At 39.1% G+C, this 565,677-nt stretch overlaps 1 protein-coding gene and 7 long non-coding RNA genes across 14 annotated transcripts; 2 read left to right on the forward strand and 6 right to left on the reverse strand.

The window, feature by feature from the left end:
- The first annotated feature begins 5,505 nt into the window (after positions 1 to 5,505).
- Positions 5,506 to 130,986, forward strand: LOC311440276. The gene is made up of 6 exons (XR_014695304.1): positions 5,506 to 5,706; positions 23,417 to 23,589; positions 25,871 to 26,056; positions 32,073 to 32,808; positions 96,354 to 96,450; positions 129,033 to 130,986. It is a non-coding gene; the product is annotated as an uncharacterized lncRNA (long non-coding RNA).
- Positions 55,416 to 410,455, reverse strand: DPYD (dihydropyrimidine dehydrogenase). 4 transcript variants are annotated; one of them, XM_084526956.1, is made up of 24 exons: positions 410,261 to 410,455; positions 409,189 to 409,277; positions 377,837 to 377,947; positions 353,702 to 353,784; positions 310,185 to 310,272; positions 298,561 to 298,722; positions 288,418 to 288,614; positions 283,225 to 283,306; positions 279,903 to 279,990; positions 240,257 to 240,364; positions 238,192 to 238,361; positions 236,305 to 236,515; positions 226,921 to 227,105; positions 218,864 to 219,079; positions 187,719 to 187,883; positions 164,324 to 164,392; positions 161,851 to 161,934; positions 144,336 to 144,456; positions 143,293 to 143,412; positions 119,151 to 119,293; positions 99,703 to 99,882; positions 69,330 to 69,473; positions 59,471 to 59,611; positions 55,416 to 56,900 (listed from the first exon to the last, which is right to left on the reverse strand). In XM_084526956.1, the coding sequence occupies exons 4-24, from the start codon at positions 353,704 to 353,706 to the stop codon at positions 56,733 to 56,735; spliced, it is 2,847 nt and encodes a 948-aa protein (XP_084383082.1). In that variant the 5' UTR covers positions 353,707 to 353,784; positions 377,837 to 377,947; positions 409,189 to 409,277; positions 410,261 to 410,455; the 3' UTR covers positions 55,416 to 56,732. The 4 variants fall into 4 exon arrangements, with proteins under 4 accessions (XP_084383082.1, XP_084383081.1, XP_084383083.1 ...); XM_084526955.1 differs by lacking the exons at positions 409,189 to 409,277; positions 410,261 to 410,455 and adding an exon at positions 396,913 to 397,057; XM_084526957.1 differs by lacking the exons at positions 353,702 to 353,784; positions 377,837 to 377,947; positions 409,189 to 409,277; positions 410,261 to 410,455 and adding an exon at positions 320,189 to 320,240.
- On the forward strand, positions 320,213 to 327,428 carry LOC311440275. Of its 2 annotated transcripts, none has more exons than XR_014695302.1 (3): positions 320,213 to 320,575; positions 326,424 to 326,509; positions 327,059 to 327,428. It is a non-coding gene; the product is annotated as an uncharacterized lncRNA (long non-coding RNA). The 2 variants fall into 2 exon arrangements; XR_014695303.1 differs by lacking the exon at positions 320,213 to 320,575 and adding an exon at positions 322,167 to 322,902.
- A 2,107-nt stretch (positions 410,456 to 412,562) lies between the features above and the next one.
- LOC311440277 lies at positions 412,563 to 455,056 on the reverse strand. Of its 3 annotated transcripts, none has more exons than XR_014695305.1 (6): positions 454,057 to 455,056; positions 451,601 to 451,715; positions 451,169 to 451,470; positions 421,359 to 421,569; positions 415,520 to 415,635; positions 412,563 to 414,927 (listed from the first exon to the last, which is right to left on the reverse strand). It is a non-coding gene; the product is annotated as an uncharacterized lncRNA (long non-coding RNA). The 3 variants fall into 3 exon arrangements; XR_014695306.1 differs by lacking the exon at positions 454,057 to 455,056 and adding an exon at positions 453,509 to 453,586; XR_014695307.1 differs by lacking the exon at positions 454,057 to 455,056 and adding an exon at positions 452,989 to 453,131.
- On the reverse strand, positions 433,004 to 440,541 carry LOC311440278. Its single transcript, XR_014695308.1, has 3 exons — positions 439,955 to 440,541; positions 436,921 to 436,989; positions 433,004 to 434,233 (listed from the first exon to the last, which is right to left on the reverse strand). It is a non-coding gene; the product is annotated as an uncharacterized lncRNA (long non-coding RNA).
- Positions 455,057 to 457,049: 1,993 nt separating the features above from the next.
- LOC311441030 lies at positions 457,050 to 464,278 on the reverse strand. Its single transcript, XR_014695749.1, has 3 exons — positions 464,142 to 464,278; positions 459,732 to 459,809; positions 457,050 to 457,238 (listed from the first exon to the last, which is right to left on the reverse strand). It is a non-coding gene; the product is annotated as an uncharacterized lncRNA (long non-coding RNA).
- A 65,637-nt stretch (positions 464,279 to 529,915) lies between these two features.
- On the reverse strand, positions 529,916 to 532,386 carry LOC311440788. The gene is made up of 3 exons (XR_014695583.1): positions 532,252 to 532,386; positions 531,215 to 532,163; positions 529,916 to 530,420 (listed from the first exon to the last, which is right to left on the reverse strand). It is a non-coding gene; the product is annotated as an uncharacterized lncRNA (long non-coding RNA).
- Positions 532,387 to 547,627: 15,241 nt separating this feature from the next.
- LOC311440787 lies at positions 547,628 to 559,210 on the reverse strand. The gene is made up of 2 exons (XR_014695582.1): positions 559,109 to 559,210; positions 547,628 to 549,909 (listed from the first exon to the last, which is right to left on the reverse strand). It is a non-coding gene; the product is annotated as an uncharacterized lncRNA (long non-coding RNA).
- Positions 559,211 to 565,677: the final 6,467 nt, after the last annotated feature.

The following is a 565,677-nucleotide window of genomic DNA, read 5'->3' on the forward strand; positions in this document are numbered from 1 at the left end:
TTGTTTTTAAGAGAAATGATAATAGAAACACTAGTGGGGAAAGACAGAGCACAAGCAATTCCCACTCCTTCTTTTGAAGTGAACAGTTTAAAAATGGGCTTATTTGTTAGAATTCAGGGTAAGTGCTTTTCAATAGATGAACTATACATTTGCTGAGTTCCAATGGACTCCACCAAATCAACCTCCCACTCAATTCAATTAATTCCCTTCCCTCTGTGTATGAGGAGCAAAGTTTGGATATAAAAACACCAAATGTAAGATTAAAATGTCTACAAAGATGATCAGAAGGGAGTCTATTTTAATAACCCTCTCAGATTGCTGTGCATGAGATGTGGAAGTAGGAGGTTTAATCTCAGTGCAGTGCCTTTACAATTATAATCAGAATTGAGCAGAGTATTGGTCAATAGGAAATGTGCTCCTCAGGGTAGGGAGAGTACTGTAACAAGAATTAAGTCTCAGGATGTTAGGGAAGGAAACAGTCTGAAAAGAATAATCAGCTGCAGTGGTATGGACCTCATGTTCACGGAAAGAATTCTTAAAAACAAAATAAAAATCTCTAGCAAGAACCAGTAGAAAATTCACAGAGACTGAGATCATGGTAGCGTGAGCAGGAAAGACACGCTGTTTCCAAAATGCTTCCCTTTTGGTTATTTTTGACTTTGAGGTGTTTACAGCTGATGCCAAGGTAAAAGGAAGAAGCTATTCATTCTCTCTTTCTTTATGGCCAAGATTGGTTCCTATAAATCAGTGTAGGGTGAATAAAAATTGTCATTAATTTTTGGGAGGTCATGGGTCATGGAAACATAAAGGTGATAATTGAAAATATCATTCTGAAGACCTCTTTCCTCCTTAATCTCCTAGGCTAAAAGCTAGTCAAGTTTTTCCTTTTTTTTTTTTTTTGTGTCACATAGTGTGTGTCTAGTGTCTTCTAAATTAACTTTGGGCTGCTGGGGGTTGAGGTATTACATAGAAACCAGGGTTAAGTCACATTATTAGACAGTTCTTGATTATTGTCCCTTTTGCTTTTATTCACCTCTATTATGTGTATTATTTGGAATGTGAGATTATATATGATTAACATGAGTTCACTACTTCTACCTACCATAACTGTACTTTGCAATGAGAATCTTACAATATCTCTTAAGACTCTTAAAGATGACTGAGATAAGGTGTAACTTTATAAGGTGCTATAATTCTCTGCTCTACGGATACAACTAACTTAAGGCTTTCTTGCTAATTCAAACTGTATGATTTTAAGTAATCTGATAGAACTGGAAAATTCTACAGTGGAAGAGGACAATTTACAGTTTTGTCTCCTGATTTTAAATTTGTAAGATTAATAAAACACTGGCTGAGATTTGAAATAAGTGATATAACCTATATGCACTATTAACCTGGTAGTGGGGAGTGCAGGGGAATGCATAAGAGGACAGCATGAGACACCTTACCTTCTGTTCATTTGTCTGGGTGCAATAGGATGTTTCTCTCAGAATAACCTTAATAATTACTTTTTTTTTTTCTTTTCTTTCTTCATCCATAGAAGCAGGGAACTATTGCATTCTTGCCTACCTGTAGTGGAGGATGATGTTTCCCCTGTTATATACATCCGTTAGGGCTGCAGGCAAATGACCAGGCCCTGTCCTGAGGCAATCTAACTGAAGATGTGAAAAACTGACTGGAACATGATTTGAGAAATTGCTCTGTGACAGATAATAGTGTAAGAAACTAACAGAAGTTGCAGATTTGCTGTAACTGTTAAGATTATTTGGATTAAGGTATAGTTGTGTGAGAAACAGCTGGATTTCAGAAATAATGGCAGGGTACTTTGAGGGGTGGGGTGAGTGCAGTCTTGCAAGGCAAACAGCAAATAGGTAAACATGTCAGAAATGCCATGCAAAGCTGAGACTACCTGGTAACAATGTCAGACACATCAAACTGGGGCACAGAGGCCAGCAATACTGGGACCACTGGGAGTGGTGGTGTGGTGTGTCATTAGAGGCAGGTTGTTTATTTTGTAGATAAGTAGGACGGAGAAAAGGAGGTAAAAATAATGGGGGAAAAGGCTTTTTAAAATATATATTTGCTGTTTGGGAACCAAATTGTACTCTCTCCCTGAAGGAATTTTCCCTGTACCACCAAAGATCCCATGGTTTCCAGAACAGCTCTAGGTGCCTGTGAGGCTTTTCATGTGTTGTGTTTTTAGGACTGCCCTGGCATTATGGTGTGTAAGCCCCTGTGCAAGTGTGAAGCTGACAAGTAAGCCGTCCGTCTTATGGCAGGCTACAGGAGCCACCTCCAAACGCAAGAGCTGCAAGATGTGTCCAAAAGCGTGTGAAGCTGAACATAGTATGAATATTCCAGAGTGCAAGTCATCTTGTTATCAGAGAGTTCAGTTTTAGATTAGATTATTTTTGTTTCAAAATAGCACCAATCTGGAATTCTTGAACAAGCTATTTTAAGTATTACCACAGATAGGGAGTTATTTTTTTAAACTTGCTTTCAGTGCAAAGATGTGCACTGCCATTGTGTCTTGAATAAAGAGATGCCAGCAATATGGCCTGAGTCTAACCAGTGTTTCTTCAGCTGCCTCAGCTTCTCTAGAGCCTTGAAACTGCAGCAGGCCACAAGGTGCCTTCCAGTGTCAAAGCACCAGCTTGAAATACCAGCAAGAGACTGTGTAGAGTGGCAAGGGGAAGGATGTGCTGTAAGTCTTGTCCACTTGTCCACTAGCACTGATCTGTCCTGCTAGTGGTAAAAGTTTCTGTTCTGCAGAAAACAGAGCAGGCCTTGCCAGCACTTCTGAGAGAAAGGAAGGCCTGAGCTACACTTTCAGTCACTCTGACTATCCCTGGTGGGGATTATTTGGATGATTGCAGGATCATTTGGTGGCTCTCTCTCATAACGCACCTTTGAACTCAGACTGCCTTAATCTAGTCCTGAATAGAAGTTAATTTAGAGCTATTCAGAAGCTAATTTAGAGAGATTTACTGAGCTCTCTTCAAAGGAGCAGTCTTTTAGGATTCCATTTCTAACACGTGATTTTTTTTTTTTCTTCTATGATTTCCAGGCTGTGTGTCAGGAAAAAAAGCCTTGGTTACTATCGTAACAGGTCAGATGGTGGTTACTTGATATCTTTTTAGCAGTACTCAGGTCTTTTGGAAACACCAATACTTCCTTAGGGCAGTGCAGGGACAAGCTACGTGTGACACACCTGTGTGGCTTTGGCCCCACTGGTATAGGCAAAGATCCCTTCCTGGGACCACAGGGAATGCCCTAATACCAATGAGGCTGGATAATAATGAAGGCCTAATACCTTGCTTGGGCTTCAGGCTCTAGGCCATAGTGGTCTTCATAGCTCCTGAAGTGGTCTGGCCTTGCCACTAGAGCACACCACTCACTATGCTATGTCACTACTGTGACCACTGCACTCTTTCATTTATTAAGTTGTGAGTAACCAAGAAGTTTCTCCTTGTTGAAGCTTGGGTCAGTTGAGGAGATTCTACTAAAAATCCCTAGGCCATCTGGGACGAAAATCTTTTCCAGTGTCTGCCCACCGGATTCTGGCGGGACCAGAATCTGATGGGATATGGGGACTACCATAGAGCTGGCCTTGACTGAATCCATACACACTTTATGACCAGCATCTGCTCTGCAAGAATGATGTCTTGGAATCATACTGGAGCTGAGGAATGGTGTGCTGCTGGCAGCATGGGACAGCCCCGGTGGGACACCAGGAGCAGCCAGTGGGGGAAACAAGAGCTCGGGTCCCTCAGCAGCACTGCGCTGAGCACAGCTCTGCGGGCACGGCAAGTCTGGAGCGGGCTGTACGGTCTTCCATAAGGCCATCTTGCTGAAAAATCCAAAACTCTTCTCTCCAAACAAACATAGCTTTGGAGATATGGCTACCACAAGTAGCAAGCAGAAACTAGAGAATGAGGATTCTCTAAATAGCAAAAACTCATAATCAGTGATCAATAATGGGCAAGATATCTGTAAACAAAACTTATTCCTTTTCTGTTGTAAGCCAGGGCTTTTTGTCCTGGCTTCCCCAACAGCCACAACAGTTACCCGCCTACTTTTTTGCCTTGAATGGCTTGTGGTCTCCTGGATTGCAGCCCTAATCTTTTCATTTACTATGTTATTTTATTTTCAGGAATCTCACACCTTGTTAGGCCCAAGTAACTCAGCCTGAGGGCTAACCCTAGCTGAACAGGGTGTTTGCTGACAAGGGCAGCAAAAGAGCAGTTGTGGACTTGGCTTGCCTCAGCCAAGGCCAAAGGAGAGGAGGTGGCAGCAAGGCATGGCCTACAGACGTGCCAGGCTGGCTGAGGGCAACGTGAGGCCTGTGGGGATGCCTGGGCCTGGGTAGAGGCTCAAGTGCTGATGTCCTGACTGAAAAAAGGATTTCTCTGCACTGGGAGAGGTGGACGTGCAGAAAGCTAGGCTTTAGGCCTAAAAGCTGGTTCTAACCTGTAGTGCAGGCAGGGGATATACATGGCTCTGGATTAGGAATGGCATTGGAAGGAAGAAAACTATATGACCAGTTCCCCCGGCACTTCAAATCCTTCCTCACTTGCAGCAGTGTAAGCCTGGTGTCAAATTCCATGGAAGGGTCTGAATTTGTAGGCATTGTAGTGTGGCTATAAATGTTGCACTGAACAGGAGGCTGTGGCTGTCCTGACCCTGTGTGCTTGGGCATGCTTTCTTGCTTGCATTCGTCATTTCTCTGTGGTGCCAGGAGGGAGCTTCTGTATTTTTCTGAACAACTTCCTAACAGAAGGGATTGGTAAAGAAGTTAACTGGGGCTGAGTTACTTTTTTCTCTGTTACTCTTCCTAGTCAGATAACTAAACAGATTTTTTAAAATAAATAAATAAATGTTTTGAAAACACTGGATTACTCAGTCTTTTGTAGTTCCTTCTACAAGAGAACATACCAAATAAAAGGGAGCCTAAGGATTCCAATAGGGAGATGGGCACATCTTTGTGTCTATGTGTGGGAAGCACTTGAAAATTGCCTCCTACGGGCAGATTAGTGACTTGTTAGGAGAAGGAAGCTTTTTTTTAAATATGCTTTGTATAAACTTTAAATTGCGGAAAGAATCTACTTCCCTGTAAAATTCATTATTCAGGTACTATCTGAAACAAATATCAGGCTGACACTTCACAAATTGTTTGCTACTGATTCTCCTATTATTTTACAGATGTTCTGAAAGTTTTCGCACCAGATTCTCTTGAAAATATGTAAAGCCAAGGGCGGGTTTCATTCTGCAGCATCGTTGTTTTGGCAGGTACACAGAAAGTTGAGTGGGCTGGTCACGTGCTTCCTATCTGTCAGCTCATCACTGTTAATAGGAGCTTGAAGGAAAATTGCCGTTATTTCACGCAGCACTGGATGTTGAAAGTTCATGTGTCAAGAAAAGGTGGACATGGAAAGAACTGAATGTTTCATAAGTCTTTTTTTTTTTTTTTTTTTTTTTTTTTATCTACAGAAGATGTCCCTGTGCTAACCTGTTGGTGGCAGTTACCTTTTGTGTAGATGGGATCTTGGGTTAATTTGGACTTGCTGATGCTTTTTGAAAAGGATGTTGCACTCAGGCTGGAGTCTGCCTACCCTACAACATTGAGTGGGATTTTTTTCTGCATTGTTCAAGTCCATCTAAAGGCTGACAGAGTACTGCGGTGCACATTTTCCTGACTTCATGGAGGTATAGTTTATACTCGAGTGCCAGCTATTGATACCTCTCTTAACTGCTGTGTGTATTGATGTTTCTTAGCTGTAGAGTTGTGCTGCAAGTTCCAGCAGTTCTGTAGTAGCAGCTCCGTATATCCATGGTGGATATGGGTGCCCATGAATACAGGTTGAAGCTACAGCTCTATATCTTTAAAGATGAAACACAAACTTTCTTAGCTTTCCTTGTCCAAAAGCCATTCTAACAAGCCAAATTACCCACGTTCCTGGGCTGTAATTTGTCCCAGACGATAAATACAGAGTTGCGCTTAGGCTGGATTAGAGGCCTCCTGGAGTGTTTCAAACAGTTCGGTACTTAGAGGTTTTGGGATGGCATGTTACAGCATGACTGTAGTATGACTGATTTGCTAAAATGGCTGGTTTGCCATTCATAGTGCACCACTCAAATAGAACTTGTCTTCCTATTGATTGCAATAGCAGCTAGGTGAGATGAATCATACCAAAGAGCCATCTAAATTTAGCTGCCTGAATATTGGACACCTCATCTGAACTGGTCATCTAGATTAGTCTCAAAATTAGTCATCAGAGATAAGCAGCTCAACAGGTCAGTCTGACCTGCATTAAGGTAGGTTTCTAGCAGAGACTGGGGGATAAATCATCTCCGGAGATAGCTGTTTTTCTCTGATGATTCTCGCTTAATTTAGTGACTTTTGACAATAAGGTGAGAGAAGGTTCTATCCTTTGGTAAAGCATCTTTTAAACTTCAGTTATCAACATCCTTCCTTTTAATTGTGAAAAACTGTGTTTGTCTGAAGCATGAAACTGAGTTTGCCTCTTTTATTAATTCCTCTTTTTTCTTAATATTTTTATTTTGATTGTGAATTAGAATAATTTCTCCCCTTTTTCTCCTACCCTTGGAAATGTTCTATATTCTTTATTTAAACATATTTTTTTTCCAGTGATCAATACTTGAGCTAAAGCTATGTGTTTCAGTGTTCTCTCCTTTACAACATAGATCAAACAGTGTTGTGAACCCATACATCTTCCCTGTCAAACATTTAATTTATTGTGCTGTTCATTTATAGCTTGAGACTAGAGAACTATTGGTTGACAAAAGAGGATGGATGGCTTTTTTATTGAGTCCTTACATAGCTGGCAGAAGATAGCAAATGGGGGAAGGAAATGTGCAATACTCCTTTCCAAACTTCTAATAAATTGTGGGTGGATCACAAGGGGTTTATGCTAACTTAAATAACTGTTGCATTGCATTTTCAAAGGTTGGGGCAGGGGGGAGGGGGGGGGAAAGGGAGGTTGACTATCATTTGTGTGATTCACTGTGGTTAAACTGAGCATCAGAAAGCTTAAAAATGAACTTTCCTATAGTGATATGTGACAACTAATATTATGGGTACACAGCATGATCCATTTCTAATGCATTTTTGGTTGTTGCTTCATCCTTCTGAACTTAAAATAATGTTAACATTAATACTAAACAACAGCTGTTTTATTTATACCAGTGTACTGCTGAGCTTTTTTTCAAGTTAGTAGTTTATGGTAGTGGGAAAGTGACTTTGGCTTGCTTCTCTAGCAGCTCCTAGCTGTGAGCTTGTTCATGCACAGGGCGGTCATGCTGTGGGCAGGGCTTCGAAGCCCAGATGTTGCTGCTGCCTTGCAAGTTCCTGGTTATGGGGCAGTGTGCATGCCCTGGTTAATTGCTCTTGCTCTGATCATCTTGAAGTACATACAAATCTTACCACTGTATAAAAATACAGATGCTTATTGGTTTGATCTAATCATTCCCTGGTTTGAATCTTATTTTTGTCTTTTTTGTTTGTTTACTAGTATCAAATTGTAAGTTTCATCTCTAGCTTTGGAGACTTCTGACTCTTCCTCTGCTGCTTTTGTGTCACAATATCCACCCCATCTTTCTCAATATATGTAATGATCTTGCTTCTGTTGAGTGATTTTACACATGTACATATATAATATTTGTCCTGAGCATCCCAGAAGCACAAATAACTCTCTTCCCCCCAGATTTGTTTGTAAGGTCTCTTGCCCTGTCAGCATTCAAAGCATGTTCTTACTATGATTCCTAGTGGAAAAAGTGGACAATTATTACTGGATTAGTAATCCAGGAGAATAATTTCTGAACTGCGAATGCATTGTCACTGATGCTGTCCCCTTAAGGGAAATTCACCCTTAACATATGTAAATTTAAAATACATAATTTTGTAATGATCTCTTGACTACAGGCTATCGGTGGTATAATCCATGCACTCTGAATTTCAAAGTGTTGTTTTGTAGTAATAGTAGAAAACTTGTATCCTCCTTCTCTATCACTAGAGGGGGACAAAACCTATTTATCATAATTAGAGATTGTGATTGGTTTCAAGTTATCCGTCTTGATGGATTGGTTAGAATATAGATCTGTATTTTACATTTCTCTATCATTCCTGAATTTCTCATGTTTCCATTTTTCTTTGGTTAATCTTTCATTTAAGTGTGATAACTAAAGCTAATATTGCGGTTTACACACGCATGCAAACAATATGTAAACAATTGAATGACTATTAGCAAAGAGCGTTGCAGCCATTAGACTAACAGAAGTGTTTCTACTAAGCAAAAGGAGAATGAGTGCATTATCTAATGATTCTCTTAAGAATTTTGAACAGTGTATAAGTGAAGCAAATGCAAGGAGAGGGATATCTGAGCTTTTTACAATGAAGTGAAGTTTCTGCTTGGCCACATCTTAATAAACAGAAGCAAGCTAAGCCATGTTGCTTTTATCTGCGCGGAATGAATGGCACTTCAATCAATAAACCCAATAGCGAAGAGTAAGTGGTTGTAAGTATATGGCTGCAAATGTCAAATATAGTGTTTAGAAATGCATTGATAAAACTGAGATTTTTGTATTTGTTTATTTTTAGGCAAAATATACTTGTATAGTAATTGGTACTGACCGTGAAAATAACATGCAGAATTAATACCACGATTGATTTTTGCAGTGAAAAACAGTTTCATACCACAACCTCATTATCTAGAAATCAACGTGGTAAAATCTTACAATAGGGTCATAAACAGGACAGCAGAAGTCAAACTAATTCCATTCACTGCTATTTCATTCAGGAAAAAATCCTGTGTAGAATAGGTAGAACAAATGAAGAATAGCCATGGATCTGATACGCTGTAACAGATTTACCTTCCACCTGCACATTTCCAGCCTCTCAGGAAAAGCATCAGCCAGACGTTGCTGTTTGAAAGATTTAAAAAAGAACATATCTTAAAGCTTCGTAGGCAAAGGGTGGGGGCTATGCATCTCTTAGGAATTAACACTTAAAAATGTGTGTGCACCCTCACATGGAACACTTTTTACCTTGTCTTAAGCAGCTAGTTTGTGGAAGCTGTTGTTAGCGTTTTCTAGCACTGACTTTCTGTCTTCCAGGCTTCTTGAAACCTTACTTATAAATATATTTGTATATACAATTCTCCAGTCTTTCATCAAGAGATAATGTTTGAATTTCTGGAGATTGTCTCAGAACTGATTGCTTAACCTTCTCCAGCATCAGCAAAATGTACCGAACTACTCCCTTCATATTTTCCTCAACAAAGCAGCTTATGGAGCTTCTCTTACCCTGTGGTAACTCTGACCCAGGCTAGCAGCTTTTCAGTTTCCAGTGAAGCAGAGTTCATGGTGTGGAGCCTAAGTAGCTTGTTCTGGGGCTGAATGTTTCTACAAGGAGTTTGTTAGCTTAGCCAAAGGAAAAGCCAAGCAGCACTGGGGCAGACCAGAGCCATGTGTAGCACAATTAAGTTCTCATTCCTGCATGTCAACAGCTCTCGTACTGCTCTGTGATGGGCCAAACAGTTGGGTTTGAAAATATGACCTATCTTGAGCAGGTGCAAACATCATTATACGCTTTGGTCTTCGCCAGGCCTACATGGCTCATCCACAGGGCTGTCGTCAGCACTCATTGACAGAGTATTGACGAGCATTCTCAGTAACTGATATACACCTCCAAAATATTTCTGTGGTTGTCTCTAAAGGGGCACATTAATTCATACTAAGCTAGATGGTTTGCACTAGCTCCCTTTAAAGACCACATGCACACTAAGTCATAGATAGGTATCAGGCAAACTTAAACTGTTAAAGAGTGAAGGGTTGCACCTTCACCCATAGGTACCTGTACCTACAAACACCTCCTGAGAGGCCTACACCATTCTGCGTTTTAAGAGACTTGGTGGGTTCAACATCTTCACAAGGAGATTTTAAACAAAAGTATACTCCAGTTGCTTCATACAAGCATGTTAGCTAGTTGTTTTTCCATTCTTTTTAAAGAACTGCATTGAACGTAAATATATGGTTGAGAAAAGATCCATTAGAATTAAACTATGTACACTGTAAGCTACTGTCAAACTTCAAATATTTCTGGTTTCCTCCCTCTTATTCCTTTTATTTTCTCAATAAATAATGCACTTGTTCAGTAAGTGAAATAGACTGCTTCAGTAGCCATCATGTACTTTATTTTTGCTAAGCTTTTGTCTGTTTTTATATCATCTCATTTTAGCGAGATGGAGGAAAAAAGTCTTCTCACTTTTTTTTTTTTCCATTTAAACTTATTGCAAATTAGTTGAAAGGTTTTGTTTGTCCCTAGTGCATCTTAGGTTTGGTGTAATGGATACCATTGAGTCCTTGACACAGCATAGGTAGATAAAACATGGGGTGCCTATAGTGTGTCTAGATATTCAACATTAGTTTCATTAGTTTCTGAAATTCCTGATATATTCTTCCCCATACTGCCTCCCTCTTCCCCCTCTATAACCTTTTACTGTTTTGTATGCGTTCTCATACATATATATATATATATATATTTTTATTTATTTATTTTTTCACAAGATAATAGAAAACTACTTCCCTACTCTTATAAATGTCAAAGATGTACACTGGGGATAACGCGGGAAAAGGTTCTGTTTAAAATAGCCCCAGCAACATTGAGGCAAGTAATGTTTTGTTATGTTGCCTGGTGAGCTAACCCTAGAGCAAATCATGCAGGAAGATGAATATGTTTTGAAGGCCTTTGAGAACAGTGATTATTCTTCAAATGTATCCTAACTGCAGAAACATGCCTAAAAAATAAATGCTTTATTTACACAGAGAGAATTCATAAAGTGTTCATTATCTTTTAGAAAAGTTTCATTGCCTGTTTTATGTGTAAGCAAAAAAATCTACTTTTGTGTTTACACCTGTCTAAATATTTCATAGACCCTCCTGCTATTTTCTTGATAGTTTGATTTCCAATCTCAGGTTGGCACCTAGAGATAGATTTTCAGTGATGTTCAAGAATGTGCATGTTGCTTGTAGCACAGCTGCCTCCATGTGTAGGTGATGGACCAAGTCTGTGTCCATTCATTGGGTACTGCACCCACCATTTAAATGTCAGTGTGTCATTGCAATGGAGTCTCCAGCACAGAGATCAAAATAATATCCCTTCAAGACGTTTCATAGCTGAGCTCCACTCACACAAAGCAATAGACCTGTTTTGTTACTGCTATCTTACTTTCCTGCCCAATATCCATTGTGGATCAATATCCATTATGAACTTTTTCCATAACTCAACATATTTATCCTCCATACTCAAATTAAAAAAAAAAAAAAAAAAAAAAAAAAAGAAAAGAAAAAGAAAATAATAGTTTTTGAAGGTAAAAAGAATACTAGACTTAACTAAATATGTTTTAACTTGGTCTACATTTTAAAGCTCGGTTGAATACGAGTAGAATATGTGCTTTTTTGTTTGTATTCCTAGTCTGAAAGAGTGATATGGATTGTACTTTTCTCCATTACCGTCTTTTTGGTGCATCTTCACATAGGGATGTGTTTGCCTCTTGGGAAGTTGGCAGTGTAAGTGGCTGACAAACTAGCTAATAAATCTGAGGTTAATAGGGCTGTAGACAGCAAAGTACATAGGCGTAGGAAGGATCACCAGCCACTGAATGCTGCACATCTAGAAACTGTCAATACAGAGTATGAAAAATGCAAAGGACAAAGCAAAACTAGGAGAAGTTCCAGCTCATTTTTCTGCTTGCTGAAGCAATCTCTCACATCAGCATATCCTGGTCCTTTAGGGAAGAGATGTGTTTAGGGCCTGATCTTTCTTCTATTCATACCACTAGAAAGTCTCCTTTTAACCTAAAGTGGACAGGATCAGATCATTAATGACTACGTCCCCAAAAATCACACCAGAAAAATAACAATGCTTCAGGTTATACCAAAATCTGTATACCAAGTAGCTCTCTCTTGCCTATTTTTTTTTTTTTCAAATTCACTTTGAGGTATTTAAGGATGCATGTTGGATCTTTAAAGCTGATTATTCTAGTTCTCTTAATTAGTGGACCAAATGACTGATACAGCTGCTGTGCACTTGTGGTAGCAAGGACAATTTCTATCTGGGGAAAAAAATCTTTTGAAGAAATTTTCTGTGCACTAAATTAAATCCCTTGAAGTAGCTTGTGGCCAGAAATTTGAGCAAGTCAGCATGGTGCTCTTGAACTCAGTGGAGCCACACTGGTGTCTGTTGCCTGTGATTGCCGTTGAATAATGAAATGAAATACTCTTGGTGCATTAACACAAGTATAAAGCAGGAAAGGGAGAAAAGGTGTTGCGATTCTCCTAAAACTGGTCAGAGAAATGAGAATTGCCAAAGACTTGCATCTTTGATGTGCTTTTCATTTATCTAAAACCGCCATAAAATTAGCTGACCAGAGAGTTAAAGGTGTGCCATGCACATCCCCGTACTGCCGAGGAGACCCCTCCCGCACCTGGAAGGCTGCCAGGCTGTTCTGCTGCTTCCTTTGAAGGCACCATGCCCTTAAGGCCCCACTCTCTCCTCTTCCTTCCCTATGAGGGTACTTCTCAGATGCTTTTGATCGTGGAAGGATGTTGCCACGAGGTTGTTGTTTCAAAAGGATCCAGGATGCCCCACGCCAGCTGGCTGGGGGTGACCGCCTGCCTCAGGGCTCTTTCCTCTTGCTGTGGGCACTGCACCCTCTGATGGCATTGCGCCTCTTGCAGGCAGCTGCTCACAGCCTGGGAGTGTTTTCCAGAGCACGGAGAAGCAGCAGGTAGTGGGAGCCAAGGTTACTGAAGGTGAGCTGAAGGAGGAGCAGGCTGCGAGCAGCGTCCTGGCACTCCCATAAGGCAGATCCTTGCTGCTGTGTCACCACAAAGCGTATCTTCCATGCCATGGTGTTTTAATATTGAATTAGTGCCATCGGTCAGGAGCATTATTATTTATTTCCTAGATAGGTTTGAAGCTAAAGTGCTGGTTTTGGCAGCGATGGGGCATAGCCTGCCTAAAGAGGGAAGGGAGCAGACAAGCCTATTAACCACATAGGACCATGGGTTCATACACAGAAGTCTTGTCCTTTGGAAGGGTAATCTGAAAGGAGGTCCCCATGCTACCAGGTAAGCACAGCACCTCCTTTAGTATTGCATAAATAATCCTGCTGGCTATAGACTGAGTTAATTGCATGGTTAAGTGCTGGAGTGGGGGCACTGGAGTCTGACAGCGAATCACGACTTGTAATGTTATCTGGAATAAAGCTGTTATGGTTTGCCCTTACCCAAAGCTGAGGTTCACTGATGTACATCATATTACTGTCTGAAAGAGGTTTCCACTATAAACATACATTACTCAAAATTAGATAGTGTTAAATTATTGCTCTGGCAGTGGGCAAAGTGAGCTGGCACTTGAGATTTCCTTTCTCATAGCCACACTTTTCACTAAGTCCTTGCATGACAGGAAATAATTGTGCCCAAACTCAGAGAAGTACGTATTCACACACAAAATGCATGTTCTGACACAAAAGGCCCTGTCTTTGATTTAGTGGGCTATGAAACTGAATACTCTGGCCTCATTGGTATTCTCTAATGGTTTTGTGTTTTGTTTTTACCTGACCATTAAGTGTTTTAACAACATGGATATTGGGTGTGGAAATGGTGCAATTTCTAATGTTTTTTCAATACTACTACAAGAAGTATATATGCTATGGAGAAAGTACCAGTTGTTCTGGCTTGTGAAAGAGAAGCTGCTATAGTTGTCTTTCTATCTTTAAACTCTTTCAATAACTATCAAATATGGACTACTGTCAGAGGAGGGTTACTGTATTAATAAACCTTTGGTCTGTTGCAATATGCTCCTTAGTTTTCCAGAACAACAAAAAAAAGTTGCACTTATACTACACCCCTAAATTTACAAAGGCTTTTAATTTTCAATACTGCATTAATGTTGAAAGATATTTCTGATTTATTCAAAAACATGCTTTTATTTCACACTCATCTATTGCAATGAAGTCATGATGCTTGTGCCTACGACCCCAGAGTCAGTTGTCAGAGAAATAAATGTGGCAACACAGATTCAATCCAGGGCTTCAGTGCAGCATCGAGTGCAAAGAACATAGGAGAAGATAAGTGCCTTTCTGAAACAGAAACATTTATTAGAAAAATCTATTTGTTTTTGTCAGCTCTATTTGAACAGAGTGTTTCAGTGTCAAAATCTCCACTTAATTGAAATACATATATATTTAAGTTTTGCAGTGATCCCATGCTCCTGGGGCTTATCCAGATTCCATTGGTAGCAGCTGAGAGGTTCCTATCAATTTCAGTAGACTTTGTTTATGCTCTCTGTTAAAAAATCCTTATTTTTGTCAACATTAAACTGAATAGTACATATTGAAAGTAAAAGAGTTTGTCATATAACTCACGCTCAAAGAACCCAGATCCAATATGTGCAGGATTCTGTATATGTGCAACTTTTGTTTTCTGTCAACCTCCATTAAATATAAAGGGAGTAAGGCTCATCCTAGAAGCACTTAGAACAAGAATTTAAACCAAGAATGCTGAAGTATCAGAATTCTTCATTGCCCAAATATTTGAAAATCTGACCTTCCTCAGAATTTTCTACCAAAGAAATAGTATAAATTTAACAGCTATATTTGCAAATGGGAGAAAAACATTCTGCAAGAGGATTTGCCTGAACTGTAGATTAAAATGTTTAAGGAGTATCATTCTTTAATTTTCAGCCTTACCTTTCGTGGGTTGTGATTTCATAAATTAGTTGTTTACCCCCTTAGTCTTTGCTGTCTGAGCATTCAGGTTGCCTACGCTCCCCCTCACCTATGGGGAGAAGCCGGCAGCTCCGACCAGGAGCGGTGGTGAAGTCAGGTACGTGGAGTCGTGTGCTGGAGGTTGCTGTTGCCTATGGTAGGGCTTTAAGTGACCATCTGAGAACAACTTGTAGATGGGTAAAGACCGGTGAAATGTGTGCTATCTTTAGCAAACAAGGAGTGTGACTGGAAGCCTTTTTCTCTGACCTACAGGAAAAGATGTGCTAATAAGCAGCAGTCAATGCATCAAACAGAATGGCTGCATTTTCACTGAAAGTTGGTTTCATGCTTAAAGGGGAGATGGATAATTAAGACTTCATCTTCCAAATTATTAAATATTGATTTGTAGACATTTAGCAGCAGGCATAAAGCTCTCCTGAGAACTGGCAGCAACTGTCTAAAAGATTATAAAAGATTTTAGTTCTCCATGTAGAATTTAGCTTTTTGTTTTCTTTTGTTTAAAATTTATGAAATGAGAGTAAAATAAATCAGGAGGTAAATTCTAACCCTCTGAGAGTGTGTGAGTTCTGCTCCATGTGGCCGTTCAGAGTCGAAATGGATATATGATTTTTTTTTTTTTTAAGGTTTGTATTGGCTTTTGGTTTATTGAAGTGTCAGGGGGTTTATAAGCTCTTCAACTCCAATTTTGATTGTTTTATCCAACTACTGTCACTTCTTATCAGTATTAAAGGCAGAAATCAAAGCACGGGACCCATGGGAAGTGGCGTTTCAAATGTACACCACTGCTCTTCTGTGTCACTGTTCTGAACTACGCACCCTCCACTCCTGACAGCACACCCACAACAAGATAAAAAAGTGAATTCATGCTTTGTTAATTCATTTGTGAATTAAACAAAGGATATATTTTTTTTTTAACTAGAATTTTTTTCTTTCCACCTGCCTTGTTATTTCCTTTATTTCTTAGGAAAACTGCTAAAATACAAGAGACCGCATAGGACAGCTTTGTTTAGGCAGCCGGTTTCTCTTCACCCTTCTGCTAATTTTAAGTTGGTAATCTACATGGTTACATCTGTTCAAGGAAGTGAAAATAAAGTATTCCAGCTTAACTGCATCTTGCAGGTGTTTCTCCCTGAGAGAAAGCGACCCAGATACATTAACTGGAATTGAAAACTTAGCCCTAAGCGTGGTACTTGTTGGTCTGAGCCAAGTCAACCAGACACTGAGCTGCTCAGCATGGGCCCACCCGCAGGACACAGCCATGCAGAGGATTCCATGTGTGAGGTTACTTGAAAAGCTGTGCCTCTGTGGGAAGAAAATAACTCAAGTTAAAGGGAAAGGAAGAGTTAAGAAAAACTTTTTCTTTTTTTCCTTTTTCCTTTTTTTTTTTTTTTCAGTTGTCTATGCATTAGAAACCAACATGAATTTTCACAGTCCATTTTATTTGGGTTAGCAAGTGTATTGAATTTAAGAGATGACATTTTCTGTGCTTTATTCACAATAGGTTCACGTTGATCAAATCCATTTCAGAATGTTCCCCATTTTATGCAGACTCACTTTAAATAAGTGTAAGCAAAGTATGTTCATTTTACCACTGGCTCAGTTTATTAGGTTTTAAAAGTGCATTTCCACTATACCATCAACAGCAGTAAGGGAAAAAAAGGAGTGGTGACGGAAAGTCTGTTTGACAGAGTAAATTGTCTCTTTGCACATGTGTATAGATAGGTGTGTGGATTTATATGGGTGAAGTAATGGCAATGTTACTGATGGAGAAGGCACATTTTAGCATTATAATGACAAATCGTGAAAGATGACACACTTAAAAAAAAAAAAAAAAAAAAAAAAAAAAAAGATGTATATTGGAGATGTGATTACTTCCTACCTTCAGCAAATGGAAAATTGACTGAGACAAGAGAAACCAGCAAGTTAGGGTCCAAACTGAAACACTAAGCTATGTCCACATGGTAAGTAAAAAGTAATAATTACAAAAAAAAAGTCAGATTTTAAAGGGGTAGAAAGAGAGGCAATACAACTAGAAGTCAATACTTTCATATTACTTTAAACACTGCAGTTGCAAAAGCAGATATTTCATGACAAGATCTTACAGTGGCATAAACAGGAGAAAAAAACATGGTGAAGCAGGCAAATCTGTACATTTGCACATTTGTAAATAAGCATATATATTTATTTTTAAATAAGCATACAATATATTTTTATGTTCTTAGGATTATATTAAATTCTTTACCTACTTTGACCATTTCAGCTGGGCTGTAGACCCAGGAGGGAAATATATTTCATGTTGTTTTTGTTTTGACAATTTTTATTGTTAAGTGTTGTGCACTGATATTTTATTTTTTTTTTTTGCGCGTGGGTGCTCAAGTTTGGATATTTGAATTCTGAGGCCCTTTTATTCATCTTGTCATCTGTCATTGACGTAACTGACTTCCATGACAGTGTTGACAGGATTTATCTAAGAGTTTGCTGGATGACACACTTTTAAAAATAAAATAAATAAAAGGGTCCATCATCTGGGGGATATGGGATTGGAAGTCAATGGGTGTTGATGGTGCTTAGTTTCACAAAGAGCTATTCAGGAACTCACCCAAACACCTCTTACAGATTTCTCTTTTTATATATGACCATGTTCGTATTCCCTTCAGGTCGGAGAACAAAATGTGGTGTTGGTATTATTTTTTTTTTGCTTTTTTTCCTTTCCGTGGCCTGCCAGATAATCAAATATGCACATGCATTTATTTATTTTTTTGACATTTCAGAAATACTAAATGTTGTATTCTGGTGATAATGCTTTCTGAAGAAGGAAGGAGATGGCCCATTTAATAATGTATACTTCATTTACAGTTTGGAGTGTTAGCCAACTACTTGCGATGATACTTCTTCCAGTCATAATACTGATATATGCAGAGTTCTAACTACATTTTTAAATAGAACAACAACTGAATGATACATTCAAAATAATTCATGGAGAGGAAATAGAAGTATTTCAGCATGGGAGAATATTTATGCATTATTTAACAGCAATAATGTTTGAATTCATACATTATGCAAATGCTGTTATAATCGGGAAAATGAAAGAACTTGGACTGCTGCAACATCTTTAAATCTACCATTAGGTACTTATTTGTGCATATCATTTAATACTGCACAATGTTACAGTATGTCACTTCAAAAGAGAAGTTCACAGAGACTAACAGGTTATAAAATAGTAAAGCTGATGAATTCCTGATTGCTACCTTGATGCTAATGTCTATAAATTTATCAGCAAACAAGAGTAAAGGCTTTAATAGTAATTTACATGAACTCCTCTTCTGGAGACAAGTTACTGGGGTTTTACACACACTTCACATTTTGGTTTGTGATCCTTACCTATACACACCCCCACACAACAGACCAGAACACATTGTGGGCTGACACAGCCAAATTATATTTTCTTAATCTATCAGCAGCTACATTCCCAAACTATCAAAACCAGCAAGCCTGGCCATCTAAAACCAAAGCTAGTTTAGTCTCCTATTATCTTCAAGACTAAATATAAAAATGTCAAGCCTCTAATTTGGTGAAAGGCATTAAGAGACCTTCCCTCTGACTTGTTTGATCCATTCGTATTTCTGCTTAATTAAATATAGAAAACTCCATATATGTGTGTGTTCACTTGATTGCAGTTTTCTAGTGCCACGTTTCCTTTAGAGCATCTCTGCTATCCCAATGAGGAGGCAGGAGTGGTGCAAGAAGGGCAGTGACCCATGAAGGCTGTACTCTCTGTTCTGTCTTTTGACCCTCGGAGGCAAAACCCACTGAGTTTGCTTGCTGCCCACCTCCACAGCCACTCTACGGCTGTGCTTTTTATAGGCTTGCTCTGGCCAGTGTTCAAGATCTTTGGGTCTCTTAAGTCTGCACCCACGAAAAGTAAAAATGCACGGGATACAGGAAGAACAGAGTAAGCAAGTCTTTCTTATGGAGAATGCTGGAGCTGGTCGTGAAAATTATAATAATAAAACAACTACAACAAAATAGCCTGTAACTGTTTGGTCTGTTCTCTTTGGTCCCTATGGGAGTGAGAACTTGAGAAGTATCAGAGCTGGCTATCTTATGTGTTCCAATTTCCCACCTTTGACAAATATATCCAGGAGAGAATGGGCTATGAAGGATTTTGCCAAATTAGATGTAAACGTTGCACCTGATTGTTATTTATTTATTTATTAAACCAAACTTTATGTATGCTTAATGTACTAGCAGGAAAGATAAATGACAAAGGAGCTTCCTAGTCTGCCACAGACTCTGCCAGGTGCCTTCTTACCTTGCCGAGGTTTAGGTCAGGATTTGGGAAAACAATACTGTCAGCCCCAAGGCTGCAACATGATGAAAGAAAAAGTAGGCTTTTCTCTTATAGTCTTTGAATGAACAAAATTTATTCCAAGTGACTTATATTACAAAACTCTTAATTTTTATTAATTAATATTTCTGTTAATGATAAAAATGAGAGCAAATAGAAATGAAGAACATCTGTACTGAGGGAGTAAACCATTTTTCTAACCCGTTAAATGAAGGTGGCCTATCACTAGTCAATGAGTTATTTACAGAAATTGACAGCAGAGGACAATTTACGCTCTGATTTCCATGTTGGAAAAAAAAAGCCATCAATCTGGCAAGTCTCATAAGCAATATATTCATGTAATAAATAGCTCAGGAATTCAGAACAGATATCCTTGCAACTGGGTGGCATTTTGACACGTTTTGGGTGCTTACCAATTTGAAACCAGGCCACAGCCTGGAATTTTTACTGTGCTAGAGTCTTCCAGAAATGATTACTTTTTATGGCAGAGTGGATGCAATACTGTTTGCTCCTCTATCATAAAGATTGTGCCAGGGCTTCTGCTATAAAATCTCTGTTGTTAACAAGAAAACACAATTCAACCAATATATTGTGCTCCTGGCTAAGAACTGGCATGCAAAAATTCATCCTGGAAATTTTTATTTGAAGCACATGACACTAATTTCTCAGAGTGCAAAATAATGCATGAACTCCCTTTTGCTGAGCATTAACTAATTTTTATGGCATTGTAGTAATCAGTTATCATAAAGCTGGTTTGGAAAATAGCGGGACAGTAAGATGCAGCAGGCACTGAGGGTGCAACAACAACGTGATCCGCTCCAGTGCCAACTGGAGATCGCCAGATGATGACAAGCAGGAGACAGGGCTGTAGAAACTGGACTCAATATGCAGTGTAACGGGAAATCAATTAACGTGGTATTAACTTTGGAGTTGTTACACGTTTAATACAGACCTCCCTATTTTGCATAGCTTTGATAGTGATGAGTGGGTGCTGGCTATGCAAGAAGAAATTGGAAGCTGGTTATCACCACAATCGTGCAAGTAGACTGTTGGACTGGCTGCTTGTGCGAGGCTGAGCCAAGGGTTAAGTTGGTCTCAGGTGAATTTCTGTGCCAACAGTACCTGAATGCATTGGGAAAGCCCAGCCTTATGTAAGACAATAAGTTCATATCAGTTCAACCCCTTCTCCCTCTGTCTGGAGTGCACATTTTTGGACAAACAAATGGTACTTTGTTTTGTCGAAGCTGCCCAGCGTGTCTGTGTTTTCCCTCTGATTACAGCTCCTGAGATGAAATTTCACAAAGTGCCAAATCCAGACAGGCTCTGTATGATTAACAAGGACGCCTGCCTCACCACAGAGATGTGCAGAAACTGCAGCAAGCACTCAGCAGAGCTGCTTGGAACAACCAAGATTCAGTGGTATGGTTAACCCTGAGCTGTCACCCTGTACAGATCTCTTCTGCCTAATGCAACCCTGGCGTTGTGGTGATGCAGGCAAACTCCAGCTGGAGGAAGGGTGTGCTTTGCTATGAGAATGCAGTCCCTTTCTGTAGTAGTTGAGCTATTAAAATGGGAACATGACATTTTTATAGATTTAGAAGAGGGTATACTAAATGATGTCTGTAAATCCTACGCAGCCAAAAAAGACAACGTAACTTGGTTGGGATTTTGTTTAATAGTTCAGTAGACTGGCTGCATGTGGAAAAGGATCTCCAGGTTCTCTGCTTCCCTCAGGTCATCTTGTTTTGGAAGAAGACTATTCTTCTTGCTCCGAATATTTTCTAATTACACTCAGGACATGCTTCAAAATCCACTGAAGTCAACAGAAAAATCCTCTGAGAGCACCAAAACCAAATTTCTATAATTTTCCCCATTTGAGATCATCCAATGTCTGTCCCTGGTGTGCTAGGATAGGTCCATAATACTTGCATGAAATTAACTCCAATATTAAAATTGGCACTGACTTTAAAATGATTACCCCAGTCCACTACGTTCTGGTAATCCTTGCTTAAAGCACAGTTTTAACGTGTGTTAAATTTTGTGCTCATCGCTTGCATATTCTGATACTGAATAAATACGCACTTTTATGTACACGGGCGATATACGTCTCATATGATCATCTGATTTTGCTTCTCCTAGGCATATGTAATGGCTGCATCTTCTCTGCATCACAAGAAAAAGGCTACTTCAACCTAATAGAATATTTTAATTTCAGATGGTCAAAATGGTGCATCTTCAACATAAGGTTGTCTGCAATTGTCAGTATGGCTTTCCTGAGTTTGCTGATTCCTTTGGGTTTTAATTAGAAACACTTCAGCTACATTCACCTAAAGCGTGCAAATGTTGAGGCTCCCACCAACAGTATTATTAAGATGGCTTCTTAATTGATTTTTATTTGGGAGCAATTTGTTTCTCTTCCAGTTTCTTGTGGCAAACACTGGCATTTGTCACTTCTTCCAGTAACTGAAGCTTTCTGCTTTAATAAATGCACATATTAGATGGTATTCTCTTTCAGCTTGATAGGAGTATAGTGTCAGGCAGAAGAAGGTCACAATGATGTTAAATTTGCTGCTGAGCAAAGGATCAGAGTGTAAATGAAATCTTGAAAGCTGGGAAATGAGAATGTGCAAGTGTAAATAATGTATTAATTATTGACAGCTAAGGGACCGAAGAGTCCTATTTAGTAATGACATCTTCATTGTCACACTGCCTTGATACTATCTCAGGTATTTTTATTTTAATAAAAGGTTTTTCTCCCAAGACAGTAAGTATTTCAATTTACCAGTGTACCTTTATTGATATTTTTCATTTTCTTTGGCTTTTCTGTATCTTACTGCATTCTAGGTCCTTGGTTCAGGAAGGTATGGGGGAGAATGAATTCTCACTGGCAAGCGATATTACTACAGTACAAACTCTTTTTCTTATAATAAAAGATCACAATGCTGAGGTTCAAAAGGAGATTCCACCTTGTTGGTTGTTTATGGAAGTTAAGATATAGTTTAGGAAGAGACATATGATAGCTAAGGGCTTGGTACTACCAACAGGCCTTTATAGCAATGACTAGTGCTTAACATACACAGGGAACTGAATTGCTTTCCTGCTGGCTTCCCCACGTGAAAAAAGGGGAGGTGTTTATCAGGTAGCAGGGTTTTAATACTTTGTACTTTCCAAGCATTGCACAAAGTCTAGCAGCAGTAATCAATCCTTTATTATTTTAATGTTTTTTTTTTTGTTACAAATGAGTGCATTAAAAATTCCATGATCCAAAAATGTCTCAGTTTAATAGCTGTTTGCATAAAGCTAAATAGCTAGGAGCTTGCAAACATCAGGATTTAAATTTAATTAATTTAAAAGATACCTCCTGAGCCTTGTTTACCAAACAAGCTAAGAACTTCTCTCCTTCTAGTAGCTTAACCTGTGGAGGAGGTCTTGTCTCTTCTGCTTCCCAAGCGCTCCAGCTTGCTGCACGTGTGATGCCCAGCATGTTGCAATGGCCTACACCAGCTCTACTCTCCGGCTGTGTTACCTTCAGACCACCCAGCAATCCCTGGCCCCTGCTTTAAAACTGTTGTTTTGTTTTTCTTTCCTTCCCATAGATACCAGGCTTGTTCCCTTCTGTACTTAGAACACAGCAGTTTGGGGAGGTTTGCAAGGCCCACTCCGGATCTAAGCAATGACTGTTTGATGCTATGCTCAGTGCAATGTGAGGAGCTCCTTCCACTCCTGCTTACTTAGACAGAAGGCAGAGTCATGTAGGTTATCTTTGCATTTGGCAGATAGCTGGAGCCCTTTTGCAGGCAGCCCTGGGCTGGGGAGCCCACTGTTCAATTCCCTGGAGGACAGAAGATGCTACTGAAAGCTGGGGGTTAAAAGAAAAGACCTACTTCAGGTGCTCTCCAGCCTGGTGATGGTTGTATTTTCTTTATCCTTTTGGATTAGAGCAGGGTGACATCTTGCAGTCAAATCCTGTTTTCCCTGAAAAATGCCAATTCTGGTCTGTGGACTTGTTTAGCAAATTTCTGTCAGCTTTTGTGAATTGTTAGAGATGATAAATCCCGGTAGGCAGGGAGCTGGAAAAAGTGAAACCGTTCCATTTCATTGTTTTCAAAAAAAAAAAAAAAAAAAAAAAGACGCTTTGGTTGCATCAGAAAGACCTCCCATCTGACGTTTTACTACTTTGATCAACAAATATTGAAGTTTTTACATAAGCTAAAATTAGTGAGACGTTTCACCTGAAGATAATTTTTACATTTTTCAGCTCCATAAAGCCCAATGTGGTTTCAGCCAGCAGTGTGCTACCTAAGTGGTGAGCAGATAGTGCACAGAAGTGCCCAGCGTTGTCAGCGCTTCCCTCGGCATTGTGCTCGTGGTTCTGCTGCTTCTTCTGCCTGCCGTGGTCTCTGTGGGGAAAAAGGCAAAGTCTTGTTACAGGTATGTTTCCAAATATATAAGCCACTTCCAAGGTGTTATTTACAGGTGCTGATACCACTCGGGAAAATGGTGACTCCCTCTTTAGGTCTGTTGTTACTTACAGGTTACATCTCAAACCTTAAAAAAAAAAAAACACCGTATTTGATGCTTCTTCCTCTGCCTAAGAATATAACTTTATCAAAATGAAATTTCCTGCTCATGTGAGCCAGTCACCATAGAAACAGTACTATATACCTGTGATGTGTGGGCATACGCCGTTACAACCTATGAACTAGCCTGAACGAGCCATGCCTCATCCCCCTGCCAAAGCGAGAAGTGCATCTCCCGTGTATCCATGGCATCTATTTCTCGATGGTACATATGTGTGGTCTGTATGTAAGATCACTTTATTCAGAATTACTACACTTACATTTAGTAAATAAATACAAATATGCTGCTAACATGAAGTTATACACTTGCAAATATTCAATATATTCTTGTCCTGAGGGAAGACTTTATAATGCAAACGTTATACAAAAATAACAGCTCATGTTTACATTTGCTTCTGTAAGAGTTTCCTAATGCAAAAAAATTCATAAAAGGCCTTACTCTTGCAAATCTGTCAACCTGTTAATAGTACATCATTAAAAAGAGAATAAAGCAACTGCATGCTGAATTATTTAAATATTGTTTTAATAGTAAACTGGAAGTAATTATGCACCTTTGGCTATTCAATATTGCAAATAGCCTATTGGTGTTCACTCCATAACTTCTAATGAAATTGAACTCACCAGTAAGAAACAAATGGCTGCGTTTTAAAGAAACCAAAAATTATTTCCTCAGGTCATTCATAAGGTAGATCATTACAGAAAAACATTTTCTTATGCAAAGGAGGAAAAAAAAAAAAAAAAAGAAAATAGCTTATGAATGCAATGGAAATTGTGTTTTAAGCTTCCTGCATTTATTAGCTTATTTAAGAAGAGGCAAACTTCAAAGAAAAATTTCATTTGAAATATGTGTAGTATAAACACCTACATAATTATGGGTATTGCTCTCAGATGTACTATATATGACTAAACACACCAGTTACTGCCTGTTCCTGTGCTCCGACGTGTGTGTTCTAGTCTTTGCTCGCTGATCCGCCCTCTTTTCCCTTAACTCAGCCTTGTCCATTACAGAATGCAGGGAATGCAAAAAGCCAAAGGTGAGAATTACGACAGAAGATACCTGCATACTTTCCAAATTTGATTGCAGCAGGTTGCCTGAATTTTTAGTAGCACACTTTGATAGTGTGCTTGCACCTTTTTTTATTATTATTATAATCCTCATTTTTATGCCAGTGAATCTGGGGCTTCTGCTCTCACAGCAAAATTTCTTGTCCTTGTTCAGTAAACAGGGTAGACAATATTGTTCTTTTCTTAGTGGGGAAGAGAAGTCAGGGCCTAGTGACTCATCCTCATGCAGGCTGCAGTCATTGAGGCAGTTTGAGGCTGGGAACTGGATGAAAAGAGAATGCAACTGATTTTTTTTCCTTTTTTTTTTTTTTTTTTCTTCCTTACCAACAATTTAAGGACAGGAGACAACTATCTCCTTTTGTTGTTTTTTGTGTTTTTTTTTTTTTTAATAACTTTTTTTTTTTTTTTTTCAAGTGTAACTGTTTTCAGTTTTTCTACTAGGAAATATCTGTTTCTTATAAGCTGCTAATACTCTGCTTTAGGCAGAACACGGTGCTTGGAGCTTATGGAGGCTGGTTTCAGGGAAACTAGCAGCATTATTGATTTTCATTGGGCTTATTAGGATCAGCGTAACATGCACTTTTGCTATACTAGATTGTATTTGGCTTTCATCATGAAATCTCATTACACTAAAAAGAAATGGAAACAAGTTATGCAAGTAAAAGATTTTGCAGTGTACTATAATGAAATTACTTTGCATCTGTGAAAATACACTTTGGATGTAGGTTGTACAAACCCTGTATGCTGCTGGTCAGACTCTGCTCCCATTTACTTTTGAAAATTAAGAATAAATTCTCAAATGTTAGAGGAATTATTTCAGATGCATCCAAATGTAAATGAACGTATAGCTTGGCTCTTGAAATAGTCATGCTATCTGAATCCTGATGGTGAATCAGTGATTGCCTAGGAAAGAGAAGTCCCACTTGTTTGCATGCAGCTGGCCTGGAATATACAATAACCTTAGAAGGGTGTGTGAATTGCATGTGCTGACGGACACTCTCATTCCCCAGGCCAGGATGTGATCAATGAACAATAAACTTGTTTTCATCTTCTTTTTTATTGTGGAGCACTAGTTACTTGTGATTTGCCTGTTGCCATCGGCAGAGGAAGATGAGCTTCGAAGCACAGCATCAAAGGCGCAGATCCTCCTCCTAAAGCCCAGAGGAGATCCAGTTGCCAGCCCAGCCCTGTTCTCTACCAATAATACTCACGCGTTCCAACTCTGACTCTTCTCCAGTGTTTCTGTACTACAGGTGGGTCTGGGCCTTTCTCATATTCTGCTAGCAGGGTGGAGGTAAAGTCATGTGAATGATTTCCAGCCATGGAGTGCCTGACACAGAGGGCTGAGGCTGTGGATGCAGCGATGCTGTCCTCCTGCATTGGGTGGCAGCAATCCAGCAAGACACCTCCGTGGGCCAGACCTTCTCTCATGGTGTGCTGAGCAAAATCATGGGGCTGAGGAAGCAGATTTTGCTTGTTGCTTTTTTTTTTTTTATTATTTTTCTTTCTAAGAACTTTAAATTGGCCATGTGGAAAACATTTCACTGAAATCTATACTTATTCTGTAAGAATGAATCAAGATTCTTGAGCTGTCAGGGAAAAAAATACATCCTCCTTTGGTATGTTTTGATGGAATATCTTAGAATCACATTTCCTAATGGCCAGGATAATTTTATTTCTGTAGCTGTTCTACATCTGGTGAAAGCCATATTCTTTAGAGAAGGCAAACAGAAAATTAAATGAAGAAATCTAAGAAATCTATTTATTATTTTTTTTTTTAGTGGAGAAACTTTAATACCCTGAATTGGACTGATCATGTCCTATGCTGGAAAGCTCTTTTCCAGAAATTTTTCAAACCCAAACAGCAAAATCCTGAAGAGGGAGATCCCTTGCATATACATGTGATTGTCTTATTTGTGGAAAGGGCTCTCGACCTGCTGACCACACAACTTTATGGAAAAGAGCTCTCCTATGTTGTTGACAATTAGTACACTTTTCACTTGTAAAATAACACTTTCAGCTAGTTCTACAGTATAGTAATCAAAAGCATGTAATTCAGCTGATTGAAATTCCCTGTTGGGCTCTGCTGACCAAATGAATACACTTAGTAAGAAATTTCAAGTAGAGACTTTACTGCAAATACTCATATTCATAGATTTCAATTAAAAATTATGAGAACTGCACATCAAATGAGAAGAGGTCTTGTTCCCTGGTGCAGCTCAGTGAGACCTATTGCTGATGTGTGGCAGGAGAGATTTTATGGAGTAAATGCAGGTAAGCACTTAATTCAGCTCTCGGCTTCAAAGTCAAATTAATTGAGTGATAAAAGCACTTTCTTTTTGACCTCCTACCAAAAAAGCCCCCTAAAATAAGTTAGCTTACTACGGCAATGGTAACAGGTGCTATTCGTTGTTATTGGGATTCTGTTTGTTAAATATTAATCTAAAATAATTTAAACACAATCTTAATAGCCTTATTTTATGTCTCTTATCTTGATTTTAAAAATTGGAGCATTCCCCTCAGTGCAGTTAATAGGGTCAGCCTGTGAGCCTGTGCTGGTTACCATGCCTTCAGTCATGTGGAATCCAAACAGCCATTATAATTTGTTTCTAAACAGATCAAGAGCTATTTACCATCTCAATGTTTTGTGCACAGCTGGGTGTCTGGCAAACATCCAATATCCATTAACATTTAAAAATTAGTCCCATAATGCATCTTTTCCGTGGCTTGAGGAGTATACACACTGACACATGTTGGGAACCAATTATATTTGCACCACCATTAGTCTGGCTGCATTCAACTTCCCAGTAAATGAGGGCTAATTTAGTTTCCAGAATGGTGTATCTTAAATTCATGCAATGACCTTAGAGAAAGCAGAGTATCTGAAGATTTAAAGAGGAAGGAAATGTTCAGAAAGAATAATGCTTTCTTTTTTTTCTGCTGAAAACATGAGAGTACATTATTATATGTTCCCAGCATCCATGCCTGTCCCTGACAACCAGATTTCTCTAATTCAATACTTCTAAAATTCATGAGCAGAATTTATTTGGGAAGAAATCAGACTAATAGAGTAAACTAGTGATCCCTTCTTGCTCAGATCAAATGTGCTAATAGACCTTTTCATAAAAGCGATTTAAGACCTGCCTGTAGCAGGTCTAACTCTTTGGGTTGCCAACTGGTTTAAGTATTCTATTTTCCTACCAGCAGGAAAATAAGAAATACAGACTTCACAGTAAGCAATGTCTACACTGCTTGTGAAATGTATTATAACAGTGCCGTGCAAGTGAAATGACCTTCACAATTGGCAGTTTGGCAAAAGAGGTTTAATGAAAACAGAGATATACAAAAATACTGCCTGAGAAATGTAGTTTGCCAAACCTCTGCTGCCATGAGAAATTCCTTCAATAATATCAGAGGTGAAGCAGAATGTCTATCTTGGCTGATGAGTAAGCGGGAAGAAAGGTTTTTAACACCTTTCCTTGCAGTGTGCCAGTGCATCTCCAGGTAATCAGGTTCTAGACTGATTGGTGGCAGCTGCTGATGATGATGATGACTCTGCTGCAATGTACTGTACACAGCTTATCTCAGCTCGCTTCGTCTGTGTCATGCTGCTTAATAAAACCAAATTGCTCCTACAAACAGAACACTGTTCTGCAGCCTTTTAGAATTCAGAAATGCTTTAAAAACCCCATTTTTCTTTGATATTCCTCAGAAGCAGTTAGAAACTCAGGAAGACAGGAATTCTCTAAATGGACATAAAGCAATCTGGTGAAGCAAGCCTGAGTGACGAGTCTGCTTCCTGCCACAGCAGTGAGCACCTGCAGGAACTCTGTCCTGTCAGCACAGTGGTTTGAATGCAGTAGCTAAAGGAGTCTGTCTGGTGTGAGGTTGCAGGATGATAAGCAAGTTTATTACCGTTTCATATATAAAAATATTTATTTGCATATCTTTGACATGCAGTATTTGATATGTATAAACAAGTTCTCCTGTTATGTCCGTACAGTTCAGAGCTGGCCTTTGTCATGTATTATTGCATCAGCATTCTTTCTTTTTTTTTTTTTTTTGGTTTGTGTAGCTTTTTGGTGTAATGGTTTATTCCTTGAGGCTGTTCTTTTGCAGAAGTTCAGTGTACAGTCAGTGTTTACAGATGCTCTTTATACTGCATTTGACTCAAAATACGTGGCTTTTTATTTTATTGGTTTCAGTGGAACCCACGCTTGTAGTCCCTAACAATAATACATTTTCATGCATCATTGGCAATACAAGGCTTCATTTAGACTATTGATTAACATTCTTATTTTATTAGGGCTTGTTATTATTTCATACCTTTTTATTGTTTGGTGATTTCAAGAATTGACCTTTGCAGATTTACAGTATATAAGCAATTAGCCAGTAATGGATTAAATTAATAAAGAACATTCCTATCAAATTTTGGGGCTTCACAGATCTATCATGTTATGGCACTGTCCATTTTTTTATTTATAACATGCGTAACTGCTTTACTAGCTGAAGCCCACATATGATAAATCCTACTGAAGACTCTTGAGTTGCACTCAGGAAGATGATGCCACACTGCATGTTTACAGTTTGCTGTGCATGTGGGTAGGGATGAGAACTGTCAGGAAGGTTGCAATGTTTTATTTTTCTGTCTTGACAGTCTCTTTTGTTCTTCATTTATAGATTTAACAAAACAAAACTTGAGCTAATTTTAATTTTTAATTAAAGTCATTTATGTTCATACTGTTGTATTTGGCATGAAGAAGAATAAAAGAAAATACAGAGAATCTTGAAAGAAAAATGCATTTCTTCAGCTTAATTATTTAGTTTCCAACTAAGAAACAGCTCTGCAGAGGTTGATTATCCTTCAGGGATATCTTAGAAGAAGTGAACAATTAGCTTGATTTTCTGTTGAATATGTAGCTTGTGACTCAGTATGTGATCTATTAAAAAGATGATAATTCCTCTTAAACTATGTGCTAATATACATGGAGTCTGTTACCAAAGGTAAGAGCCAGTGGAGTAATCCCATCTATCACCACGAGACACAGCTTTTCTGTCTTGCTACACAATCAATGAGGATTTTAGGTCTTCTAAAGAATGTATCACTTATACATAGATTTAAGAGGAAGGTGAAGCTTTCCTGTTAAAATGTAAGCTGGAATACTGCACACACTTCAGGGGCTTGAGAGATGACGCAGGCAACTGAACATGTGAGAAGCTGTGGAAAGAGGCAGGAAAGGGTTGCTTGCTGTTAGCATCATCCTTCCAGAGGCAGGTCTGGCTGTCACAGGAACATTGCTGGGGCTACTGCATGGAGACACAGCACCAGAGTCCTGGCATAGTCTCCACTGGGCACACTGATTACAAGAGAAACAGGGACTGGAAGGGGGATTCAAAAGAGTTGTCTGGTATTTTCTAAATACCACCACTGGTCTAAACATGGCCTGCAGTGCACTACCCCTACTTCCAGCTTGCTGCCATCACTGGCTTGGAAATACCCAGGCCACAGACTTTTTTTTGTACATCTACTGACCTGCTGTTTCATGCCTGGATGGAACACAGACATTCAAAAGATGTCGAAGTTTCATACAGCAAAAATAAAACACAGGTTTTCATTTGTTTAGAGGTTGTGTGTATGTGTTTTTTTAAAACTACAGGAAGAAACTGGGGTGTTTGAACTTAAAAATTGAGCTTTATATAAGTGATTTGCAGGAAGACAAAATTTGAAAAAGTACTGCCAAAATTCCTGCATATATCAATGCCATTTTGAGCACCTCAGCCTGTCAAACTATGCTCCTCCAAATACATATGGAGATAATGATTGCCTGTGATGGGCCTAAATTAGGAGGCACCTGTATTTTTGACATTAAAGCTCCCATGGAATCTGAAATCTTGCTTCTGGTCATGTGTAGAAGTACCTCAGTCCTGTCAGGTACCGAACTTGTGCCTTTATCTGCAACATAAACCCAGTGTTTTAATATTCCATGACAGTAAAATCTGGGACTCATCACTTCAAGGCCACTCTGCTCTAAATCCTTTCTAAATCTTCCCAGCACACCAGCGTAAGTGAGGAGAAAACCTGAGCTGTGCTCTCTTTCCGAGAATTGTGGCACAATGTTGGATAATCAATCCCCCTTTGACTTTTTGGAATTGAATTCTAGGCCTCATTAAAGAGCACAGGTTGCCCCCATCCCTTTTCATTGTTGTGGCTGCTACTGGTGAAGGCACGGGCTTAGCTCCTGGCTGCTGCCAGCTGCACACAGCAGTATGTCTGCCTTTGCCCTGGTCCTACAGTGCTGGAGATGGCCTTGCAGGAGCTCTGCCTGGGTGTATGGGCCTGGCCAGGCCCAGGTTGGCTCCTGAGGAACCACCAACCTCCTCCTCCATGGTTTTTCCTGGCACAGAGGGGCCTTTGTTAACAGCAGCGTGCAGGGGTAAGGCATGCCAGCGAGCTGGTGGCTTCTGAGTGATCAGGGAGCATTCTCACCCAACTTTCCTTACTTACTCTTTTATTTATAATTCTGTTGCTCAGTTGGTTTTTAAAACACCTTAGCCACCCTGTGGCTCTGCTGACATAAGGAAGCTGCCATACTCTGTTCATGCTGCGTGCTGCCACTGTGGGCTCCACGCACGCAGCGCGAGTAATGGTGGCATGAGGGCCCTGCTGCTGCACTGAGCCAGGCCGGCGGGGCACGTGCCCACAGCCTCCCTTTGGTGTGTCTGCCCCAGCAGGGGACAAAGCTGAAGACGCTGCCTGTTCCATTGCTTCTCTGGGCGCTGCTCTTGTGTATCTGATGGTGAGACTCCAAGGCTTCTATTGCACAGTGCTGTAATCACCAGAGGAGATGACCCCTGCGTAAAATGTAAGCATAGGCCCCTTCGCCAGCAGCATCACGCTTCCTGCAGCCAAAGTCACACTTCATGGTTTGCTTCTGGATTTTGCCTTGCAGAAGTCATTAGGAGATAAAAGGCACGTAGACTGCTTTTCATGTGACGGTAGGCCTGTAAAAGGTGATTTTTTTTTTCTTTCTGGTTCCTCTCAAGTGATCCCCTCAGTTTACTCAGGATATACAACGTAAAACACCGGCACTGTTGTGGAAGCTATTTTGGTGTTGTTTCTTTTGCTTTGATTTTCTAAAGGAAGCCAGCGATGAGGATGGAGTTTGGAGGGATTCTCTGAACTAGGATGAAGCACACCTCACAAAATGGTACACGTCTCCTGAAGGGTGGTGTGATTACTGATTGTAACCTGACTTCTTTTCTTTTCAGACCGGCTGTGCCCACTGCTAGAGAAGTGCTTCGGCCCGACTCCACCCAGCTGAGATATCCAGAAACTGGCACACCAGAAAATGGACAGATTTGCCCTGAGCATGATTTTTCTCATTTTGGCTCAGCTCCATTAATGGATTAAGCCATGGTTTGTTAAGCAGTGGCTCCTGTGGAAGTTACGGTACATTTTTGAGAACTGCTGCTTTAGACAGCAGCACAGCGTGATGCACACGGAGCTGTCGGCTGCGTTCACTGTGAGGTCTGGCCTGAGCTGGCATCACAGGGCGCCTGTGCTGGCCAGTGCTTATTTGTTTTACAGACACTTGCTGTAAAACTGAAATTATTGATTGGGAGAGGCTCAGCTGCTTTTTTGTTATTATTTTTTCATTTGTTGTGCTTGTTCCAGAGTAGCATTACAAAGCAGTGTTTGGCTTAGCTTCTGTAACTTGTTGTAGAGGGAAAAGTTTTCACAAGCACTAAAGATCTTCTGAGTCACCCTGAGATGAACCCTACATTCCTGTGACTTGGAAAGCCCCCTCTGAAACACTGCATGGTTAGATCACTGTCTCATGTGATGCTGAAGACTGTGCTTTTATGTTTCAGCTTTGTCCAAGTGGGAATTTAAGGATGGGCTCTTGAAGTGTGTGTGAGCTGGAGCTGCAGGACCAACAAGGAGCATCTCTGCCCCATCTCTGCAATGACTGCACAACACCCACCTGGGGGACTGGCTTCAATGGCACGTACAGCTCCTTTTTTGCTTTTCTCTTTCCCAATCTGGGCTACATGGGCTGTAGGCATAAGGGGAAATGTAGGAATAGTATTCTCAGGATCAGAAAAGATGTGATTTTTCCATATCTTAATCTCAGCTACAACTAGTCAGTAGTTTTCTAGTGAAAACTGAAACTTTTTGATGGAAGAAAAGAGCGGCAGAGCAGAGGTGGGATCTGCTTTAGCAGGGGGTCTGGTGGGGAGCTGAGGGCTGGGCATGGGGCTGGGGACCACGGGGGCTCAGAGCACTGCAGTAATGGCAGTGAGTGAGGGGGGCTGTGCTAAACGTCCAAAGCTCACAAAGTGCATTCCTTTTTTAAGTCTTGCTTCTACATCTTGAGGAATTAAATTAGCATGTAAGCCACTGCTATGTGTTTGTGCCAAAACTCTACAGTGGAAATGTTCTGACCTGGGAAAGCTCAAGTACGCGTTTTTCTTAAAAGCTTTTGTGAGAGATATAAAACTGTAGCTTATTTCTTGTTGTGTATCTGAGAGGTTTTACAAGAGAGTTAAAAACGAAGAACAAGAGAATTTAAAGAAATAGAACCTCCATTCTGACTGCTTAAAGATAGGATACAGCTGCATTTTCACTTCTTCGATTTTTCTGACATTTAGAATAGCAGAGTGAAAAAAAAAAGCAAGGATCTTTTCAATCCATTGAAAAATATCTTTTTCATGTCTTACCAGGGTAGTGAAAAATGTTCCAAGACAGTATAGACATATATAAACACATATATATATGTACGTTTTAGTAGAGGCAATTCTGAAGAAAACAATATGAATACAGAACTACTGTAAATGGCACAAATCCATTAAAGAATGCAAGTGCCAAGAGGCTGCTGTTGTGTTGAATTAAAGTTCATAAAACCTAAGGTTGCTTCCAAATTGAGAACTAACCTGGGAGTTTGGATTTAACACTGACTGGACCTGTCACATTTCCCATTAATGAGGCTTAGCTCTGAAGAAAAGGAGGGAAGGAAAATGGTCTGTGTGATAAGCTGTACAAAGCAGTAATTGGATCAAGCTGAGACATTGGTGGCCTTTAAGAGCAGCAGAAGAGACTAGTTAGGGGGTTGGCAGAAGAATTTTTTTTCTCAATATTCAATTTTCAATATTTAATTTTCTCAATACATTTTTATCTTCAAATTAGGATAGGCAGAATAATCAGTTTGTGGGCTCTGGGAACATTACACATTTTACATGGTAGGACATAAGTGGTTACACCTTTGCCAAAAGGAGGATTGCCTTCCATGCTGAGAAAATTTATCACAAAACTTTGGGAACCATCTTCTGTGTGGCTCAGTGGCTGTAAGAACTCTTGGAGGATTTGAATTTTGGAGCAAAATGCCTACAGGAGGAGTTAGGTGAGAGCCATAAAGGTTTAATCTTGGTAAGTCCAGTCCCATCGGGTGGATCTAGACCTCAGTGCAATATATGAAGCAGAAAGATTCTCTGTGGATATATTCCAGCTCTTATGAAGAGTTTACAGAGAATATCTCTAGGTATAGTAGAAGCTCATATCAGTGTGAATCCAAATTTAAATAATGATTAATCTTTTTGATGTGACCCCACATAATGCTTCATTTCAATGTAATTGGATTTCTGGAATAAATTTGTGTGTTAAAACAGGATAAACTTCCTTTATAAACATGAGTATGTGGGGTAGGCATTCCAGGTTGGCCACGACAGTGCAGTTCTGTCCTTGCTTAACTGCAGGCATCGGTGTGCTCTCCTTGCAGTGCAGATCAGGTACAAGTCAGTTAACATATGGAGGATCAACATCCTGTCCTGTCCCGTTCATTTAATCTTGTAGAGAAAATGACCTTCATTAAAGGTTTGAACTTGACATTTACTTTTCCACTCACAAGGTACTTCTGAAGCTGTATCCTGACTCTTGGCCCTACCTTTTGTAGCTCAGCATCCAAAGGGCTACAGGCTGGCCACGCGGGGTAGCCTACCTCATTAACACTATTTCCTACAGGTTTTACATTCTCAGAGATTGAATTTTCATTTGGGAGAGAACAGAAGTATCATATTTTGCACCAGAAAATTAACAGTTTACTAGTCATTTACTAGTTCACTAAAAAAAATTGGTTTTATATTTGTTTAGTGTGTCCATGATGTTGTAGAAGGAAAAGTGTGATTGGTCACACTGTACCTATTCAGAGAATAAATCACAAGCAGATTGTCACACACTACTTGGAGTTCACATTAAGAAACAGTAAGAAAGACCTCACCAACTTTTCCCTAAGTCTGTGGGAAAATGAGTGAAGTCAGCTCTGTTGGAAGTCCTCCTGAATATCTGTCAGGGCTCACTGTATCATGTGCTATTTCTTACTGCTAGTTTTATAGATTGCACAGGTTGTGCCTGGATGTTTTGGTCCTCCCTGCTGTAAGCACTTTAAACAAACACAACAGAAAAAATTCTCAAAGTACTGACATTCTTTTTTTTTTTTTTAATTCACAACCTAAATAGTGTTTTCCAATGGATAAAAATGATTGACATCTCCAAAGTTGCCATCAACAACATTCTTGAATACCCAAATACTTTATAATAATTAAACAGTTTCTTCAGGGATCAAAGTGGTGCTATTTCTGCAGCTCAGTTTCCTAAGGAAAGTAGAGCTACATCCTCGTGCTACAGATTTAATTCACCTCTTTCCCTCTTTTTGAACCTTTCAACTGTACCACACACCTTCAAATCAACTTGACAGCATAGATACCTCAAAGACAGCAAGCTGCCCCCCATTCTGTGGCAATCTGTAGTGTCATCACAGGGGGTTTGGCACTGTCCCTGAGGCAGCAGAGGCTGCAGGAGGGATCCCATTCCTAATGAAGGTAGTTAAATAAATAACATAGCCCTCTGTTTATGTCTCAGTTTATTATTCAGAATTATTATTTAGGACATATTGGTGCAAAACAAGATAGACTGAGAGAACAGTTGTGATGTTAGATATGCTCATGTGTGCCTTCCTTGCCTAGATGTGGTCTAAATAGAACAAGCAAACTCTTCTGTGTGAAATTTGTTATACGTACATACATATATGAATGTTTGTGGGGAAGGAAAAGGTGGGTGCAAATCTCCACGTTACATGTATTTTATCAAATGTTATTTTCAAAGGATTTTTTTTTTGCCAATTAGGGCAACACCAACAACCCATAAATCTTTTTTTGTTTGTTTTCCCAGTGTGGAACCGTGCAGCCCCTACCTTCCCTGGCAGCACCAGACCCAAGCAGCAGTCCCCAGCCCTAACACTCAGAGTATTGCACGGCCACGTGGCATGCTGCCCCTCGCACACCGTGTGCTGCTCCTGCCTCTCTGCTTCTTCAGAAATGTCTCTTCTATGTAGGCAGCAACAACATGCCATCTGTTGGGGACATTAGCATACCCAAGCTGTATCCCTGCAATGCTACTAGACAGTATAAGGAATGTATTACCGGGATGTGGTGACTTCTATTTGCATTTCACACATTTAGCTTTGCTTCACACATTTCTCCCTCTCAGACATGATAAAGGGAGGAAGCGCTCTATTTCTTGTCAGGGTGGATGGATGGCACCCCTAGAAGAATATGCATTTGAAGCAATATGTTCTGCATCACTGACGTAAGCTAAGATGCTGTTAGGGCCCAGGCAGGTTTGTTTTCCCATTCAGAGCTAGTGAGCAGGGCACTCAGGGACTCAGTGTCCTTGAATTTAAAGAAGATTGAAACGCCGCTTTGTTTAGACTGAAGGCAACAAAGATGGGAGCAGAATAATGCTGGGGCAGACAGTAAACACTTGATTGCAAGCGTGGCGTGAGCTTGCCCTACGTTTTGAATCTCACCATGGTGTTTATTATTCACCCCATTCGTATTCTTTGACTCTGCTGTCTGCCCCAGGTTTGTTCTGGCACCTTACACCACATTTTTCTTCAGGCCTGAAATGCTGATTGTGCAGCTTGGTGGAAGAATATTCCATGCCCAAGCATTTATGAATGAAGGATTCCAGGATAGTGATGTATACAAGATGATTTCTTTCTGTGTGTATTTTGTCTTTTTAAGATTGAGAATTGTCCTCATGGGATTCACTTGGTAGTCTCTAAACCCATCAGTTTATACCGCTTGGCAGAGCTCCAGCATTCAGGGTGCAGAAATGTTTCAGAATTTCTCAAAGCAAAATTTTACACCTAGCAAGTAACGTCCCCTTCCCTCCCCCACCCTTGGGCAAGTCCATCACTCCTGCTGATTGCCCGCTCCTCTTGGGGGTGCTTTCAGGTGGTCAACACTTGTCCCAACCTCATCTGCAGCCTGCCAGGGCCATGTCTTCTATTTCTGTTCTCTGCTTTTGTTGGAATGGCAGATAAGCAGGAATTAAATGAAGGGGCAACACCTACACAGAAAGTTGTAGTAGATCTCATTATAATTCCTTTAAATATTGAGATTTTTCAAACCTGGCAGTGGAGACCAAGAAACTTGTAAAATCATAGTTAAAGCTAGGTTGGGAAGAGAAAAATGCTTCTTTTTTCTAAATGATATTTGACAGGAATAACCAATTTTTAATACACTGGAGTTCTCTTAGTTCCTTGCTGAAGCTGAAGGAAAGAAATAGAGAGAAATTCAATACAGTGTTTTGTTTGTTTGTTTGTTGTTGTTGTTTTTTTGTTTGTTTTTTTAAAGAGAACACAATTTCTTGACATATTCACCGTGCTTGTTGAATGCTTTGCTCCTGCAAAAAGTCTCTAGAACTACAAAGTATAACTGTTTACAGATGACTGAAGAGACTTCTGAAGCTGGTCTTCTCTACGTTGGATGGATAATTAGAATGGCAAACGAGGATATATCTATAAGATACTTTGGAGTTCAACTATAAGGTATTTAATAGAGACAAAAATATTTTGGTTTGTATGTAAAGGGCAAAAGGCTGAAGACTGATCATCCTTTAGAATGGCATCTTGTAAATGTATAAATTAATATATATTACTGTTTGATGAATACAAATTCATGAAATGCAGAGTGTAAAGAGTATAAAATATGTGTGGTACAAACCATGCTTTGATGTCTCCAGTCTTTGAAAACAACATCTGTCAAAGCATCTTTACATTTCAATCGTCAAGTTCTGTAGGATGGGTTTGCATGGTAAGCCATCAGCCCGATGTAATTCCTGCAAATATTTCCCTGCTAATAACTGCCACAATCACCCTTGCCATTTGGCTGCAGGATTCTGAAAAAAAGTTTAAAAATAGCTCAGTATATAATCTAAACCATCAACTGCTCTCAATCATCTTCATTTAATATTTATTTCAGGGACTTCAAACACCACACTGGAGAAACTTCAAGATGTTGTCATGCCCCTGCTAGTGAATTAAAGGTGGAATGGCTTCAGGCAATGGACAGGTGCGATTTGGCCCGCAGATCTGCCCTCTGGCCATGCCAGCACTCCAGACATACCTTCCTTATGGCTGCTTAGAGGTGTTCAGGTCATCATCAAACACTGAGAGGATAAACAGGCTGGAGGTATGGGGTGGTGTACGAATGCCAGTATCACGTTCTTCTCTGTAGTGTCCACCAAAATGCCAGTGTGTCTTATCCCGTCTGATGTTAAATTCAGTACCCATTCACTGGTACAGAGCATGTGCAAGTCCTTTGCAGCATTCAGCAACCACCAGCAGAACAGACATATGTTCTGCTACAAGCAGGCATGAGGGCTACAATGATGTTGCGGGGTTTAGAGGGGAAGAGGTCTGAGGAGCAGCTGAGGTCCCTTGGTGTGTTCAGCCCCGAGCAGAGCAGGCTGAGAGGAGGCCTCATGGTGGCCTGCAGCTCCCTCATGATGGGAGGGGAAGGGCAGGCGCTGAGCTCTGCTCTCTGGGGACAGTTCCCTTGGGTCCATGGAGCTGGGACAGGGGAGGGTCAGGCTGGAGGTTAGGGAAAGGTTCTGCACCCAGAGGCTGGTTGGGCACTGGGACAGGCTGCAAACCTGCTGGAGCATTTGGACAACGCTCTCAGGCATATGGTCTGATTCTTGGGTGGTTCTTATGTGGAGCCAGGAGTCAATGAGCCTTGTGTGTCCCTTCCAACTCAGGATATTCTGTAATTCGATGATTCTAGGAATTAGGCAACTGAAGGCTGATACACTTTCCCACAGGCAGTGTTAAAAATACTGGATCTATGGCTTAGGCTCAGACATAGTCCCAGAGGGACAGGAACTTTCCATCCTCTACAAGACAGGCTTCCAAAGGTCTCAGCTTTGTTTTGCTGCACATGTTTATTACTACTTTTTACAACTGAATTCTCAATTAACCATGAAATAATTTAGTGAAAACTGCATTAGTAAGCAGGCTTGCTAAATTCATAATTAGGGTATTTTCAAATATTATGGATGGAAATTAACTTCCTAGGCTGACTATGGAAACAGTGCAGAAGACAGCAGGGTGTCTGGCAGAATATTTATGAAACGCACTCTGGTTTCGGCGGAGGACATGGTCTCGTTGGTGCGGAGCAGCGTGGCTGGGTGCAGCACTGTGAGGGTAGGAAGCAGCTGGCACAGGAGCTGTCGCCTGGCATTGCTGCTCGGGGGGGTGTCTGCAAAGCATAGACCCCTGGGCCCAGCAAGCAGGGGTGCTGCAGGCTGACAGCCCCGTGTGTAGGCCCACATGGTGGCACACCCTGCCAACCTTCTCCTGTCCAAGGGTAGCTGTTTGCCCTGACTCGTACCAAAGGGTATCATTCTAAGAGCATACCTGCAGTAGGTGTGCACCCTGTAGGGTACTAGGGGGCAACATCATATGTCCTCTTGTCCCTCTGCAGCCAGGCACTGGGGGCAGCTCCCCTCTTGTATTGCAGGGAACCTCTGACAGGGAAACTGAGTGGGGCTGGTCAGGGCGTGGGCAAGTGAAATGTTTTTGTAAGAGAGGAAGTCATTTTGATGGAACTAAAATTTTTCACAGAAATGACAGACTTTTGGTAAATTTATGTTGCGTAAAGACCTGAAAAAATAATTTAAAATGTTTTGTTTGGAATATTTTTGCTTCAGAAAAGAAAATGATGGTTTCTCTTCTGAAAGTGTATTTAAAACTGCTCAATTTAAAATAGACTACTGTCATCTTTGGAATAGGAAATATTATAAACATCCATTTTTATGTTGTAATTTTAAATTAATTGTAAGCTCAACCTGCTGAAAAGAAATGGAGACACTGGTCTAGACAAAACAATGCCTTTCAGTGAGTTCTACGAGGCAGCCATCTTCACGGCTTTAACAAGGGACAAAAATAATAAGGAAACTTGCAGCATTTATATTACTTGATGATACCAGTGAACTGAATATCACCTAGTAACCCACCATAATGTAAAATAATTGATATATATATACGTATATTTTAATTGGAATGAGCACAAACATCCACCTGTAAAGATGTCCTGCAATTTTTTATTGCAGCAGACTGGCCGTATGGCAGTGTGATCTAGCTGTGTTGAACCCAACGTGAGTGTGGGCATTTGATTGCACATTGGAAAGCACAGCATGGAAGAGAAAACAAAAGAAAAATGCAGTAGCCTTGCATCTGAGATGGAAGGAAGGAAGAGGCTTCCCATCCAGTGGCAACGCTCTTGGGAACAGCACAGCCATTGCACACTGGGGCACAGCCAGCCGGCTGCTTTCTGCTTGGCGCTGCATGGGTGCCTGTATCCCACAGGACTAGCAGCTCCCAAGCCCTGCAGCGCATGCACTTGGCTGTGTGTGTGGTGTGGCCATGGGGATCCAGGAGTCAGAAACATTGCTGGAGATGACAGGTGCCAGCAGCATGAGCATGCTTCTTGCACATGCCCTCCTGCATCCATCTGAAAAGGGAGCTGCATTTTAGATGTGTTCTTAAGATGGCAGAGGGGAAATCATTCATTCAGGTGAGGCTCTGCGGAACCCAGCAGGGTTAAACTTAATTTCCAAAGCCATGCAGAACAGTAGTGAGGCTGTTGCTGACCTGTCACTGACAACCAAGGTGATATGCTGTGGGCCTGGCAGCGCTATAGGCCCCAGCCTGCTGATGCACTGCTGTGCTTTCACATCGAGAGTTGCTGCCAGCCTTGTCCTCAGAGGATGAGATGGTAGGTTGTGGTTGGGAACAGGCTGTCAACTACCCTGTACATCCCTTGCAGATGTCTTTAAGGGGCTGCATTGTGGGGGAGAGCAAGAGTTAACAGCCAGCATTGTTTTACGAGCAGTACATGTGGTAAACAAGATTATCTATAATGAGATTAGCCTGGGCCAGGCTAAACTATGTCTGAGTTCATCCTGGTCTGAGGCAATCCTGAAGCAATCGTAGCACCTGTGGGTCAGGCGTGGTGCTGGGCGGCCCAGCTGCCAGGAAAACGGCAGGGAAGTGGTGCAGCTGCTGGCCTGGCTGAGCAGCCCCTGCCGACAGGCAGCAGTCACAGCCATGCACCTCGCTGGAGGCACACAGGACAAGCAGACACAATATCCTCCAGAGATTCATCTCTGGTGAAAGGCAACTACACTTAAGGCTGGAAAGCTAGAACTGGACTTCTGTGCTGTGGCAGGAGCACTGGGCTTGGCAGGGCATCGAGGAGCAGCACGGGGCTGGCAGTTCTTAGTCCAAGTGCATGGGTGTGGGCACAGCTACCTGCCCTGTACTCTGCCAGGGAATTGATGTAGCCTTAAATAAACATAATAGGACCAAGACACCTGGTGGTAAGTGTCTGTGTGCTCCTCAAACAAGCAGACTTCTGTCCAGGATGGATGAAGTTTAATCATGAGTGTAAATGAACAAGCAAAGGAAAACAAATATAAAAGAACAGCCTGGTGGCAGAGGGAAACCCCTGGCTTCAGAGAAACACTCCCACGTGCCCACTTTGCCTTCCCAGCGTGTTCCCAGCTCCTCCAGAGGGTGGTTCACAGGAGCAGTGCAGAAAGGCCCACCCCCAGGCAGGAGCCTCCCTGCCAGGCTCAAAGTGTCCTGCTCCAGGCCCTCCAGCATCACTGACGTGATTTACATTGCTAAGCCTGACTTCACATATACTTAAACCAGCCATTAGATTTTCCTGGTTGTATGGCAGTATAAATTAAAGTCAAATCTGTCTGTGTAGTGCAGCTGTAATGAAGAACTGATCTGGTGGTGTTTTCATGCCACATGGTGTTAGCCCTCCACTCTGTCCCAGTAGTCCCCACTGGGAACGTGTCTCCCTTGGCCTAAAGTTCCTGCTACAGTGATGTTGAACATGCAGTGAATGGAGAATTATTGACATTTCAGCAAGCATCATTTATATTCTTGCCACTGCTGCTTGTAGGTTTTGGACCCTTTATTTTCTTGGTCAAATCTCATTATCATCCATCACCTTGCTGATACTCAAAATCCAAAGCAATTTGGTGATTTTTTTTTTTTCCCAATCAGATATTAAATGGTTATTCTATTTTCAGTAATTAGTCTTTTAACGCATATAAATTGTTTTTAACAGAAGAAAAGTATGACCTAAAAGTTTTAAAGCCAACCCACTCTTTTTTTCTGTTGCTTTTCACTAATCGGTAGGTCTGTAGTACCAGACTAAAATTACACTGCTTAAACTTGATAGTGTACTGCCTCGGCAATGAAAAAGGAAAATAGGACAGAGGAAAGGAACAGAAAGCAAAAAACTCACAGTATGCCAGGAATGCTTTTCTATTCCATTTCATATTATGCAGTGTGCAGAAGTATCCAGTTTGAGAAGCTAACTCAGAACAAACTGCTAGCGAGTGAGCAAGCATAAAAGCAGACACTGACCTGCTAATAGACTTGAATTAAGTGAACTTCTTGCCAGACCCCCCACCTCACTGGTATACTGCAGATCTGAGAATTAGGCAAACTGTCAGGCAGCATGTGCGTGAGCCAGAAAAGTATTGAGAGAAACATGCTCACCTTGAAGATTTGTAGGGCTTGGTAGGCCTTGCCAGGGCTACCCACTTGGCTTGTCCATAGTGCAGGTCACGGTGCCCCGCATGGCCACACTAGTACCGTGCCTGGGGGCTGGCAGGTCTGCTTGCCCGACTGGTGCCAAAAATACAGATGAACTAGGTAGGATAGTTGTGTGCATTAAATTGTCTCGGTGCAAATTGAGAGTGAGCGTGTGAAGGGGAAGAATAGTGTTTGCGATATTTCTCATTCTCAGAAATGCTATTAGTGATCTCCCACTTCAGCACTTCACTTGTTGGTTAGTCCCCATTCTCCAAATGCCACTATGTCACAGAGGGAACATCAGCCCAGAAATAATTAGTATGGCAATTTGGCGCTCACACTGCAAATTGCATCTAGCAGTTGCATGCAAAATTGTCTGTAGAAATCATCTGGCTCTTACCAAGAGTTAGTTTAATAATGAAACTTGTTTTGTTACTGCAGCTATTATGCTGAAGTCTGTGGTTAAGATTTGTTTTCCCTTGTTGCTGATGGAAACATCTTCCAGCAAAAGGGAGAGAAATTAAACCTTTTCTATTTCACTGTTCTTTGGAGTGTGGTGTCCTGACTTAATGTCTTTTCAGAACACAAGTGTTCACTGATAGTTACTCTCCAAGGAGGTCTGTCCAAATGCTGTATTTCATGCACATAATGGACTATTGGATCTCTTCCTCCTGTGAGTAATTAACTATTAATTCATGCAGAGACAATAGTGAGCTCTCCCATGTCTTAGGTGACCGCTGAACCCAAGCTGAGCTATGATGCTTCCTGGTGCAGAGGAGCAGAGGCACAAGGCAGGACTGAAAGCCACTCCCAGAAGAGAGGACAGCTCTCTTTGTTGCAGAAAGATATGATGCCCTCAGCTTGAATTTGAATCCTCTTCACCACTAATGAACATTCTCAGGACATTAGTGAGAGAAAAGCAGACCATATTTCCAGCAACCCCATCTTGGACCTGAGAAAGTGCCTTCAGCAAATGTGTGTTTTGCCCCAGCAGGTCTTAGGACTTTCTCCTGGACAACTGCAGCTGAGCAAGCTGGCACTGGCCCAGAAGCAGGGCTTTGCCCAGCTTCCAACCACTTCGCTAAGTGACTTAGCAATCGGCCTTTCCCACAGCAGCATACGGCTCTGCATCAGACCTTGCAGATGGGATTTAAAGAGAGGGAATAATAGATAACCACCAGACTACTGACAAAGGAAAAAGCAAGGTCCTTGTAACATGGAAACCATAGGATTCCTGGAGCTTCTTTAAAAATGGATCCAAAGACAATATATAATGCAGTGCAGGATGTCTGGAAAAAGAGAACAAGCTAGCTGGAGGAAAGAAAACAATAAGGAATGGGGTAGTTTGTGTGTACACACGTGTTTGCTCTTCTTGGGCTTCAGGCACAAGCTATGTGCCTGGGACAGCACACAGCAACTGTGCACATTATGTCCCTGGCAAATACCAGGCAGTGCAGGTGAGCTTGGGCATCCTTCCTTGACTTAGCTTACAACTGAGCTGATGGGAAGTAGGCTTAGTGCACGTGGCTAAGCCCTCAGTGAAACAGATGATGCATTCATTTGAAAATGTGGAAGAGCTTTAAAGACATACTGTGCATGCCTCTTCAGCTGCAGGTTCTTTAGCTGTGTGCTCTTTGACCACTGCTCAGATTTCAGGTGTTGCTTTCTTCCCACATGTTGAATGAAAGCATGTCTGCTGTGCTGCCCCTTGTGTGGCCCAGGAGCTGGGGGAGGGCCAGAGGAGGGTGTGATTTCTTGGTGTTCATACATTTCTTTGTGACAGTGCTTGCTTGAATTACAGCATGATTAACCAAACACCCAATGTGTATGCATCAGGGCACCTTATGGTGTTTGCAATGGTACTAAGTTATGAGCACTCATGGACTGGGGTGTTGTTCTAATTGTAATACTTCACTTCTGGCAGCCTTTAACTCCCATTAGATTAGTGGCTCCTATAATGATTACGACTGCCAAATTAAGCCATCTGTAAACACTAAAACTTGCAAGCTCTTACCAAGTTCATAGCAGTCATGTTTGGGAAATAAGTTCTGCATCTTTTCAGCAGACTGCCAGGAGAAATGCTCAAATGGTCAGCACGTGGCCTTGTCCTTTCCTCGGGGAGCACCTTCCCTGTGCTCTGACAGCCAGCACCTCCTCCATCCGGTTCCTGCACTGCTTGGCATGAGCGTACTCAGTGGCCTTGGCACACCAGGGTACACTTGTGCTTGAGCCTTTCTGTAAACATGTTTTGGCAAATACTGTAAAGGAGTCGTTTGACAACACAGTCATTTGAACCTGAAAGGCTAAAGCAGAAGTGACAGCGTAGCGTCACCACTCTGCTACTGCCGGCTTATTATGTTTATTCAACATATGTTATTGAATTAAAGTGATATTTTTCAATTAACAAGTGAGGCGAATAAGGAAGGCCTCCTTGCTGGTTCTTTCCTCTGTAGCCACGTGTGGCTGGCGTGGAGTTACAGCCACCCGCCCCATGGAGCAGTGGAGCAGAAGGTGCTGAAGGCCAGGGCCGGACAACCCCACGCGAGTGAAGCATGAAGCTGCATGCAACATGTGTATTTAACTCAAGAGCAGAGGAGGGACCTGGCCTTCTAGAGCAGGCGTTATCTTGCAATAGCAACCAGCGACTGAGCCTGTGAGGTGTGATGCGGGTTGCTCAGGGCACTGCCACCAAGCAAACCTCACATCTGGAGCTGTGGGCAACCTTGGGTCATGTCCTGGGTGTGCCACAGGAGCGATCCCACCCCTGCTGGTTCCCACTGTCAGTCAGCCCATATGTAGATGGAGCTCTGTCACTCTGCGGGGCTGCTGTGTGAGCGGTACCTCCGGCTTCACCGTGCCAACAGAGCGTGCAGGGTGACTGGCGAGGTGCTCACCACAGTCCCAGGGGCCTCCAGGCCTCTTCTGGAGAAGAGGGCTGGGGCAGAAAAAATAGAGGCAAACAATGTCCTAAACTCCCTGTTGGCACTGCCTCCCTGTTCCTGGTGAAGTTTCTAAAGGCTCACATCCTGTGGGAGCAGGGTCAAAGAAGGCTGCCACACACCCTTAGGGCTTCAAGCCGCGAGGTGCTGCCACACGGCAGCAGGGAATCAGGCATGGAAGAAGCAGTGCTTGGGCGGGTGGCTTCTCCTCCTGCGGGGGCTGTCAGGACCCAGGGGTCGTCCTGAGACAGCTGAGAGCTTTGACAATACACAAGGTGACCTTAATTTTGATTTGGGGTGCACAGTAATGAGCAAGTGGTGTGATTAATGCATAAAGCTGACAGAAGGCACGGGCATCTTTAAAGAAATAGGGTGTGCGAGGTCAAGAAAGGTGTGCGGGGTGAAATGATATTTCAGAAGCAGCAAGCATGCCTGGCTGACTCATGAGCTGAACTGTGCAATAATCACGGGTAATTATTGCACACCAGGCAGCAAGTATCTGCATACTCACCGAACTGGACTGCAGTTTCCATTTTGGCTCTGGCATGCTCAGTTCAGAGATGAGGAGCCATTTCCACACAGATCCAATATTGTGGTAGTTTCCCTATCAAGCCTCTAGACTTGATATTGAACTATGTCCTGCAACAGGGAGGAGAGGGGAGCCACCGTCTTTAGGGTGATGAATAACAGAGAAGTGCCTGTACTTATCCTCTCTAAAAATGTCTGTGTGACAGAAATGTGCTTCTGAATCAATAGCAGGGCACTCACTTATAGGTCAATCTGTTTTTCACCAAAATGAAAGCAATGGGAGGCCCGAAAGGTAATGAGCCCAGGTAGGACAGGAGCTATTGAGCACGCGGGCAAAGCCCCTACACCAGGCCTCCCACAGCAGCAGAAGCCTGGTGGCACCCTGTCACCCCAGGAGGGCAGCCCCTGGTGCCGTGAGGGACTTGTGTTATTTGGGTTTAATGTCACTCACGTTTCCTTGGTCCTGTCTGGATGTAGGACAGGATAGCACAAATTTTCTGTGTGCCTGTGTATGGATACAGACCCTTGAATGAGAGGCAGATCTACAAGTCTGGTAGTTGAAGGGCAGGTAAAAAGGCGTGTATTGGGTAGGGGTTCCTTGGACCCCCTGCCAGCCACTCGTTTTACCCCCAGCAGGGCTGCAAACAATTCTGATGTACAGCTGGCTCTCGCTAGGCATCTTAGGAGTGCATCCTTCTGTACCTCCAACACCCCTTGTCTTCCACAGCAAGGCTTTAACTTGTGTGTGTTACAGACTTGGAGACAGATAGATAAATAGATTTTTATCAGCATTTCATGATGTGTTTAGAAGCTGAACAATGAGCAATAATGAACAACTGTCTAGACATACATGAAATGTGCAATATATAGAGCATACATACATGTATATTAATGTATGTTATTGCAGACAAGTACATATAAGGCACTGTTTATATGCCTAACATTTCATGCAGCAAAATACCATTTCAGCTTAAGTAATGTGAAGTCATACTCTTTCTCCTATAATACAGACATTTCCCAACTATTTTTAGCTCTGTCTGGCTAATTCAGCAGCGCTTGGATAACAGCAATACTTTCCCTTCTTTTCTTGTGATGCTAATTTTACTCTGCTATCCAGAGCCTTTCTGGTGATAGCTCTGCCTCTTGTTTCATTAGCACTGATGTCCGCTGGAAAGTTAAAATACACCATGACTAATGGCACAGTACCTGAGAATGTGTGCTGCTGTTTGAGCATGGAAAAAGGAAATGCCACCAAGTGCCAGGCATTGTGGTGAGCTACCCGACGGTAAACAATTTACTTTGAAGACCTGAAATCCATATTATAGATAGCTGGGATAAAGCCAGGCATCCAAGTAAAGAAAAATACCTCTCTGACTGTAGTGACTCATCAGCATGTACGCCATCATAACCTGAAGGTTGCACCTTCCGTTCATTACCGAAGGGCAGCTGCCGATTGAGCGGAATACGGTATTCAAACATTTATGTAATGCTGGAGATAAAATGTCAGCAGTAATATAAACATTTGGGCTGCTGCGTACCACCACAAATCCTCGGGCTGTCAGGAAAACAGTTAACAAGCTTGGAAACTCCTGCAGCACCGTGCGAACAGGCTTGCTCTCGGTACCTAGTTAATAGCCGTAAGCCGGGCAATAGTTTGCATCATGCATTAAATTACTTCTGACTCAAACAATTAGCCGGTTCCAACAATTAGTAAGATAAGGCGCGTAGTAAGTAGCCTCTCTGCAGCTGACAAAAGCTCTCCCCAAGTTCTTCCTCGGTAGGACTTGGTGAAACGCTGCCCTCTTGTGCAGGAAAGGAACGCGGCGGCCTGAGCATCCCTTCCGTGTGAGCAATGCGGAGCGCGGCTCGCCCGGCACTGCAGCCCATCCCGCGAGCCCTTCCTCGCCACACGACTCCCACAGTCTTCGAGACCGCTTTCCTTTAACGCGGCCGCTACTGCTCTTTAACAGGCAGCGAGATTTCCTGGGGTCTGTTGCCTTGCCTAGTTCCCAGCCGGCTCCAGGCCGAGGCGCTGGCTGGGGACCACTGTGCAGCCCGCAGCCCCCGGCCTGCGCTGCGTGACCGCCGGCAGCAGCCGCACGTGCGGGTGGAAGCCACAAATGTGAGGCACCGGCTCCTTCTCTGTGCCTGCTGCTCAGTTGTACAGAAGGTCTTTAACAGCCCTCATTCTCACTTGGGTATTTGGCTGGGGAGTCACCACTGTTACCTGAATTATACAAGCTCTGCGCTAGATGGTGAAGTAATATCCAGTTTGGAACAGGCGCAGCTGATTGTTCAAGTGTTAATCAACCTTAGAATAGCCCTCAGGAGAGAGGCAAGCAAGTTTTTAACCTTCATTTTACAGAATGTAAAAGGAGGTTAACAGAGGATAAGGACTTGCTTTCCTGAGGTTCACAGCGGCAGCAGATGCCGATGGCAGAGGCGGCTGTGCTGCAGCTCGGGAAGCCAAGTGACTTTTCCTCAGCCACAGGGGTAAGGGTGCACCCCAGGGGCCTGGGGGCCGGGTCTTCTCTGCACCAGGGGAGTAGGGAAAGGATGGGGCAGCACGGCCCCTGCTTTGCATGAAAGCCCCAGTTTTATTATTTCTCCTCATCTTTGGACAAGAGGAAATCCAGTGAACTGCAGCTGAGGGTCCCCCCCACCAGAATCTCTCCATCTTATTTATAGGAAGTCCAAATGAGCTGCCTGCTGCTTTTAGAGTGCTCAGTTCTAGTAAAGCATAGGAGAGAGTTGTAGAGGTTGAAAAATTTGTAGTCATGTATACTAATCCTTGTACCACTGCTAGCCTCTGTGTGCAGAAGTATCTTTAATGTTTAGGTGAGATGCTTTTGGAAGCCACAAGCTGCTTGTTAATTACTAAAGGAGACATTCTTCTGGATAAGCTTACACCAGATGATGAGTTGCCCAAAACTAAACTATTGATTCAAAGGCTTAGCATTAACATGACATTTACGAGTTCAAAATCCTCACCTACAGCATCACAATATGCACTGGTAAAATTAAATGAGTCCTGTATTACTGGGCAGCTGGGAGGATGCTTTCAATATACAGAGAGAAACAAAGGCGGGAGGAGAATATGGCACCAGCACTATCTGCAGTGCACACAGAGCCTTTATGCTTATGCTTTTGTGTCCAGGGTCAGTTGCGGTCTTTTACCTTGCCAGCTACATAACTTTCTCCTTCTGGGTCTTCAGGCACTCCTTACACAATGAATTGCCTAGGAGGAAGCACTTAAAATTTAATTCAGGTAGGGAAGGCAGCACACGTGAATGATATAGAATCTACTAGCCCTTGTAGATTATATGATTTATACATTCACTCAAACAGCAATGAATGAACAGTCCTTTGCAGGCAATATGCTATTGTGCTGTTACTTCTATGCCTTGTCTTTTTAATGAAAGGGCTTATATCTTCAAAGTTAATTAACTCATTTCTCAAAATCATTTATACATCTGCCCTATTTCCAGTAAAACTCCAGTTTCACGTTACTAACTTTAGAATTGTATTAGAAAAAAGAAAGAAACAAACAAACAAAAAAGTCGTATCAGCTATGCTATTATTTTATTTGCAATGACTTCAGCTGTGGAATCGCTAATAGCGATGAATTTCATAGACTGAAATTTGGCCTGTGAATTTGCACCAGTGGTCGCTTTGGAAGGACAGTCAAAAAAGTATTAGCCAAGAGCCTGCGTTGCGCTCACTGTCACACTACTGGAGCAAAGCAGCGCTAAGACCAGCAGGCCCAGCCCTGGGCTGTATCGCTGCCACCCAGCTGGGCACCTGGCTGCTAGCACATGGGCAGTGAGTGTCACCTGGCCCCTCAGCCACTAGCAGGTGGCCCGGGAGCGCTGGAGAGGTCTCGGTCCTGCCTGTGCCCTGCTGAGCGTGGGCCCCGCTCTGGTTGCTGCTGGCGGGCGAGCCGCGGGGCTGCCCCTGCCCATGCCACGTGCATGGAGCTCTCCTGCTTCCTTCTGCCGAGGGGTGGACTTTTCATTTTAATTAAGCTATTATTTCGATAACCATTACAACGTGTGGGCACGGCTTGGGAAACATTAAAACCAGGGTAAACAAAGACTGTAGCACTCCATCTGCTTTTAGCACTACAGTTCAGCAACAGGAATGTTTGGGCAGCGTACACGGCTGAGTACTGTCAGTATTTACAGTAGAGCACACCATGCCAAGCTTAGCCTACAAGCTGGTCGCAGGCACGAGCTTTTCATAATTTAAAATGATTTGTTCTTTTCTGATGTGAAGAACACCACTTCCTTGCACTGAATGCTGCCTGTGAAGTCTGCTTTTCCACTTTAGGAATGCTAAACAGAAGCTAGCCAATGAAACGGAGGTAAATTTATTGACAAAAAATATAACATTCTTCAAAACCAACAGCTCTCTCTCTCCCCAACAAGGAAGAAATAAAATAAAAACCCTTTGGAAATGCTGAGAAAATATCAGGGGCTGAGGTGAAAGGGACACAGCTTGACAAGTATGCTGAAAGCTGAATGTGGATTACCCGTGAGTGCAAAAATGAATAAATGTGTTTTATTCCATTATATTAATGAAATGGTTAATTCAGTTGCCATAGCAACAAAGAACAGCCATGCTAAAAAGCTAAAGGGCTATACATAATGCCTGATACAAGGTCTCTCTAATTCTAAAGCTGATTTTCTTAGCTACAATAGAAGTGATATGTGTTTTCAATATCATCTTAAGCTTTTGCATCAAATCCTCAAGCTAATCCAATAAATAGACTAGTAGCATAAAATAGCATATATGTTTGCACCTCATAAAACTTACAAAAGGGGTTTACCTATGTGCAATCAAAAGAAAAGATCTGCAGAGTGCAGAGTGAGGCTTTTCAGAAAGACTATTCTTCGTGCCATGGTGAAACAGCAAATATGTACAATAGGAAGTTCCTGCAATTACAAAGCACGTGACTGTGCAGGAAATCACTGCAGAGGTAGATGAGACACCAAGGCAGAATTACGCTTACCACCCTGATAGATATTTCTCCGTACACAAAATAGACTTGATTTTCTTTTCACTTGCATTTTGCCTTATTTTGTCAAAAATTAATAATTCTTCAAGACTTCAAAAAAGGAATCCTGCAGCACTTGTTTTTATTGTAACATCAGTGTCATGGAGGGGGGTGACCTGTGGCCTTGCCAGCAGTGCAGAGGACAGACCAATTCTTATTACACTCTTTGCCAAAGCAGAAGCAAAAGGGGTGCCCAGCCTCCCTTCAGAGGGGGCCTGGTGCAGGCCCGCAGCCCCCACCCCAGGGAAGGGAGCTGCCAGCACCACACAGCCCCGCTGCGTTCACCGGGGGCAGCCCTCGCTTTGGTTCTCTTGTTACCATCAGATTTGTCGACCTCCGTATCGCTTGCTCTTCCTAAAATAAATAGAAGAGGCTACAGTACACCCACATGAGCACAAGAAGGCTCTGACTCCTGTCACTGAACACAGACTTACAAAACTCTGTCGTGCACCTGCGTGATGGAAGTGGATGCCTTTTATCTGCAGGCTGTCTCATTTTCATGGTAATGGCCGTGCGGGTCCCCACAAATGTCATTTCTCAACAACAGCGTATGAAGACTTCAGTGACGAGGCCTAAGCCCATCTCCAGTAAGCTGAAGCAAAAGCTATGACTCGAAGCACTCTCACACAGGTGAGAAGCACCCCTTGGGGCAATGCCTGGCTCAAGCCATTGGCAGTGTGCAGGCAAGCTGCCCACGGGGGGCACTCGGTGCTGACTGCATCGTTTTTTGGCTGAAATGCAACAGAAGAGCTCTTGTGGCAGCTGGCAGTCATACCAAGGTGCAACTTCAACTGTACCATGAGTTAATGGTTCTGGAGAGGAAAAATGTTTGGTGGAAGAAAAGGACAAAGCAGACCAATGGTTTGAAGCTGTTTTATTTAACAAAATCATTCATGGAGTCTCTCCTCTTTCCACTGAGTGCTGCATAGTACCTCAAAAATGGTTGAGCAACAGCTTTATACTATTTGCTGCCTGAGTCTGGCTGCCCAATACATGGCAAGGCCCATGCCAGGCAGACAGACAGGTTCAGACCTCCAGCAAAGGTGAGGGGATGAAAGCTGGCGGTCAGTCCCTGCACAAGGCCAGCATGGAAATCTGCATGAGATCCAGCAGCTCACCCTGAGGAAGAGCTATTAAAAGCTGTTCTCTGAACAGTTGACTGTGGAGCATGCAGTTCCTCAGAAAAGAAAGAAAATGGCAACAGCAAAGACAAAGCGACCCAGATGGTCCATAAGCAGACTAATTATTTGAACGACCCAGAAGCAACTCCGAAGTTACCAATCCAGCTGCCTGGAGAGTCTGCCAGGTTGCCAGATGTTGCCAATGAAAACTTATCTTCCACAGTTCATCAAAGAAGTGGAGCAGCCTGGTGAAGGGAAACTGTTGCCAATAAAATAAATATTTTATCTAAAAAAATATTTTCTACTAGGAAACATGTTGAAAAATATAAAACTTTAACAACATGCCCAATCCCATGTTACAGTAGATGAATAATGAAACACACATCCAGAATATGCTGGCTGGATCTTCTTATTGATAGGAGATATCTATGCTCAAGATTGTATTTCTAAGCCTACAGTCTTGGATTGTGTTAAACAAAGTGGTTTTATGAGGCACAGGGCTCATAGCATTCATTTGGGGTTTGGACAGTTTGCCTTGAATCTAGCAATGGCTTTTGCCACCTTGAGATAAAAGGCTACAAGGCACCAAACCTGGAGGAGCCAGAGGTGACAGCAATACCTGCTGGAAAACGGGGAGACTACAGAAATGACAGCGAGCCACTCTGTGGCCCCTGGCTGCCCAGTCACCTCTCAAACTGGCCACACTTCGGAAAGCCCCACATCCTCAAAGAGGCAATACAGAAGGGGCAGTGGTTCCAGACAGGTACCTTGTGTTTTGTTCCTGCCAAGTCTTACTGACTAAGCAAATGGGTGTCTGCAAACAAGTCTTCCTCTTACAATCGGTGAGGCATCAGAGCAACAAACACTATGCAAATACATTGGCAACAACACTGGAAATACAGACTACCCTCGGGTTCATGCACAAAGGCTAGTTTTAATTTTCCTAAGAGATCAAATTATTGTTTTATTTAAAATCATGAAATATATATATATTTTAAAAATCCTGTGTCAGTTTTCAAATGCAGCTATTATCATTGCCAATCGAGTTCCTTGCAGATATTATGTATGTTCATCCTAGAGGCCAAAAACCAAACTGCCTGTATAGCCTGTTAGCAAGGCAAAACATCTCTTTTTCCAATGAACGTGTATGAGTGCACTGGGATTCTCACAAGCAGATTTGGCAGCTTTTTCAAGTATTTCTTGGACTGCAGAGCATGCATTGAACATGGGGAGCTTTTTCTGTTCAGGAATATGATGAGAATAAGAATGTGCTAGTGCGGCAGAGCAGGAGAAGCTATGGCAGTTCTATCATAATTTAATTTGTCAAATACAGTTTACAATATTTTATAATAGTGATCAATAGATCAACATGTCTAAACACTGTGTGGGTTAGGGTTGCAGGATCCAACCCAGCATGTCTTTAATAATACAGAATTCCTTAAATATGCAGCTAAATCACTGAAATATATGAACTTAATTTGGAACCTTTTACACTTTTAAAATTCATATCCCCTTTTTTGATAACTGGCTACAGCATTTGCAAAATAGACCAGATTTTTCTGGTTTGTTTCCTTGGCTCTTGAATGTGCTCAATTGGTTTGCCAAGATGGATGCACAAACCTACGGAACCCAGGTCTTTCGTGTGTGTCTCTCCCCTGCCTGTTTACACCTTGCCTTACTCTGATGACTTAAGGCCTGCAGGAGCCCTTAATGTGGCCATTTCTCTGAGTTCCAGCAACACACAGATTTATTGCTGACTGTCGGTTAGAAATTACTCGCATTCATTTGGGAATGCATTTCCTGAAACTGTTAATGGGCTTGATGGAAGAGGAGTGGGGGAGAGGGTGGGTGGCAAGAGAGAAACCTGAACAATGTAACTTGTTATTTCTTCTTTGGTTAAAAATAAATTATAGTCTTGATCATAAACTTGATTCATAGAATGTCCCTAATCTTCTATAGGTTACTTTATAGCTACTTAGGAACACTGGATATCCTGAGAATATTGAATATCGTAGGAAAAGCTCGAATTTTGCTGCTACGTTGATGATATACATGTACGTGTGCTTAGCCACTGAAATCAGGTCTCTCGGCTTTGTCCTGTAGCTAAAAGAAGCCACACCACCAGATGTGAAGTGTTCAGTATAGCAAGGTAACCAGGGCTGACAATATAGCAGCGAGGGACCTGGAGAAGCCGGAAGGTTCAGCCACAGGTGACACACCACCTCTCACCTTTAGGGTTTGTGTTAGGATACAAACTAAGAGGTGGATGGTAACAGCCTGGGATAAAATAGCTGCTTTTCCTTGCATCTGTTAACTGAGATCGTAAAGTGCTACCTGCAGAAGATCTGAATTATTTTTTATTTTTTTTTTCTGCCATACTCAAAGGGCAAGCTGCTTGCCAACCAGCTTCTCAGAGAGAAAAGACAGGGACCCTCCAAACTTTGCCCCTCATAGTCACAAAGCAGTTTGTTCTTACTGTGAGTCTCCTATAACTCACATGAGATAAGAAACCACCAGAAGACCAAGAGACTTAAACAAGTTTCAGGCAAATATTTTCTAAGCAGTAGAACTCTCTCTTACTACTTGAGTGTGAAAAATGTACAACTATGAGGAGAAAGATTAAAGTATGAAGCGAAAGCTATTAGCTTTCGGCTTGGGTCTGCCAGTGGATCTCATTGGGTGAGCCCAAAATGTCAGCAAAACCAGGCTGGTGGAGTGAGGATACTAAATGAGCTGACACTTCAAAATGTTGGAGGGGGAAACTGTGCACATCTGTGTGTGCGCATGGGGAAAGGATGCAAAGGGAAGACAAGTCAAAGGAAGACAAAGAGATGCCATCCAGGGCAAAGAACATGTTATATTCTGCACTGTAGGCAATTAATAGAATAACGTACACATGAATTAACTCATTAATGATTCCTGGAGTGCAGAGTAGAGAACATGAAACACCACCTGACAAGTCTCTTAAAAAAAATCTGTTTAGTAAATTAAGAAAAAAGAAATACAACAAGTTGCTTTCAACATTTATTTTTAATTTGGTGCACAATTCATAAACCAGCAAATGAAAGTTAGGGCATATTTTTAATCAAAGCTTTTGCTGATCACAATATAGGGTATAAGAAATTGAATGAGTAGATCATTTATTATTATTATGAAATCAAAGGCTTTATATTCTTAAGTGGAGTAAAGCAGACAGCAATACGTCCAAATTAGAAAGTTCCTACTGTGAATGAAAAATGGATTAATACTGAGATATTGTTCAGTAAGACAGACAAATCTGTATTTCTTTTTGGTTGTGAAATTACTAGAACTATACATAACTGCTAAGTATGAAGAATTGGCACTGGGGGAAATCATCTTGCCAGTTTGCCCTATACGTGTGTGTTTGGCAAACACAGCCTGCGGGGTGTGTGTTCCATTTGCACGTAGTCAGATCTCTGACCTGTAACGTGTACATTCTGGAACATTAATTGGCACAATTAAAAAGTTATTTAGAGGATGAGCTTGGAGAAAAAACATTGTCCCTTCTCAGAATCCTGAAATGAAACCTGGGCTTTGCAATAAGGCAGTTTAACCATTTTTAGATGGATGTTATGAGTGATCACTGGGGGAAAAAAAGTAACGATCAGGCTACCCAGGCAACATACAAATCTGAAGAGTCCAGCATGTGTCAGTGCACAGCAAATTTATTCTATTAAGTGACTAGTGTGAGAAAGAATTAGAAAGGATTATAAAAATACACTACCATATGCTGTAGTAGTTGAAAGTGATTAATCCAGTTCTTAAATCCTGTTTTAAATTCCCTTTCATTTCTTCCCATAGAAAAATAGAAGCAACATTGCTTTGTTTGAATGCTATGTAGTTAATTACATCTTCTAAGAAACTCTTTTAAAACTAAATGTAATGTTTAATTACAAAATGCCTTCTTGAAAACAGTTAGCTTGTACATTGATTTGTAGTTCATTAAAAATGGTTTCTTAATTATATTTACAGCCAGAAATTACATAGAGATTAAACAGTCTACAGAGGAGTTTTGAAATTACAGCACAAATTGTAAGGAAAAAGTTACATTTCAAATCGTGGACAACTGACAGCTACAACCGACTAATTGCTGCCTTTCTGTAATTTCGGAACTTAATTGTCGTAAAAATAATAATTGGAAAACAGTGTTCATTGTAACGGCTCCCAATGTTGCATTTTTTTGGTCAGAGTAGATTTCAAGGATTAATTAGAAAGCGAATCAGCCGCATCAAAGAAGTGTACAGCTCGCATCAGCTGTCGGTCGGACCACCTCAGCGCGCAGGCCCAGGGCCAGGGATCGCCCATGGCTAGGGGCAGCCCAGGGCCAGGGGCAGCCCGCGCCTCGGTTCGTACGGTGTCGTCCTGGAAACCATGCGGATGCAGTCGATAACAGGGCAGACGCTGAGACACAGGGTGCAGCCTGTACAGCTGTCAGTAACCGTGGGCAGGTGGGTTTCGGGATCAAACTGGATAGCCTGTGAACAGGAATAAACATTATTGATGTCACTCATGGAAAAGGTCAGAACTGCGCCCGTTTTAGTGCCTGCGTTTCCTGTGCTGCAGCGGCTGGAGACATCTTGGTGTGGTTCTGCACTGCAGCTATAGCAACTGGTGAAGTGGCAGGGAACAAAACCACCCCTCCCTCCCCCTGGCCCTTCAAAAGCAGAAATTCCACCTCGGCAAAAGCTCACGGCCACGAGGAGCGGCTACAAAAGGCTGACTTCGGCCCGTGATGTTTAGGCTCCCAGAGGAATGTTCCTCCACCACACGAAGACAATATTTCATCACTCAGCGCTTCGCCGGGTCCACGGGCCGGGGGGACACCGGGACATGCCTGCGTGGCCTCAGCACAGCGCTGGCTGCATACACCACTGGGCACTCTTTTGATTTTTATTTTCAGCACGGCATAAACAATCTAATTTAATAATTAAAAAAAAAAAAAAAAAAGTAGAGAAAAACACAGCATGCTGTGCCTCCTGTGATTTTTTTCCTTTGCAAATCTTTGAAAGGGATATCTGAGTGCCAGGCAGGCAGAGCTTGCTTTATTTCTCACATTTCCATGCAGTGAATCCTCATTACCAATTAGTGTGATAAGTGTATTTGAATGTGAAATAACAATTGAAGTCTCAATGAAATAAGCTGCTGGTATAATGGGAAATGGCAATTAAAAGCAAAACCAAAAGCTTCACACAGCCGCAAAAGGTTCAACATCTAAGAAGCAAGCCTGGAAAAGTACAAAATAGTAATAAAAAAATGAATATAGACTTTTAAAAGAGTTCTGGGGAGGAAAGATCAGCCCTGAAAGCTGAACTCTTGCCTTAGCAAACCTCCCCAGCCACTGCCAGCAGTTGGGCAGCCAGAGGGCAGGGGGGAGTGCATGGGTCCAGAGGCACATCTGCAGCGTTTGGGGGTTCACCACCAGGAGGGCACTGAAACGCTGCTGTAGCAGCTGGCAAGAGCACGGAGCAGGTACCACCTCTTCTTTTAGCTTAGCTCAAACACAAAGAAAACTTAGGCTTGTGAGTATTTAGGACTCCTTCCTCTCTCCCCATCAACAATGCACATCCTGAAAGAGGGTTCAAAGAGATAGAGGAATTCAGGACTGCAGTGCTACCTTCGAGTGAAGGAAAGCTCTTCTGTTGGAGTCCTACAAGGTGGTAGGTCTGCATAACAGCATGGATTTTTTGAAACAAAGATAAGCACAAAGCAGATGATATTTTGAAGTGTGGGGGGCTTTTGATTTCTTTGCAATTAAGAAGTTCTTTGCAGTTCTTTGCAATTATTTTCTTCGCAGTTTCTTTAATTAATTAAGGAAAAACATTTTTTGTGCTAAAGAACCTCCTGGGGTTTTAAGCTTTGGTTCTTTTGGTGCTGATTTTTTTTCCAGTTACAGAAAAGTAGGTTTCACTAAATACAAACAAAGTCCTTTGCTCTCCAGGGCTATATCTTCCCTATAGCTGGGAAATCTAATGGAAGGAGAATCAGTGAAGATCACAGTGTCAAGAAGAAATGTAGATGAAGACTACAGTAATCATCTGATCTTGTAAAAATGCAGTGCTAGTTTTTTCGTATCGATGGGAAAAAAAAAAAAAGTCTACCTTTGATCTGATGGTTGTTTTAATCGTGGAAGCTGATTTTAAATAGGAAGACTTTTTTCTTTGGCAGTATATAGTTAAGTAAGACTTCAGACTTAATATTGATTAGACTGAATTAAGGATAAACAAAAGGTCTTGGTGTTCTGATGAAACTTGTTGCTGAGTTAAAGTATTTATCACTGACAAACTGTTCTTGTACTGGAATGAATGGAAAAATTTGTGTATACATTATTGTTTAATGCATACTAGGTTCCATGGAGATTATGCCAGATTTTGCTTTGGTTTTCTAAAAGAACGTGGGTCTTCCTATGATGCCCTTCTTCCCACAGACCAGTTCATCAACTCCAGTGGACATGGAAACCGGTGGTATATAGAAATATAAACCAGTGATATATAGAAATGCCAATAACATACTGCATAAATCAGATACATGGATGTGATTACTTTTGAGGTGGGACTCCTGTTCACATACTCAAAATTGCTCAGGCTGATGGAACAAAGACTACGTTTCTTTAACAGTTTTTGCACAAGAACGTCTCTTGCCTCCCTGCATCTTCTTGATGGGAAGGGATGCATTCTTCCCTTTCTCCCTCACGTATTTGAAAATCATCAAAATTCAGAGGCACCTGACACGGGTCTCCTTCCTTTTCTTCCTCGTAAGAAGCAGCCCACTCCCACTCACAGTTAGGGACACACCGGGAGAGTGACCTAGAGCGGCGCCCTTCCACATGGCCGTCCAGAGGAAGCCGTGCTGGGTGCTGTGCTCACCACTGTGCAAACGGCTCAGACAGGGCTTGCACAGCATAGCCTGGGAGCATGCTGGGGCTCAAATCCAGTATTTTAGACATCTGTTTTTACCACCTGCTCATTAACAGAAGGTGGATTCTTTCTTCCCAGCAGCAGAAAGATAACTCATTGTGCCTTCCTGCTAATTACAGCTGTGCTCTTACCTGGTAGCCAGAATCATTACAGGTCATGTAACATTTGCCACAGTTGATACACATTTCCTCGTCAATCAGAGCCACAACTTGCTCTGTGTTGCAGAGCTCACCATATGCTCCAATATACTGCAGTGCTTTTCCAATTATATCCTAGGGAAAAAAAAAATTATTGACTCATTTAGAGGATACCTAAGCTGTTTCTATAGCTGCAGAGAAACACTCTCCAGTACTTTAACATGGAAAATTTGGACAAGTATTGTGAAGATGTTTATGATTTTTCTTATAAATTTCCAAGCCATCAACCTTCATATGTACTCTAAAATACAAAGAATGCTCCACATAGGTACATTTTGAATGTAAGCAACTCTAAAAGTATATGTCCGTATACAAATATGTTATACAAAAAGGTTACATGTGTAACACCTTTGAATGTACTATTTTAATTTGTCCATTATTGTGTGATACTTAAAGGAATAAAATGGAGTACAAAACAGGAGTGACATGCTACAGACAATCTGATCATCCTTAGTCATTTCTCATTAGTACAGATTTAAGAACTCACAGTGAGAAAAGAAAGAAACACGATCAAATAAACTGAGAACAATAATTGTTTTTCTCTCTGTAGTAAGAAAAATGCACAAATGACATGAAGATCATCAGATTATTGCAAATATTACACAGAAATAAGATGTGGGTCTAATCCTGCATGTTTTGGTTCAGTTCTTTTAACTTCACAGGGAAGAGTTTGTGGCATCAACCTCACACATCTGTGCTGCAAAACCAAATTTGCATGGCAGACAGAATATAGCTACATACCACAAGAGGAAGACGCCTTCTAAAATAAGTTGTTGAGGAACTACCTGATGCAAATCATTTGCACTTCACATAAAGCGAAACTGCACAGTTCAGCGGTAGTTCAGCCACACTAATTCAATGGCAGAGACGGGCCAAGTCCCAGGTCCTTCGGACTATGGCTATTCTTCAGTTAAATCAGTTTAACTCATAGAATTGTAGCACAGGTAGTGAACATCACTGCATTTTAAAGGTTTCACTCTGTGGTATGGTATTGCTGGCCTGGATATTTTGTGAGTTTTCTGAGGAGGCTTCAATATCAGTTCTTATGCTGCAAAAAGATTTTAGGTGCGGCATTCTACATTGTTAAAATAAAGTCAAGCTCAGTAAATGCATGTTATTTGATGCAACAATACATTCTACTCATGTTTTAGAAAGGGGTATAACTGTAAGGTATTTCAAAAATCTTATTGAATTTTAGGAGCACAGAACTGGCTTCAAAGCCATGCTACTGTAATAAACCAAGAAGTCATTAAGATTTTCATTACAGAATTTGATCCAAGTCAATTGAAAAATGCTCAAGATCAAGCCAAATATGAGACACAGACAAGTCTGCCTAGAATTATAAGCTTCAAAGTGTTTACCTTTGGTCTTTCATAGCCAAGAAACACGATAAGAATTTATTTTCATATTCTGTTTCTCAATATTTTTGAAGAAGCAATATTTACCTTACTCCTATCAGTCAAAAAAGAAAAAAAAAAAAGTGTACTGAAGTGGATATCAAGTATTTTAAATGTCTACTAATATACTATGTTTAACCTGTATAATTTATAGTCATATACAATCTTTAATATTGTTTTAAATTCTCATATAGAAAATTGAAGAAGATCTGGACACCAGTACCTTAAGTTTTCATTGCATATGTTGTTTTGGGCAGCCTTATTTTCAAACACACTAAAAATCACTAATTCTTCCTATGCCACAAAGAGGAATAAGGGAGCAGTATCTATGAAGTTGCTGTTAATGACTGCTGATGTAGGAAATTAAGCCATATCCTAAATCCAGGAAGAAGGATAGGGAAAGTATACTCTTCTTCTTCCAAAAATATTCAAATGTTTTCTCTGTGCCAAACCCTAACTTGCTTACATGTCAAATACCTTGGTTGCATTCATCCAGTTCTAAAAGCCTTCCAGCTCTTCTCAGCAACACGTAGAGAACATTAATGCTCTTCCAGCATAAAACATCTATGGCACATTGCTAAAGGCAGCATGACGAGTGTGGACAGATGACTGCAAGTGAGCAAGTTATGACAGCTTAATGAGTTAGCACTCATCAACAAAGCTGTGCAAGCTGATTATGTGCATGGTCCAAATTCACTGCAAATTTGAAGTAAAATCTGTTTGCTTAAACCACTGTAAAAGGTCAATTAACTACTATGAAAGTGTTTAAGCTAATACTTTTTGCTTTGCTGTTGCAAAGGGTTAGGCTTGAACACACAGCCCTTTAGCATGCCTCCACTGATGAACTACAGTAACTCAATTAAATGTAATCCCTTAGGACCTGCTCACACTCTTGTATTTTCATTTTCTTTTTCTTACTCAGAAAAGTTCATGGATTTACTGGGAATTGTTCTGCAGTTTTCAGGGTGCTGCAGTGCTGCATTTCTCAAGTTTCTGCGGCCTTCTGTATCTGTTGAAAAACTGTGGTGGTTGAAAGCTGCTCCAGCTTGTTTCAGGTCTCATGTAGGCTTGTCTGTATCATACCTGTTAAGGTTTCTTTGTGACCTACTGTCGCCAGCAATAGTAAGTATCCTGTAAACCTCTCTTGTGTATACAGCTCCCAAACATTGCACTGTGTGCCACAAATGCAGTTGTTGTCTGCAAGTATGGTACCGTGCTTCTCTCTTTTAGTATTTAAAGAAATGATATAAAACCTGTGCAACAAACAGTGATGTAGCTTTCCACTGCCTGTTCGTGTTTTGAAAGGATCTACATGGGGAGATTCCTGATATTGAAAAGCTTTTTAATCTAACAGAGGCAGACTTTTATACAGCATAGGTAATTAACAATTTTCTCAGGGAGGTGCTGGATTCACATTTGTATTCTTTAAATACAGTTTGGATGTGATGTTACAAGAAAACAAAGCTCTAGCAGGTTGCAGAGAAGGGCTGCTCATATAATCAGGGGATGTACGGCCTTTCTTACAAGAGAAGACAAAAAGAGCCTAACAAGATGTTTAGCCTAGGAAGATGAAGGCAGAACAGGAATATGATGTCTCTTTGTATATACATCAGGGAGGGAAAAGAGCTATTTAAGATAAACGACAATGTTGGCACAGGAACATATGATTATAAGCCAGACATGAATAAATTTAAAGCTGAAAATTAGAAAAGACTTTTTAAATAGGGAAGGAGTGAGGTGGTTAATGCCCTTCCAGAGACGCAGCTGGGGGACAGGAGGGGGACAGTCCAAGATTTAGGATACCATTAGATAAGCTTAGGAAGTGGTTACTTAGAAGAACACGATCAAAACAGATTTTTCCATCTATAAACTTACAAAGGGTATAACAAAAACAATGCATGTGACATGCTGATTTCTGAATTTGTAAAAAGTCTCACTCCTTGCAGCTCACAAAACACACTTTTGGGGGACCTACAATCCCAAACAGGTATGTTAATGACATTTTGGAGGCATGAAAGTCCTTTCAAAAGACTGTGTCAATGATTTATAGCTCATTTACACTCCTGGATATTTTGTCTTTTAATCATTTATTACTCTCAAGGAAAATCTGTATCTTTAGCCATTTGCAAAGTTTTAAGTCTTCATTGACTAAAAAAGTACTGGTACTTAAAAGATGTTCTGCAGGTGCACTCTTTTACAGCACCTCATGATATCTCTGAGTTTCTTGTTCCCATCAAATCATAAATGTTTATAACAAACTAAACAGTGCAGCAAGACAATCAGCTTTTGCAGTTTAAAGTGCAGTTTCACTCCAAAAAGCAACTGGCTAAAATGGCACTATGGGATTCCACACTTAGTATATCTCAATGGCCTCCAGATCAAATTCGCACTGTTTACAGTATTTATTTTTTTTCCCCCTAACTGCCAAACCTGCAAACAGAAGCCAGGTTTTGAAAGTCAAGCTGTGTGCTTTCTGGCTTATACATTACCAGCAGCAATCAAGAGAAAAAATCTAGAAGTTAAATTTTGCCCTAAGTTACACCTTTGCAATCACAGGGACCTAGAGCACTTGTTTTGATTACTGCTGTGCTGTCCCACTCTTCTCAACAAAACTGTACTGAATGATCTGGGAGAGGAATTTAGCCCTGTAAATGGAACTGGCAGGGAATTCAGTTGCTATGGAGAGAATCAGAGCAGAATCCATTAGTTTTATGTTACTAATGAGTACAGAAAAAATTCATTTTGTCACTAAGTTAAGCAGATGTGGTTTTGAGTATACACAAGGAACAGATCTGTTCAGTAGGATATTATTTTTAAAATGCTACTTTTATTACTATAGCTGTATTTTTAATGTTCATATATCAAGTATTTAATGGTGATTAGCATGTCATTAGCCATCATATTAGTAAACCTATATTTGTAAATACAATTCACAGTTCAGGCATGGCTCCTTGTAGACCTGCTGTCTCCAGATTCATGCAGACCACACTAAAAGATTATGTTCTCCAGAGATGCCAACCACCACAATCCTATTCTATTCCCTCCTAAGAAAGCCATAAGATGGTGCAGGTACTGTCTCATATAGCAAGTTCAAAGGGTACACACATGCTTGTCCTCTTATTGCACATTTTGATTCACTACAAAACACTGTGTTCAGGAGAAAGGTTCACTCAAAGCTGACAGCAACAGCAGGTAAGGAAAACAGGGTAATCTTTAGGTTACCAGAAGTAGAGACCTGCTTGCTGTGATAGCAGTCTGTCCCAAGGACAGGCCTTGACCTCAGTCCTCATGGCTCTGAGGGAGCATTCACAAGGATACAAACGCTGAAGTTGATTCAACTCCAAGTAATCAAAAACACCCCTCTGAACAAAGCACCTGACATTTATACAGCAAGGTTATGAACTTGATCCCAAGTACTACAACTGTTCATCATCTTTGGTGTTTGGGTACTTCTCAGGATTCAGCAGTTGTTGAGGAATAAAAGGGGGTTCTCCTTGGAAGAGTCCTTACTATGATATGAGAGCACAGAAAGGGGGCGAAATGGTGCAAAGAAATTAAATGTCTGTCTGTATCAGTGTGTATCTCTACTGGGGAGATACCTGCCTTCCACCTGGTCTTTTTTGGTAATAAAGGTGAGGTGCTGCCAAAGACTGAGATATAAGAAGGAAAAATGTTAGAAAAAAAACAACAGATATATTAAAGAAGAATAAGTCAGCAGGATCAGAGAGTACGTGGCCAAGGTTAATTTAAAGTAAAGAGCCTCACATAAATATGTAATCTCATTAAAACTAGTTTTTACATCTAAAGATTACAAATGCTTTGGCAATAGTTAAAAATGTTATTAAATGTGTCTTGGGATTTAGTGACCTGGGACCTCTAAGCTTCGTTTCAGCAAAGCAAGTAAAAAAGTTGCATTAATAGCTATTAGGAGACTTGTACAATAACTCAAACGAACTTTTACTACATAATTCAATATCGCTTCTGTAAAGAAAAATTGTGCTTCATGAATCTATCACATTTCTGGATAGAGACTGTGAGGCAGTAAATACTAGATAATTAACTGGTAAATTTTATGTTTCAGTAGGCCTCTGACACAGGCTTTAAAACAGAGTTTTAAACAGAGAAATCAGGTAGCCATGAAGTGGGTTTGGAAACCAGCTAAACAAATTAAAAATAGAGAGCTGAAATATAACAATCAACATACAGAAAAGGCAAAATATTAACACAGGAATATATCACAATTTTCCAGTTTAGATATGGTTCTGTTTAATACGCTAGCATGTGTTTCAGGAAATGATTTGAACTGGAATACTACAGAGTTGATACTGATAATAGCTGAAACTAAATTCATGAAAACCTAAGGAACTTCACAGGTATTTTATATGATTAGGTTAACGGGTACTATAATGGTGAAAAAAGGTAGTTTGATAAAGAACTATTCAGCATATCAAAATAAGTAACTCTTGCTATTCTTGGAAAGGGATATATTCCAGATAAAACAAAGCTACAAGAGCAAATAAGGTAGGTGACACCATGGGCAGCTCACACAAACTTCTGCTTAATGTGCTGTCATGATAAAAGACAAGCAAACCAGCAAGATGTTAATATATAAAACAGCACCATAATTACTGTAACTCTGTTGTGATATTAATCAACCCTGATCTGGAATACACCATCATTCTAGTTTTATATGCAGTAACAGTGCCCTTCCTCTCTTACGGGCTGCTAGTGCAATAGCAGTCATTATAAAACCACTTGAGGCAGTCCTTTGTCAGTCAGAGAGGGGAAGAAAAGAGAAGGGTCGACCCTAGGATTTCTCCCCATACCTGAAGACTAACTTAAATTTTTTTAAACTGTCAGATGTGATGAGGATATTCTCTGAGGTACAGTGACAGAGAGGGGATCGCTATGGGCTACACAGCATGAGAGGCTACTGCTGTGATTCATGTTGGAGCAAATACTTGGAGAAGCAGACTCGGAGTCATAAATTATGGGGCACACATGCATAGTTCCACCTGAAATATGCAACAGCATCAAGTTTATGAGGAAGGTTATGACAACCTGGTCTTTTGCAGGCAGGTAAGCCCAAGCTACTTTTGTTGAACCACCTAAATACAGGCCGGGAAGACATAGTACACTGTTATAGCACAATAGTGCTGTGCCTAGACCAATATACCCTTACAATATACTTTACAGGTTATAATATACTTTTACAATATACTTTTACAGCTTAAGCACAACACTGGACTAAATGTGGCTAGAGGTCTCCCAAGACGGCTGGCTTTCAGCTGGATACTGATAGCACCCACATTAAAAAACTCGTGTATATGTATGTGCAAAAGACCACGTACACATACCAGTAACACACATGGGTGAAAAATTTCAAACATAAGGAATTTAAGCTTGAGGAACTCTTTGGCTATTTGTCCAACAGGTGGGACAATATTCCATGCCCTACCTAATCTGACAAACAAAGCTATATCAGAATATGTAAACTACTGAACAGGGCAACCACAGAAAGACCTGTGGAATAAAAAAGGAATAAATAAAATAAGCAGATAAATGCTGACCAAATATTATGCCATAGGCCCTCAAAGACAATGAATGAAATTATTAAGAAACAAACCACAGGAATGATATGAGGAAGGAAAATTAAAGTAATAAGGAGGTAACCTGAGAAATATGTGGGAGCAGTGCAGAAGTGTAACCGAAAATAAAAGATCCAGAGGATATATCCATATCCAGCAGGAGTTCTGATAGTGCAGAAAAGTAAGAAAAGAAGAAACACTGCTGAATATCAAAGTATGCATTTTCAATTAACATTGAAAAATAGAGAAAATAAAGAGAAAAACCATGGGAAAAGCCTCCAAAAATTAAATTAGATTTTGGATAACCACAGAGGGTTTTTAAGTCTATAAAAAAGGCGTTTTGGCAGCATGCAGAATTTAAACAAATGTTGGAATTTACATATCACCAACCCAACAGCAGATCAGACAGATGAGGGAGTTCTGGGCAGGCATCAGGAAATTTGCAGCAACCCTCCAAAAATACAGCCAGCCAAATCAAGGGTCATAGCTGTTCCAAAGACAGCTATCTCTCAGGTGCCATCAGCTTTTGAGCATACCTCTCCACTGGTCCTGAGAACTGGAGTTGGGCTGGTCCTAGCTATTAGTGCTGACCATTCCCACTCCCCTGATATCCCAGTCTGAACTAACAGAATGTATTCTCCTCTCTGTCCAGAGGGTCAGCCAAGACAGAACTGCCTGGAGACTGTTCGGGATTTGTAATTCTAAATGTGAATACTTCTTGGACAGCTACAGATAAATCACTCAAGTCTGAGCTCATCTCTGCAGAGAATCCCCGATCAGGGAAGGGTATAAGATAAGTCACCTTTTTTCAGTAAGCTTCACTCAGCTTCTGTAATAAATATTCGCAATCTTTCTGGCAGATTTTCTCCACAAAATGTTATGGATGGGTCATTTAATAATAAACTTTACAACACATCCCTTTGTAGAGTGGCAAGTTCCCTAACTTCAAGCAAAACCCTGGTATTCTGTTATTTCTTTGTGGACATCTCTTACTGCTGTTTTTCTCATTATTGTTAAAACATTCCTTTCTAAAGAGATGTTCAGACTGTAAGACTGTCACAAATCAGCTATTTTATTCTAATTGCTTCAGTCTTTTTCAGTCTTGTTTAATTCAAGTGAAGGTGTGAGAAAGAGGCTAACCTGATTTCTCTGCCTGAGAAGCTCCTTACAGTGTCTTTATAAACAGAAGTTTTTGTTTGGGGGAATTCATCTTCCTCTTCCTTGCAGTAGGACCTCCTTTCTTCTTTTTAACCCATCTCTGACTATTTGGTTCTTTTTTTTTTTTTTTTTTTACTTGAGTTTGGCTTGGGCTTGATAAATTATTGACCTCAACTTTTTATTTATTTATTTATTTATTTTTTTAACCCAAGTCTTTATGTCTGCTTTTCCCTCTTGCTAAATTTCTTCCATCATTCAGTTTATTTGTTTTTTGATGGTATCATTTTTTTTTTTCTCTGCTGTTTTCAGAAGCAAGCTATCTCATTGAAAATGCAGTTATTGGCTGTTGTTTCTTCTTTCTCTTTTCCCTTACATCAATACTCTCCCTGCAAAGAGAATAGAATCATAAAACCTCTGAGGTCAAGTAGACTTTGAAAATGTTCATCATAGTGTGGGGGGGGGGAAGTAGATTGCTGTTCTTTGGGACTTTTCATATACATAAAGAATGGAACCTGAGCACAAGAGGTGGGGCGTGATTTTCAGTAGCGGAGCTCAAACTCAAATAACCAGTCAAAAAAGGTGAGGGAGATCTACAGAAGTTGCTAACAATTTAACTTAAACAAGAAGATGACTCAGAATTTCTCCTTGGCTTGTTTTGCAGTCCTATCTGCTATGTTGGAATGCTGCATGTATTCGTAAATGCTGCAAATTTTCCTTGGGAATTATATGTGATATTTTGAGCTATTGCTCATGTTGTATTTTATTCTTGGTCTTATTTTTGCAAGAATTCATACCGTTTTGATCATACAGTGAAAGCTACCTATCTGTGAATATCTGATATTCTTACATATATGATGAAGACAGTTAATGAGTTCAGCAGATATTTTCACATGGCTTCATACAAGGGCCTACAGGAGATTTCTGATAAAAGTTTTCCTTGTATTTATTTATTACCTGTGTGTGTTTTTTTTGTTTGTTTGTTTGTTTGTTTTTTGAAGTTTAAGTAGGGTCTAAAGTGAACACTTAGAATAATTAGCTGCTATTTAATTTTATTGGCTACTTAAGGGATGGGAAAATCTCCAATGTATGGATTATGCAGTGGATGGGGGAACTGGTTTTATTTTCACCTTGACATTTACTCATTGCACATAGTGGATCAGTTACCTAGACAAACATCTTCCAGCTTTAAAATTTAGTTTGAAAACCTAGGTCTCGGTTTTTGTATATATTGAACACCAACCTTTTCCACACCACCCTTTTCTTGCATGAGAGATGGATATTTAGTAAGCCACAAATAATCAAGAAGTATCATGCAAAGCTGAGCTCATACTGTTTCATTCAAATTAAAAGAAATTGTTAATGGTTAAACTTAATTCTTCAAGATATTCACCATGTTCTACAATTACCATTCCACTGCCTGAATATCTTGATTTTGAAAAATGACATTAGGGAAATACCTATACATGTACATCACAAATCATTTCCCATCGATTTTGGTTAAAAGCTAGAAAGTCTGCATAAATAGTTGTCTTTGATGCCCTCTAACAAGCTTAAAAGCAGTAATAACCAACTCAAACTGCTAGAAATGACTGTGCATGTCAACTGCCTGATGGCTGATCATTTCTTACACATAAGCATATCTTTTTTTACCTTGATTGCTGGAATGGGCTTCTTTGGAATGAAGTGCTTTTTCTCAGGAAGTACAGCTGCTGTGCTTTGTTCCTTCAATTTAATCTTGTTCTCAGCTATTATTTTTTTGCGTTGTTCCAGGTAAGGCCCAAAATTAGGTAGTTTCTAAAATAAAAATCAGGAAACATGATTAATATGCTTAATAAGCAGGCATAGTAAAGGGAGTAAGTCTGAACCTAAGGGCAAGATTCTAAGTCCTTGTTTAGCGTGACTTATTTAGGAGGCTGAAATTGAAATCAGTGGGACTCTACCAGAGCGAGAAGTGAATAAAAATCAGCCATGAACTTCAGGATCTGACTTGAAAATCTATATTGAATATTAAAATATTAATATACCATAGCAGAAAAATAGCTGATTTGCAGGTCAGCATCCAACAGTCTTCTATTTCCCCATTGCATACCTGCTTATATATAAAAATGTATCATGTTAAATAATTCAAATATATAACTTTATTTCTATACTATGTGGAAAGGCATCATAAAACTATCAATTTACTTACAAGGGCTCTAGTAGTGTTTGAGATTACTTGTATGGATATCTGGTTATATCTATGTATTTTTAAAGCACACAAACATGCATTTTATGTTCTGATAACAGAAGGTTGTCTTGACCTGTCAAAAGCAAGGCTAACAAACACCAAATGAACAGAAACACATTCTAATCTCATAATTTACCTCTATGAACCACTTGTAGTCTTTTCTGTGACATTTAATCCTTGAGCCCAATTAAGCAAGCTCTACAGGAAAATTTCACTGAATTGTAAAACTCATGTCTCACCCAAGAACATGGAAGCGCAGATTCAGATTTCATAAACCTGCCAAACACCCAGCTTCCTGAAAGAAAAAGTTCCTTTGTTTGCACAGCAGAGAGATGGAAAACTGTAGTGCGCCATAATCATAGATTTAGGTGAATAAAAAGATGGTGGAAAACATGTTTTTTTTTGCTTGATGAAAGAGATTGTGCCCTTCCTCCCCTGAAACTAGTTCCTTATTCCATACAAAATATTTTATCCATCTAACTAAACCAAGCTCAGAAGCTACTGCAGTACTGCAGAAGCTAGCAGGTAGTAACAGGGGATATGTAGCCTCAGTAGTTGCTAGCATTAATTCACGCTAATAATACAACCTCAAAGAGCATATTGAACAAGATACAGTACTGCTGTGGTTATCAAATTTTTAAGAGGGAATTTCAATATGAATTTTAAAAACAGAATTATTTAAAAATTTAGAAATTATTATTTTTTAAAATGAAGTAAATCCAGAAGAGGTTACTCTGCTCTATAGGAGAAAAATCCCTCAATGAGCTCTGTCAATCAGGATACCCCACAATGGGACCGTAGGACTCCTGTCACAGCAAATAATAGCTTTCTTGGCTGCTAGGGTTTTGGCACTTGTGAGCACACAGATAGAGGGTGAGGTCCTTGAAATGTTTCCCTGCTTCCAAGACTTGTTCTGTGGTTTCAACATATTTCAACTTGAAATCAGAACTTGCAGTCTCGTGGTGATCTCCAAAAGAGGTGACCTGCTGCAGGCTGGGAATGTGCCGTTCTCTCAATCTAGGTAAATGCAAGACCAGCACTGGTGTGTGTATGTGTGTGTGTGTGAAGGGGGGGGTAACTGCAGACCCCCTCTGTCCCAAATCTAGCTATAGTCTCAGTTTGCCCACTGTCACAAGACTCTTGCTTTGTCTGTTGCATGGGAACTTTGTTCCTCAGTGTCACATTCAAGTGCTTCCTCAAAGATGTCAAATACACTTTCCTTTCCGTGCAGTTGCCATACATTCATGATTCATGTTCTTAGAATGAAAAAGTTCTAGGATGGCTTAAAATAAGCTTTTAAATATTACTGCAAACAGCAGTAAGGTAGTGGACTAATATACCAAATTAAAACAAGACAGTTAAAAAAAATAAAAGTTAATTTTAAAAGGAAAATAAGTGGAAGGAAAATTTGACTAATTTCATTGTAAATAACAGGCTCTAAAAAACAGAGTCTTCATACAAAGTCTTCATACAAATTTTAGAAAACCCAAGATTTTAACCAAAAATCTAAAAAAAATGCAAATTTTGATAGAAAATATTCCTGTCTATCTGCTAGGCTGTGTCAATTAGAAATATATTTTGGCTACATATAAGCAGTAGCTGTGTCACTTAGAAACTATTTTCTCTCCATCATGTATATGCTGATGCCAACAACTTTGAGCTTGAGATGGACGGAGACCTGATGACAAAAGCATTTTTGGACTCTTCCCTGTCTGGCCAGGAATTGAATTGCTGACTTTCAGAGTAGGTAGTAGTAAAGCTAATTTCACTGAGGTTTTTAACTGAAATTGTAGAGAAAAGAGACAGTTGTTCATGGCCTGAGTTACTGAAGACCATCTTTGGGAAGAACAGCCAAATTTCTGCAGAATAAAGCCTTTACTTTTCTATTCTCTTAATGTATGTGCAATCATCCACTTTCTAGAGACAGAAATATTGAGTGTATTGAAATAAAATAGGTGATCTGAGGAAAAGCATGGAAAAATCATCCATTTTGGTTTATAGAAAAAGTGTGATTGTTAATGGTAATTATTTAATTTTCTATGTTGTGATACTGAAGTAAGCAGATTATTACATCTAACATAGCCACTAGCTGGAATGTATAGCAGACATTTTGAATAGCATCCCATGCCATTGGTACCATAACTGTATTATTTCAGATGTTTTTTAATGACATACATGTTAAATTAAGCTATAAAAATTGTATATTTTCAAACTAAGCGAAGTAAAGATTTATCTACAAAACTAACATCCAACCTGAGTTTTTGCTATGCATTACTGTATTTCCACCAATAAATTGACTAAATGGATTGTAGGATAATTAACAAAACACCTAGGTCCTACTCCAGGCTTGGGCACGAACAATGAGTTTCCAGTGACTTAACAGAAGATGACTGCAAGTCTATACAAATGATCTGGTTATTTTGTGCTTGGAGTCTAGCAGTTCACAAGCAGACAAGCCAAATTTCATCAAACAACACTGAAAATCAGCCATCTTTTCTATCACAATAAATAATACATGAAAATGTAGTCTCAGGAGTTTAGGAAGGACTTATTGAAGGTTGTCCTGAGTAATGCACAGAAGGCTGATGATATAAGAAGAAAATATACAGAAGACTGATGAGATAACTTCTTGCTCAGAGCTCTAGTTTCAGACATGTTGGGAGACAAAGGCCTTATGAAATGGGAAGCAGAGTTACTGGATATAGCAGAAGTGGAAACATGTTGAAATAACTTCTCAAGAGATCAATATTTAAGAGAGTTTAAAGTTAAATCACCTCTAATCATGCTAGGGGATGTCTTCCAAAGCACATAGGGATTTAATGGCACAATTCCCAATGAAAGCACAAGCACAGTAACTTGGTTGGTTTAAATCCGTTTGCTTTTGAAATCTTTCCGCAGTATGTCTTGAGATGCATATTTTTTTTGAAATTTCGACATATCTCATATGTGACTAAGCTCTCCATACACTTGTATCTCTGTCCTATCAACATCTTCCTAGAAAAAAACAGCTAATATGAATATGTGGATCAGATCATAGCAAGTATTTAGAAGACTGCAACAAGCAGAGCAATTAGATAATTCTTGTCTGCTTATATATCTGAATCAATGATGTCTATAGCTGCATTATTCATATCCATCTGTCTCTATATTGCCATAATTTAATGTATTTCTATTAAAGAGGATAACATCAATAATGGAGCCAAAATAAATATATTAAGTGGTTTTCTTTCATTGTTTATAAGTGTATTATCACAAAGCTGGAAGCTTGAAATATTATGCTGAAATATTTTACAAAAAGGAAGAAAAAATCCAACCCTCCCTGCTAAAGACTTTCAAAAGCTGCCTTTTAACTGATGAACTGTATAAATCTCCAGCAACATTGTGATTTTTGTTTCAGTAGTTTCTCCAGGGATTCATCATTGATGAATTTGTTCTCACCAGAAAGGCTAAATCCTACTCATTTAAAGATAACAGTATCTTCCACTAAAACTGTCTCTATCCAGATATAAAAAAGCATTACCCTGCCAATAGAGAACTGACAACATAATGAATCAACAATGAAACCTTAAGCCAGGAGAGCTTTAAGGTGAATAAGTCTGTTTTGATTATAATTTATTCATGGATCAATCTAAAGGTAATTGAGCATATTATGAACTAAAAAAGGTGCTTGTTTCCTAATGGTAAAAAGTAGAGAGTATCTTTCACTTCAGATTGCTGTAATTTTTATGGGTGCACCAGCAAGTAGCATAATTGAATTGGAGCTGGAACAGGCTAGTGAACAGGGCAGTGCAATACGTATCAGATGACTGAGACTTTATTTCTAACTTTAAAATTGATATTCTCCTTATTCTGGGAAAGTCCAGCTACACCCCCGTGCTGTGGTTACCAGTTGTTTATTTAGGAGCTGTTTCCTGCAAAAGGGCTGGATGCTATCTACTGTTAGAAACCCCAGATTTCAGCTGGCACAGCTAGGTATCGTCATAAACCAAAAATAAGCTATAGTCTCCTACAGTACTCCGGTGGATCTGAAGTGTATCCTGTTGGTATATGCTAATGAGATGGGGCATGGAAAAGAACAATGAAAATTAGTAATTTTCCTAAAAATAATTTTCAGGGAGCAGTGGTCACAAGGTAAATGAAGAACTTACATAAGCAAGTCTAATGATCACTGGCACATGGAAATCTGGGGTAGCAGTATCATGTAGCCATGAGGCAACAGCTTTTAAAAATACCATTCCCCTCATGTCTGACAAATTTCCCATGTTGAATGTAATGTCATTATCCAGTTTCTTCTGTATTTGTGTGTTGCCTCAAGTCTGCGGTATGACGAGGTTTATGCATTCATTCTCTAAATTCCTCTTGTATGCTTTTAACTTGTAAACAATTTTAAGTGACACAGTGATGTCTCATGAATCTGGAGGTAGAACTGAAGCCAAATTGTCTTATTTCACATTACATTTTTCAAGTATAGACGTTTCTGCTTGCACATAGGAAAACTAAATGAGAACAAGAATGAAGACTGAAAAATATCTGACAAGTTGAATTGCTAAAAGAGTTCAAATTGGTGTACTGAAATATTATTTACTGGTTGCAGTAGTGATACACCAAACAAAGGCCCACAAAGTTATGCAAATGGATGGATAACTTTAACAACAAAACTTTGCTGTGTAATCACCAGCGAGTTTAAGAATTCAAACAAGGTATTGCTCTTATTCTTCCTGGGCAACCTGCTCCCATGTCTGATCATTCTCATAAAAAAAAAAAAAAAAAAAAAAAAAAAAAAAAAAAAAAGTTCTTTCTAATGTTTAAATGGAATTCCTAATCATTCAGCTTGTGCCTGTTGCCTCCCAGCCCTTCACTGAGCACCACTGAGGAGCTGGGCTCTGCTGTCTTTGCTCCCTCCGATCAGATATTTTTGCATATTGGTAAGATCCTCCTGAGCCTCCCCTGCTTGAGGCTGAACACCTCCAGTGCTCTCAGCCTTCCCTCATGGGGCAGACGCCCCAGTTCCTCAGTCACCTCAGTGCCCTTTGCAGGACTCACTCTGGTAAGGCCATGTACCTGTCATGGGGAGCCCGGCTCTGGGCGCAGCGCTCTGGGTGTCCCACCAGTGCTGGGCCGTGGGGAGGGATCACCTCCCTCGGCCTGCTGGTGATGCTTGGCCTGATGCAGCCCGGGGCACCGCTGGCCTTTGCTGCGAGGACACGTGGCTGGCTGGTGGTCAGCTTGTCCTCCCCAGGGCCTTTCCTGCAAAGCTGCTTGCCAGATGGTTGGCCCCTGCCTGTGCTGGTGCCTGGGGTTGTTCCTCCCCAGATGCAGGACTTCACATTTTCCCTTACTGAACTTATCGAGGTTTCTGTCAGCCCATTTTTCCAGCATAACATCCTTCTGAGTGGCGGCACAACCCCCCGGTATGTCTAAAAATCCTTCTAGCTCTGCATCATCTGTAAACAAGATGAAGATGCACTCTGTCCTGTCATCCAGATCATTAGTGAGGATGTTAAAATGGCCACAGAATTAACATCTTGAGTACACCACTAGGGACTGGCCTGTAGTTGGATTTTCTGCCACTAGTAGGTTCAGTCAGTATTCAGTTGATCTCACTGTCTACTCAATGTTTTACCACTCTGTCCAAAAGGATGCTTTGAGAGACAGTGTTGAAAGTTGCTGAAGATAACACCCATTGTTCTGCCCACAGTTGGTCAAACATGGTTTCCCCTTCATAAATCCATGTCAAGTGCTACTTTCTTAAAAAGAAGAGTTGATCTGTACTTGGTTGAGCTATCCTCCCTAAATACCACTCACTTCTATAAAAATGTAGAAAAGCTGGGCTTTATCTCTGTTTTGCCTTGACAGGACTATGTCATAGAAGGCTTCTACTTGGCCTTGGAAAACTGCAGAGAGAAGTAGCTGTGCTAAGGATGAAAAAGCTTGGGAGGCTACTCAGCCAAGTGACTGCCTCAGACACAATTAGAGATATGAAGATTGCAGACAAGAATGAGTAGCTTTGAAGGGGGTAATAGGTGAGGCAGGACCCCTGAAATAGGGAGCATGGTACAGAAAGGCAATCAGATAAAGGAAACATTAACATTTAAGCAAGGTAGACAGCTGCCCTCACCCAGAAGCTACAAGAATTTAAATCAGGTTTGTATGGGTCATTTTATGTGCCCTCAGCACAAAGGTTTTAGTAACGTTTGACCCCCATTTGTTCATGTGGAAAATTTTCTGTATTTGATGTACATAAGAGAAGGTACTTTCACTTTTAATGATTTTTCCAGTAGCTTCTGAATCCTTCGAGTTTGCTTTTTCCAAAGTCAAATATGCTCAAAATGGCTGCATAAATCTAGAATCCTTATTATATGCTGCACAAACATGTGGCCTTGACTATACCTTATCCTGCATAATAAACCCCATTCCAGTGCTCTGCCTCCAGCCTCCTGCAACTTTACTAAAACATTTACTGAAGTTTCCTCTGAAGTGGTATCTGTTTTCTTCCTTGTTCTCTGAGAATACAGAAGAACATAACTCCAACATTTCCAGAGGTAGGAAACACAAACTCCCGGTACAACAGCAGCAACAGTAACAACAGCAAAATCTTGTCACTATGTCAAGGTAGCTTGTGCTTCTTCTGGAAAGATAAACAGTAAAGCTAAAAGCTGAATTTGGTTCCTGTGAAGGTGGAAAATAACATACACATTCATATTCATAGATAATCTGGAGGGAATATTTCGCACCAGCTTTCCCCACTGATCTTGTAAACTGTTCAACTAATGAAAACTAACAATATACAGCAAAGGAGAAAATGAAGCTGCTACTTCTTAATCTTTTAGATGTTCTTACTCTTTTAAATATTCAAAGCTAAATTCTCTTAAATAGCTTCTGTGTTGGGCTGACAACGCTAATGGAGGGGCCTTTCCCATATGCTGCACAGGAAGAGCCTATGTCATGAAGGACTCGCCCAGATGGCAGTAGAGTTCGTGTCAAGCCCACATAAACAACTGCAAGCTCCTCTGGGGAATCCTTTAAGGGTCCTCCCCGTGGCATATAGGCAGGTCATGCTTCATGGGGATGATGGGACACTTCACTCTTTCGGTCTCCAGCTGATAGAGAATTTCTTGGGCCAACACCAGTTGCTAAAGGCCCCAGAGCTGCCCTAGTTAGCAAGAAGGTGCAGAAAACTTGTATGAAAGGGTTCACACATCCTCACCACTCTGTGTTTAGAGCTGAGTCATTACTGGCATCACTGCCTTTAATGATGTGCAAAAGACTGCAAAATAAAGGACAGCACAATAGATCTTTTGGAAAAAAAAAAAAAAAAAAAAAGAACTGTGTCTTTCAGTTATTTTGAATTTTTGTCTTGGAACTTTTATTTGCTTGTAAACAACACTGTCTCAATAATCCAGAATTCCTGCACATGTACTTCTTACCACAACCTCTACTCCCTGCGCTGCCTGTGTATATACCACTGCACTTAGTTACTCAACTGTTCTGTCCACTCTTTAAACCATGATTATTTAAAGTGGGTGAGCTAACCCCTAGCCCTGCAGTAATTCTGTGACTAACTGCAACATTAATGTGTATTCTAGGAAAACATACTGCTGTGACCTCACCATGAGATGCATAGTATCATGCTCGAGAGTGAAGATAAAACCATTATTTAAAATAATAATTATTCCTGCTTTCATCATATCACTATCACTGCTAAAATTTTCTCTACTTCCTCAAAATCACCAACAAATTATTCTTCAGGTTCTCCCTCAAATGTGTGTTTTTTAGCAGCTTATACCGAGTGAAGGAAAAGATTTTAGGATTATAGGCTTACTATAGTGCAGCAAAAACTTATATTCTACAAATGTATTGAAGTCTTTCTGTCATGAAATATTCATCAATAAAACAAAAAGGAGTTAATATTTGAAGTAAGCTTAGACATTTACAATCAAAAGCCAAGATGACATAGATGATAAAGAAAATGTTACCTTCTGGGTTGAAGAAAAGAAGATACTGATACACATTACTGTGCTACTTCATGAACATCTGGCAGTCTGTCACTTAATAGACAACAACATCTTCTCTAAACAGAAGAGACTTGAATTCATCAGGGATTCCTGTAGTACAGTATGTGCTTAACTTAAGTACCTGCTTTCTGTGATTTCCATAGATTACCATATTCATGACACTGTGGAGTGAAAGCATTCTTCTCACTCTCTAACCAGAACATGCACAAGAAATTAAAACATTGGCAGGCACTTTGTCTCCAGTTTGTTAGACATGTGAGGAAAGGACTTTCCACCCATTTATGCAGATGAAATTCTGTCAGCTAAGCAGCAGTGTAACAAAGATGTCAGCAGAATGGCTATTTACAAATATGTGACAGGTGAGCAAATATAACTATTCAGAGGCATTTAGGAAATGTGGATTAGTATCAGCTGCCTTAGCTTTGGAACAACTTGGTGCAAATAAGATTTTGTACTTCTACTGGTATAGAAATAAAAATGCATCAGTCCAGTATTCACATTTTCTTGTGTGTCTATATACCACATTGTGTTTATTTCTATATATTCAACCTTATCATATCAGTGTTGTAAATCACCTGATCATATGAAAAAAATGCCACTGCTAGGCACTTTTAGCTGCTTTCTCTTCCAAGCTGGCTGGTAATTGAACTTTTCAGAACAACCACAAAATCACCTGTTTCTTTGGGTTTAACCATCCTGTTCTGGGAATGCATTTACTGAGGAGATTGAACTCCAGCAGTACCTAATGACTGTCTGTTTTCTACACCGTTTTGAAAAAGCTTTAGAAGCCTAGCCAGACTATGAGAAGGAAAAATAAGTCATTCCTTACAACTATGAGAAAGCATGAATATCCTTGCTGCTATGACTACATTACCAACTGACCTGTCAGTCAGAGATGCTGCTGACCCAGCAAGGTGAGTGGAGCTGTATCAAGCTGAATTTGCTAATTCTGCTTGTGCTAAATGAGCTGGGTCGGGTACCAGAAGCACCCTAGCCCTATATCTGGAACTGTGAAGCCCCATGAAGCCCCATTTAAACTGCCTATATGACCCACGTGAACCTCCTTGAGCAACCTGACACTACCATGCAGCCTAAGTGCAAATATGCCCTGGGCTCATGACTAGGTGAACTGCGCGCTATCTGCGTTCTCCTTAGCTCTCCCAGACTCTCTTCCAGCATCTCCCTGATACAGACCCATACACCTTACAGCACTTACACAGTGAAAATCTATGTATGCACCAGGGACATTTATACAAAATATGCAGTTTAATAAGTCAGGCCAAAACACAATTTGTGCTCTCAGGGTATTGGGAGACAGTGCAGAGAGCGGAAGCAAACGACAACCTCTTCCAGCCTCTGGAAGAACCTAAGATTTTGAAAGCCACTCTGTGAAGCTTTGAGTAAATTCAGTAAAAGAACTAGTGCTGCCACTGGGTGCAAAGGAAAGTACGTTTTCACCCATTGCTGAGTGTATTTTTGCTGCAAATTTACCTATCAAATACTTCTTGTTAGCACAGTTAAACCTTGCACAAGTGGTAAGAGCATACACTTTTTCCATCTGCTAGAACCTCTTCAGAATTTTGGTTATCCTGTATTTTTATTTATTTATTTTATTTCTTCATAGAAGCTCCAGATTTTTTATCAACTTGTCTATACTTTAAACAGCACGTAATTTCAATATATTTGGAAATAAACTCCACTTTTCCCTGGTAGATTACATATCACATAACTATACGTGCATTATTGCAGTGGTAGATTACTTAAATGCAAACCGTTGCTAATAATTCCTAAGCAAACCTTCTACCACTTCAGATTCATTGTAATCCATCTCTTATGTCAGATGAACCACAGCACTTATCCTCCTTCTGCACAGAATACAACGCTCTCCCTCATTCATCTCTCACACACAGTAATCCTTCCATCTCTACTTCACAAAATCCTAATTTAAATGTAAAGTATTCAGTTCAGACAAATGAGTGCTAGTCAACCCTTGCAGTTAAGACCAAGAAGCCCACCACTGCATTTTGAAGCCTTCATACTCAACAATACAACGCTTTTTATCATCACCTTGATAATCTAAATTCACTAAATTTTGTACTAAGAGTCATAATATAAATGGTTTTGGCATTAGTGCTTCCACCCCTTAACAGAAAAAACTCCCACTTGAGTTAGGTTGAGAAAACATTAAATGCCTTCCTAGAAGGAGCTTTGGTATTCTGGTTTGATTCAGGCCTTTCAACAGCTTTGAAAATCAACAGAATACATATCACATAAAATAAATAAATAAATAAATAAATATGTAAATAAACAGCACCATCAAAAAAAAAACAACAACCAGAAGTATACCCAAATGATAAAATTGATATGGCCCACTGAAAGAAACTGAGGATGAAGAAGTTTGATCGTTTGAAGTTCTAAAAACTTTTAAAAAGATCTGTAAAGAAATAAGCAATTGCTACACTATTTAAAATTAATATTATATAAAACTTATTGCCTGAATAAAATGCCAATAATGCATTACCAAAGGGATCCCTTCACTAAACTGTTATAAATGTTTTCTATCTCACCATCAAGGAGTGAGGAGATGTCGATGTGCAGGTACCAAAGTAATAGAAGCTGTATAAAAACCTAACTTAGAACACTGTTCATTAGAATTAAACCTCCAAGTCTCCCACAGTGCTTCTCTTGCGTATTTTTCTGTCTTTATAACAGTGAAAGTATCGTATCAAAAGTATTATCATGTTCTGAAAATGACATTAGAGTAGTCGCATATTCTAAAATTCTAATTTGATTAGATTTTCACTCAGGTCAGTCAGAGGATGAATTTAAGTTTTAAAAATCTAACGTGCAAATTATTAGACATATAGATTACAGCCATATATGACAATATTTTTGAAAACTGTCTTGGTTTAAATTACTATAAGAGCTTTAAAATAAATTCTGTTCTGAGCATCTGTTTACTACAAGACTTCATTGATTTGTATGCGCAGTTAGGCTTGCAAGTATATGCATTCAGTTTTCCCTCGGCCATTAAATGTAACCACAATCACATATTGCTTCAACAGGCCATCCACTTTTTCAATGGCCATGTGCTCTTGACATATGAACTATGGAGATGCGTAAATCTTTCCTTCACGTGTGTACTCATCGAGCTATTTTGCAGCTCAAAAGGATCAGGATGGCACAGCAACTATGTTACTTACATTTACAAAGAAACTCCTATTCTGATCCTACAAGCTTTTGCACATGGCTGAACTTTAAACATCCAAGTAGTTACCCAAGGGTAAGCCTCTGTGCTGTGACCAAGGGACCATGCACCACTGGCTGACCACAGCTCACACTTCTCGGATGTGCAAACATGGTTTCACCTGGCTCCATCACAGGAGTTACAAGTGCCCAATGAAGAGTAAAATGGAGCCCACAGTGTTCACCTTTTTCATGTTGTTTGAAAAAAGTCACATCTTCAGCTGTTCTGCACACAAATAATTCCCAATAACATATCTCTTTGTGGATGACAGATCATGCAAGACCTACAGAGCTTCTGTATTCAGAAACTGCAGTATTTTAAAATCAAATCCTCATTTAAATTATAAAAACAATATTCTTTCTATTATTGACATAACTTATCTTGTTAAAGCTATGCCAGATATTTATGGTGATACAACCTACAGCTCAAAAAATAACATCTATAGCTATTTCTACCATAAGACAGAAAAGGAAACAAAATTTTCTACTTAGTGCAGCTTCTCTATGTTAATGCTGTCTGCAACAAGGCTGCTGCTATAAAGGTCACAGACGACATAATTTCTGTTATTACAGATAATCCATGTCTTCTGTGTGCCCAGCTTTTTTTTTTTTTTTTTTTTTCCATCTGTATTTTATAGAGGTGTTGTGTATTCTGATGGATAAAGCTTCTAGGAGAGCTTCAGTCTCAATGGCTTACAAAGGCAGGAGCAGTCACCATGCAGTCACCATGCACACATTTCCTCCCTCCAGAGAAGATGCATTGAATGACCTTGCATGAGCAAAAAGTCCACTCTCAAATACCTTTTTCTGTGAAGACTGCTTTTATGAGGCATGACACCAGAGCAGGACAAGCTGTTTCCTACCATCAGGTGTGCACCTGGAGCGTGGTGGGCACGAGATGTGGCAGGGTACCACACCACAGTTTATCTACATGGGCACTCCCCCTGCTAAAATGGCCAACGTGAAAGATCAATGGGCATGAGCTGACACTAAATCGTTGCCTTGTTCAAGGCCTTTGATGTCCTTTTGATGTTCTTTTGTAACCCCTGCCTCAAACTAAGACCTGGCTTAAATAATACTTATGCTGTGTTTCCTTGTTTGCTCTGTTTCCATTATTTTGAGGATCTGACATTCTTGTTCCATAGTACTGCTTTTGTGTATGCCTCTCTCAAACAGCAGTGCCTCCAGCACCCTGCGTCATGTGATGTAATGGCCTCTGCATTTACATGCTGCAAAGCTGCGCTATGGGATATTTTGTACAGCTCCTTTATATGTAAGAAGACCTAAGGGAATTACAGTGGTTATATTCTTAGCATGGTTTTGTTTAGTAATCACCTCAGGAGACTGTACGGATCTCAAAAGCTTGGAATAGTGATGTGAGATGGTTTATGAATACTACTAATCTTCAAACTGACTTATCCATTTTCAGGTGTGGGTCTTTTCTGCATGGTTTTTACTTTTTAGGAGCTGGGTAATAGCCTCTGGGAGGTCAGCAATTATCCCAGTGCTCCAGGAGTCAAATGCAATTTCATCTCATTTTATTTCATTTTAGATTTATTGCCTTGGTCATTTCAAGCAGATAGATGAGATTGTAATCACGATCAGCTACAGCTTTTGCTTTTCTGTTTCTGCATCTATACAGCTATGGCAGCAATCCCAGCAAGCTGCATTTGTTTTTCTTGCTTATAGTTCTACAACAGGCATTCTTCTACAACAGGTTTGATCCCAAATTGCATTTTCTTCCACCTGTACCACCCCCAAAAGGTGTTCAGAAGGCATTGAGGTAGTTACTTTCTTTAATTCTTCTATCTAATACATTTGCAAATATCTGAGAATTGCATCACAAACTGACACTACTGTTACTTTTGTAAGTGGTAAACTGCAGGTCTGTATAATACCTTACTTAAATTGCTTAAGACTATGCATATGCATGGCTTCCTCCCTTCTCTACAGCTCATGACTTGCCCATCTGACCTGTGACTCTGCAAAACCTCAGCAATAAGACTTATGTCTTCTTTACTTCCACTTGCTTCTACTTTACTTCCACTGCTTCTTCTGAGTGCAGAGGATATTCTATTAAGCAAATGTTCAGCTGGCTGCACTGCTGTATCCATTTCCGGCTCTTCTATGCCCAGAAGACAAGCTAGACCTTTAAAACACCATTAGACACTGCTGCAAGGATCTTACATTGCTACCTATTTGATTTTTTTTTTGTGTGTGCGTGCAACTTTTATGAATTGTTTGACCCAGTGTAGCTGCACACTTCATTCAATCACTTGATTTAGTAAAAAGCAGTGTATTTGTGTGGTATTTATATTTCCCAGTATTTTAATGTGCCCACTTTTCCTTGGTATTGTTCTTGTAATTTACATTGTCCTACTGGCATTTTGATTGTTCTATTGTATAATGCTAATCTGTATGTGTTTGTCTGCAGTTTTCGATTCTTACAAAACACCAACAAAATCTCTGTTATCTAACATTTACAGATGTTCGACTGCCCAGCTGGCATTCAACTTCTTCTCTGTTTTTGTGCTGCTGCTCTTAGTTTAAAGTTCATGCTTGTGCAAATGGCAGCAAAAGTTTATTTTTGCTCTTGTGTAGTGAATCAAAGCTGGATATGTGCAAAAGTACATTTTCCGAGTCAGTTTTTTTTTTTTTTTCTATGGTGCATTTTTTCTTTTTGCTATTGTAAGCAAGCTTTGGCAAAACAATTTTCTTGCCAGTGCAAAGAATTCCATATGTGAGACAAATACCAGTAGGTTTTTCTTTTCTGCTTTGTGCTAATGCATTTATGTTTGCACAAAATTTTTCCTTGTCTATGCAAACATTTTCTTTTCTACGTGGTTAACAGCTTCTGTCTCTGCTCCACTGATGGCTGGCCTCGGTTTGCTCACTAATTGTGCACATTAGCTCTGCATCGCTGTAGTGCTGCTGCATGAGCTCTCCAGGTGCCGCTACATTAGTGGTTTAGTTTAGATCAGGAGTACGCTTCTGAGGCGAATCTCCTGATTATCCCCACATACTGTGCTTTGGTTCTTGCTGCAGAGCAGTCTCAGAAAGCACAAACAGGATTTTATTTTGGATGAAATGGAACCTGAATGTGTGCTCCAGAAGTACACCTAAAATGAGCTCCAACTGCTAATGGGCATTTAGCTTAAGAGACCAGACTAGAGTTAGAACACAGTAAAGCCCCTCTGAAATGCCTATTGTATGGACACCATTCTGCAGTATCAACCATTTCATTCTGCATCTCCATTCCTATTTGTCTCCACCACTTCTGAATGTAAAAATAGCTTCTGAGGATTCTCTTTTGAATCACTGCAACATTGTCTTACTCTTACCTACAAACTGAATTCATCCGTTAGGATGCAATGAATTCATGGGTTAGCTGTCTTATTACATTTGGAGAGATAGTGAGCTGTAGTTTTTCTACACTGTCCAAACTTAGATTAGTCACACTGTACAGAAATATGTATATTACTCACACACACGTTACATTAAATCCTATTTTATTTTACACAGAAGACATTTCCAGAATGCTTCTAAAAATTCTCACTAGTTTTCTTGATTTTGGAGCCTCAGGCTTTTAGAGCTATTTTTCCCAGTGCAATGTTCACAAACATCCAGTATAGCTCATTTTTATGTCCATCTGTCCATTGTTCATGCCCACACGTATACTGCCATAATCACTGCGTTTTCTCTTTTATTTTTTATTTTTAAATCCTTTTGCAGGAGTCTCAGTCTATATCCACAGTAGTAAACATGTCTGGGAATATTCCTGGGCATAAGGATGTTGTCATCTGTCCTAAAAAAGCGTTACATTTTCTTGCCCACTTATGGCCTCTGCTCACTATCAGTGTCCAAGGCAATTCCTAGAGAGGCTTTGGAAGTCGGCATGCTCCAGGAGCTGTTCCCAGCAGGCAGCCTGCCGTAAGCCAACCTGCTTTGGAGACTAACAGCTTCTGATCACTGGCACAGGCTGCTCAGTGCCAGCTGGCCTAAGTACCCAGGAATATTCCTGGGCACATTTAATTTGAAAGTGCAGACATCCCTCTACTTTCTGAAGTTAGGTGCCTGTAGGAATCTAGTCATTTCTGATGTCAGTGCCCAGGCAGATTGAAGTAAAACAGTGTAACATCCAACTAGTTTCAGTAAATGCTATTCTCTGTCATGAGGGACATTCTGGGACCAGACTTACAAGACTTAATGCGTAACCATAAAAAGTCCTAGTGTGGAGTTACTTAACGCAGATATCACTGCAGTTTTTAACATTTAAGGAAACATTTTTCATCTTAAGAAATAGGCAAAGTAAAAATGCAACTTTAAAAACAAACAAACAAACAAAGTCCCAGCATAAAGCCAAAGTCTGAGATTTATCTTCAGTCTAGTCTCAAAGGAAGATCCTGCACCAGGCATGTCCTTAAGATAGGTGATTTCTCCATTATACAGCCATTTTACACAAAAGGATTCCTTTCATAATGCCAATGTAGTCTTAAATAAGAAGCAAAACATTGTCAGGATGCTATTAAATTTTCTTTTAGGCACATTCACTGGCATCAGTGACACTGATACTGACACTGGCACAGATTGATAATCATATTTTGATTTTACCCTACTTTCTAAGTGAAATCACAGATTTAAAAATTGAGTGTTGGTGATTTCAATGGGAACTCAGCTCATTTCATGATTAGTTTTGTTGTTGTTGTTGTTGTTGTTTTTTAGAAAAAAAAAAGCTTCAAAGTCTTTAAACACTTTCTCCTAATGAAATGAGTAAATCTGGGGGTTCACAGATTCATTTTTATAACAAGGAAACTTATTGTGAAACTTTCTATGGCAAATATTTGGCAGGTCCAAATGACAACACTGAGAGTATGGATCATATATGAAGAGTAGCCCAGAAATCTTGTCCCTGTCTTCAAGAATGAGAAATACCTTGAGAATTCTAGTCTTAATGTCTTACTTTTTCTCTGAAAATAATATAAACTGAGTATGCACAAAATCAGTCTCGGCAGCAGAACTGGGAACTAATTTTCATTTCCTTTCAGTATTTAATTAGGTTTCTTGAGCCTGCCTCTCATGACTCTGTTTCTGTTTCAGAAGACAAAAGAAATGAGATAAAATGGACACTTGCTTCATACTGTTGTCTTCTCTTGCAAAGGTTTTATGCTTCCTTCATCATTAAAATATCCCAGCAATGTCTGCTAACTAATGAACTCTACCTATCTTGTGTGGCTCACCTGCTCTCTCATTCTCATTCTTCGGGTACAGGGCAGGCTGTTTTGTTTTGGTAAGATTTTACTAATTTCCTTCCTGTAAAAAGAAAAGCAAGCAGCAGTGCAGATATACTTCTGCAGAGATAAGACAAAGTTGGAAAAGTGCCTTTTACACTCAGGGTGAAAGGCAAAGGCACTAATTGATTCTTAAATCCTGTGGGAGCTTGTTCCACAGTTTAGGACATGCCCCTAAACCACCTCAGTCACCTTAGACATCTGTATTAGAGAAAGCGCATTGCTGAAAATCCAACAAGCACAAGGAATGAATGGAGTCGTGGAGTATAGCCTTCACTGTGGGGGTTTAAGCTAGCATGTAAGAAGCAAAGGATCTTTGGTACTGACTGCTGAAGAAAAGAGCCAAGACCCGGTTTGTTATTCTGTCCTGGGACAATCGATCTAGGGCTTCCACACCACAACCACTCCAGGTTTCCAGCACATGCTGGGATGCAGAGAAAACAAAAACCAAACCAACCTGAACCAAACCAAAGCCAACCAATGAACCAACCAGACAAACAAACAAACAGAAAAGGTGGAGGTCAGTACTTGATCTGATGTGGCAGATGGGTCTTCCCTTCAATATGTGCTGAAACTTGCAGCTGAACTGCCATGTTGGAAAATGCTGGGAATTCAGCCTAGAAAATGGAGGGAGAATGAGCCTTGTGTGCTTTCAGTAACATGCTTCTGAGCAGACCTGCTGCAGCATTTTTTGCAAGCTGAAGTTTTTTAGGAGATAATTACAACCACTGCTACTTTATGCTTTCTTTTCTTTTACCTCTTAGTGGAAGGTAAATCACAGTAATAAATCTTTCTATATAAATGCAAAGCAGAGCTAAAAATGAAATCGATGTCGCAATTTTAATTTACCACTTTCATTGTTGTTAATTTATACACAAGCAGTGTGCCATAAGTTTTCCCTGGAAAATAGTCTAATTCATTTCAAGCATCCCCCCTGAAAAACCGATACAGATACTCTGAGTTTCATGCTGTATTCTTTATATGTCTTGTAGGACATATACATGTCTTCTCCTTTTTTTTTTTCTTGGTAAGTTGTGGAAAAGAACATACCCCTGTAGTGAGACAAAGCTAAGTAGGTTCCAGCATTTATCTGAAGTTTCTGAGTGCTGTGATAAGGGGCAAAGAATAATTTTAGATACAATCATTAATCACAGTAAAATTTACAGTAGCCTACTTAAAGCCTTATTGTTCTTGTGTACATACAAGCTATCGGGGGCACAAATAAAATTGAACTCTTTGGCCAAGCTCTCTTAACAACTGGTTCCAGCTACAAGTTATTTTTCAAAAATTCCTCCAAAACTTAAGCCCAGACAAACACTACGAGATTTTCACCCCCAGACAGTCTCTTTTACAGCACACTTTGCATACAGTAGTCAGGACGTGGACATGAGAGTTACCAGGATTCATGACAGAGGATTTCAAGGCAGAACGGGCCTATAATGCAAGAGAAACCCTGAAATATTTAGTCTTTGCAACCGTTTCTGGGAGACTCTTTACATGAAAAGAGTTCAAATGTCTAGTATCAGCTTGTTTCGGAGGGAAAAAAAAACACATTTTGGAATGGAAATTTTGAGTTGCAGAAGTTCTGTCTGGGAAAAAGTAGGTAAACTATGCTTCTCAAGTCTGCACACTGACCTACTGTCCATCTTCACATTCAAGATGATCATTTTATATAATATTCACTTCTAAACAGGAAAATGGATATCATTATAGAACCATTTCCCCAAAACCATTTAAAATGTTTCAAAATAAATAAATAAATAAAACAGAAATCAGTTTATACTGATTTAGCTAAAACTAAATAGTCTTCAGCAATGTGCTAAAATTGTTTAAACAAATTTTTACAATTACTTTTAGAATCAAATTTCTTATTTTTCTTAACTCTAAAAAAGAATTCTACCTCTTTATGACTGTAACAACCAAGTAGAAACTAAATGCAATGAAACTATCCCAGCCTAATATTTTAATTCACTTGTTCAATATTTTCTATTTCTTTGCGTTATTTTTACTTTATTACCCTTTTATAATATCCTCAAATATATCTATAAAACTTTACAGCCCTTTTCCAATGGCATATGGTGTGTGTTGTGAAGAGAAGCATGTTTATGAGCTGCAAGACAGGAAGAAAAATTAAATTACCCTTGTGGGACTGAGACAGGGAGAGCTGACTATGGTTATGAGCTGATGTTCTGATGTATCCACTGCTACCTATCTAATCCTTGATTCTCCAAGTTTTCATTGCAAGAGAATTATCTTGGACATTGGACTATAGAAATATCTTGGACTGATAACTCTGCATAATCTCTCAACGCTTGAAACTGAAAGCAAGTTATGTTGTGACACAGTCCCTTTCACAGCTGAAGCTGGCTAATTGTGCAAAGCTAGCTTTGAATGAATTCAAAATTAATTTTAACTGAACTAACATTAATTCCACCAGAAATGTGGAAGTAAATATTCAACGTACCTAGGTGCATCTCAAGAACCATTTACTATACTTTGATCCAATTCCACTTTCTAAATGAACATCAGTCAGTTGGGGTAGGACCTAACAGCAGAGAATTACTTGTCTTTGAGCTAGATGGGCTTAAATGTGGCTGGTGACAACACTCAGTCCTGGGTTTCTAAAACAAAGGTTCAAAGTGGATGAGAAGGAAATGTTATTGTTTTTGTTGTTGCTTTGTTTTGTTTTCTAAATGGAGGCAGACTTTCAAGCCTTTCAGACTGTAAGTTCATCACTCAATGTTGTTATAAATAACTTTACAAACAATTCACACCCCGTAGACTACAATACTTCAGTGATAAACAACAGAGAAATAAATTAAGTCCTATAGAAAAATGTAAACACTTTCTCCTCCATCTGGTAATTACGGCCAAAATCCAGCAGCAGGCATAGACATCCACCCACAGAGCAGGCACTGTAGGTCAAAAACTGAGCTTTGACAAACTTGCTATTAAAATGGCTGGAGTCTATCAAATAAATGATTATGATTTTGTTGTGAAGAGAAAGAGGGTAATTCTGGACCATGAGACATTAATTAAATTTGCTCTGTACCACCCTGAGCAGCAGCCCCTAAAGACCATGCTCACTCTTGCTGGATGCTCTTTTATAAATGTTGATTATGAAACCCATATTCGTGCTACAGTTGCCAAAGGATTCCTGGTGCTCCTGCTATAACAGGTACGTTTAGAGGCTTCAGAATGTCATTTATGCTAATGTCAATGACATGTGAGTTGTTTGTAGTTTAGTGATACATTTTGAGCAAAAGAGAACATGTAGATATATTTGTGCTTATAGAGCTTTGTGGTTTTTGATGAGCTTTCTGGTTTTCAATTTACAAATGGAAATTTTTTAAATGGACACTCCAAAATGTCAGGAGTGCTCAGCATTTGAAAGAAGGCTCAGTAAAGGGAGTGAAAAAATGCTGCTGAGTCTGGATTAAATTTTTAGTCTGTAATTGGAAAGAATGCCTTTTGGCATATATGTAATATTTTAAATGAGAACACAACTATTCAGGAAATATTAAGTAATGATTAGCATCTAGTATGCAATGCTCTATGATGTAATGGTAAGTAATATAAGTAAATAAAATTATAATAGATAGGTTACAGAATTCAACTACTTTAAACTCAACTGCAAGGTCTGGTCTTGAAAGATGTAAAAAAAATACCACATGCAGTATTTCAGTGATAAGCTTCTGGGTTTCTCATGAATCCAGGCATACTGTACAAAATAACACAGTATTTTATAGTTTGTATGTATAAATAAATCAGCAACTTGGAAGAAAAACTACATAGTAATAGCAACAAATGCATTAATTATTCCAAGCAATCAAACAGGAAATGGACAAAATGATTAATGGAGGAATGAAGGAACATGACATGATAATATCCTGAACAATATATGGGTTCTGCATTGACTTACGCTGGATAGTTCCAAATGTAGCAATCAAAAACAGAGATGTGGCATAAAAAATAAAAAGGAGCTATTTCATTAAAACTTATCTGCTCAGTTGAATGAAGGGCAAACAAGGTCTTACCAACAGGATTAGACCCACCTTCTTAATAATAGCTAGGCTAGGTGTTCTTAAACATCAACCATCAGAGTACCCAAGCACAATCAGCCTGAATGAGATCCCAGAAAATCAATAAAATTCTTGCCAGGCCCCTTCGAACTATTACAGAGCCCCAACGTGCTCCGGAGCTGCAGATTACAGGCTGGCTGTAATTTCTCCCTGGAACAACCCAAACACGGTTCCAGGCCCTTAATGAATTCTGTACAGCATGGATAGGTCAGCAAGTACAGAAATCTCTTTTCTCAACTCTATGTGTAGAAATGGGGTGACCAACATCTCCTGTCAGTTACAGTTGCCCTGTGCCAATGTATGGCTAATAGGCAATGAAACAGAAGGACATTTCTAATCCATTTGTCCATAAAAACTCAGAAAGTACTGCTTTCAGAGCTGAGGTATCCATGTGGTTGGATCAGAAGCACAGATGATTACAGGAAAAATTTCACTGCTTTTTATTTGCAATGAAAATAAAATGAGTGGGAAAGGACATAATCATGATCCTTAAGGATGGTCTTAATCATTAAGCAGAAAGACATCTCAGTTGTGTATGGTTAGATACTGTTGGCTCCAGCAGCTTACACTGATCCACTGTCTAAAGACATGTTAGGATGCAGTGGCTTCCAAGAGTAGCCCTTAGTGCACACCTGAAATGCTGGAAAGGGCTATACACTAACATGTGAAAATCAGACAGGAAAGGTCTACGCGCCCAGCACGTACTCCTGGAAACCTGAAATTTCTCCTGGCGGGACTTTTGCTAGACTTCACACATTCAAGTCTTAAAAGTCTTCCCTTCCTTTAATCTCAGCAACACAGCATGAAACCACCATCATTTCTACAAAAAGGCTTGCCTTCCAATCAGGATAATTTTTCTGCTCCTCTTCCTGAACATTTTTTTTTTTTTTCAAATTCAACTCATCAGTCTTGGTTGAATTTTCACTCCACATCATAAAATTCCTCTCTCTCAATTGATTGCAAACCTCAAATATTTGTAGACCACTGAGTTCTTCACCTGTAATGTTTACACATGTCATTTAGAAAGGACATATGGACACTTTAAAGTTTAGCTTCTTTAGCCTCTCCCCATAAATCACTTTCCACATTTCTGGAACATCTGTGTATTTCACTACACCTAGGGCTGCACTTAAGGGCCAAATCCGCTCCTAAGTCATTTAAGATGTGTCAAGAAAATTAACTGAGAAGTCACAAAATCCCTCTCAAAACTAGAACAAGAATAAAACAGTTCTTGGGAAACAGTCTGAAAAATAATATTTAGTCTGCTATGGCCAATTGTACAGAATTTGTTTTGTGCTTTCCTTACACGAGCATTGTGGCTCACAGAGCAGCGTGCTATCTAAGTAGACAGCTTCCTCAGCTGAGAAGTTTAAGGGACAATGTTTATTTCAAAGGCTAAGAGCCCCAGTCTTCACATGCACATCAGTAAGTCCATCTGTGACTAGGACCATAAACAAAATGAGGACACAAATAAAAGCAGCTTTTACTAGTAATAGCTACCTGTAGTTACAGCATAGACATTTCTCATTGCATATATGTTTCTAAGCTACCTGGGTATCTGTAGGATATAAACTGCATCTCCATAAGACTACACCTCAGATAATATTGAGCATTTTACCAGTTCTTAATGAATAATAAGATGGTTAGAAGTACTGCTTAGAAATACATAATATTGTTAATAAATGACTTGTCTCACCGGGGTAGATTCTAGAGGAAGAATTTCATATCATCAGGTTCTTAGACTAGTAATTATATCTTACATTTTGAAAGGCACAACCTTGCTTTCACAGATGCCATTTGCATCAAAATCTGCGAAAATCAGGGAGAACAGTTTTGCACACACAAATTAATTGCTGATATTTGAGTGCTTGAACTCTAGACAATTAGATATCAGTCACTACTGACCAGGGCTTTACCCAGTGAGGACACAAAGAAAAAGGCTTTGCAACTAATACCAATCCCATGAATACTGCAGTGTCCTAAACATCCCCAAACTCTGTAGTTACACCTGACAAAGAAAAATCTCTCCGGCAGTAAACGCTGGTACTGAACCCAAGGCTGGAGGAAGAGATTGGGGGAAGGGGAGAGAGAGACTGATTTGCTTTCAATGAATATGAAAAAGCTGATCTCTGCCATTGAGGAAAATTCTTGCACCAGCAAGTGCTGACTGATTGCAATGAGGAATGCTTTATCACCAAGATCCAGACACCCTTTCATATGGTGATTATTATTCCTGTCATGACCCTCTGGTCATCAAGCCACAGTGTCTTTTGTCACAAAACAACTATCCAATAAGGAATAATCTAGGAATAAGCCTGTAGCATAATATCTTCTACTTGCTTATACACACAGCAGGAGTAGGAAAATCTTCTTCCTATGAGTTATTACCTGCTCTAATCCACTTTGGAAAATAGTGGTATTTCCTTAATTTTGTGAAGCATGCAAAAAAATTTACACAAGCTACAGCAACCTGAATAGCTCAGCCCTGAGTTGAAATCAAATCTCTCAGGTAGTGACAAACGGTCCAACATCACCACCAAATCCATGGTAGCACAGAAATTGTCAAAGATTCCCATTAAAACTTGATAAGGACACGTAAAGCCTGAACTGTGCACCATCTTGCCTCTACTTTCAATTTCATATCATCTTCTACAAGGCTGAAGTCTGGCCTAAATCCTGATGCCATTCTTGGAGTGACAGCTATGACAAACAGAGACTATGCATGTTCGAATTCCCAACAAATGCACATGCCACCTAGCAACCTTAGCTCTCTTTTAGTTCCTATACACTAAAACAATGCTAAATTCTTCACTATTGTCCATATTAATACTATCCAACTATGTAATTCCGCGGAACTAATTAAAACTTACATGCATTATTTCTCTGGCTTTTCTAATTTAGCTGGTTGAGAAAGGGGCACCCTGCAGCCACAGACAGGGTGCACTGCACTGAAAGCATCCAGCCAAAGGGCTGGGAAGCCCTGCTCTGACAGCAGACGTGAGAAGCCATGTCTGGCCACATCAGCCAATTCCTTCTGTGCCTTTTCTGTCCCTATTGCTTATGTAGATCACCTAACATGAGGGCTGTTTTGAAGTTTTTAACCAGCTAGCAAGCTAACCCTAAGTAACAAATACAACAATACATATACAACTATACAGAATAAAAAATTAATGGTGTTAGGGAAGGATGATGCACAGAGACATTATGTGTGACACTGGGGAGGAAGTGGGGGTAAGTGCGCATGGTTAATATGAAAAGATGTCAAAAAAAAATGAAGCATAATAATAGTGCAATTTATCCTTGCTAAACGTACTGCGCTGTGCTATAATTAAATATGAAAACCTAAATTTATCTCTATGTTCGGCTGTCATTAACTTAACAGGGAGTGCACATGTTCTAATCTAATGGCTGATTTTTTTTCTCCATGTGCAGCATATTAAAATGTATATTAGCCTCAAGGTGCATAAACACAAAATAATAGACCAAAGGTTTTGGCCTGTGGAGAAAAAAATCCATGCTCAAAGGCCGTCAAGTAGCTGGTGATGCAGGGGAGACACTCACTTAGCCTCATTAAGCCAAAGCTCTCTTTTGCTTGTCTTTTGTTCTGCATGACAGCAGCCTCTTTGTTGTATAATAATTCATTCCAAGTTCGTTCCAAGCTACCGAAACTGGTGAACTGTGGCCATTTTAATGAGCAGTATTGGTGGTATGCATAATCTGGAAGCCACGTGGACCAGGCAATCACAGAGCACTGCAGCCAGCAAAATGAGATACTGTCGAAATCACAAATTTGTCAAGTTGTTTTTGGACAGGGTATTATAATAAGCACTAAAATATGCATCTTATTACTCTGCATCTGCCAGTCAAAGATCACTGTAATGAATGCATGCTGCAGGGTATGACCAGGCCGTTTTCCTAAGTAAAACAAACTGCAGAGTACAAAAAAAGAATTATGTATTTTTGGCAGTGTCTCTTTTTTTTTTTTTTTTAAATCCTTTTGCATCAAGAGTTGGATTTTCCTGGCTTGATGTCGGTTGCCAGCAGTGAACACACTAAAACCACCACAGCCAAGGAGTTAATGTGAATATCGTTTCTTAATAGCCACATTTACTAGCTGTGAATATCAAACTTTAAACTCAGTGCTTAAAGCAAATTTAGCATACAGTACATATAAAACCCACAAAGATTAAACTACTTACATCCACCTTAATAATCCTAGTTCCCTTTCTTCTATCCATTTCTACAGCAAATGGCTTCACTGTTAGGGAAGATACATTTTATATAACAAACTATAGTCTTCCTAAGAAACAATGCTGTAGATAATCACAACATAAACTTCCATAATAGACCCGTTAAGAAAAAAAAATAACATTAGAGAGGTTCTTTCTTCACATATTGTTTGGGCCAGAGACTGCTTTTGGCTTGCAAACGCTGGGAGATTCACCTAAAATCCATCTTTTTTTTTCCCTCTCTTACTCTTTTTCAGAATTGGCAATGGGAGTAAGGGAAAAAAGGTTTCTTCACTAATGATCATTTTAAATGTGATCTCTAAACCACCATTTGATGATGTTTCTGCATTTCTAGCAAATACACAGTGCTGGAAATGAGGACAGTTCTTTACCATACTGGAAAGCCTTGCCTTCCCAAACAGCACACCACAAGGAGCACTGCCAAATGTGAGGGGTAAAAACCTCTGCTCAGTGAAGGTAGTCACAGGCCCTGAAGAATCTGAAAGCAGACAAAATTTGGTGCATGCATGGCAACGGTGTACTTACACAGCTGGTGGTTCACATTTTATTCATTTGATAGCAGACCTAATTTAATATTTCATATGAAATATTCAAGGTTTTGCAAGCTATTTTTTTTTTCTCTGCCATATAAAAAGCCATTTAGATTTGACTACAACCAAGTTAGAATGTAGCAGGTTGGTACTACTCAGAAGAATCAGCTTCTAGTACCCATAAATACTCAAAGGGAGTGCATGTTTTAGTCTTAACAGGAAGTCCGTGCATTTGAGAACAAAATCAGCAATTTGCTAAATTTCAGTAATTAGAATTTTCAATGAAGTTCATACACAGGATAGCGCATGTTCAGGATCATTCTCTTTGCTGGAGAAACTGCCTATTGATGTGTTTTTATCAGATAAGGCTGTAACATTTTCATTACAACACCATCCTAACAACAGTTGATGTGGATTCACTATGAAAAAGAGTTTGCTTCAGCTTTAGGATATTTCTGAGATCAAGACACCTAAATTATTACTTTATTATTATTAGCCTCTAGACATGATGAAACAAATGTCTTTTTTTTTTTTTTCCCCAAACCTTCTGGTGCTGGAAGTGATCTATTAAGTATCTATGCATATTTACCTCTTCTTATAAACCCATAAATTGCCATATTTCTAATGTTTAGCTACCTGGCATATATAGAGGCCACTGTGTTAAGTACGATTTTTATAGCTGACATTAGGTGGAAGTTTATACAGAAACACACTATACCACTTCTGTTACCATCAGCTGACACCAGTGTGTTTCTTGGACATAATCACTTCAGCTCCCTGGAGTAAGATCAGTGAGCAACTAATAAAAGATTCCTGTAATAAACAGACAAGGTGAGAGAGTGACTACGCAGGGGAGATCAAATTGGACCTCTGGGGAATACTGTACCTTGTCTGGATGCCTGGTGAGAACACAGTTATCTTTATCACTCCTGTTGATATATCTTCCCAAGAAACTCAGAAACATGATTCTAAAACACAATTCAGTTAATTTGGGATTATAAGGATACTAACTGCACTCTCCCTCTCTCTTATGCAGCCACCCTGATAATTTTGGGTTGTAAAAGCATGCCGTACATCTTAACTGTCTGCCTCGTTGCATCATGTACTTGATCTCAGTCTACATTCATGCTGAGGTAAGTGTCCTTTTACAAAAGTTCTTCCTTGAGGGAGTTCAGTGAGAAAGCAGTATGGTGTCATCATTACCTTGCCACTCTCTCATCTCAGTGCCTAGATTTGCAAACTGAGATTATAGCTGAGACGAGCTGACAAGGTTTATTTCATGCATTTAATAGAAAGGTGATTCAGAGGTGGTATTAACGACAGTCATCTGTGTCAAAGTTTCAAAATTCAGTTCCTACCACAGAAAAAAAAAAATAAATCTAAATAAGCTATCAGAAAAGCAATGAGGAAGAAAGCCCTGAAGACTGGCTCTGTCCACCTTTGTGAGTCTGATGCAGCATCTATGTAAGGACTGTCTTCGAAGTGGTTATGGAGAAAGTCTACAACCCTAGTAAAGAATGAATAAAATTGGTGGAGCTACGGAAAACAGAATCACCCAGTGACTAGAAGCCATGACTGAGGTTAGCATTTTTAAGTGGGAATCTCACTGATATTACAGGTAGTATAGCATTACAAGTCACATCTTGGGACAATGGCAAGTAATGACTGCAACAGCAACCACTATATTAGCAAACAGGGAAAAAATAGCATTATAGAAAAGACTATTAGAAAATATGTACCAGCTGCCTCAAAGATGATAAATTTAGGGTCTATAGACCAACAAACACATTATGAAACAGTGAAAAACCTAAAAACAGCATTTGAGTTTCCAAGATATTTTCTAATAGTATGATTCTTCTCATTTGTTAAGGACTAGAAGTTACTGGATGAAAATATTAGTTGTATTAATGTAGATATATGAACAGGAACTGATCAAAACAATTCTCCTTTTTAAATCCAAACTTCATCAGTATTTGCTGTTTAGTTTCTCATGGGGTCTTACTGAAGAAACTGCATTTCACCTTACAGTAATGAGCAAGTTTTTTTTTAAAACCTTTGAAGGTTTTAAAAATTGCAATGAAGGATTTTGATTGTCACATTTTAGTCTATGTATAAGATACGGACATGAATTACTTTTATCAATGAGAATATACACATCAGTAGGCTACCTCCTCTTTTCCAAATAAAGAGTGACGACATCCTTTTCAGTGAATTTATTTTAGAAAGAGAATCAAGAGTGTGTGTTATTACTTGCTGCCAAGCACGCTAGATACTTGTGTTTGAATCCAGATGAAACTGCAGTACTTAACTGAATTTGCTAGGCACAAGTACATGAAATCCAATACTGATAATAATTTATGAAGGTAAGAATACTGATTCCTATAGTATTGCTAACATAGTTTATGATAACATAATTAGTTACACTAATAACACTGCTTAGGCACAGTCTTGCTAATTATGATATTATAAATATTAATGATATCAAGCCTTTGTATTTGATCGCCCCTAGTAGGATCATTTATCATTGTATTTCCCTTTACCCATGTTGTATTATTTTTCTTCCTTTTCCCTTGAATGTACATTCCTGAACAGACATCCTGAGCTTTGGTCTAAAATATATCACTACCTTATCAATGGTGCAGCCTGGTTAACTTTAGATTTTATTATTTAGTAGCAATGATCCAATGATATAATTCTCTGCTAAGGGCAATCAAATACACAATTACTTATATTCTGTACGTCTTGCTACTTTTAAATGTCTAACAGACCCAGCCAGACACGATTACATAGGGCTTTGTTTTCCATTCTTTTTCATGTGACCTGTTTCAAGTTAAGATTCCTTTGAATTATTAAATGCTCCCTTAAAGCATCTTTTCACACTACCTTTTTAAATTTAATTATTGATGTATGACAAGCGGAAAAGACTAAGACTTGTAATATTTTTCTCAATCAAAAGGACATGAGAAACATCTTTGACAATGGTTGTCTGTTTAGTAAAATAAAAAGATAATACAAAGAACGCTGAATGCAGATTTAAAGAAGAATTGCAAAAAATCTCTGTCACATGAATTGAAAATGCTGTGTATGTTTCCACAGGTGTTAAAGAAAGGAAGTTTGAATACAACCCTTTGAGACTGGTTTAACTGCTTAACATAAGTAGATGAAAATGAAACTGCTTATATCTTGTTTTATTTTTAAGCAGTGTATTATTTAGAGCTTTAGGAATGGGATTGTCTTTTCTCCTGAAAGGTAATGTTATAATTTTCAGAGCTCCACAGAGAACAATAATACAGGAGTCTCTAATCTCCTTCTAAATCCAACTCCAGTCATCAGCAATGATAAGCAGAGATTTGGAGGTGTTTGACACTCCAAATCCTATTCTTTTGTAATTCTTTACTTTTTACAACATTTTCAACAGTGTTGTATCAGATTTTTAGAAGGATAATCAATAGGCATGATGTATAACTGAAATCAGTCTTCAAAGTGATCCCCTCTAGTAACCAGAAACAAAAGCTCTGCCTCCCTGCTGTGCAGGTATTTTGCTTAGAGCAGTAGGCAGCAGGGCATCAGTAGGAAGCCAGTTACACCTCCCTGCTTCTCAGCATGGATCAGCAGGTGTCCTAGTGTAGGGGTGTGCAGTATTGGGGCAGCTGCAATCTACTGCATCTGGAAAAATCTCCAAAGACATTTTTGTAGTAGGGAACTACTAGAGCAGAGAGGAGAGACAGTCCAGAGGATTCCAGAGAGACCATAGTTTACATTCCTATTCCACCACACTTTCTAGGTTTAAATGACCTTGTGGAATTTATTATTCAGTGTTGCTGTTCCTCACCTGGAACTTTCCCTGCCTTGCAAAGGGTATGAGAATTCGTACATGTGAAAGACCATGAGATACTCAGTTACGATGTCAGTAGAATCACTGCTGTCTGATCTAGCATTCCAACCAGCAGCGTGGTTGTGACAGAAGCTTCTCAGCTGGTCAAGTCCAGAGCTAGGTGGCTTTCATATCTCCTGAACATTGCACTATGGGCGGAACACCCTGGCACTTCTGGCACAGTAGTAGTATCAATCTGAATTGAGTTGTTGCATTAAAACAAGTAGTTCCAATGCAATTGCAATTTTACATCCTACACTTTAAAAAAAGACATGCTGTTATAATCAAGGTGGAGACATCATATTTACAATAGAAAGGTTATTGCATATCAAGTCATTTCAAGTTTGTCTGATCAAGTCGCCCTCAGATATTTGCTAATACCGTGGAGGAATAAAAAAAGACTTGGTGACTAGTTGTGACAGCAGCAGTGGTTAACCAAGGTAGTTACATACAACAAAGATGGAATTGCATAGACATAACTTTACAGAGGAATGGCAATGAAACAACATACCTTTCCTATCAGATCAGCAACTCTAGGTATTGGTTTTCCTTTCTGATGGCGCATGGTTGCAGGACTCTGTCCATTCCAGTCTTTGAGTTCCTCGATGCTTTTCAGGTAAAGAAGAGCTCGCAGTCCAGTGCAGTAGTCATCAATAACAGTGAAATCTTGATTCTGGATTGCACTGCACACCTGTGAAATGTAAATACAGTTATCAGCAACATCCTGGCAGAGGAGCACAAGAAGTTAGCAAGCTTTTTGGACTTACTGATTATCAGATGACCCTTATTGAAACTTCACTGACAAACACTATAGGAATTCAGAAGGATATTAGTTGGCTGCTCCATCTTGTGTCATGATAGCCATCAGTGCAGTTCAGGAAAAAAAGGACTCAGTAACATTGGTTATGACCAGGTTTCCTAATGGCAGCCCTTAGACCATATCTGAAGGTTGTTCAGAAGCAAGCCTGCACACCCAGCCCCACTGCGCATCTTTCAGGACTCTGCTGCTGAGCATGTAGACACTTTGCCTGCAGACACTGGGTACCAGCCAGCCCTGTTTGGGAAGCACAGACATAGCCATTTATGCCCCAGTCAAACAAATCAGAGAACTATAGATTTGCTGAGGGTACAAGGCTTCTTTAGAGATTGTGAAGTCCAACCTCCCGGCTCATAGAAGGGTCAACTAGAGAAGGCTACCCAGGACTGTATCCAGTTGGGTTTTGAATATCTCCAAAGATAGGGACTCAACAACCTCTCAGGGGAATTTGTTCTAGTGTTCAATCACCCTTACAGCTTTTTCTTATATTTAAATGGAATTTCCTGTTTTCCAATTTATGTCTATTGCTGCTTGTTCTTTCCCTGGATATTCCTGAGAAGAATCTGTCTCCAATGGAGGTGTCTCAGCATACAATATCCACTAAGCAGACCTAGTATGGGCAACCATAAGCAGATACACTAAGCAGATACTAGTATGGGCAACCATTGCCAGGCACGGAGCAGAACAATGTTCCCCTTCTGCTAATTAATATTTGCCACTCAATGGTACTGGGATGCCAAGCCACTTTGTTTTAGGTGCTTTAAAAACACAGAGAGCAATATATCTTTATAAACATGCAAATAAATGATCCCTGATCTGTAGGCACAGAACTATCAATAGCAGAGAGCAGCCTGATTATTTACATGGATTTTTCTAGACTGCCTTGTGGATATCAGCTCAGATTTAAACCCACAGAGATACCCAACTAAACTGTCAACAAGTGAGTAAAATATCCCAGACTCTTCTCTGAACACATTTTTATGAGCTAAACCCTAATCCACCACTGAAGAGCGGCAGGGTCAGTGGACTACCATTAACTGCCATTCCCTGGAAATGCTCATAAATTCCAAATGTGTCAGTGTTTTCAGCTTCTGATTCAGCTTTTATTCTAAAAACTAAAATCAATTCTGCTGGTAATACCTACATTTACATACACATGTAATAAGCACAACAATGAAATAGCTACCTCCCTTAGAACATGAAGGTGTGAACATGCACAAACACATAAACACTCTTTCAATAAGAAAATATACCTCAGATCACAAGCATCAACATTTAAAAATACAGGAAATATATAACTGTTTTTCGCATTTCAGAAATGATAATACAACTTGCAATTTTGAAGAAAGGCATCCTTCACAATGTAAAATACCATACACTATAGCTACACAAGGAAAAAATAAGGGCAAACTTTAACAAACACAAGAACATATTATATATACTGCATTTACATTACACAAAATCTCTTTCTCTGCAGAAATAACATGGGCATTAATTAGGCCTGTTATTCTTTCTATAAACCTCATTATTTATTTATTTATTTATTTGTTTTTAAGCCCAGGAGTATTTATGGAGAATATTAATAATTTCTAGTATAAGCTATTTAACTGCAAAACTCAACTGGTGCTTATTTAAGGGTTTTTGTTCAACAAGGAATTCCCTATTATTTTACTGCACAGGTAACACATTTATTAGCTATTATTGAAAACAGTAAAATTGTAAAAAAACACACACACACACACAAAACAAAACAAACAAACAAAAAAACACCACCACAGTTAAAAGTCATGTCATGTCATTTGAAAAAAGTTCAGGCACTGTTGTCAAAATCCTGAAATATTTTGACAGGATGTATACATGAGATACACTGGAGGATACCTATAATAAACTTATAAATAAAGCGGTTTTTACTGTTTTCCATCTTATGGTACGGTGCTATGAACTGCAATAATATAAAAATGTGCAGAAGATGATAGCACACTACAACTCAGGGATCAATCCTAGCTCTATGTGCATTGCACTGTTTGCCTTCCATGGGAAACCACGTATGTTCCAGAACTGAAGGCAAAATGCAGTTTTTTAAAAAAGAATGTAAATCACTGCACTAAAGAAAAAACATTATCTGAAATGAGAAGACTTAGAAACTGAATTTGCTAGTGGTTTCTGATGACCCTTCTCCTCTGTAGGAGCCTTGTGACTCTGGTGCCCAAAGGTGCAAATAATTACCCAAAGACATGCCTTTCACTGATTTCACTGTGATAAAAGCAGGTGCTTATTTTTACGGGCCTTTCCTGGAACAAGAGACTTTCAAACATTAATGCATACAAAAACAACAGAAATAGTTCTGTCATGCTGTTGGCAAATTCCAAAGCATTCTGAACTTCAACATTTCTTAAGCTTTACATATCAGATGGGGATATTTGGGTTTTAGTATCTTCTGTGAATGCTTATAGTATCTTCTGTGAATCAATGCAGAAAGCTTTGTTGCCTTTTAAAAGGGGTTGAACAAAGTTGAGATAAAAGGTCCCAGTGCCCCATCAGCCAGGACAATTTCTACACCACAGAGAGAGGTTTTTAGCACCATACCTGGCTGCCTCTGAATCACTGGTTTAAATGACACTGTGCCCTCTTCTCAGCACCAGAGAAGTGGCAGGGCAGTAGACCAGGTGAGACTCAAACTCTCAGTCCCAGAAAAAACACAGAAGTGAGCCAGCCTGTCTCCACACATTGATTCAGTCCCGCTGCTTGAGCTGAGAGTAGGCATGCTTCCCTCCCTTCCAAAGCTCAACGCTGAACTCTCCCTTCTGCTGCTATCTTATTTTACAGGTGTGAAAAGCAGGAAATGCAGTCCAGCTAAATCCACATTTAAAATGGAACTGCCTTTCGACTGCACCAGCTCTCATTTAATGTCTTATTAAAAACCACCTCAACAGGAGGTCATGGAGCATGGTATCACTGAAACAGCTGCTGTCGGAGCCTTGTGCACTGACTGGCCCAGCACCACAAACCTGTCTGGAGACCAGCTCTGTCCACCCACCTCCTCTCCTCAGCACCACTCCTTTCAGGACCAAACACAATGAAATTTGTTTCCCTTTAGACTCTAAAGGAAAAGCCTAAGCAAATATATAACTACAACTGAGCACATTCAGATGTTCATGTTGTTCCAGACCAGCAGCCTGTGGCCAGCAGAAACTGGTTATGGACAAGTACAAGAAACAAGCGTGGATCTGTTGCTCATTTGGTTTATCAGCCCAGGTTCTAGCAAGCAGTGGTGCTGTGACTTTGCATGGCAGATTCCATCTGTTTAATATCCCTTGGTCCTACGTAATCCAAGTGACTCAGTCTTATGAGTAAATTAATGTTCAATGGTGCGCTGACCCAGGCTTTCACCTGAAACGTTTAGGTAGAAAGTAGCTTTTTCTTTATTGGATTGTGGGAGGCAGGCCGTGTGAGCAATCTATGGGACACACACAGAAGTCAAGATCACAATGAAGTTGTCAGCTGTCCTCCTTGCCTACGTTTGTCTCTAGCTTTGGAATAGAATTTGGGCCAGAGAAAAAAGGCACTACTTTTTCCTGTTTGCAAAGGCAGCATATACCATTCTTATTGCACTCATACACAGAAAGATAATTTTGCAGAAGCTTGGTTTTAGTGCATTGTCTGACTGTGCTACTGCCTCGGCAGTAAAACCACCACAATTTCACAAGTTAACTTTTAACATCTGACCTCCCTTTCTATCCATGTTCCTCTTTCTATACCAGTGAGTGCCCCTTGCATCCCAAAAGAGACAAGCAAGCCAACATGCCATACATGATCAGTAATATTATACTCTTAATATTCTGAAGTATAAAACTGTTCAGTATAAATTGCAACTGTAGGTTACGATTCTAATCTATACAGACACATATGAGATACTAAAAGACACAAGGCCTGCTATGCTGCTGGTAAATCAAATGTACACCAAATGATCTCATTGGGGAATGTGGATGTGAAATGAATTACACGCTTAAGGCTCTAAGTAAAACTGCCCTGCAAAATGCAATGATGGGGTTAGCATCCAAAGGTCCCTGCTGATGTCTTGCATAACAAATGACCTGTCTGCTCTGTAATAAACATAAATACTCAGTGCAGCTTTGTAAAAGGATCTAGAGCCATTACAAATCTTACTTTAGAGACTAAATTGTCAAGAGATTATTGTTTTGTAAAAAGAATTTTACAAGATACGATTGTTTTTAATCATTCACTTCACTCTGAAACTTTTAATTTACATGCTATGAAGAAAAAGTTCATTATCAGAGACAGGTATTACTACATCTGGTAAAAAAAACATTGCAAATGCCTTTGCTGTTAGCAGAATCATTACACAAAAAAGAGAAGTCAATTTCTGAAGTCTTTCCTGGGACAAATCCCCTTCACTGTTCACTGAGAGATCTCTGTAATAACTTTAGGGTATTGCCCATAACCTATGGTTTTAGGATCAACAGGGAAAATATCCCCACACTGCATTATCACTCTGCCCAGACTCCGGAGTATCCTGGGGGACTGTGTGCAAGGCCTATGCCATTCATGCAGAGCCCTGGACAAAGTCGCTGAGGCATTTCCAGCCAGATCACCCACTGAAGCAATTCCTATTCAATGCTGTCCTTGCCTTTTCCAATGAGGGATGTCTGTTTCAAAACACTATTAAACAACTTTGCCAGCAATGAATTTGAGGTAGGTGGTGTTAGAGACAATAGGTTGGATAAAAAATTCATTTTTACACCCTCCGAAATATATGTTGTTCTCTTCAGAATATGAGTGAAAAATAATTGTCATTTTTATGAAAATGGAAGTAACAGTAAGGCGGCAGATGGGTGGCAGTGATACACAGTCTAGAAGTAAGAAGATTGATGGGTATATATTTGTATATACAAACGCAAATCACATAGCTTGACTGTTCTACCATATTAGTTTCCATTTGTTGCAGCTGTACAACATCAAAGCAGTGATGTCCCCATATATTGCATTTAGTGGTAATGTAACGGGCTACCAAAAAAAAAAAAAAAAAAAAAAAAAAAAAATCAAAGTGAGAGTTTCTAAGTAGTTTCCTGGCAATTGAGACAGCAGGCTCTTTCATCTGTGCTGTAACTGTGGCAGTGCATTGATTTAAACTCCTTCTGAGATCTCAAATGCTTTTATATTCTTAGGTCTTGCTGGCTGCCTTCTTTTTGCTTTTTTTTTCACTTTCAAATGATAAAATTCTAGCATTTAGCAGAATGCCATCTTGCTTCCCCAGAAGACAGAAACTTATTTCAGCTTTGGTTCTAAACTGCATAGGATCTCTAAATAAAATAGCTCTCAAAATGCCATCCTATTAGGCAATCAGCCTTTGACTTCACAGTTTCTAATATTCTTATCATAGCAAGGGGATAAACAACTATTATTCCTCTGAGATACCTGTGAGAGTTTTTATGATGAATTAATTTTTTTCCATTAATTTGTCAGACTTCCTTTGAAATATTTTTTACTGATATGCCCAAATGGTAAGCAAAAGAATTATGTGCTGTTTTGATTTTATATTATATATTCTACTTTAACATTATTTATCATCATCTTGTAGAAGATTTCTACTAAAATTCTTCCTGATAACTGAAGACATAAATCCACCTTTCTGTTAGAGAAACATTTATGAATGACTCTAAGCTGTTTTTCAATGTATAGTTGAAGCTACTGCTTTTTGATTAGTGTCTATTGACTAAGATTCTTGTAGAAAAAAGCGGAAATCATAAATGAATGCAAGGTGCTTCAGGAAGGATCCTATTTGTGCCTATCTGGATATGCTGGATACACCATCAATGGCCTTAAGAAAATTAATTTTATTTTTGTGGGAAAAAGCATGACTTTAATCTGGGGAAAGGCATACATGCAATTTAAAAATTATTCTCAATAGCAACTAGCAAAAATTGACTCAACTAAAGGGAGATCTTTCAGGGCCCTGCAATCTATCTGCTGCATAGCCCTTGCCCATGGAAATTAAAATGCTTGTTTTGTAGCCCCACTACACTGATTTAGGTGTGCCCAGCTTTACAAGATGAAAAGCAGTATACGCTGCGTTGGTTGCCCAACATAATACTAGTACTAAAGTGAAAAGAACTGCAACTTGAGAGTAAGGACACACACAAAATCTCCTCTGAGAGGTGTTTCTGTACTTACAGTCATCAGGATACCAATGCCCATGGAAAGACTGCCTATATACTGATGGTTTCTCATCCTCATGTCTCGTTGAGCACTGACTTACCAGTACATTAAACGCATAGCCTAAATTACCCTTTCTATCAGCAATTGTAACTTTTGCTGGAGGGTTGTAGGATTAAGAATATTAGGGGAAGTAGATTATCAGACAATGTGGTGCACTCTCTGGAAAAAAAGCAAGATTCTTTGTTTCAAAGAACAAATTTGTAACTAAGGAAAAGCTTTCCAAATATTGATACAGTACAGATGGAATGATTTGATTCATTCACATTAGCTGCTTAAATGACTCTAGAGATATAGGTTAGCAGATGGGATGTTACTTAACAAGGCTTCAGATACTGGATCAAGATGCAAAACTGATTTGGATGATGGCTGATAGCCTTTTTAAAACATCAGAATCGAGCTAATATACATGAACTAATGAACTACTATTTGTTCCCAAGTCCAGTACGGCTTTCAGAAAGCAGCTTGATGGACTCATATATTACACCTATGAATGGTCTGAGTTATGGGGGAAAAAAAAACACTTTTTTTTTTTTTTTTTTTTTTTTTTTTTTTACTGTGTTCTAGGCTTAAAGTCCTAATGAGCTGGAGGCTTACTGCTGACATTCGAGGGGTAACACACAGCAGAAAGATTCAAAGATGCTAACTGTTCCAGGGTTTACAGAATAGGCAACCATCCCCATGTGGGCTTAAGAAAGTTTAAGAAAATATAAAGCTTAAGAAAATATAAAAAATAAACAAACACTGTATGGTCAGATGTCATATGAGTGTCAGTAAGGAAATATTTTAGTTACTTTGTTATACCTAAGATCTTTTCATAGAATTTCACTGAAGGGCTTGGGTTCGATGGGACCTTAAAGACCACCTAGTTCCAACCCCCCATCATAGACAGGGATGCCATCCTCTAGATCAGCTTGCCCAGGGCCCCATTCAGCCTGGCCTTGAACACTTTCAGGGATGGAGCATCCACAGCTTCTCTGGGCAACCTTTTCTGGTGCCTCATCACCCTCTGAGTGAAGAATATCCTCCTAACATCTTTTAGTTTAAAATGGTGCCCCCTTGTCTTTCTGCTGGCTCATGTCAAACTTTTTGTCCACCTGAACCCCCAAGTTTCTGTCTGCAGAGCTGCTCTCAATGAGTTCTCCCAGTCTGTGCTCACGTCTGGGATTGCCCCAACCCAGGTGCAGCATCTTGCACTTGGAAAGAGAGTTCAAGAGTACTCTAGAGAGTACCTCAGGAGAGTTCATCAGTCAAGCTTAAGGTAAAGTGCTATTCTAATCAAAAGTATAGGTTAATGTCAGTAAGTAATGAAGCTCAAAATGAACTATAAGGAGATGAAGGTATGCAGTCTAAGCAAGACAAGCTTGTGGGATAAGTGCTCTATGAACAGCTTGGATCCTCTCTACAACAGGACAATATAATGCTGAAGCAGTGTTGAGCACAGCTGAGCTGACATTTACAGAGGAAATTGGAAATGGGAGTGGGAAACTGGTACTTATCAAGGGACCTGAATGATGCAATTTTCAATCCCAAGTCTTTGAGAAGGGAAATGCGGAAGAAATCAAGAATTTTCAGAAGGCTCCCTGTAGTAATATTTTTTTCCCTCCTGTCAGCCACCCGTAGAGGAATGGTTATGTTTCCTTATCTTGCTAGAGCATTCTGTCAGTTCTTGGAACTACAAAGTGGACCTTTATGCAGTAGGTGGGCACACACGCTGATAAAAGTGCTGATCGTGATCATCTTTCCTAAGAAAACAAATACGATTCCACATGCCTTGAGCATTGTGGAGTGTGGAAACAGCCTCATAATCAGCCATCTACAGCAAATTGTATCACTGTACTCTAGATCTATAAAATGAAAGATATCTTTGAAAGCAGATGAACTAACTCCCTTGTGTAAACAGCGCAATCACATACACAGGCTCTCCAAGTATCTTTAAATATATGTTGAATACCACTTCATATTTCATTTATTAACACCTAAAGGTCTCACCTCTCTCTTACAAGTTCCGTTATGGAAAATGAAATCTTTCAGTTCTCCCAGTGGTTCTTCAGCTGCTGGTACAGCATCAGCAGCTGTGCCAGGTAGATGTAGATTTACTTGACATTTCCATATCCTATATCCTCCCATTCCTCCACAGATATTTCTAAACCAGATACCGGTTAACTTGCTCAGACCTCATGGTTTGATGATATAAGTCATGTACATACATAACACATTTAGTTAGAAGTTAGTAGCATGTTTAAGATTGCATATTTTGAGGGCTAAACAACAGGAACTCCATCCTCTCTTGACTGGAGTTTGTTAGTTTTTCCATTTTGGAAATGCATATTTGTCAGAAGTGAGAGTGGCTCTAGGAAAACACACTTTTCAGAAAAGAACCATGTTCGGAAAAATGTGCATAAAAAAGTTTCAGAATTGCCAATATGTGCTGTTTGACAACATGGAATGCAACAGTTCTATTTAACTTGAAAATGCCTGTTTTGCAATCCAAGTTAATTGGAATGAAAAGGTCAAAACTAAAATATGTTGCAAAGTGATTGAAACAGAATTTTGATTCACTCAAATAATATTTTTTCCTTAAATGTGTTAATTCCACACATTTTTAGAAGTCTCACTAGCAGTTTAAATTGAAAACCTTTTTCATCCTTAAACTTCCCTGTGACAGAAGAACTATTTCCTGGCCATTGACTTCTCCCCATGCAGCTTTCCTGTGGCCTCTTATACTGCAGGAGGGTAAACACATCAGTAATGCAAAGGTTCATTAATGCATAACAGATTCAAGTTAAACCTTCAGAGTTCTTCAACGCAGGACATTCTGAATCAGGCACAGCAGGGACTTGAACCCAAATCTATTTTGATTAAATGAAATTTGTCAATGAAAAACAGTTTCGTCAAAGAAGTTTTCAACAAACCCTAATGAGAACCATCTACTGAGGGACATCATCCTGTGACCAGAATTTTGAAAGCCTCAGACCTCTCAAAATCAAACAGAAAAGCAATTTTTCCATTTTGGAACCTCAGTTCAGTCCTGCAATGATTAACCCCTCATCCTTGTGAGTCTTTCCCTCTAGTACTGTCACATTTTATTTCAGTTAAAATTACTTTCATCCTTTATCAGCTTGCCTGTACGAATTTGTGCAGCAGCTGCTGTGTCCATTGAAGAGTGAGATTCATGTGAATAAAATAGTTCTGACCCTCTGAGTCCTTCGTGTCTGAGATAAAAACCCACTTCCACATTTCCTTGGGGATTGTTTTACCTATCTCTGTCCAAACAATAAATATCAGCAAGAAAAGCAGCAACATAACTCAGATACTGAAGGAAATTAAACCCTTTGTTAAATGTACTGCCAGCTTCAGAAAAAATGGTTTCTCTGTTTGTTTCTTTCATTCAAATTGCATGGATAAAAGGACCTCTCTGTAGACAGATCAAGCTGTGTCAAGGGGCTTATGTTGTAGCAGGGAAAATACTTCAAAAGGCATCCGGGCTCCCATTCCCAGATTGCTTCCTCCTGCCTGGGCAGAAAAAAGATTTCTCCACTCCTAGGGAAACCAGCGGAATGGTCACCTGGTCTTGTCAAACTGCGATTGCACTGAGCCCAAGCTGAGCTGCACAGCAGTTCACATACACCAGGGTGGTTCTGGGACTGTGCCTTGCCAGAGCTGGCTGCTCCACCGCCTCCTCGCCCTTTTTTCCTTTTGCTGCTAGCTACAGCCTCAGACTGACAGATCAACAGAGCTGCTTTGATACAAAATGGAAAACTTCTTGCATGCGTACTTTCTTTGTATGGCTGATAATGTTTCCGAGAAAAATGTCTCTGACGGCAGAGCTTTGCAATCCTTAAGATTTTGCATTTTCCCCTTTTAAGAAAACCAGGTCCTCTGCAGTTAAAATAAGTATAATTTAAAACAGAATTCAGGAAATTCTCTAAGTAATTATTGGAGATGGCAATACCAAGAAAATAAAATCATCATTTTTCACTGTGCTTGTCTTTCCTTCTATTTACATTTTCAATGTCCAACAGGGAATTGGGTACATTTTCAGTTTCTACTTCCAGTCACTTCAACACCAGCACACAAGGGTAACTCCTCTACAACAAAGCTAGCTTTGTGGCTGAAAGCAACCTGAGCTGAATAAAACAACCTGCCCACAATTTCTTACATCTTAACTGAGCCTCTTTTGAAGAGTCATCTCCATGTTTCTTTTACATTGTAAACTTCTAAACAAAACTCACTTGTTGTCAATTCATATCATGTGGTTTTATCTACAGGGAGGACAGCTCTGTGCTTGTTCAGACAAGATAGCAGTAGCATGAATCCACACTAGTAGTGTGTATCCACATTAAAAATAGGAACAACAGTGCTGGATTGGAAAGAGAGGCAGTACTCTGGATCCTTGGGGTGAGGAAGGAGAGACAGTGTTGCCAAAGCAATTACTCTTTGTATGCCCTCAATCGCTAAAGACACCAAGCCCCCAGACCCAGCGCTGCAGGGCAGACACCTGGTAGAAGGGGGGACAGGAGGCTCGGGGACACCCAGGTATAAGACTAGGGAGCAAATCCTCTGCAGAGGTTAGGAGTGACTGCCATAGACCAGCATTTGAGCTGATGCTCAACTGAGACAATTTAATAATTGTTATTAAATAATTATTACCATTGAGTGATAATTAAACCTACTTTGCATGAGAATCCATTTTAAGAATGACAAATAGCAATTTTTATGGAATGAGCTTGAATTCATTCTTACAAATTTATGAAATAACAATCCTATCTATGCAAACCTCATTTATTAGCTGGTGAAATGAGCAGAAAGAAAGGAAAGCTAATAGATAAATCCCTTATCAGCTCCAAAAAAAAGTAAAACTACTGCAAAACTGCACAAAATAAAAGGTAGTATTAGCTTAGAGTTCAGTTCATAACTTTACAATGTGATGATTTGAATATTGCAACTCTTCATTAAAAGTGGCAAATAATAAAGGTAAAAATAAATACTGAAAACCTACTATAAACCTGATATTTTTATCTAGCCATGACCAAAAAACTTTCTAGATTTTTTTGTCCAACCAATTCAGATTTTCAGTGAAAGGAATTCTCACAGAAAATTCTCACCAGCAATTAGCAATTTCCATCCCAAGTATGTGTAGCACAGCAAGTGTGGCAGTCCTCTAATGACTTTATTTTTTTTTATTAGCAAAGGAAGACAGACAGTTGAGAACAGGTTGAGTTTCTCTAATTAGCAGTGAGCTAAGAAAAAAGCAGAAAATAATGAAATGTTTATTAGAAGGGATCACATATGTATCTGTCCAAATCCTCTCTTTTACGTTCTTTTTTCTTTTGATTTTATTTCGACATGTTCAAACAGCACTTTGTTCCCTCTTTTGTTTCTCCATGTACTGTAAATTTCAGCTCTGCAGAGAAGGGCCACTCCATTCAGTGCTGCATCCACTGAAGACTTTTTTAAGCATGAGGCTCTGTGAGCAGCAGAGCTAATGATACCTGGCTTCCAGCAGGTCTGTGTCTCCTGGTTGGGTTCTCTGACGTCTAATAAGGTGTGACTGCCAATTAAAGCCTTTCCTGTGGCTGACACAGTCCTAGCAGCACTGTCCCATGTGGATTCTCAGAGGTCTAATAGAGGTGAGCTCATAGTGCTATCTCTCTTACAGTGAAGGAATGCAGGTACACACTCTTCTCTGCCTGTCTTCATTTTCTCAAAACCTGTTACAGGAATATACTTTCTAACTTCTGCCAAATTTCAAAGAAAATGACCACAAATCTCAAATGTGACTGATGATACTCAAAAGGACGTGCAAATGCATATTGAGTGTCTTTGGGAATGTAGGCTGTGGCGTTCTTTAAAACTATTTATATCTGAGACTATTTCTATCTGCATCAAAGGATTTACATCTGAAAAGTGGTTTTGCCTTAACTGTTGTTTCCTTAAAATTATTGGCAGATGTAAAGAGCCATTCTGTGAATCTGGTCTTGCTCGTACAATGTTGGTGGCCTACCACTACACCCAGCAATCTATTCTTCATTCGCCCATTTCATTGGTGAGAGAAGAATTAGCTCCAACATCTTGACTTCTCTGTAACGTGGTCAGCTTTATACAGAGAGGTTTTGATCTTCTACCCTGAGCCACAGACTGTGTCAGAAACTTCAAGCTGTTAGCTGGTACCAAACCCTACCTGTTCTCAGTCACAGAATCACGGAATCACAGAATTTCTAGGTTGGAAGAGACCTCAAGATCATCGAGTCCAGCCTCTGACCTAACGCTAACAAGTCCTCCACTAAACCATATCCCTAAGCTCTACATCTAAACGTCTTTTAAAGACCTCCAGGGATGGTGACTCAACCACTTCCCTGGGCAGCTCGTTCCAATGCCTAACAACCCTTTCAGTAAAGCAGTTCTTCCTAACATCTAACCTAAAACTCCCCTGGCGCAACTTTAGCCCATTCCCCCTCGTCCTGTCACCAGGCACGTGGGAGAACAGACCAACCCCCAACTCACTACAGCCTCCTTTAAGGTACCTGTAGAGAGCGATAAGGTCACCCCTGAGCCTCCTCTTCTCCAGGCTGAACAAGCCCAGCTCCCTCAGCCGCTCCTCGTAGGACTTGTTCTCCAGGCCCCTCACCAGCTTCGTCGCCCTTCTCTGCACCCGCTCAAGCACCTCCATGTCCTTCTTGTAGCGAGGGGCCCAAAACTGAACACAGTACTCGAGGTGCGGCCTCACCAGAGCCGAGTACAGGGGGACGATCACCTCCTTAGCCCTGCTGGTCACGCTGTTTCTGATACAAGCCAGGATGCCGTTGGCCTTCTCGGCCACCTGAGCACACTGCTGGCTCATATTCAGCCAACTATCCACCATCACTCCCAGGTCCTTCTCTGCCAGGCAGCTTTCCAACCACTCATCCAGTCTGTAGCTCTGCTTGGGGTTGTTGCGCCCCAGATGCAGGACCCGGCACTTGGCCTTGTTGAACTTCATGCAGTTGGCCTCAGCCCATCGGTCCAGCCTATCCAGATCCTCCTGCAGAGCTTTCCTACCCTCGAGCAGATCAACATGCGCACCTAACTTGGTGTCATCTGCAAACTTACTGAGGGTGCCTGTTCTCAGTCACGATGGCTGGCAGAACATGCTCTGACAGGAACCTCTCCACTGATACAAAGCAAAGTCACCAGCCTCTGTTCCCCCATCATGTGGGTGTTCGGGCTGGCAGGGGGGCTCCTTGTGGGTCAAGGCAGGAGAGGCCCAGCCTTGCTCAGCCACAGGGACTGCGCCCTTCGGTTACGGCTTGCAGCCAGCTACCTGACTTGATTCTGCTTGCACAGAGCTGAGATTAGATGCATGGGATTACTGAGCCTTTCCTCTGCACTCAAAGGCACTGTTATTCCCCGCAAGATGAAATAAGTTGTTTCCAATTGTCATCAGCGTAAACTTAACCTGGAATTCTAATGCACTGGGCCTGCTCCAGCACTGCCCTGCTCCAGCACTCCTGTGATGTCAGTCTCTTAGTTTCTCACTCTCCATACTGTTAAATGCCATAAACAGTAATTCCTCAATGAGAATTTTTTGGCCTCATCTCATCCTCACTTATCTCAATATCAGTGTCTTCACTGACTTGAACAGACACTGAGATGGGCTTGAAAGAACACCAATTAAGTGCACAGAGAACCAGATCTCCACTTCACAGTTCTGTAGCCGTTAAAAAACAGAGAAAAATTGCATCAGTGACCTTGATGAAAACTAAAAATAATTTTTTTTTTTTGATTTTTTTTTTTTTTTTTGAGATTGGGTTTGGGGAAATGGTAGCATCTAACATTAGGATATGACAATGTTTATGAAATGGTATTTTTTCCTATCATTTCAGTGATTATATTTTCAGAGCTTTGCTTTTATTTTCTGACACACAGGGCATTTTATACTGCGTAGAAGGGTTCCTCACAGGGTTTCACATTTGCACAAATACAATAACAATGCTCTCTCATAGTTCAAGTCCCACTATTTTGTGATGAAAAACCTTGTTTATTCACACACAAAGGGCCATCCTGCTGTTATAAAAATCCCCTGGCTAAATGCTTCAGTAAAATGCCTGCCGAAGAAAAAATAATAATCTAACTGTCCTGAATCCCCTGAGACTCTGGCTCCAAAGAGGTACCAACAAGAATTCTCCTTGAAAATGTTACAAAAAACGCAAGTACTCTCATAAAACAACTGTGTTCTGTGTTGGGGGGGAGATTTTATCTTGCAGAAGCCAAAAATGTCCTTATTGCTTTCCCATCATGAGTTGTCATGCTTCCAGAATGGATTTTGTTCTTTGTCAGATCCCTGGGGTCCTATGCAGAGCTGGCAGGGGGTAGGAGAGGAGGGCACAGGCAGATTCAGTGTTATGGCAGCTTGCCTCAGGGTCCAGGGTATTCCTGCTCTATTTCCTCATTTTTCTCTCATAGCTGCTTGCTGGGTTAAACCCTATCTAAGGAGGGTCATGGTGTAAGTGCAGTGGGTGTGTATGAGTTGGAGATGACAGCGCGAGGACAAAAGCAGTGCCCATAAGAAAAGGTGCTAAATCCCAGCCGGTGCTAGTGAGAGATGTAGGTGGGTGAATGGAAAAGGCAGAGCTGTGGTGTGAGTGTGCCTTGAGCCTGCAAAGTGGCAGGGGTAGGGTCAATAAATTTGATTTCCCACTTCCCAGGCTAAGGGGAGACCTGGGACCAGTGAGGACCTGACCACTGCGCACAGCTGCTGTGGCATCACCTCACAGCCTGCAGGCCTGATGGGAGCAGCAGCATTACACTGCCCATTCATCGACCCTCACTGCACTGCAGCAGTGCCTTCACCTGGTCCTGATCCTGAGCACAACAGGGAGCCAGAAACAGGGCTTGGGGTAGAGCTACAGGCTGCCCCCAGGCAGGTGGGCCCACAAAAGCAGAATTATGCGGGTGGATTTTAAATTTTTGCTATGTAGAGGGCCTTACAGACAGCCATGCCTGGAGCATGTGGGGGCACGAGTGTCCTCCATACTTTGTAAGAAAAGAAATTTGTTTGAAAAGAAGCCTATATTCTTTTCAAGTTAATGACTAAAATTCAAGATTAACAAAAGTGTTCCATACCAGAATATAACGTTAAAAGACTTTACCATGAAAAATGTATACTTCAGAAGGTACCCCTTTGTTCTACTTTTTTTTTTTTTTTTTGGTTATATCTGCTAGAAATAATGACTACAGAATCTCTTTCAACAAAAGGTCATTTATGTCAATGGACAGAACACAGAGGATCAGATCACCTGTGGTAATTGCAAATTAATGCTCTACTGCTAATGCATTAACTACACAATATTGATCTACAATTGAATCATACAGGCTACTGTGAAGTGATTTTTACTTTAATATTTTTTACGCTTTTATTGCTTTTTCCATAATGCACTTTCTCTTTCCACTGGAATTTTCTATAATCGTCTCCATTTTTAATTTCCTACAGTGAGATGACTTTGAAAAATGTATGTCTGCCTCAAAGCCTTGCAGAAATCTAACAAACCATCAATGTGACATGCTAAAGCACACACATGATGCAGAAGATGCAAAAAATCCAATATACATCTTACTTTGATAAATTGTGGCTTTAAAAAAAAAGCTCACTTTAAAGAAAACATACTTCAGCCTCACTGCAAGCCTACAGTAATGAACTGTACATCAACAAGTTGTGGCTAGACATCTCTAGAGCATTGGCTATTTGAGAAAAGTGCAGGACTGGATAAAGAAATGCTGGATAGATACAGCTTTTTTTTTTTTTTTCTTTTTTTTTTTTTTTCCTGAATTTCATGCTTGCACTGAAAAGGGATTGGTGGATTTGTGTGTGTTACAAAAAACTACAGTCTCGGGGAATCAGCCAAAGAAAAACTGAAAAGTTTCAGCATTTTCAATGAAAAATTAAAAACAAGTTTTGTCGTTGTTGTTTTCCCAACTGTTTCTGAAGTCCATAACATGGAAGAATGAGGCCATTTGCTGTATAAAAGTTTAATGCCAGATACAACTAACTACAATGATCCAGTGTGTTTTCAACATCTGATGCAAAACTTTCTTACATATGAACATTTTGTCAGTAACAACACTAAAATGTGTTCTAGCGGAGGGAATAGTACACACAGTGAATAATGAAATTCTTTCCCAGAACCATTCACTAACATACCTGCTTAATACCACTTGCAGTGGTTGTAGGAAAAATAAAAATATGGTTTACCAAGTGACTCCTGACTTGCATTCCTGTGTATGATGATTTTGTAAATGGAAAATAAATCCCCACATTTTAAAAATAAAAGCGATTGGAAAAAATAATGGAGAACTGATTGCAGGTAAAATAGCTGCAGAGGAAAACCTGATCTTGCTTTTAATGGAGGTACATTTATTATTCATAAACCTCTTCTCGAAGAGATATGCCACATGGCAATTAAATCAACTCACACAAAGCCTTCGTATTTTCCTTGTTCATAATCATCATCTTCTCCTGGCAGAGAAGACCACTCTCATTCGGCATAGCCAAGTGCAGAATGCAATCCTGCACTGCCAAAGCCCTGGCTGTTTGCTTTCTGCCTCTGGATTAGTTTCTCATAAGGTGTTTACATGGTTTTGGAAACATAAAGTTAGACCATAAAATGCACAGCACTGGGTTAGTTTATTCACAACCACTTCCAACAGTATCCAAAGCATATACTTCAGATAAAACTATGGGATGCACATGCAATTCTCCCAGTACAATCCCAGAGCTCCTACTTAACTCAGAGACCAGCAAAATAGTGAATCTTAATACACTGAATCATTCAGTACATCACTTAATTTGATATTATGTCCAGATTCTGTACTTGCTCTGTGGTTTTGTACTGAGAAAGCAACAGGGACCTGTCAAAGCAACAGAAGTTTTCACTACTGAAGAAAGAACAACTGAGGCATTTGGTACCAAGGACAGGTGAGAGAGAAACTAGGATTCAGGGAAAAGTATATTAGCCAGCTATTCCTATGACCTTGTTGTCACGCAGACTGACAACAAGGCTTGTACTGATTCTCATAATCATAATTATGTTCCATAGATAACCTGTGAAGATAAGGTTGCCTTTTTCTGTCCATCACAACGTATCTTGCTTGAACAGCAAACAGATGTTTCAGTCTAGTCCTGGTCAAGTGTATCCCTTGTAAGAATATCTATATGGATTACCTGTCTTCCTCTCCCTTCCACTTGCCTTTCCTTAGATGAGGGAAGTATTTACGGCCTGTACTCACAATCTTGCATGAGGTTTTCTAAAGGCTTATTTTTAAATAAATGTAATTGAACTAGTTCAGACCCTCAGATAACACAGCACTTTTAGAATCCATTTATCTCAGATTAGCTTAAATGTCTTCCCTGTTTCAGTGAAACAAAAATAGGCCACTCAAACTGAGGATGGGTTTGATCCAGAGGAGTTTAAAAGCAGTTCTAGAACTGATTAAAGTTAAACTGGTGAAGCTTGAGGACAAGAAAAGAGGTTTTTTACCATCTCTGGGAAAAATCTGTTGGAAAGGGCAGAAGACCAGTATAGATCCAAGTCATTTCTGGAAGCCAGGTCCAGGGAAGTTAATCATTACTTAACAGAAAATAATGATTTAAAAACATGTAAAGCCAAAAATTCTCTCTCTTGAGCACTGACTGGGATGTCTGCATTAGATATTTCAAAATTTCCCATTGCCATTGGGGCAAACCAGCAGAAAAGAAAAGAAATAATAGAAAGTAAACAGCTAGAAAGTCTATATAAAGGAAACATGCATAAATGTCATTTTAAAACTTCATTTTTAGCCATCTAGAAACATATGTAGTAGAGGTAGAACAGAAAATCATTCCACTTTGTGTAGTTGCGATCATGTAACATTGTAACTGACAAAGCTATCAAAACTGCAGCTCTATTAGCAATAACAAATGAAATGCATGCATAGCACTAAAAACATTCCCTTGCCATTCCTACTTTTTGTAGAAAAATACTGCTTTGTAATTTGTTCCATTACTTAGTACTTATATTGAAGAAGCTCTCAGAACACTGTGTAAGAAAGGTAGATCTTTTGTCTGTTCATGAGAAAAGAAGTTTGAAGCATTCCCATACAAACTAGAAAAATAGGAGTTGTTATTAATAAAGTCAAACAACATAACAAGTCTATAAAAAAGCAGTAGGTTTCCAATTCAGCTCCTCAAATGATAACTTTTATGTACTGTGCATAAAAAAAAGTTATCGTATGATTGTTTTTTGTAACAGTAGACAAGTGACTAATATCAATAGTCACTGTGCAGAAAAGATGGTCACACTGAAACTAATTTTTAATGTCAAAGTGAACTGTGGGAATGAAACCACTCCAGCCATCCCATAGAGTGACACAAAGCCAATATCCACAGGATCCTCAGCTGCTGTTGTCTTTGATGGGAACTCCGCATTGAGGGGACAAGTATCTACCAGAATATAACAACCTATAATGGAACTATATAAGTTAATTACCACGCACTCCTTATCAACTTGTCTAACGTGTATGCCACAATGATGCCCTGGCATGCCTATTAGAACATGGTAAGGTGCTGATTTCCAGCAAATATTCTGGTGTACATACTAACAGGCTACTGACATGTTTAAAGTTTAAATCCCATAGATTATAGAAAAAAGCGGTAATATACTTATGGATAGCCTTTCCCCAGATTGGTATTGTGACACTCAAAGTCTTCTTTTGGCAATTCCTCCTCCTACTCCATCTAAAATGAATGTATTTTAGTGAGAAACATGTCTAAAAACATGAAAATTGCTTTCAGTGGTATAAAAAACCCACTATGCTAATGTTTGAAAGGAACATACATTATGCCTTTAATTACAGTTATTTAAATTCTCATGTTTTAAAGAAAAAAAAGGTACCTGTAAAACAGAAGCTCCACTGTACAGAAACTGGAGCCCACTTTCAGCAGAGTCGATGCCTCCAGTTGCTAAAATGGGAAATCCTGGAAGAGCACGGGCTATAGCAGACACTGCACGGAGGGCGATAGGCCTAATAGCATTTCCTACAGAAAACAAGAACATTTTGTTAGTAATGTGAGAGCATTCCCTGATATAATCCTTCATGACAGAAAAATCAAGAACTAACATTTAATTCTGAAATGCAGAGGTTATATTAATTATAAAAGGACATGAACTGGGTTTTAAGTGGTATTAATGCTTGTAAAAAATTATAAATTTGGATGAAAAAAAAGCAAAAATATTTGGATAACATTGCAAAGGTGGCTTGAAAATTTTAGCTGATGCTCAAATAAAACCTAGCAATGTCTGAGACAGAAAGCAATATTTCATTAAACACTGTAGACAAAGAGATCTATGATTTTACACAAAGAATTGGGTTGATTTTTTTGAACACATATGTTGCACAAGTAAGAAGGCGCATCCCATTTATTTGTGTCTGACTAAAAATTGTTTAAAAGCACCATTTCACTGCACTTGACACTTCATATATTATTTAATATGTTTCCCTTTTGGATGTTTGTAGATTCAGATAATCCTTTAAGAAAGCCCCTGATAACTATTAATATGACAGTCAGAAGCTCAAAAGAGTAAAGTAATTCATTTAGGGTTAAATCTCCACAACTGCAGCTTACATTTTCAAATGGCATACAGAGGTTGAGTCAGACAACTCCTTGTTACATGTACATGTATAGGAGTTATGGTTAAAGTCTCAATATGTTGTCTGCAACGCATCTGCTTTGGCTGCAGCCTACTGATGGTAAGCAACTATTTAAAACACTCATATAAATGTCTCTCATTAATTGATGGATGATGTAGACAGCTGACACATTCAACTATTTATTTTTAGTCTAGTTGGGATTTCTCTGGACAATTTCCTTATTCTTATAATTTCTATTTAATGTAGAGAACTTTTAGGATAATTTTATGTTATCATTGGAAAACAATACTGTAGTGTAAGGGAGGGACACATTACTCCCAGAGGAACTGGCTGGCTGCCAACCTACACAAGGAAATGGAAAAGTAAGGTGTTAGGGAACTTGGGGAAATACTATGATATGAAACACTTCTGAACATCTTCCATGGCTACTGTTATAACCTCTAAAAAGTTAACCTCCTACAAGGGCAAACAAGCAGAGGGTAAGAAAGAAAGAAAACCAATGCAATAAACTAAGAAAGTGGAAAAAGTAACAATTCAGGAGCATGGGAAGAGAGCAAACAGTAGTTACTGCACCAGCACAACTCTGCTTGGATGCCTGACCAACACTCTTGTTTCCTTCAGATAAAACCTCCTTCTTCAACCCAACTGATCTGTGTTGACATCCTTCCTCTACCCTTTGCGAGCACAGAAGCCTGCTAGCTGAATTTTTAATCTAAGAAAGTCTTTAGCAAAGATAAGTTGTTGTTTTTTTTTTTTTTTTTTTTCAAGCAGCTCTGTCTCACTGAGCCCAGCATCAATCCTCCCTCCACCGTTCCCATCAGCTCTTCCTCTGAGGCAGAGTTTTACTGGTGCCCACAAAGGACTTAGTGTCAGCTCAGGACTCTGCCCTCTAGAAACAGCCTCTGCCTTACTTCTGCATCAACTAAGACCTCTGCAGTCTAGATGGCTGGGTCAAATAAATAGGACAGTTGCACTGTCACTTTGTAAAGGAGACAGTTTATCAAGGTACTTTTCCATTGCAGAAAACTGAAATTTTGTTTGTCTTAACCATTAAAAATACTCTGCTTTCAGCTCACATTGCCTTTTACAACATATCACTGCCCTTCACTGCAACCCTGATAGACAACACTGAATTCACAGGTCATCCGGGCTCATCAGTATTACACACATTGACATTCAAAAGTGCAGCTAAGCAGTCTCTACTGGCACCTGCTATGCATTCAGCACAAAATTATCTTCTTGAGCAATGGTATCTTCTGCTCATTTAGGATAGACACCTTCTCAATATATACTTAATACAATACGTCTTCCTTCTTCAAGAGCTGGCCTGCTATCAGGACACATCAGACATTCTCCAATGTCCACGTCAGTGACCAGGACTGCTCACAAGTTTTACACAGATACTTCTTGCTCATTTAACAAAGGCTACATAGGGGTATGGTGTTTTCTGCATATAAACTGCTATCTTCATGCATGGGCAGCCCAACCCTGTATATTTTGGGGGTAACTAGACATTGGTTCATAAAAATTACCAATCTCACAAAAAAATGCCTTAAATAATCTAATAACATAACAAAAGAGATCACACAAAAAGAAGCTGGAGCTGAACAGAAACTTTCCACTGGACAGTAATGACTATTTGCCATCATTTGAGCTGGATCGATTGTAATGAGTTTGAAAGGAATAGAATGATTCTCTGAAAGAGGTTGGCTGCTAGTATCCAAAGAGCAAATATTACAACAGAATTGATGGCCCAGCCTTAGAGAAAGACCTGAAACAACAACAAAAAATGGAACCCAGGTGTTTACTCAGATTTATTTATGAAGTCCTTCAGAGACCATACATACTAAGACATACACTAAACAACCAAAACCACTGAAAATAACAAAAATCACTAGTTTGGAAAATTCTTCAAATATTCAGTGTTTGAAATTGAGGCTACAGGTAAGCATCAGACTTTTTATATTGCTTTCAGGCACTGACACAGCTACTCCAGAATCTCACTGTGATGAGGTAGTTATTTTTCAGAAAGGTGAAAGAACACAGAAGCTGGTAACTCTGAAATTGTGTGTCTACAGGGAAATTTCTTCCCAATCTGCATGAGTTAAAAACTGTCATCTGCCTTAAGGCATGAAGGTTTATATTCTTTTAACCCCAATGTAACTCTGAGAGTTTGCATTCAATCAGTAAGTCTTATAGACCCTTGACCTTAATGATACCCTGTAGAAAAGTTCCACATAAAAAATATTTCTAGATTATAATTGTTCCTTTTTTCAGTCTGATTAAATTAGCCACCTTCTCACTTTAATGAAGGTCTCTGTACAATGGTCAGTGAAGAAAAAGGAACAAATGACAGTTTATTTAAGGTTTCAGCACAATAGGTAATCAGAAAGGCCTTCAGTCAGCCTAAAGAAATCAAGCATATGATTTGATGAAGCCTAGCAGAGATGGCAGTAAGGCTTAGAATTTATTATGGAACACATGCTTTTTAGTACTAGCTGCACTTGATATCTATAGCATGAGTTATTACTTACATTTGGTGATTAGGAAATTAGTTATAAATCGGTACAATCGTGAAAGTGTTCCATTCATCTATAATTCAACCAAATGAATTTAAAAACATTTCAGGAGTGCTTCTGATGAGAGTAAATAAATGGCTCTAATGACAATCAAAGAGTTGACCGAGGTGTCACCATTCATCCCAGCATTTTTTTCTTTAGCATTTGAGACAACAGAACACAGAAAGCATATCAGAACGTGCAGCCATTCTCCTGGACATTTCTCGGTCAACTGTTCAGAACCCTTCCCTTCTGTAATAAAAAGTGCTGGCCTGGAGTACATTGTCATTTACTTGTGATAGCGGATCCCATTGCCTAGCGAAATGTTGAGAAAAGAAAGAATAAATAAATAAATAAATAAATAAAACCACACACTGTAGTGAAGCCAAACTATCATGAAACAAACAAACAAAATGGGCAATGAGTTTGACCTAGTGTCTCTATTTCCCTGCATTTTCATGTGAGTACCACAGGAAGGTAATAAATTTCATTACAGCGATTTGTGGAGAAGGAGTTTTTAAAAGGCTGAAATAAAGGAGATTTAATGCCAAATTGTAAAGGAGCTGTAAGTAGTAGTGGGACTTTGCAGAATGTTGTCTGATAAAACCAGTGGTATTTAAGAAGCTGAGATCCAAATCCAGCATGTATTTGAAAGAGTTCTCATATGCTAAAAAACAAGCATCTACCACATACTTTGACATGTTGGTACCTGTAATTTCACTAGTTAAGCACCCGTAGCTGGGGAAACTGTTGATAGGGTACTCTCTTGATAGTAGTGGTACAGCTGCTACCAGATACTAGATATGGCTGTCATTTACCCTGCTGTAAAATAACGAGATTTAATAAACAAAGTGCATTTATCCAGACCTCAAGCAGGGGAATGAGATCTGAAAATGAAAGAGAGAAAAATATGTGGTGGAGATGATATGCTACCGTATGTTGAAAACTACTCTTTCAAATCTCTCATTACGGAACAAAGACAATTACATTAAGATTAAAGCAATGAAATAGCTATGTGACACAAAAATCCCTGATATTTTTTCTTGCTGTAAACCAAAGTGCATTAGTTTTCTGTTTTTGTTCCTTTGTTTGTATTTGTTTGCTTTTAATAAAAGTCAGATTTTTTTTTTTTTTGTGACTATGAAGGACAGAAGTAGAGTAAATCCAACAGGCAGAATACATCATGAAAGAGAAGCAGAACACAGGTCCTTCAAACACTTCACCCTGTTTAGTACAGGTAGGCTGAGTTGTCTTTGCCCTGAGGACAACAGACAGATGACAAACCGATAAGAGATGTTTTTCCTGCTTATTTGTTTCATCATTTAATTTTCCTTTGGAAGTAAAAGCCCTTTACCAATGCCAGAAGGCATATTTTTTATTACAACTTTGTAAGTACTTGGAGTCCCTGTAGGACCCAGTTCTGCCAAGCACCAAAAACGTTCACCAGACTGAGGCTTGAGAGCCAAATGTAAGGCCCTCTTCAACGACAACTCTGGAGTTAACTTCAGGCAACTCTGTAGCTTTGGAAGTTCTGAGCAAAATCAGTTCAGAATTTCTTGATCCCAATGATCCACATATGGGGGCGGGGGAGAGGAAAAATAAAATAATTCTTAGTAATCTTCAGTACTGGGCTACATTCTCACTTGCAGTGTTGTGTACAAGTAGTTTAAAATCTTTAATATACCTGAAGCAGCTCTAAATGGTCTAGGTAAAGATGATCCACAACCAGCAGAACTGAATCAATTCAGACTGCAGACTGATAACTCTGAGCCTGAATCCTGAAAGGGGCTGAATGGCCTTTATCAAACTCTATATATACAAGACAGGCAGATTTACACAAAAAGCACACCTTTGGTTAGTAGATGACATCAAAGCAAATTTTTGTAACTATGGTTACTAAATGGAATAAAAATGAATTTGGGTCATAATTCTCTCCATTTTGTGCATTGCAAAGCAAAATTTATTTTTATTTGCATTATGTTATATTACACTTCAGTTGTTCTTTATAAATTCAATATCAGATTTAAACCACAAAGCCTAAATATTACAAAGAAAAATAAGATGATACTAAAAAATGTTATGATTAATAAATTACTTTTAAACTCTATGCTGCCAAAAAAAATATCTATATAAAAAAGAAGCAACTCATCATCCTCCTTCTCTCTTTGACTACATTATCTGAAGAAAGCTGACATTGTTATCTCCCTTACTGTTAAAATTAATAAAGCTAATGACAACAGAAGCCAAGTGAACATCAAACACCAGACTTGGGCGAAAAAGCTTTACATGAGAGAATTGATCTGGGAAAGTTCAGGCATTGCAGATGATCAATCCAATCCTGCGGAAAGTAACTAGATAAGAAAGTTTGAGTATTAGGAAACAAACACAGAAAACATAGTTCTTTTTAAAGACATTTCCTGCATAATGTGTTGGCTGCCTCATACTAGTCATCAAAGTACATATATACATATATATATAACGTGCATTTGTAAACAGTCCAGGGAAACATACAAGTTATAAACAATTCATTTGCATTGCATTTCTTCTGATTGCAATTATTCTATATGTTCTTTCTCTCTCCCACCTGTAGGTGGCCACCATAAGCTACACTTATCAAATAACTCATTAGCAGGGTTTTCAATACTGTCATATCCAGATAATTAGCAATTTATTTAAATAACCAATTTCTGTGGAAATAATTGTCATGGAATGCCCTGAACCTACTTTTTATAAACTATAATAAAAGTGTTAAGATAATCCCTGACATTTGCAAATGCCATTAGTTCACCTTTCCTTTTGATAGTGCTGTGGCATTATGTTTAAACAATTACCCGATAACGCGGCAGTTTAATGAAACAGTGTAGCAACACATCCTTCAAAATGGCCAGTGAATGCATTTGTATGCAGAAGAAAATCCAACCAACAGACATGTTTAGAGAGAAAAACGATCCACATTGAGGTCCCCAAATGGGACATACAACATTCAGTGCACTAAAAAATACAGGGTGTGCCCCAACAGCAAGTTCACGATGGACCTCGCCACAGCTTTACTGGTGCACAGCACAGTATTTCTGACTCAGCTCAGGACCTGGAGAAGACTCCTTTCACTGCTCCTGATCCATTTCACAGCCTGTTCAGTCCATCACTACTTAAACATTAATAGCCACTTGCCAAAATCAGCAATAATGATGCACTATTTACTTAGGCTCTGGCTGTTTCCAACCAAAACTTTAAAATATGCACTCATTTACCAAACAGAGCATTTGAGAGACTATTCATTTTATGGCACATCTCTACAACAGTTAGCCACATCTTCAATAAAATGAAACGTTAGGTAGCCATTGCCTTGATAATTTCTGAAGGGTGACTTTAGAATAAAGTTAATGACTGCAGATTTAAAACAATTTCTATCTTATTCTCAACTCAGACTCAAGAAACTGCATCGACTGACTGCATTCTACTCATTTTTGTTAGCATATCACAACTATGTATGACATTTATTCCCTGATAAAGTGATGGTGTGTTAATATTTTCTCTGACAATCATTCCTCATCTCCCCCCCCCCCCCCCCCCCCGCCTTTTTTTTTTTATTTTCAAAGTTTACTTCTTATTCAATTATTCTATTTGGAATACTCGTGGGTTTGAGTCCAATGTGTACCTGGAAAAAAGGCAGTAATAGTTTTGCATCATGTTTCCTTTAACAAAAATTGCCCCTAAATGCAAAAAAATGACGGAACTTTTATAAGCATAGAGGAAAAACAGTATCCTTTTAAGAATTTATTTTTACCATTTTTGAATTTCTCCCAATTATTTATGCTCTTTCAGCTGAAAGTTCATAAAATCACCAGAGTTCTCACACAATAAATGTTTAGCAGTCATTGGAGACTTCTCTCAATTAAAAAGGTTAGAATCAGAGAAAGCGAGAGGAAAAAAGTAAATTTTTCTTATCTGTAGATATTATTTATTCAGGAAGACCCGAGGGAATTTTCAACCGTATCGAACTTCAGTAGGAAAAATCAAGAGGACAGATAGAAATTGTTCTGTGATTGCTGCAAGAGCCGGTTAAACATTTTCTAACAAAGCCATTCTTTCACTGCAAGCTGCAGATCCACTAAAATCAATACTTTTGGTGATCTGCATGAAGCCCAGCAAAATGTTTTCTGTTGCAACTTATCAGCTGCTCTTTATTCATGTTTTCCAGGTTGGTATAGTAATGACAACGATAAAAGCAGTGCTAATGGGGTATGCTCCCAGCATAGCACGAGGAAAAGGACACATGCATTAGACCAGCATAAAAGTGTGATAGGCCATCTAAGAAATACTGTCCACAGTTACCAGACTAAAATGTTGCAACCATTGCAGGGGCACAGAAAAGTTCCTGACAAATTCTGCTGGGTAATGCTCTCCCCTGAAAGATGTGAGTGTTTCACTTCAGCACCCGAAGTCTCGCTGCCCTCTTATTCCAGTGCAGAGGCAGATGTGCTTAACTCCAAGTCCAGTAGAAGGGTTTGTGGCTATTTACCCAGAAGCTTACAGATCTGTTCAAAGGCAGCATTGCCCCTGTCAGCCTCAGAGGCAGTGCTACCTTTGTTTGAGCTGGCTTTAACCTCCTTAACAACAACAACTACCACGGTCAACATGACCCTGGCGCCAGAAAGCAGGACGTGCGTGTGTCCAAGTGTCTGTGTGGGTACTGTAGTGCATACATAATTCTGACCATACGAAGGCAATTTAGTACATCTGAGTAAGGACACACTGGCAGAGTGGCTACTGACTGCTGAGCAGGGCGCTGAGGCTTCCACAATGTTTTTAAAAATAAAAGCTTTACTGAAAATGCAGCACAGCAACTTTGCAGGTTATTTACAAAACCTGAAGTATATCTTATCCTGTTTAATTCTCATTGGTCTGGGAAGTCCATTGCAGCAAGGGAAGCAGAGCTTAAGAAAGAACAGCAAATTAAAGAACGCAGGTAACCAGAAAGCTTACATGAAGTATTTCCTTTTGCCTTTACATAACTCATTACCAGACTTATCCCATTTTGAGGTTTATCTATTTTATCCAGTTGGTACCCTCTAGTAATACACAATCTTATGTATGTATCTATTTGTATCTATTTATATATTAAAAATACGAAAAAACTCGTAAGATAGCATGAACATAAAATTTTTGTGAAACAAATGACTTCAGTTCAGCTGAAAGCACTGTATTTCCCTGTGTAATAGTGTGTCTACACACACATCTGCCATTTTATTATTACATATCTATATAATCTGTGTGAGTATATATATACACGCATACTCAGTAGATATATTTCCATATTCACATATACATAAAACAGTGGATGACACGTCCCCTGATAAAACCTGTTATTTCAACACTTCAAGTGAAAAGTGTTAAAATAAATGGCTCATCACATACAATGTGTTAAAATAAATGTTTATTTCAACACTGTGTGTATCATAGCCATTTATTTCAACACTTCCCGTTTCTCAAGACTCACACAACCAAGAGTAGGAGATCTGATAGCTATAGCTAAGGTAGTTGAAGCACACAGCCTTACTCATCTGCTTGCCATAGGATGAGTAGGAAGTTAGCTGACACTTTTTTTCTCCCAGCAATAAATGGAAACTACCTACCTTGACTGTTCATGGGGATCTGCATGTGTCTGTTAGCTGGTGGGCTACATCATGATTTGGAAAGAAAAAGCCATATCAGAGTTTGTTGAGAGGGTTGGAAAGCAAGCTGCTGCTATCAGGGCAGCGTTTGGAAAGGAAGAAGTGTATGGGGACTTTTGACAATTTAACTTTGCAATTTTGGAGTTTGACTCAAAGTTATCCGGGCAGACAAGGATTCAGGTGAACAAGAACAAAATGTGGAGCTGTTCATGGTGAAGGATGAAAGGGACATGATTTTTGCAGGAGCAACTGTAATTTGGTGATCAAATTATGAGTTAGGACAGAACAGCTGTGTTCCCTCCTTATCCTGCTGAAAATAGTTTCTTGGGAGGATTCTTCAGGTCCCAAGACTTGCCTTATTTATTTTAATACAGTACCTGCAGGATCTTAGGAACAGGAGCTTTCCAAATTTTAGTTGTCTCTACAGCACAAATATAGTCATTGGTTAATGTGTTTAGATTAGATCAACATGTGAAACTGCTCCTACAAGCTGAGCTTGGACATTACATTGTATGGCAGTGTTAAACTAGCATGACTTTCTTTCTCTACCTTATTTAGTGAGGAAAGCACTAGAAAATAATATTCCCTGGTAGCTCCTGCTGGAGCCGGAGGGCATTCTTCCTTTATAGATCAGTTTCAGTAAGGGACAGAGGCAGGATGAGGGTGAAGAAATTTAAATAATTAAGCAACATGCACAAAGACTCCATGAACTACCAGTCCCCTCCAAGCAGTATTTACAGCTAACTTGCCTGCAATGTCTCTTTACAGCTTTCCTCCCTTTGAAAAACACACAAAGCATGATTAGGCTCTAGCAAGACAGTGTGGCCTTAAGAAGATAAACACTTCACGGGGGGTTCTCATTTTTTTTCTATTTTCTTCCCTGAAATTGCAGATCTGTGTGCTGGTCTGGACAGAGCACAAACCTACAAACTGAACTAACAAAACGTTAGTGAAGACTTCAACCAGGACACCCTGTCAGAAGACTGTTTTGCACCCAGTCAATGAAAGACCGAGACCACAGTTTCATCAACACACAAATAAAGTTACTGCCTCAAGCCAAGCCACTCCACAGCGCTAGTTGCAGATATTCAAACATCTCTCTTCCTACAAAGTTTTCTTTGTCCAATGTCACCTTTGGCAGATAAAACACTATAATCATTCTGCAGCAGAATACAATGCAATGAAAGTTCTCGAGGAAAAAAATGTTTTCATTCTTTCACTTTCTTCAGATGTGATTAGTTCCAGAAAAAGGAGGTATCATCACTCCTTTGAAGGCACCGTATGTTATAAGATTGGTCCTCAGAAGTTGGCAACATGTAATAACAGTGCTTTATTCCTAAACATCAATCAGTTTCAAGAATGGCAGTTGCTCACAGAACAGTAATAATGGAAATATTCAGCTAATAACTACTGTAGACATTAAAACACTGTATGACAGATGTGAAGTGCTCGTTACACAAGAACACTTTCTCATAATTACAGTTTTATAACTAGGTACATAAGTTTCTAAATATTTAGTTCCTTATCCACCTGTATTTCTGTAATGAAATTTGCATGACAATACTTAGTTATCTGTAAAAGAAAAGGACCCTCCACCCCCACAGCGAGTCAATACCTTGGCTTTAGCTGAGACCTTGGCTGTGCAGGGATGACAGTTGTAAAGACAGGGCTTTTCTTCTGTTTCTTCCTTTTAATAACCTTCACAGTTACAGGAGGTTTCATGCCACTTCTCTAGCTGAGTGTACAGTGAGCTGAAGAGGTAACATCTTAATGGAAAGTGAAATAATAGCATGCCTGTGCTGTGTAAACTACCCGTGACATAAAGGAAGTGCAAACCTTATTTGTGGAGGCCTTTACTAGCTTTGGATATATTATCCAGGGTTAGTAATTAAAACATGTTTATATCAGTCCTACCTTTATATCAGCCACATAGCTCAGTGCTGGTTTCAAGATGAAATTACACACCTGTATCTTAACTCTGCCTTCTGTGTTAATAAAAAAATAACAGCATTAATAGGCTTAAACACTCATTTATTTTATGTATTCAGAGCAACATAAGGGGATGCAAGGGAATTCAGTGCGTTGCTCTGTCAGATCATTTTAATTGTTATCCAATGAGGGCAGCTCAGAGGGTGAGTAAGGGACTTAATTTATGTACTTACTCATCCCCTTGGCTTCCACTGAAGAAAAACGATAGCAACAAAACTCTAAACTGCATTCACTGGTCTTCAGTGATCAAAGTAAAGGCCAATTAACACAAAGCCAGGGGCCCACGTGTGTTTGTTGATTTTAAATACTCCTAGAACACACATTGGTACTACTAAAAATATACCAGCAATATTTTGCACGTATGCAGTGCCTTTTTGGAGAGAATATCCAAATGCTATACAAAGGTATAACATTTTTATCTCAAAAGACAAAAATGCAAGAGAAGTCCTGGAGAGGAAATGTGTGTGTGAGGAGTGAAAAATTTCACCTGCAAATATTAGGCAGCTGGCAGTCCTCCTGGTTACAAATCCCTTGTCCCGGGTCATCATATTGCCCTTTTCGCTAAAACTGTTGGTAATTTGGGGGATCTTATTTTACAGATAACCTCTCTAAATCAACTAAAGCAGGCTGCTTTTAGAAGCAAATTATACACTGATGTCCTGGTCCTCAGCACCTTATTCTGTGCATTTTCATGCGTGAATTTTTATGCACACTCAAAACACAACCTCAAGCACAGGAATAAGTCTGCTCACAGAAGCATACAGGGCTGTTGTTGACTAGTGCTGTCATCCATAAAAGAATTATGTTCTCCTTCCTTCCTCTTTTTCTTTAATCTAAAATAAAATGTACCTGAAAATTCATTCACTCTGGGAGCAATATCTTTGGGCAAAACTGGCTTGCTTCCTTGTTCTTCTGGGTGACAGAATTACTAGGAATTCTGAAGGTTATTTTAAACAATCAATGTACGTATGAAAACTAAGTGATCCCACTTGCGTGAGCTATCACTGCAATAATACTGTGTGTGGAGTGCTCAAAGAATACAACTCACAAAAGCATAAATGTTCCACATGAAATTCTAACACATCTGCTCAGCACTGAAAAGCCAGCATTTAAGTCCAAAGCACTAAAAAGCATAGACAAGTGCATTTTTGGAATCAAAACAAATGCTGGTAATTTAAGAAAATACTATGAAGCACACAAAGACTGTACAATGCCATATGTTGCACAATGCATCTGGTAATCAATTTAGTCCATGTGCCAAATTTACTAGAAGCCCAAATAGGCTTAAGTTCTTTATTCAGAAATTCAAAAAGTAAACTAGAAGCATTATAAACACACTGCACTTACAATTAGAAAAGAAGTGGATTTTTCTTTCTAGTTACATAATACAAATAAAAATTAATCTCCTAAATTATATCCCATAATGAATACATGTCCAAGCTTCACTTTTGATCAACAGCTTTCACAGACTCACAGTTTTAGGACATGGTCTGTTGCACAGCGTAAGAGATAAATGTGATTTTTAAATTATTTTTCATTCAGCGTTTATTTCTGTTTCGGAGGTTTGAAGTCATGAAGGTTTTATGCTGTCTTTTGTGATTCTATTCACAATATGTTACTGAAGATGTCATCAAACACAGACGTACAAGAAATCTTGCGTGTACTGTAGTCCTAAATCAAATATGAATTCACTGTTACAGTATTAAAAATACAGTGGAGATCCCTAATTTAAGTGGACAGCACCTATAAAGGCACCTATAAAGCCAAAATAAATGGAGTAGGATAATAGTTTTCAGACTTGGGTTACAGTGTCAATGCAGAGACTCGAGCTGTGTTAACTCACCAAGCTTGATCTTGCTTGCCAGAGCATGCTTGTCAATATTTAGCTCACAGGGAGCATGTCACGAGTCTTTACAAAAACTAGCATAAATACAAAATACTATAGCTGCTGCTGTGATCCTTTTCCTAACACTGAGATTAAATTTTTGAAACTTGTTTTCAGCTTTTTAAACCAGAAAATGTGTGCCATATACCTACTGTAACAAGAACATGAGAAATGGCTTTAAGGGATTGCAATGTTGTTATAAGGGTTTATTAAAATACAGAAAAACACCAGATGCTTTACATTAACTGATTGGAAGATATTTCCATGTCAAACATACAAACATCACTTTCTCCTGTGACACTCTTTGTGCCACCATGCCTCCTTTTGCCCGACAAGCCTTTGTCTCAGCCAAGTGAATCTTATTCATGAGAAACAGAGAGAAATAGAAATGGATGTTGGAGACGTGCAAGTTTGGAAAACAGATTGTAAGAGTGACTAATTTCTTTTGTTTCTGAAGACTTTTATCACCCCGTGCTATCCGCCTTTACCTAGAAACTGGGGGTGTTCTCAGAGCTGCAAGATAGCAAGCCTGAGATGGAATGAAATCTCCATGCCAGCCCATTTAGCAAGGGAGCTCCTTGATAAAATTCCTCTTGACAGGACAGAACAAGATTCGCCATGACTTCCCTGCCTCCAGCAGGGTCTTCCTCCTCTCTGGATAACTGCCAGGGACGGATTCTTTAATACGTATTTATGAACAACAAAGATGTAAACAATCTCTTAATTTGTCCAATAACCTAGATGGTACCATGTAGCAGGTATTTTCTAAATATTTCTTCCAGCTCCTATTTGGAGGTCTGAATTCTTCAAACCCCATCTTCTGTAAGTTCTGAAGAAGCTCCTTAATTTGTAAGAAAAAGCAACTGATTCTTAAATACCTTGTCTGGCAACACCTTCTCTGCAAGTGCTCCTGATAAACAGAGTTTATCAGGGCCTAGAATGAGAAGATTTCTCTGAGTACTGCCTTTTAAAATCTAAACAGCTCTCAAGTGGGCATATATCCAGAAATCAGTGAAAATGCTGCCAAAGCTGGTGTAATCAATACACAGGCAGCTGACATGGCATTAACAGTGTAAGCACAACAATAAATGACAGGGAGTAAGATAAGCTCAGCCCAGCCAAAATGGACTGGAGTAATCATACATACTTCTGAAAATCAGTACGTCACTCAGGAGGGCCATGGAACACATACAAATGGCCAGACACAACCATAACACGGTTAACCACGTACTCCTCGGCAGGCCTGCTGGTGAAACAAATCGCAGCTTTCTCCCTCGTTTGAGCTGCCAGTAACAAAGTTCTCCACAGCATCAGCCTTACCTCTGTGCTGAGTCGGGTACAGTACCGCACATTTCACTGCCAGACCTCACGCCATTAAAAACGCCCTCTCTGCAGAGCTGCCACAGCTGCACTGTGGATTTGTGCGTCTCGCTCTGAAAGAGTGGGGCACTGCACTCAGCAGTTCTCACTCAGCTCTCATTTAAACCAAATAATGGTGGCTAAATCCCTTACTACGAGTGTCCTTTGGGATCTGAACAGGACTTAGCGCTAAGATGGTTATACATTACATGTTAATAGGGAAGACATTTGCAATTACCTGGCAACATAGATGTTGCAAATTGTTTATAAATTGGAAAAACAGATGACTACAGCAGGTTTCCTAAAAGATTTTGTACGGTATGTTTGTGAGCAGCATATTTGTGTAGCTCCTTCCATACAATGATATGCCTGCATGAAAAGGCACATTAAAATGCAGATCCTTTAGCTGACTACTATACATTAGTTGCACTCTTTTGAAAGGTTAAAAAAAAAAAATGAGTTCTGATAGTTGTGAAACACTTTTATAAATGCTTCTGGCAATAACTCATAAGGGATGAAGCAATGCCCAGTGAAATACAAACTTAGGATCTACTCAGTTAAACAAATATGCTATATTTTGTGTTCTGTATTTTATAAGTGAAGTTAGTGTTAGGATTTATTCATCACTGAAGATACTAAAAATACAGAATGTTAGAAGGATTTAGGTGAATAAAGATGTGTTCACTATGGCAAGTTCATTACAAATCATAGCTAATCAGTGAAGGTTCCTCCTATATGGAAGCAGGACAGCAGGAGTAACTGCTTAAGGATGTCCTTTTGACACTGCTGGATGTAAAGTAAAGCCCTGGGTTTAGTTGTTTATTTATTTAGTTATTTACCCCCTGCCCCTCTCCATCCCTTGTATCTGATTGTCAAAGTATCCTGCAACTGGGTTAACCTAAGCAACCTATGCTGCTTAGTGCAGTTTCATGTAACTGAAGCCTTCTCTTCAAGCCACTTCCATTTCTGTAAAACACCAGTTGTGTTTTATAGATAGCAAGAAGAGTGGGAGTCCCAATATCCTGACAGAGATGCCTCAGACACTGAGGTTACCAGAGGTACTGAGCTACAGAAGTTGGGGTATCCTGAGAGCGGTGGTGGTATCCTGAGGCTGAGGGTGGAAGACAGCAGCCAGTTGGCCTGTCCTGCAAGCACAGCTGTCCCACAGAAGAGAAGAAAGAACAGCATGAAGCTTCATGTTAACAGATGTTAAATAAGAAGTCATTTTCTATTTATTTGTTGGCTCATATTTTGATGTTAAGCGTATTGCAAAATCTTTATTTTTCAACCATATCAACCCTGCTGCTGACTTGGATAGGGAGTATAAAGTAGCAGAAAAGACAATTATGGGCCCCATTCAATCAACAGCAGGGAACCTGTAACACCGACGTATGTTCACATAAATTTGGAACCCATTTCATTTCTCAGCTCTTTCCTTCTGTCACCTATACTGAAGCTCACTAAAGTCTCATAATCTGTATGCAAGTTTGAATCCATGTAACACTGCAACAAAGCTTTGCAGACCTGTGGGTCAACTTGAATACTGCCACCTAAAATTATCTTCTTGTGCTCTAGCCCATGGTCACGTGTTACTTAAATGACCTCCAAAATGAATTGTAATAAGTTTTTAATGATAGAAATATATATATACATGTATTTGTTGTTGTTGTTCCAACACAGTAATCTCCTAAATATATGACACAAAAATATCCTGAGATTTTTTCGTGTGCATTTGCTTAAAATTGAAAGAGGTGATCATAAAAGAAAGAGACACATACACCCACAGACCTGACAGACACGGAAAGACCATCAACCAGTGCTGACAAAGGACAATGTCAACGGGTTCAATCTTGTTGATATTAACAGTCCTCGCCAGGTTGTAGTGTACATATGGTACATTCATCACTGCACATTACTGCAAACAAGTTTAAATACAGGCCCCTGTACTATCAGCCTGCTTTAAAATGCTGTCGCTTTTCTCTTTCTTCATCAATTCATTCCCATTCTTTGTTAATCAGACTATGTCTCTAAGTCGCTAACTACACAAGCACCCTTTACTTAACCATGTCAATCTGCATGATTATATGAACTGATTTCCCATTTATCTAGCTGCAGGCAGATTAAAACCATACATTCTTTCACCCGCGCTAGGACAAGCTAGGCCACAGTCTTTTTTTTTTAATACCATATTACATCTGAATAGAATTTCTGGTTTTATCTGAATCATTGTCTGACATTAGTAAGACTTGATAGCCTAATGGTTATCGATTCATGTATATACATATATATATATATTAAAAAAAAAAAAAAAAGACTTTTTGGAAATGAGTAATTCCAAATGGACATATTATATATGAAACAGGATTCAAAAAAGCAAATCCAGAGTACTCAACAACAGTGGTTTAAAGATTAATCAAATTACAGGCTATTGAAACTGCAGAATACACCTGGTTGCATTTCAGAGCCCTAAACAGACTAGAAACAGTTAATGATGATTTGATGGTTTTCTAGGAGTTTGAAACAAATGCTTGGCTTTTAGTCTGAGAGCAATGCTGGACATTTCTGTCTGATGCTTGGGGGATTCAGCCAACTAACAGATACATTTGGTGAAGAATCTCATTCTAGTCATGCCCTCCCTTCCTAATTTCCCTTTTCACTGTTTTGTCGTCTTTGCCTGTTCCTCAGGGAACTGAGTGATTGATAGCCTAATCCAATGACTGTATTACAGCTGCCTCAACTTGGACTCTTTTCCTTATCATTAGCAGTTAGCCTATGGTTAAATTCACAGCTCACTGCTTGGTACAACCCCTGAGATTTAAGGGTCTGGCCTTTAGAAAATATTTAACATAAAATTGAAATCTTGACATACTGAGAATTCAGTTCTCTGCAAGGTTTCTTTAATTAATCCAATGTACTGTACCATTGTTCTATATGAGACTGTGACATGGTGAACTGTTACTGACGCTCACAGAGATGTGTAATTCTAAATTAAACACTCACTTACATGTACCGACACTGCATTTGTTTCCCAAGTACATGTGCACAAAAGTGAAAATTTAAATGCAATCTATAACAATAATAAAATACAAACCAATTACATTTCAAGAGTAAAGACTTTTCATTCAGTTCAAGCTTGGAATGAGCTTTTTTCAAAGTACGAGGAGAAAACACATCTTGGTTCAAAAGCTGTGTGTAAAGACCAATACTTCATTCTTCTTCAGGACTCATTTAATCTTTTGGCAAATTAAATCAATTATGATCATTTTTCATCAACTACAAATGGCACCTGTGATAGAAGCGTAAAATGTTTTTTTTTTGTGGAAAGAAAATGGCTAAAAATATTAAAAGTGGAGAAAATATCCTTAGTCTCTGACCTTATCTGGAGAATAATACTTATTTTTAAATAGCTATGGGAAGGATGTAGACCTTGATCTATGCTGTAAACCTTTGCCCTACTTCCAGTCAGTCGATGAGCTGCAAGCTTCTATGAAAATGGCAGCTGAGTCCCAGATGAAAAATTATGCATCTCATAAACTGCTATTCTGCTGAAATGTCAAGCTATGGCAGGGCTGTACCTCAAACTCAGCACTTGGCATTTTCCTTCTGTCTGCTTTGTTGCCATGAAGCAAACATGAACAGTGAGGATTTGTGTAGGGCAGGTAGCAGGCGAGCTCCCTGTCAAAAATCTATTATTAGGGCTCTGATCTCTTCTGCACAGACCAGTGACGGCAGAACACTAAGAGAAATCAGACTGCTGCAAGGACAACACAGAAAACAGAGGACTCTTTGTGAATCCTGACATAATATATGCAAATAAGGGCTTTTAATGGCTGAGCTACATTTAACAGAAATAATAAACCAAAATTAAAATTGTACTATGGCATATATTTGTTTTTTACTCCTATCCACACTGTTTTATAAATATACGCTAATGTAAATAGTCTTTAACTCTCAGTAAATATTTACACTAAACAGGAATGCATATGCATATATACATTTTGTTTTATTTCCAGTGATGGGCAGCTTTTCATTCACTTCTATTGACCAAAATTAACACTGAAGAGTCACTGAGAGAACTGTGATTATGAAAACAAATGCTCTTTTTTCATTTTTCTTTTAATAATGTGTCATAAAATTAAAATTAAAAGGCAGCTCTTATTATTATAACTTCAAATTTTCCTCTTTGAATATAATTCATACATTTCAGATTAGAATATACACCCCTATTAATAATGTCAAATATTCATATAATGTATACATTTTAATTTAATGAAATAACAGCTGCGAAGTGTTCCTTTAAAAGTCACAATTGCTGTCTGGCTGTTTTTTGTTTGTTTGTTTGTTTGTTTGTTTTTTGGTAAAAAGAGACAGTTCCACTAACTAACTTACTTCAAAAGGAACTAATATGAACTGTCTCTGCTGATTCCCAACAATTATACATTTCCACATTTAATGACTGAATCTGCTATCTAGATATATTCATTTTGACATCTCTTGTGGTCAGCTGTGAAGACAGAACACACAACTTTTTGAATTTCCCTTGTTCTGGAAAACACACAAACATGCACATATTAATATGCTATACCACATACTTACACAAATAATGTCAAAATATTACAGAACAGAAAAACTGGACAAAGCAGTAACAGCACATAGGCATGAGGTGCTTGAGCTATTAGTATAAAATACTGTAAAATTTTAGCAACAAAGCATTAAAAGGATACATCGTGAGTGCACACTAGTGAGATTTGCTTTTAACCTAAGTTTTTTGCTAAGTCCAATGTATTGTTTTATAAATCCCCTAAGGATCTTGCTTCCAGACAAAACCAATGAAACAAACGTATGACAAAGAAGAACAAAAAGCCATGGAAATTCAAACAGATGCTCTGCTCTGTTCTGCTTGCAATAGGTATCCTATAGTGCTGCAGTGTGATGTGTTTTCTAAAACACATCTGGAATATGGAAGAACAGTATCGACACTTATGAAACAAACTTTTTTTTTTTTTTTTAATTTTAAAATACGTTTATAGGAAACAACTCTTAGGGAAGCATGTAGCTGCTGACAGTATATTAACAACTCTGGGAAGCCTGGCATCTTATTCTAGTACCTACAAAATACACATTTGCAAAATCATTTATATTTATATGGATGAAAACATCTCTTTCAGAGACAGAGAACATTATTCATTGTGAGGATAAATAACAGCATTACCTCCTTTTTAAGAAACAAATACTCTGTATTGCATGCATACAAGAAGAACACGGGGTAGAATCTGACATATTCTATATTCTCAAACCTGAAGTGCTGCTGGGTCAATTCTAAAAGCTCCTTAATAGAAATTAAACTATGCCTCTAATTCTGCAAACATATACAACAGTTACATAATTTGGAGAGCCAAAGCTTAATTGCAGTGTATTTCTCTCACCAGAATGGCTTATTTCCTTAAATAATGGGGCTTCAATGAGACATTTCCACCTTTTAAATAAGAGGGAGGTCCTGGAAACCTATAAAAAATGGATGAACATTGGGCTCCTCTGACCACGATGTCCTGTCACGTGATGTGGCCACAGAAATGAGTAAGGCTACTGTAGCCCTTGGGCTCAGCCAAGGCTCTATGGTGCCAATTAGAAAAGAATTTTCTTTAAAAAACACCGATTTGTCAAAATTACTGTGATTTTTTTTTTCCCTGCAAAGATTTTCTGACACTGGGAGAGAGGTAGAAGGTAAAGAAAAACACAGAAGATTTTATCCTGTTCAATAGTCAGAGGATTAACCTGGAGTCGAGGGGACCCAGGTGCGACTTCCTGGCTCACACCAGGGATTTAAATGTGGATCTCCCAAATCAGGCATGTGTGCAGGTCAGCAGACTTTGCTCCTGCTTGTGTGTATCCTGTGAGAGCTGTTTCACTTTGTATTAATAATTCAATATTTGCAGGGAAGTGGAGGAGGGAGAGTGACTAATTCTACAGTCCAGTGGCCAAACACTCACCTGGGATACTGGAATTTTCCCTGTCAAAACCAGCCACCAAACAGTAGGGTAGGATGGAGGAAACAGCCGTGCTTCTCACAGCTTAGCAATTTTCAGCTGATCAAATTATATCAGAACAGGAAGGTCACTTCCTGAGCACTGGCTGGGAAGCAAACACTGACTGTGACAACTCAAAGCTAAATGGGGTTTTTAAGTAATCTCATTAAGTCTCTCCTTCTTTGAAAGACTTTAAAAATATTTTAGATGCTTAAAAAGAAAATAATAAAACAAGTCTTTTCTCAAAGACATCTCAGAAGCTAAAAATTAAGTTAATAACTTTTTTTTTTGTTGTTGTTTTTATTAATGTTGGAAAAACCATAGTAAGCTACCTGCCACTTAGTAATTTAAAAGGAATTAAAAAGCAAATCCCTTTCCAGTGGCACGCTCAGCTAGAAAGACAAATAGCAACCTTTCTGCATATAGCTGCTTCACCCACAGCAGATGAGGAGGGGAGAGGCCAAGTGGAAGGCACACATGGAAAAACTTTAGTTCATAGCTGTGTATGAGCCCATTTTTAAACAGTGGTAGGTTGGGAAGACTGCAAGTCAAAATGTCAGGCTGCTGCTAGGCAAGGGAATTAACAGACTTTCATTGTTTGCTCTTCGACAGCAACCTTCATCAAACTCACTGGAGTGAGCCTACACTCACCTGTCAAAGATAACCTGCACTATATGAAGAGATGTGTGACCATAGTGAATTTAAAGTGTAGTGAATTAAAAATGTGGTGAAGAATGGCTGTCCTCTAAGGGCCCAGCTTCCACAAACATCCGTCTCACATAGCATGCCTAACAGCACTGCCCAGCCTAGGCACACATGGGGCCACCAGAGCTTTTTCCTCAAACCAGGCCCTGCCGCTGGCAGCCCACCCCAGGCTTTCAGCAGAGCCCTTTGGCTTGCAGCCTGCTGCCTTATGTCAGGGAGCAAAACGTTGACTTTCACATTTGGAGCTGAGGAGGGTGGCCTCCACCTTTCTGCCACACTCTGTGCCCCTACACTGCAGCACAGAGTCCCCTCAGCCCTCGGGGCCAGGGCTGGAAGGTGGGGCATGCAGCACAGGACACACCTCTCTAGGACATCAAGGGAAATGTGTCCTGGCTGCTGACAGTGGGCACTGCACACAGCAGCTTCTGTTTTAGTTCTTCAAAGTAAAAACACCAATCCGGTTCAATCCAGCACCAAAAATACTCCCTTACTCCATTCCTCAGCAGCTGGGTGATCCTCAGGGCCACCAGCAGCTGCAAGCCTAGGTGGGTTTCCAGACCCCAGAAGCCTGCCTGACATGGAGGCCGCTATGCCCTGTGCCCAGACCACACAGCACCAGCAGTGTCATGGTCCTGTGAGGACAGGCACCCACCTCACTTTACTCTCCTGTACTGTAGGTTATTGCCAAATAAGAGACAGTTCTAGTCCAGAAGAGAGCGAAAATCTGTGCAATTGGAAGAAATACAGAAAGGAACATACAGCTTGATTATCCCCTGTATCTATTCTAGATCTGTGCACTGGAGAACATTATAAACCAGCTGTGCTTTGGTAAAACACAGAAAATGGCCCAAACAGATTGTTTCTGTAGTAGAACTGACTTTTGTGTAGAAATGAATTATCTCGAGAGAAATTATTTGTAAAAACAACAAAAACTCATTGACTATATCAGAAAATACAATAGAACAAAACAGAACAGAAAGTTTAAGTAGATGAAAACAGAAAAGCGATTTCCGTGCGAGGAGCACGAGGCACTCACTGGGAAGCCTGTAGGCATGTAAGTGGTGTTCCTGCCATTCAGCAGGCAGGGAAAACAGCACAGGGAAAGGTCAAGCATCTGGCTGCAGGCCACTGGCTGGGCCCAGCACAGCCAGGGACAGAGCTCAGGCCTACATATGCCTGCCCCTTGATCTGACAAGGCCAACGCTCCCCCATTTTTTGCCTTCTCATAAGCATGCTAGATCTCTTGATTTAAAATTGCTTTCCTGCTTGGGTAAATTTGTATACTGTTACACCCTGGTCACCAAGCAGAAAGTATTGCAATGTGTGTGCAGCATGTATTGACTTTATTGGCTCTGTGGCTTTCTTTTCCGCAGTGTGTTGTGGGATTGGGACCTACTGATGTCAATTACCAGCAAGAAACCTTTATTTATTTGTCTGCAACAATATACTCTTTCAAAACATAATAAATTGACAGCGCTTTCAGTGGTTTTCATATTTTCTAAATAACCAGATTTGCGTCATAGGTAATGGTGCATCCCAAAATGACATCTTCTATTTCCTTTGATACATGTAAAACTTCAGGAAGAAAAATACATTTCTATACTTACACATGCACACAAACGTATATATTAATAAAAGAAATGGAGAACTTTTCCTTAGGTTTCATTTATAACAGAATTATAAACCATGAAAATGGTGGTAGATCTTTCCATAGTGCAGAGCATCCAGGTGCTACTGTAATTTACACTACATGCATGTTTTAAATTTGTGACATGAGACACACTTTTCATAATGCAGTCATTTTATAGATTTTATTAGACAGACTTATGGTAGGAAGGAATATTCAGAAATTGCAACTTAAATGAGAAAATGTGAATGGTGTTACTTATATAAAATACTACTGCAATAGTTCTTTTATTAATTTTTAATGCACAGCACCCACTGTGACCTCCTTTATTCTTTTCCTGTCAACATGGCAGGCTAGAGAAATTGAAATGGGCTGTAACTGTTCTCTTCTTGTTCCCCTCTTCCTCCCATTTTGCATAATATTAAAATTATAACATCTTATTGGACTGTCACTGTGAAATAATCATTATGCAATAGGCATAACATTTTTTCTGATTCTCTCTTCTTTGCCTTTTAGTGTTCTCTAAAAAATTCCAAATTCCATGCAGTTATCTAAGGCAATAAGGCAATTTTCCACTGAATATACTTGTTTGAATTAAAGTTCGTTTAAAAGGTATCTTTTGCTACATGGTTCTCTAAGGATAACGCTAGTCACATAAAATAAAGCATTTTTTACTTTATTTTTTTCCTTGTCTGGTCTTCTTTGATTACGATTTTGGGGTGAGGTGGGAGGCGGGTCTGATAAAATAGTGTTTGACTCAATCAGGAGGATGCTATTACTTCTGTTATGTATATTTACTGCTACCTCTATCACCAAGGAGACTAATCTCCATACCAGTAAAGTCAAGAAGCTCACAGTATTGTCTTTGCAGGGCCAAGTTCATGTTGTCACAGCAACAGAGTGCACAGGGTCAATAGATTAATTCATTAGTGTGCACAGGCACTGAACTGGAGTGTAAAAGTTTTGCTGCTGGTTTTAGAATTAAACTGTGAACCAGAACTTGGAAATATGGTATAAATATGATATTCTTACATATCACAAGGAATAGACTACAAAAATAAGCATATATTTACCTAACACTATCTATTATTTTTACCACAGTGGGAAGAGGATGAAATAGTCTACTTTGAAGAGGGGCATTCAGTGAGAAGGCAGCAGGATAGCTGGAGTTCGGGCTATGAAACATACACTGCATTTGGATTGTTGATATTTCCCCCTACGATGCCCTTTCATTAGCCTCTGTCTAACGTGAGGCCTGACAATTGTGACAGAATGAAAAATTTGAGGAAAAGCAGGGGTCATGAGAGAAGAGATTTCCTTCCCTCTCTAGTGACCCTATCACAGTATTCTGATGCAGCGTTTTACCATTAAGGAAAGGGCAACACGAGAGCCTTCACACTTAATCTGTTCCATCTGTCATGACTATTAGAAACATTGACCAGCAGTGAGCTTTAAGGACTCGGTGCGACTGCAGACATGATATTCTAGCCCACTACAAGGACCTCCTGATGTTTTGAAAGCCTCCAAGGAAGTAGTATGCATCAAAAAGGGCAACACCTACCTGACACACCACCATATGTGGTCCTCAGTCCTACACCAACTGCTGGCCAAGGTGTGCCGTCTGCTTTCAGTCCCATCAGTCCTGACACTGTATTGGTGGCTGTAACACCATCTGCGCCACCTGTGAAAGAAAAGGTCAGTCACTTTTTGTTAAATAATGCATATAAGAACAAGAGAGGAAAAAATACAACAGAAAAACTGTGAAACTGTGAAATAACTAGAAATTCAAATAAGCAGCTGAAGACAGAAAGCAACAAACTGTAAGGGGATGTGCAGAAAGGTCCTTAAAACCAGTCCTGGGCTGATAAATTTTATGCTAGCTTCAAGACAGGCTGCATCAGTTGAAAGAGCTGTAAGCTGCACCTGGGAAACACAGACCAGCAGACAGGCAGATCTCTGCCATTCAGCTGTGGGGGACAGAATCTACTATAGTGGCTGTTCAACGCTGAGAGGTGCCCCAGCACAGGGGTAACCTCCTCCAAGCTGATGACACCAACTCTGCATTGACTCTGCCAGCCCATAAGTCTTGCTTCTTACTGTGAGGATGGAATAGTGCAGCAGAAATAAAATGACCACATTTTAAAGTGATGAATTAATACACATACTTTCAAATTCATTTCCAACCACCCTGTTTTTCAGCTCTAAGGAAAAGTAATATGTATATATATACACACACACACACCCTCAAATGATGTATTTCTGATTTCTCAGGATACACACATTATTTTTACTATCAAACAAAGGAATAGGGGAAGATACAGTGGTATGGTAAACATATAAATATGATAGAAATTAGAGTGAGAAAAGATACAAAAACATGATTTAATGTTAATGTTAATCTAATATGGTTCTTTTTATACACTGCTATATTAGCATGTACAAAATTAGGAAATCTTTGATCACTGCACTTATTTTAACCACATCAAATAAACTGCATTTGTATTTGTTTCTGTTGTTATTTGTTATTATTTCTGCAACTGTCCTATGTCCCCCACATCCAGCAAATTAGTAAATCTGTACAGCTTGTGCACTGGAGTCAGTTACCTTCCTGCGCAGCCATCGCAATATTAACAATATCAGTGACATTTGGGGTCAGCTTGGCAAAGAAAGGAATCTGAACAGCTTGTCTAACCCAGCGACAGATGTTCCGTACCAGCTCTGGATCCTGTTCAAATAGGTCAGATAAATATAGAACATAATTAAAAGTAATATGAACAAAAGGTATATCAAGGCAATAGAAAACTTTGTTATAAGTGGTTGTACTGTGATTTTGTGAAATTACACATCAGGACCAAACCTCATCTCATTAACTAGCTTATTTAAGACACATCAAGTAACCACAAATCTATTATAGAAAGGTTAGTTCATAAAGAAAGACAAAGATATCACAAAGTGTTCCCTTCCCAGAGTGGGAAAAATATAATTTTGGATGACAGAGAGTTTCTTTACCCATTTATTTTTAAAATTACTTTTTGTTTTTAATGACTCACTCTATGTAAGATATGTTGAAAATAACTGCTATCATATAAACTAACACAATCCTGAAGTATTGGCTGACCATGCCTTGATAGAATAAGAAGGATGAGTCAGGTTGCAGGGCTATCAGAATGCAATTCTGCATTTCTGGACTTTCCTCTGATTTCACAGAATAACTTGGAATGTCCAAAATGTAAATGAAAGATCAAAACCTCCACACTTAGAGCGCAAAATAGAAATCTTCTAATATTGGCTTTTCATGATTTATAGGCATTTACTTCCCTTATGGAATACGTATCACCTAGACTGTAATCAACAATCCTTTCCACTGAAAACAGCTCAGTGGTACTAACATTTTGATTCTGGCACATGTTATGGCTTTTTTTTTTTCAATATAACTCTTAGGGTGTGGGTTGGCGTTTTTTTCTTTTTCCTTTTTTTTTTTTTTTTTTTTTGATTGTCTCCTAGTAATGCTCTTCAAAAAATATCTTAAAATTTGCAATACTGATGTATGTAGAACATGGTGTGTGATCTGGTTCATAAATGAACTGTTACAAGATTTAGTACGAGGATAACCTTTGTGTAGGCTAATCGGTAGTGCAGCAATTATTTACATTTACTAAACCTTTATCACTGTCTCAGATAATTAAGTCTGTCATATAAGAATAATTTTCTCCTGTTTGGCTATTGTAAAAATTTGGAAAGCTGCATTGTTATGAAAATGGGATGATCCTAAATGAAGTTTAGATTAAAACAATCCAGTGGACACCAAGGTTCTTTGAAGTTTAGTGAACATAAAAGCAATGTTCCCTGGCCAGTTTTGTCATTTTATATCAACGATTAAATGCAAACATAAGGAACACAGGCTGTATCCCTAGAAAGACAGAGTGCTTTACATGAATAGTAAAATCCTGAGACTTAGCTGTGCTATTCCAATAAAAATGGTGATCTCCCCGCCCATGTGCTTCCATGAAATATGTATGAACATTGCAGTGGCAGTATGAAAGTAGTTGTGTCTTTGACTTTCATTTCTGTTTTGAATTTCCTTGAGGCCCAATGCAGAAATGAGACCCTCTAGAAGATATGGATTGTATATTCTTTATGTTAATTCTTCTCCTCAGAAATCTTCATAATAATGTTCAGGATGTTGGCACCACATAACTCATTATACTGACTTCGTAGTGCTTACAGTGCTGCCATAAAAATTCTTACTCCAACTCACATTAGCACTTTAAAGTACACTTATTTTAATCCACATCAAATAACAACTCATTGGGAGATCTCTAATTCATATTAGCCCAATTTCCATCATATCTAAGACAATTTAACTAGTCCTTAGAAGTTTACCTTTGGACAGAGAATAATTTGTAGAGTTCACACAAGACAACTTTTGAGAAAGGCTGAAGTGATTAGAAAGCAAGTTCACTTCTAAATGGGCATTGACATTTGCAAAATCAATAATATGAACCAGCTAAAATTATTATTCTGCTTAATTTGGTACAGAATTTTAATGCTTTTAGTTCAAAGTCTACCATGTTGCTATAAATTATCTTCTATTACACATAATAGGTTTGTAGCTTCTGTTATTAATGATGATACAATGCAATTGTTATAGAATCTGTAGCATAATTTTGCTGAGTGTGTCAGTGCAGAAGAATGAACAAATGCTTCAATGGACTTCAACATCCATTGTCTACACCCTTCACTTGTCTGCTGTACTTAATGTTTCCTTTCCTTTCCTTTCCTTTCCTTTCCTTTCCTTTCCTTTCCTTTCCTTTCCTTTCCTTTCCTTTCCTTCAAACATCATCTAAATGAAAGCTTAGCGAAATTATTGATTTATGTCTTGCATCCACAGGAATCTTTTGATAATTTAATACCATATAAAGTCTCTTCTGGTATGAGTTGTATATCAGTGTGTCTTCTGTCTTCCTGTTCTTAATCAAATATTGCTTGTTTATTTCAAAGCCACAGGAGATTTTAATGTAACAGGGCTTGTCTTTTTACTTCCCCAAGCAGCCGTACAGAATCATTTTTCCTGAATATTCATTATAGCCTTGGGCTAGATGGAGCTTTTAATCCTAACTACTCATTGCCAATGGGTAGATAGACGAGAGGAAAAACAACTATTCACCTTTTTTTCTAAATGATCACATGATAACCTTAACTACAACCATACCTATATGAATAGGTCCTCAGAAATTAAAGCAGCAAGTTGTCTTCTGATTGCATTTGGCATTGGTAATGAGTTGAATCCCACATCCTATCATCCCTAGGGCAGATACATCCTGCATGTTTAAGGAGGAGTGTGAAAATGCTATGAAGACAGTAGGTAACCTCTCCATGGTAAGAAACAAAATGATGAGGAGATTACCACAGAAATGTCTGGCTGTAGATGTTGGAAACTGTGGCAATTTTTATTATTACCTGTCTTCAAGTGCCCTTGCAGGGTCCTCATTGTTACATTATCCTGTTATCACACACTCTTTATACTGTATCTAAAACACCTCTCTGAAGGAGGGAGGTACTACTATACCTGTTTAACAAACAGATAAGGGCGAGCCAGAAATACTGAGGCGCACCTCCTCAAACTTCCCCTTTTTTTTTTTTTTTGGTGCCTAGCCTTTACTAAGTCACTTGCATAAAGATCTGAAAAGATATGCCTGGTGGAGAACTGCATTTGGGTTCTCAGAATGCTTTAAACCATGATATACTTCCCACATTAACAAAAGAAATATTTGCAATTCTAGAATTTAATCAGTTTTTCAGAGTATTTGAATAATGCAAAAGATGAAAATACAACTACTTTAGGGTGATAAACATGCTTCTCTTAACTGTGCAAACAGTCCTTGAGAAGCATGTATGTGTGAGGGTATTCATGTATGTATGTATATCTAAAGAATACTAATGCCAGTCAGAAAGATGTCATAAAAATAAACCTGTTACAGAATTTCCCCTGAGAACTTCAGAAGGAAGGTTACTACTTAATATAGCACATTAGCTGATCTTGCCTGTTAGTGCTACAGAAAATGGACCACACCATGCAATCTTCAGTCCATCCTTAATTACTATAATGGTGGCAGTTCTGCCTCGCTAAGAACAGGGTAAGGATTTTTACAGTTACGGGTTTTATAAAAACACAACTATTCTCAGTCAGAATCCTGATTTTACATATGCATGAAGGTTTTCTTACACAGAACTACTGGTGTTAACATTACAGGTCATGCTGATGATTTGTACAAGTCCATTATTCTGACTGTGATGATGTGAAGTTCTAGATGGCAGAGAGAATGTTGTAAGATCCATTAGGACCTTGCATGTAAAGTCCTTAAATCTCATCCATCACTGACTCCAATGACCTAAACAACAAAGTTACAGAAATTAAAATACTTTATTCTATTTAATTAAACTATAAGTCTGATCTTCATAAACCTCAACCCTATGATGGTCACAAAACTCTTTTCTCATATATATCTCTTGCCAATGAGCTTCATGGATAAATCATTCATAATGTGAACACATTTGCAATTTTAAATACCAATCCTAAATTATAGAGGCTTCATCTTGTCTTTGAATTAATTTACCATACATTAAGATGACATGGGTTTCTGATATGTGGTTAGTAGGCAAGCAAGGCACCAAGTATCTCTCAACAGTGTGTTCTTCTGGTGACAGATTCTCTTTCTGTACTGACCCTCCAGAAAAAAAATAATAACAACTAAAAAAACTCTTGTAGCCCCTTACATGTATTATCATTGGAGGAGTTTTTTATATGATAAAATGTTCTTCACTTAACTGCCCAATTCTCCAGAGTGGATACATTTTCCAAAATAGTATAGATAGCCAAAGGAAATGGAAGGAGGGTTTTTATGTTTACAAATGATGTAACCAAATAAAAACTTTATGAGTGAGAATTTGCAAGATTGGGCTTTTAAATTTAATTCAATTATTATTCTCACTTTACTACTGTAGTGGTTTTACGTGGCAAGGTTTTGGTACCAGGGGTCCCTAGGGGTGGCTTCTGTGAGAAGAACCTAGAAGCTGCCCCATGTTGCCGAGCCAATAAGTGATGTTGTTTTCTGCTTCTTTGAGAGCATATTTAAGACTGGGAAAAACAAAACAAAACAAAACAAAACACAAAAACATACAAACAAACAAAAAACGCTGCACCACAAAGCAGCTGGGAGAGTGAGAAGAGTGAGGAACAGCCTTGCAGGCACCAAAGTCAGTGAAGAAGGAAGGGGAGAGTTGCTCCAGGCACTGGAGCAGAAGTCCCCTGCGGCCTGTGGTGAGGCCCATGGTGAAGCAGGATGTTCCCCTGCAGCCCATGGAGTACCACGGTGGAGCAGGGTTCCACGCTGCAGCCCGTGGAGGAGACCACGGTGGAGCAGGTGGACCTGCACCGATGGAGGCTGCGGCCTGTGGAAGACCCCTGCTGGAGCAGATCCCCCAGGCTGGAGCTGCAGCCCGTGGAGAGGAGCCCACGCAGGAGCAGGTGACCTGGCAGGAGCTGCTGCCCGTGGGGGACCCAGGTTGGAGCAGTTCGCTCCTGAGGGATGGACTCCATGGTATGGACCCATATCTGGAGCAGTTCTTGAAGAGCTGCTTCGTGTGGGAAGCCCACGCTGGATCAGTTCATCAAGGACTGCGTCCTGTGGATGGGACCCCACAGCACAGGGGACCAGAATAACCAAAAAGGAGTGGCAGAGAAGAAGCGCTGTAGACTGACCATAACCCCCATTCCCCTGTGCCGCTCAGGGGGAGGAGGTAGAAGAGGGCGGATGGAGGGGAAAGGTGCTTTTGGTTTCTTTCCTTTGTTTCTCACATCTCTAGCTTGTTAGTAATTAGCAATAAATCCTACTGTCTCCCTGTGCTGAGTCTGTTTTGCCTGTCACAGTAATTACTGTGTGATCTCCTTGTCCTTATCTCAACCCTTGAACACTTTTCATTGTATTTTCTCCCCATTCCTCTTTGAGGAGGGGGAATGAGAGAGCGGCTGTGGTGGTGCTTGGCCACCCACCCGAGTAAAACCACCACAAGTATTTAATTCAACAAAAGCCTGGAAGGAATGGGTTAAACCTATCCTCAGCCACATTGCTATCTGAGAGCCTACCAGGCCTCACATGCACCCTCTGAAAAAGAAGAAAGGAGAAAAGAATCCTTCACCATCTGCAGCTAACAGGTAGACTTTCTTCCAGGCCATGCTACATTTTCCTTGTGAACATTACAGTGGCTCTTCCTGCCACAACCTGCAGGGTGGGCAGGCACGGGCAAGATAGATTCTGAACAGCTTTAGAGAGGGAGTAATAATCATTTCTATAGATTTCTCACCCATTCAATCCACTCCAATGTCTCAAGATGTAGGTCTGGATATGCATCTTTTACAGAGATCCCACAGATGTCCTAGGACTCGTTAATCTGATATGCTGTTACTCGAAATACTTTTTATAGGTGTCTATCATATTTCTTTCCAGATCAAACACAGAGCCAGAAATCCATTAGGAAACCAGAATGTAAAATTAAATAAAATAAAACAAAACTTATCTGCGTGAAGAGCTACTCTTTTCACATTCCTTCAAAAGTGCTGGAAAAGTAGAAGTGTTAGAATTTCAGCTTAAAGCACTGTAAGTTAGTATCTTTAGCTTATATATTTTTCCATATTATTATCAATCTTTCCCACATGATGTTGAGCAAAGATTTCTTTTTTCCCTCCTCCTGTGAGATGTCCAATACCGCCTTCATAAAATTGCATATCTCTAAATCTACCCAAAATATCTATGGTACCTAAATACAGAATTGCAGTCAATCACTAGAGCAAAAGAGACACCATTTCTATACAGATTTCTAATCCTGGTTAATTTTATTGTCTACTTTCATCCTAGAAGGGGCACTTTAGTTTGTGCATTTGTCCTATTTCAAGCAATTAAAGCTAACAATTTGTTTAAAGCCTGTCAAAGTAATGGGAAGGATTTCCCAGGACAGAAGACAAATAACTCTCTACTTCTCATCTGAGGAAAAAAAATGTTTCATTTCTCAAGAAATTTGACAGCTTTTGGTCAACATCTATTGACCACAGCTGTCAAAAACAAAGAAATGAGGCAGTTTAACCTAAGGCAGGAATAACAGTTTTCACAGTTGTATGTGAACCTATCTATATATATTAGGAAAAATTTCCAAAAATGTCTAAATGACTTCAAAGGCTTTCGGTCAGCATAATCAACTCCACACAAAGGTAGCTTCTGGACAAGAGCTGATGTCCTTCTGGCTAGATTATATAATACTGGATATGATAATGTGGAGCCAATGCCATAAAATGAACTTTTAGATAATGTCATTTGAATTTGGGACTTCTTTTTGGTTAGTCCTGTATTGCCTTTTGGTGTAAGATCCAAAGGTACACCAAAGGCAATAGAAGTATTTTGACTAATTTCAGTAGGTTTTGGAACAAGTTAATATTTCACTATTTGCTCACAATGAGTAAAAACAGAAAACAGCTAGGAGCACAGCGTTTTGTCAGATTTCATGACAATAGCAACTTTTTGTGCATCTCATTTTTAACTTATGAGACAGTAGGTCACTTCAGTTGTATAGTTTTAATTTAATCTACATATATATAATTTTACAATTTTATTTACTTGTGTGAACTGTTCCATCAGTTTAGCAAAAAAAAACACAACAACAAAAAAAAAAAAACAAAAAAAAAAAACAAAAAAAAAAAAAAAACACAAACTTCAAAATCTCATTAGATACCTTTAATAAGATGGTAGTGGAAAATCATATTCAGGATATAAATTCAAAAATATATAAAGACCTATTTTGTTCCATTCAAAATGTTTTGTTCCAGTTCAGGACTTCAGTGTTTTTAATTAACTTACACTTTGAAACAAGAGGTCTTTTCAAAGTGAAGAGGGAATATAAGTGTTTTGTTGTTGCTGTTTTTGTTTGTTTGCTTGTTTGTTTGTTTTGGAGGGAGAATTTCTAAAAGATCAGTGATTAATATGAGAAGAATTAAGCATAGTCTACAAAGTCACCATTTTGCTGAACTACCATAGCAACGATCTGTACTGTGACTACTGCTTGCTGCTTTAATTCAAGATCATACCTATTTTGTATCCTCTTACATAGTCTAAAATGCTCTTTTCCTTAAAAAAAAAATATATATATATTTAAAAAATAAGTCTATGAGGTAAATGTATGCATTTTTATTTTTTTTCCATGTAGTAAGTATTCTCTTTTAAAAAAAATCTTTAAACTTCAGACATATTACATGACTTCAATAAATACTTCAATAAAAATTTCAATAAATAAGCATGTAATACTAAGGAAATACACATGCTTTTGTTTACAAAATACTACAGATTCAGATGTAGAACTAAGACTTGGAAAATTACCTTTAGTTTTTACAGACCGCATTATCTCTTTTAGTTACGGACTTTTTATTTAGGCAAAAACCTTACCATTTGAAGTCCATGTAAACACTCCATTTTTATATTTACTTGTATTTCTAGAGTTTTTATTTTACCTTTATTATTTGCTACATATTCCATATGTTATATTATGTATTTTTTTAGGGAGTAAAGATTTAATTTTTAGTTGTTTTAGACAAAGTAAAAATCCAAGCAACAGTCTGGCAACTTGATCCTATATGTATATATATATTATTATTTTTTAATTTCTGTTGTATATTTTAAGAACTAAAAAAGTCATGACTTCTTTTATACTGGGACTTTATTACTTTAAGTAGAGCTTTAAATAGAGCTGCAAGCATGTTTTTTTGTTTTGTTTTGTTTTTTAGTTGTGTACAAAATCAAGTCATTCAAGATTAGGTCCAGGCTTTGGTTATGAATGAGCAAAGAAGGCAAAGCTCTGAGACTCAGACTATACTAGCAGAGATAACATCAGCCAACATGAAACTATGACACTACTGTGGTTCGTACATCGCACAGGCTACTTTGAAAATTTTAAAAGAAATTTGATGTGCATGAAAAAAAAAGGACAACTTTAAATTTAACAGGATCAACCAAATAAATCTCAAAAGGTTCATAAAAGATTCTGATAGAATCAGAATTTCAAAATAAGGTTATATTTTAGTAGATCTAAATCTTGCTTTTTCTTACCCTCATTTGATATCACAATCACTCTTTCTTGCTTCCTCAGCTCTTCAGTTAGAATATTTGAAAATGTTAAAAGTGTAGTACAAATAGCCTTTGATCACCTCACTCTATTCCAAATGAAGAAAATGAGAACACTAAGTCGATACAGCATTTCCTTATTTCCTTATTTTAGTACACTACTGGAGCTGTACAAACGAACAATGCTTAAGAGCATGTTAAAGAAAAAAAAAAAACAAAACAAAACAACAACAAAAAAAAACAACTCCAAACCCACCCACAGAAGACTACTAAGTTTTTAACATATCTCATCTAATAGCATCCCGTATTAACATAGGTCAGTATCCAAACTCAAGAATACATTTATCAAAGTGCTGTGTGGGAGATCCACTTTGGATTACTTATTAACAGCACGGCACTCCCACACTCCTCCTTTCATAATGTAGCACTAAAGGATAACCAACGTGAAGACAAGGTCAAAAATGAGCTGGAAATTTTTGATTGACCAGTACACAAAAGTACAAAATACAGACTTGTGTTGGGAGGTTACAGCAATGATAAGAGGGATGTCAAGATCAAGTACAACTAAGACTTGAAATGTTTGTGGCTGTCTTTATAGTCAGCTTTGCAATTACTCGCTTTTTCAGATCACATAAAAGCTTTTTAATTTCTCCCCACCAGTAAGAGAAAGACAACAAAATTTATTTTGAAATTGAGTTCTCTAAGTAGGTCACTGAACCATAATGTTTTTCATCATTCCATTTTTATTTTTTATTTTTTTTAATTTAAAATGTTAATCTAAACAACCAGAAGAAACACCATTGTTAGAAAATTCTACCTTTAAAATGCCTTACTAGGCATTTTTTTTTAAAAATGTTATTGGTATGTCATAGGAAAAGCTCTCTATGTTTAATTGAGATAGGCCAGTTAAAACTGTAGGAATCACTATTTACAGCTATTGATTTTTATGCAACATTAAAGGACTCAGACACAACCATTATTTTCTTTGGTTGTTAGAATAAAGGTTAATAATAGTTGGCCTGAAAGGGTGAAGCACAGACTGCCAATTCAAATCAGCAAATCATTTTGTTCCGATACCAATTGGGCCTAAACCTTCCAAGTGAAAAATGTGAAACAGCATATTTACCTTTTATAAATGTCTTGGAGATACTAACTAGGAAGATTTATTTATCATCAGCAGTGGTATATTTAAGTGTTGACTAATATAAATGCCTTTTTACCTATGAAAGAACAAAATACTTTATCTTGGTTGTTTTATCCAACCAAGGTACTGTTTCTCGTATCACTGTAAAAAAGCAGTACAGAGTGTGATTAAACAATATTTCAGTTCCTTAGTTCATGCAGAGGTTACCTCATAGAAGGCATAAAGCTTTGATTAAGTTTACATCATACATGAAAAATTTTTAAAGCATAGAGCTTGAATATACGAGAGCTGCTTTTTCTTGTGGTCAAGTAGGTAAGCTTTTGGTCCCTTTCCTATAATAAAGAGGCAGAAAATACCAGATACTCGAGAAATCCATAAATCTTTGAAACCAACAAATTAAGGAATTTAAAACCTATACTTTGAGGATTTCCCACTGGCTATTAAAATAATCATTATATAGGCCTTTATTCAGATTTGATCTACTGTAGTTAGCCTTCCAGTGCATTGACCAACTTTACTAGAAGGTGAGGCAAAATTTTGGAAGTATGAGCCTAATCCTGATAATTCTCCTGTAGGCAGTGAGGAGACTTTGTTAACTACCTTTATCAAATGGTAACATAAAACTGAAAGCACAGAAAGGAAAAGCTATTAATGTGCACTGTGTAGTTAACTTTTATTGTATGCTAAGATGAACAATCTGAAATTGTTCTATTTTACCTGAACATGGATACTTGTTGCTGATGCTTTCCTTCAAAATAAATTCTGTTTACTGAGCATGAGAAGAATGAACAAATGCAGTATTTTATGTAGCAACCACATATCTAAAGGCAAAGCAGTCCACAGAATCAGTAAACCAAAACTTTTGACCATGTAGACCACAGAAATATGCTTGCCTGAGTTTTCTACATTTTCTTTTCGTGAAAGCTTCTCCGTTCATTAAAATAAATTTTCAGGAATAAGTACAGGTTGCCATTTGGTCTTTAAGAAAATCACTCTTTTACGTCCTTCTAGAAGGCACTCACTATATACTCTGTCATAGTTAGGGTATTGAAATGCCATTAAAACTGGCCAAGTCTTTTTGCTTCCTTTTTAAACAGTGGTAGTTCACTTGTATTTTGGCTGAACTCACCTTCTTTATGACATTCGTCATCCACGATGTGAACTCCAGCTGAAATGCTTCCATCACAGTGAGAATGAATATAAGGTTATCCCTAACTTTCTTCCATACATCCATGAATTTCAAGATAACAGAATCACTTTTACATTTTCTAAGAAAAACTGATTCTGCAGAGAATACTTTCTACATAAAAATAAAAAGTCACTATACATAAAAAGAATTTAAAACCTTTTTAACAGCTGTACATACCATGTCATTAAAAAGTTTCAACCAGGCAGTAGTGCTGTTAACATTACTGTCCTATTTATAATCCCTTTTTTATTTTTTGTTTTGTGTTTTAAGTAATTCAATTAAAAATCCTTCAAAGCAATAACGGTGGATTAAATGCTGTCAAACTGCAATATAAAATTACAGAATAGTGTTCTGATGATGAATTTATTAAACTTTGCATCTTAATTCATTTCTTCTTGAGCATATGAAAAACAGAATTCTTGAGACAAAATACCAATTAACTGTTGTACTTCATTATTATGTATTGTCTCCTTTTATGTGCTACAAAAAGTAGAACACATGAGCACAAAAAGGACATACGGAATTAAAGACATGGAAGAAATCCATTTAAACTATGCATAGGTTTGCATGAGTTGAACAAAATAATTAGCAGCTGCCTTTCTCCTTACACATTCAAAATACCCTCTGTGTCACAATGCCAAATATTCCATGTTTCTGCAGTGCACCAGGTGCTCCTCTGGATCTGCAGCAAATTCATAGAACCAAAGAATCTTTTAGGTTGGAAAAGATTTCTAAAATCATCAAATCCAACCACTAACCTGATACTGCCAAATCTAAACTCTAAACCACTAAACTCTACGCCCTACATCTACACGTGTTTTGAATACCTGCAGGGATGGTGAGTCAACAGCTTCCCTGGGTAGCCTGTTCCAATGCTACACAGTCTTTTAATGAAGATTTTTATTTTATTTTTTTTTCCCTAATATCCAGCTTAAATCTCCTCTGGTGCAACTTCAGGTCAATGTATTCCAAAAGATCATTTGGGCTTGGTGTGCCTTTGTTCTCTGAGGCAACGTGTAAGACTTATGAACAGGTTGGGGAGAGCAACCAATGAATGCCATCAGTGCCTCAACTAAGGAATCCCCATTTCTGAGGAGTCTGTGCCTTGTAATTGAGTCTCCTGTGTTTCTGACTGAGCTTTTCCCTCATCTGGACTGCTACAGCTACTGTTCACACCCATCAGTTAGGCAGCAATTTGTCTTTTCTACCCAGCTGTCTGGTTTTAAGAAACTTACAGAACTGTGAGATCAGCTAGGCCTTATTTTCTTAAGATCCCATCCAAAAAGGATGAAAGTAGCGAACTCAAGAGAATGAGACATAAGTCCCAAAACTCCACCGCAAACACCAACAGTAACTACACTTGGATTATACCAGATTTGAGGGGACAACATTGCCACTGCTGTTGTTGCACAGCACAACACCAGCCTGCTGTACTTTGCGTTAATTTATTGCAGTAAGAGATACAAAAGAGGAGAGAGAGAACTAATTCTGCCTGCAGGACTCAATGAATTATACTTAACCAGCACATTATTGTAGGGTGATAGTAAAATGCCACATGAACACAGATATAATCAAATTGTGTTTGGGGCATCATTTATATAAAATACTTCAAGCTCCTTGCTGGCAGAGCAACAGTGAATTATCATGCTATGTTGTGCACTTCAATTAAGAACAGCCTCATCTTTCCTATTTCCGAGGTACAGCAGAGCAAATTTAATTGTGCCATGCAGCTAGTTTTCATCTTTCCAGAATAACCAGTTTGTTTGTTTGCTTTTTCTTTTTAACAGAGTCATCTTCTTCTGAATGAGGCAACATGGGCTTATATGAAACTTATGCCCTGATTGCAGGCAATGAACATGAACATAACCAGTAGCAGAGGCTGTATCAAGCAGAGTTTAAACAGAATGAAAATATAGGTGAGAAAAGAACTGCAAAGTTCATTTTACATATGATCTGAATATTTAAACAACCAGGATCTGGATTTCAGTGCTCACAAGAGAAATACATGTCTCCTTCAATATAAGCTAGAAAAAGAAATGAATCCCTCAAAACTAAAGCTTAAATGCTGAGATAAGCTAAGATATTTTATATACCGGAGTTTAGAACATATAACTAATTAATGATAAATATTTATAAGCCAGGATGTTATTAACTTTTAAAGTATTTGCATATAGCATAAAAAAAAAGTGCTCTTGCACTTAGGCTGAGATCTTTGATTATGACATGTTTTTTAAAAAGTATAGGAAGATCCTCTGTGCTTTGGAAATGTAACTGAGGTATTGCTTTCAGCTTGAGATCTCCCTTTCACACTGAACATCTCACCCCAAGTGAACAAGTATTTCTTAATTCCTTTATCCACTACTCAATCCCTATTGCTGGTATACACAATGCAATACCTCTGGGTAGAAATTTGGTATGGTGAAGCAACAGAATCACGTAAATGTTGGTTTGAAAGGATTTCTCAAGATCAGTTAGTCCCAGCTCTGCTCTGAGCAGGACTAGTGTCAGCAACAGATGGGGTTGGCCATGGCTTTTCCTGCCTGAGCCCTGAAAATTCCAGAGATGGTGATTATACAGCCCTGCTGGACAACACACGCCTGTGTTGCACCACTTTCTTAGCGATTTTTTTTTTTTTCCTGATTCCCAACCTGAAATGTGCACCCTGCAATTTGTGGCCATTGCTCTTGCTGTAACATCTGGCACAACACCTTGCCTATTTTCTAGCTGCTTGTCTGACATCATTCGTACTAGCTCTCCAGCACTGTAGGATGCTCTTCTCTTTTTCTCGATGTCGATTTTCAGTCCCCATTTGTCTATACAGCCTCAGTGATATTTTCAAAGTATTTGGATATCACCTGTCTAGTCAACTAATAGTAGCAAGTACTAGACCAGGGGTTTCCTCTGTACAACAGAGAATGACACAAAATATAGCAGGAATGCAAAATAAACCCCAGATTAGTGACTCAATTCAACTATTTATTCATTCTTACCAGAACAGCTGGAGGGAATTGTTGACTTTTGGACCAAAACCAAAAGTCAAACGCTGAAATTTGTAGATTCCACTTCATAGTAATGGTGCTGTATGTTTAATATCACCTTTTAGGATTAGCCAAAAAAACGTAAAGCGTCTTTAAATGAGGCAAAAAGTGCACTACAAATACAAGTTAGACGCTGAAATGTGATTCAATTCAATGTGATTCAATTGATTTGCTATTTTTATAATTTTCTACTATGATTACTGCAGTAATAAACTATAGTAGAAAAGAGATGCTGTCATTTGTTTTTATACTCTCTTGTTCACCATGTTGTTTTCATGCTTACTATTAAATGTTTTGCACACTAGTGTTATCTGATGCAAGGAAAATCCACGCATTAGCGCTGTTTAGCCAAACGACGGAAATTCTATTACAATTTTTCATGATATCAAACTTTTACACAGTTGCAGATTATTTTGAAAGAACACAAACCTTGACTTTATTATCATTAATCAGCATTAGTAAATATAATTGACATTTTATACAGAACCAGCTTTAAGTAACTTATTGGCAGCGTTACAGATGCCTCTTAATATTACCCTCTGGCTAGCTATGCTGTTTAGGCGCCAGAGTGTCTGCACTAATGACTTGGAATTAAAATCAAATAAAAGCTGAGAACTGTAATTCAGTATAAGAGGAACAACCATTCTGAGTACTGATTCTTTATATATGTTACTCAGATAAATCTGGAATTTTTAGAATTTACAGGGAAAGTGTTTGAAAGTAGCTAACAAAACAGGTTAGGAAAAAACAAAATCAGTGTTCCCAGATTTCTACGCTCCCCTTAGGCACACCACAGGAATTGAAATGAAGAGAAAAAGTAGGCAGTGTAATTAACCTTTCTTTTACTTTTTTTTTTTTTTTTTTTTCCAAAAAAAAAGGGGGGGGCAAAAAAGCTGAACATTTTAAACATTAGAAATAGTAAAAATACACATGTGCATGTTTTTCCACCATTATTTTAATCTCAGTAATTTCTGTAGTTTCCTGAGGATTTGATGTGCTTAGGCATGAAGATGGATCTAATCCCTAAAAAATTTTCCTTTGAAGATGCGGATTATGTTATCAAAAAGATTTAAGAAAACCTGCTTCACTGTACAAACAGGAGAGCTTCTATATCTCTCAAAGTCTTGCAACCTTCCTTCTAGATACTGAGTGTTGTTTTTTTTCTAGAACATACCTGAGCCCTGTGTTCCCCACAGTACCTATATATTTGACTTTAGCTCTGGAGGTTTAAAAAAAAAAAAAAAAAAAAACAAAACACCACCAACAACAAAAACATTAAAAAATTGCCTAGCACTTTTGTTACGATAGGTCCTCCAGGGCCCCCACATATAAAAGACCCTCAAGGGCTACTGATAAATCTCCTAGCGCATATTATTTTACCTGGTTCATCCTCCCTCATTGCTTTGACAAAGTACACATTAAACTACTATAATTTATCTTAGCCAACTTTGAGGAAGAACATCCAGATTTGGCCTTCTAAAGATGACTTGTTTTATTCACTTATTTGTCTAAAGAGCTAGGTTCTTTTGTTAGCTCTCCTTTTTTAGTAAGACAGTTAAAAAACCACTAATATATGTAAGTGAGAGTAGTATATATTAAACATTCAAAAGAGTATCTATATTTTATGGGGAAGAGAGAAATACCATTACTATACAAACATGTATGTATATATAATGCAATATTCTTGCTCTATGGATCTGATGTCCTCCAAGGAGAGTCACAAATCCACACCATAGCCCTGAGTGCTCAGATTTTACATTTGGTTCTGTGATTTTACAATAGCTGAAAGATATGTAAAAACTCATGTAGCCAGACAGCTCCCTACTGACTACACATCTAAGCAGCTTCACATGCATATATTATTCCAACCAGTGAAAGCTAGAAATAACACATGCCAAAACAAACAAACAAAAAGACAAAACAAAACAGAAAAAAAGCATTCTTGAAATGAGCCTATTTCAGCTCCCATGTGAAATCTTCAGAGCTCTCCCTGGCCAAACTGCACCCCTTCTACTATACCATGCAGTAATCTCATGTGGAGTGTGGAGACAATCCAAACTACTGAGTTATGCTATGAAGGGTGCAAATTGCTTCATATACTTATAAAAATGACCTCTATAGCTGTTTGTTGTTAAATACACTTTTGAAAAAAAAAAAAAAAAAAAAAAAAGATAACAACCATTACCCTTATGCTAGTGTAGTCCTGGAGGGTTTATATAAGTTGCTTCTATCCCATCTTTAATCACAACTTTGGAAAATGAGCACTGACCATGAAAAGCATCCAGATTATTTTCATTAAGTAAATCTATACCATGGAATAGATGGACATCGTTTTGATCACGGAAAAGAATAATATAGTCCCATGCACTGGGCCTGACAGTACTGTTATGATAAAGCTTCAACTAAAATGTGTCCTCAGTTGCCTTGGAACAATTACAGCTCTGTAGTGTCTCCTTGCTAATAGTTTTAGAAAGTTAATAGTTTAGTTATCCAACCATACCTCCCATTCTGAAAAGGTTCATATTTAGCTGAGGAAGTGAGGATGAATGAAGAGCTCTCCAAGTAGATAAACTGAATAGTATATGTTGATTTTAGAGCATACAATCATGACTCCCAGTCTGCTTCTCCCTCCTCTCCAAAAAATGTAGCAAGATGGGAAATCAAGCACTCAGAAATCAGATTTAGCCAACCAAGTCCTTGAATATGCAAACTCAGTTCAATGTTCTTTTGTTTTACTCGCAAAGGGAAACAGACATTGGACTTGTAAAAATTTAATGACCAAACTCTAGAAAATCTCTCCTGGTACCTCATGCAAATGAAAATTTCTCAGTGACTTCCAAGTTCACATTTAGGCATGCTTCTGAAGCAAAACAAATTTCAAACTATGGCCAAAACATGCAAGCACATCTGAAAACTACAAACAGAAATCAGCATGGGAATTGTCTTTTGAGCATGTTTATTTTCTTTTCATGGGCAAAACAACACACTCTCTCCTAACTGAAATCAGTTCCTGTATGACAGAGACACCTGGAATGGACAATCACAAGCTAAACTGTATAAACCCATCAAATCTATAGTTTATACAATGCAGGCTTTTAAAAAAGACAAAGTTAACTGTAGGTGGCACTACCAGAATGTCTGCCCTATTCTCTGTGATTCCAGAATACAGCTAGGTTCAAATGCAAAATGTATTAAAATGAAATTTCTGTATATCTCATGTCCTTCAAAATCATTACTGAGATATGCAGTTTGCACCAGGTAGTGATACCTACAGGGCTCTCCAGTGAAACCAACAAATTCTGTCCAGGCACTTTCGGGAAATTATTTGCTTTCATATTGTTCCCTGTCAAATGCATAATGCATTTTTGTTCTCAGCAAAACTAAGCATTTTGTATATTCTCTTTTTTTTTTTTTTCATTTCTTTTTTTTTTTTTTCTTTCAGCATTAAATATTTAAACACATTCAAGCTAAAAATCTTAAGCTAGTAATCTGCTGCTTGTGTCTTCCCCTCAAGGTGTAACTAGAAACGTGCTAGTGCAGAATTGCTGAAGAGACATGAAAGAGATTGCTGTTACAGCCCTACCTGCCCACAGGCCAGGCCCATGCCTCTCTCCCCCATGCCATGAGGACAGGACAGATTTAACTCCAGCGCATCCGCACCAACAGCCTATGAAATATGCAAAACAAAACAAAAAAATAACTTAAAGTAATATATTTTTTACTGTATCATTCACTTCTCATGTTAAATAGATTTCTTCAGATGTTTGATTCTTCTTCTTAAGATTACACAAAAAGAGAGAGAAAGCTATTATTATGATAGCCTGAAAAACAAATGTGTTGGACATTACAGAGAAAATTTTCAGATGTTGATGTGGCTTCCTAAAAATGCAAATGAAATAAAAGTGAAAATAAATGTAAAAGACATAACAACGAGGAGTTGGATCTTTGTAATGCTAAAAAATGAAATGTAACCACTGGACCTTACTGGAGAAGTGAGGGCGAGGTGCAGGACTCAGTTGTATGCAGGGAGTGAGTGGCTGTGCTCTGCAAGGCTAGGACTCAGGAGTAAATTGCCCCTTTCAGCTTTCATATATTTTTTTTTGGTCTAGATTTTCTGGAGGTACCTGCACCGTGCCATAGGTTTTGTAATTAAATATTTTTGGTTTTGAAGTCAAATGAGAGTATTAAAAAAAGTCTGTACAAACATATTGGATGTACTGATTTCTCTTATCACCCTCTATTGGCTAAAATAAAGGGAAAAGTTGCTGTGGTGTACGCAGGCAGCACACAAACATGCTGTGCTGAATTGCGCCAGCCTGAGCTGAGGAGCTCCCCTTTACCTTTCGTGGGGCCATAGCCAGCTTTTTGTTTTGCATTTGCATGTCATTTTTGCTTCCTGAACTGGAGTAACTTGTGCAGTCTGTGTAGCAGTGGTTCAGCAGCTCTCAGAGGGAGTGTGGGAGAAGCCATCCGTCAGCTCAGGACCTTCCCCTTCCCGCCAGCCCTGCGGCTGCTGCAGGCCCCCATGACAGGCAGGCCTCCAGTGGGAGCTGGCCTTCATCCCGCGGTGAGGCCTCCGCGCCTGGGAGCCACCGCCACAGCCTGCTTCATAGGTCCCAGGCGGGCAGTGAAACACCCCTGATTCTGAGCAGGTAGTTACGGAGTGTCCAAACACCAGCTTTGCAGAAGAAAGTTGTATTACATACAGTGCACGCTATTACGGACACTTAAATAACTATATATATATATATATATATTTTTTTTTTTTTTTCTAAAGGGGCAGCATAAATACTAACACACATGAAAGTATCTGTCTTAAAACTGGACGGCAGAGGAGCAAATGGCACAATACAGCCATTCGTCTCAGTCAGCTTAAAAGCGGTAGGGCTCGTGTCAAGCATGGATTCCACAACAGATTTCATGGTCAATTAGGTAAATACAGGTATAAAATGGACTAGCGTTAAAGATCACCAAGCCAATTACTGATAATGTTTAATTTCACTTCCCTAAATCCCCAAAGTGATTTTTTTCCTCATAGGCTTAAAATACCCAAAGAAAATAGTGCAGTGTCTTCCCATATCACCATAAGAAGGTTTAAAATACTGAATAAAGAAGAAATGATGTCCAAACATAAATATTCAACCGTACAAAAACATAAATTCAAAACATCTCCACACTCATAAATATATACACATAGATATAAACATATAAGCACACACGCAAAAAATGTAATATTTATAAAACATTTAAATCTGGGCTACTGCAAACAATAATAAAGCGAATTTTTCCTTTACTGAAATGTGTTATAAACTTCCTTTATCAACCTGAAAATATGTGTTTCTATTTCCTCTATACAGTTGAATCTATGAGGAAAAAAATACTGTCTTAATTAAGTATTTCTTACACTATTCTATAAGTACACAGATATATGTTTTTAAATAGTTTTATTTTTATTTTTTTTTTCCTTCAAACTGAATTGAAATTTCAGGTGCATAGTCTGTTTGCATTTGTGTAAGATTCAATTTATATTATAGGAAGCCTGCCTACTGCTATTATATATACTGGCTTTCTCTGCCAGTTATTATTTTTGAAAGTCTGTATTAAAACTAGAATGGCATTAAATGAGCCTTTTATACTTTAAATATTCAAGAGTTTTATATTCAAAATTTCTTTTGGTGCTGTCAAACTAGTGTGCCTGTAGGCAAGGTAAGATCAAGTTAGGCTCTCAAAGGTAGAATTAAATTTTATCATGGCATCCGTCATAATATACAGTTTGCTTAAAATGCAAATAAAAAGTATATAGATTTAAAGACTGAAGACTTTCCGGGTACTGTTTAAAAATCCCAGGGACCGTTTTTATGGAACAGATTTTCTTTAAATTTACATTACCATCATTTTAATGAAAACACAGAATAAACAAATTATAATGGACATGCTTTAAATTCGCATTTTTCACTTTGAAACTATTTCTTTCAGAAATTTCCTGTTGCAGCTCTTGTTTTCAAGGACAATAAAAAGAAAAGATAGACGAACAAACACATTTAGGAAACCATTACCTCAGCCATTTTAGAAAGTTCAGTCCAGTCGTCCTTGCTATAGCTGCACATGATACTCGCAATCAGAATCTGGAAAGAATATATAGGCAATCATTTTCAGCAGCGTTACTGGATTTTGTAATTCTGTACTTGAGCATGATTCCAAACATTAGTACCTGCATGTTGAAACCACTAGCTGTATACACTAGCATGCATAATGAAATATAGATGTGTATTTCATTGGAGATGAGAAACGATATATGGAGTCTTGTTTCTTATGAATGTTTTGGAAATCATTAAGTCAAATCCATGTGGGAAGCTACATTCTCTTCTGCACACAAAACCCCATAAAGTGAGAACAAAGGCAGTCCTAGACACAAACCTACTGGTTTCTGTGGTTGGAATGATTAGGCTATTTACTATTTATACAAGGCCAGAAGTAATTGGGCCTTTTTAGAGTTGGGTAAGATGGGTAAGACATTACCATCTGAAGTGACAGCATAAGAACCCAATATTCTGACTTCAGAAAGCCAGAGCACACCAAAAGCAGCCCCTTAAGTCCCATGCTATGCAAGTCAAGGACAATGACAGGCAGCTAGAAATGTTTGGTGTAGAAGGATCTGGGAGGAGAATGAGGATGTAAGGAAAATCTGGAAGTATCAAGAGAACAGCAGGGAAATTTGAGAGTTTTTTCCCCCACATTTTGTGGTTCCAGTTCCCCAAGGACTGCTTCTGTGTATTGCTTTTCCTCCCCACTGCACTGAGCATCTTCCTGGTACAGCTTCTGTCTCTAACTGTGGCTTACTTCAACATCTTACATCAACATTTATTGAGTTTAAAGTTTTACCGTGGATCAGTCCGGGTTGAAAGGAACTGCCAGAGAGGAGAACAGAAAATTTTGGCCATGCTACACCTCTTGTGTATGAAAGTTTCACGTTATAAGTTTGATTCACTGGTAGCTTTTTAATTTTCCAGGCAGGTTTTACTATCTGCATTCATATCTGGGATGAGCTTATTCTTTCACTTCTAGTCAATATAATGACAACAACAAAAAAGTTCCCTTGAACTTTTCCATATGGCAAAATACTTAAAAGCATGGTTTATAAAAAATGGCCAACATACACGCATAGTAGAAATTGTAAAATCCCAATAAAGATGAGAGTTATAATGCCTTTAGAAGGGAAGAAAATACACTTTAAAAAGAAAGACATCTATGGAGAAAATTAGACGTGGTGAGGTCATGCTTTATTCACGTAAAAGGACAATACAACTTATAAATATCATTATTTTAATTATTTACATTCTGTTGTGGTGAATCTCTACCTATCAGTTTTACCACCTCCCTCCTACCTACCTGCAAACTACCAGCCCACCCATCTTTCTTGCTCATGTTTGCAAGATGGAGAAGGAAAACATTTCCTTTTGAGAAGGAAAGCATTTGCTGAAGTGTCTGCCTTGACCTCATGTGCCCATCTGTTGGCACCTTTGGCATAAACATAGGACCAAGTTTTCCATTAAATACACAAAATCATAACTTTGCTATGCTTTCAGTCTCACCCCCACCAGCAGAAGAAAAAATTGTCTCTTATGTACAATACTTTTGTCTACTGTGAACAGCTCTGTAGGTCAAATATTTATGAAACAGAATTTGCTCTGTTCTATTTAAATATTCAAGATAATCTGAGTACTCAGAAAATAAACATAAATCTCTTTTAAGATTCTAATATTTTTAAAACACAAAGCAGATTATTTCATTGTGAAAAAATCAGTGTAATTATGTATGAGAATTTTAAAGTAAGAAACTAGTAAATATATGCACTATCTGAAAGTTAGCTAGAAACTGTATCTTGTCAAATTCACACTTTTTATACACTAAATAAAGCAAAGAAAAAACAACAACCCTCAGACACTGAGACACTGACAACATGATAAAGATCTTCACAGTTGCAATCACAATCCAAAGTATATCAGAAATGTACACAATTCAGCTTTAAGATGAACCAAATTTTTTCAGGATGGAAAGTTGCAAGACAACAGGGGGGACTGACTGTGTTCACAAGTAGCTGAGTTAGGTTACGTCAAGTGTTATTAATGAAATTTGAAAATTCTGCTGGGAGTGTACAAAAGAGGAGGAACAAGATCTGTGTTTCAAAGAGCTGTTAATTGAGACAACATGTTTAATTAATATTGATTAGTGTTAGCATTCACATTTAAGATTAAGTACATACTTTTGACAGAAGCAGTGGTTTGCAATAACAAAAATAAATGAAAGTAAACATTTCTACTGTGAATGTTCATAAGTAAACCATGATCTCAGTGGGAATAATGAAAATTTAAATATGATAGGGATTTTATTCTTTTTTTTCCCCCAGTGTTCCCTTATAGCTTGAAATTAAACTTAATTCCTAGGTGGAGCACTCCACATTAACAAACTGTCCTTCCTCAAGTGACTATTCTTCCCCCAAATGCCTCCATAGTCTTTTCATTTGGAAACGGTACCAGAGACCAAAAATAAAAATCACATGTCGACATCAAGGGGTACTATATGTGATGTCTGAGGTTTGTACCTAGTCCTAAAATCATATGTGGGAATTCTAGAAGAAAAAACAGAATATTATCTGTTATTACTTAGAAAAACAATATAAAAAGACAAATAACAGTAAGAAGTGATAAATATTGGTGTTTTTATTTGTGTGTAATAAAGATAAACTGTATCACATTTCAGCTGCTTATTACTTTATTTTTTAAAGCATCTTTGGTGTCTAAAATGCCAGGTTTTAAAAAGCATCCTAACCTGACAAGCCATGTACCACATTAACACTCTCAGGGCTTCAGCAGCCCCAGAGAGCAGGCATCTCGTAGAAGTCCAGTGCATGACCCGACCCAGGAGATCCCCAAAGAGCATGCCCTTCCTCTTGCTGCCCACCACCCACAGTGGCAATGCTGCTCTGAGTTTATTTACTGCTGATGGGACCCCAAGTGCAAGGTGGAACCATGCCTGCCCGGCTTACAAAAGCCGACCGCTGATAGATCTCGCAATAAAGCTGCCGCTGAAGTGCAGTGAGTGGTAAATGAAGGCTGACTAAATTGCAGTTTTCTCATCGCTTGAATGAAGGCTGCCTGCAAAACTGTGCACGGCTGAAGCACAGAGGGATCCCTGGCCCATTCCTTATCACAGATCACAAGCATGTCTCGCCTCTGCTGTTCCCTCTTCTTCTTCACCCAAACTGCTGTTTTGCCATTGTGCAGACCCTGCTGCTTCGTCCAGCATAAGGAGAGCAGCGGCCTCCCCTGCTGTCACTGGGACATGGTGTGCACAGCCCGATGCTACAAGCGATAGGCAATTTCTCCACACGTCTGTAAAGGGACCAATATGTGCTCCTAACATCTGACCTTGCTCTCTGTAAGGGAATTTCTTGATCACTGATGGAAGAAGGTCTATTATAGAAAACTTTCTTTTGGCTGAGGGAGGGAAGACGGAGCCAGGGGGGTGCATAATGTACCATTTAGGACATGATTATGAGATGAACGTACCATATCTAAAGCACCTAGTAAAAAGCTACATTTCACACTATTCTGTAACTCATGCATTAGTAGTTGTTCTACTTAAAAGGACACTGGCAAGGTACTTTTCACAGTCCTTAAAACATTTTTACTCCCTGTTTATGATAATCCCCTGAAAGCTTAAACCAGAATCTATTACCGTTGCAAATGTTTCTCTTTCTTCCATAATCTCTATGTAGGTGTCTCATATTAATTCAATATCATCATCAGAAGTAAAAACAAATAAAAAGAAATAATAATGATGAGGTTCACCACTGTGTATGTTTCCAAATCATCTTTCTTCTCAGAATTTGCTGCAAGAGATTTCAAAAACTAAAGGAAGGACAGAAAAAATAACTAAGCCTACTTTGGGTCAGACAATCTTAAGAACATCTATTTAAAGCCCGATAGCAGAAGAACTCCAGGCAGACAATTACCATTTGTCCCGTACTGCTCTGCAGGGAATAAGGGAGCTTCAGGACACTCAGTCTGAAAAACTCTCAGGGGGTTGCATTTAATTGTGAACTCTGTCAAGTCCTGCAAATTTAAGAAAACACCATCCTCTATCTTCATGCCTGTAACAACCATATTCTTTTTATTCTTCTACTGTTGACCCTTAGCTCATACCTGTTCTTAAATCACTCTTCCAGGTCTGTGCATGATCTACCTGCACTTCAGGAAACTGTGCCACCACCAGCATTTCTGCTTTTTCTCCCTTCTCATTGATACACCAGAGGATTGAAGGTCCCGCACAAGTGTCCACATGTACTCTGTTTTGATACTGCTGTGGGCTTCAACCTGTGCCTTGTTCTGCCTTCTCAAACATTTGCAAAAATCCTCAGGATTTTGTTGTTGGTGTGTGCAGTCCTTGCAAAAACAGAAAGAGATTTTGAGCATCTTCACTAGGAGACAGTTCCTTTGAAAGCGGAAAAATATAAAAGAGTTTTCAAGAAGGCGGGATTGGTTTTGTAACAGCTACCTGTTTGGGAGGGAGAGATGTGGAACAGGATAAGTGCTGCACATAGAGGGAGCGCAGAGACTGGATATTGCACAAAGATTCAGATTTCAAATACCCACAGAATTATTCTTGATTGATCTAAACTTCAGAAGGTATTTGTGATTTGGTCAGATGGAAAGATCGCAATCTTCCTTTCAAGACATGTTTCTTATTCCCATGCACCCCAGAGTAGCCATGCTGCACGACCTGCTCAGTCTGAACAAACCTGAGCGTTCTTATCCAGAATTCCTCAGGAAGTATTTACTAGGAAGAAGCTCAGCACTGAAGATACAGTTTTCTAAAGCAATAGCAAAAAATAACATATTTAATTCATCACTCAATGGGGAAAAGATACCTACAGCTACACCAGCATGTGAGGACAGGAGTTGTTCTCAGTAGCTGAATTGCTATTTCTGAAGATTAAATTCCCCTTTGTGTGGATGAGGATATGTGCCCTCAGCTCTGACCCATGCCTTCTCTCACCCATGCACAGCAATAAATGGGCACATATGGAGCATTTCCTGAAGGTCCTGCACACCTGTAGGTACAAGAGCGTGTGTTCTGCTAGAGCCTTGGTGAAAAGTTAATAAAGAAGAGTTGACTGAGCACTGCTGAGCTACTTCGATGCCATGATAAAGAATCTTGTAAATATCTAACTGAAAATACATATGCCACACAGAGACTTCCCATAGTTTGCTCGTACACGAACAAAAAGAAGATACGGATTGTAGGTCAGATTCTGCCCTATCCCATAGCTCTTAGATGCTGCCTCAGTAGCAAAGTAAGAATAAATATAGTGCCCCAGACTTTTTGCGTTGGTACAGATTGCCCACCTCATTGAGACATGTATTGCTAGCCTGCTTCTGTAATGAGACTCTCACACAATGTCTGCTGTGCCACATTTTGCCAGCAGAGACATTTCTGGAGGCTTACTGTACTCCATGCCACTTGCAACAGTCCTCTGCTTTTCCAAGTGGCCACTCTCTGATGAAAAGAACGTTTTCAAACTCATCCAACTGGAGTTACCAATGTACAGAACATTTCTAATATGCACCTCACAAGAAAGAGGATGACTGCAGTAGATATCCTGTATTGTAGAAACATGTTTAAACATGCAGTCATGAAAAACAACGGGAACACAAAGACTTACTGTTGTAAAAATGACTCTCTAGAAACCAGTCTGATTTTGATGTGTGGTAGACCCCAACAGTATTCTCTTTTTTCTATACTTTCTTGTAATTTTTGATTTGTTGAAGAACTGAAATAAAAATAAGCTTCTTATTAAAAAAATACCTAGAACATCAAATCCCATGCAATAAGAAAGTTAACAATTGTAAACCCTGTCATGTCTCTGAGAAGCAGAGGAATTATCTTGTTATCAATTTAATAATGGAACATTGAAGTAAATGATGCCATCCACTGACACCAGTAACACTCTCTCTCCTGGGAAATTCATGTCTGTAGGAACTGTCAATCTAGATGGATATGGACATATTAAACATTGTACCTTCAGTCCATAAATCTATTCTTTCTATGCCGCCTTAATAAAAAGATTCTGCATGATGATAAAGACAAGCGATGCAGAATGTCTTGACGCTGCTGACCTGTAATTCTCCTTTTCGCTCTTTCTTTTGAGGGAGTGAAGAGTAAATAATTTAACAATTGCTAACCATCCACTGCTTTACTCCTTAACTTACAATTAAAATACATTAAAGATAATTTCAGTAAATGAAAATAAGACAAGTAGCAGATATTAATATGTTTATTATTTAGTTTTGTGTAGCAAACCTTCTGAATAAAGTCCTATTGTTAGCATATTGCTTTATACTGAGATTTCCAGTGTATTTTTCATACTGAAGTGGAAGTAAGATACAATAGATGTACACAAAAACTGGCCAAACATTATCAGCAGGCAAATATGTCTAGAGAAGATGATAATAGGAGTTTGAAAATATTATCATTGGCTCACCCCATCACATGTGCAAAATCATCACGAGCAGGAAACAACAGAGATTCTCTTCTCAGGCTAAATGGAGATGCTTATTTTCAAAGGCAGCTATTTTCTTATGACAACTGTACTTCTATGCTATCAATGAAATTCCACCTGTTTAGTGAGATCATTTGATTGATGTCAGTGAGGCACACTGGGCTATTGCTTCAAATTAAAGTATATAGTTGCTAGGATCTAACATCCTTAGACTAAAAAGCACGGGTTGTTAACAGGCTGACCCCCTGTAAAATAACAGAATGCTGTCGCTTTTCAGCAGCACAAAGATAAACAGATTGTTATTTAGGACTGGCAGCACCTGTAGGAAACCAAGGAACAGCTTGGGGTTGTAACTGCTCCTCTGCCATGTGAAACTTGGCTCTGCATCAGGCAGCACCAGAGCAGGAGTTGAGCTACCATGCTTTGGCCCTGCTAGTATACATAAATGTGTAGACAGAGATTGCCCACGTGGAAAGAGTGGCTAAATGAAAATATAACTTTTCATTAAAACATTTCAAGAGAGTCCTACCAACTTAGGATAAAATTGAAAGGAAAATAAATGCACAGAAAAACAAACAAAAAAGATCTTCTGATGTACCCTTGCTTCAAGGCACTCTTGGTTAAGACATGGTAATTCTTGAGGAGAGGAAAATAAAAAAGGGGGGACCCTGTAATGTAAGTTCCCTGTACATATATCTAATGTAAGAAAATATAGCACTTACAGAAAGCACCTTGAATATTTTAAGTTATTAGAAAAAGTATGCCCATTTCATGATAGACCATTGAAAACGTCAGTACTTCAAGTAAACCCTTCATATTCCATTGAAAATTATCCACGTGGATGAAAACTTCCCTGGAAATTCAACAGAATCATTGGGATTTTATTTGGGATAGGGAAGACAATATTCAACCTTTAGTTTCTTCAGTAGTGAGTGAAAATGAATACATGGCTGAATGGAAATTAGCATTACTGAAAGGAAAATTTGCAAGTTAACAAAGGCTGAATCCAAGAATGACAACAGATACCCATTTTCAGCCATACTCCTTGCAAACAATACCAGCAAGCCCTTGTGCACCTGCCAATATCCTGCTGTATTCCTGTACTTTCCACACTGTCTCAATATAAACAGAAAGCAGAGGAGGACAATACAATATTGGAAAAGCTAACAGGAAAAAGAATATATCTAATTCTATGATATTTCAGACACATGCTATGACCTGTAGCAAAAGCTTTACACCAGGGTGCTGACACATTATTGATTCTTATGAACACATATGGAAAACAATACTGGCAAGAGGCAACACAGATTTGTGGATTTTTTCCTCTACCTATAGACATTTTTCTCTCATCAAATTTTCTGCTGAGATATATACACAGTCTTTTTAAAAACAGCTCTTTGAGATCCTCACTAATCGTTACTGTTTATTCTCACAATAGCCCAGGCAACTCTCTGCACGGTGCCCCTCTGAGAGGGGAAGCCAACTGGAGACAAACATGTTCAAGGGCTGCAGGCTGCTCCCTTAGCAGGAATGAGAAGCTTTTGACTGAAAGGCACCCTAAGATCCCTCTTCCAGTTCCCTCCAGTCCCTGACTGCTTCCAGATACATGCAGATCTCATAAATTTCCTCTATTACTTAGCAGTGAAGCTGCCTAACTTATTAGAAAACAAATTCAGTAGAAAATAAAAAGAGACAAAATGTACACTGAATAACTTTGTTAGAGTTCCCTAACTCCTGCATTCAGTCAGCTAGCAATTCCCCAGGACATATCTGTCTCTTTCCATCCCCAAGAAGTCCATCCTCTCTCTTCCCTTCTTCCATCACCCCCAGGGCTTCCTTTAATTCACTTCCTTGGATTTGAAGGCTCAAGAAAACTAGCAGTCTCAGGGCAGGTAGAGGAGAAAAAACATAGCTCAGAGAGGAGGGAGAAAAAAACTCCCTTTTACACTCTAGAGCTCTGTGATCTACTTTACCGTGTGACATTGCTAGTGCCAAAGCAATGCTGGGGAGGAATAAGTGATTTTGTCAGCCTAGTTGCATCCTCCACAACTCACCCACTCTCTCTGCACCATTATTGTAGTGATATTCTGAAAAGCACTGATAATTTACCTGATTTTGCAGAAAGAGCTCTCGGGTTGTTCTGATAGCTGAGGGTACGGTCATTAAGAAGGTGTGCAGGAACAGGCTGTAGGGCTTGTCCCTTCCTCAGGAAATTATCTAAGGGCTTTGCGTGACAGCTGCATGAGGGAGACCTATCGGACTCTTACACTATTTTCTCCTGTCTGGTCTAGGTATCTGACTTCATAAGGAGGAGAACCTCACCAAGAGCTGCATGATTAATGGTTCGAGTTCACTTCGTGAAAGAAGACAATCTGCAAATATTCACAGGGTTGGTAACAAGGGATCTTTTCAGTGGCCAGAGTAGGACCAATGGGATCCATCCCCACCAGAACTTCACTGAGAATTACTTACAAGAAGTCTTTCTGTGTTATTTTCCTGTTGAAAAGCATGGCAGAAAGCTACAATGCACTTAGCAGCATAATGACAATAACTGTCCTATCTGCTGATATTCATTTTCCTTGTTGTACTTTCTCCTTCCTTCTCCAGAGGCTGGAATAATTCTGCTGAAGATCACTTAAATTTACACTTCTTGGGCATTGTTCCTGAATCACTATAATTTGAATCATATCATTCAGAGGAAACCATCCTCTGAATGGTTTCATAACCAGTTTGCTTTTGAGCAGAAGGCTGAAATAGCTCACCTCCTGGGGTCCCACCAGCCTGAATCCTGCGATCCTGAGACCTCCCTGTGCAGATATATGGGATCAGGTGTTCTTGCCTGAGTCTCCTCAGGGTCTCCTCACACCTTGCACTAAGCAGGGAGCCACCTGTTCATAGCAACTCTGACACCGAACCTGTCCAGCCTTTCCCTGGCAGAGGAACCTGCTGCAATCTTGTATTTGTTCAAACATGACTTCTATCTCTGTATTTTGCCCTCTGTTCTCTTGCACAGACTTCAATCCATCAGCTTTGCTCCCTCCCGAGAGCAGGTTCACTGCTGTCTGCATGGTTTCTGTCTGTGATCTTTCAGGGCCGGTTTATTTTGCTTCATTGTTACCTACCTCTAGATTTTGTTCTGTCTTCACTGTATACTAAAGCAACTGTTCGTTCTTGAGTTCTACTTCTGCCACTATCTGAGCCCATGCAGCTCTGCTTTTTAATAAGAATCACTTGTTACTGAGAAAGACCCACGGCTGAGCAGCAAAGCCACTTCCACAACTACAAAATGCCATCCATCTCTCTCACACAACACCCAAACATCAAATGCAACAAAGCGAAATACCAGGTGCACTCACACACTTCACTGATTACTCCCCAGACTACACCTCTCCAAATGAACAGCAGCAGCCCTTGTGAGCTGGGACAAGACCTCAGTTTCTCATTAGGTTCACATTAATGGGAGCCCTAGGATTATTTAATAATAAATCTGTAGCAATAGTAGTATTTCTGTGGTGGATTAACACTGATGGGCAGCAAAGCACTACCATGCCACTCTTGCTCTACCCTCCTCAAAAAGACAGGAGGAAAACACAATGAAAAGGGATCATAGATTGAGATAAGGACAGGGAGATCACTCACCCATTACTGTCACAGGCAAAGCAAACCAGCATAAGGGAGATTAATGTACTTTAGTGCCTACTAGTAACTGACTATAGCAGTGACAGACTAAAAGCAAACTAAAACCCCTTTCCCCCCCATCCACCCTTTCCAATCTCTCCCCCCAAGGCGGTGCAGGGGAACAGGACTGGGGGCTGCAGTCAGTACGTATCACTTCATCTCCGCCGCTCCTTCACGGTCCCTCTCCTTTCCTGCTCCCAGTGGGGTCCCTCCCATGGGATGCCGTCCTTCCCGAACTGAGCCTGCAGGGGCTGCCCACAGGCAGCAGCTCTTCAGGAACTGCTCCCATATGGGTCCATACCATGGCGTCCATCCATCAGGAGCACACTGTTCCAACATGGGCAGCAACTCCTGCCAGATCACCTGCTCCTCCATGGGCTCCACTTAATGTCTTCATATATCCATCCTACTATGACCTGGCTTAGCCAAAACTTCAGCTAACAGTGCCACTGTGCATGGAGCCTCACTAAGGCAGCTCTGCCTGTGTTCCCATCTGAGATACAATCAGAAAGTCTCATGAGTGGGTAGCTTTTTTTTTTTTTTTCTTCATATGCAGACATTATAATTTACTTAAGAAGCGAGCTGTTATGTCTAATGACCCAAGTAGTTTTTTGGCTTTACTCCAGCAGCAGAGAAGATACAAAATTAAGGGCTGGAAGCTGGCAGCTACCTTCTGACTAATCCTTCCTCCTCAACTGCCAGTTCCACCCACTTCTTAATCTTTTAAAGGAGCTTATCTGAAGATGCAGAGAAACTGAAAGAGGCCTTACTATTTTCACTAAATATTTGGATGTTTAATAAAATGGTTATCTAACTTGTTCAGCATACTGCTATATGGCTGGACATTTCAAAATTAAAATGCATTACATAGTCTGTAGGACTGTAGCCTCATTCAAATGAAAGCTCTCTATGACCAATATACAATGTTGAAGACATTTTATCAATGACCCAGCAGTGAGTAGGTGTGCTCACAAAAAGATAAACTGAAAATAGATCAGGTCAAATGTGGATTCCTCTGGCAGAATCAAAGACAGATTTCCTTCTAGTAACCAGAATGGTGCTGACAGTACAACATAAGAGAATGTAAATGTGGCTTAAACCCATTTTTAAATCCCTCTACCTTGAGATGTACAAACTGCTCACAGGTAAGAATCTGGGGGTACCCATACAATTCAAACAACCTCTAGATATGCTCACCTGAGTTGTAGTTTATTTAAATAAAATATCCAGCAAGTGTTTTCAGATTTCAGTGTAGATACGGATCTCATGGATACATCTAAGTAGCCAAGAATGGTATGGCTAAGAATAAATCCTTCAGGTTCTTACACAGCAAGAAAAGTGGCACCAATTTTAGAAATGCTACACTGAAATTTAGGGCATGGACTTCAATACCGCTTTTGCAAATCCTAAGACCTAGCTATTCTGCATAAACTGAAACAATCCATATAACTACTTTTTGTCCTATAACAAAAATGTTAAACAAAGAGAATTAAATTAAAATGAATTTTGGAATAGATTAGAAACTCTGATGTTAAAAAAAAAATAATGAAAAAGATGCAAAAATATGCCACTGAGAAACATTTTTCCAAGGAGCTGAGACTGACCAGCACAGTTGCAGAAAATCTGATGAAAAATACTACATTGCTTTCTTACAGTTTACATTAAACTTAAGTGTTTTATTACAAAGGATGCATTCAGGTCTACTTGAAAGAATCCTTTTAAATATTTATTTTGTTTAAATGTTTAGAAAATATATAATTGCTGAGAAAAAAAAAAAGGGTTAGTAAGTAAATGACTCTGTCTCCACTAGATACACACACAAGGTTGAGGAACACGAAAACATTTCTGCTGATGTAGGAATTACCACTGATCCACCTGCAGCAATTGACTGTTTCAGTCTTCTTTCAAACCCCATAAAATACAAGGAAATTCTAGTTTGCTTTATTTATTATATTAACTTGAATTAGTTTGTATTTGCTGCAAACCACAAATAGGCATGTGGACAGGTTACATACTGTCATACAGTTATTCATTATCCTAAAAATTCCTCTAAAAATTTTGCTAATCTGCATGTTCCTCTCAGTGGATGAGGATTAAAAAAAAAAATCTTGGAACCCCCTATGCCCACATTTCGATCTGAATTTGAGATCTTTCCACAGCTCCCCCCAGAAAACACTGGAGGCTGGGATGAAGTCCAGCTGCTGTCAGTCAGACTGAAGAGCTGGCTCCAGCTGTGGTGGCTTCAAGCATGTGCCTCTGCCTTTCTTGTCTGAGCTAGAACATGTCTGCTCAGAGCTAACTCTCCTACTGTCAGTGCAGTTCCTAACAGTGAAATAAACTCTTTACTTGCTCCTGAACAAAAATAAATTGTTTGATGGTATAACTGCATCTACGCTAGGGTTCTGCCAGGACAGTAGCTAGATGTGATTTTATTTTTAGTAATCCTAGCCTACATAAGTATGTGAGCAAGACTTTTAAATATAGACCTAGCCTTCATATTTTTCTTTATTAGAGCTCTAACAGAATGCCTAAAATGCAAACCACATCACAGAAATTAAGGGCAGGATATGGTCCACAGGAACAGCATATATTTATTACTTTTATCAGGTATAAATTTGCTTTATAATTATTCTTGTAATATGCAGTACATGAAAGAGAAAAAGCAGAATTATCTAAATCACATATACTCAGTGCCTCATAAAAGACTAAAATCGTATCATAGCCAGTATAAATGAATGCCATAGCTACTATGCATTTTAAAAGATCAAATTTTGTAATTTACCCAATTGCCTATGACAAACATGAAATGGAAATTGGGAGAAGTACTTGGGGGAGGGGAATAATTGTTTTAGACACGTAATAAGGCTAGCAGAATTTTGTCATTTTTACAAAGTTAAGGTTTAAATTTTGATGGATCCTTGACTGTTAACAATTTTAAACTGAAAAATTTTGTCATTTGGGGGTTTATTTTTTAACATTGCCAGAAGGTCATTTTCTCCCCATCCAATGGCAACTTCTACATCCTAATATTAAAACAGTAACTACCCAGAAAAGGGCATTTCCTAGGGAGTAATGACTGGCTGGGAGGAGTTGATGGCCCGAGGCACTGCCGAGGGCCATTAACCCTGGCCGGTTATTAATCGCCAGGAAATGCCCTGCACCAAGGTTGTTATTGCTATTTTAAGCACAGATTTGGGGGTGTGGGGAAATGGACATCTTAGTGTACAGATTTTTTTAACGCATGATGCAATTTCCTTTGTTGCAGTTTATGGAGGACATTTCTAGAAAGAATGACTGCTCTGCCCAATACCCAGCCGGATTTCACAGATCATTTTGCAGCACAACATTGTGCTCACAGTAGCTTACAAACCCCTAAAAACAGTTGAGGGTTTTAAGGGTCTTTCTGCTCTCTCTAAATAATAGTCTATGTAGAAAAATGAAAGAAAATACAAACCTTAATAAGATGAATAAAAATATACAACTCTTCTTGTCGCTGTCAGCAGAATTACATTGTAGAAATATCTTTTTAATCACACCATCTTTATGTGTAGTGCATTTCCTTCATTGAGACTCCTGCTTAATGACCACTCGCATTTCTCATCTAAAAGGAATTTTTAGCAATGGCAACAGCCAAAAAACAGCCTGAACCAGTTTCAGCTGATGCTAACCATTAAGAAGTTTGTCTTTTCCAATAATCAAGCAGATTGGGTCATTTTCTAGGAGATGGCTGGTGAAGTATTTCAGAAACTGCTTTAATTTTCTCCTAGTTCTTACCCTAAGGCTAAAGTTTTAAAGATGTGCTCATAGTCCTCACAAAATTGTGAAAATTGTTCTTTTCTTGCAGAGATCAATAACTCACTCTCCAAATCAAAGCGATATTCTTAGCGTACGTACAAATAGTCCTCTGCCGTACTGCACCACTTACTATTTGTCAAACCTTAGCTGTGAAAGTAAAACAAACAAAATAAGGCATGGCTTTATAACACACGGAGTAAGGAAGTACAGTTCTGCACTAGAGCAGTTTGACAGGTTTCTCAACAAAGCGGTCCTTTCCAAGTGCACAACACAAAAGAGCTTCTCACATTTCTCCTCAAGGTCCTAATTTGTCACCACAAACATGTACATTTGAATCATAGATTGATTGTCAGGATCTCACTGAATTTACCATGAGGTTATATTTTCAGTTACAAATTGCAGTTTCCTGAAGAAGACGTGTGCTTTCTTGAAATAAAATTCACTCAAACTGATGCTGGGAACGTCTTTCCACTTTGCCAGATTAATAACCATATTCTTAAAAAGATAATAACAATAATAAAAACTGAATACTGTGGCAGTTGGGGCCAACTGGTCTGACACATACTGTGTGATCAGAACCCCAAAATGCATGAACAGACATCGTTTCCATGTAAAACTTCAGCAGGCTTTCTTGTGTTTCTTTATGTGGAATTGTCTGTGGCGACCCTCTGGAAATTTAGCACTTCAAATCTTAGCAATTTGAAGACAGCACTTGAATTACATAACCCTTAGTACACCACTTCAAACTAATTGCATTTTCATCTCAGCTTGAGTTTACATAATGTAGTTACAACAGGTTGTCAAACGCCATTCAGGCCCAGGGATCCCAAGGCTGAGGCAGGACTGGGAGGTCAGAGCAGGCTTCTGACCCTGCAACTAACCATGCAACTTTAGGAATGGGTTTCACAGCTCAGCATCCCTTCTCTGACGCAGACCAGCAGCAGCTCTCCAGGGCAAGTTTTAAGTAATATTTCCCTAGAAAACTCTCCCAGCTTTTAAGAAATCTGTGGCACAGGAGTGTATGTATGGAGTACATCACCTCTCTGAGCCAGAGGTGATGTACTCCATAGGCTTCTCCAAATAGTTTTTCCAGTAGGTTCTTTCTCAGCCTATGTATGCCTCTGGCACCAGCAGTGTGTTCTGTAAGAACACGTCCCACAGCCACAGTGGCATGTGGAGAGGTGTCCCCTGCCACTGACTTCCACCTGCCTCCCCTTCTGATGCCAATCCAGCTGCACCCTTGCTGAGACAGGGCAATCTGAACTGCAGACTATTCAAAATGTGTAAATAAAGTGAACCAATACTATGGCATAATGATGGTTTTTGCTTGGCTCTGTCTTCCTTTCCTATAAATTCTATGTTTGATATGGTTTATTTCAATGTTATTGAGCATTAAGCTGAGATTTTCATAGTGCTCTCTACTGCAACCCTAGCATAGCTAGCTTTGAATCAATCATTGTATATATAAATTTAATACCGTTTTCTCCCACGTGCATCACTACATTTATCTTCATTTAATTTTATCTGGCAGTTCATTGGCCAGTCACTCGGTAGTGTAAGATCCTTTGCAATCCTTTGCAGTTCACATCTCATCTTCATCCCCCTATAATACCTCCTATTAGCAGAAAAGTTCACATTTCTGAGATTCTCACTCTTTTCCAGATTGTTAATAAACATTTTAAGCAGCACAGAATGCAGTACAGATCCCTAATGAATTTTACTGGAGCTCTCTGTCCACTGTGAAAATTGAGTATTTATTTCTTAACATCGTTTCCTGTCTTTAACTTGTTATTTATTCATGCAAATTTCTTTTGGCAACTTACTTTCTTTCAAATACTTCAGTGAGGGACCCTATCAAATGCTTTTGGAAGCCTAAGCTGACTTCATCAGCTGAGTCTCTTTTGATATTCTCAAAGAACTTCTTTTTAAGGCATGGCTTACTACAAAAGGGGTTCTTAGTATTCTCTCTCCCCGACTCCCTTTTATTATCATCATTTTCTTTTTTACTAATTCTCTTTCTTACAGGAGCATTTACCAGTTTGTATGCAAGGTCTGCAGACCCCCTGATCTCTCCTAAAAAGAGGTGCTATGCTGACCACCTACCAGTTCTCCACTATTTTTCAAGCCTCAAGCAGAGTTACTCTAGCCAACAGTATTTTCAAACTCAGAAAGAAATGCTGATAATAGATGTACATTTTCCTGTATTTTCTCATTTCTTCACTAACACCTAAACATCAAGAACTTAAAATCTATAGTGCCGCTTTCTGTAGTTCATCCTCATCACCATTAATATTTAAGTCATATGAGGTTTTAGCGTTTGTTATGACTTGTGGAAGAGCCTTTCTCAGAAAGCTTCCTTCCTTATAAGAAAATGTGGTCTCAAAAGCCCAATACATCAACATTTCTGTTGCTAGCTTCTGTTTTTGTTCACTTATTTTTGCAAATAGAAACTGCTGTGCCTACAGAAATGGATGGGTACCACTGGTGTAAACCCACTGAGTAAATCAGAGTTCTTGATGAATTCCTCCTCAGAGTGCACAGAGAAAAATGCATCCTGCTAGCTCACGAAGAGCTGAACTAGCATCAGGAGCAATGAGGACACCCTCAGGATACAGGTGAGTGAAAGCTCCCCTGGAATATGCAGAGGTGTATTTTTCAGCATGTCTGCTCTTCTTTATGGCAGCACTTTTCCACCCCTTTTCCAGGCAGCATCATCCTGCACTGTTTTTCATCCTCCCTTTTCCTTGTTTTGAAAGATGAAGAGGCAGTCATATGCTCCATGCTCTGAGGCCTCTTCTCTTCTATCCACCGCAGCAGTCACTGGACATTGAGAAGTCTTGGCCATTCTTGCACTCCATATTATCTAGGACCAAGTGGTTTAGCTCCTGGACAAGGTAACTAGTAGGAGTGCTTTACTGCATGCTTGTTCTCCCTCTTCGGCTAGGATTTCCTCTGATGTTAAGGGACTCGGCCTGCTGCCAGTTTTCTGTAGTGAAAGGGATCTTTTCCATATGGTGAATTTAACAACTGCTGTGTGGGCTTTTTCACCTCCTACCAAGCATCCATGAAGGCTGGGTTTGGGAAGTTTAAGCTGCAGCAATAACAAGTTCTGGAGATTTTAAATGTAATTTGTGTATCTGAAATTGAGAACAGGGAACCCAGGTAGGTGCTCTGCACTGCTGGGCACTTCCATGATAGACAGTGGGCATGCTTCTGAGCAGCATGGCTTGTGGCTCCCTTCCTCTGTCCTTTCTAGTTGATGTGGATGCACACATCAGTAGGTATCTGGAATATAAAACATGCTTTCCCTGTATGGAAAGCCATATCTATCTATACTAGCCCAAGAAATACCAGGCATATATGGAGAAAAGCTGACTGACAATATGATCTTCATTTCTTCTGAACAGGACTTGCAAATACAAAGATGATGGTTCTGCTTTTCACCTTCTCTAATTACACATATTATAAATGCTATTACAAATACCAAAAACAAATGTTAAAATGAGCTATTACCTTATATAACCTGGCTACTAGCTCAAAATGTAAATACAGTGTACACTACACAACATCCCACAGACCTCTGAACACCCATCAGAAGTAAAAGCTATAATAATGCCTGCAAAAATATACAAAATATTCCTAATATACCTTTTTTTTTTTTAACAGTAGAGCTGTGATTTCTATGACTCCTCTATATCTAAAAAAGTTTTTTTGTTTGTTTTGTCTCAGAGAAAACCTACAGCAAAGATTTTTATTTTTTTTTCAGATATGTCATTCAATTCCTCCCAGTCACCAGATTACAAGGTCTACTGTTAGTGCAGACTGCGAGGGAAAAGCACAAAACATAAGCACAAAAATGTTATTCACAGTCTGTGGATTAAATCTACTATTAAAAGCAGAGTTGGTCCTATATATAAAGCTTGATATGTAGGATCCCACTTCAGGGATCACTTTGGTAAATTAATCAAACCTCTCCATGTAAAGCATCTAAATAACCACTATTGCTGTATGAAATATATTTCCATTCAACTTATAACTTCAGAAATATTTTTGAACACAGCTTTTTTCTTCCCTAAAGGTTATTTACAGGAACAAAGTAGTCATGTATGCCTGTTCAACTATATTTTCCTTGCTGGAACACCTTTTTTTCTCTTCTCTGTGTAGAGTTTAACTAAAAAAAAAAACAAAAACAAACCAACCAACCAACCAAACAAACAAACAAAAAAACTCAAAGAAAAAGCACTAGCTACTCTATTTCACACCTCTATGGACTCTATGGATTAAAAACAAAATATAATAAAATATTACTAATTACTCCAGGAGATTTTTTTTTTTTTTTTTTTTTTTGAGAATGCTACAAAGAAGCTGGTTATCAGCCTGGAATATAGTGATCTGCTGTTCTCTCTAACAGTCTAACATGGCTATTCCTGACAGGTGTTCCTGGGACATTCTGAACAAAATTGTTGAACAAAAATATATCTTTAACAGTTTCAGCCTTGAAAAGCTGCTCTCCACTGACTAACTGTCAGAAGGACTGTCAGCAACATTCTGCATGCAGCAGAACAAACAATAGGAAGACAAGATTTTTAAGCTTAGCTTTGGGGTCCTATTTAATGTTTCTAGCAGAACAGGTTTCTCAATTCAACACGTCACAACGCTGATATCTGAATTACAGAAGCGGTGTCACAGCTGACAATCTGGTATCTTACATAAGTTCCTTAGAATCATACAGCAGTCTGGACTCATTTGTGTTCACTAAGAAGGCCAAAAAGTTAATTTTAGGACTTCAGTATACAAATACAGCAATACTGGAAAATACTCAGTTTGGTATAATCAAAGATTCCGGTTATTCTTATAACAAATCTCTCAGACATTTGCTGGACTGCTGTCACACCTGTAGTGAATGACATTACACATGCAATTTAAATATTTAGATTTTGAATTAATTTCCATATTTTTTGGTACCAATTACACTTTTGGAAAGGCAGTGAAAGACTACCTGGCAATTGTGCCCATCCCCGCATCACAGAACCCTCAGTTCACATTGTTCATCAGAGAATTGTTTTGCCACTTTCAGGCATTGCCCCCCTCAAGCATGTTTCTCCCCAGTGCAGATGCTGCAGAGGCTCCAGGGAAACAGGAAGCCTTAAAATCTTTGACTAGCTACTAGGTAGTGTAAATACAGACCTGCTTATGGGAGTGGAATAGGCATCTGTGTAAGGAGCTGATTTACCAACTCAAATGAGCAGGTTTAGCTATGATAAGCATAAGGTTTGGATGAGGACCAGCATTTAGAGTTTTTCTGAAAAAACAAAGTATTACCGGCACTATGTCCCATTCCCCTGAAATCACCAAAAATGACTCTCGTAACTTCCAGCTCCACTGTGCACACAGCTCCCGGTTTTACTGGCACACAAAGATATATTGCCATTACTGGTGTTCACAGTTCCCAGCACAGATAACAGCTACACCCTAGCTAATGTCAAATACATGAACACAAAATTTCAGCAGTATGTTCTCTTGCAAGGTTTTATGGTTTTCATTTCAACTTTCTCAGCCACTTTCTACTGATCATTATAGCTTGTAGACTTTTGCTAAAGTAAAAGTGAATTCTTCTTTTCTTCAGAGTTTTTATTCATGATTTTATCATGGGGGTGAAATCTACTTGGCCAAGCTAATATTTCCTAAGTAATTAGTTTCTTGAATACATGGTAAAATACCATATTTTTTTAGCCAAATTTTGGCTGGAAAGTACACCAATTCACCATGTAGTCAGGTACCTCATTAGTAAACAGAATATGGAAGTACAACTACAGTGGCATTAGTATCAGTACTTTTGCTCCACTATCTAAAGCACTTCAAATATTTCATGTTAAAGCAGACAAATGCTCATCAACCATCCATGCAATGTCTGTTTTGAAACAAACAAACAAACAAACAAAACCCTACCCTTTCTAGCCCCCTCCCAAATTCTACTGCTGAGCAAAATATCCCTCTGGCAACTGTGTTAGCTGTTGCGTCCCTCCCCAGCATCATGCCCACCCTCAGCCTACTTGCTGTCGGGGGCAGAGAAGGCCTTGATGCTGTGCAAGCACTGCTCAGCACAAGCTGAAACACCAGTGCATTACCAACACTGCTTTGGTCACAAATCCACAACACAGCACCATATGTGCCACTATGAAGTTATTGATTTTCTTCTTGAGTTTTAGATTAACGCAGCACACAACAAATAACCTGTTACTTTACTGAGCAGGGATGCAAAATTTGCAAAGAAGTCAGCTTTATGCTAATTCAGAAAGGATATTTTCATATTACATTTAGGACCGTGAAATTAATAAAATAATTGTTCCAGTGTTTCTCACTGTTAAGTTCTCAGTCTCTAGCATTAAAGAACAAAACCAATACATTTTATGCTGATTAATAATTGCATAGAATGATAAATCCTATGGTATCAGATACTGTATGTGGTTATAAGAGAGAAAAATAGAAATACTTAATAGATGTATTAAGAAAAACTTAGTTAACCATGTAAGGAAGATGTTTGGAAATAACAAAGACAGACCAATATACAACAATATCAACCAATATAACAACCATATCTGGAAAAGTAAAAAGGACATAACAAATAGAAACAGACCAATTTCCTTCTCACTTTGACAGCTCTCTCTGACTGAAAGAATGTTTTCTGGGCATACAGGACAGCAGTGGACACTGTTTTTCACACTGCCTCATTTGAAAATTTAGCAGTAAACAATGCTGAATAAAACCATATGTTTACAATGGTCTCAACCACATTGCTAACGTAGCACCTTACTGAAATAAATGAAGTACTAGAAGGAAAACAATCCCGTTTTCAACTGCAAATCATGAACAGAGAAGCACCCAACTTATACAAACAAACAAAAATCTTGGGCCTGTACTGTGAACACCACCTAATTCCTCATTGATTGTTTTTGTATGGAAAAAACAGTAGTAGTGATATTAAATTCACTTAAAAATAAAAAAAAATAAAAATAAAAAAAGAAGTCAAGATGAAATAGCAAAGATTTTGATGGTACTTCACAAACAAGCCTACAAAATACAGTTCCTTTCTCCTCCTGCTTTGTCCTCTACTTGGACCCTTAAAATTCTTTAATTCACCACCCAGTGGCATCAATGCAAATTTCTACTGGTGGCAGCTTTTTGCCCAGGTCCACTTGAACTGGATTCAGGGCCAGAGAAGAAGAGAAGCCTGGGAGAAGCTCCAGACAGAGGTGACTCTAAGCTGCAGGCAAGAATCAGGCCACCCACTAGCAGGGAGCACACAGTGCATCTGCACAAGCGAGATGCTCGTTTCTGATTTATAGAGGCAAGGAGTCACAGGTATGTGACATTATCCACTGAGATGTGGGGGTGGTTCTCAAAACCCCTTTCAAAAATTACTTTAAATACTAGGCTTTATTAGGGGAATTTAGCATCCCCTTTTGTATTATAGTTTGTTTCTTCCGAATAGCATGTGATACAACACTGCTGTAGCACTGTCCTGTAGTGAGGTAGGTATTTAAATTTATAAAAGAAATTGGACATTAAAATGCTTGTATTACATAGCAAAAGTCATTATGTATCAATTATGATTTGTTTTTAATATTTACTGTAGCAAGGTTTCTTTGCTGTAGTCACTTATGTCCTCACCTCAGCTTTGCTTTTGTCTAAGCAGATGTCATTTTTTGCTTGTTAATTTAGCTCACCCAGACAGTTCTCAGAAACTGCTTTTAGTTTTAATAATCCCCTCCTGCCCCTCGACCACATCAATTGTAAAAGTCTTTCTAGAGGTGTGAACAGGATTTGGAGAAAAAAAATATATATAAAATTCTGCAAGCTCTAATTACACAGAGTATTTCAAAATAAGCATCAAGAGACTTTTGCTAAGTGAACAACATTCTGTTTCCAGTTAGCAACAAATTTACCATTATAATAATGACACTTAGTCAAGTTCACAGACACGTATTAAAAATCCCCATGAGCAAAGGGAAGGTACAGTGCCGGGTGCTGCTTCCCCTGTGCCCACGCAGCATTACCAACCCCTAAGACACCACAGCAGCAGCCACAGCCAACGTGAGTAGCTGAATTCACATTCTCAAAGTAATAACTCACATAGGAAGGAATGAAGATATTCACCATGAGAACTACAGAAGAGTGGGACTTCTTCATCCCACATGAGGAGATAGGTCTCAGAAAATTCACATTTTCCTTTTGAAATTGTCACTAGGTCTTTCCCTCACAGCAGAGAACAGTTTAGACTCAAGCACAAAATACCGAGAGATTTTTGGTGAAGATTGCAATAGATCATTCCCAGAGCAGAAATGGCAACAGTCTGCCTGCCTGCAATATCCAGGACTTTGGTAAAGGATGTTAAAATCAGAGAATTAAAACATTATCTTTAGGTTCACGCTTGCATTATTATGAAGCCCAAACACAGTAAATAAAGTGACGTGAACCTCAGTAATGAAATACACAGTCCATGTATAATGAAGTAGGACATTAAACATGCAGCATTTAGACTTTGCTATCAATAAAATGTGCTCAAGCACTTTTATAGTTCCAGATGTGTACACTGAAATTCCAGGAACAAGAAAAAATATCTGACTGTCTTCATGCCATAATACATTCAGGAATGTTCACTTATTTTGTTCATAGCTGAACTATGGAGGTAATAACTTCAAGACAGAAGATACCTAGGCTCTGGGATTTTGAGCTCTTTCTGTTCGAAATGATGATTGAAGTGAATTTTACTTTCCACCTTGTTGTTCTTATTCACTAGAACAGGAGCTGAAAACCACTTATGCCAGCTAGCTGGCGTCATTGCTCACAACTTTCATTATTACCTTCTAGACAGATATTCCCCATAGCCAAGAAGGTTCTAACAAAACTCTCTCACTGCAGCAAAGTTAACTTTAAGTCAATGTTCCTTCTTCTCTAGTAAAGCAGCCAATTACTTATGAGAATATCAGAAGTATCTTTCACATTTGGATTAAAAATGAAAAGAACAAAAATTCCTTTTATAATCAAATTCAATTAACAATGAAAATGAATACTATAGGTTTCATCTTTAAATATAATTTTGTATGCAAACTTATTCACAGAAGCACTGATAAGCATCCACACTAGAATCAACTCTTTCCTTAATATTATCTATTTGAATGTAAATATCAGCCTAACTAAAAATGATTGTTCTCTATTTGTGTAACAGTCATTTCACAGTATTTGCTGTCATAAAAATGATTTGGATGAGCTTTTCTGTTTTTCAATACCATACTCATGTCAGTAAGGAAACTGGCTTTCTGTTTAACAAATATTAAATAGATGAGCTTTTACAGACCTATAAGCTAGAGATTTTAAATAAGTATACTGCATCTTTATGATTTAGTGGTACTTACTTGGTTTGGAAAGTCAGCCTTCAATTCCGTAATGCTTCTACACCAATATGCTGCTGTTTTCTCGCTGATCAGTTCAATGTTTAGAAAAGAGCCTTGGCCTGGGCCGTACAAGGGACCCGAAGTAATTCCACGCACAATCCTTGGAGAAACATTGGTCACAATATCCTGCAAAACAGTGAGACCTGTCAGAATGGCTTTGCAAAGTGAGGATGTATATCAGTGAGGTCTATGACATAATAGAAACTTACCTGAATCTGATGTTTTAAAAATTCTGTTAGCTACATTGGAGCAGAAAAATATTTGCTCTGTGTGTGAAATGGTATGATAAATTATTTCAGTTATCAAGAACGTGACAATACATGACATCTATAAACTGCCATGCACAATATCATTCAGATAATGTTTTTGTGTTGGGTAGATGGGAAACAAAACTTTGTATAAATATCTGTGCAGGCCTCAGTCATATAACAGAATGCATGGGAACTATCATCCCCCAGAGAAGGTAAAAGGTTGTGTCCTGCATTAATAAGTGAAGTGCAAAGGGGTGCTGCCCTCCAGACTCTCTGATGAGAACACAGAATCACAGGTCGAGTCGCTAGCAAACATATATCAGCATGTCAGACTTCACATATGAAATGATATGATAAAAAGAGATCAAAGTCAAAAAATAAGAGCAAAACCAGTTCAAATTAAGATCAGTACTGCAAACCACAACATTTCTGAAGGTCAGCATGAGGTTAGCAAACAATTTTGAAATAGACAGTAAACACATAAAATGTTGATTTGTTTAGTAGTCTTAATTAAGCTACAATGTCACCATATCTATATTTACAAAGAACTGTAAATTCCAACATTATTTAAAACTAAAGAGAAACATAGATGGTAAAGTGTTCTTTTTGCCAATTTCCAATTAAAAATAATTTTGAGTAAAGGTCATTTATTTACAAATCTATCAGAATTATTTGTTTAAGTACCCCTCCTCACCATCTTGTCATTTTTAGTGAGATAACATGAACCTCCATTAGTATATAGCAATTAAGGTCAATTTACATATTTTAATTAAGAACCATCCCATATAAAACAATTAGGGTAATAGGCATACTAACTGGATTTCATAACATTTGGACGTTTTTCCAACTAGATAGACAGGAAACCTTAATTAGCATTAATTAGCACTGATCTGCATATGTTTGATAAGGCATACCCTTGCCACAAAAGATTATTTATTCTTGAATCTGCCAAATGTTACAGTTACAGAGGATAAAGGGACTTTTCTTCACACTGTATGTAAATTTGGGATAATCTTCATTTGTTTATAAAGTTGAATTACTTATTATACAGTAAATATGCACTAATATTTTATAGTGATAGATAATTATACGTCCATTCACATATGTAGAAATGATACAAAGTAATCTTCCCAGTTCATCTATTTTCAGACCTAATAGTAAATCTGGAACACTGACATCACAACAATCCTGTTTTCCTATAACAGTATTTTGCCTTCAACACAAAAGCTTCACCTCCCTCTCAACAGTTAAATTGTATTTTCAGAAAAAAAAATAATTTGGAACATTTTCTGAATTGATAAACACAAGGCAAACAGCAAAGTACGCTCCCCTCACTCCAAAACAGATTACAAAAATTGGAGTTTATGCAGAAGAACCATTTACATCAGTTTGCTCTGCATTATCTTCTTGAGCACTACCTGCTCCTTGTAAACTGCATCAGTAGAGTTTGACTCCATCACAGAAAGGTATTCATACACACAGGCCAGTGTTACCAGATCATCTAGCATGAGAAAACATGTAAAGTCAATGACTTAAATGCTGGCAAATGACCTTACTCCTGCTAGCAAAGAGTGCATATAGTCATTTGCCAACAGGTACGAGTTACTCTGACCATGCTTTAGGCCACCATGAGCTTCTTTTTGCCATGCCCCACTCAGTCAGAAGACATGTAGCTAAGGAAGCATGGCACTAAGCCCAAGCTAGCAGCTGCCTGTTGGTTTGTTGCAGGTGGGATGATTCCCACTTTGCAACTGGCTCATGGATTTGCATATGCCAGACAATGCTTGGAGCCACCTATGGTACTGTTTGTTATCTTACTATGTGCATGTTTTGTTTTCTTCCAGTCTCCCTCTCAGTTTACTAAAGCTAAGAATTCAAAGATTGACATATTACAGCCTTGAAAAAAACTCTTGTGGGACACTGACAAAGCCTCGGCCTGCTTCCCTACAAAAACACTCTGAAGTTTCTGCATCTGTTTTGGGTCTCCAGGCAATTGCTTCTCTCTCTTAAGAACAGAGACCTCTGCTTAGACCCTATGACTGCTGTTGAATCCCCATGGCTTCAACACACTTTTTCCCAGAGCTCAGGCATTGCATTTTTTTTTTGGGGACGATTCATCTCTGCAGGGTCCCATGAAGTTGAATCAGGTAATGCACAGACTTTGCAAACTGTCTCAAAAGCAGTTACTTTTCACTTTAATGACCACAAGAGATGCACAGAGCCACATGAAACAGTAAACACACATACATCTATTTGCCTACATTCTTTACTCTTGAATTTTCTCAGAGATTTTGTGAGATTCTCTTTGGTGCTAAGGGACCTTTCCCTGCTGTCCCCTGCCAGCACACAGCTGCTCCTTCAATCAGCAGCTCCCACTGCCTCCCTACTGCCTCTGTCTCACAGGACCCCTCTGCTGCGTCCGTGCACCACTTTGTTATCTTTCCTGACCAAGCTGCTTCTGCTTCCAAAAATCCTTCCTGGCTTTGAAATCCAAACATTACCACCTGGCTCCTTTGTCTTGGATCCTCCCTAGAGGAATAGGCTGTCCTTATTTAAGATCCCATTACTCATTTGCCTCTACTAGCTCAGAGTGAGCTAGATGGAGAGAGTCTGTAATGACTGACACGCTGGCATCTCTCCTGTCTCTTGTTAGCACATGACAGCCCCAGACACAAGAAGACTCACAGTTCATGGAAACAAAATGGAATTTATAACTTATGTGATGATTCAAGGAATCTGTCTATGTACATACAGAATAAAATCATACAAGTGACAGAAAGGAAAATTGTCTGAGATAAGTGTGAAATACCCATACAAAACTTGCCTTACCACCATCTTCCTCTTCAGTCTCCTGCCACAGCTATGAAATCTAAGCAGGGAGAGAGTTAGGCAAGGGATCTCTTGGCTGGGCTTAGCCAACTTCATTTTCTTCAGTCTTTGAAGTGAATTTTAATTGTATCACAGGTTATTTTACTAAGATAGGAAGTCCTGCTGTTTGATCACTTCTAACTGGTTATCTCCAAAACAGGAGGTAAAGGCCAGAGCAGCTGGAATAGCCTCAGTGCTCCAACACACCAGGGTTGTGACAGAGTATCTTCTGGTTTGAATAGCAATTTTCCCTGTTTGTAGGAATGATGTGGCCAAATGCTGGTGCTCTTCATTCATTTTCCTTACTGAAACTTCAGGAAAACGCAGAAAATTTCCCCACACAACCCTTTTACTGTTGATATGTGCATAAAAGCTACCATGGAACTGATGCAGGAAGCTTGAGAGGGAACACTTCAGTGTATGAACATAAAAAAAAAAAATGTAGACTTTAAAAAAGGCTGACTGCATCAAAGAAATGACTCAACTGACTAATTGGTCTGGTCCCTGGATACAGGTAACAGTTCATGTCTGCATATAGGAATAGGAGTATGTCTCCAAACTCCAAAACTCTTAGAGTAGCTCTTACCCAAGACAGAAGCAATAAACCATCCATGTGAAAATAGCACAAAGCTTTCACATACCATGAAGACCAAGGATAGAAGACTCTTAATATAAAGCAACCACGAGAGAAACAATTCTTATACCTGACCACAGTAAAAGACAAAGCTACAGAGGAAAAATAAATAAATAAATAAATATATATATATATATATATATATATATATATATAGGCAAAGGTGAACAGAAATGGAAAATTAATTTGTTTCCTGGGGAAATTTTGCAAACTAAGGTAGATTTCAGGATCACAGAAACTGTATTCAGCATCAGATTCCAGCAAAACAATCTAGTTTTGGGGAGTTAATGCAAGCCAAGAGAAACAGTAACAGCAAATGGAATCAAGGGCCAACTGTGACTCATGAATATTTCAGTTACTGAATTACTTCTTTTGCCTCAAAAGCTGATTCCTCTCCCCAGGAGGGCACACCAAAAACATATCAATCCCTGAAACATTTCTAGCTCAGGATGTCTCCTAAGAAAGTTGTGTTACACACATAAAATGTCACTATCTGCTGCTTTCAGAGTCCCCTTTTCTGCTTATGAACAAGTCTAGTTTTCTCATGACTTGAAACTGTGTAAATTTTCATTACACAAGTATTTTTATTCCTGTTGATTAATTAAAACACTAAGAAGACCCAAGGCATTGATCAAGCCCCATTTGCTCTAATAATCCTTGAACTCTACAGTCAGATCTTCAAATTCCAAGTCTAATGGGCTGGGAGTTTTGAAACAACATCTTAAGATAAACTCTAAACACACAGATGCTTTCTAGAAGTTAACTGTAAATGAAGATGCAATTCAGGGTGTCAGCTCGTGTTTTAATATTCACTCTAAAACTTGTTTTACTTCACACTGTCCGCATTTTCAGTTAATGATTGCCACAGATTTCTGTATTGTCAAAACACAACCATGCTGAGAGAGAGAGAGAGACCTATATGTTTGGGCAGCAGGGACATTCTGAGTTTTAAGGGACCCAAAGGGATGTCAGGCACGGTGTTAGATCATGTGATAAGCACATTCATTGTGTGTTTCAGCTAAAGTGATCAGCTGAGAAATAATTCACATTGTGAATATTAACATTGGCATCTGTAGGCGTGGAAATTAATGACCCATACAAACGAATCAATCTATTCACCCCTCTCTCAGAGTTATTGTTTTAGGGGAACCAAGAAGACAGCTCTTCATTAGCAGGGTTCACATTTTTATTTCACAATCATCTCTCCTAGAAAATAAAAATAGAAAAAGTTTGGAGAAAAATGTGTGGAGATGTGAAGTGCAGTGGAATATAGTATAAAACATATCCCAAAAGGTATACCATGGCCTCATGCCAATTCAATGAATGTAGTTATATTAGGCAAATATAAGAAGAACCAAAAGTATAATTCAATATTATTTTTCATATCAAAGCTCTAATATGTTGCTATTGATTTGCAGATCTTGAAGCAGTCTTTCTCACCTATTTTTCCCAAAAATATCATAGCTAATGGTATTTTAATAAACATTTTAAATAATAAAGTTGCTTAAGAGAACAAATAGACATATATATTTGGGACATGGAATGAAAACTAGTTAATGATACCTTCAATATATTAACTTGTTATACAAGCATTCAGCCCTGAAGTACAATTCTGCAATGCAAGTATCCACAGTACAATCAAGCTTTTGAATAAGATTTTGGGATTTTTTTATAAATACATTTAATAACACTATACCAAGTACTAATGTGTTTTCTTCATTCTGGGAGGCTTCTGAGGCACAGAAGAGCTTGCTTCACACTGTTGGCCCCCAAAGTCAATGAAAGTCAGTGAATAGTTTGAATTAAGCTTTTTTAACTTTAACTTATTAAAACAGATAGGATTTAGTGACCTTTGTCAGTTTCTTTTCATTAATATGAGAAAAAGATTTAATACAGTGAGCAGATTACTACTTTTTACAAAGTTAATTTATTTGACCTTTCTTTATTCCAGGGAGTGAGGGCATTATACTTGCCAAGTAGAGTTATCTGTACAGTCCTGGGGTTACTACTCACTAAATGTCAGTATCAACACTGATATAGCCACAATGGCCTCATTGTGAAGAAGAGATCTAAATAAACACCTTGTTAAGGCAATTTTAGTCAAGGATCTCAATACAGCATATTTAACGTTAGCAGACAGTAAACTGCAATGTGAAAAAAAAAGCCCAAATGTAAATTTCTGCTTTACTATATTCGGTACACCTTCTTCATTATCTAAACAACAAAACATAGTAGCTGAAAATGCAGGTATTTAAGCAAATACTGCTGTACCTTTTTTCTCCAGGTTATCAAAGATCTATTTAAAAAGCTATAAAGATTTCAAAACTCAGTAGACATTAAATATTTTTAAAGCTCATTTTCTAAATGCTTTAATCAACCTCTCAACATCATTTCAGTTTTCCCTAATTACAGTAGAGCTCGATGTACAAAATCACCTATGTAAAAATATGGAGGAGAAGGAGATAGTGCCCTTTTCTGCCTAATATTGCAGGAGCTAAAGCATTCTGGAAATCTGGCTCACTGCTGTTTGCACACCCTCACAGATACAAATGGCATCACAGACTTATGTCCTCGTAATTCCCTGCCAACTCTCACTCAAGGTCTTGTGATGATTTGCCTCTTCTGTGACTCAGCTGTCTAGCCAGACTGTGTCTAGTATCACCCCTTCTGGAGTTTTAACCATCTACAAAAGGCAAATGAAACCTGAAGCAACAATACCACTTCATACAGCACTGTTCCTATACATCATTATGAGTTGTTCTTCACTTTCTCTCCTCCATCAGAGCTGTGAGACATGTGACATTTCCATAGGGTTCTTTTTTCTGAGACCAGAACAGGGACTTGCTCTCCTGAATGTCTCCATAGCTCAGAATTTCTCAAGCTGAGCTTGTCTGGCTCCTTCTAGCAGAAAGCTAAATACACTGCAAGCACCTCCACAAACAAATTCCACCCATTCCATCAGGTACAACCATGCAGATTCACAGAGCTCACTAACTTCCACAAAGACCTTATCAGCTAGTGTAGGATTTTTATGACATATTTCTAGACCTACTGGTTCATGGAGCAGGGCAGGTATATTTTTTTATGATTTCTGCCAATGGTGGTTAGATGTGGCAGCAGGCAAAGCACGCAAACCATCATGCTGTGCTGTTTTCCAGGTTATGTTGCACACAATGTCACCTGTTGAATTTCTAACACTTGTATTAACCATTTTAATTTACTTTGGACAGGGAACTGGCCAGAATTTACGCTTTCTGTACAAGTGCAAAATCTCAGCAAAGTCACTTCCTCACCCTCTCCTCCTCTTTCCCTGAGTGAATATTGGAGCATTTTTCTTTTTTATTTTTTAGAAACCCTGGAACTACCTTGACAGAAAACTAATCTCAGAACATCCCACCATGCAGAAACTGTTCTAATCTCTCCACCACCAGATATGAGAAATTTAGTACTATACAGACACCTCCTTTTATTTTTTTTATTGCTTTTGTGAGTAAAGACTAGACCTAGCCCTCTCTTTCCTCTTCATTGCTTTGCTTCTCCTCAAGACAGACAAGATATAATGATAAAATGACATAAAATAATTATTTTTCAAGTTCTTTCATCAAAATAAGAACTGTATTAAAAATCTATTATTTCCTCAGCCTTCCACAATCATTCACTCTGGCAATTTAAACCATGAGAGTACTGATCTCTCCACTAGTACAGAACAGATCTTGAAAAAGAACGGTGCTGTTATTTATAAGTTACACTTCTTCATCTTTTACTTACAAGATCTAATATGCTATAGAGGGAAAAGGTTACTTTAAAAAGTATTCTTGTCTTTTGATGGCTGTTTATCATGTGCTTGCAAAATAGAGTTAATTTGACTGGCCATTTTTTGTTTTTCTCTAAAGATGAAAGCACCCAAATACCGAAAGTCAGGAGTACAAAGAGTGCTTATAAATCTTCCTTAATATTCTACTCTATTTCTAGACTGAATAAGCAGAGTTATGCAAACTATTAAAAAAAAAAAATAGACCATTACCTCATAAAAGTTTTTACAACATTAAACCATCCCATTTGTGTTTATTAAACCAATTTAACATTACAGCTCCAGCAAGCAAGCAAGCTTTCCAAATCAATAAGTTAGCACAGAAGAGTGCAGCCCCATAAGAGAAAAAGCACACGTCAGGATTTTGGAGAAAAACTGCTGAAGCACTCACATTGTATGAAAGACAAATGACAACTGGTTGGAGATTTAGTTACCATGTATTTAACATTCTTTGTATACTGTCTCATTAGTGTGTTAAGATGTAACCATAAGAATGCATGAGAAACTTCTAAATTTACACCTTTAACTTGATTTCTACCTAAGCTTTTACCACAGTTGCTTGCTCAGCACACCAACCTTCTTACTAAAACAGTTTTCAGACAGTAGGCCATCACAACCAATAACTTATGATCAAGTTAGCAAACACCAAAGCTTTTAAAATAATCTTCCTAGATCAGAATATAAGACAAGTAGTGTGTATTCTTCTCACCTTAGAAGTATCTTGGGACAATCCCACCCCCACTGGAAGTCAAGTAAGAATCATCTGCTGCCCTTGCTTAAAAAACAGCAGCCCCCCGAAGCTTTTGACATTCATACGTAATAGAGACTAGAGATTAGAAGTCTTACAAAAAAACCCCTAAAAACGAGAAAACAAACACCTGGAAGTGTATGTTTAATGTTTATACCAAATGTACAAATATATATTTTTGAGTTGAGATACATATTTTACAATAAAATGTTGTTTTGAATCTTTCTTCACAATTACTTTATTTTGAGAAGTTGTGCAAAAAGTATTTTTCATAATGCAAATCTTAAAAATTAACATTTAACTAACATTTAAAATAAAATTTCATATTTTTCTAATTTTTGGCATATTTGCTTGTGGCTTTTAGATGTTAGAATGTAAAGACATTTGTACTATAATTACAAAAGATCATTTTTAAAATGTATTGTGTCCTACAGCACTTTGCCTTGACAAACAATTACTAGATATCACATTCAACAGAGTACAAAAAAGCAATCTTTATCACAAGGTTAAAATTAGTCTTCGAACAAAAGATGCTTTCAAAGCAAATCCAAATTCTCATCAGCTTTATAGCAATTTCTTTGGGAGAAACAGAGAAGCAAGGGAGGGAGAGAAGAGAAAGAAAAAAAACCTGAAGGACATTTGAAAAATTTCTTGCTAATGTTCAATGTGAGCATACATTTTATCAGTTTTCTGATAAAGGTGTAATCAGTAGAACATGATTAAATTTCTACTGTCAAATTATATTGTGGTCAAAAACTACAACCATAGAAGAAGAGAGAGCTCTTCATCACAGCTGAAAGTTGTGTGAAAGTTGTATCTGTATTCGGCCACTCGCTTTTGTATCTGCTTTATTTTTATTTTTTTCAGTGTGATTTTTAGATCTCTGTGTATATAGAAAACTACCTAATCAATGAGTGGTTGCTTTAGCTGACTGATGAGAAAAAAGTTCAGTAATTGTCTCAATACATGTATTCATTTTTAAATGAGGACACAAAAAACATGGTTAAACTCCCAAGACTTCTGTGAGAAGCAGATTTCTCTCTCTCTCTTTTTTTTTTTTTTTTGGAAACAGATATCATTTCTTAAATATCACTTCTTGCCCACTGTTTGGAAACACATAGCATACAAGCTGTAGCAGAAGGGGGAAAAAAAAAAAAAAGGAAAACAATCTTCATTTGACAAAGAAAAATCGAAATAAAAGAATGGCACAAAGTATGGCACAAAGCACAAAATAAGAACATCTAGTAGTAAGGTCTTTAGAAATTTTCCATCCACATCTTTTTGACTGATGAAGCAATTTCCCTAAAAAATCAAAATTTTCCTTGGCACAAATATTGGTTTGTCTGGAAAGTTTTTAGTTTTCCTTTAATTAAACAACCAAAGTTTTCACAATGCAGCATTTTATTTTGGACTGCACTCTGCACCTCCCTGCAGATAACCTCATGAAAAACAACCACTGATGAAGAAGTCAGCAGCAGATGGTCAACCCTGCTATTGCAATTGATGCACAAAATGCAAAATATCAAAATGCACCACCGCCTTTGGAACCTGAAGTAACCACAGCTCCAGGAATACATCTGCAACTATTTATTGTACAATAAGGACTGGGCTGGGATCTACTAAGAAACCTGATCTTTGAGAAATCATTGCTTCAGAGTCTATGAAGTGAGACAATTTGTAAGCAGCTCACAAATCCCATTCAAAATCAGACTGGAAAATATGGACGTTGAATCACCACATATTTCTGAATTAGAAAATTTACCTAATCAAAGCCAGGCCTCCATTTCAGCATAGATCTCATTTAGGATAACTGAGAAAAGAGTTTGAGAGCTATAGAAGATATTGTTAGTTGTATACAGAGCAAAATAACCAATTTGACCAATTAGTCAACTGAGTGTGGCTCAGGAGAGCAGACAAAGTTAACTCAAGGCAGAGCTACTTTTTTCGCACCATTTGCTAATTAGCCACATGCCCCCATCTTGACATGTATGGCTACATGGCTGCACTTTGTCCCAGCAGACTAGAGATGAATGAACACAAACATTAAGCTTTTCTGATTTAAAGTGTTATCAACATTCACTGCCTTGGATCTCTTCTGCTGTTCAGAGTCTCTATTACCTATCATTTCGCTAGAGGTTACCCTTACCTTACCATTTCCTCTCCTCAGAAACCTCCTCTGAGCCTTTTAGACTTGCAAGTTGACAATCTTACATCACCACATTCATTATTTAATAATGGCCCCTGACCTTTGTTTAACAAAAAGCCTCCAAAATTGCCTTCTCTTGCAGCTGCCACCATTCAAAATAACCAAATGTCATATTTTATTAAACGTAACTAATTGCGTGCTAGCCATTCTCATTAATATTGATGTCATCTGGGTGACAAAACTGGTGGAAAATGTAAGTCTTTGAAAAGCTATTTGAAACAAACTGAGATGCTGGAGACTATCTACAATTAAACAAAATGCTATAACATGGCAGCATGGATAATCCCAGAGGTACTAGGATAGGATGTCTTGAAACTATATAAAAACTCAGTCTTACTCTCCTACAAGTTATATCTTTGCTGTCAATGGAGTATTATTTGTATAGCTTGGATAAAGTACCTGATGAGATTTATTGAATAACTTAAACTCTACTGCAACTCACTTACATTCTCTAAAATATTGATATTTCTGGAAAATAACCCAGAGCAGATGCAGACTACAGTTTTTGATCTGTATCCTAAAGTGAAATGTCTGTTGTTTTCAAGGAGCATTGTGCAGTCACAAAGTTTGAAAGTTAATGCATTTTAATTACAATACTCTAGTCCAGTTTACTATGCTGACCACTGGGATTCATTCTAGACAATTATTGAATGGTCCCATGAAATGGGAAGAAAAAGTCTGTTTGAAAACCAAGAGCCTAAGAAAATCATGCAGGAACCAACATAGGTCAATGAAAAGACACAGGAAAGAAGAAGAATTCCATGACATGTTTGCAGCAGCAGGGTTGGAAGAGTCACCAGAGGAGCTATGCTTACAACGATACAAATTAATTTTTTTCTTGTACTTTAGGAGGAGGCCAGAATAACATCCTTTTTCATACATCACACTGTTAGTATTAGGGAAAACAACTTAATATTGTTTAAACAATGTCTGATGTTGTTTTCCCTAATATTGTTTTGTACTTGCTAAACAAAACACCGTAAGGCAGTAGGGCAACATCACCAGGCTACAAGTTCCTAAAGGGATGAGCTACAAAACAAGCCAACTAATGCCACACAATGAGATTTTCTAGCTAAAAAATAAAAATAAAATAAAAAAGTGAAAGTGGAAAAATCTCAGGTAGGCTCATAATTAAAAAAAAATTATAATAAAATCCTTGACAGACACAACAAACAATGAGAAAAGCAATTCTTTAAAGTACACATCTGAGATTTTGCACTTAATGTATAGACAGAAATCAGACAAACAAAAAATCTACAACAGGAATTCTGATGTCTGCTAGTTAAGCATACAACTTCACTCCTGAAAAAAGCAAGGTGACTATCTATTTAAGAGAATATACTATAAGAATTAAACAACGCTCCTGTCAACAACTCCGGACACCTGTACCAAGCTCACTTATTGCCTAATTAAATGTTAACATGTCCAGATCCAGTCTGTGATATAATTTTAATTACTGTTTTCTCATAGGGAAGTCATATAATCAATGTATTCATAACTGTTCCTAGAGGCTGTTTTGTAAAGCTCCATTAGTAAATTGTGAACCATCACTAAAATATTTTCTTCCAGATTGCTATAAGTAAATCAAGACTATTATATTCTCCTAGGAGGAGGGGAATAAATGATTCCCTTTGAGGATAGAAATACATGATTTCTTCAATAATAGAGAAAAAAAATCTTTTACGTACAATACTATTTAGAGAGTTGTTAAAATTCTTGCACAAAGAATCAACATTGGGGAGTTAAAGAACATTAGAGATATATTTAAATCTATGTATAGTCCAAAATATTTTTATTGCTGGATTAAGTAATTAAGAGGAGAATCACGTTACTCCCTTTAAGCATGTATTTAAATTATCTGCTGAGGATGAATTGCAAATATCAAGGTAAGACTTGAACATACCTGCAGCATTTTCTTTTTCCATTAGGATTAAGAATGCTTAAATACTATAAGCACTGATTAGCATCTGTGTTATTTAGGGGTTAGAAATTCAAGGAAATTATACCAATTATATTTGAAAAGGTATATAAGTAGCTAGTATTATAATTTTCAAAGTATCAGTTCTTCAGGTGGCACTAAACAATTTCAAGTTGCAGAAAAAAGTGCAGAAAAGAAGTGCACACGGAAAGTGGAAGGGCTTCAGTATCTAGGAGAATAATTTGTTTTACTTTTGTATGATAATCTATCCATAATGCTTCTACTTTGGTACCACAAGCTCCTTAAATGTTAACTGTTTCATCTTTTCATGATGTAAATCTTTCATCTTTTCCTATGCAAAAGTTTGGTTGAAGCCAAATGGTCTTTTGCCTGAGAAGGAATTGCAAGCCTGTGCCATTTGCCATTCTCATAGCCTGATTATACATAGAACTGGATACTTAACTGCAGAAAAACAAAGTATTAACCACTACGAGTCTTAATCCATCACTTTAACATCTTGTAAAGATTCAAATACATTTTAATTCAGAGCTACATTTTAGATCTGATCTTTACAATAGATTTCATGAAATAAAAACAGTATTTTCTTTGTATTTGCTACAACAATGGGGGGATACCTAAGATTGCTGCATGTAAATTTGGAATTTATTTTCATAGACATTAAATAGTTGAAATAGTATCAGAATAGTTTTAAACTAAATAAAGAACGAACTCTGCTACCATGTTAAAATTTATGAGGATGTGGCACAGCTGTGGTCAGAAAGCTGAGGCTGAACTTGTGGCATTAGGTATGCAGCCCTGGGAGGGGCTTTGGGCTGCCTTCAGGAAGGGGAGAGCCAGCACAGCCACATCTGCCAGTGGTCTCTGAGGGCACTGCACATCCATCCAGCAGTCATCCTAAGAGACACCACACAGGCTCCATAATCTGGAGTGATAGCTTTTTCATCTCAAGAGCCTCAAAATCGGGATTTCCAATCTGTTGGGCTGAGTCTAAGTTTCCAGACAGAGCTCTTAATAAATAAACAGTGTTTGCAAGTGTTTTAACTTCTCTGACAGAGAGGAACCCATGTAGACAAGTGCTGAACTGCACATCGAATTTGTACACCAAAGTATGGTCCCTCGTTCCCATCTGCCTGCGGTGGATACAGAGAATCAAGTCTCAGATCCATTTTTTCTCCACTTTCACCTGAAGTTTTCATAGCAGTAGGTTACTCACCATCTATTACTTTATTATTATTATTATTATTTTTAAACACTCAGGGAAAAAAAAAAAAAGACATTCTATTGGCTTTTAAAACTCAGCCCTGTGGGACATAAAACACAAATTTAATAATGCAAAAAAAGCAAAGTTCATTAAAATATTCTTGTAAGAACTGTAAGTACCCATGCTGCATGGCAATTCCTAGCAAGAGGATTCTCCAGTTTACCGCTGAGAAAAAAAATTATTCTGAGCTGGCCATGTTCTTTCTCATTACATGTATAATAGGCACAAAACCCCAGCACTCTGAAGAGTCATTGCTCTGGTCTGTCAGTTAAGTAAATATGCTCATCGGAGGATCTAGCAGGCATAACAGGGAGGGTAGACGTGAAGTCCATTCCCCTCGAAATCCATGGGAAGGTGGTTATTTGAGACTACAATTAAGTTGGGGTTTCATTTTGGGAATTTGTGGCAAATGTTCCTATTATTGCTGCCACAGAAGTCTCAGAAACTGTATGACAGCTGTGTCTCCACCTCTGATGCTAGTGATGGCAGAGCCAGCTCAGATAGGCTACAAAGGGCTTGTGTATGCTCAAGTCTGAAATATGAGGAATATATCTGTCCTGAGTTACAGAGGATGGCCTGATCTGCAGAATCCCCATGTATTCCATTAGAATATTGATTTAAAACTGGGACAATGATCTAAAAACCTTCTGATGCTAAACATAAAGAACTCCTTCACAAAGGTCTTTGAAGAGAAATATGCTTTTTCCCCACAGAAAAATTATTGATTATGGATAACTGTATTAGTGATAAATAGGACATAAGGAATCTCTTCCCAATCTTTTTTTTTGTACCACAGAACTATGGGGTTCAATGCATTACTCCTGACCAAGTTTATGTAAGGACCAACAAGAGGTCCATATTGTAGAGAACTAGCATTTCTCCAAAAAACATTGATGTTTGCTTCTTTGACCAAATTTGTACTCCCAGTTATGGAGACTAAAATACACAGTAGAGCCAATGCCCACTTTTGTACAAAGCAGCAAAGTATATATGCAGGTACGGACTGCAAGCTTCTGCTTTTGGAGGCAGTAGGAATCTTTACATCTTTGCTTGTCTTAGACAACCTTCCCCTAGTTGACATTGTCTTATGCAGCCAGTACAGAGCAGGGCAGGGCAGGCTTCTTTGCTCTATGTCTAAGGGAAGCAGGGATAAGACTATATCATGCACACAGTAATACAGCAGAAGCTTTAATCCTTGTAGTATTTAAACAGCATTTTGTAAACTACAATGCACTATCACAAGAATATCAACAGACTTTGGAGAAAACTCTTAACTACAGTCACAAAAACTAGTTATTGTAGGTGGTAAGCCAATTGGGCATTATATAAGCTCTTTATGCCACACATCTTTTCATGACTTATCTTCATGTTTTTGAATTTTATATAAATATATATGCACTATATATATACATATTTGCAAAATAAGTTGCATAATTCTGAATTTGCATAATTCATACTTCAATGAAACATCCTTTTATTTTGATACTCTTTAACCCACTGCTTCTTTAAGTAGAAAAAAAAATAATGTCTGCTTTAAATCTGAATCATCCCATTATTTTATGATATTTAGCATCACCAGTCATAACAGCACTTCTTAACCAGGTCCATTCCTGCAATTAATGTCATTTCCACAATTCCCATGAACTCCTGTATGCGCTGCAATATGGCTTGATTGCCAAATCTGAACCTTATTACAGTAATTCAATTTTTACATTTTTTTTTCCCTGTGAACAAAGGGATGCCTAGAATGGCTAACTTCCTACACATTGCACATATACAACTGTCATCGACCCAGTCTTTTGTCAAAGCATTCATGTATAAATATGAGTGCTGCGTGTACTGCAGTTCTTTAAAATAGACTTTTTTCTCACTGCAGTCATTCAGTTCTGTAGTAACATAATGCACTTGGTTTGTAAAAATATGTGCATATACTTTTTATTTACACATGCTACATTCAATACCACAAACTCACCAAATTTTAATTATGCATCGTTACCTAGCTATACAGATAACAGAGGTTCCCCCCACCTAAATTGTGAATACTAGCATTTCAAAAGATGTTTTCTTTTTTAAGTGAAGATAAGTTACTGCATTAAAAATAAATGAGCTATTTTTGTCAGTTGATTGGACACTGAGTACACATAATAAATCACCAAGAGCATTGTATGCTAGTCTACGTGCTAACCTTGAGCTGCAGTTTATCTATTGCCTTCAATTCAGAAGACAATAAGATGTTTTACCCAATCAGCTGATCAGCTGAAGGAACTCAAAAGACCGAAATGGCTTTGAAATACACAGGCTTTTAGATATCAAATTACCTCTGGAACCCTCTACCCAGAAGTAACTCTAACAAAACCCATTTGAAATACAGCTTCAATATTCAAAAAAATCAATAATTTAAACCACAGGTTGAACATTTTTACTGCTTCCACTGCAGACTGTCGTTTTTTGAAATGAAAATGCTAATGGCACCAAAGGGGAAAGCTCCAGCCAGAAGAGATACATGTGTGCAGGCATGGATTGGCTAGAAATACCGGTTTGCTTTCCCTGCCCCCAGTAACATTTACAAAAGATCTCTTAAAACCACCAACTCTCATTTCTATCATTTTGAAAAAAAATGTGTTTCTTCCTTGCATTTAATGAGAGTTTAGCTATATCAACACACTTCACTGTAAACACGGATGCTGAATGCAAACACTACATCCTCAATCATGCTACTAAGACACATTGTTTTGGAACAGACTCCAGTGTCATGATTTTCAATAGCAGCTAGCACATCGTGAGCTCTTGTACAGACAGTAAAGCAGGAATGTGAGTGATAGCATGTTCCAACATCTACATCATAAATGGGGACACAGTCCAATACATCCTGCAAAAATCAGGTATGGATGGTCAACTAGCAGTGATAAAAGATCATTTTAGAGCAGAAATGGCTAGCTGACAAGAGCCTTCTTAAAAGATAAGGAAAACATACAAGGAAGAGGCATGGTGGGAATGTGAACCCTTGGACGCAATTAAAGAAAGCCACACATGGAGGATATCTGACACAGAAGCAAACCTCACCTCTGCATAAATTTGACTGTCAGACAGATTCTTAACAGTTTGAAATGTGTTGGTCTCTTTATATAGGAACTGCTGTCTTTTGTTAATTTACCCCCTTCCCCCCCCCATGAAATCCTTGCAGACTATGTTTTTTGTTTGTTTGTTTGTTGGTGTTTTGTTTTGTTTGTTTGTTTGTTTTAAATCATATTAAAGGAGGAATGCAAGAAGTGTGTGTGGGAAAAAAACAATGAAAAAAACACCACAAGACAGCTTATGTATCTATAGGTAGGCAACTGCCAACATACACTAAGAACAAGTTTTGTTATGGTAGCAAAGCATTATTTGTAGTACTTAAGATGTGCATAAGAAGTTGCAAGATTGATGGGTCTTTGGTTTATAGTTTTAATACTTTATCCTCACAATATGTTCTTATTCTCCCCTTCATATACTTTCAGTGTTCTCCAGCCATAGAGTTAGAATGGAAAAGAAAACATAAATGATATTATGAGGGTAAAGGTGCTCAAGTGAAGAAAGCTGTGTATTTGGATACATACAGTTTTATTGCAAAGTGAAGATTAAGTTTGCATTTCAAGGTTAAACTTTCTGTTTCTAGAAAAAAAAATATATTACATTGCCTTTTGAATTTGCTAGCTGATAGGTTTGTTCAATTTTAGCCCAAGAGAAATGCAGATTTTTAACTTGGAATAAGAAATGACAAAAGTATAACCATTACAAAAATGTGACACTCAAAAACTTCTGCTCCAAAACTTCAGACATAGACTCCAATACTCTGCTATCCCTGAAGATACAACTTTACTCTGGATGCCAAAGAAAAAACAAACAAACAATACCACCAAAAATGTAAGTAGATAAATTCATCTGAGTTAAAATACAATAGAATATAGGAAAACAAGCAAATACTTTTTATGTTCTCAAGATCTGCATTATCTTCATGCGAAACCGCCCAACCCAGGCACCCCCAGCAGTCTTTAATATACATCTCTTACACAACAGCAGCAAGCAACTGACCTTCTGAGAATAATGGTCCTGGCAGCAACATCAACTTAAACAGAGTAATAAAGAAGAGCAGGAACTGAAAACCCAATATTCACCCTTTCCTCAATTTTTGCATAGTGAAGGAGGGAAGAAAAAAAAAAGGTTCCTCAAGTTTGTGCTGAAGGCTGAAGTTACCAGTCAGGCTGCTGCAGATCATCTTGGGACAAGAGCTCCCAGCAGAGGTGCCAATAGCACTCAGATGAACTGCATCTCCTTCCCTTCTGTCCCAGCATAAGGGGGACAGCCAGCACGGGCAGGGAGCACTGCTAATTCCCCAGTGAGGCACTTCGTGGCATCCAAGGCATGAACTTTGTCACCACCAAAAATATTTGGATAGATTTAAGATGTAGCCCCATATAGCAACCACTGGCGGTAGGTTAATCTTGAAATACAAAGCACGGATACTGTTAGCAAGGCCTGCATTCAGAAAATAAAAGGGGTGTAGTCTTCTAGCTCTTATCTGCTGCTGCAGCAACAGCCTGCAATAGAACTACATCCCTCAGCCAGAAGGACTGATAATTCTCTTGCCGTAGCCTCTGGATGTTTCCTCTAACGATCCCAGCATTACTCCTATCTTGTCTGGACTGACTTTTGCTCAGCATGCTCTCAGCCATGCCCCAGTCTCCCACAAACAGTGAATAATGCAATCAACTGCTCAAGCTAAAATCAGCTGAGAGTTATAAAGCTGAGTTTCGACATATTGAAAACACTTAAATCAATGACACTTTGCTAAGCCTTCTCTATGGTTTGATACACACATTAAATAAAAGCGAGGTGAGCAGGAGCTCCCCTGAACCACATGTGGAGAGAACCATCACAGTCCATACATTGGAACGTGACCATCAACAGCTCACGCACAACAGGCTCCTCTGACCCCATTGCTTAAGCACTAGGTTTTAAAACAGACAATGAAGATGCTTTGGGAAAGAATGTAATCAGGGAATTATTGCTTACAGGTACTTGGGAAATGTTTCCAGTTTTGATCAAGTCCACACCAAGATGCAAGTATATAATAAGGTGCAGCTACAACTGCATATGAAAACGTTAGTCGTTAAAATAAAAATAAAAATATTTCTTAAAAAGTTGGTAATTGCTATTTAGGAACACCATTATTGCCACGTAATTTTTGTTATAGATTATGATGTTGTAATAGGGCTTTACATATATACATGTACTGTATGTTCACAATACTATGCATTCACTATGTGAATTACTTGATGTATCTTTCTTTCTCTATGTTTGTGCAATTTATTAAACTGGAGATCATACTATTATGTATCAGAAATTCTTTTGGAAGAATTTAAGAAGGTAACAATTATCCTCTGAACTCCTTTGTCTTCAGAGAATAAAATGTATTAGCAACATATCTGTTAGCTGTCCCATGACAGAAAACAAAAGCAAGTGTAATGGTTGCACTGTGTGCTTTCAGTTCCTGCAGTTGGCTGCAGAAGTGAGCTTTGTTCCTGAACATGATGCCAGAGACAAAAAGAATAGTTTCTCTAATACTTTTAAGGAAAAATCCTTAAAAAATAGTAAGGCAAAATGAACTGAGGAGACCTGTTTTTGCACATGTGCAGATGGATATGGAAATACATGTAACTATCAGATAAATATAAATATAAAAAATGGTTTATTCAAAGGAAAATTAGATGTATATATAGCCTCCATGGATACTAATGAATTGAATCAATGAATTACATTTGTTTTACTTTATGCAAAAATTCACAGAATTGGATGCAGAGGAATTGCAGCATTCTGGTCTGTGCAAATATACACAGAGGAGCAGCATTGCAAGTATCGTTATAATCCTCCAAGAGAAGGTTTAAGGCCCTGTAGCTTGCCCTCACTGTTTGGAGTTCCATGTCTGATGACTGACACAGTGAGAAACCACAATGATTTTGCTTAGTTATTTTTGAAGAAAAAATCATAAGCAAAACCTCACAACATAAAGGGTGCTACATAAAGGCACAATTAACTGTGCATGTGCAAGGAAGTAGAAGCAGCAAGACCATGGGATAAAAATGCCTTAGTTAATTCAAAGAAAGCATGATTTACACCCTCAAATTTTGTGGGTTTTGTTTTTAAGATTCTATTTGTATGGGAGAAGACATATTTATGACAAATTTAAAAATAAATCTAAAGATCAACTGTTTACCCATCAATCCAGATTTTGAATTCACTTTGTTTTCTTATTTGTTCCAGAAAGAGGAAGGCACCATGTCTGAACTAAGAACTGCACATGATAAAATGTAAAAAGATGGGGACCTATGAAACAATATCTAATTTCCATGATTGAAAGTGGACATTAAGCTTTATTTTGCTCAAGTGATATCAAAGCATACTTAAATAAATAAATATACGTACAAACCTTTAAACCATTTTAGATTAAATTCATTATATAGAAAAGAGCTATTTTTTTTCCTCAGATATTTTGATACTTAGCTCAAGTTAAACCTCTGAATTATGTAAAGACCCAATCTTGTACTGTACTATGCTCCTGATTCTGTGGGAAGCTTGCATTTGTAATTAGCTTTAAGGTAGTGCATGTACCAAGTTACTTTACCAAATTATACATTTAAATCTCAGCAAATTGACACTTCCACTGAATTGGTCTCTGCACTCCACTACTGTCCAGGTTCTCATTGTTTAATACTCTCAACTGTTTCCATGGTCTTTGGGTCAGAACGTGGAATCCAGAAACTTTTATTAATTGTATTATATTTATGCATAGCTCGTACACATTTAATTGCGAACACCACTATGACCTGTTCATACTCTGTCACAGCTAGGGATGGATACAAAGCCTAATGAGGATTCAGAATATCATAGACAATGGTTATGGTGATTGGTGAGCATCCTTATTAACAGACATACTTTTTCAACATCAACATACAAATAGAGTATCCCAGGAAACAATACCATTTTGTGACTCCAATGAATAAATTACAACGCAGTGATTATTGCCCTGGTCAAATTGTGCAGCTTGGCGAAATTCTCTACACATTAATTTTGGCTTTCTGTGTTCATTAGCCAAAATTTTGAAGGAAATTATCTTAAGTCTAAATTCTGCCTAAAACATGAGAAGAATACTTGCCACTGCTTTTCAAACATTACATGCTTAAACTGTATTTAATTTACACTTTCCAGTAGCTTTCAGATAAATTCCTCATTGAGCCCACTGCCATGTAGCTGGAGAAGGCTAACAAACCCCTCAGTGCTTACATGACAACCTTTGTGCAAATGCATCCTTATTCTGTCATCTACTGGCAGCGTGCTTTCCAGTCCTGTTCTCTGCCAGTCCTTACCAGTTTGCCAATTACACAAGCTGCTTCCCAGACATCAGACAAAAATTCCACAAGACTGCTGTGCGAGCGTACCCTAATTAACCATCAGCTTAATTAGACAATTTACTGTGTAATTAGCAGGCAATTAGTCAACACCTCTCAGATCTTATTGACTGCTGTGACAGCCTTCCTTACTCCACACATTCCAGTACGCTACCACGACCATGATCCCAGCGCCATCCTGTACAACAGCAACCCTTGCAAAGGAGGGAAAATCATATTACATAACAAGAGAGAGAAAAATCAATAGATAGCCTGTTCATTTATTGAACTGACGTCTAGCCAAGACTCTGGTTTTTATAGCAATAGCAGGTCAGCTGCTAATGAAAAACCAGCTGGCTACAACATTACTTTATGTCATTTTCATTTATAATGTTTCAGTGATTTTGTTTGAAAACTTAGTTTCCACTGAATTATCAAAGAAGTCATGCACGAAGAAGTTAAAGAAATAATGTGTAAACTTACTTTATGCATATAGTTTATGCATATGGTAGAAAACTGTTAAAAGGTACTGCTAGCTGCTTTTGGTAGCTATAACCAGCATTATTCACTGTTTCATAGTCCAAATTGTACCAGGAAAGTTAGAGAAAAGCAGATTAGCTTTAGGTTTAAAAAGTCAATATTTAAAAATAACTTAATTGCATAAACGTAATTCAGTAAAAATATGTATATTTTAAGTAGTATAAAATCCCTCATATGAATCTGACACTCTTATAATACACAATGAGAAAATGTACAATTAAATACCATCATAATACACATATTAAGAGAATATTAAAGATGTGCGCTCCTTTTTCTGTAGACCAAAAACTGGATTTTTCAATTAGCTGTGACAATGGCATTTTGGACAATTCTTGGAGTAATAATTCGAAATTTCATGGAATGGAGACATTTGTCTCCTGATGCAATTATCTAGAATATATATTCACAAAAATCCTATACTTTCTTACTGAAGGATGAAGTCTACTAAAAGCACAATCTCTATTGTAGTGAAATATTTGGACAATTATAAAATCTCAAATAATGATAAGAAGTGTTATTTACAATACACGGACATATATATTTACATTAGTAACGAGTATTTTAACATAAGAACCTCTCATGTTTTTTAAACATATGGGACTTCATTCTGCTTTTACAACAATGCCAGTCATTAGTAAATGCAATTATATCACTATGAGATTTAAAAAGCAGCTCTTTGCTTTCTTAATTTTTTGTGTGGAAAATCAGATGTTAAACAGAGCCCTATAAGTTCCATTTACCAACTGGGAATTGAAGACTTGAGATAACCTGAGCTTTTAGGGGAAGCCTTGTGCTTCACATAAGAGCTACTCTGGTATACCCAAAAATCACTTGAAAAATGATTAAGCAAAAACCCCGTAAAAATCTATGTGTGGAAATATACACTAGATTAGAGATATATCATTTCAGTTTACATCTGCAAACTTTTTAACATAATCTATGCACCAGTACATACACGTTTGACATTGATTTTAGAGTGTCCACATTGAGTCAATTTGGGACCGTATTTCTGTGGACATGTTCAAAGGCTGTATGGGATGCTTCAGCTCTCTTTTCCCAGGAGGAGATGAGGGAAAAGTATCCGTCCAACAGCCAATCTGTACCATGTGCACAGCTGACCAAAAAGCAACTAGCTGGTACCCAGGAGGAGAAGGCATGGTGCTAGAAGCATACCTTCCTCTATAAACCTGCAGCCCATTATTTTTAGTGAGCAGGGGTGGAGTCCCAAAGCTTCACCTAGATCCCTGCAGAAGCCAACATTTGGCCACTGCTATCTACTTCACGTACAGATTTTAAATGTAGACCTCAGCAAATGCAGATGCTGGACTATAAACTGGAGCAACTGAAGAGTAAGGGTGACTTTTTCCTCGTTCTCCTTCAGTACCTCAGGACACCTATCAACATCATTACATTCTGGAGATTTTATCATAATGCAAATGTTGAAATGAGGAAGATAAACCACTGAAACATGCGTTTGGACAAATAGGGATGGGGGTAAGGGTGGAGGGGGACACTCAATGACTTGATAAAAAAAATTGGAGAAACTTCTGAATTCTATAATAACAAAATATATTTTTTTTTTTTCCTGAAAGTGTCTGGATATCTCTTACCATGTATCATAACAATCTCCCTACAGATTGTTACAGATCTCCCCACAATCCACAAAAATAAGTTTAGGTCATTTATGAGAAGGAAAGTCTAAACTGTTAAATACAACCTTACGCTGTGAATGTCTTGGAAAGGCATTTTAAAAATAGAATCATGATGAAAAATATAACACAAATTTTCTAATAAATTATTGAACAGATTAATATCACTAAAGAAGGTTTTATGCAGTCTGTTGTTTTGAAGAAAGCAAAATACTAAAAATAGGCTGCAACAAATCTGAACTGAGAATGAAACTTAAGTGTAAAAAATCTAAATTTCAGAATTACACTTGGCAATTTCTAGCTTACATTGAATCTGCCTTTTTAGCTGAATTCCTTTCAGACACAAAATTACTTGAGGTAGCGCCAAGATTACTAACAATCTTCCAAGGACATACGAAACAACTACAGAAAATCGTGTCTGAATGATATTTGACACAAGTATGTCGCGTACATGCTTTTCAGAATCTTGTTTACTAAGGATGTGATATTCAAAAATGTTGAGTACTTCAGATACAGCCATCAGGAGCTACAGATTCTTAGCAGTTTTGAAAAATCATGCATGTGTGCTCTTTGTATCTCTCTCTCTTTTGTTAAATATTTGCATACATTTTAAGAAGGAAGTAAACAAAACAACAGTAGTAAATAACTGAGCAGCTTCTTCAACATAAAAATAAGTACCATTGAGACTTTTAGCCAACTGTCATATTTGCATCCATTCTGTTTGATAAACTAGTAGTTGGACTATTATTACAAAGGACATCTCTTAGGTCCAGTTCCCAGATGCAACATATTATGACTCCTACTTTTGGTAGATATTTTTATAGAAAGGCTTATGAAACAAAATACTCAGTATTACAATCTTTACACTCTTCTAAACTTCACTAAAACTGCTTCTCAGCTGTGCCACTTTAAGTGCACAAAATGTTTCATTAAAATACTGGTTTACAACAAGTTTTTATTTACCAGATGCCCAAAGCACAAGGTTAATCTTCAAATTTAGATTATGTTGGTCCATTATTGCTGCACTGTTTTAAAACAGTTCAAAATGAACATGAAATAAAAAATAAAGGATCTCTAAATACTCTGTAAAAACAAAGCCAGATAGACAAATGGAAAATGAATCCTTAGATAATTACATGTGAGGAACCTGTAGCCTACCAAGAACCAGTTTTGACATGTAACTAATTTTACCTTTGACGGCCAGATTCGTGTACAGCTTTGTCATTATTAGAGCTTACAGGCTCTATGAATTTATGAAATTAGCTCAAGATGCATAAGACAGTTTTACAGCCAAGCTCTCTCTGCTCCATGAGGGTGAATGGAAGGAAAAGTGTAAATATGAAAAGTGGCTTGCTGATCTTCTGTTTGCAGAAATCTCTCCTTTAGCACAAATGAGTTCTACTGACACACTGCTCACACACCTGTGTGACAGATACCTCCTTCCCTTCCACTGCTGAGTTGTCAGATTGTGTTCCTCACCTTGGGACAACAGATTTCACCAAGGTAGACTATACTGTGGCTCTCATTGAAGCAGAAATCAAGCATTTCTGCCATATTTAATGCTACAGGAAGAGTGCAAGTAGACATTTGTTCAGAGGCTTATTTTTTTTTCTTCAAAGTAATACATTACAAATGCCATTTGTTCAGATTCACAGCATGATCTTTTCCTTTTTACACTCAGATAACACATTTTATGTATAAAAATATTCAAATAAAACACAATGTTGTAGTTACAGCAGTTAAAAAATAATTACACTCAATTGCATCTCTCTGGTCTTTTACATCATCTGTTAAACTATACTAGTTTTATGCAGTGATCTAAAAAAAAGTAAATATTGGGAAACAACCAAGCTGATATTTCTTATTAACATTTTTTTCAGAAATATAGAAGACAATAATTTATATAAAGAACACATAAGAATGTTAAGACCATTAATAATCATTTTCACATTTGTAAAAACAATAAATAATTCAACTTACAGAGCTTTGTATGCAAAGGAATCCTGTAAAATGGCCACTTTCCTGTTCAAATAATGCAGTTAATAAAAGTTGTCTGATGTTATTTAGTAGAAAGGCAAACAGTCCTTTTTATATTTGACATTAACAATCTGATCATTTGTCTCCCCAAAGAAAGCTCATACAGCTTTCATACAGACCACACAATAAAGAATAGTAATATTTCTGTTTACTGAGATATCAACTGGCATTTCGTCGCAAGTCAATGGTCTATCTTTGCTACAGCATACTAGACCTCAATCTGGCACCTACAAATGTCAAGAGTATAAAAAAAATTATGGGATGGAAATCAAAAGCATGTTCTAAATTCCTAAAAAATGAAACAAACTTCACCTAAACATATTTGCTGCAGAAATCAGTACAATATTCAGCTGTCAATCTCAAAAAACAATGAGGGAGCAATGCTGTCAGTAGGACAGGATAATAACATTTCAAGCAGATGTTCAGGCAGGGCTCTAATTCTCACTGAACTCCCCTGGTAAGCATTTAATTTCTTTATCATATGCAAGCTAGGCAAATTGTACTTCATCAAAACTGTATTGTGAAATATTAATATTTCATATTATAGCAAAACTCCATAGAATAACCTTTGTCATATTAAGAACATCAGAATTTCAAATGTCATGGTTCTGCATTTTAATGCATCTTAAATAGCTTTTTGGCTTGGCACCATAAATTATAACTAGTTTAATCTAAATTACTGTGCTGTAATATCATACAAAAATATACATTTTGTAATACAGATTCACTTCTGTGAAATACTAATGTTATGGAAAACAATGCATCATTGTACTATGATTTTTTTCTTTACCACTTCAATTATAAAGTGAGGTGTACATAGTGCAAATGTAGAGACAACTAGTCAGTGGCAGAATCTGTATATTATAATAGCAGCACGTAGAAGTACTATATATACACCAGGTAAATTAATGAATTCTCTACCAGCAATTGTGTTCATTTAGAAATGATTCTGAAAACATATTGTAAAATTTACTTCAGTGAATTTTATAAACATATATTACAACTAGAAAGTTTTCTCTGCTATGGGTTCATTCAGATATAATCTAGTTTTAATTGTAGCTTTGTTTTTAAAATCATCCATGCAACTTTCTTCATACACAATGAAAAAAACATTAAAGATTAAAAATGAAGTTAGTCTGCATGTTGATTTCTGCCGGTTCTCATAATAAAGGCAACTGCTTCCACATTATTGAAAGCGACAGCATCACAAATCAATGCATGTCACTACAGAATAAAGACAGATGTATCTGATTAATCAGAATTAAATTTTAGAAGTGAAGGAAGCATCTAAAAATCAAAGCAAATATTTCTGCTATCCCAGTTGTTTTTCCTCTTCCTTAGCAGCCCATACAGTGCAATGAAAGAACAACAAAGCCAGAATTGAGATGATGGAGCCTCGGTTTCTGATATAAGCTCACTGTGGTGGTGGATATGTACAGAGAAAATGCACGCAAACTTCATATAACCTCTGGTTTATTTTGGTACTATGTTTATACAAACTTTCTGATTACAGTTTTTAAAGTAAATTTGATGTACCAAACAGTACTCAGCAATAAATTCAAAGTAAATAAACCAGCTCAGAATAACAATTCTACTAAAAACTCCTGCTCTGTGTTACTTGTTTAATTAATACCGGATTTTTCATTCTGCGGGTAGTTTTCTGTTCTTCTAAGTTCTAAAAGAGGTAATGATTGAAATTCATTTCTTTGCTGACTCCATGATATGCAGCTCTCCCATTCCCTTCAATAGCTCACCAAGAGAATTTACAAATAACAGTTTGCAGCACAGAGTTATCTGAATAAGACAGAAACACTACTTGAACCAACAGAGCAATGAGCTGTTGATCCTGCAGTGAAAGAGTGAAGTCGTGACTGTAGGAGAAGGTGTGTGTAACGGGGCTTTTTTGTTCTGTTACCATTTTTCTTGCCTCATGATAGTCCATTTTAAAAGCAACTATTCTCATTTCTGGAAAAAAAATAAATCTACTTGATACTAATACAGCTATGCATACATGTTTGGTTTTGTAAATACAAAATACCCTCCCTCTTCTCAGATACCTATAAACATATACAGGTACAGTAACCTGTATTTAATACTTGTATTATACTACAATACCCAGTACCTTCTAAAATATTTACAGTGCTATATACTTAAAGGCACAACTATTTTGAAGGAATTTCATCTATTTCTCATTAGCTTTTTTTTTTTTTTTTTTAACCTTTCAACAATAGAGCAGTATGCAAGAAAAAACATTTGCTGAATCACTCAGCTGAAATCCTCACCCTACAAACAGAAAACCCTACACAGGTTGTCATGAAGGCAATTATGCAGCAAAGTACGTGGGTGTTTGAAAAGGGAGCGAGCATGGTACAAAACAGTTAGTGCTATGCTAACTCCCTCTGTAGCAACATGTGATGCTTTCAAGGTGAGGTCAAGACAGATGAGGGCTTGGAAAACTGGGGGAGTAAATTATGGTCCAGGGGCTACAATTGCACAAGTGCTATCCAACAATTTGCTTGTACGAGAACACATGGCCTCTCATGGGCTGCAGAGATCCCTAGCCTAGCATTTTACAGGAGTTTTTTGTGCTAGACAGTGAAAGAGGGAAAAGGAGTGGAAGTTCATATGAAATGAATGCTCTGTCTTATAAGAATCACAGCTCTCCAACCTGAGTCCTTTTATCTCTGTCCTTGGATCTCCTGCAATGCTTTATCTGTCTTTCTTTGTTCTTATTCCACCACACTGCAGTTAACACATGGAAATCTGTAGATGGGCTGCATGTGCTTTCCATTTGCTAAACATCACTCAAATTTACCCTGCATCAACTGCTTTACCTTAAGTGCCAAAGGATGCCAAAGGTCAATAGGGAAGTCAACCTCTAGTCAACCTCTCTGGCCAACCTCTTTTCAGTGGTTTGTGGGGACAGGACAAGGGGCAATGGCCACAAGGTGGAGCACAGGAAGTTGCACACCAACATGCGAAAGAACTTCTTCACGGTGAGGGTGACGGAGCGCTGGAACAGGCTGCCCAGGGAGGTTGTGGAGTCTCCTTCTCTGGAGATATTCAAGGCCTGTCTGGACGCCTACTTGGGCAGCCTGCTCTAAGGAACCTGCTTTGGCCCGATGATCACTGGAGGTCCCTTCCATCTCCTACAATTCTGTGATTCTGTGAAGTCACTGGTTTCCACGCCACTGACAGAGCATGGTGGTGAGTTCAGTGACCAGCCCTGGAAGAGGCAGTGTTTCTGCTTCTGCTTAGCTCCCTACAGTTGCTCAGGCAGTTTATGCTTGGCCTTTAACTATTGCAAATATGAAGGGGAATCACAAGTGAAACCTACACAGAACAGATTAAGTAAAACAACACGGATAAACGCAGAATCCTGTTTGTACCACATACAACCAAGGCTGAAGTAGAGGAGTTTCAGCTGCCAAAAACTGTGTCCAGCAAGCTCCCTTCCTCCCAGAAGTGGTTCTGTTCCTGGAAACTAATCTGGGGAGCAGCTCCACCTGCTCCCACTGGCAATTCAGGCTCAGATCTGGAAATCTTTTTTCCTGGCTCTGCTACACAGTTATCTGTTACTAGCTTGGTATGACAGTAAATCTGAAATCTCTACTTCCACAGGTACTGCAGACCACGAGAGCATTCTGCTCCCTGATAAACACAACTTAACATTTGCATCTATGCGATTGGAAGCTATTTTGTTGTTGTTGTTGTTGTTGTTGTTTGTTTGTTTTTAAAGTAGCATGTTATGCCAACCTATATTAACCCAAACTCTCTGCTAATTATTTGTTCCAGCATTAAGTCAACAGAGCAGTCTTTGTGTAGTAGTCATTCCTCAGATAAGAACTGCTGTACCTCCCTGAGCCTTTCTTTCCATTTGAAATATTTATTTTTGTAGCATTAATTACCATGATAGCATTACAAACTGAGCAGTTTTATTTCTGCAGCACCTTGCAGCCAAGCATCTCAAATCATCACAAATACTAAGGCATTACCCCCGTGGGATGTACACTATTGGGAAGAATATAATGGTAGAAAAGTAGCTAGTACTTTGGTGGGACAGTGCTACTGCACACTGCAATGTATGATTCAAGAAATCCTCTCTCTAGAAAGATCTGCACCCAATTCATTCTGCCAGAGCACGACACTCATGTTGCAGTCACCATTTCAGAAACAATTCAGAGAGACCGTGCTGCTTACTGGAGTGCCATCATCACTTCCTGCAACATGCAAGTCTTTCCTTCTGAATTACCACTCAAAGCTGTAACACAGTCAGTGTCTGTTTAGCTCTTGAGAGACCCAGTAATCAATGCACAGTCTAGCAGGACAGCAAGCATATCAGCAATAACACTGATTAATAAATAAATCTCAGTACTTGCTATGTACTTGCCTTCAGCCTAGGCACTGAATAATTACAGTTGACAGTATGTTATATGCATAAGTCAGTTACAAACGCACTTGAATGACATTTATGTCCTAAAAAGTGTTTTAATACGAAACCCTGTAAAGTAGTTTGGAATCTCCATTGCAATCCAAATGAGCGCTCACTTCCTTGGTGTACCTCAGGCGTAAGCAAGAGAAGAAGCCAGCCTGACATATTTTACATTATGCTCTAGGAATACAGCACTTTGTCCTTAGACCTTCCTTGTTGTTACAGGGTCACCTTCTGAGGTGACAGAGTAAAAAAAAAAAAACAATAACTTGTCTTTTCTCCTTTTCTCTCCTGCTAAGGTCTCAATCCACTAATCCATTTTTACTTCTCATCTCTGAATCAAGAATAAAACTCCCTCATTTCCAAATGTATTTCAAAAGCTCTCTTCACTGCATGCTTGTCTTTGTCATTAATTGACAACACGTTGCCATCATTCACACTTACTCAGGCATTCCCTCTGATCCTCTTCCTCCCAACACAAGTAATCCCAACCCAAATCCCGTTTCTTTCCTCTGGAATACATTTCTCAAAATTGTCCGCTTGTTTCACTGTCTAAACTTGCTCTAAGTCTCATTTTGCCATTTGACTGTTGTAACAGAAAGCCCAGTCTACATGCAATTCTCAGGTCAAATAATCCGAACAGACACTTCAATAAAAATTGCTTTGAGAATTTGTTTTAGATGACACACCAAGCCACAGTCTTCATGAATTTATTCTATCTCCTTCCTCTTCCACTTCATCTTACTGAAGTATTATCTCTGTACTACAAACCTTCAGCAGAACTAGTCCTTCCATAGGCATGTTTTATGTTGCTCCCATCTTTCTCTTCCACTGCCCACCCAGTCTCAAGCTCACACCTACATTATCACATTGCAATTGGAACTCAATTTCCATGGCTTATCTTGGCAGTCCTTGGCACGGAAACAGCCTTTCATGAGTTGCTTGATAAAGCTGTTACTCATTCCCTTTGCATTCTGATCCCTCACAGAAAACATTTTCACTGCAATGTTTAAAAAAAGTACCATTACTGTTACTAGTTGGTTAATATTTAAAATGTTGTTGAATAAAAGGGAAGAGTGTAAATCCTTTAATTGCAACAAACAAACAAAAAGACAAACAGAAATCGTTTCACCTTTACACCGCACTGCTGGAAGCTCCAAGATTATTTAAACCCACATGATGCACCATACATTCCCCTGCTTATTCTTTTCTACAGGCTAGATAGTGAGACTCCTAAAAGATTTAGATATTTCAAATATACAAAGCAATATTTACATGCTAAACATGGCTTAAGGTATTTTCTTACCTTATCCAGGGAGAATGTTTTAGTGACAGCAAAGCCCCATCCAGCTTCAAAAGCTCTTCGAATCATTGAAGAACTTGTAGCAGGGGTTGCACTGGCAATGCCAAAAGGATTTGGAAACTTCAGTCCAGCCATTTCTACACTGATGTCTACTAAATCTATAGGAGTATAGAAGAGTGGTAGTTCTGGAGTAGTAGAAACTTCAGCACCATATAAGGACTGTAAAAAAAAAAAAAAAGTAATTTTTGCTGATTCATTTTTATATAATTTACTGTTGTGTTGGGTCTGTCTGAACTGGAGTAACCTTGATAAGGGAAGCGTTCATATATAATAGCCATTTTTTCAATCATTAGGTGTTCAGGCTTTTTTTTTTCTTTTTTTTTTGTATATTTGTAAAATATACAAAACACTTGCACATGGAACATTTTCTGTCCAAAGAGCATTCATGCTGAGATATTATGCCATGTTGAAAATAACCAAATAATAATAACGAAACAGTTATTTCCTATCTTGTACTGTTACCCTAGTTCAATCCAAAGGTTTCTATGGACTTTCTGAATAGATAGTTGTTTCCTACAGCAGCCAGTAGTAGTGAGGTTAAAAAAAAAAAGGAAAAAAACACACATACACACAGGTGAAACATGCAAAAAAACCCAGACCCTTTGTGTCTGACAGACCCAGTAATCTTCTCAGCTGCCGACTTATGAGAAGTGGACATTAGGAAAAGTTTCTTCACCAAGAGGGTGGTCGGGTGCTGGGACAGGCTCCCCAGGGCCATGGTCACAGCATTGAGCCTGCTGGAGTTCAAGGAGCATTTAGACAACCCTCTCAGACATATGGTTTGATTTTAGGCAGTTCTGTGCAAAGCTGTGAGTTGAACTCAATGATCCTTGTGGGTCCCTTCCAACTTGGGATATTCTATGAAATGTAGGGACTTGCAGTAAATGAGAGAAAGCATTCAAGGGCAAGATCATTCTGCAGTCTTTACGCGATATACATGGAGTTACTGCACCTTTGCCCTCATCTCCTTTTTAAGATTTTATGTATCCTATGCCATGGGATACATATCAAAACATGCAAATCTATTATTGAATAAGAACACTTCAAGAGTGACAAAAATTAGACTGATTTGGGATCAAAGAAGAATATATACTTTATGACTGTAACACCATAGTCACTTTTGTTTTCAGTTTTAAAGATGGCATTTTCTCTGGAGAGTCAAAGCAAAATGCTTTCAATATAAATGTTGCATCTAATACTGCAAAAATTGTAGAGAGAAAATCTTTTCCCATGTGCAGATACTGAACAGCATCCTAATCAGGCTGTAGTAGGTAGAATTAAAATCCTTGCTCACTCAGATGCTTGAGTCAATAAAAATACAACAAAATTAGGCACGAATTTCTAATACAGTGAAGCTCTACAGAGCCTGTGTTCCTAAGAAATTCCACCTTAAGATCACAGCAGCTTCTTCCAGCCTTAAAAGAAAGCAAATAAACAAACAAAAACAAACAAACAACAAACAACACAACAACCGACTTCTTCACCAGGACAAAAAGAACCACTGGTGGAGATGGAGGGAAGATTTACTGTAAAAGAGTAAAAAAAACAAAAAACAAACAAAAAAAAAACACAAAACAAAACAAAAAAAACCTCAGCTACTTAAAAATTGCTGCCTCTGGTTGCTTTTTTGTTGTTGCTGTTTGTTGATTTTTTTTTTTTTTAAGAATGTATTTTTACTCTGTGTTATCCATGACAATAAGTATGGAGAGAATGAGTTTTTTGCTTTGTTTTGGTTGATTTTTGACTTAGTGCATTTTGTTTATGAGTGTTTCTGAACCTGAGTCCACTTACCTGTTTTGCTCTGGAGTTGCCTCACATTCTGACCCCAGAGCTTAGATTCCTCGGACAGAGAGGATATTTGGGGGTAAGATCTTCTGATTACGATGGCATAAAAGCAATGAAAGTGGTGAAATTACTCTAGCCTAAATGATGTGAATTTGAATGTGTCCCTAATGGAGGACATTTTCAGAAAAGCTAATTTTTGAAGATCCTTAGCACTTGGGACCCTTCAGTACTGTGACCTCACCCAGCTAGCAGCTGTTTCAGTCACTTTATAATAAGCCAGACAGCCACCTGCATCCTCCCTTCTAAGTCACACACTGCCTCCTGCATCTCTTACTCCACAGGACTTTTCCTACACTGGGAGAATACGAATGTTTAGAAGCACAAACAGCACTGTACTCTACCTCTAATGAACTTTTGTTAGCTGACAAATCAGAGGGGAAAAAAAAAAAAAAAAAAAAAAAAAAGGAAAGAAATTTTATTTGAATGTTTTTAGGTTTGATTTCACCCTTTTATTTATTTATTTATTTATTTATTTAAAGCCTTTCTTATCTGAAATTTCAACTGCAAAATATTGTTTGTTATACCAACATAGAAATTCCTGGACAGTAAGATTGAAATAAACACATTTTTTAAATGGTAGCACTTTTTTTTTCCCTCCTACATATTTGGAAGTTGGGAGATCTGCTGAAACTAATGTTGATATATTGAACTCTTACACTAAACTCTTTGAATGAGAGAGAATGACAGCAAAGAAAAACTTATGGAAAGGTTTTTGGCCAACTCCATTGTATGTGCACATGTGAGTAATAAACCTAATTTTCCATTTTGAAAGCAGTTATTTGTTAATTTGTTTGGTATCCAGAATTGTTCAAGTGTTCTCTGTGAATATATTTCAGTGGATGACTCACAAACTACTCATTCATTGTATAACTGTACAAATAGATTACTACAGGCAGATAGAGACAGACAGATAGGTTAAGTGCTTAAAATGCAGCTTAAGTTGCATTGTACTGTTTCTTTTCCCAAGAAGGACAATTTAATCTGTAAAAGCTGTTCTCACCTAAAATGAGTGTAGCATGAAATTTTATCTTAAATACAGACCCAAAATGATCTGTGATAAAGCAGAAAATAAATCTAATGCAAGAGGAAAAAAAAATCTACTAAAGCACTGAAGGATTTGAACAAAATGATTGAATACATCCATGCAAAAATAGGCCTTCCCTCCTGCATGCAAATTGGTCATAAACAATTTCCCTAAACATTTGCAAACATGCCTATTCTTCCTGCCAAACTACCCCCACAAAGAGCAAAACCACCACCAATTCCACCCAGATACACTCAAGGACCACAGGATGTGTCTAACGGTTTGTTGTGATGAGGTGAACTGGGTGGAGGTAGCTGCGCTGGAAGAAAATAATAATAATAAAAAAAAAGGTTTTAATGGAATAAGCCAGGTCTTTAAAGCATACACAGGGGCAGGATGAAGCTAGCTAGTTCAGTAGCCAGTGGCTACACATCCTTGCAGATTTATCTTCCTCCTTCCTATCACTTCCCTTTTTGCTCTATTTATTTTTTGCTGGGTTTTCCTTTCAGCACAATGCTTATAAAAGAAATAAATTTACTAAGCCCTGATGTGTTGCTTTCTACAAAGCAAAACTTTTGGCAAACTAAAATGTTTTATAGGTTCCTGAAAGCAAAATAATCTTTATAATGAAGGATTTCCCTGACATTGCACAAACAAATAGGAAAAGAAAGCCTGCGGGCAAGAGTTTATTTATAATAACTCTTCCCTTGATTTTTAAAAATAGAGGACAAAAAGTGTGGCCCATTCTTCCTCTAATTTGATGCCAACCAGCAGAGCTAACAATATTGCAGGTACTTATTTTATTGTTCCAGGCACGGCAATTTTTCGGACACTGGAAGAAGGTGGTGAAAAATCATCAGCACACTGCGTGCAGCGTCCCTGCCCTACTCTAACCAGGATATGCCCAGAGGCAAAAGCAGTACAGTCTGTAGTGCAGGGCTCAGACAGGGTCTGAGCTTTAAACCTGATACAATTTGTGACATTCATTTTCTTTAGATGGAGAAAATTCTTAACCACACCGATATGGTCTAACTCCATTTTCGTGCCTTTAACAAAGATAGACTATGAAAGTGAGTAGTTGTATTACTGTTATTTTTCACAGAGAGCCTTTTCTACAAATCCTACTGCTTGGAAGAGTTTTTCTGAATACTTTCATCCCTCTCCTACTTTCTCTCTTTGCAAGTCTGACCTTAAAACACAGCTTTTCTCCCTTACTTGTAAAGCTTTTCTCTCTCTCCAATTATCCATTAGTTAGCTTCGTTAAATACATTTACATTATTTCACACAGAATGGTCCGAAGTATGCCTGGAGATCATCTAGTCCAATATCCTTGCCCAAAGCAGTGTCAACTCTGTCAGCAGGTTGCTCAGGGCCCTGTCCAGTCAGACAGAGATTTTTTAATCCCCCTTCCTTTGTTTCTGGAGCAGACATATTGCTTGGTCAATAGTAAGGAATTAAAACACCAGGTTTCCTGCACTTGCACTTAGTCCACCGTTCTGAAAATGTTTTGTTACTTGCCTCCGTGCTACTGTTTCACATGATGGCATGATGGTGTTTTAGCCAGTCAAAGGACTTTTTTTTTTTTTTTTTTTTGACTTTGGTTAGCATGGAAAGAAGCAGACAAGATAATTAACACCTTCAAAAACAAGCTTCCAGCGTCTCTGGTATTGATTGTGAAATAATGTACATTCATGCATGTCCAAGGAACACATAAGAATGGTCAATCTTCAAAAAAGAATCAACTATACTCTCCAGATACAAAGCCCATGTTATTTTTTGACAACATAAAGAAAGATTATAAAAAATACACAACACTGGTTCCAAGTTGCACAGTAATGCACTCAAAATTCAAACTGAACAGCGTGCCTTAGTGAAGTGAAATTTATATCGGTTGTGATCCAGCCCTCTATTCTTTAAGTACATGATGTACATTTTGATCACAACAAGCAAACAGACAAATAGATTTAAATTAAAAAAACAAAACAAAACAAAAACTGTGAAACAGAGGGGAAAAGTCACTTTATTAGAGGGATTTAGTGAGAATAGGATGTCAGCTTGATAGCCAGATATGGGAAAATGCTCCACTGCTAAGTGTATGAATAGAGTAGGAGTAAAGTGTAAAGGCTGGCATCTTCCTGGTCTAGGAATTCAACTTTTCTCTCAAGACAGGCATAGAAAATTAGATGTTAGTCCTGCAATAATTGTGAATCACTCTGAATGTAACTATTGTATTACTAAATCCCATTCACTGGCCAAAAAGAAATGCACGGTAACTGAGACACAGAATAGAACTGCAGCCTATATTGCTTCTGCCCAGGATTATAAAGTCACTGTTGGATAAAAGTGAGGCCTCTGCAATCCCCAAACAAAATAAATCACCAAGACTAATTTAACTAAATGTTTACATCATTCATGGGATAACAAAAAAGGCTGAATTTCCAAGAAATGTTGTGGATAGTATATAGTTGCATGAATTGGGCTGATTCTATTTGGATCTCTCCTGATATGTAAAGAATAGTTCAAAGACAATTGTATTTTCACACAGGTTCTAATGCAGCTACCCTTGGTTAGGTTTTGACTGGTTGTGTTTATACAAACCAGCCTGATACACACCTGCAGGCAATAATTTTTGAGATGAACCTGTGCTTAGCAGAGTGTGAGGAAAATGTTAAGAGGCAGGAGATATTTAAGCAACTAATGATGGAAGGTTTCCAGGGTAAGAGCAGCCAAGAAGCTTCTGTAAATAATTCCCAGTTTTGAACATAAGGCATTTCTGCTGGAGAGTCCGTGAGCCTGGATCTCATGCTTCACTTGACCATGTGCCAAAGCTTGAAATGGTTGGAGTTTCAGGGCACATATCAGGCCCATCTGTTTGCTTAGCCTTTTGTCTGGAGTAGGTTGGCATAGCAGGAGCATGCCATTCAAATAGGGCATTCAGCAAGTAGTTGGGGCAGTGTTTTTGAGTTTCAGTCTTTGACATGGTCTAGGGTTGGTTGAGAAATCTTACTGAATATTTTTATTTTGCTAAAGACTGTCTGCATTATTTATAGAACCTGGTGCTGAGAGAGTTGGTGATTCTGGAAATGGCTACCTCTTTCTGTAACTAAAATGCAAATGGATGAAAGGAATCAAAGTAATTAAAATCTATCAATGTATTTAAAAATATGTCAATTCAGACACTCAGATCACAAGAAGGTTACTTGTGATAGAATCTCACAGTAGACAGAAAATTAGGGACTTTGTAAGGGTGTTTCTTCATCTGATATTGGAAGTTTTCACAATACAGGGCAGTGGAACAAGCATACATACTCAAAAGGCATGCATACACACACAGGTAACACGATTCTCAGCTAAACAACAAGTTTAAAATACAAACCTTCTTCTGCTATCTAACTTTTCTACCTGTTCCAAAAACAAAGTAAATTGCCAAATTACAGTGCTCTCCACCACAGCAACCAGATTTTACAAGGGCTGCACATCCAAATAAATGCCCCTGGGCTACCCATTCATCTAACAGCTGGAAAGGTGACACTTGACATTTGGAAACTTTCCTGTGAAGATTGCTGTAAGGCTTTCCCATTAGCTTCCTGGGGAGACTGTAAGGTCGAATAAACTGCCTTGAAACCTGCAAAGGGTAACGGAAATGCTCTAATATCACAAGCCTGCTTGCTTTAAAATTCTAATTCTCAAGCCATGACTATTCAGATTTCTTCCAAAGTATTTAATACATTCCAGAGAAAAACAATGTAAGCTTTGAGGAGGAAGCAACATATAAAAGGAGGGTTTTTTAAGTGATGTGTGTATTTATAGAGGCTAAGGAGGAAGGAGAAAAAAAGGAGATACCCTCTCCCCTATCACAGTTACCCAAATTCACTGTGCACTGAGAAATTAAGCAAGCAGGTCAAGGTTTAAAGATGTTTCACACTCAGCATTTTCATAGGGTCTAAGAAGACAGGACACAAACACTGCTTTAGAACAAGTGAGAAAAAATATGCACAGATACTAACAACAAGCTTTCAGTTGAAGTATTTTTAGGAAGTGAAATCAGACCCCAACAGCATGAAATTGCACAAACATGCAATCAGAGAGGCTTTGAGCAGATGGATGGGGGAGAAAGACATCGAGCTGTTACAGTCCCAACTTCAGTTGTTCAAATCTCTTTCTGTGGGAGAATGAATCATGTACCATGTTTCTAAAAAGTTCCTTGCACTATGAACACACTCCTTGTCAGCTGGTTCTCCACACACAGGCTGTGTCTCGTCTCTGATGGTTCCTCTGCAGCTCCTCTAGGCTTTGTGTTCTTTCTTTAACTACAAAAGGTAGGGCAAGCAGAGGTGCTCAACAATATAGAAAAAGCACCAACAAGGAACATGCAGTTACCAGGTTTTTCAAGTCTGTGCCTCTTAAATTCCCATTTCTTATATTTCTTAGAAGTTATGAAATTGTTTCCTTTTAAAATATTTAAATTATTGAAAGATCACACCAAACACAACCTTCAGAGTGAGACATTTGTCAGTCTGGGAAATAAGTGTTGTTTTTTTTTTCTGTCTTCTTTGCATTATTTTCCTCTTTGAATTCAGTGCTTATTTTTTGTCTGTCTCATGCATCCACTTCATCAGACACATCAAAGCACACTTCGGTTCTGGTGTAGATAATCGGAATTATCTGTAAACTGTTAGTACACTTGCAGTCTAAAAATACTAAAAATGTCTTCCCCAGGTATCAACATTGACAGTATTTTGTATTTATGCAGTAGAGCGGTTCTACTTTTTAATATTGATGGGCTCACTTCTTTTTCCCCAGTTACCCCCAACCAGGATTTCTGCTTACACTGTGCATTGTGCAGGAAAGATTACTACCTTTGAGTGGAATTCAGAGCTGGGGGCAAAGAAAATGTTGCCTGGATTTTAATGTTAAGATAATATAAAAAAGCTGGGTTCAACTCCCCAAATTCAAGTATGTGATCCAAGTTGAATGAATCTGAAATGTACAAATCAAGATAATCTAGGTGTTAGCTACTCAAAACTTGCATATTTATCTTTTTTTTTTTTTTTTTTTAAGACATTTTAGCAATCACAATTAAGGTATCTGAAAGCAGATAGAAACTGGAAAAACACTTTTAAAGAATTACCTGTATGTATCTGTGCATGTACCAGGAGGCTTGTTTTCCATCATTTACTGATTCCACTGTAGTGTTAGCAAGACCACCAACGTCACCCCCTGCAAAAACCCAGGGTTCACTCGTTTGCATGGTTTCTGGATCTACTTCAGGAAGACCCCATCTGTTAAACTTGATAGGTGCCATGGCCTCTCTGACTGCAATTAAAGAGAAGGACAAATATGTTATTAAATGAAAGAAAAAAGTGTTGCCCAAATCTCTCAAATATATACTAATAACAATCAGTAGATCAATTCCAAGGCCTATTTTTTTTTTCAATTACTTAAATGTGAATTTACAATAGAACTGAAAAATCCTATTCTTTACACAAACATTTTGGTTGAGCTAATGGAGGTACGTAGTTATTAACAGGATTTGGACAAAAGAACATCATCTGTTATATGCAATTGTTCTTTGGTAACATCAGAAAAATAAACATTTGTGTCTGCAAAGCCATACGTGTACAAAATAAACAGAGACAAGATTCACAAAAAATGACTGACTTCATACAAGAAATAATTGCTTTTAACGTTCTTTTGGTCACTAATCTCAAAATAAACTATGTATCCCAGAAGCTGGGACTCACAAAGTCTTTCTCACTGGCATTATTTATCTCTTGGGAAAAAAAAAAAATCCAACACTTCTGAAAATCCTATTAAGGAACAACACTAACAAAGGAAAAATAGATTTTCCCCCTTTCCCTTCCCACAGAGCTTTGTACTGCACTTTCCACATCAACATGCTTTTCACCTGAAAAGCAAACATAAATACTCCTGTGCAACCTAATATACTGCATGAGATTTTTGAAGCAAAAAAAAAAAAAAAAAAGTTTGCAATTTCTAGAAATTCATTTAGACTTCCAAAACTGTACTTGTCACATTTATTAATGCTCACAACAGAAATGATACTCTGCTACTTTTTCACAGGTCATTATTAAATCTGATTTTAAAATTTCAGATGGGACATTTTCCCCACCAGGAATGTTATGCTATGAAAGCTTTGTCTTTGACAAAGTGTGTTGATTTTAAAGGTTTTTTTTGTTTGTTTGTTTGTTTGTTTTTCTGAAAAAAAGATAAATTTCAATAAAGTGAAAAACATTCTGAATTGTTATCTAAGCTAAGACCATTCTGAAAGTAAGAGTCATTTTGAAACTTCTGTATATTAAGAATATAATAATAAAAGCAATAAAAATGAAATGCTTACACAGTTTATTGTCAATATATTTTTCGCAGCAATTTCTGAAATTTTTTAGATCACTCATTAAGATGTTCTCATTTTTTCATGTGAGAAAACAGCATATATAGGCATTCTGCACATGAACTAATATTGTACTTAAAAATAATGCAGACAAAAAAATTCATGGCATTAGAAAAATGGCTTTAAATACAAGTAAACAATCAGAAAAAACAATCTTGCTCTGTTAATATGATTTTTATTATGCAACTTTTAAAATTACTTTATTATGATCACAAAGACATTTCAAAGTAGCTTCATGAAGAGAATCACATTTTCAATAAATATTTTCAGCAAACTTTGACGCCATATATCAAAATGAGTTATTTTTATATAGCTTTAAGTCTGCACAAACTGAAGATTTTCTATAAAACACAGCTTAAAATTGCAATGTCCCTTAGGGACATACCGCTAGCATATGCAGATTGCCAAGGTCAATTAAACTGATGTAGTTGTGCTGTCATATATGTAAAAGAGAAACCTGCTAGCTTAAGACAAGAAAATTTCTCCCATACCAGTACAAGGGCAAACTCACAGTGTAGCCCCAATGCACACCCAAGTACGCAGAAAGCTTCAAAGACATCTTTCTTGCACATCATCATGATGGAATTTTCTTCCTGGGTTCTGTATCTCCCTTCACCTCTAAATCAAATATTACACATGCATTTCAAAGTAGAGAGCTGTGCATAATCAGGGGCAAAATAATAAAATACAGAGCAAGACACACTGTAACCTGCTAATAGTACCTATGCTCTCCTTCTCACCCTTGGCATATACAAACATCCATAGGACTCAAATCCAAAGTATTCTTTTTGCCATTGGTTCAGAATGCAGAATCACAGAAGACAGTTTTAAGCTGGAAGCAGGCTGTCATACCAGAAGTATATAGTCTACATGCAAGACCTATTGCTTGCAGAATCCTTCCTACCCTGCATACAGTTTTAGCTTAACTTGGCAAGAATAATATTTGCCTAGTAGCAGAATAAAAAAGTTATGAAATTGTTTCCTTTTAAAATATTTAAATTATTGAAAGATCACACCAAACACAACCTTCAGAGTGAGACATTTGTCAGTCTGGGAAATAAGTGGTTTTTTTTTCTTTCTTTCTTTTTTTCTTTTTTTTTTTTTTAAAAAAAAAAAAGGAAGTGCTGATAGTAGCTGATAGTAGTTTTATTATACTTCAGTAATATTTATAAATCAATGTTAACCTTCTCTTTATGTCTCAGACTGTCTGTACTTCAAGAAAGCTTTTGATCATCTTATATTTGTCATACATAGGATAACTTATTGCATGCAGTGGTACCATCTCAGCATGTGGTCTTGACAGTTCTTGCAAGCTAAATACATATCGACTTGTAAAGACATGTTCAGGAAAAAAAAAAAAAAAAAAAAAAAGATGAAAACTTGGTGCTGCGGGGTTTGGTGCTAGGGTATGAATAGATGACTTGTTTCTCTGAGACAGCACTGAACAACAGTAAGGGTTTTAGAGGGTAACATGCTATCTGAGGTGTAGGTTTCTGCAGGAAATGATGTAAAACTAGAAGTTCTGACTCCTTATTCCTTAACTTTGGGGGAAAATAGGCATTACTTCTGTTACCCTGGATCTGTTGCATTTCTCAAATGCATCTTCAGCTTGTTTTGTGCTAAAATAGCTGCATGGACATAATTATATCAAAAGCTTTTTGAGTGCAAAGAAGCCCAACATACCCCTGCTTGAAACACCTCCCCAGGGACTAGGGATTTGTCTGATCAGTATTTTTAAAACTGGGAAAGAACATTTCCCTTGTGGCAAGGTTGACACAGTATCCAGCAGCTACTTCCTTCTGTTTTTCTGAAAAGCTCCAAGATTTAGGTTAAGTAAAAATAAGGACATGATTTAAAGGCATCTTATATAAGAGTTCTTAATGTCCTCACAATTTGGATCTGGTATCCGGGGCAACTAAGATGCGAGAGGGACCACTTTCTACACTGCCTGCAGGATGGAGGGGAGAACTTTGGCTGGGAATTTCTTCTCTGCCCCTGCAAGGTGTGAGAGGGCCTAGGAGCCAAATGTGAACTTGTAAGGAGGCAAACCCAACTATCAGTTCTCTGAATTGCTGCTTGACATTGAACAATATGCAAGCAATACACTTTGTGTTTTTGTTGGTACATGATTTGGGAGACGGGTAAGGAGAAGCGTTTCTTTGCAATGACTGCACCCTCACACTCTTTAAACTTTAAAAAGTAATACAACTTTTCTCTTGAAAATTCAAAGTGCAATCCTGTGGCTGTGTTGCCTTCTCCTCTATATCCTGATGAGATATTACACATAATTTGAAGGATCTTTCTGGATGAAAGATAACACACAATTGAATTATTCTAATGCTATCAAGTGATGCTAACACAAATAACACCAAACAAAAGGACAGTTCTGAATATATATTCCACATTTGCTATACTCACAGAGCAAATAAATGCAAATGGAAAAGCAGCAGCAAATTATTGCGCTTGCAAAAACAATATTAAAATATAAGTGAATACAGAAAAAATATTTTAATTAACAAAACAAATCAAATGGAAAAGATTCCTCAAATAAAGCTTTAAAAGTGAATCTGTGTGTGTTTGACTGCCATGACTAATTATGTATCCGTGTAATGTGTGTTCAATTTGGGCTTATTTAAATAGCAGAAATGCTCATTAGCTGCAGTATATCTGTGAAGCTTCAATAAACAGTTTAATGGTTTTTATGTTTAACCAATTTCATAAGTTCCTGTAATTTTAGCTTTAGTAGCTCATTAATGTTATTTTTGATATCCATCTTACAGACTTCCTTTACAGTGAATAGTAGCATTACTTCAGGAAAATACAAATATACTGTATCTTTCTTAATCTCAAATGTAAAACCATAGCTATCACATGCACCAACGATCTCATTAACTGCTGACACTGCCCAATCTAGAGGCCCAGCAAACAAAGAAAGGCACAATCATGCTTCCCTCATCTCTGCCCCACTAACGTACTGAAACAGGATTAAAAAGTGGTTTGACTGGATAAAGCCAGGTCCAGCTGTGCTGGGAGAGACTCCTGCTGGAAGCCTGCTACCGACTGTTTTCTGCCTGGCACCAGGAGGCAGGTGCGCACTGATGGCTAACAAATGAAACAGCAGAATGCCTGCTCCACGTTAAAATGTCTTAACGAGTCATTACAAAGCTGCTTTTAGGCACTGGAAGTTGGAAACAACTCCAGGGTGTGGAACTGTTGCACTCAAACTCCTTCAGTAAACCTATTTGTGGAGAAAAATCCTGTTCCAAATGAGTCAGCAGCAAAAATCCTACCTATTTCACTAAGAATCTTTTGAGTCTCTAAAAGCTTCAGTTTTATATAACAATTCTTAAAAAAGCCTGCTGACCAGAGGTCTATTCTATGGGTGAGAAGCAGATGCTGTGCAGGGAGACACCAGGTACTAGGTGGCTCTTGTGAATATCCCCAGCTGGGATATCACAACAACATCTCTTCTTCCCTCTTTTTCTTTCGTTAGATAGTCAAGGCTTCAGTGTTTTGAGGTTGAAGTTTTTTGTCAAGGCTGTATAAACTCAGCACTCTCTGCAGGTTTTCTGCCTTCCCTATAATTTGAAATTCTATGTTTATATGAAGTAAAACTTCTTTTTTTTATTTCTGAGCACACAGCTCTGCAAGCTTTTGGCCTTTCCCTAGAAAATGCTTCTGAATCTATACAAATACTTATTAAGTAGGAATGGATTAAATCATAAAATTGTAAACTAGGGCAAAATTTATCTTTTTGGCATGTAGTACTATAGTAGGAGCTTAGTTATACTCTAGTAATAGTCTTCTGGTTTTGCTGCTGCAATTTCCAAGCAAGATGACAGTCATACTAAAAGTAACAGGAAGATGTCTAAAAGTTGTATAAAAGTTGTTTAATAAAACATGTATTTTGCTCACAGATCATCTACTACTCTGGAGCTGGGGGAATTTGCAGAATTGGCATTTGGAGCTTGTTTGGATATTTTTTTTTTGCATTCCCCCCCACTTTTTTTTTTTTTTTTTTCCCTAGGGAAAATAAAATAGACATCGCCACTCTAAGATTCAGTGTTTTGGAAAATGGGAATACTTCCTCTTTCTTGCTTCTCCCCGGAAAGTACAGGATCTCCTCAGAAATATAAAAAAATAAATCAGAACAAGGACATTTGTTCTACTGCAAAATTTTGCAGTCCACAAATGTTATTCCCTTTTGCTTATCAGAAGAAAAAAAAAAAGAGAGAGAGAGAGAGAGAGAGAAAGAGAGAGAGAGAAAGGTTATTCAAAGTTTAGACTTCAAAACCAACTGGAGTGGTGTTAAATAGAATGTTGAGGCTATATGCAGTGCTCTGGAAGTAGACAGAATTACATGCATGTATACTGAGTAGCTGCAATGTAGAATGGTGCCAGAAGATATTTCTGATATTCACTAACCCATTGTAGGCCTCCAGAATGACAAAGAGAGCAAAAAAGCAGGAACACAAGGAAAGGTACAAAATTCTACTTCATCTGTTTATATGGGCCAGTTAAGATGGCTTGAAGAGTTTGGTAGTTTGGTAATCTATGCAATAATAAATTAAAAAAGGCTTGTGCTTGCAAATTTTTTTTACAACAACCAGGCAAAGCAAAACCTTTTTTTACTCCATCTGTAGTAGATTCATTTAAACTTTTTTTTTTTTTTTTTTTTTTTTTTAAATTGGTTTCAGTAAAGTGCTAATGTTCTTAAAACAGTCTAGAGGGCAACTCTCCTGCTTTGTCTATTAGCAACTTCCTGAGCATAAAATGGATTTAGGAGAACTGATTTCTTTTTAATTAATGATGCATTTACATGATTCCCAGTGGGAGAATGAATATTTACTAGAACTGTTGCTTAAAAACACAATTAACATTTTATTTTGACAAAAGAAATAAGAAAAAAAAAAAAGACTAAATATCTACTGTGAGTGCATACAGTCTCAGTTGCAAATTTAATAGCTCCCGTGCAAGAACAAGAAGCATCTGGATAAGTGTAACAGACTAAAAAAAGCTTTTTAGCCTATGGGCTATTTCTGCTCAGGCCAGCAGTCACGCATACATTTATGTCATGCTAAACAAAACTTTAAAACAGGTTCATCAAGACTGTTCTGAACACTTGGCTGAATTGCGGCTAGGTTTGATTTCAATGCCTCTTGTTCTCATAACATATTCTTTATTCTTACATTAGTAACACCAGCATTAAACAATATTAATAGGAATAGGACAAATCCTGCTATCTTAGCCTGTACCAACACCAGTTCATTGACCTTACACTTTCTATGACCAACAGATAACATATTTATTCAACATGCATCTGAATCACCAGCCATAGATTAATTCTGACTGGAAGGGCCCTCTGGAAGTCACCTATTCCAACCCCTTCTTCCAAGACAGATCAAGTTGCTCCAGGCCCTCACCAGTTTTGAACATCTCTAGTATTTTTTTCTCCATCTTTTGGTGATGAATATCTGAATATCTCAATTTCTTTAATGTCAAAAACATTATTCCTTTTAGAAAAAAAAAAAAAAGGCACTACAAATATAAGATGGTGTGTTTTTTTTATTTTTTAATTTGCTTGTTTGTTTGTTTTTTGTTGTTGTTGTTGTTCCGTTTTTGTTGTGTATGCCTAGAGATTTGGTTGTAATCTAGCTCAATGGTGAAAAGCAAATTTGACTTTCATTAAGACAGCTTAGACAAAAAATAAAGGTTTAAAAGCTACTGAAATGGTGTGCTCAGAATAAGCACTTCATTCCCTCCAGTCGTAGTTTCTTTTCACTTTCATACTGTTGTACAAAACCTATGCTAATATTTCTTTATAATTTGATTGTTATTCTAATAGCAGTTGCACCAAAAATAGATTGTGAAACTGAGGCGCATTGCTCAACCCAAGGTAAATAATTCTCCTTTCACGATCAGCTCACTGCATGACTTTGTTCCCCTCCCATTTTATGTTCCTGTTTAAATACCTCACAAAAAGTCATTTAGAGGGTGAATGCATACTAGAAGATACAAGACTGGTGCAGGATTATGGCTAAGCAACACGGTAAACTTAACCTTTTAGATGACGCAGTTTGTAATGTGGGAGAAAACAGAACCATTCCTTTATCATAGGGTCTGAATCACAATAAAATAGTGGTAGAGTCACCATCCCGGGAGGTCTTTAAAAGATGTTTAGATGTTGAACCTAGTGATATGGTTTAGTGGAGGACTTGTCAGTGTTAGGTCAGAGGTTGGACTCAATGATCTTAAGGTCTCTTCCAACATAGACAATTCTGTGATTCCGTGAAAATGATTGCATACGCTAGTATTTATCACGAGGTTCTAGAACACCTCCCAAAAGACCTAAACAGAGGGTTTTCGAAAACAACAAAGTTTTAAAAACAACAAAACTTTCCAAAATTCAATTCAAGTCAATTCCACCAACAGAGTAGGTGGAATGAACCTCTTAAAGATTTAAAAAAATATATATATATATATATATATAAAAATATATATATGTATCTCTTCTCTGTGCTTCCTGTGGGTTATGACTGAACCACAAACATGAATAACATAGGTGCCAAGTTCTTTATACAGATTCCATCTCCATGTGGGATGGGTGTCTGTTCTGTCAGAGATGTGGAGTCCCAGTTGCTGCTCCTCTGCCTACCCATTAAAGCAGCAGCAAGTGCACAGCAGAAGGCAGCCCTGAGGAAGTAGCAGTGTGAGTACCTGGGTTACAGTTGCCAGCTAGATAACAGCCTAGGCTTCATTAACCTGTCCCAAAACACTAGCAATATACACAAGACAGGAATGCACCTGGAATGAACTTTACATATTATTCTTCAAGGTAGAAAGTTGATCCTTCTTTTTAATTGTAGTAGAGTAGCAATGCATATACAGAAAATGCAGATGTGAAAAGTTACACATTTTATAAGTGCCTGATATATGTTCACAAACATTACTATACTTAACTTAGATTATTTTAGATTTACTGTCTTCCTTGATTGAAAAGATTCACAAAACCACAAAATTATGTTAAAAAAAAAGTTTGAAATTCCCTTTGCACAGGCAGGACAGGACTAATATCTGATCACCAAATTTTCCATTGACATGCACTCTGAGGCACTAACTCTCCCAGTCCTTTGTAAGACCATTTATGCCCAAAGGAGTATGACAACATGTCATGGAATAATTGGCTGGCATGACTGTGCCTTGGAGAAGCATGCACATTGATCACTCACTAAGGCTTTCAGAACCTCCAAATCTTGATGAGCATCTATTCATTTTACTAAACTATCTTCTGCTGAGTCAGTGGGGTTCTTGTTTATTTTTTACTTTCAAAGCACCTTTGATGCATGTACCTGAACTCTTTAAATCTAACCTAGTGTAAGAGGAGGAGAATACAGTCTGAGCTCTGCTCAATTCTCATTTGTTAGTTGAAGTCATATTCTTCTGCTCTTTGTTATATATTCAGAAAATACGTTCAGTCTCTGGAATGCCATCTCTGTATATTGACTATTAAAGTAAGTGTTAATTTTTAAGGCCAAAGTTTGTAAAGTGCAAGTAAATAGTGAGACATGCTGAGAAAAGTGCAGGTGAATTTAACAAATCCTGTACATATGAGAGAAGCCACAGTCCTCTTGCATATGTATAAGAAATAAGTGATACCCAGAGCGGCTAAACCAGAATAATGAATCTATCTTAATTCTTGCTTAATTCAATAGTTTAAAAAAAAAAAAAAAAAAGCTTCACAGATCGGATCAGTTCAGTTTAAAGTTGTAGCATAAGTTTCTCTAAAGTTAGTTACTGAGACCAAAAGAAATCTCCATGAGTATTCTGTTACCCATTTGCATTGAGAGGAAAGCAATTGTACCTCTAATATTGATACCTGCTCTAGACAATGACATACAGAAAACTGCTTGTTATTCGTACCCTTAGTTTTCATCTAAGAGGTACACGTATATCTAAAGGACAAATAAACTTCTGTGAAAAGAACCAAGTCACAAGCTATGTAACCTCCAGAAGACCCACTTCACAGAACTGTGAAAGGGCACAAAATTGCTGCAGCTAAAATAACAAGCAGCATTTAGAGAATACATTTGTCAGGGTTACCTTTAGTGTCACCCAAAATGGAACCAAAGGCACTGATCACCACATCAGCTTTCAGACGGACAACCTGATCCTCATCTTCTTTCCAGTTTCCATCATTGTCTTGTTCAGTTCGAATGAACTCCATTGCAACAATATGTCCACCTCTAAGCACAACCTTCCGGGGGGAGAGGAAAGGTAGAAATTCACACTTCTCTTCTTTTGCAAGTTCCATCTGTAGAGTAAAAGCAATAAAATAAACATGAAAAGCTTTGTGAAAAGTTGACTCAAGGTGCTACCACATATTCTTCTTTAGTAGAAGGCACTGGTGTATTGTATACAGATAGTCATCTTCAGAGCCTCTACTGTCTTAAATCAATCAGTTCTAGACAGTGGCACGTAGTAGATTTGCAATGCAGATATTTTTCTGATGCATTTTCTTATTGTTCCCTGTCACTGAATAACTCCTCTGAGGGCAAAAGAGCTACTTTATGCAACTACCTGTTTTTTAAGAGGCCTAGTATTAATTAAGCACATGAACTGATTTGTGTTTTCTATGACTTTAAGTGTTTATTTTAAAGTACTGAATACTATGTCCAAATAACAGTTTTCTGTGTGGCATCCCAGACTTAAGATCTCCTGATTCTCTGTTGTGATAACATTACTCAAGTCAAACAGCATATCTTAGTAGAGACTTCAGAATTCGATTGTCTACATTTACTTGAGAAATAATGTACATGTAACTATCTTGTATGTGTACTATCTTATTAAATGTCCAACCTGACCTCATTCTATCATGGCTATTAGTAGCTAAAACTATTTTTATTGTACTTCCCCTCACCCCCCCCCCCTTTTTTTTTTTCAAATCCACTGCACGATTTGATGAACATTGACAACTTTTAGGAATTGACCCAGGCTGCTAACAAAGATTTGGGTTCAGAGTGACTTCTAATTCTTAATTAGCAAGAGTCTGAATAGTATGAGTCTCTTAGCTACAATGGCCTCTCTAATCTCATTGTGTCTAAAATCCTTATCTGAAGTGCAACAGAAACAGAAGTAAATTATGTTTTGGAACCTCCATTCCATTTTTTTTTTTTTTTTCCCCACCTCCATTCCCTTTCTACAGGATCTCTAAGCTGCTCACCAAAAAAATGACCAAATTCCCATAATTCCCTTGATAAGACGTGCATTAGGTGTACAATTATTCTAAAGCATGTAAGTATCTAAAGTATATACCAAATAAATTATAATGGAAAAAGACCAAAATAAGAAAACCCAACTTGAAAAAAATCCTCATGTAACACAAATAAATTGAGAAGGCAGAGTCAGTTTCAAAATGTGCAGATGCCCTGATAAATGCCAAAGTGCAAAGCCAAACTAAAAATCAAATTGAACACTGAAATCTGTGATGAATGACATCATTCTATTGCCATTGGCAGTGATTCAAAATGAAAATCACAGTAAGTAATTTCCTTACAAGAATTTATAGACTCCCAAAGCTATGTCAGGATCACTGAGATTCATTAGACAGAAGCCAGAAAGCATAATTCTTGGACCTGAAGAGTCACCTACAATACTCAAATACCTGTTTTATCTCTGGGGTGTTTCCAAGATTTTAAGAATTTTACCGTATTTTCTAATTAAAAGGAAATTCTACCCCTTTTATGCAAAGACATCTCTCTCAGACTTTACAGGAAATTGATACAACAGAAGAAAATGACTTATAAGGAGACTATGCAAATCAAACCTCAGATCATTAATAAACTTTTATACATTTTAAGATAATTGTTATAAACAAAGCCTTTAGTAGATGTTTTTAATGTACCTACTGCACAATTTTAGGCCCTATACAGGTAACAACAATAATAACAACCAATATTCCTTCTCATAAATGCTATTATTCAATTTTACCTCTTCTGGGACAGCCCTGATATTAGTGAATCCCTTCCTGAAGACCACAAATACACGACGAGCTCCACAGCGTAAAGCAGATGTTGCACAGTCAAAAGCAGTGTCTCCTGCCCCAAGTACAATCACAGTTCCATGTATTGATGGCAATGGAGAGTGACAGGCACACATCCCTGAAAAGATGAAAGGAAAAACCCCATTTTCAAGTAGAGAAACCATTTCTGCATGACAGCTCAAAAGGTACTTGTACTCAAAGCACTGTAAAATTGCGTCTTACAGTTTCTAAGCATGGAGTGTCACTATCAAATTATTCTGCTTCACTAAAAGACAGTTTTATTCCCATTTTTAAGATATGCTCATATACGTAATTTCATAGTCAATACTGTAAGCAACAGAACCCTTCTGTCTTGAAAGGATACAAATGACAACACGTTTCTAGTTTTGTGAGTCCTGTTGGGTGAAAACTAGCATTGTAAGATCTTTTTATTAAAAAAAAAATAAGCTTCTCACTTATCAGATTCATTATCCTCACAGTTAAACAAACAAACAAACAAAAGACACCAAAAAAACACCATTGTAACAGATTATGAAGAATAATACTTAGTGTTTTTCTAAAGAATACTTTCCAGTTGTTGATAAAGTTGTATAATAGTTTCTCAAAGTTGTATAATAGTTTCTCAAAGTTAGTCCCTTATAGTACACAATTATCTATGTGTTTGTACAGAATTCTATACAGTATTTTTAGTCAAATTATTACAAAGAGAGATTGTTTTGCAAGATTTGCTTTTCCTTTGTTAATCAATAAATGTTCTGCAGTGTATATTCTCAATCTGTTTCATTTTAAAACATCTCTTTCTTTAAAACCAAAACAAAATCAACCCTTTTCTCCTAACTCATTTGAGCTCCCTAAGCTTAAGAAAATACACAGAAATAAACATTTGATCAAAACAGCAGAGAGATGGGACAGATGGGATGCCGAGTTTCCTTTCCTAAATATTTTGCGTAAAATGGGGTAATAAACTTCACTTTTATATGCAGAATAATTTGCCGCCAGAGACATATTCTTTAACTCATGGTTTATGAAAAGTCTACTAAATTAGCAGGCAACCCTATTTGATGCTAAAAGAAGTTTCTGAATGGACAGAAGAAAAAAGGTTTGTAGATTAAAGTGGTTAAACATGTAGTCATGCATACAAGACCACACAGTGCACTAAGTATATGCTCAGAAAATAGTATATGATTTTTTTTTTTTATTTTTAATCAATGCATTTGGGAATCTAGACTGTGAGTGAGCATGGCATATAAATCACAAGTTTCATGTCATCCACTCATCTAGAGTTTATGACATCACATTCAGGGCCCCTGAAAGCATCTATAATCCCTGGGTAGCAAACAGCCAATTCTGCATTCAAAACAAATATGTAAAAGCATAAAACAAGGCTGAATTTGATGTCTATGAACTGGCATCACTGACTTACTTCAGGCATACTACTGTCGTCCTGAAGTTTTTGAGTAAGGAACTAGTGCTCCCTTAAATGTGCCTATAAAACATTCAGCACACAACTGACTTGGGATCACAGTGCTACAAGTAAAACAATTATCAACAACATACAAAGCAGCTGTTCATACGGGCCAGCAAAATAATATCAGGTCATTTCAAGATTTTCATCTTATATTTCATCTTATATTAAAGAATCTTATATAAGATTTTCATCTTATATTTGCTGTGTTATTTATATCAAGATAATTTATACAAATGAGAACCTTGTGATATCTTTTTAATATAATTCAACATAACAAACAAGTTTTTGTGGGTAATAAATTGCCATGTACTTATTTTTTATATATGACTATTTGCTTTACAGTCTCCATGACCAACTTTCCTCAATGCACAGTCCTGAAGTTGCAGCTCACCGAAAAAAACTTTGGCCCACACCCGTTTCCTTAGGAGGTGCTTTATAACTGGATGTGATGCTGTATTTTACACCATCTGTGTATTTTGATATCTCAAGAACTGCTAATGATTTACTACTGAACATGGTTATAGCAAAAACACAGTATCACCCACCTGGTTTACTTGCCATAGCTACCAAAGGTAGGAAGTCTTTAGATGTGTAAAATCCTTGATCCATTCTCAGCCCTTGGAATATACTGTCTCTGTTTGGTTCTGGTAAACCTGAAATAGACATTTTAAGGCAGATCAGAACTGCAAGGGAAATTTCAATGACAAATATATATTTTATTTTACATGTACATTCTCAAAAACATCGACAATACAAGCATTCTGACAAAACCTTAGATGTTCCCTAAAACATCAAAAATGACTGTAGTTTCATGTTCGTAGTCAGTAACTTACTTAATGGGTGATCTGTTAATAGTACTGGCACTTGAAAACAGAGTTTGTTGGATAGCCTGTGCACTCAGATTAACTCATAACAAAATAAATGCAGAGAAGAGGGTTAGAGAGAATAGGATATACGGGGTGCAGAAGCAGAAAAGCTACTGGGGATGGGTTAACTCTGGTAAGCTTTTCCTGTATCACTTTTCTTTCACACACATGTAACTCACTGCTGTGAACTATTTTTTTCCCTTTGTTTTGAGGCATTTTTCAAGACATCTAGTTTGCAGGTAACACAAATGAACAGCTTAACTGATGAGGAGTGGGGCATGAGTGGCAATGCTGTTAATGTGTCTTATTTGTGAGTCCTTGTATGTCATCACTTTTACATGTCCCTGACTGTTTGCTCAAAATCCTGAAAACCTTATTGGCTCACAGTAATTTATAGTTATTAATAGCACAAATGTATAGGGAAGCCATGGGATACAGATAGGCTTCAAAACCAACAATAGCAACAAATACCTTTCAATTAAAAAAAGGCAAAAGGCATCTTCCGGTTATTAAAAACTATCTTCACATTGCAGTTCATACATTTGGACAGCACAGAAGGTCTAGCCAGCATAGAAGTTTAAACATTTTTGTCATGCAAAGGAAATAATCTATCAGGGCATTTTCAACAGGGCCTCAACTTTCATAATTAATCTAAAAAAAAACCACATCATATTATCATGAAAGTATGCAAATTAATCATTGCATACTGAAGTGGAATTAATGTCAACATTTTTTCTAAGAAAACATGCTACATCCAAGGAGTCCTTAGATCATGTAAGCAGAATTGGAAAAAGTAATGTGTTCCCTCCATTCCTAGGCATGGATGGTAGCAGAATGACTTTTCACCTCTTTGAGAGTTGCAGGTGGAAAACCCCAACAGTATTGTGTTAGCATCAACAACAAAGCAGGACTACACTTTGAGGAATGCTATTCCAAGCAGCACAACATTGCCTCATTACATCAGAGTATCAGGACTCAGTCATAGAACCCTTCAGATTTTCTCATGAGTCACCCGATATGGGGGAAGCTTCTCAAACCTCTACAGCCCTGAATGAAGTTACTGTAAGAGAAGAAGAAAAGAAAAAAAAAAAAGTATCTTTAGTTTCAATAGCTTCAGTGAAGAAAAGGAAAGCAGGCCTCAGTGAACTGAAAAGGCTTACAAAGCAAAAAGCAAATGAAAAAAATGCTGAAATATTTGAATTTCAAATACCTCACAGTATTTGAGAGCTTTTCATGATCTCTATTAATAAACAAAACAATGAATCAATTGCTGAACACCTGACTATCAAAACACTTCTGATCAATAGCTAGATATTGAGAAAAATAAGGTTAGAAAATACTAGCACATGCTGAAATTCAAGACCTTTGCTGTAATTCCAGGGTAGACTGGAATATCAGCTAATAAAGAATGAATAATGGATATTTTAAGACTCTGCCAGAAATACTTTGTACAATTGAAACTATTGAAAGTATAATATGCAAAATGCATGTGTATGTATATGCATATACATACGTATAATATACATGCAAAATTATACTTAAAAACTGCATAGGTCTTTCTCTAAGTATCTATATATTGCTAAATTATCTATGACAAGAATGCCTTGACAAAAGCTCTCCATGACTGCTTACAGGCACAGAACAGCAGTGCACCTATTTCAGTTGACATAAACATAGACCAGCTCAGCGGCCTCAGTTTATTCTTGGGACAAACACTTTTGCCATTATTGACAGGTGCAAGATGAATTAAAGATAATTTCCTTTCTATTTTATGGCTATCCCTGTTCAAAAACAAAGAGAAAACCATCCCCCAAAAAAATCTTTTTTTTTTTTTTTTTTTTTTTTTTCGACATTTCTATCATCTACTGATGAAAAAGATTCCATCTCTAAGAACCAGTAATTTAGCTCTCACTGGTTGAAGAGAGAGCAGAATTAAGAGACTGTTGTAATGTTCATGGTTCAGGTTCATCATAGGCTCACTGCCACTGGAAACAAAGGATTTATATTACAAAGGCATTGTATCCAATATTGTTTGCTCTGGCTAGTATGACCAAAAAAAAGTTTAAGACGTAGTCAGTAAACATGGCATTTTCTGCTATTTTCTTATACTACTTTCATTTTGCTGAAAACTCCATGAAAATCGATTTTGCAATATTTATAGGAAACATAGGGAAAATTCGTCTTCTTCCTATACATACCTGGCACAATTTCACTCTCTTTACTAAGCACCCACTGGAAGATATACTGGATGCTGATGTTTCTCCCTTCACTGTTTAGTATTTGCCCTTATAATGACTGCATTTAGTTCTGTTAAAATAAAAATATTAAGTACTTCTTAAAGCCACTAAGCTAGCTAAGAGGCAGAGAGACAGACAAAGAGATCAAGAATTGATAAGATCCACTTTAGAGAAATAGCTTTCGTAATAAACAGCCACCCTACAGAAGTATGTTTTACAGATAGATCAAATATTGATAAATAGCTAACAGCCTCTCAGGAGAGAGGATTTGTTGAAGAACAGCTACAGAGGAAAAATTCAGTTTTGTACAGTTTTAGAAAAAGAAATAAATTAAAAAGCAATAACAAAAAACAGTTATATATGGACCTATAATTTAGGTAAAAATAGTGAACCAAGAGAAATACTCTTTGAAGAAGAATCAGAGAGACTCCCTTTAGCAAAAGGGAGTTCACACGCTAATACAGATTAGCCAGGAGCCACCCTAAAAACAATCTATCTATCTATATGCTTACAAAAACATGAGGTCTTTCCCCTAGGTTTCAGGCTAAAATTCTCTGCTCTCCAAATCCACCTGCTAGCCATCTTTATTTATTTATTTATTTATTTATTACTTGATTTATTTATTATTGATTTCTTTATTTATTACTTGATTTTTCTTGTCCTAAAATACCTTTTCACTATTCTATGTCTCCTAACTTATACCAAAATCTAGTGATAACAAGCATTTCCTTCACTAGCACTAAAGAACAACTTTTGGGCAACCAAAAGGAGGCAGTCTAGAAATACAATTCCACTGCTGGTGTTGCTGGATGGACTCTGCAAATGTAGTCAAGCAGTGGGCTACTGCCCAGATACCAGCCTTCTGCAGCCAAAACCCTGGACCTCCTGGCGCCTAAGTCCCTTTAGATGCTGATTCCAGGGAAGCAGCTTCTGAAGCGACTGATACCAAACCACACACAGGCTGGAGGACAATGGCACATACTGAGAAAAGAGAAAGCAGAAATACTGTGAAAGCAACAGCTTGCGAGACAGATCTAGTTTAACTCTGCAAAAGCTAATATAGATAGTCCCAGACTGGGTCAGGTACAGAACAGAAAACAACTCATCTCCATTCCTGGCCCTCTGGTTTTCTAGGTCCTGCCTATTGTCTCCAGATGCTCCAGCTCTCCCAGTAAGCATCACACTCTTAGTATGAAAACCTCCCTCTTTCTTTCCTTCCTTGGATCACCACAATCCTTTCTCCAGTGAACCATACCTCAGCACCAGTCTCTCAAGTCTGGCTTATTATATACTTTCCAAAGTTATACTACTGGCTTTGGAAAACACAAGCTTTAACCTCCTTTATATATATATATATATATGTATATTTATAATCCTTTAGATATGTGCATACATATAAACATTAAAATACATATTAGAAGAAACATCTGCTTCCTATCCCTTACTCTTCATTCTCATAATACCGATGATACATGTTAATTTTCTTAACTGGAGGTGTCAAGTTCATCATCTCCGTTTAAAGAGATACTCTTGTAGATCCTCTTACAATCCACTAGTACAAATGAAATATGAATTGCAAAACGATTAGAGTCAATCTGTTAGATATACCTGGCAATATAGAAGAGTGATGCATACACAATGTAATGGATTGTCATGCAGAGCAATGCAGCTAGTCCACCTGGTTGCTGCACCAAATAAATCAAGGCACGTCAACACATCAATCAGCTAAGTCAGAAAATATATACTGATGCTATTACTGTAACTATTAGCCTGGTCTGGAAAGGAAAACTGAAGTGGGAGTAGCAGCACAGCATGCATCTCTTTCCTATTTTGATCAAATCTCCTCTCCCCCGAAACAGGAATGCCTTCTGAACCTGAAATCATTGCTTGAATTACTTAAATCTGACAAGTTTGGGCAGATTTGCAGTTTCGTATGAACTTCTCAGCCAGTCTTAATAACTGACATACAAAATAAGCCCTGTTCCTTGGTAAGGGTCAAATGCAGTTTTCATTGGCAGCTGACTGAAAACAAATCTCCAAAAGGGGAAAAAAAAAAAAAAAGAAAAAAAAAAAAAGAGAGAGCTGATGAAGTGTATACCGAAGTCTAAAGCCTAGGAGGGGAGAAAACTTACTAGAGCATTGTGAGGCTTTTTTGTTTCATTTGCTCATTTTCAGTTGTGAAAATTTTTAGTTGTGAAAATTTTCAGCATTCTGGAAAAATTTAAGCTGAAATAGGTAAACAAATGAGCAGCTGAGATCTTTCAAGCAATATTCCCCCTCTTTGCATTCTTAGCTGTTACTATCTTGAGAGCAGAGAGTTTTCAAGTAGAGAGGTGGCTTGTTTTTACCAAATTGTTTTTACCAAACTTATAAAATGTAAATTCAGTTTGGCTAAAGCAATTTGTGTTGGAATATACTAAAAACGTGGGTTTTTTTTAAATGCAAGACTCTCAATTATAACTTTTTTATAATGAAACTTTCCACTTTGTTTCAAAAGGGCATTACATTTACAAATTTATCTAAAAAATGTGAAAGAAAACAAAGAAAATAAGTTTTACTTGCTATGCATATCCCATTTTCTTCTTTTTTAAAATAGCAAAGCAAAAACATAATCAAACCCAATTCACCAGCTTATGTAACTTCTTTCTAAGTGTCTTCATGTCATACAAATATGGAGCATTAGATAGAAATTTATAGGATTAGGGAGGTAGGTTTTTCCACCTTTTGCCATATGTATTAAAAGCTGCTCATGTGTTTCAGAGTTAAATACAATTTTGAGAATTCACATTTACAAGGAAGACTCTGCTAGACAGAAAAAAGACCAAAAAATAATAAAGATTCCTCTTCACTACCCATGTTCTGTCCTTCCCACTCTCCACAACAGGGATCTGCTGAGGAAGAGGGGCCCAGGAGATCCTAGGACTCGTTGGAGAGCTGAACTGTTGGAATCTGAGCATGAGGACAAAAACACGTGAATTGTATAAGAAACTAGATGCACGCAGAAGAAACAAATAATAAATTGTGCGTCTGCTGTAGTGGAGATGCAAGTCTGCTGAAATAATATCTCAGAGGCCAAACCTAGACACACTGAAACTGAGCCTGTTAATCAGCATAAGAAACAAGAACACAGACCAGTAATGAGGCATCACAGGTTCTACAACAATAATAGCTCACCTTTGGCAGACAGAAATAGGAATAAGTAGTGCCCACTCATGTGGGCTAGGAAAAGGAGCTATGGAATGCTGCTTGAGAGAGACTGATACAAAGGTAAGAACTAACATGGTCTGATAAGTTACATTAATTACAGTTGTTCACATATTTTTGTTATATTCTTTAAAAGATGCACTAAAGTAGATACAAGCCTAACAAGTGCTCTCTGAAGGTAAATTTCTAAATCACAATTTCTCTTCTGAAAGAGACCTTTTGAATTAACAATAAAGTCTTAGGTACATATTTTATCCCATCTCCCTGCCCTTTCATGCACTGAGTATTCCAACTTGCTCCTTCTGTTCCCATATAAAAGTATTCTAGGTGTAACACTTCTGACATCATTTCACACTTGTCCCAAGACTTGCAGCTACAGGTATCAGGGTCAGAGTAAGACTACAAAGGTGCACAACGGAGAAGAACACACAGTAAATTTGAAGCAGATAAGCATCCATTTACACTTCTGAATGCTCTGTTCTTCTTCAACAAGTGTGATTTGTGATCTGGGGAAATGAAGATCAAAATCGTGTATGTAAAGCAGTTTTATTTTATGTCCCACAATATGTGAATTGTATAAATTGAACCAGGCGTTTTAAGTACATTGAAGTGTGCGTTGTTTTGTTTTGTTTTTGTTTGTTTGTTTTTTGAAAGATAATATTGAAACAATAGATTCACAGAATTGTCAAATTCACAATTCTGCCATCACACGATAGAACCTATTCATATTCAGTGCTATACACTGTACCTATTTGTTTATAAGAAGTCACATGCATTCATATCAATATTGATAACATTTCTGTCCATGGATCAATATTAAACAATAATTTAGATGTTAACTATACTGAAAGACACTATACAAACACGGTACTTAAGCTATGCCACATACCTGATTATATTAAATGCACCATTAAAATTCATGCTATAACATTGATCAGAAATGGAACAGAAAGCCATTGGTATCTAAAGAGCTACTCTGTACATTTTTAAATGTTTTATTCTGAAAGACTAAACAACGAGTAAAGTTGCAAATGCTCTGCAGGTGCTCAGCTTCTCTCAAGGTCAGTCCATTAGTGATTAACACATCAGTAAATACGTTCAAGGCTTGTATTTTTAAAGGATCTCTCTCATTTTGATGACAGATTTATTTTATTTATTTATTTATTTTTTATGGTGGTGGCTTTGTTACTTCCTATTGTGAGATTCAATAGAGTATGTTTTCTAGGTGGTTGATTTTTTTTGTTTGCTATGTATGTTGATGGAGATAAGTGTTTTAATTACTTTTTTAATGTCTATGCTTTTGTAGTTTCTTTCTCTCTCAGTTTATTTCCTGCTGCTGAGATTACTGCCTCATCTCCACAGCAGGTGGCTCTTTCAAATTTGTTTTCCTTGTAAGCCTGGTAGATTTATTTTGTAATATAACTGCTCCTTTCTACTGTTTTTTTTTTTTTTTTTTTTTTTTTAATTATTATTTTTTATTTTTATTATTATTAATGATTTCTTTGCTTTGGAATAGGTACACTTGCAAGGTCAGTAAGAGTAATTCCCTAATGATGGGTAAAGGCCTTGTTCATGGGGGGGAGGGAGGGGAGAAGAACTACAAGACTACAAGACACTTGAGTTATTGTTTTCTTACCCTCAAGTTAGAATGAGCACTGCATACAGTAAATGTGAAAGAAGACCCTTCACATCTATCAGCAAGAGCCCTATACAATCACTGCAGTGCATTCTAAGTTGAACAGCAATGTCCACACCACAATATCTTCTACAAATATATAAATGAATAAGTATCTGAACCTGCAAGTAATACAGTCTATAGGTCTCATACCTCATTTTATTGCTAGATTAGACACAGAGACAGAGATATGAGCTCTAGCAAGCAGTACTGAAAATACAAGAATGAACTAGCCAGGCCAGCAAGAACCAAACCTGTTCCTATAATCTAATTTGTCTTTGAAGTCAGTTGTCCTGTCTCAGTTAGATGTAGCCAAAATTTCACAAGACCTAGGTATCAAAAACTGCATACAGGAAAAGCAAACAAAGTCTAGAATCAATCCACGTGATTGATGGAAACTAGAATTATGACCGTGCAATCAGTGTCGTATGTCTGAACTTTGATTACAATACACTGCAGCCTCATGGTCTGCCCTCACAGCATTTAGGAGTCCTATGATTAGAATAGCTTGACACCTAACATGAAACAAATGTTCAAAGGTGATTCATAACACTTTAGCTCCATCAGATATAAAGTCTACCCCTACTTCAGTTTTTATCTTCAGCAGCCCAGCTTTTCTCAAGGCTTTAGCCCATCTTCCACAGCCTGCTTCCCGTCTTAATTGCTCTTAATATTATTACGTACATGCACTTGGAGTATTATTGGGGCAACACTGAAGTGTTAATGTATTCTAGTGAAAATCAACGTTTCCAGCCGATTAAACAAAGACCTAAAAAAAATGATGTGGTGATTTTGCAATCATCAATATCTGGCTAAGTATCACAGAGATTTTCAACTTAGTTTGACTGGAGCACTTATCCTCTAAAAGCATTCCTTTAAATGCATACCTCAGAACTGAAGCATTCAGTACCAATAAGTGTTTTTAAAACATAATTCTTTAAAGGACACTCTAGAAGAAGTGACAGTAAGTTGGACAAAGATACACAGTTTTCTAAATTAAGGAACAAATGGTGATTGTAGCATTTCTTCTCAGGTTGGAAACTGATATTTAATATTGCCTGTATTTGAAATAATAGTCACTCTGAGGATGCTAGCAAGTTAAATGGTAGTCCTGGTGAAAGGACTTGATGAAATGTGAAGATTATTATGAAGTAAGCCTCATCACAGAGAAGGACAAATGCAGAAGTCTGCTTACCTGCCCTCTGGTTCTGTTCTGCCTGATATTGTTTATAGCAGGACTTAAAGCACTGAAACAGTTTGCTATGAATCTTGATTTACAGAACATAAGAGTTCTGTAAATTGTAATACAAACTAACTGAAGAAACATCTGCTGTAAAAAAAATAAAGTGGAATATTGCTGAAAACCTTTCGTTATGTCATCCTGGTAACATTTATTATAGCAGCCACAAATCTGAAAAGGTCACTAGCTAAAATGCATTTAGTAGTCTCAGTCAAATCCATCTCTAACATAAGAATGTGCCATTCCACTCAGGAAAAGAGCTTACTCCAGTCTGCTTACAATATAGCTGAATTTGATTTTTAGACCCGACTTGAATTTGGTCACTTCACGCCACTGGCACAAGCTGTCACTATTCAGGAGCATCCTTGAACTGGCATAGCATGAATACTGAAGTTTGAGATTTGACATGCTAATGTTGTCAGTTCCTTTCTCTCTTCCTTCTACAAGCATGTTCCTAGCACTAACATGCCAAAGGAAAGACACAGGGGGCTGTGTTTCCTCCAGCCATCAGCCAGATACTATTTGTCAATGTGATATGCTGCACCACACGGAAAGAAAAAAAAAAAAAAAAAAAAAAAGAAACTGGCCCCAAAGGTTCCTCTTGTTCAGTAAATGATGCTGAAGAGAAGCAAGAAGCTCATCTCCTTGGGGACTATCAGTAAACTTGAAGGATACAAAAAAGACAACTATTTCAGAAACCATGTGTCACAGTAAAGACATTTTTGCACAGTATAGAAAACATGTAGATGTACAAGTGAAAGCAAAACAAAATGGATAGAAAAAGGATTTGGGAACATCAGACTCCTAAAAATTAAAGAAAATGGAAAATATTACAATAGCTTTTGGTAGTACAAATTGTATTTTTCCCCATGCAAATTCACATAACATGTCAGGTTTACAAGCAATCATGCTGGGACATTGGATTCATAATCAAATGCAAAGCAAATTTACAAAGGGAAAAATCAAATGTTAGCATAGAAAAGTATTCTTCATGTTAAGTTTTGATTAAAAAAATAAAATTGAAAAAAGATCTTGAAAAGCCAAATCAGTAGAAGCTACATATGGTAAGTATGCAGGAAAAGGGTAAAATGAGAACAAATCTGATGGAAAATATTCACAAAGAAAAAGCCACAAATGCTTAGTTGGCATCAGAAAGAAAAATAAATACTAGGCCTCCATGCAAAGCAACAGTTGAAAATCCGTCATAGGCAGCACAGTAATCCTCTGGAAATATATGAGCAATAATTAAGTCACATTAATAACCTGGAGTAACACCTTCGGTCAGATTTCAGACACTATACAGCAAAGAAGTTGCAGTGAGTTGAGGGAGACAACACCGACATGTACTAGATAAAATCTTGTCCTCTACTTTTGATATAATACTAATATAACAGCCAATCGGTCTTGAAGTGTTACAAATATATAGATTGATTTCTATAACATTGTTTCCTGAAGCTGAAGAAATAGAGCAGGTAAGAATCACAGAAATATCTAACTATGGTTATTTCTCTTTAAAAAAAAAAAAAAAAAATTATTTCTCTACTATTACTTTATTGCATGCTACTTCCATAGCATCCACACTATGTGAATGTAGTGACTATGAAACAATAGGCTGGATCAATTACAGCTTTGTACCCTATGTAGTAACTACATCTATATGAAATACTTGTGAAATTCTACTTATATGGGCAGAAAATCCCACATGCAAAATATCAGTTTTAAAATATAGGACTTTCTGGTTGTTCTTATTTAAAATGAAATAAGGATTCATCCAAAGTTTTTCTTTCTTTTTTTTTTTTTCTTTTTTAATGAACTTGTCTTCACTGTAAAACAGCAATGTCTTCCAAATGCTACTGAATATTTAGTACTCTATCTAAAATTTCAAATAGGAAACAAATATTGTTTCCTAGCTCTTTTTTAATATATTATATTGTCTTACCTTAAACCTCAGAATATTAATACAGTGTTTTTTCCACATGGAAGAACAAAAAGATGCTATAAAGCTTATTCAGTAATTACTCCCATATCGTTCCACCTACGCTGCATTTTTGAATCACTTCAGGTAAACCATCTCTACATATATTTTAAAATGATGCCTTGTAAAGGGACTTCTAAACACTATTCATTTTTCCGCAGCACAGATCTACAACTGAAAACCTATCATCAGTGCATTCTGATGAAAAGGTAATAATTAAATCTTTTTTTTTTTCCTCTTCTACAGCACATTATTTGACCTATGATAAAACAACCTATCAAATTTCCATTTATTATTTCTACCTGAAGGGCTTTGCCAGCTCACACAAACATAAATCTCCATTTGTCAGATTTAAACTGTACCTGTCCCAGCTGCTATGAGGGTTCATCTCTCTTGTCCTTTAAAAATTACTGAATAGCATCAAGCAACACAACCTCCCTCCAGCCTTCACTGACCCTTGCAATCAATAATATTTGTAACCTGTATGCGCACAGTTAAGTAGAACAGAAGCCATGCACTATCCTAGTTAACCACATTGAGCTGTGATACTACAATCTGCTCCCTCGTGTCTCGCGTGATCAATTTTAATCTCTGGACCAGGAATAAAAGAATGCAGCCCCTTGTTTCCAAATTCATCTGAAAAGGATGTTATAGATTTGTAGGTCTGCACTGGAGTAGTGGATTTAATACAATCAGCAGTTCAAGGAAAAAACACATCTAAGCTATCACTCATTCTCACTATCCTCAGTTTATTTTGTGTCTTCAGATGACAATACAAAACAGAAAATACACGTGCAATGGCTTAAAGAAAGCTCTGTGTTAAAATGCCACCAGGTAACAGATATTTGTTGCAGCTGTATCCATTATTGCCACTGCGGGTAAGGTGATTCCATTATGATTACTTTGGTTAAAGTTTATAAATAAACTATCAATATTCTTTCCTTCTGGCTAATTGTTGTATAGAGTAAATTAAACAGAAACCTCCTAGAAGTAATAAAGCCTAGTTCTGCTCTGTTAAAAAGAATCAATTATTATGGAAAGAAAGAGCAATTCAGGTTTCTGATGATATTTGTTCTCTCACCTCCAAACTAATTTTATTTAAAAGGAGGAAAATTCGCCAACCAATTAGTCTAATTAGACAAATGTATCTGAATGCAGAACAGGAAAAAAGCAGCTTTAGAAAGCTACTGCAGTAGAAAAAGTGCTTTTTGAATCTGTCACACTATCAGAATACATTTCCAGAGTTCTCGTAACTGCATATTTATAGGCTTGGCTACATTGGCTCCTTGACAGCAGCTCCAATGCAATGAATCATCTATCAAAACATTTGAGAAGACTTTCTTACTCATTTCTTTAAAGCAACTATCTGAAGAGACACTTTCAACGTTATTATGTTCTAGCATTCACTATCAATTAAGAAAAATAGCATACAGTTTCATAATTGCAGGTGAATAGTAAGTATGCGTTGTCAGAGGCTTTATCTTCTCAGATTGTCACATGCTGTGTATCAGTACATAGTACGCTGCAACAAATATGACATTCTTGTAACAGGCTGGAGGGTCAATGAGCTTTCTCACTCAGGTCACTAACCCACTTCACATCAATGTCCTTATCATTAAGTATATATGTATCTGCCTTTCCTTTTAAAAGCAGCTGTAGCAGGGAGTTTTAACATGACATTCTCCTATGCAAGAAGATCATCTGAGAAACATTAGCCAACTATATAAGTAGACCTGTGCTCTTATATTGGAAATAAGTAAGCAAGGATGTGCTTTTTTTTTATTATTTTTTTTTAAACAACAACAACAAAAAACATTAACTAAATCTGAATTCCTTCCCCAACATCAGCATATCTTAGAACAAAATTGCACCTAGAATACAAGACAGTCTTTATTAGCTAATTACACCACTCTGGTCAAGTGCCTATATTTTCCTTGGTGTTTCACACACTGCTGACAGAGCACTAAATCCAAAGCTTTGAGCCAGAAAACATAATGCTGTTGAATCCTAGATGCTGTTAGGTTACCATCTGGAAAACAAACAGAGAAATAAAAAATATCTCCAAACGTCTCCTCAGTGCCCAACAAGAAAGAACATGAAGTGAAACTTTGTCACACCAAAGATGACAGATCAGGTACTTGCCTTGTCAGTGCAGAACTCTGCACAGGCATGCACACAAGTACCTTCCTCTTAAACTCATTCTTTCTGTGACTAAGTAAAAACTTGAAAATGGGAAATCTATATTTCTTATATTAAGCAACTAATTTTTGTGATACTTGAAGCACCAAAGAGGCATGAGACATGAGGCATGTCCTATTTTAGGCTATGGTGGCCAGATCCAGAGAGATTACTGTTAAAGAAAGTTAAAACTAGATGCTTAAAATAGCCTGCAGGCAATGCTGTGAGTACTCCCAAGAGAGTGCATGCTTCCACTGATATGGGCAGTTGACCCATGCTAATGTTAGGCCAGGCACACAAACGTATTTAACCTGCTTTGGCAGGGGGGTTGGACCCGATGATCTTTCAAGGTCCCTTCCAACCCTTTCAATTCTGTGATTCTGTATCAAGGAGCAAGCATGAGCCCTTCTTGGTACATGTTTTTGTGTTTGCAATACTACAGCAGGAAGATTCTCTCCCAGTGGAGTTTCAAGTGGTAACAAAAACAAGAAGCATCTGATCAATAAATAGAAAATCAACTTACATGGTCCCCATAGGTCCCTCTAACAAGGACTTCTTTCTGAAATGTTCATGCTTGTCTAATGGTGCTGTTTTTAATCCTTTCACACCAGTGGGTCCTACATGCTTGCATTAGTGCTAATGTAAAACAAATGAACATTTTATACAAGGATATCCACTCTCCCCAAGTAAAGGGGTTAATACCAAGTAAGCTTTAGGAATGTAAATTATTTTCCCCGTGTGGCTGAAAAACTACATGAGTTATTCATTTAAAAATTATTAGCATATAAAATCATTATTATCTCTGCAGTTAATGTACAGTTCACTGACAACCTTTTGGACCATTACAATTAAGAAAGGCAGCATCCCTAATGAAGTTACAAAATACGTTGTTTATTAAATAGAAAATTGCATCTTTAATTACTTTAAATATTATAATCCAATGAAAAATTATTTCATAAACCTCAAGACAAATTATGTCAGAGATGGAGTATGCATTTTGTTCCTCTATGAATCCTAAACAGCACTTTCAATTTGCTTACAGGTTTCCGTTGTATGTAAATCTGCTCCTGAAATTGATTTCAAGTGCCTAAATCCAATGCCACCAGCATAAATTTAAGAAGCCATTTGAGTTATTCTTTCTTTTTAAAACAGAACTGTTATCAATTGTACAAATTGGCAGTTCTAGTAAATACTGTAAATAAATAAAGTTCTAGTTTTCCACTAATTCTCAGGAGGTAAACTCAAGATAGCTTTCTGTGGGGGTCCCAAAATCAGCCTCATTGTAATAAAGGCAATTTTGGGGATCTACCGTATCTCATTATATCACTGTTCTATTTTGAGCTAGAAGATAACTTGGTTCAAAACCGTTAAGGGCTTTGAGGATAGACTATAATTCCAACAAGTAAGTTAATTTTAAGTAAATTCCAACTAAGCTAATTTTAAATATTCTGTCTTTTTATAGAAAGTAATCTCTATGCATTGTCAAGATACCTTTTGCTCTGTCTAGTATTAGATGTTTGATGTGCTGGCCAAGACCTAAAAAAGGCAAAGCTGTCAAATTAGACCCTTCACTATGCTTTGGATCAAACACAGACCAAAGTCAGTATAAATATGTGTTGATTTCTGTAGCACAAAGGAGAAATTAATGCAGCCAACTTCACTCATGTCAACACCAACGTGCCATTGAATATTTTTTTGGGAAACCCTACAAGCTACCAGGCTTTCTCAGGCTAGTCAATAAATCAGGAAAGTGATTAAGGAGATATTGGGGAGGTATTGGGGAGGCAAGGACAATCCCCAGACATGGACTGTATATCTCGAAACAAGACACTGGAACTCATGATAAGGAAGCGGCAGACGGACAGAGAAACGAATGTAAGGACTATAAATCTCGAAACTGGACATTGGAATTCATTATAAAGATACAACAAACGGAAGAATTAGCAACAACCAGCTCTTGCAATTAAGAAACCTGCCAATTCAGCAGATTCCTGACCAAAGGTGAAAAGTACACTGTGAGGAAGACTCGGGGTCTTCCTCCCAAAGACCCCTGCCCACGTCCCAAAGACCCCTGCCCACAATTCTTGGAAGGCTCTACGCAGGCGCAAGGTGCCAAAAGGCTAATTAGCATGAGAAGCGAGGGAAGGCGGGGATAGGTAATGCATATGTATAGGTGCTTGTAGAATATTGATAGATTGATTGTATAAATTCAAGACTGCTTTCCGCTTTAGGTATGCACGATAGGTGGAGAGATCCCCCGTGCATCCAGCACTGCAATAAAGAATATACCACTTAAAGGAATTTCGGCTTCGATCTTTGAATCAAAAGCACAGAGATTTTCAAATCCTTTATGCTAAAAAAGCTGCTGCATTCTATGTCTTTTTTAGCATGAATATTGCCTGTGCACATCATGAAGATGGACTGATCACAACCAATTATTCAGGGTAGTACTATAATAGTAAAACAATTTGTTTTCTTTCTTTTTTTTTTTTTAAACAAGCTTGTTTCACAAGGGGCAATGGTTAATGATATTATAAACTTTATGTAACTATAAAATACATTACATAACTATGAAATTGATAACATTTTTTAGATTTAAAAATATCTGAAAATTAAATGATAATAAACATGATCATTTGCATAGCTAATACACAAAACTTTGAACATGGCAGCTTGTTCAGAAACATGCTTGGCAGGTTTTTGGCAGTACCTGTGTGCCAGAAAAAGAATCCAGCTGGGATATTTAGGCAAGTTGGGTACTGAAAGTCAGATACATTTGTGAAAACATTCAAAACTAAATTAAGTTTGAAGAAACTTTCCCTGAAGATAGAATGTTAACTGTAAAACAGTTAAGCATATTATGGACCAAACTATATACACCACTTGAAACAAACTCCTTCCTGAGCATGCACCTTGATACCTGTTTTGGGCTTAAGTATGCTTCAGTATCTTTGGGAGTCCATAATTTGCCTACCAAAAGATCTGTTTGGATTTAGATTACTGACATGCTACTCAGCAGAAACACTGCCTTGGAGGCAAAGGACCTCAGGAGCGCGAGGAGATTTTCAGAGCAAGGCTTCTTATGTATTCAAGGATGTTCAAAACCTGACTGGATATGGTCCTAGGCAACCTGCTCTAGCTGACCCTGCTCTTAGCTGCAGGGTTAGTCTCAATGATCTCCAAAGGTCCCTTCCAACCTCAACTATTCATGATTCTGTGAAATACTCCCTGCTGAGGTCTTAAGCCATGGAAAGATTTCTGAAATTTTTATCTGGGATTGGAAAAATCCACTACTATGCTAAAGTAAAAGAAAAGTATTCCCTACCAGGGAATATGTGCCAGATATTCACAGAAAATTAAGAGAAATTCACAGGTATGTACAAGCATTTTTTCCACAGGCCTTATATGTTTCTATCAATTACAGAGATCCTGTAGCCAGTGGCAGCATACCAGACCCTTTCTTCTACTCCTGCTACAAAGAAACAAAGCTCAGGGATGGAAAGCTAGAAAGTAAAACTCTCACACAATTCTGGAAAGTTTATTTTTGAAACTTTTTCATTCCAAATACCCTTCCATGCTTCCATTTAGTACCATACAGGCTTGCTTGCAGAAATCACATCTTGCCACTCACAGTACCCTTCCCAGTAACTGATGGAGTTAAGATAAGGCTTTGCCTTATTCAACAAAAACACTCGCTAATCTTTTGAGACAGGAGTGTATGAAATGGCCAAGGACATTAAATCAAAAACTGATTATAATTCCATTCTCAGATGATTTAAGTTATTAGTATTTAAAAGTATATTCTGAAATTTTGTTACCTATTGTCATTGACGTTTACAACATGTAAGAACAGTAATTCTCAACGTAAATCAGACTATCCCTCCAATATCATTTTCTAACAAGTACCAAGTGATATTGCTTGATACTGGAGCTTCCATAAAGTCCTTGTAAAATTCTCACCATGCAGATGGAAAATCCTACATTGCCCATTTATTGTCCTACTGCCAAAACTGTCTTTCAGAAATTCATCAGCTCTGTTGTACCAAACCAAGCTTCTCATACCGGTGCTTTAATGATAATTTTTATTAGTTTTGCTCCACATATAAAATCAGACTATGCCTGCTTGAACATTTGCCATAGTTACTTTACATAGTTACTGTACATAGTTGACTTTAGTTAACCTTAGCAACAACAGCTGTATGAGAATGAAGAGACTGGGATAAACAGAATCCTCTACTAAAACCGAAAAAAGCAGCACAACAATCTCATCTCTGCCTTCTGGTAACTGCCACTTTATTTCTGATTAAAGTACACATGTAAGTAGAAAACAAGAATTCACTTATGTACTCAAATGCAAAATCATCTCTGTATGTTAAAGGTAGAGCACGTGCACTGAAAGTTATCAGCTTGATAACCCTGCACTGACAATCAGATCAACAAGTATATGCACAGATTCAGCTCCCTTCCTGTAAGCACAGATCTTTCCAAGAGCTCATACCCTCATATTTTTGAAGGGAGGGATGCTCAGCAAATATTTATAAATCAGTCACTTTGCTCATGGTCATCTCTATAATCAATTTAAGACAAAATAAAAAGCCATTTTCAAAGACGCGTAACCCAGGAACAAATTAAGCTAAATTTCAGAATATTTGAATGAACAAACTGTTGAAGAGGCAAGGAACTGAACTGTTTCTAAATGCATGCTTTCTAACATAAAGAGATTACTATTGAGGCACCACAGAGGAAGTTTCAGAGACATGTCTATTTTCATACTTACTCACTTGATCATTTACACAAACAGTTTATAATACTATGCTGAAACCAACATTCCCAATTACATAGATTTTACAAAGTAGAGGAATACTAATTAATGGGAGGTAATTGATAAGTCCAAATAAGATTACTTAAAAATCTGGAAAGAAATTAACAGAATGATACACCCAACAAATGGAGACATCAAAAGATACCATAAATGCAATGTTACTGTGACACTGAAGAAGAAAGGAAGAAACAGAATATTCAAAGTTTCTGAAGCCTTGCAATTAAATGTGTAACAAATTCAGCATGCAGAATTCCTGGCTGTACTGCAAAGGCGTAACATTTACAAAATGAAGGTGGTGATATTACAGCAATACCTTCTCATTTTCATTGCATGTAGAAACGCAAATCAGTTAGGCAGACAGCAAGCTATACTCTAGGCTTGGCTGCCTGAGTTATTTTGATACCAATAGTAACAAACAGCACTTACTGCTTGTAGTGCTTTCTGTTTTCAAGGTGCTACACTAACACTTAGTCCTCAAAATCCAGATAATAGATAAAAAAATTTCCCTGTTCTTTAAAGATGGACAAAAATTTATGTGATTTACTTCGGACCATACATTAGCAAGGTTGTGATGGTTCTTGGGCATTCACACAATAGGATTTAAATATGCTAGACCAATAGATCTTTTATAACCAGAACTTCTAAAGTCAGAGAAGCATGCAGACTTTTTACTCCCTACTACAGTGATAGACTGAATGTTGCCTTAAAAGTTACCTCCTTGCATTTGGAGTTCTGGAGGCAACTAGACCACCTGTGGTCTATGCAGGAATGAAGGTGCTGAGAAGTGGGCAATGTCCTTGAAAGGCCACTGTCTATGATCTTTGAAAGGCCACAGAGCAGGGTGAGGTCCCCAACAACTGGAGAAAGGAAGGTCTGAAGGATGGCTGCATTGCGCAGCTGCTTAAACAGGTGTTTTACAAAACAAAAAAGCCAAACTTCATGGGTAACTGGAGCACTAAGTCACCTGCCTTATTCAGCAAGCAATCACATTTTCCTAGTTCAACGTCTTTCTAATAATTATTGTAAAATTCTGATTTTTGCAACCTTCCTTGTTTTAAGGAATCATATCTGCAGGCCATACCACAACACAGGTCATTTGCCAGTAATCTACACACAGTGGACATAGGCAGAAAGACTCGCACATATCGAGGGGCAGCCCCAGTGTCTGTCTTTGGGAATCATGTGAGTGCTAATGTTAAAAACATAAGAATAATACGCTGTCAAAGAGTTCTTCAGAGAGCAAATCAAAATTAGCACTTAATTAAAAGTCCTCCTATTTCCACCGACTCCACACAGAGTACTAGGAGCTCAGCAGCAGAAGCAGAGCTGGAGGTTCATTTAATGAACAGTACATTTGAATGAAATGGTCATTTGGTGTCAGCGCAGACAATGGTAACCCTCCTTCATGATTACTAGTTCTCACTATGACTTTTTTTTTTTTTTTTGACATGTTTAATTATACATCTTCTCTTACCTGTCACCTAGCAACCTTAGCTGTGATTTAATTGTTTTGAAATAAACTATATAGCAGCTGGCACAATAATGTGGTTATTCTTCGAGCTGACAAAGTAATGTAATTAAAACCTATGTAAAGATCCTTAAAATGCATGTATTTCCCCATTTTTCAACTTATTATGGCTGAAGGAGAGGTATTTATTATAAACGTATTCTTTTTCAACTTTAGATGTTACTTTATACATGTGATGAACATTTCAAAAAGAACAGATATGATACAAATTCAACAAAATACACCTACTTCATTCATCTGTTCTTTAAAGAAAAAAATAGATTTGTTGAAACAGAAAATAGTTGAAAATGCTAAAGCAACTTTTTGCTTTATTTTAATATTTCCAATTTTATTACTTCTATGGATATTGCTCACGTCTTTTAGCTTTTATTTCTTCCATTTGCTTTTTTTTTTTTTTTTTTTTAGCTTATGCATTATATTTTTTTTCTTCCTTTATAAATCCTTACTTTTCTCAGTCCTATTTCCTTGTGGATATGGTTTTCTTGTTTGCTTTCCTCTTATCTACACTTGTTTTCCAACTCTCCCTCATTCTCTTCATGCTTTTCCCCTTCAGCCTTTTCTTTCCAGACTCACACCACCAGCATTGTCTCTGGAGCAGCCCAAAACTAACAAGACTAAAACACCGCTTGCCTGGGGGCTCAGGGGTTTGTTAGCTGAAAGATGCTTTGGCAAATGTGCTTTCTTATTCCTTATTTATATAACTGCCTTAAAAAAATCCAGTAAATCTGAAAGCATTTCAGGTTGGTACTTTGCAACATAGATAACATGTATTAAAAACAAGAAACAAAAAACAAAAACAAAACAAAACAACAACAACAAAAAAAAACACCACCACCACCAAGAAGCTTTTTACTAGCAAAGTAGTAAGTCTAGCAGAGCAGTAATATCATGTGTGGTGATTTTGAACTTTCCCAATCTGTGGATCACTACAGGCGCTTAATGGGACTGTGGAACTGGCTCAGTGAAGAAGTTACAATGCTGTAATAGCTGCATATGGTGGTATCTATCATTGAGTGTTATACTGTAGGAAGTGTGGAGATGGAATGAACATACTTGATACCAGTGAAAAATGTCATATATGCTTTTGGCAGGTGTCCCACTGGCTTAATTCTACATTAAAAAAAAAATAAATTCTACATTAAATTCTAAATTAAATTCTACATTAATTCTAAATTAAATTCTACATTAAAAAAAAAAAAAAGATACACAACTATTTAATTTTTCTTTTCATAAAGCAAGTTCTTTGAGCATTTTTATCTTTCTACCACTTTTCTGCAATAACATAGGTTCTGCCACTGCAAACATTTACACTCATACTGAAGTCCACATGCTGTAAGCTGAATTGCTGTGTTGACAGTGTCTGTTGAGGTACACCACGACTCAAGACCAACCTCTTACTCCCAATATAGAAGGCAAGCTCCCCCCTATGAAGCAAACCCTGTTCGCACAGCAGTCATTCAAATAGAACAGAGAACATCATGACTACAACCACTCCAGTTGTTGTATCAATGCTATGTAGACATAACCATCAATGTCAAAGGAATTACTTGCACTGTATAAAGTGAAGTGTATGCATAAGCTTTTGAGAGAACAAGGCCTAACATTGTTTTTACATAAAAACATTTTACACGACTCCTCCCACACTTCTTAAAACTGCATCCCTAATTATGGAGTGTGGAGATCTACTATAAGTGATTGATGTTGTTTTGTATGTTGTTATGGAAACAAACCAAGTAGGAGTCTGTGCTTTGCGTATAGAATTTTGAGTCAGATTTTACAGTAAATAACTAGGCTTTCCAGTGTATAAGCAACAACACCATATGGCCTTTAATCTCCACCCAAAGACTATGTCCTTATATGCCACCTGTTAAAATTAAGGTCTTTCCAGGAACAGAGAAAAAAATCAATGGACCTGGCTCCATCTTGTCGCTGGCTGGTGAACAACAAAGTGTGGTCATCTCAATTAGGCACACTTTATAACTGTGAATACTTGACACACAAAATCAAAATATTTATAAGAAAACGTTTAAATGGAACATAAGCTGACAAATTCTGCAGCATTCAGGACACCTGCCCTGGAGTTGCCACAACCATACAAAGAAATTTATAAAACCTAAGTTTCCACTGGATGAAGGGTATATCTAGGTTAAAAGGTATTAATTTACATAGCATTATTTTGGTATTAAACATGTGTGACATAGGTACCTTCCGAACAAAAAGTAGACCAGTGTTGCCTCAGGAGCTTACTATACAATGAACAGAGGTACTCAAAAAGGTTGTGAGATGAAAGGTGGAAGCCATGTGAAGAAAGAAAGCACCAAAGAGGTGTGGTTTAATACGGAAACAACAATGTCACTGTTGCTTCTGTGGGAGCTAAATGACCTGAACAGACCGGGTCATGATTCCTGTCCTCATCATTTTGGTTTGTGGATATTGAGTTAAACTTTAGCAATGCATATCTGAACCCAGCACTGACCTTCTCCTTTCCCTGTACCCAACAGGAGACTATCCCACTCCTTTGTTTCTCCTTCAGAGACTGCTGTAATTCCACTGGGATCCTCTTCACCAGCAGTGGACTTGTCATCAAGAAGCACTACTGATTATCTTAGCTCTTACTCGGTGCACTCCTGGACAGGTTCCCAAGCAGATAAAAGCGTTCCCCCAGTGTCAACAAAAAAAAAAAAAAAAAAAAAAAAAAAAAAAAAAAAAAAAGGAAGTTATATCCATTTCCTGATGAACCAATCAAATTGCTTGTACATGTAGTCACCACCAGCTCATATGTCAATGGAAGTCCAGTTGTTTCCTGCCTTGTCCACCCCTTTTGCCCCTTTAGTCATGTTGGAAGCACTTCTGGCATTGCACAAGGTGATTGTTAACAGCCCAAATGTACAATGGTTGTTAAAACTGTCTGTTACCTGGTAGTTAAGCAGCACCAGAATGACCTCAGTTGGCCTCATAGACAAGCAACTTGATCCAGTCAGAACCTGTCTTGCCATTAAGGCCCATAGTAAATCCTTTGGCTACAGGCTGCCTCTTTTGGTCCAACAAATGGTCATAAACACACCACAGATCTGAACACCTGCTTTTATAGTATCATACTGGTTCCTTGCCAAAAAGCCATTTACTCCCCATAGTGCATGACCACTTCCCTCACTTCCTCGGGATCTGCAGGAGGAACATGGAAACTGCTCCTGACCCCATCATCTTCTCATTTTAGCTCTTGATTCTTCTGCTGATCTTAATTTTTCTTGCTCATATTTTTGCTCTGAGAGCATGTAATATCAGTCTGGTTAGGGTGACAAGCTTTCTTACCCATTCCTGACCAAGAGATCCTTCTGCCTGGGAAAACACTAACAACGAGCTTCTTTTGACGCTGGATATTTATGTGGCCCTAGTGCCCTTTGCTGCATCTCTGGGTGATTTCTAACCAGGACTTAATGTGATCCCATTAGTTATCCTGCAGCTTTGGGAACATCTAACCCTGCCTGAGTGAGTACAGCTACAGATATAAACCTTACGGTTCTCTGGTGCCTCCTCTTAACTTTTCTTAGTGCTAATTCAGACATCAGACTGGAATCTGGCTGAAGGACAAAGCTTAAATATCCTTCTAGGAGTGCAGAACAACAGTTTGTCCATCATCTGAATAGGCAGTGCAATGTGCAATGTGTCTTTACAGTGAAGCATTCAAGAGGACTAAGCAAAATAAACATCAGTCTTTTGTTCAGGCTTGTTTGCCTGAGCAATGTTATACAACTTTAGGGCCAAGTTTCATCTTACATTAGAATGGAAAGCAATGCCTTTTAGCTGGCACAGGAGTTGGATCACAGGACTTTGAAAATTACAGAAGGCAGGTAATAAGAATATTATATGGTGTTTTATAGGTGATATAATTGCAGTTATTTTTGATAATAAAAATCAATTGAAATTTGGATTTGAGTTACACATAAAAGTAGCCATAGGGCTGTGCTTCTAAAATCTCTGCTGAGTACTCGATTCTCATCTAAAAGTGAAACCAGAATTGAATAACCAGCAGCCAATGCTACTCCTCTACAGTAAGAATAACTAATACAGAGGGAGTGAAATGAAAAAGCTAGCAATGCATTTCCCCCCCAGCATATCAAGCAGGTTTTCATATGGAAGCAGTGGTCATCAATCACTACCTCATTACCAACCTGTCATCTGGGTTTAGGCTAAATGTATTCTGGCTTGCTGCCATACTAAATGTTCAATGAAACATCCTTAAGGCTCTCTACAAGTTCAGCTGAAGTCGCACATGCTATACATCAAAGAGGAACATTAGCGTTATCATAGCTTAATAAATAGTGCCATTCTGGCAATGTAATCCTGTGTTCTAGAGCTATCTTCCATTCCCAGTACTATACTGCTTAAGTAAACAATCTTGCTGTCTTGTGTGAAGTTTATTTAGTGATAAATGCATGTAAAGATAATTAGTCATACTGTTACAGATATACTTCCATCCCCACTGAAGAACATAGGCAAAAAAGCACAGGATTTCAAATGACACAATGACATAATGAACTTCATCTTGAAGCATTAGTTCATAATTCCTGCTTATTGTAGTATATTATCTAAGTTTCACTGTGTTGAGAAACTGATGACAGTAAAAGGACCTCAAATCAATCTATTTTCAAAATAACTTTATCTGGAATATGGGACTTTTGCATGCCTCTGGGATGTATACAGCAACTAAAATGCTGGCAGTAGGAATTCCAACATCTATGAATGCTACTTGCTTTGGGAATTACTCCAGACTCCAATAACAATACTCATAACTAGTCCTTCATTTCCACACACACTTGGAGCTCTAAGTCCTGAATCTGTTTTCAGATTTTAAAAACGTCGATAAAAAATACATCTAAAGCTGTAGAAGCTTCAAGAGGCACCTTAAAATAAAAACTAAGTACACATTCTCATACATGTGAATCAGTTTAGCCAATGCAAAATATTTTAAAATAATGAAAAATGAACAGACATTGTGACTGAGGTGTAAAACTGGTTATAAAATATAATATTCTTACTTCAAAGTCACAATTCTTACTATTACAGACCAAGTATTAAAAGCATGCTCCATTTGAGAAGTGGGGCAAAAGATTATTATTGAGATCTTTCTCTTTTCCCTCCAAAGAGTAATACAAAGAGTATTTCTTTGCTCCAAACCGGAGCTCTGGATGTGCATTTTTTGGCATGGACAGTGTTAAACCCTCAGGAAGGAGATACCTCAAGACTACCATTTCTTGCTCTCTTGTGCTCTACTTTAGGAATCATAACAGACTGAACTGCAAGTTCTTCTAGGTCTTGCTCCCAGTATCACCTTCCTCATTGTGGATAACAAGGGACAGTGAAAAACTGTTTGGCTTTCTGCATGTCTTCTTTACATAAGAAACTTTCAAAATCATTGTGGAGCATGTCTGTCTTTTTCTATACCGGATAGATTATAGGATTTAGATGTCTGACCAAGGAATTTGAATCCAGATCCTTCTGTGCAGAAATTATCTGATATATAGTGCTTCTGTCAGCATTTGCTTCTGAAGGTTCAACTTGGATGTTAGTCTAAATCACTGGAACATCCATGTAGCATTACTATAAATTATGATTACCTAATTATTTAGGTTTCCTTCTTTCTTCTTTGCCTATCTCCTTCCTCAGTATCCCTATAAATGTATATGGGTCAGGATCCTGAAAGAGTTCAGAAGACTTTACTTCCAGCTGTTCTTCCATGTTCTCCAGACCAACACCTGCTGCAGGGATACAACCCAAGATCTCATAGTTGGCAAGCTGCTCTAATTCCACTCAATTTGTAGGTTGAAAGGTCACCCCTTCAATGTAGTCAGTTTGTGGCTTCCACATTAAAGAAAGGGAGTTGTTTCTGGAGCTCTATTTCATGAAAACCAGTGACAGTAAACCAGATGCCCTCTACTTTCATAATCGCTTTATCTGTCTAGTACATCTTACAAAAATAACTTCTAGGGCCTGATGAGAGGATGAGCCAACCTCTACATGAACAAGAGAACCTTCTAACTCAAAGCTATGACATTACTCAAGGACCCTAGAGAACTGGCTGAATTTATGGTCTGAGGACAAGATTAATTTCCTCTTTTTTTTATTTCAGAGATACTATGAAAAGAGAATTGAAGATAAAGAAGCTTTTTTTCTACTAACTCCCACTATAGACAAGCCTGTAAGATCAAAACAAGATGAAGAACAGAGCAGAAAAGGTTCCGTTTGAAGAAAGTAAATGCTATGAATAGAATCTAACAGGATCTTAAACAAAACTTTTGATAAACAATGATGATCCTTAGTATCTAAACTGTGACAAAACCCAAAGAAAAGTACTTTAGACGCTTATTGAATTGGACTGAACAGAAAAGTAAGGAAGTGGGTAAGACTAACACAAATATTAGATGTAGGTTTATGGAATAGCATAGAACAGACCAATAGCATATTTCCAAATATTCCCCATTGGAAAAGAAAATTATTCAGTAGTCACTGATCTCACAGAAGATGAGAAAATGGGAAAGCAGGATATATCTTCCCTGTGGCTCACCTCACTTATTTCCCAAACTGGAGGAAAGGCAGTTTTCTGCAACATGGGACTCAGGGCACTCCAGCTTGTCTGAACACATGTTGCAGTTTCATGGAGGTGAATCTGCACTGTCAATAATTAGCTCTGTGTGACCTAAACTCCATAGAAGGTCTGAACAGAACCAGGGAACCTGGCACCAGATCGACAGATACAGAAGCATACCACAGAAACAGCAACGTCACTTTAGAAAGCAAGCATCTGCAAGACAACCTCAAATTGTGGCGAAGTAAAATCTCCATTTACAAGTCATTGTTTGGTTTGAGATGTGCAACTTATGTAGGGAGAAGAGACTTGTTCTTAGAACTGTATTTATAGCAAATTTAGAAAACATTAACGATATTTCCTTTTAATGATATTTTCTTCTAATGACATTACAAATTAATTAAATGCATTTTCCTGATTCCAGTGTTAAAATTCCATCAATACAGTTTTTAATTTCTATTGTATTTTTAAGAGAGAATCCTTTCTGTTTATTCATGCAGTTGCAACAGCTGTATATGATGCAAAATGCAAACATTTAAGGGAAGTTCCAGCATATTAAGTTTAACCCTCATTTCTGTCTTGGATGATAGATGTAAGAATTCCAGCTAGGTTGATTTTATGAACCGGTTAAATGATTTGTATTCGGAGCAACATTAAAAATCCCCATGACAAAGTGTACTTGAACAAAAATACCCTGCTTGTGACACATTCCTTACAACTAATGTGTTTTCATTTTTCACATGTTGCATCTCATTTATTTTATTCAGGCACACACAGTTAAATCTACAAGATATGGTAAGCTTCCAATACCTTTGAAATAATAAATCATTTCTTACAGATGTTTTCACCCACTGCAAGGCTGCTGCTCATTAATCAAACATTATCAGTATCTATCACTGCCCACTGCTAAACTGGAAAGGCACCTCATTTCAAGTTTTGACTTTTATTCAGTGGTTAGTCCCTGACCCTTACACTACTGTATGCTTATTAGAAATATGGAACCCCCTATTGCACAGTAGATTTTACTACAAGGAATTTTAGAAAGAGTTTTATACAAGAGGTGGCATAATGTTTGAGAACTGGAGGAAATAAAGTCAAGCTGCTTTGCAAATTGGTGATATAAATGCAATCATATTGACTTCAGTGCTCTTTTCCAACATGTAAGTAAAATGTTACCATGCAAGCAAACTATTTCTGGGCTAGATCTTTTCATATTTGAAACTTTGAAATAAATCTATATTAGGCAAGATATGCTTTGGTTTTGATAAATTATTAAAATTTCATTTCAGAAAACAGCAAGTTAGACAATACATCTTTAACAGCATAATGCTGTGAGGGAAAACAATGAAAATTGTGCAAAGTGAGTAAGAAGTTATCTGGTAAAAAAAAAAAAAAAAAAAAGACTTCCTTGTGATTATTCACAGATTGCCAGATTTGTGCCAATTTTTGTGCCAATTGCTTCCTTTATCAAATAAAGTTTACATTAACTAATTTGGTATTTTGTTTTTTTCACATCTTTTTCAAGATACTGGAAGAGCAATGCAATTTGGGGGAGCAGCACTCCACTGGAGGTAGTTAAGAATAAAGATTTCTGTAGCTCCAAGTTATGGTTTGGATGTTTGGATGGCAAGAATATAGTCAAGCTTCTCGACAGTGCTTTTATGGTGCTGAGCACTTCTATAGCACTTTCAGTGTTAAGTCTCACCATTCCCATTTGATAGCAGAGAAGAATGAAGAGACACAGCCAGGAATCCCACAGCTGACAAGGAAACTTAAGGCCAACAGCCAGAGCCTATGTCTCATACTCAGCAGAGCACCAGACCACATTACTTCCCCTCCGGTGATCCACTGGGGTGCAAGATTTATGTTTTTGTTATTAACCAAGTGAAAAATTAAAGGCAATAATGGTGGCTTCCAGTTAAAGCCAACTACCATTGGCTTCCACAGCTGCAATTCACTCAATTCTACTTTAACTAAACATTTTGTTTGCATATTCTATAGCTTTCTGAATGAACACTGAACACCACACTTGTATCTATGATTATTCACTCTGCAAGGCTGATTAAACACATTCCATTCTTGCAAGCATGGCAGGTCTACAGAAGTGACAGAGCTACAATGTGTATTTTCTATGCTTCAATACAATAAAGGGCACATTCAGCACATGCAAAGCCCCATATTTGCATTTGAAAAATAAGGAACCAACTTGCCAGTGTAGTGGGTGTATTAAGACTCTCATGTCCCTATGATTTAAAAAGTGCTAAGATTTCAAAATTTCCTTTACTTAATTTTATTGGGCTTTCCAGAAAAAGCTGTGCACAAAGAAGGCAAGGCTGGTAACAATCAGGGGTGATTTCTTTAGATTCTACGTACTGGAGGAAGGAAATCAGTTTTTTTTTAAATGCAAATTAACTCCAAGTGTTATTATCAAGTAGCTACAAGAGCAACAAAACAGGCAGGAACTTTATCCTAGTGATTAGTACAGACACTACAACTGAGTACCTCCTGCTTCCTGTGCAGAACGGTCACTGCGCAAGCCCTGCAAACTCCTTCCTACAACCAAAAACTCACACTCTGGATATAAGGAGATGAACAGGCAACTTAAAGTCCCATAAACTTCTGGTTCAGTAGTAGTCATGAACTCAAGTTCCCCACACTGACCCCTGGCATAGTGCACAATGCAGTGAGCTCCTGTGCTGAAGCTGCAGAGGCAGCCATTGGGACGGGGCACCTGAGCTGGAAGAGGCTGTCCTCAGTCATGCATGGAGCACTTGAGGGATAGCCACCTCACCTGGGGGATGGGTGAAATCACCATAACTGCCTAAAACTCAGAACATGCATCACAGTGCTTCACATTTTGGACTCTTCCTTTCTCCTTAGCCACCAAGAGTTTATTCTACAGCACAGCTGCAGAACACCAAACTAAGGAGGTACATGCAACATGAAAATGTAAACAGCCGTCCTTTTGTTGTCCAATTATGTAAACGCTTCATTTGCTTTGTTTTTAAGGCAATCCTTACCAAGCTATCTAAAGGTTATGAAATCTTTTCCCAGATTAAAAATTTAGCTATTATTTTTCTTCTACAAAAATAAAATAAACTAAAATAATTTATTGGGACATAGTAGGGGAGGGAATCAAGCCTGTGTGTCACAGCAGACAGAAAAGTAATCGTGCCTAAGTCAATTGTAAATTGAAATAATAAATTGTAATGATTCACAATGTCTAACTGATAAACAATATATAAACTATAAAATCAAAACTTTTTCTTTTAGAAGATATGCTCTGTTCACATTCAAAAAATTCAGTAATTTGAGAAAAAAGCTAGGAATACTGTACTATTGGGAAATTGTTTTTGATAATGGTTAATGATGTCATTTAAACTTAAACAACAACCAGGTTCTTAAATTTTACTATCTACTAAATGGTTAGAATTATTTAAAAATACACATCATGCTCAAGTAAACAACCATCTCTTACCATTAGTCACAAAGCAACAATGAATTATTCCTAACAAGAAAACTTTAAGAAATTTGCAATGAATTATACTGTTTTCCATTACATCAATTAAACAATAACAAATGCAAAGCTTTGACAATTCTTAGAAATGTTGTAATGCTCTGAAAGTTCCTACATTCTAAGTAACTGGTAATTTCAGCATAATTGCAGTATTAACGTTAAAGATGAATTCACTGAAACCTGTTGCTCTCTAAGTTCTCATTATTTTTTTTCTTCCTATGAAAATAATCACCAAAGATCATTAGAGGGAATGTTGAGCCATCATACTAACTGTTGAAATGCATTTTCACATTCTCTAATGGTTCATGTTCAGCTTGTTATATTTTTAGCACAAACGAATGAACAATAGCCAAAGGATTTCCTGTGAATGAAAACACCGTCAAGGACAATGTTTGGAAAATATTTTCCTTTGTTAGATAAACATGTAATTTGTATTACCATTATCTAAACACTCTGAATACTTACTATGCTTATTTCTGCCTTCTAATCTTGTAAACATTGTTTTATAAGTATAATTTACAGCAAATTTAACATTAACACAGTGAAAGCAGTAACAGTACAAACAGTGAATCTTAATTAGTGTATAAACTCCACACCTTATGACATCACTCTTATTCCAATAAAGAGCCAAATTTTGAGTAGGGCTTGATACTACAATATGTGCACAGAGGAATATATGTATGACTCATGCACAAGGAATGTCAAATTTGGTCTCAAGCCTACAGAATACCCCACTGTGCTACACAAACCCAGAGGAATATTTGTATATGTTAAACTTTTTTCTCATAAAATACTTGCCAGGTAACTCTTAAAATATACTTATTATAATACTTATAGGCACTACTCTAGTTATATACATAATATTAATATTCATTATTAACATATACATTAACACATTGTCTTTTAATTTCACAGTGGAAACAATTACATGACTAGCATCTCTGAAAAGCAGAGATCAGAATAGTAAAGATCACTTTTCAAGTATCAAGATCATGGCAAGTGGTTAAAAATCTTGGACAATATCTATCCACTCAAAATTCAAAAGACTGCAACAAAAATATTTACATAGCTTCACTTAAGATTACTTACTACAGTGAACATCCAAAATGTTTTTTGTTTGTTTTCCAGACATTGGTTGCCATTAAAAACTACCATCCTGTTAAAACTAAAGAGATCACTGATACACAATGCTGGAAGGCAATAGACATCCTTTCCCGCAGTGGCAGGAGCTATTTCATGGTAGGGACACTGAAACACCATTGGATAAGAAAATACATGTACTAATGGAATAGGAAAGCTTTTCGATTAATATGTTGAGCTGGAAGGATTGATGGATTCCCTCAGGCACAAACTGACAGCAAGTAAGGCTGGCAGGTTACAGGAGGCCCTGAACTATGAATCCCACCCAGACTAAAAGGATCACTAGAGCATTCCCCAAGTTATATGAAGGACCAAAACCATCTTCAGGAACACCCAGGTGTCAGGAGACTCCCCTGAAACAAGATAGCTGCCCTTAATTATACCAATCTCATCCTGTGTCAACAAAGGGTTGACTACCAAGTGAGGATGGCAAGAGAAGCAGATGAGTGAGAAGCATAAGGCAATAACCAGGTCAGATGGAAATGGTGTGCCTTTCCTGGCCCAGCAGTGGATTCCTGGGAACCAACTGGCAGAGGAAGAACGTTTCCCACAGCAAACTCTAAAAGTCCATCAACAAACACTACAAATCCACCTCACAAATTCAGGTTTTGCCGTAGCTTGTCAATTCAATCCAACAAGCAGATAGATCACTTGTTGAGTGGGCAGTGAAGGGAATGTGAATTCAGAAAGATTTTATTTGAGGCATTATTGTGTACAATATTGCTTAAGAAGATTGCTTAAAACTTTATTCATTAACATCTAAAAGTGCTTGTCATTTTCTCACCAATAATTGGCACTGAACAAGTGAGATTTTTATATACAACCTACTTCTGTACAATCTTAAAATAAATGCAACAAGCCCAGGATTTAACTAGTCTAAGCAAAGTGATGGAAAGTAAAGAATTTCTAAACCCATTGTTTAAATTTTCTATTGTATCAGTCCTCATACGGTACAATGTAGAAAACCTTTTTGAAAAGTGTGTGATTGCATTAAATTTGTATTGGACGATACACATACTCCTTACAAAGAAAGAGAATTGAACTAAAGGGTTATGTACCAATTGATATCTGGACTTTATTTTGGCTGTTAATTCCTTGTCTGATTGGTTGTAATTCTTTGTCTGGAAGAAGCATGCAGAAGCAAAAAGATGGCAGCATAACTAATACTTGTATATCTAAACAATAGAAGTAATTGTGTGGCTCACGTGGAATGTACTTTTGGAAATAACAAGCATGTGAGCAAAACTCTTTTTTTATGTGTAGAGCACCAAAAGGTGTAACATCAAGAATACAAAACTGCAATATCTAACATCACAATTTTCTTCAATATTTTCCTTTCTTACATGTTTCTCAAACATCAAAATGCTTTAAAATAGCTGCTTGACTAAATTCCCCCCAAAACACTACATAATCTTAGAGTAATTAATCTTCTCATATATTAAAAAAGTTAACTACTCAAAACAATAGGTACCAAATTGATTTTGTCATTATATTTAGATGAGCATTTCTTCAGGGAAACGGTCCAACATATTAGAAGGAGACAGGAGAGAGTTTTGTAAAACATGTGCAGCAGAGATTGTTATGCTAAGTAGTTTTTTGGTAGGAAAGATAAGTAAATAAGAGCATGAAAATCTGTGTAATTTGCAAGTGAATAAATTAAGGATGCCCAAGGGCAGATTATTAGTATATTTTTTTGAAAGTTTCCTAAGATTATTAATAATAAATAAGCTGTTTTGTGCATCTGAGCCCTAAAAGCCTTCAACTGCTTACTGCTTCCAATGTGTATTACGAACGTTCCACCAATAACCAGAGCAGCACTAAAGACCACAGAAATGGAAGAACAGATTACTACAAATGCCAATAGTAGAAAAGGATGCCTCAAGCATAAAAATTCTTGGATGTATGTACATCACTGGTCTCCAGGAAAGATGCTGCACTGGGAATAGAAGCAAGTTCAAACATCTGCTATAAGCATGTAAGAACAGGTTCCTTCACAGATTTCCTTTTCTAATATAACTCTATTCCTTTTATATTTGTAATAACAATATTTTTAGATTAAAGAGATGCATTAGATGAGATTAACATGAATACTGAGGACTAACACTCTTTGCATCAGAATTGATTTATGGTGCAATTTGCTTATAATGCTCTTCCCATGAGACATGAAAAAACACTAGGAAATGTGGCATTAGAGAGGGGTGCATTAATTCCCCAAGCTGTGAGACACAAGTTAAGGCTCTGCAAGAGGTGGACTATAAAGATGTCCTATACTTGACTGCACAGACCTTTGTGGACCTTCTTTCTCAGGACTTTGTTTCATGCTGTTGTAGTTCAACGTGCAGTTTTGATTCTGTTCTGCACTATACTGCACCACTAGCCTTCTCATGATCTTTATTAAAAACAAACAAACAAACGAACAAAAATAACACTGTTTTTTAATATATATATATATATAGAGAGAGAGAGAGAATTTATTCTCTCTCTTACTGTGTGGCAATAGTGAAATATTTGGAATTGGCTTTGTCCAAATCCCACCATAGCTATCTTTGTCACTGTTACTCTTCAAATTGCTCAAAGTACTCTCTTTGACTTTGGAACTCATCTTCATGACTTCATTCTTATGTGCATTACCAGTCTCAAAGCTTTTTGCAACTAAATAGATTTGAATATTTGTTTTAGTCACAACGAAGCATAATTCCAAGTGTCCTCCCCAGTTATGCAGCCTTTATTATCTTTTACTGCATAAGCATACTGAGGCCTGTAAAGCCACTTTCTCACCATTTAAATGCTGAGTGAAAAGTGCTGTTGTTGCAAGATTCTGAGACAGTGACAATAGTTGTCTACAAGTGACAATAAAAACAACCCAGAAACTAAGCTACACACACAGTCATTTTGAGTATCTAGCTGATTATGTTTCTAACTACAGCATTCTTTCCTGCACAGCCTCCAACATACTTTTTTCTTCTGCTTATTGTGTTTTATATGCTTTATATGCTTTCTTGCGGTAAAAACAGTATCATCTGTGAAGTGTCAAAATACTGGTGACATTATAAAATAATAAAAAATAACAGAAAATAACCCTCTAATAATAGAACTGAAGATCCTAGAACACTAAGGCTGTGCAATGCTTTGTACTGCAGTTCCATCTTTAACCAAGATGCATTATATTTTACATGACTTGCTACGTTACTGCTGATCCAAACAGGTCTTTACAAAGAGGCCTAAAAGCATAATTTTAGGGGTCATCTTACTTGCCATGAAACAAAAAACAATTTTGAAATACAACCAATCAACAAATAAATCCTGGATATAGTTTCAAATGACTCTGCCTTTAAACTTTTCCCTTTGGAGGTGATAACTGAAAAAAATGACGAGATAAAGAAGACTCAGAAATAAAAGGTAAAACAAAATCAGAGAAACAAACAAACAAAAATCTGTTCACAACCTGAAATGAGAACAATTTTGAATATAACATATTTCTTCCATAAATGTTTGTGTTGGCCATGGGCCTACGGGCCCCATATGCAGATTTCATGTCCTCCAAATTTAGTTTATGAATCAGGAGTACGAAGCACAATTTTTTCCTATAGCACAAGCAAAATGAACATCTGTTCACTTTTTGCCACGTAGGTTTATATCTGTGTGGGTGGGTGTGAACAGAGCTCTTGATGTGTAATATTCTTCCCATCTGCACACCAGGTGGCACTGCATAGTTAATCAGAAGATAATAACAGGCATGAGGAGATTACTTACTTTTTGGGGAAGAGACAGTAAATCAATCTCACAGATTTTTGTTGTTGTTATTTTTATTTTTATTAAAAACAAGGTACATCAATGCTTGGACTTTTTTTTTTTTTTTTTTTTTTTTTTTGCGGGGTGTGAGGGGGGTGAGAGAGGGCTGGGAGGGTAATTTCATTCCAATCAATGAAATAATATAATTAGATTATTGTTTGAATGCTATGTTAATTAACTATGAATGACTGCAATTATCACAAAGGTTCTTTCCACGGGGGATTTCTTTTTTTTTTTTTTTTTTTCCCTCCAATGTATAGTCTTAATCCTTTGCAAGAAGGACATACTCTTTATTATACATCCAAGCAACAGTCTCTGCTTGGATTTCCTCCGTACGTTCATATAAACTATAATTCTGCAGTATTTAAAAGAACCTCTGAATGCCCTAACACAATAAAACAAATTTTACAGCAATTTAAAATCACAAGATGGAGGAAGAAACAAGAAAGCCTCATTACTAGCTGCATTTTGCATTATAATGAGAAATTAATTTGAAAGTTAGGAAGGTCCATAAGCTTACAGACAGCTGAAGTACTTAAGTAATTTCTGGGAATGATGGCTTACAATTTTTTTTTCAGTGTTTTACCAAATTAAAATATATATATATATTTGAAGACATATTTCTACATGATCTTTATGAAAAGAGAACATATATGTTATAGAAAACCCCTAAATTACGACAAAATGAGACAGAATACATATACAGGTTTGTGTAAAAGTCTGTAGAGAATACATTTACGGTAATAGTCTTTCTATATATTTGTTTGAATGTCACATCAGACATTCTTAAGCACTTTATTTAGGTCATTCACTGTCATTCAATTAAATAGGTGCATAAAAATTGGTTTGTATTTTCTCTTTCAAAAAGGTTTTACAAAATGCTTTGTGTAGTCTTTAAGGACAGAACCACAGAACCCTGTTTTGCAAAGAATGTAGCTAAGCTTCAAGAAGTAATAAAAGCCCAGCATTTCCGCATTTGCTCTGATAGCAAAGTAAGGTACATACACATGGATTTTTTTTTGTAAAAATCTTAAAATATTTAACCCTGGAAATCAATCAAGAGACACAGTAACACAAAGTGATCAGGCCACCCTATTCTCCGTAAGATACCCTTTGCTGCCTTACTTTTCTGTCATCGAGGACAATGTGCTCTCTCCTCAAGTTCCTCACCTCATCATTGGTTTACCCTGACTTTAAGTGCACAACTTTGCTCTTGCCCTCAGTCTCTACACAGTGCTGTAATCTCATTTGAGATTTTTTTTAAAAAAGCAAAATTTTCTGATTTGTCCATTCAATCAAAAATTCTTCAGAAAAGATTTCTTATTAAAACCTGAGCTGATTCAAGGTAGAGTAGGTTGAATTTAAACAATCAAATCTGGAAAAGAAAATACCTGTTTTTTATGAGTAGTTTCGAAAACTTTCCACATTCAATTGGTATACTTAATTCCTATTCATCAGTGCTTATGAGTAACAAAATAAAACCAAAAGACTTCTAACTGGAAGATGAAATGAGTATTAAAATTACAATTTTAAGGACTCTATTCTACATCTCTAATTCTTAATTAGCATTTTTAATTGCTCATTGAAGTAACACTCAAAGTTTAGAAATTGCACACAACTAAATGAAAAAGAAAGAATCAAACAATAGAGACTCCTAGAATCTATTTTACAGATTGTTCCTCTTTAGTTTTTGCTGCTTTTTTGTCTTGTGAAAATATATTGTGTGCTATTATCATAATTTTTGATGAAAAAAAAAAAATTGAGATTCATAGGCCATCCTTTAATGTAATATAATTAATAACCTTTTAATGTTAGCTGTAACCTGAGATCAGGACTGCTAGAGAAAACCAGAAGAATCTGTACTCTCTCCTTAGGTCCTATGTACTCTCCTTACGTTCTATATGAAACAAGATAATGTCTGCTGTGAGATGTTGCTAAAATATGTCTTTGTAGAGCAGAAACTGAGAGGACATGAGAGCATATGACAGACAGAGAAGAGGCAATTAATATACTGAACTTTGAGAAATCAACATTTAGCATTATTCAGTACAGCACTAAGAACTAGTTGTATGAAACACTTCAGATAAACTGTTTAGATAAGGAAAAAAAAAAAAAACAAAAAAAACAGGAAAAAAAGAAAGAACTTTTCATAGTTCTTTCCTTCAGTATCAGAAGGCAAGTACTATGAAAAGTTAAATAAGGCAACAGATAATCCTGTAACTGTGATATTTACTACCATTTCTGTTCTCAGTGTTGGCTTCCACTGTGCCATTGCTAAGTCTTGATCTCCTTCATTACCATTAACCAGGTAACTATGAAAGCTTTTCCACACAGCTAGTCATCTGTCCTTGTAAACCCAAACTCCATATTAGTCTCTATCACGTTATACATGAAACCACAGCCTAAAAAATTTAAAATGGTGCAAAATAAAATAGTGCAGAGGTAAAGTGTGTAACTTAAACTAAGACAACGGAAGGTTGGTGGCATACCCTGGCCATCTGTTCATCTTCAGATCTAGTACAATGTGTTTTTCTGAGTTTCAAATAGTGACCAGACTTACTGGCTGCAGTGTGTCATTCACCTTAAGATAAACACCATCTCAATGCCTCAATAACCGAAGACATGGAACTAAGCATCATTTTTTATTACTACTTATTTCTACTTTTTTTTTTTAGAGAAAGGCTGATTATGTATCATTTTGAAAATTTGGGAATTCTTTGCCCTTCAGGTCTGAAGAAGAGCAAATACATCGACTACATCACACTTTTAATACCTTTCCAAACAGCATTCATTAACAGCAGAAAGAAATAAGCATTTCGTAGGAACATATGCTACAAAGTTTTAAACCATGCTAGTCAGGTGGCTGATATTCCACTAAAAATAAATAAATATTTTCTTCTTTTTTCTTTTTCACTAACTTTCTTGGATTTTGATGCACACAACATAACTAGAGTTCTGGAGAGATGTTGTCTTTTTTTTTTCCTGCCAGTACAGAAACATAAGTATAGCTAGTAAAACTTAAGCTATTACTTCTGCTCCAACAGAAATTCTTTGCTATTCATTTCTCCTCAATATGGTCATTTGCCTCAGTCACCTCTGCTGCATGCTTTACTTTCCACAGATCCAGCTGAGGAATGCACTTCCCTTATCTCATGCAACATTCCCTCAGAATGATAGCTTTTTCCTGATATCTAACTGTGTTAATACAGCTTTCCAAGTTCTCTTTGAGTCTCTATGTGCCCTCATATAGCTCTATATTTACAAGTCTTCAATAATCATCTGGACTATTGCACAATCCTGACTGATAAATTCAAAAATCATGTTAATATGAAAAAATCCTTTCAAAATATATTACTTCCTTTTCCCATCTGGGACTTCATCTTCTTTTATACTTCCATTCATTTTTTTGCTCCTCCGCTACTATGGAAAACCATAAACTACCGTATTTATTTTCCATCAAGGTATGCATTCATTCAGAAACAAATTTCCAACTAACTTAAAAACAAACAAACAAAAAACCACTTCTATTTTATGTAAGTAGTATTCTTTAATTATGTTACTTCCAAGATTCAGCATAATGTCCACAGTAGCAATTTGCTAAATATATGTTTGTTCAGTAGACAAAGAGCAAATAAGGAAATACAGCATGGACTCATTATGGAAAAACAGGTGTTACTGAGAGTTTATAAATGCTCTATTCCATTAATACATCTGAAATTCGAAATCTGTAACTCCTTCGTTTGTCCTCCATCTTTCACTACCAGTATGCAAGGCCATGTTACTGACAAGTGCCCTACAGAATTCTGTGAAAAAGAGATGACAGGCAGACATGGGGGTACAAAGAAGGACCAACCTCATCACGAATGCAAGGTAGCTACCAGTAAAAAAAAAAAAAAAAACCTTTGTAGGAACACATAATCCTTCATTAGCATTTATGACCTCTGTTTCCTAATGCATTCAGTGAACACATGGTTTACAGGAGAATTATGCTTCAGATAAATTCTCTTGTTTACGAAAGCTCTGGCTCTGTCCCTTTGCCTAGTGTTTGTATGGTAAGGCAGAATGTTGTCCATATGAAATATTTTTGATTAGAAATGTATATTAGGATAGCTTTATTAGGGTCAGAAAATAAACCCACATATACAATACAAACAGTCCAATCCTACGTGCAAAGTGCTCAGTGGTCTTTTTTGCTAACCTTTAACTGAAGATTTACTTCAGATGTCTGAGTCAGAAATATGGGGATATCATGCTGATATTCCAAAAATGATATTTATTTCCTAAATGCTAGACTGAGAAAACAAATGTTTATTTATGTATCAATCCCTAATTGGTGAGATTCCAGAAAGCAGTTTAAAAGACAGATTAAAACAATAAAGAAGATAAGCTGGTCCACTGCCTTGCATACAATTGCATCAAAATATGACACAACAGAAATTCCTCCACATAGGTCTTCAACAATGTGAGAATTTAAGATTATATAAATCATGATGGTCTGTACTATAATCACATGATGACAGAATAGACCTTCAAAGCTTATTATACTGCATACCCAGATGGTAAACAACAGTTGTCGCTGTACTAAGAATTACATCTCTGTAATCAATAATAGGAAGGAGGAACAGTTGGACAACTTGTTTCCTATTATGTTCACTTAGGCAACGTCTAGATCAATAAAGAACATTAAGCCTCATACCAACTGTGGACGATGCCTGCTCAACATGCCTATCATATGGTAGCGATGGGTCCAGCTGTACTTCAAAATACTTGTGAATGGATAACAATTCTAATCAAACATTAAAAAGAAGTAATAATCCAAATAGCAGGCAGGTGCAGGACTTTAGCGTATGAGAGAATACAGACCTATGATGCCAGTTTTAGTATAACTCAAAGTCAGGTTATTTTATTAACCCATCCAATAATTGCATTTCACTACAACTTATCTGGAAGATACTACATATTTTATATAGAAACAAAAAGCAATCAAGCATGGTATCACTGACTTGCATGCATATAGACTCAGTAATTATATGGGTAGAGTAAGTTGTTCACAGAAATTGAAAACTGAACCTGATGTCACACTTCAGCCAATATGGCAATTAATTACAAATAATTTTTCAGTTCATCTATTTTTGAACTATTTAAATAAATAAAAAAAAGAAGCAAGCTATTCAGCTACTTTCTTGTCTTAAAAAATCAATCATATACATACACAAATTGTAACAAATGGCTGTTTCAATAGCTGTATTAAAGCCCTAGCTTTGTCTTCCTATTTTTAAAGAAAAAAATCACCACATTCCATATTTTCTTAATGCTTCAGATTGAAGCTGTCTCACATCATGTTATTAACACAGATACAAGTCCCAGTTTATTCTTAGACAGTCATTCAATTTCAAGATGACAAAACACATGAGGAATGAACTATTCTTACCTATTCCAATAAAAACTGCTTTATAGCCATCTTCTTTCAAGGTATGAAGTGTCATTTCATCCACTGCAAGGCCTTTACGAAAAATTACCTGAAATAATTAAAGATTAATTGTTTTTAATTTGGTAATGTGAAAATCATTATTATTGTGTCCTCCATCCTGACACCTTGTAGGGCCTTCCAGCGAACAAGTAAAGCAAATTGCTCTTTTTTGTTTTTTTTTTCCTCAGGCCACACTTAAAAGACCATGTTGGCCCTGATTTAAGCAAGTGGCCCAAACTAGATCTGGGTAAAAAAATACTTTCAGATCATCTTCACAGCCACCATAGTCTAGCTTGGTTTCTATTGTGAGCTGAAGGAGTTAATGAAACAAGCTAAACAAAACCCATCTATGGAACACAATACTGAGGAAAAGCTGAAAATGGCAGTTTAATACTGTGAGTAAATCACTGTATTCGGTACTGACTACAAAGGATAATATTCCCAAGTGAAAATCAGAATTTAAGAAACATGATGTGGAAGCAAGAACCTAGTTTATAAAATGTGTGTGCTAAGCAGAACATTCACCCCACACAGCAACTGAAAAAAACAAGCCATTTAGGGTATTGCAGAAACATCCGTGAAAGTATGAGGCTCTTACAAAGAGATAAAGGAAATAAAAGACAACACTACCCTGTGTTAACAGGGGTTCTGAAAGAAAACCAAGTGATGTTTTCCTGCATAGTATCAGGCACTTGGCCGTTCTGCAGAATGCAGCATCAGTCCCAAAGGAAGGATGGTGTTTTTGTGCTTCACCCTCAAAACTCACAGACTGAATTTTGCACAGAGGCCACTAGCTAGAACAACTTTAGGCCAAAAAACACTTAGTAAAGCCAATGGTGGTTTTGTGGATTCAGAAACCCTACCTGCAAAAACTGGGACAGAAATAGCAGCAAGTCTGAAGAACGTTCTCTGTACCCTACTTACTCCTAATGAAGCAGACCATTCTGCACAGCAAACTAACAAAGATTTTTGAAATTAAAAATGTCATCCATTTTGATGTCAACTTGCAATTGTTTAATTCTAATTTAGACAAACAACAATACCAGTGTAGTATTATTGAAAAAAAAAAGTCCCAGTAAGAAAAATGCATATATAATCTATAATGTTACAGTGCAACTAATACTTCCAGAAACAAAAGGTGAAAAATGTATATACAGTAACGTTCCACCAGCAATCCGGCTTTGAGCAGCCACAGCACAGGTTGACCAACTACAGCTGTTCTAAGAACGAAGGGGAGGAGCATTTCCTATGTGTTCAGCAAACCAGCTACAGTAGCGTTCTGTACAGATGTCATCCAATTGAAGATGCACACACCTTTTGCTCATTTCTGCAAACCCCAAGGCTTTTGAGTACATAAAGTGCGTATGATTCATCTTCTGATATTTTTTACTTCTGGACACAGGCACATGTGTTTTTATCTCCCAGTTTTAGACTTTCTGAACTTGCCTGTTTTCCGCCAATTTGTGTTAGAACACTTGTGCATTCACTTCACAAAACGCCAGGCTCGATTGTGTAAGCACTACGCTTTGTGAACTTCACAGCCTAGTCTTCATGTCATTGCATACTTTGTTTGCTGTCAAATCTATCTATATTCCATTTACTACACTTTTGAAAATGTACTTTTCCCTCAGCTGAAAAAAAAAACAGATGTAAAATATAGCATACAATACCTAAAACACAGGCTTTTTTTTTTTTGTTTTTCCTTTGGTAGATTTTGTATAATTTCTGTTAGAATTGCAAAAGCCACATACAGTTGTAATCCTTTCAAGAAAACAGACTACAAGCTCACTGGCAACAGAATGCATTCCATAAATTGTCATTACACTTTTTTTTTTCATCCTATTGTGTACATATGTTATGAAAACCTAATGAAGGAATTTAAATGGCAATACTATTTTATGTGGGGATTCATAATAATCCCAGGGCCTAGCTCTGTAATCCTTATTCACCTGACTAATTCTTACTAATTTCAGTAGAATTACTTGAATAAACAGTGGTACTGAACATGTAGACAATACAGCACTTTCCAACACAGATTTGAAATGCTTTAAGTAAACAACAGAAAATATTTTCAGATTATAGAGGTATAAAGCTAAAGGACTTAGTTAACCAGCTTGCCAAAGGGTCAATTACAAACCAATGGCAGAGCTTGGAAGCAAATTTACATTGAGATTCTCTGCTGCACTTCAAAACAACAAAGGACTTGCAGGTCAAGATGACATGGTGGCTCTCCTTCTGGAGATGTGGTTGTAACTGCACACCTGGGGGAACTGAGTTTTGCAGAGGGTTCCCAAGAGTCTACGCCCAGCAATTTTTCTAAAATAGGCTCACTGCTCTATTTTTAGTTGCATCCCTAGCAGCACATTCATTCCATCAGTCTTTAAAGATAGTGTGATCCTTTAAGAGTGAAAAAATGGGCCTGGCATATAGACCTGGCCTTACATTTAACCTGGACAAGATGAGGTTCTAACTTGGGTCTCATGACAATAGTATACTGCTTTTATGGTATGAATCAACATGTAAGATTCCTGCAAGATTTTCTTGCTTGACTGACTACTTTAGTAACATGCTAAAATTGTTATTACCCCTACAACTACTCAAAAATTTAATCCAGTGATGCATTCTACATTTATAACATCTAAAATGTGCAGCAGTTGCAAATACTATCTGAAGTTTCAGCTCAGTCCCTAACTTAACAATAAAGCAACATTCCCATTATCTATAAACAACACACGTTTAACAGAATAATGCATAACTACTGCTTTCCAAGTAGTTGAATGACTGCTATTGTTTATAACAGATGATCATGTTAACACTTTATTAATTTTATGCATTTTATTATAAAATTAACTCAGATGCAAGACCATTATAAAACAATAAGAAAAAACTCAAGGAGAGGGAACAGAAGACAAGGGGGAAGTATCAAATATGAATGTCTTTAGTAGTGCCAGACTTGCATGAAAAAAACTCGATTAAAAAAATCAAATCATTCCAATAGCTACATTGAACCCCTAAAGCAATTTAGGAATTTGTTTCTTACAGACAATTAATCACATGCAGGCATGCCAGATGAAAACTATTGATTGCCCTTTTCCAAACTAGTGGCATTCAGACAGGAGACAGACAAATGCCCTGAGCAAGAGGAAGCATCTTCCTGCTTCTGTCTAGTGTAGCTTTTAATTGTTCTTTACTAATGTGCATGACATTTTGCTGTTAATCTTTGGCACTGTTCTTGTTCTTTTTTTCTTTGAGCTATACATAGGCAGGATATATTTTTCATTACCTTCACTCCAAGATCCTTCATAAGCTCAGCTTCAAAATTCACTACATCATATGGCAATCTGAACTGAGGGATTTCAGACGTACTGAAACACATAAATAAATACAAAAAGGAAAAAAAATGTAAAACACTTCCAGCTATTAGAAAGAAAATATTTTAGTTGTTGAAAATTAAATGCTTATAGCATATCTTTCTTAATTCTGATGTATTTGAATGGAAATGTACTGAAGCTTGATGGTGAGCTTTTTAAAATTGTTAGAATGACAAACTGAATTATTCGCAGAATACTAAAAATACAGGCCAGGAGGCAGTACCTTGAAGCCAATCCTGCCCACACTTGTAGGTAATCCTTTAACAAATGTTAAGCTTTGATCCAAAAGAGCTTCAGCTCCATTCTTTTTGTTCACTAGAAACATTTAACGCTAACATGTAAACAAACTTATGACATCCATTATTTAATAAAAGGTCTCATGGCTACTAAAGTAAGGTGATCTTCTAGAAGTCATTCATTAAGTTATCCAATAAGAATCAAATTTGCCCTAAATAAAACAAAGTGATGCATATGCTATTTTGAGCAATGGTATTTAAAACTGTACTCTCTTCCATTTCTACTTCATAAAAAATTTATGATCTTTCAGGATGTACAAAGTCAGTAATTTTGTATCAGCTCTTAGATTCATGACTGCTTTTTTGCCTTAAACTGCTATTATTAGTTGGCATTTTACCTCTTTGGTAAGATTAGGAATGACATCTTCAAGTTTCCAGCACCATGGGTCTTCTGTAAAGGATAACTCCAGTGCCAGCACAGAATCTAAGTTTATATATACTATGTTTATATAATCTAAGTTTATATATACTATATTCAGGAGGATCTGGATAGGCTTCACCGATGGGCTGAGGTCAACTGCATGAAGTTCAACAAGGCCAAGTGCCGGGTCCTGCACCTGGGGCGCAATAACCCCAAGCAGAGCTACAGGCTGGGAGAGGAATGGTTGCAGAGCTGCCAGGCAGAGAAGGACCTGGCAGTGATGGTGGATAGTCAGCTGAATATGAGCCAGCAGTGTGCTCAGGTGGCCAAGAAGGCCAACAGCATCCTGGCTTGTATCAGAAACAGTGTGACCAGCAGGGCTAGGGAGGTGATCGTCCCCCTGTACTCGGCTCTGGTGAGGCCGCACCTCGAGTACTGTGTTCAGTTTTGGGCCCCTCGCTACAAGAAGGACATGGAGGTGCTTGAGCGGATCCAGAGAAGGGCGACGAAGCTGGTGAGGGGCCTGGAGAACAAGTCCTACGAGGAGCAGCTGAGGGAGCTGGGCTTGTTCAGCCTGGAGAAGAGGAGGCTCAGGGGCGACCTTATCGCTCTTTTTAGGTACCTCAAGGGAGGCTGTAGCGAGGTGGGGGTTGGCCTGTTCTCCCACGTGCCTGGTGACAGGACGAGGGGGAATGGGCTTAAGTTGCGCCAGGGGAGTTTTAGGTTGGATGTTAGGAAGAACTTCTTTACTGAAAGGGTTGTTAGACATTGGAACAGGCTGCCCAGGGAAGTGGTGGAGTCACCATCCCTGGAAGTCTTTAAAAGACGTTTAGATGTAGAGCTTAGGGAAACGGTTTAGTGGAGACTGCTAGCGTTAGGTCAGAGGTTGGACTCGATGATCTTGAGGTCTCTTCCAACCTAGAAATTCTGTGATCTGTGATGTGGTATAGATCTTTATCTCCCAAGAAATGACATCTACATGTGCCAGTTCAAAATCTCTCTTGTAAAGCACATTACAGGTAAACACAGTGAATCCCTATTTTAGATACCTTTATTCAATGAAGATAAAAAGACCAAACATGTAGAAAAGTGAAAGTTTCTCCCCAGATATTTCTAAGCTTCAGTTTAAACTATTGTCAAATTAATAGATCTAAAATTTCCATAACAAAGCAATAACCCAAGAGATTGATCTTAGTTTTATTTTACATCTTGCTAGTGACCACCCCATCTTTAGCATTCAACTAAAGCCAGAAGAAGGATTATTTTTTTTTTTTGGTAAATTGCACCAACCTTAATAATATTGATAAGAAAATGTTGTTCCTCCTTGTAGTTTCTAATACAGACCATCTTGCACCTTTTCTGACCAGTGTGCAATGAAAAATGTTCTAAATATCAGAAATAATGAATGTGTCATGACAATGCAACTTTCATAGGTCATGCTGAGTAAACAGGTGTCTGAGACAGAAAATAATGTACGATCCCACAACAGAGATTCAATTTAAAAAATAATTAAAAAAAAAAAAAATGGAAAGGTGTACTTTATCAAGCCATCTATGTATTTGTTGAAGACCTGTCATTTCTCTAACTCTTGGAAGAAGCCAAAACAGCACTACCAGTGTTATGTCACTGTCACAACTTGTGGATGCATTTTTCCTCTTACTAAAAATTTATTTACAGTTTTGTGGTATGGAATATACATTCATATATGTTCATATAAACATAAATATATGTGCATATGCAAATATAAACAGTTATGTGCAGACACATGCATGTACATTTATCACACAAATAACTGTTTTATGAAAGTCAACTTGTACATCAGTAATTCTGCTATGATTTCTTTCAGCAGATGAAGACAGTCTCTGATGCAGGTCGAGATGCAGGAGAGAAGGAAACACATCTGAGGTGCAGGTGGGTAAAGAAGTATCTTGAGTGGGAACATAGTTGCATGAATTCATCTCTTCCACAAATCTGATCTAAGTTAGAGGAGCTTGGACAGGTGCCTGGTGTTTCTTGGGGATCACGAATTACTTTTGCTCAAGGGACACATCTCTGGCCTAGTAAGAGCAATATTTAGGAATGCTGAAAGCCAGTAGCATAGATAAGAGGATGAGCAGTGAAGTTTGTTCACTGTGTCTAAGCAAGAGCATGATCTGCTCACGTCTACTCTATTATAAAGCATTAGTTTTATACAACTGTTAAATGTAAGAAAATTTGCCTGTGAATGTGAAAAACATGTCCAGACAACCAGAGTTATGCTAGGCTTAAATATCTCACCACTGAAATTGCAATCATTAAACAACTTTCTATTATCTAAATATTATTAAAATCAGCTATGTCCTAATACGTGACTGTACATCCTAGTTAAAAACACTTGAAAAGGCAGAACAAGTTTAAAAAGACCTAAGCGCTGCCCTTCCAAACAGCTGACTCCAAATACAAAATTAATTTGCTCTTGTTAGCCATTTGCAACAGTTTATGAAGCTTTGAAAACACACCCATCAATAACCTAAGCTTGTTAAAAGACGTACTGCAAAGATATACAACTGCAATAATGGATGATTGCTGCCACAGGACAGACTCCCTTCTGTTCCAAAATTAAAATAAGGACGAAAGGAACTGATGCCCTTAAACCAGATGTGAAACTTTCTACAATGAATGAAAGTAAAAATTGACCGTGAAAGTTATGTATTCTCAAAAGTAAGAAAGATGTGGTGACATGAACTGCTTGACCATTATGGATATTCAAACAAACAAAACTTAATGTGTTTATTTTTTTTTTCAATAGAATAAAAAACTGACTAACATTAGTTTTAAATTCAAATTAAAACGTGAAGATGCAGCTTAAGATCACATTCCTTCAAACATGCAGGCAGCATTATAAATTGTAAGCAACTGCTAAAAGTACTGTATTGCATTGCTGAATCCTACAAGAGTCTAACCTGTGACCAAGTTTCATTATTTACTACTACTTTTCAGCAATGAAATGGATTTTAAATCTATGTATTTATGAAAAGATTACATGCTACTCTACAGATGAACAGGTTTTTCATACAGTGAGATTTCAAAGCTTTATAGCAACTAGTTCAAGTAAAAGGGCTTCACATAGTTAAATGCCTATGTATTAACAACTTGATAATTACACAGAATACTTTTGAACCTCACTGGGAAAAATGCAAGTAATCAGTTCAACTTCTTCAGCATTGATTCTCTATCTTCCAGAGCTCTGAATAAGTATTTGACATTATGACATTATGGATCAAATTCATTAGCAGTGTCAACTCTATTGATTTCAGTGATGCTGCAGTGAGAGAAATGTGAGTGCATCACCCGTTTTTCTCTCTATTACTTTTCACTTCTTATTTTGTAAGCACTTTAGTGTGGCTTAATCCTTAACAAGTAAAATTTAATTTTGATTTTGAATTGGCTGGTATACATTCATCAGTTTCTGAAACACTTTACCTTTTATTTAGGAATTCCAACCAGCTTATAAGATGACCTCAGCAGTTGTTACGGTAGTAAATATTCATCTTCTAGTATAGAGAACACAATACTGAACCTGAAGCATGCAAATATCACCCAAAAGCTTGCCATACTGGCAAACTGCAAAGGCACTTTTCTCTGTTTTCTTTATAATTTGTTGAAAGTTGAGAATTGCAGGGGGTTGATTTCACTCTTACAGTATGGTTTATTAAAGCTACAAGTCCAGGCAGACATAATGGATTTATTCATTGTCACCTTCATTTCCATAAAGTTGTTCATAAAACATTCTAAATTTAAAATTCCCCATGAAATTAGTATATGTTTAAAGAATTTTAAACATATAGTATTTAGGCTTGACATCAGGAGGGGGTTCTTCACAGAGAGGGTGGTTGCACACTGGAACAGGCTCCCCAGGGAAGTGGTCACTGCACCGAGCCTGTCTGAATTTAAGAAGAGATTGGACTGTGCACTTAGTCACATGGTCTGAACTTTTGGGTAGACCTGTGCGGTGTCAAGAGTTGGACTTGATGATCCTTAAGGGTCCCTTCCAACTCAGGATATTCTATGATTCTATATATATATATATATATATATATATATATATATATATATATATATATATACACACACACAGACATATATATATATATGAATATATATATATAAATCTATAGAGAGAGAGTGGGGCCAAACTTTTCTCAGCAGTGGCGGCCAGTGATAGGACAAGGGGTAATGGGTATAAATGGAACCACAGGAGGTGGTTCATCACCGTATGAAGAGCTTCTTTATGGTTGAGGTGACAGAGCACTAGAACAGGTTGCCCAGAGAGGTTGTAGAGTCTCCTTCTTTGGAGATATTAAAAAATCTGTCTGGATGCGATCATGCCCTAGGTGACTCTAGATCTCATTGTGTAGGGCTACAGGTATGTATATATATATATATATATATATATTATTTATTTTTACCTTAAGCCACCGATGTACTCCTGCTTTTCAAATATGGTGATGTTTGTATAGCCCAATCGAGCCAAAAAAGAAGCACAGCTTAAACTTGCAGGTCCTGCACCAAGAAGAGCTATCTTCACATGATAGGCTTCAGGCATATCTTCTAGAGGAGGCAAGGAAGGGTTTCTGATCTGAGGAATATTCATAGCTTTGAACACCTGAAAAAGAATACATTCAATAGGTTACATACTTCACGTTCCCTCTTAAAATTTTGAGTAATGTGGTGGAAGTTTCCACTAGTACTGTCACATATCCTTGACGTATTATTGAAGAATGCTTCACAACTTTATAGGGATTCTCAACTGATACGATACGTACATTTGTGAGGGATGTTGTAGGTACAGGATTTTGTCCTCCTGAGGTTGTTTGTCTTAAAAAGGTCTGAAATCAGATCTTTCACCACTATAAACCTTATCACGTAGATGGAACCAGACTAACAGCAACAACAAGATGGTAATACAAAGTAGGCAAAATGGTAAAGACCTCTAAAACACCAAAAATTTCTTTCCAAACACGGTTCAGATTACTCTTATTACTAGAAGAATATTTGTGTGAATAATGCAAAGGATTGCAAAGCTAGTGAAAGGGCTCTGTTTCTTGCAGAGATAGCCTGTGTGATCCCATATACGTCACTTAAGGTTTGACTTTTTAGAGGCAAAATGTAACCAGCCTTAGGTGGTTTTAAACTCTTATTAGGAATTGTCTTGTCTTCAGTGTTATATTTTAAAGCTAATCCCCTACTTTAGATATGTCCTCTTAGACAATTCTTACATGATTTATTTCATGTTGGTTGATCATCTCTTCCAGGTATTCTCCACTTTTCAACTGGGTATCCAAAGTTGTAGGCATACCTGAAAGTTAGACTGTTCTCTCTATGCCTCAGTTCTTCAACTGTAAAACAGAGATCTGCTCCATTCAATCTTGACTATTAAAACTACTTTGGGACAGTCCCTGACCGCTATGATGTATTTATACATAAACAGGCACAATGGGCTTGTTGCAACGCCATGCACTTTATTTCAGATCTGCGCTAAATTTTTTTTTTTTTTTTTTTTTTACACAGGCATAAGGCAGAGTTATTCTGCATTCCCTGAGCTTGATTTCATTGTTCTATGCATGTACCTACATCATAGGGGAAGAAATTGTGCCTCTATCTTGTAAAAACTTTAAAAAATGAAAGAACAGACTCACAGCCCTTATAGGCTACTAAAGATTAGAAGCATGGAAGAGAACAGTTATATCTTCATTTTATTTTAGGCATTAGTGGAAGAACATTTGTCCAAGGGAGTATATATCTTTATAACAGAAGCACAAAATCATACTGAAAGGATACAAGTATTTATTGCATTGGGATTCTCAGTCATATCACAAACACCAGGGCTGCCACTGAATACTACCTGCTACTGAATACTATCTGTAAAGACTGAATTTTTTCCCACCTGTTTCAATGCAGGACTGCATTCCACAAGTACTAACTAGCCTGCTAAAATACAGACATTGTGATTTGTCATAATAAATATGATACTTAAGCTATTGAACGTTTACCAAGTTTTTACTCTCCTTAGAACTTTAGAACCAGGTTTTCCGAGTTAAACTTTGGCAGTTCTACTCACGAATAGAGATTTTCATTTATGTTTTGAATCAATGTTCATTTTCTTCATGTGCACTTGAGCACTCAAGCTAGATAAACGAATGATTAGTTCCTTCCCCCCCTAAAATTTCTGTGTCAAATTCCACCAGTCTTTGTAAATTGACATAGCATTTTAACAAACTGCAAGAAGCAAGAGACAGATAATTGTTTTAAAAAAAGAATCATTTAAACCTGACAATTCATACAATATGAGAAGGTTTAATGTGGTTATTAATGGATTTCACAGGTTGAAAAGCTTATATTGTTCTGTGAAACTAGACTGTGATAACCAAAATGCAATAGGATATTTTTAAAACGTCTGCTTTGTTACATTCACATAGAAATGTCTTGAATGATACCAAATTTCCATTAAAATCTCATGCAGTTGTTTTAGAAAGCTACTCAGTAATGAAAATTGCATAACTTGCATATTTAATGTTTGCATTGAATACTGTGAATATGCACATGCTTAATAAATTTATTTTGTTGTTAACATAATTATTTTTATATCTGTTATTGAATAGACATACCCATTAACTAATTTTATACTGAAACCCAGCTTTACTGTAGTGCAGTGTTAAGCTTCAGGAACCAAGCACTCATGCAGGAAATGCTACTAGTTCAGGCTGAATGGTCAGCTTTAATTCTGCCCATTTGCAAATAGGGTGAAACTGCCTTTATGCAGCACAGCCAGCTTGTGTGGCAATATCTTACCATCTGGATTTCAGTGGCAGTTTTGCATATTAAGGCTGGCAGGGTAACTGTGTGAAAATAGCAAACTGCTTCAATGCATTTCAAAAGATTTTCACTCACTTCATGGTGAATTTTCACTACTCTGTAATTCACCTAATTAAATATCACTAAATTCTTCTGTACAAATCTTTTGGTGTACAAAGATGACTGCCTTGGTAGTAAGTGTTTAATGTCACATTACATGCAACTGACCTCTCCAATTTTTCCTCTCATTAGACTGTGATCAGGATGCCAAGTAAAGTTTAACACTATTGTCTTGCTCATTCATCTTCCTCTAAAAAATATTATTTTGGTTTTGTTTGGATGGAGTTTTTCTTTTGCTTTGCAATGCTTTGTAACCAAGACCCATTAAGAAAAATCTGACCAAATAATAAATTTCAAAGCTCAGCATCTCAGTGGGAATTTCCAGACATTATTCCCATTATTCCCTTATTCCCTTTCCTTCTGGTTCTCTCACACAAACAAAATAGATTAGTAATAGACATTAACTGCACATTTATTCTTTAACTTTTTATCTAATCATGGCTAAATATCATTACTTCACCACCCATGACCTATTCAAACTAAACCCACATAGATTCAATCCACTTTTAATGTTTCATGTCCATTATGGTCCATAGAAAGGATATCCCAATTTACAAAAAATAAAAGTCTCCACCACCAATTTATTAGAAAGTGGAATTGAAGAGTGCAAGTACTGAGTTGTAGAATAAATCCTTTTCTACTTCTGCCAGCATTAGACACCAGTTCTAAACATTTTCACATATCTTCCCCTGTAACACTGTCAATGACCAGGCTGGACTCAGCATTTATTACACATACTCAGCTTCAAACCAAGAGCAGTTTCTTCTGCCAATAAACTCACACAAGATAATGGAGGTTTTGTCCTCAGGTGTGATACAATTTGGCCAATCAGAAACAGCTGATCTATTCTGCTAAAGTTCCAACAATGGGAATGACTTCATAAGTATCTTAGTATCCTACACTTAATATATTTTAATTCACATATTTATAATGTATTATATTTCCCCTATTTCCATTACTTTCCTATGTAAAGGCATGAGCCCAATTGCTCAGTGTTCTCTCCAGTGCAAAATTTGGGGGTTTCTCTTCTCCCTTATAAATCGAACATCTTTTCCCTGCAGTGTTTGTTTTTTGCTCCAAAATATTCAGTAAATTCAACATAAAAACATAATTCCAGTCACTGAATGCAAAGAAAAAAAAAGTTTGTATTAAGATTCTACAATATTACCAAACTAGCTGTTTTGATTGCTCAGCATCTGATTCGAGTTGAATTTTCCTGGAAAGTTTCAACCAAATCATTGGCTGAATTTTTGATGTTTTTCAAAAATACAGACAGGGAAAAACGTATTGTTCTGCTCATGTAATAAAATTCTGGTTCTTTTCTTCACTACACAACTCAAGTATTAGCAAGCTTTGATGAAAAGATGACATTTGGCAGCGTGTGGCAGGTGACTCAGAAATACTTTTTGGCAGCCTGACGAAAATCATTTTATGGCATAGTGAGCATGATTTAAAAGCATGTAAAAAACAATCCACATTATTACAGCATGTTAGAACTGTTATTCTGAATTGATATAAATATTTTTATAACAATTAGAATAAATGTAAAGTAACTCACTTTTGTCACTTTGGAATTTTCTGATCAATATATTTAAGAGACACATACTGTAGATATCCTTCTCCACCTCTTCGCAGGACTCACATACGGTCAGACAATTTTACTCTAATTCACCTTTATTTAGAATTATCATTGGACTATGACACAGAATTTGATAAACAATTCAGTAACTAGATTGAAATTTTAATCTCTGTTAAAATGTAAAACAAACAAAACAATTACAACAACCAAACCTTTGCCTAATCCTATAAATGCAAGTTTGGTAGTTTCTAGGATACACAGAGAACAACACATTTCTAAAGTAAAAAGTGAGTATATTTAATCACTCGTTTTCAACACAAAAAGGTTGAAATAAAATAAAAAATAAAAATAAATAAATAAATAAAAAAGAGCAAATGGAATGAGTATTTGGAGAATTTCATTTTCTAGCAGCAAGTTTTGACTTCATTATTAAATTGTTTAGGTTCTCAAGGTGTAGTGTCTATTTCCATGCTTAGAAGGTTAAATAAATGGTTATTAGTAAGATTATCTTTAGATATCTTTCACCAAAATAATGAGGTATCAAGCAGCTACTGATACAGCTGTTAGCATCTAGTTAATATTTATTTTAGGGTGAGACATATTAGTATATTCTGAATTATCAGATTTTGCTAGTGCACAGAAAGAAAAATATGGACAATGACATCAGTAATGTTTAGGAATTGATGGTGTTAATTTCAGACTATCCCACTGGATATGTGTAGGCTGGTATATATTCATACGGGGCAGTTGAATATTTAAAGGAGAAAATAATACTCTGCATAGGTTTTAACAAAAATGAAGCAAACTGTGTGTGTAGTAATCATCTGGAAGCTGTCAAATTGTATAGTCACACAATTTCATATAATTGCAATGGATAGCACAGGAGGTACAGCAAGTAGTTTTTTTTCCTATAAGTATGAACTACTTATAGAAACCAGTTGATCCTCCACAAGTAAGTTACACTTGCAATGCTGCAAATTTTTATGCAAGTAGCTGAGTGTTGGCAAAAGTAGGGCCTAAAGCACCTCATTAAGGACTTTTCAAACTTATGTAACAACTACACATTCATATTATCCAGGTCTCAAGAAAGCCCATGGATATAGGACGTTACAGAGCCTATACCTCAAAGCTCATGAGTCCCACCACTAATAAGGGCATAATATACAGATGATTTTAAGGCATTGGAATGAAACATCTAAAGCGTTCTGTAGAAAACATTATATAACTTGCCGAAACATCAGCAAGTCTTTCATCATTAGCCTAAGAAGTTAAAAATTCTCAGATTCATCCCTGGAACTATCACGAAGGCAACACCATCACCTTCAAACTAGCCTAAAATTTTATAATGCATAATTAGAGATTTTAACATGACTTAAAAGAGGAAATAACCTAAAGATGTATTAAAGTAAAAGCTAATGCCAGAAAGTAGTCGTTTTGTTTGTTTGTTTCTGTTTGTTCTGCTGCCTCAGCTCCCCAGAGTAATGCTCCTTGGCTGATGCAGCACACCAACTGGTGCAGGTGCTGGGGTGGGGCCTGGTGGCCATGTCAGAGCCCCACAACACCGTGGGCACACCATGGCTACACCATGGCTGGCAGTCCAGAGCTGGCCAGCTGCAGTAACAGTGGCTCCATGGGAACCACCACCTTCACCCACTTAAATTAAGACTGATCAAAATTGTCAATGCACAACTACAAGACGGACCCTAAGCCTGCTGTGGCAGCACACCCCACCACGGCCTTCCCTCCAGGCAGTCTCTGCCACCTCAGCTCTGGTGGGTCGCGGAGAAGGGAGGGCCCACCTCTTAGCCCAGCTGCTCTGCTGACATGTCCCTAGATTAACAGCAAATAAGCTCATAAAACACATCCTTTATGTGAAAAAGAGTATCAAGTTCCCTTTTCCAAGTGCTTTCCACTGCAACAAAAGCCAGAACAGATATCCAAAGGGAAAGAAATGACCAGAACTGTAGCTGGCCTGAGAGTCACAGTGCCAAACAATCTAGTATTTAATTCTAGTATGCAGAGATTAAAATAATATATTTTCTATTTAGCTTGTGCTGCTCCTTTCAGAATGATTAACTAGAAACACAGGAGACCCTTTAGATTTGGTAATATCTACCCAGAAAAGCAAGATTTTGAGGGCTTCCTAGTAATACTGCAACTGAATGCAATAGATCATGCTTCCTTTCCTACTGCAAGCTTACAAACTTGTACTCAAGTAACCAGTAATTTTAGTTTATTTTATGGGACTGACAGTCATATAGCTCATGCCTGTATGTATTGTCACTGCAATCTCAGTATATTTTCACTGAACTTGTGTTCCAAAACCAGAAACGCTTCCTGGTTCTAAAGTACTTGGGCAAAGGAGACAGATAAAGACATTAATATAATTTTGACCTGTGCAGCAGCAGGTGTAACCTGCGCTTGACACTCATCATTTATAATAGTGAGCTTTAACTCCATGTTATTCTCTAGATGCAACAGTTACCGTGGTAACTGCATCCCAGTATACACATTCTACATCACAAATACAAATGCTGTTTTTTTTGTTTTGTTTTGTTTTTATTCTCCATTTGAACATTTAATTGTCAAAATCCACATTTCGCATTTATTCAGACTAGATTACAATTTACTTTGAAAATTAGGTTAACAGTTACAAAGCTATATGGAAGGACAGAAGGAAAAGACAGGAGGTGTGAGGTGCCATTTTTTTGTTCTACTGTATGCAAGACAAATATTTTACAATTAGGGAGTTTTATCTGCAGTATGAACAGATGATCAGTCATTGTTCAGAAGCACAAAAGGGCATACGTCATACCCATATATTTTCCATTTTAAACCCACATTCCTGCTTTACTGCAATTTTATCTTTTATCTCAGCTAGCAGTTGTGCCTTTTTATTATTGCTCTCTCTCGTAATGCAGAAAGTGTATGATCCTCAGACTAATTCCAAGTAAAAAAAAAAATAATCTAAAATTGGCATTATGCACAATGGAGTTTTCAGTAAATAAGCCCCTGTGGGACAAACTATTACACAGTGCATGAGAATTACCATGCAGCTCTCATTAACAGTGCCACATGTTGCACACCTAAACCACACAATTTGGTAAGTTACTCTTATAGGTTAAGCAGTGAACATGCTTTGTTCACACTATATGGGCCAATCCCTGTATTAGCAATAGTAAAACGTGATTTTCTTCAGTATTTCAATCTATATTTTTATATTAATTGTTATTCGGAAACACTCATACTATTGGGTTCCTTCAATTATACATACATATATATATACGTAGTAAAAATTTACTGAATGAAAGGTAAAAAATATTAATTAGAAAAGTGACTGCCTACTATTGCTAATTATGTGTACTACAAAACTCAAATTCTTTTTAAAATGGCAGTAATTCTAAAGGTTGTTAATATCTGCACTTTCAGCAAACATTTTAGAATACCATAAAAATAGCGAGGAGAATAAAATTTACCATAAAGTTATTTGTGTTAGAGTGCTAAATAGAACCGTATAGTAATTTTATTTTGTTAGAACTGTTGCCACTAATATATCACTTTAAACAAACTTGGAGCATTATGAGAAAAGCCATCCTGAGCTATTCATCCTTTCTGCAGTTTTCATATCAATCATTGTGCTAGCACTGAGCTTTTTAATAGATTTCTAAAGATTTTTGAAGAAAAATGGCAGATATTTAGTATTATCTATCAAGCCATAATTCCTCTCTATTAATCATAGCATTAGGGCTAAAAGGAGACACAAATCAAGTTTTAACACATATCACTTGCATTTGGTTCCTCGACAGTAATATTTCACTATTATATTTATCATCTACTTGACAACTGTTTAATCTTTTTTTTCTTTTAATAAGTCTTCTGCCTTGCAACAAATATTAATTTTTTACATATATGGAATAAAAGCCATTAAAAGAAGAGATGATAAAATCACCTCTTGACTGATTTAAAAACAAAAAAAAACAAGCAAAAAAACTTAATATATAGGTAGAACAAACACAGTTCAGTGTCTGCAGCCTCATTCCTGCAAATGAGAGCTTTGGTTCAAACTGCACTGATCCATACTTTTGTATGTTCAAACCTCTAGCAAACTGAAGCGGACAGCTACTTAAATGATAGGTGATAGAGAATGTTCAGCAGCAGCTAACAAAAAAAAAAAAAAAAAAGTTTAACAGGTGCTCCAGAAGCTTTTAACGTCTCCTGGTGAGAAGAAAGATGTACAAACAGATAGAGAGACCTGCAGCAGGTAGCAATATTTGCTCATCGAATCACGGCCCACAGCCACTGAGAAGGGGGTGTGAAGTCTACAAATGACAGCAGAGGAAAAAATTGGCCTTACAGACATATCATCTGTTACTTCCAGATTGATTCGCATTTCTATTTTGGTCTGTCCTACAAAGACATTTTCTCAGGCTTTGTAAAGGTGACTGGAATTTCATCATATGCTTGTAAATATGATCAGCCAAATGGCTCAAGATACAGAAAAGGGACACGCTCAAGATACACAAAACGGACTTACTAGTCATGGACTGTATATGTCATCTTCACCCATGTATATGCCTTTTTTTTTTTTTTTTTTTTTTTTTTTTTTTTACATAGTCACTTGTACAAACTTCCTCACTTGTAGAGACCAAAAAATACTTCAGACAGATCAGAAGAGGTGCCAGATGAAGCCATATACTTAGTACAACTTCTAAATGCCCTCAAAGGAAGTTAAATGAGCTACAGCCTCCACCTTCTTCAGATGTAAATCAGATGTAAATGTCAAACATTCAATCTATACAGAAGTACATGTGCATCTCAACAGAAACCCTTGAGAAAACTTCCTAACATCAAATGATCTTGTTTGCTTCAGTGGCTAAAGTGCCTTTATGAACTAATAAAACAACACACAAACACAGGTGTGCATCTACAGCTACTTAGGTGAACATAGATATTCATTTCAGGCCAATCTGAACCTGTTTATTTACTTGGTTTTGGCAAAAAAAAAAAGGACAGCAGAATGTCTTAAATCATCTGAAACTTTTCCTTTGCCCTCAAAGAATATACAAATCCACACTAATCCTGCAGCTTCTCATATTTTAATTTTAAATTACTAAAATGTGTCCAAATTTCCATTTCTGAGAATTAAATGAAGCCAGTACTTGGACATGTACATTTCTTATTATTATGGATCCTCAGACTTGCAATGTTTATATTTGAAAATACTAAATTTGGGGTAAAATTTGGATTGATTCGTCCTCTCTGTGACTTTTCAAAAGTATGCATTAAATTTTGTACAAAGCTTTTCACATAACAAAAATGCAAAAGAGCTACAGTGTATTGTGCTCAGAAATAAGTTAACTTCAAATAATAAAACAGACTCCTTGCTACATTAAAAAAAAAAAAAAAAAAAAAAAAGGCTTTCAAAAAGGAAAGACATCAAAGCAACTTATCCATAAACAACAATTAAAACTAAATGAAAGTTTTAACTGAGGAAATGAGAAAGCCAAGTATTTCTGGATAATAAATACTACTTAAACTTCCAGCTGCTATCAGAGAACAGTTCTTTTTTGACCTTGAGACCTAGAATTCTTAGAATTCTTGCAGAGTGTGTGGCTTCACAGAGAACAGGGTTCATCATAGCCAAAGAACAAGTTAGACTCTGCTGTAAGAGCTGCCCTGTGCCCAGAAGAGCTCAGCAACTCCTTAATGTGCAGTTACAGAGGGAGGTACACGATCTTTTTCCCTATGTGGCCGACTTCAGCAACATCTGCATTTTAACATGGCTTATATAAATCTTTAATTTTGAACAAATTGACTCAACTACTAGTGTTTCTAAAGACTTGTCTTGTTCACAAATAATGTTACGTTCCTATGTTTCCATTGCAAAAGCATTTCTAAATTTCTGAATGTGCTGTAAGAAAAAGGATAATTATTTTAACTTCCTATGACTTTATTTTATTAGTACACCTTAAAAAAAAAATCATTAAGAAAAGCATCTGCCTATATAATACTTGTTGGTACATAAAAAGCATTTTAGGCATTTATGAGTTCTACCTACCTCAGTAGCAAACTGTTGCAATCCACCAATATTAATTGGTCCCTCCTCAGTGGCATACAAATTGCAGCCACCAACACAAAGATCTGATGTTGGACACACCATTCCACAAGTCAGGCCAAGTGGATTGTCGGAAAAAATCATTTTGGCAGCTCCATAATAGTTCTGAAGAAAAGAAAGAGGGGGGAAAAAAAGATAGTCACATAACAAGAAAATTAAAATTCAATAGGAAATACAAAACATGTTGTAGCTGCCTAGTAGAATACTATATACATATAATGAATAACGCTGACATCATTTAAATATTACATAATTATTTCAAATGCACCAGAAAGAATGTCAACAGAATTGTTGATTATGCAAAGGTAACGCTTTTCAGTTTGCAAAATGGTTATAAACATCTTCAGTCTTACACAGTTGTAGGATTTTTAGTGGTTTAACAAATCTATGCTAGAAAACTACTGTGCCTACATTATGTACTTGTAAATACTTCCTCCATCTCTAGATCAATTAGGCAGTAGGTGAGTTGTAACCTTTGTTGGAGATCTGACCAGACACTGCTAGTTAGATTACCAGTTCTTTCTAACACAGAGAATTAAAAGTTTATTCTACACATTTGTGCACACCGTCTCTGCAGATATGTTTGTCCTTCACACCATGTCAGCAGTGTCAATTGTCCCAGACCTGTGATGAGAACAGGTTTCCTATGTAACTACCCATAGATTTGAACAACTGAATTTTTTGAGCTCTTTTTCCTCGTACACAGCCTGACCAGGGCAAACATTTTCCTGTTTCCCTAAGGAGCAAAACAGGGAAATGATTAAAGAATTTATTTAAAATTTACAACTTAACAGATTCTCAATATTTCGTGTACAGCTTCAGAAAAGGAAAAATTTTCTAATATATATTAGAACTAGCAAGATTTGTTTCCATACTAAAAAGGTAAGGAGTGGACATTCACCACCTCCTAGTGCCTAATATAGTCAGTAAACCCTTGATTATTTTAGACTGGGTAATTCTCTAAAGAGGGAACATCAGAGGAAATGCCAGGAGTGAAGTGAAGTTTCATTTAGAGGCTTAGAACTACTGATGACAGTTCTGCATTCACATTATGAAAATTAATAAATGTAATGAAATTTCATTACATTCATGAAATTTTAGTGTAATTAAAGCAAACCTTTCACATTCTGTATTTTCTTCTGTATGGTCAATATAGAAGCTTGCTTAATTATAAGCTATAGTTCCTTATAGTTCCTTATTTTACCACTCCTCTCACCCCCCTCTAAAAGCTTCAACAAGGAAAGTCCACGGAAGACGTGTTAATGCTGGAGTTTCCTTTACGGACCACTGCAGTTCAGAAGATTACAATACCGTACTAGCTGAGGTTCCACAAAAGTTTATATGGTGAGAAATTAATACTGGGATCTCATTCCAGCTTTTTTCAAACTAGTAATAAATGAGGAATTAAAGATCACTTATGTGTCCTTCTTCCATCCACCTCTTCCACACTCCAATCATCATCAGTAACATGAAACTGGTTTAAAATTTTTCTTTATCATTCTATCCCAGGACAGATGGCTAAGAACAATGAGAAGGTGTAGACTTCAAAGGATATGAATTACTCAGTCACAGCAGACCCTATCTAATGCCTGAGACTTCTTTTCTGCCAAGCAGGCTAATGTATACAAGTGTTTGTTTAAAGTTAACACAATCCCACACTGAGCAAAAATCCAGTTATGAATAAAAAGAGACTTGTCAAGATCTGACAATATAACAAACAGTGTGTAACAACTTTGGTTTGGGAAGTTCAAATTCACCAAAAGGCATATTGAAAGACTATGTGTAAAATTCTTCAAGTTAAAACAGATGCTAGACACTGCTAGACATTCCCTAAATAATGCTAACATTTAAGAAATGTATTTGTAGACACAATGGGACCTTTTACTTACAGGTGCCAGTCTACTGCACAGCATGAGCCCCTGTCCAGCACCTGAAAACATGAAACAGCTACCTAGATGTATTTTCATAGGGTTTTCTTAGACATTATTAAAATCCCTTAAAATTCTAGTCCTAGCTGAACAAGCAATCCCTTTACACAACTGTTCTGGGAGAATTCCTTTCAACCATTTTGCCTGTAATATGCACGGACATTATCATGCCCATTTCTCATTTATTCTGATGTAAAGGAGCATTAGTTAAACGTACATTCCAGGTATTAGCAAAATCTTTTAACTCTGCCAGATGAATGTTACTCTTTCGATATATCAGAGATTGTTAGGGATGTTAAAAACAGCCAGTAACAACATTATAAGCTCAATTCAGAAGCCAAAGCACAAGTCTGTTTACATTGGAGATTTTCCTGACACACAACCATGCAGATGGCACAGGTGACAGTGTCAGTACTGAAAACCCATGTCTTCCTGAAGCAGCACTCAAAAGGCCAGCATATATATCCTAAAGCATCTTAACTCACAATAGATGTCTGGTGCCCAGGCAATTACATCTAGCCCTTCCCCCCCCCAAAAAAAAAAAAAAAACAACACCCTAAAGGGATAATTATAAACTAGTAGTGAGGATTTTCCTCACTAACTGAAAGACAAAATGTTTTTGAAATAATTTTTGTTCAGTTTTATATTTCCCAAAGTATGAGCGTTTCCCTTCCTGTGTTGTCCAGGATTATTATTTTTGTTATCTTCAGCTCTGGTTCAATGGAAACAATTACAATAACATGCATTTGCATTTAAGTAACTTCATTACAGATTTCCCACATTTTCAGGGTTTGTAATTAAAATCTCTATATAAATCTAGTTATTAGGCCTAAAAACCAAATCTGTTAAGCTATTCCTTTTTAAAATTAATTTTATTACATATCTGTAAAGTACATAAAGCCCTTGCACTTGAGCTGCGCCACTACAGGCAGTGTCAACACAGCTGGAACATTTCACTTGCAAACTCAAACCAAAATTTGAGCACAGATATATGAAGACTGTCACTAAAGCCACGTTACAGCACATAATCAAGGCTGCAGCAAGGTAGAGAAAGAGGAGACAGTATGTTAGAGTAGCATCTGACCAGATAAGATTGGACCAGGCTCACTGTGGGTATATGACTGAGATCACAGCTTACTGATAGGATATAGAGGGAAGCCCATCTCAAGACATTATTCGGTAAGAAGGCTGGGACCAGTGTCCTAATGGAGGCAATGCCAAGTGCTGATGGACTCTTAATCTGGGGCAACATGAGTGTATTAAGGCAAGATCCTTGTCTGGGAATTTTTGAGGAGCTGCTGTCATGATCATGATCTGCTGATGCTACTAATTCTAGTGGTAGCGCCTGAACACAAGATGTTTAGGTACCCTTACTTCTTCAAAAGAGAGTACTGAAAGACATATAGTACATACTACCATATTAAATATTAAGACATTGGATAAAGTGTATCAAAGAGCATCTCTCTCCTAGTCTTAACATCCAAAAAGTTTTAATGGTAAACTAATTAACAGGTTGTCACACCTGAAGTGCAGTGTTTCACAAACTTACACTTTCAGAAGAGCTGTAGTTCCCTAGCTCTCCTCTTCCATACCCTGCCCCAGCTTCCACCTTTCAGAACACAAGCATAAGCACTATTCCCACTGCCACTGATACTGGTCACTGCCAGTGAAGGGATATGGCCACATTCTGCTACCATCACTTTGTACTTAAGTTCAAGAGCAAGCCCATCTGCAACCTTCCAGATACCCAGGGCAAAGACCAGCACAGATACAGGGCCATGAGCAAGACTTCAGGAGCCTAGCTCCGAGTCGCTTCATCTCTTTGTCCTTCCATTCTATTAATTTATTCTGCTTTCACTGTGCTGATTAATTATCTAAAATATCAAATATTATTAAAAAAAAAAAAATGTTTTCCAATATTTTACCAAAAAAACTGTCAGGAAAATATAGTTTAGAAAGTTACACTAAGTGGCGTTATATAGACTGTGTTAGACCACTGCAAACTGCGAGTTACTACGGTAATAAATAAGCATTTGCAGTATATGTACAGTAACTTAAATGCTTTGTTATATGAACACTTTTTCTTACATAACATCCTCTTTTTCCAACTGAAAACATGTATTACTGATCAATTACCAGTGACATTAAAGGCAGAATATTTAATAGAATATTCACATTCCTGAAAAAAATAATTATTGATAATTTTCATTTCACAAAACCAGGGTGTAGTAGGCTACACACAACACAGATACAAGACACAGACATGCCAAATTGGTAACTGCACATCGCATGCAGTACAGAAGATCAGACCAGAGTTAAAGGGAGGTAGACTTCATTAAAATCACTAAGTTACCACAGCGCATGAAATGATGCAAACTATCTTGGATGCAAACAGTTTGGAGTGTTTTTTTTTAGATGCTGAAATAATAAGATGTCTCAGTTGGCTAGTTTCTTACAGACGTCACAGAGGAAACAAGTCTAAAACTAGAATGTTTCTGAATTTTTTAATGAGATAAATGTCTGCTTGTGCTTTTGTTCATAGTCTTTTTTCCTGTGCACTTCCACAGAAATAAATTAATCTAACTGGATAGGATGTTTTGTGGCTTCCTACATCAAAATGTCAATAAATACTACATTGCTAACACAGGGAACAAAAACAAGCCTTAAACAGACATCAATAATCTGTGGAAACCAGGCAGAGGAGAATCTCCACATGTATCATTTGGAAGCATTATATAATTTGCATGTAAATTAGACTGTTTTTTACTTGGAAAAAAAAAAAACAAAACAAAACAAAAAAAAAAAAACACTATTAGAACTCTGAGGATCAATACTGACAAACCAGAAGAAATTGCATTTACTATCAGGAAAGGCATACAGCATCTTTTCTTTCATTCAATTTAAGAGCTTTTTATATAAATTCCTTATGCATCGGGGTGTTTTGATATGGCAGTTTTCTCAAAAAAATATATTCATTATTGTGCTTTGTGTAATAAAAATGAAAACATTGACTTCATCAGGATTATGAGATGTAGTGAATACATTAAAAGAAAAGGAGAAAAAATAGTAATTTCCTCTTCCTCTGGGTGAAGCTTAAAAAAAGAGAGACATACCAAAAAATACAGGAAAATATCACCTCCCTCTATCCATGCTCCTGTTCTGTGATGGCTTTCAAATTTGCTCAAGCTGCATTGGATTAAAATATTTTCCCATACCAAAGAACCACTATTTAAAGTACATTGTTATATAAGTAGCATTTTTCGCATTGACACACACCAGTTAAAATATAACAAGAAACACCTCCAGTCTGTCAGGCCCCCACCAAAATATCTTCCGAAGAAGAATGAACAAAACATAACAACTTACCAAATCATACATATTCTATATTATAATGCTGATGATTTTTAATCAATCCAGAAATCTTTCACATCATTTGACTTATGTCATCATAACAGGACTGTAATTTCACACAGTGTCACTATCTTTTTATGAAAAAGAACGGAAGAAATATCTTGTACTGTCATTTTGTCCTTTGTAGTCTAGAATGTGAGAGATTCCTTAATTGACATAGTGTCATCGCAAAAGTCTATTCTACATAATTACACTATGGCAACTGAAACCAGCTGTCAGCCATTCCATTACACTAAGTACAAACAGACATCTCAAGAAAAGTCACTGCTTCAAGTACATCAATTTAACACCATTACTACTTTTTCTTTTAAATGTTTTTTTTGTATTTAGTGACCTGAAATATACAAAGATTAACACAGAAAGCTGAGTAAAACAGCAATTTCAAAAGCCTGAGGCCTCAAAGTAGTACTTAAAGATTAATTGTGATGCATATCTGTATATAATTATTACCAATCATCTAGCAGCTTTTTGACTTCTACAGTCTTTCACTGTATTAACAGTATCCCATTTACAGTATTCTGCATATGAACTCATGATTTTCTACGTTCTTTCCAACAGCATAGAGATGTCCTTTTTGAATTTACTCCAAGTTCCTCTGGCACAGAAAAAAACATCATTCTGTTTCTCTCACCTGTCACAGTCCTTTGCCTCTCACCACCCTTTCTCTCTTGCAATCTTTTCTTCATTTCATCTTCCCTTAATAATCCCACTGCTTTTTGTCTTTTGCCTTCCTTTGTCTACCCACTTTTCCTTCTTTCTCATTTCCAGTATACTGCCACATACATTTTTTCCTTTAATCCTTCAATCTCCCAAACTTCAGCTTCACCTTTACCCCTTTGGTATCCTTTTATACCCTCTAGCTCCTTCCCTCTCCCATTTCTCCCTTGAAAACCCTTATTTCCTCCAGTTTTACTCGATGACCTTGAGGTCTCTTCCAACCTAGAAAATTCTGTGATTCTGTGATTCTGTGATTTCTCTAAAACTTACTCATGTGTTTCACACCTATCCTATACTTTTCTGTCATTCAGCTCTTACTCTACCATTTCCCTACCAGCATGGTCCAAACAGTCCTACAGTCCTATACAGAAGGCAGTGTGTTTTTTTTATTTATATACATATATATGTGTGTGTATATATGTGTGTGTGTATATATGTGTGTGTGTATATATGTGTGTGTGTATATATGTGTGTGTGTATATATATATATATACACACACACATATATATATTAATGCTTACCAGAAGGCTTACACCCACCTATGAGATCTATTAGAAAATGGTGAACCTGTCAGCTCAGACCAGGTATGGGAGAAGATGGTCAAACTGAACAAGGAGAAAACTGTAGGATCAGTCACAGAGGACTGCAGTGACAAAGTGCAGTTTTGAGTACTGATATCACAAAAGATACTTCTGCATCCCCAGTTCTTCATTATTAACTCAGGCTATAAAGGATGAGTCAGTCACTTTTTATGCCTGTGCCATGTAACACAACTTAATATCCCTATGCCTTGCCTTAACTGCACCATCGGCTGTTTTTCACTGTGACTACTCAACCATGAAGGTGTCCAGTAACAAAACATCCAAGATTGTCTCACTGCACAGTACAAAGGCAGAGTACATGAGCAGCTGTTGCTCTTCAATGAGTAGCTTCTTCTAGCACAGACTTCTGCTTAACAGGAGGAAAGCTGGACAGGCAGCAAGCATTTCAGCTGAGAGCTACAGGATTCCCTGCTGATGTAATACTTGATTGTACCAGCCCTAAAGGATGACAAGTGTTGGAGCTCCATTTTACCAAACTCCATTTCACTTCTTGCTTTGACATACCAACACAAGGAAAGGATGACACAAAATCCCTAAGATCTCTCCTGGGACTATTTCAGAGGAGAGAATGAAGCAAGGGAAAACCATTCTCCTGCAGCATCTAAATGTGATTTGTTTTTTTCCCTTTTTTTTTTTGTTGTTGTTGTTTTAAAGGAAGAGATGATGAAGATGGCTCTTGTCTATTACAAAACAAAGAATACACACTTTGCAACGTGAAGGTTGTACATAAAGAGAGAACAGATGGAAGTTTGAACACTCGGCATCTTCTGATGTTTAAAAACATCATGTGCATGGGGAATTTGAAGTCTGGTTTCCAAGAGATGCAACTGCAAGCAGTCTGTATGAACTGAGAAACTGTCACTGGGAAGACACAATGGACTAGATTGTACCTTTAGAAAGTGGAGTTGTAATCCAGTTTGTATGGAAAAGGAGAACAGAAGTTGTGGCCTAAAGTCTACTGAGTCACAGTGGCCTAATACAATGCAGCATAAGTGACATCCTTTTTCTCAAAGAGGCTCAAGGCTCATTGAGCCTGGCAATTCAATTACCCTCTCAACCCAGAAACAACCCCTCCTTCCCTCTCCCTCTTCTACTCTTGAGCTGAGGTCTAATGGCAGAGCAGCGAAGAACAGCTACATTGTACATGGCCTCTAAATATCTAAAAAGCCTCAGGCTTCAGAGAACAAGAATCCCTGACCTTTTATGATTGCTATAGCAGTTTTCCAACAAAACCAACTACATACAATAGAGCTCTTAAATATCTGACAAAGTAATTCATTTCCAGTACATTGCTGTCTAAATACTCCATATTAATAATGAATAATGTTTAAATAAATACCTGAATAGCATACTGCTTACTGCTTAGACATAGATGAGGAATTTATTGAACAGAATCTCCTCTAAACAGCTAGAAGGGTAACCTACTGCAGGGAGCTTCTTGAGAGAATAATGAAGCAAGATTCAGAAGTGGGAGAAGAACTTCAAATAAGCCCAGAAACTCTACTTGAATTTCCAGGACTTACTTAAGTACCTGAATATTCTGCACCTCAACTTTTTATTTTGTCTAGAAGCTAACAGATGTATTTATAAACTATTGGATTAAAAAAGAAAATGTATTTACAAGGTGAAAACAACAAAAAGATGTATCATTTTGAAAAGCATTTTCAAAGGCATTTAACAAAACTTTGACAGTGTGAAGTACACTTACAACAATAGTGCAAAAATATTCAGCAAGTGTATTGCTGAATGATATCTGGATAATAATTTTAATACAATTTTAGAAAAAGTACAGTGAACAGCTATGGAACATAGTGAGAAATTACTTGCTGGTTCCATTAAAAACTTCCCAAATTATAAGCTTGAAGTTTCAGTGTGGTTTTCAAAAATGCACTGTTCTCGACTTCTGTCTGCTCTAAAAGCAGATGGTGCAGGTACCTCAAACACCACAACAGTAGAATGAAACAGAGGAGAGGACACTGCAGTACCCACCACACCAACGTCCCCAGGGCCAGGACTTCAAGTGAACCATTTCAACTTTCCCTATCTCCCTCTCAACTTCTACCATAATTTTTCCACTAACTTTGTAGAAAGCACAAGTTTCAAAGTGCAATATTTAAAAAGGAAAAAAATAATATTAAACATATATACCTAGAAAAACATCCTATTAATAAAGGAAAATGTAAGAATGTAGTGTTACTCTTCCTGAACAGAATCTGTTATAGAAAATTTCTATCAAATGCATTGGAAGTAAATTCAACAAACGAAAAATTCAGCCTAGAAGAATGCATCCATCAAGACAAGGTTGGGTTTCCTTTAAGCTTACTTCCCTGCTTGGTACATGAATTACAGGCGGTACAGCCATTGACGTGGAAGCCATAAGCAAGCAGGATTTCCCAGCCTTGTTGCTCAGCCCATGACCTCACCTATTTGCTAAGTATATTTTGTTTTATTTTATTTTAAGTCAGAATTCTCTGTCTCAGAGAAATGCTCCCATAACTATGCAATATTGGATTTCTCTTTCCTTTTAGGGTAAGGAGAGAAAGCAAAGGGTCAGCCTGCATGTAAACTTCTACTTGAAAATGAATTTCATAGATGCAGTGCTGATTAGAGGCATGCAAGTTCCCATCCAATTATCATGGCTAACAGAAACTGACTATCTGACTTTTTAATACTTCCTGTGTGTGAAAGTGTCCTTCATTCTATGCAATTACCAGGCATCAACATGAGGCAAAAGCAGGTACCAAAATCACAGTATGCTTTTTTATAAAAACTACAGTTGCGTACTGGATATAGAAGCTACTACTAGGGATGGGACCCAAGAAGAAAGGCGGTAAGTACATTTCAGTAATCTGAGACACAGGTTTTCCCCTACAGAATCATAAGTCTCCTAATAGAATAGCAGTATACTGCAATTCTTTTCTAAAGCAGAATTTTCTGATAAAACATCAACTGATCAGGTCACTTGTTCAGGGCAAATGCAGAGTCTTACCGAGCATCTGCAGCTTCCAAGATGCTTTAAAAGAGTTATCAAACAGCCTAAACACTACAGGGTTGACCTTCCTCACTGACCATCAGACAGGTAAAATCTGCCCCTATTAAAACCTTGCAGAGTGCGCCCATTGGTGTCAGCAGGGCAAAGACTTCACATCTATAAGGCAGATTCCTGTTATTATTCCAGTACACCTTTGCCAAAATGTAACTCTCAAAGCTCTGCAGTCACCCCACCTTGACTTCCTCTCCTCTGTAATGGATTCACAGAATTCAGAATGAATCAGCTGTTAAAATGACTGACCCTTTCTGCCAAGTCACAAAAGGGCATTACATTTCTGTGGCTGTGAGAATTTAAAAGACCCACCAAATTTATCATTTTAAGATGCTGCTGGTGTCAGTTCTTCAGACATTTTCTGTTGTAATTTTCAGTTTGCCTTCTTATTCTTTACTCCCAGTTTCCATACTAAGGCCCCTTTTCTTTCCTCACTAATGCATCCCCCTATCCTATCCTAGGCAGTAACACAACTAACCCTCAATCAGGAAAGGCCACCCTGGTAAAATACTTTCATAAAATTTGCTTTGCTCTTGCTAGAACTACAACGTGATCACAGGATGAGACTAATAGCTTTGCTACTGTCTTGTACCTTCTCTGTTCAGTTCATCTCCTTCATAATGCCTGCCAGAGGAAATAACAAGCAATATACTCCATGCTATACTATGGTCACAAACAGATGCCTACATTCATAAATACAAATGCTACACTGACAAGGTACAAATAATATAAGAAAACTGTCTATATGCAGATGCTGGGCATAATGCCAATTCCCACATCAACACACAGTTGTATTATAATTGATACATGTATCTTAATATCTCCTCTTATCCTAATGTTTCTTGTTAAGGTGCAAAATTTACCAGTGTCTTCTCCCCAGAGTACAGAGCCCAGTACAAGCAAGGTGGCTGTTGGCTCATGCATGGCAGCACTGCTGTTGCCCACTTCTCTCCATCTCTACCTGCGTGGGCCTTTTCAGTTGCATCCAACAGCAAGATGGGCTGGAGCAAAACATGCAGCCAGAAAATCTTTGTATCACCTCCTGTGGTTCATGAGTTTAGTTGGGTTCATACAGATAAACAAATCACACTGTTGAAAATGATTGGTGGGAATTAAGTTTTTGAGACTGCAAGGGGTAATAATATCCAGTCATCTTTAGACTATCCCAGATAGCCTAATGAATCTTGTCATATTAACTTTGCAGTCATTTTTGTTTATTCCTATTTCTTACTGTTAAAAGTAGTATGTAGACCACAAATGGAAATAAAGTTTTTAAGCTTTCATTATTATTACAGTAAAATAGCCTATTAAGAAAGGAAAAGATACCATACCTCCAAAAAAGAGGGCTCAATTTGTTCCTGTAATAATTTACTGCTAGTCTAAGTGACAGTCCACATTTGCATTAGCCAGAGCATCTTACTATAAAGTACAACAGTGAGAAAACATTCCTTGAGATGACCACTTTCATGTTAGATTTCTGCTGAAAGCAAATTTTAATTATAATCACTTGTTAAACAACAACAACAATATTTCATGAAAGAAAAGTTTTGTAACTCTAATACCTCAGGTAGCAGCAAAGTTAAATCACTGCATTGTAATGCTCATTTTTTAATACCATTATGCATGAAAACCATCAAAACCAAAAACTTTTTAGCAATAGTTACACAAAGAAGTAGATTTGCAATATATGCTATCTGTTCTAGCACAGAACAGCAGTAAAAATAATTAAAAATTAGGTTACTTGAATTTTAAAGTATCTGTTGTAAACATTTTACAAAGGCAAGCCTTGTAATGCAATCACATTAACAGAACTGCAAGCAATCACTGCTATCTGCTTCCATGTACTACGGCAAGTCTGATTTTACCTTGTTTGCAATACTTGTGATGAATGACTTGATGTCCAGATTAGTTGGACAACTCTTCTGACAGGGGGCATCTGCACACTTCAAACATCTACAGGAATAAAAGAAAATGTGTCACAGAGACATAGAATACAAATGCTGCCAATAGCATAATGTTTTCAAGTGAGTGTGGTTGAAGATAAGTCACAAGTGAATAATACAAAGCATTTTCATAAAATTTCTATTTAAAAACTCAAGTGCTACATGATCATTATCAAATTAAGTTGAATAAACATTAAATTCTGTTGACTCCACTTTACAAAGTGAAGTGAGTAGGGTGCAGTTACAAATGTGGACTACGCACACAAAGTATTAGGAAACAATGTCCAATTACACTTTTTTTTTCTCCTTGTATCCAAGATTGCTAAACTTCTGACCATTTAATTTTCCCATCTGAAAAACACCAATGCTGTGAATGAGAGTTTATTAATAAAATTCTTCAAGTTTTACTGTGGATTACATTCTAGACGTTGGACAATCAGATGTATTAAATCAACTATTTCCAAAGAGGAAGGAACTAGTTTGTACTGTATGTGCCAAAGAACAAGAACGGCTGGTAAATTTTCAAGCCACTTATCTATGAATTTCCTAAAATATGTCTGTGACCTTTGAAAACACTTCAATATTCCTAAGCATACTCCCAACTGAAATGCCTAAGACCCTCTTCTTGTCATCCCTAATGACAAACTTTATCGTATATTAAAACACACAAATTTTAAATAGCAATGATCTACTATCTGTGCCTGCTAGTCATGCATGGGGTTTTACTGGTAAAGTTGCTTGCACAAGTCCCTTCTAAGAAGTAAGCCCTAAGGGTTGTCTATGTAAGTTACAATAAATAAATCTATCACAAAAGGTAAAAGTCAGCTGAAGAATGAAAACGGTTCTCTAATAAACACAAAGATATTTGCATGAAATTCTTGGTTTTACATACCAGTGATTATCACAGGTCAAATGTCACACTTCTAATTCACCAAATTATTCCAGATGCTCTTTCAAATAGTTTTACTAGCATGCAGAATTTATAAAATTTGTAGTTTCAACTACTTTTGGAAAATGAAATATTTTTTTTTGTTGTTTGTTTGTTGTTTTTTGTTTGTTTGTTTTGTTTTTGTATATTGTCTGAACACAACTACTTACAGTCCCACAACTCTACCTTAATCCTCATTACTTAGTAGTAAATGATGGTACACAACTGGCTAGGACAGACTACTTTCAAACACAGAGAAGTGCAAGAGTCCTACAGAAAACACAAATGACGAGTAAATTAAAAGGAATGAACAAGCCTAAAAGACCTGAAGTGAAAAAATGCTCTAACTTTGTCAGTCACATGCATTGTTTGTATTTTTCTCCTCCAGTTAAGGGTGGAATAAGAGTGAAAGCAAAGCCAAAGATTAATTAGTCTTTAATCTTCTCATTCATTGTCGTCTAGCTGGGTATTGCAGCCACCATGGCACCAATGATACTGCACCTGAATTTGAAGATACATGTGGTAGCACTGTTTGGATTTCCTCATAGATCTATTCATGGAAAAAGGGTCCCAAAGGAAATATTTAAAGGAAAATAGGTCTCATAGACAGCAAAGGCAGGGAAACATGGTAAAGCCACATTCAGGTTCAACACCATGGCAGGCTGCTAGTTCAGCTAGCCCAGGATGTCAAAGGGCTCTGGCAGAAAAGCACCTGCAAATTTAGCTGTGGTAGTTAAATATGTTGCTGCCCAGCACAGCAAGCATATGTTATAAATGCCTTAACCAGCAAAGGTATGCCAGTGGGGACCTCAAAAGGTGCATGTGTCCAGAGCACTGAGTCAAGAGGATGCTCTTAGCATTCTAAGCAGCTTGGAAGACAGAAAAGTTCTAGTACTAGAAGCCAGGAAAATTGGAGATGCACGAGGCAAAATCTGACGCTGTAAGGGCTTGGAAGATCATTTTGTCTGTGTAGGCAGTAAAGAAATAATAGAAGCAGAAAATCATACATTTTAAAAAAAGCAAGTATTCCATTATGACTTCTGGCTCTTCATGTTCCTGGATGTGATTCACTTTAAAATGCAGCAGTCCTATATCTAAGACCAAAAGAATAACACTTAACATAAAATACATTTCTGTGGACTACGTATAGAACAATCTTATGTCAAAACTGACTAGAATGGCACCTAGCAGGATAAGCAGTGCACAGCTTTCCAGTTGTGGCTATTAAGCATCTTTACCGAATTGTATCTTTTTTGAATTTTGAAATGGTTCACAAATAACAGCTGTTGAAAATGTCAGCTATTTAAAGGGGAGGACGGTGGCAACACCAACTTGAATGTAAGCTTTTGGGACAAGGGGAGGGTGTCATGAATATGCCAGTCCAGACTTTCTCTTATAATAAGACCATCTTCCCATTCTCTGAGCACTCTGCAGACTAAAGTGCACCAGGCTGCCATTAATCCCACTTATCACCCTGACAGCTCAGTAATTACACTCCCACTATAGCTAGGTACTGTAAGGTACTGTAGTCCTAATAAAACATCAAGCACTGTGCAGAATGCATGCTGGTGAGGTGTTTTATTAAACTTGGGGGGATGATCATCAAGTGACATTCATGTTGACCTATTTTTCTATTTGACAATAAATTATGCTTTGACCATACCATAATATATATTACAAAGTGCATTTGCTGCAGTAAGGTATTGCATTCTGGTGAGCCGGGCAAAAAGTGTAAATACAATAGCAGAATCATTCACCGGGAACTTTTTACATAAATTGCTGCAAGTGATTGATCCTTTCAGAAACCACAGGAAAAATACCGTGCTTAAGGGAATATGCTGGCAATTACCACGAGCTTCAATTCAACATGCATGTTCCCACATGAAGAAACATTAAGTATTACATTTCTTTATCTTTTCTTTTTTCTTTAACTGCTTGCCCATTCTACAAAAACCCTCCTTTCGTTTTACAGGGTAATTCCATTACTATGGTTTTAGCTCAAAATAATGTAAAGAACAAAGTAGAAATTTAAATTAAATTTTTCTAATTCACCTACTTGCTTCCATCAAATATAAGTGAAGAGCTACATGCTCACTGCTAAAAAGAAATATCTATGTTTTCAAGTAGTCATACTATTCTGGATGGCATAAAGACACAGAGCATTAGACAAAGCTAGACCTATGCTAACCTCCAAGTAGTTTTGGCAGCATTTGTTAGTAAAAAATATAGGGAAAAGCTTCCTACGATCAGAAAATACTCTATTATCAGTTGTTTCTCCCTGTTTGTTCATGGAACAACATCACCTTTAGAACCATATAAGCTGTGCTGAGTCTTAAAAGATACTGTATTCACTTTATATGTGTATTTATTCCCATGCAAAATGCAACACCTTGGTCTTTGTACCACTAACCTGAGGAACTTAAAGAAAATTAATGATATTTTTCATTTTGAAAGCACTTAGCTGTTGGTTCAACTCACTTTTATTGTCATATGGTAAATTAAGGTAGATATAAAGCTCCTAGAAACGCTATGAAAGCATAGCATATTTATATAAATATTTATACAAATATTATCATTTGGCATAGCTTTACAGACATGCTTGTGACTATATAACAACAGAAGTCCTTGTTTCCCACACATCTAAACTCAAAATTTACATCTCTTACTGAACAGTGTTAAATTATACATATGTATCCCCCAGTGAACTTAAAATCTTTACCTTTTTATTTTAAGATATTGCAATGCTAAAGCTACTTAACATTTAAGGTAAATCTGCTTAAATATCTTACAGGCACAAAATTATACATGCAAAGGATACTTATGTGGTAGCCCAATATTATCAGCTCTCAAGTTTGTACCTAATAATTTTTTCGGGGCAAAATGAGCACCCAAAACTGTGTGTACACAGAAATTCATTCTACCTACCTCTAACAGCATAGGTACTAAAAAAGCAAAACCAAAAATAAAAAAATAAAAATAATTAAAAAAAGCAACACAGCAGTTGATTCCAAACATCTGAAAGTAATAAAAGGGAAAAGGCACTTAAGAAGTAGTGAAAATTTTTTCAATGCAATAAAAAAGGAAAATGGAATAGACGATTTGCAAATTTCTGGAACAAATACTACCCTTTGGGGGAAAAAAGAAATACAAGAGAAACATAAAGTATGTCTACATATAAATAAAAGATAATAAATGGGGGAGGTGGAGACAAAGACGTAACAAATATATGTACCAAATTCTTTCCTTTGGGATAACATGACACAAGAAAATTGTTCTACGCTTTTGTTTACAGAGGCAAGAAAGAAGGAAGTCATAGACAAAGCTAATTTTCAATTAACAATTTTAATTGTCTACTTGTTGAAATATTGTAATTATCGTAATTTAAAGTCAATATTTTTGACCAACAGACTAGTCCTTAACACATCTTTGCTTCTAAATAAAGAAGGGCAATTTAGCTACATCATTATGTAAAACTGCAGTGAACAATTGTCTATGTAACTGGCAATAATAGTACCTAAAGTGCAATCACATGTATGCTGAAAGGCCAGGAATGAAATAGATAATCTGAAGTAACATTCAGCAATGGATCATTAGTGATAACCTATCAAATTTTCGTATATCACAAAACAAGCTAGATTACCTTTATCATGGTTACTGTTGGCAGAGGTTTAGAAGCAGATTAAATCCTAATCCATTTATATGGGTTTCTGCAGGACAAACACTGATTTTGAAAAAGGGTTTCCAGCCCTATAGAAGTTTCTAAAGCTTTATCTGCTACTCAGAAAGATAGCCCCAATACCCACCTAAGCAGTACATAGTACACAACAATATTCAGTATCCAATTCCTGACACTTTGGCCAAGTAGTTTAAAGAGAATGGTAGAGCTGACTCCACCTAACAAACTGGAAGCCAGTTAAAGTTCCCAAAGAACAACCCCAAGAATGCTGATGTCAGGACACTTGATTCTAAGTCTCTTGTATCCCTCTCTAAAATGAGAGCTGGGAACACTTAATGGTGAAACAAGAAAACCACAGATATGGGAGAAATAAATCTATAGTTTCCAAATAAATCTACAATTTCCAGTGTCAGAAACAAAATTATGGTAATGTTTCAAAAAAAAAAAAAAATCATTGGTGCTTGGTGTAGAAATAATACTCTCAGCTTGTATATTGGCATGAATGCCAGTAATAAAAATTAAATAGGCTACAGCAAGCATGCAGTTCCTGACAGGTATCTTCACTAATCTATCGTACACTTCTCATGTGAAACCCAAATACATGCTTTTACCTGAAGTAGTTATTCCATCTCAGCCTCTACAATTGAAATCAGTGTGAACCTCTGATTCTTCATTTGAATGTTATTCTTTCTCATTTATTGAAATCACACCCAAAAGACAAAGGTTTCTTCCCAGTTTACAAGTGTTCTATGTTTTGGAAGGGGCTATTAAAAATAATAATCTTCCCTTTCTACTCCATAGTATATCAATGTTGCTTCAAGTCTGATTTTTAATACTACTGTTGTTACTAGGTTTGCATACGGTAATGTAGCCAGCCAGGAAGTCAGACTTTAGCTCTAGATAACAGACAGTAGCTATGGGTTACAGCAAAATTAATGCATCTTCTTTCACCTGGAATTTTACATCCTGTAGCAGCAATTGCAGTTTTGGTGCTGTCTGTCACAGAAAATTATCATGGGAAACAGTACCTGATGTCCTTGGGAGACTCTGGGCCTTCTCCTCAACTTAGGAGTTTATGGCCCCTTATATTGTGGCATCTCTCTAATGAACTTTGGTTGGTCCCTTTATTGATATTCTCTCCCAAATTAGGGTGGTATTGCCATACCTCTTCAAAAAGGTTGTATTTAAGTTGCTACATTTTTGTGGTTGCCATGAACAACAGGGTAGACACTGGTGTCAATTAGCTTTAAAAGTGCAATAAATTGATTTTTTAATTGGCTTTAAAAGCAAACTGGGATTTGGTGGTGGTTTTTTTGTTTGTTTGTTTGTTTTCCTATTGTTGTTTGGGGGTGCTTTTGTTTTTGTTGTTGTTTTTAACAGGCCCCTTACATTTGCACATTTCTTTCTAACCATTTCTTTAAAAATCCTCTATGGAACAATCAACTGACTTAGCTCATTGCAAACACCTCCAGCTAGGCTTAAGAAGTTTAAAACAGTCCAATGAGAGCTCTGTATAAAACTACAGAATTTACATAGTGGTACATAACACACCAGATGTTGCCATATGTGTTTAAAATAAGAAGTAAACACATGTAGTACTTTCATTTTTATTTTAATATGTTGCATTAGCACTAGAATTTAGGTTTAGGTAGTGCAATATGCCCTCAGATCTTAGGCCTAATCCATGGACTAATTGCTCCCAACAAGCGATTGGCTAAGAAGTTAGCATTGCTCTCTGATAAATGAATTTTTCAAGTCCTTCCAACAGGACTAAGTACATAACTGGTCTAAAGATTGCTGCTTTGTGCAATGGAAGAAAAGGTATTTGGGAAGCTGGGTCTTCAAATCTGATTATTTGAAATAAATATAAGAAGGAATGAAGTTGAACTTAGCAACTCACAAAAATACAGGATACATTTTCAGAAGAAAAACCTACCTGAGTTTAATTTTCAGCTTTATGTTTATGCCCCCACCACTGGCCAAACACATCAACAGACTCATGAACATGGGAACAACAGACACAAGGGAACAGCATATACTGCAACTATTTGAAACTCTATTTAAAAATTTGAGGGCAAATTTGACTCTACTTCTAAATAGGAAGTTCATTCCATAACCTGGATCGATATGCATTTCTCATAGTTCATTATTACAAAGAGAGAGAAAAAAAAAATAAAAAAAATTGCACATATAAAAAAAATATATAAAAACTTATATAAAGGATATATTGAGTAAACAACTTCCTCTCTTGCACTCCAGAACTGAAAGAACTGTTTCTATTTTAAGTAGAAGAATTTCAAATATCACAGATTTACAGCAATATTTATTCTACACAATGCTTCCATTTCATGGTGTTTTTTTTTTTTTTCATTTTATGCATTATGAAATTGCTATATTTTCAAAAGCATTAATCAGTACTCAAAATTAACTAAACTGTCCCAGAAATCTAATTATTGTTGCAATTTATATTACAGTCAAAAACATTTTAATTTAAGAACTTAAGAGTTTTTAGAGTTATAAAAGAAAATAGTTAAAAGCCAATTTGTAACCTCTCTGGAAATGTTAACTACATTTTACACTGCATAATTAATATTTCCTCAACATGATAAGAACACATTATGGCTTATTGTTTATCTTGCCAAACTTGATGGTATCCTACATTATTCCAGTATTGTAAAAGAGGCACAAACACCCTCATTAATAAGCCTCTGATACTATTTATTTGGAACTCAGCCTGTGGTCCTTCAAGTCCTCTTTATTTGACAAACCTCCTCTTTATTTGCTCGGCTCCTCAAGCACTTTATTTGCCAAACCAACCACTTGTGGCTCAGCCACACCTAGCCTTGCGGAGTGTTTTAAACCAGTACATTTCTGTTCACCACAATAGTGATCCCTTTCACATAGAAGACAGCTGTTACATGATGTTCAATATCCTTTTAATCCTCTATAGACCTTAGAGGGAATAGGTTGACAGAACTGACAGTTTTTATTATAGCTCACCCTGTACACAATAATCTTCTTTCACCTGGACTATTCTCCCAGAAGTGTTGCAAACTCTTTGACTTACATCAAGGATTATTTCTAGTCTTTTTAAGAGAGAAGAAATTATTTTTATGTGGCATGATTCTTATCCTGTGTAAATTACCTTTTCAAAATATGAAACACCTGTTGTCTGATTATTTTAATGTGAATGAAACTCTTTTGGGTTCACTTCAGGAAAAATGTACTTTACAAGTCACAGATATTTTCTCCCAAAACGCTTTCATCATCTATGCCCATCTTTCAAATGCCACTGTAAAATACGTCATTAACAGGGGGTGCATATCTGCCATTTATCTGTACTGAAAACTTTTAATACAAACATTGTTTAATATGTATAAATAATACATCTTGATGTGTATAAATAATATAGTGTAACTAAAATGCATGCATTGACAATTTAAGAAAATCTCATTTCAGAATTAAAAAACCAGAAGAAAATTTTCCTTACTACAGCACACCGAGACCCTAATGATCAGACCAATAGTGCTAATGCTCATCTGTCTTGCATTTTAGGCATGCCAGCAATTCCACCACTATGAATGCAACAGAGATTTAGACAAAGAACCTTTGTGAAGAAGTTGTCCTGGGAAAGGCAGCAACAGCAGGATAAGCTAATGTTAACCTTACTTTTAGGAGCTGAGCTCCAAATAATTCTTTGGCTCTCTCTTTACTACTATCTTGCCAGTTTGCCTAGATGTTAACAATATCATGTTAAGCTTGAATCTGGCGACTTCCAGGGCACACTTCACTGCTCTCTGCACAAAGCATTCCAACCATTTCCAAAACCAGGATGCTATTAGCAAGGGGTAGGGGTGGTGGAAGGGAACAGAGGGTAAAACACCAAAAAGGTCTGGGCAGACTTTGCTGCTAATGTCACCTGAAGATTTGTTCCTACACTGAGCACAATTTCAAGCAGACAAAAGCATGAATTACCTCAGTGAATTTTGTATTCAAAATAATAGTTTCAAAAGTTTCAGTTTGCCTTTTTTTTCATGCTTGGAGAAAGAAGTAACATTTTTTAGATGGTACTGCAGTGCAGGACTCCAGAAACAACTATGAGTTTGGCCACATTTCCATTGTGAAGCTGATAAAGATGCTTCTTCCCATACAGGAGATAACGTATTGACCCCAGTTAACCATCTTTTTCCAAATTTTATAACTCTTAGAATATTCTCAGTAAAAACTCAGTCGCCAGATGCTGAGCACCCTAATTCATTATCTGACTGCTTACTATGCTTTATTTTAATATGACTGTAGTCCCCAATGGGCTTAGACCAACCACTTATTTGCTTATAATATAAGCAAATTGCTTATTTGCTTATAATATAAGCCCTTAAGCAATTTGTTAAACCAACCTAGCACATCTTCCAGAAGCAAGTTCCAAATTCCAGAGCCCAAACTATTAGGAACAGCCCCCAGTCTCCTCACTCTTTTCCTCACCTAAAAGTTGAAGCAGCTGCATATTTGAGAATGATGTGCTGTTAATATTTTTTGCTAGAAATTGCATGTGTGCAATCACAGCTTTCCATCTTCTTTTGCAAATGAATTTTGTCTTGTTTTGTTTTCCCCAAGATACCCTAAGAAGTAATACTGGGTAAACACAGATACCAAGACCAAGCAAAAAGGAAACATGTTTCCTATATTTTTTTTTTCTAATTTTCTAAACTTCATGTTATTTATATACACACACACACACACACACACTTTAGCCACAGGAAAATAATACATCCCTCTCTAAAATATATGAACATCTTAAAAACAGGTGGCATCTTCTTGTATGCTTTGCTGTTAAAGGAAATCATTTGGCTTTGCTTCTCTACCATAAATTTGTTCAAAAGCAAAGATTCAAAAGAATCAGCAGATTAAAAGCTTCATGGCACAATAACAAAAATCATATATGCAAACTACAGAGGTCAGCACTGAGCAAAAGGAAGCCCTTTACAAACTACACAGCAAATCTGTACTGCATTCATAATACTCTGAGTTTAAAGGTTGTGGTGGTTTTACCGTGCTGGGCAGCTAAACCCCACAACCGCTCTCTCACTCCCCCTCCTTTAGATGAGGAGGGGGAGAAGTAAAGCAAAGAACAACTCACGGGTTGAGATAAGGATAATTTAATTAAAGGGAAATAATTATAATAATTAAATAAAGACTACCATGAACTAAACAATTTAACTAAGGGGAAATAAAAGGGAAAGGGGAAAAAGGGAGGAAAACAAACAAACAAAATAAATGAAAGCTATATGGAAGTGCAGAGGAAAGAAATTACTCTCTACTTCCCACAAATGAGCGATGATTGACCACGTCCTTGAAGCAAGGCCTCAACGCACGCAGCCCGTGTTCGAGAGGAGGACCGACGCCTTCTCAACGAGAGCCCACCCCTCCCCTCTTCTTCCTGTTTCCACCTTCTATTGCTGAGTGTGACACCACATGGTATGGAATATCCCTTTGATTGGTTTAGGTCAGCTGCCCTGGTGATGTTTCTCTCCTCACTTTTTGCCCACCCCCTAGGAGGGTTAGAGAAAGGCCCAATGCTGTGCCACTGCTGCTCAGCAGTAGACACAACACTGGTGTGATAACACTGCTGTTCCAGCTACAAGTACTGAGTACGGCACTGAATGGGCTGCTGCCGGGGAAGTTAACATTCCAGCCAGACCCAGTACAAAGGTAAGTAACATTTCAATAGGAAATAGTCAGGAAAAATAGTCAGGAAAATAGGAAAAATTCAGTCTTAATTGTTTATTGGAAGTAAATACTCATTGAGACTGAATGAATGGTATATACATGCTATATCTAGCTTTTGCTATAATCACCTTTAATCTGGAAAATTTTACAATATTCACAGTATGACGATATAAATAAATGACATAGCTGAAAGTCACTCTCTAGACTCTTGACACTTACATGAAACAAAAAATTAAATAGGTTGTTTTTGTTTTGTTTAAAAATAATAATAAAAATAAACAGATAAGCACCTTAGAGACAGTAGTGGTAACATGAAAGTTCACTTTCTATAGATCTGAATGGTCAGTAAGTAAATTTAGAACCTGATCCTCTTGATGGAAAGATTGGTTTACAGAACCACTGTACTGTGTACTTCCTCCTTATCACAGGTTGATTTATCAAGAATAGAGAAACTCCTACATGCAGACTACTTGATTAGGGCTATAAGATAGCTGTTCAACCTTTAAAGTCTCACCAACCATGGCTACTGTGACGTTAACAGACAGAAGTCAGATGAGATGACCTAATATGTTTAGACTATCTTTGCAATTTCTCCTAGTATATTGAATAACAGCCTCTAAAAATGGCAAATCTATGTCTGCTTATCTATCTGCAGTTGAGGTTCCCCACAGAGATAAGCAAACTTTACAGAATTTATGAGTTCATATATTTCAAGTTATTTAAGATTACAGTAGTGACACAAGTGTCCAAAAAAAATATTTTCCGTATAAGTCAAATTCCTATTTTTAGCACCTTACCAGACACTCCAAAATTAGGGCAAATAAAAGGACTCCAGTTAAAAAGAAAAGCATACAAATGATCTAAGGTAATTGGTTATCAGATACAACTGCCTGAACACTTTTTAAAAATGGTTTGATTTCTAAAAGCTATTGCATAGCTTTTTAGAGGGATGTATAGTGGGAAAGAAAACTCCATTTACTAGCTGAGCATAAAGAGGCACTGGTCTGCTATCATCAAGACGGTGTAGGTGGGAACTAGACCAGAATTGGCTGATCTGGGTTTGTAACAATAGTACAAACATTTGTTGCTATAAGAAAAGCACAAAAAAATCTTGCATTTTAGGCTTTAGCCTTACAACCTAAGTAGGAAGAATTTTCACATCCTTTTAAGAAGATTATATATAAAAAAGTATTTGTCACATTTCCTCCAATATTGAAGCTAATGGCATAAGAATGAAGACGTTTTCTGGGATGGTTCAGCAGCTAAGTGCTGTCTGGAAAATATTAAATTAAATGCTTTTTCAGAGAAATGCAGCTTAGAGGAATTTTAAGGTGGATTAATAAAAACATTAATCTGTTAATTCACCATGGTTTTATATATCACTTCTTCTCGAGTATGTGGCATTGTATTACTTTGTATATGCTCAAATTGTTAGACCTATGGCAAATATGGCAATCCCAGGACCATAAGCGTAGTACAACTGAGTGTACTTTTCCTATTTCCCAAAGGCATTGCGTTTTCAAAACCTGGTGGAAGGATTTAAATATTTTCCTTTGATAGATAGTTTCTTTTGCTACAAATGAGCAGATGTCTGCCTTTTGGCAATTCTTTTATACAGTTATTTGAAAACAATTACAGAAAAACATTAAAATTGATTTATGGAAAAAGTACTCCACAAAGATCCAAATACTGCATTCCTCACATAGACTAGTCACACAGAGAGACTTCAGAAAGCCTAGCAATCAATACAAAGCACTGCTTCTCTTCCACCCTTTATTACTATCTCATCTCTACACAACACACACAGTACCAACGATTAGCAAGTTCACACTTGCTCCTACATCCCAGGCTGAGATGCTGTGAGTTTAGTGTTGCTCTTTTTAACTTTGAAGCATGAGGGTTCAATGAGTATATCTGATAAATTCAAGTAGCTTCATGACTCAGATTTTAAAGGATACTATGATACAACCCGTGGTATCAACACAATCATGACTGTAGCTTCCTTATCAGCATCTCTCTCTTCCTTAATGGCAAGAGCTGCTAATTGTTTTTTGTACTAGATAGGAATGCCAAAAGAAGATACCTATAGACTCATACAGCTCTTACTAATTTTTTTACAATGAGAATCCCAAGGCTTTCTACCCACACTTCTTATCATTGGAAAATTGTCACTCTCACTTGTCTTGAGCCTGCAGTGCTTCCCTGGATGCCAGCTATCCCATGAAGGGAGCCAACAAGTGAGCCTGCTTTATGGGTGCTACTGCCATTCTGCTCCATTCCTGCATCCCTGACTCAGGAAAAGTCAACAGGCAAGCCTAGCTAATGTTCTCCCTCTCCTTCTCTAGTAGAATCTGATCTGATCACATTTACAAGAGTTTAGATTGTGAGTGCTGCTGCTGCTCTATCAGATTCCTTTCTCAGTGAGGACCTCCTCATCTCAAGCTTTAAAAGCAGTTAGATCACCTGCATGAAGGCATCTTGATAAGCTACTTTGAATTAGAAACTCCCTCCAACCATCTTGCAGGTATAATCCAGGGCTACATTTTCTATGAGGACATGAATAGTAATAAACATTGTTTAGTCAAGATGGGTACATAGATATTAAAAACTACCTAGTTCTATATTCAGTTAGGCAGTTTAATGAAGAATATCAATATAAATTCAAAAGAATATTTTTAAGTCACTTACTGCTTGTGCCACTGATATCTATTCAGTTATGTAATGTGAAGCAGTGGAAAGGGAGAAGATAAATGCAAGTGAACGTATTTAGTCACTTGTAATTCAGTCAATACAATTTGTTTTTCCTTTGTAAGCCTACAACAGCAGAAGGGTACAGTTATTCACTCTTTAATTTCACTACAGGCTTAAAATGTACTGGATGTGCATTATGACCAGTTGTTTTTTCCAACATTGTTTTTTCCAAGCCTCAACATATTACTTCAAACACTCATCTGACTAAAACAATTTTCTTCATAATCAGAAGACAGGATATTTTGTCAATCATCATAGGTTTGTCTTTCTGCACTAGACAGGAATGAAGAATAGTAAGACTCTTTTCTTCATGCTTTCATTTCCATGGATATCCCCCTCTGTAGACCAGGAGATTTTCAGAGAGGCAGAAACCTAACAGCTCTCTCTCAATGAGAACAATAAAAAATAAATACCAAAATGAAAAAAAAAAGAAAAAAATGGAAAATAACCATAACTACAAGCAAAATTACTGTTTTTGTTTTTGAAATACCTCTCTAAAAATCAATTTTGTTACTTTATGAATGCTGAAATCATAAGGAATTCTACTAACTTCTGTTTACAAAATATGACCCCACAAAATCATGTCCACAGTTTCAAACAAAAGCAAGAGAAATATGCACAGTATTACATGAGGTAATATAGCCTCTTATTTTCAAGCAAAGAGGAAGCAGTGACGCTGCTCTGACAACATGTCTTACCACTAGCACTACATGGTCTTTGTTAAAATACACTTGAGTATACTTGCTAGTGCAGTGCAAGATGATGTATTAGCATAAACAGTTAACTCAGAACCACAAAAGTCAAAACAGATCAACAAGACAGATCAACTACATTATGTTGTGCATTATTTTTTGTGTTTGTTCACTTGCTAATTTGCACAATTCAGTAATTCATTAAAAGGTCTCCTTATCATTAGTGCAAATTAGCATTTTTCTAAAATATAATTAAATTTACACTTCATATTGTTGCCTTTGTAAAGACAAAAGATATTGCGTGGTCAAATGAAATTCTAAGGTGATTATTCTAAACCCATAAATAGTTTTACATAACCTCCTGACATATTAATCTATATCAGCTCGGTGGGTATACAATATTATCACCAAAAATTATCATTTTTCTGCTTGGCATGAAAATACAATGCTTTTTTTTTTTTTTTTTCTTTTGCCTCCTTGGATTGCTCCTGATAGCATTATCTATCCACTTATTCTAAACTGAAGCCATTCCTACACTAAGTGAATCCTATTACTTCCACACCAGAAACATTTAACCGATCCTAATCCTTCTCTAACAGATACTTTTTCCATAGTAAAACCCAAAGTCCCTAAGTGGAAATAAATCTCAAAGAGCAGCAGGTTCCTTCAAAAAATTTAAACATTAAATGTTGTTTTTAGATTCAGACAAACAATCCTTTAACTATAAATCACAGTATGGATTTGTAAGAGTGACACACAGTTCACGGCAATTTTTGGAGGGATGAGGGCTATTTTTAATGCATCTCTCTCATTACTAACAGAGTTCATAATAAAAATATTACAAATATTAATGAATAGTTCAAATAACTTTCACCTTTCAACAGAACAAATGAATCCAACTCATTTTGAGATATTGTGATTTAATTTGCCCTTTCTATATATTATGACAAAACAAAAAACATGAGCTCCAGCATTTTCCATATACTCACAATGTAAGGAAGGTACAACATGGAAAGCAAACCATCTCAACTAGAGTTAAAATCAGTTCAGTTAGCATCTGTGTGACAAAAAGTATTCCACCTTTTATACAGGCAGTTCATAATGGCTCATGCTACAATCTATTAAATATTTAATAATTTACCATGAATATAAAGTATGACCTTAACACCTTATTCTTGGAGAAGTAAAATTTTAAATTACTTACACACTGTATCTCGGGGGAAAGATGAGCGAGAAAAAAAGGTGGAATGAGAAAAAGGGAGAAAAAACAGTAGTGAGCATTCACTAACTGAGAAACTTACCTTCTATGGCCCATTTTCTCAAGCCAAATCTATCCCAAAGAAGCCAAGTTTTGCCAAGTTTTTCAGAATGCTACAAATGCTAATTCATAGAATTGTAGAATCATTAAGATTGAAAAAGCCCTCCAAGATCACCTGGTCCAACCATCCAATTCTGGTACCAGCATTTGGTATCTAGAAACCCACTGTTCTGTTGTAAGGATACTTCTGCTAATTTGCTGATTTTTTCATGTGCCACACTTCCAAACTTCTCTATAAAGAAAATATGTATATTTATTTAGAAATAGTGATATTCTAAAATGCAACTTTTTTTTTTTTCCCCTAAGTACAGAATTTGCCGTATTAAATCTTCAGACTGGTACATCTTCAGTTACTTGACAAATTTATTTCTGAAACATTGCTATAACACAGCAGATTTGTTATTTTTCTTCCCAGTTATTTTTCTTCCATTACTGGGGACCAGCAGCATTTCTTTTGCAGGCTCTAAATATAGGCAGAAAATTACCAGTTTCTTTAAAGAAACTTATAATTTTTTTGCCCCACTAAGCAACAGACAAAAGCATTAATTGAACCTGATACAAAGTCATGAGCCATTCTCAAAAATATTTAGAAACCCTGACTTGCTAATATAAAACTTGTCTGCATTGTGACTCCAGTAGTTAGCGTTCATCCTGAAAATGGCAAGTCAGTTACAGTTTTGAATGAAGAAATGTCCTTCCTTAAATCAAGTTAAAAAAAATAAAATGAAATAAATATATAAATAAATAAGAAAATGAGTCTGAGTGTTTATCCCCCTTGCATTTATCTTTGCAACCTGAGCATCTTTTGCCTTATACTCCCTCAACCCCATCAAGGCTATAAGGCAGAGAAAAAAATATTTTTGTTTTGACAATGAAGTATTATGGCATAGAACACTTTAGCAGCATTCAGCTACCTACAGCACAGAAATCTCTTGTATCCAAGCATACAAGCCAATACCAGAACCATTGAGTTATTCCTCCTTTCTGGGTCTCCACTGGACCATCATGTTATATACTTATTTCTTACTTAATTTAATAATTATTTTTTCTTATTATTATTATTTTAAAGCTACTGTGGATCAACAGCAGAACCATCAACCCACCGTTCCAACTTCTGAAGAGTGAAGACAATTCAGCAATTACTTAGACTTTTGAGTAAGTCATTGATCATAAGGAAGATTGTTGAGTTTCAGATCAAGGGTCCTTATTAAAGCATTAATGACAATTAAAAAAAAAAAAAAGACATTGTTAGGTTGCTGTTGAAGTTGCAGGCCTATTGATTAGACATTTTTAAAGGAAAAATAACCTGTAAACAAAAGCAGTAAATTCAGAAGTCATTGAGATTCAGAGTTCCTTGAGAACATATTTTTAAAATACCTTTCAAGAAAAGAATATTGTTTTAACAACATCAAGTAACATCAATTTTTGTTTTTCCATATCATACACTTGTGAATGAGCATTGAGCAGAGCACCAAAGTAATTGTATTGATTTTAACACCTGCATGAGAACAAGCTGCATACAGTTATTAAAAATACAAACTATATTTTTTCATGTAAAAAAAAAAACAAAACAGTTGCTTTCTAGCATAAAATTCTACAGCACAGAACATACCATTTTTTAAATTGTGCTATAGATAGACTTAGTCTCAACAATAAATATCTGCATAATGCCAGATGATAAAATATTTTTTTTTTTTTATTTAGGGTGACAGTGGTGTGAAACATCCCAAATCTGCTTATATTGTCAGATAAGTCTCTTACGATGATGATTGTTAAAATTGTCTAAAGAATCTTTGGCGTATCTTTGAAGAAAACGCCAAATAGTACTACAAGAAATCAGTTCATTTAGCATTTTTTATTTTCAGAAAACTAACACTTACTTTTGTGGACAAAAGAATAGGTCTATTTGCATTTAGACAAAGAAAGAAGCAGAAAGTATGTTTGAAATTACTGATAATGAGGAAAGTCTGAATATCCTTACATAATACTCAGTTCACTTGATATTGTTCTCCAGTGCATCTAACTACAACGTTAATTATTTCAATAAACAGTATGCTCACACAATAATGAAAAATCCTACAGATTAATTTGTAACATATTTTTCCTGTACTGATTCTCCTATCAGTTTGATCTCTTGGATCTAAACATCAAAATATTTTTCATAAAGAAAATAAGGTGTAATTTAGCATGTACACATACTACATCATGACATAATCATTTTATTTTACATTTAATCCTGTTTTTTTCCCCAAAAAATCCAGAAGGTAAATGAATGTTGACAGACTGCATTCAAAATACAGTGAACAAAAGACACTGATTCGTACATTGTGATCACCACATAGAATAATTTAACCCACTCAAATATGTTATCAAATGTATCAGAGTATTAAAAGAGCATAAAATTCTCCTTTTTTTTTATTTGGTTAAATAAGAAAAGAAATCAGATTTGCACATATTTATCAGAGTAACACATTTAAAATCTTTTCCAGTTGTATGCAACATTTTGAAGACATGTTCTGCACAGTACAATCTCACTTCTTGTCTGAATTTAATGTTAGGTAACTTTCTTACTCGATTTATAACACTTTATTACAACTTAGTACAGTTCTACCTTTGGTATTCATTGCACACTATAATAAAAAAAAATAAGGATCCTTCATGTTGATAAAATATGCTGTGACTGAAGACAGTAAGCACGTGTGCATTCGTTTACAATAGAATGTACAAATCAAATGTTTTATTTGTATCAGGGCTGGCACAAATCACCTGCTAACAAAAGCATTAGTGCTATCCTGAGGCTGCAGTCTGCAAATAAACAACTTTGAAAAGAAACTATCCTGAAGGAAACCTCCGTTTTTACCTGTCATATAAAGCATCCATCTGTCTCATGCACACTTATGGAATGAAAGTGAAATTGAAGTGCAGCTGTGGTACCCAATCATTCTACTGACTAACTTTGAAGGTATTCGATAGAAGGGGAGTTTGTGAGAAGGAAACAAATCTCTTCTACCTAATCAGACTTTTAAATTCTTTTAAAAATAGTTAATTTCATTAAATTTAAAATACAACAATTCCTAAATTAAGCCAGATAAGGCATTTCCATAAAGAGAGGCTCGGGAACAACAGACCTTGGAGTTTCCCTGTTTTCAGTCAGTATGTCAATAAACACATCTTCTTGACAGAGTCCATCCTGCCAAAAACCAACTAGACCAACATTGTTCTATGGCTTAAAAGCAGAAGAGTTTCCAAGAAGCTAATTCCAGTTCCAAATTCTTCTGCGTGCTGCTTGGAAGATCTAGAGAAGGTCCATCTTTGCACTGTTTTTTCTGCAGTATGCAGGGATGGTACAGCTTCTCAAAGTGACTCTGAGCATCACTGGTTGCTTAATTGAGAAACAAATCTCCCAGGAGTCCTTCCTCAATGGTTTTTGGTTCACATAGCAGAGTGGTCTTGAAGCCTACAAATAGGATTTCTTTGGGATGAAACTAAACCAAAAGAAAAGCTCCAGAACTACTTCTTAATATGCTCTAGCTGCAATTCAACACACACTCCACCCTACTTCCAGTATGAAACGTCCAACCAGCACACACAAAAGGGTGGACTCTGGGCTGTCAGCACCAGCTGCTTGAGGGACCCAGCTGCTCTAGATGGGCCATGCCACTCTCTGGTCTGTATTCCCTCTGCTGCTTGCCAGCATGGCAAGATGCAAAGCACTCAGTGTGAAGGAGCTCCTGCTGCACTGCAAGGAATTTCCCCTATCTCGTGCTAACACTGAAGATGCAGCTAGCAATTCTATCAGCTAATACCCTATTCAATCACATATTAGCATTTTGGACACATATCATTAAATCTCTAGGGTTTTTTCAGTATTCCTGAAACAAGGCAGCTTCTCTTCCTGAATTTCTACCTCAGAAACATCTGTCTCCAGTCACATAGGCTGATAATTTTCTGGACTTACACTCATTTAGCTATGCTCAGTACCACTGTTTCCAGGCTTTACAAGGTTCTTTACATTTCCTTGACCAGTAGCACTTTCAACTGCTTTAAATGTTCTTTTTTCCTTTTTTTTTTTTTTTTTTTTTTTTTTGATAATTCATGTGGATTTTAAATGAAATAACACTAACCAGCTAAACCACTTCAACTTTTTTTTTTCTTTTTCTTTACTCCTTTATTTTTGTGGCAATTGACTGATGCCCTCCTCCTACATTTTACCTGAAATATCCATAACAGTTACATGGAAAATACTTTCACTTTTCCTGTTTTACACATTTTATTAATATCACGTCATCTCTATGTATTTTTTTTTTCTTGAAAGAAAAATACTGAAGTACTGAAGTTACAAAATTATGCCAAAAAGGACATACTTATAGTCTTATAATCTCTCAACAATTTAAGTCAGTATTATTAATGTAATTTGGGGGAAGAAAGGTACATGAATGTAAACACCTGCCACTGTACACCAGTCCTGATTACAGAGACAGACTATTCATCTTTTAATGTATAAGAGAACAAAAAAGCAGGTCATCTATTAAAACTGAGCCTATTCATTTACAAAGACCGGAGAGTCCAGAAGAAATACAAGCGGCAATTTTGGGGGGGAACTTTTTGAAAAATTTCTAACAACTGCTACAATGCTATCTCAAACTCCTAGGTTTACAACTTGGCTGACAAAATAAATAAATAAATAAATAAAGTAAAACCAGTATTTTTTGCCATAATATAATGTTACATGATTTAAGGCTTTTCCCAAACATTAATTTACCTTAATTCTTCTTTTACCTTTAACATATCAATCCTAATGCAAACAAGTAATTAGAAGAATGAACACAACAGAAAGTCTTTGGCCAGTTCTTCCCTGCTTACAGAAAAGCCTGGAAACACAGAAAATGCTTACAGGACGCCCTGTTGTTCCCCACATGCAAGCCATGGCAGACCCAAGAATATGAGCAACCTTTCATATGAACTAAGGTCCCTTATCTTGCCTGCCTAGCAAGGCACTGGTCTGCACTGCCACATTAGGAAGAGGATCACCCTAAAAATGAGTTACAAATCACTGGTGCTTTTGCTTCTCTCTCTAAAATAGATACATATATATCTTAATTGCTGTCCAAAACCAGGCAAATACTTATGTGGAATGCTTAGTATGTGGCATACCCTTACATCCTACATGAGTTTCTCTTTCCACCAAGCTTGCAGGGGACACAGTTATTCTCCCTTCCACAAGTGAGCAGGTAATATGCAGATTTCAACACTATGTGTTAAATATATATATATATATATATGTATATATATCATAAAAACAAAAAACAATTAAAGATGTACAGAATGTCCTCAGGTGTAATTCTCAGTACCAGTAGACACCATTCATAATAGAGAGGGACTCAGCACTCCTCAGTACTATAGGCTCCTACACAGGCAATAATAATAATAACAATAAAGCCAGAGAAGCAGCATCAGAAGATAAGTTCCTCCCAACAGTTTCTCTCTTAAAACCTACATCTAGGCTTCCCTGAAAACAGATCTACCATGGGATGCCACCAGGAAGGATTGGAATGCTTTATAACTATTCACCTGCAACTATACATACATGTACACTTTTGTACTGTTTCTACCACTTAGCTGGGGCAGGAGTTGCCTGCATGCAAGGGAGGTGGGTGTTGCTGCTGGAAGCTCCCAGACACCTCACCTGCACTCCAATAGACCTGCCTGCTTACTGTTACACAAGTCAGACAGAAGCAGCTGCCTTCTTCAGCCACTCTTCCAGAGCCAAACTGTTGTGCTTCAGCTTTTACTACACAAAGTAGCATGTGAAACTTTGTCCAGTGTGCAAAAATTATGCATTGCTTACAACGCTAAGTACACAGAGACAGGTATTTTTCAGAACTTCTAAAACTAGCATGGTGCCTACTGCTCACAGACCAGCAGAGCAGACTGCACATCATCTGTAACGGCAATCCAGCAAGCAACCTACAACCCACAGATTTGTTTACACCGTGTAGTACTGAATGATATATATTTATGTATTGTAAAGGGAAAGTTGTATTCCTCAAGTTTATATTAAATTCATGAGTATAATAGTTTAATCCTAAAATCCTAATTATATTTTTTATTTTATTTATTTATTTTAAGTATGAATAAATTCAATAACCTGGCTAAATAACAAATTCAATTAATTCAAGGAATGACTTAGAGAATTATTAAATGTAAATAACATTTCAATTAATATTTCTGGGAAAATTAGAAATATTTCACATAACATTTTCTGGGTTCCTACAAGTAAAACAAATAGCTTATTTCCTTCAAACCTCAGGGGGAGGAGGAAAAGGAGGGAAGAAGCTCTATATTAAATGAAATGTTTTTTGCATGGTCACAAGTAGTTTTGGTTAATTACTTATTAGATTAGCCAAGGTTTTAATAAATAGAGCCCTACTCTGGTGCAGATGTTGACATCTGTAAAAGTTAGTGCAGTTTTGCCTCCTCCAGTCATTGTAGCACCTGGAGAAGCCACAGGGGAGGCAACCTGGATTCCTAGTGAAATTACAGCAGCAGCTGTAAGCTCAGGAGGAGGTATACACCAACGTGCACCAGACGGCAGCATTGTACAAACCCACATTCTTTCTTCTTAAATACATTCTATAAGTAACACTGGGAAAGCTGTGATGAGAACACAGCATGCCAGATGACATAAAACATCCACATTCATAGGACAGGCATACTTAAAGCTTTTAAATCTGTCACACAAAATTAGATCTTGATTTGGTATTTTCTTAAATTAATATGGCAGATACACTATAAGCAAAATCATGTTCAACTCATGGTGGCAAGATAAGATACTGTATCATTAGACATAAGTTAAGAATCAAATACCTGGATTTTAACTTTGCTTCATGGATATTGTTTAAATCCACAATTAATAAGTGTAAAATATTTATTACATTAACTCATTTTTATCACCTTTTTTTTTTTTTTTTTTTTTTTTTGGTGGCTCTACAAGAACTGCATGAAAAAGTATGATATACTGAGAAAACATTGAAGAATCTGATAAATATGACCAGATACTACAGAAAACTCTTTGTTCTTCTCCAGTCTAATCTTGGAAAAAAATAACTCACTTTTTTTTTTCCAGTTTGATATTACATTCCGGTCGTGAGATTTGGAGATGTTTGTGTCACAAACTTGCACAAAACACTTGTGACAAAGCTGTGAACACGGTACAATTAGTAGACATAGCACTGTAGCCCTTCCAATAGGAATGTCTCACCACAGTCAAAAAACAAAAAACAAACAAACAAAAAAAAACAGTAAGACAAAAGCTTAAAATAATAGTCAAGTATTTATTGGGAGTTTTGTACAATGTTGTAATGATAAACCATGCTGGTCACTTTTCCAGGTTACATTCCCATCCAATTAATTTGCATTGCTAAAACCAACAAACTAACACTGTCATGGCAGAAAGGAAAAAAATGCAGAGCATTCTCACCACTCAGCCCTAGGGTTGGTTTTTTTCGGCAGTAATTTAAATGCTTTCCAAAGCCCTACCACCAAAGTAGAGGTTCACAAGGCAGCTAACATCATCAGCTCTGCTGTACCCAGGAATATTTGAAATAACAAAAATAGAGGAGTACTTGTTTCCTTTAACTACATAATACCAGAATTCTATGAAATAAAAGCAAGCAGAATGCAATGCTGGCAACTTCAATATGTATCCCAGATCCACTGCAGTAACAGCTCAACCTATTATATGACTCATGACACTTAAGAGTAATCTTGAAACTTCCTTATTTTTACAATAAACTGCTGCTAACCTCTTCTTAACTCTACAGGAAATATTCTATCAGTGTTGCACAATAAATACCCAGAATTTTAAAGAGATGTAATACTAATGCTATGCATTGACGTAACTCTTCACTTTCATTATTGTTTTTTTTGTTTGTTTTTAAATACTCAAATCAATCCACTTCTGCAGGGAAACAAAAACAGATTTCAGACTACCATTTCACAGAAATCTGACCCAGTATGTACTAGGGTTTTGAAAATATTTTCTAGGAGTGAGACCAATTTCTCTGATGTATGGCACACTTATGAAACTTACTGTGCAGAGGAGGTCAGCTTCTATTCTTGACCTCAATCTATGAACACAATAGATAGAAGCTGACAATTGATAATCTATAGTCAATCACCCATTGGTCTCAATGGAGTAATGTGCAAAAATCAAGACAGAACAGATATTACATATTATTGAATTTACAGATTATCATTACTTGTTCAGTGCTGTATTGTCATACTTAGGATCACTTGGGAGGAAACACACTTCTCCCTTTTTCTTGAACACTACAGTACTGTCCCTTTCACTCTGCATTGTTTCTGAATTTACTAAAACTCATTTTAGCATGTGCCCCAGAAGATCCACTGAAACGATTACTTCTTAAACAAATACATAGACTACATATACGACAGTCTAATACTTGCACCCAATCGTTAGGCTTCAGAGATAATCATCCCAGTGTCGTCATTGTGGGAAATGGTGTGCACAACTGTCACTCCTTTTTTTTAGCCTGCTTTCAATGTAAATCTCCACTGCAGCATATAAAATAGAGATGACATTTGGTTGGCTCCTATCATAAAATCTCTCTCCTGCGGTCCTTGCCAAATACTGAATCCAGTTAAGTTATTTTGAAGACTTCATAGTAATTCTGAAATGATATTAAAATTGTGTTGGGTGATGAGTGCATTCAAAATTCAGAACACAAAATTATGAGACTACGTGTCATTATGACTTTGGATGAGACAAAATGAATTATCAAGACTGAGATATTGTTCCAGTATCATTTGAAGATTTTGAAGCAAATTCATAAATGTAAAAGAGAGCTCAAATAAAGCCAAGCCTGAGAGATTCCTGGGGGTACATGATGGACATGCTACCGCTAACATTCTCTTTGCTTCTCCTTTCCCATTTACTTACACTTACGAAAAACAGAGGTTCTAGTATATAAAACAGAAGAGATGTGAGTAGGTATAAAAAAAATAGATATGGATAGGATCTGAGGGGAAACAGAAGTCCAAACTGAATCCAGTTATCCAAAACATGTTGCCTTGTGCTGTTTTTAATTCACCTCAACACAAACAGGACTAGAATGGTAACATTTACCTTGAGAATTGCAACATATTTGATTTCATTGCCACCAGAATCAAAACTAGCATTCTTCAAATTTCAAATAAGCGAAAGGAATTTGAATTACAGGCTCAGCCTTATGTGCCATCTTGAAGATACAGTAATAACAGATTTGTCCTTCTCACAATTGAAAAACTTGAGAGGGATTTTAGAACATCCTGCCTTCTAAATCTTATAACATTTACCTATGTTAACTGCTTATTCAAAGAATTAGCTTGTATTTTGACTGCAACATCTTTTCTACTAATCAGCCACGCACTACTTCTCTTTCCATGGATTCAAAATGCAAGTATTATACTCATCATTCTGTGTATTGTTTCATCTGCAAAGGCAAGAACTGGGCTTTGCAACCCCCAAAATTAACTAAATGTAACTTGAGCTGTTCAGTGAAGTGGTTTTACCTAAGTTGGATGCTCAGGCTCAAAGAATACATTGAATATACTGACAGAGTAGGTAGGGATATGCGATAGAGATCCTCAAAAATCAAGGTGCTAGCTGCAAATAGTTTAGTTGCTTAAATATGTGACATGGCCAGAGACAAACCAAAGTTATGCCTTTACATCTCCTAAGGTTATCACTATGAACCTGCTCATGAGGGAACAAATTTAAGCTTTGCTTTTCCATCTGACAGAGGGGAAAAAAAATAGTCCCACAGCAACGACCACCAGACATCCTATGTTCGAGCTCTAAACTGCAAAAGACCCAAATTTAATCTGTTACTTAAGTCAAGAATAGCAAGATTTGATTCAAGTCAAGATTTGAACTCACATATTTAATATGCCAAATACTCAGCATCACATAGTTACCAGCTCCTTCCGTACATCTGTCTTGGTTTACTGAGACTGACTGGGAATAGGAAGACCCTCGATTTGGAAATCTACTGTGGAGTTCAGCCTAGAGAAGCTCTTTAATTGTAGAGTAGCATAAGTGCTCTGGCAGCCTTTAGGTGCTCTCAGGCTTTAGGAACTCACAGGGGCAACTCATAAATGGCTTTAATAATCACCTCCAGAGTCTCGTAAGTGCTAGGTATTCTTGAAAGAGCTGATCATCTGAAAAAAGCGTTCTCATGTTAATAACAGCCTTTATATAATAATTGATTAAATAATCAGTCCATTTCTTTGAAAAATTATTGTATATTTTTCAAAAAACTGAAAAATACATCCTGTTGAACAAATGTATGCTATTTCAAAATCACATTTACAGAGGAAAAAAGGTCCAAACAAATACTTCAAAGGATGCAAGCTAGATGTTGCATTCAATAAATGTATCTATTTCTACTTAGCATGATATGAAGCACTTTTAGCCACTGTTTTGCTGCTATATATAGTACATTACTCATTCTGAGAAATAGTTAGCATAGTATTTTACAAATGGAAGAAAATAGCTACTTGCACATACATTTGTGATTCAAAGCCTTCATTTAAACAATGACACCCATCCATCACCAGTATGCCACATTGCATGCCTTTTTTTTTTTTTTTTTTTTTTTTTTTTACAGTTTGTTACATGCAATGAGAGAATCCAAATACCCAACATGTTTATAGCACTTCAGGCCTTCCTTCTAGCACATCAAACTGATGCTGATATTGAACTATTTCCTCATAGCACATCAACCACTCCATCATTCACTAATATATCCTTGCAGCTTCGAGAATGAGATGGGTGATCTCTTCTTAGAGGCCAGTACAAGACTGTACTGACAGGTGCCCAATTTTATCTCTAAATCTGAAGTGAGTATGCCTCATTAAAAAAAAAAAAAAAAAAAAGAAAAAGTAAGAACTGATTAAGTATTTCATTTTCTTTACAGCACTATGGAAGACATTAACAATAATGTATGTTTACATAATCTCATAATAGTAAAGTTCATACAAAATACTGTTTTGTAGTATTGTGTTTTTTTATTTTTCCATTTTCTTTTTAATGATCAGTTGTAAACTGTTAGGCAAAACTAACTGGAATGAAAACTCCCAACAGCTGTTCACCTGTGATAGGCACACTTGACATCTAAAGACAGATCATTGTTGTGTGCTATGAAATTTGACACGACTCCACTACCATCAGTGCTCATAAATCCTGTACGTCCATGATCTAAAAATAAAAATAAAATGCAAGAAAGCCATGCAGGTTTTACATACAACCATACGAACATCTTTTAGGTTTGAGGCATGGATAAAACATGCTTAGTCTGATCTGAATTACTGCACTGTTCTTGTTAAAAACTACCATCTGTCAGAGATTATCCTATTTTACACAGAGGGAACATACATTAATTATTAATCCTATTCCTCACAGAAATGTACTTGCACAAGATCAGGACTATCCATGGTGTGACAAGAGTATTAGTGTTCTTACTAGGTAGTCTCTGGATGAAACACGGGATGGTTCCCTTGAGTATTTAAAAAAAAAAAAACCAACAAAAAAAAAAAACAAGCTGTTTCAGGGCAGGGCACTGGCCACATGGTAACGCATCATCACACAAGAAACAACAGCGACATTTCCAGGACCCGAGCCCATCTCCATGGACCGACATAAATACTAAATGCAGTACAGACATATTTGCAGAGCACTGTGGCCCCATGTTATGCATACAGTAAAACACGTGTTTAAGTTTAAGCACATGAATTTGGCTTCATTTAAAATTAAGTGTAAGAAGTAGAAGCTTTCTTGGTGTTGCTCAAAGTGCTCAGCACTCTGCTGTCTCTTCCATGTGTGCTGGATTCATATCTGTAAATAGCACAATGATGTGCAGATTTAATTAATCCAACAACAAGATTTGAATATCATTTTGATGATATTCAGAATAAGATGAAGAAAGCTCTTCAGTGATTTAAGTCAGGGACAATAAAAATGGATATTTTTCATAAAGAATTTCCTAATCATATCATTTTCTAGAAAAGTTGGTAGGCATCACATTTCTCTCTATGACATCTTTTACCTATTTTGTATTGCTTAAGTTTACAATGCTCTATATTGCCCTTCAATAAAACTTAAATTACCACTTAAGCTTTTTTCCTTGGTCAAAGGTAAATTAACCAAAGCATTTACAAAGTTCTTCAAAGCAGGTTTCAGTATTTCAACAAAGAAAATCTTATCTTCTGCTCAGTCTTTCTGTAGAAAGACTACAGAGCAAAGTAATTTAAAAAGTCATATATAATATATATATATATATACACACATGAGATAATATATATTGATTATGTCTGATATGACATATATGATCATATATCTGATATGAGAGAACAACTCACAGTCCTAGGCTAGTCCTAGTGGATGCCTGAACCTGTCTTATGATCAAGAACACCAACAAAAAAGGAGAATTCTAGACGAACAGAAAATATACCAATGCCCATAAGTCTTGAAACCTTATATTTTTAAGACATTATTTGACGTTTCAATTTCTGTATCTTCCTGGGCAAGGAAGAGGTTAAAATCTTTCCTTCTAAAACAAGAAAATGCTCCATTGAAAAGTTGCCTAAGCTGCCAAGCATGGAGGGATAGCACTCCAGTTGAAACTCATTACAGAGACAACATAGGAGAACTGATCCAGCTTTTAATTTACAGTAGAGGCAGAAATGACACGAACATCTTTCTATGTAGACCTAGAAAAATATGTTGGCCCTGAAGCCAGGGATCAGAACATTACCAACCTTGCCAAAATGATATAGGTTTTTTGTTGTTGTTGTGAAGTTTTTGTTGTTGATTTGTTTTGTTTCCTTATTTTATTTAGAAAGATTTGGCACTGAGTTATATATTTTCCCCTGGAGAAGAGGAACTATTTATATTCTTCAAAGCACAGATCATAATTGTTAATTTCCAGTGGCCCTACATAAAGAAATGGTAGTCTTATTATTCTGAAACAAATACACCACAGCTTTTAATCTTGTAAACAGAAAATTTTGTGTGAAGTCATTTTTGTCTAGTCTGGTAGGTGAAGCTTCCAAGAGAAAGGATTTTTTCACATAAGCACACATCTGTTTCCCTCAGACTCACAGACTGCAACAAACAGGAAGTTAAAAAGTTAAAAGTTCACCTTCCATCAAGTGAAGCATAACCAAGGACACATTCCTAAGGATCCATCCCATTCTCACCTGGTTCTTTTGACTTCCGGACACAGTTAGAGCACAGCACATCAAGTGGTGTCAGTTGTGAGAATATAAAAATAAGAAGTGTCTCATCCTTTGATATCCTGTCCCTTGACACCCCTAAAGAAGGTACTCACTTCTCATATCACCATTCAGGTACTATGTACAGACATTTGTACTTAACGTGCATAATATATAGCTCAGCTTACATTACTACAGCACTTCAGGTTGCCTGTGTGTTTGACACAAGTCATGAGAACCTGCTGGATGACCTTTCCAGGGCTCTGCTCACAGACCTCAGTTCAGAGGCTTACATTGACTATGCAGCAGGAGACAGATCAGCTATTATGTAGATATTGACCCTCTGTAAACAACCAGGTCCTAATCTGCTTCTCTGGCAGTCAGATCTGGGCTTTAGCTTTCAATCTGCTTCCACTGAGCACTTTGACAACTCACCCGCCAGCCAGAGACTGAAGGATGTAAGATCAGCCTGGAAAGTCACAACCTTTCCAATACCTACTCCATAAGGAAAGGAGGAAACAATGTTTCAGTGCTTAGCTCTGTACTAACGTAGTGAAGTCATGGTCAGCTACATGAGTAGTAATCATAGAGTCATAGAATATCCTGAGTTGGAAGGGACCCTTAAGGATCATCAAGTCCAACTCTTGACACCGCACAGGTCTACCCAAAAGTTCAGACCATGTGACTAAGTGCACAGTCCAATCTCTTCTTAAATTCAGACAGGCTCGGTGCAGTGACCACTTCCCTGGGGAGCCTGTTCCAGTGTGCAACCACCCTCTCTGTGAAGAACCCCCTCCTGATGTCAAGCCTAAATTTCCCCTGCCTCAGCTTAACCCCGTTCCCGCGGGTTCTGTCACTGGTGTTAATGGAGAAAATAATAAAAACAAACAAACAAACAAACAAACAAAAGTAGTATACTGGAGACCAAAAATAAATAAATAAATAAATCAGAGGAAACAAAAGAGAACAAAAATAGGTAACAAAACTAGGTAAGTAGGAGTACAATACCTTGGCAAAATTGAACTAAATAAAAGTGCTTCATCTTAAATGCGGAAGCTGTTTTTCTTAACTGGTTAACACCACCAACTCCTCCCCTTCTCCCCCCCAAGAAAAGCCTACTTTTCCCTCCTGTTTCACCATCAGGGTATCTGAAACTGGTCATCAGGTGGGAGGGGAGATATTAGAAACACATCAGAAAAAAATGAGAAGCTGAAACTACCTTACTTGAAAATTAGCAAGAGATCAAGCCTTCCATGCTGTTTTAAAACAACAGACATGTCGCATGCTGCACAGAATTATCATTATTAGTCCAGTAAACCTACAAAACCATAAATAAATCACACCAAAAGCAATAAAATAATTGAAGTAATTCCTCCTCTACGTTGCAAGCAAATTATTTTTAATCATTGCTGTACAGTTTGCCAGGCACTTTTACGATATCAGTTTTGGAGATGCATTCAGTTTATGTATTAATGAAACAGTCTATCATACTTTTCAATTTCAGATTCATCAAAAAACAGCTTTATTATATTTACTTTTATTAAAAAAATACACACCTCTCATTACACAACACATACATCCGAGCAAAACCGTTTGTTTGGGTCACCAGGTGTATGAAAGACATTTGATCTGTAGAAACCGTTTGAGCTTCTTGCTCATTTCTAGCAGCAGTGAAAGTTCCCCACAGTACAACAGCAACCCTGACCTCCCCCTACTCCTTCCAAAACTGGGACAATGAGCACCTCTGGCGGCTCTAAACCTTTAACGACTTGCTTCCACAAGGCTGACTCTTAAGAACAGCATGCAAGGACTGCAGCAGATTTTCCAGAAACTCTTAATCAGACCAAGCTGTTTCTTCCAAATGAAACTTATGTGGGTTAAACATCACCATACCTGAGCAATACTGTGGCAATAGATATCGGCTTGGCTCTTGAATAACTAGAAGCGATACGAGGGGAGAGTAAAAGGAAGGAATATTTAAAACACAGTTTTTTTTAGAGTATTCTCATGAAGTCTTGCTAATATCCATATTAATTAGCAACCTCCTCACACTGCAATAAATATACTTGTCAGCAAACCTTTAAAAAGAATGACAAACATATGATAAACAGGAGTCATTCCATGAAGCCAGTCTGTTAATTACCATACACTTTTTCACCATTATTCATCACATGGATAATAAATGAGCCAGAACATAAGGTTTATTTATCTTGTGACTACTTCCTCCCTTGACCATCAATTGTGGGGTTTACATGCATGTGGTACTGGTGTATTACATCAGTGAAAAATCTCAGCAGGTTGTGTTGACCCAAAGAAAAAAAAACATCAAGACAAAGAGAAACTGGAACGATTCTTTCCTAGAGATGGGTGTACAAGTAACAGACTACTGGAAAATACCCCAAATATTGCTTTAAATGATTCTCCTTCAGGTACAGCAATTCAGAAAAAACAGATCAGTGGGAACTTCATGGAAGTGACCTTATCAGTTTATGTATTCCAATTTAAAAAAAAAAAATAAAAAATATTTTGATGCAGAACAACACATTGTTTTGTAATTTTGTAATCACATCTGTTTTTCATTTGCTTTAAAGAAATGGCATCAGAAAAATTATTATTTTGAAAAAACATTGATAACATATATTGGAAGTCTGACACCCAGAATGTTTTTTTCACATTCCATCATCATTTGGATGTTATCTCTACTACACTAGCTTCACTATTATTCTATTCACAACTTCAAGAAAAAAAAAAGGTAGCTCGTCCATGCAAGAGAAAAGGTGCAACTGTTGTATTTCAGACAAACTTGCAACATCTTTGCAGCTCAAATCTTGGTGATGCAGTACTGATGCACATTTTAGAAATGCTCATGGACACAGACAGTTCCTTCAGAACATTGTTCATATTTATCCCTCCACAAGTCAATTCTCACAAACAAGCTTATCAAGCTGTTCTATATTTCTATTGGTGCAATATAGCAAAAACTGGGAAACAGATTCAGTTTGCAAGCTACCTGCAATTTTAAAAAATACTTTGAATTTAATTAAAGAAACGTTTTCTTCAAAAGAATCTTTGAAAAGTTACAACTAAAATGAGAAAACATTTTCTCCAATTTCATTTACTATAAAATAAGATACTAAAAAAAAAAAAAAAGGAGTTCATCATTCCATTAGGGTTATTTTTCAATGAAGTTTCATTAAAATATAAAATAGAAGGAAGATTCATCATCAAAAATCTTGTCCTTCAGTGAAAATTATCTTGCACTCATAATTTTGACAATTCTGAGTTACCATATGCATACAGATTTTTGCTTGTTACAGACCTATTTAATTAGGTCTCATTTGCTTATTCTTCCCATATAATGGTATCTATGATATTTTTCTAAATGATTTGTCTCAAAATTTTCTTTCTTCCTCCTTAGGATTTAAATATTTAAAGCTCTTAGTTTCTCAGCAATTTTGAAAATCTGGTCATCAGCTACTTATTTAAAATGGTAATTTTAAAAGGAGTTTAAGGTGAGCTATTCATACACAACTGCAAGTTGCACATCTTAACTCCCTGTAGAACCTTTTGAAAATCCCAATCTAATGAAGAAGAGGAGGAAAAATAATCACTGAACTTACCTTCCTAACCTGCAGTCCCCCAAAGCATACTTAATTCTGGTTTTAAGTGATACAAGGAGCACCCATGCCCACTTCACCACATTACATGACCTTGTTTTCTGCCATAATTAAGCTTCAGCAGCTGCAGGTTGTTATTGTTGTTTCTTATGTATTGGGAACGGTATTTTTTCCTGCCTATTGATATAAGAATATATAATGTAATCAAATTTCTTTCCCTGTCCCCTTCCATCAAACAGCTGCCATGAAGTGGCAGCAATGAAACCTGAAATTGTCCCTTAGTAAAAATAACTATCCCAAAGCTCCCTTCTTGAAGGAAGATTCCCAATTTCATGCTGGAAATAATGGAAAAATAACAGCTTGATTGTTACTTTGTTAAATTAGCACACATATGCAGCTATGATTCCAGCTGATAATGGACAGACAGCAGAGGATTTTTTTTTAGTTTTGTCTCTTAAGTGTTAGGGTTGTTTGTTTTTTTTAACTTGCTTGTGTTTTTTTTTTTTTGTTTTGTTTTGTTTTTTTTTTATATATGATTTTTGTTGTTGTTTTGTTTTTGGTTTGCAAGCCATAACCACATTTAGATTTCAATTCAAAGCACAGCTCTAGTTTATAGTACATAAAGATGTCTCTGAAGCACAAAGTACTGAATCAGAGAAAGGAAAGCACATCCCATCCTACAGTGGTGACATGAGTTATTTGCATAGTTGCCACAAAAGTAATAATTACACTGTAACTCAATGGGAACAATGGTAATTTCACAGTAGCTCATGTTGTTGTTATCACCCTATATCCTGATAACTGTGAAATTAATTTGTGGCACCACTGTATGTGTCAGCTTTAAGCTGTTCCCTAGGTAACATTACGCTACCATAGAGAAGGAATGCTTGGCAGTAAAATGGGTAGCAGCAGATTGATTATACAAAAAGAATCTTCTCCCTACATACAAATAACTTGGCAATCAGTGAAGATGATGAGAAAAATCCTTCTCCCTCCTTTAAAATGAAAAAATAAATAAATAAATAAAATGAAGCAATAGATTTAATTCTATTAACTGACCATTATCCATTGACTGGAAGAATTCAAAAGGAAAAAATAAAATGAGCAAATTAGCAGATTATATTTAGTGCCTTTGACCCATTGTTCTAACTGCAGCCAGGAAGCAGCATAAAAATGCTGAACGTTTTCTTTCTGCTATTCATTTTCCACATTAATTCCTAAATGACAATTTAAGTGCAAATATACAGCACTAAGTTGCATATTTAGGAGGACAATAATAATAGAGGCTATGTTTTCATAAATAATTCCAACTTTACCTGAGAGGCGCTGTCCTTTCACCTGCTGAATGCTCCATGTTATTATGTTGCACTATTACCACAAAAAGAGTTCCACACTGAAAGATGACATGCTGCTACGCAATGCATGGAAATACTTACAAATTTACTGGTGAAAATTCATTGCAATAACAATTGAACCTCTGGAAAACACTGAATTATGGAATTTAAGGAGGTAACTGATCACTGCTTGTTAACAATAAACAAAATACAGTTTAATCCTTCCAGTCAATCTGCTTGGTACAGTAGCAGGTATGAGAATTTGGATGAAAGATAGAAATATCCTCAATAAACTGGATATTTCTCTTGCTTTTTACATTCTCCTGCTTTTTACAGGCCTGTTTACATAGCATCAGAAACTCATACTGTAACACCTTGTTCTCTCAGTATATGTTTGTCCATAAGGAAACAGGTGAAAAAAATCACAGCATGTTACATACGCAGGCTCAGTGGTTTAGCTGGAATTTTGTTACTGAAAAGGCAGCAGTATCTCAGTGTCGATGTCAGTCATCAAAGCAAACCAAGGTGTCGAGCAGATACTCTGATCCAGAATATCCAGGGACAAGCATGTTTTGTCACTCTGTAGTTTTGATCTTTATCTCTGACTGATCCTCCTTTCGTGATTGCTACCACAAGATACTGTCCCCCAAATCCCTGACAGGTGATGTTCAGATGTGTTTGTTTTTTATCATTGTTTTTTGTTTGGTTGTTTTTTTCCCCCAATCCAAAATAAAGCTTTCAGAGTTCTAAAAGCAGCTGTAGGGGCATAAAGCCAGCTTGGAATGTCCCAAGTGTGTATTCTTCATTAAATATTGGCACATGCTATGCCAAATTATGTCACTGCTGAGAGGAAAATTTTGACCACCCTATACTCAATTATTCATCTGGAAGGCACTCTGATCATTGCCACAGTAGGCCCAGGAATTCAACATATATCCTTTGCCAAATAAGCACGTGCCCTCATCCACTCAACTCTCACTCTTTCTCCACTCACCACTGCGTGAGCCAATTCTGATGAACAAGGACCCTTAAACCCAGACTGCATTCACAACATACTTTTGCAGCCAGCAAACTCACTATATTAGCTACATGGGCAATTGGCATGTGCTGTTAATGCTGGTAAGAATTACTGAAGGATACTCTTAGTACTGATCCCATCTTCCAGTCCTGTTAATAACTGTCTGCAGCTACCTTTGCATTGCTAGCCCTGTACAGAGGCTTGATGCTCTGCTAAATCAGTGGTCATTTTTCCCCACACACCAGACACTACTTCAGCCTGAAAGAGCATTTGCCAAGCCTGTTGGATTTTTTTTTTTCTTTAAACTCTGTGAATTTTCTCAGTTCTTTATTTTCTTTTATACACTCTTCAGGTGTCAGTGCTGAAACAACTCCAATCAGTTGGAACAAACACGCTTCCTGCAAAGACAAATGCTGCCAATGACAAACAACCTTCCATTTACCAGATCAATGCTGCCAAAGGCATACAGAAATGCTTCAGGAAAGTGCATGTATGTAACTAAAGATCTTTGGCAAGCTTTAGAAGCTCACAGCAATTACTGTAAGCCTAAACTTACTAACGTAGAGAATATTTCTGATATGTCAGATATTCTTTTTTAGAAGACAGATTGAGAAATGAGTAGTGGGGATACAAAATACCTAGGATTAGGAATTTTACCTTTATAATCACAAAATATAGCCAGGCCCAGTACAGATGGTATTTTCACCTATGACAGCGTTCAATAACCTTCTGAAAACTAAATAATGTCCTGTATCTGGGGTTCCCCCCCAGAAAAAAAAAAAATATTATTTTTAGTATACACTTAACCTCTGTTCTGAGACTGCTAATAATGCTGAAGATGAACTCCAAAACTGTGAACTATTTTCTAATACTCCTTACATAGTAGTTGTTCCACCTCATACTTGAAACATGCTGAGAGATAACAAGAAGTTTATAGAGCTACTCCCATGCTATTTTAATGTGTTCATTTTACTGAGAAAGGTTCATTCAAAATTTTAAAAGAATATTAACACACCTTTGAAAGAGTTGTGGTAGTCTACTGCCAGACCTTGTGCAAGTGGTGTCTGCTACATTGGATTTTAAAAATTTATTTTCAGAATGGCTTTAACGTGGTGGCAAAATTACTGAAATGATATAAACAGCAAAAAATTCTTGGACATTCTTATCCAACCCCCAGGTCTCACTACTGAGAAAGATGCCTTGCCATCTCTGATTTCTCCCTACCTGCCAAATTACTGATATGTTACTAGCTCTATGAGCTTCAAAAAGAAATGCTACTGTTTTACAGTCGTTGTTATTTTAGATATATCTTTCCTCAAAAACATTAGATACGCATTTACATCATTTGACCAAATTAATGGAGAAGTTATTTCTGGCTTCATAAGATTCAGCAGGTTCCTTGAAATAACGTATGTGAGCTCTACCCATACAGAAATTACACTTGATCACTAAAACTGCAATGCTGTAAATGCAGCATCTACAGAGATGCTTGTTCAAATATCTCTGGAATACCATAGCGTCTCAAAATTAAGATATAAAATCCTTGCAATGAAACAGTTGTCTTATGAAACGTATTTGGTGTTATCTCACACATTCAACCAGAGTTATTAGCCAGCATGTGAAGTCTTAGAATAACTTCCATTGCACTTCCAGCCAACTGTAAACTTGACGCATTATCTTGGAAGAATGCCACATCTCCCGCTGTGCTAAACTTACTGAAACAAATAGGAAAGCAGCATTGCTGTGTTACATCCCTGCTTTACTATTGTGTAATTGGACCACACTACAGGAACGACATTTTATTTTGCAAACACTGAGCTACCATTATCAACTCGTGGTTTCACACACTCAGTACAGGAGCAATGAATTCTTGTCTTACATCAAGAATTAAATGAACATGATAGAAGAGAAAATATTAAGAGAGTTACATTTCAGAGCCCTGTTCCCAGTTATAATATTAAGAAAAATACATTTTGTGTGTTATTACTTTGTTACACTATTGGACAACAAAATGTTTAGCAGCACCAAAAGATTACTCAGGCCCTTCCAATTTAGGGGTAAAGTCTTCACTCATCCAGCATGCCCAAGTAGAATAAAATAATAAAAATTGATCACAGAAGCAGAGAATACAAGGAGGTACAGTTTTACACTCACTGAAATATATCTAATTCAACCTGAAAAGAGCAAAACCATTTATGCTGTCTAGTTCCTTCTAGTTAAATGGCTTCCTGTATTAGAGAAGGAAAATCAGGGATTTCATCTGCATCTACTTGAACAGCAGTGTTCTCCCCTCTCCTGTAGTATTAACCAGCCCTTGCCCATGATTTTGGCAGTCAAGGAATTTATCCCTAAAATGGCAATTTCTCTACTAGCACAATATACCCTAGAATGGCTATATACATACGAACAAGCAATGTGGCTCAGTAGTGCCTAAAGTGTTCCAGGGCTTAACTGGCTGCCAACCAACTTTTTCAACAGCAACTTCAATAAAAGAGGTTCTCCTGTAAAGCCTCTTTAGAATCACAAATGGAAATTGTTTCTCCAAAAGTCTGTAGACAAATAGCTAAATGTGCAGTACTGCACAACTTCTTACACAACTAATTTATTGAAAAAAATCCAACACATTAGGATCTTACTATTTAAATTTAATGTTCAACCAGAATCTACTTGTTTTACTGAAAATCTTTTCCTGCTCTCCCAAATAGCCTCAAGTAAGTAAACAGGATTTAAGTTCAGAAGTCTACAGAGGAAGGGCAGATTAACTTTGATGAAAGTTAAGTATCTTGGGGCAGAGTTGGACCCAGTTTAATCTCTGAAACACTCTCATCCCAATATACAAAACATTTCTAGGAAAATGGAGATTTACTCTTATCTCCAGAACTGCAACACCTGGTACAGCGTAAGTCAAGATTCCTGAGAAGTAGCAAAAAGAAAAATGTAAGCAGAGCTACTAATACTCAGTATACTCAGTAAAACTGAAGTGTTCTAAACACACTATAATCAGAAAAGATAATTATGATCTGTCCATAATGAACGTAACAATGCAAAGACACAAACCACATAATAATGCAGTTTTGAACAAAGACTATTGTATCCTCAGTCCAAGCTCTGCTTTCTATCTTGAACTCCAAGGAGAATAGCATCAGAGATGCCCATGGCAATACAAAGCCCAGTGACTTCAAAAGGACATGATGGAAAGGAGGGAAGACAGATAACGTTTTTAGAGGATTTTGAGAACTTCAATAAATGTTTCAAAAAAAAACAAGAGCAAATATTTAAAGCAGTATTGGTAAAGGCAAACTGGTTTCTGTCTCCACACAAAACTGATGTTACTGTAGTAGTTTCTTGAGCACATGTGGAATGTGATACGCCATGTAGGTTGGCTACAGTGGAGATTAAATTCATGAATTACAGACAAAACAGCATGAGCTTCAACAGCTTGAATAAAAACACCGTGATACTTTGACAAAGCTGTAACATGCCCAGCTAGTGTGTCCCAGACTTTTTTTTATGATCTAAAATAGTATAAGCACCTTCCAATTAAATCATTCACAGCCCCTGAACATAAAAAATAAATAAATTAATTAAAATATCAATAACCTACAGAAAGCTGTACAAGGCCATCAGCAAGCTTCCTCAATTTATCTCCACACTTTTTTTTTTTTTTTCCAAGATGAACCTATTCCTTTTCCAGTGTACAAGCTGATGAAACTAAAGGTATTCATAAGCCTAGTAGTAGCAATTCAGGGCATTTGCCTGATTGTTAATGGTAGCAAAAATAAAATAAAATAAATAAAACAAATCCAAGAAATATTTTAAAATCTTCCATTTAAAAAGTAACAAAGGGGGAACCCATAGAGGGAACTCAAGATTCTCTAATGCAATTTTCTGCTCTAACAGTTTGCAGATGAGTAGCTGTTAGTCACTGAAAGGTACGACACTGCACCCACTGCATGGCATCTTTGGAGTCTTTGTGGTAAGCCATCTGCCACAGTGGTTTTCAAAATCTCTTTCAGTACCAACATCAGACAACATCTCCTGCAGTTTGCTAAAAAGCAAATTTTTGACTGTTATCCAATTTTTTCCTTAAATTATAAAACTAAATGGCTCAAAAGCAAAACAGGCTCCTGTCCACTGAAGTGTGAGGAAAGTGTTAGCTCTTTTTTTGTTGTGTTTTTTTTTTTTTTTTTTTCCTCCTCTCCCCCACCAAAAAAAATATTTTTCAAGAATTGTACAGATAAACACAGTACTGATATGTTTACTGTGCACAGTACGGACTTGAAGCCCTAACAAGCAGGTTATTAGACATTTTGTAGTTTGCACTGCATAATTTTGCCCACAGTTTTTAAAATCTCTTACTATAATTCTGTAAACCCACAAACACTTGTGAAGTCATGGAACTTCTTACAGTATAATTTCCTTGGGTTTTGCCCAGCCATCGAAACTGTTTGTCAAATACATCTGAGTCTAGATCATATTAAAAGCAGCTTGATTATTACTAACCCCAACTTACACAGTTGTCGAGACAACAGAGTGAATATCATTAACAGAAACTGCTTCTGTCAAACTGGAAATCATAGCTGAAGTCTCACTCCCCTGTTCACATTATCCAAAACAGTATGCAAATTTGCAAATGCAAAAAAAAATTCCAAATGAAGTTTGATGCCTTTCTAGACTGGTCCAAACAGACTAGTAAACTTTCTCTCTCTCCTTTCCTACTTGGAAATATGAAATATGTTTAAATCTTTCTTTATTAACATAAAGTCTATAGAAAAAATATTCAGCTTTAATTTTCACTTGCAAAGCTTTCATGCAACTCAGCCAATGTTCAGAAAACAGACTGTAGATGTATTTACCTACAAGTAAGACCTATTCATGTATAAAACATCTCACCAGTCTTACTAGCTGATTGCTCACATCCATAAGCCACCACATCACTAAGTAAATAACCGCATTGCCAGATGCACAGGATTCACTCTGGCTTCATTTGTCTGACACCAACCAAGTTCATGAAAACTATGATAGACATATGCCTAAAGCATATCATTAGTAGAGTGCTCACAAGCAATGGACCATAATTTCAGATGCAATACTGTATGTGCATAGTTCAGTTCCCTGTCACTAAGGTGTAACCCCTCAGAATGTCTGCAGATGTTGGAACATTGTGAGGAACAGTTGATACTCCAAAGGGTTGTGCTGCTGTTCAGAGAGGCATCAACAGGCTTGGAGAAATAAGCCAAAAGAAATCTCAAAAAGTTCAAAGAAAATTAGATAAATTAAGTCCTGCACCTGTGGAGGAACAACCCCAGGCACCAGCACAGGCAGAGGCCAACCATCTGGCAAGCAGCTTTGAAGAAAAGGCCCTGGGGGTCTTGGAGGACAAGCTGACCACCAGCCAGCCACGTGTCCTTACAGCAAAGGCCAGCAGTGCCCTGGGCTGCATCAGGCCAAGCATTGCCAGCAGGCCGAGGGAGGTGATCCCTCCCCACGGCCCAGCACTGGTGGGACACCCAGAGCGCTGTGCCCAGAGCCGGGCTCCCCACAGCAGGGACGTGGCCTTACCAGAGTGAGTCCTGCAAAGGGCACTGAGGTGATGGAGGAACTGGGGCGTCTGCCCCATGAGGGCAGGCTGAGAGCATTGGGGGCATTTAGCCTCGAGCAGGGGAGGCTTGGGAGGATCTTATCAGTATGTTTGTACATACTGCAAACAAATGGATTCAGTGGAGAGAAAAAAAAAAGAAAAAAAAAAACTCCCTTCCTGCCAGCTGATATGTGTTGCTTTCTGAAATTTGTCCTTCACCTTGTTAAACCTAGTTTAAATCTTAATTTACATCTTCTTTTCCTCTAAATATATACTAAATGATTGGGTTTGGATTTCCTCCACATTTCTGCTAAAACGTACTTTGTAGCAACTGGAGGCAGGGTTTGCTTGTTTGTTCTAAAAGTTCTCAGGACTGCTTTACTGTACGTTCCCAGAGGCACAGTTACAGCAACAGTCTGGGTTAGCCTCCTATGACACCAGGGTCAGCATACAGTTACCTATGCCACATATCTCCATGTAGCAACCAAACCAATCTAAAAGCTCCTTTGATTTGCTAGAATGAAGCTTCACTGAGGATCAGGATCCAGTTTTTTTTTTTTTACAAGGATTAATATATGAAGTACAAATTGAGCCCTGCTTAATAAAAGCTTAATGCTCTTACTTATATAACCTGATATTATAAGTGTATATATATAATATGCTATTTTTCTGCCAACTACATAAAACACCTAATTATATTATAGTATATACTTTCAAGGCATGTAAAGCAATACACTGTCCATTCATAAACCTCTGTTCAAAAAAATAATTTTTATTGTTCACTCAAACTTTACAGTTATATTAAAATATAATAAACATTTGAGAGTACATCATCAAAACAAGAATAACATGAAATGAATTGAATGCTTTATGATTTTACATGCAAACTACTATAAACCAAATTCTTATGATAACACTATCTTAGCTTATCTCATTATCTCATTCAAGGTCTATAATAATACGTAAAGTAGAACTAGAGAAAGTTCATATGCTTTATAATCATTTCAAAACCTTCCAGAAAGTTTATTTTGCACATACGCACAGAGACACCACATACACTCTTTATATATATAAACAAGAAACATGATTTTCCAGTAATCCTTAATTTGTATATCATTTGGTTTCTGAAGAGCTGGAAAAGAACAAGACCCTTCTTGGTTATTAGTGTTTATGTGGAGCACAGTGATATTCATAGACTTCAGATGTACTGAAACCCATATTAAATTGACCATTTTTCTCAAAGAGAAAGTTAAAACGGAAGGTCTAGTTCCAAACAGGAGCACTGGGGAAAAATGTTCATTGTGTCTCTCATCTGGCAGACCAGTAGTACTACTCTGGGAAATCAGTGAGGATTTGGGCAGACTGCCCACTCAACTTAAGGCTCATCTGAGATCCACATACATCCGCTTAGCTATCCAACTAGGATTTTTTGTTGTTGCTTTCATGCCCATATGATTTTAGTGCCTCTGTGCAATGTGCAAACCACTCCACATGCTTCCACAACAAAAAGGAAGAAGGTATCTCAATACCAATGCCAGAAAACCTACGTTCTCCCACATTTGGTCCAACGTCCACTATGGTGACGGGAAAACAGAGTGAACTTTCATCTGTCAAAGACATATTGCTAGAATTAAATATGTTGCAGATTATCTTGGGATCCAAACAGAAAAATGAAGCTATCGAGGATATGTGGTGACTGTGCAGCAGCTGAAAGGAACTGTACAGCCTAAAATAAATGCCTTTTTATGTCTGAAAACAACAACAACAACATGCAACTACACACATACACCCCTCTAATCTCTTGCACCTTTAATGTGTTACTCAAGTATTCTGTAAAAACACGGTACAGTGTTTATGTAGTAAGTCAGGTATTTTCTTTACCTCCATAAAAACATCTAAGAAAAAAACAGAACTATATAATTATATATATATATATAACTATATAACATTGCCTGCGATTAAGAGAATTCCAGCACTGCACAGTATCTGTCACACTTAATAACTATTTCTCAGAATGGTTTGTATGCTACCAGAAATGGCCAAGATGCAAATTTTTGAGTTTGGAGAGTGCTTTTTATTGTATGCAATGCATAGAATCATAAGAATCTTGTATACAGTCCTTGTAACAGATACATGACCTTTGAAATGCCAAAGATCTGTTTGCTAGTGAATGTTTATCACCAAATAGCTGTCAGCTTCCAAGTTTTTAAAAGATTAACTGTGCTGAGTCATGTAGCACAAAACGCCGCAAACCATCCATGGAATGTTGTTACAGGAGACCAGCAACTTGAAACCCAGCTTGCTGAAAATACTAAAAGTAGTTTCACACACCAAATGTTCCCTAAATCTTTATTTGAAATAATTTTCTGAATATTTCAGAAAGGAAGGAATATAATTCGGAGGTAATAAGTAAGGCTTTAAAAGAGGCAGGTTGCATTTCAAATTTGCAATTGCAAAACGTCTTTACAAACAGTTATTCATAGCAGTGTTCATGAGACACGAGCATCATGAACATAAAGTCAGAGTCACGCAAATAAAGTCATTCACACACATCCATAAATGTAAAGGAATTATGAACACAATCATAGCAAATGAGTGTAATTAGTTTTTCAAACTCTTCTCAATATTTTTGCTGTTTTTATTTTTTACTGTGCAAATGCAAATTTAAGAAGTTACTTTGACATTAGGCAAGAGAAATGAAGTGATGTGTGCATCATTACACCTTGCTGTCTGTCTTTCAAAACCTTTCAAAGTATAGGTTACTCTGATTTTCTGATACAAAGATAATCCTAAAATTACCATTCTTTCTGAATTTATTTAGCAAGTTATTTTAGAAAACCTGTCTCTAATTCCACCTCCTTTTATCACACCGATCATTCCCTTTTTTCAGGCACTATAGCTGGTGAGTTTCTTTGTAGTCCTGTTCCCAGATATTCTACAGCGCAAGTAATGGTGTTAGGAAAAGATTCGTGTACTGACTACTTTTAACCCCCATCCAATAAGCATTACATGAAGTGATAAGAGGATATTAAGCAAAATATACATCTCCACAATATATTAAATACACGATACATTTTAAAATTCCATTAAGGAAACCAAAATCATGTAAATATGGTGATAAAATCAGAGTACACAGGCCACTACATACATAAAAATCAAATCCAATTTAGAAGCAAACACAGGTTTGTTCAAACAGCATTATACAATTTCTTTAACACTTACAGAATTTAGATGAACAATATTTTCATTCACTCACAGTTTAGTATAAATATAAAGCAAGGCACCCCTTAAGCATTTTAAATAACAAATTAAACATTTACGTTTTTTACTGTGCAGTCAGGCTTAACATTTATGCAGCTTCAAAACCAAAGTACAGCCTCAAGGGAAGCCTCTCCACTGACAAATTAATACCTTAGAGAATAGAGCTGAATGGTGGCAATGAACTCATTTGTTCCCCCAATAATGAAGAATGACTCTTTCTTTACCACATCTGTGACTGTTGCTATGGTGACCCAGACTTACCTCATTGCTTCTCGAAGTGCTCCTCGCTCACTAAGAGTCGTGTGCTTGATGTCATCAAAATTATTTTCTAGTTTCTCACAGTTCTGCAACAAATGGAAGAATCCATGTAAGGCTTTTAAACAGTTTATTGTGCATGTATTGACATTATTCAGCATCATGCAAACAAAACTGATATATATTATGTAATCTCACAAATTATGCATTCTGTTTTAATTACACGGGAGTCATTAAAAAGACATTGAGAACTCAGAAACAAAGTAAATATGAATCTTATTATATGGTTGTCATGGAAATCATCTTATAAATGTTCCATAATGAAATGTACAGAATTTACACTTTTTTCCTTCCTTCCTTCATTTTTTTTTTTTTAAGGAAAATAAAATTTTCCATTATCAATATGCAAGGCAACAAAGCTACTACACACACACAAGAATTAAAACCTAAATGTGTATTTACAATAATAAAAGTTATAAATTCTATTCCAATGAAACAGGCAGTGTTGTTATAACAAACCTAGCTTTATTAGCTCTACAGTTTTTAAAACAGAAACTGAAAAAATTAATTGCTTATGGATATCTCAAGGATTTGATATATTTTCCAGGTTAGAGCTCGCCAGTATTTCTAAAAGTAATATGAAGCCAACGATTTTGCAACAATAAATGAAACAAAACTTCCCTATGTTCTGTTACTTATTATTAAATGTGTGACTAGTTCCATTACTCCAGAGTGCCAATGCTTTTCTCCTACTCCCATATAGGCAGTAAAATTGATTCAGCAGATGCTGGGTAATACAGAAATTTATATCTGTGTAAAGTGAGTGTGAAATACCAGCAAACAAGAGTTCTCTGAACACCTGCATCGTCTGTAGGATTTTATATTGTCTTGAGGCTTCTCCAGTGCACGAGTCTTTGAGGTACCCCTGTTCTTTGCAGCACCTTTCGCCAATACCAAAACTTACCTCTGGGAGGCATCATTTTGCCACATGGGTTGAAAAGAAACACAAGTTGCAAGCATAACGGTTACTATTGCTAACAACCATGAAGAAACCATTGTCAGTCTCTTTATGCAGTATCTTCAAACAGAATATATGAACTGTTATGTGGTCATACTGCTTTTTAGGTTTTAATATTTGAATCAATTTGCAAGTTGATATCTGAAAGAGATATAGTAAATGTTACCTATTATTTCTTTTGTATATTGATTCTTTATTTTTATAATTATATTCAGGTAGCAGCTCTTGTAAGAGCATTATGGGAGAGAAAATACATATTTCTAAATGGCCTAACAAGATACCTTAGTTTGTTCAATTAATGTTATTTTTAAATAAAATCATACATGCTTTAACATAAAGTTTTAATACTTTAACAATGCATTACATTTCTGAGCAGGAGAAACAAACAAACCCACATTTGGAACTCTGAAATTTTCTTTCCCTTATTAAAGTGATAAATGTCTTAAGTAGTAGTAAATCTTATCCCATGACTAATCTAATATTTGTCTTTGTTTTTTATTCCAATCAAATACCCTTTGTATGGCAAAATCCTACTCAAAAACTCAAAAGGATTACACAAAAAAGAAAGGGAGTTCTACAATTAAATACTCCATTATTCAGATCAGCATGCATTGACTTTCAGCTCCAAGCACGTACACAAAAGAAATCCAAACTGACAATAAAGAATTCCAGATTTATATGTATTAAACTGAAAGCATCTGTGCAAGAAAACAATCAAAACTCACATCCTCCTGGAAAACAGACCAAAGGAAACACCATTTGGAATAAAGCTCCAAGCACTGTAAGAGGAAAGCCCATTTATTAACAGTCCCGTGCCACCAGCATCTCAGCACAGGTTCAGGAATATCTGACCACCACGCAGTTCATTTCTCTTGATGTTTTAGTATATATTATGTAGAGAATGACAGAGGATCGAAAGCTCACACGATTTTATCAAACAGAAATAAATCCTCTCTAAACCAACAACAGAAAATAATTGTTGGTCTCTAAGTGGAAATTCCTAAAATGAGTAAGTCACCAAATTCTGTTCAGCTGGTATTTATTCTTTGTCTATGTACTGTGTTGTCAGTTGAAGGGTAACAAAGGTGGCTCATTTCTAAAGAAAATGCTGTGATCATGTTGTCTTACACAAAAATTCCCTCTCAATAACAAACCGAATGTGGAAAAAAACAATGAATAGATAATCCAGGACAAACAATAGAACACGCTTTAAAGACTCAAATAATAGGTGTTATAATAATTCAATTGGCAAGAAGATTAACTTACTTTTAGCACTTCTGCCAATTGTTTCTGGACAATATCACATCTATCTTTCTCAGCTACTTTAAGCCAAACAGCTCTCATCCAAGTACAGTAGCTGGAAAGCCTATAACTATTAGGCAAAAAATGACCAAAAACAGAGGCAGATACAAACACCTAAAGGAAGATAACCTCATAATACAATATCATCACTTACTGCATACATGTTGAACAGGAGAATAAGCAACTATTGATTATACCTACTCTTTTCCAGTTAGAGCTGCAGTAATCCAAAATTTACATTGGATCCAATCCTCTCAATGAAAAGAGAACAGAAGTCTGAAAGACCAAAATATAAGCATAGCTTATAGTCTATAGATAGTACTTCCTCACAGCTCTAAGTATCAGGTTGCGCACTACATCTCCAGACCCTCTAAAAGAATACCAGCCTATGAGAAAGGCTACCAATATGCATGAAACTGAGCATGAGAATACTCTGAAGAATACATCTACAAAGTGATGAAACTTTAGTACAACATCTAGGTTAATATGTATATACATCTTGCACAGGAAAGAATGTTTTGGTCCATAATACTTTGTAGATTTAAGTATAATGAGCAATTAAACTCCCAGGTGTTTTTTTGTTTGTTTGTTTGTTTTTAGCAGCAGTTCAAGCAGAAAAATCAAAACACAAGCAATGGCTTTGGAGGTTTACGGCCAAGTGATTTTCTGTGGATATAGATAGGGTCTAGAAACTTTAACTCTGTGGTTGAATAATTATATATTGCTCTATATGCTTTTGCTGTTGGCAGATCTATAGTGCTGTATGACACTAAACTAAATACCACCTTTGAGAAGTTTGGGATGAAAAATAAGTAGGCAGAGATATGATTAGGGACATGGTCATTATAAATCAAACTATCAATGCATATCAAAAAGCCACACAAAAATAAATCCTGTGTTTTCTTCTTAAAGAATAAATACTTTAAGGTTTTTAAATGAAGCAAAATATCAAGGGAACTGTTTGGATATATAAATGAATGGTTTATTTATCATATGAGATCTTAAATAAAACTATGTGATAACTAGTTAAAAAGGGCAATGTACCTTAGATATCCGTAAGTATCTGTGGCATTATACATAGCATACTGGTGAGGCATGCAATCAGAAATGAGAAGGATGAATTGATGAAGGATGAATATATGAAGATGAGGAAGAAGGAAAATTAATAAACAAAGCTTCTGTAACAAATATATATATATATATATATATATATATATATATATATATATATATGACTTGGTAGTCAGCAACTACCAAGTTCAAAAGACTTTTACTCTTTGACACTAGGTGTAGTAACACATTATCTCTAGTTCACACAACTAGAAAATATAGAGTCACTAGTTTTAAATAAAAACTGACTTTTATAAATAAATAATTTAAATTATTTATAAATATATATTTTTTTAAATAAAAACTTGACTTGGCCATTAGAAAAAAAATCTTGATTTGGTCTAGTGGGTCAAATGCAACACTCAAAAAGCAAAACTGGTCTATCAACTGGTATCACCACTGAGGATCTCCCTAAATCACAAAAGCATCGCTATCTGCTCTGCTAAGGGCTAAGATAGTTTTGAGAACAGCAAAACCCAAATTTGCCGATTCTGCAATACAGTACTGATAAAAGTAGTCCTATTTCCATCAAAATCAACTGTAAATCTTCCGTCCAGTCAAACTAGAGTGGGATCACATTAAGCCACATCCCGCTGTATCCTGAAATACTTCACTTAAGACTTTCAAAAGTGTTGGTATTACAGATAATGTCTTGCACACATTTCTAGATAGTTGAGAAATAAAATCGTTTGATCTGATAACAGTGTAAGACATATTCTAAGGCAGCTTGTGACACTGAAGTTCAGTAGATCTCTTATCCTAGTTGATATGCTGCCAAATCAGAAACCTTACCTAAAATATCCTCTTCCTCTCTCTCCCCCATGAAAAAAGTTTGTAGGTAAGTAGGATTGCTGAGTTCTTAAAATTCATTGCTTCCACAAGAATTTAGGAAATTTTCTTTAGAAGCTTATTTTTTTCCCAAACATTTATTAAAAAAATCTTTAAAAAACTTACATTTTTACTGCCAAATGACCTCTGTATAAAAATCACGAGGAACATATAGCATTTAAAAGCTAGAATCCCTCTCACTTGTTAAGTTTATGTCTACTATTGGTGCTAATGCTAAACTATAATTTTTATCCCATTTTTCTTTATTATCCATGAAATAAGTTCCTACAGAGTACAGTGTCTTAATTTTCTACTGTTTATGCAGCCAAATTTTAAAATGCGTATGCTAAATGTACCTAGATTTTGGAGTGCTGGTCCAAATTCTGAAGACATAGCTATCTCCATGTTTCAGTTTGCAATCTACCTCCTCAAAGGTAGCTATGAGGGATTTCCAAAAAACAAAAATTAATAAAAATCCCCTCACACACCACATGTCTGGACATATCAGCTTACTCTTCTGAAAATATTGTCCGTACTGCAGAACAGAAATCTTTTTTAAAAAGTTGTAATAAAAAATCTGACCTCTTTTAGATCGTAAAAAGGTCTATGTATAAAAAGTGCAGAGTGATTATTTCCATATTGACCTTATTGATAAATAAAGTGTAAACACCAATAAACACTTGCTATTCTGGAAATCTGATATATTTCATCAGTAGAAAACTTTAGAATAACTATCTTGTGTTTTATAAACCTAAAGCAACATTATAATAGTAATCTAAACTGTAATATATTGCTGCAAGGATAATTATTAAGGGAAAACACAGCTGACATTTTCTGATTTATGCACACAATCAGAGATGGAGTCCAAGGACTGTGACATAATTATCTTCATGCTAACAATTTTTGTAAATCTCTTGACAGAATTTTAGCTAATTTTAAAATGCCTTCTGAAGATTAGCACTTAAAACTGTTGGGGAAAATAGCACAATTTATTAGCAAGGGTATAATTGTAAACCTTCCAAATACTCATTGTGAATATCATTTAGACAGTAACTCCTGCTCTAGCAGCTGGTATATAAGACTCCTGTTTATGGAGTCTTGAAACAACAGATAGAGTATAATCTAATTAAACAGGATTACATGCAAAAGAAAAATTATTAAAAACAGACTAATCAACAATTGCTATGAATTTGTAATAGCACTTCTACTTCTTCTTTTGATGTGAACTTATGTAACACTGTGCTTTATTACAATAAAACCTAAATACTCTTAACAGACCTCTCTTGATCTGGAACAGACTGTCTTTCTACACTGAAACAACACAAAAAGCTAAATTGTTCCATTGATCTTCTCTTCCAGACTTAAGCACCCATCTGCTATAGGGTAAAATGACTTATGTATTGCATTTATTATAATGTCGGTGCTTAAATTAAAGTTATTCAGTAGTCAATAGCTGTATTTCATATAGGAAGCCCCCTTAAACTATCTTCATATTGAGCAACTAAACAAAACAGATGCCATTTGCCAAAGAGTTAACAGCATTTGTTTTATCTACAGAGCATTGCTGAAAAACTAAACAAGAAAGAAAAAGGATTGTTTGATCCTATCTGCAAGATATTACAATCTAAACAATATCCACCTAGTAAATTCCTCCTTTCCATTTGCTGTGACTCATTCTCAAGGGGTTCTCATTCTAAACAGAGGGAAAAGCAGCTTAAAACTGGTACCTGACCAGCTGTTCACAAAAGAAAAATATGTATTTTTAAAATGTGTGTATATTCTTAGTATCTGCAGAAACTATATTGAGCCCTCAGGTATTTACATAACATTTGACAGCATGTCATTCATAATACATGAACATTTGTTGTAACAATTTTTTCATTATGTGATAGTCACATTGGCCAGACAGGCTCTTTGCGAAATGCAGATATCAATACACCAAAAATAGCAGACTTCCAACAGAAAACCAGGTCTAAGTGTTAGTAATCAAACAAAAATCAATAGAGAAAAATATTAAGTAGAACCGTGGGTGGCTGTAATCAATGCCTCATTAGCATCAGCATGTTATTTCTTTTCAGTTCATTTAGAGGAAAATTATTTTTAAGGCACTAAAAATAGTGTGCATGCAAACTCACACACAAATAACGCTTTTCCCCCACAAACAAGAATATATTGGTAAGACAGGATTCATACTGAGAAACTCCACTGCACGAGGTGTTTTCTGAAACTCTGTATGCTTTTTGTTACTAATTACCACAAATATTGCCCATGTAACTGGTAATTCTGAAGTGGAAGCAGACAGTTTTGGAATTTGTATAGTTCTCTCAGTTTATAAAGTGATGCAGATAATCCTCAAAGACAGGTAATTATATAAAAGTTAATTACTTGTTAAACACACATAACACTTTAGTTTGCAATTTTACCGGGACTGTGAAAGTTCTTCCGATATGAGTTGGCATTCTGCTAACTTCCCTTTCATGCTGCTTCACGCACAAATTTTAAGTGGCAAATTTATAACAGCCTTCATGTTCACACAAGGGTATGGAATCTTGCTTGCATCCAACCTGCTGTTGTCAGAGCAGATGTAGACACCACGTGTTTTGGCAATGGGTAACACATGAGATAGCAGCGATACGGGGAAGATAAGAAAAGACATTCTGAAAGGACCAAGCATACCACACAAAGAATAACAGACCAAAGAACTCAGGAAAAGAATAAAAAGCTAACAATATGCAATAAAGAGGCACAGCTGGAAATAATAAAAGGAGAGAATGCAGGTGATACCACTAAACAGGACATTTTATAATAGTCCTCCCCTTATGACTCATCTTTACAAGGCAGAAAACTTTGAGAACAAGAAAGAAAACTCTTGCCTCTTCCACCTTTTTACTCATCTTCCTAGAACAAATATTAAATCTGATCAACAGAGGAATGGGAAGACTTAGCAATAAGCTTCCAGCAATAAGGTCCCTCTGCATCCAAAGGACTCTCTTAAGAGTGCTTCCCGGTGTGGTGCTGGGCTCTGTAGAAGAGAGCAATACACATCATCTCTTAGAATATGATAAGAAGTTCATCTAGACACTTTATCTTTTAATGAGGCTGCTATCCTGCCTTTTTTTTTACACTGCAAGGTCTGAGCACCATATGAGGGCCTTCACAGTTGTTGTTCAAGATACTATCTGGGACCCATTCTTGAACGTTGAATCCTCAAGCTCTCCAAGGCTCGCAGCATGAATTTACAATTTAATTCTTTCAGGGCATGCAGTCTAAGTAAAGAGACAGAGTCTCTTTATGCACAGTCTCACATAATTTCTAAATACCTTATTTTCAATTGACAGTGAAAATAGAACTGAAAAAAAGTTTATTAAGAAAACAAATATCCCAAATGCTATACTCCCTCCCAGTACTTTCCTGTACCTCAGCCTAGCTTTTCTCTTGGGATTCTTCACTCTGCTTAAGCAAATATTGTTCTCCTGACTCACTGAGATTAAATAAAATGAGAGTATGTAAGTAAAGACCAGAATCATATCGAGAATTAACATTTACAGAGCTCATAACATGGAAAAAAGAGAAGAATATTTAAAATGTGGGTAGAACTCTACTCCTAAGGAACAGATTGTGTTCTTGACCTTCAACAAAGAGCATAAAGATAAAACACGTACCCAGAAGCCCACGGTTTTGTGGTTTTGTTTTTTTCTTTTTTGAAACTGAATGACCAAGAACTTAAGGAATTAATCCAACATGTTTGAAAATACTGCTTAAAGGATCCCTCTTATTCTTCATCCATAGCTCCAGAATTATTGAATATAAAAGCTTTTCAAAAAAATAAGGTTGATGTTTTAAACAGCATCATGAAGTGATGGAGTCCAGCCCTATGCAAGGAAATAAAAGCAATGCACATGTTAGCAGGCTTGCTTCCTCAGCCCAAGATCCCTTTTCATCTCTTACAAAATGAGAACAACAGTATTTTGCAAAGGTTCCTCTATAAAACATTTAGAGTTTGTGTGCTCATCATGCACTACAGTTCCCTGTAGTTACCTCAGTACTCAACAAATTAACATGACAACTTTCAAAACCACTCATGCAGAGGCCTATCTGCCTAAGCTATTTGTCATGATTTGCATAAACCTCTTTACTAAATAAGCAAACTGAATAGGCAATGTCCTACCAAGGGCCACCTCTCCTAATCTTATAGATCTTATTGACAGCTACAGAAAAAAAAAAAAAAAAAAAAAAAAAAAAAGCTGTAACAATTAGATAAGATTTTTTTTTTTTCTTGTATTAAGATCCTTTCCTCTGATTTCGTGTAGTACCAAGAAAGTAGAGTATATACACTTCTATTCTGGATTACTGTAATATCTAGAAATCAACATCACAGCATTAAAAATTACTTTGATAGCAGTGAAACAAGTTTCCTCATGTGATGGTTGATGGTACTTACCACAGGCAAAGCCAAATATAAAATTGAGACTAGATTTCCCCAGAGAAATAAATGGAAATATTAAGTTTACTGAAGTACCATCTACCAGACTCGAAGGCATAAGAATTAGGAAAACAGCTGCAGCCAGCACAGCATAACCCTTGTAGCAAGACCCTGTTGTGGTTGCCTTACATGCTGGCATTTTATATCAGATTTTTCCATTACTATCCTTCCTCATGAGAAACTGAAGAACAATTTGATTTGTAGTAATCTGAAGCTTATTTGTATACTATGTGTTATAAACACCAACAAAAGGCCAACTCAGCTCTTGTGTTTTCAACTACACATTGACTCCAAACGAACTGTGGATGACAGCAGGATACATCATGAGAGGACATATGAGCTGACAATGCACGCATCTCTGAAAAAAAGATAGGTGACAATCTCTTCTATTTCCATTTGATTTGAGATTCAAAAGACAGAACTGACATACAGGAAAACAAGGGATTGAAATAAATTTTGTATTAAATACAATCTGAAATACTAAGTCAGAGGAAAAAATGATTTTTTTTTCCCTTCAAATTTACCTAAAAATAGTTAAAAGATTAATACATTTGTATGCATTCTTTACTGTCCTCATCACTGACTGGTATCTAAAATCTTACTGTAACACTACAGGCTCCACATAGAGTAAGACAACGGTCTCCGTAATTTATACGAAGTCAAAGGAAAGCAATAGAAGTATCACTACCACACTCATGAAGCTGAAAATTATGTACAAGAATGAAAAAAAGAACCAACAAATTGTTTTTCTGGGAACCAAAACTCTTTAACAGTCAACACAATTACATATTTTTAAATATGCATCAAACTAACTTAATTTTTAGTCAAAATGAAAGCTTACACTCACTGCTAAAACCATAGCAAGATAAGTCTGGGAAAAAGAAAAAAAAACACAGAACAGGACAGTATAAACACTGTTGCTGTAATATTTTTTATAACCCCTCAGGATTTGGGCAGAAAATCAGAGGTATAGGGCTATTACACTAGCTGCAGATCTTATAAAGTTATCACCATCTGTTCTGTCATCTATTTACAGATACAGAGCCATAATCAAAAACTAAGTAAAAATTTCTCAAATAAGCATAATTTTCTTCAAATAAGATACTGGGCATCTTTAATAAACTTGAGACTCTCCCAATTCAAACAAAAGGATAAGCTGTATCTTTTTCTTTTCTGTAGGAAGTGACATGAATGAGAACTCTCCCATACACAGAAGCACACAGTTTATACACAGCTACATGCATCAGCAGGGCATTGAGAAGTGCTTTTTATAGTCAACATTAGAAAGAGTATTAGGAGAATGCTTCTGTAATGCTGCTTATTCGCATATCACTAGAAAACATCCAGGATAAACGTATACAGGTCTCAGTTCCATTTACCATCTCAGAGCATCCAACACCTCAGTATTACACTGTGCTCTCTTCTAGTTCTGTGTTCCATTTACAGTCTTATTTGTAAGGTTTTTATCCCTTTAGAAGATTTCGTGTCACCACCTGAATAACTTTCATCTCCAAAAGCTTCTGGCCTGTGTTTAGACACCTCAGACTGCTGTATTCCCCTTCTTGTCAGTCTCTTAAAAATTGTCGTGTTCAAGATGAGGTGAGCAATACCAAGCATGCCATGAAGCACTAGAGAAGACCCTCCTCAACAATTCTCAAGGACACAAGGACATCTGATGACAAAATTCTGAAGAAGCCTGGAGCAAAGCTCCTCGGTACAAGCGCTCTTTGGAGGACTCTGGTTCAGGTCCCACAAATAACACTCCCCATGACAAAATAAAATGGAACAGCTGGGTGAAGTAGCACAGTTCTTGAGCTAATAAATTGGCTTTCTTAGCAGTGCTAGCTCTGTCATAGCATTTTCCTCACATGGCTATACTATTTTCAAGTCTAGAAGTGGGTCCAACTATTGCAAGTAAAGGGCTTTTAGTTCCCAGAACACCGCACAGAACAGATTTGCTGCTGCTTACGTGTTTAACTTGGAGAACGTGAACAACCCACGCTCTCCCTGCAACCAGAGCTTAACCTGGTACCCTCAGTGCAATCATTCACATTTTACAATAAAAAGCAGTAAACTAGTTTTGAAAGTACTATTTTCAAAGTTACACTAATCAGTATTATAAACAACACTGGAAGTCTTATTATAAAGTATTTTTCCTCTCCACAAAACACATTGGACTCAGTCCCCTGCTCCTGAGCATCACTGCTACTTTTGCATGTGTGCAAGTACAGCTGTAGGACAGAACAGGGTAGCTGCAAAGCAAATAGAAACAAAAAATCATTATCCTTTCAACACACAATCACTAATTTTTTTCCTTCTTGAAGCCATCTTCACCTCTAATTTTTAATTCTTATGCAGCAGTTTCCTCATTTCCCTTGTGTATGAACTGTTTGAGCTTTCAATTTTTAATTTTTCTTCAGTAGTACCCTTTCTTCCTTTTTTTTTTCTTCATTACTTGGATTTTTCCTCTCCTCTACTGTTCTGTTCCCCTTTATTTGTTTACTTTTTTCCCTGGTCCTCACTAATTATTTCATGTCTCAGTCTGTTTCATTATGTCATGGCTTTTCCTTTCCCATTTTTTAATAATGCATTCCTTTATTCTGCTCCTGCAGCTCTCTGATTTCTGTGTGCTTGCTTAACTATTACCCAAATGGCTCCAAGCAGGACACACTCAAACTGGTGAATAAATAAATTAAAAGAAAAATACTATCTGTGGTGGTGCACTGTTGCCTAGCAACACTCTGCACCTCTCCACAGCTTTTCTAGAGCCCTGGTGGCAAAGGAGCTTTTCGGACTTATTGCTACAAATATATACAAGATCGTTCTCCTATTGTTTGTCTGTTCAGTAGCAAATAAATGCAGAGAAAAATATAAATGAGAAATAAAAACTCCAGAGGAAGAACCAACAATAGCACTTGTGCTTCCACAGCACAGGAGCTGCAGCGGAGTGCAATGGGTGCTGCCTCCTGCCTTCTCATGCACTATGCAATATGCGAGCAGCTTACATGTTATTATTGACCAGTAATACTACTGCCATGCCAGTATTTGACAAACGCAATGTGAATCTTTCTTACACAAATAACATCTGTGACAAATTCACCTAACTCATGGACTGCTACTGGGAATGCTTCAGTTGTTAAGACTCTCTGACTTCCTACAGCCTTGCAAAGTTGCTGCTGAAAGCTAAGAAAAGACAGTAAGTAGCCTCCAGATTGTATAGGATGGGAAAAGCGGTCCAAGCATTATAAAACCTGAAAATACAGTGGAATTATTAAAGAAGTTAAGTTTGTTCCTAGAGCTTATATGAAGAATTGTAAAAGACATTCGACATTCAACTTCAAATGTGATAGAAGCTAAAGCTAACTTTTTTTTTTTTTTTTTTTTTTTTTTAAGTTTATGGCATTCAGTCTTCAAAAGGTAGAATCAAATGCTCATTAAGTCCATACTTTAAAAAATATTGATGATTCACCAACAGCTATACCAAGTTTCAAAAGGATAGATACATGTATGAAGTCATCTTCCCTGACACTCCTGTTTATTCCACAGTATGGAAGACTCCTTCCAACAGCCAATGGCAACTTAGAAAGAAAAGAGTCTTTCCAATTTTGGGATGGAAATAATCTTTTTCCCGGGAACAAAAATTTTAAGGGTATTAGGACTCCTGGAAGGGGAGTCTAGAAATAAGCAGTGTTAAAGCAGAAGATAAATGAATAACTTAGCTGAGCCACCTGTGATGAAGCCCTACAGAATGGAGAAAATGTTCATTTTACATATATGTTTATGAAATGCATCAAAACTGGTGTTATTACTTGGGAATTTCTGATATGTCCCAATCAGCCTTAAAGCAGTTTGATATCTGCACAGCAGAGTATTGGTAGCATCAGAACACACACTTTCACAAGACATTTAACAGCATCAGTCTGCATCACTCAGCTACAAATTCTTAAATAGTAAGGAGAAACCACAAGTGATTCACATAGGTAAGGCTAGGAAAAACTAATATTCAGGTAACAATCCCTGTTTATTAATCATATTCCTAAAGTAGTGTTTGTGGGAATTAAAGGCTGAAGTAAGTGTACATACAGCTGGTTGGAGAACACAAGAAATCTTGGTGATGTAGGCCACCATAAAGCAAACATGGGCACTGTAAAGTCAAGCGCTTAAATTGAAACATGCCTTTAAAAGAATATTCTTTCAAAACTTGATTTGGCCCCTTTGCACATATGCATTAAAACACTGGTATGACCATATGCTATTTTACACAGAATTTCTGTCCAACTCAGAACAGAGAGTGTTCACCTACTCAACAGCCTTGCAACTTTTGTACTTAGTGTGTAGCCTTTTTGTGCTCAGTGTGTAGCCTTATTTACTGCACACTATTCAAAACCATACTTGAAGGCAGAACTATTTTTTCCATGAACATTTCAATGGCACTCATCACTTTGGTATCTGAAGTGATTTAAAAGCAATTTATTCTCCTGTATACCACAGATATCCCCTTTTAACAGATAGCAATCAGCAGAGAAAGACTATCCAATAACTGTGAGCATGCTATGTCAGACACCTATGGTCCAAAATGTGAAAACATGTAAGTGACTGGAAGTGACAACTTGAACGATCAGATTTGGTCTCTTGCTTTCACATTCAGTTATGTCATGTAATCTTTTGTATATGAAGTGAGGTTTTTTGTCCCCACTACTGCTACTGAAAGACCCTGGCACAATGTTTCACTGCTCTGATCATTAGCAACCTATTCTCTTCAAGGCTTCATTTATTGACAGCTAAACAATATCTTTGCATCATTATGCTAATGTTGCCATCAAATTATTAAAAATTTCATAGTTTTCTGAGAACAACAGTATACATTTTTATTCTGCTAGACTATCCACACTCTTCTAATTCTCCTCTAATCTCATCTCAAAAAACAGGACTTTCAATCCCTTGATAACTTTAACAGTTGATAGAAACTGAGAATGAAAATGCACTTTCTCTGCCTATCTCTACCAGAAGCAGTGGATCTGATTACCCTGACACTGTACTTGACTTTTTCATGTTCTTATCCAGTTGATGGAACAACCACCCTATAATCAGCTGGTATTTCTAAATCACCTTCCCTCTTAATTTCAACCGTTAAGCTTCTAGTCATTCTTATCCTCAAGCTCTTGGCTGTACAGGCTCCTAAATGCACTATTAAATTTATTCGTATCTTTTTATTGTTATTATTCTAAACTTCAGTGTCTTATAGTTCTTTTTCTATGATGTTCTAGTTCCTTTTGTATTGACAATGTCTGTCAACTTTCAGGTAACACGCTCCTAATATTTATGCCAAGCTCATTAATGAAAATACTAAATGGTATGAAGCTGAAGACTCATCCTTCAACAATCTCTGCTAAAACCCAGAAGCAACTTTTTCAGCACTACTCACTATAATTCCCTTAAGCCAGTTCCTTACCTATGTTACTATGCTAATCCAAGCAGACAATACTTCATTATTAACTGGCAAAAAATAAAAAATAAAAAAATCATGTCAGTGTGTCATGATCTATCCCTAACAATAAAGCCCAACATCTCTCGTTCCGTCTTATATTTGCTTTAATGAATTTAATAAATCTTTGCTTTAAAACTTGTTTTTGAAGGTTTGCTCATTCCTGATACAAGATAAATTTGGGTTACACTTGCCCATCAGTTCTCCATCTTTTAAAATATAGAACTTTGTTGGCTATTCTTTAATCCAGTGCTATAACATACAGCTTGATTTATTTAACAGTCTTACTCTTAGGCCTGTAATTTCACCTTTTTTTTTTTTTCTCTGTGATCCTTTTATAGACATTTTTCTGTCCCCTTGACTTCAGTGATGAAACTTGCCAAGTTTTTCTCTGTCCTGTCCAGGGTACTTTCCATTTCTGAACTTGTTTGCCCACTAGCCACCTCTCCCATTATATTGAAAATGGGACAAAAATTTACAAAGATTTTAGACAACACCTACAATGTATAGTGCTATCTTCACTGTTTTTCCTCTTTCTTTTAATTAACATAGCTTTAGAACCTTTTACGGTTTGTTTTATACTGCTGAATAACCTACTATTTGTTTTAATTTCCTTGGCCAGGTGTGACTCGACTTCTGAAAGTTCTCACTTTTTCCTCTGTATTTCCTGCTTTGCTCATTTTTCTCCCCTACTTATTCTCATGTTCTTAATAAACCTTTTGAAGCTGTTTTCCAATTTAGTTTGAAACTCTTCTTTACAAGTTAGGATGCAGATTCTAAATAACTTTCACATATTTGAATTAATAACAACCTTCTCATAATTCATGTCTTTGAGCAGCTTAGTTCAGTTCAAAGATCTGAAGTTATCTTCTCTGTCTTATAAAATACAATAAAAAAAATAAAAAGGTTTATTCTTCTACAGGATTTACATTCAATTAACTCAGAAAACTTGACTAACATTTTGCTCTGTGATTATCTACTCTATAACTCCTCCCCTCTTTATGGCTAAAGTCTTTCAGCTTGATACCTGAATTAGTAAAAGTTGAGGCTATTTTAAATCAGAAGAGCTAAAGTCAAATTTTAGGGCTATTATTAACAAAGTTTGTCAGTTATCACATCAAAGAATACCTGCACCTTACCGTTATTAGGATTTATGTTATTCTAGGCTGTATATAGAAAGTCAGTGTCTTACAATGACTTACCTCTCTGATAGCATTAAGCTTAGAAAGTTGTGAAGGTAACAGAATGAGGACAATGAACTTCAGAAAATATGATTTCAATGGACAGCTTGGTATGTCTCCTGAAAGATATACTGATTGGTAAAGGAAAGCAAGGGAGAGGGCAGACCCCAACAGAGATTAAATTAAACACACAAAGGAAAACTATCTGTGAGTAAAGCAAAGAAAAAAGCGCTCAGGCCTTTATGATGTTACTATTTCTCCCCATGGTCTGGATATCAAAATTGTAAAAGCGGAGAAACTATGACGTATACACAAGTAAAAATATATACATTTTAAAGTATAAATGAACATCAAAGGCACTGTAGGTATAAGATCAGAAAGCTAATGCACTAAGCAAATCTCAATTAATGAAGGAAAAGAAAAAAATAACAAGGAAAAGGTTCTATAAAGATGAAAAGGAGGAAAATAAAGAGAAGAGCAGGTTAAACAAGAAAGGAAAGCAAACAAGTGGTGCAGAGTAAACTGAATTATTCACAGCCTTGTCTGTTCTCTTTATGACGATGGCATGATATAGCCGTAATGACTACTAGAAGTGTTATTTTTAGCAAAAACATGAGATGTTCACATATCACTGAGTCATCAACGAAATATGTGAAGCAATCCACAGACCACTATCAATTACATGGACAGACTCTGAAGACTAGAGGTTCCAAGGGACCAGAAGAGACCAACATAATGCTTCCCTTTACAAAAGGGGGGAGCAAATAGCAATTATATCCCCGGTGGAAAAATGGAACGCATTTATCAAAAATGATAACTTATCCCTAGTCCTCTTTAATTATGTGCAAAAGGGTCCTTCTTATCTTGTGGCTCTCACTGAGTGCAAGGCCACCTCCAATAAAAAAAAAAAAAAAAAACAAAGCTAGATCTTTCTTGACAGATATTTGTATAACCCAATTATAAAGGTATATTAGAGACTCGTCACTCTTCTAGCTGTCACAGAGTAGAATGAAAAGATCTTTGCCTCACACACTGAACAATTCCACAATGTGCAATTCCTTCTGCAAAAGCATTGGATTGACATGTATCCAATTTATGGCCTACATTCTGACCCCTTGTTTTCCTGTTCCCAGCATTAAAAAGGAATAGAAAGTTTTACTCAGTTATTGTTGCAGATACTTGCTGATAAAACTGGACAGGTCGGAGATGGAAGAAGTGACTGCAAAAAACATGAATGCATAGACCTGTGAAGATGGATGGAACTGCTGCAACAGGAATACATCCAGAAAGGCTAAAAGCAAATATGTTTCCACATGGCACTACCACAGCTCCAGAGATTGGAGCAACCACCACTTTCTACTACACGAATATGAAGTTCACACACACTATATGCAAGGCTCTTTCTGAGGAGTCTTATCTATAAACCCAAAGAAAACCAAACCTGAAGACTTTGGAACAGAGGAAGGTCAGACGTGGTTTTGCACAACAATCCAGGAAAGCCACAAGGTAAGAAGGAGCCTTTTGCAGGTGACTATAAAAGCACTTAAGTTGCCATCAGATAATATATAGAGTTTGATACAACTTGAAAATTTGTATAAAGGCATTAACTCTTAGCAGTCAAATTAGAAGCTATTGAGATATTCTAATAGAAAACCCTTATGACAAACTAAAATAAAACAGAAAATTAAAGGATTATTGTACACGTTTCTTAAAGCAAGGACAAGTGTTATCATATACAAACATGTAAACCACTTTATTCTAGTGAAATGGTTACGAATGCCAGCATATGGTATCGATACGAGAAAATGCAGAGTAATTAGTTAATCTAAAAAATGCATGAGCTGGAATTTGACTGCTAAATGATTAAAGTGGTACATTTTAAAACGTGTATTAATATTTAATTATTGACACTATGAGAAAAGAGAAAATCTCTTGATGTTACTTCTCAGCTCTTTCTGATACTCAAAGTAACCCATGTATTATTCATATCAATAGTTTGCGCATATACAGTCAATCACTAGTTATATAAAAGAATCATTCTCAAATTCCCTAATCACCTCAATAGATCCTAATGCAATATTTTCCACATTTGGGAATCAGAGCATTTTATTTAAGAAATCAGTCTGGCCACGATGAATACAGCGCAGCCTGAGCAGACATCAGTTCAAAGAATCAGATGTCAAAGTGCTCCCTCTAATGTCCCTTAATCATCACACCAATTAGTGGTTGAATAGTGATGTGATTAAAAAGACTGCTGCTATCCTATACCTATTCAGACTAGAAGAATTCTACATATGTTCTACCAATTAATGTTTGAATAGAGTAGCGATTAGACTGACATCTGCCATTGTATATCCATTCAGAAAAGAGCTAAACTTGCATATTCATATGCAATGAAGACAAAAATAAATATTTGCAAAGGTAAACTATACGTTTAGATTATAAAGATAATTGAGTTGATTTCCTTTAATGACTGTTCTCTGTTTTACAATACATGGTATTATTTTTTATTTATAAATATATCATCTTTCATCAATACATGTCTAGAAATGGCCAAATTATTCACTGAGAAAGTATTTATTTATTAAGGTTCCCAATTTCAGGCTTTGGGTGAACCAGGTTTCATACCCATTTGTTTGCAATTTGCAGTATTTCTGCTTACAGCCATTAGTCATTTGTGAACTGCTAACTTAATTATTCTGTTACTGTGATACCTGATTGGGCACAAAAATCACATAGCATTTTTCCATCTGACTAGAAGGGAATGCTTAGGAGTAACAAACTGATTGTAGCTGAGAAAGAATCATCTCATTTACTTTTTTTTTTTCCTATGCAAGTGCGAAAATTTGTATAGCAAGAGGTCCTTATAAGCTTTCTTTTAAATATAAATTCCTTTTTACTGTTTACAGAAGTCACAGCCACAGAAACGCTGTCAAAGTGAAAAGCAGTTTAAAATTTTAGCCAGCTCCTGATTACTACTGTTTTAAGGGAGTAACCATGTCCACTAAAGTTAAAGAGCAACATTAACTGTTATATCTTACAATGAATTGGAGGTCTCTCTCCATATTTATCACAGACCAATTTGATATTTGCATCATGTTGCACATGTGATATATGGCATAATAATTCATGTCAAGAAGACGGTTGATATTAATAAAGAAGGGGGAGATGTGGGAGTGTGGCAAGCCCCGTGGTTGATGATAACATCAGACTCTTAACGATGAGGCCATCAGGAATGTAAAAGAGTTTAGAGGGAACAAAGAAAGGTGATTCAGGAGACTCCGTGGAGTCTCGGGTTGTTTGCTCTCCAGCCGTTAAGGCATGGAAGTTGCTGGTTGTTTGCTGTTGTTGTTATATGCAAAGTTGTTTGACCAATGAAAAGTTGTTTTTGAAAAGGACTGCTGTGGGGAGAAAGGTATAAGAGGGGAGCCTGTCCTCGAGATTAAAAAAAAAAAAAAAAAAAAAAAAAAGGCAACACGATATAATGAAGTTATGTCATCAATAAAGAAGCAGAAGAAAGGAACGAAAAGGAACAGGCTAGTAGAACGGAGACCAGGACGGGAACAGGCACACTGATTGCCTCATGAAGATAGGTTCGGCCAGACTTAGCAAACCGCCCAAAGAAGCTCGTACTGAAAGTCGCTGGAAATGGCACACCGGAGCTGGAGAGAAGCGGACACGCGCAAACAACTGCTTCTTGCTGGTAAGCAGTTGCGCATTATGGGGAATGATACGTCCTTAGGAACAAAGACTGTCCTGGTAACCTTACAGCTTATTCTCCTTATTAACAATCAGACAGCTTATGATCCTGAAATATGGCACCAAATTGAGGTCAAGGTGTAGGACTCTGCAACTAAAAGCAACAAGGTTGCAGTGGGCTTGCTCAGCACTTGGCGAGCAATCTCTGAGGCCTTAAAGAGCCCTGTGGGACCACAGTCAGAAACGTGTGGTTTGCCAGATAGTGAAGGAGTTGCGGGCTCGTTCACTGATACGACTGCTATGCCATCGGCCCCCCCCTGCTGCTACTGCCATTGCAGGCCTTTGCTGTTCCACCCCCTGGAGACCTGAATGTACCCAGGCCCTATTGGCCTTGATATGTTTCCCTTCGATCCTGGAAGAATAGGATGCATAAGGCCCAAAGACTGAGTTGTTTGACAACTTAAAGCAAGACATATTGTTCCCGTGACTAGCCCTGAAATTCTCTGGTGTTTGTAATCAAGGAAAGGAATGGAAAATGGAGACTGTTAAGTCATGGAACTTAAAGGATTGTTAGTTACCTTTTCTGATTGTACATATGTTTAGGTGTACTCCAGTGTTCGTAGTCAAGAAGAGGAATGGAAAATGGAGACTGTTAAAAGTCATGGAAGATATGGGAGCACTTCAGTCCAACTATGCTCCCCCAAGTCATGGACATTAACAGTAATAGACTTAAAGGGTTGTTTGTTGCCTTTTCTGATTTTACATATGTATAGGCGTACTTGAGTTTAGTATGTAAAAGCAATGTTCTGTATATTTAGAATGTTTGATGTTCGTGTGTGCATGTTGGTAGAGCATAGACTCCCCACGCATCCAGCGCTGTTTACTCGTCTTTTATAAATATTACTAAATTCAGATTGAGTTGAGACTTCATTTATAACACACAGAAAAAGACAAAGTGAAGGATCTGTTTTTCTTTGGTGGCTGGAAAGAACTGTAGAACAATGAGTTGTGCCCAAAAGTTATACCCCTGCAAGAAACAGCTGAGCTTAAAAATGATTTTGTTCCAGAAAGAAAGGCTCATGTTGCACAATGTTGATCAGCTTTAGCAAATGTAAGGACACAGAACAATACTACTACTGCTAGAAAATCAATACTGTTAAAGGCTATGGCAATTAACTACAAACCAATTTAAACCCCATTTCCTTTTCATCTTTCTTTTTTGAAATACTTCCAACTCTTCCATCTAGAGCAACTTCTATTGCTTCTAAGTGCAGAAACTGAAGAAATTTTGAATACATAGGTGGGTTTATATCATCTTCTCACCTACCCTCAGTAGGTACCTCCAAAGTTTCTTTCAAGAAAAAGGCTGGAATATAATATCCTACTGAATTATCCATTGACAAGTGAATTTATTAAATTTGTGCAAGTAGATGAAAGCCACAAACCTGCACATGTACAAATAAAAGCAGAACTTGGCCCAGAACACTTAGAAACCCTGTTCATAAGCAATGACTTTAGTCTGCTGGGTGTAATGCAAATGAATACATGTACCCAGCTATTTTACAATTCAAAAGTTAGCGAGATAAAATACCTAGAAAAATGGAATTATAGAGAAATGGCAACAACAAATAGAAGCATATCTTGGACTTTTGAAACAATCCTGAATTACCTAGGAAACACTGAAATAAAAGTTCACACAGCATCTGCACTTCATTTCTTTGATTGGGTTTAATCTATTAAATCTATGATCTAATGTGACCTAAATTTGACACCCTTTTCAAAGATCTAGTATTAGTATAGGCAGCACAGTTTTCTATCTTGAATTTCTTCTGACCAACAGAAACATTTGTTTCCCCAGACACACTAGTAGAATCTATTTACACCACCTGCCAGCATGACTCAGAAGAAACCAAATGCCTAATGTGTTAATGCTTAGGTTTAGCAGCACTCTTACCAGGGGTGACTCAGCAATAACGACTACATATACTCTGATCTACATCTGAGTTAAAATTTCTGGAGAAAATCTGACTGATAATGCTACTACAGCAATAAATCATTTTTACTGCAAAATTTGGTTGCTAAACACAGTAAATAAACAACATCATTAATTGAAAGTACAACTAGACTGTCCTTTAAAAGTGCTGAAGAAAGATACTGACACTCAGTTTCCACTTCAGAACTCATTTAATGGGCAAATGTGTCTCAGAGCAGAGTAGGAGTTAAAATTTCACTTGTGTAATTATTCTGAAGAAATATTTAAGTCTGCCATCTGGAAGTATATTAGACATTACAAAGTCACTGTGTGTATGCCTCAGCAGATGCAGCTTTTGTTCAGAGTTTTGGAAGGCTGTTAATTTAATTAGTTCTGTATTTTCATACTCCCACCTTCCCTCCAACAGTAATTCTGCAAAGGCAGCATTAGTCCAGTTTCAAAAGAATCCAAAACTAAAACCCTATTCCAATTTGAAGGAAATGCAAACAAGTGTTCTTCCTCCTATGGACTTCCAATAGAGTCTGACCTGTTCATTAACAGGCCTATCAGTTATTGCCAGTGGCGTTTTAGACCATAAGACAAAAAATATGCTCTATGTATTCTTTCCTACATCAGTTTTCTTATTTTAAGAAGTATAGTAAAGGCTTCTATCACTTTGTTTTCACTGATACATCAACAATGATTTGGAGAATATAAAAAGTTTCTCACTTTTTCCTAATGACCTTTATATAATAGGATACCAGACAAATGTTTAGGTTTGATTTTAGAGTTTTGTGGAGCTTCCTCTGTCAGAAGGAAGCTCCATTTACTATGATCAGCTGCATAGTAAATCTTGCAGAGCAAAAATCAACTACATATTTCTAAGTAGAGAGAAGTTTGAGATTTATAAAAAGTAGGACCCTTACTGACCTAGAAATAAGGATTACTCTCTTACTATTTCTCCTAGCATGTTTCTTAGCACTTGCTAACTAAACATGACATTTCTACCAGGCAATTCACATGAAACAGCTGTGATGAAGGTGTGTGATATACACATACAGATATAACATTTTGGGCATCTCTAAACTTTAACTCTGTAAGATGCAACATACAAACAGATGTCTGTCAGCACAGGGTCCCAATGACACCACAGATCACCATGCAGTAATGCAGAATTCTAGGACCAGGTTGATTATTAGATTGCAAACCTATGCAAAAATATCATCCTGTGATATTTGAGGACATTCAGAAGTTCTCTCAACGGAAAATTCAGCTGAGGCACACAAAATAGCTATGAACTCGAAATCAGTTCTGTTTGCACAGCCCAACAATGTCAGGTCTGGGGACCCCAAGAACATTTGAGACACCATGAGGTACATGCAACTAGCAGAATGAACATGGGAAGAGAGACAGCTTCTGGAAAGCTATGCATTTTCACAATTAACTAGAAAAACCTTCAAATACCAAAATGCTATGATTTGAATACAAAGATAAAATATGGAAAGCTCAGAGATAATAGTGATCTTAAAGGCTAAAAGCTTTAGAAAATGTGTATAACACACTCATCAGTAAGATACAAATGTGTATGCTATAATCAAAGCTTCAACTCACTACAATAATTTCCAATGGAACAGCTGATGAGGTATCTGCCAGCCCTGCTACGTGGATATCTAATCCTCCTATCAAAGTTTCTGAAAACACAAGAGTTTACAGTATTGGTATCAGGATGCCTGAAAACTTAAGTGCGTAAACTGTAGCTGTCATGGAGCTGGACAAATTTATCAAAATAAAGTCATCCCTGTTCTGAACAGACTGAAACTATATTAGTTTCCAGTTATTACAACAATATCTACGCTAATAAATAAGAAAATAGAAGTGTCAGCTATAGTAAATAATAATCTTCTAATTGATGTACAAAGCTGGAAACTATCATTAACAGAGTATCACTAGACTACTATGTCTACACCCTTGGTTGCTCTTACATGCAAATATTTGTTGGTCATACTGGATTCCTTAATTCTGAGAGAAAGTGAGAAACTTCAATTAAAAAAAAAAAAAAAAGGAAAATTTAGGTTCAATAGTTGACACTCTAGTTAGTGACAGAAGGTGTTTCGGTAACACCATTAAAAAACACCATAACTCCATACCCGTGAGGGAAACATTTTACAGATGAGAAAGTAATACTCTACTTAGAAGTCCTCTGAATTTAGAGGATTATCTAACAATCTGTAGGAGGATGGTAAAAACACTACAGACCTTCTAATCAGATGAGTGATCAAAGAGACAACAAAGTCTGATAGGTTTAGTCAAATATAACACAGACTAGAAATCTAAATATCTAGAGAGAAAAAGGCCATATTTAACGGTAGAAATACTGAAGATCATAGACAGCTTATAAGGAAAAATATATAGTCTAAAAACACCTATTTCCTGAAGAATAAACACACACAAGCTAAAATCCAGAATCATGTTTTAAGCCCAGTTTTATGTATTTATATGTAATGTCCATACATGTTTACGTATATATAGTGTGTGTATATATATATGTAGCTGTATATATACATATATATGTACATAAAATGTCTATTGTTTCCCTATTTCTGCACTGAAATAGTAGTACCCTTAGAAGTCTCTGAAAAGATAGCAAAGTGCTACTCTACCCATCATTACCCTTGGAAAATAAGAAACAAAAGGAGCAAGTGGGCAGCAGCCCTGCAGAGCACGTAAGAGGCAGCAGATGCTGGCTGCCCAGGGACAGTGGCCAGCCCTGAGCCAGACGTGGTACTGACTGATACTTCAGACTAATCTGGCTCCATAACAAAAGGGGAACAAGTTGCACCAAGGACGTAGCAAATCACCAAAAAAGGAAAATGTATGGCATGTACTGGTTTTGAAGAAGTAAAACACTGCTCACAAAGTAACTTTTCATCGACAGAAACAGAACTGGGAGACAAAATTGGTACTGAACATGGGAAATTCAAGCCTGAATTTCTCATACAACAGAGAATTTACTCTCAATGGATTTCTTGCATATTCCAGATGCAATAATAAATGTCTACTTACTGAACAGCTTTTGTCAGAATTCCTTTTCCAGTGCTTCTTGACTTGTTTCTTCACTGCAGTTGAATAAAGAGCTGCATGAGTCTGTGTTCGGGGATTTAAAGCCAGAAGATTCTGTGGAAAGAGAACAGAAAATATTAAAATTTAAATTAAAAGTTCCAAAATAAGTTTGAAGATGCTTTAATCCCACAACACTTTTTTACATTGTAATGCAAAAACGAAACAGCTACAGTATTTTAGCATAACTTCATAGGAAATTGTTTAGATTTGTATTGTTCACAACACTTAGATTCTGAATATTTGAAGACATTTCTAGAATAGCTATAAAAGTCTTACACTTAGCAGCCAGTCATCTCTATGATAAGTTTCCATTCCTAGATGTTTGTTACATATGACATATGGAAGCATGCTATTCCATTTCATTATAACATTCCAAGTAAAATTTGTAAAGTAAAGCAAAACAAGTAAAAATATTTTAAAGCACCCATGGTATTGCTAGATGTTTCATCACTTCCATAAAAGCTCCAACTTCCCCCTCACAAGAACCTGCTTCTACACCTAGTGACCTGATGAGTTAGCTTCACCACGAGTTAGCTTCCTTTCTCTTACAATGCTTTTATTTGGTAGGACACAAACAAATGTTTGGAATATAGCAGTATTAAGTGATAGTTGTGTCTGAAGACACAGGCACAATGATGTTTGTAAAGTCTTTCTTTGGAGTAGTGTAACTCAAAAAGTTAAATCAGCCTTTCAGAACCCAACTCTTCAAATCAAACAAATGACAGGTTTCTGTAGCAAAATTGACCTCAAGTCAAGGGGCAAGTTTGAACAGTATGCAAGTGTTCAAAGACTCAGGTCTGAAATAGAGAATTAAAACAAGCATATTATTGGTTGTAACTTCTGAAATAGTTTTGCAAGTTTTCCTTTAAAAGACTCAACCTTAGCACTATACTTCTCCACTGTGGTGAATAGGGTGTGCTCATTCTGTTACTATATGTCAAAGGTGTGTGAGACTGACACTGATGAACATGATTGATTATGAATATTATGTCAGGATGTTTCCTTATTTTAAAAGTCTGTTTGAGTGGGTGATACGGATGAAAAAGTAACCCACTGTATGATTTTGTGTTGATGTTTACGGAGACTATTTTTAAAGGGTCATGTTCTTATCAACTAACGCTTACTCTGAACTGATCAGCAATCACAAAGTGTAAGAGAAATCTCACCTACTTGAAAACTCCAACTGCAGATAGCATAGTCCAATCTAGTAATTCCCATCTCATCCAAAGCACACAGAAAGAAAACGGAGGGGTACAGCATTCAAAGAGGTAATCAACTACTTTGCAGCCTACATGCTGTTGACTTTCAGAAAGCGTTAGAGGGTGTAAAAAGATGCACCTCTGCAATTTCAGCGGTAAAGGCTCTGCTCTGTTTCTGACTGTTCCCCAGCTGAATACCTCAGGCAAGATGTGGCAACCAACTGCACTCAGTGGTGTTTTATGCTAATTTGTTTAATTCTTAATTAAAACAGAGCAGGGACATTCACATAAGGGATGTCACTTACAGCATCTCAGTTGCTACATTGATTTCTCAAGCTGATCAAACTCAGTTGTCAGAGTGCATCTGACTCATTGTTGAGAGGTCGGTGAGTGCCCAAATCACCCAAACTGGACAGTAGGACCAGAATCACACATACCTCAGCGAGATTTTGCCTATCTTTTGTAATTGCTTAATGCAGTACTCTTGGCCATGAATATTATAATTATTTTAGCAAGCTCTGAAATGAATTGCAAATTTCTAGTAATAAACTGTAACAGATGTACTCCACTGGGTACAGCACCAGTTGGTTAAAAACGTGGAACAAATGGTGGGGCAAGCCAAGGACGGAAGAATCCCCATATGTTTGCTCCTGTTGGAATTCTGCAACAGGAGTATAGTTCCAAGTGCAACAGTTGCAGAAATCCAAGAGGACTACATAGTCCAGTATGTCCCAGAATTAAATCTGAAATGAACTGGCACATTATTAAGAACATACTAAATTGCATATACAATATAAAAATTGCTTATATTCCCACTAGCTAAATGATATTCTACCTTCCTAAATCTTGGATTCTTGACCTAGGTGGCTGTTCTAGCTGGAGGCCCCTGATGTTTAAAAATCTCTCAGAAATTAACTGCCTGAATGACAAAGTTATGTAAATCGCTTTGGGGTCTTTTCTTTCAGAAAGGAACACTAGTGAGGACATTCTTTTCCTATTCATTTCAGTTCTCTGGTTGGCTTTCTGCAGCTCATAGCTAGTCAGATATTTAGCACATTTAACAAATGCATTCAGGTAGGTCAGCTAATAGATAGAAAATTACTGAGAAGAGCATCCTAAATGGACTGTTGAAACCAGCACTTAATATATGCACCTAGCTAAACGAAAATAAAACACACTGGACATGCAATAAAGGAAATCTGAGACCCCTGATCTTCCAAACACAGTGGCCATCTAAACAGGGGGAGAACTCATTGGTGAGGATTATTATTTGGGCATCTGTGATCTCGATTGTCCCAATCCCATGCTTATTCTGCTACATAAATTCTTGTTTTTGCCAGATGGGCCACTGTTTGATCTCTCCAGATGTTGAAAGGGCAATACTCAAGCTCCCAAATGGAAGTGGTGGCATACAGTGCATCACTTTTCAGAGTGCTGTGAAGTCTGGACTTCACATTAAGATGCTGTTTGAACAGTAATTGAGGATCTATGAATTATATATTTAGTGTTTGCATAAATGGTTATATTTATTACAATAAAAACAAAGTAGGTATAAATCCATTAGCATTAATGGCTGCTAATCTGAACATAATACCGCTGCATTTTTGTAGAAATATATTTAGGTACTGTATTGATGCAGAAAGAAACAGAGCTGTAAATACCTGGAAATAAACTTACTTTGTGTTGCATACACACTTTTGGCACAGCTGTACACCGTGCATAGTAGAGTTAAATGAGCAGTCTTGAACAACAGCAATGACTATGGGCACCAGCAAAGTGTTGTATGCTTTTTCTTTATTTCCATGGATGAGTTAGAAGACTTCACTTCAGGAAGAAAGCAAAAGTGATCTGACTCTACAGAATACAACTCAATATATATTGCAGATGACTCCTTCAAAATCCAACACCTTAAGAAATTCCTTTAATAATAATCCATGTCAATTATTTATTTCACGTCTTTTACAAGACAGAGATTATAAGCTAAAAAACATAAAAGAATTGTTTCATTTCCTAATACATTGTTTTATAGAAGAGAATGTATTTTTTACGGATAATATATATTAATTTAGGTTGTAAGTATATTAAAGTGCTATAAACTAGTCATATCTAGTGTACATGGAGAATGAGTGACAGGTTTAAATGATAGCTACAGTTTTAAATTTTGAGAATTTAGTGATAAATGGTTATGTTGATCTACGCCAACGTGGCTCCTCAGAATAAACTTGCTGTAAGCTGTAGATGTTTACTGCTCAGATTCTACTTGAGAGGCTACGATTAAGAAGACTACACAAAAAAAATATTGGATCCAATCTTTGCTATCATCTATTAATGACAAGGCTGTAGAATTTTTTAAACCAACATGTTATATTGCAGTGAGTAATTTATCAAGACTTTAGTATTACTCCAAGTGATTTCAAGGCAGTCATTCAGACTGCCTATAGGAACACATTCTGTAGCTGGGAGTCCTGTTTCTGATGCAGCATTTTCAGCTAAGCCAAGACAGGCTTCATTTGTGCTCTGCAGTAATCCTGCATAAATTTCTGGTATAGGGAACTGCATTAATTTCATTTAAAACCATCACACCCATTTTACTCCCATCTCATAAAGCCATCATTTTAGTTGAAATCTTAAGAAGCTAGTGCAATCAACTTTGATATTTAATTAAATACACATTCAACAAAATACAATATAAAGTTATGGAAGCACTATATTTATTAGTCACATATCAACACCAACAAGGGGCAGGGCAGGGAAGGGGGGTTGTCTTCCCAAGGATATTGTTCTGGTATGGCACTAGAGTTAAAAAAAAAAACAGGCAACATTTTCCTACGTTTTCACTGAAGTTCCTATCTGAAGAATGGGGAAAAGGGGTTAAAAAAAGAGAGAAAGCAAGGATTAATGAGAGAATAAGGAGGCCCAGTTTAAGCATACATTTTCACAGGTAATAAGACATACTCAAAGTTTAAACAACTGAACTGAGAAGATACTGAGCTCTGCCATGAACAAACACTGTATAGCCATAGGCAGGCAGAATCTCCTTTCTACACTGTCTTATGACAACATCCTGGTAACTATCATAATGCCTTTTTTTTTTTCCTTTTGCTTTTGGAGTAGATTGCAGTTTTCCACAGAACGATGCCACCTCTGATTCTGAGGCATACTTCTTACACCACTGTAGTGCACTACAGCAAAACGTCTTTCATGTTTCTTTCAAGTTAACACATCAATGATAAGCATGATTCACACGGGACTCTTCCATCTTCTAAAACCCATGTCCCAGGCTTTTAGCCTCTTCAATGGGTGAAATTCAGACAATGGTGTTAAGAAAAGCAGAAGTACAATTTACATCGTTGATGGGACTGTTACTACCTTCAAGGCAGTCTTAAAGAAGCCCTGGGAGCTTAGCATGGTCTGCAAAATATGTGGAGTTATTCCCAGTTTTGAAAGTTTAAAGAACTTAAGTTTAAAGAACTTCCTTTAAAGAGCTTCACTTTGACATCTTCAGCATTTTTTTCAAATTAACAACCCTAGCAAGCTGTCCTAGTTACTTGGACCTTAGCTCTCATTTATAACAGGAAGTCTGGTTAAAAATTGAACACAGAAGATTACTCTGCCTCTGGAAGAACTCCCCCTGAAACCAATGAGTTGCACCAATAGCTTTTAGTCCTTAGTGATCCTCATCTTTGCTACTGGTAGCTCAAAGGTAGCATAAGAATCAGAAAGACCCTCTGCAGGCTCTGTCACAGGTTGCAGTACTGAAACTGCATATACTTACTGACAAGACAAAGTTGTTCTTTTCACAGATTCTGCCCACTTTCTCTAATTTGTTGGGAAGATTCTTAGTAACAGACCCAAAACCCCTGCTGAGGTTCACCACAAATCAATATACATACAGCCATAATGAAGTTGCTGAAAATGCAACTGTTTGCATACAGATTATGACTATGAGTATAAATGTGGTCCCATGTGTTTTTTGGTTTGTTTTAGCATACAACACATTTACCGAGTTCAGCCCCTGTAATACATAGATATCCTGTTTTACTCCAGTTGCTTCGCAGAGCATCCTTAGCTAAATTGCTATATACATATCAATTAAAATTCAGGAGTAGGCTAGGCATGCTAGGGAATGCATGTGGAGAGCAATTTAACCCACCCCATTCCATTAATCTACCCAATTTCCTTAAAAAGAGTTGTAATCTCCCTCACAGCAAGTAACATTAAATGTATTGCAAGGTACATATGTTCACCAAGTGAGCATAATGAGAACATATTTATTTTTTCTAAGAGTAATGAGCATACTAAACAATTAATTTCAGAGCTTTGCAAGTGCTGATTCACTGACAGAAACAAGTACCTGGAGTTTTTCCTGTTATTTTCTTGTATATCTGAACATGAAACTGATTTTATTAAGTGTTAGTCAGTCAAAGAACAAAGAACAAATACTTGTAATTTGAGTTTCCATGAGACTGGATGACCCAGAATAATTAAGAATTGTGTCAGTTAAGAAGATGACGACTAAGGGATGAACTCTGTCCATTAATATTTCATTTTGCTTTGCCTAGTTTACATTTTATTTTTCTCATCTGCCAGGCCTTTTGGAAAGCTGCATGGAACACTAACAGTTATATGCAGCTCTTCGAACAACATGCATCTTCAAACATCCTTAGCAGTTACAAGTGGAAGATCCACTACCAAATAAGCATGAAGTTCTAGTCCTAAAAAATATCCAAAATATTGAAAGACAATCAAGATTTTAAAAAATAAGTAGTCATAGTGTCATGCTTTCTAGAAGCTAGCTCTGTGTTATCTTTCATTATTGAAAGAATGTGGGAAAATGTTGTGAATGTCTCTATCCTACAATTATGTACCATAAGACACCTCAAACTGATACTTGTGTTGAATGTGTATTTCCTTGCTGAAAGCCTGAACAAATGAGGAAAACTTTACAAGCAATTTATGTAACCTGGTTTTATAACATATCTCTGTATGTCATCCAAAAATTTCAAAAATGAGAAAAAATGCACTTTCACAGCATTCAGACCTGATTTAACTGTGATGAAGGTCAGAGAAAGCTAGTTGAAATAGCAAATCACCACAAACTACATCAGAACAGCATGGTCAGCCTTCAGACAATCACAAATCTTGAATAAAAAATTATCCTAGACAGCATGGAACTGACCCAGGAAATCCCCCAGGATTTTTATTTATTTATTTATTATATTACTGGACATGTTTTCTTCTAACGCCAACAGTTGCACGTATGGGCAAAGGCACGCACTGACTGTGATCTCATTTATAGTATGATACATCAAAGTGTGGCAAGGTGCAATCCTGTCCTATCCCAGTGAGGCTAAACTCCTCAGGTAACCCTCCTCTCTGTCCACGCCCAAGAATCAATGATTTGCATTATAATGGTACCATCAAATAAAGAGTCCTCAAGGTCCAGAGAGTTAGAAAATGGGGCACCACTTCTCTGGATGGACAGGCAGCCTGCAACTAGGAAAGAAGCCAGCAAAGCAGCAGTCCTGTGAGCCAGAGAGGCTGAGAAAGACAGACTGGAGGCTGATGCTGAACCCTGTTGAGTGTGGTGGTAGGGGGAGTTCAGCCACACCTGGGAGAAGTTCCAACTCTGAATCACAAAGCTTCTTTGAGCTGCACAAGCTCAAAGACAAAAGAGCAAGAACTGGACGGCCAGAAGCAGATCAGCAGGGTAAGCACACTCTTGCTGTGCACTGATGGCTCACTGGTTTTAACATAGCACTTAAGTGCAACATTTTCATCTTTACACTTCTGAGTGGTTTTAGACTTCCCCATGTAACAGCCTGCTTCTGTATCAGAATAAATACATTTCTGGCATCTTGCTTCCCTTACACAGCTTCTAGAATTTAATGAGAGTAAAACTACTCTTTAGCCTGAAATAACATCAGAGCTTACTATTATCCTAGAGGTTTAGTCCCAAACCCAGCATTAGATATTTAGAAAGCAGCATTTCCACATTTTTATTGCTAGATTCTCATGGTCCTCGAGTGTCTCTACATTATATAAATGCTGTCCCTTAAATTGAGTAGTTTTCTAAATCACTTTGATAACTTAGAAGTCTTGCTTATGAAAATGCCTATATTAACATAAACCTGTATACCTCACGCACTTTGTTATATAAAATAAAGTTAATTCCTTTACTGATTAACAAAGAAGCAAAATTATACAGCCATAGGCACGGTTTACCTAATTTTGTTTACACAATGTTAACTTTTGGATTAAGACCTTGATTCCTCTACCACAGCACTGCATTTATGCTAGGTATTGCTGCACAATCTAAAAGGTTTATTAAAATGGGAAACATAAGTGTTACTTGCTTACCATAGATAACAAACACTATTCTCTATTAGAAGAGCTCTGGGTGGTAAATTACTCCGCTGGAAACTCAGCATGCGACTGCCTTGACACAACTCATCTCTGCAGAGATGCTTTGACCCTCACAGGGAAAACTAAAGTGAATACTCACCCTCAGTGCTTAAAAGTTAAGTGTCCAGGTAGCACCCCAGCATTCAGCAAGTTACTCATATGTTCAACATGAGCAAGTATACATTAAGAGCTACACAGCTTGTAGTGGGCTCGGCTCCACAAGCTAAATTCTCCACTCTGAGGTTTCTCCAGGAACACTTTGCCCTGTGATGAGACCACATTTTCAGACTATAACCCAAATAGCCTTCAATGTAGTGTGTTGTTTACCATACCAAACTCAGAGAAGGCATACCTGAGCATGGTTTTCATGGATTTACTCAAAGCTGAATTTGGTATTCTGTATTCATTTTATTGACTGGAGGGGAAAAGGGAGGGGGCATTTACTGCCTTTAAAAATAGAAGGGTTTAAATTTTGGTGCAGTTATCCTTCTACACCTATATTTAACATTCAAATATAATATATATTTTTTTTCTCTCAAACTGCATAGTTTTTAATCAACCATCTTATTGACCAAGTGCAAAAAAGCAGAGCAGCTCATGTCACAGCCAGCATCAGCTTCTTCACTGCTGTTACTTTAAAAGCAGATACATGTATGGTCTCCATGATACATGAAATTGAACGCACACAAGTTACAGCTCAAAATTTAAAGCTTCAGAAAATATTTACATTTACGTCAAAGGTATAACAGAAGTTTGTTTTTTTCCTCACCATCATATTTATCTATGCCACTCGCGCATCAAATTGTGCAATTGCTCTCTTACCAAACAAGATTTGTAAATGATCACTTATATGGACCTCATTTTAGAGCTATGCCACAGTAAAAAGGATCATCATACACATATTTTCAACCCACTTCTGTTTTTCTGCAAGATGACAAACTGAAAGAGGAGACAAACTTGTTTGCCTTTGTAAATACACTTAGTGCCAAAACAAAAAAAAAAAAAAAGCCTTTGTATCCCAACAATTGAATGCCTCAGACAAAACCTCCACTTTCCTGCAAATATAGGTATTTGTTTGCTTAACCAAAAAAACAAACTTGCATTGGAGACATGTCAGTTAATGAGAAGTGAATGCTCTACTGACTTTTGATCATAGGAGGGAAATTAGCATTAAAGTTATTACTGCTTTAAGTTTAATCATTGGCAAAAACAGCAGAACTAATTTTGGCTGAGCAAAGCAATGTTCTGAAAACTTTGTTAAAGGTGATTTTCAAAGTCCAATAAATGAACCTGCAATGCAAGGATGCCAGTGACAATATATACCCAAAAGATCTAGTACATTCACTGCTTGAAAAACACGTGATGAATTTTTGTATTTATTCCAAGAACATGCCACCTGTATCTTTACTGACTTTTTAAATCTGTTATAATACTAAGAAGCAACAAGGAAGGTTACCTATGTGACTAATGAGCAAAGTTCTTAAAAATAAAAAGTCAGTAGCAACTATTTGATACAATGGTAAAACACAAAACTGATTGTGAAACTACTGATTTTCTCATAACTTTGTACATACAAAGAGGAGACCTCCAATCCCATGTTCCTGCCTTCCACTGACCAGGCTGGAAGACAAACCAGAGAGCAGGTCTGACTAGGACGCTGCTCCAGCACTAAGGGAGCTTTGACCCTGCTCTCACAGTTGCTTATACATTCTTCGTTAAGGGTTCATTGACTAAGTGCACACAAAAAAATGATTCTGGGAATTGAAAATGAGCTACCTTTGGTTTTATGCTTTTCTTTGGGCTCCTAAGCCTTATTTCCTCACTTGGTGCCAAGATTTGGCAGCATGCAAGATACTCTGCTTTATTCAAGAAAGATCAAATACTCTACAGCCTTCTGAAAAACTACTTCTGATCATACCCTCCCAAGTTGGTCCTTCAGCAATCACTAATATTGGTTACTGCTACCACATCAAAATGATGACATTTTACTCAAACTGTAGTTTTTTTGAGATTTGTTTTTCTTGTTCTGCATTTTTATCACCAGTGTTCTGGACCAGCTACTCTTGTGGTTATCTTGTTTGATATTTTTTTTTCCTCCCATCTCTTTTGTCACTCTCACTTCCAACTGTTTTGGAAAACTATGTATGCTTACTAAAATCTTTAAAATTTTGAATTTTCAAATGGAATTGAAAGAAGGCAATATCAAACATGGTTTTAAAACAGAAGGAGAATGACTAAGTCTGGGAACCACCTCTAAGCTCCCGTCTCAAAATGTTCCTCATTAACATGCACATGTGTAAGTTTGAGTGAATCTGCACAGGCTTATTTTGTCCCTCAGACTCTGAAGACCAATGATATTAACAGGGAGGAAGGAATGCGTCTAAAACTGATGAACAGAGTTGTTAAGGCTGAAATCAGATGGTCCCTTCATTTGCAGATATATTCCAAACTACTACTCCATACACAACACACAGATCCTCACAGCAGTTACAAATAACATTCCTTTAGAGCTAGTACATAGACCTAAAATGACACACCAAGAAAGGCCAGCCCGCTTAAAGCGCATCAGTACTAAATCAAAGGCAAATTTGTTACTCAATCCCATTTTTGCCCTAAGCAGTAAGTGATGGAGTGCTTCTTCAATGCTGATTTAATTTACAATTAGAGTTTTCCTAAACAGAACGGCTACACCCTATCTCACAAAACTCATTTCTAACCTTAACATGTGACATAATATGAAAACTGCTGACACAAATAATTGACTGCTTTATAATAAATAAGAATACTAAGAATTTTTAAATGCCTCATAAATCCATATTAAATCTATGTTATTGATTTCAGAAAAGTTCATTTCATTTCCACAGCAATATTCCATGATCTGAGCACTTAAAAAAAAAAATCACTTTTCTCAGTTTTAACTGTCATTGAAATATCCTTCATTTCAAAGATATCAAGAAATTATCACTATTCATTTTCAATACAAAGCCTCTTACATTTCAGCTGTCATTTTCAAAAAATCATACTGAAAATAGTGTTTCTAAGCAGAGTTCAGTTGCAGCGTAATAAGTAATAATTTCATCAATTAGCAGTATTCAGCATCCACTGAGAGTTCTCTCACTATTATTTTATTCATAGAGTCCTTTGTGGAAGTAGCATACTAAAAAGATCCATTTATCCTTCAAGGTTTTTCATAAATGTGTCATACATCTTAGAAAACAATTGGTTATTATTCTCGTTCAATCTAAATAACTATAATAACTTCCAGGTGTAAAACCTCTTTTTATACTTCCAATCTTCTTTACTCACATTATGGGTCTACATTTTTAATAACCTATTCTAACACTTCTACCCACTTTTACACACGCATTCTGGAGTTTTGCATGGATGCTAGACATGCCTGGATGGGAGGGTCGCTGGCTTATTGTTAAGAGCAGAATAGAACTGGGTTTCACATAATGCCCTTCAGAATCAAGGCAAAAACAAGCATTTTATAATAAGCTAGATACTAGCATAGATGCTAACGGTGCAAAGGCTGCAAAGGAAAATGCTGCAATTGTTAAATTCCCCCAATAGCTTGCTTGCAGTCTTGTGAATTAGAGTCTATTTTATTTCTCCTTCCCTCTAGATCCCTCTACTTATTTATCAGACCATTTCTTCTCACCCACAAGGACATGTCCTGGCTTCTGTCCTTTCACCTCAAGGCTGCAAAATGCTCCCTTCAGAGCACAACAACATCACTCCTTAATCAGCTCACAGAGATGTGACTGAGCAGCATGAGGGCCCCTCTCATGGCTGGAAAAGAGCCCTGTGCAGAGCAGGCAGCACAACCAAACATCCCTGTCCTTGAAAAAGCAGCCCAGGTTTCTGAGGTGCACCTCCTGCACATCAGCCTGCTGCTTCCTCTCCATGTTGGTCAGGTGTCGGAGTGACCAGAACACCGACCAGGAAAGTTCATTTCAACAGAAGACTCAATTTAAGTAAGGCCTGAGAGCACACCTAACAAAATCACAAGACAGAACCAAGGAAAAGTGCACAGTAATGTATTAATACATTAGGCACCACAACAACCTATCTATCCAGAAATGGTGGAGTCCAACCTCCATAATAAATACAAAGCGAATGACACTGCTCATATGACTAATACTTGAAAGAAGAACATCATTAGGAAGAAAAGATTAACTAAAATAAAACTATCAAAGCAGCTTTCAGTTTTTACACCTCATTTCCACATTTTCAAAGCAGTGTGCACAAGTATATCTTTTAAAACCCACACACACTAGCAAGATGTGCGTCAATCAGACAGTTTGGCTGCCTGGACAGTTCTCTCTTTAATTATGCATATAATTGTTTTTTTAACCTGAAATGAAAATGTTGGAATGCACCATGTTAGCCTTTAACTGATGACTACCATCCCATCTAAATGGAAATATTTAGATTCAACATCCAGATATTCTTTTAATTAGCTTTCAGATGAAGTCACAGTCAAGCACGTCTGCCTTCTCCCATTCACAGTGCTGGTGTCAAGTTGAACTGGAAAGGCCAACCATTTCAATGAACTAAAAGAAACGCAATTTTAAGGTCAAGTCACTTGTAACACTTCAGGCAGCAAATGTCACACTGGAAGTAAAATTGAACCTTGACTTGAGCACAGATGAAAGGCTTGGTATTTCAAGGACTTCATTGTGTTTATCACCTTAAATTTACAAAACCCTATCACATATATTAATATTTATCATATTAATAAAGCTTTCTCAAGCTATGTGTGTAAATACTGGTAACATTTTTAAAAAACAAAATACTTTCATAAGCAGGCTTAACCTAATTTCAAAACATGAAATTTCTGCAAGACTTAAAAATACTCAAAATTCCACATTGACTTAGTCAGGCATTTCTGGCTATGATAAGAGACCAGATGTTTCACAAAACAGTCAAAGTATTATGACAGAGGGCAGAAGTGAAATTGCCCAACCTGGCCCACAGCATGAAAAAATGCATGGTTTGCTCTGTTTGTTCTGAAACTACACATCACAGGCCTGGAAGTGCTCCTCCCTGTCCCCAGCCCGAGCCATGCTACCCAAGCACTTCCCACTTACGGTTTCCAACTCCACAGCTACAAGACATGGTGAGCATCCAGTGCCCTCGCTGCACCAGGGATACGGCGACACCTGAGGGAGTTAAAGCTCCTCCTGCCTTTGACTAACACCTATCACTGTTTAATACAGACCCTTCATTTACCCTAAACCCTTCACAAATACCTATTGGCTTGATATAGACAAGCTATTCATCCAGATGATGGCATTTCCATGGGAATAAACCCCCACTATGTTGTAAAGCAGTCTCGGATGGTTAGTCAGGGATTTCTGTGTATCAGAACTACACCACAAAGACTCTTGCATTCCTCCTTCTTGCAAGGAAAACACAGTTGAACCCTACAGTGTAAATCTGGGCTGAGAACCTAACTGCCTAATAGCTTATCATTAGGATAACTCCAAGAAAAGGCGTCCTATACATATCATGACCTAAACAGTCACAAAACATACTTGCTTTGGCATTTCAGCCTCAGAGTCTGTTCTGTTTTTTGGTGGTGGTGGCATTTTTTCCCAATATTTAAAGAAAATTGCCCACTTGAATCTTATGTTCTTTGTTATCTGCAACAGCAAGAACGATGTAGGCATTTGCTATAGCTGTACCAGTCCATGAGCAGAAGAAAGGGAATTTAAAGTAAAGCTTAAGACCCAGTCTGAACCGCCTGGACAATTCTAATGCAAACTATTTTTTCTTACAATATTGTTTTTTAGGAAATAAGAAAACCAGACAATTTAGTTTATTTCTTCCACTTACTCCTTTAACTTCTTTCTTCCCCTGCTCCAAACTGACCTGTATATCTGACATTTATTTATTTACATTTTTAATTATGGCATCACATTTGAGCTGCATACAGACCAAGACAACAAAAACGCCCACCAAGATCTGCACAGCCGATCTCTGTTGTCATTTTGCAAACTGATGCTCTCCATGCGTAAGGACGCCAGAGATTTACACTGTGCTGATCTGCAAGAATTCTGCCCTTCATATACAAATGATAGCAAGTGAAAATTAAAGGAATCTGAATAGCGTGCCCACACAAATGCCACTCTCTGAGCCTCTGATAAGACATTTACAGCCAAAGGTTTCCTAATCCCAAATGTTTGATTTCCTTGCCAAATCACATACTTGCTGAAGTCTCATATAAAGGCACAAATCCTGCTCTTCACAAAGGCGATGGCACAGGGCAGGGAGCAGCGTGTGTAACACTGTACTGATGAAATAAAAAAGGAATAGAAATCATATGCTAATAAGAGGAGGGAGGTTGCCAGGCAACCAGGGAGGGAGAGAAAGCAGGTTTTGATGTGAACTCTGTGCTGCCAAAGGGCTAGCAAAGCCAGAACACACGGGGCACAACCAACCTGGCTTGTCTGCAGTCACCAGCAATTCCAGCTTTCCTCAACATTTTAAGTAGAAGCCTGCCCTCAAATTGGTGCCAGCTATGTTTGTGCTTCATGTGTCATTTTATCGACATGGACAAAGTGGCATAGGATAGGATGGACAGTAGATTGACACGTGCATTGGAAACGAAGCAGAACCTGCCTTTGACTAACACCAATTGCACCAGACACATGTACCAGCTTGCAGGACAAAGGCAGCTGTGCACCCTTGGTCCAAGCAAATCCTACTCTGCCAGGCACAGCCACATCTCTGAGCTTCACCAAAAACTACACAAGTTCTGCCCTGCTGTGAAAACCGTACCCTGGCATGGGTAGACAGAAAACTATAGTCCTGGCATGTGACAGGCAAAATCCTGCCCCACACATCTCAGAGCCCCTCACCAACACATAGTGGTCTTTGATCTTCTAGCTTAGATGATGCAACAGCTGGACATGGTTAAAATAAACACTGGAAAGAATAACATTCAAGTCCAGTCTACAACAAAGTCATCAAAAAGCCTTTTCACTTAACAAAAGGGAAAATTAATTTCAGTTTCTTTTTGTTTTCAGAACTGATCGCTGCAGCGACAACTGTCAAAAGTATTGTAATAGCTGGCATTTCCCATCAATCTCAGCCATGAGAAAGGGTGAGAGCAGCAGGTCTCTCTTTCAAGGACTATCTTATGATCTTCTTACAAAGAGTAAATTTAAAAAAAAATGGGAAAGGAAAGTTTATTTCAAGAGTAACATTAAAATTCAAAGGCCAAATAAAACTGAAAAGCATGAGAGTTTTGTTTTGTTTTTCATTTTAATATCATTACTTTGGAGAGCTTGACTGAATTTCAGTGCTAAAATTTAGCAGACTCTATGCAGAGGAGACAAGACCTTACACAACTCAACAGGATTTGAACATACAACATGAAAAGACATATCTCATACAGAGAACTTTCCATCCTACTTACCAGACCAGGTTTTAACCTTGAGAGCTGATCTTGTTCGTTTCTCCAAGACTGACATTTTAACCATGGTCTACAATCTCCTATGAGTACATAGCAATCACGCTGTAATTACTGTTCCACTCAGCTAAGAGGTTACTACAACAAAACCACTAAAACGATAGAAGAGCACTTTTGTTTGATCAATTTCTCTGAAGTGAACTGGGAAGTTGTTTCCTCACTGAACACTCATCAAATGACCCTAAGCATACAGAGCTATAAGGCTGGGACTGCCATCCGATCACTTATACCCAGCTATAAAGCATTTACTTAAAAAAAATAATTCTGCACATTAGGACTTCATTATGGAACTTCAAATAGTGGGTATCTAACACAGAGAGAAACTGTAGCAGTTGGGGCTTTTTAAATTAAAGTTTGGCCTAGATGAAAGAAAGCTAGCTTCACCTATTTATTCACATAAACTTTTGCTAATAGTTTTCAGAGACATGTTGACTAGTAGGATTCCCTATCTTACTGGAGGTTTCCTTTTTTTTTTTTAAACAAGAAAACAAAAACTATATTTTTCTGTCCTGGCCCTACCATCCAGGACACCAGGCTTGGCTCTCAGCTGTACCTTCACACATTTGCTACATGCAGGTTTTTCACTCAGTTCATTTGTACTGGGAGAAGAATAAACCTGACAAGAGAAACTTGCCTAACTTGCTCTCATAGCCCATGCTTTCCAGCACTCGCTAAGGTAAATATCCCAGAGAAAGAACCTTTACTGCTGTTAAGTTTGCTATGTTTACAACATACAGTAGCCACACTGCTTAAATAAAGTCTTATTCCCTGGTGTTCCCATCCCTGGACTGGCTGCAGCCCTGGAGCTGAGGTGTGCTGCCCCCAGCAACAGGCCCAAACAGGCCACAGCCTTGTTCCACCTCCATCAGTGGCCTTCACCTTGCAGCTGGCCAAACTAAAACCTACACGAATATGCCTGCAGTGCACTCAGGAAGTCCTGAAGCTGCCTGTGTCCTTCCTAAGGTCAGCACCCACCAGGCATGGTCTGGCCCTGAAGAAACCATCCCTTTCACCCCAAAGCTGATGTGTTTTCTACAGCTTTTGTCCATAATGAGCAACAACTCATTTGTGCCTACAGACTATACCACCACAGAGAAGGCGGTGGTCATTGAAGCAAGAATTACAGCAAATGTGAGCTCGAACATAAAACCGAATAAAGCTACATGGATGAATTCTATAGCACTTTTTGTTTGAAAAGTTGTTAATTTTACTGCTGGTGTTCTAGGTTTTTGATGACAGCATGGCAAAGTTATTTCTACTCTGATGAAAAGCAGCCCTCTCTGAGGGAGGCTGGCAGTCCTCCTTACTTTGTCTGTGCAGCAGTTGACAAAGATGTAAGAAGGTATCCAGCACCCAACCATCACCAGATGAGAGGACCAAAGGGACCACAGAGACAATGGGGCCTGCTAGCCACACAAGCAGAGCAGGTGGTTATTACCTAGGGGGATATTGCTATGCACTCTGCTCTGAAATATCTGGGACTCATCTCAAAATGTTAGTTATTTTGACGGTTCTGGTCTTCGATGGGAATGCAGTCAGGAGAACATACACAGTTGCATCATCTTGCATGAACTCAAGAAACCAAATTAAGATTCAAATGAATTAAGATTCTATTCAACATTTCACAGTTTAGCGATTCATTAATTCTTGAGTACTTGATCTGACACATTAATTCTTTAAAAAACCCTAAAGTTTCCAAGAGAATTAATTATGAATGGTTTACATACATTCATATTAAAGAAACTGATTAATATAAAAAAAAAAAAAAAAAAAAAAAAAAAAAAAAAGGATTTCTTTCCTAGAGTATTCTTGAAGAGGTGTATGTATGAGGTTGGTAAATAATATCTGGAGTATTTACAAATACCAACAACAAAAAAAAAGCATTACAGTTTTGTGAGTATGTCTGTTCACTGTTTTTGTTTCAACTAACATTTCCTGGAAAAGACCTTATATTTAATCACAAAAGCTCCTATTTCCCCACAGTGCAGAAGTAGACTTTTAGAACAATAGCATCTGTGATTTTTTTATTTTTTTTATTTTTTTTTTTATCTCTTTAGTAAGACAGTGCTATGGTTAAGCCAACCACAGCAGATGAGATTCCTTGGGGACAACTTCCTGGATTTTTTTTTTTTTTTTTTTTTAAACTTGAGAACTGGCTGTGATTTTAGCAGCTCCTAGCACAGATTCTTGGCTCCTCTTTAACCAGTGATATCAGTTTTTCATATGGCATTAGCTATCTAAATGAATTATAAAGCAGAATCAGCACTCCAAAGGTCACATTTAATCTTTTAATTATATGAACTATGTTGTGTGAGAGGCCAACCATTGAGATAAATATTCTTAGAAATCTGGTTGTCGAGCAGGGAAGTGCATCAACGTGAGCCCTAGGAGCATAACTTGAATGTTTTGGTCACTTTCTTGGCTGCAGTATAAAAACTGAACAGAGGATTTTATGAAAGTTATTTCTCTACAGTGATATAGGCTTAGCTAATATACACTTTCCCTACTTCAAATATAAAAATAAAATACATTTTGATGGAAAATACACTACATTCTTTTTTCACCAAAGGAAGTCAAATGGAGGAGGGCAGAGGGAGTTGCAATTAGACTATCAGTAATTATTGATATATTCATCTGGGAGACAAATCATACAGTGACTAAATTTAGTCAAACAGATGGGGAAACGACAATATGTTTGGTTAGAAGTAGCCTGCCTTTATTTTCTCGCTAATTTCAATGAACATCACAAACAAATCCACCTTCCCTATCACAAAGTGCTGCTACTACTACTGACACGTGGCCCCACAACACCGTATTTTCCTTTGGATGAGTCACACTCACCTACAAATGCAAAACAATACTCCCGGAAATAGTGTGTGTTAATAAATAAATAAATAAATAAACGAGAGAAGTACACAAAAGCCTTTACTGTTGAAATCAAACTTTTGCAATAAAAAAAAAAATGATCTTCAACACTTAAAGAAAAATCCCAGATCTGCCGCCCTGAAAACCCTGAGCCGATAAGACAGTCAGCACCCATTCCCTGACGCAGTGCCTCCCTCACTTGCAGGAGGACTCGGACAAGTTTGCTCTTCCGGCCCGTTCCGCGGTTCAGTTTTGTCAGTGTCTGTAAGGCAATTCTGGACACTGGTCACGGTTTGAGGAGCAGCTCGGCTGGGACACGGCACAAGAACTGCTGGCAGGAGTCACTCCGCTGCTGCGTGTGCCGGTGCCACGGCGAGCTGCTCCCCCAGACCTGCTGCTTCCCCCTGCACGGCATGCCACGGCTAAAAGTTGTGTCGGGCTGGAAAGAAACCTCGAGATGAGCCGGTGCACTGCCACTTGGCCCTCCTGGGCTCCCCAAAGCCACTGAAACTCAGAGCCGGGCCGTGGCAGCGGCACAGCGCAGGTGACAGCGGTCACCGCTGAGCGTGGACCAAAGCCCCAGGGCCGGGGGCGCTGGCAGCGGGGGCGCTGCCGGGGGACGAAGCCGAGGCCGCCCCCTGCGCCCAGCTGGGGCCCCCCGAAGCCTCCTCAGCATCCCCCGAGCTGCTCCGCCCCGCTGGGACCCTGCCCGGGCGGCGGGGCTGGGGCTGACCCCGTCCCGGGGACAAGGGGCTCGGCCAAGCTGGAGGGGAGGGGTGGGGAGGGGAAGGGAGGCCCGGGGGCGGCGAGGAGGAGGGGAGACACCGCCCCCACACGCCCCTCTCCGGGGCGACGCCCGGGAGCCTCTCGCAGCCCCAAGCGGCTCCCGGGGGGTGGGGGGGACGACACACCGCCCCCGGACAAGGGCCGAGGCTGCCCGGTGCCGGGGCTGCCCTCGGGGCACGGCGGAGCGGAGCCCCCGGCCGCCGCAGCCAAAACTTTGCCGGGCAACGCCGCCGGGCTGAGCCCCCTCCCCGCCAGCCGCACGTCCCGGCGGGACGCTTGGGTACCTCAATGTCCACCGGGTCCCGGCTCAGCACCCGAGCCATGGTGTCCGCACCGCCACCGCCTTCCCCCGGCTCCCCGCAGTCCCGGAGTGGAGCGGAGCGGAGCGCGGGAGGAGGCGGAGCCGCCAGCCCGGCCTGCAACGCCCCAGTGGGCGGGCGCCCCCCGCCGGGACCGGGCCGGGGCCGGGGCCGCCCCGAGGGGTCACGGAGCGGGCAGAGGGGAAGCCCTAGCCCCGGCCCGGGATGTCCCCGAAGCTCCTCAGGGGAGCCTCAACCTTCCCTCAGCCCCCCTGCTCCCCCGCCAGAGGGAGCGCCCCAAAGGCCAGCAGCCGGGTGCTGCGCTCTCCGCGGTCTCCTCTCTCTCAGAGAGTGGTTGTTTAACACCACAAAGACAATATTTACCGCATCTTTGAAACGAACATTCCCACTGCAACATATATACAAAGAAGCCTGTCTTCTCTGCTACCTTAAGACAGCAAAAGCAAGTGTTCTCCCTTCGGGAAAACAAAAACACGCAGCAGATCACAGCATCAGCCTCTAGACAGCACTTTCAGGTAGCCCTACCTATGATCCCCAAAAGTGCTTCAGAGCTTTTCTCTCCATTTCACAAGAATACAGGAGTTTCAATTACATCCAGTCTTTGATTTTATTATTTGCGGGTCAAGCAATTTCTTGAATTTTCTCTCTCCCTTCTCCAAAGAGAATTACGGATCTGGCCCTTAGCATGCTTTTCTACAGTACTCATTTTATCCAGTTAGCTTTCAAACCTACCCTTCTTTATTCTAGTATGAAAAGGATTTTTTTTTTTTTTTTAAAGAGTTTCCCATTCTTATTTGCTTTATAAAAAAAGAAGACTGAAAAGGTGTAAGTAGCTTTGACACTCATGTCCCTTTGGGTGCAATAGAAAACAGCTTTGCCTTTCCTTTCTTTCAGGTCTCTTGAGAGAACGCCTCTCTCAGAAGAGCGTGGAACTTTTTTTTCCTTATTATATTTCTTTCTATCTCCATAAATGAGCATTTTTGAGATGCCCAGTGGAGACTGTTTGCCTTGTAAGATGTGGAAAAATAAGGTTGTGGTCTTTTGTGTCTCAAGTGAGAGCTCTTTCCTCAAGTCTCTTCCAGCACTATCATGTAACAATTCTTGCTGATTACAATCACCCATGCAAAGCAGTTAAACTCTTGGCAAGAAAATCAGAAGCAGCATCCCCTGCATTGCTGAGCACTTACTTGTAACATTTCATTAATATCAACTTTGCCGAGTGGCTCAGTGGTCTCTGGTGCTAGCTTGCTTCCTCAGTGTGTTTGTTCCTGACCTACAGCAGTATATGGGCTATACAAGTGTATTAAGCCCGAGTCACTTTTCATAAGGAATATTTTCAGATATAGGAAATACACTGCTTTGTGTCCACCTGTTTACAGCTCACATTTGCATACATTTGTTCTAAATACACATCTATATTAGAAGAGGCTAGCAGCAGCCACTGGACTGTAGTTATCCTATGCCCTGCCAGGTTTTCAGCTGTTATAAATAACACCATTTTGAGATGCCTCCACTTCTTTGGGAAGATATCACAGCCATTTTCTCTTTAGCTCTGCAGGTTATAAGTCCTCCGTTACTCCCACATTACCTACCAAGTCAAGTGAACCTGACACCTGTAAGATTGCTGCCTTGTTGAACATTCAAATGCCATAGAAATAGCTTTTTCCCCTCCAAATGAAGCAGGGGTTATTTGCCAGTAAGTATGGGTCAGAGAAATGGATACGGAGATGTATCCATACATCTGCCTAACACATTTCTCCTGGCCTATCTGTAAGCCATGGCAGGCAGGCAGCCTGTGTCAGCTCCACCCAGCAGCTCCGGAAGGTTGGCCTTCCCTTGGATCACTCTTGTGGCCTCTGGATTCACAACTGTGGCAAATAATGCTCTGATCAGCACTGAGCATCTATACAGCTAAACTTTGTTTCAGGAAATAATGAGCAAAAAAATGGAGGTGTTCACAACATCCATCAGAATACAAGTATTCCCACTTTCCTAAAGCAGAAGTTATAAGAAATTTTGAGAAGTGTTACACAGCCTAATATAGCTCAGGCTTTTCCCTGGAGTGCTAAGACTGTTTTCCCCTTCCCCTCCCCCAGGCAGGGCTTTGAATGCATCAGAAAGAGCATAGGTGCTGAAGACCTAACTTTCACTTCTGGCATGAAATGCTGTTGATGCCTGGTTAAGTTATAGGCTTTTGAAAATTGCCATAAACCTTTTGTTCCTTGTGCTCTTCAAGTAAAAGTTGCACACATGCCAAAGAAATAATTGCACCTGGACTTTCTCAGAAAGCCCTCAGGCAGTCACTGCCACCACAGCAGCAACTTCCTGGTGTGGGGAATGGCTGTCTTGCTGGGAGGGCAGAGCAAGCAAGGCCATGCCCTTCAAACTCAAATGGTTCCAGGAACACAGCCTGCAATCTAAAACAAGAGGTTCCTCCTCCAGCCACTGCAGTAGTTAATCTGTGAGTTTAAAGGCTAAACTGTAGCTCTGAAAGTTCAGCATTCGAATTCTAGCAGTGATCTATTAGTGAGCCTAGAGGTCTCAGTGTACTGACATATCATACAAGTAACTTCCCACTTTTTCCTCAAAAATGCCCCTAATTCACATCAGTTCAAGTGTTAGAAAGACAGGACATTCCAGACTATAATTTGCTGTGCAGCTGGTAACTTAGAACCACTGTACTGTCTTTAATCACACATGATTTTTACTGCAGGCCCAGTCTCATCTCATTGCACATGAAGAGTGATGGTTAATCTCATAGCTAACATCTACCAACACCTGTATGCCTGATTTAGCAACTCAGATTGCTCATCACACTTTAGGGGGTTTGTCTCTCAAATTCATGGGATTTCAGAAAGCCTGTAGTGAGCCCAAGTTGCTGTCTTATACTTTCTTTGAGCATCTATGACAGTGCATGGATTTACACCTCGGTTATTTGCTTCTACTCTGACTTGTCAACTTCCATGTTCAACAGTCTAAAGATGATATATCCCATATGCAAATGGTCCAAGAGAAATTAAATTAACAAAATGCCATGAAAATGACAGGCTTCCTCTGAAGACTCCCTACAGCAACTCAGATGTGAGTTTGATTGCTTCCAAATCACTATTAGCGTAAAGTTGAAAGAAAGAGCTCCACTGATTCCACTGTCAGGTTCATCAACCCTGAAGACATCTGCTGCACGTCTTCACTCTACTGTGTCAAGGAAGAAACAAGTGCATGTACTATGTGAAGCTGGAGTGTGAGAGGCAGAAGTTTTACTGCACTGTTTTCTGAAAGGTCTAAGATTCACAGACCAACTCTGTCACCCTTCGCCCTCCTTAATCCTAATCCAATCCATTGGGATTGGCATTCAAAAGTTAGTTTGAGAAGTCTTGCTTCCACTACCTCTTCTAAATAGCAATATTTTGATATTGGGGGACATACAATTACAACTTTATGCATTTTTCTTATCAATTTAGCAAAAGTGTTCAGCTTAAAACATTCACAGTAATGATTTTGCTTTACTAATCTGCTCTATTACAATTGGGCAGTGCTCTTCAGAAAGGGTAGCTACACAGGATAACCCAGGGTATGGCACGGTACAGGAGTACTAATGTTCTTAAGCATAAGATATACATATTTTTTAATTCTGTTTAGGGGAAAACCCTGACCTTACTCAGACAGCCTTTGGCATGGAATTGTAAAGCACAAATAGATGAATAAATAACAAAATGGCCACCATGTGAGCTTTGATAAGTGTCCAAATGCATTTTAAACTAAAATGAACTGTTCTTTAGTGAGACCACTAATTTATTCCAGCCATCTGTGGCAGTGTAAACAAAAGCTTGTCTCCCTAAACTGCTTTATAATTTTATTTTTAATGTAGTAAGGACCACAAGTTTCAACATGATTATCTTGGGGAAAAAAAATTAAGCAAAAAGAACCCACATTTTCACACCACAAACGTCTTTTGATAATCACTATCATGCAATTCAAAGAAATATTAAAAAGTAAAACTTGTTTCTGGCATAGCATAATGTTTTCCTTTTTAAATGCCACCAAATGTTTCTGTAGGATATTTTAGGGGATAGAAAAATCTGACTTTTTCTCCACTTTCCAGTGATGACATCTGTAGACAAATCCAATATTTATTACTAAGCTTGAGAACTGCTAAGTCAATGACCTGGGTTTACACTGATCCAAGAGCCTTTTCTCCACAGGCACCTCATTCTTTTCAGTCCCCTAATGTGCTTCATGTGTTGCTGGACCTTAGCTAGGCAGAATAGTCAGACAATCCCAGCATAAGGTAAAACATATATACGTTTAATGTGAGTCTTCCCTGGAGAAAAGCTCTTAGAGATCTCAGATAAAGATGGGACTTGTGGGCATTCAACTTCCTCCTCCCTACATCTATAGTACTTTACAGGAAGAGTATGCTGGAGATCATTTTAGAGAAACTGAATAGCTGTTCAGTTACATCAGACCACATTATTCTTTATGGACAAAAAATGATTATTTTTTTTGAATCTTCAATTTTGGAATACAATGTTTACATTGAGACATCCTATTGTGGTGCCAGGGTTGTGACGTTTGTCTCCTTCAATCCTGGGTGTTAAAAGCAAAGGCTGCTATTTTCTGCACCTCTGGGATAAGAAGAGCATAAAACAAACTTTGTTTTAAATCAAATCATTTGCAATGAGGCCCAATACACTGTGTTATTTCTATCTTTTATGTCCAACAGGTTTCTGATAAGGGTCAGGTCTGCCTTTCAAGTGAGACCTGGTTCAGAACCAGATCATTGCGCAGCAGAAGTATGACAATGATATTGAGTCCTCCTGGGATGTAAAAGTCCCTGTTGATTCCAACCAGCTGGCTCTTGTTCCATCTGGCCTTGCAACCCTCACCTCCCCTTGCAGAGGTTTCTAAGTCTTCAAGAAATCAGACTACTAAGCCATTAGAGAAAAGGCTTACTACATACCTGACTTCTGGCAACAGCGGGTACTTCTCCATTCAGTTATTAGAGATGGTGATTTACTGCATAGCTTATGACCATGTAAAAGTAACTACTTCTGTGCTTAGTTTTAAAGGGAAGCATGCAGTGAGAGAAGAGTTAATCTCTAAAATATAAAACTCAAAAAGCATGTTCACTGAACTATTAGTATTTCAATTTTTCCAGCAATGGCAGGAGCATCAACATAAGATTTTTTATTTTATTTAAAAAAAAAAAAAAAAAGGTAAAAAGTGGTCTCTTGAATTATTTAGAAAAACCTCTAGTATTTACTACCAGTCTCCATAGTTGCAGCATGGCTGGTTTCAACTTTGACAGCTTTTCAAATGGCTCATGAAATGAATGTTTGACAAATAAATCAGCTTTTTGCTTAAGTGATGACTATTCTGTCAAGAAAAACTACCACCAAATTAACATACCTGAAACGAAAACTGATAGTGTTTAGGTTTTTCTTTAGTAGTTAAAAAGAACATGTTTGTAATTTTCTAAAGGGACACTGAACTACTGATATTCTTTTAAGTAATTACAATTAGTCCTTTGACTTTTCAATACATCCATCCCTATCACGGCTGAAATCTCAACCCAGCTTGACAATGCCCAATGACCAGTAACAGCAGCTTTAGGCTAGATTAGTGTTATTTTAAAGCCTTCAGCTATGCCCTGTGACCAAACAAAAGTCTGACAATAATTGCACAACTATTAAGTACTGATGAGATAGGAACTAAAAAAGAAAAAAAACAGCAGCTACTTGGTGCTATATGCTAGTCCTATAGAAAGTCACCTCGGTAGGCACATTTACCAGAGAAATCTTAGTTTTAATGGTAAACTCACAGTTGCCACCTTGCACAATTTCCTAACGTGAGCATTTTCCTTCTCCGTAGCATATATATATAAATGCATAACATTCCCAAAGGAGACTGCCTGCACACAGATAACCATTTACAAGTCACACTAGTTGTTTATCTGTGTCAGAGCATGTTAGCATTATCTTAAACATTTTCTCATCCAGAGTTATTATTCTACACAAAAAAATACAATTAGATTCTTCACATTACTTAAATACATACTGGACTGCCATTAAGACATTTTTCTCCCTCCAATAGTGCTCTACGTCAATACTAAACACAACTCCACACATTTCACCAAGCTCTTTGCATGCCTGAGTTGCTTCCCATAGAGAGTTCCACCTATTTGCAATTGATTTACACTGTCCTGCAACTTCAGCATCTGTGGCCACACAGTACGTGTGTATTGCTCCTTTTAAAATATTTAAACAGTTTAAAGGCTGCAACCTGAAAGTCATTTTCTGAAAAGAGGCTATACTTTTCTCCAAGTCTTTACAGTATTCAGTACAACAGACCTCTACCTATCTTGGGTTTTATACAGTATTTTAACAGCCTTCAACACTAATAAACACAGATAAGCAACCTTAATATTTTGTTTAAGCCAAGTCAAGCAATGACATATTGTTAGGAAAAAATGGTTCTCTGGTGCTTTACATTGTATAAATGTAAGATAATGGAGTACCTGGGATGGAAACATTAAGACAAAGGCCCCAAAACTCCAAGGAAGCTTGTAAAGCGATACCAGGCCCGACATTTCCTTTGCTAAAGCCCTACAACAACTTTGTCATCTCCCAGTTGTTGAAAAACATCAACTCCTTGTCAGATAGTTAATACACTATCAAAGGCAGCTTACTGTGTGTTAGAATTTGTGTTCTTACATGCTGTGAATGCACATTTCACTTAGTTGTCAATTAGTGTTTAATTACTGCTCATAACCTTTTAACCAGACCCACTAAAATATGTTAAGATTCACAAAAAAACATAAGGATCCACTCTAATGTGCACATTTGGCTCCCATTAATAAGAGATAGAGCTTGCTAGGAAGGTACGTGTATAAACACATGCACCTGTGTATATATGCACAAACAAAACCACACAGACTTCTACTGTGGATGTTTTCTTATTGGAAGTTGGAATGAAACAACCAATATTTATTCATCAGTAACCCAAATAAGTCTATATCTGCCCTTTCACCAAGATAGAGAAATGCAGATATAAGAGTAATCATTATTACCTTATGTTACACTCAGTTACACATGGTAACTTGAGTTCTCATTTTAGGCCGTTACCCTTTTTGCTCTGTAGCTTCTAGTGAGTAAAAAAGGGCAAAAGCTTGACTAAGTTTCCTATAGGATAATTCAAGTAAATTTATCTTCCCTACCTTGCTGTAGAGCTGACTTGTACCCAGGACCTTTTCAACTGCTTAGACCTGACTTCCACTTTCAGGCATTGCATGTGGCTGTAACTCTCTAATGCTGATGTAAGATAATGGATAGAAACGAGCCACAGCCTTGATAGTTGACTGGAGAAGTGATGCTCAGGTAATATGATCAACCTCTGAGTGCATTCCTCTGTCCTTGCTAAAATTCTAGGTTGATGGCAAGCTAGTCATCTGTCTTGGACTGTTCTGAGCAAATTTCAGAAGATTATTTCACCATTTCAGAAATAGCTAACTTCACAATCGCCGCAGTTATTGCCTTGTCAAGGTTGAAATGAACAGGAGAAATTAATTCCAACCCAAGGTCTCTGCAAAATATGGACAAGACATTATTTTGCTGCCACCCTAGCTTAAGATAGTAATTGTCAATAGGAAAAACAGCCTGCATCATTATTTTCTAATTTAATCAAGGTCATATTAGATCACTACATCAGATCAAGTGGAGTCAATTTGATCAAAAAAAAATCTTTGAGTTAAAACAGTTTCCTTCTGGAAGTTAACCCTTTATGACAAGCTTTGTCCAACGTAAACCATGTTATTTCCACTGAAAATGACTACTGCTATAGAAGATACAGCACATTTAAAAAATATTCACACAAAATAAGACAGGATTGTAAATAAAATAAGACTCTGATCTCATGCCTAAAATTGTGGATTTCAAACAGATTCAAAAATTTAATTTTTGTTTCCTCCAAAATCAGTTCTTCTACCATTTTGTTCTTTACCATTTGCATCCATAATGCCAGCCAACCTTATAAAACATTTGTAAAAGTGTGTATGAAAGGCATTTGTGTTAATTATCACATTTATTTATTTATAAACCGCGCCCCCCCCCCCCCAGTATATTTGAAGTCTCACAGAGAAAAACAACTTTCATGAAGACTGAAATATGAAGACTGAAATGTATGCTTAACATAAAATTACTGTACTGTTCTGGGTGCTATTTACTTCATGCACAGTCAGATATTCAAAAGATATCTATCATGGTGCTTGTGGAACTCTTTTTTGGAACTCTTTTGTGGAGCTCTTACACAAATGAGCATAAAAGTAAAAGATTTGGGGTTTTGTTGGTGATCTGGGTATCTTGTTGCTCATCTTTTCTTTGTTTTAAACATTATGTGCAGCAGAGCTCCTTCCTCAAGTTTGTACCAATTATCACTTTTTTTGTGGTAGCACTTGCACATCCAAGATTTTATTCTAACTGCGGAATAATCTTTTACCGTGGAAAGTTTTGGCTGAACTGCGTTCAACCTTCCTGCAAAAAGTACCTGCAGTTAGCTGGACTACAACCACAACAGCTTACTTGGAATGCATGATTTCCACCTGGTTGGACTCATGGAGAAAAAGGGGAGGACAGAAAGTCTTTTTAGCCCACACAGCAAGTTCCTGCTTCAAACATTACAAAAACTTGAAGGATCCCTCCCACATGCCTCAACACCTATATTGATAGCTTCTATAGCCAAAACATTTTTTTTAAAGCTTGTCAAATACTGACGATGAGATTGTATATATATGCACACTTGTCATTTCACACTTATTGACAGAAGAGAACCTATACCACTGTCAGTGGGTACATTCATTATAAACCTGAAATGATCATAATATTATAGGATGTTAAAGGTTTTATTTTTTCCCCTCAGTCACAGAAGAAATTAATCATCATCATATAAATAAAGCTATTGTAAATACCAAAGTCAATGAAGCTATGGCAATTAAGATTGACTAAGGAGCTCCCCCTGCACACAGCCAGACCTGCAGTTGAACCATGTTGTAACAGACTGGCTGGCCCATCTGTTTGTTACGCTTGTTTGTTATTCTCCCATCATATACTTAAACTGTCAACTCTGTTTTTGGGTTATATGCTTTGCAAGTATATACCAGTCATTTAAAAATGAGGCAGGGCCTATTATTAAAGCCATGGTAACAGAATCTGCCTTGGATCTGATGTTACATTGCTTGAGTACTGAGGAATTGCTATGCACTACAGATGTAGGTTGTGATCCTGCAAGGGACAAGCCTTAGAATCAGCAGGATGCAGAGTCGTGCAGAGAGACATAGCTGGCTGTGCTTCCTCCAGTAAGGCTTTTGTTCCTTTTAAGTCTGCACCTCCATCTCATACTACTTCCACAGAACAAAATGAAGAGTCATAAATATTTCTAGTCTACTAGTCCTAAGCATAACCTTGAAGTGTTTCTGTAACAGGAATAGTTACACTTGGGATAACAACTGCTCTAAGTTCTACACATTTGTGAATTTTGGTAATCTGTATTGTAGGTCCCCTCCTCCCCCCTTCCACCCACCCCCTTTAAAGCTTAAATAAAGCACTTTGGTGGGGAAAAAAAAAAAAAAAAAAAAAAAATCAAAAATGCATAGAATCTCTTCACCAAAACCATATTCAGTTGGAGGAAAATATGATTTGAAAATTAAGATTTCCATAACTTCATTTAATTTTGGATGTGATTTAGGGCTATGGCTGTGGATTGTGATTTTGAATTTCAAAAGCAGTTATGTTATTCTTGCTATCTACCAGCTATGAAAAGTTATATTTTACCACCAAAAATATTGTAATAAACTAGTTCAAGATTTGACAGTCTACACCAATGATTTTGCAACTTCCTTGTGCCCATGATTGAAGACATTTTATTTTCAAAGCCTATCTAATATTGCAGAAAGTCTGTCTAGGTGTTTGATGATAATTAGCTAGAAAATTAGCCCACTAAAAATGTTACTCATCAAAGTACCACTGAGTCCTGGGAAGATTGCAAACCTTCATTGGAAAGTTTCTCAGAGGCAAGCTTCTTGGTTATGTTTAATCAATACTTATTGAATTTAAAGTCAATTAACTTCTGATAACCTAAAAGGTAAACCAAACCATTCACATCTTATTTTAAGGGAACATCTAGGGCCAGATTCTCCTCAGTTTGGGCTCAGTTGTGCTACTCCGCAGTAGCCTGAGAGGCTGCTACTGAGAACAATGGTTGCTTCTACACTGTTCCTGCCTCAAATCATGGATGGGATTTCTCCACAGATGACTCAGTGTCCTCAGCTGTGCCTTCACAGTGCCAGAAGAGGAGGCGAAGGAGAGTGGTGGTAATGCAGTAAGCTTAGCATCAGAGGAATGCTGATGGATTAAAGCTTCTTTTGCAACAACTTTCGGAACTACAGCATGTGTTTTCCATTCTTCAATTTAGAAAGCATTTAATTTCTGTATACTGAAAAATTCTATAAGCCCAGCATCATCATTATTTGGTGTTTCCTGCAGTATTTGTTGTTTCTGTCTCAAAATACAGTACATATTCATAAACCAAGGCATTCCCTGATGAAACTTTGAGGGATTAATTTTGCCCAGTCATCTATAGCTGCAGTGAAGCCTTACATCTTCCAGTGAGGATGTCTTTAGCCATCCCAAGCCAGGGAGCAAAGAGTTTCTCCTCAGATGAGGAAGCTACTGCATATGACATGAGCCGACTAAGACATCCATCTGCATTAAGATTTATTGAACCATCTTTCTGGATGGCTAAATAGCCCTTGACTCCACAAGCAGTCATGTCCCACCACCCTCAAGGAGCTGAGCTTAAAGGAATATGGTATGTGAAAGGAGTTGAAAATAAGCAAGAACAGCAACTTCTATATCATGAGTGATATTGAAACCATGCTAACAGTAACTCCTGTAGGCTTTTTAAGTAACTACTGAAATGGTCAGTCAGAAGGAAGGGTACATCTCTTGCCTTAAGAGCAGTACAATAAACAGGCTTTTTAAAACTCAAAACACAGTTTTAGCCAACACATGCTCCTTGCAGCACCTTCTCAGAGTCTAAGCACCCAGAATTGTGACCAGGGAGGTGCTGACATAAGTGTACTCATGGGGCAAAGCTGAACCCACAACAAAAGCTAAGTTTCTATCAGTTTTTCAAGAGACCTTTAAACATTTTGCAGACAAAGCCATGAGACTCTGACCCATTCTAGTACAGATAATTTCACTGAAGACAGGATCAATTCAGACTGGTTCCTGGTTTTGATTACATTAAAACAGCATGTGTAGTTTATTCTAGCCCAACTTTTATCTGAAATTCGTTATATCTGAACTTGTAGGATTTACATTCATATGTAAATATGATATCAAATATAAAAAATGAAAAGTACTCAAAATGTGAACTTGATTGGCTATGTGGGCCAAATATTAATATTGTAACAACATGAATCTTACTTAAATAACTGAGCACCTGAAATTTCTACAATACAGATATCACTCTTGCTATCAATATACACTCCACAGTAGTTGCTCCCCTTATGCTTTTATAAATTACCTGTACCTCATGTTCAGAAAACTAGTATCTCAAATCAAATTATCTAGTCTCAAGATACATCAGAAACAGCAAGCCATTATGTCTACTTGTGCTCTTTGTACCTCTGCATTAACAGAGCCATAGGATATCTTGAAAAGAAAGGGATGTGGGAGGATATATAAATAATGAGAGCAAGCCTTATGTTTTTCCTCTAAGTTTCCTTCTAAATTTTTGCTACCAGCTGTCACACCACCTTTTCCAATTGTGTTTTTACCATCTCTGAAAGTTAGTAAGACCTCTTCTGCCATATCACAGGCTTACCCCCTCAAGGCTGCATGTTTCTTTGGCATAAGCTTCTGCCTTTAATAGCCTTGTCCCCTGTTCTGTTCTCTCTTCCCCTTGTTTCCATTCTACCTCCCTTTCTTCATCCTCTCTTTTCACTTGCTCTTTTTACCATATAGAGCTTCTTCTCTTTCAACTGTCGTGGCATTAGTAGACTCCTCTTTTCTTATTTCTCTGTGGTGAACTGTTTACATTTGAGTATAAACTCAATCTAATTTCATTATTTTTCAAGCATACTAAAGCTGCTTTTACAACATTTATTTTAGTAATTAATCAGTCTGCAGAACACAGAGCAGACTTTTAAACCAAAGTAAACCTTAAGATGTTAAGAACATTCACCTTCTGTCTGATTGATCCTGAGTCTTAGGGGATGGTCTGCATCTGTTATAACTTGGAATTATCCTCCTGCTTATGGAAGGTCCAGACCACTGGAGAGAAAAAAAAAAAAAAAAAAAAAAAAAAAAAAGGAAAAATGTCACAACCAAACATCCCTCTGATAAACATGCTTTGGATGTAACAAAATTAAACTGCAATGCAGGACAGATCAAGGTTCCTTCCACTCAATTTATCTTCAGTAACTTCACAGTTTCCATTTAATTAGAAAAAGAGGAAATATGCTAAGAGGAGAAAAATGCTTTTCCTTTCCCCACCCCTGTAGACGAGTATTAAGAAGTATTTTCTTCCATATCAAGTGTTGCATTTCACGTCACATTAACTTAAGTGCTACAGCAGGGTGTGAAGTTAACCTGATATAACACATCATGATGAACAATTTTTTTTTTGCTCCATGGGGAGCTACAAGAGTATGTGCTAAACTGTTGTTAAAAACATAAACTCTGAGCATCTGTATGCCTGCCTGCCTTCTGATCAGGATAGCTTAGCATCTTTCTTCAAATTATATGTTCAGAAAACAGTAAGTTAGCCTTCTAGTAAAAGAAGGATAATGAAGAAAGCTAAAGTGATTAGGATGTAAAGTTAAGCAGCCAGCACTTCAGTTAAAGGTCAGCCTGTCTGTGCCAAAATAGGTGCAAATCAATACTTATTAAGAATTTTGCCCAACATTAGGGAGCAAAACAAGAAAATAAAGCCAAAAGGCAGAGTAAAGGGACTTTCAGATGCAAATAGTGATCTCTATAAGTTAAAAATGAGAACAAATATGACAAATACGTACTTTCATACAGGGATAGTGGTTGGTACAGAGCAGAGCAGGTCACTCATTCCTCAACAAGCATAACAGTAAATACTACCAAACTGAGGGAAAACACACTCTCTCTCTCTTTTTTTTTTTTTTTCCTCCTGTGATCTTTAAGCTATAGGTACCATAGAAATACCAGTACAACATCATAATCAAAGATATCAGGAAAGCTAAAGAACTGAAACCCCAGACCCTTAAATCAACAATAAAGCTCACCTCTAAACCAGAGCTCCAAGTCAGTAAGACTCCATCAGAAACTAAAGAACTGCTGAAGAGGACCCCAGCATTATGGTGTGGCTTTATTACACTTTCTAGTGACCCTTCGCATTAGAACAGGTTTTCAGGCCAGCAAAGACCTATTACTCCTCACCTTGAGTACTATAAGCTTAGTGCTCCTGTTAGGCACTAAATGATTTCATTGAGAACAGGTGATCTAAAGTTAAGCAAATTATTTCCAATTCATCTCCATGTGGGGGAAGCCTATCAAAAGCAGCATCTGCTTCAGAACGCAGATTTGCTCTAACTTCACCTTCTTCTGGGGTAGAGTAGGTGATATGACAGACAAGGGGCAGGAGCTCCAATCTTTTTTATTTTTGGTAATTTGAGAATTATACAGTAGGAGGTGACAGGTCCTGTCCCTCTGTGCTTTCCCTCTGCATTCTGCCCTTTGGTTTATGGGACCTTGGCTCAGTGGCTTGCAGGCAGTACAGAGAGCTTGCATGCAATAAGCACGAAGTACTGCAGCTGCATATTCCTGACTCATCACTGTTAAAGTAAGAGTAGGTAGCGTCAGGGTAGATACAGGTAACTGTGAGAGTCTCCACCACTGAGTCTGGTCACCACTGTACAGCTGTTCCTTATGCTCCTTATGTTCCTTACTCTTAAGCTCTGCACCCATAAAGCAGTGGAATAATGTGGATGACAGTACCCCTCCGTGGCCATACAGACAGATAGAACCTGCTGGCTGTTCCTGCATCTCCTCATGATCTCTGTGCTCATTGTTTATTAAATTAGATGACATGATGGGATCCATCATAATTTATTTCCCCTCCTATGCCTGCATTTCAACTCTATAAACCACACCTAAAAGCCCCTGTTTGCCATATTCTTATTACAATAAATATGACTTGTGTGAAAAATCTTTAAAAAGATTTAAAAAGATTTTAAAAATTTTAAAAAGATTTAAAAAACTTTTTAAAGATTTTTAATGTAGCAAAATCTTCATGAAACATAACATCAATTATTTTACCTACTGCTTTTTGTAACCTCATAGATTCAGCCATAGTTGCATTTGTATAGCCTGTATACTACAATATCAGAAACGTACTTTTTATTCTTCTTGTTTTCACAGTCTAATAAAAACATGTGATCATTCAAAATTCCATATGTAGACCAGGCAGGCATCCCTTATGAATGTGGTTCTGAGAAGGGAGTTTCATTTGTATGATAGTGCATAATATGGTATTTCGCATGCAATTGTCTTTGAGTCTGTGGGATTTCAGAACCGCTTTGTTTCGCCATCCATCCGCCTATCTCCCAAAAGACAGCATGCAGCAGGCAATTGGGAAAGTCTTAGTAAATAACTATGAATGGTCCCTTGTGCTACCACGTTCCCTGCATTTTATTTTTTCACTTAAAGTATAGTTCAGATACACTGTCAAGGAAAGGCACGGTTCTTCTGGTATCTCTGGCATAAACAGAACATGTGAGTTAAGGTTTTCTAATAACTGCTATAAAATGGATTTCTTGAGCAGAATAATGTGTTATCTATGGGTAATTTCCCATGAAAGTAGAGACTATAATTCTGATTAGACATGGATATTATCTTTTCCAGTATGTTTCTGTCAATGCACTGATTCAGCAAACACTTAGACCCCAAGGTCAGGGCTGATCATAAGTCCCATTGATTTTAAAGTTGAATGTTTGCCCAAGATTAAACACAAAGAAGAATGCTTTCTTAAATCAATTCCTTTAAGTCTATACATAAGTGCTCTGTTGAATCATGGCCTAAAATCAGCAACAAATCAGGACAGATAACAAGTTTGGGCCAAATATGTGGGTATATTTAGGTGGCCAAAACTCATAGTGAGACAAGGAATTCTCTCTGATACTTGGATTTGAACCAAGACCCCAAAAATGTATAAACTACACGTATCTATAACTTGCATTTCTTTTGCAGCTTTTAGCATAAATCTAAATGGTGAGACAGGTTACATTTGCCTTTAGACACTGGGCTGGCTCCTGGTTGCCTTGTGCCATGCGTGTGGGCCTATTTCCCAGAGAAGTCACAACATGAGTGGGAGGAACAGTGCCTGCCCAAGTTTTGTCTTGCTAATGTGGTAGAGAAAATATACCCAAAGTCCACAGATGGCAAGGGCTCTGGACCTCACAAGCTCAGGGTTGAAATCTTTTCTTCTGTGTAGTGTATTCCAAAAGAAGTTTATTTTGACTTTCTGTATAAAGCAAGTGGAAAGTCATCTTAGCAAACACAGGAAATGAAGAGTTTGACAGAGCATAATGTAGATCAAAATGTTTTTAATCATTAACCCCTGTTTTAATTACTACTTGACACATTATCATTATTGTCCTTCTACAAGTCTGTCTTTTGAATGAAATATTAAAAGCAAGTCACAGCTGAATATATATGCAGTCTAGAACGAAAATGGCTTTGAACTACTGGAAATGATTTATTGTCCACATTTCTTTATGAATATTTATTTGCCATAGTGAAAGCAATTCAATAAAGAGAAAACATGAGGACCAGTTAACTGAACATTTGCATACTCTAACAGTTGAAAAATTGAAGGAAAAATAATATGGTGCAATAGAATAATGTTAATGCCAGCTTTCTCCTATTTCTTGTAGTTAATTCCAAATGCGCATGTGTGAGAGCAAAGAGCTAAGATGAAGGCTCTCAGGAATTTATATGCTGAAGAGGAGATACAAATAGCCTACCAAATTAGTGTTCCTAACTTTTATGCATTCCAGTTCAGGAGGAAATAGATGTAGTTTCAGCAGTATTTTCAACACCAGGATGGAGTCTATCCTTTTGTTTCCGCACTGCTTCAGGTAGCAGGCTATGAAAGCTTGCTTTTTGCCACAAGCATCCATAACCCAAGTCCTCATCCTACCGGGGCCAGAGAGCCCTCGCTCTCCAACACTCCTCAGGAAGCAGTAGGTATGCATGCCCATCAAAAGGAGACGTGAACATGCTGAGTATTTTGCCATGCAAACCCTTTAGTATTTAAGCAAGTGTGCATGGATCAAATACAAGATCACCCTTGCAGCAGAGATACTGCTTTCCTGCATTTGTCAGTAGAGGAACAGTTTTTCATGTTATTTGCCCTCATTTCACCCATCTTGAATTAATTCTGTAGACAAAAAGTACTATGTGTTAGACTTGGAGTGAACTTTGTTCCTCAAAGCATCTTAGCGATATTCTGATACCCACTCACAGATGGGTGCTTGACAGATTTTGCTCTGGTTTTCATGATTCCTTTTTTCTTTATATCGTTTAAGCAGGATTGTTGCTGCTTGAGAATTCAAATGCAAATGGAGATGTTCACAGACACTGTATCATAAGGAAGCTCAGCTGCTTGGCTTTTAGAGCTCAAAAACTGAATAGCATGTCGCATACAGTATTTGGAAAAGGATACGCTTCACATACAATAATTCTAGAGAAGGATGGTTACAGTAGTAAAACACTTTGGACAAATACATAAAATCTCTGTGCCTCAATTTTCATTTCAGAGCAAGAATGATAATACTTGTTTGTAGTAATAATTATCATTATTATCTACCTGAAAGCTAGCTGTGAGGCTAATTCATTAATATTTTCAAATTACTTCATGATCCTCAACTGGAATTTGCCCTAGAAGTATTAAGTATTATAATTTGCTCTGTATGCCGATTTCATTTTGCTCTGGAGAAAAACACAATTAATGTGTTGCTCTCTTTACATTTGTCTAAATACCACATTCTAAAATCCTAGCGGTTAAGATTTTATAGAAGTTAATAACAGGTACATTTTACATTACCATATTATTTACTTATTTCTCATTCTTTTCTTATAGCATTCTAACCGAACCTAGATACCGTGATACCTGCCCTGGGTTTGTTACCATTCGCAAGGATACATCAGTTGAGTCTTGTGATTGCTATTTATTTACTTGCCTGAATTTGGAGTTGGCAACAGAGCCACGCAAGGGTTCTCTGGTGTCAGAGCTCTCTTGACATACTGTTTTAAATGTATTGTGAGTAATCAGGGAGTGTCTTTAAGTTACACATAGTTAGAAGCTGACACATATTAAATGCCTGATCATATTCTTCCATATCTCAACAATTGTTTCCTTCTGGCAGTTTACCAGGTCCACAATTTACTGGCAAAAATGTATCTGTTATTCACAACTGGAGATCCCCAGGTCCATTTCCTCTGGTTGTTATCTGTTGGATAGCTAGATGCTAATGGCTAAAATCTGCATCTACCAACACAAAAGCCGCAGGATACGACACTGGTATCTTGTGGTTCCAATCAGCCTCCCAGTATTATAGCACGACTTTTTATTTAATTGCACTTCTACCGAGCTCAGCCTGCTCATGCCACGCTAGCAGTTTCACATTGCATTTTCGCTGCACGTTGCGATGGCTGGAAATGCCAGTCGGCCTGGCGGCGCAGTGCGTGGGGATGGGGCTGGGCCGAGCCGTGACCCAGCGGAGGAGGCAGGCAGGCAGCAGCGAGCAGGGCGAAGCCAGCACCAGCACCACAGGCATCTCTGCTGGACATGGAGCTGGGTCGGGGTCCCAGGGGATGTGGGATGTCGTTCTGTCTGCTGTGGTGGGGCCGAAGTCAGTCAGTGACAACCACGGGCAGGTCCGAGGCTCACCTGGAAAATCACAGGAATAGATCAAAAGCAGCTTTGCTGTCACACACTCCACTGACAGCTCCCATCCTCTGTGTGTGCCCAGCCCTTTGGGCTCATTCCTCTCCCTACAAACACCTAAACCATCAGCAGCAGGGAATTGTTCTGGTAATTTTTTCTAGTGCTTCAGAAGTGAAGCATGTATCAATAGCTTTCACTTTCCAACACTCCCAATAAAAATTAAAACAAATTACTTGAATTAAATTACTTGAGCAGGGCACATTATTTCTTCCCATTAGCTTATGTAGAAAGAAAAAAAAAAAAAAAAAGCCTGCAATGTAAAAAGGGGGTGGAAAGAAAATGAGAAAAGTCGTGGCACAAATAAAACTATTTCTTGCTCATCCTCTTGGCTGTGTCTATGAAGACCTCAACAACAGCCCTAGCTGAGGCCGGTAAGCCGGTGGCCTGTGCATCTGGTGGCGCTCTGGCAGCCCTCACCCGCAGGGAGGTCACCGAGCATCAGACACATGGGGTTCTGCAGCGGGACCTGGGAGCTTCTGGCACGGGCAGCAGAGCTGCACTGCTGGAGGATGCCTGGGGTTTCATGTGGCCCTACCTTGCAGTGCTGCCCCTGAAGCTGCCGGCTCCAGGTGGTCCCTCAGAGCACGGCTCTGCTGCTTCCGCGGTGGCCACGCATGGCGAGGGCCTGTCCGGGAGATGCCAGCTGCAAGGCTGCAACATTGAGATGGGTTGAAACCTCCACCAGCTACAAGCATCCCATGCAAGGCCTGTTTTTACAAACAGGTGCCTAAATGCACCCAGGGGAGCTGCTCTGCCTGGCCCTGCCCACCCGTGGCTCTGGCCTTGGCTCTGCCCCCGCTGCCCCCCTGCTCCCCAGGCAGAACCACGGCCCTGGCCCAGCCCATGCCCCGCCACCCTGTGATCCCATCAAAACGGGCATCACTTCTGGGTGCTAAAGCCTCATCTTCACAAATACCACAGTCACTGTGCAAAACCACAGTTCAAAATAGAGGCTTACTGTAATATTGCTATTGTAAAGCTGCCAGCTTTGGTATTCATTAATATGGTGACAACAGACTCATGGCTACCAAATTTTACTACAAATCAGAATTCTTACCAATATGTACATGAGATCAAATCCACAATAGCATATCATTTGAAGTTTCTATTAAAAAGTTAAGTTGGGATAACTGTAAACTCTTCTGAGACTCCTTAATAAATAGTAACAACAAAAAAATAAAGCTAAAATCTAATGAGATTTTGTGGAAGCATTTTAAAAGGTTGCAACAGCAGTAAAGTCAGCAGGCACCAAACAGCAAGAGGAATTATTTACTGATCAGAAGACAAATCCTTCCTCCCCCAGCGTTTAGCCATTTTATATGACAAGTATTTTTAAGGGAGAGGGCAAAAACAAGAAAAAGCTCTAAGCCAATGCTGTTCTCGTCTATGACATCCTGTATGTTCCTTATCAAAGCCTTCACATTCGTGTGCAAACTGACTTATTTTTTGCCATTGTGACCAAAACCTCCTCCCTCCCCACCCTCCATCTGTTCAGGCTTGGATTTGAAAATCACTACCACACAGGAAGAAAGCCTAAGCCCTCTTGCCTCGGCTGTGGTGTTGGAACCCATTAATATTCTTCTGGCAGGTACTATGACCCTGGTGCCCTTGAACATGCTTGAAAACATAGGGTATTCCTGAGCCTTTGTCCCTGGGAGGATTAACAGGGTTGCCCTGGAGCCAGCCTGAAGGTGTTTTAATAGGTAATACGGGTGGGCTGCACGTCTGACTGCAAGCCTTGCCTCAGGCTGCCCCTGCTCAGCAGCACAGATGCAGCTGTTGAAATTAGGGGATAGAACGTGGCTGGGTGTACGAGTTAGAGCCTGAATCCTCAAAATTTGGCAGAGTATTCCCATCCCCCTGTCAGACAGGCATCCCAGTTGAAGGGATCCAGGCTGGGGACTTGTTCTGCTTCTGCCACTGCCGCCTCCTGCAGCCCTGAGCCAGTTACTTACTCCTCTTGCCATTCTTCTGGCTCTTCAGCTTATAAACTGTATAAAGTCTCCGTGTGTTTTTGCTGTGCTTGGCACAAGGAGGTCCCAGTCTCAGCTGGGTCCTCTGAGTATATCATTGTAAAAGCAAATAGACAGATAATAGCAGTAACAATGGTTATTTTTTTGTATGAACAATAGGATGCTAATGGAGGAGAAGCCTCTCCTCTGAGGTGCTTTTTTATCTGCAAGTGAAGGTCTCTTTTTCCTTGCTCAGCTGGAGAAGATACTGCCTTTGTAAATCAGACAGAACTTATCATATAAAGTGGAACACATCTTTGATTATACTGAATACTATCTTGTCTATAATTTACCCTTGCTGCTGTAAAGGACGCAACATGATTAAACTAAGAAATGATAGACTGAACATTGTGAGTCAGGATGGAAAAAGGTATTTCCTACCTAAATAGGAAACAATCATCAACAAAACAGTGAAAAAATACAAGAAAATGTTTCTATATACAATAAACAAGCCACCCTGCTGTTGCCTTATATTATATTGTTGCTCTTCTTGCTCAGATTGCTGCAGCAACTTCCCCTGTGGCCTACAACATTCTTTATTTAAAAAAAAAAACAACACCCTACAAACTGTCATGATTTTTAATGAGGTGAATATCTCTCCTCTCCTCCGTAAGTGCATATGTTCTGTCACACGCTCGCGCTGCCAACTCTTCCATGTTTCACTGGGTGAGTCCAGATTCTCCAGTGACATTTCTCAAATTGTAGATCTCTGCAGTGTATTTTCCTGGAGCTGTTAAAAATATTGCTACTTCACTTAATAACAATGTTTAGTGGTACAGAGTATCACTTGTCACTGGGTATACACCAGGTGCTCCGCACAGGGGGAGAGGGGTCATTTTCCCCATTTTACAGACAAGGAAACCAAGGCACTGAATTTGGCAGCGATTCCCCCAAAGCATGCTGCAGAACACGTGACCAGGAGAAGGACGAACATCTCTTCAGCTCACATTTTGTTCTTCAGCATTTGATGCTGCTTTTTTTCTATTGATATTACCACCTGCAACAGTTTGTCCCCCCAGCAGCACTGCCCAGAACGGTCACAGCAGAGCCAGCACTTTTGTGATAACAAATTCAGATACTGCAGCAAACAATGAAAATAATTTTCCCAATTTTGGAATGAAACTTTGCCATGTATGATGTTTAGTAACTTCTATCTCGTCTCTGATGATTTCTGGGTCTGATGCCAAAAACATGATATGTTGCTATCCAAATTAGCATATGATGCAATTTTGTGCTAACATTCAGATTATGAAGTCTGTTTGCTGTTTCCATATAGATGTATCTTTGACAAGAACAGCAATTCTATAATAAGCCCAGGATGAAAAGCCCATCAATTGAATTGGTACCACATTACCATGGCAACAATATAATGCTAATGAAATTGTGACTGTTGAACCTTGTTTATGGAACTCTACAAAATGGGCTTCATAAAAGGAGGAATCTTGTTGATTACTAAATGTTTCAAAGCATGATAAAAACCTTATAACCACATGTGCTGCGACTTATTAACCATGTTATCATCCTCATTTGAGATAACACATTGCTGTTTGTAAGAGCAATTGCACTCTCAAAGAAATAAAATTATATTGGAAAATCTGTGCTTCTCCAGCTTTCATAGTGCACCAAGTAAAGACTTGCTCGCCTCCATGTCCCAGCTCACAAAGTTGATTGGCATAGGTGTGTATCCAGCCATGCAGTCATTACTGTTTGTTTAATCTCTCAAAATCTATAAATTATACTGCAACTGTAGATACAGCAAACACCTTTTCTGTAAGAAAAATGTGGCTTAGTTTACATCAAAGCATTCCACAGAAATCTGTCCCTCCAGATGACTCCCTGCACAGCAGACGCATGGTTGCAGGCACGGTCTCTGGGCTTCCCCTGCCTTTCTCTTTCCCCTTGGAGGTTTACTGCCACCAGTCTGATGACGCAGAGGCAGGCAGTCACCATCCCAAAGGGACGCCGCTCACCTCACAGCACAGCAGTCCTTGCTGATGGCACCCTGATATCATCTCCTGCTCTTAAGTACAAAAGTACCAACCATTCAGATTCCCTGGCCAGCCATGTCTCTGAGCTGCCTCACCCCCCGGTGTCTGGGACTCCAACATCCAGCTCTGTACAGCAGAATTGCATTTTTAGCTAACAGATAATCTTTCCCATTGCTTTCACCTAGGAATAAAAAGTATAGTTCACCTCCTGAAGTCCACTTCAGAATAGGGAAAATGGGAAAAAAGGGAAGAGCAGGGAAACTGGCAAGCGATGAGGTTGGTGAGGAAGGGGGCTGAAAGCATGTGACAAAAAATTTTTCTTTATCAGGCTAAGAATACTGTGATATATCCGACACAACAGTACTATGCAGATATTTAGCACAGACAGTAGAAGAGCACACTACTTGCTTTAGTGAAGTCCTGGCCCACACGGTACTGCAGTCAGCATGAATCCTCACCGCATTGCATCTTATGGGCCTTAAATCAGGGCTTTAAAGGGATTTATTTGAAAGCTTCACGTTTCAAAGTACTTGGAAAAGGAAGCACTGTCTAACATTTTGTTATGCCCGCGGTTTGTGGGAAAGCAAGGCACTGAATTTCTGAGTTGATCGAAATATAATGTAATGTAATTTAACTTAATATATATTTTGCACTAGCTGACAGTTTTATTAAGCAGAACCAATAATCATCATTACTCAGTGTAATAACTACCTCATTAGAAACGGTCTAATTTTCCCTAATTTTAATTTACCTCTCGGACTAAGCTGTTCTAAAATTACTGAAGTGGCTGCAGTTAAGTTTTGTAAGAATTAAAAGGAAACATAAGTCTTCAGAAAGCTGCTGCTGTCAAAATAGTAATATGTCAGAACTTCATGAGAGAAGTACAGAAAATCCAGTTTAGGAAATTATGATACCACCTTTACTTTCTTACTGTCTTTGAAGTAACACTGCTGCACCCTTTTTGCACAAACAATGATAAATTGTTTGATTGCTTGCAAGCTTTGCATGTACTCCACTTTAATAAAGGACCTGGCGAAGGTTCGTGGCAAAGAGTGCTGGTAAGGAGGAGCTGACAAGCAGAAATATTTCTTAGAGAGCCAGGGAAGGAGATGAAGACACTGATCAAGTTTCATTATCCTCCAATGAAAATAGGATGTAAACTGTGACATCCAGGCAGATTACATATGTCAGGCAAGCAGATGTGAGCAGGAACATGTAGATGCTAAATCTCACCTAATAGGCTTACTCTGAGGATTATTCTCAGTGACCAAGTCTATGTTAGCTGTAGTTAACATACAGTATATAAGAAATATGTATTTGTAAGTGAATCTGGGGACATTCCCAGCTGTGCTGAAGTTAATGCTCTTTGATATACCTTGGAGCATCCCAAAAGCACTTTGGGTGTCATACATTTCAAGAGAGATCATAAACAGCACTACAGAATATATCTTTAGCCCAAAATTTCAAAGGGAACTGTTTTCTCAAATAATGTGCTTGAAAAAAAAAAAAATTATATTCAAACCACTTGTGTGCAAACTGCTACAGTTGTTTAGCTACTTGATTTGTTCGTGCCAGTTCTGAAAACACATTTGATCAAAAGAATAGTGTTGCAGAGAGAAGTAACTTCACATGAGCAAGGAAGCACTTCGCAGGTTGTGTTAGAAAGTAGACAAACTGTCTAAAGGTTTTGTTTATCATAGGGTGTTACTCTGCAGTTCCGAGTCATAAAAATAACCATATTTGTTTTTAACATAACCCAAAAATAACACACACACAAAAAAAAGTCGCTCTTTTGGAAGCACTCTGCTTATAAAACCTCCCCTCTTTGAAATTCTGGTCCTCTTCCAGCTGTAGTATTATTTGCTTGGCTATCAGAACACACAGTACAGCAGTGAAAAGCATTATACTATTATCCCAAGATAATTTGATAGTCTGTAAATGTATTTTCCTGCCTGTGGTTCCAGACATTATGCTCACACTTGAAGTAAGGCTTTGCAGTATCTTAGACAGTTCATGTTTGCCCATATTGGTTTCACTTTGAACATCTGCCTGCATGGTACAAACGCGGTTTATCTGTGGATTGTACAAGCTAGACTAGATCAGGGATGTTTACAGGCCAGAGCAGCAGAGCCACGGGATGCCTATTGCAGGCACCCAGCTCTGGAGGAAGCTGGGTGGTGACTCACTGGTGGCTGTCTCCTGCCTGCGTCAATGTTATCACACCATGCATCAGCATGAGTCTGCTGGAAATGCTGAATTTTAAGTCCGACATAAAACCACGGCTTTGGTCTGATGCGCTCAGTAAATACAGCACAGCACTTTCCAGAAGTACTCACCCTGCTGTTCCCCTTGGACACAAGAAATGGTAACTCACCTTCAGTTTCCCTTTCATTTCTGGAGCTCGTGACACCGCTCCCCCAGGTACCAAGCTGTCCGGTGCTAGCTGGGCTGCTGCTTCTCCTCCAATGTGTCCATGCTCCAGCAGGATGTAATTCCCTCGTAGAACAGGTAAAGTTAGCGAGCGTGGACATGGGGCTTTGGTTTTGGAGTGGCTCAGAGGTCACCCCTCACCCTCTCTTGGGAGCCTGTGGTGGGAACAGATTTATGTGAGGTGGCAACGATCTACTCCTGGCCCTTAACTGGTCAGCAGTGAATACAGCTCCCCAGGCAGTGGTGCTGGTGAGGAGAAAGCCTCCTCAGGTGCACTGTGCTGTTGCAGCCCCTGGTGAGAAGAGCTGGGGTAATTCCAGGAGCTACGTGCTGCTGACAGCCACTGGACTGCCTCCTCCCAAGGGCATTGCTCAGATCCCTGTGGACATCTGAAAGGCCCCAGGAAGGTCCCCAGGTAAATTCTCCAGCAAAGGCACTCCCCTGCATACCAGGGCCCCTCTGCTGCATCCACACCCAAAAGGGAAGGTGGTTGCTGCTGCTGCAGTGCGTGTGCTGCTCCAGCTAAACATCTATCTCCCTTAGGCTCTAGAACTGATTGGAGATCCCGGAGGATCTAAGGATCCTAAGTAACCACAACAAATGAGGATATGGACTGATCAACAGTCACAGTGCAGATTTTTTGATGAACAGCAGTGAGAATTTAGGAGCTGTAAGACAGCAGCTGGCTCTAGAGAGCAGGGCCCATAATGTCACTGTCATCAGAACACCTTCTGAAAGTGTGATAAATCTTGCCTGCTTTATAGATGCCCTATAAAGTAAGGGGCTAAGGTTCAAATAAAGTAATTGAGGACAGCATCCAAACAGCCTGGAATTATCGCATTGCTGGTTTCTCCTCCCTCATCCGTGCATGGCGTCTTGGATTCTGCTGACACACTTCAGCCAGTTACTTTAAAAAGTAAAAAATAATAGTAATAATAAAAATACAACAGCTTTTCTAACCTCCATGTAAATATTACTTACGTTATGTTGAAAATCTTTAAGGTCCTTTATTCTGAGAGAAAATTTAAACTTGTCTTACAAGGACAGAGTGAAGTTTAAGAATAGCAGCACTTTAAAACAACAACAAAAAGTGCAAGAATACCAGTTTACCATCCTGCTATCAATTTATGATAACATTTATAACATTAATATCATGGATTATGACCTTTCTTGGCTTGTCTGACTGAGAGTTGTTCATGTATTACATGCTTCTTATCACCTTGATCCTTCCATAATAAAAATCACTTCAGTTTTCTGAGCTGTGTCATCAAAACACGCACTCATAAGTGCTGATCTCATCCCTTAAGGAGTAGTACCAGGAATGCCTTTGGAGTTTTGTGTCATCTAAAATCTAGTGTGAAGTTAAAGCCCAATTTCAGAAAACTACCCTGTGTCTAACTTTATCCCACATGCTGCATAATGGCCACCCTTATGATTTTAACATTTTACTGAGGCCTGTCAAAATGCTGCGCCCTCCTGTGTGCAAGTTGTTGAAGTTCAGAAATATCATTATTCTCTACAAACCAGAGAGATCGTGAAGAAATGCACAATGGCTGATGTGTTACAATTACTTACCTTGACCCTTGACTTTTTTTTTTCTCTTTAATCCCGACATAGACAGAATAAAATATATTTTCTTCAGTACTTAAGAAAAAACTTTGCTGTGCAATGTGTGCCTGCTTTCACTGTGCCCATTTCCACTAAACATAGTGTTGAGATACTCTTTTCAGATCATCGGTTACACATGTATCATATATAAAGGATGACAGAGGAAGGTGAGAATTTTCAGTGTTTCTAAAAATTGACCATTTAACAAACGCTATCAGCGTTTGGGTGGATGAAGACCTGGGGTGTACACTGATGTCTGGCAAATCCTGCTCCACAGTCCTGTCACTTCCCGGTTTGCATGGGGCCTCCCGGTCCGCTCCGTGTGAGGCTCCCTGATGACCCTGAGAATCTGGGTCTGAACTGCTGTGGTAATATAGTCCATGTGCCTCTAGAGATCAAAGCTGAGAGCCATGCCAGGACAGGATATCCACATTCAAGACATGGACATGCTCCCATAAGGACACCTCTCTCTGCAGCCCTCACCGTTCCCCTGCAGCTACACGTGTCCTGGTACGAACATCCGATTCACAGCAATTTAAAGTTCAAGCAAGAGCAAGCAAGGCAGTGCTGGCACATACTGTTAACTTGATTGATATGGAGACCTCTGTCTTCTTTCCGGTATTTTGTCAAGAATATGACATGTTAACTCTTAACTTTTTATTGTTATTTTAAATGAACTGGCAAGGTTGCAGAGTAGCTACATGCACAGTGTTGGGTACTGTTCTCCTAACACAAAAGCAGAGAGGTGCTCAGTAATCACCTTCTGAAGCTGCCTTTAACATGGTAAATCAAGATGGTTCTTCAGGGACAGATCCTGGTTTGGCTTTTCAGTCTGGTTGCTGATGAACGGCCATTTCTGTCACTGGGCCTGGTGATTAGCTTTATTCAGCTGAGAGATGTGTGGTTGGACATTGCTCACTCTTTCGACAAAAAATACAGGCACATTTTCTTGGGCTATAAAGCAGGACATATGGGAGCTGGATTCCATCTTTCATTAGATCTTGGAAATGGTGTCCTCCTGAGGCAATTAATTAGCATGATGTTCTTGGCTGCTAATGTTTGCTTTCAGATTTCAGTGGCAACAGACTTGGCAACATAAATTTTGCAAGGATTGGCTAACGGTTTAGGGTGTTAGCCCCAGCCTCACACAGCTTTCTCCAAATCCTTTTCTTTTAAAGAATTCCCTTACGTGTATGGACAGGTTGCTTAATTTCTGTCCATGTCGCAGCTCTCCCTTTGAAAAACGAATGTTAACAGCGCTTTCTTGTGCCACAGGAGAGGTGCATTACAGATGGCAAGCCCCCGCTACTACAAGAGAGGCCAGACAGTACCACTGCAGTCCTCTGCCTCCCTGAGATGGAGGATCTATTCTGCAAAGCATTTTTTTGATCCTTCCACATTTTAAGGCAAAACCGTTTACGTTAGAAATTTCTCAGTTGAACACATTTCTATTTGTTTACTTTCAGTTTACCCACCGTAGATACCTGCAGGCTGTACACATCCTTATCTGTAGAAAGGACAGCAATGGAAAAAGGCGTATTTCTCTATTTACGTAAGCCATTTGATCTAGGCTTGCATGAGGTATGATGTTTGTGATCATTTCCAAACTATATCCTTCCTAAGCAGGTGTGATGAACAGCAGCACTTCTAACCCCTAAATTCAATCCAGAGATATGATCTAGAGAGTTATCTCAATTATATTTATAGTGCTATATAATTATAACAATTCCTGGCTGAAAAATAATGTTAGTTACAACTACAAAACATTTCATGCCTCTTTCTAAGGGAGATGAATACAAAATATAAAAGATATATCCAAACAGTTCTATAGCAAATAACATATCTGCCGTGGGGAGGAACACAAACTCATGTTTGTGTATCCATTAAACAGTGACATAGGCTGAATTTTCAAGGGGAGAGGAAAGGAGGAACCTATTTCAATGCACCAAAATGTTAGTGCTGTTTTATAGCTGCATTGCTTAAAACTATTGCAAATAAGTAGTTGTGCATGTAGCAGCTCCCTTAAGTGGTCATTACTATATGTGATTTGAACTCACAAAAGGCATATTACAAAGCTGTTTGAAACAGATGTGCTCCTCCCTCCATTTAAAACAAAATTAGTCTGTGGTGTTAATTTAGGTAACCTTTGCAGTCACTAATGTACAAACACACACTTTTTAAATATGTCTGAAAGAAATTAGGCAGGACAAGAAAATGAAAATACCACTAAACAGTAGTTGCAATGTTTGATGTTCCTTCCAGATAGTTTGTTCTAATTTAAATAAGAATGGGATGAGAAAGTGCAAAACATTATCATAGGACTGTCTCTTCACTTGATGTACCTAGAATTCCTAACATAAACACTCTGGGACTGAACCTTTTTCCTCACACCTGCCAGACAAATACTTTCCAAATATCCATTAATTAAAAACAGTAATAACACAAGAAGAACATTTGAATGATGGTGATCTAATCCTACATAACCAGCATATTCATGCAACACTACTACCTGAACAGCCCATGGTAAGGAAAGCAGTAGCACTGCCTTAATGCAGCACTTCCTCAGATGCTCCAAGTCCTCCCATCAGATCAAGCAAAGCGACCCACTCCCGAGCTGGCCACGTACCCCACATTCAGTCTCCAGCTCTGTAACTCTCAGAACTGCCTTTTACAGTCCACCAGGAAGGAATTTGCTGAACACTAGCTGAAAGACACTTATTGTACTACTAATAAGGAAGGTTTAAATACCATTAAAATTCTGACTTGTACTTTAAAATGCCATGAAATCCCAAGTTAAAGCTTTGCCTTACTTCCCTCTAAGTACTGCCAAAGGTGCAGTAAGATCACAGGCTGCTGCAGTAACTGAAATGTGCTGGCACTTTGGACGACTCCAGCTTTTTGCTCAAGATCCTGTTGCCTTTTTCAGCAGCCTGGTCGCTACAATGGCTGTAGAGGAAGGTGCTGAGGAGAGGTTTAAGATCTGAATTGTAATGCCTAATATTTCAGACTTCTTTTCAATCATTGACAGAAAACAACTTGGTGAGCAGATACATTTATGTAATGCAATTAAGGATTTTCAGTTGCTGGGTGGCTTGCGAGATTGAATTTTTAAGACCTACTATACGAATGAGAGTTTATATTTGAAAATAAATACCCAAAGGGGCTGCATAAAAAAAAGTCCTTATGATTAAAAATTGCGGAGCATTGGTCTACATTATTGACTAGCAACTGTAGACCCTTCATTTTACAGGAGATCTGCCTCCTAGTTTGTACACAAAAATTCTTCAAAACCATTTGTTCTTCTCTTTGAATTGTTTAAAATTGTCCTTAACTAGATATGGGAGAAATATTGCTTAGATGTTGACTCTGGAACTAGAATATGCAATGCCAGCATGAGAAAAAAAGACCTAAATATGACAGTGGTGTTGCTCAGAGAGCCAACCGCCAGCCAAGAAGGAGCTGCTTTCATGATGGATGTCTGTGCATGATGTAAACCTCTTTTTTGGTGGTGGTGGCTCAGTAACTTCCATCACAGGTGGGTATTACAGTCTTAATTGATTCCTAGCAGCACAATCTGTATCCTTCACCAAGGCATGTCCATTTCACAAGGTTATTGGCTTTCAACGTATCTCGTTAGATGTTATAACGAGACAGATTTTTTCCACAGATTGATGTCTATTGATATTGCATTAGTTCATCGGGGTTACAAATCATATTGCATTGCAGCACATTTCACATTTGCTGTATCATGACAAGAGGTTTATAATATTCACTCTGGGGCACAGAAAGTGCCTGCTACCCATCTTTTGGATAAATAATTTAAGAAATTGTTGGGAAATCATACCTAATTAGTAGGATCTGCACTGAACAAGCGCCCTTTGATTTAAATTGTATTTGTATTTTCATAGGTATTGATTTTATAAGTAGGAGAGATGAATAATACATTTTGCATTTCTCCACTGTTAGCAGCAATACTCTGACAGAAATAATGGAGGAACACTCCTTTGAGGGAAGCTGTCTCTTTGGGGACTGGAATACCTCCCCCTAGGAAGCCCCTGGGGCAGTTAAAGGCACCCCTAAATTGCATGGAGTGGCCTGATCCTTTTTCTCCTCCCCCCCCCCCTCCCCCCCCCAATTGATTTGCTGCATCATCCCAGACAAATCACACAGCCTCTCAAAGTCCCTCCTTTTCCATCTGCAAAATGGAGACAGAACGGTTTCTCATCAGCTTGCAAATAAACGTGAGACACAGGAAGAAAAGGAATAGCTACGTTCAAGTGGATATTGCTCAAATTCTGCCTGGCATCACCACAAGGACATTCAGCATGGGCTCAGCAGAGGGGTGGGGAAGGGGGCCAGTGACCGTCTTTCTGTGGGTACCAGAGGGTCAGACCACACACACCAGCACCCAGGGTGAACCCGCACACATCTTGCAGCAGCAAGGCAGAGGCGGGCATCACACCACACACCTGAACCCAGATAAGCTGCTTCTGTCTCTGCCGCCAGCACCAAGGCTCTGCTTATTTTGGCTACTCCCTTCCCTGAGTGAATTCCTGAAACAAGGTTCATTCGTTTTCCTTCACTGGATGCTAATCCCTTTAAGCAGTGAAGAAGGCGGAGGCTGTAGCATGCACATATTCCTGCTATCTTCACTCCACAAACAGGTTTGCAAGCCTGCTCATGTGCATGGTCAGGGTGAGGAACAGAAGCAGGCAAAACATTGCTGGGATTAGAAACAAACCAGAACATACGTAGGTATTTACAAACTTTGGTTTCCAGCACCCTATCAGCTATAACAAACGCAGACTCTATGAGATAACCATAATTAAATAAAAGCTTTATTTTTTACCCAGTATGTCAGTTCCGATTAGAAAGGAAAACCCTAGGCTCAACTGTGCTACACAATAAACCATGGCATCAGAGCAAGCATCAAAGTGGCCCCTCAGCTGCTGGCAAACATTACAGTCATAAGAAAAGAGACAATGAAAATACAATCAGTAGAAATAGCATTTTCCCCCATAATATAAACACCACAGACTTTCTTTTAATACAAAGAGAAGCAGGATCAACAGTGACAGCTTTAAATTTGCCAAGTATCATGGGAGGACTGCAAAACACATCCTCCTAGAACCAAGCCGAAGGAGCAGAATGAGCCAACTCGCTCTGCTCAGAACAAAGACATCCCTTTCATATGGCTCAGAGAGTTAGCAGGCTTAATTTTATTTTTATTTTTCATTTAACATCTGTTTCAGCAAGATGTGCTGAAATATCTATTAGTGCCTATTTGTATAGATATAGACTACTGCACTTAAATCACCTTGCGTTCTTCAAAACGTAGACATTATATATGATTAATTATTGTTTGAATCTGCACTTTAAAAAATATATATTGCAGAGTAGACAACTGGGAGCCGGGACCCCCAGCCCTCCAGCGGAGGGATCATTGTCACTTGGAAGAGCAGACGATGCGGATGCGTTTCAGCCCTCAGCTCGAGAGAAGATTTAAATAATGCATGGTGGGTTCCTTTGTGATTCCTTTCTTGCCTTTTTTTTTTTTTTTTTGGTTAATATTTTAAATTCTTTTAGAAGTATTACCTGTATGTTAAGGCCCATATTCATATAATCATGAGTGACAAGCAACTTCTCTGTTTTGCCTTTCTACTTCCAGGCAGATTTAGAGAAATTGAGGCCTGGCAACACGCAGCTAGGGTGCACAAGAGCACACAGCTGAAAGCATTAGAAAGGGTCTGCTTGAACATTTTTTTTTTCCCCCTTTTCTCATTAAAGTTTCATCTGAAGAATTTTTGTGGGAGCCTTAGCAGGTAAAACAGCACTCATCACATCTATGTTCCCAAGCAGCAGTGGCACAGAGGAGACCCAGTATCAGATAGATGCAGTCTTTATTCTGATGCCTACCATAGCCTCCCAGACGCAATAATTCACCCTCTTTAGTATCTTTCCACAAGAGACGAGCAATATTAATTATTCTGAAGTATTTTGGGGAGGATGAATACTGGAGAAGTTCTCACTTATTTCACAAGATATTTCACTTTCCAAGTAAAATACAAAGTGGTTGTAATGAGCTTCACTTTAAGAGAATGACAGATATCTCCTGGGTAACCCAGCCAGCAAAGTCCAATCCCCAGTGAAGCCAACATGAGAACCATATATGCTTTTATGAATGCCGAAATGGTCCATGAATTTCAAATACTATTGCACCCTGTTTTACAAGCCTTTTATGTGTTTTTCTTCAATAAATACATGTATTTTGCTTTACGAATCTCTGGATCTCGAGACCCCTTTTGAGCTGCACATCCCTTAGAATCTTAATAGAAAAGCAGCGACATTAAACTGAAAATAAATGCTTTTAACAAATAGGGAAAGTCTATATTTCACCAAGGAAAGTGTGGTTTAAAGTAAAACACGGGCTCCTGCGACATCTAAATCCTGCATATTTTCTGCAGAGCATGCCACAGCTATTGACATACTGTTGGTTTTATATGTCCCAGGATGCATGAATTATTACTGCCATTCGACATTTTGCATTCCTAGTTCCATAGCCTATAGCAACGCTTACCGCTGGCTGCTGTAGACTACACCAGACCTCTGGCAATGCCTCCTATTGATCAAGCGCTGCTCAATGTTTGCCTGCTCAGTAATGCAAAGACATCCTAATTCTCTAAGACAGAAAACCCACAAGTTACTGTGCTTATGTTTTCTAGTCCTTTTCAGAGACACGATACATGAAACACAATACAAATGCCTTCTCCCCCATCAGGAGGCAAACCGATAGTTGTCTTATGAGCTTCAGGTACCATGAAAAAAAAGCAGTGCACAATAATGCTAAAGAACAAAGCTGGCCGGATGCTCCTAACGAATGGTGCCAGCATGCAGGCTGGTTATGAAAGGAACCTCAGAAGTGAAAGAACCATCCTGCTGAGATTTGATGGACTTGTCGTGACAGGTTTATTAGCTTCTTTAAAAAGGACCTTGCCAAAGTGAATAATAGAGACCACAGTAGCAGAAAAACTACATCCAAGGTGTTTGTGTTTATGGATTCACAGGGAGGTGAAGTAGCTCAGTGCTTACTTGGGTGAAATTCCCCAAGGACAGCAAGAACATGAGTTTGTGTAAATAATAAAATAGGTATTGCAAGTCACAGGACAGCAGGGAACGCCGTGACTACCCATGAGAAGACGCAGCACCACAGCGATGCGTCCCAGGCTCAGCACACACACACATGCTCCAACACACGCTCAAGCCAAAGGTCTGGGGACCTACCCTTGCTGTGGGGTGAGCCCTGCCTGGCACCACAGCAGCACAGCCCTTGCTGTCCCTCTTCCACTGGGCTCACCCTACTTGTAGGGGCAGCCCAGACCCCAGCAGAGCCCCACCCAGCTACAGCTTTGTGTGGGGACAGAGCAAGGGGAGAGGCTTTAGTGCAGGCACATTCAGAGAAAAGCTGCTTTATTTCACTTTTTTTCTTTTCATCTCCAAGTGTTATTTGCAAATAATGTCACCATCAATGAGGCTTGTTAGCAGCATTTTTGTCTTCATTTGTTAAATCCTATAGTTGTTGTCTGAAACTATTTGCTCCTTTGCACCAGCGCAGCTGGGCTGGATTTGTCTGATGCGAACACAATGGGGCCAAATACCCAGCTGGAGCAAAAGAGCCAACAAATGAGCCCTGAAGCAGGGAGCACAGGGCTGGTAGTGGGGTGACATGCTGTGGCCCGTGGCTGCATAGGGTTTGCTTTCACCCACACACTGGCATGGCCACGTCTGCCCATGAGACAGCTGTGGGATGGGTGCAGAGGTGGGGGCAGCCAAGGGGCTGCTCTGTCTCTGGTCCACCGCCACCACGTGTTTCCTCCACAGCTGTGACAGCAGCTGAGGACAGGGACACACCTGAGGATTTACCCAAGCGTGGGTTGCACATGGACTAAAATTCTCTGGCAGCACCCCATCGATGCATGTTTTCCTGGGGATCACCTTCAATAAGCTTGTGCAGCGAGCATCCCACCCAGCATCCAGAGCACTGTGTCCAGCCACGCAGCTTGCAGCAAAAAGGGCTTCTCTGCTTGGACTCTGCCTTCCTGCTTGCTCTTCCCATTGTCCTCTCCTGCTGCTTCCCTCGCCCTCCCCTCAGTGCTGCTCCCACCCCAGGAGCCCCCAGCGCCTCTTTGTTTCCTGGCTGCATCCCTCGGGAAGCATCAGCGGGTCATGAACCATTTCCTCCGAGCACCGACCGCATCTGCTGCCTTCGCACAATGACAGACTGGCTCGCGCGCCCCCAATGTGCCGCGGCAGAAAGCCACGCTCCCTCCATTTATCCGAGGAGTTTTTATGATCTTGAAATACGGCGCTGTGGTGCTGCACCCGCAACTGCCTTCAGAGTCCCTCGGCGCCACAGCCACAGGGACAGCTCCAGTCGAGCTCGGCTGAGCGCAGAAGGTGACTTCTGCCGTGGGAGCACTTTGTCATGGGGCGAGGCGGGCAGCACAGCACTAGCACAGCCTCTCTTTGACATCCTGAGGGGGAAGCATGGCTGCACACGAATTAAACCTTTGCAGCAAACAAAAATATTTTGCTTCACCAGAACATCGTAATGGTGGCATTTCTGCTGCCTTTTGAAAGTATGGGATTTACCCAGCTGAACTATTCAGCTCCTGAGCCAGCTTAAGGAGAGTAGGTTAACAACAAAGGCGTCTGGCATTCCTACAGCCCAACCGGCCTCCTGGAGCACATCGTGTCTCTTTCGTCAGCTTCACCCAGGGAGGAACCAGTTTCCTGCTCAGCCCCAGCACTGACAGGGAGTGCAGACCCCGCGCTGAAGGCCTCTCTTCTACCTGACTCACAAGGCTCGGCCTGCCAGCCTCACATCCCTATCCACACAGCTGGCACAGCCGCTACTCCAGAGCACGTCAGCAGCCCCCATATTCAGGCACCTGGTCACAAGAAATAAAGGGAGGGAGCCTCTGCTGCAGCTCCTCATGCCCAGGGCCTGGCAGAGCCTCGTGCCAAGCAGCCCCTCAGGGAGGCTGGGACAGGCACCGCTCCGCATGCACCGAAATGGCACCTGCTGCACGGCCTAACGCAGCTTTGGATTTTCAGAACACGATACAGGGTGTGTATGTATATACATACTACATACATGTGCATACATGTTGCTGTGTAAATATACGTACATTTACATACATGATCAGACGTGTTATATATGGCATGCATGACTAGTCATAAATTTTCAGTAGAAAACTAGAATGCATTGTGTATGCATGCAAACAGATTGCAACTCCTGCAGATAGTTTATCCACTGCAACTGGAATTCTGCAGCTCTCCAAACCCCTGCTTTTGAGTCTTTCAGTGTTTTGTGCAATTTGGGAAGAATCTAATCTTGTCTTATTAACATCAGTGCAGTTACTGAGTGACAAGGGCTGAGTCCCACCATGTTTTTCTGTGAGACCTCACATAATGAAACACAACGTATTCCCTTTCTGTAAATGCTAGATGAAGTGTTTTTAATAAAATGCCTTTAACTAAAATACTTTATATCACTTAATTTGTAATTCTGCCTCTGAAGATTAAAAAAAAATAGTGTCTTCCTATGATCAATAATCAATTTCTAAGCAGCTGTTATTTTCACAATAAATATATAAAAGCAATCCAAGCTACTAAAATCGTATACATAGACACATCATAAAAGCCAAACTTCTTCATATTCAGCAATAAAAAAAAAAAAAAAGGACAAAAAGACATGCACAGGTCTAAGACGCTGCAGTCCTAAGTATTTTGGACAGACCAGAAATCTCTGAAAGCTGGAAGCCATATGCAAGCCTTACACCAGAGCACACAGTATGGCAGAACCTGTGTAACGACCCTGGGTGCCCATTTGCCCAGGGCCAGGCAGCCGGTCTGCCTGGGGCTGAGAGCAAGGCACTATGAACAAGTCACAAAATCAAGGAGAACGGTTTCCTAGATGCATTGTGAACATCCACACCTGTTTGCAGATGTGGTGCTTCAACCAACAGATGGAAAGAGAAGACTCACTCCTTCATCTGCAGCTGGTTGGGCTTTGTTCCTCTTCATTCCCACCTCTTTCTGCCCAACACCATCTCTCATCCAGGCTCTCTAAGCTTCCTATTATTCCAGGCTTTAAATCAATTTGTGTTAAACTATTACGATTGTAGATGCTCTCTTTGTCTTCCTGCTGCTCAGTAGGAAGCAGACAGAGCGGTGCCACCCTAACTAATGAAGCTTTATTTAGGAACCGCTCAAACCCATTCAAAACGCAGTGGCTTGATCCTGCAGCCCTGCACTCTAGTCTGCAGCCCCCAGCCCAGACAGATCACTGGTATCAACAGCACTGCTGGCAGACCTGCCTTCTCCCTCTCAGACATCTTTACATACATCAGCTGCACTATGTTACGGATGCTGCACAAAGCTGTCCCCTGGCCTCGTTACACATTACGATGGCAGGAGCTGCTCGGGACTCTGCACGGCACTCCTGACAGCCGCGGGTGTCTCCTGCCCTGAGCACAGCATTGCCCAGGTTCAGCCACTGCACTCCAGCTCACAAGCATGGCTGTATTTTTTAACATCCCAGAAGCCATCTTTGCGTCATCTCCTTTTATGGCTTTCCTGGAATATTCTCTACATTCTGTGGTTTGTACCAAACGCTGTACCTGGCAGGTTAGTTCTCCCTTTGCAGATTCGGCGTGTTATTCCTGCCCAGAGAGAAATGCATGGCCTCCCTGTTAAACGTAACATATTGATTTTAAAATTGCTTTGATGAGTTGGAAAGCGACGCATAAATAGGATCAGTGCATTTATCACCAGTCAGCTCTTCTCTGTTAAGGCAGCTGATGTTTCAGATGACCCAAGGACAGCATATCGGCCTCTCCAAAATACAAGCCAAAGGTACATGGAAGACGTGCTCTTAACTCTTGTCCAGCCCAATTCCAAAATTCATTCTCAGCAGGCTGGGAAAGCCAAGTCAGACACCTTCACATCTCATCTTAAACCTCTCATTACAGAGGCTAACTCTCATCAGCTGAGGTCTGCTTTCATTTTCAGCAGTAGGGCAAAACTCTTCAGGTTAATCTTTCACAATGATGCTATTAGTTTACTCCATATTGAAGTTGATTTATGCTTTGGCTTTTTATAAGGCAGCAGCAAGCAATTGCATGGGAACATGTGTTTTCATCGTTCCATCTGTAATTGTAAGAGGGCACAATAAGAGAAGAGATATTCTACAAACACCTTAAAAGAAAAACTTCGGGCTTTGATAAAACTGCACACATTTGAGTAACCTGATGGTCACCAAATCTTTGTTTGAAAGGACTGAATGCATATTTTATTTTAAACCCTTAGCTTCTCTAAATCACAATAACTGTTTTTTGACATTAACAAACAGATAAAAAACATCAGATAACTCTCCTTTTACAACAGGAAAAAAAAAAAAAAAAAAAAAAAAAGGAGGACCTAGAGCCCAGTATGTGTCCAGACAGGACATTACTTCATCTTTTGTGATGGTTTTATAAGCGATAAACCTGCTGAGATTTAACCAGGATCCGGTGCTCGCTGCTGTTCCTCACAGATCTCAGGCAGCTGGAGGTGGCTGAGCACCAGACAGAGCCAGCAGCTCATGGGGCTGCCCTGGACATGGCTGACCTGTGTGAGCCCCTTCTCTGGCCAAGCTAAAATGGAGAACAGCTACTGAAGGCAGCACTGGGGGGCTCCAAATCACACTGTGCTCCCACCTGAGGAGCAGACTGAAAGATAATGATTGAGAATTATTGAGATCAGTCTTCTTTATCCACTCCTTCCTTCCATTTTATTTTTTCTTCTCTCTCCTCCTCTCATTTTCATTCCCTTACCTCTATTTGAATCTCTCTTTTATGCTTTTTCCTCTCTCTTCCCTTCCTCTGCTATTTCCTGTCACTTCCTCCTGTGATTTCCTCCTCCTAACGCTGCTTCCCTCTGCTCATGTGCCCGGCCCCTCTCTGCTCACTCCGCGAGGGGCAAGGTGGGAAATGCTGATTTAGCACTGACTCCTTGCCTAGCCTGGGACGGGCCACGACAACAAAGAGAATATAGCAAGTATTCTGTTTGAAAAGTGTCACGGGTCCTTCAAGACCCTGATTCAAAATCTGTCAAAAAAAAAAAATAAAAATTCAATTTACTTCAGATCAAAACTGGAAGGTCCCACTATTTCTATGCAGTTGAGACAGTTGGAGAAGCCTGGGGGACACAATAAACATTTTGCCAGTAATTCTTGGGCAATTCTGCAAAAATTAGTCATAAAGATCTCTATCGCTGATCTCTGTCACATGGACTTTACTTGGTCCCCTTCACTTCACATACCCATTCAAACACTGAAAATGGAGACATTATTTACTAAAGCGCATCTTTCTGAACATTTTTAATGCTGCAGACTCAATTTTATGTCTTAAGTCACGTGAAGGACAAGGCAATAAGAGCTAACAGGAGTGCTCACAGAAACATTAGATGCACTTTAGCCACCTGCACTACTATCGTGTCTTTAATACCGGGGAGTATTTTACATCTCAGAGTTAACACAAGCAGACTAGTCGCAGGTACAATGGCGTCTGGATAACAACATTTAGAAGCATGAAATTACGAGTGTGCTGGCAGGTTTTTATGTGCTTCCTTCAAGCACAGGAGCTGCTGCTCTTTGTCCCTCACATCCTTTGTGTCAGAAGCAGCATGACGCTAATAAATTTAAAATATATTTTGAGATTCATAGCTAGGGCTGCAGCATCCGGGCAGAATTTTTAAACGTGTGGTAATTGTTCCTGCACAAGGAAGCATGGGGAAGGGTCTCTTTTCCCTCTTAGTGAGCACCAGAGCTGAAAGCAGCTTCGTTTCTCTGCCAGGGATGTACCTGAGAGCCACAGCTCTGGCTGTGCTCAGAGGGCATGGGGACCTGGCTCTTACCAGCAAAACCAGGAGCAGCAGCAGCACTCCGGGCAGCACCACCAGCCCGTCACAGCACTTCCTACCAAACTGCCTGGAGAGCTAAAGAGCTCTTTAGGACACAGTTCCTGTGAGTATGTATGTGTATTTATGTAAGGTACCAGGATAGCTTTAAAATCTGGCACTGCCTAGGCTTCATAGCACTCAGCTACACAATTAGGATTTGGGGTTAGATTTCTTTTTAGGGATTTACATAACCTCAGACAGTGCTTTGCACGGCACTGTCAGTCATACAGTTTCCAGAATCATTACTAAAACATTAGGAAGTTTCACACCCAATGTACAGCAATCTGTTTTGATCTGAAAACTAGACCATGCTGTAGTAAACAGGTTTTTCCCTGATCTTATGCCATGTCATTCGGCAGGAATACTCAGGTGTTGGAGGCTTGAATCTTGTCTGCAGGCAGAAGGTGTGCTTGGGTTACACTGGGGGATCAGAACAGAGGGAAAACACAAATTTCTTGGCTCACCAGAACAATTACCTCCACCCACTTGCCAATCTGGCATCTCCAACTTCTTGTTAAGGGAGTGAGTTAACCAAGAGTAGGGACTGAACTGCAGGGATTTATTTTGTGTGACAAACAGCTTTTGTTTTGTGAATATCAGGCTTACATTGTTGTATAGATCTATCCTCTGGAAATAATAATCAGATTTCTACAGCTTTGGAGTAGCTCTTTCAGCACTATCTGGGAATCCATCAACAGAAATGTTGACAGGTCTGTGAGATGGGTGCTCAACCTGCAAATTCTTTAAGCAAGAGCCTTCTCTTTTATGTTTCCCAGTGACTTCACACTCTCAAATTTTAAAGTTGATACTAAATTTCTGGGAAAAAAAAAAATAAAAATAAAAAAATAAAAATAAAAAAAAAACACTGGATTTAAATTATGAATATAAACATTTACCACTTAAAACTCTTCACTGGCTTCCTCAGCATTCTTCCATTTAAATCCTCTGTAACAACCCTGTGCTTTCTGCAAGAGAAAAACCCAAAGTCAGCAGCGCAGGGTGCTGATCACACCGCTGAGATGCATCCCTTCCTCAGGCAGGGAGGAGCCGTGCTGACCTGGGGGCTCTGCACGACAGCACACCTGCCTTGCAGGAGCCAGCGCTGGCCATGAGCTGAAGCTGTGGCTTCATATTCTGTAGTTCCCCAGGACAGGGGAAAGCTAGCTAGCCATATTTTCAACCCAACATTAGGCTTTGATCATGTGGAGTTTTTTTCCTAATATTTTTCAAGGGGATTAGGGTGTATCTGCTCATTACAGCAATCCACCACCCCTGACTGCTGAAGCTCCCTGTGCTCTCCAGTGTCCTGCTCCCAGGAGATGCCACCTGGCCCCGTGGTAATGATGAAAGAAGTCCCGTGGGCACCTGTGTGAGCTTCTTTAGCTCACCATACACCTGGTGCTCAGCACCATGCACAGAGCTCCGCCCTGCCAACAGCTTCTCCTTCAACAGGAGAGCCACTTACTCCCCCCTCCAGTTCACACAAGAAAAGAAAATAGGGAAATAATGGGTCTGTGAAATCAGTTTGAAGCCCAGGAGGCGTAGCTAAGAAAGCACCCTTCCCTAGCACCAGCCTGTCCCTGCCCACAGCCACCACATGGCCTCCGGGGAGCTGGCAATGCACCTGGTGCTGCCGGCTGGACTCGGTCACTGCCGCCACGCTGCTGGCCTCCTGTCCTGCGTGGGCAGCGGCATGGCCCCACACATGTGGGTGCACGCTCACTGCAAAGCACAGCACTTATCCTCATCCTCAATACAAACACGTTGAAATCACATAACATCAATGAAGTGTCTTTTTTTTTTTTTTTAAAGCTAAGAGTTACATTTTAAATCCTTTATCAATCACAATGCCTAAATTCGAAGTATCCAGATCACATACTCAACTGGATTTCAGTCAGCTCTTGCATTTGCATTTTGACAGTGTTTTTCAGCCCTGGCACTGTAGGGATGAGCAAGCTATGCTCTGACACATTAAAAACAGGAGCCGCTGCTCACGTGTCCTGCGCAGCGCAGCAGCCGCCTCCGCAAGGACAGCCAGGCAAAACTCCCACCGAAGCGCGTAGGATTTCAGCCCACCGAGCGCTGCCGCTCCAGGCTCGTTACTTGGTGACAGACTTTGCTGCATGGATGGCGCCCTGGTTTTTCATTGTAAAAGGAAGAGAAACAGAGCTTTATTACCATTCTTCCTCAAAGCTGTCCACACGAAATAATAGGAGGTCAAATAAATCAGCATGCGATTTTGTTTTCTACATAGGGGTATGTTGAAATACCAGAAGATGTAGGTACCGAGGAGAATCAGACCACGCTCACCATGTCAGGTTAGCAAGGCATATTCATATTCTAATACTTGCGCTACTCTTGCCTGTTTTTAAGCCTACTCTGAAGCCCAGCCTGGCTGAGCCCTCAGAGCTGTGCCAGCCAGCACTCACCCTATGCTGCAGCCCTGAGCGAGGCCACCCCTCTTCTGTGCTGGCCACCAAAAAGCTGTCACTGCTACGCCCATTTCTGGTTTCACTGTTCCCCCCACCCAGAGCGCCTGCACAGGCAGGGCTGTGGAGGACGGGCCCTGCAGCACCCTGCTACCTGGGCACCAAGCGAGGTGCAGGGCCAGGAGTGGGGACCGGGCACGAGACAGGGCGGTGACACTGTGTTTACCAACAACTAAGGCAACCTGTGGCAGCAGTGGTCCAGCCAGAAGCTAAGACCCCACCTGGGTGGGCCCTAAGTGTTTTTCCCCCTCTTTCCGAGGCAAAGCACACATCGAAGCAGTCACAGTCCAGGCAGCTCGCCCCCAAAGAAGCTGCCACGCAGTGACAGCTGAGGTAGAACAGGGAGGCACAGCTCTGGCAGGGGCCTTGCCCCGCTGCAAGCAGCAGGCCTGAGACCTGCGTGGGCACCACGGTGTCCTCTCTTGCTGCTGGGGGGCCCGCACCAACCGAGAGCTGCTGGCCTGAGCCCTGTGAGAGGCAATGGCTGTGGGCACACAGGGCCTTGAGGATGCCAACCCCTCCCCGAGGCTGACCCGCAGCTTAAGGCTTAAGCTGAACCTAAGGCAGCTCTTCCAGGGTAGGGAAGTGAGGAAAGGAATCTGCCACACACCACGGAGCCTTACTGCCTTTGAGCTGAAGGCTCTGTAACATCAGTCAAACAAACACGCCATTGCTTTTACTGCTCTGCAGTTGCCATTTACTATTTTGCTGGGAAATTGTCCAGAAAAGGGATGCTACCTAGAAGGAAGCATTATGCCAGTACTGGAAACCAGTAATGTTTCTAAATAACCCCACGGGCACAACGTCTATTCCTACACCATAGCAGGAACTGCAGAAAGGCCAAAGAGCCCAAGCCAGCCACTATGCACACAAGGTCTGAGGCAGCAGTTGCAGCAGCAGGCGGGGAGCCACTCCAGGGAAACCCGGCCCCTGAGCTGACATGAACCAGAGCTGTAAGAGCACACACCAAAGTACGGGGTTCAGTGAGTGGGAAAACAAACATCCTAAGTTTCATGACCCAGCTTCACCAGGGCGGCCGAGGACAGGGGGAGGCAGCAGTTGCTGCCGATGCCTCAGCCCCACCGCTCTGCAGGGCTGGCACATCCTCAGGGATGCAGATGCCATTAGCAGGCATGGACTTGCCAAAGCCATCTCTTCTCTCTTGCAATGCCTCCTGCTCTCTGGAGAGCTCACCTCTTACTATAGGCAATACCTTAATTCTTAATTATCTCTCTGCTAAAGGTTTGAAGTAAATGCTTGAGTTATTTAATTTTTACAACATTTTGACAAGGCAAGGATGAAAAAAAATATAAAAAGAGAGGGTGGTTCTGAGTCATTCCATTGTATTACCACCTTATTTTTCCTCCCAATCAATCAATAAATAGAGGGGGTGCGGGTCACACAATACACCTCTGCTCCCCACAAAGAAATACATGTTTACCTGTGCCATTTCCCCTTGCCATCGAGCAAAGCCTGGCTGGTTAGTCTATCCTTCCCTCTGTGCAGGAAGGGAGGAGCCCCAGACAGGGGTCTCAAACCTCCCCCCCCCCAAGGACATGGCTGCTCCTAGCAGGAGAGAAGAGGGACAGTACCCAGCACAGGTGGGGGGCACATGCTCACCACAGGGAGAATCAACTCCTGCCCAGTGTAAATCAGCTTAGCCAATAAAACCTGTGCCAATTACACAATCACCTGGCTCTGCTTTGCTAGAAGGCTCAGGAGTCATTTAATTTCTGACATATGTTGGTTTTTAGCACCTCATCCCTGCCACTCAAAGTGCTGGTGGAGCAATGGTCAGTTCAAGCTCTCATATTGGGGTGCCCAGTTCATAGCACTGGGGCAGCAATAACTGAGACCACAGAGTACCCAGCAAGCAAGGGATGGGGACAGGAACAAGGAGGCCATCATGGCTGCTGCCCAGCACACCATGAATTGATCTGACCTGAGCTGCTGCAGACTGCAGAGCTGTGTTCATTGCATCACAGGGGTTTGCACCAGCTGAGGACTTGGTCCCTACTTTTTTCTTTGCATGCTCTGCTGGCTTTAGCCATAGCTCTAGCAGACACACAAGCTGGATGAACAGTATTTTTTAATTTTAAACAAAACAAACCACACATTTTATTGTCCCTCTATCCCATCATCTCTCAGATGGTATTTCTTAAATCCATGTAAGTGCAGAATTTTCACAACACATTTTGGCTGGGGTAAGCTGTGTTTGAATCATCATTCAGAGAAGTGAAGATTTAATTTCATGGTGGAATTAGGGCTGACATTTCCTTTTTATTTACACTACACCAAGGGTTAATAAGGTTACTATAACCTTAATCTTTGATAGCTCAACAATAGCATACTCTAGGATTAGTGCAAAAACTGGATTTTAATTTTTAATCCCATTATTGCTGATAACCTTATCAACACTGTGCCCCATCGTAGAGATGGAGCAGTGAAACCTTTGACTCAATAGTCCCTTTCCATGGAACAACATTTAGAGTTGCAGCAGAAGAGCCAGGGACAGTTGCTTGGTTGATGCCTGCAGTGAGGTTCACAGTTTGCGGTAGGGCTGCAACGCTGCTTTTAAACTGCTTGTCAGCAATCTTTGCCAAGAAAAACACTGGTCCAGTGGCATATGTTGGTGGAGCAATGCAAGGTTGCTCTAATTCCCTTACTTTGTTTTTCCTTCCTCCCATGCGACAGCTACTCCAAGAATCAGACCGCCAGTCTGGCAAGTTGAGATCCAGAAACTTGCTGCTAATTACCGTGTTTACAATTCCCAACCTGTTTGTTGGTGCCAACAATCAAACTGCATCCTCTTGTGTGCACCAAAAGACACTTGCTGGCAGTAGCTTCCTAAGGTTCCAGGCTGGCTACATTAATTACTGTTAACTTAATTTTTGGGTATCGAGAAGCAGCTTTAATTAGCAATTTTATGGATTAAAATGCATTTCAAGAAATAGCAGCTTGACTTATAGGCTGCTTACCAATCCTATACGTACTTTATATGGAAACACAAGTGGTAGCAAATTTATATGTGGTCTGACAAATAAAATAGGCAGAGGTTTAATAAAAATCACACCAGGAAATGAAAGGTTATACTTTCCCTTTGAAATCAAATAAGATTCTAAATCTAGAGGATCTGGTTGGACATTTTTTATGACTTTTCAGCAAACATTTGACCAGACAGAATAAATCTCATTCTCACAGTGTATCACTGAATCAAAGTATTCAAACCTTGGCTAATTTATCTCTGTTTTAATGAATGCCTTTGGTAAAAATACAAATAAATAAATAAAAAACTTTTTAAAAGAGACCTATTTTTTGAACCCAGTGGAAGAGAGTCCAAGCTCAAACAAGTGCAGGGCAGAGCCCCACCAGGGGTGATGCCATTTGTGCCCTGTAGGAGCTAGTCTGAGACTCCTCAAGCTATCTGTCTGCTTAGGAAAAAATGATTCAGTTAGGATGCGCTTTAATGTGCACTTCATGTGCACATTAATGCACTTCATGTGCTTGAATCCCACTGGGATCGATGGAGCTCCATGTGCCCCCGCGATGCCCTGCTCAGACCAGCACAGGAAGGGCCTACCTGCCTGAGGACTGTGCCCGGAGCCTGCAGAACTTGCCACTGCCCACAGCAGCAATCCATTTCTAACCCAGCTTTTCCATAACAGACTACAAGGGACTTTCTTTCTGTCCCACAGCAGATTCTCCACCCTCTCACAGAGTCCTAAATGCCACACACACAAGTCACTTGCCCTGCTGCTGGAATTTCTTGGGCTGCCCAGATACTGGCAGAGCCCTGCACCATCGTCCCACGCAGTAGAAGTGCACTCAGCTACTGCGGAACAGACAGTCTGGGACAGAACTCGGCTGTACGAAAATCTGTGTGGGATTGGGAAAGCAGAGACAAAGAAGGCAGTGAGCCAAAGAGGTGCACGCTAAAACCAACACCGATTTTGACTTACAACGGGAAGAAAGGGAACAAAATGGATCAGTGCTCCCAGAGGAGGCAGCCTGGATTTAGTCTGGTCCTGCAGTAGGGAAGTGGAAACAAGCATTTAAGAGCAGTTCGTTTGTACAGGGCATACTGAACATGCTGAGCAAACTGCCAGGGAGTCAATAAACCTGTGCCTCTGAGACCAGTCCAAAAGGAACTGTAGGGGCACCTGGAGGACAGGGGCATTCAAGGCTGTGAGCGCACGCTGCAGTGGCGTGGGATGCGTGGGACGGGGCAGCCCCTTCCCCGCTCCTCTGCTGTGCTGGCCCAGCCAGCCACCCGGCCTGGGTGCCTGCACCTTGAGTAATGGGCAGACGTCGCCTAATGGGAGTCTGCCAATCTCCACTCGATTTATAATTCAGCAAGCAGAGGAGCTTGATTCTTCTAATTTACATAAAACATACATAAAACTGAAAACCAAATAGCTTCACAGCATATGGGCAAAGCACACAAGAGCCACCAAGGAGAGAAGGAGTGAAAAAGGACACGGTGAAATCATTGTCTAGATTGAGCTTTGGTGAGGTTTTTTGAGCACCTTGCCTGTGCTAAGCTTCTCACGGACAAGCAGGCTCCTGCTGCCAGGCCGTGTGTCAGTGCTGCACCTCGGTCTCACCACTGCACCATCAGCCCCATCAGCCCCACAACCCTGACAAGGGATGGGGTTTCACCACCACACCGTTTCTCTAAGAGAAGAGCAAGACTGGTGAAAACCTGCGGTGACACGGCCAAAAGGCGTCAGTGCACACCCAGCCAGTAACGCTCTCCTCCCCTCTCCTGGTGAACCTCAGGCAAAATGGTGGGAGAGGCCGGGCTGGAAGATGGTGGAGGGGCAGCGCTGTGCCCCAGGCCGCTCCTCCCCTGCTCCCTCTGCAGCGCAGGGTGGGCAGCAAGCACACCACTGTCCCAGAGCAGGGCTGGGCTGGGCTGGTGGCCTTCCCCATGGCATGGCACAACCCTGGTGCTGCCTTCTCTCCTGTGCATCTGAGCCACCACCCTGGGTGCCAGTAATAGCCTCGTGGAGGCTGGCGGAGCTCTGGCTGCCTCACCGAGCTCTGCGCGAATTCAGTCATTTCCAGCGAGCAATATATAAATAGATGCTGTCTCATTATTGATGTACATTGTGCAGACGGTTTAGCTTGGGATGAAGCTCGCCTGCTTTCCTTTTATGGCTGAAAAGCGGGATCCCAGAGCCTTTATCTGAAATCTCCGCACATGTCAATCAAAGCGCACCAGGACGAAGATTTTGCACTCTTAGGTCCTCGTTAAATGGCAGGCACCACTGCAGCCACACAGCTGTGGGAAATGTCCATGGGAAGGAGACGCAGCTCTGTACATGTGTGCACGTGCGTATAAGCACATTTACATACAACCACACCAAAACCAAGCTAAAGCAGAATACTAACATTTGCAGCCTAATTTTTCTATTCCTTTTCAAATCCCAAGACCAGGCTGTAGTCAGGGCTACTCTGACACAAATCTCATTTGACTTTCTTATAAGCCACCGGTTTACGCTAATGGCAGAGCTGGCCTCGTACTTGGAAAAGCAAAGCTCGGGGTGGTGCCAGGCCCAGGCCCTCCCGGCCTGTAACTGCAGCACACTGATACTGCAAGTTAGATCTGATCGTGAACCCTAGCGAAGGCAAGCTATCGATATTTTGGAAAGCCATTCCTCACACTTCTGAGCAGCAAACGGCCCATCACTAAGGAGGCCAAACCCTTGTCAGCATGAGCTGACTTCTATGAAATGAAATACTGACCTTACTGCTAGCTCCGGAGCTAATCTCAGAAGAGAAATTTTATCAGAGAAAGCAGAGCTATTATTCCCAGCCACTCTACAGGGCACTTATTTAAGTTTTGCATCCAATGAATGTGGAATACTCCAAATATAGTGGCATTTGATAAAAGTCAAAGACGAAAACTCCAGCTAAGTATTTTGTGCGGGGCTTTATTTGTTTTGCAGTGCTCAGATTTCACATCACTCCATTCGGGCTCCTTTCCGTTGCTGGAGTTTTCCTCCCTTTGTAGCGGAGAGCCAGAGCTGAGCAAGCAGCACTGATTCACTGCAGCTCCCACAAATGAAAATTAAACATCACTATTTTCAGCCCTAATTGAGGGTCTGTACCGCTCCTACGATCTGTGCTGGTAAGAACATATTTACATACACGTAAAAGACAAGCAGCAAAACACGGAGACCAAAGGGAAAGTGGCTTTGTCTGCTGCTTCTTAGGGTAGGACTCGCAGGTCCTGTTTCATTGAGGGACTTCGTGAATGGTTAAAGGCGAATGCATTTATATCACCGCACACACGACAGTAGCATAATGTCATAGCACAACAAAGGGCTACGCGACATGCACAGTAATAACGAAAGTGATTTTACTGAAACCTCAAAAGTAATCATTCTATTGTCCTTTGTGTAACTCAGACCCATGGAAAACATGCAGGAAAACAGGCCTCTTTCTTAGAGGCAGAAAAATTGTCACCTCTTAAACCAAGGTTTGAGGAAGTTTTCACTGCTCTTCTCTATAGTTCAAGACATTTTGAAAAAAAAATATAAATAGGGAATTACATGATCCTGATGTTTCTAAAGTAAAACACAATGAGAAAAAAAAATCAAAACAAAAACAAACAACTTCTGTTCTCTCTAACCCTTTGCTTGTATCATAAAAAGGAAGGGGGCAGCCAGGTAGAAGAGAAAAAGAAGCAGTGGAACAATGAATAATTTCCCCCCTTTAGTGGTCATTTTTAGCAGCAAAAGCATTAAGACTATAATAACTGTTGCTTCAATAAAACAGCAGGCATTAAATTGCATAATTTTGTATTTTAGAATAATGTTTTTAGCATTTTGGCAGAGAGGTAATAGTGGTCTGTTTTCTTGGAATAACCAGGTAAATTTTCTCTTAAAAATAATTGTTAAAAGTTTATTTTCCAGATAGTATGAAGCATTAATGCATATGCATCAAGCCTCCCTGTTCTTATTATTCCCCACCTATTTAAAAAATAAATAAATAAATCCTACAAAATGCAATAACTACAGTGATGCATTTTTATTTGAATTCTCCATCAACTTCTTGTTAGGAGAATGTGAATACTTGCAAAGCTATTACTCTCAGATAATCTAAAAGAAGTCATATGAAATCTACTTTATGTATGTAAATCCCTCTGTAAGATGCAGTAAGATGCTTCTTTTTTTGGTAACAGGCTGCACAATTAGATGCTGTACAGACCTAGTTCAGAATTTCCCTCATTCTCCAATTAGAGAAGACCAATCCCACAGTGATCACTTTGTCATTGATTTGGAGTGATTTAAAAGCTAGGCTGACCCTGTGAACATTAATAAACTTTGTGATATCACCCTGTCTTAGCAAGAGAACTTCTAACATTCCAAGCAAAGTTATGAATCAGCAGGTTTTAATATATTTTTTAAAAAGCTGAATTATTCCAACATTTCATGCCTAATCTCATAATGTTAAAAGGGTGTACATTACATAAAATCCAGATGAACTGATACAGAACACTATCGTGGCGACGACTGGTGCTGAAGCAAATAAAAGATGAAGACTAGCGCCTCTGAAATACTCTGAGAGGGTAACTTGGTAAGTTTAAGTAGCCCTTCATGGGCCTACCTCTTTATTCCTAATTGCCGTCAAGTACAGGAAAATTTTCTGACCCACTGCAACCCCACAGGAGTGCAGCACAGAAAACAGAGGCCTGAAGGCCTCCAGAGGTGGCTCTCCAGCTGTTGCTGGTGCCTGCACTGTCTTGGCCAAACTCATTTTAAATCTCCTAGTGAAGGGAGTTCCTGGCTGAAGATTGTGCCATTGCTCATCTTACTATTTATTTTATCTATTTGTACATTACTATACACATAATGTATACATTACTACATATTATATTCCTCACTGGCTGTACGTATTGGCTTCCCCAATAGGGACTGTTCCTTGACAGCCATACTACACTTCTTCCCCGCGCCGCCCCTAGGTTCATTTGCACGCACCAGGTTACCTTCCTGCAGACAGGCAGCAGCCTGGAAATCAATGGCAAAACTCCTGCTGACTTCCACATGAGGAGGATTTCAATAACAGGATACTCATTTCTTTTATGACATGGGTACTGTTATGTAACTTCGGCTAGGTATGAATGTATATGTGTATGTGGACATATATATACACACTCACAGACGTAATACTCCTTCCAGCTATATATGCAGGGCTCTTATTTTTCCCACCAGCCAATCCCTCTAGCTTCTGAAACATTTCACCTCATTTTCTGCGGACTCTTTGTAACTAGGTACTGACTTTCCAGAAATCACACCTCCAAACTTGGTGCAGCCGTGGTTTCCACCCGCGTGGCACGCCCTGCCCGCACCACATCCCCAGGCTGCCTCGCGGCTCTGCAGAGCTGCGGCACGGCCACCCTCAGCCAGCGCCTCCAGGCCCCTTCCCCTCGCCTGCCTTAGGAGCCGCTCTGTCCTTCCCTGCCAGACTCTGCCCATCACCTCTAGGAGTTCTGACTTTGGTTTTAGCTTTTAGATGCCTTATTTTTGGCCTGTCATTTAAATTCCTTTTGAGTCATTGTTATTATTGAGCCAACATTTTATAAATAGCTCTATGCATTGCAGGTATATGATAATCATGTCCTTTGATTTTTGTGCAATTTGGTTACGAAATGGTAAGAATAAAAAGAGTGCAAGCATCATGGAATGCCCAGGAAATGTTTCCATAGTTAAAGGTTTGGGGAGACAGATTCAGAATCTGTAAGAATTTATGATTGTTAGTAATGGGTGTTATGGTTTACCTTTACAGCACTAAACGGTGAGGTGTCAGAACAGCTAAGAGGCAATAACTAGGGGTTGTTTTTCAGAAATATAATCGTCTTTTAAAAGGAAAAGAAGAAAAAGCCTTTTTTGTGCATAGACTATTTATTAAAAATAATGCATAAAACTTCAGTTGTATACATTACTTTTAGTGTGATGTAAAGAAATAGAAAAAGGCTAGAGAGCTTATTCTTACAGCTGCAAACTGTGTGTGTATCTGTGTGTACATATAGGCATTATCTGTTTTCAGTTTCTTCAAGAAAACTCTGTGAACCACCTCAACTGACACAAAAGACAATGACCTGAAATGGGAAGAAATCCTACGCTCCCTGCAAAATCAGGTGGGGTCTTGAAAAAGGAAAGCAGAACTCATCCTAGTGAAAGGCGCCTGCAGAACTGCACGTATTATCTGCATGCAATACTGTGTACATTTATTTTGGGGAAATTTGCAGGCAGCGAGAGGAATCACAGCACCAGTCATAAAGACGTGCTGAGCCTTCGCAGCCCCTGCTGAGGTGGGTGGGGGTTTTGCCTCTCCAGGGCTGTACAAGTGGGGCTCTGGACAGCACGCTGCAGCCTCCGGTCAGAGATGCGTACAGTGATACAGATATTCCACTCAGACATATGCATAGGGGCTGCAGCATTTGCAGAAAAAGCACCTGAAATCAAACTGAAGCCCTCATCTCATACCATGGGGCCTTGCTAAGAGGAGCAGCGCTTCCTTCTACACGCGGACCCCAGCAGGGCCACTCCCTTGCCTGCCCAGGGACTCGTGCCTGCAGCTCCTCTCCCCTCTCTGTGGGTGCTGTGGGTGCACTGTGGGATGGCCACGGGGCAGTGCCCACTGTGGGAAGGTTCCAGCGGCCTTGGTCCCCTCACAGAGCAGGGCCATCCGCTGCCAGCAGGGCACAGGCCGCGGCCACCCCGTGCCAGTCAAAATGCAGCCGGGCCTGGCGCGGCCAAGACTTACCTAGGGAGCAGCTGTGTAAAGCGACCCAGAGATATAAATCTTCAGAGGATTATGGCCCTTAAAAATAGGCTAAGTTCAAGTAATTATTTTTGGGCTGATTCTTTATTTAATTTTCTACCAGGATGCAGATTACAAAAACAATTTTAGAACAGATATTTAGTATTCTAAATTAATTAAATACGCACTCACCAAAATAGCTCTTAGCACACAGTTGGTGCTGCCACAAACCTCATTCTAAAATGTCATCTTATAAAATACTCGCACCGGTACAATTGAATACCCCTATTTATAAAGTAATTCTTTATTATGTTGCTCTATAGATTTCTAGTATATTTTTGCCGTTAACAAAATATTGTTAGACTACTAAAGGCAGGGGGCTTTTAGGCTCATTTTTTAGCACACAGGATTCTGGATTTCTAAAAATCAAAAAATAAGAAGTGTAGGGCTATAAACATCCCTTTCGCTAAGGGTCTAATCTTTCCCGCAGTTAAATTGATTGGGGCTTTGCTATGGCATTGAATGGTGGTATCTGGCCCCAAATATTTTGGATTTAACAGGAGCAACCTTGCTTCTCAGAACAGTCCCACAGAAGCTCCACATAGTCAGGGGATCAGGCCCACAGCATAAACAGCCTCTTCTGAGAGGCAAGTTGCTCAGAAACCAATGCTTCTGCCCTTCAATAGCCGTACATGACAGACCCCAGAACCGCTAATGAACCTGAGGAGGGCAATTCTGAGATAATGCCATTGGGAAACGTAATTGGAAGAGCTCCTATGCTACTGAGCATTTAAACAATGTTTTATGATCATTTTGGTGAGCATATCCAGCACTTCTCCGATCAGACCTTACAGTTTCACTCTTTTAAACCCATAACATGACAAATCCCAAAAGATTTTAGAGAAAAGAAAGCTACAATCATCAAAACGTTAATTTTGACAAAGAGTGCATGCATTAAAAATGCATCAACCCTGTCATTAAGGCATTATTCAGCAAAAACAGCTAATCATGCTAAACAGAGAGCAACTATAAGAAACCAGGTATAAAGGAACATTTCGCTAAGCTCGCATTTATGGGTAACAGTCCAGTCTGTACTGCACGAGATACTCAACCAAGCGAAGAGCAAACAAAACCACATCCTTTATGTGATGAAATGGGAACTCCTGATAATACTCTAAGTCATGACTCAAGGGAAAATGTCAACTAAAAGCTCAGATCAGAGGAAGGTTTGTAATACAAACCTGGATGTTTAAAATAGTGTTTCCATCGCTGTTCTTGCAGCACTTGTGAATGCGGATGTGTTACGGTGCTGAACTGACTATGATTTAGCAGCTGATCGTGTCTTTTTAAAGCATAATTTAACATTATTTCTGAGGCTGTTGAACATACTAACTACAAAAAAAAAAAAAATCTGCTTTCAAGTGGTATTAGAGAAACACGGGGATCAGAGTACTAGCATCAAAGATGTGTCTAAAGAATAACAGATCCACACGTCTGCGTAACAATGAGAGCTCCACGCGCTATTGAAGGCAACAGAGTAAGATTCCTTTGGCAGTTGTTTGAAATAATTAAGCAGAACATAGATGGCCTTTCAATTGCTAAGCAAGAGAGAGAGTGAAAGACATTCTCCGTGATCCCGCCTCGCACTCACAACTGAACGATCACCCCACATCTGGCTTGCCCATATTAAAAATCATTCTCATGCTCATCCAAGCTGAGCCTGGGGAAGGATCCGTTCAAAAAGGCTAACTCATCACAGTGCCCTTGGTCTTGCTTTAAAATGGCTTCTGATCTAATCCATGTAAGGCTGAAACGCGGTCTCACACTTGCCATTATGTGGCAACAAGACCTGGGATCATGGGGGTGTGCAGAGAGGTCTTGAGCTGGGAATGGAAAAGCGATCACCCCCTGCTCCTTGCCTTTAGTAGTCATGGAGGTAGGCGAGCAGGGGAAAATGCTATGCCTTGATTTTCCTAAGCACTGCATCCAAAAAACCGGCCAGGCTTTTAATCAAAGCCCATACCCTGCTGCTGATATTGGCGAGAGGGACGGATGCACCTGTTCTGTGTTAAAGCAACGTGCATGGCTGGGACAGTAACAGGAACCAACACTTGTGCTTGCATCTCCCACCTGCAGGTACCTTTGGGGGAGCCCTCAGCCCTTTAAGGGGGGCAGAGCAGCCACCACCTGCGCCCCGGCAGGGAACCAACCCCTCGGCCTTGGCTTCAGCCATGTGCCTCAGCCTGGGGGGCTGCTGCCGGGCAGCCCTTAATTCCGCCCTCACCACGTCGTTACCGGGGGCAAGGATTAGGGAGGGGGCTGCCACCCCCCTCGAAGCAACCGGCCACAACCGGCAGCCCCTCGGCGCCCCCGCAGCCAGGGCAGGGGGCGGAGGAGGGGGCTCGGTGCTCGCCAGCTCCCCCCTCGCACGGCCCGGCTGCTGCGGGCACGGGGCCGCGGCCGCCCCCGCGGAGCCCGGCTGGGGAGGGGGCGGCATCCCAGGCCCCGCCGCCGGCTGCGGGCGGAGCCGCGGCCGCCCCTGCCCCGCGGGCAGCCCCTGTGCCGGGGGGAGGACGGGGGGGGGACCCGGGGGAAGGGGGGGGACCCTCGGCAGGCGGGGCCGGCGGGGCCCCCATCCCCGCCCCTCTCTCCGCGCCGGAGAGGGACGAGGGGCGGCGGGCGCGGCGCGGGCTGGGGGTCCCCGGGAGGGACAGAACCGGCCCCGGTCCCACGGCCCCCCCCCCCAGCCCCCCATACACACACGCACCCACGGGCGGGCACCCCCCCCGCAAGGGACGGGGCGTCCGAGCTCTCCCCCCGCCCGGCAGAGACCCAGACAGAGCGACACATTGCAAAGCGTAGGAAAAGATGGAAAAGGTGCTACCTTGGCAACTAGAGGAGGTTGGGAGCCAGCTGGTGGGCTGGGGGCGGTCGCGCTGCCTGCCTGCCTGCCCGCCGCCGGTACTCTCCTCGACTACGCGTATTCTTAAGCAATAACAACGTAATCCGTATTATCCACCCAAGAATACCCGTCACCGAAGAGAGTCAGAAAGCTGCCGCTGCTGCTGGAAGTGCTGCACCGGGGCAATAAATCCATAACTATAATTCCCCTCTAGCAGAAGGAGAATCCACAAGGGTAGCCGAGCGGTCCCGTCCCATATCCAGCGGGCGCGGTGCCTTCCCGTCCTGCGGAGGCAAAGGAGAGGAGCGGGCGTTTAACACACGCGGACAGTTCCTCTGCGCTCCCGCTGCCTTGCCGGGGCGGGCAGGGTCCTGCAGGCAAGGCGAGAGGGAATCAAAGTAAGGTTGAGTTTACCTGGTGGTTGCCCGGTCTCTTCCTCCGCGCTTCTCCGGCATCCTATTCCCTAGCTGTATGCTCCACCAGTTCTCCCTGGGAGCTCGCGAGGGATGTCACACGCAGCAACAGATCCCTGTAAAAGAGACGCACGGTTAAGCACACAAATATTACAAATCTGTTTGCATAGGTGGGCTCGGAAGAGCTCCGATACGGCAGCAGCCACGCCTGAGAGACTTTTTCGTCTGGGCTTTGCGAACGCGTTTTACGAGTCCTGCCTCACAGTGACTCGCTGCGCTACCGAGAGAGAGGAGGGCGGGCGGGGAGGAAGGAAGGAAAGCGACGGAGAGAAAGGAAAGCCGAGCGAGAGGCAGCGAGGGCTCGGCGCTGAGCAGCGGCGCTCCCCCGCCAGGCCCCGCGCCCCGGGGAGCGCCCAGCCCCGAGGCAGCCGGAGCGCACCGCGGCGCAGAGGACCCGGAGCGGGAATAAAAGAAGTTCTCGCCAAATCGCGCCTGCGGCTCTGCCCGTCACCCGGAGCTGTTCCCTTATCAGCAGCGCTCGTACTTGGGGGAGGCGGAAAGGGGGAAGCTTTGTCTGCTGATCTGCCGCGGCGATAATAAACGTTTATTGTTCGCCAACTAAACAGAAAGGGTCTCTGCAACGTCACGGCACGGCACACTTCGCCTGGCGATCAGGAACTTCTCCGTCTCATTTCCCCCCAGCTCCTAAGGCTAAGGACAGCTCCCGTGCGAGTGTCGGGGGGGGCCGGGAGCCAGCACCGCGCGGCCACAGCTCCCGCACCCCGCAGGGGCGCCCCGCGCTCCCCCGGCCAGCAGGGACTGCGCAGCACGCACAGCGCTCCTCAGCCCTGGCGCTCTGCGACCGACCAGCTTGTTGATTAGATTCCAAATGAAATTAATGCAAGACGCTGGCTTTTACTCCAGATTCCTTCCTCAACACGAGCTCTCGGCTCCCTTGACATATTGCCACTACGCTTCCTCCGAAAAGCCACGAGAAGATTGCATTTGTTTTGTACCACAGGCTCGTGCCTCTTTGAAAGAAAGGAGAAAAACAAAGGGAGAGGAAAAAAAAAAAAAAAAAAAAAACAACATCCACAAACCACACCACTTTGACAGCCACATTACCTTAAATAAAATTAAAAAAAATAATAATCCAACTCTCCTCTATTTTAATCTCCTTTTAGGTGTGATTTCCTATATTCCTCTAACGCAGGAAGCTTTGAAGTTACATTTTAAATGGCAGATAGAAAGTAAATAACAAACACTATAATTTTTCCCCGCTGTGAAATTGAAGGCTGTAACCCCATTAGCCGCCGTTAGAACTGAAATAACTGATGCCGTGGGTTGCCTTCAACTTGAACAAAAGCCGCTTGGAAAAGTAAAACGCACCGAGTCGTGGCGAAAACACGCTACATGGTACACCTAGGCTGGTATTCTCCGAAATTTGGAGGCGCTCCACAAATGCATCGAGAATCAGGCAGAAATCCAAACTTCGCGTTTTTTAAAGCAAAATAAATAAATAATAATAATTAAAAAAATAAAGAGTGCGATTCCCGCAGCAAAGCAAACCCGCGCGGCTCCATCCTCACCCTAGCCCCGTCCCTCCGACACTGCCCTTCCCCTCCCTAAAAAAAATCCCCCCCCCCCCCCCCCCCCCCCATCCCCCTCGCTCCTCCGCCAATTCGGCGCCTTCCGAAACTTCCCCGCGCCCCTGCCCGGCCCCGGCCCGGCCCGGCAGCCGCGGGCCTTCAGCACCGAGCCCCGGACAGCTCCGCACCGGCTCCCAGCCCCGCCGCAGCCCCGCCGCCGCCGCCCCGCTCGCCCCCGGCCCCCCGCGCAGCGCCCACCTCGCACCTCCGCCGCCGCATGCGGGCAGCGCCGGTGGCGGCGCAGCCTCGGCGTTAAATACCTTTGTTCGGCGGCTCCCGAAAGCCATGTTTTATCCGGCGCTGCCGCCCCGCTCCCCCGCCGAAAGAGCCCCCCGAGCCGGAGACCCGGCCCCGGGGAGGCCGAGGAAGGGCCCCCGGGGGCGCCTGCAGCGGCTGTGCCGTGCCCGGGGAGGGGGGGACGGAAGGGAGGGGAACGGGTGGAGGGGATGAAACAATTAAGCTATCAGGAGCGGAGCTCCGAGCAGAGCTCGGGTTTGCCACGAAAAGCAAATTTCAGAGGGGGGGAGGATATCGATCCCAGAGCCCATCCGTCAATAGAGAGGCGCGGTATCTCTCCGTGCGAGAAATTGTTCGGAATTAGGGGGCTCGCGGGTGGGAGGGGGGCATTGGGGGGGGGGGGGGAGAGAGAGAACGCGACAAAAAAAAAAAAAAAAGAAGAAAGAAAGGAGGAAGAAGAAAATATTAATCCCCGCTAAAAGGCAGGCTCTTTTTAAAATCTCTGGAAGCTTGCTCTCTTCGCCACCTACCCGAGTAACCACCAGAAATCCACCTCTATTGAAGTGCTTACCCTTTAAATCCAGGTTTCAAGCAGAACTCCAACTGTGTGTAAAACCAGGGAGTCATCTGATGTGTGATGGGGAACGGGCTCTGGGCAGCAGAAAGCAGCTTTCTCTCCTGGTGCCGGATTACCATGTTAACAAACCCCGGGAAGGGACCCCGGCGCCTCTGGCTGGCCGTGTCTCGTTGCTTTCACACATCGGCGGCTGCTCTTGCTTCCCATGTCCCCGGCGATCGCTTCTCAGCTGAATGTGGGCTTCCAGAAAAGGAGTCGGGGGGGAGAGGAGGAAAAAAAATCGCCTAATGCAATCAAATCGATCTGATCTACACCATCTGTCGCCTGCCACTACACACAAGCGTTAAAATAGGAAAACGGGAGACACTGACAGCTCAGGAAGGTTGTTCTGCAGAGTTCATTTTTAGCAGAGCATAATTGGGTATGGACAGCATACAGTTACCAAAGCTGCTGTTAACCATCCAGTAGAGGATCCCAAACATGCTAATGGTGGATTAATTGAGGAAGATCTGACGTGCAAGCTTCATAGTCTCTTATTCATGACTTCCCAACGGGAAAGGACCAATGCCGTGTGGGACTATGGTAACACAGAGTCAAAGAGCTGCTAAGAAAATGGCTCTGTGTTCATAGCACTTCTCTCTGATAACAAACATATGTCGACCAGAACCGTTTAGCAGGATGGGGGAAATGAAATTTTCTTAGCCGAGGTTAGCAATTCCCATCGCTTGCACTTAAAGACAAGCAAAAAATGGACTGCGGGTCTAAGACGCTTTCGAGTGCTGGTCTCGGGATTCGCAGCTAGTGAAAGCAGACGGCTCCTGCTCAAACGGGGGATTAGACCCCAAATCTCTGACTTCTTACTGTGACCAAAGTGCATCCATAGCAAGTCTCTAAACATGCAGCGCTGCTAATTTCATCAGGAATGACGCAAGGTCGTTTTAATGCCAGGAACCCTTTTGACTTTTTCCAGCGGGAATTGCTTTTGGGCAAGACATTTCCGATCAGTGAAATTTGACATAATCTCAGATAAATATGATCGGGGGGGGGGGGGGGGGGGGAGAGAGAAAGGGGGCGGCGAGTTGGGAAGAGACGGAGTGTGCATCCAGACCTGCAATCACCCCTGCTGCCAACACTCCAATTTGCTCGCGTTTTCTAGTCTTTCCTGAATAATGAGCTTATAGAGACGTATATGTAATTATTAAAGCACTAGATATGCACGCGAGCCACAGACGGCTACGGCTGCCGCGTCTACCCAGGCAGACGGGGAGACAAAGTCCCCCCGTAGGGGTGCGCTCCGCCGCTCCCGGGGCTGGGGGAAGGCGCTGCCAGGAGGACCCCCGGCCCCCGCGACCCCCGCAGCCGGGCGCAGACAATGGCCCCGTGCCCCTCACCGCCGCCCCAGGCGCCGGCGGCCTCCCTGAACCGAGGCTGCCGCGATCGCCGCCCCCAGCCCGGCAGCTCCTGCTCCTCGCCGGCTGGGCAGGGGGATAGCAACAGCCCCGGTGCGGGTCCGCCCGGCCGCACGTCCCCGTTCCGGTAAACAAGCGGTGTTACCGGGTAATTCTGGAGTTAACTGCGTGCCCCTCCTGCAAGTTTGTGTTAATCTCTTTAGAATAAATCTAACGGTTATGAATTAGATTAGCCTCGAAAACGTAGCCTAAAGACAAATCAAACAATTTAGCCGATCTTTTGTTTCAATATACATTAATTAAGCACCGCTGCCTACCTACACAGCATTCTTGGGTCCCGGCCACCGTGCCGAGCCAAGGAGCCTCGCTGCCTTTGTTAGCATCTGCGTCCAACTATTGCCCTCTGCAGGTCAAGTCCCAGCCGCGGCAGGGACCGAGCGCAGCCAGGAGCTGCCGGGCTCCGCACCCCAGGGCCCCTTTCCGAAGAAAATCCGACTTCACTGGGGCCGATTCCCCACCACGAGGGCTCGGAAGTGGGTCTTTAGGAGGGGCAAGGAGCGTGGGGAGCCGGCACAGGCGGGCAGGGTGCGCTGCCCCGGCTGCCCTCCTGCACCCCCGGCCAGGAGGGGTTGGGGCAGGAGGGGGCAGGTACCGCTCTGAGGACACGTTGTCTTCTTTCTCCTTCTCCCCATATGACTAGGGGAAGCTGCTCGACCACAGCCTGCCCTTTCCACGGTTTGCCGAGGAACAAAGCGAGATCCCTCCCGGTCGGGGCGACTTTCCCACCAGGCACAACTTGAGAGTTGGCCTCTCCCGGTCCTGCTCCAAGGGAGAGCCCCGGGGAAGCGAGGGGCAGCGCCCACCCCTGCCGAGGGCAGCCCGGCAGCAGCCCCTCCCCACGGCCCCCGGCCCCGAGGGGCGGCTTTCTGCTCCCCAGGGGGGCAGCGACAACTTTCCGCACCTCCCGCAGCCCAAATCCTCCGTGCCCCCTTACTGGTAAGGCACGCGATGCTCTACCAGAGGGGGGAAAAAATATTAAAGCGATCTAATTATCGTTGCTTATAATTCAATGACCGAAAAAGAAAAATGCTCTTTCTTTCTCCTATACCTGACCACAGGTTCACAACGACCCTGCTTTACCCCCTCTCTCTCTCCGCCCTACCCGGGGCTAGCAGCATCCACACGGCCTTTGGCCGCCGCCCCGAGGACCGGCACCGGAGCCGCTCCCTCCGGCCAGGGCCGCCCCGTCCCCGCCGCAGGCTGCCCGCGGGGGCGGCCCCGCACAGCCCCGCACACGCGGCGCCTTTTGTCTGCGAGCAGCCGCCGCCTCGCCCGCCCGGGGGCTCCGGGTCGCGCCGGCCTCGCCCCTCCCGGCGGGGCTGGGGGGGCTCCGCGCCCGCCCGCCCCCGCCGAGCTGCGGCAGCGGGGGGCTGCGAGCCCTCGGCGGGGGGCTGGGGCCGAGTCCCCCCGGAGCCGAACCCCCCGCGGCCGCATCCCGCCTGCGCGGCGCGGCGGAGCCCCCTGCCGGCCGCCCGCAGAGGGGCGCGGGGTCCCGCAGGGGCTGGCGGGGAAGGGGCGAGGGGTCCGGCCCCGGCACGCTGCGGGTTCAACGCCACCCCGAGCTGTGCTGTCCAAAGAATGGAGAAGGAAGGGAGCTGTTCTGGCTGCTTGAGGGCAGGGAAGGATTCCCTGGAAAGGCTGAGGAGAGTCGAGTGCTAGGCTGGTGGGATAATCGGGGAATTGAAGAGGCTCCCTTGAAGAAGGAACCTAAAGAAAAAAACATACGTGACATAACTTGGTACACATTGGGACTGGCTACTTCTTTTTTTCCAGAATGTGGCCAAGGTGCCCTAACTTGGCGACGTTCTGCATGTTACTTGGAAACACCAGGCCCATGTGGCCCAAGAGACTAACTCTGGTTTCTCAAGCATGATACCCATTTCACAGACCGATCAAGATCCATTTAAAAGGCACTCACTGTCTCTGGTCCTACTATTCCCCTTGGAAAGCTGTTCCAGAACCTCATAACTCAGCTTCTTAAGATTTCCAGCTTACATTTATTAGGGGCCCGTTTATATCCATTTGTTCAGATGCCAGTTTTGTCCTTGAACTTAATTAGTTCTGATATTTACTCCCCTCACAGTGTACTAATATTCCTTCTCATCATTTCCTTTGTTTAAATCAAGCTTTTTAGTCTTGTCTCATAAGATAGAATCTTCATTTCCCTGATTATCCCAATATCCTAGCAACTTATGAAAACTGGGTCACGACCAACACCCAGAAAATACGGTTTTCAAAAGGGTTCATTATTCTATCCATTTTCAGTTTGACCAAGACACAAGTAGGGAGAATGATTAGCATAAGGTCAGACAAACCACAATTCTCCTGACTTCAAGTTCTTTCGCAATCTATCAGGGACATGAGTTCTGAAAGGCTTGTGGTTTATAACTTGGCATTACATCAATGCACATTTATATACCTATATATCATCATCTGGAGAGGAAGGGTGGCCTTGTAGTTAAGAGGGTACATTCAAAATCTGGAGATTTTGGTTTAAACACCAGGTCTGCCATAGTCAACGGGGGTATGTTTGGCAAGTCTTAAATCTTTTGCCACATTTCCCCCGTTTTAAAAGAGGAACAGCAATACTCCTACCCTCATAATACACCTGCTCACAGTGTGCTCTCAGACCAAGTGCCTCCTTTCTCTGTGCTGCCAGTGTCTGCCACTTTGAGTACAAATCTGTCTAGGACTCTTACATGACCATTAGAAATAGCCACTAGTCCTATAAAATATTCTTTAAGGGTCTATCCTAAAAGCTGTTGGACAGTAAATCTGGTTGGGATTGGAATTCCTGAGATCTGCAGCCCATTGATTATTAAATAAATAAATAAATAAATTGAACTATGACCAGAGGCCAGCAGTGAAGTCAGACATGCTTAACTGCAAAGCTGTATCCTGACTCCCGATTCTTAAGTCTTTGTCTGGTTGAAGACAAAGTCAAAGTCTTACTATTATTATTTAAACACACATGCACAATTCAATGCATTAGCTCTTCCAGTTTTCATTTCCGATGACAATTTTTGATCAGCTAATACAGCACAGAAAATAGACCAGAAATGGAAACCCTGACAGATCCTCAGCTTGAGTGGTCGCAGTAATAACAAATATTATCATTGTCCTTCCACTGCAGTCAGAGTTTGGAAGGTTGAGGCTGAGTGCAGAAACCAAGAGCACTCTATTGAGCTGAGGTGAAGCAATGATATTTATGGGAGTAATTATCACAGAGAAAAACTGGAAAAATATGATTACAGCAAACTGTAACTCTCCCAGATATGTTCTTCGTTGTTAGAAATAGCTCAGCTGAGACCGAACCAATATGAACAACAGACTGGGAGTGCCAGACATGGATTCTCTGGAGGCTGATAGGATCAGACCCTCTGAGCAGAACAGGCTCCAGCTTCAGCACGCTGGAGAGCCTGCGCCTGTCCCTTTTTGTCAGGTAAAGGCAGACTAACAAAATGAGAGCTGCCGGCTGGCAGTGCTGCCCCAGACCTGCTGGTAGCAGAGGCGGCTGTCTCGTGGAGCCGGACAGTTCTCCTGTGCTTTTTACCAGTGGTTGTAGCCAAAAAGTGCCACTAAGCAGCTGGCAGGAGATGCCCGGCTCCCAGAGCACAACTGCAGATGCAGCAGGGTGACAGGGCAGTGCTCAGTGCCCCTTGCTCTCCATTCAACAGCGCTGTTCCTCACACCAGATGTGCCCAACGTGACACCTCACCCCAACCCCAGCCCCCCGGAGCAAGGGGCACCCTGGACAGATGCCAGGCTGTGCTGGGTGCAGGGCCATGAGCTGGACCGGGGTGGGTGAACCTCAGGACCTTACAGGAGATGGAAATTAGCTGTACGCTCTGCAAGCTCAGGGATTGCATAGAAGGAGAGGATATAATTAAGGAAAGCAATTCTCAAAGAGACGTGACCACTGGGCACCATGTATGCAGAGGGGTCTGGTGAACATGCCTTCTTACATAGGTGACACCTTGGCTTGATGAAAGCTGTCTGTGCTAGGGTGAGTGTTGGCTCTGAGTCGACTACTCACAGGAGGGATTTTTAGCACACTTCCGTGAGAGTAGTTTACATGCTTTGTGCAGCTAATATCTTGCAACTGATGTCTGGCAGTTTTTAGAAGCAGTAAGCAATCTTGTGTAAATTCAAAAACCTCACTTAATAAAAAGTGAGCTGTTCTCATTTAAATGTACCTACCCCATGGATCAGATGCATCAAAGAAGTTCTTCAGTCATCCTGAGAGCTCTGTAGGTGTTGTTGCTGCTCTCAAGTAGTCTGTGAGAAGAATTATAAAAGGTATTTACCTTTTAATTAAACAAAACATCTTACAAATTAAACACATGCTCTTGCACATCAAAATTTAGTTAGCATCCATTTTTATTGTGCATCCTATGACTCTCTGACAGCCTACTGAGTCCACAGCCAAATCTGAACACACGTTGCTTGTTCCTTTTTCTCCCCTATGTTTTGGGCATCATGGGCTAGATTTTGCCACATCTGAGGGGAAAAAACATTTTGTAATTGATTGCTAATACTTAAGCAGACCTCCTGCTTCATATTTGTGTTGTTCTTTCAAAAAGAATAGAATAGTTTATAAATATATATATATAGGTGTGCCCTGGCAATGGCAGAGAAGCAGTTTTGGACACTTGTGTGACATATATCTTATTATCTTCTGTAAAAAAAATGACAGTGAATGACAGAACACCTTAGAGGGATTTAAGAAGATGATAAAGGCAACAGCTTTCACTTGAATACAGAGTTTAGTTCCTAACAGTTACAAGCTTTTTTTACATGTATCCTTGTAATTTGACATTTATAATTCACTGTAGTGCTGGATCTCTGTCATTTTCTCACTGTCAGGTTCTCTATATGTGGATGTACACATCCTTTCTAATTAGCGTATGTATCTGAACATTTAATCTCATCCTCTCTACCTTACTATGCAGTTACACATTTATCTGCTCTCTAACTAATACTTTTTAGGCAAGACATATATAGTTCCATGTCACCCTCTCTCTAAACAGGTTCCCAGATCTCTTTTTTAGCCATGAAACAATTTTGAGGTAAAGAAAGACATGAATTCATAATGGATTTCCTGAAAGGTAAGAGACAGATAACCTGTGGCGGAACATTAACCCTTTATCTCTCTATCCTATTCATCTCTTATGCTGTATACCATCTTCCTCAAAGGGAACCCTAAAGGCCTTTTTGGAGGCATTGATGCCTTTGCAGTGCTGATAAACGTTAGATCTCCTTTGCCCATGGAAGACCAGCACACAGACTTGACAAACCTTGCTCCAGGTGAACTCAGAAAGCAGCAAGGCATCTGCAGCAAGCCCTGGAGTCACAGCACCTCACCCCAAGTCCACCCTAGATGCGATGAGTATGAAAAAGACAAACTGTGTGGCAGGCCTCTCACCACTGGATCATCATTTTGCATCAGCATCTGATGTGGTGCCATGCCATTGTCTGCCATTCCAGCTTATTAGTCAACTTAGTTGAGATTTAATGCAACTGAAATGAAAGCTTTTTCACTGTAAAGTTGAAGTGGGCTGTGAAGGACACATCTTTTAGTAATGCTCATACTGATGCTGAAGTCAAAGAAGGTGTTTATTCTGAGTGTTTTAAATAGTATGGCTTTATATTTGAAGTTGGAGATGTTCAAGTGTTTATAGCACATAAAGCAGAGAAGAAAAATTATAAACTGGTTTTTATTCGTGTGGTTGAATTAAAACATCTCTTTTACCAATATTTTAAAAGGTATGTTAGGAATTGTTTCAAAGCAAACTTTTCACAGCTTCCTGCTGTTCAAGAGTAAACACATTAATACAGATACCTGCAACCATTTTAAATGTTCATAATGTAACTTCTGACTTTGACAGATAGGAGGTTTACTTCAAGAAGAAAACAGGACCAGTATAGAAAAATTTGCCCATATTATTGAGAAGAGCGTACAGAGGCAACAAGGATTATTTTAAAGAGTCTGGACATGAATGCATGTCCATTACTCATGCCATTCAGAGAAAGAGCTGCAATTGTAACAAACAACAGATCTGGACCTTAGGAATCAGGGGCCATGCCAGGCAGCAGAGCCCCTTGCTTCCTCCTTTGGGAAGCTGCAGTTCATGCTGCTGTGTCCCCAGCTGGCACGCTGCACTGACACAGAGCTTTCAACAGGGAAGGAAATTTGCTCAGGCCAACAGCTGCCACAGATATTGATTATTACTTCTGCTGATGTGTAAAACATATCTAGGCAGCAGAGAAATTTTGTTTCAGTATTTTTTTCTGTTGGGTCTACTTATTGATGTGTGACCTTCCACATGGTTTACACAAGAAGTGGAAAAAAGTCCACTTTGGTTTTGGAGCCCTCTATTCAGGGCAACTTTTTCCAAATGACCCAAATGTAACTGGTTTGAGGCTTACCTCTTTATATTACTTCAAGTGTCTTCTAAAATATTTGGGGGATTAGTAGTACCTACTGAAAAAAAGTACCTACTGATGATAAATTGTCATGGAAAATATAAATAGAATCAAATGGCATCTGGATTTTCTTACGTACAAAATGGAGTGCAAGTGGCTCAGTTATTTATACATTTAAAATAAAAATATATACATTGTATTTATACTCAAGATATTTTTATGTTAATCTTTAAGAACCACAATAAATTCCAGCTCTTGTTTAATTTCTTATTTGGTAAGAACTCCTGTTCAGTCAGCGAGGATTTTCAGTGAGCAGAAAATGATTAAGGATTTCAGAAACCCTTGCCTGGGTCAGAGGGCTCTTTGGAAGGAAGACAAGTATGTGAAGCTTCAGGAATTTTTCCTGCAGAAACCAACTATGAGTTGGAGTGTTTCCAAAGCCAGGAAGCACAACGCATTGCCGTACTTACAGAAGGGTATGGCATGGCATTAAGGAAATCCCCCCAAAATGATACAGATTAATTATAAAAGTTTAGGTAGCATAAAAAGTAAGACAAATCATTCTTCCACAAATGTGGACAAGTTTCTTTCATGATCATTATAGTTTTTGGCTACGGGTTCACCCTACCCTGAGTTTCTGTTTTGACAGGTTTTCTCCCTGGTCAGGTCACCCCCTGCTATTTCCAAGGCCCAGGGCCGCCAGCCTCTGCTTCAGCACCCTGAAGTGCTGGGTTCCTCCTACCTCTGGCAGGCCTAGGCCAGGCAGTGACGCTGCCTCCTACATCCTCACCTCCTCGTGGAGGATCCTGACAGAGCCCAAAGGTGGGCGGGTGGCCCTGGGGCCACAGGGACAAGTTCAGTGGCCATGGCCCTCACCTGAGCCCACAGGAACACCTCAGCAGCTTTGTGCTCACCCACACCTGCATACAGTGCACAGCACTGCTGCAGGAGTGAGCTTGCTAGCACAAGCGTATATATCATTCTCTTTGATATATATCTCCTATTTTCTGATCCCATTACTTCAGATCAGCTCTAAGTCTTATATCTAAACAGTCAGTCCAAAGGGAAAGTCCCTATTTACAGGCTGGATTAAGAGCTTTAACAAAAGGCATGGCAGAAAGTGATTCATTTACTATATAAGAAAAAGGACTGCTTTGTATTTTATTGCTTGCTGGCATCCTCCAAGTCTTGTTCCTTTCTTCTCTGGCCTAGGACAAGGGCTGGGAGGCTCCTGTGGGGCAGCACAGATGGAGGAAGCCCAGCAGCACAGTGCACAACTTGCCCTTGTTGCCCCTAAGGGCTTTCCTCCAGCTCCCACCAGGGCTGCCAGACACGCACATGGCCAGCTGTGTGCTTCCACATTGCCAGCCTTCCCTGGGGCTTTTCTTAGGTGGCACAGGCCTGTCTGGGAGGAGGAGGCAGGGCCTTGCTGCTACCAGCCTAGCCCCAGCATGCTGGAGTGCTGGCTACCAGCACAGGACACAGGCAAAGAAGGGCCTCTCCATACAGGATTAGAGATTTTGGGGCAGATCAAGCATGAAAATTGAGTAAGGGTTAGCTGAGGCTGAGCAGAGTTTGCCAGTTTTGAAAAAGTGTATGATCTTAAAATTTGTGAACTTGTTTTCTAACTATAACACTTCTTGAATCAAAATCCTTTGTTTTAAGAGGATTGAAAAGGATCATTTTAGCGGTTTCTAACAACTCATAGCTTATAATATTGAAAACCTACTTGTTTGAAAATAACTTATTTCTGCTTTTCTCCTACAAAAGGTGGAATAGAACAGTTCAGTCAGAAGGGGCCTACAAAGATCAAGTCCAACTGCATGCCCACTTCAGGGCTAACCAAGAGTCAAAGCATGCTACTGAGGGCTTTGCCTGAAGGCCTTTTCAGCACTGACAGGCATAGGGCATCAGCCACCTCACTAGGAAGCCTGCCCCAGTGTCTGACCATCCCCGCGGTAAAAAAAAAAATAAAAAAATTCTTCCTTATATCTAGTCTGAACTTCCCCTGGCGTAGCTTTGAGCCATTCACGCACATCTTACCAGGTTGTGCTTAAAAACCAACCAGCAGTAAGCAAAAGTGAACTTTCACAAAGAAAGGGACACTACGCAAACTATTTTGGTACAGAAACAGAGGTACAGAACAGCCCTACAGCATCCTTTGCTGACCCCACAACCCCTCACCTATTGCATGTACTTGTATCTCCATGCAGCTCAGATCCATGGCTCTTCTCATCAATCCTAAAGCCTTTCTTCACCTCCTGGTAAAACTTCCCTACTCCAACTTCCATCTCGGCAGGCAAATTTGATCTGAGGGAGTGAGACCCTTGTGGCCTCTTTAGTGTGTGTGTTAACCCAAGGCACCTGTGCAGGAGCCACCCAGGGTGAATGATCCTTCATTACCTCTGGTGTGGGAGATGGATAACACCATCCTGACATTTCAGGGTGGTTTCATCTACACAGACATTCACATGATAAAACAATTAATCATGTCAACCAGCATTTTTCATTAGTGTGTCAGTGTGGGCAGGATGGTTTTAATGGCATTCATTTCTCATGGGTGCCTGTTTGGTTCATCCTACTTACATGCTCACGATTAACTGAATTACCAATTTCAGACACTGAAGGAAATTTCTTCCATTTTTTTCTTCAATTTATCATGACTCTGGCAGGGATTCTTGAGGCATTTTGTTCTTATCTCTGATGTGGGGCTCCAGCAAGTCATGCATGTTTTTCATTTAAGAGAATCCCTGCCCTAGCAGGAGCCTAGCACATGGACACTGACCTCATTTGCACCTAATCTTGTATAGCGTCTGTTGTGGCATTTAGTCTCTTGCTTTTTATCTCATTTGGTACAAGGCTCTGAGACGGATGGGACAGCCCGTGGCACATGGCATTGTCCACAGCAGGTGCTATGTATCCAACCACGCCTGACTGCAGCAGCAGGGAGTTGGCTTTGCTGGCTCAGCTGGTCTCTTCTGGCCAGGAGTTCCCTTGTGATGTCCCCAGGGACCTCTCCCAGCTTCCAGCAGAGCTCATGCAACACCTCCCACTTATTCCAGCAGGAGCCATACCAGACTGGGATGGAAGCACCTCTTTCCTTTTGCTCTCCGCCATCCAAGCACAAAGAGCTACCGGACCGATATTAGCTCCTTTCCAAGAAAAAATAACACAAATCCTTCATTTCCCCTCAATCCGAGTTTCTTTAATATGGCACATAGCTTGTCCTCTTCCTTTCTTAAAACTCTCTTGCCTTTTTGCAAAACAAGAGGACCTGCTGGTGCTTCTAAGTGGTCATAGGCAATGCAAAACAAGGCAGTGTGTTCCACGCTAAATCAACATTATAGTGAGGGATGAATAGAATCTACCCAACAGATATTTTATCATGAAAATTATTAAAATTCATAGCTTAGAGGTGTGAATGCTTCTTTAAGAAAGGTACTTATGTTATCCCCAAAATAGCACCACTACCATGTGATGTTCCAGTTGCTATGGTTACCACAAATTTGTTATTTAATAGCAAAGAAAATAGATGCACAAAACATGCTAATTATAACTGGTACAAATTTTTCTAAATGTTTTATATGAATATGCATGCATGTTTTATGCATAAGGAATAGGAATGCCCTTTTTCAAATAATTCTGCAAGTTTTTAGAAGGATTTTAGTAACTGGCTGGGAAGTGTGGCTCTCAACAACAGAGGGAAAGGAGACTGAGCATTTGAAGATGGGCAATTTGTGTAAAACAATGCAGTTTTCTATTCAAATACCAGGATAATCCTGAAAACCAAAGACGTTTAAATTTGTTGAACCCTTGTACTTTCCAGACTGTATTTGCTTTGCTTCTTCCTCTGCTCTTCACTGTGTTGAAAGCGTTCCCTCTCTGGATGGAAGTTTCTGGGAAAAAAATTGCAGGACTGCTTGAAGCAAAGTCATGAAATTATCATGTTAATACAACCCTAATACAGAACCGACCCTGCTCAACACCACTTTATCCTATCTTCTGCACCTGCATGGAGCTCCAGGGTGCCCACGGGCTTCACAGCCCACGGTCCTGATGAGGCTGTGATGCTGCTGGGGTGGTCGATGAGGTGCCCTCAGGGTGTGGTGCCCTCAGGGGACACCCAGGGGCCCATGCATGTCCTGCCCATGCTCTGGGAAATATACCTGCTCCTGCTGTGGTCTCAGGGTCCTCCCCAGGCTGGGAGCCCAGGGGCACTTTGCAGCAGTACAGCACAAAAAGATGTGGCTTTTGGACTCGTGTGTATTGCAAGGAGAAGTAAAGAGGGCTGGCCTGAGAAATGGAGAGCAGGGTTGCATCCATGCTGGAAGGGATGTGTATGAGAACAGATTTCTCATAATTTCCTTTTCCCTTCTATTCTCCACTAGAAGTTCTTAGCTATAAGTCTGGAGGACACAGTGCAACAACACCCTAAGTGCTGGAGCTGTGAAACTTGCCAAGCCTAGCACAGCCCTGGGAAGGACCAGGAGGAACCTCACTCCTTCCCTTAGCCTGTCCACGGTCACACTGAAAAGACTCCCAGGCTTCGCCCCCCATTAAACAAACCCTCTCTGGCAAGCTGTGGAGCTGGTGCTGGTGCTGGGCAGCAGCAGGGGGCTGCCTGCCTGCCTGCAGCCAGCCACCCGCTGCCTTGCTGCGCGGCTGCCACGTCCTCCCGGCAAGAGGGGATGATGCCAGTGCCCCCGGGGCGGCAGCATCATACAGCAGATCCCGGTGCACTCAGGGGCCGTCACTGGAAATGTCATCGCTGTCACTGGGAATCAAACACTCTTCGCTCTCAGGGGCTTTCATCTCTTTTGTTGCAGCAGTGCAATGGCTGCAGGCACCATTAAAGTCCTGTGCCCACATTTCACTGCCAAATGGCCGCACTTAATGACATGGATACTGAAGGCACCTACTTATGCTGCTGGTTTTTCACTTTCACACCCAAAGCACATGCTAGCTGGTTGCCATATTTCAGATGTTGCCGTGTGTCAGTGATTCAGCCTGGAAAAACCTTCTCTGTAGCTTGCTGTCACATCGTGATTGATACCAGCTGTAACAAGATAAAATGTTATGGCACTGTAATTCTGTCTGATGCAAGGTAGTCTTTGATCTTTACCATTTTGCAAAGATTATAATATATACTTAGTTTGATAAATAATACCCTTTCACCAGAGTCACAAAAAGTGGAAAGAAAATTGGCATCTGAAGTTTTGAAACTTCCCTGGTAAAGATGCTGATGCTTTTAAAGCAAAAGGCCAAAGAATGGGGAGAAAGTCCCACTCACCTAGTTGTGAGTAGCTAGAAAAGACAAAGCCATATCAGATCAGCAGCCAGTCCAAGCTGCTCCCCGTGTGTGTCCACGCACCTGCATCAGAGTGCGTGGACGGTGGCAGCAGGAGCCAGCAGCGCAGGGGGAGCAGTGACCGCCAGGCTGGTGCAGGGCAGGAGAACGTGCTCCGGGGGCTTCTGCAACTCTGAACCAGGCTGCTGTAGAGAAGTTCACCCCAAACACTGATTTCTGGTTGAACTCCAGGAAACGGCACGTGCAGTTCAGAGCTAGGGCAGCCCCAGGCGTGGAAACGCTTGCGTGCCCAAGGAGCGGGTGCTCCAGTGGGTGGCAGCTGGGCCCCCCAGGCTCCCTGGGACAGCCAGTGGTCAGCAAACAAAATCCCCAGTGTGTTTTCTTGGACTCACTACTTGAGGTGAATTGGGATTTAAGTTCCTGGATGCTCCTCTAAAGAGGCTTGGAAAGACCTAAAGCTGTCATCCTATTGGTTTTGTTCTGCTTTTGAATTTGAACCATTACTTGTATCATGGGAAAAATGAGCAAAAATCAGCACCGCAGCCATGAGAAAGTGTTCTCGTCAGGTAATCATTTATTAAAACATTTCAACCAGCTGGTATAAATGTGATTGTCATCAGAACATGACAGGCAAATATGTGCTCCCATCTGCACGGGCAAACCGGGAGGCAGTCCCTGCAGGGGACTTCTCTGCCACCCGTGCAGCCTGTGCCCAGCGCAGGGCACCCGGCAAGGCCCATGTGTGCTGGGGGGCTCCGGGTGGCCGTCAGGCACCACGAGGGTCCTGAGCTTGGGCGGTGGTAGGGCTTTACTCTGCCAGGAGCCTGACGGCCTTCACGGCAAACCTCTGCAGCTGGGCTCAGGTTCTGGGCAGAGGCTTGCCAGCGCCGTCTCAAGGGGATGGTCATGCTGGCAGCGGGCTTCAGCGTCAGAGGGTGCTCTGCCAAATCCCTGAAAGATTCCGCATGGCACGAGGGGGGTGTAACTGCAAGGCCGTGATTGTTTTCCATGTAAATGTCTGTTTTGGTTTGTGCTTAAATGATTATCTGTCATTGATTTGTGTGCCTAACTACTACCGCTTCAAGCTGTTTTCAATTATTCTGTTCTCAATACGCTGCGATCCCAAGGATTAGCCATACCGAGCACCACAAACCACCTTGCAGCAACAGAGCCATAAACTGAGTAGGCTAGAAAGGATTTTAATGTGAGATTAAAGAGAAGAAGTGACTCGCTGAACAGCAGCAAGGAGGGAGTGTGCAGTCTCTGGCTGCAGCAGAGCTGCTTCGTGATGCCTCAGAGTGCACTGAAGATCCCAGGTTAATATAATAATTCTTCTTTCCTTATCATGCTGATTTCTGGTAATGATTTCATAATTAGGGGTGTGTTTACAAGAGGTCTTGAAGTGCAGCATATGCTCTGGCTTTGCTCTAGGAGGAGGTGGGTAGCTTCACTGTAGTGTTGCACAGGGCTTGTTTCCTTGCCTGCTGATTTTTCCTTGTAAGTTTTGTCTCGTTTCTTTCTCTGTACTTTTAATTGAAAATCTGCACCTTTGGAGAGAAGCTGTATTTCTCCTTGGCAGCTCACTCTTCCACCGGAGCTGATATTTTAAAAGTAAACAATGTTCATCTACACCAAATCCAATGAGCTGAGCTGAAAGAGGGGCTGGTGCACTGAACGATGGTGTTTTTTTTCTTTGAGAACAGTAGGTGTTCAGCCATCAATTGCCCTTAAAGCTGCTATTTATGCACCGTGCTCACAGCCCTGACTTACAAGGGTTGCACACACACAAATCTCATGGCATACCATTTCCCTGCTGGGAGACATAATTTTGCCAGATTTCATCCCATGGCAGATATCTGCATATGTGTCACGGTGAGGGGGTGAAGGCCAGGAGGTGGCACCTGGCCCTGCCGGTGGTGAGCAGAGGCCCCTCACAGAAGAAGCCTGCCAGTGAAAACCCCTTACAAAAGAGGCCACCAGTGAAGGTCCCTCCCAGAAGAGGCCTGCCAGTACACCTGCCTGGGGTTGGCAGGACCCGGGAAGTGGAGCCAGGGCTGGGGGTGCTGTGGGTGCTGCTGCCCTTGGTGCCTCTGGGGCCACAGGGCCGCACTGCCCCGGGGAAGCTTCATTCGGTAGCACCCCGCGGCTGGCAGCACCCCATGTCAGGGCCTTCCTGCCCCGTGTTGGCTGCCGTGGGAGTCTGTAGCAGACATGAGTTAAAGCCTGCCTCTGGTAATGCTGGGATCTTGCGGTGCCGTCTTGTGGGTGCCCACCACGACCACTGAATTCAGTCCTGTGAGAGGGGATGACCTGGACTGCGAGCCCTTGCACTCGTGTGATGCGCAGTCCTGCTGTGAAGAGCTGCTTTGAGATTTACCAGCGAATACATCACTCTTATACACGCTCTTTCAGCAATCAGAGCTGAGGGTGCTTCAGCGCTTCTCCCCACACAGATGAGTAAAAGTCTTCATACACTTGGACTAAGATCCTAATTGTTGCAAAGTAATTAACTATGTACACTCATACAGTAGCCATTTGTGACAGTATCCATCAACTGGGAAATCGTAACTATTATAGAATTTCTAAGAACTGCCATTAATATTCTGACTTGAAACCAATTTAAATATTTGAACTTTCTGAGCGCATCGTTGAGATGAATAACATGGAGAAGCACACTTGGATGGATTAAATCCTCTATGGATTTTATCAATACAGAGAGTAGAAAGAGAGATAAGTTATTCGTCTGACATATATATATGTTTGTAGCAGATAAAATCAAATATGTTATCACTATCTGCACTCTGCTATGTATATTTTAAAACATTATGGGTGGATGGGTACACACACAGCACTAGTTTACAAGAGATACCATCATTAATTTCCACATAGCTATATGTTTTCATCGGCATTTTAACCTTTTCATATTAAGTAAAATAGCAACTACAGCTCTCCTTTGTGTCTGTGGAAGTACCACACTTGTACAGAACTGCTCTTTGGAAGGCAGGAAATGCCGCTGCCCAAAGGGTCAGCCAGCTGCAGAGAGAAGGGACAAGGACCGGGAAGGGGATGGGGACAGGGAGGGAGAAGGGGAAGGGGAAGAGGAAGGCTCAGCCAGCAGGGTTTTGCCATGGGAGCTTCTGAGTGTTGTGAAATCTGGTGGCATCGTGGAGTTATGACTAGAGACACAAGCTCACCTTGCATGAGAAACCTTTTATTTATTTTTCTAGGCCAGCATTCAAAAATCGGTCAAGTAACTTTAATCTGCTGAATTTCAAGCAAATTCAAATAAAATAAGCAAGTCCCCAAAGCAAAGCTAAACTCTAAGTGCCCAGGTACTGAATCTATAAGATCAATAAAAACACCGGGGATGTCTGCAGTAGCTTTTGCAGAACACAAAGTAGTTGAGTCTCAGGCAAAGCTTTTATATAACTAGGCTTTTCCCATGGTACACAATATCCTTATAATCAGTCTTCAATCTGTTCTCTAACTTTCAATAATAATAAGCTGCAATGAAGCTCACGCAAATGAAAATAAAAGATGTATTCACAAAGGACCAAGAATCCTTGTGGGATGGATGCTAGAATTCACAGCATGAGACAGGACTTTTAATCTGATGCACTCCTTTTGACATATCACAGGGGGAGTCAACAAGTATTTATAAAAAAAAAAAAAAGAAAAAGACCATCCCCAGTTGCATTTCAGTTGTTCTGGTTGAACATAGTACTGTTCTTAAACCAAAGAGAAAAGCAATCTGGATTCTAGAAGCAACTAGTTAGAGGGATGTGACTGAGTAACTCGGGTAGATGTTAGGATTCCATCTGAAAAAGGAATTGCCAAAGTAGCACCACTTGTGCACATTCTTCACACTGGTGCCAAGCTTCAAGTACTGGTGCATTCATAACAGCAAATGCCACTGCACCACAGGATGCAGGAAGCCTGCAGAGCCCATGCACACCCCCCCGAAACAACAAGGCTAGAATTGACTACTTAGAGTTGTCATGAAAAGATTGGAAACGTCTCAGACATGCCTAAGACAGCCCTAAGCATATGTTTCATGAGAATTGGGCAGTTTGCGCTTAGAGGTATTTCTTTGTAGAACAATATTTGCTTGAGAAAACTCTTGACTTGAATGAACAGCTTACAAAGCAAAAACTTTTCTTGGTGTCCTCACCTTATCACAGAGCTCCACGCAGTCACAGCCATGGGGCTGTTAGATAGCTCGCTCCTCTGATACACTGTAATGGGTGTCATTCCTTTTTAATAACTCCAAACAAAACAGTTAATAAATCCTGAGGGCCTCCTATCATTTCATCTATAACTCTTGGCTTTCACTTCCTCAGCAGTGTTGATCTTCTTCTCGAAACTCATGGCATTCTCATAATTCTCTTTAAATAACGAGCTGTGTTTCAGACTTTGATTCAGCACTGATGCGAGTTTTCTGCACGTTTGACTGTGCAGTGTCTGCCGATGAGTCACATCTGATTTACACCCAGATAAACTAAATCATCCCTGGTGGCGTGTGACTGAGCGCAGCACCCACTGATCTGCGTTGCTGATGCGGTTTTCTATCACTGTCGGTGTGGAGGATGCCACCCCAGTTTGGGTCTCCACGGAAATCGGCCTGAAATGTGTGAATCCACCTGCTATCAGCTCCTAAGAGGACCTCCTGGAGGTCAGCACCTGCATGACGCTCATGGGCCCAGGATTTATCAGCAGGGATGGGGGGAGGCTATAAGAAATGATTTAGGGGAAGTGTCTGGGTGAAGATACCTCTTACATGTGTATACCGTGAATAAATCTTTCACAGTAATTTTTCCTTTTTCTCTTTGGCAATTTTTAACACTTTTCTCCTGCTGCTTTCTGGTGACACTGCAAAATATTCACAGTAAAGTACATTCTTTCAGCAAAGTAAAATAGCAAATTGTTGTATTTTAAGTGGAAATATAAATTATGTCCTTGCAAGAGCTGGCCGAGAACCAGGACCTGAACAAGCACTCAGGAAAGGCAGCTATTTCAGACCCACTGTAAATGAGAGCATAAAAAGCCATATCTTAAAACATGCCAGAATAGAAGGAAGTTTTAAATATTAATTTTTACTTTTTTTTTTTTTTTAAGCAGTGTAAACCTGAGATTTCCCAAACATCTCTTGTGGGCTGTGATTTTCTGTAGTGTCATGCTGGCAGCAGGCGGGGGCTCACCATGTGGGTCTGCAGAGCCCCTCTGCAGCCACCCTTGGCGCAGCGTGGCCATCACCACCATGGGCTCTGGGTCTGACTGGCCTTGCCCTCGGGGTGAGCTCAGCGACACTGTGCCTGACAGCTTTAAACTCAAGGTTTGTTAGGATAGGATGTACTGGATGGATACTGGAACTCCTAGCAGCTGTGGGGTACGGGGAGCCCTCTTACACATGTCATACAGTGAATGAGTCTCCCTGACATATTTCCTATGTTATGCAATACAACAGCAGAACTTTTCTATGATTTCACCTGATATCCACAATGCACTTTATTGTGCCAGATCTTATTTTAAGATGAAAAATTAATATTTAAAATCCTATTTTGTAGATCAAAGCACCTCTTGCTTGTTTGTAATGAGACACTTTGACTCTTACCTTAGCTTCATGTTCAGACTGTCCAAGAATTCAAGTGTTTCATTATAACAGAAGTGGGAGATGCTTTGATCTAGAAAATAACAGGCTTTAAATCTGTACTTAATAGCTAGCAAAGATAATTATTCAAATAACAACAATAATTTAAAAGTTGAATACAATAAAACAGTAGAATATTAAATAAGTCATAAAAAGGTGTGACTTGATTTATGCCATGTTCTCATACTGATAATATTAGTAAAGAATAATGGTTTATATTATCATAATGTGTGTGTATTTCTGTGAGTATAAAGGACTCTTGCTCTAGGAGGCCTGATTGTGGTCTGAACCTCCAAGTATTAGGCAAAATAAAGAGATGGTATCTGCTGGAAGGGTGGACAGAAAATGGGAGCATGAGGGGCTGAGAAAAGAGTATTCCCAGTATCATTTTAAGTGAGCACCAAAAGGCCAGGGCTGCATTTGTCAAGGCCTGACAAAAATAATAACAATAGTAAAAAAGTGTTGTGCTAATTGAGACATAGAGGAGAAGAGGTTAGACGGGGGTCTTAGCCATGGGGATGGCCAGGAAAGGCTCCCTCTTACAGACGCTAGGCAGGAGGAGTCAGTGGGATTATGTCTTAGCTGGGATGTGAGGACCTGGGAGAAGGGTCTGAGTCAGATGACACACAAATTATGGGCCTGGATGACAGGCAAGATGGTGAGGTTGTCCGCAGTGATCAAAGAGGGGAGTAGCAGGGAAGGCATGATGTGGGGAAGATTACAAGTTCTGTCTCATCCTCATTGAATTTGATTTGACAGACAGTCGTCTACAAGAAATGTCAGGGAAGCAAGCCCAGAGCTGAAGCTGGACAGAGGAGACAGGTCGTGAGCACACAGGTGGATCTGCCATCGGCTGCACAGAGGTGGTAGCTGGATTTGTGTTTGCAGATGAAATTACACAGAGATGTGGAAAGGTGCAGAGAGCGAAGGCAAAGAGGATGAGGTTCAGTGAAATCACCACAGAAAATAAGACAGCTGGTGACATATTGTAAAACGAGGTTAGAACAATAAATACACAAGGAATTTAATTTCAAAATTGCTTTTAGTTTGCAATTTTATGTCTTTTTACCAAATAGAATTTCCCAAAGAGATAATTTGAATTTTTTTTTTTCCAGAAAATGTCATCAAAATTAATGTAATTCCATAAATGTGTCAATTTTGGCAAAAATTATATTTTGCAGTGGAAAAAAAAAAGTTTCAATAAGAAAAAAAATCAGAGCAGCTTACTTTTAACTCTAAACATAGAATCTGCAACTGTCAAGTAACATATTTCATTATCTTCTTCATGTCTCAAACTGCATTAAAAAGAGTAGAGAGGTTTTGCTGATTCTGTTGTAATCAATCCTGTCAGAGTCATTATTAGATTTATCTTGGAATCTGAACAACAGCATTTTTCATCGTTGTTTTAGATTTTCTTTGTGATTGTATAAGTAACGTGGTTAAGAATATAAGAAAATCTGAGATATGCTAATCTGAACAAATAAAATTATTTAACAACCATAAAATTATCCACAAAGCTTCCCTGGCTCTGAATAAACAACCATGACTCTTATTTAGTGGACTTTAATGATATGCAGGTTTATCCAGGTATGAATTAATTCTAAAATTATGCCAGAGTAAAGAGATCTCATATTTACCTGGCTTCATTTGGCATAAAGGTGTTTAAACATTTATCAAAATAAAAGCGTGCAAGCATAGCAGAGCCAAGTGGCACCAAGAATGAAATCGGGCAAAATTCTGATGCTGCAGAAAAAAAAACAGCCCCAGAATGAGCCACACACGTGCTTCGGGCTCCCAGAGCCCAGTATAAAACTGCTCAGCTGATGCACAGCAGTGTTTATAAATCACGCGTACATCTCACAGGCTTCAGTGCAGCACGGACAATAAAAAGGAATTAAGATGCTTAATGAGGTGAGGTACTTCCTACAAACCGCAGTCTGTCTTTCCTTCTTTCTCGCGCTCTTTGGGATATCATTTGATGTCTCTTTCTGCCTCCCTCTCATCATTTCTGCTGCTAACAAGGAGCCCAGCTTTTCCTGCTGAAGGATGCGATTAGCTATGGCGTTAGGCACATGCAGATCACCCGTCTGCTCATTTCCAGCACGTGGACGCACCCTTCGCAACCCCGGGTGGTTATGTACGTGCCGAGGTCAGCGGAGGCTGCCTGTACCACTGACACAATGCACCCCGATGCCCACATTTTGGTCACAACATGGGTTCAGCCACCCCAAGCAGGGTGCCCACTTGCCTGCGCCCACCACAGCACGGCACATTGCGCAACCTGCGTCATCAGCAGCATGGCAAAACAACGGAATTACCGCTCGAGGATGCGGCTCACCGGAGCATTAATGCATTTCTTGGGCTATTGAAGCCACTCAGCCTTCACAGTCACGGCTCACAACGTGCCCGATGTATTATTAATGTCCCAGCAAAGCACACCCTGTTGTGTCTTAATGCTACGGCATAAGATGCCTGCAAAAGGAAAGAGCTGTGTAGAGCAGGGAGCGGCACTGTTAGGGAGATGGATGGAGGGACATTATGATCTCGCTCCCCGTGCCTGTGGCTCCAGCAGTCTCGGAAGGGGATGCCTCGGAAGCTTTTCCCCTTTTATATTCTGCAGAGGATTTTTTCCTGAGTGCTTCTAAACATCTATAAAGCACCGCTGCTCTGCATGGTGCTTCACAGGAAAGTAAAGGAAAGATTTCCTGCCCCGAGGAGCTTGCAGTGGCTGTTCTTGGTGCCAGGGCTGTGCAGGTAGGGGGAAGGCAGGGTCCCTCTGCCCGCTGTGCCCACCTCCCCACTCCAGCCCCTCTGGGAAGAGCCCAAATAAAGCAGGGCAGCCCCGCCACTCTGCGTTACTGCCTCTCCCCTGCTGCTTGCACAAAGTGTACACCTCAGATAAGGCACACTGCTCTAAACTAAGCACTGAGGTAATCTGCATCCCCATGCAATTCAGTGCCACATGATTTCCTGCAAAAAAGCAGCTGTGGGTCCAGCCACGTCCTTCAGCACTGGAGCAGGGGACGGGTGGAGGCAGGGGGTCAGCGGCAGACAAAAGAAGAGCAAAGAGGAGGAGGGAGCTGCGGCGGCAGGGCACTGTGTGCACCGCCAACACGCACAGCCCACATGCACCTGAATCAAAGCACCCTTTACAAATAACCCCTGGGAAGAAGGTCTCCGCAGTGACAGCTGAAAAGATCCAAAGCAAACCATGCACAAGCCAGACAGCTCTGTTCCAGCATCCAAGCTTTTGCTTTATTTGGTTGGTGACGGGTCACAGGCGTCCCCCGAATGACTCAGAGAAGCCTTCTGGAGACGCCTGAAGCCCAGAACCAGGAGCTGGTGACAAGCCAGGCGGCTGCCACCCTAAGGCGCCAGAGCCATCCCCACAAGCAGCACAGGGTCCTGCTTCCAAGAGCAGCAAAGCCCCTGGGAGAGTGCCAGCATCTCTCCTCACAGCTTCTGTTAAATACTAGCGATTTTGAGTTACTGCATAGTTATGTAGTAAGGAGACTGTAACTGCCCTCTGAAGCAGCCGATCTTCTAAGGAAAAGGTAAAATGCACGGAAAGCACTGAGACAGATGAATAAATTTGGGGGGCTAGGCTGAGAAAGAATGAGCAAGTCCATACACTGAGCATATCACCAGTGGCTTGCTGGGCAGAGGTGGGAAATAACACAAGGCCTAGTTTTGGGACTGAAAAGAAAAAAAATAAAAAATAAAATTAAAAAAAAAAAAAAAAAGAGGTAAAACTACTTGAGATCAGGTAGATCTTGTCATTCAGCCCAAGACAAAATGCTGCTTCAAGTTTGGGTATTTTAATCGTTTCCTATAATTTTTCTCCTCTTTCAGTTCAGTTTGTAATTGAGAAATGCGTTTCAAGGCAAAGAGTCAAAAGGCTCATTTTTTGAAATGTCAGAGTGAATTGTCTCAAGGTTTTCAACATCTCTTGCCACCTGCCACTTCCCTGATATTTTTTCCTTGGCAGAGAATTTATCGAGTCTGACCCTAATTTGTTAACGGTTTTGATTCCCCTGAAATGCTATTTTCCAGAAAATTTACTGTTTATCACAAAACGATGTCAATCATCCTCTCCTCCCCCTGCTCCTGTGCACCCAGGGCAATCCTTCCCCACTCCCCATGCCCAGCTGGCCCGGCTGCGCTCCGACACGTCCCCGCTGGGCAGTGGGCACTGCGGCAGCCCTGAAACTTAAGCCAAGGTTTGAGAGGGAGAAAGCTAGCAAAAACGGGCATCTTTCTGGAAAGCTTTTTTTGGACTGTGTATACTGAGCAACCCTAGAGAGGGAGTGGAAGGAAATACTGGTGAGGTGCTTGAATTTGTGATCAAGGGCAGGTGGGAATGCTGGGGTGGGAGTACTGTGGCCAGGTGTGAACAGGGGTGGGGAAAACTGGTCAGTCTGGATGCTGGTGGAGAGAAGCCTCCAAGGGGAACAAAAGCAATCAGGGAGAAAGGCAGGGCCAGCATGGGAGGACAGGGGGACGCTTGGAGGCTGCTTGTGCAGGAGGCTTGAGGGGGGAACCATGACAGTTGTGGAGGGAAAGGGATGAGGGTGGTAGAGCCATCAGAAGACAAGAAGCTGGGCAAGAACTTTGGCAGTCCAGAGAGAGAAAACCATGGAGCACAAAGGGGTTATAAAGGAAAACCCACTAAAGGAACGACCCGCTCAGTGAATAAACTGTGCGGCAAGTAGGCAGCCCATGCTCCACACTGTAAAAAACGTCGTAAAGGAACTGCTGAAAAAAAGCAATGATTAAATCAATATTTTCTTCTACTATTTCCAAAGCCGTTGCTTTCAGTAGTTTTTTAGTTCAATAATATATATGCTGTGACAGATACAGAACGGTCAATATTAACAGCCCCCTCTGGCTGCAGTTAAATTTATTTAAAAATCTCCACATTTTCATACATGAAGTAGATGTTTAAAATTGATCGGAGAGTTCAACGTATTTATATTAAAGCAGGTCCTGCTTTATCTGGCTCTTTCTAACTGCTCTGATGCTTACAGCCCCGTCCCTTGGCTATAGATATGGCTGTCCTATGGCAGGTAACTGATTGCCACATATGTGGACTCCACATACCAAAATGAAGACCTTCGCTCCCTGGCTGTCCCCCTCTTTTTGGCCAATTCCACAAGAGCTGGGCTCCCACCAGCCCTGCAGAACCATGGCATCCTGCTCTCCTGGCACCTCACAGTGCCTTGCCCTTAATCACAGACCGGTGCTGGGGTGGTGGCACCTCTTAACCTTCACAGCATGTTTGTGCCCCACCATACAGCCTAAGCTCTATGAGAATGAAGCCAGTGCCCTTCACTCAAGCAGTGATTTGGCAGGCCCTTGCCCACCTCTGAGCTTTTCTCCCCTCGCCCAGGGCAAGGGAGCTGGGGCTGCAGCAGCCGGCATGCAGCTCGCTGCCTGCAACTTCCAACTTGCCGGGACAAGTGGCAAAGATCACTGAACTCCCAGAGTGACAGGTGATCGATATGCCTAACAATTAGTATCAAATATACAGTAAATGATGCATAATATCATTGGTGAAAAATGTTCTATTTAGGCAGAATGTAGATTGATGTCAGAAAATGCTCTTTAGTGTGTGAAATAATCAAGTCAACTGCTTGATGGATGTACTATATAGTCTATTTACATAGCTTGGATTCAATACACTTACACAATATTTGCATCAGAAACATATCTATAGTCAACCAATGGGAAAGAATACATGATTTTACCAACATGCTTATACATTAATAATATTACTTGGCAATCTGATGTTTCAAGACCCAGGGTGAATTACTTATTAAAAACCCATATACAGCTATCTGTCTTTATCTTTCTTTCTGTGTGAGCCATAATGGCCCTGATTGTTTTCAAAATTACATTTGGCCAGGATATGACTGTTACATGAAACCTCTTAAACCAATATCATTTCCCTCACTGATAAAATACATTATACTGCTGGGTGCATTGAGCCAAACCATTAACGAAGGAAGCTTAACCTAACCTTTGTGCTTCTGACCAGCCGTTATAGCAAACTAACATTTCAGAAATTGTTTAAAAAGTGGAATTGACATGATTATGAATATTTATATTAAGTTCACTTATTTCTTGGAGCTTCTCCTATCACCCTCACTTTTAATGGTTTGAATTTTGCAGGAGACATAGTTACTCGGGAAGATACAAGGAAATGTACTCCATTTAACATTGTTTAGGAACGCAGGCCCATGATAAATTAGCTAGATAAGGTCAAATTAAGAAAGGTCAGTTTTAAAACTTGAATTCAGGATGCATGAGAAAAATAAATAATCTATTCAGTACAAATTTGAGAAGAGAGACATGATGGAAGTCGTGGAAAAATCTCCAGTCAAATTCTTCATAATAATTGTGGTGTTATTTTAATAAAGCATCTCAAGCTATGCCTCGCTGTATGAAGAGGCAAGGTTCCCAGACCTCCTGGCTGGGATGACAGAGTATGTCTGACAGAAAGCAAGTGATGTAACATCAGCGAGAAGCACTGCTCAGACAAGGAGCTAATGAAGCCATTTTCTGAAGCTAATAATCAACTAGATGTTAGTGTTCTTTCCTCTTTCCTCAGGTCTCTGTCATGACTTCTCAGAAAAGAGAGAGGAGGCTTTTCATCATTTTCATGCTCAACAAGATCAGCCACAGAGCAAAAGTAAAGGCCAAGACCTACCTGTAAACAACAATAAGGCGTAGGTTTTGCATAGCACTTTTCCTCTTCAGGTGTCCAGTGACTTACAGACTACGTCACGGTCTGTAAGACCTTGGGGGCTTGTTCATGGCATATCCCAAAGGCAGAGAGAGACACAAAGAAACTGCCTCAGGATCACAGAATGAAGAAGGCAGACCCTGGAAGGCAGATCCTGGAAGAAAAGCTGTGCAATTCATTGTATAGGCAAACTGGCAGGCACCGTGGAGTAATGCCGTCTCGCCACAGGAGTCTCGGCCCACCTTTCTTAACAATTTCCAGAGGAAAGCTGTCTCAGAGGCTTGCTTCTCTTAATTTTTGTCTTCCTTTGTTTCTCCTATTCATCTACTCTTTTGTCATTTCTGAAAACATTAAAAGCACCAAGTACATTCTGCATGTAGGCAGACATGAAACAAAGCGACGCACTGCTAATTGTAGGACACAAAAGGTACATAGCAGCTTTTCTGCTTGCCAAGACAGAACTAATTTTAGTCTGTACAGCTACAATTTTATCAGTGTAGATACCCAATTTATTGCAAGTAAAGCACTGGGCTTCTTCCTTATTTCCTTGTATTATCTGTGTAGCAAGAAGCATGCAAGTGTGTTACTCTGGAAAAAATTATCATCTGTGAGGGAACTCTTCTCAAAATTTTGGGATGACTATATAAAAATAATTACTCCCAAAATACCTTGTCACACTGCTGAGTGTCATTTGTATTTATCGTTTTTTGTATATGTCCTCTGGAATTAGATACTTACAACCTAGTCTGAAAAAGTAAAAACCTGTTGCTGGGAGTCCTGGAGGTGTGAGGGACCCATTTGTGTACATCCACAAAAATCTCAGTGATTCTGTGTCTGATGACATGGAGAGTTTTCTGATGAAATTCAGTTAATCTTGAGGAAGTACACTGAGGAAATGGCAAGGCAGAGGAGGTTTGGGGCTATATTGTGTTTTTCTGACCCTGAGCCCTGGAAACATGCTGGGCTTGCTCATAGGATGACTATGATGCATCCATCCAAAGCCACTATATAAAAGTAAATGCTCTGTCATCTGAGGTATTTCTGGTGTGAATGGGAGGTGGTATCAGTAGAAGATGCTGGTAAAATCTAATTTGAAATATCTAGTGACCAAACTACAAGAAGAGCTTTAAGCAAATGAGGTACAGGAGCACAGTGCTGCTCCTGTGATTTATCAGGTTACTCACAATTTAATGTGGGAGATGAAGCTAAAGAGCTGGGATTGGTAAACCCAACAACAGTGATGGACAGGGAGCAGAATGGCAAGCATGATGAGAAGATGATGTAGATAAATGAGCTAAAGGACAGCAACATTGTAAAAACACACGGCTTGAACCTGGCAGCAGGTGCTCAGCAAATACAACAGTAAAGCAGGTATCATCATCTGATATCACCTCCACCCATATTCACCCTCTTATACCACATCAGTGCAGCACCTGATGCCCTTTCTAACCCCCCTTTCCTGTCTGCAAGCAATGCTCCACACCCCAAACCTAGCAAACAGCTCAAGCTGAAATGGAGTGATGCTCTTAGTGCTCTAGTTAGTGCTGTCAAGCAGTCTGAAATGGAAGCTGGCAGTTGTCCTTCCAAATGGCTATTGCTACATGTAGCCCAGAAGTGGTAAGCTAAAAAATCTTTTTGTATTTGAACTCCTTCCAATTTCATTCAGCAGGATACTGGCAGGCCACTTTCTGTGTTAATTATTTCTGTCCTGATTGCCTGGCCACACAGAGCACTGGATCGACAGTATCGCACTTCACCATTTGTTAATGCTTCCAGCTAAACACAGAAAGAAACTGAAATAAAGAAATTTCACCTAGAGATGAATCTCCAAAAGACAGCAGAGGGGAGAGAAGGTGCCACCGGAGTCAGAAGAGACATGTATCTTGCTGATCTGAACCAATCCTTCCATGGTTTCAGAAATCCTTAAGAAAAGAAGAATGACACATTATATTACTCATTGGAAAACGTTTAATGGGTCTGATCCTGAAATGAATTACGCTGGCTTAAATCTGGAGTGTCTCCAACAAAGTCAGAGATTAATCAAGAAGAACTTTTAATGCCTGATTAGGAAAGACTGCCTCTGCATTGCTGGCAGGTACAAATGAGAGGACCCAGGCATAAAATTACCTCATTGCTCCCACAAATCAGTGAGCTAAATGGCTACATCTTGACATGCGTACCAGCAGTAAATTATAGTCAAGCTCAAAAATCTGGGAACAATTCAATGTGGGTGCAAAACTGAAGCTAAAAGCCAGAGGGTATATGAAGCCCGCTAACGCAAATATTACCTGTTAATGCTCTGCACAGCAACATGCCTTTGGGAGAGCACAAGTGAACACAAGAGACAGTGTTTGTCCAAAAAATCTGCCCTGTAAAACCATTTAGAATTTGCACCAGGACTTTCCCATCCTTGGAAGAGAGTCTCCCTTTGTACAGCATTCACATACCCAGGGCTGGTTGTACCTGCAGAGCACAGTGAATCTGGCAATCCACGTGAGCCACAGCATTGGCATATTTGTATGAACTGTACTGCGTGCTGTTGAGATTGATGTCACCTGAGATCTGTGTATTTCTCAGGACTGCTACTCCAAAATTCAATGAAATTGTCTAGGCTCTGTGGCATATGTCCTGCAAAATAGCAAGCACTTAGGAAAGAAAACTGAACACCCTATGCACACACAAATCCATGTAGTAAGGAAATTGCCTCAATAATGGATGCTAATTAGCAGAACTCAGAATATTAAAAAAAAAAAAAAAAAAAAAAAATTAGATCCTTTCTAGACAGACAAAATTAGTGAGATTCTCAATAAATTTTAAAAGCACAGATGAAAGACTCTAGTTATAATGACCCACCCTTCCGCTGAAGCATAAGATCCTTGTTTTTGACAATGCGTGGAACAAAACAGTGCTGAAGAATGCATTGAAGAACTAGTTAAAGCAAACACATAGCCCTCACTTTCATTGCTTTGGAGTTTAAATGAGCCATTTTTGAAAAGCACAACTCAGAGGCTTTAAAGATACCTGTTCACATGCAGTAAATCATAAATACATTGTCAGATGACAAGAGTCCTTTTTGGAAGTCCTAGTTAAAGTTCACTGCTGGGCTGTTGCACCAAGAGTGCTGACTTTCCCCACACAACTACTGAACAGCTGCTGCTATAGTGAAAGCATTCCAGAATTTAATTGGGAAAGATTAAAAAAAGCATGGCAAAGCACGAAGAGAACCCCAGCATTGGGCTTCCTCACCCTCAACACCTATGCTGCCCAGTCAACACCGCTGCAGGAGGCCTGGGTCACAGAATCAGAAACTTACCTTGTTGGGCCCCTTCTTCTACCATGATAATTCAGTCAAGACAGTCCACAGGAGTATTACTACCAAGGGGAGTAATTACTCCTGACTTGACCTCAGTTGCCAGTAAGGAGTCAGGAACTCCTGGCTGACCCACACAGCCCCTTCCTGTGGCGTAAGCTCCCACCTTCTGCATCCATGCTTCTCCAGGCCCCTGTGGTCCCCACACGGTAGCTGAACACGGGCTTGTGTTTAGCAAATAACAAAAAGAAAAGTGAGGCAGGCTGGGCAGCAGCAGTGCTTCCTGCATATCCAGCCATGGGTGTCACAGGCACACTGACACATCACACCGCTTTCCAGCTTGCAACACCTCCCCATGGCACACACTGTGTTGGTGTGCGAGATGGAGATAAGCTCGTTAATGATTGTGTGACGCCTGCTTGCTGTGGTGTAGGAATTTTGTGGATACTGAGGTTAGAATTTCATCTCTTTTTCCTTCATGGATTTAACTAAATCTCACCCAGGATTTCGAAGCATACCAGGATTAGAGAACAAACTCTTTAAACATGAGCTTACTTCTTACATTTCTTACAAAGAAGCATAAGAATTCTTACAAATCCCTCCAGCTGGGATCAGCAATAACAGAAATAGTTTTAAGGTCTCCATCTTCATAGCGGCAGGCTGTGTAACAGCATACAGACTGGGCCTAGGCAGCTGCGGCTTTGACTGGCTTTAGCTGAGTTCTGTGTGCTCATTGTGGTGAAAGCCAGCACTTAACTCACCTGAACCTTCAAACCTTAAGTACGAACTATTTGAGGACAAATACTATCAGCTAACAGGACTGCGAGCCCCCTTCCCCAGGAAATCATTTTTTGTCTCAGTGTTTAGGAGTTTGCATGGAGCACAGTCCAGTGGCAACCACCTGATAAACAGGGAACATGAATGAAAAGTGTCTCCTTGTGGAAGACTGTGGACACAAAAGCATCCTTGAAAAATGCATACAGGATTATACAATGCCTGTTCAACTTAAGACAGTAAATGCCTCATTCTCCATCTGAAATGAAACCAGTATGAAACCTCACTCGAGGTGAGGAAAGCTGTTGCAGCTTGTTGGAAGATGCAGGTTACACAGGTGGTCTGGGTGCACCTGGTGACACCTAGCCTTTTGTCCCCTCCACCTGGGCGTGGTAGCCCTGTCCTGACAAATTTCCTTGCAAACACTGGCTAGTTTTCACAGGACGTTAATTCCTGTGTCTTAGCATGCCCAACAGTCCCAGCTGCACCCAGAGAATTGCCTGGATACCCAAGGGAAGGAGTGCCCAACCAGGTCGGGTGTCTTCCCTCAAAAGTGATGCCTTTTCCACCTTGCATCTACCCACAGCCCACATATCTTTAAATGAAGGAGTCAACAGGCTGCGTATAGACCCCGTGGTGCTGGCACTGAGGTTTTCCCTCCTGCCAGCTCCTTGTGGAGGAGAGGGGAAGGCTTGGGAAGTCTCACCTCATGGCAGATGGCAAGTCCAGACCCTCAGCACAAAAACTTTTCTGTCCGCTGTCCTGCACCCTCATTCTGCCTCCTCTGGGGCTTGGGGAGAAAATGCTGTGGTCTGACAGCTCCGCGCGGGAGGTCTGCGCTTCAGGCCGGGAGAACAGGAGCAGGTAGTGCAGTACGCGCTGAGCCACTGAAGTCTGGTTCAAACATACTTCAAAGCTCATGGAAGCCGACAGGGGTCTTACGCACTGCTACTGATATTCACATCAATCCAGAGCACTTTGTCCAAGTCCACACAGTGGGATCTCTGCAGAGTTATAAATAGACCCCAACTCTCAGGACTCCCACTCCCATGCTCTCAGTCCTTCTTATTGCTCACTGGCTACACCACTACACTCTTGGATTTTGCGTCTTGTTTTTCTGCTGGCTACAACTTGTTTCTCATCTAAGGAAAAAGCAAAGATTAGTAGTTTTGCTGGGACACTAGCTCACCTTTTCATCATGTTCATCTCATTACAAAGAGCTAATTGGGCAGTAGACTGTCTGACAGGCAGCTGAAGGAGAAAATCTCATCAAAACAGGGTGTCGCATCTCTGAAATCTCATGGAAATGTGCTCATAGATCTTCAGCAGCTTACATTGCTAAATATTGATACCTTTTCCCAGCGTTCAGCATTTTTTTGTTACTACAGGTGCACTTTCTGTCAGCTTCACACTGTCTGTAGACCAGCTCCACACACAGCCAGATCAGGTGTCTCTGTTGAGTGGTCCAGGGTACACCCTGAGGCTGGATGCATCCAGTCTTGTAACAATGTTCCTGGTGTTTTCACTGAGACCAGGACAAAGTGCTCTGCCTTCATTATACCTAAAGCCAAGCGTAAAGATTAAAAACAAAGAAAAAGTATAATGCAGCCAGTTTTATCCAAATTGTTGTAGGCTTTTATGGAATCATAAAGATCAGTAAAATGGTCTTTGTGTAAAATACCTCAACTCCAAACATAATAAAAACTAAAATCAATGAACATTCTTTAAAACGAGTGAATACACCCACACAGTTCTAATTTCATTGTGTTTAGACATGCACTAGATGTTCTGATGCATCAACTTTGATTTTGCCTTCCCTTCCTCCCAGATATTCTTTTTATCAGGTTGCCTGTAAGAAATGCATTGAACCCAGTGGGGGGGGTAAGGGAGGTAGTGTTTGGTTTTAAGCATTCATTAAACATCTGTAGGAGTTAATACAAAGGAAGAGTCTTTGAATAAATCTAAAAATTAGGAAATTGTACTTCTGATCTTGACTTCATCCTCATGCATCAATGAACACATTTTAATTTTGTTCATCTTTATTGTGTTTAAACCAAACACTGAAAACAACAACCCTCATCCAACTGTTATATATCTTTTTTAATGACAGGGTAGCTTTTGTTCTAAACGCACATGTAAAAAGACTTTCACTTTAATATTCCAATTCTTAGCTCTTCAACTTAAAATAGTGCTTTACACGCGATCTCTACTGATAATGACATACATTTACATTAGAATTCCAACTTGATTCTCTACCTTTCATAATCTACATATATCTTTTGTTTTGTTTCAGATTCTTTTTCTTACAGGTTATGTAGATTTGTCTGCAGATTTTTTCCCCCAAAGAATATCCAAAAATACACGTCTGCATAGCATAAAGTTGGAAGAACTGTTTGTCGCAGTATGCTTGACAAAACAAGCCCTTTTTCTGTGTGCAGATTATTCATGAGAATGTTTCCAAGTTTTACAAATGCATTCTTTATTAGAAATTATTCTGTGAATTTCATAATTTAAGGCCAAAAGGGACTATTAGTTCGTCTATACTCTGACCTCTTGTACCACATAGGCCACTACGTTTCACCCATGCACTAAACTCAAAGACTTCATTAGACTAAAGTATTTCTGCCTTCAGATTAAATTGTGCTCCACCGGTCAAAAAGAAAAAAGACAAAGCTGCCAGCAATACCGAAGCCCCCTGCAATAGCAAAGAATTATTGAGATGAAATATGCCCAGATCATCCCAGTAGGTGAGGCTTAAATTTAATGAGCAGTAGGACCTAGACATCTGAAGATCATACTTTGCACCAGAGCACTCATCTGCTCTGGCCCCAGGGCAATTAAGGCTGGCTTTGGGTCCATAGCCATAAATGTCTAGTGCCACTTGACACTTCACTTGAGGTATCCTGGTGTGTCTGACTGCACAGTGGCAGCACGGACCTGTGCTCTTGGGAGGAGGGTGAAGACAAGACACACAAGACAGTGACAAGTGGCAGTAGACTCTCCATTTTGCAGCTCATCGTGTCCCAAGGATGGGATTCAACCCCACAGTGAAGATTCACCTGCAAAGGTGCCTGACCAAAGCCTTGAAGCCTGAAGTTTCATTATGCACACACTCCTAACGCAAGAAGTGGAAACATGAAGGTAACACTGATGGCAATGCTGGCACCCCCACCAAAACTTGTGCCAGGACACACCAACACTCTCCACCCAGGCTGACCACCCGTGGGCTCCCCCAGGCTGCCCTAGCAGATGGCTTTCTGTCAGCCATACAGTGCACAGTTTAGCCGGTACATTGCGGGCTGCAGGGCTCGCTGAGGAGGTCTCTTTCCCTCACTGCTTCCAGTGAGGAGTGATAATCTCAAATACTGACGATCTCCTATTTATGTATCCCTGTCCTCTACCTCAGGCACAACACAATTGGCTTTGGCGGTTTGGTTCCCACATCTTGTAGGCTTTGATATTTTCTTTCCCTTTCTTTCACTGTCCTACTGCCATGGGTTTGCAGACTAGGCCTGTGAGAACACAAGAGCATGCCCATCTCTACTTAAGAAACACTGTTTTTTCATGGCAAACAGTCAAATTTCACAGTCTGTGAAATCCATGAGATGTGAAAATAGTGTAGTCTTGCACTGCTATCCTCTCAGAAGTGCTAAGCAGAGAGCAGCTCTCCATAGCCCCCACGGCTATGCATTTCCATAAAAGACAAGAATCGAGGCCTCACCAAGTATTAGCGTTCTTTAAATCGTAGGTAAAACTAATCTGTATTCCAATTTAAAGAAAGTCTCTGAAAGGACAAAACATGCATGTTGATGGCAGAAAAAAAAATAAAAAAATCATATGTCTGCTCATTGGGAAAAAAATCCAAGAATATTTAATGTGTGAAAATAGGACTCCAGTTATGCTGTTAAGAATAATGAAATCTAGGGTGCTAAGTACTCTATGTGTCGCTGTACAAGTTGAGCTGCCTGAGGCAGTTTTAATTTCTACAGCCAATTTTTCTTAAATTTTCTTTAATTTACGCACTGAAGTATCCATCACCCACGGAGGATGGGGCTGGACAGGGCAAACCACGGGGCACTGTCTGCCCCAGCAGAGCTGGTCAAGGCAGGGATGGAGCTATGGGGCTGGGGCTGCCCCTGGGCAGCCACACATGCCTCCCCACAGGAACAGCCCCTCTGCCCATGGATGGGGCTGATATGCATCCAGACACTGCGAATCAGGACAAATCTAATTTCTTTGTGGTCTTGGGTGGGAATGCCTTGGGCAGAGAGGAGGGCAGGGAGCGCAGAGCAAAACGGCCTCGCCCAGGCTGCAGGACCAGTGGCTCACCCCTTCCTCCTGCTGCTTTACCTCCTCTGGGCAGGCTCAAAATGCTGCAGCCATTGCACCGAAGACCTAGGAAGGAAATACCTAGAATGTTCTCAAACTGTGAATCTAGAAACTTTTTTTTTTTTTTTTTTTTTTTTTTGCCATTTTTGAGTCCCTTTGGTTTAGCCTACACGTGCCACCTAACAACACGCAAATTGCCTGCCTCAGGACCTGCAGCCATTTCTCACCAGAGCACACGTCATGCACCTTTCTCTGGGCAAACAAGATATACTTTGATATTAACATTTTCAATAGTCTCAAAATGTAAGTAGCTTGCCATGCAATATCATGCTATTACCTTGTCGGAGCATTTCACTCCTTTTTTTTTTTTTTTTTTTTTTTTTTTTTTTTTTTTATTCCTTGTAGCTACTTTCCTTGTCAAGAACAAGCTGAAATTAACTTGTCAAAATTATTAAATTTGAGAGGCAAACATAATCCAAAATTGGATAGACACAAACAAGTGACAGCAGCAGGAGCATGCACTTTGGGGGACTACACAAGGCACATTTGCATTTTACTCGTGAAATATGTATTTACCTCTGCAAATCACCATGGAGCTTGCTGTAGTTTTACTTCATGGGAGTCACTGAGTTTTAAGCACACGCCGTCTGTTTGCCACTTTGTGTATCTGCCCAAACACCAGCAACCTCCTCTGCATCTGGGAATTCTTCTGGAAGCTTTCTCTTCTGGCATCCACCAGAAAGAGCAGAGATGGTGCTTGTGAGATGGTGGAGACCATTTTTTTCTCTCACACACAGTCCATTGTTAATGAAATGTCCCATAAATATTTGGTTTGCCCTTAGACTGCCAGGAAAACATTATTTCAGATTTGCATAATCTTCACTGCTTGTAATCTACCACGCAGAGCTGCCACTGGCTGTGCTTGCTGCAGTACACAGCTTAAAGGGAAATAGCTGCAGGAGAACCAGCAGGCCAGCAGTGTGTGCCATGGGGGAACCTACAGGAACGCCCAAAGGAACAAGGACTTGAGGTAGCATCTTCGTGGGGTGCACTGTGTTAGGATCAGAGGCCTCCTGGCCAGTGGAAGCAAAGGGATAAGTAAGTGTCCTTGGCTTTGTGAGGAGGCAGGTGTGCTGCCTGTGGGGCAGGTGCCATGGGCATGCTGCCTCAGGGGTGATATGCAGACGTGCCGCAGGTGTCCCCATGGTGCATGACACCAGCAGCAATGCTGAGCAGCAGGCTAACACACACCCGTGCCATCCCTGCATGTGAGCAGGTCTTTCATTCACAGCAAACAGCGATAAATGGGCACAGCGCGGTCAGATTAATGCAGGCCTTGCTCATGAGCAGCCACTCCTGAAAGCACCTGATACCATTTTACACAGCTCTCAGTATTTAACAATTACAAGTCAACAAACTATTGGCACAGCAACTGGGAAGTCCTCTCTGGCTTCCTCCCTCCTGTGTTCAGGTTTCTTCATGAATACTGCAGGAGGATTGCAACAGCAGCCCCGGCTGGGAAGGGCAGCACAACCTCTGCATGGTGCAGGGAGAAGTGGCTGCTCTCATCTGTCTCCCAGAGGGCGAGGTGGGCATGTCCATATCCTTATCTCCAGGCCTCAGGCTTTGCCCAAAAACTCTTCTTGGATTTGCCTATACTCTGTGTTGAGTTGTTGAATTTAGGCACAAACCAGTATGCAAGGACAGGTTCACCACTTTCAGGTTCAACTTTCATGCATTCTTAATTTTTTTTTTCAGCATTGTATCCAAATCGCTGCAAAGATGCACCTACTCCACACCCTCCATTTTCTAAAGTTGAAAACCTGACTGAAGCAGACTATGAATGTTTTTCTCTGCTTCATTGTGGGGTTCTCTCTTCTTTCCTACTCCCATCAGCAACCAGAAAATGTCTTCAGAACTTTGATAGAAAGATAAGGCACGTGAGATAGTATGTTATTCTGAATGGAGTTTCTGGAGCAGCTGAAGTTTTGAGCTCATCTACTGCTCTCTCTCTAGTTTGATTCAGAATCACATTTGTCCAAAATTTCAACCGTGATGAACTTTCCCAAAACAGAAGCAGCAAGCTGCTTCCCACCATCGCATACTTGGCCTGTATCCCGTCTATCCATATGCAGCAGATGTAAATATATTTTACTGGCACAAGCAGCTTTCTGCACATGGCATATTTCTAAGTCTTCTTTAGCATCCATGTGAAGAAATAAATTAATTTTATTGATGCACTCTGTTGCCCCAATAATGCTTCATAATGACCTATGAATGCAGGTCTTTCTTAATATGCATTGATCAATAACTCAGATAATTATGTCTCTTGTCATTTTGCTGAATTGTTAACAGTTCTCACCAAAGCTATAATCATTCCTTACAGACAACATAAGTCTTCCAGGAGCTGCATTTCGCTGGCTTCCACGTATTGTAGACCTGCACATACATAGATTTAGTGCAGACATTGGTTGCATCAGTTAATTTTGCGCATTGCCTTTTCCAGCTGTGCCCAATTATTGCAGGTAAAGCTTGAAAATTCTCCCAACATGTTAAGGACATTCAGAGATGTCTTGGAGAGCAGAATGGAGCAAATTCAGACAATATATTTTTTTTTCTACTGTATAGTAATAAACTGGTTAGGGAGATGGTGCTTTAATCAGGGAGAAGACAACTATAAAGTCAGAATGAAGTATTCTGGATGGAGACAACTTGTCTGGTGGCAATGGAAAATCCTGCATGTCAGCACATTCATTCTTGGCTTTGTCCCTGCTCACTGGATGTGACTCAAAGGAAACGCTGGGCTTCAGTTTCTTCATCAGCAAAATGGGGATAATATTTCCACTTATGCAAGTCACTTTAAGTGGAAAGCACTGCATTCATGCAAGATAGCATTATCGTGCCAGTACACCGCAGAGTTTTTCACTTTCTGCCTGGAACATTTCATACAAATCCCTCCACATATGGAGCAGAACAAGGATTGCAGACTGCAGAAAATGTGATTTTTAGGGAGCTGACAGCGCCACTTACATTTCTGCATTTTCGCATTTCAAGTACAGCTAGGCTTGGCAATGAAATTCGCCATCATCTGGTGGCTGTTCTGAACTGGGCTGACCGCTGGGTGTTTCCTGGCTGGGGTCGGGCAGCCCCACAGCCCTGGCTGCAGGGCAGGGCCGGCACGTGCCAGGCACCTTGTGCCTTGCCAGCAGGGCTTGGGGGATTAGTGCTTTGGTACCCTGCAGCCAGCCGGTGCCACAGCACCCTGCAGCCTCTCAATGCCGCTCCATCACAACTGGAGGCAAGAGCAGCTCTAACACCTTGCTGCTTTGCCACAACAACATGGTGAGAACGTGGCTGTGGCCCCGTTGCAGACAGCCCCGCAGGCCCCACCGCAGCCATCACAGCCTGGCCTGCCCATCACTGCCAGTGCCGAGCCCAGCCCTGCCTTGCATCCTGCTGTGCCCGCCTGGCCCCGCGTGCAGTGCCCGACTCCAGTCAGAGGGCTGGTGGGCATGAGGCTCTGCTCTCCCTCCTCCCCAAGCCAGAATGGGGCTGCAGATACGCACCATACGTTGCATGGCTATCAAAGAAAGATGAATGATATTTTAATTACTGTATTTATCTCAGAGAACACAATGATTAGTTTTTTTGATGAAAATAAATGTAATAAAGGCTAACGGACTTTTGGTAGCAGAGCCATTAAATGCTCCATCTAAATATGGTCTAGATATCTGGGGTGCAATTAGGCTACCGCGCTGAGTGCTTCTCAGTGTAAGTGTGCGGATGCACTCTAACCTGAATCTAATTCTGTGCAAAGGCCAAAGCAGAGGAGCACTATTTGTGTTGTAATGATTTAGTAGAAACGGGCAACATTACATTTCTAATCCCTTTTGGTCAATGAGCACGTTAGGACTTTCAGTGCATGCTACTCAAGACCTAATTGCTTTTAGCAAGTCCTGCACAGAAGATGCATCATCACGACAAATGCAGGGCTCGTCTGTGGAGAAGTCAGATGCAGAGCAAAGCGGTGGCTATCAGGAGGATGTGACACATGATACAGGAGCTTTTGTAGCTAACTGCAGAAGTCACACGCGGCTATTAGGCCGCCACTTGTAAAAACAGAGCTGAACAAATAATTCAAAATGAATAATTTATTTGATTAATTTTGTCTCTCTCTGCTCAGGGAATATATATAAGTCAATCACACCATCTTGGATTTATTTGTTATTCAAATATATTCAGCAACTTTCTTTTCACTATATTTTTTTACTCTATGGATTAATCAGAATATTTAAAATTAAAAATACACTGTTTTCCTGTGATTGGCCAGACGTGGCACATGACACTAGTTTTGTTCTTCGAGCAGCTGAGCATGCCAGCACTTCTGGAGTAATCCTTATGCATGCAAAATTGAAAATTCAGTTTTGACAAATATTTGCATGTGCATCTTTGGAATTCACTTTCTGCCAAGAAAACTGTCAGCAAAACTCAGCACCTCTTAAATTTGTAAAATGTGAGAACTAAAACATGCATTTTAACATTTGCATTTTTTTTTTTTAACTTTTATCTGGAAGTTTTAGAAGAATATGGTTGCCCTTAAAGGATGCAGCGTTGCCAATTAGGATTGCGTTATGGTTTTGAATCACTGGTCTTACTATTGCTTGGTTCTGTCAGCAGCCTGTTGTCCTAAAAGCAGATAGTTTTCTAAATGGGCAAATGCTACATGCATTGCATGGAAGCTTTCAAAAGTCAAGTGGTTTTGCCCTGATGGATATGTGCATCATTCCTGCATTAAATATTCCCTCAATTATTGAACAGTTCTTGTTCCATTGTTAGGAAAAAATGGATTTGAGAACAACTCAGTGAATGCATACACAATGATGTTAGCATCTAACGTGGCTAAAGGGAAAAAGCCAATTCACCAGAGAAAATTTTCCTCTCGACTTTTTGATTTACTACGAGCAGCTGCTGGAGGAGCACTCGTTACCTGATGCGTGGTTTCATCCAGAGCCCCTTGTCAGGGATCATCCGCTGTTCGTGTTCCCAGGAACCTCCTGCGCTGTCTCTGTCCTTGTTCCCCATGGCTGTGAATATACACATGCCCAGCTAGGTTCTCGAGATAGCAATTGCCCACCATGCGTAATACATACGGGGCTGGCATGTGTATGCACTTGCCTGACTGAGAACCAGTACGTCTGACTGCAGGATTTGTGTCTTAATATATCCTTAAAGCAGCCTCCTAGTGTTCACAGGTAAGTACATGCATTAAAAAAATGTAGGGTCTGTCTGATCTCCAGTACCTCTGTCCTGCTGCTGACTCAGGGTGGGAATGAAGCAGAATACGTCCCTACCCACATGTGGCAGAACTACTGAGTTGGAAGCTCTTCCCCTACCAGTTATAGGGCCTGTGGGAGCCCACAGCAGAGCTCAGCCCAGCCACCACTACCCTGGCTGCACACAGACATGGCACGAGGACCTGCATGCACCAGGACTCTGTGAAGTAGCAACTGCCAAAAAAAAAGCCCAGGCAGAGGGAGGGATAACTGTGAAAGACCATAAGCACAACTACACACCCATGGCGTATGGTGGGCTATTAACCCATTGAGCAAACAGTTAACCCATTGAGCAAACAGGTGCTTCAGTTGCCAAGCAGGATGACTTAAATGGCTTAATTTACACATCACAGCAAGCTTTTCCTAGCACAAATTAATAAATTTGCATAGGTTCTTAAAATAATCAGGTAGAAGCTACAAATACTTCCAGCAGAGCTGCGCAGGCAGGAGAGGTATGGGCCACCTCCCAGGGAGCCTGACTTCACGAGGGTACCAAACCAGTGGCACCTAACAGAGGTTAACAACATTTCACGGAAGCATCCTGGCACTCAAGGGCTCCTCTAAGCCCCAGCAAAACCCAGATGCCACCGTGTTATCCCTGCAACTTGCCCTCATTTCTGTACCCCCATGTGTACAGCTGCAGCATGGACTGACCTCTGGTACTAGAGGAAGGGCCTTGCACCTCCGTGGACATCCTGCGGCTTCACTGGGTTGAGAAGGCCTGAGGCACTTCAGCAGCCTGGCCCCAGCACCTTCACTGGTGCTGCATGCCCACACAGTGTGCTCAGGTCTGGCCACGGGCACTCCACTTGGTCCAGTTGGCAGCAGCCAGCTCTGAAGGTATCAACATCAAACAAGATTGAGAAGGAATACTTGTGTATTTGCAGCTGTGCAATGACTAGGGGCATGGAAGTTAATTTTTTAAACATATCCTTCTCTGCTAAATTAAAAAACAAGGTTTTTAAGCAGAGAGGATGGAAAAAAACATGGGTGTTTGTGCAAAATCCTAAAGAAGCATCAGGCAGGGCCCTGCTGGTTTTCCTGCAGAAGCAGGGTTGGATGCCTGCCCAGGGTACAAGGGGCCAGTGCCACCCCGGCTTGCTCTCTCCTGCTTTTCCCAGTGCATGTCACAGCACTAGGTCATCACCAGGTGCTTCAGGAGGAACATGAGCATCCCCTCACCTAAGCATAGCGCAAGGTTGCCTCTGAACCCCAGGGACACCTTTTCTTCCCTGACTGAGCTACGGTTAACAGACCACCGCTGGCATCTAGAAATGATGAAAGAATTAGTGGATAGGGAAAAGAGGCTCCTATGTTAATCATTTGCTAGCAAGGTGCAATCCTGCTGTCCCTCCTTTCTTTACATTTCTCATACTTAATTTGTTTTTCATTTGATTTTTATTTTTAATATTTATTACTTGTGGTTGAACGTTGGGTTATAGCGTGTCAAACTTGACAAAACTTCAAGCAGAGGGAATGATAAAAAGTATCTTGAAAATCATATTTGCCCCTTAATAATTTAATTCTGTAGAAAGGGAAATCAAAGCATCACAAATTGATTGCTGTGAAACAAATTACAATTATTTCCACACATCCAAATAAATCTACTAATTTTAGGCATCTGACTTCAGGCATTAGATGGAATATGCAAATGCACATGTTGAAATGATGGCCGTGTCTCTAGAGCTGCTCACTGATTTCTCTGTTCTTACTAGATGCTCAATAGTTTCAGACTGCTATTGAGACACACAGTAAATTAGCTGCTCTTAAGCATAGCCTGTTAAAAATATTAAAAAGCATGGCTGTAAAATACAGCTGATGGTTTTAGGCATCCAACACTGGCTCCTCTTTTCCAGAACGCAGACTCCAGTGTCCACTACTGCTCTTCCCAAACCTGCCTCCAATTAGGTCGTTCTGTTCCAGCAGCCATTAGCTGGAGCCCTCTGCTTTGCCTTTTAGAAAGAGAACAGCATGTGATGAAATGTCCCTGTTGAACACAAGTTTTCCACACGTATTCTACAAAGTGTACTTGTTCAGCTGTCACACTGCTTCACATAAGAGAAGTCATCTGATATTGTTACTGACATACTAGTCTAGTGTGGCATTTAATATTAGGCTTTATATAACTCACAGGGATAGCAGAGCAAACTCAGGTAATCAAAATAAATGAAGACAGGCTGAATAATGCATTTGTTAAATCTAAATAACATACAGTGGACACCTTTAAAGTGTTTTCCAGGAAAATGTGACTCAGGTACATTATTGATTGAGAAGATAAAGACAGGTGTTTTCAATTCCTGTATTATGGAAGCAGAGAGGACTTTGATAATGTAACAATCATCTTTTGTTATTTCGCTGCAGTCCAATACAGCTAGAATCAATTTTTCATTGTACTCATTTACGGGAAAAGGGGATAATGGCAAGGACAACACAGCTTTAATAGAAAGAATAAGTCATGATTTAATTCAGATGTTGTACTACAGCTACAAGTTGGAAGATATATTTGTATATAAGGAAACAGTACAAAGGAGTCTGCATGCTTTCGAATAGAAGTCATGGCTCTGCATTTCTATTTATTGGTAGTTAGGTGGAATGATGCAGCATTATCCTGACAGCAATAAGAAGCAAGAACCTTTTAAAGTGGAAAAAGATAGCTGTAGGATTATGAGCAATCTTTATAGACAAATAAAATAAAAAGCAATAGTAAAAGGGCACGTTTAGGTCTTCATTAATATTTGTATTTAAGTAAAAACGACAAGCAGAAAAATCTAAAGAAAGGCAAAGTTCACAATCAATGTAATGTTTTTCTGCACAATTGAGATCTTTCACAAATATCTCAGGCATTTTTGAAAAATTTTGTTCTCATGGAAAGTACTCAGGATGATGATAAAATAATGATTTTTTTTTTTCTGGCAAAATAGATTGCTTCATGACTTCTTGAATGAAACACAAATCTAAGAGTGATAGTGTTTGGGGCTGGATTAGTCTCCTGGGGTTGCATCCAGTGTATGAAATTTCATAGCTTTTCCAAGGAGTTCAATAGTGCTTTTCTCTGTGGCAAGATGCTGTTGAATGACCCCTGAAAAAACACCCTACAGACTGAGCTTCAGAAATATTATTGCTGAAAGCTGCCAGGAGTTAATTTAGCCCAGGTACAGCCCAGAAATATTCTGCATGGCACATTTCTGAGCAGTACTCATTAGGCCAGCCTAAATATGACTTTCATCACCGACTTTGGAGCAAATCAGGATTCAAACTCAGATTTTAGACCTGGTTTCTATGTCTGTAATAGACCTGCAACTAAATCTCAGCCTCGCTTTTTAAAAAGCATTTTCTATGGGAAAGTGGACAAAAGGGGTAAAATCCTTCCCTAATCCTAAATTCTCTGTATATCTGAGTCCACATTCCCCTCTGAGGAGCAAAGAGGAAATGAAAAGAATAAAATAAGAAAAATCAGTGAGGTTTTAAACCTTTCCACTGCGGCAGCAGTCACCTCCCCCCAGCCCTTCCCAGCCCCTTTGTAAGCTGGTGAGAGGAACCAGGCTCATCTGCATCTCAGCTAGGGCAGCTCAGGGAGGCATTTCCAGCCCCAGGAGGACACCTGGGATGTACACCAGAAACCCTGCATCGGCTCTGTATGGCTCCTGCCATGCTGGGAGACATCTGGCCAGTCCCCGTGCCCCTGCTGAAGGAGTCTCTGTCTGGGTGTGCGGAGCTCAGGGCTCTGGTCACTGGAAACCCTGGTGTTGCTGTAGGACCCAGGAAATGGCCAACAAAAATGCTCAACTACATGCAGAAGGTGCAACATGAGTTTGGGAGAGGCATGGATATGCTGCCAGGGGGAGCTGTTCCAGCTCAGGGGGCACTGTGCTGCAAGCATCCAGGATCCCAAATATAGGCAGGCTTTAAGTTACAGTTTTGCCTTAAAACTTCTAATATTTATAAGCAATCTCAAAGCATAGTTTATATTTTCTTTATGCTGCTATTTCTCAGCCAGCAGGCTTCCCATTCCGCTCCTCAGCTGTGGGGTAGGTGCTGTGCAAAGCCCTGGCCTCTGGGGCCCACCTGCACCCAGACAGTCCAAAGGTGCCAGAAATCTCCTAGAATGGCAAGGTCCTCAAAAGCTTTGAGCCCGGTACTGGTGACTGCAGACCTGCTATATGCCTGCTGTAGAGGGAGGTTAGGTAAGTGGTGGCTGGTGTCTCTGCCTTGTGTTCACAGCCACTGAGCCTGCTGCCATGGAAAGAGGAGCTATCTGATTAGGTTTCCCCTGGGCTGAGAAGGACCGTGTCAGCGGTGCTTTATGAGAGGACAAAAACAGCTTGTCCCTGAACCCACAGGATCCCAAGGCCAGGATCTCTGGCCCTGTACCTACCAGTGGTGCTAGACGAAGAACAAGGGTGGCATATCCACCACCTTTTACTCACTATCTCAGTGCATGGGTGGCTGTCTCCCCGCTGCACAGCTGTGGGGACAGACAACTAGCCTCTCTTCATATGACCTTTTCAGGGTCCTGAGACATTTGAAGGAATGAGCTCTTTCTCACTGCCTGTCCAGCAGCTACAATATCACCTGACAATGATGTATGACCTCTTACATATGTGATATGTGCCTTTTAATAGAATGGAAAACCCTCTCTTCATCTTCATTAGATGGGAAATTCACCACTAGCACTCACCACTTCCCTATCCTTGAAGGTAGATCTGCCTTCATAGGTAAAGTTCATCTCCTCTTCGCTCCCTTTCCATCTGTCTTTCCTCCCCACCACCTTTATTTTTCTATTACATCTCATGTATTTTTCTCCTAGTTAAAGGTTTCCTGATACCAATGCCTACTGTTTAGTTTAGAATTACACGGTCCAGGCAGGAATTCCCCACAGAAAAAGATCTTTGTTAGTGGGGAGGTGGTGGCATTCAGGTTGTACTGATAAGTCACAATTCAGAGATTTCTCTTAACCCTTGCTTTAAAGGAAGTATCTAACCAGTTCTGATCTAGCAAGCATGTGAGCAGGGTGAAAGTCACACCCTTTCAAACACTGCTCAGAGCTTCCAAAACGCCCTGTACAACTTCATGCCTGTACAACTAAGGAGAGTTGATGTTGATAGGAAACTTAACATTGCAATAAGAAGATAAAGTAAAATAATTAACAAACCTTTCATAACTTGGTTCTGTGCCACTGCAAATGCAGTCTCTGATCTGAAGCATGTCAACAGGCACACTTTTAAGCTAGAAAGAATCAAAGATTGACTTCCTTACATGTAAAGGTGTTTCAATTTCCTGGCAAGAAAATAAAACTGATACAAAGCACACAAAGGACCCCAATATCAGTGAGAATGTCACTGGTAGTGCAATGTATTATAGAAGATCATTGCAACAAATCAAGTTCCTAAGCGTGACTTTCCCTTTCATGCAGAGAATGGACTAATTCGTTCCCCAAACAATGGAAAATTTCGCGGAGGCTCTGGAACAGATTGCTCTGCTTGCTCCATTACTCACAGATCAGCTTGCCACATTCAGCAACAAAGGCAAGGGCTAAACTCTTATTTGTTGTCCTCAATTTATGAAAAAATAATCTAGTTCATAGGCAATGAGGTGCTTCAAGAACTTGCTGAAGTGAAAGCATCTCTCCATCAGCACAGATTAAGCTTCAATATGACTCGCATGATCTGTGCACTACTATTTTATGCTATGTTGATTCATCTAAGGAATAATTGTGAAGACTATTAGATTTCCTTTGTTGCTAGAAAGAGAAAAACAAACAAAAAAAACTGAGCCTATTTGACCTATCTGACTGCACCTTGGCTGAAGTTGCAGATCTCAGCAGGACACGGCCATCACAATTTTGGATAGGCCTGTTGTATGACATGATATCAGTAGTCTAATGACATGGTCCTGGGTCATGGCATTTCCTTGCATCCATGGAATACTCATTTTTCATAAATTTTTGACTGCCACCACTTGGCGCTAGTGGACCATCATCTGGACATGCAAAAGGAAATAGAACTTATCATACATAATTCAGTATGGCATCCAGCACCAGTGCTTTCCAACTGTGAGATTTAGGAAACTATCAAAAGGTCAGTGAGTGGCTTGGAGCTGCCTAAAGCTGCAAGTGAAATACCTCCAAAGCCTGGCACACGTAGGTCCCACAGGGCTCGGTGTTCCACCAGTTCCCACCACAGAACCTCCCAGCCAGGCAGCGTGCACATGACAGCTGTTGTTCTGCCAGGAGAGCCCACAACAGCCACCCATGCCAAAGGGATTTCTTTTCACGATACCATTCACAGGGTGAGCTTTCAGGCTCCCAACACGCTGCTCCCTCTGAATTGTTTCAATGGCACTAGCAAGACTGCAAAAGATCAGCCACGAGACATTGCCAATTGTCCTTTCCACAAATCAGTTTAGTGAAACTTGGTGCCTAGGAAAGGCGAAACACGTAAGGAGATCATTCTGCAACCTGCTTAGGAAATAGGCATAGAAAAACTGGATGCCCACTTTGATCATAAAATAAATCTTCCAGAGACAAGTTCTGAGGATCTTAATCGTATTGAGTAGAGCACTCCTAGGAAAAATCCCATGGTAATCCATGTTTTTATTCAGAATGTTTTCATTGTTAATACATCAGATTTTGCTTTTATCTGATTTATGCTCAGTGATTATAACAAATAGTGTTTGCATACAAAAGAACAAGAAAGAAGTGCTACAGTTACCAGAGGACGGATGGAGGATAGCTGGCTAGATGTTTGCATTGGTAAATAGTATTCAATGTAATTGTTTTTAAAAGCATTCAGGTGCATCTTGTTTTGCTTCCATATGACTAAAAAGGAAGAAACTGATTTGCAGCTTGGGATTTGAAATAGCTGATAAAAAGCCAGAAAATCATTTCTTATAAAGTACTTGTTCAGCAGCTGCAGCATCATGCTGCAACCTGTTGGGCAAATGCCAGGCTACCCGTTTAATGTCTGAAGATTGATAGCCATTAGGAATCTGATGAGTGACAGACTGAGAAGGTACACACAGTGCCTGGACCTCAGACAGGCCTAGGGATAAGATCCTAAAAAAAAAAAAAAAAAAAAAAAAAAAAAGTGTATCTTTAATTTAATTTAAGACTGATCAGCAGTCTTTGTTGTTCATTTGTTATTTCTGGACCTGAAGGCAGTCTGGTGAATGGCCACTGATAGCTTTCTTGAAACAAAACCTGTTCTTTGTCTCCAATGAATTCTTGACAAAGTCCTGTTTGAGATATCCAGAGAACCTGGAACATCCAGGTCGCGTGATAATTCCATGTAATCCAAGCAGCTAACTCCTTTCCTTTCTCCTGCACATCCTAGCCACAACTCCCTGCTCAACAACATGCAGGATGTGTTTGGCACCAGGACTAAAACACATTCACTTTCTGTGCCCTGCTTTCAGGGTCCAGAAGCCTTCCTTCTCACCAGCAGCTCCCCCTCAGATCCACACGTGACAGCCTTGCAGGCTCCTGCAGCACCAGCCCAGTCTGCTGCCATCCCTCTGGACAGACAGACCTGTTCCACGTCCCTCTCCCTGCCTCTTGCATTGGCAGCATCCCTACGATACATCCTGCACAGGACAAAACAGCAAAACAGATGCTACCTCTTCCTCATGGATGGGATGAAGAGGATACTCAAAGTGCAGTCAGTCACTTTGTGTAAGTGCCTTTTCTGGGAGACTGGTCTCCCAAGGGTGTAGTGGAAAGGCTCCTTCTTTACCTGGTCTGAATTGCTTTGCAGAAGAACTCACATCTCATGTCTGACTCTACAGGGAGCCCAAGGAAACTAAACTATTTTAGGCTTGAGTGCAGTCCTTGCATGAATGAGCTCAACCGCAGGCTTCCTGCTCAGTAGGGGTATGTGGCAAAACGAACATGACCATGCACAGGAAGGCAAGTCCACAGCTGTGGTAGATGCACTGTCTCAGGTCATAGCGCAAGGGTGTCAAGTCATCAGCAAGGAGCAGCCAAAACCCTTACATGCATCCCATACACACCCCATTGCCTGCACTACTGGTCTGCTCCTTGCTCAGCTGCAGAAAGCTTACAGGCACTAAGCCAACCCAGGTGCTGTTGCACTTTGGATTTATTGTACAGACACAAGCCTGATGCTGTTTCACAGGAACCCTGTGCCTGCCCTGAAGAAAGATGTGAGTGGGAGACTTCACAGCATTTTGCATCTGGAGCTTCACCTCAGTGTTACTAATACAAAAAGTATGTATTGCAAGGAAGTAAAACAGATGGCTTTGAGGTTTTACACACACAGAGCAGCTTGGGTGAAAATCTGATTTAAAACGACTACCTAAAGTCTCGGTACCTCTGGATTTTTCTTCTGGAGAGCTCCTACACTATTTCATTAGAAAAAGCAGCCCAGGAGAAGCTGCTCAACCTTGCTGGCATTAACTCATGCTTTGCTCCCCTAATCTTTTTGTCTTCAGTTTTGTCAAATAACAGAGATGCAGAGAGAGATGGAGAATTCTAGCCTAAAAGCCAGTTTCCTCTGTTACAGCAAGTGATATCCCTAAGGTCAAGGATTGTCTGAATCAATAATGTACCAATCTCAGTAGCCCCATTTAAATGGTGAGTCAGTTCACATAATCCAGCCACATGTCAACTGAAAAATAATGGTTTTGCAAACACTTTGCAGCCATCCATTTTTTAGAACTTAGTAGTAGTAAATTATTGGATATCAGTCCATTGTTGCAACTATATATCTTTATGCAATAGCAATTTTTCTTATACTTTTCTCATGCTCAGTTGCTTATTGAGTATTTTTATATACCCTATATTTATTTTCAACTACAATATAAAAATTTTCACTGGAATTTTTCTATCTACAGCAATTTTAAGTGGCTTAGTCCAACCAGAGTTTACAAGTGCATTTCTCAGGCAGTAACAGCTGCTACAAAGCATTTGGCTGCCCCACTATTTCAGAGCACACAATGACTTACCCTGGTCAAATAATAGCTTAGGAACTACCTTTGCCTCCAGAGCCAACTGCGTTTAACCAGGCTGTCCTTGTACATTGGTTAAAAGAAACAAAAGTTCATATACTGACATTTTCTACTAGAGAAAAAAAAATCTTACTCCATACTGCATCCCCTCGGTACCAAGGGCAACCGAGGCAGCTGGCTGCTGGGACACACAAGGAGCAGGAGCCCTGGCAGCATCCCATGGTGAGACCAGGGGCAAGGGGTCCCAGGCAGTGTCCCCTACCTGATGGGGCACATCCTGCCCCTGGCAGCAGGAGGGGACAAACCCCACCAGAGACCAGCCAGTGCCAGCCCCGTGCTGTGCTGCAGCAGGACAGCCCCACATGGGGCACTAATATGGTCTCAGCTCCCACAGCAGCTCTAGGACATAGCACACCTTGTCCCACAGCACAGATACCACTGCAGGAAGATTTAAAACCTCTCAGGGGAGGAGCAAATCAGTAGTGCCTGGGGAGGAAAACCGTCATTAAGAGATTTGGCAGGTGAACCTTTTTGTACAGAAGTGGATGAACTCCACCTGGTGCACTAGAATGCTACAAATAAAAAAGTAAGCTAAATTAAAGGCACCAAAAATGTCTAAAGCAGTACAAAAAAATCCTCTGGTTTAAGGATATAGAGATTATGCAAAGCTACTTTTTAAACTTCTTGTTTTAAGTTTTCATTGGGATTGCATGGGAGATACTGCCAATATTTCACCCATATTTGTGGCTCATGCAAACACAGTCAGTGAACAGAAAACAATGCAGTAACAGCCTTTTTCTGGTACATAGTAACTATGCGTAGTACGCATTTAAGGATTTGCTCTAAGGTTACTCTGGAAAACACAGGTGAATACGTAACAGCACTGATGCTCTGTGCGCAGACACGACACTGCAGTACAGAAAACCCCGCATGCGTGATGGTGCAACTCAGACCCTGAAGTCGTCTCTAACCAACGCGTGGCATTGAGCAGACAATGTGCTGTCCCTGCATCACTCACCAAGCAGCTTGTGGTCAGAGCAGCCTGGGGGGCAAAGCAGCTCAGCGTGGCCTTGGGGCATGAGCATTCACCTCTCTGAGGAGCAAAAGGCTGATCAGGGACAAACCACCTTGTACATGAGGCTTCTTATGAGAGCAAGTTTTCTGTGGGTACCAGGTACATGACAGCACGCTTCCTACTTTGAGTTAAAGGAAAATCAGATCCCGTCTTATAGCTGAAGTATTTTGGCCATCAACCACAAGGGGCTTTAAACCGGGAAAAAACATAAGGCAGTACCAGCTGTTAAAATATTACCAGAAGAAAGAACAACATTGCAATACATGTTATAAAGCACATGACATCTGAAGTGCTGTTTTCTTTTTACATGGATTGTCTCATCAGTTTCACGCGAAATAGCAAGTTAAACTAATACTGCAGTTTTTTTGTTTTTTTGTTTTTTTTTTCCCCTAAATTACTGATTTTACAGGAACACGAAACCTCATGGGAAAGTCAATGCACAAGTTCTGCCTCCCTGTTGAAACTTGCCAGCAATATATTGTGACAATGTCTCACACAGATGGATACCAAAACCGACATTGAATACAATGCAGGGCTTGACTAATGCTAGGTGAACTTGACACAAACATCAGACCAGGAGGATTTTCAAAGTTGTGCAGGCTATGCAAAATTTGCTAGGAATGTTTAGTTTTTAACATGGATATCAGTAAGCATGTGTTGCACTTCTGCCACAGCTGGGTTCCTGCTGTCCTGATTTCCTGCTTATCTCCAGCTTCTTTAAATCCCAGACATTATGAGCTACTAGGTAAAACTATATTCTTACTTCTCAATTAGCTGCTGTGGGAATGGCTATTCCAAGTTAAATTTAATCTTGATTAAAAGTCCTCCTCCTCTTTTTTATTTTATTTTTTTTTTCCTTTGGTTTGAGGTTACCAGTCTTGAAAGAAGGACACAGGCAATAGAAATGAAGGACAGCAAAGCCCCAGGCTGGGAGGTGCAGCCTCCACTCCTCCTGCCCAAGCACTGGTCCTTAGCTCCACTGGTGTCAATACCAACCTTGCTGGCGATGGTGGAGGAGTTGTGGTTGGACTTTGACAGTTTTCCATAGCTCCCCTAGAGGGTCCTATAGCTTCATAATGGTCAGAAGTGCTTGATGTTGCATTGAATTTCTGGAGACATGAAAGACCTTTGGCTTTCAAATATGTCTACTTGAAAACAAAACAAAACAAAACCCTACTTCTCTCCCTTCCCCCAGTAATGTGCATCAAAATTGAAGGGGACAACTGAGGAAATAGGGCTGGCTGGCTCTGATTGTAGGCTGGGGAGGCTCATTGCAGAGTATGAGGCCATGAAGCTTGTTGTATGGATTGACACCTTGCAATCCCACTCTGCTTTTCCAAAGACTTCTTTCCTATAAAACAAACTTGTAAATATATTCAGAGTAAAGAACCATACCAATTTCATATTGTAATTTATACTTGCATTTATGTGAGTGTATGTATATTTATGCCTTTGTTAGTATTTTATCTTGCCATCACTTAAAGATTGTGAAGATGAAATAGTCATTATTTTTTCCACAAGTATTTCTGTATGGAGTAGTGTGGTGAGATGTAGGACTTGAGGCACAGAAAGAACATTCTGCACTGATCACCGAATGCATACAAATGCATTTGAAAACAGGATGAGTTTCATGGTTTTGGAAACAGATCTCTGAAGATGATTCCTGTTAGAAACCGTTAGATGAAAATGCCCCATTGCTGCTTTGTTTTCTGTCTGCTGCTTTAAATTAACACTTTGAAAAAAAAATATGTATTGTAGCTCTATCTTATTAATGTTTGAGTAACAGAACACACACAGTTTTTGAGCTGGCCTATGTACAGAATTTCAAGAACAAAAGAAATCACTTGAGGATAAAGTCATATGTGCTGAATTCCAGCACTTCAGAAGGATGAGTGGTGGTAGGAACACTTTCTTATTTAAAACAACAAATGACAAATCCTGATCTTCTCTAACACCCTGGTAACTAAACTAGGGACTAACATCATCAATAGGAACCTGAACAGAAAGAATAAGTGCCTAGCCCAAGGTCACAAAAGCAGGGTGAGGAATTCAGCCTCGTGACTTGAGACTGTAAGCCAGCTATTTACTTAAGAGTGATATTTTCTTCCTCCCTCTCAGCTAAAAACATCCATGTACAATGTAAAATGTTAGCATCCCTAGTGGCTGGGCCACTTTTCTGTCCTTTAGGGCATGGGAAGCTTTTAGCTTCTTTCTCCTGATTTCTAAGGCACATTGAAACATTACAGGCTCACAATTAAATTTTAAAATAAAAATATGAAGTTGCCTCAGTCTTTTTTATTATTATTAAACAAAAACAAAAACAAACTAGATTCCATCCTCTACAGGACTGCCCTGCCAAGAATGGAAATGTCATTGAAAACACCACCACCTATTCTAAACTCCACATGGTATAGATTATTTAATGAAGTCTTGCTGCTTTATCAATAATAAGAACCGTTGTGGAGAACAGTATAGTAAGAACTTACAATTCTCTTCCTTACAGGCTGCATGATATCATGATGTCCCACAGCTTCTCAGAAGCTACCCACATCACTTTATCTCTGCATCACTCTGAGAAAAAGACAACAGTTTGATGTTTGCTACTTGGGTATCTTGAGTTGTCTACTTCTTCAGCAAGACAAAACTGAAGACAAGCACATTTCACATGAGCTTCATGCTCTACAAGGAATGAAAGGTCAAAGGGTAGCAGGCAAAAGCTATTTGCCATTCAGTTCTAATTTCCCTCATAAATTATTAAGCCATCCCTTATGCATTTCCATCTTTGATAGTCTTGTGGTATGAAGTGTAAGTCAATGGATAAGCTAATTGCAATAAGCAGAAGTGGTATTTAATGCACTGGACACTTTCAATAGCAAAGTAGTTCTAATTAGTGTTTCTAACTGATGTGACAGCAGTTTACAGAGCGCCAAAATAGTTCCTCATTTGTCAAGTGGGTCTGAAGCTTATGGCAGCTTTCTGATCATCTCCCTTGCCGCAGGACCTGAAAGCACCTTCAAAAAGCTTTCTCTCATTGATCTTTAGTCAGATGCTGACTGAAAGGCACACAGCTTTGCCAGAAAGAAGATAGATAGATGCTGCACCAGCATGAAAATGTCACTTGCTTAATGAAAAAGGGTATCTGCCCATAACCTCTCTGCATGCGTGTATGTGCACACACATGCACATACGCAAGCCCAAACCCAAAGAAACTATGAAAAGGCATTTTCATTAAGCAGCTGACTGTGTGTGAAGTACTGTCTGTAAAAGCCTGTCACACCAGGTCACAACATGCATGTACACAATCGTGTATCTATGCACAAATGATCACACAGACCATGGCTGAAATGCAGACATTTAAAAAGGTGCATTAAGCTCTTCCCTCTAGACTTTTGATGGAGTATTAGGCATGCAGTGCATCAGATGAACTACACCATTAGTTTCAAAATGTCAGAATTTACTTTCCTTGTCTATGATTTTTCTTCTAATATATCGATAGTTCAGCTATCCTGCTGTTCTCTAAGGGCTGAGGGAGTAAATGATGGTGTGTCAAATAAAGAGCAAGTATTTGCCGTATCTAGTGTCAAGAAAGTTCAGAACAGTTTTCCCTTTGTTACACTTGTTTTATAGCCATCATTAAATAATTAAATATTGTGGTTAGTTATGGGATAAACTATGACGTTTTCCTATGCATTGCAGACAACACTCAAAAAGGCCCTAAAAGCACTTATGAGACTGAAGGGGGACTTCTGAAAAGTGTTTGTAAATCCACTGCCAAGTAGGTCTGTCAAAAACCACTCTTGTACTGGAATATGTGCTCTAGATACCAGGAGCTGTGCTGATGCAGTACAACCACAATTTTTTGGTGGCACCATATGTGAACCATAAACTTACTCAGATACTAGAAATCCACCACTTTTCTACAATATATGTTCCAGAAATCTCCCAATTCCTAAAAATGAGAAGGGGACATGCAAAGAATTGGGGCTGATCATTTATCCGGTGCCTGTACTGGATGGAGGCCAGGTACCTTGGCTCATGTGGCTGATCTGGCAGCCAAATATCTGGTGCAAAGAAGCATCCTTGCTCAGCTTTCTTTCACTGGTAGCCTTCCTTGCTGTGTTTCTTGGGAACAGTGCTCCAAAGCCAGCAGACATTTCAGAAGTGCTGAGTGAAGTCTCCGTCAGCCCACTAAGGCAGGTTTAGGACTACTTTTGGCTCCTTGCCTTAGCATAAGTCAGACTTGAAGGATATCCTGGTCTGATGTCCAGCCCATGCGCTTCCTTAAAACAAAAGCTGTTTTAAAAATGCATTATTTGTACCATATAAGGGGGCCAAAAAAAGGTAAGAAAAAATAAACAGGAATGCAGAAATAATAACCACAGAAATCTTCCTTGATAAGGAAGAGAGCTTCCCCACTATACTTTATATCCAGAATGAATCCTGGAAATACTACTGCTCTTTCCACAGGCAAAAGAAGACTCAACATCTAGAAAGCATTTTCTCTCAGCACAGTAGCCACAAACTTTACCTCAGCATTTTTTTATTTTTTTTTTTTCATATCCCACAGGTTTGATGTAGTCAGGAGATATTGAGCAGTGCCAACTCTCTCTCCCATATCTTAGCTACCTCACATCTAAAGAACAAAATACATGGTGAAGATGTCTAAGTTTCTCACTTTGGGGTACGGCTTTATTTTAAGAACTACTACAGGCCTGATGGTCCATTGCTACTCTGGCATTATGAACATCTTTGAAGCAAGCACAATATGGTAGGATAAGCCCCCCTCCATCTGAAGAGGTGACCACTTCCTTGCTCTGAAGCATCTACTTCTGTAAATATTCCTTAGTTTGTAAATATACAGTTTAACCAGCTGAAATAAGTCATTTCAAATCAATCAAGGCAGATACAGTTAATTCTTTCTTGCAGGAGACCACAGCTCAAAAACATTGAAGGCAATGCCTCTTGGTACAGCCCAGGCAATTAGGAGTATGGAAGGGACTGGGTCAGAACACGAGTCAGAAATAAGAGAGAGTGTGCACTAATTGGAGAAGCTTTTTATTTTATTAGTGCTTCCATGTCATATTAGTCAAATGGCTCAGGCACTTGCAGAGCAGCAGTGAAGTGTGCACGCTGCGTGCCTGCCCTAGCACAAAGCCACGTGCATCTTCACATCTCACTGCCATTGCTTTGCAAAGTGAACATCTTCAACAGTGAGGCACAAAGCTGGCCTGAGACAAGTAAGCATGGAAATATATTTTCACCTCTGTCGCAGCACAGGCACTTCTCTGAGGCAGAAGAGCTGGCGGGGCAGTCTGTGGTACCAGGCAAGGACCTGTGCTTGCCCTCTTTTGCTCTAATGTTGGGTGCTTGCATGCTGGCTTTCATGTGAGGCAGAGCCTTCCTCCCTTTGAAATTTTCATGCTGATTCTCTGAAAGTGTTCCAGAATGCTATGCAGCTTTGTTTAGATTAAAACAAATTGCCAGAAAACTTGCTTTTATAATGGAAGTGTGCTCTCTGCTGCTGCTTCTGATGTTTATGGCTTTAAAAAGCAAATAGGCAGCCAGTGATGCAGCAGGAGAGCCTGTTTCACAGAATCCCATCTTCTTGTTTGTTATTTCCCAAAGAGCATAGTAGCACAAGGCAGAAGAAGCCAAAGCACCACTGTTTTACCATGGTTTAGGATACCATTTTGGAAAAATCCATGTGTCACGGGGGACAAACATGCAACCTGTGCTATATAACTTGCATTTTGTATGATTGAAAGTTATCCTCATGTTTAGTGTCTCAGGTCTTCATAACATTGTCATCTTCCCAGTCCTTTCATGTCTGTCTTGTTTTCCCTGTATTTTTGGAAGTTGTTTTTGCCATTTGGTCCACTTAGTGACTTTTTGTCTCTGATCCCATTTTAATGCTGTCCCAGCAAGCCTTCCTATTCTTTTATCAGCTGATGCCCTATACTTTCAAACTAATTCCTCACTAAACAATAGTTCTCCAGTTTCTTTTGTAGCCCTAGATCTGTTATGAATATTAATAGCTCCTGGCAAGCTCTGTATTTGTGGGAGAGTGCTGGTGTTTGATCTGTGGCTTTTGCTTGAATACACTACCACCTCTGCAACTGGGGCTTGGGTCCCTTTTATGTTTTTCTATCAGATTCCCTGCTTCATTTCCATCTTTCCCTTTTACTGCAAAGATGGAAGCTGTGGAAGACTTTTAAGCATTTTTCTTTATTAAGCAAGCCTTCTCATACTGGCACAGTCTATGGTGATTTCTGTCCTCATTGTGGGCTATTTCTGTACACTCCCTAAAGGCATCAAGCCATTCAGGTAGTAGCGTGTAATTTGTTTTGTACTGTGGAATTCCTGCCATGCCTATATGTATTTAGACCACAGGCAAACCAATAAAGTTGTCATAGAAACAAAGCATTTCATGAATAAATCAATTGATAACAAACTTGTAAACTTTGAAGAACCCACTGTGCTTTAACAACACATCTATTATATATACACACTAATCATGTTTGTAATGAACAATGTACCAACAATACACATGTCCATTTGTTTTGTCCTGTTGGGCATCTTATAAATATTCTTTAACACTTTCCTGTGCTGTGCATGTCTCAGTATGGAAGGATAGAATTGGATGCTTGCATGATAATGTAGCAGCAGGAATTCTTCTATTTCTTTTTTGATATGTGAGGTGGAGATTCAGTAAACTCTGAAAGCCTTCTTTACAAGCCAGTGAGGATTGAAAGTATCAGTGCAGTAATTCTTTTTCTAGTCACAGAAAACTTAATAGTACTTCATCCATTGTTCATGTAATTAGAAAAAAAGCCCGGAGCCGATGGGAGCCTGATAAAAACATATAATATTGCTGAGGATTGATAATACAAGCAAAAGTTGAGGTTGAGAAAATCCTGTCTCCTTTTACTCCAGCTGAGTCTCACCAAAATACATGTACTCTGAGGTAGAAGCACTGCTAGATGGGGTCATAATGCAGTCTTCACATTGCACCAGTTGGCTTGTCATGCTTTCACTAGCACCTGAGTGCAAAACGCTACCTGACCTACTGAGCATTTGGCTGGTGTGGGTGGAAGTGACCAAACAGGCTGGAGATTTTGGCGAGTCTTAGTCTGACCAACCCCTGGATTTCAAACAGATATTCACACAGGAAGGCACTATTTGCTCTGATAACATCTGAAATCTTAGCTATCAATGCAAAGCCAAAGGAGAGCCTTAAGTGCACCTATGAGAAACTTCACTACTAGCAAGATGAAAGGAAAGGACAACACGTTCCAGGATACAGCAGAACGGAAGAAATAATGCATTATTAAAGAAGAATGTTTAGCATTCAGATTCAGGCTGGATATCTTCCCACTGATAGACACACATAATTAAGACATGGTCCCACACAAGGACAGACTCATGGGGTGTGTCTACACAGGGCCACCACAGAACCCTCCTCAGCACCATTCCTCTTGTACCTGCAGAGGTGTCTGTTACAAACTGCTGTGTGCCCCCTCCATATGGTAACACCAGTGGAAACATAGGAACAATGGGGTAGTCTTAAGCATCTGTCCCATAAAATGTGTCAAAATAACCCTTTCACAACAGCTATACATCAGAGCATGTGAACCTCCCAGATACAAGGTGGGGTCTCATTCTACTGATCCCTGTAACTAAGCAGCAGGTTATAGGCTGACATCCCTCTACAACCCGTTAATGTGGTTGCTCAAACTTGGTTACAAGCGCCATCAATTTTGTACATCACTTCAAGGATTTACCCTGAAACAGCAAGGAAAACCCAAGCAAATTGGATAAACGTATTATAACCATGAGTTCAAAGTAGTCTTTTCTTTGCAAGACACTGTTTTAGTGCTCTTTCTACCATCTAGGATATTCATTACTTGCCTAACAGCTAAGACATCTCCAAGTGCTTATTTTATTACATTCTGGGATATATACAATGAGACCAACAAGAATTAAAAGTAAACTAAATTGCTCAGTTGGCCTATTTCTCTGCAGAATTTTCCCCAGTCCCAACAGGAAGGCTGCAACAAGAATGAGCTCCCAGACTCCTGCTTCAGGTTGGATAACTTTAGTGTTGTCTAAACACAAAAGAGAAAAGATCTCAGTGCAGTCCAGGAACATGCTGTAGGGAACAAAGCTCGAAAGCAAAAGTCTGCTATTGAACTCACAATGCTTTCTTTTAACTACATATTTTACAGATATGTTGTTTCTGTAGAACAGTGCATTATCCAGTAATTAGGTTCATTTATGGAATCAAATCAAGGCTGTCTACATTTCTGCTGGGTAATGTTCTTCACAAACAATCCTCTCTCCTGGCTCTTCTGATTATTTTATGATTCCTCTTGCTTCTTGTCAGTACAGATTAAAGGTAACACATACTGCTGGGAACAAACATAATTTTCCAGCAGTAGCATTTTGTTTTCCTTAATAATTAACAAGTGCTGCTGACTAACCTTCCAGTATAAAATGTGCACCTTATCGAAAGGGAGCGGACACAGGTTACAACAGCTCACTTGGGATATCAAAATAAGAAGTGTGATTAAAGCATTAAAGATTTAGAGGTTGACATTAAGGGATGAAAGGTGGAATTACTGTAAATATAAAACTGTTCAGCATTAAATGGAATGTGTTGCACTTGAAACAGTCTTTCAAAGTGCTAACATTTCAGCATTAATTATTAATAGAAACTGACAGCTCATTTTTAATTTGAGCCTAATGATAAGGTTCTTTAAAAGATAAATACAACACATGGGCTCTGAGGGTTTGTGCATCTTTTGAAAGGCTCTTTAGGTTGTCTAGGCCTTCATCTGCAAACTCATTATTTTATAACATGCTTTCCTCAAAAGTTAAAGACTGACAAAAGCCAAAAAAAACAACCAGCAGCTCATGCCACTGGTCCAGCTGGACCTGTAGAAGGGCTCAGGGTACACCATCAGCCTCTGTTCCTCCCTTCCCCACCAGAAAAGAGATCTGGAAAGCCAGTATCTCGTCTTCTGAGAGCTTTTCTGATCAGACCACACGTGTTCACCCACCACTAATCACCTAACGTCTTGATGGCATATAGCCTTTTCCTACTTATTTTGAGTTGTCACCAAAACAATGGGTTTTATGACCCAGTTCTGATTCCACCTCAGCTGCATCACCCAGAGGTAAAGTCACTGCATCCAGGGACACCATGGCACACTCACCAGAACAGAGAGCAGGGCTCTGAAGTCAGCCTGGGTGGAAGCACCTGTGCTAGACACTGCTGTTGCTCCATTTCCTCCAGTGGTCAAAGTAAGCTTTGACATGTCAGTGATCAATAAAAAACAGTTGTTTCTCTTACTGAAATTTTTGAGACTTTCTCATGCAAAACAAATGTAACATTGCCATATAATAGTACAGAAGTATACTAGGTTATATCTATATAACAGTCATATTATATTTTTTGTTAATATTTTTTGTAATAACCCAGATACTCCTTTGGGACATTAGAAATCTGCTTAGTGTGAAGTTCTAAGTAACCAGCCAGAATGAGGGTCAAACTTAGCTTGTTAGGTTTGGCAGGTGTAAAGGCTCATGAGTGACAGTGTACTTTCCTTCCATGCACACAAACAAATTGCAGGAAGGAGACCAAGTGAAGATATATGGCCATTGCTTTCCTAAAGGGGAGGCAAGAGATAGGGAAGAAATTGGATGGGGCAAGGAATGGGGAAAAGAAAATGAAAAAAGAGCACCATGTTTTAGGATATCATTGAGAAAAATGTTTAGAAGAAAACAGAAAGAACGGGATGGTAGTTTTATCTGTTCTTTCTGACATTCAGAATTCCTCAAGGAGCTGGAAAGAAACAAGACAGTTTGCAAGCTGGGCTTTCACTGTGCTCAGCTCTGTCACACAACACAACAGGAATTAGCTTGTGTCTGTGAAAAAGCAATATTTGGCAAAGAGGAGCACTGAGGCCATGAGGCTGTCAAATTAAAGGATATTCAGAGAAAAAGCACTTGCACACTAGTTTAATTCAGCCATCAGCATAAAGGAAAAGCAAATGCAAGAAGGAAGTCAGAAATCATTGCTTGAAAATACATCATGATTTCACTGGAAAGCCGGTGGATGCTGGCCTTTTGGGGCGTGACTTGACTTTTTGGTTTATTCTGTGCTTTTGCCCTGTATCAAGGAAATTTGTGCTAGAAGTGACACTTGAGTATCAGAGCTACAAATTGTCTTTTGGGAAACCAAAGTAACATTAGCTAAGCTTCACTTCTGATGCTCTCCTGGATTTGGCGTTCACTCTATTCCTTCTTGGCACATGCAGGTCTTCTTCAATAGCATATAGGAAATCTGATGAATCAGATGCTTTCCCAGTCAGTGCCAAAATGACTATCATGAAGTACCTGTTTGTGGTAGTGTTTAGGCACAGTGTCTCTGGAATAACTTATAATATGATTTGGGAAGCTAATACTTCTTGGTTAAGTGTCCTACATAGAATGCTCCTGTGGATGATTTCACCCAGCAACTAAAGATCTGTGGTCTGGCAAGGGGAGAAGCTGAGATACAAAAATCTTTTCAGCTTATATATAAAATAAAATTGCTAAATTCACCTAAATGAACCATTTAAAGCAATTTGTTTTCCCAGGCATTTCTTAGGATTATTGGCCATTTAGGGATTGTTAGACAAGTATAAAGGCTGCCTAATGAAATACACAGCTATGGAAGATTCTTTTTTAAACAATTCATTCTGTAATAAAAGACAAGGAAAATTCTTGTAAAAATAATGTCACTATTTATAATTCTAAAGAATATTAAGAAACACAATCAAACAGCAGGCCATTCTATCTTCTGCTCATTTATTTGAAAAAGTCACTGTCACAAATAGAAATGGTATCTGAAAAGACTCAGTGAGTGCAACTTTTTCTAGGAAAAGAAAAGATTGTCTTCATTTGAAGATTTGATTCCAGGGATGACGAGGCAGTTTGCAATTTCAGCATGAATCTCCTGATTTTTATAAAAGGCAGGAGTGACAGCTTCAAAGGGCCAGCTCCCAAGTATGAAACACTTGAAAGTTTGCTTCTTAACTCCTAAATATCTACTTTATTAAGCAGTTGCTTCAACTATTCCAACACACATGTTGCTCTCAACATGAAGATTCATACAGGCAGTAGGCTGGACAGTTCCGGCATCCCATTTCAGCTTTGAGACCCTTCCAGTTCCCTTCATCATGTCTTACACAAACCAGACCTAAAATGCAGGTTTCCATAATCTCAATGCAGAGGGAGCTCCATACGTAATGAGAACATGTATGCTATGCCCTGTGTTTGGAGGCTACTCATACTTCAGCATGTGTCTATATTCACTTGCTACAAGACAGCATTTATCTGTATTTTGACCCTTAGCAGATGCACAGCAGGAAAAGGGCCCTAATATACTGCCTACACATACCTCTTGGAGGCTACACAGCCTACTCCAGAAGTACAGACATCCCATCTTTATGGCATTTATGCCCTTATTTAGGGCAGCAAGTGCTGGTTTTGTACGTTTTAATACATCAGAGCCCTGTGACATCCTCTGAGGACTTTTAAACTAGGAATGCATACTTTAAGTCGTCTGCCTTGCATGCAGATGAGAAAATATTCCACAGTTCTCTTCCCCTTGCTTTCCCTCTTCCTAACCTCACAACAACCTCAACTTCTATAGAAAAAAGGTTTTGAACAGAAAAGAAACAGGAAGCTTCAGTGACTCTCTGGAACCACAAGGAACCTCACCTGGCAGAGATTTGAGCTCCTTTCTGGTTTTCCAATGTGCAGGACAGAAGTAGACCAGAAAGTCTTGTGTACTTAGAAGGTAATGTCTCATACTAGGATTTTGAAGATGCAGGCTTATTCTAATATGTTTAATAATAGTGTATCTATTAACAAATATGAAATTAGTTCTGAAAATACAAAGCTCTATTGTGCAGGGATTTCTCATTGTTCAGTGTTCCTTCCACATCAGCAGTGGCTTTCCATGAGAGGTGAAATGGATTTATTAGCTGTCTCCATGCTTACATTACAGTCCTCACTTAAGGCCAAATCATCAGCCAGCACAGACCCAGGCCATATCCCCTTGATGCTACTGGAGCTTTTCTGGTGTGCTGCAGATGGAGATGTGGCTCCTACAGCTCTGGTGTAGGTGATAGCCATTTTTAGTACACGATGAGCTACAGAGACAACATTAATGCAGACGTGACTCCCTGCTCTTTGAAAGCAGATGGATCTGCTACAATCTGACTCCAAAAACTTATACACCTGAAGGGACCCAAGCGAAACAGCAGCAGGAACCTTTTCCATTACTTCATTTTGTCAAGATTAGAAGGTGTGTATTTTGAAGGGGAGCACAAGGGCTGCAGTAGTGGGAGTGAAAGAGGCTGTGCCAAGGAGGGAGAACAAACTCCTGTTTGAGACACTTGGCAATAGGCTATGCTAAGTCACTAGTAAGTAGTGAGACACAGGGAGGGAGGAGGCGGTGAAATCGAGCACAAGACAACTGTGAGCCCTGGGGACAGAAAGGGAGAGGTACAGGAAAACAGACTGGGAGGAAAGCAAGAAGCTGAGCATCAGTCCCTGGTGTTGGAGGGCAAGGGGATGTCAAGGTGGAGATTTCTGGGAGACAGCTGAAGCCCTGAAGATTTTGGGGTGGAATAAAGAATGAACTGATTGACTTGGGAGCTGTCAAATGGGGGCAGCAGGTTAAATCACATAAGAGAAGCTGGTATGGAAAGAAATGGTCCTGAAAACCACAGGAATCAATAAAACAGTTTAAAAGGGAAGGTGCTGCTTATAGCAATACTGGCTAATAACATTGAATGGGACAATGAAAACCAACACAGCAAATGCAAATCATTGCATAAGTAGGAAGCTCTAGCATGCATCTTCCTCAAGGCTGAAGGGCCCAAACTCAGCTAGAACAAAGCAGTGGAGCTCACAAAAGACAAAGATCGTTTCCAGTCACTGAGTCAGCCCCAGTAACACCTCCCAACACAACCATGCTTCTTGTGCGCTGCCTCCCAGTGCTGTTAAAGGCATCATATGCACAAGGCTAACAAGGGTCTTCCCCAAACCTTAAATGTATGTAAATAGTATGTGACGGAGGTGGTAGAATGGGAAGAAAAACATTCATAGTGACCTTTATCCATTACTGATTGATAAAGCATTATGGATGCTCCCATAAAGAAATAAATGAGGAGGCTTATTGTATAATTGTTCAACACAATGATTTATTGTGCAATATAGCAAAGCTTATCATGTAACCTCACTGCAAAACTCCTTGATTTCCTGTGAACACAGCAGAGCTTATCACAATGTGACTATTCTGTGGGAAAGACTTGGCACCAGCCCGGGATAGGGTTTCACAGACCATTAATGACTGGCAGGTTCATTTCAAATGTTATAAAAGTTCACTGTACAAAATCATCATGCCTGTGTGATATTCAGATATTTTAACTTCATGGATGTGTAAACATTCCCTGCCACCAAGGAATTACCGAACAAGCACATATATTACAGACTGGATTGGTTTACTTTTCTCTTGTGTTTTGTATATTATTGTTACAGTCGGCCTTCACATTTTCACAGTCTATATATGAAAAATTAAAGCATTTCCATTTCCCTCCAAGTTGGACTGGATATGTACAGCCCTCCAACCCAATTACAAAATGTTAAATGCTTTCAGCTTAGGTAAAATATAGTCACAAAAACCTTAAATCTGCATTTCTGAAGGCTCAAATGTGTCTGTAAAATATAAAGTAGATACCTGGTAAAGGTCTCAGACCTGCATAAAATAAGATAAACATTTGGCTAACTGCTCATCCATTTTCCCTCTTCTCCACTGGGCTTAGCAGTGTTGCACATGATACATGGATAAATGTGATAAAACTCCATCTCTGCACAGCTCTTGTCCTTGAGGGGTCCTGCCAATAAGCTTGGAGTCATGTATGACTCCTGTAGGTGAGAAAGGAGATGCCATCAGGTTTGGGTGTCAGTGTCATGCCAGAACTGTACAGAAATAACAAGTGTTACTTTTTATAGGAAGTAAAAAAAATAAGACAGATGAAAAGGTCAGTTGATTTACATGAGTCAAATGTTAGAAATGGAAAACTGAAGAGGTCAAATAGCAGCTACAACCAGCTCCACCCAATCACTAGCTAGCCTTGTATGCAACACAAGGGAAAAATAAATGGTTGAAATAACGTGTGGGGGCAAACAGCTATTTTAAACACTCAGTTCTCATCCCCCTTGAAAAAATAGTAACAAAGGGCTTTAAACAAGATCAGAGTTTTTTCACCTCATTCAGCCATACTTGGAACTGTATTCTACAATGGAAGATTTCTTGTTAACCTTGCTAACATTTTACTCATTTACTCAAGGGAGGATCAGAAAATGCCAAACATCCAGTCTACTCCCAAAACCTCAGTGCACATCATTTTATAGCACAAACATTGGATCTGTGTATCTGTTGTTCGGACAGGTGGATGCCAAGATATGTTTTCCTTATTCTGGAAAGAAGACAGACCTGTCACAGGTCATCAGGTGCTCTCAATGCACACAGCACTGAGGGGATGCTTGTCTGGGATCCCAGGCCCCAGGGCAGGCTGATTTTCCTGCTGCTCTGAGGGGCACAGAGCAGGCTTACAGGGAGTGAGGCACAATCCACTGAACTTACATGTAAGTCAAACACCCTCTCAAGATAGGTCTCAGCAAACCCCTCACTCCCAAACCCTGCTCAGTGTTGATACAAAAGATGACAAGCCCAGCTCTGGGTTTTATACCTGGTGCTTTCCTGTCGCAGTGGCTGCGGCCATCTGCATGCAAACAGGTCTGAACTTGGTAAATGGACATGGGCTGTCACAACTGCAGCTGAAAAAGACAGCTTGCCTGCATCTCCAGCAACTTCTGTGCTTTTGTGGAAGAGTTCAGTTTAAGGCAACCCCAAAAGTACCCCCCAGCTGATTAGGCAGTGTGATGAGAGGCATTGCAAAAGCATCCTACGGGCCTGGAGGCTCTCACACAACCCCTAGACCATGGCAACAAGCAGACTTGCTTTACAAACTGGTTAAATCTACTACTAAGGTGTTTCCAGATCAGTAAGTGGCAGTAGCACATACTGCGCTAGTCACAGTCAAGAGAGAAGTCTTAAAGGAATTTATTTCTGTAAAAAGAAGTTCCTATCATTTCTTTTGTGAGAAAGCATTAGAACAAGCCTTGCACTCTTACAAGCAAAGAGTAGTGAGCCAGCACGGGCACAGAGCTGCCCAGGCTTTTTAAGGGATTCACCTTTCTTATTTACTGGAAGACAGCAGGATTTCATATTCCTGTGATTATCTTCTACTGCTACATTAAGGCTCAGCACTGGATTCCACCAGCTAAAACAGGGACCAAAGCACATGCTTCAGTTTAAGCACATTGACAAACTGTTCTTTGAAACCAGGGCCAAGGAATAGTGCAGCAATGTCTGTTGCAGGTACTTCCAGAGTCATTTGCCCTCCAGCTTCCTCATCTGCTAACATGATTCACTGCTATTTTGTCACTGGACTGTCTGACCTATTAAAAATGTATCTGGACACACAGCTGTACCCTATGATGTACAGTTAACTGTGGTCCATCAGATTGATTTAAGGGACAGGAATATCTTATCTGAGAAGGTAAGACTCACAAGGCAGGAAAGAAACAGCTGGCAAATCTTAAAGACAAAGGGGAGGCTCTCTTCAGACACTTTTCTTGTATAATTTATGCTGTAGACATTTTACTCTGTCTAATTGCCCCATTTCAATCTAGTGTCAGTTAATCAATGACTTCTGCATAACATAGAGGTGAACCCTGGATGCAGAACAAATGCATAAATTTGGTGTGCCTTTTTGCAGGCTCTACGTACAGAGCTCCATCTTTTGCATTTGCTTTCTGGAGTTGAAATTTCTTCTCTTTTGACTCATCCCCAGCAAACACCCACGCTCTCCCTCTTTTGAGTCACTGTTTTTGTATTTTTAAATCATGATTACACTTCTGTAAAATGTAGATTTCTGAAGTACCTCACCACTGCCTTTTACTATGATTGTTTTATTATCCTGCTATTTTTATTTGGAAAGTCTGTTTCTCAAGCCTACCCAGGTGGTAAGATCCCAGATGTATCATGAACTGAATGCTGACTTTTTGCCTTTCTTCCAAAGTCTTGTTTTTATGCCTTTCCTTTCCTTACTCAATATATTCAACAGTACTTTTAAAGTGAGAATATATTAACCCAAGTGCTTGGAAGAACCCACAGGTTTTTGAATTTGCTAGGCTAATCTATGTAGAGCAGCTGGAAACAAAAACATTTAAAGATTATGCCAATTAACCCCACATGTGAAGAGTCTGACTTGGCAGGTGCTCCAGGCTACAGCTTTGTGGGATAAGGCCCATATTCCTCCACTTTTGCACTAACACTGCATTTAAACAGACAGCATTCAAATTCACTTACAGATACCCTGAAGGAGGAAACCGCACTATCCTGGATGGGCAGACTCCCCACTCCCACAGCTTTGCCCTATCAGAATCTGGTGAAAATGAGACTCTTTTGTACTTTTTGGGAATTCAGAACTTTAGAGGAACTGTCTTTAGAAAACCTGCCAGAGCAATAACTGCCTAAATACAGTCCTTGAAATCAATAGGCAGTTTTCCTCTGTCTTCTCCTGGAGGATAGATCAAGGCCAGTATTGGAACTGGACTAAAGGAGACACTATAGGAGAAAGAGATGACACATCTAACTTTCTTCCAAATAGTGGAGGAACTCAGTATAAGGTGTGGGGGTTCATCTATTTCTTTAAATGGCCTACACATTTCAGTCATTCTGCTTCATGTCTGAAACAGTGCCATAGGTTTCTTGAGAGCTGATATTTACTGAGGAGAGGTATTTAAGCCTGATCCATTCTGCTGCAAATCACTGTTGTGGTTCTCCTGAACTCCTTAGGATTTAAATCAACTCATTACCTGACATGCTGTCCTGAAGAGAGCAAACAATGGAGATGAACCATCCAGCTCTCAAATAACCCAGTGTCCTGAATTTTGTTGTATTCTCCAAGTAGGAAGAATTTATCACAAATGCCTCATGACCAATTAGAAACCAAAGAATTATCTGGGCACTGGAGCAGTAGAGGGAGTGGCAGCTTGAGGGAAGACATCCCTCTGCAGAAGGTATTCTATCATCAAGCTCTGCTTTCCAAACATTAACATACTACTTCAGAGCTATAGTATCAAAATACCCATTCAAAACACTAGGCTTGCAGTCTCAGTGTACAGCAGTACAGTATCTACTGTGCTGAAAAAGCCTTCCACACTTCACTGTGCTCCAATTTGAGGGATGTAAGCACTTATCCCCACAGTGCTTGAGAAGCACAGGTGAGGCCCCCATGGTACAAGCCCACACAGGGAACAAGCAGTGCTCAGCCTCTGCTGGGCACCCAGCCTCATGGGAGCTTGCTTCCTAATGCTGGAGCAGGGGGCACTCAGTCCTACTAGTCACTAGGTGCGCTGCCCCTCACCAGCACACTGTCTCTTACCATTGCATGCACACTTGGCACAGAATCCAGGAAGCTATTTTGACTATTTTACTTTGACTAATCCACATCTTCTCCCAGCAGGATGGAGAGCCAGGAACCGAGGGCTAGACAGGGCCCATCCCAGAGTACCAGATGAGAATAGCAGTGCAGCTCTGGAAACAGGAGCCAGCTTCAGCCACAAGCCCAAGTTAGCAGAAAAGTTCATGTTGATGACAGAGGTATGAAGCCAAGCTGGGTGATCAATCCACAGCTCAATGTCAGGATGAAACAAAGTCCAGAGACCACCAGACAGGTCCATAGTGACAAGGCAGGCCTGCAGCCAAGCCAGGAGGTTCATGCATGAACCAAGGTCCAGTGGTACCCATGGATAAGCACAACTAGGACCAAGCTAGGGACTAAAAATTCCATAGCTTTATTTAAGAAAGGAAGCAATTGGCCAGGGCTGAGGTTAAATAGAACTCCTGGGCCCACAGGCGGGTGGGAGGCCCTGGATGAGGCTGGTCAGGACCATTAAGGCCTATCACTGCCTGAGGGCACCTGACACATCTCATGAAATAATAAATCTCTGTGCACATTTACAGCAAAATGGGGGTTAAAACTGTGTTATTCTAGGTGTCTTGAAACAAACAAACAAACAAACAAACAACACCTTCAACAAGAAAAACCACAGGCACCTGAGCGAAATTGTTGAGAGAGGCCTCTTTTAAAAAAATACCAACTGTGAACTGGAGCCTGAGACAGGATTTGGAGTTTTATTCAGTATTTCCCAGTGGAACTCAGAATTGTGCTTGGGGAACTGCAGTGCTGCATGATAAAAATGTATTCTTATTTACCATAAGAAAGTACATCTATTGTATTGCATCAAAGTGTTGCTGGTACATAAAGTATTTGATATCAATTCTGCAATTGTAAATTACAGTTCCAATTTTTTCCATATGTTTTATCCAACACACATCGAACTGTAATGTTTAGTGCTCCAAAATGGGCAGAATTTGCCATAAAAGGTCTGATCAAGATCCCACTAACTTAAAACTGCCTTTTTTCTTCTGAGTAAATAGAATTGGACTACCTGGGGAAATTTTTTCCACTGCCAAAAGAGAGAATCAGACTGATGATAGTTTGGCTCATCAGGAAGATGTAAAATGTATTTTATCTTCAGTTTTTGAGAAAACCCTGTGTCAGAAACATGTGTTGTAGGTGGAATAAATTCACCACTGTATAAAATTAGAAAGCATTCTGAGATCACATGTAAAACAAACATGGTCAACAATACGGTTGTTTTAAAAGCTATTGAATTTGTGGTAATATTCCTTTTTGAATACACTATCATTAGTATTTTATTGATCTAAAAGTTCCTGGTATTTCAAAAGCTCTGATTACAATTTTCTCAAAATATGAGAAAAAAATCTATTGTACCAATTATAAGAGCAATCTGAAGTCTATAGTGTGCATCTCCTTTACAGGACAAAACAGCAGCAAAAGGAAATAAAAGCCAGTGTCAATCTTCGATGAAATTAACACAATTTAAAGCTGCTCCAGGCAAAACAATGAAATCTGTAATTTATCAGCACTGGATAACATCACCAGGGGAATTATTTAATGATTAACTACAGTGGGCTGGAGCCTGGGGTGAGGCATGGTGGCTTATGGCTGCACTAGAGTGTGCTCTGCCTCCAGAGATGACACAGCCATCCATTTCCATGGGAGAACAAACCCCAGCAAGCGCTGTCACTAAACCCTACTGTCCACCTTCATGAGCTGAGTGTGGAATGAGGGAAGCAAGGAGGTGAGCTTCCTGCCAGCTTTGCAAGTGTACAATGACTCCAGGCTTGCATCAAAAGCACCGATGTATTAGAACAGCTTTAAATGCAGAACCAATAAAACCGCTCACCATAGTGAGGGCAAAAGCTGCTCTGTCGTTGATGCAGATTTTATCATCGACTCTTGTAGAGTTGAGAATTTCACACCAAGTATTTTTTGCAATAAAGAATTGAAAAGGTGAAAGATCTGCATGCTACTATTTAATATTGTAGTGTAAGTGCTGGCAAATTACATTTCTGCGCTTCATGGAAGCAATCTGCTTCTGTGACTAAACAGATTTCTGTGGTAGAGCTTAATGACAGGGCTCAGGATGACTGAGGGAAGCCACAGGGAGATGTGCTGCATTTGCCAGCCTCCCACAGGACACAGAAAGATAGGTGGGGTTCAAAACTGGAGGCCAAGAACCTGTCTGTACCCTCCAAAATAAGGTAAACTGGACTAATTATTAAGCTGCAATTACAGTCAGGGAAAACTAATATAACCAAGAGAAGTCAGCAGCTTGAGAATGATCTGACATCTTCTCCCAGCTGAAGTCTGAGCTCCAGGCTTGGCCCTGGCACTCTCACCAGGCTTTGGCTGCACGGCCACCTACGCTTGCCCAACAGCATGGGCACCCCAAGGCTGCTGGACTGGTCTAGGCATCTTCCTCATCACCAAGCTTTAGGACTTGGATTTTGATTGTAGGTGTGTAGGTGTGTGCACAAATCTTTGCAACAAGTGTATTTCCTCTCCTGGGAGCAGTGGTTTGTGAAGCTATGCCTCTGCATGACTTTCTACAGCAGATGAGCAAAGGAAACACCTAATTCCCTTCATTATGCTTCTTAGCCTGAAAACAGTGGAAGTGTTGAGCCAGAAATATCCTAGATCAACTTATGAATCACTGTAATCAAATAGCACATGGGTTGTTGATTTAAAAATACATTTTTTGCTATAGATATACCAAAAGTGCAGAAGATATACTGGCTTTTAGTTATTACACTCATTATGATCCATTGGGTTGTTAACTGCATTGCCTTGGTCATTTTGTGTCTGGGTTCTCTTGAAATTCCCTTGTCATTTTTATGCATCTCAGAGATGTCTTCAAATTGGCAGATGCCTTGTCATTGTAACTGCTGTGATGAACACCAAAAAAGTTCTTGTTGCTGCAATTAACAAAAGTAAGGCTGTGTCTCTGAAGTCTGTCTGCAATAATATCTACAACACAGATTGTACTATTCCTCCTCTAAATCTTGCTGCTGATTAACAGTTGTCATGCTTTTTTTTTTTTTTTTTTTTTTTTTTTTTTTCCTGAAGAATATGTTGTTTTCTAGTTTGCTATTAGCTTCCACAAATGACTATGTGATTCAGCTTTATGTCTCCAAACCTACAGTAAATGAGAAGCATTTTGTAGAATTTTCTTTTGCTCTTGAATTTTTCAACATGCACATGGGATAAGAATGTAACAAGACTCCAATAGAATTTTATAATTGGATCAAAACACAGTTCACCCACATATGAGCTGGATTGGTTGTGATAGATGTCAGGAGAAACTCTAAGGCAATACTAAAATTCTTTTATTCCATAACTGCCAAATAAAATAGTACTAGAAGCCTGTGAGCAAAAGCCTTCTGGTTTGTCTTGGTTTAAATAGGAAAAGAGCAATCAGATAGTGGATGGGGCATCAGTGAAATCACATTAAGTGAAGCCAAATGATAGGACTGCTGTACCATCCTCCCTGCCTCCATTTCTATTTCAATTCTGAACACATTAATCATGGCTCGATCATTTCCACCCTGAAACCAAACCAGGTACGTATCAATGAAAGGCTGAGACCTCTTCCAACTGCATGTAATAACTGCATGCAGCTCCTACCGCTGCCATTAATGCTGTATCAAGCCACACAGACATAGGACTGGCCAGAGCATGTCTTTTTTTTTTTTTTTTTTTTTTTTTTTTTTTTTTTTAACTGTAAATCAAGATTACTGACTTACATCCTTCCAAGGAAGATGCCGGGATGTTATTCCCACCACCTCCTCCGGGGTCTGCAGGGCTGTGCGGCCCCACTGGTCCATGCTGCAGAGCCACAATTTGCAGGGTCCCCCAAAATCCATGTGCCCTAAGCTGGGGAGCCAGGCCATGGGACCTATGGATCCTGCACTGGCAAGCCAACTACCAGTATCTGTCTGAGCTGCTTTCCTGGTCAGTCCAGGGCCTAGCTCCAGGGCATCAATCTCAGCTCCACAAGTATCTGTGCAGTAAGTCAGCGGCTACTGAAACATTCCCATTTCTCCACACGGAGTAGCTGCACTGGGTGCCCGTGGTCTGTGAGCAACCCCTTCCAGCAGCATCCTCGGAGGAGGCGGCCACAGCATGGTAGCACACATGGGAGAGGAGGATGAGCTCACGCCGTGCCGCCCGTGGAGCGCAGCGAGAGCCTCGTCTGTCTGTGTTAGCCTTTCCTCTGCAGAGATGTCGTCACTCTGACCCACAGCCCCAGAGGAAAGCAAACAACAGTGGGGAGGGCAGAGCAGTCGGCAGGTCCTACTGAAGCCCCGACGAAGCTAAGAGTTATCGTGTGTGGTGCCTAGATTTTATGTCAGCGATGCAACGTAATTAATTAGATTTAGGCTAGATGTGAATACATTAGACACACTGAAATGCTGCCTTCCTGCCTGTCCATCCTTGGAAGAGCAGGGCACTGTTTCTTTCTTTATGCACATTCCCTTAATAATATATTTGTCACAAAGATTCTTCCTACACCCATCTGGCATATAGATATTTTTCCAGATTTGTCATTTTTTATGTTCCAAAACCTATTTTACTTCAGATGCCTTCATAATGAAGCAGCAAAAGCCTGCCATAACTTGATATATGGAGCAGAAATCACATCTGTGCCAGGCTGTTTTCTAATCAGATAAAGCACTGAATACCTGCAGTGCTTATTCTTCTGGCCTTTGACTAGACGTACCTGAGTGACTTCCAGTGCTAGTCTAGCCTTGCATTTACAATTAAACTACAAAATACCACTCTTAGTTTTAGCTTTCAGCTAATTTCAGTGCTTTTAAAGAATAAAAAAAAAAAAAAAAAAAAAAAAAAAGAAAGAAGAACCATTAGAACAGCCTAGTGTTCCCCTGCACAACACACACCACGGAAATGCATTATGCAACACAGTCATCAGCCCAGCGACCTGTGCTTGATCTAGAGCATACTTTTCAGAAGGGCATCTGCCCTCAATTCTCCTTGTACAGCTGACATTCACAGCACACAATGTAGCATGCTACTAGACAACTTCTGCTATGAGTATGCACTGGAAGTGGACAACAGGGCTGGAGACTTCAATGAGCTTGCTCTTACCAAGTCTGGGTCTTGAACAAAAGAAGAAAAAGAGTTTTGATGTCCTGCTTTGATCATTACCATAAGTCTGCATGACAAGGAATTTCATTTAGCCCAAACAAGAGTCACAGGGAGGTGCTTCAACTTTTCTCCAAGCTTTCACCTGCCCTGCTGTGGCTTGGCTCCTTGCCACTGCCTGGCTCCTTTGCATGCACACAACTGCCAGTGGAGATGGATTCTGCAGGAGATAATTTCATCTGAAGCCACATTAACTCCCCAGACGCACTGTCTGCTCCTCATGGTGCATCCCAGGAGAGGCCTCTCTGGCACAGCAGAGACAGGAAGGCTGATGGTTTGTGGCACTCCCCTATGCCAAATCCCTGGAGAGAGTTCCTCCTACTTTGAATTTCCTCTGTTCATATAAAGCAAAAGGACAATCTGAGACATTGCTCTCAGTATAGTTCAAAACACAGTTTGAAGTGTGAATTTTTCAATATTTGAAGCATTGGCTTTTATGATTTATTTATTGATATTCCAGGACAAGCACCGCAGACGGTAGCTAGTGCCTACTCCAGCTATAACAACAACGATTGAATGAATAGCAATGAAAACATAGACATTTTGTCCATTGCTATGCAGACACATTTTGTCTCTGTATAATAACATAAAGATACCTGCAGGTAAGATCAAGCATTTTGGAGAATCATTAAAAACAGACCCTGAAACACGACAGTTCATAGTGTTTCATTTCTGACTGTAGTATGTGCTTTATGAGCAGGACCCGACGTTACACCGGGTGTGACTCAGGCGTGGGAGGTGTGCAGGGTTTGCTGTCTCTTATCCCTGGAGTCCACCTTGTAATATTGCTGGTATCCGTGTGTAACAGATAGTGTTGTGCACTGGGCTGGAAGATAATAAATAGATGTGAGCTGATGATTTACAGGAGGGTGCTTGGAACTCCTTGAACCACTAGGGAAGGAAAACTGCTCTGGTACAAGGTTGTGCTGTCAACCTCGCAATAGTTTTTCCTCTCTCCTGAGGGCAATTTCTCCAAGATGTAACTTGCTCCCTGCCTCATCATCTGGAAATTCACAAATCAGAGGAATTGTGGTTAATTACTAAAATGGCTGATCCATAGATTCATAGCTGTCAAGCTGTCTGGGGGGAGGGGTTTAATTGTTGTTTTTCTCTGAAAGGTTTTCTCTAAAGTGATGAAATAACTCACATTAATGAAGATTGCAAATAGAAGACTTTTGTGATTATTTCCAGTTGTTGAAAGAATTGCTTATTTAAAATGCATTGCTTTTTTACATGAAGAAACTTATATTTCTCCAAACTGCCAGAATAAATTTAGTCCTAAAACATTCATAACAAAGGATGAATGCGTATTCAGGCTAACACTGTATGTGATCTCTGATCATACAGTAGTTAAGTTATACAATCACAGTGATTTATGGTACTAAACTGTGGAGCCTCATATCTGCAGGGGTGTGGGTAAAGGGGTGGAACTCTCATCAATCAAAAGACTATACTTGTTCAGCATTGGGATAATTAAGGGAGACAGTAAAAAAGCATGAAATAATATTAAAAAAAATGAAATCAAAATTTCTATTTGCATAGTGTTATTAAGCAATACAGTGCTGAGCCACCTTTTTAAACATCTCGCCTAGAATTCCACTTATTACCTTGTAGCACTTGATATATGTGGTCTTCATATTCATGCTGAGGGTATTTGTAGAGTAGTTATATCATACACATACTGTCCCAGACTTAAAAACCTGTGATTACAAGTAATGGCTATCTTTCCAGTTCATTCCAAGACAGAGATAAAATGAGAAAGAAAAAATATTAATAATAATATGTAAACAATTTTAACATGCAGATTTCTGAAATATCATTCATCTTATTGACAGTGCTTTGCTTCCTGTTCACCAATATCAGGTAGAAATAGTTGGGCATAACGAGGGGACAGCACAGAGGAACTGTATTAATCAACCAATGTTTAAAAAAAGTTTAATTAACTGCGTATTTTGTAAAAGCCACATTTCATTACTGTTTGTTAGGAAGATGGAAGCATGCACTGGAAACACTAATTCTAATTATTACTTCAAGTGGGAGTTTTTGGCACAAGGTCAAGGAATAATAGAAGAATGTGTGAATCTGCGCTACAGTGTAGCAGTAAGACTAATCATTTGAATAAAGCCAGTTGCTTTTTCTTGGACTGTCTGTGTGCTGTTCAATGTTCTGGATGAATCTAACACAATCAGCCTGTTCTCTGGTGTATATCCACTTCCTGCTGACTCAGGGCAGCTTGCCTCTTCTGCCATTTATTAAAATGAAACATTCCTATTAAAACGCCATTTTTCAGAGAGATGACCAAATAGATATTAGTAATGACATTATTAAAACTATTTTGTTTAAAATGAACTGTCACACTTGTGTGTTGCAAAGCAACACAAACAAATCTATTTCATTTAGTGAGAGATTGCTTTGAAGAGCTGGCTTGCTTTCTTTCTATTAGAAGGTATTGAGGAGGGGATGTGATGTGTGCTCCAGGAAACCGTCAGCTTTTATAGCTATTAAAAAGGAGGAATACTGTTTCTAGTACTCTCTATAGCAAATAATGTATAATTCATGGATTTCATTAACATGCAAATATGATCCATGGTCTCCTATGTTTATAACTCCTAATAATCTATTAATGGTTTTAAAAGTAAAGGGTAATAGAGACATTTTGTATGAGCAACATTTACTCACGAATCTGTGTTTTTCTCTAATTGTATAGTATAAACATGTATAGAAACAATGGAAATTAATTAACCTATGGTTTTCAAATAAATATTTATTGAACATAAGGTCAGAGGCCCAATAATTTATGATTTTGTAATGAAAGACCCTGTTATCATTCCATGCCAACATGCCTTAAAAAAAAAACTGTGCTAGGGAGGTGGAGAGGTACTTGAAATGACCCCTAGATTTGTAAATATCATTTGTACTGAGATTTCAACTCCCACATCAAACATGGATGGAACAAGAAAACAAACATCAGATTCATCTTGAAGACCTGGACTTTTCCAGTTTTCTCTGTAATAGCAGAAGGAGAGGTAAGATTTCACTCTGATGTAATCTGGTCTAGTATTTTAGGATCAGCTACTCTTCACTTCTATATTCCAGCTGAAATGTTAGAGTTGTCAATCTGAAAAAATGTTGAAGCCGACTTCTTGCTATTGTCAGAGCATAGTTTATACAGCATTGGCAGGCAGATAGTTCCAGATTTTTTTTTTTTTTTTTTTTTTTTTTTTTTTTGCTCTGGGCACTACTTACTGCTTGCAGGTTTTCTTGTGCTTCCTCCCACTTTCTGTGGAGCCCTCTCTGTGCTTTTGCACAGCCCCAGTGCTGCTCCTCATGCTGCCAGTGCCCTGGCCCCACCAATAGCCCCTCACCTTTCCTGCTTTCCCTCTCTGAAACTTCACTGAGGGATCTGTCAGGCGGTGACTTCACCGCTGTATTTATCAAAAAGCACACAAAGAGAAACAGTGCGGGACATGGGCACATCTGGTCTTTGTAAAAAAATACATATAAAGCAATGGTGCTGCAGGCAACAATAAACCATTTTAATCAACTAATGGAAAGAAACATCCTGCCAAGGACAGTTTTGATGATTTTCATATCACATCCCATAAGCACTGGACAGTATTTTAGACCAGGGTCAAGGACCTTTTCTCTGAGGCTGAAGAGTTTCCCTGAGCATAAGGAGAAGAAATAATGTGTCAAACCCCACAGCGTCTCTCTTTATTTTTAATAAAAAATGTTTCTCATGTCACATAATGATGGGAAGAATGATTGACTTCTACATATTTATTAACAAATAAATACAGAGCCTTTAAAAAAATACTTCAGGCTGGGAAACAGACACAGGAACTTCACTCAGCATCTTTAGCTCGCTCGTTTGTGCTCATCTCAGTAACTCAGTGGTGTGCAGATCCTGCCCACAACCCCGTGGCAATGTTTTAATCTTTTACTGGGATGATCTTTTTCAGGTAACTGTGACTTAAACAGTTGGTCTCGTATCCATGCTGTTGTAAGTCACACCTTTATTGCATCTTCTTCTCTCTGAAGCACAGAAGAATGTGTAACCTTTCCAGAAAAGAAACTTGTTCTTTGCCTGAGCCAGCCTCCAGGACAGCTACAGCTGCAGGAATTCAGGGAGCTGGGTCGTGGGTCCATCAGGAGAGAGGGAGCTCAGAAAAACATTTATATGCTATTCGTATTGACCTATACATATATATGAAAAAAATATTTGTTTAGTAGAGGCTACCTGTCAGTATAAACAAACACAATCACGTTCACAGGGAAAATATGCCAATTTTACACAACAAGAAAGCCTGTTGGTACATACACTTCACAGTTCATTACAGATTTTCTTAATTAAATGAATATAACAAGTTGATTAGACTTTAGAAGCTCTGAGAAAAGTCAGATCCACTTATACTGAAAAGTAGGACTCAGAAATAAATTATTCACAGTTGATTAGACTAAGACAAGCATTTCTCAAACATTTCTCAATACTTCAGAAAAAGCGACATATTGAACTCTATTTTACTGTGAGGCTCAAAATGGCAATTAACAGTCCTAAGCTGCATATAAAACCCCGTATGAACCACATTTACAAGAACATTGTGTGTGAATCAAATTATGTTATCTTTGGTTTGAAGAACTTAGAAATAATTGCCAATAAGTATTCATGTATAGGACCAATTTTTTGAAACAAGTTATTTTAATTACTACTAGTGTCAGGAGTACGTGTAGGCGATTTTATTAGATTTAATGTGTTTAGTGAAGCTCCCTGAACTGTAGCTGGTTTATTTCTGTAGATGATGAAATATTTAATGTATCTTTATTATTCTTACTTTCTAATATTGTATTTATTTGCAAATGAAATCTCAATATTTGATGCTTTTGATGCTATCGTAGGAAAATACCAATATGAAGCACAGTGACATATTATCATCAAAAAATCTGAACATGTAGATTTGGATTTTCATATACCACACAAATAATATAAATACCCTTCAAGCTGCATTTACTTAGAGCCATCTACAGTTGTACCCACACTTGGATCCCGCGATGCACAGGAGCCCTTCCATGAAAGGATATAACTACAAAAAAGGGAGACAGGGAAAACGTCTGTAGGAGGTATATGTTGGTCCTGGAAAGTGACAGAAATCACTGATGACTTTAGATCATCCAGTTAGCAGCTTTATCACTTCTATTGCCATCTCTCTCAAATACAGAGTTCCTTGAACCCTCCAGTTTTGAATTATTCAAAAAAATATCAAACAAATGATATCAGCAACTTTGTCAATAAATGATCCTAAAAGAAATGGCATTTCAAGGTATCCATGCACCAAAACAAAACAAAACAAAACAAAACAAAATAAAATAAAAAATAAAATCTTAATACATTTGTAATACAACCCTTCTAGTCATACGACTAATGGATTTGCTTCCTTTGCTGTTCTTCTTAATAGCTGAGGCCATATATCCACACAATTTCAAACACTGCATAGTGCAAACTATCCATCCCATTACATGCAAATATCCTGTGCTACACCTGGGAGATGGGCAACATGCAGCCTGGCATGACAACATGCAGCAAGTGATCACAGGCACAGCACTGCTACCTCCTTCTACTGCAGGAGCAGACCCAGCCTGCCCTACATCAACAGGATGGTTAGAGGAGCAAGGCAATAAAGGTAAAATAATGTAGTTCTTCATGATAATCAGTATTTTAACCCCACCCAATTTCAGAGCTAGACTAATTCCTTTACACGCAATAACTTGAACATATCAATCCCATGCAAAGGTTTTACAGACATCTGCAAACATTCATACTTCAAGGAACACAATACTTATGCACTTTCCTGGTGTGATATAAATTAACAGTTTCCCACTCTTCATTGCCACAATAAATCCACACAGAAAGAACTGTTGGTATATACAACAACATCAAAGAGCCTGAAATAGAAGTAGTGAATTGCGGTTATAAAAATAAATTTCTAAAAAGAAGAGAGAAGAGAAAAGGAGACGAATGTTCTAATCTTACCTTCATCATAATCTTATTAGCATTTCTCAGTGAGTAGTTCAAGTATCAGTCTATACTCTTATGAATCTGTCTCATAAATATGTCAAGTGCAAAGTATAGTTATTTTAATAGTCTGTGTTGGTGGGCCATCATGGATTTAATTAAGAGACAACTAGTGTATGAAATATGACACAAAAGCACCAGACTAAATGGAGAAATGTTTTACTGCAGATTTAAATCAGGGCCACAGAAGTAATGATGATCTGGCCTTAGAAATCCTACTTAAATTTAATTAATGCAGACCAGCACAGACCTGTTCATATAGGAACAAAAAATAGAAGCATTAAAAATAATGATTTAAGCTATACTGTGTTATTTATAAAGACATTTGCATTATCCCCAACTGCATTATGTTATTTATAAATGCATGTTGCTCTTCAATTAATTTTAAAAGGCTGGAAAGGCAAGTCCAGTAAAAATTGTTAAAATATCATCAGCTTTTTTAGCTTTTTTTTTTTTATTATTTTTTTATTTTTTTTAAATCTCTCTAAATGAAACCTTTATAAAGCTTTGTGCCTTATTTTGGAGGGTCTCAGAATGCTCAAATCATGCTGCCACAAGATTGCAGATATCCTTCTAAAGCTGCAATAAAAACTGTGTTATTTTCCATCCAAATCTCCTCTTTCTCCATCTTCTCAAAAAGCAGGAGCACAGTCAGCATTGTGAATACGCAGAATTAGATCTTCAAGCACTGCACAATCCTTACTGTTATCATTTTGGTGCAGTGTTTTGACTCCACAGGAGATTTGGCAAGATACGATGTTTTTTAGAAGCAATACAAGTGCAAATTCCTTACTACTTCTACAAGTTTAACGTGATTTTAGAAAGAAAGAATCCCATAATTCCATTAGCTCGATCCCAGCTTTTAAAATCATTGAGTGACAACAATCTCAGTTGCACTGAAGTTGAAAGCAAGGCTTACTATTGATTTACAAAGGCACAGAAGCAGATTCTGAATAGATGCAGTTAAGCATATGCCTGTCCAGTAGTAAGAACTGGTATCTCGGTCAACTATAGGGACTACATTTATGTATGGTTTTCATGTCTAAGACTTTCCATTTTATTAATCTGATCCAGCAGGTACTAGCCATTGCATGTTACCTTTTTCAATTCAAGTGGCTTCCAGTCATTTAGATTAGAATAACCTTTAATTGGTTGGTTGCTCTAGCAGGCAGTTAAAGTATTCATAGATTTTATTAACCTTTTATTACTAAAGGAAAAGGAAAAAGGCAGTGGCCAGAAAGCATCATTAAGTGAACTTCATCCCTATTTTCAGAAAACTCAAAGCTGTGGACCCTAGCTTCTCTCCAAACACAATAATTTGGACTGCCAGGAATGTAATAAAAACTGTAAATTGACACAAAAATGAAAGTGCTTGGGAGAAATAAATTCATAACTACTTTTATTTTTTGGTGAAGAAAACATCAAAGGTTTGCAACTCAGCCTGGAAGGCAAAAATGGATAAAAGGAGAGTGCCTATAGTTTCAAAATATTTTTTCTCTTTAATGAACAGTTGAAAATATCCATAAATCTCTTCCAGTATCACTGTATTTAAAAAGCAGTCAAGTCTTTTGTGCCTGACATGTTTATAGTAAATCTATTCTCATCTGTCGTGTTTGCATAAATTGTCCAAAAGTTCATCCTGTCTTGGCTGTCTTTCAGTATTCATTAGTGTTGAAGTCATTTTTTGAGTAAATGAAGGGAAAAAATGCCCAGAAATTCAGATAATGCATGGAAAGAACTACACTTCTGATGACTAACAAGGCAAATACAGCTTTATTCACCTAAATTCACAGAAATTTGTTTCTTATTGCCAGAGATGAACTAAACAGTGTGAAGTATGTGTACAAATGTGTAATAAATGCAGTCAGTCAGAAAGAAATGCTGAATGATATATAATAAGGCAATAATATAGTCCCAAACAATTACTTATATGAACATCTAATCAATCAAAAAGCTCCTGACAGGAGTTTGGTGTGAGCCATCACCTGGATTTAGTATACCTTTGCACCTTCCTCCAATAGTAAAAATTACAGTGCAGAAACATAATGTCAAACCCAATCTTCCACCTTCTTTCCAATTAAGAAGACACATATAACAAAAATGAAAACAATAATGTCAAAAAAGTACTGACGTGTACAGCCTGAAACATGTGGCTGGATGATGCACCTGTGGACAGATGGGGGAAAGGAGGCATAGCTTGTCCATGGGAAGGAAGGTTGGTGTGTTAGAGGTGCAGCGGCCTGCCCCCTGCCTTCTGGGCTCACCCTGGCTCGTATCTCCTCCCGTCCAGGAGTTTTCCCAGCTCCCATGGCCTGGCAATTGGTCCCCCAGCCACAGAGGCTGGAGCTGTCCTGAAGCAATATGAGTGCGGCCCCCTTCCCTTCTGGGCAGCAGGAGCACACACTGAGCTTTCATCTCCTCCACAAACACTCCCTGATTCAAGAGCTTCCTCTCGGGAATTAGAGCCACTTTGGGTGGCATGGTAGCTGGAACATCTGAACACATGTTAGGTTACTTTTAGGACAAAATATTCACTTGATAAGAAGAGCTGAAGATCATGGACATCATCTGCTGAGTGGCTCCAGTAATCAGGAGGTGAATAGGTAACACTCAATGCACAACTATACAACTAAACCACAATCAAGGAAACAAGAAAAAAAAAAAAAAAAAAAAAAAAAAGAAGCTTTCCAGTCCAGACTCCTGTGGAATCAAACCTGAAGATGTGCAGACAGAAATTTACCCTGGCCTACTCAGTGCACAATGTGCTCATTAGATTTACAAATAATAGGGCACTATATCTCTTAGCCCCAGGGCACGTTTTCTGTGATTGCCATTAAAAGTCTTGTTGACAGTGGGGTTTGTTGGCTGGAGTGTGAATATATGATGGTTTTGCAAAGAGTTTTATATAGTAACTTATGTTCACAGAAAGCTATCCACACCTCTGTATCAAAAAAAAATTTGCAGAATCAAATATTTAACAATCAAGTTTGAGATCTGCAGTGATTAAATTAGTGAGATAATTAGCACGATATTTAAGGTTAATGTTCACAAGTAGGTTAATTATATCCTTTTCCATATTTCTGTTGTTGTTTCGCTTGACACATGTTGGCATAACAGTGAAGGTGAGGCCACACTTGCAGAGATAGCAGATGAAGCAGCCACGTATCACTAAAGTTATCAAAGACTCAATGTATATTTCTGAGGGAACTTTTCTCCAGCATTCAGTCTCAGAACTTTATATTTGCTGTGTACCAACAGTTCTCTTTTAGGGTGAATTCTCTTGAATAACACTTCAGATCTGTACACAGGAAAAACATTTTCTATGTGACTTAAGGGATTTCTTAGCTTCAAGACTTCATACAGTGCTCATGTTAATTACAAACAAGATAGCATTTAATGCTTTCTACTGAATTCAGTCCACATGTGCAACACCTTTTTACAATATTACAGACCCAGAACAATGTACTGTGCTGAAATTCCCTCTGACTGGACTTCAGTGAGAAATTTAGAAATAAATTTAGAGCAAAATCTGCTGCAATTATCAGCAGAATGGTTGTAGAGAACCAAGAAGGGATCCAAGTACTACAGTGAAGTTTTAAAAAACTGCTGAATAGTTATTCATGTTGAAGTGCAGGATACTTCACCTGGATTTAATTATGTATGGCTACTTTGCAAACATGTCCAGACAACACAAATATTGGACTCTGAAAAAAAAGATCCTAGATATGGGGTTGAGCTCCAAAATTTGCCCCAGCCTCTAAAGCCTGTGAAGTCAAGACCCAAATACCATCAAACATTACTGCATTTGACATACAGATCTCATTTAGGCAGCACACATAATTTGTAATCATTACTACCACCATAGCAAATATTACAAGCCTGTTCCCCCTTGGAACAATTATGATGTTCACTAGAGGCCTCCAAAGCTAGATGACTTTCCCTAGCAACATGCTATCAAGTTCATTTAGCCATTTTTAGAATTCTCCCACATGGAAAGCTGGTTTAATTTTAAAAGCAACTCCTGTTGGAGGTGGCAGTGTGGCAGCGCCACACTGTTCCCGGGGAATAATGGCCCTGCCCAGGACACCTCAGGCCCAGGGCTCTTGGTATGAATTCTGGTGCTGGCACTGGCCCTGTCACCATGAAGGGCAATCAGGAGCAGCAGAAGTGCAAACAGCCATTTCATCCCATGGCTATGCTTTCTGGCAGCAATCCCAATGGGTTCAACACTGCGTGAGGCCTGCCACAGCATAGGCCTCGGCCTTGCGAAGATGGCTCTGAGAATGGAAGCAGGGATAGGGATCTGCCTTGTTTTTCCATGAATCTTCAGTTCATTTCTCGACATACTAATCCTAATGCAAACATAGAATTTTTATTCTTTAAAAGAGGGTCTGTTCCTCCCTCAGGAAGAGGGTATTCTCCTTCTTGTAATTTCTATCTTCTGCTTTCCCTCATGTTAAATTTTGGCCCAGCCTTCCCTTACACAGACTCCTCAGGAGCGTAAGCACTGCACAGCCAGGCCCAGTCTGTTGATCTTTTTGTTTCCCTTTAACATGCTGTAATAAAGCTGTTACTGGAAAAGGAAAACAGACTTATTGCTCTCCAAGGGAAGAAGGAAGCCATGACTGTAAGGGACAGATGAATAAAATGTTTTGTGTCGAATTTTCTCCTGCTACTGTTTTGCTGAGCAAAAGGATGGATCCAGAAGCCTTATCACTATCTATAAAGGATGTGCTTTTATATACCCTCTTGACTATAAAAATCAATCTTCTGAGAAAGGGAGTGGCTCTTTTAACTAGAGCTAGTCAGAACATCTTGTTTTCACATTCTGCAATGTAAGAAATTCACAGCAAACTAGGTTGCAAATTTGAATGGTTTTCTGATTTTTTTTAGGATACAATATTTTATTCAGTTATTTTATTTTATTATTTCATTTCAGTATGGTATTGTTAATTTCTAAATAATTTGATCATTTTGACACAGAATTAAAAAAATGTTAACTTGCTGATACCTGCTGGACCCTGCTGATAAGGAGGTTCACAAGAAAGGAGCTTGTAAAAATCGGTCTCTGTCCTTTTGAAAAATTAGTTGAAATAGTTTCACACTTTTTCTTTCCTAAAGAGACACTGCAACCATTTCTCTTCCTTTCTTATTCATTATTCACACCACCAAAGCAAAAACACATGCTTCTCTATCCCACATACACACAGCTACAGACAGAGCCTTCTTCTTTATTACTTCAGCAGCAAGCACAGAGGTTGGGATGCTCTGGGCTGCACTGTATTTGCACAGGCTACTGCTGTGAGTATACATGCAAGTAGAGCAACTGATTTGTCAAAGGCAGTTAGATACCCAACCAGTAATTGTGTGCACAATTACTGTGATTACACATGTAATCATGGTCATTGTGCTTCCAAATGATGCATGTGCTATTCTAAAAATTCGCTCCTGTGTTACTAAAATTAATGGAAGCTTTCCCATCAGTTTGAATTGATGGAGGATCAAACCCTACATATTGTAGCAGTCTTGATATATCCAAGACCAAATGCAATTTTTGCACCCAAAATGCTAAATTTTCATAGCTTATCAAAACAGTAAAAGAGAGAAAGAAAATAGTTTCTTAGAATATCTAGGTATATATTTATTATGCTTTCATCAATAAATTATTATTTTTGAATAGGGTTCCGGATTTGATTCATGCTCCACTGATATTGAGAGAAAAACAGGGCTATGGATCAAGATTTCTTCCTTTAATGTTTCTGCTTAGCTTGGGTTATAGAGCTGTGTATGTGTTTGTTCATGGCAAAATTTTTGGCTTTTGACTATCTTGGCTTTCAAGAGTTAAGTGGGGTTTTGTAGAGAAGATACTGTGAGATACAGCAGGTATGGTGATATATAGTATTTCACATCTAGTCTTTGTCCATGTTCCAACAATGCACATTAAATGTCTTACTATTGTCTCTTTTTCAGATTAGTTTACAGCCCTGCAGTTCCAGCTGTTTTATTCTGAAACTCTAAAACCCTATCACTAGGGAGTTCTGTGTAATTGCCCATAATATGCACCACATTATCCATTTCAGGAACTGTGCTGAAAGACAGCAGCAATAAGGGGTTTTCTAAAGGCAGTCTGGTTTACACTAATGGATCTAACAGGAAGGAAATGCAATTTGAAAGAAGCTGATGCATATGTTCTATTGTTGAATATAATGTTTGATTTAATTATTAACTGTCTGTGATGGAAAGTCAGATCCTGCTCAGTTCTGCTTACAGTTTGGTACTCTGCTACCAGTAAAAACAGACAAGATTTAGTCTGAGGATTTAAGAGTTCTTTGTAAAATGTTGACACTGAATTGTGCTTTTATAAAATATCAGCTGAGGATCCTCAGTTGCATGCTTCTTCCATAAAGGCTTGCTTTCTTTTATCAAGTTAAATATACAATATGGAACCTGACTCTCTTTCCTTTTTCACTTGCATAAATCAGGAGATTCTCAAGGTTAATTAACTGCTCTAATTATTTAAATAAATACGATCCAAATTGAGTTCATATTCACTGCTGTTCCCGAAATATTGTATTTTATTTTATTTTGTCATTTCATGTCATACACATAGCACTGCAGTCAATCTACTTCTTTGTCACCAAGGAAGTACACAATGGACCCAACTGAAGTTTTAGGAAGGAGTTAAAATGTGCTGGCACGATTTTACCTATCCTTCTTTTATCACGGACAGAGGATTTGGCAGCCAATTTCAATCCAATTCTATAATTGGTGTTTTGTGATTTCTAGTAAATTGTTGCATTGTGTTACAGGGGTCTCTAATTCCATGTGTGGGTGTTAACATGGTGTAAGGAATGAATTCATTATGAAGAACTCTTACCTGAAATTCCATTATCCTTTCCTCACCATGGTGACTCCTATCAAACTCATTCATATAACATAATCTGGAAAGAAATAGGTATTGACGCTAAACTGCTGCATTTTCAGAGAAGTTTAAAGGTAAAAATCATAGCTCTCTTGCATGATTCAGGCAAAAACAGTAGTTTAACATCACTAGTAAACAAAATAATTGAGCAATGTAATTTCAGTTTTGTATTTTGTATCTGTCTGGTGAGATTATTATCCTTGACACTATCTTAAGCAGATGCAGGACTGGAGTTGAAATTAAACAATAGTAATGATATTTGGAGTTCATCCAGAATGATCTTCATTGTTTCTGAGAGTGGCTTCCACATCGTTATTTGATCCATAATTTCTCATCTTTCGTTAAACATATGTTTCTACATATAGTGCATGCAGCATTAGCTCTGCGGGATGCATTTTCCTTTGCAAAGTCAAAAGAGATTGGTTATATTTGTCATGAGAGTAATAGAGAGAAATGATCTTCCTAGGATATACAACACCACACCTCAAACGTCTAATTGATTTAGACAGATTAAGAGAAAATAGAGACCCCCTCCACAGTGTATTTCCATTCTTGGTGTCAATCAGCAGACTTCAGTCAAAGAATACGCAGGAGCCACTGGAGCAAAATCCATCTCCTATTAATCTGGAGAATTCTGCTTGTAATCTATTCTCAGCTGTAAGGATCTGAGAAGATTTTAAGGCTCTTTAAGAACCTCAAATATTTTGAATATTTCATTTTAAAGACATATCTGAGAGCTCAGATCAAAATATATCCAAGCTGCTTTAGCCCCCATCTCCCTTCAGAACAGATTTCTGCTGTGTCTTCCCTTGGTCAAGTACATCATAAAACCAATCTTTCTTACCCTGCTTCAGGACACCTACTTTAAGCCCTACCAGAAACCAACAAATGCCAGGGGGAACAATTCGTTTCAAAAAGTTAACCAAGGTCAAAACAGGTCAGGTCTAGATTTGGCTAAAGCTGATACTCCTATTCTTAATTAAAAGTTTATTGAAGCACTTTGCATGCTCTAGTGTATTGTTGAAGTGAAAAGAAAAACTGTCAATTCTGAAAATAGCTTAGACCGTTCATGTGTCATTCTCAGTATATGCTGAAATATCCAGAAAAACATGGCTCACACTGCGGATTGCATCAGATACCCACACATGTACAAGCAACCGTCCCTCTGCCTTCTACTCTTGAGGCTCATTTTTGCAAAACACATGCTTAGAATTGAACTGTGCTTTCTGCCATTGGAATAAACGATGATGGAGCAGAGCACAAAGGAAATTTATTTCCCTGACATACATAAGATTTTCCTGTAGAGCTCAGTATGAGAAGTAAGATCACTTAGGGTAACCAGCACACTGCACGCTCAGGGAAGGAAGCAGGCTGGTTCATTTTCTTGTATCTCATGGCCAGACCTCAAGTCAGGCCCCATATGTGCCAAACATTGAATCATTTGAAAATCAGGAGTGCCATTTTTTTCGCCCAGCTCCTGAGAGCTCATCCTCCTGTCTCAGCCGTGCCAGAACCCATCCTGCCAGAGCATCCCAAGGCACCTGCACAGGAAGAGTTGGTGCAACCAGTCCACGTTCCCTTCACCCCTTCTCATGCTTTGTCTCTAGCCTGTGTTTGCTGGCTTATGCATATTGAAGAGGGAGATTGAAAAGGATATCAGTGGCTATACAGAAGGGCAATTGAAAAAGCATGCTCTGGAAATCATATTCATAGGGAAAAAGAACTGAACTCACGCAGGTGTTTCTCCACTTCTGCTGTGACTCCTCTAGGCAGCAAAACAGGTGAGTTTGCTGCATGCTAATCAGGAAAAAGAACATCTGAAATATGCATCTGCACATGAGCATCTGTGCAGAGTTTCTCCAACCCAGTTCTCAAGTGCATTTCTTTTCCTATGTGGGTGTCTTTTGTACTTTTTTGTGCCAAGAGGCTTATTTTGTATAGGTGGAGAGACCCCTATCCACCAGCCATCAGGGAGTGCTATTAATATGCAACATCTTGAATGCATGAGCTGAATGACAAGCTGGCAGAGTTTGAGTCTGTGTGGTCCAAGTTTATGTCTCTCCCTGAAGAGGCGAAAAGCCCCTTCCCCATATCTCTGCCAAATTGTGCAAAAGATGAAAGAAAGGAGAATGGGCAGCCTATTTTTTTTTTTTTTTTTTAATTTTTATTTTTTTGCTTCTCTCTTCCTAATATCTTCACACTATCATTATTTCTCCTGGCCACAGTCAATGTGAATTGGCCTGTATCGCATAGTTTGCTACTGAAGTTCAATGTCAAAATAGATCATGATAGCAGAGATACTGAATAGTTATTTTTTATTTTTTATTTTTTTTTTAACTGCTTGTGGAACTAATCAGAAATATTTATTAGACTCCTTATGCATGCACTATTTTTTGGATGCATGTGTCCTCTATCCTCTCTCTAAATTGTCCATAAAATAATGAGTTAAGCTGAGGTCCTGAATTTTAGGCACATTTGCAGTTTTCTTTTTGTCACTCAGTGCCACCATGCAAGGCTCAACTTAGCTAGAGCTAAGAGCCTCAGAGTCCTAGGACATAAGAGGTGGGAGAACTCAAATGGGCCAGTGTATGTCCACCTAGCCAAGCAGCAACATCTAGTATGTGAACAGAACTGAAACGTGCCCGTCCAAGCTTCCTTTGGTGGGGTTATTTCCACTGAGCCCAGGCGGACAGGCAAAGGAATTGGCTTTCCACCTGTGCATGGCAGTGTGGAAGAAGGCTCCAGCTCTGCTGTACTCATTCCCAACTGGTTGGGACCTCACCAGCCACAAGTTCCAGACCAGCAACTTCGCAGCCGTATCCTTCTTGCTGGAGCCTGGCCTGGTCAGGAACGGCTCCACCCCAGCCTCCACACGGAGGTACCATCAGGAACAGCATATCAGGCTTTTTCAGATACCAGCTGTTACTCTGGCATCACTGCTTTCCTCTGTGCATGCCTTTGTCATTCACTGAATCTCTGCCTGCTGCACAGCTCTTGGAATGAGTTGAAATGACTTTCAGGATGTTTTCTCTTGCCTTAAAGGACTCATCTGCTTTGTGTTTTCCCCTCAGTCACAGCAGAATGTAGAAAATGGTCTACATGGAAAATATGAAAAATGGTTTCCATGTAAATTGGAGGTAATGTCAGCCAAATTAATTTGTTAATTTAATCTCTAAAAATCGTTTCATATTCCCCATTTACAAATTTATACTTTCTTATGGGAATATGTTTTCTTCATATTTGACCCATTTTTTTAACAGCTGCAACCGCTTTTCACCATTCTGCAAAACAGGTTCATTTACAAATGATGTTTATCAATCATAAGGGAAACTTCATCTTTTATTCCTTTCTATGAGATTGATGTCTTATCGCTTTCGTTGAAAGATTGTGTAGTATCTTACAAAAGCAAAATTCCTTTTGATTCAGTGAGTGGGGCTGATTAGGAAGGTCAGAGCAATACTACCAGAAAAGCAAAATTACTAGCCACAATGTATTGACCCAAGGAGAAACCATTTCGTAGAGTTATATGCAAAAAGTATAAATCTAGATTTGAGTTTTGTGTTATTAAAACAAACCTTACAAATACACATTTTTATAACAACACTGAAAATATGTCTTAATTTAAAATTTTGTCACACAAATGTGTTACTATTTAAATGAGATTAATAACAATCTATTGATAGATTTCTGCATGGGTATACAGCAGGGGCTAGCAACGAACCCTCACTGGTACTTTGGGAATTTTGGGAAATACTGATTTGTAACAGTGTGCCCACACAAACAGTGAAGAGGTTTCTAGGATAAGAGTCACCTGGGTAATTTAAACTTTTGGGCTGATACATCTCTGTTGTTGAGTGCATGTAACCTCCCCGAGATCACAGACTGATGCTAGGCACAGGTCTTCCACAGAAGAGAAAATCAAAGCTTTGAATCATACATTCAAGGGCTTCTCACTGAGAGAGAACTGAGATAATTTTAAATAAAATTCCTAGGTATTGAATAAACACCACTGCAGCGCAGATACCGGCAGCAGAAGCCAGTGGGTACTGAGGCTGCCTGCCCCAGCTCTGCGTTGCACTGTTTGCAACAAGGGCAGCTGCAGCAGAGCAGGCGCAGGAACATCCCTGCCAGCAGGACAAGTTGCCTCCTGCAGCAGGCAGCACTGACCTCAGGCTGCCAGAGAGCCCCCCTCCTCGGTCAGAGCCCCCTGAATGCCACCCACACCCACAGGCCAGGGGCTATCCTAATGACACCACACAGACTCCACTTACCCTGCTTAGGGTGTCCTCTGGTGCCGCTAACAATAACTTTCCCCTACACTAACTGTCAGCAGGACAGCTGTGGATTTCCTTAAAATAAGAGGTCTGAAAATAGAATGATATTGATTTAAGCTATCTTGTCAATCACAGGAAAGAACATCCCAGCAGGTATTATATAAGGAGAGTTTGTAACAAAATGGGTCTAAAGACCGGTGGATATAGCTATTTTTAAAGTTGGTTGGATGGGCTATGATCTTCCAAAAATTTCGCCTGAGACAAAATATTTAGCAGAAGTCAAGTGAGACCAAGAGAAGAAGTTTTCTGCTGGACCAAAATAAATTGGTTCCACCAAGAGCTTCGTTAGCACCTTTGGAGGCAACAGCAGACTGAGGAAATGCTGTGTAACGTGCTGAGCAGCTGGGCTGAGCTCACAGGGCACCTGGTACCTCTCACCTCGGGCAGGTCCTGCAGACCTTCCACACCAGACAGACCCACAGTGGAAGGGACTACCAAGCCGTTATATTGAAAAGAGCTTCCAAGCAGCAAATATACTAAGGACCACCAAAAAATAAAAGCATAAAGGTCCCTTAATAGCCCTATACTGCTCTTGCCACAAGCTCTAAGTGTTTAGTGATGAAGTGACCTTTATGAAATTATTGTTTATGATATCTCGGTGTGTGCCAGTATAGGCACAAAGAGTATTCCAATTTATTTAAAAGGTTACATATCAAAACTGAATATGCAGTACAACTGTGTTATCACATTGTATAGCTTTTACACAAGAAATCCAATCCTTTGCATGTATGCCTTCTAGGCACTTGGGCCAGATTCTTTCAGTATCAAAACTAGAGATGAGGAAAAAATATGCAACAAAATAATTTTATTCATCCTTCATTTTTTGTTTATAAATTGTCTACAAATCTCTTAGAAAACTCCCCAGATAATCACTGACTTTAAATTACTCACAGATTTCTTCCAACAAATAATTTTTTAGCTTGCAGACTATTCAAACATGGGATGCAAGGTACTCAGCACCTTTGTAAGCGAACAATGTTCATGCTGTGTAATTTAGTTGTCTCGGATTCAGAAACCTGAGCTGATTTCTTTTGAGCCGTACGACCCTTGTAGGCTACCTCAGGCATCATAAACAACCTCCCCTGCCAGTTGCTGGCAGAGGCACTGGCTGTGCCTGCTGTGGGACGTGACCCAGCACTGCCCATTACCTGCCCTCCGGCTGACTCCAGTCGCTTGGGGGGAACAATGCTCCCCTGCTCTGAGGGAATACCTCTGCACTGGCATGTACTACATACAGTTCTTCGGTCCCCAAGTGAGAGAATGCCCTGAATCAGACACAGAGGATGTGCCTTTTGCCTAACAAGGTAAAAGATGGAATCGGGATCCATTTATTCCAGCAAAATAAATGGCTAGGCTCCCGTGCACAACGTCACAGCTCGCGTGTCACAGCTTCGGTCTGAACTGGGCCCACTGGGCCCACGCAGGGGTCGGGCATCCTTCCTTCCCCTCCCTTTTTCTGGGAATACAAATGTAAATGCGCCAAGCAGGACGCCTCCTGTTTTCCTGCTCACCCACCAGGGATGGGTTTCTTCCCCTGCCACAGAGTTCCTCAACTATAACTTCTACTGTATTCCTTAATAAGATTTTTTTGTTTGTTTGTTTGGCTTGAGTTCTTCCTGCAGATCACAACGCACTGAAGACTATGCTTAAACCTGATACACCATGATGCTATTTTATGTAAACTTCTTATTGGATTCAGGTCTTCTTACTTGAAGTTAGCTTCTCATAGAAACCACACATCACATTTTGGAGTCAAATGACAGTCATTGATCACATGCACACTGCTTTTTCTAAATTACTCCAAATTAACAGTCTTTGAAATCTGTCACGAATCTTATGTCTTAAGGGATTAAAAAATAAATAAATTAAAAATTAAAAATGATACTGCTCAGACATAATCACAGAATTTACCAATGATAATCTTCTGGCACCATAGATGAGGAGAAAGTACCCTCTAATATTCACTTCATGCTGAACTACAGTGTTCAATACATTAAAAAAAGAAAATACTGAAATATAAATTTGAAATCTGCACTGTTTCCTATTTTCTTATATGTTCTAATTAGTTTCTGCTTTTTAATGAATCCCACAGTTAACAAGATAAGGGTACACCAATGTTTCCATCCAGACGAAACCTTGAGTCCTTCAGGTATGCAGTAGCATAGAATAGGTCACAAACACCAAGCAGCACAATGTGAAATCCAAATATCACAATTAAATATATCACTGAGAATTTATTTTCTGCAAGTATCTGAAAAGTCTAATTGAAAATTTGCTTTTGCAAATATTCATGAAAGTTAATTTCAAGTGCTTATATGCTCATAGACAGCAAATTCACAAAGAGTCATAGACATGATCAATTTGGAGTTCATTTCTGAATTTAAATGAATATTCATAGACATTTTTAACTATTCCTTTAACTTCAGTACAGACTCATCAGCACTCATTTGCACCTAGTTTTTATTAGTGCAAATCAGGACTAGAAATATTGAAAGCAAAAGTTAAGCTTGCCTGAAAAATGCTTAAAGAAGAACTGAACTCAGACTTTTTTTTTTTTTTTTTAATCTTCAGATTGGAATACATCTAGCTTCTTTTTTTATTAAAATTTCAGAATAATTTGTGATCTTTTGAAGTTATTGTTCTGCTGTCAGCTAAAGCTATTTATATCCTTTGATACTAAACATTTCTTTATATAAAGGTGTCTCTTCTTCCCAATCCCTTAAAAATTATTCATTTGCAACATATATTTTTTTTCCATTTCCTTGGATTCAGTTTAAATAAAGTTTATAAAACTCCTGTAAAATGATTTAATATGGGCTAGTTTCAAATGCTACAAAAGTTGAACATCAAAAATTCTTTCAGCCATGAAAAATTTCACAATATCAAGAAAATGGCAGAAGATATTTTAAGCAACAAATGTAAAAGCTTGCAGGCCAATTAGTTATTGAAACATTTTCCTAAAGAGTAGTAATAGCAACACTTAGATTACCTGCAAACTTCAAGTTGCTCATGTGACTTACTTACTCGTGGGCTACGACAATAATAAAAAAATCACATTGTTCTGAAAAGCTTTAGTCCTGGAACTTTATTTTCTTCAGATCTTACAATTTATTTTTTCTCAGTTTGAATCTGTATTCACCAATTCCTTGTTTCACTTGACTCCAAATTTATCTTAAAACTATGGGATGGTTCCTGAAGCTGTTTGGACTGTTTTAAAGGTCACATTTTCAAAGACATTCTAGGTGATTTAGAAGTACAAAGGTCTATTGACCCGTAGGCTTCAAAATGCCTTAGTCATTTTTACAAGGGGTGCATAAATCTGGGATTATTTGGCTCTTTTGACTTTCTTCCTAACATTACTTCTTCAAAGCAATGCACAATGACATACATTGAGTTACATCACAAAAGCTAACAAAGATAATTGCATTAGAGCTAATCAGGTTTGTGCACTATGATGTCAGTCAAGAGCATTTTCAGAACGCCATTGATGAACATATGATGCCAATCATTCTTGAAGACTAACGAAGCCATTTTTAATCCTTTCTCCTGGAAAGTGATGTGAAATAGTGTCCTAAGAATATATTCTCCAGTATTGCAGGATATTTATTGACTATTGAATGACTATTAAATACAAATGCAATATTTGTAGTTGTTGTTTGCATTTATATGGAGCTAGTTCCCTACAAAAGAGTTTTCTGTAAACTTGGCACAAAAAACCAGAAAGCTAAAAATTCCAAAATGAATAAGAGATGGCCTTTTTTCTTTCTCTCTCCTGTTATTTTTTTTTTTTTTCCTTTTTCGGGGGGAGGAGAGGGGGGCAGGGGGAGAGGGAGGGTGAGGGTGAGGACAACACCATTTTTCTTAGATTATCCAAACATCTAAAATCAATATTTTTCTCTCTACTTATTCTCTCCAATACCCAGTTTCTGGACATGTTTTATACAAGGCAAAGTGAAAGGCTTGGCTTTGAAGTCCCAGAAAACTCACTGGCCAAGTGCATCAGCAATTCACGGAAATACACATGAAGGCATAGAGCAGAGAATTGGTACAGATCAGAGAAACTGCAGAAGCCGCTGTATCAGTTCAGCTTCATTTATTAAAAGGAATTGACAAGATAGCCCATATTGGAGTCTCTGCTATATTACTTACAGAACAACAGGTCAAACTTTATGAGTAATTTCTATTCCTGCCTTTTGCGGATGCAAAGGTCTTTACCACAGGTGGATCATTTAACTCCCCAGAGGTATGACACTGTAATCCACCCAGCCTGATTTCTCTCCACCTTTATTTCTTAGATCATATTCTCCCTTTTTGCAATAATCACTAATTATCTACAATTCTGAAAATACAATTGAAACATGACATTCGTTTTCTTAAATCTCTTTCTGTGATTGGAACACTTTGACATGTATATACCTCCGATGCTTAACTGATTAGCTAAGATATGTCTTAGTTGAGGAAACTGTTTTAACACATGCTTTAATTCAGGCTGCAAAATTCTGCAATATTCTTTCATATTTAGTACAAATAATTTTCATCCTTGTCCTCGTTGCTTCTTCATTCTCCCCACAGTCATTTACTCAACCATGGGGCTCTGAAGATTGCAGTAGCTGTTAGTCTACATGAAGAAACTGTTACATTCACACCAAATATGATATGAAAATACTCCATTGAAATTCATCTGTTTCTTTAGGCTAATTTATATTTTAATGAATTTGGTCATTGGGAATTGAAGCACTTCAGCTTCAAAAATAGAGCTTGTTGAAAACCTTTAGCTGAAATATATAATTTTCAAGCAGGTTTTTAGCCAGCTCAAATCATCAGTGAGATCCTTTATTTAGTGAACCAACACTTCAATAAATAAGACACAGATCTGACTTAATATAATAGCCCATAATTTTGTATATGAGATACTGGGGTAGCACAAAAAGCATTGCACAAATGGGTTAGACAGACAAGCTACTTCTGAGGTACTATGTAGTTATAAAACACGTTTTGAACATTATTCTCAGATGACTTTGCCATTATTTTGTTGCAGGAGTAGCTTTTTTTTTTTTTTTTTTTTTTTTTTTTTTTTTTTTTTTCTTCCAGAAGAGAACTGAAATTAATTTAAAAGATGCCATAAAGATTTAATAGACAAGTTCTGTTCAGGCAGCCACAGGAATGGACTGATAGGAACAGGCACAAGGTGAAACTGGCGATGTCCCTGTCTGTAGTTACCAGAGCTGATCACCTGTACCAAAACTGCAAATTGAGCATAGTTCTTGCACTGGCATATGACACGGCATTTTGGTGGGAATATCCAGAACTCAGCTGGCAAAGCAAATTCAGGCATTAATGAAATTTCTTTGGGAAGGGATGTAAGCCTTGTCCATGCTGGGTGTGGCTCTGCCTAGCTGGTCCTTCTGAATTCACACAGAAGCTTAAATGCATTCATTTTCCCTATAGAAATGCACCAAATTTGCATTTTACCTAGGTTGAATTTAGTCTGACATCTGTAGAAACTAGATTTTCCATTGGCAATGCTCAGTTACAGGAAATCCGAGCTTTTAAAGAAAACCCCCAGACAACGGACATTTTGGAGCTCTCGTTCATTAGCCGGGGATTACTGATCTCACAGCTGCTCGAAAGCCTGCAGTGTCATGGTCAGGCTACAGTCATGCATGGTGGCAGTCGTTGCCTCTTTAAATAGATTACTTCAGTTTTGATGGAAAGAACATGCAGATTCAAGATCACAATCAGGAGGATGGGGGAAAGACAGAATGAGATTAAGAGAGATATCACTAACAAACCTCACACACCGAAAACAATGGCAGTAAAATCACAATGACAGAACAATCATTTATGTCATACCAGTTTGAGAGAACATCGATTTAAAAGGTGTAATCAGATCCATTTATTGCAAGAACTAAAAAAATATGGAAACCGTGGAAGTGGATACAAATACACCCTTTGCCATGTTTTAAGCCAGTAGCATAGCTTTACCCAATTAGAATGAAATTCATCTTGGAAGAAATATCTAATTGGGTATGGTAAACTTATTTTATTTTAAAAGAAAGACATTGATGACTCCTAATTATACACATACATGTTCCCTAAGTAAATTAGTTATTGTTAAAGCCATTATGCTGAGCGTGGCCTTATACAACAGTGTCATCTAGTGGTCAGCGGTCAGACTCCTCGCTTCAGCAGGAAGATGGAGATGGTCAATGAAATAAGGAACAACGCTGCGTTTGTCGGTCTGTCTGTTTGGCACACTGCGTTGCTTCGTATTGCTCCACGTCCCCGTTTTTTGTGCTCGTTTTGATGGCAGGCCTTTCGGCGTGCTGGCAGAAAGCACGGATGGATGGTCAGCGGGCGCTGCAGGAGGAGAAGGGGAAGCCTGTCAGCCACCAGCCCATGGGCAACGAGGGCTGGGCCTGGTGCCTCTGCCATGCTGGCAGCAAGGACAGCCTTGGTCTGTGTCTCTGCCTCCAGACATGCTCTCTGGACTCCCTCTGGTCCGGATTTATGGCTCCGGTTGGGGAAGTTTTGGTGGTGTGAGTGGTCAGCAGGGAGCGATCCCGGTGGGCCCGCGGCCTGCAGGAGCCTGGCCACCGTGCATGAGGCCAGCGCTTCAGCACAGCTCACCTCAGCAGACCCTCAACGCCATGCGTCTCTGCTCGACACCTTGCGCCTCTGTTGTGTTCAAGAACGCTCGCTAATACTTCGCGTCCGATCAGCCAGCAAGCTGTGCGCCAGGGGGGAGTACAAAGAGCATGTGCTGCCTCTGATTGCCACATTTGAGACAACACACCCGGCGGAATAAATAATTGCATTTTACAGATCTGCATCCTGGAAGTATTTGTAATTAATGGGAACCAGAAAGAACTGATGCGATGACAACATGCCCTAAAAGCTATGCATCACCATGGCCCTGAATAATCTTTCATCAGCTGAGCCCTGTTTCTACCATTAAATCTTGCTTTATGAAAAAGAATAAATCTATATTCTAAAAGTAGCTGAAAGTTCTGGATAATGACATTGTGAGTGTAGGCCTGATAGGGTCACCTACTACCAGTTTTGGCAAAAGACATGTTTTATAAGGTGTATAAAAATATAGATCCAATATGCTCTAAGATTCAATACTGATAATAAAGGCCAGACATGCGGAAACAGTAGTATTGCTCAGATCATTGCTGTAACAGGCTACTTCTCTTCCTAGAAGAGCCTTGGGGCCTGATACAAGCAATCTTGACAAATTAAAACAATCTGACATCACAAAATTGACACATTGGCAAGCTGTGATCTTTGAGATAACCAAACAAAATTCAGATTTCACCTCAATTTGCAGGAATGTGGTACTTTTTCCAAAAGAGACTACAAAGTCTAACATATTCCTGGAAGACTTGAGCCTGTATTTCTTGACACATAAATACCATAACTGGGATCATAAAAAGACTGGATTAAACTTGGAAGATCTTTTTGAGTATGTCTTACAAAAAATTCAGAATACATTACACACAGATCTTCAGCATTCAGTAATCACAACTAGTATTGTCTTGTATTTACTACTCCCCCTGCTCAATATCATTATAGAAAGAAAGGGGAAAGAAAGGGGAAAGAAAGGGGGGAAAAAGAAATAAAAAGAAATCGACTTCTTTGTCAAGCTTTTTTGGAGGTAAGAAATAAATCAAGGGCTGGATTTTACGTATAAAACCTGATCTCTAACCTGTGTGGGGTTTTCCTTACTCCCTGCTTTTGGGTCCCACTTACCAGGCTTTTTCTCTCAATCCAGCACTACTAAAAAGGGCTGCACTAAGTCAGCATTCTTCGACTGGATTGTTCCAGTGATCAATAGAGAAAGGACAATGATTTATTTATAAAGCAGCAATGCAGCACTACAAGAATTAGTTCTCTTCTGGAAGTGTTTCCCATTTTATCCCTACATAAAGGGATGTACAGTAAACTTCAGTGTGAATTGCAGTGCAAACCAAATCCTAACTTCACCTCTTCGTTTGTTTATCTTTTGGAAGCATTGTGTGTTGTTTTGTGTGTATTTTTTTTTTTTTTTAATTTAAAGCTTGTTTTATATTGATTTAGCAAGGAATAGGTAATATCCATATCAATTTTCTCACAGTGAGAGGTATTGGTAGAAAAACAGTTTTATAACTAGAAACAGAAATGACTGATCTAATTGACTGTTATGAGCTGTTCTGATTATATTTTACATAGATTATAGAGTTGACATGCATAAATAACATAGCCAAGTTTTGTATTTTAGATGCTTCGACTACTGTAGGAAGTATTGTTAAACAACAGTGAGGTCCATGTCTGCAGTATAATATAATAGAAATTGATATTTGCATAGTAAATGGGATACATGTCTCTGAGTTTCTTATTACATTGATTATTGCATTTGGGAGAAATAACATTCTGTATTATTATGGCAGTTTGAAAAATAATGTATCTGAATCTGCAAAAAAACAGAGCTCGGAAATCTGGGCACACAGAGTTTCACAAAAAGTAAATGGGATAGAAAGTATGTTTTACATCTTCAAAGCAGAATTTTTCCCCCTTTTGGGTTGCATGTTTCTTCATAATCATCATTTTGCAATATAATGTCAGAATGAAGCACAAAAGGGAATTTTTTTCCAACAATTGGAATTGCCATGGCAACACCCCAGATCTCAGATAAAGTTTGGTCCTGTACCGATAGTCACATTAGCATTTGTTTTTGTGCTGAACGCAATGCTGCATGTGAAAAGCACTTTGGTGTCTAGTTTAAAGTATAGAAGGTGTAATTCGATTATTTCTGAAATGTGAACTGTAAGATTTTGACAGCTTCATAGAAGGCTTCATCTTTAAAATCATGTATTTTCAAAATGATACAAATCGTCAGAAGAAAATTAGGTACAGCTGTCAATACCAAGAGCAGTTGTTTGCATCTCTAGTCTCAATTATGCTGAATTTGAGAAACTGCCCACTGCCCCCTTTCCAGCAGCTCTTAACTTTCCCAAACATGTTAATCCTGAAAATTTGTATTCATACACACACATAAATATATGAAGAAACAGGTGAAATTAAGTGATGCATTTAAGCTACTAAAGAATCAAATGAGACTATTTTCCTCAGACATCTTTATGGGGATAATTTCCTTACACTAATGCAAAGGATCTGTTGAAGATAAAGGCAAACATTTCTTCTCTGACACTTCAAAATCCTATCTAAGACATAAAGAAATTAATATCCTTTAAATTACAAATATTCTAACCTGGTAACTCTGCATATCTGCAAAGCACATACTGGTAAGCATATTTAGGGGATATTCAGGAGGTTTTTATCCTGTAACACTACCCTGCAGGCTTGTAGAACAACCTACCAGAAACAAAACACAGAGAGAGAACAAATGACCATTCCAGCTGGAACCCGATTCCTCCCCAAGCAGAAAACAAAACTAGAATATACTTCTAGTTTCACAGCACACAGTTCATGTTTCAATTACTGATTTTCTCAAATAGTGTGGAGACGGACTATTTTCAGAAACACATGTTGGTAATATATGAGATAACTGTAATTGCTCCCAAATAAACTGGCCATTAAATAGACAAAGTGCCAAAGTACTTACTATCAATTTTGACAGTTCCAGTGATAAAATAAATAGCCTAGAATGCAAGATTAGACTGAAATCCTGTTACAAAAATAAGTGAATTCACAAAGATTTGATAATTGGGCAAATGTTATGAGACACACAAAGAAAGCAATATAAATATGTGGTCTTGGTATACTCAAGCAGGTACTACATACTCTTCAATAAGTACAATGAAGAATGTCATAGGAAATGTTTCCATCTGAAGAAGAAATAGCTTAAACAGAAGACCTGTTTCTCCTTTTTCTTTAGGGGACAGATGGTTAAAGAGCATTGGCTGGGAAAGATTCTTCTAGAAATATGACATTAAGTGAGACAGTCATAGTTGTCACTTGAAAGATCCTAAATTCTAACGTTTTATGAGTACACAGAGTCTGCTTGAAAAATATGCTGGTGTTTGAAGTGCTATCTTCCTGTTTGTATTACAGATGTAACTTTCACTGCCTTCATGGGTCCGGGATGACAAGCCTAGCTACTCAAATTAAAAAAAAAAAAAAAGAGAAAAAAGAAATGTGACAAACAGCAATCTGTATATAAGGGTAGAATAAGCAAATGACCAAAACCAAAAGCACAAAAATATGGAAAGAAAAAAGCCCAGGGCCAGATACTCTTAGTTGTTTGGGGGCTCGCTTTGCAAGCACCCAGCAGAACTCTAAGTCTGCATTTAATTGCCCTAAGAGGTGCTCATTGCTCTCAATCTCAACACCTTGATACACTGGCATCCTACTTGACACACAAAGTACTTAGAATTAGGCAAGGTGTCCCTGGCCTCTTTTGAGATCAACAGCCTCTGCTGTTGTAAAGCCCTTGGCAGAAGAGTTCTGTGTGTCCCAGTCCTGAGAAGCCAGCAAGATGTGCTGCATCAGAAGCAACTTAAACGTGAATAGTTTGTAGCCTTTACTGGTAGATATTGGGAAATAGAAGGGAAGTCTTTGCTATAAATCTTAAATTTTGTTTAACTTTATATAGGAAATAACTGGGATCTGCTTTAAGACAGTAGTATATTTTGAATTTGCTTTTCTGGTTTTCATATTAGCCTGAATGATAATTCCCTGTGATGTGTGGAAATAGATGAGCTGAGCTGTGAAAACTCAGAACTTTGGAGACTGTAAGCCAAAACACAAAAATGGGAGGGAGCTAGGAAGAGGCAGACAGCAGTGAGACTACACCACTGAGAGTCTGAGGTTTTTTAGGCTTTTTCTTGCCACCCTACAATTTTGCTACTAGTTTCTCTTTGAGGGGAATAATTTGTAGGTAGCTGTGTCACTGGTTGCTTTATCCACAATCATGCAATTGTGATTTTATTATGCAGTGTTGTGTTTTAATAGTCATTTGAAAGCATTACTGAAATATCTCACTGCACGTTATGATGACTCTTGTACCAGTAACTAAAGATGTAGTCCCCGGGAAGTGCCATTTATTTCAGTGGAGCACAGCTGCACTAGAGGAAAAAGCCTGGGGCACCCGCAGCAGCAACAGGGAAGCAGAGGGAATCAGCAGTTTCTGTCTGTTTTGAAAGAGGAAATCTGTCTTTTAAAGTATTTATGTGCAAACACCTTGCACAATTACAGACATTTCTAGAGTAGCCTCCCATTCGTTTTTTTTTCTGAATTAATTTTTATTCAGGTGTTTTGACAATTTTGCTAATCTTTTCCTTTGCAAATAAATATATCCCTTGTACAGAAGTCTGGCAGCTCTTTATTTTAGTATCCAACGTGCCCACACGTGGAGGTTACACGCTATGAAAAACATATGCCCCTTTTCAGCTTGTGCTTGCGCTCTAATGGAGGAAAAGCAGCAAGTCTTTGCAATACCTTTCTTCCTATGCAATTTTTTTTCATTTTAGTAATATTTTTCTTAAGTGTAAAAAATGAATAATTGAAAACTGAAAACAGTACTTTTTGAAAAACATTTAAATGATGTTTACAACAGCCACTGTAAGCAGTCATTTATGTAGAGAAGCAGAGAAAGGATACAAATAAAATTCAAGTCAATTTCAAACCCCTCACCTTTTCCTAAAAATTAGGATTATATTTTTCATGACTCCAGATTTAGTAGGTTGGGCTGGAAATCTACTTATGCTGTCAAAGTTGTGCGTTGCGATCTGAAACAGGTCACTTAATCTATATCTGCTATTTTTCCTTTTCCTTCCTTAGCCATCTAATTTATACAGTGAAATATCAGGACAGACTATAACACTCTGCTGCCGATACAGCATGTAGAAAAATGAGGCATGAGCTTTTAAATACAGTATTCATTATAACACTGACATTAGACATTCTTTAGACATTAGATATTTTACTGTTTTACAACGCAAATAAGAACATCTTAGTTGGGGAGGTTACATATACATGTCACGGAAGCACGTTTAAGAACAAGCATATATATGAAAAAACAGGAATCTGAATAATGATTAAATTTCATTGGGGGTAAATATCTGATCATGAAGAGCATTTCCTGCTTAGTTCATAATGGAGGGTAAGGTGCACTCATTCACTTTCCCATGATGTGTAAATTTTTAGTGTGTATAGTTTCAATAATTAGAAAAGAAATTTGGATGCTAGTTACCAGAAATAACAAAAATCATCAAGATGCATTTTTCTCTTGTTGCTTTTCTCTTTTTTCTTTTTTTTTTTTTTTTTTGTTTTTATTTCCTTTATGTGATGTCAAGAGATTAAAGTCCAAACCACCTAGCTATATCACTGACAAAATAAGTCATATGACATGCTCAATTTTTAGAGTCATTAGCTATCTGCAGTCTTAAGCAGCGGAGTTAAAAAAGCTAAAGAGAAACAGACAGAATATATTTGAGAGTAAAAAGCCTCTGTGGGTGTTGATGGAAGTATATGGAAGAAACCAGCGAGAACAGTGGATAATGGAAGATTGCTGGTGCAGGTAGTGGGCTTATCTATATGACAAATTGATGAAGAATGAGGAGGAAAACTATGTTGATTTAATGCTGGCAATTTGAAGCATAGGCTGCACAGCTGTTTCAGACAGAAATACCAAGATAAATTCAGAAGCAACCCTTGCTCTGACAGATTAATAAAATACCAGGAATTATTTGAGCTTCTTAGGGGAAGGGATCACTAAAGAGCCCTTCGAATACCCAAGATATTGCACATAAGAATAAAGGAATGGCTCATCCAGCCCTTGGCTGCCTGTTATCAAGAACATGCTTTAAACTGATAGCCAAGCTTTTCCAGCAGACATGAAAAATACATATTAGAAGTGAAAAAGTAAAGAATAAAGTGAACATCTGCTATTGATACAATTTTATGAAAAAAATACCAGTAGTAGAGCCTTCAAAAAGGAGAACTAAGAATGGCTTACCTAAAATAAGAAAATGTGCTACACTGGGTCTTATGTTTTAACTTATGCTTTTTAAGCTTGTTGTTAGCAATAGGAACATTTATCCAGATAAATAGAAAATCCAGACTTTTTATAATTTACAAGTTATGCAAACTGACATAGTGTAAATATTTTTGCTGCTGCTTTAATCATGTCTGTGAATGTTAAGCTCTTCATTGTCTGATCAAATATGAAACATCACACTGTCCAGAAAGAGGGACATGGAGAATTTTGGTTCTGCCAAGTGTTTAATATAGGGTCTGCATGCTCATGGCAAATAATGTCAGTATACCCTGTAATTAGTATAGTCTAGCATATTTTAACTAAACAGAAAGCCATTCTACTTGGATGGATTTTTGAGAAAAAGTCTGATTTACTGGCATTCTTGTTCAACTCCAGACAATCTAGCGCTCTCAGAAAGCGAGGCTGCTCCAGAACCCTTTGGAAAAATAATATGGATTAATTTACATACCAAGAGAACAGTGCTGAGTGTTAGTTCACAGAATGGTTAGGTTGGAAGGGACCTCTGGCTCTTTGCTGGGAGGGAAGATTGCTATGGAAGAATGCTTATGAAGAGGTAAGGCAGCCTGCTAGCATTAAAGTTAAAGAAGAAAAGAAAAAGAGGCTTTGGTATCCCGCCCTTCCTCCCTCAAAAGAGAGGATTACTTTGGAATACTTGAGTGTGATGGCTCACTGATGAATTATTCACAGGAAGGTAGGACTCGCTTTCTTTCCCAGGGGTTACAGCAATGTCAAGTGAAAACATGTCAGTCTGCCAAGAAATACCAGTGGTGTGGAATAATTCTACTGGAGATGACATAATCACTCCCTCTAATGATAAGAGCACTTTTGATGAGTGTATCTGAACTAAATTCCTGCAATGGATGCCAAGCATTAGCAATAATTTGATATTTAACTTGGGGAAAACTGGAAGATTAAACAAGCTCCTATAAACAACTTCTACACCCATGTTTTATTTTTAATTTATCAGCATTGCCTAAACTTAATTATTGCACAGTCCTCTTCCAGCACTACTTTTAACAGTAATAGGTACTGTAAGCACTAATTTTAGAAGTAAAATGACCTGTGTTGTAAGAATGCCCACCTCATCTCAGTTCTAGGAAGAATTGCTAAAGCTTCAGTTCAGTGGACTGTCCCAAAGGGCTTGGAAGAAGTCTTTAACTGTCCTAGTTTTCTTACAGTCCCTGTAGATGTAGTACAGTAAATGTGGTATTTAGAACACTTTTGGTCATCTATTTATCTAGAACTCTTTTTGGAACCCTTCATGAGATCAAGCTTTTTGCGCTTTGTATCTCAGCTGCAATGATTTCTGTTTTAAAGCCCATGGACACACTCCTATGACGCAACCTCCATTTTCCACCTTGGTCAACATCATCACCTCTAATGAGGTCAGAATAAAGTATTTTCTTACTTTTTAGGTCATACTTTCAACCTCTGAACAGTGTTCCCATGCTCTTCCTAGTGGTTTATTTCTGTGAGTGCAGACTTACGGCTGGGAAGTTTTACCATGTTTAATACCCAGTGTGAGGCCTCGCTCTGCCTAACGTTTGTTCGGTACACCTTATTCCTATGCTTCTTTACCTCTTTTGCACAAATTTATTTGCTGTCTGTTTTGCATTTTTTTTTCATCCAGTTCATTTATTTTTAATTATATAGCTATTTGTCCCGTTATTTTTTTTTTTTCTGCAATGTTTCCTTCTTTGTTTTGGTATTAACACCATATAATTTTCAATATCTGAATAAGAAAGTTCCAGGCTTTTCTGAGCGGCCTAGGTAGACTGATTTAATCATTCATATCCTTAGCATACCTAGGCTTGAAATCCCCAGTTACAGACCTACTTGCCTTTATCTTACCATTCAGTTTTATCTGAATAACACAAAATATGTTGCTCTTCAATCAGCTCATCTAGAATATCTTCATTACTTAAATGAAACCTTAAAGTTGGCCTCTAATTGATGGAGTGGAAAAAAAACAAACAACAAAACAAACAAATAAAAAACCACCAAACCACAATGTCAGCTGTGATCAGCAGAAATAGCCAATACAATATTATTAGCATTTGTTCTTCAAGCTATACTGAAGAAGTTAAATACTGCCATATGTGGGGCTGCCCACCCATCTGTTCACAACTACTGGTCATATTTAATGCTTTAACAATGCATAAACCATTAAACCATGAAGTGCTCCGAAAAGATCCTGTTTGGTAGCCAAATCCAACCCAACGATGTCCTACAGATTCACAAAATTAGTACAATTTTACTAACCGTTATTCCCTGATTTTGAAGTGCTTTTAATTCACATGGAATTTAGCTACACTATTGCTACTTCTTTCTTCAATCTACCACATAAATTAATATGCAAATCTACTCTTTTTGATTGCTACACCCCGTGCCAGACCTCACTGTTTTTCCCACTGCCTTTCTGCAATCTTCTAACATTCCTCATTTCACTGCTCCAGCTCATTGTATTTGCATACAAATACTTTAATTACTCTATCCTGACCACCGGCAATTTTCATCCAGATTAGTGAAAATCTTTCCGCTGGTTGTAGCACCTACCTACAGTCTTGTCGAACAGACTTGCAACAGGCCTGTTACGTTTCCCTGCACTTGCTTGCCCAACATCCAGCCGTGTCCTCCCAGACACAGGAGGCTGTGCTCAACCACAGAGAAGCGATGAACCCTGGTGGCACTGGTCGCTCACCGGCGCACCCCCCAGAGCAGGACAGGCAGAACAAGGCCGAGCAAGGAACCCACCCCTCAAACCTGCAGAGGTGGGACCACACTGGCCTCCCTGGCTGCTGCTATCCATGCCATGACCTCCTCTTCAGGCTCTCCCTGTTTCTGCTCTCCACTAGCTCCGTCATCGTTGGAATAGACTTGAACTTTTTCTGCCTGTGGGAGGTAGGTTTGGCAGTTCAGAAATCTCTACCTTACCCTCCTTTTCTCTGTTTCAGACTCATTTTACCAATTATGCCAATCTCAATCTCAACCACACTTTATCAATGCTATTTCCTTATTTTCAGTGTCCTCAGCATGCAGCAGAATATTTCATTATTTACCTTTTGATCAATTCTGAGATAATTTGTTTTCATTCTGCTTGTATGGCAGTTACCTAAAAATTGACTGATTCATTTTTAAATGGGCATAATTTTGTTTTAGAGCCATTAGCATTTCAGGCCATACTTCTATTGGCAACTTGTTCCTTTAGGTCCTGTACTGAACTGTGTATTACCTGCTTTTTCATACTATAAAATTAGTAATGAGAAAAAATACTTTATTCAATAGATCGAACTTTTTAACATGTTGAATACCCAGTGGATTATTCAATCCCTTTTCAGCTGGGTTTAAGTTCACGGCTACCACGCTTACTTTTACTGTCTCCTTTTGCCTCCTTTCCCCACACCTACCAGGCAGGTATCTGCGTTCAGGTGTGCATGTAGAATTTTGGATAAAGGCAAAAGGCACCCACACACCAGCAGCACATTCTCATGGGAACCTCAGGCCAACTTCTTTGTTGCTTTATGAGTACTTTGTATTGGTTCTGCTAAAGCACAGGAATCATGAATCTTGTTGGAGGGTGTTCCTACAGCCCTAAAAAGGCATATAGGTATCAAAAAGGCTTTGCTCCAATCTATCCAATAACTCTTATCAAGCAGAGCGGATGGCTGAAGCCAGGGATGGCCTTCCTGTGCTCTAGCATGACACCCAAGACACTTGTGTGGCCTGGATAGGATACGTGTGGCTCTGTATCCATACAGGGCTTCAGACAGAAACCACGGGGCTTACTGGCAATTAAAGGAAATACTTTTGGCAGAGTAGGAACCAAATCAGTTTCCCACATCTCATATCATTCCTCCTGGCAGCCTGAATGGCTTTCTGAAGCACAGAGATGCAAATTGATGCGAAGGCACTCCTCAGCTATTATAACCTGATGAAAAGCTGAAGTAATTCCCAGCTGATTCACAGACTGATGAGTTTACCCCTGTGACCCCTTCCCCTACGCTCAGCTATTGCGTGCTGCATCAGCAGAGCTTGCCCATCAGTTTGAGATGCTATAATACATAAACTGGAGCTTCCTTTTGAGCAAACCCAGCAGTCCTCTTGGAGATGCTGTATACAGAAAATGAACCCTTTCCACCAGTCATTCTCTGTTCATTGCCATGTCTAGTAAGTGTCTGTTTTCCTCACGTACATCACATAAGAACAAGAAAGGTAACTGGCCTACAATTCTATCCTGTTTCATTAGTTTCATATACAACTTAGAAATGTGAACGATTTGGTAGAATAAATCATTAAGTCAATTTAAAAAGGAATTCTTACAGAACATCAAATCAGCTACTGTAGCATATATGTACAAAGGCTGAAAAATGCAATCTAGTAGATAGTCATGTACTGTTTTAAGTGATGCAACACAGAAAAAACATATTATTCTGTTTTGGCTTCAGAAGTTCAGTAAAGCCAAACAATGTATGCAGCTTTACTTTGCACATAAGGAAAACACAGTGATAGACCTGAAGTATAAGGAAAATGACCTCTGGTTTTTGGCTTCCAAAATTTTTCAGAGTGTGGAGTATGTTAGTTAACTGTAAATATCGTATTATGCTCCTCTACTCTTCTCAAATTCTATATTCCTTTTTTTTTTTTTTTTTTAAAGTCCATTGCATCATTCTAACAGAAAGTTGAATAAAGAAGAGAACTTTCATTTATTTACATGTTCATCCAATATACCAAAATGAGAGGGATTTAATTCTGGGAGGTACACCTACTCGTCCCTGAAGCTGCATCCCGCATAACAACTTTTATCTTTCTGTCTGTGGAAAACAAGTGCCAGTGCTGCCTAACTGCAGAGCTTGCTGCAACCCACCAGCATACAATATTTCAGTACCACAGTCCATCCGCAAACCTCATTTTAAACACAAGTCCTCTTGCAAATCCACGGGGTCAGCATGCATCTCAGGTGCTCTGCTACCACATCATCCCTAAGTGCAAAATCAGCTGAAGTAAATACGGATCTAATTCTATTGTCTCCCTTCTAAGATGCAGATAAATTTGGTCCTTCATATTTTCATATGACCCAAAACAAAACTGCTAACATTTATTTAATAAGAGAAAACTGCAGGAAGCATATGACTGCTTGTACCACTACTGTAAATCACATCTGTTGGAATATTTCCTTCCTGATCTGGTCCAGATCTCTTGCAGCTGCAGTCTGACCGCACTGTCCAAAGTCCCACTGTGTCTTGGATCATGTCTTGGCATAAAATCTTGAAATTTAAATTGTTTCCTCAGCTATTCTTTTCTAGCCTTTGGCACTAGTGCTTCTCGGTACTCAACAAAAACTCTCCAAAATCGTTCACAGTGCAAAAACACCGAGACATGCTGAGAGAAAATAAAATGAAACAATTTTCTTTGTGGGGCTACAAAATTAATGAAGTCTACTTTCCTGTTTTCTTGTGTGCTCTGCCACATCTCACTATATAGCATTCCCCCCAGATACATCACATGCCTTAGCTAATCCTAAGCAACACATGCAGCGGTGAGAGACCAGGGAGTAGCTGGTTCTTTGTACTTCATTTGTTCTGAACATAAGGACACAAATACCATCTGGCGCTTTACTGTCCACAAGGAGCAACTGATATTTTTAAAGCATAAAGCTATTTTGGGGCACTTAAATACAAAATAAGGGGATAATGGTAGAGCAGCTGCCTACTACGCTATTAGTTTAAAATATTTTGCCCAAGTAAGGGGTAAGAGATCAACATGAAACACATGAAATGCTTTCATCTACAAATCTATCTCAGCTCTGTTTTAGGGTTACAAGTCTTTTAATAGTGTTGAAATAATGTTGAGCTATTTAGCAACTTTATAGCAAACCTCACAAGGAGCAGAAGTGTCTTCTGGTAGATCAACTGCCAAGTTATCACACAAGGGCTTTTCCACACGTTAATATTTGATAAGGAAACTATCCTAAAATGTTGAAAACACAACTGTTTCTATTGTAGGGTTGATGTCTTCTACATTGGGCAAGCTCAGCATTCACAAAGTAGTATGTTATTACCCCTTCTCATAGTTATTCCTATGCCTCCTTCTCTAATCATTGTCTGATAGCATAAACTGTTCTTTTGGTCACTTCATAATTTCACCAGTTTTCAGATTTTTAAAACAGCCTCAACTATTAACTAACTTGCATCATTTGTTTGCAAGGACTGAAAGTAAACCAACAGCAGCCTTTGTGTTATAGCTTGCAAAATAAATAAATAAAAAGATAGATCCATTACACTCTTTGTAAATAGCAAGAAAGGTATCCATGAAGTAAATTCAGAATTTACACCTGAAGACATTGCAGTTCCCCTGGCAGGCTGTAATTGTTTACTTAACCTGCATATTGATTGTGGTTAGACTGCTGGCTCACTTCCTTCGGCTGCAATTTTCATTTTGGCAGTTTCACATACATCACTTAAAATTCCTCTCTGCAGCTGCATCGTTCACATTCCTTCCTCTGGGTCATAATCCACTATGCAGGATCATACTTTTATTTCTGCATTACTACTTTTTCTTTTTTTATGATCTCTGTAGAACAAAAAGGGATATTTTTTAGCTTGAATGACTCTGAGCTACTGTCCTTCACAATTAATATACTGCTCAGTTTTATGGAAGAGAAGAGCTCAGTGGCACAAGATAAAAATGAAACTGTGTGGCAGGATTAGCTGTAGAATATATTTTCCACATGCTTTGTGAATGACTCTATATACATATCATTTTCTATTAGTAAGTGCTGAAGTGTTAAGGGGGTCCACGTAGATCCTAATTTTATGGTCAACATTTCAGGTCAAAATTTAAGGACTAAAAAAACATTCACGTAAAAACTGTCTTCTTACTCATCCCAGTAGCAACAAACTAAGACAAAAAGCACACACAGGTTCTGTCTCAAAGAATGTGTTAAAACATCATGAATGAGGATTAATTCAACCATGCTGTGGCTCCTGGACTAGTTTAGAAGTCTCACCAACGTGCCAGCTCCCTTTGGGAAAGTTTTTTTTAGGGTGCCTGAAACTGTGTGTGAACAGTAAAGGTTGATAAATCTTTATAAAAGTGATTCTGTAAAGACTAATAAACCGTGAAATAATGACCAGCACTGTACCGAAGAGGTCAAAGAAATGACCACTCAGGGTTAAGCTTCATACAGTAAATTAATCTTAAAGTGACTGCACCACATTTGGATATCATCATCTTCCTTCAGTCCTAACAGTATTTCAGTAACTGATGTTGTACGTGAAAGCTGTGAATTATTTCAATTCCTTTGCTGTGATGATTTTGTTAGATGTATGGGCAGAAACTTTTCTCTCCTTCCAGTAGCTGTGCTTCTTCTCTGAAGTACTCTCGATGCATATTCTCTATAAAGAGTCCTGCAGGTTCTGACTTATTTGTCCTATACCTGTTAAAATGTCCCAGTACAAAACAGAGTCTCTTATTTCTTCATTTATTTGCTGAACCTACATTTTGTTGAATCTGCTTTATTCTGTTTTCAAACACATAACAGAGGCAATAACTGGAACAAACCAGCTTGAGTTCACCACAATACAAGAGAAATACAAGTAAAGCCAAGCGTGAGGAAATATCTGGACCAGCGTGTTCCTGCAGCTGGACTGATTACCAAACATTTGGCATTCAACTAATAATACAGGATTAAAAAAAACAACACAGGATAATACTGGATACCGTGGGCAGGACGTAGCTGCGTAGGCAGAGGCGTGCAGTGCCATTCAAAGGGCTGCGAGGTGCCGCAGGCACTGCGTGAGGAGGTGCATGCCCCTGTGCACGGCGGCACAGGCCTGCACGGGCTGAATTCTGTTCTCATTTCTAGGCAATGAGACTCCAGTCAAAACATGCAGTACCTTCTCTACATATATCTGGCCAAAAAGCCCCGCTCCAGTTGTGGACCTTATTTTCAAGGTTTCATTAGGTTTAGTGACCCCCATGGCACAACACCCAGATTAATTTGCTCAGCCTGTTTGCAGGGCAGGGGATTCTCGTCATGAAACACACAGGTTTGCAGAGCACTTGCAGAGTGTGTGGATTAAATTGCAGCAGCTGAAATACTTAATTCTTTATTTATAAACAAACATCTGTAAATAACTAACATTCATATCACTGTCATTATTTCATTTCAGTTATTTAGCAAACAGAACCACACCTGTCATAAATAGGTTAAACAGAGGTCCCATATTAATCTCTTCCCTTTCACCTAAAGCCAGAGTTCCCAAACAATATATCAGGAAAAGTAAGATTAGAAAGAACTCGGGTTCATATACCAAATTAATTGGATAAGCCTTTAGAGGTATGTCAAATATTAATACATTTCTTGGATATTTCTGGATTCAGAGATATTCATATATTGCCATGCAATGTAGATTGCTAAACATATTATTCATCAAAAAATGAGGAAAACAGCAATTATTTGGAAACATTAAACTATTCCTTCAACAGAAGAGACGATGCAAAATCAGAACAGATGGACACTACCTCACAACAGTTCAAAGTATTACCAAATAAAAATAAAAATAAAAATCAAAGCTTTCATATCCAATGAACCTCAGCAACTGTTTTTAGATGTGGTGAAAATTATGAAACCCAATAATGCTTTACCTGGAATATTTTTATGTCTAAAATTTGGCAGTCACATAACTTAAAAGGATAGCAAGCCTCTAGATATTGATCAGGGCTTTGTACATCTACAATGTCATAAAAACGATCTGCAGCTATAAAAAAAAAAAAGGTAACGTGATTCTGAGTACGGTATACTGTAATTTCCTTTGGGCAGTCAGAAAATGAAGACAGCCTGATAGTCTCTGAAAAAAAATAAGCTTGGCAGTTATCCATTGGCAGATGCAACGTTTTAAAATATGCCAATTAAAGCACCTTTTACTCTTAACATAGTAACATCGACAATAATAATAAAAACAAGAGAGGAGCCTAACAGTTACCTTCCAACCAAAACATAATGGGCAAAAAAGCTGAAAAGCTAAGCATCTGACAACTTATCTGAAAGCTCTCGTGCTCTGACTCTGTGGCCATTTAGGCATGGCACACAAATAGTTAACCATATTTTGAGCCATTATATGGAG

The sequence above is a fragment of the Aythya ferina genome (assembly GCF_964211825.1).
Source record: "Aythya ferina genome assembly, chromosome: 8".
NCBI lineage: Eukaryota > Metazoa > Chordata > Aves > Anseriformes > Anatidae > Aythya > Aythya ferina.

Excerpts from the sequence above, each read along its gene's own strand:
- DPYD (XM_084526955.1), bottom strand. The coding sequence starts at position 396,951 with ATGGCTCGGGTGCTGAGCCGGGACCCGGTGGACATTGAG. Across the intron at positions 99,883-119,150 it reads GTGGAGCTTCTGTTTTACAG|GTGTGCAGTGCAATCCAGAA; the intron begins GTACCTTTTTTT and ends TACATTTCACAG. Across the intron at positions 69,474-99,702 it reads TTGCTGATCTGATAGGAAAG|AAACTACCTAATTTTGGGCC; the intron begins GTATGTTGTTTC and ends TTTTTATTTTAG.